We start from the raw sequence: 507,359 nt of genomic DNA on the forward strand, positions 1-507,359 counted from the left end.
GACCACTGGAAGGTGCTGATGCCATCACTGCACATCAAATTGGGCCTTATGAAACAATTTGTCAGAGCTCTAGATAAGGAGTCGGCAGCCTTCAAGTACCTTCAAGACTTCTTCCCTAAGCTGTCTGAGGCAAAGGTCAAAGCCGGTGTCTTCGTCGGACCACAGATAAAGAAGATCCTGGAGTGCAATGAATTCCCCAAGAAGCTCACTAGTAAGGAGAAAGCGGCTTGGAACAGCTTTGTCGCAGTGGTTCGGGGCTTCCTGGGCAATCACAAGGCCGAAAACTATGTGGAGCTGGTTGAGACTCTGGTGAAGAACTACGGCACAATGGGCTGTAGGATGTCCCTCAGAGTCCATATCCTTGATGCTCATCTTGATAAATTCAAGGAGAACATGGGAGCGTACTCGGAGGAGCAAGGCGAGCGCTTCCACCAGGATATACTGGACTTTGAACGCCGCTACCAAGGACAGTATAACGAGAATATGATGGGAGACTACATTTGGGGGCTGATTCGTGAAAGTGATTTACAGTATAATCGTAAATCTCAAAAAACTACTCACTTCTAAATCTTTTGTAGTCATTTTTTAATTACTTTAGTATAAATACATGTTAATTTGGATTTATATGTTGTTTTTTTCTGACTTTATGTGAACGAAAAGACACAAATTTGCCTGTTTTTTCATTGGAAATAGGTAAATTTCAAAATATCACTGTCTGGTCACAAAAGCAAAGTTTGTGGGGAATAATAGCCATTTTCTATACTTTTGAGGCATAAGCAATTAGGAAATAACACTTACTACCCAGGAACAAAAATTGTGTTACATAGTGTTATAAATTGAAATACTTCAAAGTTTAGGGCTCCCGAGTGGCGCATCCGGTAAAGGCGCTCCGCGTGGAGTGCAGGATGCACTCTATAGCCTGGACGTCGCCGGTTCGAGTCGGCCAGGGTGTCCTCGGCTCACCGTGCACCAGCGACCCCTGTAGTCTGTCCTGGTGCCTGCAGGCTTGCCTGTAAGCTACCCGAGAGCTGCGTTGTCCTCCGACGCTGTAGCTCTTGGGTAGCTGCATGGTGAGTCCGCAGTGTGAAAAAAAGCGGTCGGCTGATGGCACACGCTTCGGAGGACAGCGTGTGTTCGTCTTCGCCCTCCCGAGTCATGCCCAGGGGTGGTAGCGGTGAGCTGAGCTTCAAAATAATAAAAATAATTATCAACAACTACATTTATTAAAAAAAAAAAAAAAAAAAAAAAAAGAAAATACTGCAAAGTTTGGCACTGTTGGCTTTAAACAAAGCCCAATACTACAAGGGTAGAGGTTAATCATCTGCTTTCAAAGAACTGTTTAACTAAAAGAACATCCCCTGTGAATTCAGGCACTGTCCCCGAAAAATGCAATTAAAAAAAGTTTACAAATAAAAACTAAATTTGACTGTAAGACTGTATTAAAAAATAAAATCCTGCAACTCACACTGGGCAAAACCATTAACATAAGCCATAAATAGTGGAATAAACACACAGTGATTTGCTCAAGAGCAAGTCTAGTACACCTCACAGTTATTTAAGTTTGTAATTATGGGATGGCATTTAAAATAAATAAATAAGTAATATTTACATTACACCAGGTTGAGATGACAAGATTAGAAAAAAAAGTTTAAATTCATACTTATTGGAAAAAAACACATTTTTAAAACAACAGCAAAAGTACAAAAAACACAAAATCCTTGCTCAATATGAGCAAAGTATACACTGCTTCCATTAAAGTGGCTATAGCCAATGAAGGGATTCTATAGATCTTAACGGCCATGCACTTCCATTCTTTATGTAGGTGTCATGTGTGCACTTGTGGAAGCACTCCATACAGGTAGTCTTGCATTTAGGCATTTTCCCGCCCAGTCACCAACCAGTTTCTTCCTCTGATGACAAACAGGCTAAGAAGCCAGTGGCATACTTTTCCCTCAGACGTAACATACGAGCTGTAAGTTAGGGATGCAAACTGACCACTTAATCATAGAATGGTACCGGATACAAAAAAAAAATACCCCCCAAATAATTCAAACACGTGTGTCTTTAAAAAAAGGTACTGGACAACAAGTATCTTTTACATGATTTGTTTTCATTAGCTATAACCACTTTAACATTTACTATAAATAATTAAAAAAAATATTACAGTGACAGGCATTTTTGTCCCCAATACATTTTCTCAGTTTAAAACTTGCAATTAAAAATGCTGTACAACTATTTCTTGTTAGAAAAGAAAGCAGTGCTTTAAATAAATAAATAAATACAAAAAAAATAAAAAGGTCAGATGAGGTCCGATATTGGTTCCCTATCAAGTATGAAACGTAACCATTACCTCATGGGTATTTAGCCTTAAAGACCCTGTAACCTGAATAGATATAACAAAGACTGCTCGTCAGAGCCTGTGATGCAGTCTTGCTCGCCCGAGGGCATAAATAAACTACATGCATCCCTATAAATCGCTAACGTGGTAACTGTAGGTCCCATACCTGCTCCTGTTCCCGCCGGTACTCTGTACATCGAACGAGGTTACCATCCCGATTCACTAGCAGTTGTCTAGCTGTAGTGTTTAGTTGCCGCCCTGGTCTCTGCGCGCAGTGCAATTGCGAAGGCTGTCATGGCTTGGACAGCAGACTTTCCCGTCTTAGGACTGTGTCGGTTTGCCAGAAGCGCTATTGGTGGACACCCCTATAGTCTACTTAAATGTTAATTGTAAGTCCAGGCCTACCCCGTTCCTACCAGTACAAATTCTGTACAACGAACAAGGTGCCCTGGTCTTGAGGGTTCACCCTGTTGCATTACTTTACAGCGGCGTTGCTGCTTGAGCAGACACCCCTTTGAGGGCAGCAACAGTACTGTACACTACTGTACCAACCTGGTGCTACAGGCACCGAACCAGTACCAAACCAACCCGTACCATTCCGGTACAGTCCCGGTTCCAACTTGCTAGTGACCAGTGTTTTACAATCCCCAATCTGGTACCAAGCAGGGCTCGTTGACAGTCCAGTTGCTGTTTTTATCAAGCAGTCATCAACCCACAGGACACCACTGTGGTGTCTCAGGAGGTAGCAACTCTGCTGCAAAAATGGGCTATTCCAATTGGAGGACAGGTTCTACTCCATGCCTAAGCGGGATGGTGGCCTCAGACCAATCCTCGACCTCAGGCAGTCAACCTGTTCAGAGCTGAAGGAGATTGAAAATGTGACGATGTAACAGCTGTTGCAGTCATTCAGGCCAGGCAATTAGTTCACCAAGGTGGACCTCAAAGATGCCTATTTTCATATCCCCATAAAAACCGGCGCACATAAGTACCTGTGGTTCACCTTTCAGAGAACAGCGTATGAGTTCAGGGTCTTGCCGTTTGGCCTCTCTAGCTCCCCATGCCTTTTTGAAGTGCACAGAGGCTATTCTGCACCATTGAGGCATCAGAGTACTCAATCACCTGGACAACCACCGGAACTCGCCAGACCACCTTCATCGGTTGGGCTTGTTGGTGAATCGTGCAAAGAGCCAGCTTAACCCTTGGATCCTCCTATTTGGGAATGTGCCTGGACTCCAGGTCTCTGCTGTACACTGTCGGACGACAGGGTGCAGAGAATGGCTGCTTGTCTGCAGCTTTCCAGTGCCCTCTACAAGTCTGGCTCAACAGCAGCGTTTTGCCTGGTGACGGTGTCTCGTCACTGTCTAAAAGACGTTTTCTTGCTGGACACAACCTGCCCACTTGTGCTTAGGCGTAGCGCTGGGCAGTGTCACCAGAGGGAGGTCATCACCACGGATGAGTCCAGCCTTGGTTGTGGCGCTGTATGGAATGGCAGGGGAGCGCAAGGGCAGGGTCTCCATATCAATATTTTGGAGCTGCAGGCAGTGTTTCCAGTCTTGCAGAATTTGTACAGGCGGTTCAAGGGAGACACGTGCTTGTCTGGATGGACAACACTACCGTGGTGGCTTATATAAATCACCAAGGTGGCCTCAGGTCCCCCAGTCTCCATCGAGTAGCCCACAAGCTGTTGCTCTGGGTGCACGATCACCTCCTTGTCCTGCGAGCGTACACCTGCCCAGGGTGATAAGCTAGGCGACGGACCTCCTCTCAAGGGGAGTTCCCAGTGCCTCACAATGGAGACTTCACCTGGAGGTGGTAAGCCTCATTTGGCAATGGTTCAGGAGAGCAGAGATAGACCTCTTGCCTCCCAGGAATCAGCCCATTGTCCCCACTGGTTCTCCATAACAGGAGCCAAGGTCCCACTGGCGATAGATGCCTTGGCACACAGTGATCGAGGCAGCTGCTGTATGCTTTCCCACCACTCGCCATGCTCCTGCTGTGTCTGGAGAAAATCAGACAGGACCGGGCCATGGTGCTGTAATGAATGACCCCTACTGGCCGAATAGGCACATTGTATCTGTGCATAAAAGACATGACTACAAACACCGCTATGGGGGATTCCCCTTTAGCGAAACTGTAGCGTGTCTGCTTTCAGTGACAAGGGTCAGCGTTTCGAGACCGGACCATGGTGAATGTAGCAGCTCCTTACTGGCCCAGGAACATGGTTTCCAGTTCTAATGCAGCTCCTTGCTCTTATTGTATTACTTGTATTGTAACGCTTGAAATGTTTTTGCTTACGATTGTAAGTCGCCCTGGATAAGGGCGTCTGCTAAGAAATAAATAAATAATAATTCCCTGTATGGGTACAAGTGGGGCGTTTTCAGACATGGTGCTTGCCTAAGGGCTTTGACCCCATGACCTGTCACATGGCAGTTTTACTGCAATCTTTGCAGGACCTGTTGATAAGGGGACTCCCCCTCTACATTAAAGGTATATTTGGCAGCTTTTTCAGCTTGCCATATCAAAATTGATTCATTCTCCCCAGGAGCTCAGCTTTCTGGTGGGGCAATTTTTAAAAGGAGCTCGGCGGCTTCGGCCACCTATTAAGGACACTCGTTGGAGGCTGTGTGGTGCTTGAACACTTATAAAGCCTCCCTTCGAGCCCTTCCATTCAGATGAGCTGAAATATTTACCTTTGAAAGCAGCTTCCTTGCTTGCAATCACATCCACTAAGGGGGTGGATGAGGTGCAAGCATTGACTGCGAAAGCCTGCTTAATTTCTGCACAAGCCAGCGCAAAGGTAGCCTGCTTTTTTGCCGAAAACTATCTTGGCATTCCAAATTAACCAGACTGTGAAATTGTTGGCTTTTTATCAGCCTCCTTTCCAGTCTGACAAGGAGCGGCAGTTCCATACGCTTTGTCCGGTGCGGGCATTAGCGTATTATATGGACAGAACAGAGTTGGAGGCAGTCTAAACAATTTTTTGTCTGTTATGGGGCTGTCCCATGGTTTGCCCTATCTAAGCAGAGGCTATCCAAATGGATCAGAGACACAGTCAAGACATATGAGCGAGCCAACTTGCCCCCTCCAGAAAAGCTCACTGCCCATTCCACCAGGGGCATGGCAATTTCATGGGCTTTGTTCCAGGGTGCATCTGTCAAAGACATTTGCAATGCAGCAGTGTGGACCACTTTCCCATACCTTTATGCGGTTCTATCGGCCGAAAGTCATAGATCCACAAAACCCTGGCTTTGGAACAAGAGTGTTGAGGGCGGCTTCTGGGTCGACCCTTCAAACAAAAACATAGAGGTGAGTTCTCCCTCAATTTTTAGCCCTAGTTATTAGTACTGGGGTTCCTCATGGTAACGTGCAAGGTGACCTTGGCCGAGCTTGTGGCATTCCAGTTGTCTGCAATAATTGCCTGGAGACAGCTTCTGTATTTCTACCCATGAGGAAATGGTTACATTTCGTACTTGATAGGGAACGTTAGGTTATCATCATAACCCTGGTTCCCTGAAACAGAAATGTAACCATGAACCTTCAAGGCTGCTACATCCATGATTGCAGCAGTCTTGAAGGAAACATGATAATGAGATCTCTGCGTGCAGTCTATTTATGCCCTCGGGGGCGGGCATGACTGCGTCACAGGCTCTGACAAGCAGTCTTGGTTATATCTATTCAGGTAATGGTTAAATTTCTATTTCAGGGTATATGATAATAACCTAACATTGTTAGTTTACAAAATACAAATGTAAATTGAAAAAAGTGCAGGCCTCCTTCTATGGTTGACGAAACTGCTATATGAAATAACACTCTAGTTCTCTAGTTATATATACATACAGACATGCTCAAATTTGTTGGTACCCTTACAGCTCATTGAAATAATGCTTCATTCCTCCTGAAAAGTGATGAAATTAAAAGCTATTTTATCATGTATACTTGCATGCCTTTGGTATGTCATAGAATAAAGTAAAGAAGCTGTGAAAAGAGATGAATTATTGCTTATTCTACAAAGATATTCTAAAATGACCTGGACACATTTGTTGGTACCCCTTAGAAAAGATAATAAATAATTGGATTATAGTGATATTTCAAACTAATTAGTTTCTTTAATTAGTATCACACATGTCTCCAATCTTGTAATCAGTCATTCAGCCTATTTAAATGGAGAAAAGTAGTCACTGTGCTGTTTGGTATCATTGTGTGCACCACACTGAACATGGACCAGAGAAAGCAAAGGAGAGAGTTGTCTGAGGAGATCAGAAAGAAAATAATAGACAAGCATGGTAAAGGTAAAGGCTACAAGACCATCTCCAAGCAGCTTGATGTTCCTGTGACAACAGTTGCAAATATTATTAAGAAGTTTAAGGTCCATGGAACTGTAGCCAACCTCCCTGGGCGCAGCCGCAAGAGGAAAATCGACCCCAGAGTGAACAGAAGGATAGTGCGAATGGTAGAAAAAGAACCAAGGATAACTGCCAAAGAGATACAAGCTGAACTCCAAGGTGAAGGTACGTCAGTTTCTGATCGCACCATCCGTCGCTTTTTGAGCGAAAGTGGGCTCCATGGAAGAAGACCCAGGAGGACTCCACTTTTGAAAGAAAAACATAAAAAAGCCAGACTGGAATTTGCTAAAATGCATACTGACAAGCCACAATCCTTCTGGCAGAATGTCCTTTGGACAGATGAGTCAAAACTGGAGCTTTTTGGCAAGTCACATCAGCTCTATGTTCACAGACAAAAAAATGAAGCTTTCAAAGAAAAGAACACCATACCTACAGTGAAACATGGAGGAGGCTCGGTTATGTTTTGGGGCTGCTTTGCTGCGCCTGGCACAGGGTGCCTTGAATCTGTGCAGGGCACAATGAAATCTCAAGACTATCAAGGCATTCTGGAGCGAAACGTACTGCCCAGTGTCAGAAAGCTCTGTCTCAGTCGCAGGTCATGGGTCCTCCAACAGGATAATGACCCAAAACGCACAGCTAAAAGCACCCAAGAATGGATAAGAACAAAACATTGGACTATTCTGAAGTGGCCTTCTATGAGTCCTGATCTGAATCCTATCGAACATCTATGGAAAGAGCTGAAACTTGCAGTCTGGAGAAGGCACCCATCAAACCTGAGACAGCTGGAGCAGTTTGCTCAGGAAGAGTGGGCCAAACTACCTGTTAACAGGTGCAGAAGTCTCATTGAGAGCTACAGAAAACGTTTGATTGCAGGGATTGCCTCTAAAGGTTGTGCAACAAAATATTAGGTTAGCGGTTCCATCATTTTTGTCCATGCCATTTTCATTTGTTTTCTTATTTACAATATTATTTTGAATAAAAAATCAAAAGCAAAGTCTGATTTCTATTAAATATGGAATAAACAATGGTGGATGCCAATTACTTTTGTCAGTTTCAAGTTATTTCAGAGAAAATTGTGCATTATTCGTTTTTTGTGGAGGGGTACCAACAAATTTGAGCACGTCTTTACATACATAGTCACCTCCAAAATTATTGGCACCCTTGATAAAGATGAGCATAAAAGGCTGTATAAAATAAACAACACAGGTAATGAGCTATATTTTATGCTCAAATATATGGGAAAACAATATTCTTTTATTCTAATACCTCAGAGAAAAAGTTTTTTTTTTATTATTAACAAGTTATAACATTTTTTCTCAAAAAGATTTGTCAGAATTATTGGCACCCCTAAAGATTCTTATAAATAAAATCAAACAAAATTAAATCTGCATTAACATTCTACTTCTTTAAGTTCATCTCAGTCTTAAGGAACTGTATTGTGGCCTTCCTTGGCTTCCTGTTTCACTGGGGTATAAAAATGAGGTAACACGCATATGAAATCAATTTTCATCCATCACCATGGGGAAAGGCAAAGAACTCACAAATGAAGAGAGACAAATGGTTGTTGACCTTCATAAATCAGGCAATGGGTACAAAACAATAACTAAAAAACTAAATATACCACGTACCACTATTAGGACAATAATTAAGAAGTTCAAAACCACTGGAACATTGGTAAACTTGCCTGGTAGAGGACACAAGGGTATCTTGCCCCCACGCACAGTGAGGAAGATAGTTCAGGGGGCAAAGGGAAATCCAAGGGCCACAGTTGGAGAATTACAGAACTTGGTTGCATCACCAAGTCTCCAAATCTACAATTAGACGCCACCTCCATGTCAATAGGCTATTTGGAAGGGTTGCCAGAAAAAAGCCTTTATTGACAGCAACCAACAAACGTAAACACCTGGAGTTTGCTAAACGGCACTGGCACTTCGATTGGAACCGGGTGCTATGGTCATATGAGACGAATATAGAGCTCTTTGGCCACACACACCAGGATGCGTGTGCAGAAAAGAACCTCATACCTACTGTAAAATATGGTGGTGGATCTTTGATGTTATGGGGCTGTTTTGCTTCCACTGGTCCTGGGGCCCTTGTTAAAGTCAACAGCATCATGAACTCTACCCAGTACCAGGACATTTTACCAAAAACCTGTCTCCAGCAAGACAATGACCCCCAAGCACACATCAAAACCCACAAAGAAATGGTTAATTGACCACAAAATCAACATTTTGCAATGGCCATCTCAGTCTCCGGACTTGAACCCCATTGAAAACCTGTGGTTACAATTGGAGGGCAGTCCATAAGCGCAGACTGAAGGATAGCAAGGATCTGGAAATATTCTGTATGGAGGAATGGTCTAAGATCCCTCCCAATGTGTTCTCCAATCTCATTAAACATTATAGAAAAAGACTCAGCGCCGTTATCCTTGCAAGGGGAGGGTGCACAAAGTACTGAAAACAAGGGTGGCAATAATTGTGACACTTCATTTTTTTTGGAAATAAATTTATAATTTGAGAAATGTGTCATTTTGGTTGATTCCACTGACTCATTAATAAAATCAAATATATTCCACATGTTGGAAAAATTACAACATAGCTCAGTACTGGTATTATTTATTTTATACAGTCTTTTTTGCTCATCTTTATCAAGGGTGGCAATACTTTTGGAGGTGACTGTGTGTGTGTGTATATATATATATATATATATATATATATATATATATATATATATATATATATATATATATATATATATATAGATAGATAGATAGTTCTTAACTATACTGTGCAAGCACCTGTAAAGTCTTTATGGTTGTTTTTGTCTCTAGAGCAAGAGCTGCTTTCCCACTGTTGCTTGCTTATGTAACGTCACAGTACAATGCGATGTACACGCCAATGATTCAGCGTGAAGCAATTTAACCCTACACATTGAAGCTCAGAATTAAACAAATAGGAACAAAGAGAGTAACAAACATATTTGGCAGGAAAGTTTATCAAAGCTAAAAATTCCTTGTGGTAATCCTTTATTATGTAAATCTCACATATATCAACAGCATATATTTCAGACTACATTTCCTGTAGCCTTCACTCCAGCTTTGGAGTCAAACTATCTAAATATCAAGTAGACCATCAGTTTTCACAACTGGAAAATATATTCACAGAAAATTATGACATGTTAAAAAAACCTGCATTTGTGCATTGGATACCTGTGTAACATTTACATATCTGAAATATGTGCCAGACTTTGCCTTAAAAGAAATATTCCTGGTAAGCAATTTTTTTGTGACATGTATTTATCACAGAATATATTTTAGCATTTAAATATTAAAATATGTTACTGTGGAAGAATGGAGAACTGCATTAAAAATAAAGCATTTGGTCATAGTCTCAACAAGGGGAGGGTGACAGTGGGGTGTTGTACAGTATGTGAAAAGAACCGCTATTTCTTTGGCGGAAAAGTATTTCTCATTCATTACATTCACCTCCTAAATCCATATTATGAAATAGGTAGGATCAAAGATATTTCTTCAACCTCCAATATAATGTATGATCTCTGTATTTCAAGCTCTACATTTACTGTACACCCCCTTTAAATAAAGCTATGTATAATAAGAAAAATAAATTTAAAAAAGCAATATACCACAGAAGCACATATCACAAAAACACATATAACAAAACTAACCAAAAAGAAAACCATTCAGCGCCACATCAGAAGTGCTGTGGATTGTTTTCATTTCCATTTAGTAGAAGTATTGCAGAGCATGACTATTTAAAAGCTTTATTATTATTATTATTATTATTATTATTTTTAATTATTTATCATAAAGTAAAAAAAAATATATATATATATATTTTGGAACTAAATAATTTAAGCACCTTGGAGAAAATGAACAAAAACAAAAAAAACAACCATGAAGGCTAGATTTCAATTGACCACCATCAGTAATACCTACAATTATTAAATCGTGGAAATCGAAAAGTTGCTTTTTTGAGGACACTGGGGTGGTGGTAACGGAGAGACCATGTACATCCAGAATCCTTTCTGCAACTCCTTTCACAGCACCTCTACAATGGTTTCTATACTGTGGATGACAGTTTTCATGATCGCCTCATTGGCTGTAGTTCCTTGAGGCTGGTACATGGTGTTGAACTGAGCTTGGCTCTCCCGGATGAGCTTGCTGGCGATGGGGCTGTTCAATCCTCGGAGGCAGTGTGCTCGGACTATGCCCGACTGCCCACCTGACAGTAGCCAGCCATGAGCATCAAGATTGGGATTGAACCGGACCTAAAGATTGGCAGACAACAGTTTTAAAAGGCATGATATTTCATGTAATTCTATTACTTCGGTTCCATTGTGATAGAATGGAAGTAGTAAGTCTGGGGCGCTAGGCATGGATTGCACGCATACAAACTATTCACTTACAAATATTCACTTACAAATATTATTTAGCTTGTACCCGAGTTGTAATGACTCGAGTCACACTCAAGTTGCAATTTTCGGTGACTCGAGTCATTACAACTCAGGTACAAGATAAATAATATTTATTTGGCGAATTGTGCGCCACCCCTGGTGACTGTCATCCATGGTCGGCAGTGATCATAACTTGGATTTGAACCGGCGATCTTCAAACTATAGGGTGCATCCTACACTCCGGGCAGAGTGCCTTTACTGGATGCGCCACTTGGGAGCCCATGGTTTAATGTATACTGATCTAATGTTATACTATTTAAAAAATAAATAACATTTTTTAGAAAAAACTGGCAAAAAATACATATTTTGCTAAAATTGTTAGTTGAAACCCAAACTACCACTTGCGAATCCAAACTCATGTACAAGCTTTTAAACTTAAAATAAAATAAATAAAAATGTTTTGCTGTCAGGAAGTTTCACTGTTGGCTGCCATCAGTAAAATTGTAAATAAATGGTTAACTGCATTCTTCTGTTTTGTGGTATCCATTACTGTACATCCAACCCAATTGAGCATAGGTAAAAGGGCCCCGTTTGGTCAATAAAAAAAAAAATCTGCTTATAAATAGGCCAAGGAATCACAAATTCACTGAAATGGAGAGACAAAACACAAGACAGAAACCATGGACCTTTAAAAGGTGAACATCAGTGGGGCAAGTATGACCACATTATTGTGCATCTCAATTTTTAATTTTGTATTGAATTGTTTTTCTCTTTTTACTTGTAGAATGCCAATCTCCTGTAAAATGAATCTGATTAAATCAAACTGTCTCAAAATTGACTTGAGCCAGATAGGTGACTCGACTCAAGCAAACTCTGGGACTTGACTTTGGTATGTCAAACTCGACTCGAGTCCCAATTTTTGGGACTCGATTACAACACTGGCTTGTACCTAAAATTTTAACTACAAACATACATATTTAAACATCACAAATAAAATTGGACTTGTCCCAAATATATATTTTTTTGTTCAGTTACTCATTTACATATTGATTCACACTTACCCTCCCCACCATGACAAAATGAAATAAGCTATGGCTATCGAACTTTAACCCTACATTGTGATAACATTTTAAATAGTATGTAACTAAATAAGATTACAAGAAGAAACCAACTGTGGAGTAGAGTGAATGTTCATATGCAGTGCAATCCCAGGTTAAGAATTAACTGTCAGTGTCTAATTAACCTAAACAATTAGTCTACAATCAATGACTGACCAGCATGTGTCCGCTTCACTATCAAAGTCTAGCTTCCAATGAATGGTAGATGGCAAACAAACAATCACACACTTTTTTTTATTACACTCAGTTAATTAATTATGCTGATTTATTCTTTTGACTTTCGTGCTTTGTCATAAAACCTGTGGTGTGTATCATAAATTACCAGAGGCTTTAGACTGGTTTCTGTTGTAAATTAAAACAATACAATGGCTGACCAGAATCAAAACCAAAGGTTCTATCCTGATACAAAGAGACCATCTTATTGATCTGAGCCAGGCACAGAGATCAATATGTAAAAACAATTTGTTTTGGTTGGAGTGCTTCTGTAAGAGGCCCAGGTTTAAATACTGATTCTTTCTTATGTTACTGTTATAAGAACACCTACAATTAAATTTATAACTGCCTGTAATAAGCTCTTCAGCAGCTTTGAAAGTAACTGATCTGAGGATGGATGTAAATTGCATTTATGATGTTTATGGAATGGCTCGTGTTATGGACAGGTAAGTATGTGTCAATATGGGGCACCAGCTAGATTAAAAAAAAAAAAAAAAAAAGTCTTAAAAACAAAAAATTCTACTGTAGCATTCTATGAAGAGAACATATAGAAAGTCACTATTATTACAATACAATGTATTAAATAGTATGGGTACCGCCTGGTTAAAGAAAATACCCATCAAATAGTCAAAGCTGGTTTCTGTATTCATCCCTTGGGCCTCAGTGCAGTCCCCAGGGCATCATCTCTGTAAATTATCTCTTTCTTTATTTATTTCAAAGCTTTTCACCGTTGGAACCCACAGTGACATTTTCTTCATTTTACAGCCCATTAGTTTCTGTCTGTCCTTATCTCCTGTCACCAATAAGTCATAGCCTTTCCTCTATTACAGCTTGGGAAATGCAAACTGACGGGCAGGATTACAATGGAATATTCATTTTTTTTCTTTTCCTAGGAAATCAGAACTTGCTCTATGGATGAACACTAAACCTTCCTCACACTAAATTAAATGATTAGGTTGACATACAGTACTTTACCAACTTTGAAGAAGGGATTTGCATCACCCGAAGGGGATAGTAAAAGCTGAAAGTAGCATGACCTCACCTTGTGTATGGAGTCGAGAGGCATCCTATCAGGAGACAGTGAACCCTTTGATTCTGTGGCACACATTTGCTTCATTGGCTCTCGCATAGCAGCATTTTTAAATGACCTCTATAAATAAATATAAACAAATAAGTAATTCAATACACAATCTGTAACGATGAAATGATTGCTGATTATGATCTCAGGCAACATGTCAACATATACCTACGTATCAGTGGCATTAGGATGTTATTCAAGGTTGTTTTTCAACATTACTATTTAGCATTTAATTGTCAAAACTTGAAAGTACATGTAGCCAACACTCACCTGGGTGCATTTTGAAAGTGTGCAGTGAATAACTCATAATATAGAAAGTTAAAATAGGAGTAAAAATGAATTTCCCCTAGCTCATACACAGAATTAATTCCACAGGGTGATATTACTGAAAACAAAAGTCTGTATTTAAAGAACTGATGAATCAACATATTGCCTTCTTCCAGCCACAGCTACATCTGAGACACATACATGATGCTGCAGCCTGAGTTTTACTGGCAAAGGCTGGAGGGTGCTAAAGGTAATGGATGTGCTCTATGGGCCGTGACAGTGTGGAATAGGCAGGCTTGCTGCAGTCAATGGGAGAGTCGCTGGAGTGGAATACACGAGAACAGATGGCAGACGCAGGGCAGGAGAGATTCATTTTTAAATGAATGAAGGATAAGGCACTTAATCAACACATAAGCTTGAAGACTATTAGTCATTATCCACGGCTAACTCTGCGTATTCGCCTAATCTCGCACCAACAATTTTTTTTTCTATATTTAATACTCATCTTTCTTTAGAAACATCCCGGCTGTTCACTCAGGTGTGTCTTGGAGATAACTAACCTAATAAATTCAATGGTGTTCTCCTACTTCCTTGTTGCATGTGATGGCTTCTAATGATGCCAGGGAAAGCAGGCAGTGGGGTTTTCAAGGGTCAAAGGAGAGATGTATCTCTGATAGACAGCATCTCTGCAGAGAGCTTCAAATCCACAGACCGTGTAAAAACATAATAACTAAAACGAGATGATGTAGAGAGGCATAGCACCATGCACAGCCAGTCTGTGGTCATTTATAATAGGAAACAATAACAGCTATTTGTTATTTGCAAGAGAGGCACAAATTATAATTTGTTTTGTGTCTTAACTGCACTTGGATTTGATGAAAGATTTTAAATTTAGGTTACACCTGATAATACCCGTTTGATTTTGCTTATGATAGTTCATGCACATTTCTGGACACGATTCTGCCCCAGTTTACTTCAAGTACATCACTTCACATGTTGTACTTAAGACTACCATTTGTATTAAGCCAAGCAAAAAATTAAAACACATGATCATTCCTGCTATATGGTCTGAAAATCATTGATATTGCAGCAGAGATAATGTCCGCAATTTACATGCCATTAAAATTGTTTCAGTCAGAGTTACCATGTTGCATTTTCACTTGACTGCTCTTAAAAACAGTAATCTAGATTTCCTTTGTGTGCTGGGCTGTGTTGAAATGGGAGGCTGATTAGAAACGTGTGTAAAAGTGTAGGATGATTTAGCATGGCTATTCTTGTGTTAACAGTGGGCATGTTTGTTTTGTTTGGCTTAGCATAAAATGGTACCTAACTGCGTGTATACAGTTTGTGAAAGTAACTGCAGAGACGTGTGTGTTTCCAGCCGCTGGCGAAAAACAACATTGAAATAAGTGAATTACAGTTAATGTAATAGTTTAAATCATTGATTGCTAAGGTAAACCAGCCTGCTCTTAAAAATAGTAATTTAGATTTCCTTTGTGTGCTGGGCTGTGTTGAATTGGGAGGCTGATTAGAAACGTGTGTTAAAGTATACGACTCCAGGCCTACAGTATAGTATAAATTGGCAATCAATGTCTTAGAACGCCAGCCACTCTAAGCACCAGTCGTCTGAGGCCCACATGACCAAGGGCAGTCTGGTGAGGACAGATGGAGTGAGGAACTTTTTCAAATCCCTCCCAATGGCTACTAGAGGCCTCATTCCTACTATGACACCCAACGTCTGGATCCCCTGGACAAAGCAGGCTCACTCATTCTCCAATCCCAGAATGAACACTGGTAAGTACCTGCTGCACATACCCTTACTAACTCCTCCTTCCCCTACACTGCCTGCTACAAACCTGAAAATCTCCTTTTTCAATTGTCGCTCTCTGACTAACAAATCTCTGCTTCTCAGCGAACTTATAACCGATACCAATCTTGATCTTCTCTGTCTAGCTGAAACCTGGCACTCTGTGAACGACATGCACTCGCTGCATCTAGCCACCCCAAAGGGCTATTCCCTCTTTGACAAACCTCGCCTCACTGGCCGAGGTGGGGGCACTGCTGTTATTGCAAATTCTGTGCTTGCTTCCTTAGTTCTTTCTTTGCCAGCCTTTTCTTCATTTGAGCAACTCAGCTTAAGAATCTAAATATAGCTGCCCTGAACCTCAAACTGTCTGCTGCCGCCTTCTCCCACAGTATGAAGCCTTGGTGTACTTCTTGACAGCAACCTCTCCTTTGATGCCCACATCTCCTCCATAGTCAAATCTTCCTTCTACCATCTTCGAAACATCTCCAAAGTCCGTCCCTACCTTTCCCTCCCGGATGCGGAGATACTTTGTCATGCATTTGTCTCCTCTCAATTCAACTACTGCAACTCTCTATATGGTGGTCTCCCGGCACGCACCATAAACCAACTGCAGCTAGTTCAGAATGTTGCTGCCAGGATCCTTACCGGATGTAAAAAATGTGATCACATCACCCCCCATCTTGCCCAGCTGCCTTCATCACACAGGTCCCGAGTACCTCCTCAACCTGCTGACCGGCTATGTCCCTGTCCGCAAGCTGAGGTCCCCCGACTCTGGCCTGCTTGTTATCCCCAAGCAAAAGTGCACCACACTTGGAGAACACTCCTTTAGCTTCATGGCTCCAACTTTGTAACTCTCCCAGCTTTGGTGCGTGACGCTCCCACCGTCGCTCGCTTTAAATCAACCCTCAAGACCTACCTGTTCTCTCTTGCTTTCTGTGATCTTTAACCCTTTGCGGTCCTATATCGGATCTGGTCCGACATCGCAATTTTCCCTTTCCGGTCCAATGTCGGACCCTGTCCGACATCATTAAAAAAGACGCAAAACAGGTCTCTAGTCGTTTTTTCTCCGGGAAAAGCAGAGAAAATCATTCAATGGCCGAGTGAGACCGATAGGAGCCGAGAGAAGCCGAAAAAAAAGGGGCGTATCTCAGGAATACTGATAGACCCGACACCACATGGATAACACGGACATAAAGAAACAAGATAGCTGCTTCCGCATCCAGCTCTCAAAGAATATCAGAGACATTTGCAGAGCTTTTTTTAGATGTTATAGTAATAAACTTGGATCGCATTATTGAGGAGTTTGGTAATAAAACGAGCAAGAGATGATTTATCGGTATGTACTATTAAGAGACATTTGAAAAATATAGCGAACAAGGGGTGGGGCGGGGCTAGAGATGAAGTACTGAGTGTCCTGTTGATATGCAGTGCCTTTTAAACCTGTTTTACTGTGAAAAAAAAACACTTTTAAACAGCGCGTCTAAAATAAACTGCGCGTGTAAAAATAAATTGGACCTGACCTGCCTGACACGTGCTGAATAAATGGACCGCAAAGGGTTAAGCCTGATATCTGCTATTAGCTGCTGTGTTGCTGCTACTATTTCATGTATTATGCACTTTTCACTGTATTTAATGTACTATTTCATGAATTATGCTACTATCATGCACTTTCCACTGTATTTAATGCATTATGCATTTTTAATTTTTTTTTTTTTTTTTTTTACTGTATAGCATGTATTATGCATTTCTCTGTATTTAAAGTATTATGGGTTATCTATAAAGACTGATTCACATGCTCAAAGAATCTCAGTTTTTATTGCAAGCAGAATGTACACCTGTGTCTTTCTGAACCAGAAGAGCACTTCTTACACAACAACTACTATATTTTACACCTGGATTAGGTCCCATGATTGATAAGCAGCAGTATATATATATTTTTTTTTTATAAGAAACTAATTGGAATGTACTGTCATCTACCAAATACACAGCATTACTGCAGCAAGACATGGGTTTAAGTCACAGTAGTTATACATGGAAATGTGTTTTGTGTATAGAGTTTTATAAAAGCAGATTCTTATTTGTTGATTCCATATATGTATTGTTAAACTGTCAACTTATACTGTATATTATCTCTCTATATATTTATATTATATTTAATTAGGCAGCATTTATTCCAACCATGTTCACACTGCAATTATTTCCTTTAATAGTGCCATGTCAAAACTATTTACCCAAGTCATAATTCAATAATTTCCCCTCAACTCAGTTATAAAGTTGGAACACCATATGAGGCACAGTGGACTCATACTGGTTCCATAAACTAAGATACATGGAGTGTGCGTGCTTTCATATAGTTTGTGTTGCCAAGCTAAAATTAAACATTAAAAATCATTTTCCAACCACATAACATTAAATAATTGATATAATCTAAGACAAAAGCACGCTTGTGCTGCGAGAACAGTATATATTACAATTTTTCTCAACCTATATTTTTCAAAATCTTTACTTATTTATATTAGAAACATCTGATACCATTAATCATCATATCAGTATTCGCTTCCAGTCTATCTCACCTTAAATCTTTCCAGTTGATAAATGTCAAAAGATCAATTGAAGGGTTGTGTGAAAACACAAAGAAACTTCTCACGAAGAACATACAATCTCTCACTCACCATATCGGTATCTTCGAACAGAAGGTAGAATTTCTTAATTGCCTCGCTGTATGTCCGCGGTTCACAAACAGGGGTTCTGTCAGTTGTCTCAGTGCTTCCCTCTGCATCGGAAGGCCTACTGGCAGCAGCATCAAAATGAACAAGCTCGGTCCTGTAAACAGGCTGCCAGTGAAAGAAAGGCAATGTGGTATAACACTACGCAACAGTCATTAGGATTTCATAATTCCTTATGTTCAATATGGATATATATATTAAATTTTATTGTAAATAGTTTATTAGCAATTCCAAAGATGATAAAGTCCGACACATACTGTAAAAACCTTTGTACAAGTCTATTTTCTAGGTAATGTTAGGGGGTCCTAAAAAGGGGGGAGCGACTTATACACCAGTGTGACCTATAAGCTTTTTCCTGAAATTGTTGTCTCACAAAAGGTGGGGGGGGACGACTTATACACAGGTGCGATTTGTACACTGGTTTTTACGGTATGCATTAAGGACAATCTTGCCTTTTGTAAAAATATTGTCTGGTATTGCCCAGCTTACAAAATAAACCAACTAACTACTTATTTAAAAAGGTCAGAGGATTTGAGGTACACTGGATTCACAACTTCTCTGTGAACAGGTACAATGTAAATTAAATACTGTTGAGAATTTAAAGGGAAAGAGAAAACACATAGTAGGAAAGCAAATTTACAGGTTACAAATCTGCACCTACAAATCTGCGGTCACTTGATCGCTTGATGTTGTTCGGGTTGGCTGTCATGTCAGCAAGCAACATCATTATGACTTCCCCAGTGCTATCTCCTGTGGTACAGGTATTGAGCCAATCGGAGCCAGATATACTCTGAAAGAGAAAGACAGTCAAACCATTCAATGCATGCCTCGGATCTTTATCAGACTCTCTAAATAGAATTTAATCCAATGATTAATTGACTGTAATTAGTTTACAATAAAAAAAAAAACACACATACATAATTGCTAAAATTAGCAACATTTCACCAATTCTGTACAGTACAGTAACTGAGGCTCTTGACAGCTGACAACTTTAATTGTTAACAGATAGTCTTAGTATTTTTCAAGAATGACAGACTCACCCATACTGTTCCTCTCCGGGGGGCAACAAAATATGGTTTATAACCTATGTATCCAGCATCAATATAATGGATTCCATTGAGCCCAAACCTGTGAACAAGTATATACACAATTGACATTACGAACATACTGAGCTGTCTTCTTTTCTGTCACATGACATTTTCTTTAATTGGTATTTTAAATATAGGTAGGTTGTGCACCATTTCTAATTTTTTTTTTTTTTATTAACTAGAGATTACAGGTGGGCTAATTAGTTTACTGTGCCACTTACAGTATCACCTGTGCAATCTTCATATTTGCCAGGATGTACACTCAGTCTTGGATTTTCACTTGAAAGACTGATCTACTCTTCCACTCGCTCTGTACTGTAGTTATCCCTCATACCCCATGCCCTGACGGTACAGGTGGTTTTCTACTGGCTATTTGTCGAGCGAGAACCAAACCGTGAAATTATGGCCTCACAAGACATCTGAATCTGTCTCGGAGCCGAGCAGGGCCAGGGGCAGGGTTCATGATTTTTGTCAATACGTTGCATCAGTCAGTACTCTTGAGAAAGACAAAGAATGACATACAGCATCTAGGCCGAGTATCTTGCTGTCTGATACTAATTACTGCGCTCTTTATTTCTTATTTATTTCTTAGCAGAAACACACTTCCCCTTGTTGCATTTCAGCAGTATGTAAAGAACAAAAAAGAAGAAACACAACCATAACCTCTTGACCAGCCATTCTGAACTCAAATACAGTGCCTCTTAATGTCACATCATCTACATGCGACTCAAGTCGTCAATTGTGTGCGACGTCAGTTGTATGGCTTAGGCTCTGCAGTGGAAAAACAACCAGGCTCCTCATAAGGCTCATAAGGCGCACAAGGGACGCACGGAGCTAGCTCAGTGTACAGTGGAAAAGAGGTATCAGTTCCTACATGGATCTGTGAGAAACATCTGGTCACTAGTGAGGAAGGATAGATTATAATTGTTTTTAAAAAAGGTTTTGCAAACACAGAGCTACCACCAAAATGAAGTACAAAAGGGAGGTTGATGCGGTAGAACACCACAATTTTTAGGTGTAGTGACAAATTCTTCTGAAATGCTCAACATGTGAATAGTCTTCACTACCCCCTACTAAAAAATTAAAATAAAGCATATGAACATAAATTTGATCTTGTATTAACATCATGAAAATCAAAGAAACTACAAAATGATATTGCAAAAAGTCTACTGGAAGCCATAATAATACAGTATTTCATGTTAGATTTTGAAATTACACATTTTTCAATTATATGGAAAACTACAAAGTGGCAAGTAATTCAATATGTTAACATAACATTACTCAACAGGTTTTATGAATCAAAATTAATTCTATAGGGCGATACAAAACCTTTGGCCACAGCTGTACACAAATGATAAAATACAGTTGCGTGTAAAATTTAAAGTGACTATCATTAGTATTTGGTTTTCATTACCTGGAAACCAAAGCGTAAAATGTGCAGATAGTAAAGGGATTCCTATCCAATAAAGGTGCATGCATTACAGCAACACAATTATAATATTAATACTTAAATTAAGGAGACAGATTATTCCTTTTAATGATGTTTATTCAGCTGAAACACTGCTAGAGACAGGGGAGAAAAAAAGTGACTTACGTAACGTAGCAGTTTTCCTGTGCCACAGAGATTCCACACCAATGCAGCTGCCATGACACCTCTGTACTGAGGTAGCGTTTAATGACATTGACTGGCTCATAAGTCCTCCTGAGATCCCAGAACTTCAACTTCCTGTCCTCGCTGGCTGTGAGTATAAAATCACTGAAGCGTTGAAAATTAAGAGGCAAAGTTAATTGAGTGGCAATGAGGTCATTAAAATCAGTCAATCACTCAAGAACAAAAATTAATCTATTGTGGCAGTCACCCCAGAAACTTTGCGAAGACTATTAATGTCTCATATTTAAAATGTATTGAAATGAAAAGACTAATTCACACAGCCTAACTATATTACATTGATACAAGTTCTTTTCAATCAGTCTTACCAGCATTCGTATGAATGTCTATAGTATGTATAAGTTGGGGTATTGCACAGATAGAACATACAATGGAAAACAGTGGGATTTATGGAAAACATACTCCGATTTTAACTGAAGATTTAAAAAAAAAAACAGATATAATTATAAATATTTATTTAATGCGATATAACATTAAAATGTTTGAATGTTGTTTGATGCTGCCAGATTCCAAATAAAGTGGGGGCTTCTGAAATTCAATCAGATAAACTGCTTTTACATGGGGGACACAAGGAGAGCATTGGATTTTTCTGTTATAAGTAAACCTGTTTTTAGATTTATTGGCTCTTGGAAATCACCTTGTTTTTAAAAGGAGACATGAGGACCATTTTATTTTATTGTGTTGCATGTTTCCATGTGTTGCTACAACTGTTTACGTAAGGTGTATGTATTTATTTAATTTTTTTACATTTTGACCACTTTTTTAAACTTTTAAATTGCAAGATGGCTTCCCATGTACCCACATGGACCTCTCAGAACTACATTTCCCATCATCCTCCTGCTCACTGGTAAATCCATCTCAGTTACATACATAGCCTTTCTTAGCTGTTTACACATTTTACTGAAGAAAAAGATAATGACTTTGTACCAGCTGCAGGCGTAAAGCAAATGACCATTTCTTGCATGCTGTTTAGACTAAGTACCCTGTTAGTTCTAATTTGACCTTGGTGATGTGCTTTATTGGAAAGATGCCTATTTTCCAGATTGAGGGGTGGAGACACAGCTCAAGAAGTTCTAAATATCAATTTACCAATACTTTTGCTTCAGAAGTTTTTTTTTTGTGGAAATAAATGTGCTCACAGCGATATGTAATGGAAATCTATTAAATCTGTAGGTACATTTATTAACAGGACATTAACTGTCCTCTGCTTTGCTTATGGCTGCTACAAACCCCCTTTAAGATTATTATTTATTTATTTTTACTCTGTTTATGCACTATATGGTTTATTACAGGGCATAAAACACAAAAAAGCAACAGCTGAAGCCAATCGCAGCAGTTAAGAACAACCTTCAAACATATGACAATGTTTACTATAAATCATCACGCTCTTGCTGACTTATGAAGAAAGAAAAGTCTACTTTATTATTTACTTTTTCCGCTAGCTGAAGATCCATCTGCTTACTTGTTTTCGATTCACTGTTTTGATTATTTTTTTATAAAAGTCTCTGCAGCAAATCTGACAGAGTAGGCGAGAAACAATACATACTCTATAGCTTTCCATCCTACTGCTTGTGTCATTAGGTGTCATTTTCTAAATGATGCTTTCTAATGTTGCCAGCTGCAACTTAAGTGAGAAGGCATGCTGGTTTCTTGGGAAAGGTCAGCGGTTTTACAGTTAAGGGCTATGCAAATGATGTTTTCTGAAAGAACACAGCAAAATGGAAGTCTGCAACCTGGCAACCTGTTTTTTTATATGCAAAAAAAAACAAAAAACAATCTGATCTTTTGCAGTGATGAATTCCACGCAGAAGTTATCAGGTGTTATAGATGAAAATAAGTGGTGGCTAGAAAACACACAAACACACACCAAGGCGAAGCCTGAACTCCCATTACCTGCTGGCTTTGCACCAGGTGACAACACGAACGGCATGGTCATGGGCTATGAAGCTGTGGTAGGGGTACAGAGTAACAGATTCATTGGTTTGACGGACACGTTGCAGCAGCGATTTGGTAGTTAGGTTCCATAAGGCTACCGTACCTTATAATGAAGAAAAGAAAATGCTTTTAAAAACAAGATAACATAACAGAGGTTATATTATACCATTTTAACATAATTGTGCAGTGCATTCTTGTTTTTGTGAAACGTGATTTTCCTCGCTACAATAAACTAATTAAAAAAAAAAACACACACACCACACGTCACATGCCAAATGTAAGAGTTTTCTACATTTACCCTGGGAACAGTGTTTAAAATGTCAGGTAATTCTGATGTGCATAGATCAAAAGTGAAATCAATGGAGCAGTAATCCCTCATTTAACAGAATAGGTTTCCATTGATCAAATGAGCAAGAAAGTTTTCTAATATGTTCTGCACCCACATATACCTGGGGTCTACTACTTCAATCCTCATTGGCAGAGTGGTCTCATTTAATCTTTTTTTTCTTACTAATGATTTAATTGAGAATTTCATTATGGAAATAATGTATTAAAAATCAAGCCTTCAGGAGCTGAAACTATAAAAAATATCTGCAAGCATTGCATGTCTCTAGCACTTGGAGATCTCTGTGTGCATACCACCTACATTTAAATGTTCCTCATTTTATAATTTTTTCAGTTACCGGGGTAAGTTCTTACTGGGGCATGTTCATATAGTGCCAATATTAAAAAATAAATAAATAAAACATACGATGCTCTGCATACTGCCACATAATCAGACCTTTCCAGAGCAAGATCATGTGCTAATGTCATCTGTATTAAAAAATAAATAAATATATACATAAATTGGCACTATGAACATGCCCCTTGTAACAACTAGTCCCAGTCTCCACTGATAAAATGACTGAAAGATTAAAAAAATATATATATATAAAAATTAAAGATCGTTTACTCAGTCAACTAAATGTACAAAGACCAAAAGTTCCAGTTCTTGTTCTGTCCCTGTCCTGTAGGTTTAGTGATTTCACATCAAAGCCCACAAAAGGACAGTCGCGGTTATACTTATTTGTACTAACTTACTGTTAACTTATTGGAAAATAATGAAATGTTTACAACGTTGATTAGAAATTAGCCTACACAAATATAATTCCATTTGAGTGAATGAATATAAAATAGTATAAAAAAAATGTGTGCTTGAAACTATCTGTGGAATTATTTATTCGTTGTATTGTTTACTTCCTTCTGATCTCTCCTTGAACGCACCCACTGTGTTGTCTAGGGCAGTGGTGCACAAAGTGGGGGGTGAGAGTCAGTAAGGGGGGTGCGACTATGACTAAAGTGGCAGTTCTGTAAAAAAAGGATAGAACATTTAAAATAAATACACAAATGACAGCTAATTAGTCCAAGTTCTTTCATTTCACATGAGCCATTGACGATCGATCTAGGACTTGTAGAACCGGAGAAATGATGGCGAGTGTCAGTGAAACTGCAGCAAATAGAGCTGGAATGGTGACTTTCATTTATGGGATGCCAAGTGTAAAAATAAAGCACTAATGTTTTAACAGTGTTTTTTTCACGGATTTAATGTAAATTGCGTATTTGTTCCTAGGTTTAACCAAAAAAAGTCCAGATTTAGCTAAATGCATAAATGTTAACAAATACACTCTTAAAAGTCGGAGTGTAAGGCAGCTCTGCAATGCGTGGGCGTGCATGTTAGCTTCAGATATACCGATAGCTAGCAATATATATATATATTTTTGTGAAAAACCAGATTTTTTTTCAGATTTATTTTCTTAGATTTAATTGCTGAATGATAATGTTTTCAGATTTATCTGTTACGTAAATGTTGAATCGCCAAGTGTAAAAAAAAAAAAAAAAGCACCAATATTTTAACAGTGTTTTTCCCAGATTTAATATAAATCGTGTATTTTTTCCTAGATTTAACCAAAAAAAGTTCTGATTTAACTTAAATGTTCACAAACACATTCCTAAAAGTTTTCAAACGTGTACATTTTTTTGGCATTGTAATATCCAGAGGAGGCAGGGAAGTGCAGCACACAATGCCAAATCAAATGCTTCGATGGGCGGGGGCTCATTTAGCTTCAGATTTAGCCGGCTAATAAATAAAAACTTTTTGTGGTTAAATCTCGGAAACAAAACACATGTTAAAATATAAAGTTAAGTTCTAGCGTTTTAATATGTGTGTCAGCATGGGCACAACAAAACGTATGCTAAGTAAGGGGGTGGCATACAGTGCGCACCACTGCTCTAGGGGATTTCAGGGCAAATTAATTTCTGTTGCGCATTATTTCTCTTTTTGAATGTAGTAGCTGGAGATTCAAGTAAAGTGAAACTATGAAAATAGACTAACTCTCCAAAATTGGCTTATATAACAAAATCCAACATACTCATTTAAAACCAAACAAAAAAAGGATTTAGTTTGTCTGTAAAAATTACTGGAAGACAGAACCTCAACACTGGACTGCAGGTCTCCTGAATTAGTGTGTTCCCCTCCACCTCCCCCACAAACTTTAAACATCCAAACATTGGAGTATACAGTAAAAACTGCTCTAGATTACCTTCTATGGTTGGTTTGGGGAGTCTACCCTGCCTTTAGGTACAGCAACAACAAAGTAATTTGAAGATGATTTCTGGTGAATGTTAATTAATCTGTCCACAAAACTTGATAATTGCAAGTTAAAAGATAATTACAAGCAAACAAGGACACATTTGAAAACTGTTGAGATAAACAATACAATGCGGTTAGGATCCTTACAGCCCATAAGCATTACAGTAATGGATGGACAGATAAAGCCATAAACAAAAAAGATACCATCATAGAAGCCAGCCGCCAGGAACTTGTGGTCTTCCATCGGTATCCAGTCTAGACAGAAGCATTGTCCACACTGGGAGTTACTGCTGGCCTGTACTGATCCTACCTCCAGGACAACAGTGCATTGTACCTACAGATAGGAAGGGCAAAAATAATGACAAAGTGCTTCATGGTTTAAGTTCTAAAGTATAATGCCAACAGCAGCTTCAAATCGACTCCTTATTTAAATTTCTCAAATGTTCATCTAAGCAGATAAGTCTCTAAGTGGCAGCTGTTTCAGCAAATAAAAATCTCTCTCTCTCTCTCTCTCTCTCTCTCTCTATATATATATATATATATATATATATATATATATATATATATACACACACTGTATATCTATATATATAGAGAGAGAGAGATATTATATATATCCATATCCACACACACATTTTTTTGGGCAGTTAAACCCAGAAATAGTGATTTTTTTAAATTTCTAATTGTTCTATTATAGACAATGAGACGGAGATGTGATATATTTTATTGGACTAACTTAACAATAATTAATCACAAGCTTTCAAGACCTTAAAGGTATCTTCTTAAGGTGAAAGTAGTAAAGAGCATCTCTTTCCTACTTTCACCTGAAGAGACATTTGAGGTCTTGAAAGCTTGTGATTAATTATTGTTAAGTTAGTCCAATAAAAGATATCACATCTCCGTCTCTTTGTCTATCATCTCAGGACTAATAAGGCTACCATTTAATCTATCAACGACTAATTGTTCTATTGAAAGATCTAAATTAAAGTAGAGATTCAGCTTTATAATAAAACAACAAATTAATACAGAACATGCATAAAATGAAAAATAACATGTAAAACTTCATCAACATATTTCGTATGAAACCAATTTGTTGCTAATTATTGACAATTATCATGACTGAAAACCAACACCTGATGGTAATTATAGAATACATAATCAGTGCTGAAAAATGAATTGGAAATTTGGGATTAAAAAAAGCAACACAAATGAAACTAAAGAATACAGCAACAATCTCAAAATGGCAGTGATATAACTAAACAAAAAATTAGAAACTACCAGAAAAATAGCAGAAGGACTCAGTTTACCAAAAAGCACTGTGTGGGCTATTAATGACAAACACAGCAGAACAGGTACTACTGCAACTAGCTCCAGGTGTGGAAGACCAAGAAAGATTTCTGCAAAATCTGGAAGAATCATCATTCGAGCAGCCCAGATTACTGCAAAAGATTTGACACAAGAATTGAGAGAAGATGGTCAAGAAATTCACAAGCGAACAATTCAACGATACCTTGACAAGATGTATGTCCGTGGGTGAAAACCAAGACGCAAACCTTTGTTAAAAACAATAAACAAAAGAAAGCGACTGGCGGTTTCCATTGAATACTTGAAGTGTGATGATTTTTTCAACCAAATTTTATGGTCAGACGAGTCCAAAATATTACCTTTTTTCACCAAGAAAGCAACACTATGTTTGGAGGAAGAGAGAAGAAGAATTTAAAGTAAAGTTCATCCCCCGTGTTAAATATGGTGGAGGTTGTGTGATGGTATGGGCTTGTTTTTCTTCCTCAGGCACTAGTGACTTTTGTACTGTAGAAGGATCAATGAATGCTGCAAAATATTAAGAAATGTTGCACTCTCACACCTAGTGCTAGAAGGCTTATTGGATGGAAGTTTGAACTCCTAAGCATTCTACAAAGGAATTTCTGAAAAAAAGGAAGATTACAGTTATGGATTGGCCATCTCAGTCCCCAGAATTGAATACCATCGAGATGTGGATTGACTTGAAGGCTGCTGTTGCAAAAAGGAAACCAAAGTCGATTGCAAACTCAAAGCTGTACGTGTTGAAGAGCGGGCAAAATATCTCTGGAAAGATGCCAGGAACTGGTTTCAAATTAGAAAAAAAAGACTGCAAGCTGTAAAGAAAGCAAAGGGTGGGCACACAAAATACTTTCATCAAAGTATGAAATTAGTTTTTGCATGTCAATTTTCATTTTATGCATGTTATGTAATAATGTGTTTTATTATAAAGCTGAATCTCGACTTTAATTTATATCTTCCAATAGAACAATTAGAAATTATAGAAATCACTTTTTGTGGTTACTCATTTCTTTAAACTGCCCAAATACTTTTGTCTGCGGATGTAATATATATATATATATATATATATATATATATATATATATAGAGGTAATCTTGACCTACAGTATATTCAGATTCCCTGAAGGTGTTTAAGAAAAGTTCATACCAAGTTCCGTCTACTGGACTTAGTCAGGTGCCTCATTTGCTTTCACTGTAATTTGGACTGATTTTTATCAGTCAAGTGTTGCAATGATAAATTATTAGAATGCTGGTAATGCTAGCAACATTTTTGATAAAAAAGAAATGCATGTTACGTACTTTATTATTATTTATGGGGACCTCCTGGTTACAAGCCCTTTTCTTAAAACCCCACCTTCCACACAGCATATTTGCTATGCTAAATGTCTTTCATCAATTTCCTATTCAGGCTTAATGGTAAATCCCTTACAATATTTCCCCCAACAAAATGAACCAATCTAACCTTGTTTGGATGAGAAATAGTACTGAATGTCGGCTACACTTGTTAGTTTTTTTAAAAGTAACTATTGCATGTGTTGAAATTACAGCGCATACAATATATTGGCACTTTATCTAGAGCAAACTACATGGCTCAGGTTTTGGATGATGCAGAGCTGACGGTATTGTATAATGAAAATTCATGACTCTTCCTGCATTTTTTCTGTATAATATTAATTACCCACCTTGCATATCAGCGGTTGTTGACTTGCTGATCCTATACAAAAAAAAAATAAAAATAAATAAAGCTTGTTAGGGTTTTTCACTAAAAAAAAAAAAGCAGCGAGAAGAAAAGGGCCTTTAAATGAAATACTCCCAATAATAAGTACCCAATAACCATGTGTTAATGAGTCACTGGCTTGTAACCCTTTGATTTCCAGTACCAGTATGATCTTAGCAAATTACTGTAGGTGTTGGTTGATTAATTTGTATGAAGTTTAGTAAGATCCAACTGTCAATAACAATACATTATTCTGCAATATGCCAAAACATTAACAAATATATGTTTTTTTGTCTTACTCTTTAATAACCTCTTGATAAACCAAGTAGCCGATGGTACAAGATAGCACTGATGGTTTTGTTTAGTTGTATATAAACTACATCATTTCATAGACTCTTATCAATAGCTAATGAGTCGTTTCACCAGTCTATATAAAAGGCACACTGGCTTGCCTCAATGTAACATAGAAACTCAGCTTTTGACCTGGGATTTTGAACTCATGATCTCACACACTTCGAAGCTTCATCTATGCTTACTCAACATTGGACAACAAACGAACATTCCAATGCACTCCTTGCCACAAACAAAAATCAGTTTGGCTTTGTTATTTTATTTAACAGAGACATTTGCCTGTTACCAAAGCTACCTCTCCTTGGTAATGCTTGTTTTTATCGTTCTCTTTCTGACGTATGTATTCTGCAGTAATCCGGTCGATAGCAGTATTAAAACGCGTGACCACTTCCTCCAGCACATACAAGGCAACCTAAAATGTAAACTCATCAGATGGGCTGACTAAGCCCTTTCTGATTGACAGCCCCAGGGGAGCAGGGTGTTGGGTACTAGGCTGAAATTCATAGCTTTAGACACCGACAACTGCGTAGCGATACATCTATTTTGTCATTTCAATTATAGATCCTTGTCTGATGGAAATGAGCTAGTAAATTACCTCCATTGAGAAAGGAGAAGGCGGCTTTCTATACACACAAATAAGGGGATGTTTGTAATGATCTGACTGAGACAAACAAGGGATTGGGAATACAAAGGCTGGAAGAGCAACCCAGTATTCTGGTGCCGACTAGCATCCCGAAGGCCAACTCTTTAAAAGCATATGTTGGCCCAGGATAGAAGTACTACTCAGCAAGATGGTCTTGACAGAGAACTCTGTTCCCACAAGCACATGATGCAGGTCCAAATATCATGATTTCACTGCTGTAAAATATCAGATTTGAAAACTACGAAAGAGAATCCATTCTGTTAATTATGTATGTTAGAGATTATTTACTACTGCTATTTAGCCAATTACCAGTAATTAGGCAGGCATTCAAATAAGTGTTAGCCAATAAAAAGTCTGGAATAAACATGAACCTACTGTCGCCACTATATTATTTCTTTGGATTGAGCCTAGCCAACACCCAAAATACATTTACTTCATGTTTCTTTGGCAAAACAGGCTTACAAAATGCACACAGTTCATTACCACATTTCACTGAATACAAACATTTTGCAGTTAATAAACATATTTCTTTTTTTTTTTATTATCAGGGTTTACAGTTAGTTTTAAGGTATGTAGCACTTACAAGGTAGTAGGGGGCACGGATTTAATCGCTTGTAGTGCCGATGAGGGAGATTGTGGGAGGGGGGTGCCCCCCCACCCCCATTTTTGAAAAAAAATAGATAAAAGAGATGGCTAGAAAATGAACAACCCTGAAGTCTGTGCGCAGTGAAATTATAACTATCGGTACTGTAAAGTTTTGTAATATGGATTTACTGGTTGTAATTGTTTTGTTCTAGGGAGTGAACAGCACTGCTGGACACACGCTGCCACACTGCTGTTGATAGAACAGGTCTGGATTAACAAGGAGCAGTTCCACAAACCTGGCCAGAAGAAACGTGTCTGGGACAAAATTGCATTAAATATTCAGGCGTTTGGATACAGTTTTATAAATTCAGCAGTATGTGAGAAAAAATGGCAAAATTTAAAAATAACTTACAAAACTATTTCTGATAATAATAAAACTGGGAGAGGAAAAAGTGGGAATATTTTGATGTAATGAATGACATTCTTGGTAGGGATCCTGCAATAACACCAGCTGCTGTGTTTGAGACAATGCTGCAGCAAAAAAACACATCCATCAGTAGCAGTAGCATCATGGTTTAAGAAATACGCTAATGAAAGAAAAGAGGACAGTGACCAAAAATGTAATAAATTAATAGAAATAGGTAATAAACAATGGGATGTATTAAATGAAAGTTTACCCAAATGTTGAAGGATAACCTTAAGAAATAGAGGTGGGTTTTGTGGTTTTATTTTACAATAAATAATAATAATAATAATAAATAATAAATTATAGCGCTCCTCACACCGAGGCCTGTTCAATTATGTCCAAGAGTGACATTTTGGAACAAAGCATTTTAAAGTCATAATATATGTGTTGATAATAACCTGTAATTGTATATATGAAATAAACAGAATTTGTTAATACAATTAATGAAATTGATACATTTACCATTTGTGGTTTATTATTTTTTTTTATAAATCTTAAAAACAAAAAAAAAACTGCATTTCTGTCTTTGTTTACTTCTATTCTTAGACAATACATTTTAAATACAAGTAGCTTAGAAATAGGGCTGCAATGAAGGGTACATTTTGACCTTCGAAAGTTCGGAACACATTACCAAAGTCACCATAGCTACTTGTTTATTTGATTGAAAATCCTATTTCACAGGTAAGCCATATAAATAGTTTAAAAATACATTAAATAGAACAGTAATCATGTTTTTATAATTTAAATAAAAATAAAAATACATGTTTATTTATACAGAATTGAGCCTGCTTGCGATCTATACAGTAAGCTTGCATTGCACAACCACCAACTGCAGCAGACAAAGCTTTATTTAACAGTCACCGTTCCAAGCAGGTTATCAGTTACATTTTACTACTACTAATAATATTAATAATAACATGAACTTATGCTTGTCAAGTGACCCCAGAGATTGGTTATGCCTCCATGATAGGAGTTGCTTGCACAGTTGCATTCAATTTTTTTTTGGTCATCTGGGCATTGAACAAAAAGATCCCAAACAGCAGAGGGGTTTCGAGACATTTCTTTCAATACAGCTTACGTCCTACGCTACAAAGCTTTGCTGTCTAAACGGGGAATGAAGAAATTAAAGGTTTGCCTCTAACACGAGCTACAGCGGGTAGGGGCGGACGGTGCTCAGTTTTCGAAATTAAAATTATTAGTGTTAGCGTATATTTATGTTTCAAACATATTCCACAATAGCACGTCTCTTGCACTGTCTTTTACACTAGGTATTCAGTACATATTTTACTGAAGCAATACAGTCACTAGAGCTACGAGTCCACTGTGCCAATTGTACTGTTTCTAAATATACAAACATCGTGCACAGACCCTGGACAGCCTGCATTGGCATCAATGTCACCCTGTCACAAATTCCTTGGAGCAAAATAGAAGGAAACCCTTTTCTATTAAAATAGCTGTCCTTTTCATGTTCTGGTGCCTTAATGGCTATGTGGCAAGCATCAATGGCATAAACAACTCCAGGAAACCCCCACTTTTCTTCAAATGCTGCCATGTTTAACACAGCATTATCAATGCTAGGCCACTTAATACTTGAGGCGATAGAGCACAAGACATTGCAGATATCAAAAAAGGCATGAGCACTTCCGCGGTTCATGCCGAATCGGTCTCCTATCCCTTTGAAAGATTCCTGGTTTCCAAGTGTCCACAGTGTCAGTAGTAATTTTGTTTCTATGGGTACGGCTAAATGTTTTAGCTCACTTGCTCCTGTTATCAGCTGAACAATGTACTGTAAAAACAAATGGATATATATATATAAATAATTTAGTACTTTTTATGCATTCTTTGATATTGGATAATCACGTGTTGAATTTTAACATTAGAAATGGAGGTTTCAGCGAGTTGTGGGGAAAAAACCTGCTCCAATCGCTCATTTAAAAAAATTAATTGAAAAGTCGTATAATAATGTGACGGCGGGTCATGCGAGACTAAAAAGTGGGACCATGTGTGCATGATGCGGGACTTGGGCGGGGGGGGGGGGGGATTTATTTGTAAAATGTGTTTTACCGCGGTCTCTCTGTGTTGTTGTGTGTCTGACAGTGCTGTGTGAGAGTCCGTCTGGACTCAACCAGGTCCGCGTTGTGTGAAAGGGGCAGGTTATGGGCGGGGACAACTAAATAAAAAAAGGCAGCCTGTCTGCTTTTTCAGGGCGAGAGAGGGTGCATTCACGATGACCAATTTAGCCAATGATCTATATGAACGCACCCATTGGCTAACTTGGCCAGGTTCTGCACAGAATCTGCGCAGAATGATCTCTGTGAACGCACTTAGAGTTTAGGAGTATTGTGTGTGTACTGCTATCCATTTTTGCGATCTGCAATAAATAAACAGCACTGTTTAAGCCAAATAAAAATGCTAGTAGCGTCTTCATTAGCGCCACTGAAAACCCTACACGCTGCCGCTACAATAACAATTATTTTCCATTTGTAATCTATAAACAGCAACTGGTGGGTGTATGTTTATGACAATCCGATCGCTTTTAATGGCTGTGGGGAGGCAGTAATGTGGTGTAGGATTTGCGCAGCCAACAGAGCGCAGCACAGCTAGGGAGGGAGTTGTAAGTCTATGCCCGAGCACCCAAAGGTAAGGTCAGAGAAACGCCTCCCTGAATTCCACAAGCCAGGAAAAATACAGAGAAGCGTTCTGATGTTTTTTCTTTAGCCTACCTGAAATGTGTCCCTCTGCATACGGAAATTAGGTTTAAATTCAAATTCTGTGTAACAGGGCACAATCTCGTTGACAATTTTCTACAGCAGCACTGCTTGTTGCTGGTCTAACACACCCGGTAAGGGCTGCTGGTTAAATATTTTCTATATCATCGTCTATGGTTAACATTCCTGATTTTAGGAATTCAATACCAATGAGACCCTCATCTTGGGACATTTCATCAACCATAACATCACAAATACCAAAAAGCAAATAATTATTACTCTCCATTTTAAAAGTCATTCAGCGCTCTCGTGTAGTAGAGCGTTAAGTCATTTAAATTCAGCTCAGTGTGCTTTCTGAGCGTTCTCACTTGGAGCAGCTTAGTTACTTAACGCACCCATTATGTACTATATATCACCTTACAGTACGATAATACAACTTCTGTACTGAAGTAAATAAATAAAATCACTCAAAAACATATGCTTAAAATAAATAGCAGAGTCAAAATAGGAATAATAATTAGATAAAAAAATAAAAATAAATAAAAGGATAGCAAAATGGCAGTAATAAGAGATTTAAAAAGTCGGGTGTTTGTCATTCAAAATAAAAGCATTTACAGACATTTAATAAATTAGGGCGCAAATACAGCATTAGGCGGTGGATCGCACCAGTTGCCGGCTTATTTTAAAAACCCTGATTATTATATTTGTTTTATTTCATTCTCATCCTGACTTGATACAAATGTGATCACAGCACAAACATTCCTAGCAATGCAAGTATATATGGGCTAACCTGAGCTCTCTAATTACAGTAGTACTGCATTGCAAGTAAAACAGAAATCCCTGGGGAAAAAAAAACTGTTTGCCACATTGATAAATACAAATCTTTAATGTTAGTTAACTTCAAGTTCCTCTTGGCTCGCAAAGCACAACACATCCTTCCAATAACACTGCTGCAGCTCCAGAGTGTGAATTACAGGGTATTAAAACCCACACACTCACAGAATGTGGATAAAGCATTTGAAACCAATTTCAACGAAGGCAGTTTAATAGCTGTCTACACCCATAAAAAACAGACTTCTTTCTTTCCTGTCTAAATAGTAAGACAGGGGGAAAAATATTAATCATACTGTCCAACACAACAATAAATCATGGACCCCCCACCTCACCTTCATTTTTAACAGTTAATGTACCATTATATAACAATACAACACATCATTAAATATTGCATATGAACTGTCCTTATAGCTCCAGTACACTAGAATAGACCAGTGGTTAGTAAAAGTAAAGTAAAGCACATTTTATTGTGAGAAAACATAGTAAATGATTTATTCCATCAAATACACCCCCAGAAGTTTCTTAAACTCATAGCTTGAAACACATATATACATTCCAAGGTTTTTGTTGACCCACAACCACTATAATGTACATTTTGTCAAGCAAGTCAGCGTCAGGTCAACCACTAAAAATGGCTACACTTTACATGAAATGACCCAGATGCAAATAGGAAAAAAAAAATGACATTTTGAACCCGCTTACTTGTTAATCTTTTACCAAAAATTGCCTAAAAAACTTGTATGCTCTTGAAGTTGCAGTGATAACACGTCAACTGCCACAGCCCATACTTGCCAAACATTACTGTAAAGTACAGTAAGCTAAAGCAGAGGTGTAATGACTCGAAATCAAGTTGCAATTTTTTACTCGACTCACTGCCATCAAATGACTCGACTTGACTCAAGTCCGTGCAAGCAAAGACTCTACTCACGCAAAAAAGTCTTCATCTGACTTGAGTCATTGTCTTTATGATAAAATCAGTAACAAACTTGAATAGATATTCCAAAGCTGCACATATAGTGCCAGTGACTGTGCGCCGGGCTCGAGGCCTGGCGGAGGGGGAAGGCCTGGGATCCCCAGGCCGAAGGACGCTTCTCCCAGGCTAGCTACAGGGGTCTCGCCTGTGAACTGCGCCATTCTATTGCTCAAGGTTTTCTCCTTTGATCCGGCGCAGATAGAAAAGTATCCTTAGTCTGCCAAGGCAACAGAGGTGTGATCTATACCCATGCACTTTACGCACAGGGTGTGTTTGTCTTGCTGGGGCAGATTCCGCTTGCAGGACGTGCACAGGTGAAAATTTGACATTGGGTCCCCGCACGCCGAAGCGTCGAGGCTCTGGAGCGTTGACAGAGCCGAAGCACAGAGGCGTCGAGGCTATAAGCACCGAGTCATCGAAACCCTTGAGGGGATCGAGTGCACTGGTGCAATATGTGATTTTGGACCGAGGGCGTCGATGCATAGAGGCGTCGAGGCCCTGGGGCACAGAGGGTGTCGAAGCACCAAGGCTCTGGGGTACTGGGGTCAAGGGTGCTGAAAAGCACAGAGGACACCGCTGTAGGGAGCTGACAAGGCTTCAAAGACCTCAAAGCTCTGAGGCGTATAGTCCTCGAGGCACAGAGGGTGTCGAAGCACCGCGGTACCGAGGCTATGGGGCACCGAGGGTATCGAGAGCACCGATGCACAGAGCTTATAAGCCTCAAAGGCGTCGAAGCACCGAGTCGTTTAGACTTCAAGGCACCAAGGGTGTCGAAGCACAGAGGTACCAAGGTTATGGAGCGCAGTGGCACAGAGGCCACCGATGCGCAGGGCCGGTGCAGCACGTAGCTTGCAGAGGGGTGGCACAGCCTGGAGAAGGGAGAAAGAGACAGAAAAGATCTTTTTTTTTTTTTTAGTTACCTACCCACCGCTTTGTGCGAGCGGATCAATGTGCTAAACTACTCGACAATAGGGCCAAATAGGGCCTGATGGAGGATGCATGCAGTTGTTAGTTATTTATTTTGTAAACTGCAAAGCAGTAGAAGCACAGACACTCGACAGTAAAACCAGAGTGTCCTTTTTTTTCTTCTTTTTTTTTTTTTTACTGAAGCAGTAAAGAAGAAACAATAGTAATAACACAACCGATAGGGGCGCTAGGCCGCACACAGTGAGTGGGCGTGTTAAGGTCACCCAGAACCCTTGAGTCAACAGCGGCTGCAGAGCGAGGGTGGACTCGCTGGAGGGTCGTGTTCTCCCTTCTCTTTTTTTTTTTTTTACAGCTGCAAAAAGCAGAGGAAAATTATAGAAAGGCACATGCAGCAAGCTGACTGCAAGTTCCGGACTGCGGTGGGGGAGGGGGTCACTGGATTTATATCTCGCACAGGGTGCTATCAAGGATCGGTGCTGCTCCGACATTCAGTTCCCTTACAATTTTGTCATTCCAAATCCAATGCAAGGTTTACAGTGTGAAAATAAATCCCTGAAGTGAGGATAAATGGCACAATGTTGAAATGTTTCTTTCTTCCTCTACCAATAATGAATTTTAAATCTCTCCAGCACACGTCTTTGTTTGGATCAGTGGCTGCATTGAGAAGAGCACAGACTACATTAATCACTGTAACAATACTTGTAATGATAATACTACAGGCGGGGGAAACTGATGGGACAATTTACTGCTGGCTGTTAGCAGACATCATCCTGGGGAAAGTTTTGTAAATTTAAAAAAAAAATGTATGTCTCTTCAAGGCTTGGACCGTGGCACAGTTGGTCCCAACAAGCAATATTATAACTCATTATTCGGAATTTAAGGTGGCAATGTTTGGTAGTGTGAATGAAATGCCACGAGTCTTGTATCTTTCACCTTAGCTTTGTGAAACTAGAATAAAATCTAGATTGAGAAATTCTTCAGCTTTCTATTGCTGTATAATAGCAATACAATGTTGATACATTAATTCAGATCTTCAAAAACACTTAAGGACAGGATGCAGGGTAAAACTTCTAAAAACCTGATGTGAACTGGTCAATATACTAGCCAAAAAAGTTTGTCAACTTGACTTAGTTTCTTATATTCCAGAATGTTGGAATATAAAAAAAAGAAAAGATATTCCACAAATGTGCATTCAGTAATTTGTTATTTACACAAGTGACTGCTAAAATCAATACATTTTTATTTTTGTTTATTAAATAAACAAAACAGAAATCATGGAGGTTCAACAACTTTACTGATGACCGCCTTTCTACTTAACACATGTAAGCATTTGGTGCCCTCTAGTGGAATGGCTATAAAACTATGCAGGTGTTGTGCATATAAAAATAAACACCTGCTACTGTATTATAGCAATTAGGCAATAGGGACAACCATGGGCAAATCAGCATGTCACGGATTCATCCTGACAAGGCTTCAAAGAGTTTAAATTGTCCTAGGGAAAAAACAAACAAACAAACAAACAAAAAAAAACCACTAAATCTGCACTACAAATGGTGATCAAGTGGCAATTTATGTTTCACACTTCGTTGATAAAGTGGCACCATATCAGTAATGCAATTTGGAATATTACAGAAAGGTGCAGGTCCTTTAAGGTAAGCAATACATCCTCAGCATCAAACAGCAGTGCTGAAGCATGAGGATCAAAAAGATCTGGGAGAGATGCAAAGCAATCTTCATTGGAGGCAGAATTGGGATCAATTCCTCTCCACATCAGTTCATTTCCTTCTCCAGATAAATTCAGATTCAATTCCAATTCCATTTTTCCCCCCCCCAATCTAGTCAATTCCAATTCCACCCATGTATACATTCAGCAGGGCCGTACCAAGGGGGGTGCAAGCACTGCAGCCGCACAGGGTGCTAACCTGAGGGGGGCACTGATTGGCTGATGAATAATAAGTAAAAAAAAAACAAAACAAAAAATTCCAATAACAATTCAAAACAAAAACAACATGACGAAAGAAATGAAAGCTCTTTATTATTTGTCAGCCAATCGGCACCCCCTCAAGTCACTGGCTGACACGCCCCCATCCACTTGATCAATCAATCGCTTGGTCGCTCCATATAGGGGAAACAGTAAAAAAAAAAAAAAAAAAAAAAAGATAAAAGTTTGTGTGTGTATATATATAGATCTTACTTAAGCACAACCTTCCCCTGCCGCACTCAACATGGGATACAGTAAAAAAAAAAAGGATACTGTATGTATATATTTATTTTCAGCACCAGCACCCCCCCACTGCCAACCAAAAAAAAACTCCCGATTTTGTATTTTCAAGTTGGCAGGAATGCTAAACTGATGTGAAAAATAGAAATCATTTACGAACATCTATATTAACCATGCTTTAAATGAAACATATAAAATCAACAAATGAATAAATTATAAACACTACTTTACCATACATTGCAAAATAATCCAAATAAATAACACTAGTCTGCATGAGAAAACAGAATTTGCAACAGTTTTCTCCTGCTTTAAAGAAATAAGTTCCTTTGCTTGTATGCCATATAACAACAAGAACAACGAGTGGCATATGGCCACTAGATGCTGAAATAATCCTGCAGCATGAACCGCATTGAACATTAATAACTGTACTCATCATCTCGATGTTTCCAGTACTTCCAAGAATGCTGGTCCAATCTAGCCATTATATCCACTGAATTTACATTTGCCAACTCTCTGAACTATGACCATGTCAATGACTTTGCATCACTAAAGGCAAAAGTTCATTTGTATGCGCTAGATTTCGTTTCTATTGTGTGAATTACATACAGGTGTGTTGTCTATTGAGCCAGGCTACACTGGGAATACTAATCCTCAGGTCTTTTAAAGCAATTCAGTGCAATAATTTCGTGCAAAAATGGGTGTTGTTCAGTGGAATTGATAATTCCATTACTAAAAAATTGTAATTCAATTCCAATTCCAAAGCTTTGAGATTTTTCTCAATTCCAATTCATTACCAATTCCACACTTGATCACACTTGAATTGGAATTGACCTCTGAATTTCAATTCAATTAGGAATTGACCCCAACTCTGATTGGGGAGCAACAATAAGAACAGATATTTAGTTTCTTACCTTTACTCTGATATGTCTTGTATGCAGTCAATGATTCTGGATGCGGAAGACTGAACACAGCAATTTTTCCATTTGAAAAGGAAGCAGCCAAGAGTCCAAGCCTGGGCATCTGGGGAATCTGCCCGAAAATAAATACAGTAAAACCTGCTTAATGTCACTCCTGTTAATGTCTCTTTGCATATTATCACCACATTGAAATGTCCTGACCAGAATATAATGGGCTTGATTTACACCCACTTAATATAATTTCACACTGCTGGTACATTGACCCTTTTTGTAACGTATGCTACATGACCACATTTCTTGCCATGCAGCAATTGCTGGCTGTGCAGGGTCTGTTCTGACTCTGGTGTTTAGGTTTCAAATAAAAAATTGAAAAGTCTCAGAAACTAGAAGATTTAGACAGAAACACAAAGGCTGAAATAACAGCTCCATCAGATAAAGGATACATTTTGCTTGAATATATAATGGGCTAAATGTTTTGAGCTTCAGCTTGGTAATCTGAACATTCTGTTCTAGCAGCAGCCAAGTAAGAATGCCATCTGTTACAAAAAAAACACACACAAATTGAAGTGAATTGTCATCATATTACACACCTTTCTGTTGGATGAAGGCAGCTCCCATGTCCCACTAGGACACCACTTCATATTCCATATGCAGCCGTAATCCAAGGCAACCCCGTATGCAAAGGTGGCTTTGTTTGTTGGGCTTTAAAAATGAAAAAAATCTACATTTTGCCATATAATTTAGTCTGCTGTTGTATCAATCTTTACAATTACTAACAGCAAACACTTCTACAGTGCAATATATAAAGCCTATTAATATACAAAAATGTAAAGCGGCAAACACATTGCACACTCAGCACAAATCTGCACATGTTATAATACTCACCAACTGAAATGCTGCAGGTCACCTATGTTCCAGATCTGCAACAGTGCTGGCTCTATGTGCGTACCAGACATCTTGTGCCTGTCATCCATCCCCTTGTTAGAGTAAATGGCTGCGTACTGAGTGGATGTTGAACCTTCGGGGCAGGGGCACCACTCCATTGACCACACTGGACCACCGACAAAGAAAGCCAAGTCCCATCGTTCATAATGCGAGGAAAGGGACTGAAATCTGGGGGGTGATACAAATGAATCAAAGGGTTACATTTATATCTATCACAAAGTGTAGGAATTAAAGGGATACTGTATTTCATATATACGCTCTTAATATTTTATTTCTTACCTGTTTAATGTCCTATAGTGTGTGTTCTTTATAATTATCTTGTTGTTTCTGCTTAAATTGTTATTTGCCATTCTACAAACTACTCCTGCGAAAATGACTACACAAAAGACTCCCCAGACTGATTTGTGGGAATGTGGGGAAGCACATTAGTGTTGCATAGGCTTCAGTGTACAATTCTTTGTCTATTTGCCTCAGTGATAGGTAGGGCTGTGTGTGAAGGTTCGTTCGCTAGCCAGGAATTCGAAGGTAGTTTTAAACCTTCGAAGATTCGTCAGGTGGTATTCACGCACTGTATGTTTTTTTTTTCTCTGTTAACAGAAACCGTTTGTCAACGTGTGAATACTTTAACTCACACATTAAATGTCATTCAAATGCAAAATGTGACCTTTTGATTTGTATAATGCATATTACATAAACAAAAGTTGTTGTATTTAAATCCACTACCAAATTTGTTATACGTAGCAACTCTATATGGCGCCGCTGTCATGTATGGAGCAGGGTATAGTATGCCAAAGCACTGGGGCGGTACCTATAGCGGTTGTAGTGCTTCAGTAAAATATGTACTGAATACCTAGTGTACAAGACAGTGTAAGAGAAGTGCTATGGTAGAATATGTTTGAAACTTACAAAATATACACTAACACTATTAATTTTAATTTAAAAAACTGAACACCGTCCTCTCCTCCCCCCTCCAGCTCATGTTATCTAGAGGCAAACCTTTAATTTTTTCATTCTCCATCTCGACAGCAAAGCGTTGTATAGCATAAGCTGTATTGAAAGAAATGTCTTCAAACCCCTCTGCTGTTTGAAAAGAAAAGCTGAATGCAAACTGTGCTAGTGTTACTTGACAAGCATAAGTTCATATTATCAGTATTATTATTAATATTTTTAGTAGTAGTAAAATATGACTGTGACTGATAACCTGCTTGGAAGGGTGACTGTTAAATAAAGCTTTGTTTTGCCTCAGTCCGCTGCAGTTGGTGCTGCTGCAATGCAAGCTTACTGTATATATCACAAGCAGCATCAATTACGTGTAAATAAACAACACATATTTTATTTAAATTATAAATACATGATTACTGTTCTATAGAACATATGTTTTAAACTACATGTGAATGTTTTATTCAATTTATATGGGTTACCTGTAAAAGAATAGGATTTTCAATCAAATATAAACAAGTAGCTATGGTGAAGTCAACAGTAAATTATGCAAATTTCTACAGTAATGTGTTCTGAACCTTCGAAGGTCAAAATATACCCTTTGTTGCAGCCCTAGTGATTGGACACTACAACTTCAGTTCTTAAAACAAAGTTTGATCTGCATTGCCACCCAATGGCGAGCATGTGTTAATACATGTAATTGAGTAAAATACCAAATGTAATTATTTAATGTTACTATAAAATATGGGTCAATGTCTTGGTCACTGTAAATTGATTATTAAGACAACATTAGGGTCTATTTAACTGATAATTAATTTAAAATGTGTCTGATTTTTACCATGAAATACAATAAAAACTACATGTACTCACATTTATAGCCTTGATACAGAACATCCCCTTATTAATAATCTCATCTAAACATCAGTGTTTAAACTATAGTTCCTTACCTGCCAATTCGACGCAACGTGTTATCATCTCTAAGACCCTCTCTTCTTATCCTGAAGGGTGGCGATTTCTCTTCTTGGGGTAAATAATTGAGTGCTTCACTGCAAAAGAAAGTAGGTACTGTACTCTTAGACTTCAGCATTTATGATCTGCAAGTTTCAAAATTATATATATATATATATATATATATATATATATATATATATATATATATATATATATATATATATAATTTGTTAGTTTGTAGGTCTAATTGTGTAATACAAAGTTCCCAGTTAACGAAGAACTAACTTTAATTTGTACATATTTACAGCTCAGGATGTGTTTCAGGAAGGATGCATTGCGTTAGGTGAACCGATAGTCTCTACTGAATGGCCTGTCTAGATAGGAAATTCAATAATAACTTCCTTTAACTGCAAATACAGTATGAGGCCTACATCACAAATATAAGTGAATGTCAAATGTATGTGAAATTAATGCACATGCAATGCAGAGGGCTACAGCTTTGTAGCTATGGCTACTGAATAGGTTTTATCAATTAAAAATCATACCTCTCGGACAGAAACTTCCAGTCCTTCACAGAAGGTATCCATTCAGGAAACACCCAGGGGGAATAGTATTGCTCTCGACTGCAAACAAATAGATTTTTTCTTACATTTTTTTTAAATGAAAAAACAAAACAAAAATTAAAGTGTGTGTGTGGCAAATACATTTTACCAATGTTCATTATTCGGGTTGGGTGGATAGTGTTCATGCTGTGATAAGTGTGACACATTCAGATTAGATTTAGCAGGGGCCTGCTTACTCAAATCCCTGGTCATTTTAATATAGCTACATTAGTTCTGAAACTCAGGACTGAATGCAGGACTTGTGTGTGTTTCTAACTCTGCCAATATGTTACCACAGCCACTGCAGTGTACAGACTGATGATTTTGTGAAAGGTTACTTACTACTCCTTTGTCATGTGCATACAATTCCAAACAGGACCCATCACGTTATTCAGCAAGCCATTAGCAGCCATGCCCAAGAATTTTGGTTTAGTCTGTGTGAAAAGGAAAATAAATGAAATAATCTTACAGGTGAGTTAGTAGGTGGAAGGTTAGGTTACATGTTCCTGTGGATCATAAGTTATATTTAAAACATACAATTCATATTAAAATGGTCAGATATGGGAATATACTAGTGTGTGACAGAACTAACTGGGTACCAGTAACAATCAGGCATTATAGATGTGACAAGGACGATGATGGTGCATCATTCATGGGGTTTCCATGCAAGTTTTTTTTTTTTTTTAACTCGAGACATTTACACGAGAAAATGTCTCGTGTAAAATGCTTTTTTGGGTTTCCGTTCGCTCAGTTTATTTTCTTCGAGTAAACCGGGCTTTTCACCTGATGTCATGCAAATGAATGGGAAAGGTGGGGGTTGATATGTAAATTAGCTATGCGTAAAGTGCTGAAACTGACCAACAGGTATTGCAGATCACCATGGCTGAAAACCGGCAGATATCTATTATATATATATATTTACATATATATCCTTCAGGCAATACAGCATATAGGGGATCAGGTGATGCTGTGTATACTACCCTGATGCTGCATAAGCCTACTCGTCCCAACGGCTGACAGCTGCTGAGGAAGCATTCACCACGCTTGGGCAAATACAGTTAGCGGGCACTTGAAAGGGAGGTGGCAGACACTGATTAAAAGGACAGAAGTGCATTAGTTCGTTCCCAAAATTGCCACTGCCTTCTGTATCCTGCACAAACTCAACAACAAAATGAGGTGTTCAAGGAATCATGGCTGCCTGTGAGACAGACAGGGAAGGTTACCAAGTTTCACGAGAAAAAAAGCGGCACTGCCTTTCTAAACAAGCCCAACACAAGCGCAACCCATGTTAGAGTATGGGTGTTTATGCAAATTACAACCCGCAAATCTCAAAAAACAATCCCAATCCCACTTATTATAAGTGGACTTGGCAACTGCGAAGGTTACCTCAGCCACCGGTTTCAATTGGACAACAGCGATCTGAGGAGGCTCATGCTGTCAGAGATTCTGTCCTTTCTTTTAAGTTGTGTTGGATTTACTGTTGTGTTAATACTAATGATGCAAACAAATAAAACACAATCAATACGTTCATTTGCAATTGTATTTGGTCAGTTCTCAGAGGGCATCAACAATTTGTTGGATGTTGCTGCGCTGTTTTGTGAAATCAAGCTGGCTCATGACATCCAGTTCACCAACTATATTTATTAACGTGGAGGGCAGACAAGCATTGTCTTTGGACATAGCTGGGATCAAAAAAAGGCCGGGAATTAATTCAGTTAGACATTTAAGCAGCTCACTTGTTCTTCGTATTTAACTTTAGCATAGTTTTTACAGCAAGGATATTTTCAAACAGATGCTTTAATACTATAACAAGGGCATAACTCAGTTCATGGTAAGTGGTTTTATACAGAACTGTAAACCCACAAGAGATAAACATGGCAGTCCAGACACAGCAAAAAACAATAATAAAAAAAATCCTCCCACATTATCATTAAGGTGAAGTACACCACTGCTAACCATAAAATCGCCCATCAGCCACTACTTTCTGCCGTCTTGGAATCCACAGTAACAACTGACCTGCTCCCTTGGAATATTTATAGTTAAGGATCAAATAAACACACTCATTAACATTTACATGTGAAATGTGGGTTTCCATGCGAAACTGGGCGTGGATTTTCCTGTGTGTTTCGTCATTTACACGAGTAAATGAGATTTACCCTATCCCTCTCTTTGGCCGTTGTTTTCGGCCACAAACCTGATTTACCAGAGTAATTCTCCCAAACGTGCACGTGCATCACCATTTCACGTGTAAATTGGCCCGCATGAAAACCACATGATTGTTTGATGGGGTCTCCTCTGCAAAGTTATTTTCTCCACAGGTAATAGATTACTAGTGCCAGGGTCTCCAACCCTGGTCCTGGAGCTACTGGGTCTTCTGGTTTTCGTTTCAACCAAGCTCTCAGTTACTTAATTGCACCAATTACTGGCTTAATTAGTCACGATTAACATGTTCCAGATCATTAGCCATTGATGATGTAAAGACACCTAGAAAACAGGATTTGGGCTCTCCAGGACCAGGGTTGGAGATCCCTGTGCTAGTGAGTACAATATGTTCACAAAATGCTAGCTTTGAGAAGTATCAAACATATAACTTTGCAATAAACACACAAATACCCCAGTGATAAAGTTTAATTTGTGCATTTTAATTCTGGGCCTGCTCCCTACCAGTTATCTGTGTGCACTTATAAAAGCAACTGATTAAAGGCATCAGGCACAGGTTTGTTGATTAAAGGTTTTCAATTGAGAAGTAGCTTACCTGGTGAGCAAACAACTGTTTTTCTTGGTGACCCCACAAAGTAGCACCCTAGTGACACCACTGGCACTTGTCCTTTTTTCACTGTCATAATGTCTCATGAAAGCTCCAGATTCTAATACATTCTGAGAATGTCCTAATCAAGTTTTACCACAATTAGATAAAGATTCTCAACTGTGCAGTAGCTATATGCAAAACTTACAGGCACATCCAGAGTAAAGGTTACAAATTTACAAATGCTTCCTGTTTCAGATGGTTTTGATTTTTTATATGACACTGACACACAGTACATACAGTAAGAGCATAGTACACTTACAGCAGCAGATGCCACTCTTATTTTATTCCCCTTATCTTCCAGGTCAGATTCAGATTCAACATTTAAGGCATCCTCATCATCCTCGTCATCCTCATCGACCGTCACTCCATCAGGAAGGACAAAGTCTGCATCACTGGTCACATCATCAGAGTCCTCATCTGTGTTCCTCTTCTTCCTCCTCCCTCTCCCGCGTTTCACTGGCATACTGGATTCTGTGTCCTCGTGGGCAGTGGTGTTCTCTGGTGCCTGAGGAGTCTGGTCAGAGTATCCCATCTCTTCAGCAAAGGACTGGAGGTATTTCATAGCCCTAAAATGACAATTTAAAAAAAAAATTGCGAGGGAGCCAATACTCCCCCCTCTCCGCCTATTTGAAAAGCCCAAATAGTACTACAGGTTCAAAGGTAAATGAGCAGATCCTGGTTTAATTCCTTCACCTCTGGCCTTTTTCCGTGTCTCACTTTAAAAAAAAAAAAAAACACTAGTGCATACTGCCATTAATCTGGACAAAACAAGGTAATTAAATCAGCGGAAGGAAAATCTGGTCCTGGAGTCCCATTCCATTACAGGTTTAATATGCATAGGCACTCGGCCAATTGAGCGCCGCCCCCTGGAAGCTCCCGTCCTCAGTCGGCAAAGGAATAGCCTGGACTCGAACTCGCGACGTCCAGACTATAGAGTGCATCCTGCACTCCACGTGGAGCGCCTTTACTGGATGCGCCACTCGGGAGCCCCCATGAAAAGCTTTTTTTACATTGTTAATGTATAATTGTATTACTTTTCTTTAACAATATGAAATACTAAACTGAAATCACAAGCCCTTTTCTAAGTGTTACGTTTGAAATGTGTAATACTATAATTAACTCATTGTTGAAATGACTGTTGCATAATAAAATGGTATTCGCTTTGCTGTTGAATAGTTGACGAATCAACAGTTTTCTGTGGATTCGTAGCACAAACTGTGAATTAATCAACAGTATATCTGCCCAGCACTCCCCTTCTATTCTCTTCAAAGCCACACAGTCACTTTTAGTTAGAAGAGTCATACAATGAATCAATCAAAAGATCTAGGGTAACAAATCCCCGCCACAGCTGTAATTCAAAATCTGAGCTATCAGTATGATGAAAAGGTCGATGATCAAGACAAAGATCAACAGTATGTAGTGAATAGTATAGAATAAGAATTTATGAAATGTTTAATCATAATCTGATAACCAATTTTCCAGATATATGTAAAAATGTACGTGTGACATACAGATGGATGGGCAGGGGCGTAGTGCTATATTTAGAAGTGAGGGATCACTATTATCTACCCTCACCCCCCACCCTGCTGTCCCCGTTTCCCCATAGACTCAACAGAACCGCAGTTTATCACTCTACGGTAGTTACATAACTATAAATGGCGAATCACAATGGTGAATGTGTAGTGAGTTCCATCTCTAACTTTAGCTAAGAAATGCACAGTAATATCACTCTGTTTGAGTGGGGGACTACCATGCAAAATAACATCACTCCACATAAAATTATACACGACCTTCATAAAAGTTATTAACTTACATAAAAAATATGGATTAAATCGGATGGTTTGGTTGAATGAGATTGACGTTTTAAAACAGAAGTGCATCCGTTTGCAACTTACTCATTATTCTAGACAAGGCACGCTATATTCAAACTTTTTCATTATTTATCTCTCAAGGGTTTCTTACGGTTATTGTATTCTTTGCTTATTTGTATGGGTTATACATAGGGCTTCTGATTTTCGGTTTTAACCGATAAAACCCGATACAACACCCCCGATAGAAAATAAATGAAATTGGTGGCTAGCCAATAAACACCGGAAAAAACTGTGGAAATAGTTAATCAATTCACGTTGATTTTACCCTTTTTCTATTAAAAAATAAAACCTACAAAAATAATACATACATTTCCCAGTGCTGCTAAGCCATGTCCCGCCTTCCTGACTTGCATCTATCATTCATTCGTTCTCAATACTTTAAACCCGCCCCAACTACTGAGTGACAGCACATTCCTACATTTCTATTGGAGACTCCGCTTGAGAGATTTAAAACGAGATTACAATCAGGATAGAGGCTTGTTAACAGGATTTAAAGCTGTATTACAGTTAAAATACTGAGGATTTATAACAGAATTGTGTCAAAATGTACAAAAATACATACACACAAAAACCCCTGAAGAATGTGCCCGTGACGATAGGGATTTCGTTGTGGAAGACAGCAAAGGAAAGAAGGTACAATTTAAATGTGCAAGTACTGTCCAGTTACTACTATACATATTTTGACAGAAAAAAAAAAAAAAGCTCAAGCATTTTGGAAAGTAACCGAAAACACTAACTTCATACAGTATATCAAAAATGAATGCCCAGAAAAAAAAAAGATTTACATAAAACTCGAAAATAGCTCAAAATAAGCACCGAAAAATACAATTACTAAAACCAGAAAAACAGAAGCCCTAGTTACACATGTATATCCATCTCCATATATTAATAAGAGCAAAACAGTTAAATATTATACACTTTAAGTACGGAAGTGGTGCCCTCCCTGCCCAAGAAGTGAGGGGTCGGCGCGCCCTGCCAACCCCGCAGCACTTCACCCCTGTGGATGGGTGTACGGCCAGACAGACAGTGCCACTATCCCCTCACTCAGTAACGTTAAGACCAAGTTTCGTGACAACTGGATAAATGTTTTCCCATGACATCGCTGTTGACAGGGATTTGATCGCCTGCGGGGGTTAATAACGCTCCATCAACACATGTTAAAACCACGTGATTGCCATTCAATTAATTTACAATCACATATTAAAACCATGTGATTGCCATTCAATTCATTTACAATCACATTTTCAAAATAGGTGATTGCCATTCAATTAATTTACAATTACATATTAAAACCAGGTGATTGACATTCAATTCATCTACAAGCACGTTTTCAAAATATGATGGTCACGCATTATTATCCCGCACACATAGGGACGAAAGGGAAGGCTGAATCTTACGCTTTAGCAGCTCTTCTCTTCGGTCGTCCTCCCAGGGTCATCTCTTTTTCATCAATGACCTCCTCTTCAAGCTGCTTTGGGACTGGCTCTGGCGTTTCTGGCAGTCCCTGTTCAAGCCGCATCGCCAACAGCTCAGCTTTTGATTTCCTTCCTCTCTTCTTATAGACCTTTGGCGGCTGTGGAGTTTGGGCCTCGCCGTTCTCTGTCCCTTCTTCACTCAGTGTGGGCATCTTCTGTGGTACAGGGTTCTTTCTGGGTCTGCCTTTTTTCTTTGCAGTGGGGGTGACTGGTGCGACATTTTCATCAGTGCTTGATGCATCAGGGAACAAGGGGCTTTCTCCTGCATGAACTACAAATTAAACAGGAGTGAGACTTCCAGAACTACAGTACTGTGCAAAAGTTTTAGGCAGGTGTGAAAAATGCTGTAAAGTAAGAATGCTTTCAAAAATAGACATGTTAATAGTTTATATTTATCAATTAACAAAATGCAAAGTGAGTGAACAGAAGAACAATCCACATTAAATCAATATTTGGTGTGACCACCCTTTGCCTTCAAAACAGCATCAATTCTTCTAGGTACACTTGCACACAGTTTTTGAAGGAACTCGGCAGGTAGGTTGGTCCAAACATCTTGGAGAACTAACCACAGTTCTTCTGTGGATTTAGGCAGCCTCAGTTGCTTCTCTCTCTTCATGTAATCCCAGACAGACTCGATGATGTTGAGATCAGGGCTCTGTGGGGGCCATACCATCACTTCCAGGACTCCTTGTTCTTCTTTACGCTGAAGATAGTTCTTAATGACTTTCGCTGTATGTTTGGGGTCGTTGTCATGCTGCAGAATAAATTTGGGGCCAATCAGATGCCTCCCTGATGGTACTGCATGATGGATAAGTATCTGCCTGTACGTCTCAGCATTGAGGAGACCATTAATTCTGACCAAATCCCCAACTCCATTTGCAGAAATGCAGCCCCAAACTTGCAAGGAACCTCCACCATGCTTCACTGTTGCCTGCAGACACTCATTCGTCTACTGCTCTCCAGACCTTCGTCGAACAAACTGCCTTCTGCCACAGCCAAATATTTCAAATTTTGACTCATCAGTCCAGAGCACCTGCTGCCATTTTTCTGCACCCCAGTTCCTGTGTTTTCGTGCATAGTTGAGTCGCTTGGCCTTGTTTCCACATCGGAGGTATGGCTTTTTGGCCGCAAGTCTTCCATGAAGGCCACTTCTAACCAGACTTCTCCGGACAGTAGATGGGTGTACCAGGGTCCCACTGTTTTCTGCCAATTCTGAGCTGATGGCACTGCTGGACATCTTCCGATTGCGAAGGGAAGTAAGCATGATGTGTCTTTCATCTGCTGCAGTAAGTTTCCTTGGCCGACCACTGCGTCTACGGTCCTCAACGTTGCCCGTTTCTTTGTGCTTCTTCAAAAGAGCTTGGACAGCACATCTGGAAACCCCTGTCTGCCTTGAAATTTCTGCCTGGGAGAGACCTTGCTGATGCAGTATAACTACCTTGTGTCTTGTTGCTGTGCTCAGTCTTGCCATGGTGTATGACTTTTGACAGTAAACTGTCTTCAGCAACCTCACCTTGTTAGCTGAGTTTGGCTGTTCCTCACCCAGTTTTATTCCTCCTACACAGCTGTTTCTGTTTCAGTTAATGATTGTGTTTCAACCTACATATTGAATTGATGATCATTAGCACCTGTTTGGTATAATTGTTTAATCCTACACCTGACTATATGCCTACAAAATCCCTGACTTTGTGCAAGTGTACCTAGAAGAATTGATGCTGTTTTGAAGGCAAAGGGTGGTCACACCAAATATGGATTTGATTTAGATTTTTCTTCTGTTCACTCACTTTGCATTTAGTTAATTCATAAATATAATCTATTAACATGTCTATTTTTGAAAGCATTCTTACTTTACAGCATTTTTTCACACCTGCCTAAAACTTTTGCACAGTACTGTATGTTCCCCACATAAGTCAGCAATAAATCAGAAAACAATTTAACTATTAAAAGGCCAATAATTATAAAGGATTTTTTTTTTTGTAACATTTCTTAAATTCACACACTTAATTCCCAAGTTCCACCTGTTTTGTACTGGTTTTACATACATCTCTATTTTTAATAGTGAATTTAGAAAAAAAACATACTAAAACATTTCTGATAAAAGAGAATGTGAAAACACTTAATACTTACAAGCAGTATCCTCCTTTTTGTTTTGTTGATGTGTTGGGGTGCCAAAAGGAGAATCAGTGGATCTACTGGTCTCCCCATAACTTCCCGTGCCGTTCTCTGCTAGCTTCTCTATCAATGTATTATCCTCAGCCATCTTCTCATTCCTTTGGGTTTCTGACACCACTTCTTTAGATTCTGCTGAGGCTGAACCAGCCCCTCCTATTAGTGAAGAACTGTCACTCTGCTTTGGCCCCTCTATGGTGGTCTGCCCAGCATGCTGAGCTTCAGGCTGTCTCTGGGAATGTGGTTCTGAAGGCAAACCCATAGCGTCACTTTCCTGCTTGCAGTCCTTTTGGACCGTATTTGCCATCAATGTCCCTGGCCCCTTCCTTCACCAATTAGTGTTACTCCTCAAGGATAAATTGTCAACATTAGATCTGAAACAAATAAAGACATTTCAACCTCAGAAAACAGTCAACTGTAGCTCTTACTGTTGCTAAGCAGTAAGACACTGAATAAACTGCATCTGGTTAGCCTATTTAACCAACTATTTGTATAACCCATGCTAATTCCTGATGCAGAGGATCTTACTGCTGTTTTATGTCATATTATATATATATATTTATTTATTGTAACCTCGAGAAGTGGCGGGAATCTCGGAGGACCCCCATGATGGACAGGTGGCAAGGACGCTGATTGAGCGGAGGGGAAAGGCTGCCAAGAGGTCTCCTCCAACCGGGTCTGAGAAGCGAGAGGGGGCGGGCCTGGATATAAGAGCGGCGGGAATGACGCGAGGCAGGGGAGAGAGAGACGACAGCCGAATTGATAGGAGTGAGGAGATAGTAAGAGAGCAAGAGAACCACCCACTATTATTACCGTCAGCAGTGAGACGGGCCCCGACTGCAGCTGTGCCATTAACCCCCCCCCCCTCCCCCGGGAACCTTGCTGAAGGAAGTGAGAGGAAAAAATGGAGGGAACGGACAATCTGTCGGGACAAGGGAGCGACTGACAGAGGGAAGGAGCTGGACTGGAGTCTGAGTGACGAGCCAGAGGAGCTATAGCTGTGGGGCAGCATGTGTGTGTGTGTCTTGACCCCCCCCCCCCCCAATACTTCTGCCTACCCTGTGCTCTTTCACTCCTCTATTCTTTATTCTAAATAAATACGGGCTGACCTCACCCAATCACCACGATCACAGAGTAGTGGTTAGAGCTCTGGACTCCTGACCATAGGGTCGTGGGTTCAATCCCAGGTGGGGGAGACTGCTACTGTACCCTTGAGCAAGGTACTTTACCTAGATTGCTCCCGTAAAAAACCCAACTGTATAAATGGGTAATTGTTTGTAAAAACAATGTGGTATCTAGTAACAATTGTAAGTCGTCCTGGATAAGGGCATCTGCTAAGAAATAAATAATAATAATAATAATAATAAATGCAGGTACCCTGGCACGCACTTGTTGGACTGTAGCCTGGTGAGCAAGTCCTGTACAGACTTGAGGCTGGCAGGTGAGAGTGTAGCATGCACGGGGGGGGGGTGGCAGCAGCAGGGCTGGTAGGTGACATAATCACACACGAAGACATAAGCCTGATATATACGCTCCTTGTAAAGGAGCTGGCTCTTTTGTACAGCGGTATCAGCACTATGCTTTAGTGCGAGAGGTCCCGGGTTCGCGCCTGCCCTCCGCCTGTGTGTGGATTGCCTCGCCTGTGTGATGAGCCTGCCTGCGGGAACTGAGGTTCTCTACATCTGGTCAGGAGTCCAGAGCCCTAACCACTACTCCACACTGCCGCCCCCACTCTGACACCAGTGTAACATTTTCGAATTCTGGCCTTATGGACTCAGACGGAGGCAGTGATTGCAGTGAATGGGTGAGGTCAGCCCGTATTTATTTAGAATAAAGGATAGAGGGGTGAAAGAGCAGAGGGTAGGCAGAAGTATGGGGGGGGGGGGGGGGATCAAGACACGCACACACACACACTGCCCTGCAGCTGTAGCTCCTCTGGCTTGTCACTCGGACTCGTCCAACTCCTTCCCTCTGTCAGTTGCTCCCTTGTCCCGACAGGTTGTCCGTTCCCTCCCTCTTTTCCTCTTGCTTCCTTCCGCAAGGTTCCCGGGGGGTTAAAGGCACAGCTGCAGTCGGGGGCCGTCTCACGGCTGACTGTAATACACATACATATATGTATATATAGATAGATATATACACACACATTATATATATATATATATATATATATATATATATATATATATATACACACACACACACACACACACACACACACACACACACACACACACATATACACATTATATATATATATATACACACACACACACACACACACATATACACTATATATATATATATATATATATATATATATATATATATATATATATACACATACATATACACACACACACACACACACAATTGTTTTTGGGGAGATGAAAAGTTTCAAACCAAGTGTCAAATGTCAGAACTGAACAAACTGTCAAGAAAAAACAAAAAAAATATCTGTTGGTCATACCGAGGCAGTAAAAACAGCAGGTCAATAAACAATTTTGCAAAAACCATACTGGTATTTTTTTTTGCCTATAAAATGTTAAGTACTAAAAAACAAAAATAAATACAAATAAAAGTGTCCACAATAATCTGTATGCATACATCCTTTTGGATTAGAGGCAGTAATCATAAGGAATGATCACTCCCAATGTTAATTAAATTGGTTCTATCTTAACCCAAGTAGTTACATACCAGTTTCATAGCATTAAGTTGTTATCCTGAAAATTAACTACACATGATTTTAAAATAAAAGGATTGCAAAACGTTCCATGATATCACTAAGCAACTATACCAGATCCAGGCAAGTAGCCTGCAGTGTTAAGTTAAACTATCACAGTTGAATTCTGACAGCAAGACTAGGAAACGGCAAAGCTCGGGAAAAAAAGGTTTGGACATTTAATTATGTGCTCAAAATATGTATTACAAATTACAACACTTATACATATAGGGAAACGTTATTTAAGGTAAAAGTGTCGCCTTTCGTGCACACCACGTGAATAGCAAGTTACAAATGAACATAAATACCCTGTGAAAGCTACAAAATAACCCAATGGAAAACGACATTCGCTTTTTTTTTCAATTTACATATGTTCAGCGTGGTGTTTCACAAAACAATAAATGTAACATAAAATATTGTGGTAACTTATGGTTTCGGAACATGATTTTAAACTATTTTACGACCTGAATTGTATTAAGTTAAACTAGTGCCACAATTAAATACAAATAAAATAAAAACAGTAACAATTAGAGCGTGTGTATATTAACGTGGTAGAGTAATACCGTGTTAGATGTTGTACAGTTTCGCCACCACAAAAGACCTCCGTAAATAATGAGGCCTTTCCTTGCCGATGTACGATAGCTCAGTCTTATTCTACTGCTGTATGCTGAAAACTCTTTATGTAAAAACAGGGCAACACGTTTCGAAACCCGTCTCCATGTTAGGCATTTCATAGACCTCCGCGCCATTTCATTTGTTCCAATAAAATATATACCTGCATTTGTACCACAACCTTCAAGTTACTATTACATTACCAGCCTGATAAAACATACCTGCAACAACTGAGATATTCCAGTGATTAAAGGGAAATTGAAAACATTTTAATTGAATCTAACATGCTGCTTGTTATAGGCGAGTGTCCATATGTGTTTTGATTCCGGAGTCCTTGGTTGGTGGAGTTCACTCTACTCTCTGTTGCCCCCTGTGGGCGGAGGGAAGACAACTACGTAACAATCGTTTGTAATTCACTAACTTACCACAGGTAGGGTCTATTGAGAGAAAAATGACACCATTCGCCGGTTATAACAGCAGTTTTTTTAACCAGTTTACCGGTAGACCCATATAAAATATTTTAGGTCTCCTCCCATGTTCAAGTCTGTTTCCTGTCACAATACATTGTACAAGTCTGCAGGTATGGTTTGCTAAAGTTTACTTTTCAGTGGTATTTCTCTGCCAATGTTTCCATTCCATAAAAATCTGGGAGATTGTCTTCATGGGCATATTGGACGACAAGGTGGTTGCATAAGCACAAATTCCTTTTCCGATCATCTGTGCATAAGCACAAATTCCTTTTCCGATCATCTGTACATAAGCACAGATCCCTTTTCCGATCATCTGAGCATAAGCACAGATTCCTTTTCCGATCATCTGTACATAAGCACAGATCCCTTTTCCGATCATCTGTACATAAGCACAGATCCCTTTTCCGATCATCTGAGCATAAGCACAGATTCCTTTTCTGATCATCTGAGCATAAGCACAGATTCCTTTTCTGATCATCTGAGCATAAGCACAGATTCCTTTTCCGATCATCTGTGCATAAGAACAGATTCCTTTTCCGATCCTTCTGCTTTCACATGATTGTTGCTGAATAGTTGCACACAACTCTCACAAGTCTCAGATAGGTATATCACATGACCAGTCACATGACTTTGCATTCAGTCCAGACCAGTTTATCTATTTGGCCAGTAAGTATATTTATGACATAATGAAATGTGGTGGGTTTGTCCGTCAACATAAGTTTGTTTCAATATAAATTCTGTCAATTAAAAAGTGTTACTAAAAAATTAATTGTAGAACACAGCATAGTGTAACATTTTATTGTAAATCTGGAATTTTCAACAGCAGTACAGGAATATAATTTAAAAAATATGAAAACTTTACAAAAAACAATTTAAAATATTTTTCTGATTAACAGATTAATTAACAAGGTTATTATATAGTCACTGTTCTTAATCTGCAGTAAATATTCTCCTAAACAGGCAAGTCACTTTGTAATAATCATAACCATGTATTCAAATTCCAATACTGTCTTCAAGTCTCAAATCCTAAAACACACTGGGGTACTATGAATACAACATTTTTGACTGGAATTGTAAAGCGTTTCCAGTTTATAAACATTACACTTTTATAAATGTGTTTTATTGGACTACACATATTTGATGTTTTTTTTTTTTTTTTAATGTTTATCAAAATTACATAGACTGTGTGTTAACTGGTTGTAATTTTAAAATAAATATTAAAATAATAAAACTTTAACTGATTTTTTAGGTTTCTTGAATGATGCTTTCTCTGTATACTACCACATGAAACCTTTCTCTCCCATAAAAATCCTGCATTATACAAAAAATGTAACGTGCTGTATACAGGCATATTAGTTTAAATACGGATCCATAAATATAACAGCACAACACTTGCATACTGGAAGAGCTTCACTGTAAGAATTCACATCGTATGACTCTGCTTTTACTAGTCAATTACTGTACTTCTGTATTTCTTTGTACTTTATTTTATACATAACACCAATACATTTATTACAGGAAGCAAATTGCACAAAATGACATTCCTTTGGTCCTCTGTAATATTCTCAGGGCACACATACAGGCATAATGCAATTAGCGGTTACTGTTAAAACATAATAACATTCAGTACACCCTATTTGTAAAATATGGGATAATACTGCATGAACAACTTCTATGTGTAAAAGTTTAGGACCGGAATTAACCAGTTTAAGATTGGCACAAGAAGCTGACAAACAACATTTAGGATCAAAACCCGAGTCCAAACACAAGACAATTAGAGTAGACCTAAATAGACATTACTGGTACTGTGCTATCAGTACTACTGGAGTGGTGACACACCTGTGCATTGGAGCCAATAATCAGCATAGAAGAAAGCACATTAAGTACTGCAGTATTGCTGCTGTTTGTTTCAACCTTCAGTTCACATTCTATCACCCTGAGGTCTGACACATTTTAAATCACGTTTAATGGAAGGGAAACGAAGAACCACAGAGTATGTGTTCCAGACTACAGATATTAGTTTCCAATTCAAATTGCTTGCAAGTTTTATTTTACTAGTCAGACTCCCCATTAAGCTGTCTTAACTAAATATAGTTGGTTTGTATGCTTTTAAACAAAGTAGTACAGATGTGTTTAATTATAAGGATGTGTTTAATCTTCTTTGCCTTGTATATTTTATGTACAGTATGATGAAAGTGTCATCAGGCAAGATGCATCTTACAGACAAACAACATAGCTTAAGCATTCCTTTCGCACTGCAAGATACTGTATGCAGATACAATACATTTCTCACATTTTACATGGTGCAGTACCTGAAAAAAGATAAAGCATTCTAGATCTAGAAAAGGGGATTCAATTCCCCTTTTTTCTGGTCATCAGAAAATGTAATGGATTGGCATGAAGCATACATGATTTTGAAAAATGTAATTTCAAAGCAAGCAGAACAACCGATGACACTATCGCACTTCAAAGCATAGCAAGTCATATTCTATTGTGAACAATCGATGTTCGGCAGACGTGACCGCATGCAGTTTCACAAGTCTAATAAAAAACAGCTCAAAGTACTATTTCTTAATACTCAATGCATAACTTCAGTGAAAACCAAAAACAGAAACATTGCCCTTTTTACATTGTATACCTCCTTGGATCTTTTAAAAGCTGTAAAACCATGTGTTAGTTTCATGAAAAAGAAAAAACAGCCTTAAAATAATAATTGACAGGGCAACATATTAATATTGCTCTGTAGGTTCTTGTGTTAGACCTGACATAGTTTATATGACATGTTATTAAGTATATATTGTTTTGTTAAAAAAAAAAAATCAATTTTTTTCTTTTTATAGTTGCTTTAACCCAGTAAATCATTAAACTGGAACAGTGGCCTGATCTACAGATCAGAATTTCTTGGTTTAGTTTCACCATGGCCATGTGCGAAACCGTTGCTAAGGACAAAATACCTAAGAGTTTAGGTTTGGCTAGATTCAGACTTAAGGGTCCACTACGCCTGTCGTCTGTTCCTGGTCCTGATTTTCCTCTTCTTCAGCATTGCTGCCACAGCTGCTGTCACTGCTGCTCTGGCTGTCGCTGCCACTGAAATCATAGCAGTCCTTCTCCTTCTTTTTTTTCTCCGAGTTGCTATGGCGCTTCTTCAAGCTAGTAGAGGAGCTCATGACTGCCTTCTTTTCCAACTGCCTTTTGCGAATCCTGGTTGGCTTCAGCACCTGTTTTTTCTTCGACAAGCTCTTCCTGTGACCTTCCATCTGTTTGGTCTTTATCAGCTTTTCAAAATGTTTTGCTGTTTTAGCGCTCACAACAAACCAGTCCTAATGGAATAAATAAAAAAAAAAAAAAAATAAAGACAAACTACTTAACTACTTAAAAAACGCACCCAGTACCCAGTGAATAATTTGACACCACCCAACATTTGGGCCGACGGTTCAATCCAGAGAAGCTTGTATGGAAGCATCAGTAAGAAGCTGCTTCTGGGGCATTAATACGCATATTGTTTACTTGCATCTGTCACCCAGGTCAATCCTGCTTTATCAAAAGCAGTGTGAAATCACGTACCCGTAGATATCTGAACCAAGTTGGACAACCTTGTTCAGTGCGTTTTCTAACTGCTCAGATTATTCTGTCAGGTGTCTTTTTTATATCATGATAAGCTGAGCTATACTAAGAAGGCAGCCTTTATTTACATTTTAGCTTAATAAAAAAATGTCTTACTTGAGCATGAATAGAGTTGATATGGTACTTCACTCCACTCTCCGAGTTGAATTCTTTATCACATATCAGGCACTTGTATTTACCAGCTTCAAAATCACCCTAACAAAATAGAACAAGTGCTTATTTATGGGTTGTAATATAGACAAGGGGCTCTATGTACTAATATGTCTTACGTGTTCGTAAATACCGCATATTTGTAGACTCCTGCAGACTCCGGCCTTGATGCAACTATGGCACCGGCCAAAAAGAAAAGGAAAACAAACTTCCACAAAGACGAAATTGACCTGTTAGTGAGGTGGAAAAAAATCAGGAAATATTATTCAACACTTTCAAACATGGAAAGAAATAACTAACAAAATAAATTCACTGTGACCAATGCAAGTGTCCTAACCGGTACTGCCTCCCTGTACGATAGTGCCTCCTGGAGGCATTATACAATAGAATAAGCCAGTGTTTCTCAACCTTTTTCGTAAAAACGCCCCCTAAGAACACTTGAGCTTAGTCATTGCCCACTTGCCACAGAAAATAATAATAATAAAAAATAAGTACCAATTAACAATGCTGTTTAATTAACATCAATTAATTAATTACATTTAATTCCACTAGTTCCGACAATTACAGAGAGATAATTCATAAAACAAAAATAATTAAACCCTAGTCACTGGTATACTCAACATGTAGATACATACATAAAACGCTGACTTATGGAATATTGCCAACATATCTTCTTTGCTTGCGCCATGCTGTGGATAGCAATAGAGCTATGCGAACCGGTTCCTTTGAAAATCGGGTACCCGGTTCCTGCTTTGGAACCGAACCGGTTGCAGTGAGTACTATTATGTTTTTAGTGAAACTGATTATTAAAACATTAATTTCTATCAAAAATACATATGATACTATAATTGACACGTTCACACTTAGAAAAAAAAGGTCTGCAAAATATTTATTACAGCATTAGCGGGGGTTTTAATTTTTTAAATGTATTCCCCTGGAGAATAATTCAGTCTCATTTTTAAATGAAGTGATGAAAACGCTTTGGGTAAAGTGAATCTTCTGTACCTCGAGAGGACCATTCGCAAGACAACCCCAAGCCGAACACAACACGATTTCAGATATCTAAGAAAGTAATTTAACCCCAAGCTGATGGGGTCGTATTATACACTGACCTGTTTGCACATACCATGTGGTTAAAGATTTTTTAAATTGTAAGCTTTGTGAAACTGTTACTGTGCAAATTGGAGATTATTGATTATTTTGTTAACTTTAAATTATACAGGGCGATTTCATAGATTGCACAATATTTTTGGAACTTCTGCTCACACATTGACATACGGACATGTTTTTCTAAATAGTTGTGGAACCAGAATCGAAATACCTGGTTCAGAACCGATTCCAAAAATCTCCTCAAATGCACGTCACTAGATAACAATAAGAATAAACTGTAAAACTCAGATGTGTAACGTAACATGGCAACAGGCATAAATGGAACTCGAATGCTTCGTTCTGATTGGACCATATTACTTTTGCATGACAAACCGGATAGCACAAATGGCAGCGACAACAAACATTTCTGACTTGATGTGTACACAATCTTATAGTGCACAAGGCAGTGAGTACATCACTGGCACATTGTGGATCAGTATTATGTTTGCAATTTTCCAGTCTGTCGGTACAACCCCTGTGTCAAGAGACTGTTGCATGATCTTGGTTAGCGGTTTGTAAATAACTTCTTTCATTTCTTTGAGTACTATTGGGAGGCTCTCATCCGGCCCAGGGGATTTGTTTATTTTAAGAGCTCCTAGTCCCTTTAACACTTCTGCCTCTGTTATGCTAAAGTTATTTAAAACTGGATAGGAATAGGTCGACATGTGGGGCACGTTGTCCGTGCCCTGTGTAAAGGAAAAAAGTACAGTACATACAGTAGGCTACGCAAGTAAATACTCTGGAATATTTCAGTTGTCTATGCTCTACATAATTAATTACTGATAAGAAAAGATTTCAGTTTGTGTTTAAAGAACTCTGCAATGATTTGTTTCTGTGCTTCCCTGCATTAATAAAGCATCTTAACATATAAAAGAAACATACTGTAAATGTATTTATTGCCATATAGATTATTAATAAATATATACAGTACTGTGCAAAAGTTTTAGGCAGGTGTGAAAAAATGCTGTAAAGTAAGAATGCTTTCAAAAATAGACATGTTAATAGATTATATTTATCAATTAACCAAATGCAAAGTGAGTGAACAGAAGAAAAATCTAAATCAAATCCATATTTGGTGTGACCACCCTTTGCCTTCAAAACAGCATCAATTCTTCTAGGTACACTTGCACAAAGTCAGGGATTTTGTAGGCATATAGTCAGGTGTATGATTAAACAATTATACCAAACAGGTGCTAATGATCATCAATTCAATATGTAGGTTGAAACACAATCATTAACTGAAACAGAAACAGCTGTGTAGGAGGAATACAACTTGGTGAGGAACAGCCAAACTCAGCTAACAAGGTGAGGTTGCTGAAGACAGTTTACTGTCAAAAGTCATACACCATGGCAAGACTGAGCACAGCAACAAGACACAAGGTAGTTATACTGCATCAGCAAGGTCTCTCCCAGGGAGAAATTTCAAGGCAGACAGGGGTTTCCAGATGTGCTGTCCAAGCTCTTTTGAAGAAGCACAAAGAAACAAGCAACGCTGAGGACCGTAGACGCAGTGGTCGGCCAAGGAAACTTACTGCAGCAGATGAAAGACACATCATGCTAACTTCCCTTCGCAATCGGAAATGTCCAGCAGTGCCATCAGCTCAGAATTGGCAGAAAACAGTGGGACCCTGGTACACCCATCTACTGTCCGGAGAAGTCTGGTCAGAAGTGGCCTTCATGGAAGACTTGCGGCCAAAAAGCCATACCTCCGATGTGGAAACAAAGCCAAGCGACTCAACTATGCACGAAAACACAGGAACTGGGGTGCAGAAAAATGACAGCAGGTGCTCTGGAATTTTTGAAATATTTGGCTGTAGCAGAAGGCAGTTTGTTCGCCGAAGGTCTGGAGAGCGGTACACGAATGAGTGTCTGCAGGCAACAGTGAAGCATGGTGGAGGCTCCTTGCAAGTCTGGGGCTGCATTTCTGCAAATGGAGTTGGGGATTTGGTCAGAATTAATGGTCTCCTCAATGCTGAGAAGTACAGGCAGATACTTATCCATCATGCAATACCATCAGGGAGGCATCTGATTGGCCCCAAATTTATTCTGCAGCATGACAACGACCCCAAACATACAGCGAAAGTCATTAAGAACTATCTTCAGCGTAAAGAAGAACAAGGAGTCCTGGAAGTGATGGTATGGCCCCCACAGAGCCCTGATCTCAACATCATCGAGTCTGTCTGGGATTACATGAAGAGAGAGAAGCAACTGAGGCTGCCTAAATCCACAGAAGAACTGTGGTTAGTTCTCCAAGATGTTTGGGCCAACCTACCTGCCGAGTTCCTTCAAAAACTGTGTGTAAGTGTACCTAGAAGAATTGATGCTGTTTTGAAGGCAAAGGGTGGTCACACCAAATATTGATTTGATGTAGATTTTTCTTCTGTTCACTCACTTTGCATTTTGTTAATTGATGAATATAAACTATTAACATGTCTATTTTTGAAAGCATTCTTACTTTACAGCATTTTTTCACACCTGCCTAAAACTTTTGCACAGTACTGTATTTTTTGGGTTCTTTTATATTTTAAGGTGCTTTATTTTAAAGTAACTGAAATCCCAGAAATGTTTAAATAAGAAGTTTCACATATGAACAGCTAGCTGAATCTACGCAAGCGAGAGGCATGCATAAAATAACAGGTACAAATCAAAAATTATAATACATCAAAGGTAAGTGCAAAACTTTGTTATTATAATGAGATTCGTACATTCGCATACGAAAGTAGTTTGAAACGAACAGTCGTAGCTAAACTACCACAGCAGGGATGAAACTAAGTTACGGGAGTGAAAATGACTAATATATCGCAGGTAGGTCTACGAAGTCACAAAAACCTACGAAATGTCAAGATACGAACGAAAAATCAATGATACATAGAGCCCAAGATGTGTAAGAAACACTGATCAATTAAACATGCCATTTCCACTCTTTTGCACCTTTGTGAAACCTGGGCCCCAACGACTGATGGGTGTGTATACAGTGTTTTTTCTTTTATTATAAAAAAAAAATCAACCCTTACCCTGGAACAAAGGCAAAGGTGAGCCTTCAACCCAGATACGCTGGTGTAGACAGAGTCACAACCCTGAATGTACAACAGAAGGGAAGGGAAGTTACTGTTTAACCAAACAACTTGGTTATATACCCTTTGCAAAGCTAGGGTGAAGCTCTTGAATTGACATACAGTTTTATCCTTTACCTGATTTGGGCAATGCACTTTCCTGTGGATCTTGACTTCACTTTTCCATTTCCGCAGCACTTCTTGACTGAAAGCGGGTAACCCAGGTCTTGCATACTTTAGCTAAAAAAAAGGGTAAACAGGGCACTATTTTGGTTAAGAATTACAATTAGTTTACTTCTGTTAAACATTATTACAAATGAGAAGATACAGTAATATCAACTTTGGAATGTACTTGTTTGCTAGTACCGCCTCCGCTCCTTTTGAATAATCAAAACTACTGTTCTGCTGATAACAAGTCTACATAGAAATATATATGCAAGGCAAGTCATATTTTAATAGTGCTTATACAACACTTAATGCCAACATTTATAAGAAAAGAAAAGAAAAAAAAACCCAGACTAATAGGCTCTCCGCCACAATAACTTTTTTTCTGCAGCTAAAGCAAATTATTGGAAGACAAGCAGTAGTGTTTTTTTTTTTGTGAACCTGATGAATGAGCAGTCTTCTGAGAGCTGCACCCACCTTCCTCTCATCAGGCACCAGATCCTGCTGCACCCACCTTCCTCTCATCAGGCACTAGGTCCTGCTGCACCCACCTTCCTCTCATCAGGCAGCAGGTCCTGCTGCACCCACCTTCCTCTCATCAGGCACCAGATCCTGCTGCACCCACCTTCCTCTCATTAGGCACCAGGTCCTGCTGCACCCACCTTCCTCTCATCAGGCACCAGATCCTGCTGCACCCACCTTCCTCTCATCAGGCACCGGGTCCTGCTGCACCCACCTTCCTCTCATCAGGTATGAGGTCCTGCTGCACCCACCTTCCTCTCATCAGGCACCAGATCTTGCTGCACCCACCTTCCTCTCATCAGGCACCAGGTCCTGCTGCACCCACCTTCCTCTCATCAGGCACCAAGTCCTGCTGCACCCACCTTCCGCTCATCAGGCACCAGGTCCTGCTGCACCCACCTTCCTCTCATCAGGCACCAGATCCTGCTGCACCCATCTTCTTCTCATTAGGCACCTGGTCCTGCTGCACCCACCTTCCGCTCATCAGGCACCAGGTCCTGCTGCACCCACCTTCCTCTCATCAGGCACCAGGTCCTGCTGCACCCACCTTCCTCTCATCAGGCACCAGGTCCTGCTGCACCTTCCGCTTGGGCCACTCCTTGTACAGCTCCTCGGTGGCAATCTCCTGCAGGTGGTACACAGCCACCTGGGCCGACCGCCTCTTCAATCTGCCGCTGGCAGTTCTCTCCTGAGTCATCTCTCTTGGTTTCTTTAAACCATCCTCCTCGCTGCTCAGTGGCTCCTACATGGAAAATACACTTTATTTTATCCTTAGCGACTGGTGTATGCTGGTCGAGCCTCGCGGGTGGTTCAATTTGGAATCTCTGGTCTAACTGTGGTGGGTAAACCTTAAAACTTTTTACGGTCCTCTGAATGTGCATTCACTGGTTCCTGTTTATCATGAGAAAGAATTATTATTGGGGATTTATTAAACAGGGAATCTGGAAATTCGTTTTTATTCCCATGTAATAACAAAACTCATTGTTTCATTGAAGAGGGATTTGACTTACAGGGGCATGCTCTGATTTCAGATGGTAATCCAATCCTGCCTTAGACTTGTAGGTTTTTCCACAGTGCTGACAGTTCAGGATCAGTTTCTCCAGCTCTGATGCCTCTTTACCACATTTCTTCATGTGGTACAGGAAGCCCATGATACTGGTGAAGCTAGCTGTACAACTCTGTGATCAACAGCAAAGAAGACAAAAAAAAAGAAAATCTTTATGAAAAGATCAGTTCACTACACAATCTGTATGATCTATTCTTATGGTACACAGAATAAGACACCTTCACTTCAATATCAAAAGTTCTGTGGCTTTACAAAGCAAGTGAAAACCATGTCCATAACTTATAATGTGCTTTCACTATAACACAGCATACAGGGTAAACTTTAAGGTTTCAGCACTCAGAAAATTCCCCAAAAGAAACTCAAAATGAATACAAACAGCAAAGGAAATAGACCTGTACCTTGTTTGTACATTTTAATTTGCCCATTCTTTTTAGCACCTTTCTGAGTTTGTCTTTAATTGCTTGATTGTCCAACCCATTTGCATCTTCTAAAGTTGGCTGAAAAAATAAAAGGAGATTAGATATATTTTAAAGTGCAAATACTATCCTGGTACTTGTTGGGATATTAACCTGTGCAAGATGTGTACTGGCTTAAGTACCGGTTTGTCAAACTGAAAATAATATGAGCACTGCTTTACCAAGTCATTGTGATCTGCCATAATATGGTACTTCATTCCAGTCAAAGACTTCAGCTGTTTTCCACAATGCTGACATGTAAAAGGATCCTACATTTAAAAGAAAAAATGTTAAACTGTATTTCACAAATTGTAATATATATTCACAGTTCAGAAGTTCACTGAAAATAAGACATTCTTCAATCTTTTATTGCAAATGTGGTACCATTCAGTAGAGTGGAAATTGTAAAGGGGTATGTGGACAGGATGGCTTGGTGGCGATGTCAGACCAGGAAGGACACAGGCACAAGTACTGTGGGGGTGTCGTAACTGCGCTCATATTTATTAAATGACATACATTTTAAATAATAAACAAAAAGCTTGATGGCCAAACAAACAGTTTAAATAAAACAAACACTGAACAAAACAAAAGGCACATTGGCCAAAACAAATAATAAACATAGATAAACAAACAAGTATCGTGCTGGGTTTGACCCAGCACTCGTAGCAATTGTTTTTAAAGTTTTATCTTACTGTCACTTTCTCTACACTCTCATCAACCCAACAGGAGTGGCTGCTTCACTTTTAGACATGTGGCCATCTCCCAATTGGTAATTACTTGATTAATTGGGAGATGGCCACATTACGCACAAGTTTAAACTGGATTGGGGGATTTTAACCCCATCCATGCTGTAAAACAATAATAACAAAACCCTCTTTTAAACAAGCACAACACCATACATTTAAATAACAACAATACAAAATAATACAATAAACACAGGGGTGGGGTGTACCCCGTCACAGGGTACTGGAGATGAAACCTCCAGACAGAAAGGGTACAGTTTGAAAAAAGCACATATTTTAAAAAACAGTTAATGTTTTATGTGCCAATTTAATGTCAACAAAAACCATCTGCCATGTCAGATAAAACTTATGAGTCATCTGTGTTACACAAAAAATAAGTAATGTGCTATATGCTATCGTGTAATTAGTCAACAAGCTTCTCCTTCAAAACTGACATACAGTAACCAGCTTGTTTCACTTCAGCATCTTCGGACAAACACAGAGAGCTGCATCGGAGCACTCACAGCAGGAAGTCAGGTTTTAAGCTAATACACTGTGCCACGGCAAATAGTAGAAACTCCTCTGCTGCATCAAAACAGTTTGACCATAAAGACTTTCACTACATTAAGAATACACAGCATTTGCATTTAAGATACACATTAGAGGTATTACCATTTTGCACTTCGCCATGTGTTTTTTCAGTCCTTCCACTGTTTTCCTGACGACTGCTTTACATGTAGGGCAGGACACCCTTCCTTTATCGAGAATTTGCAGGTGCCATCTCTCCTCTTGACTTCCTACCAAACAGAATATTTACATGATGTACACTTTTTAAAATTACAACCTCACCCAAAATAGACAGTTAGGTCTAACTGGGTAAAAAAAACTGAATTAAAAGTACATTACTTAAATAAAAATAAATAAAAACACCTGGCCAATATCAAAATGTATCCAAAAAATAAGCAAAGATACAAGATAGCACATAAAACTAATTGAGAAAATCAGGTGGTTCATTCATGGGATTGTGAGATTCATCTACTTTCATAAAAACAGGCACTGAAAAAGCACTTCTGTTCTGGAAATATTTATCAGTAACTGAAGAAGAAACCAGTACTTCATTTCAGAGAGATATCATTTGTCTCCTACCTGTTTGATAAGGAGGAAGATCTTTCTTCACACACAGACCTTTAGATTTCAAGTCTTGCCGCTCAGCTGCGTTTAGATTCTTTCGCTTATTTCCTAATTCAAAATACAAAACACCTGAAACCCCATTCTTGAAAGGAGAAAAACACCTGGTAATTAAAACATTATATTGAATAACTTAGTAGTTTAGTACATGCCTTTTTAATCTTGCACACCATACATAATGATTAAATAAAATAGTTTGGTAACGCTAACAATTTTTTAGTCGTTTGGTTAAATACCTTGCTGACAGAATGTACATATACATTTCACACAGAATGTATTATCAACGAAACTGCAATGTCGGATTTTTAATACCTATATTGTATTATATCACGTGTATGGATGCTAAACCAGACAAACAAGAACAATTGTTATTCCAAAATAAACCACAAGGAATGCATGTCAGTTATACTGTAACCTAAATACCTTGTGGCTCTAGTTACTGAAATTGCTCATATGCTCTTGAACAATTCTTCTAAGCAGAACACCAATAGTTTTACTTTATTTTAGGTGCCATGTTACCTTATCTCTGCGGTTCCCAACCGGTGGGGTGTATCAAACTTTCTGGGGGGCACAGTGAGCGTTCTAATAACACAGTAATTATAGTAATAATAATAATAAAAGTCTAAATGTGAATTTTACAAATGTTTTATTGTTTTTTTATTTAAACTAAATAAATAAATAAATAAATAAATAAATAAGTAAAACACAGGTATTTATATAGCCTGGAAAATCCATGATAGGGTACTTATTTTGGCTGGAAAATCACGCTTAATCATCACGGCCAATCATGGCCAATTTTGTGTTTAAGAATCAGTCACAGTTCTGTTCCTGCCGCACTGCACCCTTGTTCAGTATATAAAATGGATTGGTTCAGGTACGTGAAAAAAGATTGTGATGTGATTGTGCATCATTGTCAAAAAAGTTTGGAAATATGAAGAAAGTTACTTGGAAATTTGATTTTCCTTTGTTGGAACTGCAGATGCACCTTATCCTCAGTGTGTCATCTGTGATGATGTACTGGCTAATGCAAGACTATTTCTGATATGTGATTTATAATATTCGCTATTGTGGCGAGGGGCTCCAAGTAAAAAAAAAAAAATGTTAAGGTGGGGTGTGATTCAAAAATGGTTCAGAACCCCTGCCTTATACTGTATGTGGGGTACATCTACCTATAGATTTGATTTGCTTTGTTGAGTTCTGGTCATGACCCTCATTTTCTTGTGCTTCAGTTTTTCTTCTTTTCCTTGTTGAAGTTCCTGTTGAAGTAAGAAAAGACAGTCGGTATTGAACAAATGACAACCTTTTCCCTCCAACGGGCACCCTTTTCACAGAATTTCAAAGGTGATTATCACCATGCATATTCAGATGAGACACAGGGTACTGTTTTAAAGTCACAGCTAACTAGGTATCTACTGACTCTTGTTGCCATTGTGAAGATGATGTGATCACAAAGTCCTATACAATTGCTCTCTTATTTCCATCTCTGCACTGTAAAATATCTATCCACTGCAACCTGCCTGTGGAGCTTAACTCGGCCTTCTCCTTGACTTCATCTGTGTTGTTTTTGCCCCCCCTCGTTTCTAGCCAGCAAACAGGTTTCCTGAAGGTTCCGGGATCGTCATCGGCACCACTGACCCTGTCTTCTGAAGAGGAACTGGAGCAGTCACTCCCTGAGTCAGCAGGGGCTTCCTCTGGAACAAAGTTACTCTGAAACTCCTGAGCCCTGAACCGCAACAAGCAAACACCACTGGCTTAGTTTGTTTGGTTTATATTTTTTTGGACCAATATATTCTTAAAAAAAGATCAAATTGTAATTATTAATTTTCTATTACATTATGGAATTAATTAACTACGTAACTTTTCAGGTACAAATATTAACATACAGTATACAGAAGTGTAGTGGGGCTAAGTAACTATCATAAAAATACAGGAATTTCACTTAAAAATCATCTTGCACTTACTTTTTTCCTCCTAGAGTTATCTTTATCTTCTGTACCTTCTGTGGTTCTGAATCCCCACTCTGAAACAGGTTATTTTGGTAATTAATAAATATCTGCATACATGCATAATACATTTCTGTGACATACAGTACTGCATTGTTTCCATACCTCAGTGCACTTGCATTTCTGACATGTGTTTATTTAAATGTGATTCAAGTCTTGATGGCCTTGATTTTTCTCTGTTGGGCTGATAAGTTTTTCAGAGTGTCATTTTGGAGGAACTTCTAGCCTGAGAAATGACCACTTATACCCACACTTTCATTTAGGGTGAAGTGTCTTAACCTCCGCAAACCTTTAGGCTGAAGTCAGAGATGAGTAGAGGGAAACTGTTACACTCTAAAACTTGAAACTGCACATTCTTGGCCAGGTAGAAAAGTCGGTGTGAACTGAACCACGAACATTAAATACTAGTGCTACATTTAGAAATACGAAAAGAAATACTAAATTAAGTTTCTTCTAGTATTGCTAAACAAGTTGGGTGAGTTGCTGAGAGGTCAGTGGTAAGCTAGATGGAATTGCATTATGCCTTGCAAATTAGCGATAGTGAACATCTTTTATAGTAAGCATAGCATGCTGACAGAGTTTCATAACAGCTTTAGCAGAGAACACTGACTGTGCTTCACTGAATGACAACTGAATACTGAACATGTATGTTATAACAGAGACTCAGAGTGTAATTGTTCTTAGTCAGCAGTTATAGCTTTGTAACGGTTTTCAATTATATCTTTACCTTGGACTGTTTCTCTTGGGCTGATTTACCTTCCTTTTCCTGATCCTTAGAGGTTACTAGAATTTAAACATAAACATGATTTAACCTTGTATTTATTTTTATATTTTTTCAAAAAGTTGCCTATATACAAACTATTCAAAGTTTACATTTTTAAAAATAAATTAACCTTTTTTTTACAGTAACATCAGGTGTGCAGTCAGGTTACAGTATGATTATGATATTACCTGCTGGCCTCAGTCAGCAGAACTGTTTCTTTTGGAAAAGCAAAAAGATTTTCATTTTGAGACACAATGTACCTGGCTCAATCTCTACTGTTGGTGCTCATCTTCATCCATAAATATAACTCAATATATGTAGTACCTTATACATTTCTATGACAAAGTCTTTCTCTGTAATCTCATTAAAAAGTTCTACTTTAAGCCCCACACCAGTTTTAATATACAGTATGTGGTATTGAAGTATATGTCTGCTTGGTGTGGAACAGCTGTGTGTGAGCTCTTGCTTGTAGTGTATTGATAGGAAATAAGTAGGGCTGCTCCGAGTCGGATCGATTAATCAACTAAAGAGTTGATTACAGATTAATTTTTTGTACAATTTAATTTTGCTGAATGTTATTTATTTATATTAAATAAAATCAACCAATAGAAGATCTGCATTTTCTCCACGACAGTCCAGTCATAAGTGAGCGGAGGCGGGACATAAACAGTTGATGGTCTTGAGTAAGTTTAACCAATGGGAGAGTCAAAGATCTGCCCCTTGTTATGCAGGTGTCCAATTATGAGTGAGCAGAGGCGGGACATACACCGTTGAAGGTACACTCCATTTCAGTTGAAGGTCTTGTGAGTTTAACCAGTGGGAAAGTCAAAGATCTGCCCGTTGTTTTGCAGCTGTCCAATCATTAGTGAGCAAAGGCAGGCCGTAAATATGCTAGGGTAAGCAGTGGGGTAATAGCTGAATTTCGTGTGATATTGATTGAATTGACAACAGAAATGGCAGAAGGCACAGGTGTCGTCGTCCATCCATTAACAGTCCAAAGCTCCTTTGACCACTGTTCCATAGTCCAATTTCTGTGTTCTTGTGCATATTTAGCCTTTTAGTCTTACTCCTTTCTTAGCAGAGGTATTCTTACTGCAACACATCCTTTAAGTCCTGATTTCAAGAGTGACCTTCGTACTGTTGAATTGATAGACAACGACACCTGTGCCTTCTGCCAGTTCTGTTGTCAATTCAATGCTTGTCTTCTTTCTATTCCTTAAGGATATTATCTTCAAGTATTGCTCATCCTTGTTAGACAGCTTTTTGTGTCTTCCAGTCCAGGGTTTGTAAATTACAGATGATATTTCTCTGTACTTGTTGATTATGCTTCGGATACCACACCTTGAAAATCGAGTTATGCGAGCTATTTCACTCAATGTTTTTCCTTCTTTATGCAAGCCGAGGTTGTTATAATAGTAGAAAACACTACTGGAGGCTTTGAATAAATTGGTGATGCTCATAATGCATCGAAGTAGAAAAATGCAACATGTCTAAGACACTTGCACAGCAGTGTGTGTGTATATATATATATATATATATATATATATATATATATATATATATATAGTGACAAGGTGGGGTAAGCTTTGTCACATTTGGGATCTTTCCACTTTCTTCTGGTGCAAATAAACACAGCTCATGATAGTAAATACATTTAATCGAGGCATATATTTGTTGTCACAGTGTCCTTTTTACAGGTGCGCGCCTAAGTAACACAAAAACAAAACAAAGGCACAAAGTCCTAACTCCATTTTGGAGAGCTAACTAAACTTTTGTTCTTTTTAACTAAATATCGGATGGCTAAGCCCTTTCCTGATACACAAAACAGTGTAACAAAACAAATCCAATAAAGTTTCACTTTTCTTGGGGTTTCCTCAGGTCTATACACAGGACATAGCCTTCCCATAGACAACCAGACTACTGCCACATTGCCCTATTTATATAAACCTGTGTCCTTAATTATTTACAGGTGCACCTCATTAAGAAACTCTGTGTTTCTTTATGGTTAGCCATGGTTACCAACCCCCGGGCATTGTGTAGTTCTACTACCTTATTTAAAACTCATAGGACTACATATTTTCCTTTTTACTTGTTACAGAGGGTGCAAGCTACACATCATTTGCAGTCCTATATATCTACCCTCTATAATCTTTCCCCAACGGGGCGAGTGACCTTGGGCAACAAACAAACAAATTAAACACCTGCAAGCTTAAAAACCATCAGGTTACTCTTGCATTTTTCTCTCTGTTTTGCTGCATCCATGTGAGGGGGGCATGATCAGTGATCAACTTAAAACATCTACCTAATAAATAATATTTAAGCGTTTCTAATGCCCATTTTATGTCCAGAAACACCTTTTCCACTATGGCATAATTTTTTTTCCTGCGGGTTGAGCTTTCTTTCTACTATTTTATTTCTATTATAAAATGGGGTGCTCTCGGTTTGTACGATAAATTATTTGGTAAAATCAGTTGTTAGTAAAATCAGTTTTTTACAGAGTGTGTCTTTCTGAGCTTGAAATGCCTCCTCTGCGACTGTGCTCCATCATACCATTACAGGACCTCTGGCTCGGGTTAAATCTGGAAGAGGGGCAGCAATTGAGGCGAACACAGGTAAAAGCCTCCCATAATAACCTGTTAACCTCAAAAAAGCTGTTAAGCCTGCAGCTCAGATGGAGTCCAATACTGCCTGCACCTTTGGAAGATGTGTGTCCCGGTTTGAGCTATGTATCACCACATCTTCCAGACAGGCTGCGGCATACTCTCTATGGAGATTTAATATCCTGTCCATCATTCTTTGAAATGTGGCAGGGGGTCCATGCGAGCCCTTAGCTCTATCAGTAAGGGGAGCTTGCCAATACCCTTTAGTCAGATCTAGTGTGGTCAGATAACAGGTTGAACCTAGGTTGTCTATTAATTCGTCAACCCTGGCCAAAGGGTAAGCATCAAACTCTGAGACACTGTTTAACTTCAGATAGTCGTTACAGAATCTCAGTGAACCATCTGGCTTTGGTACCAGTACAATTACCTCTAATTCGAGCATCTTTGTAACCTCTGCTTTAATAGCCTCTCTTCTGGCTTCGGGCAGCCGGTAGGGCAGTGGTACTCAACTCTGGCCCTCGAGAACAATTCCAGTCCTGGTCTTTATTCCAACCAGGTCCTAAATTAGTTAATTGCCTCTTAGCAGCTTCAATTAACTACATTAGAACCTACTTGGAGTAAAAACTTGGACTGCATTGGATCTCAAGGGCCAGAGTTGAGTACCACTGCGGTTGGGTTTCAAGGTTACTGTCTGTCCTGGCTTAGTCACAATATCATGCTTTATGATAGCTGTTTTTCCTAGTACAGTTGAAAACAAACTCCTATTTCTGTAAACAAACTCTCTAATTTCTTGTTTTTGTCAAGCTGCCAACGTTTCTACAATTTTAACATCAGGCTCACGTTTCTTACTGTCAGGAGAGGAAGACTTTTCTATAGCAGCTAATGCTTCCCTGTCTTTCCAAGGTTTAAGCTGGTTAACGTGGTACACTTGCTCTGGTTTCCTTCCACCTGGCTGCCGCACCTTGTAGTTCACCTCATTATCCCTTTCTATTGCTTCATAAGGTCCATGTCAAGTAGTTAGGAACTTACTTTCCACAGTGGGAATTAACACTAGAACTCTATCTCCGGGTTCAAAACTTCAGACTGTGGCCTTTTTATTGTAAGATCTCCTTTGAGCTTCCTGAGCTTGTTGCATGTGCTTGGGTACAATCGGCATGATGGAAGCAATGCGGTCCTGCATCTGTGATATGTGCTTTATAACACTGTGGAGTACAATTTTATTTTGCATGGATGTAAAATCCCTGTATCCCATGTTTCCTTAGCTATGTCTAATAAACCTTGAAGGTGCCTACCATACAAATGGAGATTAGATAAAGAGGCATTCAGAATAGAAAATAGGAGGCACTTTTTTACACAGAAAATTGTGAGGGTATGGAACCAACTCCCCAGTAATATTGTTGAAGCTGACACCCTGAGATCCTTCAAGAAGCTGCTTGATGAGATTCTGGGATCAGTAAGCTACTAACAACCAAACGAGCAAGATGGGCTGAATGGCCTATAACAATTTGAATGGTGAAAACCAAGTAGAGGCTTTGGGCATCTCTCTAATAGTAAACATTAAAAACGGTAACATAAAATCCCAATTTTTACCATCTTTGTCAATGACTTTTCGTAACATATCCTTTAGGGTTTTGTTAAACCTTTCGACCATGCCATCAGTCTGGGGGTGATAAACCGTGGTTCGTAAGTGTTTCACTTTTAGTAGTTTACACAACTCTTTTGTTACTTTTGACATGAATGGGGTACCCTGGCTTATGAGTATTTCCTCAGGGATCCCAACTCTGCTAAACATAATCATTAATTCTTTGGCTATTGTTTTTGGAGAAGTGTTGCGTAGAGCTATTGTCTTGTGATACCGAGTGGCATAATCCATTATCACTAAGATGTGTTGATGTCCTCTAGCGGACTTTACTACAGGACCCACCAAATCCATTGCAACCCACTCAAAAGGAATCTCAATGATTGGTAACAGCACTAGTGGACTACAGAATGCTTTAAACAGAGCGGTGTGTTGGCATGCCGAAAATGAGGTACAGGGATCTGCATATATCCCAGGCCAATAAAACCTTCTAAGAATTATTTCCTGTGTTTTTTAAATTAAAAGAAAGCACCATTGGACTCCTCCAGAGGGAAGAAACAAATGGTTAGACGTGTACATTGAAATAGTTAGAAATGAAATAGTGACAGGCCCAAGAAGTAAACGTAAACTAAATATAACTAAGAATGAAGTGCTAAAGGAATTAACAGAGGATGATAGTATCATTATAAGACCAATTATAACGGTTCATAATTAAATCTATAAAGGTCTTGGGGTGGTAGTAGTGAACAAAGATGAGTATATAAAAGCAGTAGAGACTGAATTGCAAAGTATAAATATATACGAAGACGTAAAAACTAATAACAATAACAGCATAATAAAAGAAGTGAGAAATTTGGCAGACAGATTATATGAAAATGGGTGTGTATTGAAAGAAAATAAACAATTACATGCCTCCACAAAATCCAAGAACAGGTTTGGTTAGAGGTAACCCAAAAATGCAAAAGAAAAGCACTCAATGCGAAGGATTGTTAGCACAATTAATAACTCAACATATGTTATTGAAGATACAACACATTTTCTGAAAAGGATTAATAATATAAAAGGTTAAACTTCCAGAGAATACAATTTTATTTTGCATGGGTGTATAATCCCTGTACCCCAGTGTTCTCAGGCATGAAACTTTAGAAGCATGTAAAGAGGCACTGGAAAATAAAGTAGATAAGAACATAATACCTACGGAAGAAATATTAAATATGATCAAGATAGTTTTAGAAAATAGTTATTTTACATTTAGAAATAAAAGTTACAAACAGAATGCTGGCACAGCAATAGACTCAGAATTAGGTATGCATTTTGCAAGCATGTATATTATTATTATTATTATTATTATCATTATTATTATTATTATTATTATTATTATTATTATAATTAATTTCTTAGCAGACACCCTTATCCAGGGCGACTTACAGTCGTAAACAAAAATACATTTCAATATATGGGCAAATGGGAGGAAATGTTATTGAGTAAACTAGACAAGAAACCGTGGGAATACATAAGATATGTGGATGACATATTTGGAATATGGACACATGGAGAACAATCTCTTGTACAGTTTCATAAATTAGCAAATTATATCCACCCTAACAATTTGGTGGATATAAGGTGGACAAAATCTGAAATTGAATTCTTAGACACCTTGGTTAAACTTGATCAAGGATCTATTAAAACAGATCTTTACTCGAAACCTACTGATATGTATCAGTACCTACATATGTCATCTGCACATCCTATCTATACTAAAAGAGCAATTCCTAAAAGGACTGGGTTAGAGGATAAAATAATCTGTTCTGATGAAAATGACTACAAAAAACAGAGTAAGGAATTACAAATACATCTTAAGAAAAGAGGATATAAAGAACAAATTATTGAGAAAGAATTGAGAAAAGTTGACTCCATAGGAATGAACAACTTGAATATAAGAAAAGGGAAGAGAGGGTTAAGAGAGTACCATTAATAATTACATATTCTAAATTATTACCCAACATTTAAAAAATTGTTTGGAAGCATTTCATATACTTCATAATATTTCCGAAAGTACCAATCGTAGCTTTTAGAAGGGATGCAAATTTGGCTGACATTTTAGTCCACAGTAAACATAAAGGGGTCATTGTAGTGTTGTGATCGTGCAAGCAAAGGCAAGAGTGGTGGCGGGTGTAAAGGGTGCAGAAAACAGCAGGCAAATCAGCAGCAGGAATTCCAAAAAAGTGCAATCTTTTATTTCTCCAATCACCAGGAACAGGGGAAGCCCACACTTAACACTTGTGAAACTATTTACCGAAGGAAAATTGCTGTTTGATATTCATCTATCAATTAAATGAAGAGACGAAATAAGTATTAACAAAGTGTTGCATTAAGATTTAAACTTGCCATTAATTTGTTAATTGATATTATGATTGAATATAATTAACAATGACCTGTATAAAGAGTTGCTGCTCATATTTGATCATTGTATTCACCACCTGACATTGGGGACGTGGACTTTTAAATCTCCTGTTTGTCTAAATAAAATGAAAATAATCTTTGAGTTAGTGTGTGGTCACACCAAATATGGATTTGATTTAGATTTTTCTTCTGTTCACTCACTTTGCATTTAGTTAATTGATAAATATAATCTATTAACATGTCTATTTTTGAAAGCATTCTTACTTTACAGCATTTTTTCACACCTGCCTAAAACTTTTGCACAGTACTATATACAGACGTGCTCAAATTTGTTGGTACCCCTCCATAAAAAATGAAGAATGCACAATTTTCTCTGAAATAACTTGAAAGTAATTGGCATCCACCATTGTTTATTCCATATTTAATAGAAATCAGACTTTGCTTTTGATTTTTTATTCAACATAATATTGTAAATAAGAAAACAAATGAAAATGGCATGGACAAAAATGATGGGAACGCTAACCTAATATTTTGTTGTACAACCTTTAGAGGCAATCACTGCAATCAAACGTTTTCTGTAGCTCTCAATGAGACTTCTGCACCTGTTAACAGGTAGTTTGGCCCACTCATCCTGAGCAAACTGCTCCAGCTGTCTCAGGTTTGATGGGTGCCTTCTCCAGACTGCAAGTTTCAGCTCTTTCCATAGATGTTCGATAGGATTCAGATCAGGACTCATCAGAATAGTCCAATGTTTTGTTCTTATCCATTCTTGGGTGCTTTTAGCTGTGTGTTTTGGGTCATTATCCTGTTGGAGGACCCATGACCTGCGACTGAGACAGAGCTTTCTGACACTGGGCAGTACGTTTCGCTCCAGAATGCCTTGATAGTCTTGAGATTTCATTGTGCCCTGCACAGATTCAAGGCACCCTGTGCCAGGCGCAGCAAAGCAGCCCCAAAACATAACCGAGCCTCCTCCATGTTTCACTGTAGGTATGGTGTTCTTTTCTTTGAAAGCTTCATTTTTTCGTCTGTGAACATAGAGCTGATGTGACTTGCCAAAAAGCTCCAGTTTTGACTCATCTGTCCAAAGGACATTCTCCCAGAAGGATTGTGGCTTGTCAATATGCATTTTAGCAAATTTCAGTCAGGCTTTTTTATGTTTTTCTTTCAAAAGTGGAGTCCTCCTGGGTCTTCTTCCATGGAGCCCACTTTCGCTCAAAAAACGATGGATGGTGCGATCAGAAACTGGTGTACCTTCACCTTGGAGTTCAGCTTGTATCTCTTTGGCAGTTATCCTTGGTTCTTTTTCTACCATTCGCACTATCCTTCTGTTCACTCTGGGGTCGATTTTCTTCTTGTGGCCGCGCCCAGGGAGGTTGGCTACAGTTCCATGGACCTTAAACTTCTTAATAATATTTGCAACTGTTGTCACAGGAACATCAAGCTGCTTGGAGATGGTCTTGTAGCCTTTACCTTTACCATGCTTGTCTATTATTTTCTTTCTGATCTCCTCAGACAACTCTCTCCTTTGCTTTCTCTGGTCCATGTTCAGTGTGGTGCACACAATGATACCAAACAGCACAGTGACTACTTTTCTCCATTTAAATAGGCTGAATGACTGATTACAAGATTGGAGATATGTGTGATACTAATTAAAGAAACTAATTAGTTTGAAATATCACTATAATCCAATTATTTATTATCTTTTCTAAGGGGTACCAACAAATGTGTCCAGGCCATTTTAGAATATCTTTGTAGAATAAGCAATAATTCATCTCTTTTCACAGCTTCTTTGCTTTATTCTATGACATACCAAAGGCATGCAAGTATACATGATAAAATAGCTTTTAATTTCATCACCTTTCAGGAGGAATGAAGCATTATTTCAATGAGCTGTAAGGGTACCAACAAATTTGAGCACGTCTGTATATATATATATATATATATATATATATATATATATATATATATATCAGTTAGATACCTTCCAGCAGCAAAACCAGATCCACAAGTGTATTAATTAAAACAAGGTTTATGTAAGAAATATTATTAGTAGTAGTAGTATTAATATTATTAGTAGTAGTAAAATGTAACTGATAGCCTGCTTGGAATGGTGACTGTTAAATAAAGCTTTGTTTTGCCTTAATCTACTGCAGTTGTGCAATGCAAGATTGTAAGGATTGCAAACTTCTTCAATTACGTGTAAATAAACAATGTGTATTTTTATTTAAATTATAAAAACATGATTAATGTTCTATATAACGTATTTTTAAACTACCTGTAAATGTTGTATTCAATTTATATGTATTACCTGTAAAATAATAGGATATTCAATCAGATATAAACAAGTAGCTATGGTGACGTAACCAGTAAATTATACAAATGAGTACCCAGAAGGTTCGAACCTTCCTTCGGTAATGTGTTCCGAACCTTCGAAGGTCAAAACGTACCCTTCGTTGCAGCCCAACTATAATATGTACAGTATATAAATTAATGACATGATTAATTAACTACAGCTTGACATCATGCAATGTTTTCTGTTTTGTTTGCTGTGCAGCTTGAATTTGAGTTCCAGTAAGTTCCAGTACCTTGTGCCTTGCCCTTTTGCTTTGGCTTTGAAGACTTTCTTTTACTGGCCACATTCAAAACAGAGCCACTCTTCTTTCTGTGTTCCATCGCTGGAAAGTAGAAAGTAAAAGTTTTAATTGACCAGTAATAAAACAGGTAATAATAATAATAATAATAATAATAATAATAATAATAATAATAATAATAATAATAATAATAATAATAAATAGTTATGAGATGAGGATGGTTAGGTAAGGGACTTGGCAAGACAGCCCGAAACAGAAACACTGATCAATGGCGCTTCGTGTCTACCTTGTGTGTGACTGTGGGCCACTCTGTGTGGACGTACTTGTTGAAATTCATTGCTACATACGAAGACTCACCTTTCCCGCATTTACTAAAATAAAATAAAAACTTAAACGTGTCTGCCTTGAAGGACATTCAACATTGCATTTTTGTTTTGTTTAGTTTAACACACTAATTAAGGTGTGATAAAAGCCTCAAATGATAACATTCTGCTAAAGCAACAGTATAACAACTTCAGTTCAACGTGCAGTTTTTTTGTTGTACACTATTCATATTATTTTTCAATTTTCTAAATATGTAACTCTCAAAACGTGTTTATTATTTAAAATGCATATAGTACAAGTATCTAGAAATAATATTTCGTAAAAATAAATGCAAAGATAACAGAATGAAATGCTTTATAAACTTTAATTCAAAAAAAGGAAAATGTGAGTGTTTAGCTTTCACGGGGTTCCCAGCGTCATCACTACAGTGAATCTGAATTTAGGAACCTTGCATTAATGTAATGTACTGTTTTTCAGTCGAGTAGTACCAGCGTCACCCCCACCATCATCATGACACCCCACCATCCACACACAGCACCGACAACACACTCAAGACAGAAATGACACATTCATTTCGCTTAACATTTTGAAAAACAAAATCGCTTTTAGTACTTTAAAAAAAAAATAACGTGTTTTTTTTATTAAAAAAAAAAACACACCAATAGTGTCTTGTTACATCTGTCCTGTATTACTGTACCTTACAGTAGTTATCGTTCTTTTCTCTATCTCTCGGATTGCCTCTGTTATTTCCCTTATTCCTGTAGTCCTTTTAATAAACAAGATACTGTTAATTTATTGAAACACTGTTTCATGCCGTCTTATATGGCACACCGCTAATAGACTACTAGATAACCGGGGGCTTCAGATTTGTATAGCCACCTACACTTGATTGAATCAGTTTAACTTGCTGGGGGTACGTTTCTTGAACCCGCCTTCTTTCACACAACAACAAATAAAAATCTCCCATTCGATGCTATGGAAGGAGGAGGTTCTGTAGTGCGCATTATGAGTTTGAAGGCCATTTGCAATAATGTAGATTAGTTAACTTGGCAAACACATTACGCCACGTTACAGCAATTCATGGTTATTGCAGGCAAACGCCACAATGTTGTAAAATCCAACAGTAATTTAATGTAATTTACTGTACCGCACAAGACAACATTGCAGGATATCATTCATAACGTCGGTGTCATTTCATTAGCAAAATACCAAATATTGATTTACAGCAATGCATTAACTATACGGAACATATCGTTTAGTAAGCTAAACAGATATATATATATATATAAAAAAAGTTGAACTTATGCGTTTGTATAGAGCTTGAGAGGGGGCATGAGAGAAACATTGTATATCTCGTGGCCACGAGATAATATCTCGTGTGCACGACTTACTATATCGGGCTCCATACTTTTCCATATTTGCTTATCTGTACCTTATTGTTGCGTGTCTACTGGGTTCCTTTTGCTTTCTTGCTTGGTAAAAAAAGGGTTTGTGCGCCACCTACTGGATCTTAGCATTAACTTTCCGATCAATTACAATAAAGTAGCATCCAAAATTAAATCTAAAATGTGTCTTTGTCTTGCTTGGTACACGTGCAAAAACTTAAATATGTCTCACTTTTTTGCCACGCTATTTTGGTAGTGCCTTTTATAGTTTTTGGGAGAGAAATTCATCCAAGTTCAAATGACCTATTTAATATGAAAATATGGGAGGGTATATGAATGTAAATGTTTCCGTCAGTGTTTCAAATTTGGCCTTGTGGGACAACTGACACAACAGAGCTGAGAGGAGGTCCTGTTTTTGTGGTGGACCTCGCAACTAGAAAACAAAAACAAAAACAAAAAACAGTTATTTAAACTTTTTATTTTTCAAAACTTTTTATTTTTTACAAAGTAGTCATGCACTTTTTTGTTAAACTTTTCTATTTAGTTGTTTTATTTGTCTTTTGTTTTTAGTTTTTGTTTCAAAAATGGAATTAGTTTTAAACCCCCATTTCTGCGGTGTGCAGAGAGTGTGTGTGTGTGTGTGTGTGTGTGTGTGTGTCTGGGGGGGGTGGGGGGGGAGAGAAATCAAAGCAGGCCGTGTCCTTTATTTTGGGGAGTTAGAGCACACAATTTATTTATTTGTTTGTTCTGTCCCTCTTTCATCCTTTTAGTTATTTGGATTTTATTTTGCTCTCTACCATTTGTCCTGCCGTTTGCTTTTAAAAAGGAGTTGCAATGTTGGTGGTTTTGTCTTGTGTGTGTGTGTACCTCTACTGGTGATTTTTGCAGTGCAGGGGTGTGTCTGTCTTTTGTTTATTTATTAATAATTAAAATAATAAATAAATAAATAAATACAAATAAATAATACAAACATAATGAGTGGACAAGCTCAACAGCCCACAAAGAGGTGGGCACAGGTGGCTGCAGAACATGCAGCCCCCTTTAAAAATATCATCAAGAGGCACGGGGTCATACCCTTTCAATCGAGGCCTTTGTCAAGGCCATGGCAAAGATGGATGGACCATCGGCCTTTGTGGCAGCTACCAAGATGTACGGGAAGGCAGTATTCTTCCTTAAATCAGAGGCCGCCGCAAACACCACGATTGAGAGGGGTCTCGCAATAGCAGGGATGTTCATCCCCGTTGAACCCTCTTGCGGAGCGGGGCAGCAGGGTCAACCTGTCAAATGTGTCACCTTTTCTACAGGATGCCCTGCTCAAGCCCCACTTGCATCCCACCCCCCTAGGGTGCAAGGACCAGCCCCTCCGACACATGCTGTCATTCCACTGCCAGGTCACCATTAGGGATGGCCGATTCTAAAAATTTGAGAGTCGATTCCACAATCGACTCCTGATCTAGGAATTGATGGAATCGACTGAGAGTCGATTCTTAATTATATAATTCAGATTCCGATTCTGAAACTTTAATAGCAACTTAATATATAAACTATATTTAGAATGCCTTTATTTAGTTGTTATCCAAGATACTGTACTACAGCAGTGGCTTAACATCATTGTACAATTCACAATTCATTAAAGTCAACTTTCATAAGAAATACAGTACAATTTCATTGTTTCTAACAAACAGCACCAGCTTGGACAGATTGGAAATGCTGTCCAGAACCCAGTATATTTCAACATTGCAAACAATACCACTGTTCACAAACTGGGAGAAAAACGACTAAAAATGAGAAGCAGCACATAACTGTAATGCTCTGTGTGAAAGCAGACAGCTGCAAACTGCCTCCATATATGTAATTGAAGTTGTATCTTTGTAAATGGTCTTATGGGAGACTGACACTACTTTCTCAATCATTATTTGTTTAAAGCATGGCCCGTCTCGACCCAGAATTACCGGATACGGTAACTTTTCTGCAACAGCCATGGTTACGTGGCCTGTCTGACTTGTCACAGTCAAATACATTTTTATGGTGGGCTATGTCTGGGTTTCCTCATGGATACAGGAGATAACCACAGTTCCCTGTAACTCCCAAGATACTCCCACCAAATTAAAGTTCTAATTAAAGTCTGCCCGCATTCTAAGTCCACTAATGCATAGGTACCCATGTCACCGACACTTACAGCAACAATACAAGGTCCCTCCCAACCATTACCCCGAGACTTACCTGCTTCCAGTGTCGGAAATCTGTGAGGACCCCTGTTCTGAACTGGCTGCATTTTTGTGGAGGGAGGTCGCCCATTTGGGGTTCGAGGGTGTGCAGATCTGGGGTGATGGGTGCCCTTCGGAGAGGGGTCTTCAGGACTGGAAGAGAGGGTATGAAGGAGGGAGAGGTGGACGGTGCCGAAGTCAGAGGGTCCTCAAAAGTCTCTGCCAGGAAGATGGCCTGTTACAGCGTGGTGGGGTTGTGGCGGCTGACCCAGGCCTGTTTCTGCTCCCACAACGTGATTGAATTGCTGGATGGCCAGCAGTTCAACCACCTCATTGACTGTTCGTTTGGTGGGGCAGAGCCAGCGGGTCAGCTGGTCTTTGAGATGTTGGTCCACCATGTGGGGCCTGACTCCAGAGGGGCATTGGTAGTTCCAGAACCAGTGGCGATATGTCTCTACGGTGACGTTGAGACATTGGACGATTGCCTGCTTGACCAGGTCGTAATCCAAGGCGGCCTCATCCGGCATGTCTTGGTAGGCCGCCTGTGCTTCCTTGATCAAGCAGGGGGCAAGTTGTGTGGCTCACTATTCCTGAGACCATCTTGGCACCATAGTCACACGCTCAAACGTGACGAGGTAGGCCTCGGGATCATCCTCCAATAGCATTGGTAGCTGTGTCACCTTTTTACTGCTAAACTCCTCCCTGTGATCGGTAAGGCGCCACACTCTATCCAATCATAGCACACAACACAGCTGATCACAATAGAGTCGTTAAGCAGTCTTACAGCTACGCCCTTTCCCCAAGATGGCCGACTTCCTGCACTTCAAATAGTGACTGGCATTTTACTTTATTGACTCCTTTTTGGATTTTAAAAACTTGTATTAAGTCTCTCCTAACCATATTTGTTTGAAACTAAGATGATATCCTGCTGTTTACACTTATTCCCAAATAGTGTACTTTCTCACATGTCATTTAATGTAAGCCATCAATTTAAAGCAAATCCCTATTCATTACAGTTATTTTGTTAAAGAAAGATTATTTGAGTTTCTTTGAGAACATTTTCCAGTTGCTTTTTGTTTTAAAGCTGCAGTGCCTCATTGCCATCAAAATGGCATTCTTCCTGACTGAGTGTGCATTCTGCCATATCTGTTTAGCACTCTGCTTCATCAGAAACCATTGTTATTGTTACGGTACAGTGTCAATAGGCACACATGTATCCAACCACAACAACCCTCATGGATGTTTGTATCAAGCAAAATATATTAATATGAGGTAGTATTATTAGAAAATTCTGCTTGTGTTTAGATTTCACTTTCCACAAATTTAATAATAATCAGTAGACCATTATTACCAAAAGGTTTTATTTTTCTGGGAAAACTGAAAAAGAAAATGTGTATTTATCTCCATGACGAGATCTGAGACATTTAGTTTGTGTTTTGAAGTACATTAGAGTTTTGTTGTCATTTGCTTTATACTGTACCACAGATAGCAGCTTAGATTTGTCCTCATTGTTTTGTATGGTTTGTTTGAACCTGAAGGACATGGAATGGGAATTTCATAAGGAACATTAGTTATGTTGCGTCTGTAAGCAAATTACGTTAAATAATTGCATTATATATTTATTTGATTCCTGGGGACAAAACAAATCTAACCAAAATATTTAGCAACACTTTGCCTTATTTGTAACTAAACAGCAGGCGTAAAGAGAATATTTAGCCCTCTGACAGCCATGAAAGAGCACACAGCTGTAACACCTTGTTGCTTATCAATTTATGATGCTGTAGATACAGGTATGATTGATGTGAAGAGCCAATCACTTTATCTTAAAAGCACCGTTAATGTGATGGGGTTCTGCTTTTAGCATATGGCTCACTAATTCTCTTATACTGTCATAAATAACAATCTTTTGAAGTTATGACAAGCACTTCAATTAATGTAAGGATTTGAATAGAGAGTACACTAGTCTCTTCAGTACTACATTTAAATCCCCTTAATAGAGACATTATTTTATGAGTGATTAGTCGTCTTACACATAGATCTCCTTTAAATATCTCATCGAAGGTAATGCTTTTTTAATGCCTTGGATGGAACCATAGCACTGTTACCAGAGTGTCTTGAGCAGTGATATCATTTATCATTTAAGTCAAAGACTTTTTATCCCCAGCTAGGACAGGCAAACGAATCTTGGGGAGGTGGGACTATGGAGGCTGTCTGTTTGTCTTTCTGTATGTGATACTTTTAAATATCCCCCACACCTCACCCTCTCTTAACTGGAGTCCCCCAAGGGTCAGTCTTGGGTCCTCTCCTGTTCTCTCTCTACACCCGCTCCCTGGGCCCCCTCATCGCATCCTATGGTTTCTCATACCATTTCTATGCTGATGATGCTCAGATTTTCCTCTCCTTCCCCACCTCTGACTCCACCATCTCCTCCCGTATCTCTACCTGTCTGTCTGCTATTTCCTCCTGGATGCACTCGCATCACCTCAAACTCAACCTCTCTAAATCTGACCTCCTTTTCTTTCCCTCCTCCTCCACCTCCTCTGATCTCTCTATCTCTGTTCCTCTGGAATCTACCACACTCTCTCCCTCTTCCTCAGCTAAGAACCTTGGAGTCACCCTGAACCCCTGCCTCTCTTATTCCCAGCACATCTCCACTCTGGCACGCACTTGCCGATTCTTCCTGAGCAACATCCGAAGAATCCCTTGCTCCGCAGTGGTGGAACGACCTTCCTACAGATGTCAGGACTGCCCAGTCCCTGACCACATTCCGGCGCCTCCTTAAGACTCACCTCTTCAAACAGCACCTGTAGAACTCCTCTGTTGTATCCTGGGACACTATCACCCTTCATTTAAATATGCTTTATTTTGCTCTTATCTGCCCCCTATTTTACTACATTTAATCCTGTACTTCAGAATATTGTAATCTGCCAAGTGTTTAACCTGTAGTATTTTGTACTTAATCATATCCTGATGTAACTATCACTATTTAATCATATCCTGATGTAACTTTCACTATTATCTGCTGTATTATTGAATTGTGGTTTGTCACACTTGAAAAAAAATTATTGTATTTCTTGCTCTTATTGTATGACTTGTATTGTAACACTTGAATGTATTTGTATTTGCTAAGTCGCCCTGGATAAGGACGTCTGCTAAGAAATAAATAATAATAATAAATAATAATAATAAAATATCTAGAGAACCACATGTCCATTTGTGATAAAACTTAAGATTATTTAGCACAAATCATTGAGAGTATTAGATGGGTTAGGTGTATTGAAGTGAGGTGTCAGTCTGTCTGTCCGGCTGTATGGTCTGGTGGTTAAAGAAAAGGACTTGTAACCAGGAAGTCCCTGGTTCAAATCCCAGCTCACTCACTGACTCACTGTGTGACCTTGAGCAAGTTACTTAACCTCCTTGTGCTCCGTCTTTCGGGTGAGACGTTGTTGTAAGTGACTCTGCAGCGGATGCATAGTTCACACACCCTAGTGTCTGTAAGTCGCCTTGGATAAAGGCGTCTGCTAAATAAACAAATAATAAAATATGCTACATTTAAATTTGTACTGCTTATCGTGAATCTGGGGGTATATGGATGCCTTTGTCTGTGTGTCAAACTGTTTAGACCTACATACAATGGATGTTGGCCACGGTAACATGTTACTTATAGCTTTAATTGTGTATTTACAGCCCTGGCAAATGTGACATATTTGTTGGAATAATAGTCATTTTTAATAAAAAGGGAGGGAGATGGATCACTTTTAATGTCTGAGATTTGTGAGCCACAATATGTAGGATCTCTTGAACTTTTGTGGGGCTTTAAATTAAAGAAACAATATATTCTTTGCACATTTTATAATAGAGAAAGAGTTCTGCTTGAATCTGTTTGATGTACTGTATATATACCTCCAGAAGAAATATATTGATTTAATTATTCAAATCTAAGAAATTGAAAATGCAGGTTATAGAACTAGCCCAGAGGAGGTTGCTAGTATTGTACATTTCAAAGCTGTTTGATTTAAAGAGTTATTAAACACCATGGCCATGTTTTAATGTTACAAAATGATTGTTATGAATATAACTTAAGAATATTAATATACTTTGTCTATATACATTTAATGGTATAAATCACATTTTGGAGAAAAAAATGTGATTCTTCTGAAAGAATTGGGCTCAGTATATTCTTGTCCAGGGTGTACAAATCCATTTCATCACTAGATGGAACCCTTGCTTTTCCTCAGACATTGCTTGGTGTTAATGTTTTTTTTTAAACTGCCAAGGCATCACATAACCAAAGGCTTCTTAACTGATGAAAAAAAAAGAAAGGTACCAGTAACAACAATAGATGGTATAAATTGTGGAATTAATCATTCTCTTGCAAGAACAGAAACAACTATGCAATGTTAGTGATTACTGAATAACTAATTAGCTAATAATCTAAAACCAGTGAAAACAACATTTATTTATACACAATATATGGTGTCTCTTGGTTTCTCAAGAAATAATTAATCAAGAACAAACCTTACCATTTATGATCCATTCCATTATTATTATTATTATTATTATTATTATTATTATTATTATTATTATTATTATTATTATTATTATTAAATAACACTTTTCTTTTACATTTGTTGTAGTGTCACTTTTATTGAGGTCAGTTACAAAAACCTTCTTCTGAATTATGATTGACGCAAATGCCTGAATACTCATTATAGATCAGTGTATAATGTGTTTTTGTAATTAAATTATGGTAAACTTAGATAAATGTGTATAAAGTTCATGAAGTAACAGCAGACCATGTAGAAGACGACCTTATAGTTAAGCATAGTCTAAAAAATATGTTTATGTTCACAAAGCAGACAGAACCTCAGTTTATGAAGAATAGAATATACCATTATAATATACCATTAGAGCCAGGGCCACGGACCCCTGGCTATCGCTAGATAATAAAGTGTGGAGATGAAATAGTGCTTGTAGTATACCTATTCACTCTATATAGCAATGTTCGCATGTAAATGCAAGCAATGTTAATATGTACAGTAAACCCTGGCTCTAATGGTATAAGAGTGTCATTTAATGCAACAAAGTGCCATTCGTTTTTCATCAGGGAAGTCTTGTGGGTATATTTCCTGACTCCCCTCACATGAGATTATGTCATAAACGTGACTGAGGTGAGTCATTGAAATTTGACACCAAATGAAATTGCCCTCCTTCTTGACCTTTTCAGGATCCTTCACTTTATGTAGCCAAATCAGCATGATGACCGCCCGTTGAACTTCACTGCAGTCCAAAATACCAAAACACCACGAAAAACACCTATAGAATATGTCCATTACACACATTCATATACACCATAAGGCCAAAGACAGCATCAGTTGTGAGAATTATTGTAATTGTTCAAGAGTATAGTGCTAATATTGATGCATGAAATGCGTAACAAAAAAAGAAAAAATATACTGAATATTAAAATGTTTGCACAACTACAGTATACTGTACTGCATCACTATGTGTGACAACATGTTTTGAGGTGTACAGGTGCAGGAGTGATGCGGTGCGTAATTAACAGACAGAGATTTGTAATCCAGTTGGAAAGTGGTTTCTTTTTATTTTATAATTCCAGGTCTGGTGACGAAATAAAGATCCCCAGCAATACACAACAATGTGTAATGCACAGCGTAAATAAACACGGGTATGCAGTCCCAAATAATAAACCTACTGCTGCTTTTGGCCACGCTACCTGTTACAGTTGCAACTGCAGAAAGATGTGTTTGTGTTAAAAAGCTCCACAGCGTACAGACTTTTATTGAAATGGCGAGTGAGTGTAATGCTATTTATTTATCAATACGAACACACACATATATATTGTTTAATGAGCCCCCCCCCCCCCCCCAATAACGGTCAAATTTTTATTCCTGTGCACGCCCCTGGATGTTATAAGAACCAAATTACACCACCAGCTACCATGTGTAATCAATCTCACCTGGACACGAGTTTATTTCACCTAGCCCATAAAAAGGGAGAACCCGGAACAGGAAAATAGATGCTTGGGAGGAAGAGTCCCGGAGGACAGCAGGAAGACAGAGCGTGGAGCAAGTGAAAGCTGATTCAATGGACTGGAATTACAAACAATGCATAAGAATCAGTTACTGAATACTCGACCATTCACAGATTTAATAAAGAACTAAGGGAAGTACTTTAAATCTATTTATTGCTTCAAGTTAATCAATATTTTTATAACTACATGACAGTGGGGTTCACGACTGGAACTATAGCAATGCATGAGAATCAGTAAATAAGTACTCAACAATTCATGAATAGGATAGAGAACTAAAGAAAGTACTTTGAACCTACTTATTGCTTCAAGCTAACAATCCTTGTTTATTAATTCATGTGACTGTGGGGCTCTATGATAAAGAGGGAAAGAATCGGTGCTGTAAATTTCCATCCCTGTCAGAAAGGGCACTGTGTAAGGTTGGTAGTACACTTCCCCATAGATGGGTTGACTCAAAGGGAAAGAGGACGAGTTGCCTGCCACCCCACCAGTCGCCAAACCCGCTCTCCTTCCAACCGACCCAGACCCATGGGGCCGAGGACGGGACCCCCACTGCACTTCACCCCCTCCCCCCACGGATCAACACCTCATCGGTACCCCATGGACAGCCTTCCTCCACAGAGCTAGGTCGACCCCCAGCAGGGCAAGAGCAGAGCACCCCTCCCCGTTGCCAAACCGTTAGCGGGACATGCAGGCTCTGTGGGTACCCTTTCACCACACTTGTTACCAGTGCCATGAGGTCGGCCACCTCGCCGGGAATTGTCCCGCGGTGTGGCACGGCCTCCCACTATGTATTATCAGGACCAGGTACGTCCCAGGGTAATGATTGGGAGGGGCCTTGCATTGCTGATGTACGGGTTGATGATGTGAACACCCACGCATTAGTGGAATCAGGATGTGGGCAGACTTTAATTGAAGAAGCTCTGTTGACGGGGGTAACTTGGTGGCCACGTGGGGTCATGGTCATTTCCTGTAATCATGGGGATAACAAGGATTACCCCCTCACTAAATTAGATTTGAATGTTGGATGTCATACCCACAGCGTAATCATGGCAGTGGCTGCAAAGTTTCCATATCCAGTGATTTTAGGTCGAGACTGGCCACATTTTGAAACAATGATTAATAAAATGGTAAAGAAAGTTTCCGGTAAGACCATGGGAGCAGCAGGGGAAGCTACTGGGAAAATGCTGATTTGTTCCATTCCCGATTTCACCCAAAAAAGACAAAAGAGAGTGAAGGGTTGAAAAATGGGAAGGAATGTCAATGAAACAAGGTTTGTTGGGTGAAACTTAAAAGTCTATCAAATGCAAGGGAAAGGGGATCGGGACCCAGTGTGACCTGTGGGGGCGGGTTACTGAGGCCCCCAGTGCTGAAGCTACTTTAGCTCCAATCGATATCCCAAAATTCTGGGACCAAGATGTGGACCTAACATTGGAACAAAAAAAAGATCCTTCGCTGGCTCCCATCTGGGGGCAGGTTCGGTCTATCGAGGGTAAGGATGTAGGGGATAACCGTCCGCTTACATACCCTCATCACATAATTGTTGGGCACTTTCTGTATAGAGTATCCCAAGCCATGAGCACAAGTCAGATTGTAACACAATTACTCATTCCCCAGTCTATTCAACGTGAGATTATGCGGTTGGCTCACGATGTCCCATGTTTGGGCCATAGGTAGCGACAAGACTCGAAAACAAATATTGGCTCGTTTTTATTGGATGGGAGTTTTTAGTGAGGTGGCGCGATATGTAGCGGAGTGTCCGGAATGCCAGCAAGTAGCGCTGGGGGCGGGTTTGCCCGGCCCCACTGCCCCTGATCTCAGTTCCCTTTGAACGCATTGCTATGGATATAGTGGGTCCATTGAGCCAGTCTGACTTGGATATATGTACATTTTGGTAGTGGTGGACTACGCGACCAGATTTCCAGAGGCAGTACCACTGAGATCCACTAGTGCTGCAGCAATTGCTCAGGAGTTAGTACAGATTAAAGTGAAGGGATCCCCAAGGAAATTCTAACTGATTACGGAACGAACTTTATGACACAATGTTTAAAAGAATTGTATAAATTATTGCAAATTCAATCCATTCAGATCTCCGTTTATCATCATGTTGATGGTTTGGTGGAATGCCTTTGAAACAGATTCTGAAGCGGTTTGTCAATCAAGAGCAGAAACATTGGGCATCACCAGGAGCAGCAGTACAACAAACAAGCATGGATTCAGACTTTTCGGCCAGAAGATAAGGTACTGTTGCTACTTCCTACTTTAGAATCTAAGTTGTATGCTAAGTGGCAGGGGCCATATGAGGTGATATTGGTAAATTGAATTATGAAATCAGGCAACCCGATCACCGAAATTTATCAAATTAACCTGCTAAAACCCTGGAATGAAAGGCAGGCCCTATTTATAGCTTGTGACAGTTTAGAAGAGGATTTTGGTCCAACTGTCAGTCCACCAGCTACAACTAAAATTCTGATGGGGGGGGGGGACAGTTACTTCCTCATCAGAAATGCAAGCTCTACCAGTTAGTGGAAAAGTTTAATTATGTTTTTTTTCTGACTTGCCCAGTAGAACTAATGTTACTCCAGCAGGTGTTAAGGTTCAGGAGAGACCATACCAGATCCCATAAAGCCGGAGGGGTCCCGTTTGCAAGGAGGTGGAGGATATGCTCGGGCTTGGAGTCATTGAACCTTCCCGGAGTGAGTGGTGCAGTCCTATCGTGATGGTGGCCAAGAAGGATGGCTCCACTTGGTTCTGTGTGAACTTTTTAAAGGTTAATGCTATCTCCAAGTTTGATGCATATCCAATACCCTGAGTGGATGAGCTCCTCGACCAACTGGGTAAGGCGCAGTTAATCTCAACCTTGGACCTGATGAAGGGATACTGGCAAATTCCACTCACTTAGAGCTCGAGAGAGAAAACTGCTTTCTATACCCCAGATGGCTTGTTCCATTTCAGGACCATGCCCTTCGGGTTGCATGGAGCTCCCACCACCTTTGAGAGACTGATGGACCAGGTCTTAGCTCCCCATCATCAGTATGCAGCCATGTACATTGATGATGTGGTGATTTTTAGCTCCACCTGGAAGGAGCATATTGTTAGACTTTCAGCCCTCCTACAGTCTCTAAGGGAGGCAGGGCTAACAGCCAAACTGGGTAAGTGTGCAGCTGGCTAGCAAGAAACCCAGTATCTTGGCTACATTATGGGTAATGGCTGGGTAAAGCCGATCACCTCCAAAGTCCAGGTGCTGGTGGAGACAGCGATCCCAGGTGAGATCACTACTGGGTTTAGCCAGCTACGTCAACACCCTGGTAGATCTCACCCGAAAGGCTGCTCCAAAAATAGTTATGTGGACAGTGCTGTGTCAGGAGGCATTTAATATGATTAAGAAGCGACTCTGTCAAGCTCCTGCTCTGATTTCACCAGATTTCAGCAAAGAGTTCATCCTTCAGACTGATGCCTCCCCGATTAGTCTGGGGGCAGTCCTGTCCCAACAAGTTGACGAGGTAGAACAACCTATCATTTATTTGAGCAAAAAAAATGGCTCCTAGGGAGATTAACTACTCAGTCAGTGAGAAGGAGTGTTTAGTCATCAAATGGTCTACTCACGCTCTTCACTACTACATATTGGGGTGTTCTTTCTCTCTTGTCATTGATCATGCTCCTTTAAGGTGGTTACACACGATGAAGGAAAACAACACCTGGATAACTCGGTGGTACCTGGCATTGCAACCCTTCCACTACACAGAGAAACATTGTGCGGGTAAGGAGCATCATTTTTTCAAGGGAGGGAGGACCATTGGGGAATATTGAGTCGGCATCACTCTGTGCGGTGAGATATGTGATAAAGAGAGAAATAATCTATGCTGTAAATCTCCCTGCTGACTGGAAAGGACGCTGTGTAAGATTGGTAGTGCACTTCCCCATAGATGGGTTGACTCGACGGTGGGCGGAAACAGGAAGTCGGCCATTTGGAGGAAGCACGTAGCTGTGTGTACTCTAAATGATTCCCATGCGATCAGCTGCGGGCCAGGCAGCGACTGGTTACACCAGGGCGCCAGGCTGATTGCAGGGAGGAGTTGGGCAGTACAAAGGGGACGTAGCTATGTGAATACGGCCCCTTGCGCTGAAACGTAACAGACGGCCGGAGCTTTTGCTTGTTTGTTTTGTTTTGTTACGTGTCTGTTTTGTGTATCGCAGACGAGGAGCACAGAGCCAGCTCAACCTACTGATCACTACTCTCACCTCACGACACGAGCACTCACCACCACCCTACTGATTGGGGAGCACACGTTCGTGCACAGAACTGTGGACTGGGGATTACCTGCTGTTGTTGTTGTTGTTTTTGTTTGTGGCCTGGAAGCCAGCTGTGTTCCCCCCGATACCATTGCTGGTAGAGGGATGGTCCTTTTCTGTTTCATTTAATAAAACACAGACGTTTTTGGGAGTACAATACTGTTTGGATATTCACTTTGTTTACCACACCACTCGCACTTGTCACAGGCTCATTGGGAAAGGGGATATCATTCTCACAGAGAGTAATGTGAACCTGGTTCAAGAGAAGGAGAAAGTTGAACCCAGTGAATGACAGTGGCTGAGGGAATTGTAAAGGAGTGAAATTGTAGTTTTTGCAAGATCAAAATTGGAACACAGCTCGACCTCTCCCGCACTACTGTCGTGACCCACAGAGATCCTTGGGAGACTATGGAGATGGCACCAGCAACCTGAGACCGAGGGCCTCCAATGTGGAGGTGATAAGAACATAAGAACATCAGAAAGTTTACAAACGAGAGGAGGCCATTCAGCCCATCTTGCTTGTTTCGTTGTTAGTAGCTTATTGATCCCAGAATCTCATCAAGCAGCTTCTTGAAGGATCCCAGGGTGTCAGCTTCAACAACATTACTGAGGAGTTGGTTCCAGACCCTCAAAATTCTCTGTGTAAAAAAGTGCCTCCTATTTTCTGTTCTGAATGCCCCTTTATCTAATCTCCATTTGTGACCCCTGGTCCTTGTTTCTTTTTTCAGGTCAAAAAAGTCCCCTGGGTCAACATTGTCTATACCTTTTAGGATTTTGAATGTTTGAATCAGATCACCGCGTAGTCTTCTTTGTTCAAGACTGAATAGATTCAATCCTTTTAGCCTGTCTGCATATGACATGCCTTTTAAACCCGGGATAATTCTGGTTGCTCTTCTTTGCACTCTTTCTAGAGCAGCAATATTAATTTTGTAATGAGGTAACCAGAAATTAACACAATATTCTAGGTGAGGGCTTACTAATGCATTGGAAAGTTTTAACATTACTTCCCTTGATTTAAATTCAACACTTCTCTCAATATATCCGAGCATCTTGTTGGCCTTTTTTATAGCTTCCTCACATTGTCTAGATCAGGGGTGTCAAACTCAATTTTACCATGGGCCACATCTCAATTTCATGTTTGCTTCCTGGGCCACAAAATATATGCATCATTTTTACATATAAACATGCATTTTAGTGGATACTATATATATATATATATATATATATATATATATATATATATATATATATATATATGAATTTATATACATTCGTTTTTGGTATAAATTATTAAGTTGAAACACATTTTATCTTACCTATTTGCTGTACTGAGAGTGCTCATTTGTTGAAGAAACCTGACACCGTTTTAGTGAGACCAGTTTATCGATGTCAGGAGTCATGTCTTGTGCTGAAGCTATCTTAAGGATGGAATGTAAATGTTCATCATTCACCCGGGATCTTTGAGGTGATTTATTGATCTTCATTAATGAAAACAGCCGCTCGCACAAGTATGTACTTCCAAACATTGACAGGACTTGTGCGGCCTGAAGGCGGAGCTGTGGGAATGTGACTGGAAGGAGACGGTAGAATTTCTCAACCCCGGCAGAATCAAACTTCGCTTTCAGTGTGCTACTGCACTGTAGTTCAATTTGTTCCATTTGCACGTGTTCTGGTGCAGCTTCCACATCCACGATAAATGGATTTGAGAAAAGCTGGAATTGGAATTGCTGCTTTCTAAAATCGGAAAAGCGGCGCTCAAATTCCACGTGCAGCAGGTTCAGTTTTGCAGCAACAGAAACAGCTTGGCATGTTGGGAAATGAGAAAGATTTCCTTCTTGCATCTGCTTTTCCCAAAGACGTAACTTTAGCTGAAAAGCTTTTACGCTGTCATACATTTCTGTGATGACTTGTTTACAGCCTTGCATTTTAACATTCAAAGTGTCGAGGTGTTCAGTTATATCGCAGAGAAATCCAAAATCACACAGCCATTATGTATCTGAAAGCTCTGGCATTTCTCTCCCTTTATTGTGCATGTACAGTTCTATTTCTTGACGTAGCTCGAAGAATCTTTTAAGTACTGCACCACGACTAAGCCAGCGAACCTCAGTGTGGTATGGCAAATCTCTGTGTTGTGTCTTAAGCTCCTCTAGCAACATCTGGAACTGCCTGTGATTCAAACCTCTTGATCTGATGAAATTGACAGTTTTCACAACTGTGGCCATGACGTTGTCCATTTTCAAAACCTTCCCGCATAAGGCTTCCTGGTGTAGAATACAGTGGTAAATTGTAAGTGTCCCCGGGCAATTCAACTCCTCTAGTTTTTTGCGCACTAAAGCAACAAGCCCATTTTTTTCACCACACATAGCAGGCGCTCCGTCTGTTGTCAAGCCAACTAATTTTTCCCAAGTTAATTTCATGCTGTTCATGCACTTCTCAAACTGTTGAAATATATCTTTTGCTGTAGTGGTGCCGTGCATAGCGGCAACTTTCAAAAGTTCTTCAGTAATGGTTAAGTCTGCAGTCACACCCCGGATGAAAATTGATAACTGTGCAGTATCGGTAATATCTGTGCTCTCGTCGACTGCAAGAGAAAAAGCTACGAAATTCCTTGCTTTTTCAACGAGCTGATCTTGAAGATTGGCAGCCAGGTCATTCACTCGTTCAGCTACTGTATTTCTAGAAAGGCTGATATTTGCAAACGCGCGTTTCTTCTCAGGGCATACGATTTCTGTAACTTTAAGCATACAATCTTTTACAAATGCTCCCTCAGAAAACGACTTTGATGACTTTGCAATTAATTCTGTCACAACGTAACTTGCCTTTACTGCCGCATCACTTTCACATTTTGCTCTTTTAAACATGTTTTGCTGAAAATCAAGGCTTCGTTGTAATTCGTCTACTTTTTCCTGCCTGTCAGTTCCTTCTAACTTGCCATACTTTTCTTTATGTTTAGTTTCATAGTGGCGCCTTATATTGAACTCCTTCATCACCGCTATACTTTCTTTACATACCAAGCAAATTGGTTTTTCTTTGTGCTCGACAAAAAAATATTCTGTCTCCCACCTTTCTTGAAACAGTCTGCCTTCCTTATCGATCTTTCTTTTTTTTGACATTTTGAGAGCTGGAGCTTCACACGTTTCTGAACCATGTATGACTGTTGCAGAAAACAGGATGTGACGAGCACAGTGCACGATCATATGCACATCCCATAATATACTGCCTTAGTGGATATCTATGATCATATGATCAACAGTCACGCTCGCACCGTTTTCTGTTTATTTCCCTGTAATTTTAAAAAGTCTGATGGGAATTGGCGTTCTTACAATCAGCTGACAGCGCAAACCGGGTCGGGTTATTTTACATTATAATGAGTAAACTTTGTGTGGGCCAGATAAAATACAAAGGCGGGCCTTATTTGGCCCGCGGGCCTTGTGTTTGACACCCCTGGTCTAGATGAAGACATTTCTGAGTAAACTCCTAGGTCTTTTTCATAGATTCCTTCTTCAATTTCAGTATCTCCCATATGATATTTATAACACATTTTTATTGCCTGCGTGCAATACTTTACACTTTTCTCTATTAAATGTCATTTGCCATGTGTCTGCCCAGTTCTGAATGCTGTCTAGATCATTTTGAATGACCTTTGCTGCTGCAACAGTGTTTGCCACTCCTCCTATTTTTGTGTCGTCTGCAAATTTAACAAGTTTGCTTACTATACCAGAATCTAAATCATTAATGTAGATTAGGAATAGCAGAGGACCTAATACTGATCCCTGTGGTACTCCACTGGTTACCTCGCTCCATTTTGAGGTTTCTCCTCTAATCAGTACTTTCTGTTTTCTACATGTTAACCACTCCCTAATTGATGTGCATGCATTGAATCCCTACTGTGTTCAGTTTGAGAATTAATCTTTTATGTGGGACTTTGTCAAAAGCTTTCTGGAAATCTAAATAAACCATGTCGTATGCTTTGCAATTATCCATTTTCAATGTTGCATTCTCAAAAAAATCAAGCAGGTTAGTTAGACATGATCTCCCTTTCCTAAAACCATGCTGACTGTCTCCCAGGATATTGTTGCCATATAGGTAATTTTCCATTTTGAATCTTATTATAGTTTCCATAAGTTTACATATAATAAGTCAGGCTTATTGGTCTGTAGTTACCTGGTTCAGTTTTGTCTCCCTTTTTGTGGATCAGTATTATGTTTGCAATTTTCCAGTCTGTCGGTACAACCCCTGTGTCAAGAGACTGTTGCATGATCTTGGTTAGCGGTTTGTAAATAACTTCTTTCATTTCTTTGAGTACTATTGGGAGGATCTCATCTGGTCCAGGCGATTTGTTTATTTTAAGAGCTCCTAGTCCCTTTAACACTTCTGCCTCTGTTATGCTAAACTAGATATGAACAGGTCGACATGTGGGGCATGTTGTCCGTGTCCTCCTTTGTAAAAACCTGTGAAAAGTAATCATTTAATATATTTGATTTTTTTTTCTTCGTCTATGATTTTGCCATTTGTGTCTCTTAGACATTTAACCTCCTCTTTGAATGTTCTCTTGCTGTTATAATATTGGAAAAAAAAATTTGGAATTGGTTTTAGCCCCCTTAGCAATATTGATTTCTATCTCTCTCTTTGCCTTTTAACTTCCTTTTTGACTTCTGTTTGCAGTTCCAAGTACTCTTTCTGTGTACTTTGTTTTTGGTCCCTTTTAAACGCTCTGTAAAGTGCCTTTTTTCGCTGACTATTTTTTTAAATTGATCTTTTAAACCATTTTGGCCATTTTGTTTTAGATTTAGATTTGTCTACTTTTGGGATGTAATTGTTTTGTGCCTCTAGTACTACATTTTTAAAAAACAGCCATCCTTTTTCAGTGGATGTTTTCTCTATTTTACTCCAATCTACTTCTGTTAGTCTCTGTTTCATACCTTCATAGTTTGCTTTCTAAAATTGTAAACCTTAGCTTTAGTCATTACTTTTGGGATTTTAAAAAACACTTCAAATGAGACCATGTTGTGGTCTGAGTTTGCCAATGGCTCTCTGACCTCTGTTTTAGTTATTCTGTCTTCGTTGTTTGAAAAGACTAAATCAAGGCATACCTCCCCTCTAGTCAGTGCCTTGACAAATTGCGTTAGGAAGCAGTCATTTGTCATTTCCACCATTTCAATTTCATCCATCGTGCTCCCAATCAGGTTTTCCCATTTTATATGGGGGAAGTTGAAATCCCCCATTAGTATGGCTTCTCCTTTTCTACACGCATTTCTAATGTCATTGTATAACAGATTATTTTGCTCAGCGTCTGAATTTGGCGGTCTATAGCATGCTCCTAGTATTATGCCCTTTGAATTTTTGTCCATTATTCTGACCCATATTGTTTTGGCGTTGTTTTCTTCGTCCAGATTTAACACCTGGGCTTCAAGACTATTTCTTATGTATAGTGCTACCCCTCCACCTTTTCTGTGCTGCCTGTCTTTCCTATGCAGTGTGTATCCACTAATATTATATTCATCTCCATCACTCTCAGACAACCAAGTTTCTGTAACACCTATCACATCGTAGTTACTTGTTAGTGCAGTAGCTTCAGGTTCTAACATTTTGTTTCTCAGACTTCCAGCATTTAGATAAATACATTTAATGGATGTCTTAACTGAGTTGTTGCCCTAGTTTTGATGTGGTGTCCCTTCTGTTCTTTTGTTCCCCCCCCCCCCCCCCCTTCCTTTCTAGTTTAAATGCTTCTGGACCTCCTCAAGGATCCTTTCTCTGAGTAGATTGGTTCCCTTTTTGTTTAAGTGCAGTCTGTCCTGCCTATATAGATAGCCCTTGTTGTGGAATGTGCTCCAATGTTCAAGAAAGATGAAGCCTTCCTGTGTGCAGACAGTCCCAAATTATAAACAATATCTGTCCCATAATAATACCTACACGGTCACCAGACCTGGGTGCATGCTGTAGTGCTTGTGGTGGGTGATACAGGTTTATATTTGTGACAAAGGTGCAGTGTTGTCCGGTTTCGTGCTGGCCCCTGGCGACAGTTCCGGAACTGTGTTAACTGTTTGGTAACGTACCAGACATTTACAAACAAACAAAAACACAACACTCACAATTTCAGTTTTAAATACACTGTGTACCGTCCTTCTGCCTCTTACTCACTACAAACCAATATGAAGGAACAGATTACGATTCTCCGTCCAACTTTTATGCCGTCACACACGACACCTTGGTAAACGAGTGCAGCTGCCTTTACAATCTGCGGCTGCTACATCATTTCCCTTCCAGGTCAATACATTCTTGCAACGGAGTCTCGCCTTCTTCCAGACTGACCGACTTCCCGACCTGGGGAAAGAACTGTCAGGCCAGCCCGTCCAAAGAACTCTGTCCTCGCTGCTTAGCGGCCTCACAGGTCAGGATGGAGATTTACAACCAAGATTCATTGTACAGTGCTGGATAAGGGATTATATGGAGAGGTTGAAATAGAATGCTGGAAGGACTAGAGAATCAGCATTTATCCCTTGTGCTTTCAAATAAGATGTAATGGAAATTTAAATTATGATGCAAATACCTGCTGGCTACCACTGATTTTAACCAAATCTACCAGGAGATTATCATCTCAGTTTATATCTCAACTCAATTCTAAAGAGCTTTAGGGAAATAAGAAATTGTACAACACAGCATAAACTCTAGTTAAGCTGATTATCTGATCTACCTAAATTGAGGTTAGTTAATAAATCCCCACTCACCTTCAGCTTGAAAGCACATTTAATCAGTAGTTGTTCATCACATACTACATTGTCCCCCCTACAGGGGTAAATAACTGCTGTTCTGCATTACAAAATATATATATATATATATATATATATATATATATATATATATATATATATATATATATATATATATTATGAAATTAAAAACACGAAGGTTGATCAGTGCATTATGAATTAGTGGGTACACAGCATTTACTGTACTGGCGCCAGCCCACTTCAATTAATATGAAGAAATTAGTTCCATCATGTTTTAACAAAGCTTTTCATTATGTGAATTATGGACCATATTTAATTAAAATGATCAAACAGGTAAAGTTGCTTTCTCATTTCCTATGTGTAATGCTGCTAAAATTGTTTGCATAATTACAATTCAAATCAAAATGTCACCTACTTATACTTGCTAAATCAGAGGTGAATGCCAGCAGTCAAAGCAGGTGGCCTAAGGACAAGACTAAACTGGACACACCAAAGTTAGAGAAATTGGACCTTTGTTGTATTGTACATTAATCTAATGACAAGTTTATGAAGGTGCAACGATATGTGATGCAAGATCAGGTGCAAAAGAAAAAGAAAGGAAAATATCACAGCACTCTTTACACGTGCTTGTGAAGTTACGTCTTAAATCCGGTCATTGGCATTGGCTCCAGTAATAATCTTAAATCCCAGAGGCACTGAAAATAAATTGCCATTGCTCTTGTTTGTAACAGGCAAAGAGAAGAAAAAACTATAAGAGAAAGTCAAGAGAACAGACAGCATCAGCATGACAAGCTATTGATCAAAGCTGTGTCACATTGGGGAGAGCTGATGAGTCTGCTGGAGGTTACATGTCACAGAGCTAGGCTTGTCCTCTTGGGACTCAAGAATAAACTGTCTATAGGCATTACAAAAAAATAAAAATAATAATATGCAGGGGGGAGATAATATTCCCTGACATATTTGAAACAATGTTATGGTATCACTTCAGAGGAGTAGATCAAATTTTCCCAAAGTGGGAGTCGCGACCCAAATATGAGTCGAGACAAGGTTTCTGATGGGTCGCCAAACAATCTAAAAAATATGACGTTCAGTGCACACTCTCAAGATTTTGTTTCACTATACAACTTCTTGTGCTTATATTCAAAATGAATAAAATTCACATACAAATCATAGCTGTAATTCTGTAAAAAATTTGTTTTTTTATCACCAGTCTTCGGCTTTAAATATGAACCGGAAAATAAAGCATAAGAGGACATTTTATGTGCGGTTACTTGTGATTTTGAAAACAGTCAGTTGTTAAAATGGATGCAAAACAAAAATGTAATCCTACTTGCAGCTCAATTACCTACCTTATATTAACTTCGTTTTTTCTTACATTGGAAATGAGGATAATCTGCCTACTCAAGTGTGTCATTTGCTGTGTAGTATTGGCTCACGAAAGCCTTAAGCCATCCAAATTGAAGTGGCTCTTGAGACACGGCATCCAGATTGCGTTGGGAAAGGACACACGTTTTTTTCAGTAGAAAGCTGATCAATTAGCTAAACAGCAAGACGTTCTTAGGTGCTTTAAATACATGTTACTTTTAGGTTTGTACTGTGAATTAATTAGGAGCCCATCGTGAACAGCTATTAATGCACGCTGAAATACATTGTCTTTCCCGTGGGAAGATGATGCAATGTCTATTTGAGCTTCAAGAAGAGGTGCGTTCCTTCCTCACTGAAAAAAGCACCCCCTTGCTGATTTTATTGATGATAATAATTGGCTTATTTAGCTGGAATACCTTGCAGATTTATTCACTTACCTAAATGAATTACATTTAGCAATGCAGGGAAAATGTGGTAATATTTTTGAGCTGTACTGCAAAATTGAGGCATTCAAAGTAAAGCTGCAACTGTGACAGAAACGAATGACGGAATGCTGTTATGAAATGTTCCCACTTCTGCCTGAATTTATTGAAAACAATGAGGCATTTGATGTCTCCATTAATTGACTAGCATTTAAAAGCCCTTTATGATAAGTTTCAGGACTGCTTTCCTAGAAGCCCACATGATGAGTACGGCTGGGTTGCTGATCCTTTTGCCGTGGACGTACTGGAGCACTGTATTCACAGCTCATCGATCTGTCATGTGACCTCTCAATAAAGGTACATTTAACAATTTACTTCTGAAGAAGTTGTGGCTCCATGCAGTAGGCAAATACCCAGAACTCTCTGGTAAGACAATTTCAATTTGATTTAATTCTATTAAAAACAAAATACAGTTTTAGTAGTAACTGACTGGTATAATCTTTGACAGGTTGTCATTATGTATGCAATGCTTGATGTTGAATTGAACATTAAAACTGGTATTCAGTGTGTTGCAACACATTTTTAAATTTATATGTTGTTTAATACCATTTTGTACTAATAATTAATTTGACAAAAGCAAACATTTTAGCAACCTGTAAAACTATCAAAACCTGAATGTTTATATAGTGTAGTAAAGTTACAAATAAATGAAACATTGCCTTTTGATTGGTTAAGTATTTAAGTTAAAATACCGTATAGTGAATAATTTGGGGTCGTTGGTTCATTATTCCTGTGTTCAGTTGGGTCTCCAATCAAAAAGGTTGGTAAATACTGGACTAGATGATATCATGTGTTTACTTCAAGTTTATGATAACATATAATTTCATTTGTTTGACTTACTTCCACCATATGTTACTAAGCAATGGTTGTGTAAAGTTTACCCTTTTTTAAAGACTATATACCCTAAACGTTTGTTTTCAGATTGTGGCAATGTGCCCCGCCCCTGTGTGCATGTGTGTGTTATATGTTGTATGTTGTGTGTGGTGTGTTAAATGTTGGTGTATTGTAGTTGGTACACGGGATATAAATGGGTGTGTGCAGCACGAGTATTTAAATTGTATAATTATATTTAGGCACAGGAATGCACTTCACGTGCATTTAAAGTATAGTATGTGAGCACAGGGTTGCACAGAATTAATTCACGTGCTGGGATTCAAGTGAATAATTAATTAGTAATTGAATCCCAGCACAACAGTATATATAGATGCACATTTCTTTCACTCAGGGTTGGGTGTTCGGTGAGTGGAGAACGGAGGAGAAGGAGAAGGAGAAGGAGAAGGAGAAGGAGAAGGAGAAGGAGAAGCAAAAGCAAAAGCAAAATAAAACGTAAAGTGTTTGTTCTCACCGTGTTTGTATGTCTCCGTGCACCGTTTGTTAAGTGTTAGTTCGTTTTGTTTGACTGTTTATTTTGGCCTCAAGCGCCGTGTCCTGTTTTGTGTTCTGTCTGTTTAAACCTTTACTTTGTTAATAAACGCTGAGTGCTACCATTTGCACTCAGCTTCTCATCACCACCGTCTGTCTGTGTATTCCTTTCTGGTCTGACGCCACCCACTCCAGCCGTCTTTGTGACAAGATGTACATTGTGGTATAAACAATACTACATTTCTTAGCTTGCATTCTGATAGTTCGCACACTATAGAAGACATCACAATTGAAAAAAAAAAGACTACTTGTTTGTTTTTTATCAACTTCTTAAAGCACTGTTTTTTTGTATTCAGCCGATGAAGGACTTGTAGCCCGAAATGTCCTGATAATTGATTTGTAATCAATTATTCTACCTTTTTAAGTACCTGAAATATCCTTTTCTTTTTTTTTTTTCTTATTGATCATTTTGGTACACAGCAATTTTCCTTTTTCTCAAACTTTATATATATATATGTGTGTATAATGTTCTAGAATTTAGTGGTGGGTGTTTTTAGCTTTATGCATGCATAACCTGAAGGCTAAATATATAATAACCATATTTGTATTACTGTATTGAAATATTAATGCTGTTAAACCTGTAAAGCGCTGGATCGACCAGACTGCTTTTTACTTGGGATTTACGGTGGTCTGCGCAACCAACCAATCCAATTTTTAAAGCATTTAATAAACCGAAAAGAGCACTACTACTGCTCTGATTCGTTATATCTTCAAATTAAACAAGTATGTGTGATTATGTGAATTATTAAAAAGTCATCTGGATACGTTGCAAGCACAGTGCATGAATGATCCACTTACGGGAGTCAGAAACATCTTTATGTCCTCCTGAATGTCTCACCCAGAGTTTAAGAGTGTGCTTAGAGTATATATAAATAAAAAGAGTATGTGCGAAAATCCTGACATGATACTATAGACATTCCCCCATCATTCAAACAGTTCCCTTTTACTCTTTAAGTAATAAAAAAAGAACATTATAATATGGTGGGCATTATAACAAGGCACAGTAAATATGTCTTGTTCAAATCAAGGGCGTATAGAACATTCCACTAATTGTTTGACCCCTTTACTAATAAGGCTGTCCTGTGAGTTTGATTCAAAAGTAACATAAAATAACACAGATCAAAAAGCAGAACTGAATCAACCCCCTAGTAGTGAGAATGTTATAAATCTTGTATTCTTATAGTGAAAAAAAGGGCTTGACAAGTGACATTTGTTGACTAGGACTATTTTCATCATGTTATTAAAAGACAGCTCTGACTTGATCTGGATTGTATGGCTGCATATACTTACCTAGCCGGTACTTTTTAATAAATCAATGCAGCAGCTCCCTGTCCCTTTATAATACAGTATTTGTACCTCATAAGATTGATGACCTGACTCGAAGCATGTAACATAATCAACTCTACTGCATGCTGATAAAAGGAACACATGTACATTTTACTTTGTAATAGAAAATGTCAATCTTGGGCTGCATGGCAAGGAAATTGTTTTTCATATTATCAGGAGAAAGATGTTTAAATACACACCCTTGGAAATGAAAGCTTTAAGGACATGTTTAATATTGGGAACATGTTATTTTTGTAACATAACATATATTTTATTAATGTATACCGAGTTGTCAGATGTATAACCTGAAACTTCATGATGAAAAAGCTAGGGTTTGAATTGTGTGAAGCTGGAACAAGCAGCACTTCTCAAAATATATCACATTAGATTAAATATGTTCACTATGTAAGGATTATAGTGTAAATACATTTTAGCTGCATTGCCCTGCATATACTGGTATAATACTGCATATCAATGCACCTGAATGGATTGCTTGTTTATGAATTACAAAGATAATTTATGTATGCAGTCAGAATTTCTCATGCAGTTATATCTACAATTACCCCTTATAAAAGTTTACCACAGTGAAAGCGTGCTAAAGCATATGTAAGCACGGAAGCAGAGAGAGATAGGATAAAGCTTATAAAAAAAAAAAAAAACATGGCAAACCACGGTAAATGCATAGCATGACCATGGGAAAAGCATGGGAAAACTGCAAAAATACTGTGCACATTTACTGTGGTAAACTTTTATGAGGGACCAACATGGTAGCATGATAAATGTGGTTTACAATAACTTTTAACAACGTCCACTTATAAATGGCAGGCGTATTCCGGACCAGTGTGGGGGTGTTGCTGGCGGCCGACCGAAGAGTAGCTCAGCTCCACCAACCCTTCGCTCTGTGGGTGTAGGGGGCTGGTACACATCTTCCTGATCCCTAACCGCTGGCAGACTTCAGCAAACACTCGGCTCTCGAAGTTTCGACTCTGATCCGAATGCAGTTCCTGGGGTAGTCTGAAGCACGTAAAGAAGCCCTCTATCAAAGCGTTAGTAACGATGGTGGCTTCTTGGTTAGGGAGTGCGTACACTTCGGGCCATTTGCTGAAGTAGTCCATCGCCACCAGCACGTACTTGTTTCCAGACTCAGTGAGGGGCAGGGGACCCAGCACATCAATGGTGACTCATTCGATGGGAGCTCCGGACTGGTGTTGTTGTAGGGGGGCATGGGACTGTCCCAGGGGGCCTTTCCTGGCGGCACACTGGTTGCAGCGACAGCAGTAGTCCTCCACATCGCAGTGTCTTGTGCACCCCAAAGTGTCCCATGCCAGAGGTGCCATGCACTGCAGACAAGACCTGGTTCTGGAGAGGGTGGTGAACCACCAGCTGCCACCGCTACTCTCGGGTGACGGGTTCTAGCCAGCGGCATTGCAAGACTCCCTCTCTGATGGTTAACCTGGGCCACTGGGCCACTGGGACCACAGCGCTTTGGTGGTTGGTGAGCAGCCGGAGATATCTTTCCAGCGGGGTCGGGTGCCCTGCGCAAGGCAGGGACACAAGGGTTGCAGATCTGGATTCCAATCCTGTTGTGCTCGCCAATTTGAGGTAGAGACTGTGGAGAGCTCTTTGCATGCCGGCAGGGGGGTGAGGCACTTGCCGCAGTTCTCCTCCTCGTGGTTCTGTTGCTGTCTGGTCAGGCAGTAGTGGCAACCTTCAGGTGCACAGGGACGGTGTGATAGGGCATCTGTATTGGCGTGCTGCGTACCCGCTCTGTGCAGGATGGTGTAGTTGAACTCCTGGAGCTGCTCCAGCCAGCGCATCAGCTGTCCTTCAGGCTCCTTGAAGGGACCCTGGTCGCTGGTGTCTGTGTCGAGGATGAAAGGGGCGTCCAAGGCAGGGGGAACTAGGACTGGAGAGCTAAAAAGGGCTTCCTTGAGCGTTGCAAAGGCGTTTCAAATTAAGGGCTCCATGTGAAAGCTTGGTGTTTGTGTAGCAACTTGTGGAGGGGAGCAGCGATGGTGGAACGAAGCAGTGGTAGTAGGAGACTAATCCCAGGAACCCCCATAGCAGATGTTTTCTGGGGCTGGGCAGCGCTGCACAGCCTCCACCACCTTAGGGTCTGTCTGAATCCCGTCCTTCCCCACAAGTGTCCCAGGAAAGCGACCTCGCGCTGCATCAGGAGGCACTTGCCTGGATGAAGCTTGAGAACTGTGTCTTGCAGGCGCTGTGCAGATTGGATAGTGCCTCTTCAAAAGTGGTGGCATGTACTAGCAGGTCATCCAGATACACTAAACATCACTGGGGGGGAATGCCGATCAATACCTGTTCCATCAAACGTTCAAAGGTTGCAGGGGCGTTGCAGAGGGCGAAGAGAAGCACTTTGAACTTCCAGAGCCCACGTCCGGTGGAGAATGCGGTCTTGGGGCGGGTGTCAGGGTCGAGTTCCACCTGCCAGTATCCGCTTCTCAGATCCAGGGAGGTGAACCAGATAGAGCCAGCCACCAGGTCTAGGGACTAATCGATACGGGGCAGTGGATAAGAGTCTTTTTTGGCAGTATCGATCAAGTGCTGCACAAGGTGAATGCGCCCTGTCTGTTCTGGCTGGGAGGCTAAGATGTCTGGAAACTCTGTTAATAGCTGCCACAGCTGGTCACATTGACTTCCGTCTGGCCCATCACAGCTCCGTTCCAGGACGTGCATAGGACAAGAGCTCTGCGTCAATCTGACCAGTTCTTCATCTGGCACAGCACACAGACCCAAGGACAGCCCCTCTCTAAGCAGCGTCTGTCACATTGGATTGTGGATACAGTCTCGACTGCGTATAATGGTACTGGCTTGCCCCCACCTGGTAAGGTAGCCTCACACTCCACTAGAGGCTTGGCTACATCTTGGGCCCTCTTCAGAGGTGCCTCGATGTCTGACATTTGTACTGCGCATATTTACTCCAGGGTCTACCGTCTTAATGTGGTAGACCCTGCCCTGCTTTCCTTAGGCATAAGGGTCATTGAGGGTGTACGTTCACACCACTAGCCTCTGGGTTAGACAGTGCTTGTGCGTCCCTCATATGCTGTCGTTCCTTCTCCCTCGCGACGGCTCTGGTATATCTTATCCCATACATAATGTTATTGGTGGTCATCTTTGAATTGAAAGGGAACGTTAGGTTACTTACCGTAACTCTGGTTCCCTGAAAGAGAAGACCACCACCAACCGCAAGGGCGCATCGGTCGGGTTCGATGGATAAAGAGAAATTGCTTCCTTTGGATGACAGTTTTATCCTCACAGTGTGTGGGACCGAGTGCATCATCCTAGGAAGGGGCCTATCAGCAGCTCTGGTAGAGAGAGCTCAGCAGTACCTACCCAATGGGCAGGCATACCCAAAAGGTAATGTAATTGGTGGTGGTCTTCTCTTTCAGGGAACCAGGGTTATGGTAAGTAACCTAACGTTTTGGTTTCGTGATAAAGAAAATGCGATATTGAAACTAGTGATATTATTGCATAAACACTCTTTCGCAAGAGCGATCAGGGTTTGATTTGGTCCGGCCCTAAGTATAAAAACTGCACAAACTAGAGTTGATTTCTAAATTATTATTTTTGGTAAGAAAAAAATGTGAGTGGTTTTACCGACGTTTATCCTATATAAATCTATTTCAGTGGAACTCATATTTTTGGGGAATTCGACATTTAATTTAACGATTAATATCGAAAAGTAGCAAGCCTACTTATATCCTGCCATAAATACAAAGGGCAAAAACTAGAAATAAATAAAAATATTCAAAGGATTAAAACAGTAATTGTATTAATTCATATGTGTACATGTTTTGATTGAAATATTTCAAAATAACATTTTCATTTTATTTTAGATGAGGGGTTAAATACAATATAACTGTGTGATAAGACTTGCAAATGCGTGAAGTGTTTTGATATTTTAGCTAAATGTTTTAATCATTGTTTTAGGAGTATCCAAATGTGTGCTTTAGCAACTGAGAAAAACTGTAAATGCAAAAACGGAGTGACATTGGCAAAAACAAACAAACAAACAAACAACAAAAAACAGGTTAACGGTATGCTGCTTGACAGAAACACTGGTGTTACGTGCTGTCTGGTTTTTGTGAACACCAAGTGCTTATTCAGGCAGTCTGGTGGGATATGGCTGAAATGCAAAGTACGATATAGGTACACATTTGGTACTATTGATTAGTTTTAAGATGCAGACCACATGTGTGGATTAAAGTAATTATAAAAGAGGGACAGAGTGATGAATCCCTGCTATTTATTCTTTGAGATCAGAGATGCCATAGGCACACAAACTGTAGATTATATTGAGATTATATTTCATATCTGTCTTTGTTTTTCAGCCAAACTACCAGATGGTTTGATATGGAAGTGTGCAACCCCATCTGGTACATTTGTTTGTTACCTTCAGTTTTTTTTATGTAGTGTATTTTGATAGCTAATTGCAAGCATTTGATCTTCCTCTTTAATTCCCTGTTAATCTAGGTACCAGGTTTAATAGTGCTGCACGGCTTCCGTAGAATCATTTTGTAGCCTGTGTTCTGAACAGCAGATTAATAAAGAGCTGTGTTGAGATGACATCATCTCGGCTAAAGGGAACACACCACAGTTTAAACGGAATTTGTGGCTCTATATAAAATGTGAACAAAATATCGACCTTGAAATAGCCTTGCTGAGTTAACCTATCAACGGCCACCGAAACTAGGTGGTTACCTACTCTTATCAATCAGTAATACACTGGATAGAGTTTATGCCAGTACAGAGTCTATAGATTTTGCAAAGGATTTTATTTACCATAAGTAGATATACAAATACCGATGCAACAGATGCTTTCACACAAAAGCATTTTTTCCCCTTTTTTCTCTTTCAGTCATTAGGAAAGGCTTCGGTGCAGTTACTGAAACTCAATCGAGTTGTGTATTTATTTCAAATTTCTGTTCAGTATTAATGACGATTAGTGTGTGCTTTTAACATATTTATCATGTTGTAAGGAATTTTGTGTAATCTGAGTTCTAATGAGACTTGACTGTACAATTAAACCTTATATGTGCTAAGTAGTGATTGATTAATATACAACAAACTACTAAAACATGCTAAAAACAACACCTATGTCTAGAGTTTATTCAAATGCTGGAGCATCTGGGAAGACTCTGCAGCCAGGGAATTTCTTTTTGGAATGATCCCAATGTACAATAAAATGCTTTTTTTTATTTACATGACTGGTGGTCTTCAGAGATGATAGGTTAGTGTTTTACCCACTACATCACCCGTCCTTGATAAGTGAGTTGTCAGCCAGCCCACCCCCATGTTTAGAGAGGTATCTGCCTTACTGACAAACACGTTTTTATGTAAACTTTCCCTTAAACTACAGGCCATTGTAATCTGAAACTTGGTTTTGTACTTCATGGCTTTCATACTGGCATTTCTATTCCACAATGGCCTCCCAACACACACACAGGCTTTTAATAGAATAGACAGAATAACATTTGTTTGGCATTGTGGAAATAGCTGCATTTATGATTTAAAAATAACTCTCTTTAGTAACCCCCCTGAGTCTCCGGCACCATCTCTGTTCTCCTGCGGCATTAGAACTGAGATTAGGTAGCTATATCCCATAGCCTTGTCATTTCTTATACCATCAGGAAAAAATAAAAAGGCGAAATTGAAGTGCTGGCAGAAAATGAGATTTAAAATGAGTTTCTGCAATGAAGCTTGCACACTTCTTATTTGTCCACCCTGTGACAGAATGCTGTGCAGCTATTATTACGACAATAGATTGTGGCTTTTTCTACAAACTATTGCTGAACTGCAGGAAATACAGAGTAGGCAGGAAAGGTAATGCTATCAAGGGTGGACAATGTTTACAACATTTTGTTAAAGAGAAGGTGACCAATGTGGCAGTTAAACATAGTATGAAAGGGCAACTGAAATTAAATCTTTTTTTTTTTTTATTGACCAATTATTATTTTATCCCCCCCCCCCCCCCCCCATTTGGAATGTCCAGTTATGTTTTTTCTCCTCACTACAGCGAGTCACTACACAGTACAGACGTTCGGAAGGTGTGCGAGCATCCTTCTATCTCACAAGCCCAAAGCCAGGATTGGCCTCTTTGCACAGCCCGAACATGATCTGGCACTGTGAAATGAATTATTTTTATTTAAAAAAAAAGTTAAATAACCTGATGCCAAGACACTTATCTGATCAGATCAGATAAGAACATAAGAAAGTTTACAAACGAGAGGAGGCCATTCGGCCCATCTTGCTCATTTGGTTGTTAGTATCTTATTAATCCCAGAATCTCATCAAGCAGCTTCTTGAAGGATCCCAGGGTGCAGCTTCAACAACATTACTGGGGAGTTGGTTCCAGACTCCCACAATTCTCTGTGTAAATAAGTGCCTCCTATTTTCTGTTCTGAATGCCCCTTTATCTAATCTCCATTTGTGACCCCTGGTCCTTGTTTGTTTTTTTAGGTCGAAAAAGTCCCTTGCGTCGGCATTGTCAATACCTGTTGTTGTTGTTGTTATTATTATTATTATTATTATTATTATTATTATTATTATTATTATTATTATTATTATTTATTTCTTAGCAGACGCCCTTATCCAGAGCGACTTACAATTGTTACAAGATATCACGTTATACACATTATACATTATTTCACATTATACAGATATCACATTATTTTTTACATACAATTATCCATTTATACAGTTGGGTTTTTACTGGAGCAATCTAGGTAACTTGTACCTTGCTCAAGGGCAGCAGTGTCGCCCACCTGGGATTGAACCCACGACCTTCCGGTCAAGAGACCAGAGCCCTAACCACTACTTTTAGAATTTTGAATGCTTGAATCAGATCACTGCATAGTCTCCTTTGTTCAAGACTGAACAGATTCAATTATTTTAGCCTGTCTGCATATGATATGCCTTTTAAACCTGGAATAATTCTGGTCGCTCTTCTTTGCAGTATTTCTAGAGCAGGAATATCCTTTTTCTAGCGAGGTGACCAGAACTGAACACAATATTCTAGATGAGGTCTTACTAATACTGTAACATTTAAAACTGTAAAGTTTTAACATTACTTCAACACTTATCATTATATATCCGAGCATTTTATTGGCCTTTTTTTTATATCTTCCACACATTATTATTATTATTATTTATTTCTTAGCAGACGCCCTTATCCAGGGCGACTTACAATTGTTACAAGAGATCACATTATTTTTACATACAATTACCCATTTATACAGTTGGGTTTTTACTGGAGCAATCTAGGTAAAGTACCTTGCTCAAGGGTACAGCAGCAGTGTCCCCACCGGGGATTGAACCCACGACCCTCTGGTCAAGAGTCCAGAGCCCTAACCACTACTCCACACTGCTGCATGAAGACATTTCTGAGTCAGCATAAACTCCTAGATCTTTTTCATAGATTCCTACTTCAATTTCAGTATCTCCCATATGGTATTTATAATGCACATTTGTATTGCCTGCGTGCAGTACCTTACATTTTTCTCTATTAATTGTCATTTGCCATGTGTCTTTCACAAAATCACACATTATTAGGACACCACAAAATCACACATTATTAGGACACCACCCCTATCTTCAACCAACTGCTGACATGGCCTTTGTCCCCTAGGAGAAAGCTATTGGCACCTGGGCTGCCTTCAGTTACCCAGTCAACTGGTGAGATAGGGTTAAGAGATTTCACAAAATTAAGAGACACAAGTAGGACTCTGACATCTGGTCTGCCTGCAATCAGTCTGATGGTTGATTGAGGCTGGGAGAGCAAGGTCTCGTCTCATGGTGATGCAACAGAGGAAAATTGTGATTCCTTCATCTGGCCCAATCCCTCACCAAAACGTTATCCCCATATGAGGCTGTCACAGCAAAACAAAACGGAGGTGGGGTGGGAGAAGAACATGCATGAGTGACAGCGAATGAGAGGTAAGCAGGTGGACATAATATATGTACTAATCCCATTTTGTGTGTAGCTGTACATTTCCTGCCTCCTAACAAACATTAATAATTGTTGTTATTGTGTCAGGAAAGAATAGTTCCGTTATATTTTCTTGTGTTTTCAGAGGCCCTGGTGCACTTTTTACATACTGCTAAATTCTAACAAATCTCTGTTCCCATCCTTTCACTCAAGACAATTTTAACAATTTTCTGCATCTGTAAATCTGACATGTTGCGTGGGTATTTTGTTTCTTTTCGGGATTAGTCTAGCTTTCTGTGCCTTTTGTTTTAAATGTTTTAAATGCCCTCTGATATTTTCTGCTCATTATAGCTTGCTGTCCTCTGAGTTTTAAAGTAATTAGCTCTCTTGTGTTTACTTGTGCTTTTGCTTGGTCTTAAAACCACGCCATGCAAAAGGTCACCAGAGGAATTCCTCGGACTTCAGAATTAGCAGACTAAGTCTGTGTGTTTACAGAAGACACGATTAAGAAAGGTCATCTTAAATTAGCAGCACACAATGACAGACAATATAGTTTGATGGAAATGTATGGGTCATTTGCATCTTCCCCATGCCTGACATGAAAAAAACAAAACAATTATTTGTTATGGTGTGCCAGCAGTTATAGAGCCAGCTCTCAACTCACACTTCCATTACAGACAAAAACTGGGCTATCCATATAAATGCAAGACACCACCATTGATGGCTTATAAATCTTGACATGATTTGAATTAAATAAATCTACTAAATTATTGTACTGAATTAACTGGATAATGTCATACGAATTCCTATTTTAAAGTATATTTAGTAAGGCTGAGTGCTAACAAGACCCTTTTACAGGATTACACCTTTTAACATGATAGCACAAGTACTCCAGTACGGAACCTAACCATCCCAGTTGATTACCTTATATTACCCCAGAAGAAATGTATTTTTTTCAAAGATTCATTTTAAAAACTGAAAATCTGCTAGGATGGACAAACAGAGGTTTGTTTCCCTTAGTCTTATTTTAAAACATGTTATCTGGTGCCACATCAGGTAAAATAATTCTGTTTGTAAGCCATGCTTATTGTTCCTTGGTCATTTCACCCGGAGGGTGAAATTGTCCTTTCATTAACCAACCAGCTGCTTTTATTCACTGACATGCTATTTCGCTGAGGTGAAATGGTCAAGGGAAATGTCCTAATGTAGCACCAGATAGCATGTTTTAAAATGAAAATACAGTAGCGAAAACACTACTTAAAGGTTTCATAAGGACCTTTTTATTTTATTGTGTTACATATCATTTTGACCACTTTTTTAAACTTTTAAATTGCATTCCCTGCCTCAAGATGGCTTCCCATGTACCCGCATGGACCTCTCAGAACTACATTTCCCATCATCCTCCTGCTCACATATGTAACTGAGATGGATTTACCAGTGATTTACCAGCTGTTATATTATTATTTGTTAATGGTCTTCCAAACAAAGCTCCACTGTGAATGATTTACAGTATCACAGTGGGAGGTCACTTATGTCATGTATAAAAGATACATACTGCTTGGTTTAGTTAGTACTGTAAGCTGATACACTCTCTGGGTAAACAAAAAAAGTATTGCTTTATGGTGCTTGGGGTTAAGACACATTTTATTGCCTGTTTTTACACTCTCAGACCACTTGATTATTAATTGGTGTCCCTGAATAGACAAATGTTTGCTCTTCAAATATATGCAAATTACTTTAAGGAGGAAGCCCCCTCACAGGAGCAGTGATACCCCGAAATGTCATTCATCCCTGAATATCCCTGCATAGAAATTCAAGACAAAGGTTTTGAAAAGCAAGACCACAAAAATGCAGTGGCACCCCACATATTTTCCATTTACTACCTAAATCAGAATGACTGGGTTGGATATTGAAGTTAAAGGCTGTGTGTTTGAGACCTCAGCTAATTCACCTTAAATTCACTGGAGAACCAATGGAAAGCCCGTAATATACTGTAGTGAAAGCCCTGCCGGTGCACAGGTGTGGGTGTGTGTGAGGAATATTGGGTTAGCAGGGAAGAGATTAAACTCCTCCCTGTCAAAACACGTGGGAATGTGGCTGGAGTCGTAAATTGAATAAATGATTGATGATTAATTAGGCTCCAGCCACAGGTGTATAAAAAGGGTGATCACAGGTGTTTTATTATTATTTGTTTATTTAGCAGACGCCTTTATTCAAGGCGACTTACAGAGACAAGGGTGTGTGTTAATGTTAGAGTTAATGTTGGTGAGTTAATGTTGGAGAAAGTGAGAAGAGAGTTAGTGATTATTGGTGTTTTATGGTAGTGGTGTTTAGCGGAGTACAGTGCTGTGTTTCATTGGAACTGGAGGCTCGGCTTGAAACCACAGGGTACAGTTCAAAGTGTTTGTCTTGTTTTGTTTAACTGTTTGTTTTGGCCACCGTGCCTCTGTTGTTTTGTTGCTTTTGTTTGTTTGTTTTTATTATTATTATTATTATTATTATTATTATTATTATTATTATTATTATTAGTCCTATTTAAGGCCCGGTGGGCAGACTACACCAACTGCCCAGTTAGCACCCCTAAACAAATAGGGGTGCCAACAAGGACTAGGCAGTAGTAGTCGTAGTAAACGTGCACAAAGGCGCTTTAATCTGCAGCTTCTGTCTCTGGGTTTCCTTGCGGCCAGTTCACATCCTGGGCCGTGACGCTATGCTGTCACATATACATACATACAAAAAAATCAACTGAGGTTGTTACACTGCAGGAAAAGATTTCAGGGGCAATCAAAGAATAACTAATCTTTCCAAGTACATCTTTTACCAAAAGAAAGTATAAAGTAATTAAACAAGTAGGAATCATATTGTATTTTATTTTATGACATAACATTATTTTGAAATTTCCTTACTAATCCCATAAATGGACACTATTCACGTTCAATAATGAGGATTTCCTTCTTATACAAGACTTGTAAATACAGAGAAATAATTATTTTTCAAATGATGCCCTGTACTGTACTATACACTCAAGGTCACAGTTTGCAGTACTATTTACAATTAACTGAGTAGACATTAAGGGCCCTATTCATATTTGCTGACTGCCGTAACAAAACTAACGAAAGTTGTCCATATTGCTATTCATAAAATTATCTGAGAATACGGGCGACTGTCGCAAAGCACTTTACGAATGGGCATACAGTTGTTTAAGAATGAAAATCCGCCTCTTTTTGATGACATCATCAGCATTATTAATGTTCCCTGGGTGGTGTCGTTAGCTGTTGCAAAAAGTAAAAAAAGGAATCCACCGACAGTATCCTACTACTGAAACCCGAGTCACGGGCAGTTTGCAAAATCTGATTCCGATGCCCCTATCACATCTGCCAAAAGGACATGTCATAATTTAGAAAAAAAAAGGATTTTTTAAATAAATACATTGTAGTTTCATTTTGTTTGGCAATGCTGGTAAACACATTCCCATACACACACACATACGATTTCCATAAACAAAAAGCACTGTAGGAGGACGTTTAAATAGTACTGTAATTCTAGTAATAATAATCATTTTTAAAACTTTAAATGTTAATCTTACACATTCTCAACTATTATAATAATAATAATAATAATAATAATAATAATAATAATAATAATAATATAACTGTCTATTCTCAGTCTCTCACTTGCTCTCTGCTTCACAGCGCTGTTTTAAAATGATTATGCCAGAGAATATGTTCTCTGAATATGAACATTTTCTTTCATATAAAAAAATAGTCTGCCAAGGCTGTCATTAGTTTAGACTTCACTGTAGAAAGCGTTCAATAACTCCTAGTTATCGGCAGCATTTTGCTGTTGTTCACTCTTATAAATAGCAGGTTGATGTTCACGACCGATGAAAACTTGCTAATGAGGTAATCGTTAACTTTTCAATTTGTTAAAAACATGCCTTCATAGACGAAAATCGTTGGGGCTTAACGACACATCAGCATTATCTCTTACGAATAGCAACTTCTGTTAAATAGGCGGCTATGGACGAAATCCGGTCATGTACTCCTGTTTTCTCCTTTCGACAGGCGTTAACCCTTTATGAATAGACCCCTAAGTTTCTATAGCTGCTATGCACATATATTTCATTGTAATGGCCTGGTTCAGATTATCAATCAAGTCAGACTTCTGGTGTTCAGATTCACCGCCTTTTGAAAAGTTGCGCTGTTAACAAACCAATATTGAGCCATACTATGGAGTTCTATTTGCACACACACACACACACACACACATATTATATATAGTGAGGAAAGGATAGCGTCGCCTTTAAGAAATGGCGGCGCTAAGGAAGAAACTACACAACCCAGAAATCCGAGTGCCAATTAATTGGGTGGGGTTTCTGGGTTTAAAAAGGAGCAGGGCAGAGCCATAGGGAGAGAAGTGTGGGGAACACGGCCCGGTTGTCCTGCGAGGAAATAGCGTGCAAACTCCAGTGTGTTGGAAAAACAACCAAAAAGAAAGAGATCGCAAGGTAAAGCTATCGTTTGTGTTAAAATATAGTCGGCGTTTAGTTTTTACAAAGTGCGATTTTTCCTCTTGTTGAGGTAGCCTTTTGTTTGTTAAAGTTTATTTTTATTTTCTGTTGTCGGGGTGCGACTTGAAGATATCGTACTCCTTAGCAATTTAAAAGAGACCCGCGGTATTCTGTGCTGTGCGGTTGTGCGCCGCCACAACCATAGTGTGTTGTACTATATGCTTTATAACCCGGAGAGGTATGGGTTATTTACGTGTTGCAGAGACAGTAAATAATAACCAGAAAGAACGGGCTTGTGAGACTGGAAGTGCAAGACGTTGTTTATTCATAACACAGACACAAGAGACTTTGCATATAATTAATACAGGGAAAATGGACACTGGCTTTTAGAAGAAATACAATTTGCTTTTGTGGACGACCGGGAGTTGGCTGCAGGAGTTCTTTCTCCACAGCCCAGATATAACTTGTTTTATCTTTGTTCACTTCTTTGGACATCTGGGGTTACCTCTATTGTGTTCCTGGAAGTCTTCTTTAAAAATGGATCCATTCTTATACTTACCTGTGTTCCAGGACTACTGCAGCAGAGGGCGCTTGTCTTGTACTTACCTGTGTTACAGGACTACTCCAGCAGAGGGAGCCTGTCTTGTAATTACCTGTGTTACAGGACAACTCCAGCAGAGGGAGCCGGTCTAATACTTACCTGTGACAGGACTACTCCAGCAGAGGGAGTCTGTTGGATAGTTACCTGTGTGGCGGATATACTCCAGCAGAGGGAGCTCAACCTACACTTACCGGTGACCCAGGACCGCTCTAGGGAGGAGAGCTGACCCTGGTCTTACCCGCGGACTGACTCACTTCAGTCGGAGGGTCCTTGGACTTCTTTGCTATCTCCATATCCTGATGTAGCTAGAGAGGGTTGAAGAAGTGAGTTAGTCAGTGGCCCGTACGGGTCGAGAACTGTGACAGAAACTGCTTATTTGATGTAAATATTGCAAATAAAAGTTACTTGCTTGCAAATATATTGAGTCTGTGCCAGTTGGTGGAACGGGAAAGCACTGGTTCAGCAGCACGTGTCTACTGGATCGTTTACAATATATATATATATACACACATACACACAAGTTGAAACTTGCCACCTTCGATACAGTAAGAAAACAAATAATACATTACTACGAGCTTGATAACCTTGCCATTTTAGATTTAAATCGACCACAAAGTTTATTTTTATTGCTACTGTAGAAGTGTGTTGGGTTAGAAAACAAAGACATGAAGCAATACAATTACCCAGGGTTAAAACTTAATATACAAATCCTTTTTTTTTTTTTATTCTGCACGCACACAGGTTATCTGAATATACATGAATTACTGGCATACAGATTTAAACATTTTAATCCTGCCACAGTGACACTGCTAATCACCAGACTGGCTTCATTGTACAGGTACATGTAAAGAAAACTAAGATACATTTTGTACAAGTCTAAACCTACTTGTTATAATGAAAGATGTGCTGCATTTTGGGGATTGTAAATATTGTATTGTTTGAAAAAAATAAAAATAATAATGCATTCTCAGGGTGATGCATAAAGCCTGCATCACTTAGGCTCTATTTAATCATGGAGCAATTGATCAGTTCATCTTTAGCTCTCACAGCATCAGAAATTGTAAAAGAATATTGTTGGGCATTTATTTCAATGTGTTTTCTCTTCAGTGACCCAGTTATGCATCTCTAAATTTAAAGTACAGCTGTTTGAATGGTGGAGGAAATGCAGGTGTATAGAAACCCTTACTGGTGAGACGTTCATATCAAAATCAATTAATGTGGCAGACGTAGCCTCCCCACACAGGTAGAGAGAGGTTTCACTTTGAGCATTGCAAAGAAGACCTGTTATAGTTGATTTGAGAGATGGGTTCTTATATCTCAAAACCAAATCAAGAAAACCAGCAGCTATAATCCTCTCCAATAGTTTCCAAATTATTTGATTTTGGTGATCAAAGAAAAAGGTATTTCTTTCAATCATGAATGGTATTTTAGGAAGAGAATTGTTGCTAACTCCAGTTCATTTTTTTTTTTTTTGATTCTTATTAATGTATACTTTTTACTTCAAAGTGACATTTGCACAATGTTTCTAAAAATAGAAAACACCCGCTGTTAGAAAACTAGAAATAAACAGCTAAAGAAAATCTCCAGCAACAGAATCTGTAATTAACAAACAGATATGGGAAATGTTTATTTTCAACAGCAAAAATTAAAAAATGTCAGCATTTGTTTTTGCACCCGAATGCATACACATGCGCTTGAATAGCTATACAAGTGAAACAGATGCCTTATTGAAGCACATCCTCTCAACTACATTATTATCTCAACATCATTTATAACAATCAACTACAGTACAGTATGATTAGGGCTCTTCGTTTTCATTTTTATTTTTGATTTGTTGAACCGACTCCGTACTCTTGGAAAAGAGTTGATTCTGAAACAAGTTCACTTTAGTGTTTTCTCCCATATCTTGATTGAGACTATGATTCTGTTTCATTGATAATGTAAAAAAAGGCAGCTCCTTATTTTTAATTCGAACCGAAACGCAAACAGCGAGTGAAGTTTTAATTAAATTGTAATTAAGAGGAAACTATTATTTGCAAAACAGGTTATAACATTTTTGCAACAAGTCATTAAGATTTTAAACCTGGGAAATACATTTTAACTCGCCTTTTGTGTTCGGTTTGAATTAAAAATAAGAAGCTGCCTTTTGTTAGTTTTTTACATTATCAATGGATCATAGTGCAGAATTTTCAAAAACCAATGTTATTTTTTCGAACTCGTGGTATAGTAACGAGAGCTTTAGTAGTGACTTTCAAACAAAATGTGTTAATTAAATCAATCCGTTCATGCTTTGAAATTGAGTCGATGAGGTCGTTAATGAATGTATTTCTCGTTAAAAAGTTTAATTGTCGCAGGTCACCTACATCACTTCCTGTCTCAATGACTATATAAGGGGAAGTCATTAATCAAAGTGCATGTTAAGAAGATCAAGAAAAATGAATGGTAGCAGAATTCGCTGTTATGGAAACTACTAGTGTACATTTCAAATTGTGCATTTTGTCATGCAGAATGTACATTTACATTTACACTTTACATATAAAATCCTGATTTACGATGATCTGGTGTGTGGGTAAAAAACGGACTGCACGGACTAAAAGAATAAATAAATTAAAATTAAAATTAAACCCCACTAGTCATTTACCCTCTTTCGGGGGGATATTTTGCCACAGCTTATTATATACAACTCTTTTTTTGGTTAAAAAGAAAATAAATACCGTAATCTATGTATATTAGTTGGAATTTATTTTCTTATGATGACATCTACTTTTGTCTGTATTTTAGTATGTACGATTGTAGGCTATAAATACATACGTTTCAAGTGCCATTGGTGTTTGTAGTTGTTAGTTATATTATACATGTATACCATGTATGTAACACTTCATTATATATTTATTAAGCTTTTAAAATTCCAATAGGACTCCCTACCTAATACACAATTTGTTTATAATTAATTGTTCGGTGAATCTTCTAAATCATACATTTTCTCTGTTACTCTTTGGTCGCCTCCGCGATAAATAAACTCAATATGATTAGAAGTAGCCACCGAACACTTACAGTATTATAAGAATATTTTATATGCATACAAACGTGTGAAGGTGAAAGTGTATGTTGTTCATGAAGTCAAATTCCATGTCAATGATCTTGATCACATTCCTAGTGGATCTGTGTGTCCTAGCTTGTACACCTGTTCTTCGTGTTAAAAGCCAAGGATGCATTGCAAATCTGCAATCACCTAAGGAAACTTTATTGTTATATCTAAAATGCCATTTTTTAGAACACGATTTCAGTTGTATAATTCAAATAGAATCTACAGTAGAGGTCAGCTGTCATATAATGTACGTATGCAGAATTCAAATTCAAAGGCTGGTCTGGCCTGGTTCTCCTCCTACCTCTCCAACCGCACTTACCAGGTAACCTGGCGTGGAGCAACCTCCACACCTCACCCTCTCTTAACTGGAGTCCCCCAAGGGTCAGTCTTGGGTCCTCTCCTATTCTCTCTCTACACCCGCTCCCGGGCCCCCTCATTGCATCCTATGGTTTCTCATACCATTTCTATGCTGATGATGCTCAGATTTTCCTCTCCTTCCCCACCTCTGACTCCACCATCTCCTCCCGTATCTCTACCTGTCTGTCTGCTATTTCCTCCTGGATGCACTCACATCACCTCAAACTCAACCTCTCTAAATCTGACCTTTTCTTTCCCTCCTCCTCCCCCTCCTCTGATCTCTCTATCTCTGTTCCTCTGGAATCTACCACACTCTCTCCCTCTTCCTCCGCTAAGAACCTCGGAGTCACCCTGGACCCCTGCCTCTCTTATTCCCAGCACATCTCCACTCTGGCACGCACTTGCCGATTCTTCCTGAGCAACATCCGAAGAATCCGACCCTTCCTCACCAACTATGCTACCCAGCTCCTGGTCCAGGCCCTGGTACTCTCCCGCCTAGACTATTGCAACTCCCTCCTGGCTGGCCTCCCTGCGTCCGCCACCCGTCCGCTCCAGCTCATCCAGAACTCTGCTACCTGCTTGGTGTTCTCGCTGTCTCGCTTCGCCCACGCTACTCCACTACTCCGCTCACTCCACTGGCTCCCGATCACCGCTCGCATCCAGTTCAAGACTCTTGTACTAGCCCACTGATGCCTTGACCAGACTGCACCCAGCTACCTCCAGACCGTCATCTCTCCCTACACCCCCACTCGACCTCTCCGCTCCGCCTGAACTAGAAGACTGGCTCTACCTCTGCTACGCTCCCCTGCCTCCAGAGCCCGCTCCTTCTCCACCCTTGCTCCGCAGTGGTGGAATGACCTTCCTACAGATGTCAGGACTGCCCAGTCCCTGACCACATTCCGGTGCCTCCTTAAGACTCACCTCTTCAAACAGCACCTGTAGAACTCCTCTGTTTGTATCCTGGGACACTATCACCCTTCATTTAAATGTGCTTTATTTTGCTCTTATCTGCCCCCTATTTTACTGCATTTAATCCTGTACTTCAGAATACTGTAATCTGCCAAGTGTTTAACCTGTAGTATTTTGTATTTAATCATATCCAGATGTAACTATCACTATTATCTGCTGTATTATTGAATTGTGGTTTGTCACACTTGTACTTTGCTTGAACAAAAGTTATTGTATTTCCTGCTCTTATTGTATTACTTGTATTGTAACACTTAATGTATTTGCATTGTAAGTCGCCCTGGATAAGGGTGTCTGCTAAGAAATAAATAATAATAATAATAATAATAATAATAATAATAATAAAGGCTACAGTTGCATTGATAATTTCTTGGTAGTAACATTACAGTTTGTGCACATAACGGTGTATCATTTTATCAATACAACAAATGTTCCATAAGGTTACAAATGGTTAAAACAAGTGAATAAATCTCCTTCATAACCATAAGTATAGAAAAGGCTGAAATATTTTCATAACTACAAATATAGAATTATCTAGGTTGTCTGTACACTCTCTCTGTATCGTCAGCCGTGGTCTGTTAAATTTCTGTTTCTGTTTTGTTAATTAAAACCCTCCTTTTCCAAGTGCAAATTAACTCCTGATAAATTATGACATTTTTTTTTTAAATTCCCATGGAAAAACAAAAGCAATAGTCGCAATTAGCACTGTTCATTAAGATATTAACGTTATTTTGTAAATCAACATTTTGAAAATGCTAAAATCAATGCTACATACCGATTTCTTGATTAGCACTGGAGTTATCATTTACAGCCTTTTGAAAATCCTGCCCATAGTCTCATTCAAGTTATGGGCGAAAAAACTAAAGTGAACTTGTTTCACAATATACACTTTTCCAAGAGTTTAATTGAATGGTTGGCTCAAAAAAAGGACACTGCGTGATCAAAAATAAAAATGTAAAACGAAGAGCCCTAAGTATGATTAACAGTAGTGTCGAGGGTGATGTCGTTTTTGTTTGTTGTTATTTGTAGCCGTGGCACTTGTTTACTATAGTCTGTATAAAAACACAGATGCCAACAATCCAACCAACAGAACAATCAGGATATCTATACCTGCAAGTTTCATTGACTCACTGAAATCTACTGCATATCTGTCAGTATTTCTTGGTTTGACTTTAGAATTGATCATTTGTACCGGTAACGGAAAAAATCTGTTTTCTGTTGTCAGTAAATACCTACCAAGCAATATCTTTGAACACCTCAAAAAATACGAAGAGATTAATGTGTGTTTATTTACAACATCTTGATCCCTGTTGATGCTTAAAAGATTCTGACACCTTGGTCCGTAACCTCCTCCAGTTTAGTCTATAAATTATTCTTTATAAGCTCTCCATCTAAAATAAAGGTTTCAACATGGATGTGTTTTTAAGGATAATATTCCAGTAATAAGAAGGTCAAGCTGGGTGATTATTATATCAGACTGATCTGTAATCATTAGTAATTTGTGTTATTTGTATTGTTTTTATTACTTTTGAGTTTTGCGTCCATTGATGTTATGACGTCTATTAATATTAACTGCATTAATTGTTGTTTTTACCATACATAAACATATGTATAAATGTTATGATATAGTGTTTATGAAACCTAATGAACTATATCAGTGGTGCACAACAACAGCCATTCTAGCCCTCACAATTACACCTACTTTTTTAATTGATAACCTTTAACAACATATGTGACATGCCCACATTAAAGAGGTATATATGTTAACAGTTTATATCCAAATCCTTAGTAACACATCTATCTTTAACAGCTGGATCACAGAACTCGATGAGGACGAATCATAAACTATCTTAAATAGGTGGTCAAAGATTAGGGCTAATCAGGTTCTGTGAAACCATGTGTTATACATTTACACTGTAACCTTAGTAAAATGGCTGTGCAATCAATGTAAATATCTCAGGAGTTAAGATTGAAAAATATAGAACACTGAATAAAGCAAAACATATAAACTGAGAAGCATTAACGTTGGCTCCATTAAGCTGAGAACTTTAGCTATCTGTACTTAGAAACATGTGCAGCCTTTTGTGCAGGCATGGTTGTTAACTGAAATGTATATGTGTGTGTGTGTGTGTATGTATATTTATATATGTAGATGTGTGTATAATATATATATATATATATATATATATATATATATATATATATATATATATATATATATATATATATATATATGAATGTACAGGGGTGTAGAGGGAAATCGGAAGCATTTTTGTTAGCACACCAACAAGTACTGTATAGTTGGTCTTAGATCTGTCTTTTTTTCACACACCAAATTTCGGACCACTGCAAAGCTGAATTCAGAATTTGCTAAAAGTGCTATCTCAAGAAAAGATCAACAGACACAACAGAACCTTAAAGTATGTAAGTATGTCTACATGTCAAAGGATGGCCCCTTTATGATTGTGATTGAGGTCTACTCTTTTCTCCTTGGTTTCACTAAAGACATCTTGATGGCATCTTGCCCTTGTACAATCTTTTTTTTAAAGAGGGCGGTCTACAGACATCAGACTGAAGCCCACTCTCATAATTAACATATTGCATATTGATGTATGATTTCCTTATCAGACACCACATATCCACGATATTCCTGGCTCTCTTTTAATCAAAAAATGGTTATTGGTATTGTTGTTTAATCAATAACAAAAAAGTTGTCAAAAGACACCAAAAATTGCAATTCTTACAGTCCCAGCAAGAATAGATCAAATAGCCTGGTGTTGCATAATAACCATGATTTATAAGTCAAGTCTGTCTGTACAATGTCAGACTTTCATAGGCTTGAAAAAGTCCTTTCATTGATTTATTGAATATTCAAACCAGAGTCCTCTTTATAGTCTCTCGATGTCCCTGTATTTCTTTCTCAGGATGGACACCTGGTCTTTGAAGAGGACTGGGTCCAGCCTCATCTGCGAATGGAGCAGAGGCATGAACCCGAACCAGCTGCTGAAGGAGTTCATGCAGGTCTGCCGCTGTGCAAAGTGGTCTGGGTCAGCCCAGCGTGAGGTCTTGGAGCCCTGTAGGTAAGCCAGAAGAAGCAAGTACAGATATCGGATTAGTGACATTCATATTATACTGCAAAAAAAACAAAAACAGTAAGATTAGATATTGACTGAAATTCACTAAGCATTAACTAACGCTTTATTGTGAAATGTGTATTGTCATTTGCATTTATTTTTCCTATGAACAAAAGTAGGACATCTCCTCTTTTTACCACATTATCAGAGTATTCACTAAAGCCAGGGTTAGACTCCTGCAGGAAACAGTGAGTGGACTCCTCTAGGTTTAACCAGTGTTGAGCAATGGTGCACATTTTCTTAACTGCAAGGGGTTTTGTGATCCCAGGCCCCCAGTGGGGTCCAGGGGCAAAGCCAGGGTCCATGACAAATCATACTGCTAGTTAGATGGGAAAACCTTTATTTGCATTTAAATAAATATATTATGTGGAGATTGGAACTAAGTTTCAGGCTACCAATAATCAGTATAATAATTTGAATTAATAGTAGAACATATGCTGTCACTGTCAAGTTTGTTTAAGCATTTAAAATAATAAAAAAATAAAAACAGTTATTTTGCATACATAGGAGGCTATGTGGTCCAGTGGTTAAAGAAAAGGGTTTGTAACCAGGAGGTCCCCGGTTCAAATCCCACCTCAGCCACTGACTCATTCAGTGACCCTGAGCAAGTCACTTAACCTCCTTGTGCTCCGTCTTTCGAGTGAGACGTAGTTGTAAGTGACTCTGCAGCTGATGCATAGTTCACACACCCTAGTCTCTGTAAGTCGCCTTGGATAAAGGCGTCAGCTAAATAAACAAATAATAATAATAATAACTAAATGTCTGGTATAATGTTTACATTTTTTCAGAATTAGACAATAATGATTTAAAACTGGAGAGCAAAGATATTTCATCCACAAAATAGAAAAGGTATGGCATCAACACATTGCAGAACATCTCTCAACATGGCACACAGTTATCCTTTGACAGCAATACAATAGCAAAGGAACTCAGTTCTTTATACTCCTCAAAATGACCAAAATATAGCCTACACACTAATAGCATACATCCAATCAAATAAATATTATTGCTGCATGCCAAGCCAGATAGAATATTCTCCAAAATCTTCAATATTCTAATATCTAATAACAAAATATTTAAAACACAAAATAAAACATGATTAACATGTTTAAAGAGGATCAGAGCAGGACGGCTGGAAGCATTTTAACACTATCAGAATGTCTTCATGTAAACTAATTGGTTTTTAACTGATTAAAAATCGAGGGGGTTTATGCCTTACAATTCGCTGTTTTAATCTTCATTTTAAATAACACTGGCTTAAAACGTAAAAGCAGCAAAACGTGTACACTGGTTAAAAGCAAACAAAAATCACTCGTCTCTAGCAGGACTCATTACAATACCTAATGCCTTTCTAAACATAATAAAATACCACATATTAAACAAATCCACATCACAAATGTTGGGGTGATGTGAAGGGCAGCCAGTTCCCTTTCAATTCGAAGACGACCAACAACATACTTATAGGATATGCCTGCCTATTGGTAGGTATTACTGAGCTCTTTATATTAGATCTGTCGATACTAGGCCCCTTCCTGGGGTGACATCCTCGGTCCCGCCTACCGAGGGATCAAAACAGTCAACCCACGGAAACCATTCCTCTTTTTGCCTCTCAAGATGGTAAGGTTAGACCTTCTGGGCTTGATTCTGATTAAACAAGTGCAATCGCAGCCGCAGTGGTTAAAGTCAAACGTGTCTGCCCCATAGGGCATGGCTTCTCCAAAAGTGCGATTCCGATCAAAATAAAAACCCACCGCAAGCGTATTTAGTGGCGCAGCCAATCAATGCTGAGTAGGTTGGGGAATTTGCTATCCAATCAGGGCCAGGCAACAATCCCTTCATGAGACAGAATGCGCTTGCATCACCGCAAGGCTCTGTTTTGAATGTAGAAGTGGCGATCATGTCGAGCGGCAGGAGTACACGGCAAGAAAAAACAGTGCAAGTCAGAACAGCAAGTAGTAGGTCACTCGCTGAGAGAATATGTAAACCACGCTTCACGACACAGGGGATTGCTATATTAATAGAAGAGGTAGAGGGCAATCATTTATTATTTATAATAATTATACAAGGTACATTATTTCATGGCATTGACATTACTACATGTAAAGTGTAAAGTACTTACTACCCTCCCTGATCTGTCTACCAGTAGCAGCAGCTGATTCATTTTCTAGCGAGACATGAAGTGCCGCATCACGTTCCCTCTGAGCTTGTAATGTACTAGTGTTTCAATATAACCAGGGCTTTAATTCTCATGGAATATTTCCCAGAGCCCAACCATCCCCGCGTTTGTGAAAAGATCATGTAAAGAATAAAACTACAGCTAACTTATTATTTTGAGTTTATATTCGTGCATTTGTGTATGTTTGAGTATTTAAGATACCGTTAGGTCCTAACATTTATTAGCAAAATAAATAAAATAAAAAGTTTTAATAATTAAAAATAATCTAGTTATCTGCAGTATGTATTAATCCTGATTGTGCTGTTTGTTCAGTTACTTGTTCACAGTGTGTGTTCATAAAGTCAAAGCCTCCGTGTCCTGGCTTTAGAAGAGATGCGTGTTGTTAATGTTGTGCAGTTTGTTTGGTTTCAACTCGTCATACAAAACAGAGCCTAGTTGCTATAGTATTGTGGTTACTGTATTGCAACTGACTAGCTCACACAGGGTAGCTCACACAGGGTAGCTCACACAGCATAGCTTCCACAGGGTAGCTCACACAGGGCAGCTCACACTGGGTAGCTCACACTGGGTAGCTCACACAGGGTAACTCACACAGGGTAGCTCACACAGGGTAGCTCACACTGGGTAGCTCACACTGGGTAGCTCACACTGGGTAGCTCACACAGGGTAACTCACACAGGGTAGCTCACACAGGGCAGTGCTGCGTGCGCAAATTGTAATTTACAACACATGACCCTAAAACCCCATGAACCTTAGGTTTAGGGTTAGAAGTTTTACGGTAACTGAAATTTGCTTTTTAGATTTTTTTACGATGTTCCCAATGCTGTATAATGCCAGACTACACTTTACAATGCTTTCATAAATAGGCAGTAAGGGCTGCTACAGGAATTATAAAACTAAAGCCTCAGCAATTAGGACATTAATCAACACTTAGATCTGCAGTCATCAGTCTACCCTGAGCCCAGTGATCGATCAGGTCCTGCACACATTCAAGAACAGGCCGGACAGCTTATAGGAAAACTGGAGGAAATTAATCGCTCCATCAGTAGTCCTTACAGCAGTCAGTTGGCCAATATGAATCAGGGGGATGCTTTACATTATGGACTGATTCACACCGAATGCTATGCAGGAAATACTCCTCTGTATATTTATATTTTAAAATAGGATGTGGAGCAGAATATATACTCTATAACATAATGGGCCTTTGAAAGGCTATAGAGACAAACTGAAGAAAAAACAATGACAAATGAGTAAAAGAAGTTACAAAAAAATGCAACTTTTATTATTTAATATAAATTATGCATGTATTTAATTTCACAGAATAAATGATATCAAATTAACAAATGAATGTGGCTCAACCAAGAGTCACTTAGTTGTTCATGCATGTTAGCTCCCTTTTGCCTGAAGCATGCCTACAGGATGCAGGATTACATTACATGTTTCTAGAGGGTGAGCAGTCATTTCCAATTCCTTCAAAGTTCCTTCAAAGCACTGTCATCAACATCTACAAGATTACCTGCTGCATCATCGTCTCCTTGTACTGCTTCTTCTGGGTCACTTTGATGGGAGGGAGTTTGGTGACTGCTGACACCAGGAAATTCATCAGGATGTCCTCACAGTTGGCCATATGGTCAACCATGTTGTGAAGGCTGGTTGGTAAATAATGAGTGTACAGGTAGTGGTAATACCTAGTGGGGACAGAAAAAAAGAGGTTGAACCCTTTAGGTAAATTACAACTTTGTGGAATAAATCAATTGGAACAGTACAAAACTAAGCAAGAAACAATGTGTCAGTTGCAGGACAGTGCAGCAGCATTTATACCTTGCTAGTTTAATATCATTTTATTTTTTTATGAAAATGTGCCTTTGCTTAAGGCATCATAGAGTGTCATACATCGAAGATTATGATGCCATGATCTAATTTTTTTTTTTTTTTTTTTTTTTACATACCCTAGAAGTAAGTTATGACCACATCTTCTCTCAACATGTATTTTGATGATATCTTTAACCACTGTCTTGTCTACAACTGAAAGCTTGTCAATTACTAAGGTACAATACCATTTTTTATTAAGGTATAGTAAGGGATAAATAGCTTTAGTGAATGTTTTTCAGCAATTACCATATTTTTAAGCATAAACATCTCAAATAAATGGTGGATTATTTTAATCATTGAACACATTTGACTGGTTTCACAGACCAAAACATTAGGTTATTGTCATAACCCTGGTTCCCTGAAATAGAAATGTAATAATCACTCTATGGGTATTTACCTCCTAAAGACCCGAGTCCTGAATATGGATATGCCAAAGCTGCTCTCTGAGCCAGTGACAGTCATGGCCTGCCGCAGAGGGCACAAAAGCACTTCGCTCACAGATTTGAGCGTCATTTTTCCTTCAAGCCTGCTACAATCATGGACGCAGTAATCTTGAAGGTTAATGGTTACATTTCTATTTCAGGGAACCAGGGTTATGATAATAACATAACATTCCTTTTTAAGTACGAAATGTAATCATTACCGTATTGGTGAGAGTACCAAAGCTGTTGCAAGGGCAAGATTGCAGAACGACTGGAATGCTACAAGGCTAAGCCAAGAGGCTGCCCTGTGCTTTACCATACGAAACCCCAGTAACAAGTAGCTAGGGTGAAAAAATTGAGGGATAAACTCACCTCTATGCCTGTGCTGTAAGGGTTGACTGGGAAGCCACCCTTAACACTCTAGTTCCAAAACCAGGTTTTTGAGGAGCCAAGACATTCAGCCTGTAGAACCTAGTGAAGGTATGGGGAGTAGCCCACACCACCATATTGCATATATCCTTGACATATGCACCCTGGAATAAAGCCCACAAAGTTCCCATGCCCCTAGTTGAATGGGCAGTGAGCTTTTCTGACCGTGTCTGCTATCCACTTGGACACCCGCTGCTTAGACAGGGCTTGACCATGGGACTTCAACCCATAGCAGACAAAAAATTGTTCAGACTGTCTATAACTTTTCGTCCTGTCAACGTAGTACGCCAGGGCCTGAACTGGGCATAGCGTATGGAGCTGTCACTCTCTGTCAGACTGGAAAGGAGGTGGATGGAAAGCCTCCAATTCCACAGACTGGTTGACATGGAATTTAAAAAGGTAGGATTGGTCCGGAGCCCTGGCCTACAGTAAGGGTAAATAGTAATGGTTACATTTCATACTTCAAAGGGAACTACCAATACTCCTGGACTACCTTATCAAAGGTAACACAAGGTAGTGCTAATTGGGGCCTGCAAGGTTTTTTTACCCTTTATGAAGAGGGTACTTTACTTAAAATCTATTGCAAAACTAGGGAGGAATCAAAAGGCAATGTCGTGGGAGAGACCCAGTTGATAAATAAAAGGGAGTGGTTGCCTGAATAAAAAAGCATGTATCTTTCTTGCAGAATGCAATAGGTGCTGCTAAAAAAAAAAGAACGTGTAATTTAATAAGGCGAACGGAACTGCAATGAGCCAATATAAACCCATGCTGTTAATGCATTTACTTTTAAAAAGGACTATGCAGCGATGGGTCGTTCTGTTTAGCTTGTAATACCACCTGAAGGATGCATAGGAGAGTCATGTGCATCACTAGTGACTGATCCAGAATCACACTTTTAAGAAACCTAAACATAGGGGGCTCAATTAAGCAGGGGCCCCTCCTTGATTACAAGCTGAAAAGCACCTGCAACCACAAAATAGAGCCTGGGTACAGTAGCTGTGGCAACCAAACCACCATGCTCAGTTAGCGGCTGACATTATAGGGGGTTTAACCTTTGAATCATCAATACAAACACCCACTGTTAATACAAGTCTGCTCCAGCCTACAGATATGCACCTGCTTTCAAAGTGAGAAAGAAGCACTGCTGGATTTAGCATGAAGGGATCAGTCAATGCTCAGTCAATAACAAAACAAGGTGCAAATAGAATGATATACTGTAGTAGCCTTGTGCATTTTGTGCAAGGCAAAATGTATGTAAATGCAGGTACAAGTGGTTTAGAAACCCTAAAAAAGTTTTTAGATACCCAGACCACTAGAGAGAGCATATACAGACGTGCTCAAATTTGTTGGTACCCCTCCACAAAAAACGAAGAATGCACAATTTTCTCTGAAATAACTTGAAACTGACAAAAGTAATTGGCATCCATCATTGTTTATTCCATATTTAATAGAAATCAGACTTCGCTTTTGATTTTTTATTCAACATAATATTGTAAATAATAAAACAAATGAAAATGGCATGGACAAAAATGATGGGACCGCTAACCTAATATTTTGTTGCACAACCTTTAGAGGCAATCACTGCAATCAAACGTTTTCTGTAGCTCTCAATGAGACTTCTGCACCTGTTAACAGGTAGTTTGGCCCACTCTTCCCGAGCAAACTGCTCCAGCTGTCTCAGGTTTGATGGGTGCCTTCTCCAGACTGCAAGTTTCAGCTCTTTCCATAGATGTTCGATAGGATTCAGATCAGGACTCATAGAAGGCCACTTCAGAATAGTCCAATGTTTTGTTCTTATCCATTCTTGGGTGCTTTTAGCTGTGTGTTTTGGGTCATTATCCTGTTGGAGGACCCATGACCTGCGACTGAGACAGAGCTTTCTGACACTGGGCAGTACGTTTCGCTCCAGAATACCTTGATAGTCTTGAGATTTCATTGTGCTCTGCACAGATTCAAGGCACCCTGTGCCAGGCGCAGCAAAGCAGCCCCAAAACATAACCGAGCCTCCTCCATGTTTCACTGTAGGTATGGTGTTCTTTTCTTTGAAAGCTTCATTTTTTTGTCTGTGAACATAGAGCTGATGTGACTTGCCAAAAAGCTCCAGTTTTGACTCATCTGTCCAAAGGACATTCTCCCAGAAGGATTGTGGCTTGTCAATATGCATTTTAGCAAATTCCAGTCTGGCTTTTTTATGTTTTTCTTTCAAAAGTGGAGTCCTCCTGGGTCTTCTTCCATGGAGCCCACTTTCGCTCAAAAAGCGACGGATGGTGCGATCAGAAACTGACGTACCTTCACCTTGGAGTTCAGCTTGTATCTCTTTGGCAGTTATCCTTGGTTCTTTTTCTACCATTCGCACTATCCTTCTGTTCAATCTGGGGTCGATTTTCCTCTTGCGGCCGCGCCCAGGGAGGTGGCTACAGTTCCATGGACCTTAAACTTCTTAATAATATTTGCAACTGTTGTCACAGGAACATCAAGCTGCTTGGAGATGGTCTTGTAGCCTTTACCTTTACCATGCTTGTCTATTATTTTCTTTCTGATCTCCTCAGACAACTCTCTCCTTTGCTTTCTCTGGTCCATGTTCAGTGTGGTGCACACAATGATACCAAACAGCACAGTGACTACTTTTCTCCATTTAAATAGGCTGAATGACTGATTACAAGATTGGAGACATGTGTGATACTAATTAAAGAAACTAATTAGTTTGAAATATCACTATAATCCAATTATTTATTATATTTTCTAAGGGGTACCAACAAATGTGTCCAGGCCATTTTAGAATATCTTTTGTAGAATAAGCAATAATTCATCTCTTTTCACAGCTTATTTGCTTTATTCTATGACATACCAAATGCATGCAAGTATACATGATAAAATAGCTTTTAATTTCATCACTTTTCAGGAGGAATGAAGCATTATTTCAATGAGCTGTAAGGGTACCAACAAATTTGAGCACGTCTGTATAAGACATGTCGAAAGCCAGCGCACAAAGGAATATTCTGGAACAAACCAGGGCCTCAGACATTTACACTTTGCCAAGGAAAACAAATGAAACCCATAACTTGAACTCTCAGTCACTAATAACACCTATACATCAGCAGCTATTTAGCTCTAACTGGTATTGACAAAGCCAAGTACATTTATTTTTCTTCTACATCTTTAACATCTGCAGAGTATGGGTGTGTTGACTGAAGCTAGTGTTTAGATTCAATTGTAAAAACATCAATGAAGTCAATAGTATTGTGTTGGCAGACAAAAACAGATTTCAAGGGCCACTTAGTCTTCTCTCCTTTAATAAAAAAAAACAACAAACAAAAAAACATTCATCTTCAATGAAAACTCAAAAGCCGATATGTCTGCTTCATTGATAATAAATGGCAGCTGCCCACATACGTATCTATTGCTTGGCTTGCTGATAAATCCCTCTATAGAAACTCTTTGACTCATACTCACACACACACACACACACACACACACACACATGTTGCATTTTTCTACTCTGATGCATTTTGAGCATCAACAATTTACTCAAAGCTATGGAACAATGGTCAAAGGTGCTTTGGACTGACAACGACACCTGTGCCTTCTGCCAGTTCTGTTGTCAATTCAATGCTTTTCTTCTTTCTATTCCTTAACGATATTATCTTCAAGTATTGCGATCACCAATGACATTACGTATGGGATATGACTGCCCATTGGGTAGATTAGATTGAGCATCAACAATTTACTCAAAGCTATGGAACAATGGTCAAAGGTGCTTTGCACTGTTGATGGACGACAACGACACCTGTGCCTTCTGCCAGTTCTGTTGTCAATTCAATGCTTTTCTTCTTTCTATTCCTTAACGATATTATCTTCAAGTATTGCGATCACCAATGACATTACGTATGGGATATGACTGCCCATTGGGTAGATTAGATTGAGCATCAACAATTTACTCAAAGCTATGGAACAATGGTCAAAGGTGCTTTGCACTGTTGATGGACGACAACGACACCTGTGCCTTCTGCCAGTTCTGTTGTCAATTCTATGCTTTTCTTCTTTCTACTGCTACAGTACTCACAACTGAGCAATCCCCTTAGCATGGGCTCACAAGTTTCTATACATTGACATGTAGCAGTCCATTCCTTTATATAGTATATGATAATGTGCATTAAGTTCATGCACACATAGCCCTAACTTTTCACTTCTTGAAAAACCTGCTTTGGACGTTTTGCTAAATACGCTTTGCAAAGTGTCTCCTGTCTACCACCATTTTTATTTTGGATAATTTTGGACTAATGTGGTGTATTGGTTGTACCAGTAAAAGTTTTCCTGTGGAAAAGTTGAGGACAGTTTACCAAGATAATAGGGCACTGCAAAAGATTTCCACTTGTTCTTTTTTTCTAATTACTGGTTCATTTTAATGATTAATGATTAAAACTGTGGGTTAGCACCCCTTTATAGAAATGTGATAAAACTCATCCAATAAATACAATTAAAAACCCTTTGCTGGCCTCCTACAAGAAATTAGATTTTAAAAAAAAAACATGTGCTGCTAGCTGTGTACAGCATTACAAAAGTCTCTATATTGTAACAGATAGATGTCATGGTGTTTTTGTATCTGTATTGGTTCAGTTAACCTACAGACCATTTTGTTCTCATAAGTATAAGCAGACATTTATTATCTAGCCTGAGGTGGAAAGCATCACTTTATTTTAATCTTTTAAATTTAGTGTGCCCAATTATTTTACCCCTGGTTAGTCTCCCCAATTTAAAATGTCCAATAATTTTTTCTCCTCACCCCAGCAATTGCACCACACAGCTCAGGAGATCCGTTCTGAGCTCAGTGGGCGCCTGACCAGCAGCAGGGTTTGCTGTAGAGAGATGAGGAGAAGCTGTCCCTGCCGTTTTGCCTCCCTAACACACGGGAGCGCCAGAGCCAACGCGACGCTCCCTTTGGAATCCCCAGCGAAGACCGGTGACACCGCACACCCATGACGTGAACCTGCGCTCCATGACAAGGCTATGCTTTTACCAGGTGAGCCACATGGGGACCCCGGAAAGCGTAATTTGAGAGTTTATACGGAAAAAATGGTAAAAACTTGGGGTTTTAAACTTGACATTTTCTATTGATTGAGTAATCATCTACGATTGATTCATCGATTAATCACACCAGTTTGCTAGTGATATGAAACTTTTAGTGATGTAATCTGACATTTTCATTTGAGTTGTACTGCCCGTTTATGTTTCCTTCAGCCAAATGCCATGTCTAAAAGAAAACGATGCGGTTCTTAAAGAATGGTTTGAAAGAAATGTTTGTTTAATAAAGAAAAATCACCTTACTAGCTACTAAGATGAATGATACGAATGAAAGGAAAGCACTGATGAGCAAATGTTGCAAGTTGCAGTCTTTTTTTTCATTCTGAGATATTGTGAATTTTGGGCATATCTTCCAGTTGCCCTTTTGCCAAGGTCTTTCAACATTTCTTTTTTTGCGCACCATTTCATTTTCATTTCAATCATTAATCAATTAAAACCCCTAATAAAAACACATACCACTTACAAATAATGTTCCTGGGGATGTAAAGGAGTACCTGCCTGTGATAGAATGATGCTCCTGTGAGAACCATGGAGTACTCATTTGTCCATTTGGAGGTGTATCCCCATCGCCCTTTACTGTTGTCCCAGTAATGACTACGAGCTGGATAGCCAACAATGCGGTCTGGGAAACTGTGCCAGACAATGAAGGAAAAGTCAACCTGAGGGTGAAATTAGAAAGTTTGATTTAAAAAAAAACAACTGTATATATTTATATTAAAAATGCACTCTGACTGACTAGGCCAGGGGTGTCCAATCCTGACCCTGGAGGGTTGGTGTCCCCCCTGGTTTTTGTTCCAACTGTACCCTACATTACTTAATTAGAACAATAATTGGTAATAATTGGTCCGATTAAGTAATTTAGGACACAGTTGGAACAAAAACCAGGAGTGACACCGGCCCTCCAGGACCCGGATTGGACACCCCTGGCCTAGACACTGTCAGTAATGGGTACTATAAAAGAATGCAATGAATTGTCTACATTGAAATTTATGTAATACTTACAGTTTTTATGAATTCAATTGTAATTTCTAAGTAGCATCTAAGTATATTTTCAGCTTGTGCAATTACAATACTAGACCAATACCAACTGTATTGCTAGGCATTATATATATATATATATATATATATATATATATATATATATATATATATTGTGATAAACCTCAGGGCATGGTCCTGAATGGGAGATATGTGAGGGCAGAGATTTTGTTAGGACTTTGTCCGTTCACAAAATGGAGGTCCCAATAGGACTACAGTTTCCAAAATGGTCGCCCACCACAAACTACACTACCCAGGATCCTTACCAGGTAATTAAGGTATGTCAGCACACCTGCAGGTGATCAAGGGTAATGACCAGCCCTATAAAAGGAGCAAACTGACAGCACCATAGTGAGAGGGGAGTAGAAGGAGTTTGGTGCTGTGTGTTGAGAAGATTTCTGTGTGTTCTATTGATTTCTGGATTGCAATATTGTGTATGACCCTGGACTGTTTGGATAACCCTGTTGGCTTTCTTGACCCTATTTTGGATGACTACCTGATTGTTGGCACACTCTGGATTAACATTACAACTCTGATTATTGGACTTCCCTTGAAAATAAACACGCAGGTAACATCCTGTTTAAAATAAACTTACACTTGTTGTGTCTATTGTGTTGTCCCCGCTCATACTTGTGAACAAAGTACGCAAAGAAGGACTAACTTTGTCACATTTGGTGGAGAATGCGGGCACTTCTACTACATTTGACAACACAAATACAAAATTGAAAAGAGCAACTGAGACTCTGTGAAAGCAAAATGGAGGCAGTTGTACAGGCACTGATGCAAGCTGTTACAGCCCAGCAGGAGGCAACCAGGGTCCAGCAGACGGCGCATCAAGATGCCATGCGGATGCATCAGGAGGCGCTACAGATCCAGCACACCACAAACCAGTTGCTGCGGGAGGAGCAAGAAAAAGTAGCTAAAGAGTTGAAAACAAGCATCCAGGAGCTCGCCTCCAGGATTGGACCAAAACCCCAGCCTGTAGCACAACAGATACGCACAAACCACTATCTGCAAAAGATGACTCCGCAGGATGACGTAGAGGCGTATCTCACCACGTTTGAGAGAACGGCTGAGAGAGAAGGGTGGCCAAAAGAACAATGGGCAGGGTTCATCGCACCTTATCTTGCCGGAGATGCCCAGAAAGCCTACTTCGATCTGGAGGTCGAAGACTCAAAAAATTATGACAAACTGAAAACAGAAATAATGTTGCGGCTTGGAGTGACCAATGCAGTGAGGGCTCACCGGTTCCATAAATGGTCCTATCAACCCGGACAACCCCCCAGAACCCAGATGTTTGACCTCATCCATTTGGCTCGAAAATGGCTACAGCCTGAGGCCCACTCATCAGCTGAGATCGTTGAGGCCGTCGTCCTAGACCACTACCAGCGATGTCTGCCCAGGGATGTTCGTCGCTGGGTCGGGCAGAATGAAGCTCTTTCTGCTGACAACCTGGTCGGTCTGGTTGAGCGATATTACACAGCAGAGTCCGGTGAGCAGTGGCAGGATGACAGACATACGTTCCCCAGGCCCTGGCGAACCAGCGGACAGGGTAAGTCTGTTCCTAGGAACTTGGGGGAAGATGAACAGCAGAGCGCTGTAAAGACAGTACGAGACTTGGGGGTAGAAACAAGGACACTGGCAAAAGTTGACAGTAAAGGGCCGGTGTATAGAGGGTCATGGCCCCGACCTACTATTTGTTATAATTGTAACAAAGTTGGACATATTGCTGCACACTGTCCTCTTAAAGAAGAGCCCATGCAATGCAATATGGGTAATGAGAATGAAGCAGACACTGTCTTGTATTCCTGTCCTGTTGTAACTGCTGTTTCTGAGAGAAAAAATCCCAATCATGAACATATGTGTACTGTGAAGGTTGATGGGAGAGAGGTGACAGCTTTGCTCGATTCCGGAAGCATGATTACACTGGTTGCCGAAAATGTGGTGCAGACCCAAAAATTGGATAAAGATCAGGGTGTCAGTATTACATGTATACATGGTGACACACGCCAATACCCCACCGCATTAGTACATATTCAGACAGATGCAGGGTCTCTTGATTATCAGGTTGGCGTTGTACCCTCCATGCCATATGATGTAATACTGGGGCGATATTTTCCTAATTTCACAAAATTGGGGCCAAACAAGGGCACATTGGAACCGCCCACCACAATTCTAGAGGGAGGTTTTAACCCTCAGAGCCAAAAGCAGGCAGCCTCAATCCCACAACCTAAGGGAAAAAATGGTGTGGACTTTGATGAGCCACGTGTAAAGGTTTTAGTAGGAGACAATAATGATAAGGAGGAGCTTAACGCCCCTGGGCCTAGTACCAGTAGTGACCCAGGTACGGGTGTCAATCAGGAAGAACCCAGTACCAGCACTAGTAGGGAAGGCATTAACCCCTTGTCAGTCCACCCAGTAGTTGAGGACATTGATTTTCCTGACTTGGAAGTATCGTCCATTAACTTTGGGACGGCGCAAGCACAGGATCTTAACCTATATCATGCAAAAGAAAATGTGAAGGTAATTAATGGGACCCCCATACATACAGAAAACATGCCTATCAGTTATCCCTACTTTATGATGAAGAATAATTTGTTGTATAGAGTGGATAAAATAGGATTAGAAATAATTGAACAATTGCTGGTACCTGCTGGTTTCAAAAAGACAGTACTTGATTTGGCCCATGGACATATATTAGGGGGTCACCTGGGGATGGAAAAAACTCGGGAGAGAGTATTAAGAAGGTTTTTTTGGCCAGGTGTTTATGGAGATGTGTCCCAGCATTGTAATTCATGCCCAGAATGCCAACAGACTGCCCCTAAACCGGCATTTCGTAGTCCCCTAGTTCCTCTTCCCATAATAGAAACACCATTTGACCGGATAGCAATGGATTTAGTGGGACCATTACCGAAATCCTCCAGAGGGCACCAGTACATTCTGGTTATTTTGGATTATGCCACTCGATACCCTGAAGCCATCCCGTTGCGTACCATGGCCTCTAAAGGCATAGCAAAGGAGCTTATGCTCATGTTTAGTCGGGTGGGCATCCCAAAAGAAATCCTTACAGACCAGGGCACCCCATTTATGTCACGGGTTATGGCGGACCTTTGTAAGCTCCTTAACATAAAACAGCTACGTACTTCAGTGCATCATCCACAGACAGATGGCCTAGATCGGGTGTTGGTTTTAGTCCCGACTGTTGAGTGTAAATTGCTAGCCACATGGAAGGGACCATATGAGGTGATAGAAAGGGTAGGGGAAGTGAACTATAAAGTCCGACAGCCAGGCCGAAGGCGGCTTGAACAGATATATCATGTCAACTTATTAAAAGCTTGGAGAGACAGAGATGTTTTGATGGCGATCGAAACGTATCCCATCCCACCGGTAGGAACACCTGAAATCAACATAGCACCTACACTTTCCCCAGAACAGGCACACGAGGTGAAAGGTTTTGTGGGAAAAAATAAGAGGGTGTTTTCAGGGATACCAGGTAGGACACAGGTGGTAGCGCATGACATTATCACGACACCAGGGAAGAAAGTGAATATGAGACCGTATCGGGTCCCCGAAGCTCGTAGGGAAGCCATAAGGGCAGAAGTAAAGAAAATGTTGGAATTAGGGGTTATTGAGGAGTCCACCAGTGAGTGGTCAAGCCCTATAGTTTTGGTTCCCAAACCGGATGGCTCGTGGCGGTTCTGTAACGATTTCAGGAAATTAAATGAGATCTCAAAGTTTGATGCTTACCCTATGCCAAGAGTAGATGAACTATTAGATCAGATAGGGAAAGCCCGTTACATCACCACCCTTGACCTTACAAAAGGATATTGGCAAGTCCCCCTAACTACTAGAGCTAAAGAAAGAACAGCTTTTGCGACCCCTGACGGGCTGTTCCAATATACTGTATTACCATTTGGCCTACATGGCGCCCCGGCCACCTTTCAACGACTTATGGACCGGATATTGCGGTCCCATCGGGCATATGCGGCAGCCTACCTGGACGACGTGGTGATTCACAGTCCGGACTGGGAGTCACACTTGCCTCGAGTCCAGGCCGTACTTGACGCCATTAAAAAGGCCGGGCTGACAGTTAACCCAACCAAAAGCAGTATAGGTCTAGAAGAGGCCAAATACCTGGGGTATAAGGTAGGGAGGGGAATAGTCAGACCCCTGATAACAAAGGTGGAAGCTATAAAGGGTTGGCCCAAACCTGTCAACAAGAAGCAGGTGAGGGCATTCCTGGGTATTACAGGGTATTACCGCAGGTTCATACCAAATTTTGCCACAATAGCAACTCCACTTACTGAAATGACTAGGGCCAAGGGACCCAATATGGTTAAGTGGGATGACAAGGCAGAACAGGCCTTCAGTAGCCTCAAGGAAGCCCTGTGTAGTGATCCAGTCTTGGTTGTCCCTGATTTTGGAAAAGAGTTTATATTACAGACAGACGCCTCTGAGGTGGGGCTAGGGGCCGTACTGTCTCAGGAGATAGAGGGGGTTGAACATCCCGTTCTCTTCTTAAGCCGGAAGCTGGAACCCCGCGAAAAGAACTACGCAATTGTTGAAAAGGAATGCCTAGCGGTCAAATGGGCTTTGGAGAGCTTACGGTATTACTTGCTAGGCCGTCAATTTACCCTAATCAGTGACCATGCCCCCCTTACCTGGATGCACAGGTCCAAGGACAAAAATGCCAGGGTGATGAGGTGGTTTTTGAGTTTGCAGCCTTACACTTTTACACTCAAACATAGGGCAGGGAAAGACATGGGAAATGCAGATGGATTATCCCGTGTCCATTCTTTTTTTGCTGCTATCGCTCGACCCGTGGGGTCGATGCTGGGGGGGAGGATATGTGATAAACCTCAGGGCATGGTCCTGAATGGGAGATATGTGAGGGCAGAGATTTTGTTAGGACTTTGTCCGTTCACAAAATGGAGGTCCCAATAGGACTACAGTTTCCAAAATGGTCGCCCACCACAAACTACACTACCCAGGATCCTTACCAGGTAATTAAGGTATGTCAGCACACCTGCAGGTGATCAAGGGTAATGACCAGCCCTATAAAAGGAGCAAACTGACAGCACCATAGTGAGAGGGGAGTAGAAGGAGTTTGGTGCTGTGTGTTGAGAAGATTTCTGTGTGTTCTATTGATTTCTGGATTGCAATATTGTGTATGACCCTGGACTGTTTGGATAACCCTGTTGGCTTTCTTGACCCTATTTTGGATGACTACCTGATTGTTGGCACACTCTGGATTAACATTACAACTCTGATTATTGGACTTCCCTTGAAAATAAACACGCAGGTAACATCCTGTTTAAAATAAACTTACACTTGTTGTGTCTATTGTGTTGTCCCCGCTCATACTTGTGAACAAAGTACGCAAAGAAGGACTAACTTTGTCACAATATATATATATATATATATATAGAGAGAGAGAGAGAGAGAGAGAGAGAGAGAGAGAGAGAGAGAGAGAGAGAGAGAGAGAGAGAGAGAGAGAGAGAGAGAGAGAGAGAGAGAGAGACACACACACACACACACACACACACATACACTGCTGTGCAAAAGTCTTAGACATGTTGCGTTTTTCTACTCTGATGCATTATGAGCATCAACAATTTACTCAAAGCTATGGAACAATGGTCAAAGGTGCTTTGGACTGACAACGACACCTGTGCCTTCTGCCAGTTCTGTTGTCAATTCAATGCTTTTCTTCTTTCTATTCCTTAACGATATTATCTTCAAGTATTGCGATCACCAATGACATTACGTATGGGATATGACTGCCCATTGGGTAGATTAGATTCCATTGGGATTATGACTCATAATGTGACCAAATCACTTCACCTCTTTTGTAAAATTGATTGAGCCCAACCACCCTTCCATTTCACTTGTCCAACCTTGGGTAAATAATAATAACATCAAGATTTTATCCTGTAGCAAGCATGTAGTAAATCTCCCCCAGGGCAGAATAAAACCTACCTCATTGGTCGACAAGACGGTGTCTTCATCCAAACTCAGGACTGCATCTGTCTGGATAATGTCATGGGGGAAAAAGCGACTGCTCATAGTCTGAAGAAAAAGAAACAAACAAGAAAGTGAATGTCAGACAATATGCCGGGAGAATAGAAACATCTTAATCATGTCCTATGTTCCAACAATCAAGGAGGCAGCTACATTTGACCCACACTCAGTTGTGACTTCAGTGTATTTGGAGATAGAAAAACTTACATGTATTTGCCAGGTTAATGTCCAACAAAAAAGGAAGGGAAATACAAGTGTAGTATTGTCCAAGAAATATGTAAAGGGTTAATATACTGTAAGGGGTTAATATACTATAAAATAGATAACCCAGATTTTATTAAATCATTCACAACTAGAAGATTATTCTGGCAGATATTATTGACAGCCACCCGTTGACAAGAAAATGAGTCTTTGCTTGTCTGCTCAAAGCAGGGGTTGAAATGAAAGGTAATAACAGTGGCAGCGGTACCGTGGGACTGCTGGAGGTGCGGTGGGGTGGGGTGGGAGTTGGAGGCAAAGTAAAGCTTCTTTAATAGTTCCCTGTCAATGAGACAGTTATTTCAAATGTAGGTAAGTATATATCCTTTATTGTTCTGCTGCATTATTTTGTACTGTGACTTTCTAAGTGGAACAAATAACCAAGAAAAATAATACTGGCCACTTAACACATCATGTAGGGCCTTTAAGAAAACAGCTTAGTCATGCCATGTCAAATTAACCCAAATCAAGAGGTCTCTCCACTTGACCACCTCAGATTTAAACAAAAATGTAACAAAATGTTCTGCATTCAATATAATACAGATTCAAAGATAGAAGTAAAAATGATGTCACAATATATAGAACACCATTACATCATGTAAGAATAAATCATATAATTTGAATGTAAACAATAACAAGTAGTTGTCATGCCGTCAAAAACCTAGAAATACCTCCAATGTTTTGATTCAAACACAGGCTCCCTTGAGAAAGATATGTACAACGTATCGAAACATTGAGCAGCTGGCTCTTTGAGCTAAAATATATATATATGCTGAGAAATAATAATAATAATAATAATAATAATAACTGGTCAGACTGGTTTAAGAGATATTTCTGGTGGTTCAAGAAAAAAAACAGTCAATTTAGTTTAATATAAAACAATTCCCTGATCACGTCATACAAAGCACAGCACATGTTTCTAATTTTCTTTGTGAACACAATTGAACTAAGCATGTTGTACTCAAATTATAATGGGACCCTGCACTATTGAAATACGTAAAATTGTTCATTGTACTATTCAAATGGCAGTGTTATCTATTCCAGCTACAGCCTATTTCAGGGGACTGTGCCCACCAGCTATGGAACATATTAAATTCAGATCAGTTTTCTGGACACAATATTTATAAACTGAAAGATTTGAAGAGATTTGATATCAAGAGCCAAAAAGCCATTGCTCACGATCGATAATGGGTTTGGGCATTGGTGATCAAAACCAATTTTTTTTTAATATCTGAAGTCTGTCTCAGTAATAACATTCTTAGTTCTCAGATCATGATTGATCATTTTTCTCTATTTGGCACTTCTATACTGCTGAGACGATTCCAGCTCCCCATTTTTTAACACATGCTACATATAGCTTACAGAATTCAGTTTTTATGAGTTAAAATGTTGAACTTCAATACCCGGCACTTCTAGTAACTGCTTGTTCAAAGATCGAAGCTCAGCATTGTAAGATGTAAAGTGTTGTGTGGGATGATTGACTGTTTGGCCCAGGATCTCGTCTTCTAGGCCGATAGGAGTCCCCCTCGTTTGAGGTGCGACCTCCGATGTTGGTCAGAGGTCACCAAGGCCGGGTGATGGAGGACCACCGACCCCCAGAAGGGAAATACAGTTGCAAAGGAGTCATGGGGAGGTGGAGGAGAAAGGCTTGCAGAACAAGTATTGGAAGGTGAGCCTGGACTATATAGGTTGAGGAGCCAAAGGGATTATCGTAGTGAGCTGAGCCTTGCTCCTAGAACTATGGCAAGCCTCTAAATACCAGAAAAACTAAATGCATACAAAAAGTAAGGTAACTCAGATTGAAAAACATCACTAACCACTTGGCTGTAGAGAATGTATTTGGGTGGTTAATTTATGCCTTCAGTAAAAGACAGAAACTTCAGGGGGGAGTGTAGCAAGTAAATAGCAAACATATTTTACTAATTTTATAATAGTTACAATTATTCTGAGTGGTTATTATTGCAATTACTCATTCCATATGTACTCTCCTGAATTCAGGTCAAGTTGCTTTCACCATAGGTATAGTTGGAAGAGCCAGCACCACCCACTCAACAGATACTGTATAGTGTATACAGATGCTGTGCTGACAGCATTGCCAAAGAAATGTGATTTACTAGATGACACAGATCGTTTCTGAGTTACTGTATATATGCTGTTGTGTTATATAGGTCTATGGTGAAAGAGAACTGAAGAGCCGATCAAAGCACATTAACACACAAAAAAAACTCAATATGTGGGTAATTGAAATAATGATAATAATAAAAAAAACTATGACAATGTAATATACGTAATCTCACACACATGCAGTACACACATACCAGTCTCTATCAAAGATTAAAAACTTTGATTAATTGTCTATTCAAGTCAATCCTCTCCAGCCTCTAATTCGTTCTTCGTGGTAGTTTGGCTGTTATGTCTTGTCCTCCCAGACAGTGGTTGGACCCACATGTAACCCACATACTCCAGAGTATATCAGCTTTCATATTTTCTGGACACAATATTTATAAACTGAAAGATTTGAAGAGATTTGATATCAAGTGTGGAGTAGTGGTGGAGGGTTGTGGGTTCAATCCCAGGTGGGGGACACTGCTGCTGTACCCTTGAGCAAGGTACTTTACCTAGATTGCTCCAGTAAAAACCCAACTGTATAAATGGGTAATTGTATGCAAAAAGAATGTGATATCTTGTAACAATTGTAAGTCGCCCTGGATAAGGGCGTCTGCTAATAAATAAATAATAATAAAAATAATAATAATATTTCCTCCACCTCAACTTGGCTGGCATATGGGCAGATTCCTCTGGGACACAATGATCAGAGCTCTTCTGGCCCACACAAATAATATATAACTGGATATACAATGAGGGTTATTGACAAAGTGATACCTGGGGACTTTCTGAAATCTGTCCCTTACTGGGAAGTACAGTACACCCTTGCTATAATGCCCTTCATTATAACGAACCTTTGGCTATAACGAACCTGGCCCCTGGAACCCAAATTAAAAAAAAAATAAGATAATATAAAACAACACTGTCAACATCCCGGTCTGTACGCATGGGAGACACCTCTTCAGTGAAGCTCTTTTGTCTTAATAAAAAGCATGCGCTGTGTAACTGCCTCCGAAACGAAAATCATTTTATGTTGCAACAAAGCTGGAAACTATATTGATCATTTGAAAAAAGGCGTAACACAGGCATGTCTCTGTCGTGAATATAGGTTGTCAAAAAACACTTTTTTGGCTTGTTCAGCAACCATGCAGCAAAGCAAAATTGATTAAAGAAAAAACAACAACAACAACAAAAACTTGAGCATCTGATTAACTTCATGTCAAACTTTTTATCTCGGGATTATTTGGAATAAAAGATGAGTTTGGGATTGGGATTTGTTGGATTAAGATTTGGTGCACTTTGAACAGTTTGTGTCAGATTGATTTTGAATAAATGTTCAGCTTTAATTCGGGATTTGTGCTTTCTGTACTGCGTTTACATTTTTTAACGAACAGGATAAAGCAAAGGCAGAATACTGCATATATGAAACGAACAGGTACATGCAATTCTACTTTTATTCACAATATCATCTTATTAACTTACTCCAACAGTTTATCATTCATTTTGATTTTCCTTTCGCTATAACGAACCCCTCGATATAACGTAGCGAGGGTGTACTGTATTACCTTGTTGTATTGTTTTAGAAGTGTTTATGTCCATTTTTATTTTAAGGTTAACAATATTTTTTTAATGAACTTATAAACTTGGCATCCTAGTCATATAAGTAGATGTAGTAAATAAAAGGGCATATTTTCTGAATTCCTAACTTTCATTTAAAGCCCTTCATGTGGGTTTATGAGGTCAATCTCCGGAACAGATATGGGGGTTGAAACAAGTATAGGCCTACATTTTTTTCAACAGCAAGCTTACAATTTCAATACATTGTATAACAATAACCAAACCTACTTATTATCTATTGCACATTTCACCTGAAGAACATCACTGTGCTCCGAAAAGCTGTTATAATGTAACTTAAAAGAGACATGATAAAAAAAAAAAACAACTCTGGATCAACCACATACTCCTGACTTTTTCACTACAAATCCCAGCTCAGAGCTCAATTTCTGAAGCTAGCTGTGGGCATATTCCTAGTTTAGCACAACAGAATTATTAAAAGGGAGTCAGATCAGCAGTTGAAATCAAATTTCTGAACACTCATTTCCATTCTGAAAATAAATAGGCAATGTTTGATGGCAGCTGCCAATGTGAATCAAGTTTGTATCTTCATTGCACAAATAGCCCTCCCTAACTGTCCGACACTAAATAACTTTAACATACTTGTTATTGTGCATTTAGGATTCCTTTGCAAGTGAAAGCACAAATGAGATGCCACATATAATTCCACATTTCATCTGTAACTAGGAGTTGAAAGCAATTTGATTGAGCAACCTTGTTTGAATTAGGACTCAGTCAGCCCGTTAGGATTGCATGTTGGCAGAACTCGATCTCTCTAACTTATGGAGGAAATTATTTAAGGAGCGCCCATTGTGAAGGATGAGAGAGCCGAGTGCCTACACTCAGACTGCGGCAAAAAGCATGTAATCATTAAACGTACTATCAGGAAAATAATGCTGGCAACAGACTGGATTTTTACAAGTTTACAAAAATGTGATACAATATTTTATTCTTTCTATATTATGATCTAATGAAACCAGAAGACATAGGTCCAGGAATTTGTGAAATTTGTGTGGATAAATGAGGTATCATTGCATGTGACTAGAATGCATGAATACTGTAAAACAAAGAAACTAGTAACGTAAACCCAATTAGCATTTACTGAAGATATATGAAAAACTGTATATTACAAAGACAGAAGAATGTTTTAAAATCGGTTTACCTTTACAGTGTTACGCCTAGCAAAATCTTATCAAAATGCGATACACCTCCAACACTGTTTCCCTAGCGTTTTCTGTTACCAAAAAATAATAATAATAATAATAATAATGATAATAATAATAATAATAATAATAATAATAATAATAATAATAATAAATAAATAAATAAATAAATAAATAAATAAAAATACTACAAAGCTACAAGATCATAACACATTTTATGACGGGAATAAGCTACCTCAGCCCATCAAAGCTCACAATTTTCCTATAAACTAAGTTGTGTGTCTAGCAGCTAGAAAAGGTATTATTAAGTTATTCCACGCATTACTATTAAATAATGGTATCTACGTGTTGTTAGTTTTCTTGGATTTCAAACAAAAATACAATTCTATTATTTATTTTTAAACTAAATAAACAAGCCTGCTGTGTAATTTGAACCTCTCTTACATTTCAACAATATGCATACCAACAGAACTTTGTAAATAATTCTATCATAGTATTTTGTTTCAGCGACGTAAAATATGTTTGCTGGGCTTCACTAAGTAACTGCCTCAGGAGAACACATTTTACAGAATCGGCATCCTTCTGCTGTTCATTTAGGCAATGTGTGGAAGTTATAAAAAAAGGCCAACAAAATGATTGGATATATAGTGAAAAGTGTTGAATTTAAATCAAGGGAAGTAATGTTAAAACTTTACAATGCATTAGTAAGACCTCTTCTAGAATATTGTGTTCAGTTCTGGTCACCTCGCTACAAAAAGGATATTGCTGCTCTAGAAAGAGTGCAAAGAAGAGAGACCAGAATTATTCCTGGTTTAAAAGCATGTCATGCAGGCAGGCTAAAAGAATTGAATCTATTCAGTCTTGAACAAAGAAGACTACGCGACGATCTGATTCAAGCATTCAAAATTCTAAAAGGTATTGACAATGTCGACCCAGGGGACTTTTTTCTACCTGAAAAAGGAAGCAAGGACCAGGGGTCACAAATGGAGACTAGATAAAGGGGCATTCAGAATAGAAAATAGGAGGCATTTTTTTACACAGAGAATTGTGGGAGTCTGGAACCAACTCCTTGTTGAAGCTGACACCCTGGGACACCCATTTAAAGCGCTGCCGCTGTGAGCGGAGGATGAGTCACACAGCTTGGACGACACCGGATCGGATCCAGGCTGTGCAAAGAGGCCGAACTTTGCTGGGGACTCCCAAAGGGGGCGTCACACTGGCTCTGATGCTCCCGGGGTGGGGGATGGGAAACCCGCAGGGACTCTTTCTCCTCATCGCGTTACAGCAAACCCTACTGACACTGAGCACATTCAGAGTAGATAAAAAGCAGGGCTGATCTCTGTTCTCCGAGATCGGTAGCCCGTCCACCTCTGAACACACCCTCAGAACGTATGTGCTGTGTTGGGACCCGCTGCGGTGAGGAGAAAAAACATAACTGGACATTCCAAATTGGGGGGAAAATAAAAAATAATAATTGGTCACTCTGAATTATTTTTTTTTTTTTGTACTGTATTTCAGAGATACAACTCATCAGGGAGCCGCGGATGAATGGTGTGCGGATAAATTAGGTTCTACTGTATTATTATTATTATTATTATTATTATTATTATTATTAATAAAGTTGGGAGAACACCATAAACAGAATGTGATACAAGTTACACTTGTGGGTTGACAGATCAGGTTTTAAAAGACTCTATTAAAGGTTGCTGCTGCCACCTCAAATTCATCCATGATGTGGGGGCAGGGAGAGTTAATAAGCCAACACTTGAAAATAAATTAAAGCAAAAGGATGATTTATTTTGTTTCCATTAGGTAACTGGCCAGGAGCAAAAAATAGAAAAAAAAACAATAAAATATTATCCTCAGAATTTTTGTAGAACTGTGCAAATGACCTCTGGCTAGCCTGGTTTGTATTTTCAGTGCATTCTTTTTTTTATAAAACGTTTATTATCATAACCCTGGTTCCCTGAAATAGAAATGTAACCATTACCTAGCACAGTCCTTTTGTGCCCTCAGGGATGGGGCCACGTGATATACACTTTTCAGGATTTGGGTCTTTAGGAGGTAAATACCCATTCGATAATGGTTAAATTTTGTACTTGAAAGGGAACAATTAATAATTTGTTATTGTCATTTGTTGACTTTTTTATTGAGTGTTCATTACAGTGGAACGTTGCATATCCGACCGTCACATAAGCGCCCTGATCAATTAATCGCCTCGCTAAATAAATAAATAATATTAAAATGAGGCTACGAGAGTAATAGCATTGGCAGCAAGTGCAGCGTCCGCGATGGAAACAGAAAGAAAGCGTTACAGCAATCAGCCTTTTGGTGCGTTGCCCTTTAAGAGAGACGGGCTGCGTGCGTGTGTCAGTCAGCTGTGTGTAGCAGTGACGTTTCAATACACCAGTTGAGAAAGCTTTGTGTTTTACTCTTTTTTTGTGCAATGTGTTTATATGATGGAGCACACGGTTGCAGATATTGGAAGCGTGTTGTTGTAGCTTTTAAATGCATTTGAATTAAACAAAGCAAGTTTCATAAACACAATGCTTACCGGCAGTTTGTTTAAAATAGCCGAAACAATATTTAAACCAAGCCATCAGCTGCAGGTTACTGTACATTTACCGTATGTTTTGTATTTTCTTTTAAAGCTTTGTGTGGAGATATCTTATTGTAAACCGCATAGCAACACTGTGTATTGTAGCCTAATTAATCTTGTTTACGTTTGCTTACTTTCAAAGCAAAGCATATCCCTGTGTTTAAAGCAGTTTGAGTGTTGTTTTTGTTCACTAACCTATTTATGCATGTGTAAATGTAATTTTCTACAGATGTTTGCAAATCTGACTTTTTCACATATCCGCCTATACCCCAGTCCACAGGGGGTCAGATATGCAACGTTGTACTGTATTTATTAATAAAGTTAGATTATATAATAAACAGAAACATGACATCGAACTTGAGACTGAAAATGTGCTCAGAACAGCTTCATATTATATTAAACTATGTAGTGCCATATTACTATAAAAGGAAGATATTCTTCAGAGATAGAGTTTGACATTAGCAACTGTCAATTAGTGGGAAGGATAACCACCATAAACCAGCACCTATGACAGTAGAACAGCAAAACTTTAGCAAGGAGTCTAAAAATCTGCAGCTACAGCAGCTGGCTCTAGTAGACTCAAATGACCAATTAATTGAAAGACCAGAATACAGTACGTTTGCTCTGGCAACAGACTGCAATTGTGATAACAGAAACGAATAATGCATGCAGACACACAAGGTGGACTAATTAGGACTGCACTTCCTGACATGGTTTTTGGGATAATGTTAATGTTACTGTGGTGATGGTGAAGACTCAAGGAATAAGGGTGAGGACATGTTATTAGATACAGAAAAAAACATGAAGCACAGAGTATTTGTGAGAAATGCAAAATCTGATTGGGGGGGACATGCCTCGTGGGTACCATAAGGGTCTGTACTTGAACCCTTACTGTTCCTCATTTATGATTTGGACCAAGATACACACTGCAAGGTTGTTAAATTTGTATAGGATACCAGACTTCGGGGAGTAGTGGAGTCACAAACCGCAGCCCAGTTAATTCAAAGGGATTTGGAACTTCTCTGTAACTGGGGTTAAAATGGACTCATCATTAAAAGGATCTCGCCAATGTGGTGAGGCAATTGAAAAGGCAAATAAAATGTTAGACTATATTGCGAAAAGTGTGGAATACAATTCTAGAGAGGTTATGCTAAGATTATACAAGGCCTTAATTAGACCCTACCTAGAATACTATGCAGTTTTGGTCACCTCACTATAAAAAATACACAAATGCACTCAAAAAGGTACACAGGTGGGCAACTAGGCTGATCCCAGGACTTAATGACATAAGCTATGAGGACAGGTTAAAATAATTTAATCTCTTCAGCCTAGAAAAAAGAAGGGAAAGAGGGGACTTGACTGAAGCCTATAAACTCATGAAAGCTATAGATAAAATCATAAATGACTAGATTCTGTCCTTTTAAATTAGATAGTAGGGGTGAATGGTGTGCTAACAAGGGACGAGTCTTGATAGGCCAAATGGCCTTTTTCTTGTTCCTAAACTTTTCTTCTGTTGTTATTAGAAGAAGTGCTGATAAGTCTGGTTAAACAGTCGTCACATCTGTAAATAAACCCAAAGAAAACCTACCACAAGGACATTTCTGCAAGGAATAAGGCAGATGAATGCCGTTCAACAGGAAACATCTTTGCTTTGAAGTCCACTGCACAATGCATTTGTCTATCCAAGCCAGAAACACTTTTAAATCTGAAGCCAGTTTTTTTTTCTTGAATAATGGTGGAAAATAAGGCTTAAAAAGGTTGCTATGGAAAATTAACTGAATCATGTAACCTTACTCTCTCAAATTTTCTCAAGGCTATAGTAACACTAAAGCAGATCTTGACACGGCTTTATTTTCTGTATGTGTCCCAACTAGGGTTGCCACCTGTACGGGTTTGACCCGGACAGTCCGAGAATTGGGTGTCCGGGTGGCAGGAATTAACAAACCGAAATGCCTTAATGTCCAGTTCTAAGTGAAATGCATAAGAAACACCAACCTTCATTTAATATTTTACAAAATTGTATATACTAGACTTGTTAGAAAGTCTGCAACAATGGTGCAAATTTGCTTTGGATTGTTATTGTCGATACGTGTAGATACTACTATTAAGACACCCACCGTGCAGTTATTGCAACGTCCCTAGACAATATAAATGATGTTATGTTAAAATAAATGATTTCTGCACCGTACAAAAAAAGCTGATTTTGCCAGTGCTTGCTAGTCTATTAACCAGCTTTAAATTTAAAGTGTTTCAGTTTCGGCTTTATTGTTAAAGTTTTCACACGTGGCAATACTGTCCTACAATTACTAAATGATATTGTGATCATTCCACTGTGTTATGTTAGTGACCCAGAGCTAAGTTTTAAAACTGAGAGTTAGCACATGCCTATCGTTAAAGGGTACTGCAGCTACTAATCCTTTCCAATTACTGGTGTCTTAAAATGTAAGGGCCATATAACAATGATACATATTGTAACTCATTTTTAGAAGGCCTGCTTTGTTGTTCTCTAAGTGGCTGCAGTGACAAAATTTGTAGATGCGTTAACTAGTTACTGTAAATTAGATATTGTTTTAGCACACTTTTCATTAAGTAAACATGTATTTTAATGAAATTAAAAGTAGAAATACAAAACGGTGTGGCATTTTTCTTTGTGAACATGAAGTGAAAAACGGCAATTCAAAAACTGTCAAAATCTACCAAGGTAGCAAATCCACGAATAATATCAGGCAAAATTTCCCGTTATACAGTACATTAGTTGCTTAAAGGATTTCCACTATCTTATTAGAAATGTACTGTTTAGTACTGATCTGTACATTCTACTGGGCCCCCAGCATTTTAATAATGTTTTACATTACATTGATCTGTGTGTGATTAAATACATAACCTCTACAGTAAAATATGGTTTACTTCCGATATATAACGGTAATTAAACCATATATATGCGTGCATGTATGTATAATATGCATTGCATATTTTGCGGTAGCCATTAGTAACATTGAAAAACCTGAAACAAATCTGAGTACATTTTGACTCATTTTTGTCTCTTTTTACCAACACACAATCGATAGTGCCGTAGTTTTTAATGTCTGTTAATAACGTTCATTAATATTTATTATGGGGGGGCACAATGGCTGTAAAATAATTCTGACTGTCACAAACGGGCTTAGGCTCAGAAATCCAGTGACTGTCTGGAAAAATTATTTGTAAAAATGTTTATAAAAAAAGCAGGTGGACAGGATCTTCACTTCAGAAATTGCATTGATTTGCCACAGCGTTACTCATCAGAACAGCTACTTGTCTTGGGTAAGATTAGCCTCTGACGTACCATAGCTACTATTTTTTTGGCTTGCAAGTTTGATTGCTAGAAATATCAAGAGCAAGATACTGTGTATACTGGATGATTATTGATTGTACCGAGATCTGGTGGTATTGTGCTAAACTGTATTACAGTATACTGCAGTTTTGATAGACCTAGGCTGACTGAGAAATATGTCTGGGTTTGGTCTGTGAAAAAGGTGGCAACCCTAGTCCCACCGCTGTTACCATAAATGATTTGAAGCTATGATGAAGCTTAGTGTTGAAATGTTTGGAAATACATTTGCAGAGGACAACATTCCTGTTCTCTCAGACATTTTGATGGAGACTATGATTTATTTATGGGCAGTGTCTAGCTTTTTGCGTTACTTCAAGCTCTGTTTCAAAACTAACCTTGCAGATAGCACAGGGTTTGATAAACGTATAAATCATACATGCAATAGATTTCACATGCAGACAACAACAAACTTCTAAGAACAGTTACAATATTGACAATACTCCATAGAGGTTATATATACAGTATATATATATTTGCTAAACTGAAGAATCAGTTTGAAGTTTTAAAGTGTGAGTGTAAAGCTGGAGAAGTCTATTCTACAGATAACTTATTCTGTTCTATGTAAAAAGAGAATAAATAGACACAAGCAGGAAAATACATACTTTGAATATTTCTTACATTATTCATTATATTAAAGAAATCTGCAGGAAATAAAATCCCCCCCAAACTCAGTTATTAGCAGCCTTAAACAAACACCATATAAGTTTCCTGTGATTTTAAGGGTTACAGAAAACCCTGCAGTGTTTACAAGAAATGTCTAATTTACTTTTGCTGTGTGCCAAGTTGTCTGTACGACAGCGATATGTTTTTAAACATAATCATGATTGACTCTCTTCTAAGCACGTATTGCATCCAGATCATGTTCTCTCCTGCAACAATGCTAGTACACTCATTGAAATGAATGGTGTATCGTGGTAACAGAAAACAAGCAATTGTTCAATGTTGTAAGAGGGAGCGTGATCTGAATAAACTGAATAGTAGAACGGTACTCTCCAGGTGGTTTAAGACTTATGATGAGTGAATAAAAATATCAAAACAATTAGGATTATATATATATATATATATATATATATATATATATATATATATATATATATATATATATATATATATATATATATACATATATTGTAAGATAGCAGGTTGTGAGAGACAGCAGGGAGGGGGTTAAAACCTCCCTGCAAAAGAAACATGTGAGAATGCACTTTTTGGTTTATTGTTTAAATTTAATTGTTTAATTGTTTTATTAATGATTATCCGCACCTGGGCGTTATTGGTGAATTAGACCCAGGTGTGGGGTTTAAAAGGAGAGCAGGCAGTCTGCTCGAGGCTGCTGAGGAGAAGGAGGCAGAAAGGGGTGCTCTGCTTCCTGGCAGTCGTGAGGTAAAGTGCTGTTTCAAACCAGTGTGTTTTGTGAGGACGGGGAAACAGCGTAGCTGTCCCGTGTTAGTCAGGGAGTTCCTGGGTGTTAGTTAGTGCTCGTACAGAGCTAGGTGTTTGTTTTGTATTTTGTTTATTTTTTTGTTTATTAAACATAGCGCACCAGCGCTTAAAAATCCATTTCTGTCGTGTTGGGTCTATTTTTAAAGGGGCAATGAACCCGAGAGTGGTGCAATCCTTTACATTTGGTGGCAGCGTGTGTGGGCGCCCCTACGACCCAAAAAAATAATAATAATGGATTTAAAGGAGTTGATTGAAATGGTCAATAGGAACACCGCTGCTCAGAAAGAGCAGATAAAGAAGTGGAGACAGGACTGGGGGCTACCTGATCCGGAGCCCACAGAGCTAGACCTGCTGCTCCAGAAGTGGGAGCAGGTATGGGTAACTCCGCAATCTCCCAAGCCCAGAGGGGAAGAGCCGCTGCTGCCGGAGCCCAGAGGGGAAGAGCTGCCGCTGCCAGAGCCCAGAGGGGAGGAGCTGCCGCTGCCAGAGCCTAGAGGGGAGGAGCTGCCGCTGCCAGAGCCCAGAGGGGAGGAGCCGCTGCTTCCGGAGCCCAGGGAGGAGGTGAAAAGCATACCTCCACCACAGCCCCGACCACCACCCCTACGGTCCAGTCCGGCGTCGCTGCGTCCGGTCCCTCACCCCTTGCTCCTGGACACCCTGTCGGTTAGCCTGGACCTCCCGTCACTAGACCTGGAGCCCAGGAGTCGGCAGAATCGGGCACAGTTCTGCACCTGGTCCCCTGCTCCGCTCCTCCCGGACACTAAGACGTCGCTGCGCTGCTCCCAGACGTCGCTTACGCTCCCCCTGGTCACTGCTTCGCTCCCCCTTGCTGACCGGACGTCGCTGCACTGGGTCCCAGCTGCAGGCCTCTGCCCGCTGCTGCAGCCTCCAGTGCCCCGGTTGTCGTTCTGGTCGCCCCTGTCAAACCGTTGGGGTCCCTCGTCGCCGGTGCGCGGTCCCTACTTGGCTGAGCTGGGACGTGGACCGATCCACCCTCGAGTTTGCCCGTGGAAGAGGGCGAAAATGGACATTTGTGGACTCGAGGGTGGGTGGTTGTGTTTTAGGGGAGGAGGTGGCCGTTTCGTGGCCTGTGTCTTGTAAAGACAAGGGGGGGGATGTGTAAGATAGCGGGTTGTGAGAGACAGCAGGGAGGGGGTTAAAACCTCCCTGCAAAAGAAACATGTGAGAATGCACTTTTTGGTTTATTGTTTAAATTTAATTGTTTAATTGTTTTATTAATGATCATCCGCACCTGGGCGTTATTGGGGAATTAGACCCAGGTGTGGGGTTTAAAAGGAGAACAGGCAGTCTGCTTGAAGCTGCTGAGGAGAAGGAGGCAGAAAGGGGTGCTCTGCTTCCTGGCAGTCGTGAGGTAAAGTGCTGTTTGAAAACCAGTGTGTTTTGTGAGGACGGGGAAACAGCCTAGCTGTCCCGTGTTAGTTAGGGAGTTCCTGGGTGTTAGTTAGTGCTCGTACAGAGCTAGGTGTTTGTTTTGTATTTTGTTTATTTTTTTGTTTATTAAACATAGCGCACCAGCGCTTAAAAATCAATTTCTGTCGTGTTGGGTCTATTTTTAAAGGGGCAACGAACCCGAGAGTGGTGCAATCCTTTACATTATATATATATATATATATATATATATATATATATATATATATATATATATATATATATATAGTCAAAGATTGCACCACTCTCGGGTTCGTTGTTCGTGAATTTCCTCCCAAGCTTCAGTTTTTTAGCGGACTGAAGCAGGTTCTCTTGCAGTATTTCCCTGCATTTTGCTCCATCCATTCTTCCTTCAATTTTAACAAGATGCCCAGTCCCTGCTGATGAGAAGCATCCCCACAGCATGATGCTGCCACCACCATACTTCACTGTAGGGATGGTGTGTCTTGAGGCATGGGCAGTGTTAGGTTTGCGCCACACATAGCGCTTTGAGTTTTGGCCAAAAAGCTCTATCTTGGTCTCATCTGACCACAAAACCTTTTCCCACATCGCAGCTGGGTCACTCTCATGCTTTCTGGCAAACTCCAGACATGCTTTCAGATGGTACTTTTTGAGTAACGGCTTCTTTATTGCCACCCTCCCATACAGGCCAGTATTATGCAGAGCTCTTGATATGGTTGACTGGTGCACCATTACTCCACTCCCAGCCACTGAACTCTGTAGATCCTTCAAAGTGATTGTTGGCCTCTCTGTGGCTTCTCTCACAAGTCTCCTTCTTGTTTGAGCGCTGAGTTTTGAGGGACGGCCTTTTCCTGGCAGTGCCTGGCTGGTGTGATGCAGCTTCCACCTCCTCATTATTGATCCAACTGTGCTCACTGTGATATCCAAACACTTGGATATTATTTTGTACCCTTTCCCTAATCTATGCATTTGTATTACTTTATCTCTACCTTCTGTAGAATGCTCTTTGGTCTTCATTTTCCTTCAGATTCACAGCCTGACCAATGATCCTTCAACAGTGGGGTTTTTATCCAGAAAATGTGACAGCAACTTTAATGGTTCACAGGTGGAGGCCAATGGTAAGGTAATTGTGTCCTCGTTAGGGCAATTTCTTTCATCGGTGTAAATTGGGAGCTTCCACAGCACAGGGGTTGAATACTTATGCAAGCAAGATATTTCAGTTTTTTATTTTTCTTAAAAACATTTCCCAACATAAAACCAATGTCACCTTACAATAATTGATTTTGAGTTTCAGTGTTTCAAAATAAAATATCAAACAGAACGAAATTTCAATGTACCATTTGTAATTCAGTAATATGAGAGAATTGGCACTGTATATATATATATATATATATATATATATATATATATATATATATTGCTACAATTTACAATTGGGACAACGCAGGATTCAGCAAAGCTATAGTGCGTTTCTTGTAAATACTGCTGAAATCAAGGACTGTTAGACCCCACGGTAATGGTGTCACCTACCTTACTCTCTCCCTCGATGACTGTTATAGGCACTAAGGTGGAGGGCCACTTGTTTTTCAGAGGTAAAGGTTTGTCACAGTTCCATAGCACAATTATCTGGGATACAGGGGGAAAAGTCTTGATCAAAGTGGGCAACCACAAAAACAGTTAATTTTGTATTCCCTAGCAGAAAAAAAAACCCATTGAACTCCAATGGTTTAAAAGAAAACCAGACACTACCTTTCCCGAGAAAATCTCTGACTATAATTCAGCATTTAAAAGTCTGATTTTCTAACAGTTTACCCATATAGGGCCTGGTATCAAGGTGTGTCATAAACCTTTTGAGCACTAAAAAATAAAGAAAAAATGATGCAAATTGCATTTTCCCATGAAAACCTTCATAAATATGGTTCACGGTGGTAAACTCTGTAACTGATTCTCATTGAAACATTTGTCATCGATTGTTTTTTTTTTCTTTTGGTATTACTGCATAGACTCTCATTGTGTTTTTATGGTTGTGGATACAACTCTGTAATGTACTCAAGTTTAAATAAAGTACAGATACAACATGAACATGTAATCCTGACAACATCTTCATTGATAACCAGAATAAATTTGAAGTGTTGTTACAACAAATACAAGTTTTTTTGTCTTATGTTTTATTTGCAGCCTACATCTGCACAATGTTTACTCCATTTACACCAATTACCTGTTGAATCTTGTTAAATTAAGCAACAAGTATTTCCATTTTTTTAATCGTCCTGTAATTCTTGAATTATTGCATTATTTGTGAGATGACAAGTAGAGTTATAACAGTTATAGACTTATTTAGACCATATTTTGAATTTGGAGTAACTTTGATATATAAATAGACAACACAATCATATTATCCACCTCTGTGTTAATTAGATCTGGTCATTGAAATGTCTCACCCTTTGAAGAGCTGAATGTATCAACATCATGGATATTTATTGACCTAGTTAATACAAGCGAGGCATTGGAGGATCTAATTTTCAAACACTAGCAGCAGGAGGGGACACTTAAACAGTGGCAACATTGAAGTGGGAATAATAGACAGAGCAGAAACAAAAACGTGGATATTTCTCCATTCGCCAATGATGCAAAAACTCAAAATAAAAAAGGACATTTGCAGAAGTCAGGGATTTAGGCCAAATTAAATCAATAGAGTGGGCTGCAATTATAAAATCTAAAATAGAGTTCCCATATATAATAATAAACTACATCGTTATACTGCACAACAGACTTGCAATTGTACTACCGTTTATGATATTTTATTAAACTATTCCTTTCGTGAAGTTAAAATGAGGCTGTAATATGAAACTAGTTACATTTTCCAAACAAGGTTCAGTATCCCTAATCATTAAGTAAGTCATGCTCTTACCTGCGCGCAGTATTTGGATTTGGCAACAGCGAGTAGTAGTTTGACAATAGGCTGGGACTGTGACATCAGAGGGGTGATGGCCTGGATGACAGCTGTGAACTCCTGGGATGGGCTTTTACCTACAACAACGTTGAATAAAAAAACAACATTATTGTATTACTTGTATTGTAACACTTGAAATGTATTTGCTTACGATTGTAAGTCGCCCTGGATAAGGGCGTCTGCTAAGAAATAAATAATAATAATAATAATAATTGAGACAAATCAAGGCTTAAACAAGGAATGCTTCCTTAATTTAAATTCAGCTCAAAGCTTCTTAAGGTGTAAGGACTCTACCTGGTTTGTTTACTTAGCAGACGCCTTTATCCAAGGCGACTTACAGAGACTAGGGTGTGTGAACTATGCATCAGCTGCAGAGTCACTTACAACAACGTCTCACCCGAAAGACGGAGCACAAGGAGGTGAAGTGACTTGCTCAGGGTCACACAATGAGTCAGTGGCTGAGGTGGGATTTGAACCGGGGACCTCCTGGTTACAAGCCCTTTTCTTTAACCACTGGACCACACAGCCTCCTAAAACAGTGACACAGGGTTGCATGTCTAAGGTACTGTTGTTTGTGGTAGTGGAGGAAAACTAGAATTTGTCCAAACTAGTAGCACTTTGCCATGACGACTGCATGCTTCACAGTGTTCTTTTTTAGTTTGGTCTAGGGTGGCAGTCTAGAGGGCAGCCTTCAGCAATGCTCATTGGTATCAATAGGAATCCTTTACAGAGTAATGATAAAATGGACCTGGGGGAGTAGGGCAAGTTGCACCAGGAGCCACTTGCGTCCCATGCTCTTTATCACCATAATGAAGGACACAGCCAGGAGCTATCCATATAAGCATGTGGATACTTTTCATCATCAATAAACACAACATAATATAATCATATACTTAATATACTGTATTGTAGCCAGTTAAACATAGGTTGTACAGTACACCATTGCCTATTACTGTAAATCTATGCCCCTTGATAAATGGATGAGATGAAATTGTAAGGCATTTTACTCTTCATTTACAATGACAGCAACATATTGTAGTAGCAACCTTGGAAAATCCTATAAGGTAATCAGAGATAAGGTCTACTGACAGCAGGCAAAGCCATTACAGCCTTTGAATAGGGAGCGTCTGTTCACAGGTGCTCTAGAGAATAAACAGGTTGATTTAATTCAGAACTAGTGATAATTTCAATTAAGTATGTGTACCAGGCTGAAAAAAAGAACACCGAAGTAAAAATATTTCACGTTTAGCATTAAAATCTGTGCATTTCCACATATTTTTTTTGAACTCATGGAACAGATCAAATGGTGCAATGGATTTTTAAGTTTCCAAATATTTCCCTTTGAAGATTGTGTGTCAGACTAAAGGCTTGATGGTCCAGTGGTTAAAAAAAGGGCTTGTACCAGGAGGTTCCTGGTTCAAATCGCAGCTCAGCCACTAACTCACTGTATATGAACCCGATCAAGTCAATAAACCTCCTTGTGCTCCATCCTTCAAATGAGATGTAAAACCAAGGTCCTTTTGTAAGAGACTCTGCAGCCACAATTGTTGATGCAGAGTTCCCCCTCAGGTCTCTAAGTCGCTTTGTATAGACTATAACATTACAGTAGTCATTGTTTGTGTGCAAGTATGGTGATACGAGGAGCTCTGAAGGTGCTAACAGAAAAACGCAGTTCAATACATCAATGACAATTTCTGACAGGGAGGACAAGGTGAGATTGCATTTGCACTCAATAGTGCAATAGACAATAGACAATAGACAATAGACAATCACAATTTTCAACCAAGGCCACTTGGAAATGCAATCATTGTGCTGTACTGTTAGGCATTACAAACTCTAAGATTATTATTTTATTATTATTTGTTTATTTAGCAGACGCCTTTATACAAGGCGACTTACAGAGACTAGGGTGTGTGAACGATGCATCAGCTGTAGAGTCACTTATAACGTCTCACCCGATAGACAGAGCACAAGGAGGTTAAGTCACTTGCTCAAGGTCACACAGTGAGTCAATGAGTGAGCTGGGATTTGAACTGGGGATCTCCTAGTTAACAAGCCCTTTTCTTTAATCACCAGACCAAACGGCCTCCTCATGTACAGTTCAATTGTTTCATATGTGTTTTAAAAATACAATAGGCAATTAGGGCTTAAAAGGATGTGATGTACAGAACATTCTCATCTTTGGACTCTAGGATTGATTGTGAAATAATTTGATTGCTGTTCCATTCATACTATTCAACAATTAGATTATGCCTAATATACCGACAGTACACTTTGTATTAATACAATAATAATAATAATAATAATAATAATAATAATACATACATACATACATACATACATACATAGCAGACAAAAATACTATAAATAGCAGACATTACTCACCCAGCACTGAATAATAAAATGGAAACTCTGCTGAATTTGTAGAAAACTGTGGTAATATGTACAGACCTCCTGGTAAGGAATTCCACATTAATTTATTTCTTGATATGTGTGAATAAATTCGATCTTGGATTATCTGAACAAAAAAAAAAAAGAAAAGATATTGTGTCTATTCTTGTAATGAGAAACGTTATCAATATAAATAGTCATTGTTAAGTTACATATTTAACAGTTCAGTAATACTAGGCAAGTTCATAAAGATAAATAATAAAACATAATAAAAGGAGTGTGACTATAAAAGGTGTCTGAAATATTTACATCCACATAGTAACATAGTGCCACCATTTAACTTTATAGAACTCCCTCAGGTATGCGTTTTCATTTATTATCACTTAACACATAAAAAACACAGTGGAAAGAGGTCTCAGATCATTTTTTAGCAGTAATGCATGATGAGTCTGTATAAACAACAAGTTCATACCAGTTACAGCATTGTTTCCTGAAAAAAGGCACACTAGGGCTGCTCTTGTATATTGGTCGGTGCTAAGTAAAGGGAACAGAGTACCCTGGACTAGATGGCAGTCGGTCATCTAGAAAGGGGGCGGAGCTTCGGTGCACTAACTCATCGACCCGGAAGGGAAACGATGCGGCAGCCTCAGATTGGAGGAGCGGCTGCAATTGTTTACCAAGGGGTCATGAGTGACGGTACAAATAGGGGACGGAGCGACGTGATCTGTTCCTTCGTTTATGGTTAAGGAATGACCCGGAAGGACCAGTGTTTATATATATCATACCGTGAGTGTTTTGTTTGTTTGTCTCTAATTTGTTCCTTGTTATTTATTAGTAGACGGCTAACATGTTCCGGTGCTGTCGCCTGAGCCCAGCACTAACCCAGACATCACTGCACCTGGGTCAGGATATAAATTGTATTAGCACCACGAGCACTACAGCACGCACCCAGGACTAGTGACTGTGTTTGTATATTGTGTGTGTAATTGACAGTCTTTATTATCTGGGACTGCAAACCCTTTATTTAGAACAGTGCAGTACACATTGCTGTGTATTGCCTGGGATTATTATTTATGGTCACCAGACCAGGATTATAAATAATCCTCCTTGCACTTTGGATTCTTGTTGTGTGCCTTTCATTGATCACCGCATCACTTCTGCACCTGCACACTGTTAACCACTTTGCCACAGACCTGCATTGGGAGTTCTGCTTTTCTCCAATCTACTGTCCGATTTTCTGGTTTCATTTATTTATTTATTTTGTCATCATTTTCATAAGAAACTCAAGAAACACCTTCTAAGCTCTGTCCCCCTCATCACTACCCCTCCATACTAACATGTTCATGGCAGCAGTGTGGAGTAGTGGTTAGGGCTCTGGACTCCTGACCAGAGGGTTGTGGGTTCAATCCCAGGTGGGGGACACTGCTGCTGTACCCTTGAGCAAGGTAATTTTCCTAGATTGCTCCAGTAAAAATCCAACTGTATAAATGGGTAATTGTATGTAAAAATAATGTGATATCTTGTAACAATTGTAAGTCACCCTGGATAAGGGTGTCTGCTAAGAAATAAATAATAATAATAATGTCAACTTTACATGTGTTTATAGAAAATCTATTTTTATTTTTTTATCTATTTCTTTCTACACATTGAATCTGCAGGTTCTAATTAAGATTAATGCAATGACTTAATTACAGCATCTTTCATGGCTCACAATTAACTTTTCAAATGATAACAGGAGTCGGTGAAATGCAGATTGACTCATCAAATGTGGTCCTTACTACCTGATATACTTGTATCATTCCTTTTTTTAGATATTCAAGGTATTATGTTTCATTCAGTGCCAAGGGGGTGCAATAAAGGCCCTCCATTTTGCTTAGCCTTTTCATATTTTAAAACTACACTTTAAAAAATGTCTCAGGATTATGTTGATAAACCCTAGAGAATAGGCATAATTTATACATACCTTCCCACTGAGTTTCCTGCTTTAATGTTCCCACAAACCCGGTGAGCCTCCCAAACTCAGTTTATCATGCACTACTATAATGTTTGCCTATTTCTATTTGTTTCTTGACTGGGGTATCATTCAAGTTGACTGAACCTGGGTAAAAAGGCAATGAATGGCACCTGGGCAATATTGGTCCTTTTTGTGCCTGTATAAAAACATTAATCCAATGACACAAAAAGGATATAATAAAACAAAGTAGAATGTGTGATGTAGTGCTGTAGTAACCGTTCACCTTGACAACACTATTTTGACAGCAATGTGAAATTAGATCTGGTGGTCTTGGATTGACCTGTTCTCCAGTGGTTGCTCAATGATTCAGAGATCATGTGTGGATATATAAAGAGAGCTATATAAATGCAGGTTTTCATCTAGCTCCAGTTTCCCTACATCTGATTAATGAATGTATTTATTTATTTTATGCATGCAGGCAATAACAGCAGGTGAGCCATAAGTAGAAACTGTGAAAGATACCCCAGCCTTCTTGTGGAAAACCACCTGATCTTTTGTGAGGTCTTATCCCTAGAGTAGATTAATGTGCTGACAAAGTCTAACAGACTACTGTGGCACAAACAGTGTTGTGCTCATATATATCTACTTAAAAATGACTATCTAGGTCAAGTCGAGAACAGAATCCCTCTCTGTGTCTGAGACCCTTTTACTGCCTGCTCCAGGAGGACGAAGATGATCTCCGGGCGGAGGAGCAGAGTAGTATTTTGTATTTCACTTGCACTCGTATCTAACCCTGATGTAACTATCAACACTGTTATCTGCTCCTGAACTGCCCCGATATCAAATCGTACTGTGTTTTGTATTTGCTCTTATTAGGACTGAAGTCATTGTATTTTGTATTTTGCTCTTAATTGTACTGTAATTATTGATATGTATTTTTTTGTATACAACGGTAAGTCGCCCTGGGTAAGGGTGTCTGTTAAATAAATAATAATAATAATAATAATAATAATAATAATAATAATAATAATAATAATAATAATACCACCTGATCACCTTAGACACCTGGCTATCCTGTCACATATAGTAATACCTATTTTAATTAAGATATTTCAGTCTTCGTACAGTATGTCTAATAAATGGATATGGTGGTTTGGACTGGAAAAAACACACACACGTTTTTTTCTACCAGCAAAATAGTCAAAAATAATGGAAAAAACTACGTGAGGCTATCCACAGAAATAAATTCATTGTCATGCCGCCAATGGCCCTGCCACCTCTTCAACTGCAAATATCACATGAACCCAGTGAGATGCTCACTTCTTATTGTCATGTAACCACTGTTGTTAAGTGCAAAACATTTATAATGTGCATATACAGTTTTCTTATACCGCATAAAATGCATAAATAATGCATACGCAGCAATAAGCTAATACAGGGACATACAGTATATACTGGCACATTCCACATAATACCAATTGTTGAGCTAAATGCTGGTAACTAACCTTAGCTTATGGGACGGTTTAAACCATTTTTAAAAATGTTTTATTGCCTTACTGTAGAAATACAGCAGCTTGAAGAATTACAAGTAATTACTGAGACCTATTCCAAACAACCTACAGGGGAAAAGCACAGTACAGGCTGATACTGCGCAGACACTTGTATTACTTTCTCATATGCTGTAATGGCCTAAAATAGTTTAGCCTGGAGTAAACTGGATACATAATCAATTACTCCCAAACCTTACCAAGCAGATTTTTTCTCCCAAAGAAAATAGACACAATTGTTACAGTATATGAATCCTCTGACAAATAACCCAATGGACCTTTACCACTAGACAGGGTGAAGAAAATTGTTAAAAACTGTCAGGTAGTTGCCTTCCTCTGTGCAGGAGTTAATGGACTATACACTGGCATAACTAGTATTTGTTGGCCTCAAGGCAATACATAACTGATTCAGGCCAATTTTCTAAATGCAATCTTATGATTCATCTGCTAAAAATTGAAACCTGATAGGGAGAAAATGCTATGAAGGAAATGAAACCTCATAAGAGGTCAATTTACTTATAGCTTCCTTTAACCTAGTATCAGCCAAAAACAGAAAATGAGACAAACCATCCAGGGGCATAAACAGAATTGTACAGTATATAACAAGGCATACATTAAACTACACTACTTCCTTGAAGGATACACAAAACAAGCAGCCTTCAGTTTGGGTACCAATTAGAAGGAAGCAGAAGGAACAAGAAAACTGCCACATTCTTCATCATTATGGGAGCATTATGGGATTTGATCCCTTTAGAATCACAATGACTTAATGCACAATCTTATTTAACATCACATCCAAATAGCATTAGTCAAGTTGGCTTCAAGGTCAAAAGATCTTTCAAAGATGCCAGAACAGAAACAATAAAGTTGTACTATATTGCAATTGCTTTGCATGTTTAAAAAGTGTTGTTACAGTTTAAGGTTTGCAGTTTTTTTTAAGGGTCACAGCTTTTGGGACTTTCACCTGCTGAAGGGATGTAACTTGTCCTGGTTGATTGCACAGGTTTTGTTGGTACAATAAAATAAAAAGCTATAAAAAATACACCTGGTATATTTACTGAAAAGTGATTAACACAATAACAAATGTTATTCTTTTTTGGAATATGAATGTTCTTTTTTTAAACATTTATTAAAAAAAAAAAAAAGATACTTCTTGGTTTTAATGTTTCATTTGATGAAGAGCTACCATCTGGTAAGAAACCTTGACATTCATTATAGCCCTCAAATTACAAAACAATAACGAATTGCAGAAATATGCTGGCCCATGAAACTTGGCACTGTAATAGCATTATTTAGCTTACATTATTGGTAATATTACATTCTGGGGATATAGGCAGTATAGTTCTGTCCTTATATCCGTCTATCTGTATGTCACACTTACATTTCTGCAAAAATCTGCTTATCCAATTGTTATGAAACATTCTGTACATACTGTTGATATATGTTACAGTCATCACGGTCATTAATAATACTGTATAGCTATAATTTAGAAGTTACAGCGATAGAGGGGGATATATGCTACTGGCATACTTGTTGATAGGGTACATTTATTTATTTTCATCATTGGAGATTTTCAACATCTGCTATTCCTTCCATTAATAGGGTAGAAATACTGTAGCATTGGGTGGAAAATGAAGCAGGCTCACACAGGTTATCAGGTTCTCAACTTTAGCAGTCTATTAAGCCAGGACTCTACTCTAAGCCAGTGGTACAACTACAGCTGAGCAGTTTAGTGCTACTCAGACTGTGACAAAATAATAAAATAAAAACCTGAAATAATGTCCAAAGCACACTGTTTAGCCGTGTGCCACAGCCAACTAAGTGCAGTCTCTGGTCCTTTTTAGTCCCACTTCTCTTTGATCTCCTTTTTATCTCACTCCAGCAGCAGCTTGTTCCTCTCAGCAGTAGCCTCAACAACAGCAGCCTGCTACTTATCTCCGCATCCAGGCCGTGCTCCCCGGTGCACCAGCCACCAATCCCAAGCATGCACAGTTTCCTGCTCTCGATTCCTTGACGGTTGCAACATCTTGTCTCGTGATCTGTGACAACAATGTTGCAACCAGGTACCACTTGCGCGTCAAGCTGAGCCCCTGATTGGTGGTGATTCTGATGTCTCTGAACACCTGCTGCCAATGAACTTTTGAATCTGGGTCACAGACCTTTCTCGAACGTGGTTACAGCAAACCCAGGGTCGTTACACAGCTCCCCCCTTTAAAGTCCCTCGTCCCCTAGGGAACCAACAAAGTTCCGAAAACAACATAGGGGTCCTAGCCAGTGGCTGTCCAGCTTGGGGGCAGTGGCCCCGCTTCCGTTGGGGGCTGTACACCCAGACCAGCTCCCCCACTGTGAAGTGCCTCCCTCGTGCCCTGGTGTCATAGCTTCTCTTCTGCTGTCAGCCCACACTCTACAACTGGTTCCTGGCAAAGCCATGGGCCAACTCCAGGTGGTGCTACAGCAGTCTGGCATACTCCGGTCTGGGTGGTTTAGCGGAGGGGTCCAGCGGCTGGCTGAACACCATCTCAGCAGGGGTGCAAAGTTCCCGGCCCAACATCAAGAGTGAGGGGATGCAGGAAGTGAAGTCCTGCACTGTTGGGTGGCAGGCCAGGAGGACAAGGCGCTGTTGGTTGTCCCAGTCGTGTTGGTGAGTGGCGGTGGTGATGGCAATCTGGATTGCGAGCGTGTAGTTAAACCTCTCGACTAAGCCCTCGCTCTGCGGATGAAGGGGGGTTGTCCGTGTCTTGCAGATGAGACTGTGACAAAATAATAAGCCGAGTCCCCGATTGGTGGCTATTCTCCCATCTCCGACGTCCCTGAACACCTGCTGCCAATTAATTTCTTGACTCTGGATCACAGAACATTCCTGAACACGGTTATAGCAGACCCAGAGTCGTTACAATATATTAATAAAGCACTTTAAGTAGAACAAGTAACAAACTGTAGTAACAGCATTTTTAAAGGTTTTATAAAAACCTTATTTTTTGTGGGGTCAGATTTGACCAAATTTACTGTGGGGCTAAAAATTTGACAGTGTATTTTTTTTTTTTTATAACCCCATGCTAATTATGCCCATGGTACATTTTTTTCAACCAGTTACAAATCAGAATGCCCACAAAATGTTCTATTAGGAAGAAATGATTGCTTCCAAAGTTAATATACAGCCTATTTAATTACTTTGATTGATCTTGTTTCTTTGAGTTAATCAGATATATACTTTTCCATTTTCAATCCACCCATTTGATCCAGGATGAGCAGGTGTTCTGTGTACTGTCGATTTGAGACCAGCAGAACGTATTTCCAAATAGGTTCCCAACAGACACCAGACTGCAAAGGCTTCCTACTAATATCCATTTTCAAGAAGCACTCAGACTCCTTTCAAGCCAAGCGAAACATAAAAATGTTACACAGAAACGAGTTGAAGTCGCCACTGCGACTGTACAGCATAAAAAGAAAATTGGTGTAATAAAAATAGCAGTGCCTCCTCTGCTGTTCCACTACAACCATCAATTCCTCCCGATCTCTACTCTTGCACATTATAAAAAGGCAATCCATTATCCTTGCTGTCTCTTATCTGGCAAGTGAGTACAAAGCCTTCCCCACACTCCCACCCACCTCGGTTTAAATTAATGATTCCATAAATGGGAGCACTTACCTCTAATGTAGTTAATACTATTTTTTCTACAGATGAAAAATAGGCATCCCAGAGGAATTGGGTCTGCTGCCTGAGTGCCAATATTTTGTCATGGTCTACAGATCTAGTTATTGAAGGAATCTGAAAAAAAAACACACACACACACACACAAGAAGAATAAGAGCAATTATATGTAAGAACATAAGAATAAGAACAGAGGGTTCTCTAGCTGATAAAAATAAAATACATCAACATTCCTGTAAGCAGCTAATGGGTATATGCCTCGCCACAGGGACTTAATGACACCTGTCCCACTGAATGTTCCAGCATCCATTTAATAGACGCTATTGTGAATAAATGCCAGTGATACAGTTGCTTCTCAAAGTGTGGCATCATTATCAGAGCTGGAAAGAAAGGGTCAGATTTCATTTTGGCAAATCATTTTTTCTTTCATTTTTTAAAACTCCAAGTCAATATTCCCTGGTTTTATATCCTATCATTGTTTCTATAGCACCGTGACGAACTGGAACAGATAACAACAGCTTGGAGCTCAGTGGTTGACACAGGAGCCGCTTAGCTTGGGCAGTAGTATGCACTATCTTAACTGTTTCAGAATTTCTCCAGTTAGAGAGGATGAGGAGACCCCAGCTGAGTATGTGGCCAAATAAATAGTGGACTGAGTGTGTACAGCATATATTGGAGAGTAATAGTATCAAACGTATTTCTGTCCTCTCTCTCTGTCAAGTTTGAATCAAAATCCAATTCATTCCCAGGAGGTGAGAGCCGATAATTAACTGGTGACTGGACTCAAACCACAGACCAAAGTTACACTTTAACTATAGACTACTAGAGACCTTGTTTCTTAATGTACTGGACTTTAAACAAACAGTAACATGGGCTACATTGGGGTATACAATACAGCTAAACAAAGAATTAAAGCCCCTTTTCTCCAACACGTTCTGTCAGTTTGCCCCACTAACTGCCCATAAAAGGGTAGTGTAAATATATTATTTTAACTTATTTTTGGGCACACCATCCATGTAGCCGTTACTGCATTCACACTGGATCCATTTCCAAATGGACTCAGTCTAGGTTTGTTTCATTTAAAACAAATGTATCAATGTGCTTGCTGTTCACACTTATCTGCGAGCAAAGGGACAGAGATCATTTGGATGCAAGCTAAAGTTCTTTTTTTTTTGGTCCTTGTGGCGGGTTTATGTTGTGGTGTGTTTATGTTGTGTGTATGTATTGGTGCACGGAGTGTGGGTTATGTAGCATAGGTGATTTAAAATGTATATTTGTATTTAGGCACAAGGATTGCACAATAACTTTATATGCAGATTAAAGTGGGTATTTGTATGGGGGCATGGTGTTTATACACACTGTACATTAGTATTATGTAGAAATGTTGGTGTACAGTATGTGGAATGCACCAATCATGAAGCCGATATTTGTTTGACGCTGTTGCCGTAGTAACCAAATGCATGGTATTGAGCCGGACCATGTACAGCTACTGTAGCGCTGCTTCTACTTGATAAAAGAATGAAATCAACAGGGGAGGTGAAGAGTACTCTAATGTAAAATACTGTCATGGTAGGCAGACAAATACACGATTTGGTTCATAATATAAAGTCAAGACACTTAGTCAACATGGGTAACTTCTGCCTCTCCAGATGAGCTACCCAGACTTTAGTGGGTTAAAACCTGTACATTTTATTTAAAACGCAGGTTAGCCCATTTTGAAATGTCATTGCTGCTCTCCAAATGAGTGTTGTTTCTAAATATGACCATAATTCTATATCAGATATATGTGAAAATAAATTAGCAAAGTATCCTATGCTTTTTTCTACTGTTATTCAGCTGTAAAAGCAATACTTCTGTTTATTGCTGCAATTTCTAAAGAGGAAATATTTAACCCTCTAATCAACTTCTTGGCATTACTGTCTATTCTTGTTCTCTCTGTTTGCTGCATTTCATTTTCTCATTTACTTTCATCTTTTTTAATTTAAAACTGCCTTTTCTGAATTAATTACTCTTTACCTTGAAGCAAAAAAAAAATAATTAAAAAATTGGCAGGTAGCAGCTGTTAATACATTCAGTAATTAAAGTATATACTTATCATACATCTTTCAGTACATAATTAATGGGATAATTTATTAATGTAGCACATGGCTCAAAGAAATGTATCTATCTTGGAAGTTGTTGTCTGGATTAAAATGTCCAGATACTGTAGCTTTCCTAAATGGTTCATTTAAAAATATTTCAACATTTTTAAAGAAGTATACAACATGGGAGTACAGCTGTTACAAGAAGCATTTCTTGTTTTTAAGCTGTGTAGCAGGATGAAGGTGAGGAGGTGGGGTAAACCCTGACTTCCCGACAGGTGATGGCGCTAAACAATCGACCCTCAGGTCCGCACCAAGAAGTGACATACCTTAAGTATAGGGTCAGCTTGCGACGGCCATCTTGGGAAGGACAATCACACAGGTGTTTCGAGTTTTCGTCAAAGCCAATGTTTTTCCATGGACACAATCAGCTAGCGATTGGTCATGGAGGATTGATGGGGTGTGGCTTGGAGCATAAAATGGAATTGTGTTGATCCGCGGGGGAGTTGTGCTTGGGGAGACAGACTGGGAAGAGTGCTGCCTGGAAGGACTTGCTGTGTTTGTTTTGTTTACACCAGACTTGTGCTTTAACCCAGGGTTCCAGGGAGTAGGTGAGCGTGGACGCTGGGAGTGGATTTCGAGCAACTATCAGAGAACAGTTCCACTATGAGCCTGCCGGGGGTACTGGTCACAAGCACCTGGCCGAGACAGCAGCAGGAGGCGGATGCTTCCTTCCCGCAAGGAGTGAACATTGTTGTGTGCAGTGGTGAATGGGACTGTGGGGGTTATTGTGTTGTAATGTCACATATATTTAATAAAGCTCTGTTGCATCGAAACCACTGACTTTGTGTATTTATATACGCATTACACTCCACCCAGGGACAAGCTGCAAGCACAACAGTCAGCAAACGCTATTTGCTTAGGCCCAGTTTACCTAACTGTGACAGTGGGCAAAGGTTTTCAAAGTAATAACTTAAATGAGTATATATATATATATATATATATATATATATATATATATATATATATATATATATATATATATATATATATATATATTACACATGCAGCCACACCACACAAGGTACCTATGCCCTCCAGGTACAATTGTGTGAAACACATGGCCAACATTATGATGCATTATATCTACATTATGATCAATGAAATCTAAGTAAGTCATCATGACAGCCTTTGTTTTAGATTTTTTCATAGAAATAGAGCTGATGATCCAGTTTGGGTATTTGGGTACAATATTGTAAAAATAAACAGATAAAGACTTTAATTTTCAAAGACATCCATCAAACAGAAGTGGTCATGGCCACCATTTTTCACAAGGCATAGTACAGATGCTATCAAGGTGATGCATGCAGAAGGTAATGGCTGAAGATACCAGAATACATTGTTCTGTTTTAAAGCCTGGATTAAATACAGTTTGATATTCATGAAACTGCTCTAGAATGTTGTTGTTGCCACTACAGTATAGGTGGGACTCTGCTCTACCACAGATAGAGACAGACCAAGGTAATGTGTATGTTTCTATTCACTCGACAGAATCGGTTAACATGTGTTTCATGCACATACACTTAGTCAAACAATGTAAAATAGCTAAAAGTAAAAGAAAGAGATTGTAATTTGTTTCCTTGACAGGCCCTTAAAACTATACACAAAGGATTTTAAAAGATCAATTCACCACTAGTGCCACAACAAGCGTGGTCCATCTCTTAATCAGTGCTGTGACAAGCTCGATCCAGCTTGGGTCCATCTCTACTGGACATTGAAGGAACTTTCAACAGGAGGGATGATCCTTCAAGGTTTTTGTCTTCTCCATGTTAAAAAGCTCAAACATGAAATGGACCATGGTCAAATACCCCAAGAGATGTTATGGTTCCATTTTCATTTAAAGTTACTGTATTGGAAACATTTCCAAAAAAACTGTACAGTAGTATTACACCATGATTGATGTAAGGTAATGCAATATATTCATATTGACAGACAATGTTTAAGCACCATCAAACAAAATCAGACTTTCTCTACCTGCAATAAAAGTCTCTCATCTCCAATGACAGCTGCTTTACTCCAGTCGATGATCTCAGAGAAAGGCAGTTCCCAGCCATTACTTAATAACACAGGGATACAGGCAGCCTGAAAATAGAATTTAATATTTTAATAAACAGAGAAAGAGAGAGAGGCGGAAATGCCAAATTCATTTTGACTGCTGTGAGGTTAAATTTATCAACGTAGAACCATACATCAATGGAAATTAATTCTGTCTCAGTCTATTCTAATTCTGTTTTGTTGAAAGTGCTCAGACTTCTAAGTATGTACAAAAAAAAATTCTTACCAAGTTTGACATTGGCGTTGGGCTGTTATCCTTGAACTTTGTTGTATACACTATACATTGTAAGATTTCAGATTTGCCCCCTCAGAGAACACTGACATTCATAACCTATACACTCCATCTATATGTTGTCTAAAAGCATTCTTTTATTGTCTAGTGTTGTCCCTGGGCAATGCATTAATGCCATAAGCCTGTAGACTCTGCACCACAACTGCACAAACAATGGCACGAGTGCCAAAATAAATTTTTTTACATAAAACAATGCAATATAGCTTGGGCCTTTGCCGTCACTATATTACAACATCATCTAAGTACCCACGTAACTCACCCAAACTCTCTCTCTTCGACAGAGTATTTCTGGCTCCTTATATACAGCTGTGGCTGGAGCCTAATTCATCATCAATTATTCCATTATTCACTTCCAGCCACATTCTCACGGTGAGTTGGCAGAGAGAGATTAACTCCTTTTCTGCCAACTCAACACAAGCCATGTGTAGGGCCTCTGCCCTGTCACAGCAACCAAGCAGGAAACTTGGTGTCTCGTCATTGTAATGCTTAACTATATATTTATTTTTCAATCCTTAGTGAAATGCATTATTATTCAGAATTCAAGCACACTTATTATATTATAATTCTACAATACAGATATTGTTTGATATTATTCTATTTCATAAATCTCAGCATAGTAAAAGTGTCAACGAATTCACAGCAAAGCACTTGAAAAGTTATCGTACTTTTGCAATTGCAAACACGGTGAAGGGTTCATACAGATTAGAACCATAACCCTACCAAGGAACTCTCATGGCACAGTCGTACATGACTGTTTTTGAAACTGTACAGCAGGGCTGGGCAAACAATATCCAAAATTGACACTTCCTGTTCTGCTCTTTGATCTAACCAGTTTCTAAATTGTTTAATTGCCTTTCAAGCTTGAGATGTGCCTTCAGATTTCTAATACTTGTATATGTGGTAATGAATTTCTTGTTAAGTTGTTTAGGAAGGGGGGGGGGGAAAATCTATATCTACAGTATTTTGTGCCACTGTGTTTGAAATTAAGACAGGTTGTCAATACCAGTAACCCACACATCAGGGCTGCTGCCTGGAGTTGACTGAAGAGTGAGAAATGTGAACTGAAGATGTGTAATTCTGCAAGCCGGGGACTCTGTGTCCTTTTACACGTTTGGTTTCCAAGGGAACAGCTAAGTAATAAATGGAACAATGAACGGCAGGATGTTGTTGGCATAACATTAACCTACGCACCTGAAGGGCTTCCAAAAAGCGAAAGGAACCCAGCCTCCGACCCCGGGGAACTAGGCAGAAACTGGAGTTGTGCAGCAGCTCTTGATAATCGAACCTGAAACAAGACAGAACAAAGCATATTAAGCATGCGATCAAACAGAAGATTATGCAGTTGCGGGTCTTTAAATCATTTTCAGGTTCCTTGTGCATTTAACTAATAACAATAAAATCTCAGACAAAAGTTTATTCTTTGTGCTAGATCAGGGTCATTGTAAATAGATGTAGATTCTATGCAATGGTTTTCCAAATGCGTATGCATATGTAAAACCTTGTAGAACATTTAAAACACACACATTAAAACATTTCTAGACAGTTATTAAATAAGCCAACAGCAACTTTAGTATTTATATATTTATTAAATTCATTTAATAATATAAAGCAGGCTCTTTAGCTTCGTAGGGTCAAAAGATATAACACATTTTAATAATCTGTTTGTAACAGGGCGAGGAGCCCTGTACGTTGATTTTTAGAACAGGGTCCCCCTCCGCCCTGTTCAGTTTATTATTTTGTATTTGTTTTGTTGTATTTGTGGTTTATTATTATTATTTATTGTATTATTGTTATGGTGTATGATTGATGTATACATGTCGGCGAAGCGCCACGGGTTGTGTTATTGTTTTGTTTATAAATGTGACGGCGTAGCTGTGTGTTTTTATTATTTTGTTTAGTAGCGTGGATGGGAAGCCCCATCTACAGTAATTTAAAAAACTCGTGCAGATTGTGGCCGAGGGGTAATAGAATAATTGCCAGCTAGTTAAACCCCTCGGCCATGGTATAAAAGCCTGCAGCATTTTGCACTCAGTGTGGGTATTAGGAGCGAGAGCCTGTGTCCTGACGTCACCGCACGTCCACCCTGTCACACTGTTATTGTAGCTCTTCCATAATAGTTTTGAACACAATCTTCATGGAAAATATTTGTGGTTATTACACCTTTAAATTATTATCGATTCTATTTATTTATATAGACCACTCATTGCTGTGCAGTCTATGTGCTTAATTTAAAGCTGCAACTATGAGGTGCTGATCAATATCAAAAACGTGTCCATTACACCTCAATAGATACTTGAGTGTATGACCCCCTGATCGGTAGGCATATACAGTAGCATATAAACCCTTAATGGACCCTTATTATTATGCTGACTAAATGATATTTTAATGTCTTGCAAATTTCCCTAGTTCCAGCATTATGCATTAAGCCATTCAAAATCATTTATTTTTCTTTTATTTCCTTTTATTTTTCTTTTATTTATTTCTTAGCTGACACCCTTACAGGGCGACTTACAATTGTTACAAGATATCACATTATTTTTACATACAATTACCCATTTATACAGTTGGGTTTTTACTGGAGCAATCTAGGTAAAGTACCTTGCTCAAGGGTACAGCAGCAGTGTCCCCACCGGGATTTGAACCCACGACCCTCCGGTCAAGAGTCCAGAGCCCTAACCACTACTCCACACTGCTGTTTCTACACTCATGATAGCCCTAGATCTTGGAAAATCCCTGAAAAGGGTGTGCTTTTTTTTTTTTTTTTTTAAGTAATTCTGACTACTGGGGTCCATGTATCTGAAGATCTAGCTTTCATTCCCTAAACTCATATGAGAAAGATAATGATAATGTTTTGCTTAGTGTTTTGCCTAGAACAGCCTGTGAGATTCAGTAAGGCCCAGCTTCAAACCTATCTAGGTCTGGCTGTTCCCTAGATTTAATAACAGAAACAGGTACAGTCGCTAGTATTTAAAAGTTTGTATATGAATGTATTTGCCAAATGTCAAATAGCCATGGCCAGACCAGTTCATCAACTCTCAACACCTGACCCAGGAGAGTTGATGTACTTTGGTTCTCTGTAGCTGATTCATTAATGTTTTGTTAGGTGAACAATTCATGTTATGTTCGATGAATTACACACATACTGTGATAACCCACTCTATCGGTAATGTCTTCTCTTAAATTCCTGTTCTTGCATGTTTCACTGCACATCTTCCAGTGCAACTCTCCTCTACACATTCTTATTTACATAATAATAGATTGCAGACACCTGTAATTGCATGGCATTAGTCATCCCATGTAGCTCTGAATAGCTATAGGTGGAATTGTGACCTCTCAGAACTACATTTCCCATCATCCTCCTGCTCACATGTAACTGAGATGGATTAACCAGTGAGCAGGAGGATGATGGGAAATGTAGTTCCGAGAGGTCCATGCAGTTACATGGGAAGCCATATTGAGGGAGGGAATGCAATTTAAAGAAGTGGTAAAAATGTAAAGAAAAATAATAAAATAATACACACACCTTACGTAAACAGTTGTAGCAACACATGGGAACATGTAACACAATAAAAAGGTCCTTATGTACCCTTTAAATACAGTGTTTCTTTTAGAGTTTATACAAGCCCTGAATTACATTATGAGAGGTGAAAGTAATAACAATGTGATTGTGAAAGCCACTGCATCAGATATCAATGACAAAGCTCAATACTTGAATTGAAATAACTACTGTCAAATTAAAAATGCTCAACACACTCATTTAATATGTCAAATTTACAAAGCTCAAATAGTTAAAATGGAAACTGAAAATCTTTGTTTGCTAAATTGTTTGCTATTCAAATTACCAACTCATCATTTTTCCTATTTCTGTTAAGACTATTTTAAATCAATACTGAGCATTCTATTCAAGTGAAGTACAGTAATCCGTCGCATATCCGTCTGCGGTGGGACCAGAGTAAGGGCGGATATGTAAAAAGGCGGATAAATGAATCCTGTTTTAAATACCATTATACACAATAATTACTATATTCACACAATTATTGTTTTGAGATTCAACTTTTATTAGGGAGCTCCCTTAAATCCCTTGTTTAGAAAGATACAGAGTATTAATGCTTGTGACAGAGTAGCTGTCTGTCGTGTGGACGCGTGCATTCGCTGCTGAGTGACAGGCAGGAGATCAAGATGCAGGTTGAAGTTGATACGCCCCGCAGGCGAACAGGATTTATTTACATATCAACACACTGAACAGCTCACGTGACACTACCAGCAATGGTTACGCACGGAGCACATACAACACTGCGTACGAAAACTTTGGTAGGATCTACAATAACTGAACTAATATTATCTGTTCAATAATAAACTAACATTGCTGAAGAGATTGATCATGGCGGATGAACAGTTAGGGCGGATATGTGACGGATTACTGTACTTTCAATTCGCTACTTGGTCATTCTGCTCCAGTGCTGTGCTTTTGCAAACTGTCAATCACAGGGCATACCCCCGCCCACAATAATCATGGAACTCAGGGCTCAACTGTGCAGTCTGCCAACCCCTGCAACCAATGAGAGGCCTGATTGGATTGCATGTCATGTCCCATGTTACACAGGCTCGGTGTGTGAATATATAAACTGCGATCACTCTCTATTAGGCTGTGCACGTAATTGCCACTGGAGGGCCTACTTAGGTCTTCTGATTTTCAGTGTTTCACCCACACTTTGCAACTCTCCTTTAAGAATTCAATTGACTGGTAAGTCTTTTGTGTATCTTAATCACAGCTGAGAAAAGCATATATTAACACATTTCTCATTTGTGATTGAGATACACGAATGGCTTAACAGGTATCAACTGAATTCTTAAAAGAGAGTATAAAAGTCAGGGTAAAACAGTGAAAAAGTAAGTAAATCAGAAGCCCTAGGTATATTGCAAGTGCACGTCCAGGGATAGCAGTGTTTAGAATACACTATTTTTACTCCTATTTATTTAAATAAGAAAAATTCCATGTTTGTTATTATTATTACTTAGCAGATACCCTTATCCAGGGCAACTTACAATTGTTACAAGATATCACATTATTTTTACATACAATTACCCATTTATGCAGTTGGGTTTTTTACTGGAGCAATCTAGGTAAAGTACCTTGCTCAAGGGTACAGCAGTAGTGTCCCCCCACCTGGGATTGAACCCACAACCTTCCGGTCAAGAGTCCAGAGCCCTAACCACTACTCCACACTGCTGCCCTCCACAAGTGTTAATTCCACAAGTGTTGAAGAGACATTGGATTGTAATACTTTGTAAGGTTCTAGTTTTATAAAATAAACAGCTTTGTTTTAAAAAATAATAATAATATAAAGATGTGCTCCAATGCAATCACATTGATTGACTACCTGCATGCTTAAAGTACCCTCTGCACTTGTTGTTCAAAAGTAACCCTACTGATCATTATTACACTACTCCAGTAGCACAGCTAATGTTCATTGATTGATTCAGTATACTGCATGTCTATCTGTAATTATGCTCTCTATTCTCTCTGGAAATTAGCTATCAAGCTCATAATAAATATATTAAAAGAACTGAACGGGATGCCAGAAATGTCAGTAATATAACGTGTCCCCTGCCCCCAGGTGCTGTTGTTATTCTGTATATTGGTGTCTTCCACTTCATTCCATTTCACTCTTCTAACCATCTATCTAGCTGCTTGAGATTGTGGTTATGTTTCCAGGGAGACTGCAATCAAACTGACATGTTCATTAAGTCTAGTAGGGGCTACAGAAGGCTACAGAAGTGGTGTTTTTAAATGTGCTGTTTTGTTTATGCTGCTTTGCTTCTGATCACATGTCCTCATAATAAACAACTCTCTGATTTCTGTGGGGATGGGTGGGTATCCTGTGTCCAGGTACGCAGCCTGTGGGGATGGGTGGGTATCCTGTGTCCAGGTACGCAGCCTGTGGGGTTGGGTGGGTATCCTGTGTCCAGGTACGCAGCCTGTGGGGTTGGGTGGGTATCCTGTGTCCAGGTACGCAGCCTGTGGGGTTGGGTGGGTACCCTGTGTCCAGGTACGCAGCCTGTAGGGATGGGTGGGTATCCTGTGTCCAGGTATGCAGCCTGTGGGGTTGGGTGGGTATCCTGTGTCCAGGTACGCAGCCTGTGGGGTTGGGTGGGTATCCTGTGTCCAGGTACACAGCCTGTAGGGATGGGTGGGTATCCTGTGGCCAAGTACTCAACAGCATTTGTTTAAAAAAAGGACACAACTTAGATGTGGTAAATTATTTGTGAAGTTGGCCCTTGCAAAAACATGCAAAAAGTTATACTGATGTAAAATTACAATACTAGGCAGGTATACCACCCTTAAGAAACTAAAGCAGAAATGTTTGCTGATCACATTATTACCAGGAATGGCAACACAGTGGTAGTGATGCGCAAGCACAGGTGCTGATTATATGAGTGGAATGGATTGCCTGTGTGTGCTACCTGGTTCATTACATAAATCAATCAACCAACCAATCAACCAACCAACCAACCAACCTTTATTTAATATAGCGCCTTTCACAAAAGCAATGCCTCAAAGTGCTTTACATGGCTAAACCAGAAAATACAAGCAGGAAATACAATAATCACAGTAAATGAAAATACATGAGCAGGAGAGTAAATGCATAAATAAGAAGATAAAACATATAAATAAAAACAAGATCAGCGAAACAATAAAACCATCGAAGATAAAAGAAATCAATCATTTTAAGTTAAAAAAAGATAAAAAATAGTACATCAAAATGTATAAAAGTGTTACCAGTGCCACTGTGGTATCGGTTTCAGTGGAGCTGCTTGTGTAAATTAATGCCTGTTGATGAAACCCTTGTGAGCCTTTTACTTGCCATATTATTAACTGAAAAACAACCTTTGAACTTGACTCAGCTAGTGCTAAAAAGGGCAAGGTGTGTAAACTCTAAGGATTTTATAATGCTTTTTTTATGGGTTCAAGAAGGTAATGTTGGTCTGCTTGTGATACGAGTATCCAGTAATGATGGAACTTCATAAGCTGATATAAAATGCCTTTTTTGTACACAAAATAATTAAAATATGCAAATTAGGGATACATTAACATATTAAATTAACAGTCAACTAACTGGCATAGTAAAAGGCCTTAAAACACGGAACCCTTGCCCAAAAATAATAATAATAATAATAATAATAATAATAATAATAAAATATCCTTTCCTATACATACTCTATTAGATGGCAAATTTGATCACGTTGCTGTGATTTGCTGCTAAGAGTCTTGCGTGAACTGCAAACGCACCAGAAATCCGGACTGTCTGGCTGATAAACTCTTTCTATCGTGATGCTGTCACAGATAATCTGTGCTGTGTGTTATTAACTTGATGTGTCTGGTTTTCTTGTTTTGTAAAGCTAGACTGTAACAGACCTCAGATCCCAACCCCAGTCTTATAATGTGCAAGTAGGCTAATAGCAAACATTTTCAAAATGCAAGCCCCGTACACATCTAGGTCATCGGCACAGTAAAAGATACACTGTGCTTTAGTCTGTCTATCATGATTTAGGACTAGTGAAATGAATAGAACAATTTTGGTAGCTGCATATCAACAGCTCTTATATTCCACAAGGTTTGCCTTCACCGCAATAGCGTTCCTTAACCTGAATCTGCAGCTACAGGGGAACCTAAAGTGACCTTCCTTGAATAACTGCAGCTATGAAGTAATCAAAATGCCTGGTGTTCGCAGAATGTTTTCTAACTTATCCCTGTGATCAGATGTTTAGTTCACATTCATTGTTTGTTATTTTGGTGGTGCTGTATTTATGCAAGGTTCTGATGCCGTTTTGGAGAGAGATGCTCACAAAAAACAAAACATTGCTGGAGAAGTGGACAAGATTCTCTTCAAGCTGCATTGCTCCAGACAGATTTCGGGTCAGATGCTGAGAGTGAAATTAATGTGGAAATCTTTAAGTAAATGCAATTCGTGGTTGTATGCTCTTGGTTGTTCAAAAAATTGTTTTAAATCGAACAATGATGCAAGTTAACCCTTTGTCAGTGTGGCAATAACTTTGCTCCTATGGAAGGGCATGCAAATGCACCACACATTCACAGCATTCCCTGTAAGGCTAAAATGTGCGCATTCTTTGCAATAACTGGCAACAACCTTTGCACTCATTATGAGTCAATACCATTAAAAGATCATATTGCCAGTCGTGAACATGTAGAGCACAAGAAAGCAGATAAGACGGCAGCAATGCCAAAGCACTGCATTCTTCTGTGCTGAAAAATAAGGTACTGCTCTGCGCTCAGACGGGGCTTTCCCGAAGTAAGAAAGTAAGCCAAATTAATTGCGTGTTTAATTATTGTTTAGTTTATTTCTTTCCACGCTACCTGCCTTTGATAAAGCTATAATTAGCAATATTAAACAATGGCCTTTTCTTAATTACATTATGTTATCTGATGATTTTTTTATTATTATTGTAATGCCAGCAATAGGATAAACAGGTATTTTCCCCATCATTTGTAGACTGAACTACAGTGTCAGTGGAAGACTGTAAGTATGATTCTCACAGCAGTGCTGACATTTATTTTCTGAACTGTTGTAACAGAATTCTTAGTTTTCCTGGTTATTTTAATACCAGCAATGAGCCAAGTGATCTCGATAAACATGATGACAGGTTTGAAGTGTCTTCAGGTGCTTTACTTACTATTACAGCAACAAGAGTCTCATTAAACAAAACTCTTGGATTTAATAAAAAATAGAAAAAAAACATAATTGTGGTAATATTTATAAATTTACTTATTTTAACTATCAAGATTATATTTATATTCAAATGCCATGTTTAATTCTTAATATGTTGATAAAAGGTGGGGAGAAAAAACGGAATTGTCCATTTTTGAAAAACAGAATTTGCTATTCCCAAAAATGGAATATCAGTAGGCTCATTACAATTGACGGCAGTACAGACGCTTCCAGGCTGGGCGTTGCCTTCACTGGTTTGCAAAAAAACTAACAACACAGCACACACAAAAACACTCTACTCCTTCTAGAACTCTCTACTCCTTCTAGAACTCTCTCTCCCCAACTGGGAGGCTGAGGCCTCTTTTTATGCCAGGTGGCTGAGTAATAATTGAATAATTAATTGGTGGATTGCTCCCACCTGAAGCAATAAACCTGGGCAGGGAGGAGAATTTAACTCCTTCCCTGCCAGTATTTCTAAGGGCAGAGCCCTGCTCTGCCACAGTGTGCCTGTTGTGTATCCAGTAAAACACCCTGTTCCTCCTGTGCAACGGTACTTTATTGCAACAACAGTTAATGCTGACTTAGCATGTCCATTCACAAAAGTTGTCTCTACTTTGTAAACAGCTTTTTTCAGCTACTCAACTCACCTTGTGTGCTCACAACAAGAATGCATATAACCTTGGTTTAAGTACATGTGTAGCGCACGTGCACACCAGTCACTCAATAACTAACATAACAAGTAATTAGTTGAATGTGCTAATCACACACTGTACAGGCAAAGGGGATGAATTGAGAATCAATGGGCAGCAACACAAAATCATGCTGCCTAAATGAGAAAAAACAGGAGTCTGTAGAGCAGCGAAAGGAATCGATACTGTCAATAGTGTCCCTTCTGTTAAAACCCCTTGTAGAAGAGAGGTTTAGAATATATATGTATATAGTGCAGCCTTTTGAGCACACAAGCACTCTCTTAAAAGGCAAAAAAAAAGGAAGTTTAGATAAAATACATGTGTTCTTTATTCAATACGCTTGGTGGTGACATTCAGAAGAGTTATTTTCAGCAATTCAATTACTGAAGCTACTATTGAGAAGTATGCTATAAAGTAAATTCTTAAAGGGTAAGTAGCGGGGTTCCGAAAAATATAGAGTTACACGTCCCCACATGTTGCTACAACTGTTTAAATAATGTACCTGTCATTTTTCTTTTCATTGTTAACATCCTGACAACTTTTTACACTTATAACTTTAAAGTCTGTTTCAAAGCTCTTTCAAAATGGCCACTGTAGTGCACTGATAGTGTAAGGATTATTGCCCACATTGTCAAACAGGTAACACAGCAATAACAATCCATGATGTGGTATGGAACAGAAAAGCCAAAGCACTTGTTATGTTTTTTTTGTTTTTTTTTAAATCTTTTCCTGCAGTGATTTAGAGGACAGATCTCGAACCCCCATGCACTAGAGCGGACATTTTGAAAAGAGCTTTGAAACAGACTTTAAAGTTATAAGTCTAAAAAACTGTCAGGATTTTAACAACGAAAAGAAAAATGACAGGTACATTATTTAAACAGTTGTAACAAACCATGGGGATGTACAATGCTATATTTTTCAGAACCCTGCTACTGCAGTAGTGTGGAGTAGTGGTTAGGGCTCTGGACTCTTGACCGGAGGGTTGTGGGTTCAATCCCCAGTGGGGGACACTGCTGTTATACCCTTGAGCAAGGTACTTTACCTAGATTGCTCCAGTAAAAACCCAACTGTATAAATGGGTAATTGTATGTAAAAATAATGTGATATCTGTATAATGTGAAATAATGTATAATGTGATATGTTGTAACAATTGTAAGTCGCCCTGGATAAGGGCGTCTGCTAAGAAATAAATAATAATAATAATAATACTTACTCTTTAAAAATAACTTGCTAAACTGTTTATTGTAACCGTATATATATATATATATATATATATATATATATATATAAATTGTATTGTTTTATTTTTAGTGGATTTTTTTTTTTTTTTCGCCTAAATAATAGCAACTCATTACAACTCACTTACACATTTACTGATTACTAGGGGAATAAGCAATATGGCAACGAGAGCTTAGTGGGGATAGAGAAAAAAAATGGCACTAAAAACTAACCCCAGATTTGATACCGTTCAGTTTTTTTCAGTGTAGACATACTTAAGTTACTTGAGAAGTGAGGGTCAATTGCAGCGAACTAAATTTGAGAGTACTAACTGGTGATGACCCTGTGGTTAGTGCAGAGGACGGTACTAAACTAGTATGCAAGTTAATACCAATTGCAACAAACTAAGCAGCTCAAGATAGTCCCCAGCTGCGTACTAAAATGTTCTCAATTGCAATGAACCCAAAATTATTACAGCTGCCCCCTAGAGCAGGGGTTTTCAACCAGGGGTACTTATAAGGGTCATAGGGGGTACGCAGGATGACTCAGAAATGCAGAAATACAAATCAAAGTAAAAAATAATTACCTTGAATTTTTTTTTTTTTTAATGGTATTATATATTCTTTAAAACACTGTGTAAAATTATTATCTTTGTTTAGCAGCTCAAAGTGAACCGCTGATGAAAAAACACACACAGAATCTATCACGTCCTCATTTTCCACCTGTATGCATGTGCGATTTCAATTGAGTGGATTTCCATTCTGATATATAGGTAACATTATTATGCTGGTTTTATTAATAATAATAATAATAATAATAATAATAATAATAATAATAATAATAATAATAATAATAATAATAATAAAAAGATTATCATTGTTAGTTATTATAGTTTTATCTTGAGGTTAATGTTTTAGATGTTGTAAACATTTTAAAACGCACACATAATTATGCTGAGGTGGGAAGTAAATGGTAACATGATAAACATTCACAGTGCAGATAATTTTGTATTATTTATAATGACTTTGCTGAATAGAAATCGAATATGACTGTTTCCAAAGACATTCCTAAATACTGTCTTTTAATTCTGTGCATCCAGACATGTAATTAAATGCTGTTTGATATTTGATTAGATATAAAATAAACGGTGGGGGGGGGGGGGGGGGACAGATTATTCTGCCTTTTATTGTAACTGTGATATCATTCAGTGAGCGAAAATTGTAAAGGGTACTTTAGCTGAAACCTATCGGCAGAAGGGGTACAGTTTCAAAAAAAGGTTGAAAATCCCTGCCCCAGGGGATAGTGTAGCGACCTGAGGGACTGTAGAGGGTGCTGCACCCTGAAAGGACTCTTCTATGTTGTTAGAAAACGGGGAGAGAGGGAGTAGCTAGGTGAGGGTTAGTGAAGGAGGAAGGGAGTGTGTGTGTCTGTGTGTGTGTGTCTGTGGGGAAGGTTCATGAGTTTATAGCAGTCCAGTCGGATCACCCCCAGGTGAGGAATGGTGCAGTTCCCGCAGTTGCCAGGCAGCCGGGTCGGCTGAGTGGGTCAGGGGGTGGGTTTAGGCTGGGTGGGTATAAGGCAGGGGAAATACGTCAGAGCAGGAGTGATGAATGAGAACGATTGAGAGCAGACAGAAAAGTACAATTGCAGTAAATAAGCCTATGAGGGTTAGCGAGAACGAGAGCTGTGTAGTGGCTGTGAGAACGACTGGAGTAGCAACAAGAATAGAGGACAGTCTATAGAGATCAATTATATAAGCAAGGGGGTTTATTGTTTTGGTGTGGTCTCAGCCCATAGGGACCGAGTGTTAAAGAGAATAAAAAGCAGATATTCCGTTTGCACCTGCAATTTCTGTTTAAAGAAAATAAGAGACCCTGTGTCGCCACAATACTAAAACACTGTACTAACTTAGTCCAGCATTGACTTTAGACTAAAGTTGTGGTATTGTACAGCTAAACAAATGTGAAGAATCTCAAAATGTATTGCCAACATTTATGGAACTGAACTATTCCAAACATTAAATACAATAATTTGAAGTCAAAATGTTTGCCAAAGTAGTTTCATTCTTATTCAAATTATAGCCTTGGCCTATATTATTATTCTTAATTATAAGTACCTTATACCCCTATTTGTAATGGCAACGAACAGTAGTTAAATACTATATTGTGCATGGATATTAAATGAGTGTAAAACTAAATAGGGTGTCGTTCATTGATTGTATGACGGCCAATGCATCTTGTGATTGTTGTTTATTGTGTCCTATTAGAAATTAAATCATAGGAATATTATTGTGCAGAAGCTCATTATTATTTCTTTATTTAGCAGACGCCTTTATCCAAGGCGACTTACAGAGACTAGGGTGTGTGAACTACGCATCAGCTGCAGAGTCCCTTACAATTACATCTCACCTGAAAGACGGAGCACAAGGAGGTTAAGTGACTTGCTCAGGGTCACACAATGAGTCAGTGGCTGAGGTGGGATTTGAACCGGGGACCTTCTGGTTACAAGCCCTTTTCTTTAACAACTGGACCACACAGTCTCAGAATTAAAGAAAATGTTCTTCTTTAACAGTCTAGAAATGTTCTCTAAAAGAATGATAAGGGGAACAGACTTTAAATTACTTGTGTGTTTTGTAAATAGGGCCTTTATTGTTATTATTTATTAATAATAAAATAAACATAAATAATAATAAACATAAACAAATACTAATTGGAATTTAACCTTGAAGCATAGTACTATGGTACAAGGGCTTTTGTTTTCTGAAAATGGCAATGTACTGGAACCTAAGATGTTATCACATAGTGGCATTGTGGTCAAATAAATACAGAAAAGGACAAAGGGAGATCATCAGTATAGAGGGCTTGCTGGGTCAAAAGATCCTTCAGCGATTCTTGAAGATCCAGGACTAAAAATGAATGTTTGCATAACTTCCTGAAGTAAAAGTAAATGTATGCATATCACTTGACCCAGTACTGCCTTACCTTTACGTAAAATGCATACAAACCAGAACTATCTTTCCTGGGTAAATCATTTCTAGATTAATAATCAACAATCAATTGCTTGTTATATATACTATGACTACTACAACTACTACTAATAATAATAATAACAATAAAACGATGCATAGACTAGATACATTACTAATCACTTAATGCCTAATTATTGGAATTGGACTATTAATCCAAACACATGTAAGTGTAAAGTTCACCTCTCTGAGGTCGGTTCATTTATTTTCACAGCTCTGGCATGTCAGGCACAAATAGTGCAGTGCACTGTAGTTTGCCCATGTTTTTGGAGTTGAGGATACATATAAGGAAATATTGCATTATTCGGTAATCAGTTTTAGGGAAGTTCACTTGATTGGCTTGTGTGAAACCCTGAAAGAGCACCCTGAAAACAAGATGTTGATTGTATACACTATACACAACTACTCCAACAAGTGTCCCGGACAGTAAACTGTACATTAAATATTGGGGACAGTGCTCCTTTTAATATTGAACTTGCTCTATGATGATATTAGAAGTGTGTATTTGTGTACAGCATGGCACATAAAGGTATTGCAGTACCCAAGCTAATAATAACCTTGACTGTTCAAGCTGCATAGATCAACATGCATGTCTGGCTTCACAAACAACGTATCAGTTCTTCACAAAAAACAATAACAAACACAATGAATTGCTGTTTTAATGTAGAACCCACACAAATTACCTGACAAAGCATTACAAATGTTTTTTTCTCAGCTAATCGGCAAGGTGCCAATTAGTTATTTCAGTGCAGGTTTTACTTGCATTTAATCTAATCTCTCTTTTCATTTTATCTGCATCTTTACTGTTTCAAGAACAGTAAAGCAACATATCTGCCACTTTGAGATATCAAGGCCATACATTTTCTCTGCCACTGTAAACAGATAAAGCAAGATAACGCTATAAAACAAGTGGGGGAAATGCTGCATCTGCAAAGGGAACGTAATGCATTTTTTATAAGAAGTTAATCCGTTTCTTGTATAACTCAATCTAAATCAAATTACCAGGTTACAATGCTGTCAGTTACTGTAGTAATTAGATAGAGCTTCTCTTCCCTGGAGCTAAAGAGACTTAAAGGAAAGAAAAGGGAACAGTCAGATTATATTTACGCTTACATTTTCCTCAGTCCAGTGAAAGATGAATCTACAGGACTGGCAGTTGTTTCATTGGAAAGGGGGGTTTGATGAATTAGGTTTTAAATGAAAAGCACAAGAAAAAGGCATTTTGGAGGCAATACTCAGACATCTGTAAACTGTTAAATCAGCTTGTTTTATGCCTGGGATATTATTTAGCAGGTTTTCTTAAGCAATTGTACAGAGCCCGGGAGGGGAATTGAGAGAAAAAATAAATCTCTCGTGTGCACGTCTTACTATCTCGTGCACACGATATAATCTCTCGTGTGCACGTCTTACTATCTCGTGCACACGATATAATCTCTCGTGTGCACGTCTTACTATCTCGTGCACACGATATAATCTCTCGTGTGCACGTTTTACTATCTCGTGCACACGATATAATCTCTCGTGTGCACGTCTTACTATCTCGTGCACACGATATAATCTCTCGTGTGCACGTCTTACTATCTCGTGCACACGATATAATCTCTCGTGTGCACGTTTTACTATCTTGTGCACACGATATTATCTCTTGTGTGCACGTCTTACTATCTCGTGCACACGATATAATCTCTCGTGTGCACGTCTTACTATCTCGTGCACACGATATAATCTCTCGTGTGCACGTCTTACTATCTCGTGGCCACGATATAATCTCTCGTGTGCACGTCTTACTATCTCGTGGCCACGATATAATCTCTCGTGTGCACGTCTTACTATCTCGTGGCCACGATATAATCTCTCGTGTGCACGTCTTACTATCTCGTGGCCACGATATAATCTCTTGTGTGCACGTCTTACTATCTCGTGCACACGATATAATCTCTCGTGTGCACGTCTTACTATCTTGTGCACACGATATTATCTCTCGTGTGCACATCTTACTATCTCGTGGCCACGATATAATCTCTCGTGTGCACGTCTTGCTATCTCGTGGCCACGATATAATCTCTCGTGTGCACGTCTTACTATCTCATGCACACGATATAATCTCTCGTGTGCACATTTTACTATCTCATGCACACGATATAATCTCTCGTGTGCACGTCTTGCTATCTCGTGCACACGATATAATCTCTCGTGTGCACGTCTTACTATCTCATGCACACGATATAATCTCTCGTGTGCACGTCTTGCTATCTCGTGCACACGATATAATCTCTCGTGTGCACGTCTTGCTATCTCGTGGCCACGATATAATCTCTCGTGTGCACGTCTTACCGAGATACCTATGTCATGCGCACTAGATATTATCTCGTGGCCACGAGATAGTAAGACATGAGTACAAGATATACAGTATATTTTTTTTCTCTCATGTCCCCTCCTGGGATCCGTACAATTGCTAAACCAGCTTAGATATTACAAACCATGGTGCCAGTACCTTAAGGTTGGAAAGCCGACTGATTTCAGATGCTTTCCTGTCAGTTCTGCAGTTTAGTTATCAGGTATTTGTGGATTGATTCTCAATTGGAATACTACCCTTTAAGCCGACAAATGAGGGGATCTTACATTTAAATGCAGCAAGATCAGAATTCAGGGAAGCCAAAGAGCCACCCCATTTCTGTTTTAATTACCATGTGTAATCAACTGGCATCTCAGCACAATGAAATGAATGGAAAATCAAGGGCTGGATGTGAATCGGTAACCTAATGGTTAAAAGACGAACAGCTTACATTTCAACTAAGGACCAAGCTGTGTATTTGAGAGGATAGTGCGTGTCTTATGCAGATGTCAGCTACTAGGATGTGATACATTACCCATGGATTTACATGATCTGAACTTTATACACACACACTCAGTTATGAACAACTTTAAACAGTTACATTGTGTAGCCGTGGCTCTCAGTTATTATTATTTATTATTTATTTCTTAGCAGATGCCCTACCTACACCATACAGTATTTAATCTTTGCTTTTTACGTTTCCTTTCCAACACAAACACAAGCAGAGCATTGTTTGCACACTGATCTACAAGTCAATAGAGTGAAGACAGAGAGTATTGATGAGGAGCTGTTTTGGTTTGCAGTTTATTACAAGAACACAAGGGGACAGCCTTGACACCAGAACGTCACAGAGGTTCTCTGGAGTTGTCTACACCTCTGTAACTGCTAGCTAAAGACTTCAGGTCCCTTAAACAAAAAAGCACAAAATAAAGCATACATTTAAACAAGCTTCTATGGATTCTTTTCTTCACTGAAAGAATGTAATTGTTGTTATATTACCGTCAATCGGGTATTCGATTCTACACTTTCTATTGTCGTCTTCTGCACAATGAAAATGCTTTCATACTTGGCTACTGTATTTTTCACAGCACAACTGCAGATCTATTACTACTTGTGTCCAACAGTATTCACTCCAGCCTGAATGAATCAAGTCTCAACGTAGTAACCTGCATCTCTACTTTCATGAACAATTCAGAAAACAACATACAATTTAAATTCATTTAGCTTTTCAAATACGTTTCCTTAAAACCTGGATGGACCCGCTGTCTACTGTGTCCTGGCGAGCAATTGAAAAAGCTTTAGTATCCCGTACTAGATTACAAGAAGCTTTATTCACAGGGTTTACTTCATGGCCCTATTGTAGCTTACTCGATTGCATGCTGGAAAGCGGCTGGAAAAGCATATGGGAATCAAAATTAAATGGCATCTACTATTCTCCTATTTGGCATAATAAAGATCTTTTGTCTGGTAGACAGCCTTTCTTCTCAATGTCACGGTCTAAAAAAGATATCAATACCTTAAATGATATATTTAATAGGGATGATCTTCTCAGTTTCCAGGATTTATGTTCAATTTTTGATTTTCCTGGTTCATCTTTTCTTTTCTATCTAAGACTTCGATCTGCCCTGCGAGGTTATATGGTTCCCTGGGGGTCTGAACTACAACTACATCCTATTAGAAAATGGATTTCCACAGGGGGCTCCTCTAGGGGGTGGTCTCTGAGATTTATTTGCATTTACTGAAAGCCTCTTACAAGTCTTTGTCCTTAACTGCTTTATGGGAAAGAGATTTGGCTATAGTTGATAGACCAACTGAATGGGAAGCAGTTTGGGACAACATATTTGGAGCTTCAAAAAACTCTAATCATCAGTTAATTCATTTCAAGATTTCCCATAGATCTTATTTAACCCCCTGTAGAAGCTTCCTTATGGGTATTACTTGAATCCACACTGTGGGCTTTGCTCTCTTGGTGTTCCTGGTACCTTATCACATGTTTTATGGGAATGTCCTGATGTTTTTGTATTCTGGGGTCGGGTAGGCTTCGACTTTATCTAATCTGATCAGCAAGGATTTACCTTTAGAACCAATACATCTGCTACTTAATGAGGACTCTGATCTTCATTTATCTGAACGTCAACGTAAAAATTGGCTGGCTGGTCTAATGGCAGCAAAAAAAACAAACGCTGACTCCCCCCTCACCTGTTACCTTTGCGACAATGGCTGTTTAATTGTAAAGAGATTATTCTGTTGGAACTTTCTACAGCCCAAATAAATAAAGCCAAATCATCCACGCTGGTAACATGGGGGGAAGCAGCAGCTAAAGTATCCTTGCTGTTGGACTCTGCAACAGTTTGAATGAGCTCTATGTGCTTTGGTTGTACACTGTATTTTTTCACTTTTTTGTTTTTTTTGCTTTATCTATGGGTCCAGGGAAGTTTACAGGTTGCCGGGGGAGGGAGGAGGTGGGATATATTATACTGTATGTTATTCAGTTCTGTATGTTAATTCTGAAGAACAAATACAAATTTGATGTTAAAAAAAGAAAACAATGTACAATTAGTATAGTTTTTTAAACTGCACATCAAGCAAGATACACACCACGCATCTGAAATGTTCATGTCCAGTAATGTCCTCCCTCTTTTTATATGGGCACTTCAATATTTGAGATTAATGTACACATTAAAATAGATAGAACCCTGGTTCAACATCTCATTCTTCAAAAGGATTGTTCCCTTCCAACTAAATGACCGCAGTAGTAACAGCATGTTCCAGAGGGCAAGTTGAAATGATCAGTATGGTTGTTACATTTGCAAGAAATCCCATTGGAAACAGTACAGTTCTTTGCTGTAGACTTTACTTTGGAAACAGTACAGTAAAAACATGTCTTCAATTGAAAACTATGCAAGAGGAAACCTCACTGCCTAAATTGCAATTTCCTGTGTCATCAAAAAAAGTGTGGCCAGAAGGAGAAAAGACGCACTTTGCAGTAAGAGCACTGGCCCATTAAGAAACTGTGACTGGCGCGTGTGCGTGCAGAACAGAACTGTAGTTGAGTTCCAGTGAGTATGTTTTCTGTAGGGGCAGTGCAGCTGGGACTGCAGAGAACCCACACTCCCTGGGACCGGACGTGCTTCGCAGAAACTCAGTTTATATCCTTTTTTTTTTTTTTTTTTTTTTTTAAATGTAGTCGTCCAATGGTTTTTTACCCCGCCTTTCTCCCCAATTTGGAATGCCCAATTGCTATTTATATCCCGGTTCACTGCTGCAACCCCCAGACGACTCCGGAAACGGAGGCTGGAACACGTGTCCTCCGAAAGGTGTTCCTACCAATCTGTCATTTTTCACACTGTGGATCCACAGCGAGGCCACCAGACCTATAGTGCCGGAAGAAAACACAGATCTGAATGGCTCCACTGAAGAACCGCAGGCGCCCTATCGGCCACAGGGGTTGCTGGTGCGTGGTGAATCGTGGATTCCCCTGCCGACCTAAGCCTTCCCTACCTGGGCAGCGCTTGGCCAATTGTGCACCGCCCCGTAGGAACCCCCGGTCACGATCGGCAGTAACATAGCCTGGATTCGAACCTGCGATCTCCAGACTATAGGGCGCATCCTGCACTCCACGCGGAGCGCCTTTACTAGATGTGCCACTCTGGAGCCCCAGTTTATATCCTTTTATTACTCTGGAGCCCCAGTTTATATCCTTTTATTACTCTGGAGCCCCAGTTTATATCCTTTTATTATTATTATTATTATTATTATTATTATTATTATTATTATTATTATGATTTAGCAGATGCTTTTATCCAAGGCGACTTACAGAGACTAGGGTGTGTGAACTATGCAACAGCTGCAGAGTCACTTACAACATCTTTAGGAGGTAAAGTGACTGCTGTTGCACACCATCCATAATTGAGGCTATATAACTCAAAATCGAAATTTCCTATATCTATGGCTAGACACAAAACAAAGCAAAGAGGTCCCCGGTTCAAATCCCCACTCAGCCACTGACTCACTGTGTGACCCTAAGCAAGATACAGGAGCTTACCGATAAGCATGACAGGGGGCTTTAGGCCAGGGGGCAACAACAGGGTTTTCCCGCCCCTACTTATACGTTCCCCGGGAGCGTAAAATACTGCCTTTTAGTGGTGATGTTAGTGGGGATGGATCCTCAGTTGAGGCTTTTATAGAAGAAGTAGAGCGTTTAGTGCGTGCTTGAGCTATGCCTACCAATGAACAGACTGACCTGATTATGCCACTCCTAGTGTGGCCCGCTTTGGAGGAAGTGTGCATGCACACAGGCGCTGAGCATGACAGCCCTGGTAATTTGTTAAATATTTAGAATGAAGCCTTCGGGGAAAAGTGTTCTGTTCCCCATTGACTTTGTGCATTGTATGGTCGTAATCAAAAAGAGGCAGAGAGTCTATTTCAATATTCACATGCGTTGTCACAGCTCTTAGCGTCCATTAGTAGTCGGTCAGAGGATGTAGTCCCAAATGGGCAGCAGACCCTTAGAGACCAGTTTGCAGAGGGAGATGTTTCACTAAGGAGAGAACTTGGGAGATTAACCAAGCATGTCCTTCTTTCATGCAATGAACCTATTATTTAGTCAGAGGAGGAAGAAAAATGACCAGTTGCCAGTAAAGCCACCAAGAGTAGGACTATAGAAGCCTCCACTGACTCAAGTACGCCTTGCACTATAGTGAGTGCAGGTCAGCAGAAAGTTGTTACACTTGATGATGTGCTAAAAGTAATAGCAGACCAGGGTCGGGCTATAGGTGAGCTTACTAATGCAGTCAGAAACTTTAGTGTACAGGGTAAGAAAAAAAACAAGTGAGAGGTATTGGGGCCCCAGGGCACAGCCTCAGTTCACTGAGGATGGAAAACCCATATGTCTTCGTTGTAATGGAATCGGGCACATAGCTAGAAATTGCCCACAGAAGCCCACAGAACCAAAAATAGTTGCACAAGACAACCCTAAGCTAGCTCCCTGCATTGCTGTGAGCCATGCAATGAGAGGGGAGAGGACAGACTCCACTTGTACTTGACACCCCCCGAGACCAGATGTTTGAGAGGACAGTTGGAAAATGCCCTGTGGTAGATTTTAGAATAGGAGATGTTACAGTTTCTTGTTTGTTGGACACATGTAGCCAGGTCAGCACTATAACTGAGAGTTTATTTAGAGAACACTTACTAGGTGGTAATAAAGACTTGCTTTCCACCTCAGGATTACTGCAGCTAATGGCTTAGATATATCCTACCTTGGTTATTTAGAGCTAGATGTAGAAACTATGGGAAAGGTTCTGCTTAAGAGTGGGTTCTTAGTTGTAAAGTAATCCGAAGGAACCTCCTTAGCTTTGAAGACAAATGTGCCAGGTCTTCTAGGTATGAACATTGTTAGTAAATGTCACCAGCTGATCTAAACCGTGTTTGCTTCCCCTTCCACTACAGGGTTAAGTACTGGCTGTAGAGAGGTTTTTCAGCAAGCTCAACAGTGTGGAAGCAGATATTTACCAGTTACCACTGAATTAAATCGTTTCTAAGGCTCTGAAACCGTCGGTTGATGCTCGTCTTGGAGGTTCCGGGTTGTACATTTTAACTCTAATTGTTGCTTAGCAGACTTTTATTTCCTTTCTTTTAAAAATTCCTCCTCCTGTTTTTCATCAGACGCCTCTCACCAGCCCTAGTTTATTCTTAATAATAATAATATATTTATTTTGTATAGTGCCTTTCATTAAAAGAAATCCTGAAGCGCTTTACATTTAAAAAAAAAAATACATAAAATAATATAATAAAAACTAAACAGTGCAGTAAGCCAGTGTATAAAAATGGGTCTTGAGGTGCAATTTAAACACAGACACAGACTGATAGACCTTGGAAGGGAGTGTCAGAGACGAGGGGCCACAGAGCAAAAGGCACGATCTCCCATAGTTTGTAATTTTGTTCTTGGCACGGAAAGGAGATCATTTTTAATAAAGCAGATCCTTAATGTAAGATGGACCCAGGCTATTCAAGGCCTTGAAGGTCAGCAGCAAGATCTTAAAGTAGGGTTGCCAACTCTTTTGGACCGGCCATCTGGTTTTAAGGGAATTTGTACCATGTACGGTCAGAACCACTGACCGGACAGCAAAAGCTCTACCTCTTGTTCTGTGCTCCTTTCCAGTGTGTTGCTTCCCCAATATTAAAAGAACCATTCAGTTTTGCAGTAGTTGACAGCTACCAGGTGACATAAAGGTAACATATATAACAAAAATAACAAAGGGCCTAAAATACAGCCATGTGGAACACCACAGACAACTTCAAACAATGCTGATTTCACCTCCCCAACAGAGATGAACTGGAACCTATTGGAAAGATAAGACCTGAACCAAGCTAGGACACATCCTGACAATCCCACTGAGCTTTCAAGAAATAAAATGGAGTGGTCCACAGCATCAAAAGCAGAACTTAGATCTAGGAGAATTAAAATCGAGGGAGTCAGAGCTTATCAACAGATCATTCACTACTCTAACAAGGGCTGATTTTAATTTTTCATATACACTATTAACAACAACAACAACAACAACAACAACAACAACAACACCATTTCATTTATATAGCGCCCTTCATAACAAGTATCCCAGGGCACTTCACAGAGGGGAAAAAAAAAATATATGAAGAGTTCAAAATTTGTGTAATTAATTCACAACAACTCTCTCTAGAACCTTAGCTAACATTGCAGATTGGAGATTGGTCTATAATTATTAAGGACTTAATAATTATAGGGTACAAGTTAGTTTTCTTGAGCAATGGCTTTACTAGGGAAGTATACTGGAGGAAAGTGATCCATTTATATATATTTATATTATATTATATATTTAGGCGACGCATGAGTGTTGGAAGTGGGGGGGGGGGGGGTTTGGAGAGGGGGGGAGGCCGTGTGACCCAAGAGCCCAAGTGTTTCTGAGTGCTAAAGCTTATTTTGATGTCATTCTACAGTATGTTGTAGCAGCAGATGGGGATTGTTTTAAAAGAGAACTATACATGTGTAGAAGAGGTTCATATGATTTATGTGCTGAAAATTGGTGGATGCAAAGTCATTGCATCGCATTTCCTTTCTTTTAGCACAGACACCACCATTGCTGTATGATATGTACATTGTTTTAGAGGAACAGGTAATTTGTTTGCAGTAGCACTCTCTGCATGAAAAACATGCAGGGCCTAAGTTAAAGTCTTTCACATTTCTGAGTAGTGCATAAGCTTCACTTCCAGCTTTCGAATCCCCATTTGTAATTTCGTTCAGAGCTTTAACCATTTCATCAAAATTTTCCAAAACAGCTCTGATAGACTCCACTCGACAATTCCGAGTATCGAACGTTTGCGGAGTCTGGAGAATTCCAAAAACATTTCGGACAACTGGAATGCTAGAAACCATATCCATTACGCACAGATTTAATATATCAGTGCACAAAGTGAGCGAGAGGATTTTCAGGACGTATCAGCGTGGCCACGCCTTTATAAGGTCCTCTCATGCTGGCAGCTCCATCATAGCACTGACCTCTCAGAGCTGAAATATCAAGTCCTAAGGCTGATAACGTACTCTCGATCAGTGTGGCAATCAAATCACCATCAATTTTCAGCGTCCTGTAGAAGCCAGCAAACTGTTCTAGTATTTCAAATGACTGGCTTACAAAGGGTACTATAAGAGCAATTTGTTTGCGTCTTGACAGATCCATAGTTTCTTCTGTGATGATTGAAAACATTCCAGTCTCTTTGACTCTACTCACAATTGAATCTAACGCTTGTGAAGCCATAATATTGATTATTTCATTTTGGCACGAGCTGTGTAGATAGGTGAAGTATTTTTCCCAGTTAATCATAAAATCGACAAATGAGTTAATTGTCATTACTACGCAGTATCATTAACTCCCTCAAGTTGCCTTGGTTTGTAGAATCTATTCTCTCGTCGTGTCTCCGCAAAGGTACACCCTGGCAAGCACAAAATAAAACGCTCTCAATCACAGTTTTTAAATATGCCTGGTTGTCCTCGACTGCTCTTTGAAGTTGGGATGCAACACTTCCTGCTTTACATGACTGTAGCCACCCCTTCCATTTAGTGATAGCTTCTAGATGGGATTCACACTTTGAATGTTCACTACATTTTTAAGTTGCCTTCTTCCATGTTCTAAAACCAGCTATATTTTTGTTTCCATAAACACTGGCTAGAAAATCAATCACTGGCTGGTATGGTCTTCTTCAATGTGTTCTAAAGTTGCATCTGGGCCAAAGCAAGGGTCTCTTTTATTGAAAGTTGAAGAACAAATGTTTATATAATTTGAATTGAATTCGGAGTATCACTGTCACATTCATTGCTGTTGTTTAAATCACTCTGAAATGTGGAAGAGTCCATTTCTGTTCCTGATGTAGGTGGCACTTCGGATTTTTTGTGTAAAAAAAGTCCAAATTTAGTCTTTTAGTCATTGTGTAAACTTTTAACACATAAATTACATCCTTGATAAAATACGTCAAAAACAAGACCTTCTTTCCAGAAGTATCAAATTACTGCTGCAATTAAACGTCAAGGCCTTAATTAACAGGGTCAATGTTGTGTTCAAAATGGAGAAAACTGTGAAAGTCTTGCAATAACAGTGCCAGATTCATCACAAGGAAATTAACTTTGTGAGGTGAAGGGTCAAAGGCACCCCTACGTTACATCATGGATGTTTGGGGCTTTTAAAGGGAACTACGATGTTGTGCACCCACCTATTTTGAACCCTTGTTGGAATAAGTTGAATTTTCTATATTTTAATAATACCATTACTTGTATTATGTGTGTGTGTGTGTGTATGTGTGTGCCCCTGATGTGAGTATTAATAACATAAAAAACATCTTTTAATAGTTTTGTAGGAATAGGAACAAGAGTACATGTAGTGGGTCTCATAGGCAGGACTTGTAAGGTAATCAACGAAAAGGCCTCCATAGTAACCTTAACAGATCTAATGGGTACAATTATGGAGGTATCCTCCATGATAGAAGGATTCTGTAAAATCTGATTTCATATCCTTATTCTGATTTCATTGCAGCTATAAGAGGGGACAATGTTAGGGTGGGAGTATTAGGGGGAGGATATACTAATTTATGTGCTGAAGCAAAAATAAATCTAGAATTGTTTTTACTGGGATAAATTAGATTAGAATAATATGAAGATCTAGCCAACTCCAGAGCCTTCCTATATTTTACCTGGTGTATTTTCCATGCAAAATAAGAAGCATGCAGTTTAGATTTCTTCCATCTACAATTCATTTTACGACCCTCACATTTCCATTTATGAGTCGGATCATTAAACCTTGGCGAGCTTCTTTTAAAAGACTCTCTGAGTTTGAACTGCGCTACAGTATCTACGATACTAGCAAGGTGGTGTTGTGGGTGTTAACCAGCTCATGTAATGATAAAGACTGAGTAAGTGGTGATGAACTCAATGCCTCCGAAAACTTTACAGCAGCTCCAGTAGCCTCAAAATTATCGAAGAGTTAGAATCAGATTCAATGTCAACATGAATGCTAATCACCCAATAAAAGAATCCTATCATAATTGACAGACAATATAGATAAGAGATCACCAAATGTGGTCAAAAGTAGCGCGTTTGACTTAGGTGGATGATAAATAATTACAATATGAACTGCTTATTTAAAGTTTAATTTAACAATTCAAAAGATGAATAACCTTCAACAATGTCTTGTTTGATTCTATGTTCAGTGTGGAAGATAGTGGCAAGTCCACCTCCCCACCCAGTAGAGCGTACTTTCCGGAAAAGAAAACTATAATTTGTAGGAGAAGCCTTTCTGTTGCTGTCTTGGTATCCAAACTCCCACATTATAATAATGCATTCAATATATATTCAGATTTATTCAGCATGGTGTGTCTATTTGCCCAGACAAGAACTATGGTAATTACCTGTATAACATTGTTACACTGAGTGTGAGTGTGACAAGGAGAGAATGAGTCAGAGCTGTAAATCTCCCTCCCGACCTGTGAGGGCGCTGCGCTCAAAGATAGGGGCGCTCCTGACCGGAAGTGCTGACATCTGGGCACAGCAGGGACTGGAAGTCGGCCATCTTAGTAGGCCCCGAAGCTGCTGTACTGCTGGGCGTGTTCCTCGTGGTCAGCACTGCAGTGTGCTCCGATTGGGCTGATTGTAGGGAAGGGCCTGGCAGTATTTAGGAAAGGAGTTTTGGGAAGTTCGCTCTCAGGTTTTTGGAACCGCATCGTTTTGCCTTTGTTGTTTTGCTACCTGTTTTGTGTCTTACCATTTTGCAGACTGCGAGGATTGAAAGGCACAACCAGTGCAGAGCTACACTCTATGCATTAAAAACTGATTGGCCACAGACCCCTGTGCCGTTCTGCATAACCCTGGCACCAGTTGCACTGAAGGAATACTGTGCAAATTGAAAGTGTACTGGACTTGTTTATTTGATTTATTTATTTTTTTCCCTGAACTTAACCATTGCTGGTTTTGTTCAGGAGTTTTCTTTGTTTTTTTATTGCAAAGTATTTTAGCATGGATCTAACCATTGCTGGCTAGTCCATGGTTTGTTTTTGTTGTGTGCAATAAAAGCACCCTTGAGGGTTTTTTTTTCTTATTGGAAAGCGGCTGTTGTGACGTCATTTCTGTTGTACCACCCACTACATCCTGACAGTGAGTTAGGAAAAAAGGAACATCATTTTTACTACCATTTAACAGCTCAGCCAAGCTGCACAGCAAGCATGAAAGATGTGTTAGTTTACACAACATTTTTCCAGGCATAGCAGCCAATGAACAGAAACACTTTTAACTGGAAAAAAGTGTATTGAAGCAAATTACAGTCAACTGCCATTGGACCATACGTTTCTTTTATCCTTGCAATATACAGTAGAAGGTACCTGGGACATGATGTAATGATGCCTGTTTTACTTCTGTTGTGCTACAGTGTGACAGAAGTAATTACAGTTACTGTGGGCAACATTGCCTTTATATACAGCTACAAAACATCCAGGATTCCAATCTCATTGCTATATACTCATTTAATCAGTCACTGGTGAAGCTGTTTCTCTTTATCCTAACTTGAGAGCTTACACTTTATTTCCTGTGCTGTCGGGTGGTTAAAAGCTATAATATCCACAAATAACATAAGTATAACTGAATCCTTTATTTTACCTTTGTGACTACTGTATTTCTTTCTCCCAGTGGCAAAAAAAGACACATGGCAAATGACACTTAATACAGAAAAGTGTAAAGTATCGCACGCAGGCAATAAAAATGTGCATTATAAATATCATATGGGAGATAGTGAAATTGAAGAAGGGATCTATGAAAAAGACCTAGGAGTTTATGTTGACTCAGAAATGTCTTCATCTAGACAATGTGGGGAAGCTATAAAAAGGCCAACAAGATGCTCGGATATATTGTGAGAAGTGTTGAATTAAAATCAAGGGAAGTAATGTTAAAACTTTACAATGCATCAGTAAGACCTCACCTAGAATATTGTGTTCAGTTCTGGTCACCTCGTTACAAAAAGGATATTGCTGCTCTAGCAAGAGTGCAAAGAAGAGCAACCAGAATTATCCCGGATTTAAAAGGCATGTCGTGTGCAGACAGGCTAAAAGAATTGAATCTGTTCAGTCTTGAACAAAGAAAACTACGCGGCGATCTAATTCAAGCATTCAAAATCCTAAAAGGTATAGACAATGTCGACCCAGGGGACTTTTTTGACCTGAAAAAAGAAACAAAGACCAGGGGTCACAAATGGATATTAGATAAAGGGGCATTCAGAACAGAAAATAGGAGGCACTTTTTTACACAGAGAATTGTGAGGGTCTGGAACCAACTCCCCAGTAATGTTGTTGAAGCTGACACCCTGGGATCCTTCAAGAAGCTGCTTGATGAGATTCTGGGATCAATAAGCTACTAACAACCAAAAGATCAAGATGGGCCGAATGGCCTCCTCTCGTTTGTAAACTTTCTTATGTTCTTATGTAAACCAGACCAAGGCTTTTGCTCTAATCACAACTTCTGAAAGTTACACAAATTGGATAGGTTGCAAATAAGGTTTTGGTAAGGCAGCATTTTATTAAGCTGTTGAAATGGACAGTAGAATGCAATAATATTCACTGGATGACTTGTGTTGATTATTGAGAGTGTAGTGTTTCATGGAATGCAGAATTCAAAGACTTTGAGAAACATTGTTAAAACTCAATACTGGAGTGTGACAGAAAAAAAATGAATCTTGGTTATAATTCTCCCTCCCGACCTGTGAGGGCGCAGTGTAAAGGGAACAGAGAGCCCTGGACTGGATGGCCTGATAATTCATTGCCAGGGTTAGGCGGAAGTCGGCCATCTAGAAAGGGGCCGGAGCTACGGTACACCAAGTCATCGACCTGGAAGCGAAGCGACGTGGCAACCTCGGATTGGAGGAGTGGTTGCAATAGTTTACCAAGGGGGCGTGATTGACGGTACATAAACGGACGAAGCGAGATCTGTTCCTTTGTTATGGTTAACACGGACACTGGAAAGGTGTACCATGAACGTATCAGTAGTGTTTGTTTGTTTTGTCAAGTCTAAATTCTACTTGATTGCAACCTGTGTATTATTATTTCAGGACTGCTACCTGTTGTTTTGCCAGCGCAATCCACATAGGTGTGTATTGCCTGGGTTATTCTTTCTGGTCACCAGACCAGGATTATAAAGGGAAATAAAACCTGTTTGGATTGTGAACTTTGTTGTTTGTCTTCTGTTCTACAATCACATCACAACTACACCTGCGCACTGCAAACCACTTTGCCACATGGAGCAACACATTTCAATCAGAATGACTGAACAATATGTGATGCAACAAATCACAATCTTAATTCTATCAGTGCTGTGCCTCAGTCTTTGAATCTCTGTAGCTAGGGGTGGATTCATTCATTTAAAAAATATATACATAGATGTGTTATTTTCCTGTTCTACTGCCCAAGATGGAAATGCCATAAGTTATAATTTGGTCATTATACAGCTTAGATATTACAATGTACTTCCATCCTAAAAAATGATACACTGCAGCTCATTTATCTAAATAATATATAACACAGTACACAAATGAATAAGAGAGGCTCACCCATAGGCTTTAAACAGCATACCGTATTAAGCCACAACATGCACGGTGGGGAATGTAAGCACATTCAAATGATTTATGTAATGGCTATGATTACACAGCGTCTGAAAACAACAGCCAAACTTGCATTTAAAGTGGGAATCATAAAAATAACAATTGTTTTATAATGCATTTGCTAAAATATAAAGCTGTAAACTATATGTTATGCGTGTGCTTGCTGTTAAACCTAATGATGATAAAAACACTTGTCTGTTGGCTACATTTAAACACAAAACTGTAGGAATGTGGTTTTAAAGCTTCCTGAACTGCTGTGAGATTATCTTAAGTGTCATTTCACTATGTGCAAATAAAATGTGCACTTCATGTGTAATGTAAGTATTTGTTTTATGTGCTATTCTGTACACAAACCATTTTAATACACATACATACAGTATTCTACACTATCAGATCTAACTATATGCCATGAGTATTTAAACTGAAACCTAGATAATAGTAGATAGTAGATAAATCATCACATTAGTACTCTGATGAAGGCATTAGCCACATTTGTCTACATGACTTGACATGCCAAAGTATAACTGAGTGTCTTGTATGTGATAAAGTTATGGATGAATTGCCTACCCTCTCTATACTCTATATTTACAGAATAATAACTTAATGTACCAGCATGCTACATTATAAAAAACTGTGGAAATGGTTAATCAATTCCCGTTGACTTTACCCTTTTCCCATTAAAAAATAAAACCTACTACAAAAATAATAATAAATGTCCTGGGCAATGTCCCGCCTTCCTAAAGGGGCGTTCACACCGGACGCAGCGCGCATGCCGCCTGCTTGCGCGCCGCGCTGCAGTACTGTTCACACCAAACGCGGCAGGGTAAAGTCAGTGGGCGGTCCGTTGTTACGTCACGGCTGCAGGTACAGTGGCTTTTGGTTACCGAGCAACAAACAGTAAATGCCAGCGGAAAAATAAAGCTCTTTTGACAGAACTGAAGACACTGACAGAAGAAAAAACTGAGGAGCGAAACATTATAAATATTTTTTATAAAACCTAATTGTAACCCCCACACCATCACAATCCCCCCCTCCTTTGTATTAATTTTGTTAAAAACTGTTAAAATGTAATATATGTACACCAAATAAAATGTTTTGCTTTATCTTTTAAAAGTCTGTCTGCAGTTAATTTATCAAAAAAAAAAAAAAAAAAAAAATGCTTAGGTTATGTAGCACCACAATCACCCTGAAAGACCCGACCCCCACCCCCCGTTGCTTTTAATATATATATATATATATATATATATATATATATATATATATATATATATATATATATATATACAGTGCCTTGCATAAGTATTCACCCCCCTTGGACTTTTCCACATTTTGTAGTGTTACAACCTGGAATTAAAATGGATTTAATTAGGATTTTTTGTCACTGATCTACACAAAATAGTCCCATAATGTCGAAGTGTGGAAAAAAATCTACATATTTTTCAAAATTATTTACAAATAAAAAACTGAAAAGTCTTGATTGCATAAGTATTCACCCCCTTTGCTGTGACACCCCTAAATAAGCTCTGGTGCAACCAATTGCCTTCAGAAGTCACATAATTAGTTCAATGGAGTCCACCTGTGTGCAATTAATGTGTCACATGATCTCAGATTAAATACACCTGTTTCTGGAAGGCCCCAGAGTTTGTTAGAGAGCATATCTAAACAAACAGCTTCATGAAGACCAAGGAGCTATCAAAACAAGTCCAGGATAAAGTTCTGGAGAAGCACCAATCAGGGTTGGGTTATAAAAAAATATCCCAAACTTTGAACATACCCCGGAGCACCGTTAAATCCATTATTAAAAAATGGAAAGAATATGGTACAACCGCGACTCTGCCTAGAGAAGGCCATCCACCAAAACTCAGTGACCAGGTAAGGAGGTCATTAGTCAGAGAAGCAACCAAGAGGCCAAAGGTAACTGAAGGAGCTGGAGAGATCCACAGCTGAGATGGGAGAAACAGTCCATGGGACAACTATAACCTGGACGCTCCACAAAGCGGGGCTTTATGGAAGAGTGGCGAGAAGAAAGCCATTGCTGAAAAAAACCCTTATCAAATCCTGTTTGGATTTTGCCAAAAGGCATGTGGGAGACACAGCAAACATGTGGAAAAAGGTTCTCTGGTCTGATGAGACCAAAATTGAACTTTTTGGCCTTAGCGTAAAACGCTATGTGTGGCGCAAAGCCAACACTGCTCATCACCCTGAAAACACCATCCCCACGGTGAAGCATGGTGGTGGCAGCATCATGTTATGGGGATGTTTTTCATTGGCAGGGACTCGGAAACTGGTCAGGACAGAGGGCAAGATGGATGGAGCCAAATACAGGGAAATTCTAGAGGAAAACCTGTTTCAGTTTGCAAGAGACCTGGGACTGGGGCGGAGGTTCACCTTCCAGCAGGACAATGACCCTAAACACACAGCCAAAGCTACACTGGAGTGGTTTAAAAACAAGAATCTGAATGTCTTAGAATGGCCCAGTCAAAGCCCAGACCTCAATCCGATTGAGAATCTGTGGCAAGACTTGAAAATTGCTGTTCACCAACGGTCCCCATCCAACTTGACAGAGCTTGAGCAATTTTGCCAAGAAGAATGGGCAAAAATTGCAGGATCCAGATATCCAAAGCTGGTAGCGACTTACCCAAAAAGACTCACAGCTGTAATTGCTGCCAAAGGTGCTTCTACCAAGTATTGACTCAGGGGGGTGAATACTTATGCAACCAACAAATGTCTTTTTTTGTTTAATTAACTTTTGTGTCACAATAAAAAAATATTTTGCACCTTCAAAGTGTTAAGTATGTTGTGTAAATCAAATGGTAAAAATCCCAATTAAATCCATTTTAATTCCAGGTTGTAAAACTACAAAATGTGGAAAAGTCCAAGAGGGGTGAATACTTATGCAAGGCACTGTATATATATATATATATATATATATATATATATATATATATACACACACACACAATAGTTCGAAGAATGCACAGCAAACAAAAAAAAAATGCGATTGCTCTGCTCTACCGGAGAAAGAAAGAAACTGTATATTCGTCATGGGTACATGACATCCTGAAGAAAAGAAAACAGTACGGCGAATACATCATTGTCAACCATAGGCTTTATCTTTTAAAAGTTTGTCTGCAGTTAATTTATCCAAAAAAAATGCTTACGTTATAGTAGCAGGTGCATAATTATTTTCAATGTGGAGTTTAGCACAAAAAATATATATATATTACCCCATTTTACGTAATTATGTATATTTAATATTCACTCGGTAATCCCATTTGTACACCCACAGACCACCATTCTACATCTTTTTTATTAATATCACGGTAACTATTAATTGTTGTATTATACAACGCCGGGAAATCTGAAATTAAAGCGAACAGCTTTTCCTCCATTTTATTTTTTTATTTCTTCCTCGCAAAGGAACCTCCTACTCTTCCCTGATTGGCTGTTGGTAGGTTACATCACGACGCGGCACGGCAAAAGTTGAAAATAATTTATCTCTTGCGCGCCGCTCCGCGGTGCCGCGTCCCTCTGCCGCTGCACGTAACCGCCTTCATTGAAAACCATTGCTAGTGCCGTTGGTGTGAACGCCCCTTGACTTGTATCTATCATTGATTCATTCTGAATACTTTAAACCCGCCCCAACTACTGAGTGACAGCACATTTCTACATTTCTATTGGAGACTCCGCTTACGAGATTTAAAACGAGATTACAATCAGGAATAGAGGGTTGTTAGTGGGATTTCAAGCTGTATTACAGTTAAGATACAGAGGATTTAAAACAGAATTGTGGCGAATTGTACAAAAATGCCTACACACAAAAACCCCAGAAGAATGTGCCTGTGACCATAGGAATTTCGTTGTGGAAGACAGCAAAGGAAAGAAGGTACAACTTAAGTATGCAAGTACTATGGAGTTACTACTATACATATTTTGACAAAAAAAACACTCAAGCATTTTGGAAAGTAACCAAAAACACTAATTTCATACAGTATATCAAAAACGAAAGCCCCCCCCCCCCCAAAAAAAAAAGATTTACATAAAACTTGAAAACAGCTAAAAATAACCACTGAAAAAAATGTGTGTTTTAAAGTATACATTTAAGTATTAGACAATTCAGGTGATTTGCTGTATTGGAAGATTCCATTTCCAATCCGCATTCTGACAAAATTGTGTATCGTAAGCCTACATTTCTTTTTTTTTATTATAAATTTAATCATTGCCAATTAGTTTTTATTATTTTCTCCCCAATTTGAAATGCCCAATTATTTTTAGGCTCAGCTCACCGCTACCACCCCTGCGCTAACTCGGGAGGGGCAAAGATGAACACCCGCTGTCCTCTGAAGCGTGTGCCGTCAGCTGCCCGCTTCTTTACACTCTGCAGACTCACCGTGCAGCCGCCTCAGAGCTACAGCATCGGAGGACAACGCAGCTCTGGGCAGTTTACAGGCAAGCCCGCAGGCGCCCGGCCAGACTACAGGGGTCGCTGGTGCGCGGTGAGCCGAGGACACCCTGGCCGACCTAGCCCTCCCTCCCCCCCATGCGGCGCTCGGCCAATTGAGCGCCGCCCCCTGGGAGCTCCCGTCCACGGTCGGCTGTGGAATAGCCTGGATTCGAACTCGCGACATCCAGGCTATAGAGCGCATCCTGCATTCTAGCGAGTGCTTTTACTGGATGCGCCACTCCGGAGCCCCCGTAACCCTACTTCTTTAATGCGAGAAAAAGGTGAATAAATCATTCCATGCAGAAGAGTGCCCATATAAAGACCCCGGCTTCATGAAGCCGTATGGAAGTTGAGAGGTTAGGGATGCAGCCGATTGGCTTTCCTTGGTTGCCCAACAAGAAGAAGCAGCGGCCATTCCCAGAGGCGAGCCGGAAGCAGTCTCCGGTTATATGCCAGGATGACAACTGGGATGGCCCAATCCAAGCTCTCTGGGCCTCAAGTTGTGGCCTTGCCTGCGAGGAAGCGGAGGAGGAGCCAGAGTGTCTAACATCTAAGAGGGGGGAGCCCGAGCATCCATCGCCCACGAGGGGGGAGCCCGAGCATCCAGCGCCACTGGGAGAAGCCCTGCTGTCTCCAGTGCCACCATTGACACGGCCTGAAGACCCCGCACCCCTGCCAACTACACGGAAAGAGAGCTGCTGGGACGCCTATCCTCCACCTTCTCGAGGTCTCAAGTGTGTGCACTTCCCCGTCAACGGTGGCTAGAGTACCCTGCACTGAGGTCAGTATTGCCACAGCTTCCGCCTCCACCACCTCCCGAGGGTCAACTCCAGCCTCCACCGCATCCTGAGGGTTAGCTTTTGCCGTCTCCTCCAGAGGGACTGCTAATGCCCTGTCCTGCACCGCCTGGGGACACCAAAACTGCACTGCCCGGGAATGCCTGTTGTCACTGCTGTCACCCTTTCTGGGGGAAGGTGGCCTCTAAGGCCATATGTGCTATGTAAAAGGGGGGGGGGGGTTATGTGATGGGGTACACCCCGCCCCTGTGTTTATTTGTATTTTGTCGTATTATGAGTTAAATGTATTTTATTTGCACTGCTGTTTTAGGTCAGCAGGGAAAGGTTAATTGCCAAATCAATTCACGTGTAGAATGTGCCTGAGCATGACTGAATGATTTACAAGCAATCAATGGTATGGAAAATAGTTGTTTTATTTATAATCCAGGTCTGGTGACCAAATAATAAGCTCCGGTAATACACAACAATATGTAAAACCCGGAGTACAGAAAACAGGGATTGCAGCCCTAAATAATAAAGACACATTATCTGCCCCACAATAATACTTGTCACGATCACCCGTCCCGGTGCGTGCAGTAGTGTTCGTGGTGGGTGTTAACACTTTATTATCGTTCGTGACAGTTTTAGTGCAATGGTGATCCGGTTTGGTGCTGGCCCAAGGCGACAGCTCCGGATTCATGTTAGCCGTCTGGTGGTTCAAAAACACATACAGTTACTAACAAATTACAAACAAAACACTCCAAAATATTTATTTTAACACTAGTCTCAGTGTCTCTCACGGTCCTTCCAGTCTCTCAATAAAAACCAAGCAAAGGAAAAGATTTACAATTCTCCGGCCCCTTTTATACGATTATGCATGACCCCTTGGTAAACGATTGCAGCTGACTATTGCCTGCAGCTGCTACCTCGTTTACCTTCCGGGTCAATACGTTCCTGCAACAGAGTCTCGCCTTTTTCCAGGCTGACTGACCTCCCGACCCAGGGAATGAACTGTCAGACCAACGTCCAAAGCCTTTCCCTTTCGCTACTTAGTGCCCTCACAGGTAGAGAGGGAGATTTACAACCAGAACTCATTATATTTCCGTCACAATAACATTTTTCTTTTCATTAATTTTTGACAGTTGCTAAAGGAACCATCAATAGTCTAATGTCCATTATCTCATCCTGCACTTCAAAAGTTAAAGCATTTTGAGTTCAAGGTTTGTGAATATAGCCCAGCAATCTCTTTTGAGAATAGCATTCTACATACTGTTTTCCAATAGCTTTTTATGAAAGATGCAATATATCACTGTACAATAGCAAAGTCCATAGGTATACACTGTGCATTAAGTCATAAACAAGACTCCTCTGATAGTTGTGGAAGTGACAGGAGCGGGTATTACTGACCCCCTTTTCCAGGAGTTGCACAAGATGCTACTTTATTAACTATATCTCTGGATTTCAGCTTCTCATTGTCACAGTTGCCCTTGACTTTGTAACTTATAAAATGATCACATGATCAAGTTGAGCGCTATTGTAACCTGTGTGGTGAAGGGACAGAATTATTGTTTCTTCTCTTAACATTATTTTCTAAAAGTGATCTATACAGGTTTTTAAGAAAATGGGTGGAAACTTAGTACAGAGATAAATGCTTTGTGAATAAGGCTCACAATATTTTCCTTGTGCCCACATTATCTTCAGATTGTAAAACAACAAAAAACATAGATAATGTGAATACAAAAAATATATGACAAATAGAAATAGAAAAAGTAATGTTGTTAAAGAAGCAACCAGCAATTTTTAACAGTTTCTTAAATGTCAACTTTTTTGTTGCTGTTGCAGAACTGAACTCTAAGGTACCCTGTAAAGTTAATTTAAGTACTAAGTGTGATATATCATAAATGAGGATTACAGAAACTCCCTGAAACAAATTACATAACTTTACCTTTGCACTAATCTGTTTTGTCCATATCGCATCCCTTTTGTAAAAACTAGGTAATTCATTTCCCAGAAGTCTGACTGAAATGAGTAGTGTATTGTGGGAACTGAAAACCAGCATTGGAGCACCCTCCCGAATCACTGTTGAGAAATGTATTGCTCAGTTCATTTAAGACCCATGATGTGCGATTAAAAAACACAAAAAATAGGTGGCAATGTGTTTAAAATATAGCAATGAGATATGGACAACACTGAGCACAGCACAGCTAACAGAATCTGTTTCTTGTAATCTATGTTTAAAAATATAGCAATGAGATATGGACAACACTGGGCACAGCATAGGTAACGGAATGTGTTTCTTGTAAATGTTCCAGGGTGTTCTGTAACACTTTAACATTCACATCTGCCAGTGTTTAGCATGATCATTCAACAAGCAAGAGTGTGAGAATATTTATTCAAGGGACTGACAGGATAGGTGTGGCCCAGGATCTCGCTATTCAGCCTGAAAGGAGCTGCCCTGTTATTAGGTGAGACCTTTGACAGCTGTCACAGGTCAACCAAATCCAGGTGATGACACCCATCAACCCCCGAAACAGAGATGTAAGTGCAAAGGGTTAGGGTTAGGGTTAAATGTAACTGTAAAGGAGGTGTAGGGGGGAGGAAGAGGAAAGAAACTTCACAACAGAATAATGGAGGCAAGTCCAGGCTTTAAAACTATTGGAGTAAACCAATGAGGGAAGAAGAATGACTGGCATTTCGCCTCTAGGAGACTTACAGAGACTAGGGTGTGCACTATGCATGAGCTGCAGAGTCACTTACAACAATGCCTCACCCAAAAGACAGAGCACAATGAGGTTAAGAGACTTGCTCAAGGTCATACAGTGTAAGTGAGTGAGCCAGGATTTGAACAGGGGACCTCCTGGTTACAAGCCCTTTTCTTTAACCACCAGACCACACGGTCTCCAGAGTAGCGCCAAGCCTACAATTCCTAAATTATTGCAATATCTAGGCCTATATCTAATATCATACATTTGCACTAACTGTATATTGCGAACATTTCAGCTTTGCATGATTCAAGCATTCAAAATCCTAAAAGGTATAGGCAATGTTGACCCAGGGGACTTTTTTGACCTGAAAAAAGAAACAAGGACCAGGGGTCACAAATGGAGATTAGATAAATGGAGGCTGTGTGGTCCAGTGGTTAAAGAAAAGGGCTTGTAACCAGGAGGTCCCCAGTTCAAATCCCACCTCAACCACTGACTCATTGTGTGACCCTGAGCAAGTCACTTAACCTCCTTGTGCTCCGTCTTTCGGGTGAGACGTAGTTGTAAGTGACTCTGCAGCTGATGCATAGTTCACACACCCTAGTCTCTGTAAGTCGCCTTGGATAAAGGCGTCTGCTAAATAAACAAATAATAATAATAATAATAATAATAAAGGGGCATTCAGAAAGAAAATCGGAGGCACTTTTTTTATACAGAGAATTGTGAGGGTCTGGAACCAACTCCCCAGTAATGTTGTTGAAGATGACACCCTGGGATCCTTCAAGAAGCTGCTTGATGAGATTCTGGGATCAATAAGCTACTAACAACCAAACAAGCAAGATGGGCTGAATGGCCTCCTCTCGTTTATAAACTTTCTTATGTTCTTATGTTCTTAACTATAATATATCCAGTATATAACATGTTTTGCATTTCTTTATGGCAAATTGCCAAATTAAACATTTGGTTTGCACAGGATATGAATAATTTACAAAGCAATATGCCTGTAGATTAATTACAGGACCCAGTGTGGAAGGGCAGAGGCCCTGCACAAGTACAAACATGGGATTTTGTGGTTCATCTTGGCTCAACACTGGGTGAACAGCCTACAACCAAGATGGCCACCGTTTCCACAGCCACATAATTTGAATTGGGTTAATTAGAAAAGTGTGGAATGTGGCAATTGATGTATTGATTATGAATTGAACATTGGCCACATACTATAAAAATAAATGGTTGTTTGTGGGGCAGTATCAGGGATATAGTTCAGTGAAAGCATTGCCAAAGTAAACAGTGCAGCAGTGTGGAGTAGTGGTTAGGGCTCTGGACCCTTGACTGGAGGGGTGTGGGTTCAATCCCAGATAGGGGACACTGCTGCTGTACCCTTGAGCAAGGTACTTTACCTAGATTGCTCCAGTAAAAACCCAACTGTATAAATGGGTAATTGTATGTAAAAAATAATGTGATATCTTGTAACAATTGTAAGTCGCCCTGGATAATGGCGTCTGCTAAGAAATAAATAATAATAAAATAATAATAATAACAGTGTGGACAGAGAAGACTGGGAGCAGCAACAGGCTGTCCTTGGGTGTTGTTTGTAGTGTTTTGTTTGGATTTTGTGTAAACCGTTTGTTTTGAGAATAAGTAAAAGTGTGCTAAAGCACTGAATTGCAGTTTTCCGCCTGGGTTGCTATTCTTGTCACTGACCAGCCTTGACCTTGGGGCCGCTACGCCACACCAGCAACAACTGAGGTGCATTTTAGATAGTTACTGAGGTTTACTTTCATCTCAATAAAACACAGGGTTTCTGGACTAGAGATTGACAATTTACACACCTTGGTCCATATTTATGGTAAAATTGTTATTTGAATCCCTTAACAAATGTAGTATACTGTAGATTGATATTTGGGCTGTTTCAGAGGTTACTGCATTACCCATAACTGAAAATATAATAAGACGCTTAACTCAAGCAACTCTGTACAGTATAGTAATTGAAATGCCTGCCTCATTTTATGGATCATTTCCATCTAAAGTGATTTTTAATCCACACAGGTTCTGCTGTATGATTAAAGAAATGAATAATGAAGTGTGAAGCTCCTTAGAGAGGATTCTGTCTGAGAACTCATTTTATGCTCTTTTTCTTTCTCTTTTTTTATGCTCATCATACCCTCTGTGATCTGCAAACTAAACTTGAAGATATGCAATAAATACAATATACAACCAAAATGCTTATCAGAACCATTTAGTCACTATATTGTATCAAACAAAAACACATTGGAAATGTGAAAAAAATGCCAAGTAATCAAAAGTGCCCAGCCATTTAAAGTAGAGATATCAAAAACACAAGCCAAGTTTCAAGAAACCATTGGGGCAACCTTGCCCAGCAAAAAGCAAATAGGCACAATTGTCAAAGCAGTGGGGGCCATGGTTGCCCCAGTTATTTCTACTAATTTGGCTTGTGTTTTTCAGGCACAATAAACGTGGATCAAACGCATGAAAAACACAAGCCAAGTTAGTAGAAATAACTGGGGCAACCATGGCCCCCACTGCTTTGACAATTGTGCCTATTTGCTTTTTGCTGGGCAAGGTTGCCCCAATTGTTTCTTCTAACAGACCAAACCCAGACATATTTCTCAGTCAGCCTTGGTCTATCAAAACTGCAGTATACTGTAATACAGTTTAACACAAGTAAGCAGGTTGGTGATTCCCAGTCCTTACATAAAATCTGCCTTTACCATTAAAAGAATGCATTATGCTACATTTATAATTGTACTGAACTACTATGAAATCACGGAAACATCATCATTTATAACTTATTTAAAAGTACAATAACTGCAAACTGCATCCATCTACCTGTAATTTTAGGCAACTTGAAAACTGAACAGAAGTCTCCTTGGCTTATCTTAACCGTTTAGCCGTCACTCGCTGAAGTTGATTTTACAGGAAATATACAGATTCCAGTTACTGATGCTTCGTAGAACAAAAGTTTCTTTTTTTTTTTATCCCCATACAAAGTTATGATACTCTTATACCAAATATGTCAAACATTGAGTGTATTTAACGAAAGATGTTACACGTTTATATACAAACATCGAAATACTGTATATAATTCATATTAGTACTCTATTTTGTAACAAACTATTGAAAATGTATTTTTTCTTAATAACATGTACTGATAAGTACGTTTTCTTAAAAGAAAAAAGAAACTTGGTCAAATCACATCAAGTATGCTCGCTCACAGGGGTGCTCAGTAGGGGTCACAAATTCCAAGTATCTGGCACATCATAAATTATATCTTTCTAATTCCTGTGACTGAAGGTATAAGAAGAAGACTCTGTGGTGGCAAAATACCGACAGTATGTAGCCTGCTGGGGTAACGTGACATCAACCTCTCACTTGGATTGTTTACATCATGTGGTTATGTTCGTTGTCTTCAGCATTATTCGAAATATCAAATATTAGTTTTATCTGTTTTAAAAAAAGACATCCATTTACATTAGTAATAAATGCTCAACATACTGCATTACTTTATTAAGATTTAATATTTTAACATTGTCAAACCCCTTGCACAGATCTACAGCACAACAACAGATTTAGCCATACAGCTCCGAGATCTTCCACACGGTGCTGAATAATTCTCATTCTCAAAACATATTCCCATGAGACGATTCTAGGCTGTGTCTATAGTAACAATAGAGCCTGACTTAAACTATAAACTTAAATTTAAACTATTCATTATAATAATATATACCCGTGTGCATTTGTGTGTTATATGTAGTATGTTGCGTGTGTTAATGTTGGTGTATTGTAGTTGGTACACGGGATATAATGTGGGTAATGAGCATGAGTGTTTAAAATGTATAATTGTATTTAGGCACAGGGATTGCACTTCACTTCACGTGCATTTAAAGTATTTAATATGTGAGCACGGGGTTGCACAGAATTAATTCACATGCTGGGATTCAAGTGAATAATTAATCAGTAATTGAATCCCGGCACAACAGTATATATAGATGCACAAAGCACTCACTCGAGGTTGTGTGTTCGGTGAGTGGAGAACGGGTGTGGAGAAGGAGGAAAAATAAAATATGCTAAAAGAATAATTGTTATTTATTTATTCTTACTCACCGTGTTTGTTTGTCTGGTAGTCCACTGTTTGTTTAAGTGTTAGTCTGTTTTGTTTGTCTATTTTATTTTGTTGTACAGTGCCGTGTCCTGTTTTCTGTTTTGTTCAAACCTTTTTATTTATAGTAAACCGGCACAAGCAAGCGCCTTCATCATTTCATTTCACCGTCCTGTGTTTCCTTTCCTGGTTCTGACATCACCACACAGCCAACCTGTTCACACACATATATATATATATATATATATATATATATATATATATATATATATATATAGATAGATAGATAGATAGATAGATAGATAGATAGATAGATAGATATTTTTATATATTTTGTTACACGGTTACTTGTTCTATTTTGTGGTACCAGTATTTCATATTTATTGAAAAAAACACAGCTTTATTCATTACAACTGGATGTCAAGTTCTCAAGATATGCACTTATATATACATATAGACATACTATCAATCACTTGTGCTAATGTTTAGTCATAATTGGTAACTGGTTCCCCACAGGTTTACTGTATACCCCCAGATTATGATAGTCTCAATAATGTGCCTGTACCTAGTTTCAGCACAACTGGGTAAGCTGTTGTCTAGATATGACTTATTGTATGTATTGTGGCAGAGTAGGGTGAGGAGAGAGGAACAATGTAGTCATAGGGTGTGATACAGGACTACATCACCCAGAATGCCTGGCTCTAATGGAATGAGGAACACCTGCATGTAATTAAGCAGGCAGATATAAAACCAGGTCAAAATGTCTGTGTGGGGCTGCCTGTGTGAAGGCCTGTGGAGGACCTGAGAGAGACCTGTGTGGTTCTCATGATTAATTAAAAAGTTCGGTGTGTAAACAAGTGTTTTGTTGAACTGGTAAACAGCTTAGCCGTCTGGCTTATACTTTAGCGATTTGGAAAAGTTTAGTTACTATTCCAATGGGAGTTAGGTTTTTGTTTGTTTATTTGTTTTGTTCCAGTGTTTTGTTTATTTGTATCTGTTAATAAACATGAGCAAACGAGCTCAAACTACAGTAGTGTCTCTGGGTGAGTGCTATTTCTGTCACTGGCCAGCCTTGAATGCCTGTCACGTTACCACAGTATGTATGGACAGATGTATAGACGCCTCCACTACAGTAAATCACTGTAACCAGGGATATGCATCCCACGCAGGGGATAATTATACCAGGCTTGTGGGTAGTCTCTGGAATATTTGTATTACTCCCTCCCACTCCCTCTTCCTCATCAGCTGGTCAGTGCAGCACTTTCCACTGTGAAACCTTGTAGCTGGAGTTTGCAGTAGGGAACCAATCTTTTGTGCCATGGCAGTAAAAGCTAATGCTCCAAAACAATTTACTGCCTTTGGAATGAATGGAAAAATATTCCTTAAGATCCCAATCACTCCCATTTTTGTCAATGCTACAGTATCAATAGCAAACTGAAGCTCTGTGATGAGACTGCTCTGAGCTACCGAATCAGCAGAGTAGGTCATGAGCGGACTGACAGCAGCCCTCATTCTAACTTCTCAGACAGTGTCATTCTTACCTACAGACAGATGTTAAAACTTCAATATCTAGAAACTTGTTCAGGGCCCTAAGAAGTTAATACCATGCAAGCTGATTCTTTTCCAGAAGTTCAAAATTCAGGAAAAAAAAAATCTAAATTCTGGACAGAGCTCTTCTTTTCTCAGCAGCATCTCTAATGTATGTTCACAAAGTCCCCCACTAGCTTCCCTTTAGCAGGACAGCTGCTGATGGGAAAGGAACAATTCCCAAAGGCCTTGTTTGCTGTTCGCATTAATTTGCTCTCATTTATCCTGTGCTAGACATCCTCTCAAACTTAACACACTTCGCTTCCTTTCGCCTAGAATTCCAGCTGGGGCCTGCAGGCAGCGAACTATCAGGAATCTGTAAGCAACTTCTTAAAAAGCTGTTTTTAATACACAGCTTTCCTTGAGGACAAAGGGAGGGGAGGGGGCTTGTTGAACCTGAATGTGGGAATGAGGAGCTATCGCCACCTTCCTCTCCAGACAGCTGAATCTCCAGTGTTCACTGAACCATTATACCATTGCCCCTGTCTTTCTTTGATACATATTCATCCAGTACAATGTAACCAGTGTGGCTGTCAGCCCTGTCTTATCAACAAACTTTAAAAGACAGTTTCAGTGTGTTGCTGGCAGACGAAACAATGGACATGCAGAAATGTGTCAGTACAGATACTAGCTCATCCCCATATTCCAGTTCTAATCATATTTCTACAGAACTAGATCAGTTCAAGATCTTGCCTGTGGTTTACAAGATCATCCAGGAGACACGCATAGCAAGATTCTCAATTCCAGAATGGTCCAGTATTTAAAAATGCAAATGCAGGTGCACTCCACTTATAAAGGATCCTGCTAGAACAGAGTTCCATTTACAACGTACTGAGGAGGCATGTCCCTGCCAAACAACATGGGTTTTAATGGGGAATTATTCTGGTTAAAACAGACTCGCTTATAACATATATACTGTTTAATACGTACAGTTTTCCTGTTCCACAGGCAGATGTTTTGCACTTAATACTCACTGTTTTTCTGTTCCACATGCAGGTCTTTTGTGTTTAATACGTACAGTTTAATACATACAGTACTGTTTAATAGGGACAGTTTTCCTGTTCCACAGGTAGAGATTTTGCTCAAATAAGGTAGGCCTATATCTGGGACAGAAAATAACAGTCACGGTGGCATTTGTGACGTCAGGCAGGAAAGCTGTTTACTTTTATTCTATGTTTTTGTTGGCATAGTCATTGTACATATAACGTATACAATTTTAATTACATTTAGAGAAAATAAAAATTAATTAGATGCGCCCTATAGCCTGGAGATTGCAAGTTCGAATCCAGGCTAGTCACTGCCGACCATGACCGGGGGTTCCTAGGGGGCGGCGCTTAGGTCGGCAGAGGAATCCACGGTTCACCGTGCACCAGCGACCCCTGTGGCCAATAGGGCGCCTGCAGTTCTGCAGTGGAGCCATCAGATCTGTGTTGTCCTCCGACACTATAGGTCTGGTGGCCTCGCTGTGTTTATAAAGTTGAGTGCACCTGTAATGCCTTCAGTATTTTACCACTGTAAAATGTACACTAATATCACAATCTTGGATTTGCCTGTACCTTTTAACTTCTGATAATAGTATAATATTGGTTGCTGGTATGCTCTGGTAAAGGATGGAAATGTTGCTATGTGATTGGTTGAAACGCTGGTATAGTTTATGGTACTGTATCATCGTATACTGTGTTATCAACAATAGCAGCAAGATTACACTAAAACATAGACATGACAATCAGAATGTGACATTAATGTATTCCATGGATACATGTATATTATGTGACATGATCCCAAGTGTGCATCAGTGCTTGTTTTTAATTACAAATCCATATTTTCATCACAGCATGCAATAATCCAGGCAACTCATGAATTGTTACGAGCCACTCTCACGCAAGCAAATATACTTTAGAGAATTAGTTGAGTTTATATGTAATTTCAGTTTGAAATTGGAAGTAGTTTAACAATGTAACAACACATTGCTTTTACTAGGAAGCAGGGTGCTCCTTGAAACACACAGCTTGCTCTGACATATCCAGTTACTGGAGATATCCTGTAGTAACAAAGAAATACAGTTTGTGACTAAAGAGCCTAGCCAGCACTGAAGGTTAAAAAAATGCTTCCCAATAACACAGTTATGAAGCATACATTGTGTTTTTTCACATTGCCATTTAAAGATAACACCATAGGCCATCTTCTAACATGCTCCCATCACAGGATTGAGTAAAGTGGTTTGATTTTATCTGACAATACAGGCAACACAAATAGACACATGAAGGCACTGAAACAGGTACATTATGCAGTGAAACTGTCTATACAAAGGTGTAGGAAGGTAATCAATATCCAGTGAGTGCCATTCAGAGAAAGACAATTTTACAATAGAGAAAAACATGCCTTCAGGAGACAGGTTAGTCTTTTTTTATTTTGTATTCTTTTTATAGGATTACATACAACAACATGCAAGATAGGGATGCAGATACCAGAGTCTGAAGTGTGTACTGTTTAGCATCAATAAACTTCCAAGTACAATACAAGAAAGAGTGCATGTAAGAAATGGCATCCTCGAGTACGAGCAATGGTTCCTCTGCACACCCAGTTTCAACGAGAGGTCTTTATCACCTGTTTTTCAATTCCAACTTCTTGCTCTATTACTACTCTTGCTTCTCTACTCTATTGCTTCTTGCCTGTCAGCAATTGCTTTACCATATCTTTGAGGACTTTGACACCTAAGCAGACCAATCTGTCTGGCAGACTACGGATATTCCTACAAGCCACTAGCACTTTGCTACTGAATCGTCATGTTTTCAAAAAAAACTCCAAACATATTAACCTAAACAAAGGATAACGCTGCTGGAATGAAATACCACAGCTTCGAACCTCACCTTGTGAAATGCATATCATTAAAATCAATCCACGTATAAACTGAGCCTGGTGGTCTGAAGTTTTCAATAATGAGCTTTGAGATCATATTTATATATTTAGCACTCCCTCGCTATAAGGCTCTCGGTAATAACGCGCCTCGGATATAATGCTCCTACAGCATGTCCCCCAATTCCTTATAGTGACTCATGCAATATTTCTACAGTAAATACAGTACCGATGTTCAAACCATAAACAAATTCTCAGTCTAACTTCCGTTTCTGTCTCTCCCTTTTGATACAGTATCTGAACTGAAGAAAAGGTGCGCTGGCACTTTATAACACAGACATCTTATTCAGAATTCATTTTATAACTAAATAAACCCACCCTCCCCCGTTTATAACACTCTTCGGTTATAACGCTCATATTGTGTGTGTTTGATTTACGGCTAAATGCTGCCCTGTAGTGTTCATGAATGTTATATTGTTCTCTTTATACACGTCATCTTAGTGAGACAGTTTCCTTATGAGTCAGCTTAGATAGTCGTTTTTTCTGTATTGTCATGAACGGCTGAGAGTAAGCAAGCCCTTTCTTACACGAATAATCCATCTATCTGTGCGTCAGTGCCAAAATGTAAGTAATAATCTTAATTATAAGTATTTCACCATCATTTCTGTTTAAGTTGATATCAGTACTTATACGTAAGATTTAAGTTTAATGATTGTAAATATAGCATAGTAAGCTCATGCATATTCACTCTGCCAATCGCAATGTTTCCTTAGTTTACTTAATCTCTTGTTTATTGGAACAAGCAGGGTTTATAGAAATCATTGTTTCTTGTTTATTACAGACCACTGATACTAGCATTACCCAGATACTAGTATAACACAGATACTAGTATAACACGGATAATATCATCTCCTCATTGGTGATTATAAACATGGATTGTTTGCTTGATGCACATTCTGAATAAACCCACACGTTCTGGAATTACCTGTCTCCCCGTGTCTACTCATCTGACCGTGAGCCTATCCTTAGGCATCTGTTCAACTTCAACAAAAGAAATAGTCTAGCCTGGAGAGGTCCTTGTCCTCTGTTACAGTGTGTGTCCTGAGATCCACGTTATAGTGACGGAGCACTGTGTGTGTGTGTGTGTGTGTGTGTGTGTGTCTATATATATATATATATATATATATATATATATATATATATATATATATATATATATATACATATATATATTACTGTATGTAATCATTATTTCCAAGGCATCAAGCACTAGTGAGGGAAATAAAGGCATATATTTTAGTGATACAGCAAATTCATGTCCACCCACACATTGGTCCTGGTACCATTGCTTGTCATATCACATGTTGCTATGCTTTCCATTTATAAATCACATCCTGATTGTGCAGTCTATGCATCAGCTCCCTGTGGTCTATGGAGGAAGCCTCTCCACAGGGAGGGACTGTTTTAGCCACCACCAACTCCAGACATTTTCCTACCAGAACAGAGGAACAATCAGCAAGTGCTGTGAACTGTGAAGGAAGCCAGGGGAGGCTTTCAATGTAACACCTACATATCATCCCCACTCTGTTGGTTCAATTTGTTTTGAGACAGTAATTGCACAGCTCTACCCAGCAGTCTGGAGAGGGCAAATAATGTATATGAAGACCGGGGCCAAATATATGGATTAAGAGGAGCTGTTTTCTTCTAAGTTGAATAACGCTCTTTTTAATTGCATGTTTACCTATACCACAATCAGTGTTGTTTTCCTATAAGAACTCAAAACTCAACAGCAGAACTATATTTCATTCATTTGCCATTCTGTATAAGCTGCAAGCGATGTATGGCGTGACCCAGAAGCCCAGCGAATAGAGCATTGCAGTAGTCAAGTCGGGAAGACACAAAAGCATGAATTAGTTTCTTAGCATCAGACAAAGAGAGAAATTACCCAGTTTTAGCAATGTTTTGCAAATGGTAAAAGGACACTTTGGTGACTGTGAATGAGAGTCAAAACATAAATCAGAGTCAATTAAGACCTCTAGATTTTTCACTTTTGTTTTAATGTTTGAGGTCAAATTGCCCAGACCTATTTTTAGAGATTTTGTTGCTTCTAGTTTCTGCTGAGAACCTAATAACAGAACCTCTGTCTTATCAGAGTGTAACTGTAAAACATTTTGGAACATCCACCTCTTCACATCAATAAAGCATTCTGCTAAGGCTGATACAGCCAGGTTATCATCAGGTTTTGCAGAGATGTACAGCAGTGTGTCATCGGCATACTAAAGTTAACACCATGTTTATGAATTCTCTCACCCAGCAGTTACATGTACAAAGAGAAAAGAATGGGTCCCAGTATACAGCCTTGGGGAATGCCAGAGGGGGGCCCCACACACATACAGAAATAAAATTGCAAACATGAGTAAATGTACTATTTCTGTGCAAGCTATCCTACTCAAGCAGCCTTTAGGGCTAGAAACGTTTAGTTTTCACTAAACTATGTGTGCAGTGTAGTGAAACTTCAGATCTCCCCTTTTTTCTTTTCTCTTTTCCTGCTTGTGTCCTGTTCCCTTAGTCCCTCCTCTTCTCACTCCCTGTTGGCTTCCATCCTTCCCAAGCTATTGGCTGATCTCGACATAGTTATACAAATGTGCCAATTAAAAACATTATATAATTGGCACATTTCTGTCATACTTTCCAACAATCAAGACTTTCATTTGACAAGCGTTTTGTCGCGTTCATTATAGTAATATCTATATTAGCATATGCCTAAACGCCTATTATAATTATACGACTTTAAACCATAAAAAATTAAACCTTAAAGCTGGATGTTACAAATGGAAGGAAAAGACTACAAAAAATGAAAATCTAAAAAAAACTACATCAAGCATATAAGAGTCCTCTCCGGTCGCAGATGACACAAACACGATTCAATGCCTTCGCTCTCCCCAATCGAGTGAAAGAAGCAGAATCAGTTAATGTTGATACCATACTTCACAAATTTGCCTCTGGAAAGTCTTGTTAATTTCTATTTAAATTAAAATATATTACTTCTGTAATAATGTGTGTGTTCTGGCTGCTGTTAATTGTGTACTAAGTAGGCTACAGTAAAAAACAAAATGCACTTAAATAATTTAGTTTTGGTTCAAAATAATATTTGAGTATTTTCACACTGTAAAGTAATGTGTAAAATGTAGCAGTATGATTTATTTTGTGTTACTGGTAGGCTACAGTAAAAAAAAAAAAAGTGCTCCAGGTATTCATTAGATTTATTTTTATTTTTTTTTAAATTGGAGAACTGATGTCTCCAGACATGTCCGGTTTAGCGAGGGACTAAAATCAAAATTATGAAAACCTTTTTGATATAACTTTTTTTTTGGGGGTGGGGTATGAAGGTGTGTGTGTGTGGGGGGGGGGTATTACGGCAATATTTTCAAAAGGTCATAAATGATAAATCCAGTGTTAATCAACAAATTGGTATGTGCCAGAATCAAGCAGTATTTCCAAGCGGTCGTTATGCCTGTTTCGTTATTATATAATCGTGATAATGTGGTTTACGAAATTGTTGATTTACAAAATAATGTTAATATCTTAACGAGCAGGGCTTCTTGTGACTATTTCTTTTGTTTGCGTGGGAATTTAAAAGGAAATCCGTGTTAATTGTCATAATTGATCAAGAGTTAATTTGCACTTGGAAAAGGAGGGTTTAAATTAACGAAAGAGTCTACAACTCTGTGACACCGATGATAGAGAGAGAGTGTACAGGACCAGAGTTAATTTTTACAGACTACCTCGAAAATTCAATATTTGTAGTTATGAAAATATTATGACTTTTCCATACTTGTGGTTATGAATGACATTTATTCACTTGTTGTAATTATTTGTAACTTTACAGAACGTTTGTTGTATTGCTAAAATTATACACCGTTATTTGCACCCAGTGCAATGTTATAGAAATTATCATTATTATTTGAACTCTGGATACGTACATTATGACAACTGACCTATACTGTAGATTTTATTTTAATTATACGAATAAAAAAATAAGAGTCAATAATGAAATCTTGGTATAGAAAACGGCATATTAGATATTGAAATTGTTTCCTTACAGGCAACAGATCATTGACATGGATTTTGCCTAAATGTATTTGTAATGTTGTCAGACCCCCCCCCCCCCCCCTCACACTTTATGTACAGCATACACTTTCACCGTCACACGTCTGTATGCATATAACATGTTCTTATAAAATACTGGAAGTGTTCGGTGGTTTATTTACCACAGAGGCGAGCAAAGAGTAGCCTACCAGAGAACATGAGGAATTCACAGAGCAATTATAAACCAATTGTGTATTAGGTTAGGGAGTTCTATCGTAATTTGATAAGCTTAATAAATATATAATGAAGTGTTACATATAATGAGGTGTATAATACCTAACAAATTGTGTTTATTGCCTACAATCGTACATACTAAAATACATACCCTGGATAAGGGCGTCTGCTAAGAAATAAATAATAATAATACAAAAGCAGATATAAGAAAACATAAGAAAATTCTAACCAAGCCTACATAGATGGCTATCCCCTGCCCCAGCCACAAAAAAGTATTTTTTTTCATTAAAAGAGTTGTATATAGTAAGCTGTGTCAAAATCTGCAAATATACATATGCTACATAATTTACAGCATGTGTGGATACACCCCAAGCAAAGCACCTGTATAATGCATTTTGCATTTGCCTTGTGCAAGCACTGCACAATCAATCTCCAGTTGACTCTACTAGATGTGGTATTTTGGATGTACATGCTGAGAGTATAAATAAATAAGTAGTTCTGGAGAGGACCTGGAACTTTGTGTAACAGGCAGTGTTGTGTGATACACTGCTGTTACGGATTCTTTCCAGTCTCATCGGTGAGCTGAGGTTGAAAGCTCTAAAACTACTGATGCAAATGAGCATCTCTTGCATTGTGATTTAGACACTCACTTGTGTGCAGGGTCGCCGGTTCACGTCCAGTCTAAGCCATGTTACATTTGCCAGTTGTTGTTCCATAAATAAGTATATACCAGTGTTTAAGACATATCGTACACAAAGAAGGCCAATTCAACAGTCGGTACAAATCACTATGATGAGTTTTATAAGGTGCTGCAGTAGCAAATCTAATTGCAGAATGATATACAGTAATTACTCAAGAATTTATTGATGAAATAACTGTCAGATTTCTACTCTCCACAAAAACCATTCAGGACTAAACACAACTATACGTGGTGCCCTATAAGCTGTGCCACAGAAAGGTGTACTGCCAGCATGCGCAGTAAATATTAATTACCATTACGACCACCTTCATAATTCTGTGGACACCTTAGGGGGAAAAAGTCCAACTCTTTAATAACGCCATTTACTGCAAGGGATCCATGTTCCAATTAGAACTTGGATGGATTTCAGGTTTTTATCAAGAACTTTTACAGAGATGATTAAATTAATCATTTCAATAAATCAGATTGAGCTGTCGCCGCAGTATGTGGCACAGCTGAATTGTTGGCAATATCTCATGAGTAGCTTTCAATTTATGCAAATGTCAGATGGAGAAATCTGCCAAGTCTTGCTGCTGCAGTATCAGATAGGCATTGATGTTTAGCGGCCCTTTTAGTGTAATAACATAAAACACTGCTTATTCAGTTACTGGTCTTAAGGATATGAAATACCAAAACATTATAATATACTCCCATAGCAGGAGCTCAAATTAAGTGGCAAACAAGAACAAAAATGCGTTTCCATGCGTTTTTTTTTTTTTTTAGCTCGAGACCTTTGCTCGAGAAAAATGTCTCATGTAAAATGCTTTTTTGGGTTTACATTCGCTCAGTTTATTTTACTCAAGCAAACCGGGCTTTTCACCCTACGTCATGCAAATAAATGAACGGGAAAGGTAGGGCTTACATCCTCTACCAGCAAATCCTTATGCCTTGTTATCTAATGCCAATGGCTAGCGAAAGGACGGTTTGGACACATACTCGTCCATCTTGCTGGTGGGAAGAGGTTATGCTGCATCACTCTTTCAGATCTGCAGTGAATAGAGTCATTTCGCGTCACCAGGGCAACATTCAGCATTACAGTGGAACTGGTAAAGTAAGATATGCAGACAAAAAGGAATTACGTACTGCCTCCTGTGCCAATGGAAAAAAAGGGTGGCGATTGCTCTGTATAGGCTGGCATCCTCAGCTGAGTGCAGGGTAGTTGCCAAAGTGTTTGGAGTGCATAAAACCACAGTTCATCGCTGTATTTACAGGTTTGTTAACTCCCTTGTTCAGAGGCACTGTAACATGTGCATAGCTATGCCAGATGTAACAGAAGCAAAAATGTACCCTATTCCTCTCTTTGGCTGTTTTTTTCGGCCACAAACCTGATTTACCTGAGTAATTCTCCCGTGTAAATTTCACGTGTAAATTGCCCCACATGGAAACCCCATGAATGACAAATATAATAAGCCTAAGAGTCATGTGTGCCTGAGGTAATTTACTTTTATGTAAGTGTAAAAATGGGCAAAAAATCTACTTTTTGGAGAAAAAACAAAAAACTAAACATTTATATGGTTTATTTAACCCTACAGTTATACTGCTTTTGCTATTTAATAATAGTTCACAGAACTATTTCAGTGAAAGCTTATTCAGTTAACCGGGTGTCTTTGATACATTCAGTTCAAGTTAAACATTCTGGCTTGTCTAATTTACAGTAATTAAATTCTTCAGCTCCAAAAATCTAATAAAGCATTATATTATAGGGATAGAATTGTGCATTAAAGTTTTATCAAGCAGCCACATTCGCATTTCATGCACCTTAACTATTTTATGAAGTGTAAAAATTGGTGGAATAAAAGTTCAGCTAACTTCCACAGACACCCTCTCCTGCCCTTTTTTACAAGCATTGTAATGATGTATATAATGAGCTGAGTTATGCTCCACTGCAGCAAAACAGAAAGGAATAACCTATTACTTGAAATCAGCCTTTACTCAAGGCTTCTGATTTGAGCTTTACCACACCAACATCACTGCAATGGTAAAATGATCTTTGAAGGAACAGCGAAGGCTACTTACAAGGTGTACAATATTAGTCCTTAGATATGTCAAGGCTTCTGCTAATTACTACTTGTACAGTTAATATTATGCAGTAGTAGGCTATTTGGAAATGAGAATGGAAGATTAAACTGTCTTGAAATGTTTTATATATCATGCAGCTTTAGGCAGAGAACAGTACCAAATTAAATCACAAAAACAATGTGTGTTTTGTATTTACCACAATTTGTAACTTTCAAGTAAAAAACAGGCCTCTGTTAACATATACAGTATGATAACTTCCCTGCACAATCACATTGTTTGTCAGAGTAGTTTAACTATCATATGCTGGTGCAGAACCTATTGATGAGTCCTGATAATAAGCTACCCCAACGACAACACACTGACAGGACATTTTGTTGCTTCAGTTTGTTTGATCACTGTAGATCAGATTAAACCAAGATTGCCATGCTTTGTGAAAGTTGTTAGTGGATTCTCTTAATGCCATCTTTAGTCATCCAGTTTTATGTAAATGCATCCAACCCCTGATTTAGTCAACAAATCTGACCAAATACTTGGCAATGACAAGTGTCTAACTGCAACTTTGACAACCAAGATTAATATTGTATCACTGTGTACTACAAAGAAAGACAAATGTGTGAGGTGGGATCTTATAAAATAAAAATTCAAGGCAGACTGATGTGAACAATGCATTAAGAAACACCAAAAATGCAGGGGCTCCCGAGTGGCGCATCCAGTAAAGGCACTCCACGTGGAGTGCAGGATGCGCTCTATAGTCTGGATGTCGCGAGTTCAAGTCCAGGCTATTCCTTTGCCGACCGAGGACGGGAGCTTCCAGGGGGCGGCACTCAATTGGCCGAGTGCCACGCGGGGGGAGGGAGGGCTAGGTCGGCCAGGGTGTCCTCGGCTCACCACGCACCAGTGGCTGCATGGTGAGTCCGCAGTGTGAAAAAAAAGCGGTCGGCTGACGGCACACGCTTCGGAGGACAGCGCGTGTTTGTCTTCGCCATCCCGAGTCAGCGCAGGGGTTGTAGCGATGTGCTGAGCCTAAAAATAATTGGCCATTTCCAAATTGGGGAGAAAATAATAAAAAAATTAATCGGCAATGACTAAATTAAAAAAAAAAAAAAAAAACACCAAAAATGCCATCATTATCACATTAACTTTCTTTGTTAATGAAGTTCATGTTTGCAGCGTTACTTAAAGAACCTAGTCATGTGAACTCATCCTTCCATGTGGGGCTGTACTTCACACTCAAGGCTCTTACACTTCTACCAAACAAAAAAGATCCTGATCCAGTTCTCAGAATTGCACTCCTCTTTCTGTATGGCTGTTTATATGCATTTTAACTTAGTGTACTGATTATTCACATAACAAACAAGATCCCTTAACACTTTGAAAAGCTGTCAGACAGGTCCTTTAAAACACCCAAACAGACAATATTAAATGATCTGTCAATGATTATGACTAGATTGAATGTATAGTTCAGAAAACACTTATGTAAGCAATTCATTATTTTAATGAATAGCCTAGATTACTGTGAGGGGGTACCTCCCGCCCCTGTGTAAAACACAATGTTTTGTTATTGTTGTTTTTTTCAGCATGGATGGGGTTAAACTTCCCCATCCATGCTAAACCTGTTCAGAATGTTACCATCTCCAGAATGATTGATTCATTTATTACTAATTTGGAGACGGTCACACGTATATGAACCCGCAGCTGTGGCTGATCAGGGAGGGTGTTCAGAGGTGGAACGAGAGAGCGAGACAGTAAGAACTGAAACTAAAAGAACATAACAGTTGCTAGGCGTGCTGGATTTACACCAGCGCGATTCTTGTTTTATTCAGTGCTTGGTTGTTTTTGTGTTTTGTCTGTTTGTTTTGGCCAACAAGCCATTTTGTTTTGTATAAGTGTTTTATGTTTGTTTAAACCTTTTATTTATTAAATAAAACACGCAAGCGGCACTTACATACCCCCCCCCCCCCCCCAAAAAAAAAAAAAAAAATTAAAAAATACATAATACACACAGGGGCGGGGAGTACCCAGTCACAATTATATATGGAATAACCTGACGAGTTTCGCCATCTTAGGGATTTATTTCAGAAGCAGCAGTAAGAAGCATTTTTAACTTTCTTCTGAGGGCAGTTACCAATTACACATTCATTTAAAAATAGTACCACGACACTTGTAGAGAAAATTCAGAGGTTCAGAGAATATTGTACTTCCATTTCAGACTGCCAATGTCATCAGCACCTCCAAGGCAGAAACTGAAGTAACTGATTACCTAGTTATGATCATCACTGGAGTTTGAAGACTGCTGCAGCAAAAACATAAGCACAAACTGACATTCAGACCTGGGCAGTTTTTATAAGCTAACTACACCATATCGAAAACAAATCCACCAGTGAAGCTTTGTACAAATGTATACTAGTTTCTCAGCCACTGAAAAGGGATCTATGGAAATCAGTATTTGTAATGTGTGTGTGTATTTTTCTGCACAATGCAATGCTCATATATGCTCAAAGCAAAACATAAAACTAATTATAGTCTCTTTCTGTTGCTGTAGCCCAATGGATAGAATAGTGAGATACTAGGATTGAATGCCCTACTCATACAGTATAGTAGTGATATGATTTCTTTATAAATTGCATGGGAGCAGAGTTGATAACTGTAAATGCTTTAAGACAAGTCACTACTGCAGTGCACTTGTATCATGCAATTGAATACTTCCATCACTGGTTTGGCTTTATTAGTTCAAGGGGTAATCAACAAAGAGCTATGAGAGCAAGGAAGATGAGTTACTGTGGCAGTTAAATTATTGTGTCAATAAGTATAAGCCACTTACATCACTTTAAGTGAAAACCTGGCAGGACCACAAAACAACAACAGAAAAACCTCATCCTTTTTACTGCAATTCTACTGCGTCTTTTCTGAACAGAATTACAGTATATCTGTAGTCAGTCAGTCACCTGAACCGACAAAAAGTATTCTCAAAATTCAGATATTGTACACGAGCCATGACTCAACATATCTTTAGAAAATCAATCAGCTGCCCTTGTGTACCAAAGGATTGAATAGAATAACCCATGGAACATAAGGCTTTCAAGCACGGATTAAGCATAGAGCCTGCTTTAATGATTCATTATTTGACAAGCCTGGTAAACTCTGGAAAACACGCTTGAAGTCACTGCACTGGCAAGGTGACACTAGTAAGCTGCAAACTTCAGATTTTGTATTTGTTGTTGGTAATTAAAGTTCTTAATTAGACGACACAAGATGGTTGGGGGCCAAAATTGACTACTACTTTTTGTGACATTTCATCACTTGAAGGATGAAGAAGTCTTCACCAGTAGCATGGAAGGAATGCAGAACCTCTTAATATTTCATAGTAAACAATGGGCATGGTTTTTGTTCTATCTGCACCAGTGAAAAGTGTGTCTATTTTTCAACAGGTATGACAATCTTACTATGTTATACTAGTAGTAGCAAGGATGATACATTATCCTAAACTATTGCACAGTTATATCCTATTGAATTTGAATTTGAAATAGGTCATGGTAACCATCAAAAAAGGCCCATCCTCTGTTTTTGTCTTGCTCAAAGTAGAACCGATAAACCGATTTGTATAAAGTGTTCTACAGATACCAAATTAGGTTTAACTTTGAATTCTAGAGCTATTGAATGGAAGCAGCTCATGCCTGCCATGTTTCACAAGCTGCACTGCAGGTGCTATGATGAAGTCCTCTGTGTGAAAAGAAATGGCTATAGATATCAGATTACTGTTTATTCACATTTTATGACTTAGTCTGACCAAACCCAGTTATAACCAAAAGTCATAAAGACTGCAGGGAGCCAACTCTGCCATGTCTTTGTAAGTTGTATGAATTATTTCTTCAGTCTGGTTCACCAAATTTCTTGATGATTGTCTTAATTATAGTGTTTTTTTTTGTCTGAATGGTTTATGAAGCTGTAGGACCATCGGTATGTTAAAACGTGTACACCTACATGTCAGTCTTGGGCACTTCTCTTTGGCATAATGTTTAGCCACGGTTGTGATGAGTTTACTAAATGCCACTGCACTGGAACTGCCCAAGTGCTGGGCGTGGCTGCTGCAGAGGGATTAATTAAACAAGCTTTATTCTTCAGTGCATGTAAAAATGTACTTTATTCTCAGAGTTACACTCGGTTGGCAACCTGCACAGCAACAACCCTTTCCTGCCTAATTTTATTCTTTATAAATATTCATGTGACTCTAACAATCAACAGAGATGTACGTGCTGGCAATGCACACCATCAGGAAACTCGATTACCTCCATGAAATTAACTAACAGCCATCAATCTATTGTTCAAAGATACAGTTTACTGTTTAAAGTTTTTGTTGACGCTTTCTTTGATTTTAGGCCCCCCACAACACTATATTTAGTCTTCCTTCAGCATTATGTAGTTTAAAATTCATTTATACAGCTCTCACCTTCTGTAGATATTTCTGCAAACAGGAAAAGAGTAACTCACCCTAATAAGTAACTGCTGTTTACCCCAGCGGCTGTCACATGTTTCTTTTCAGTGGCATCCCTGACAGTCAAATGATTTATTTGCCGATATTGGTGCTGTTATTGTGCCAGTGATGACACTAAATAATATTATAAATGATTTTATTGAAAACTAGAGTTACAAGTCAAGATAAATACCCACAAGAAGAAGCTGTAACATACATGTGGTTATTATAAAATCAGTTGGGCCCTTTGTAATACCACTGTGGAAAATGAAACACTGCGATTCAAAGGATGCAATTTGTTAAGAGGTGTTCAAGGGTACCTGTGCACTTACTTTGTAGTTAATGCAATAACACTTACAATTGTCAGTTACATGGCTTTGTAATTAGAATATTATTGCTCGGAATTTGCTGCTTTAGTCAGCAAACCTCCATTGCTCTTCTGTAAGGTTTTCTTCAACAAAAGCATTGCAAAGTGCTCAAGTGACTTTATAATCAATCTGTGTGTGTATGTGTGTAATATATATATATATATATATATATATATATATATATATATATGTATGTATGTATGTATGTATGTATGTATGTATGTATGTATGTCACGGGCAAAGCCCGAAATGTGGGCAGTTCGCGCATTGCCCGCTGAAATAAAATAAAATAAAAATTAAAATAACTTTTCGGTCTGCCCACTGCTTCTCGGGCCGAATCACTCCCTCTGTTTTTTCATTCCTGTTCTGATTGACAGGCAGACCTTCGGAACAAGGAACATCGGTACAAAAATTTACATGAGAAACCCCATTGACACTTGCATATAAAAAGGACAGTATTATTAATAACGTAATAACATATAAGAAGGAGTTGTATTGAACTGTCCAACCAGAGAGATGGATGCAGTTACTGGGTAGAACATGAATGATTAGCTGATTCACTTCTGACAGTGTTTATGACAAGCGATCTAAGAGCTGGAGAGCGTACTCAGCGGAGTGACTGAGAGTGTAAGTTAAGTATGTAATAAATATCTAGATTTTAATAATTTGTTTACAATAAATTAGTCTTATATATCTCATTAAATATTTGTATATACTCACATCATCAATAAAATATGTACATTTTTTAATCGTAGCTCTGTCTCTGTCCCCTGAAAACATAAAATGAAAGATCTTTGAGATTAATTTGCCTGGGCAATCCGCAGTTTAATCATTTTGATACACTGTATGAAATTAGTGTTTTCGATTACTTTCCAAAATACTACTGTCAAAATATGTATAGTAGTAACTCGACAGTACTTGCACACTTAAGCTGTATCTTCCTTTGCTGTCTTCCACAACGATATCCCTATGGCACATTCTTCTGGGGTTTTTGTGTGTAGGCATTTTTGTACATTTCGCCACAATTCTGTTTTAAATCCTCCGTATCTTAACTGTAATACAGCTTTAAATCCTGCTACCATGCCCCCAACCTGATTTTAATCTCATTTTAAATCTCGCAAGCGGAGTCTCCAATAGAAATGTAGGAATGTGCTGTCACTCAGTAGTTGGGGCGGGTTTAAAGTATTCAGAACAAATTAGTGATAGATGCAAGTCAGGAAGGCGGGACATTGCCCAGCAGCACAGGTAAATGTATTTATTATTATTTTTGTAGTAGGTTTTATTTTTTAATGGGAAAAGGGTAAAGTCAGCGTTAATTGATTAACCATTTCCACAGATTTTCCGGTGTTTATTGGCTATCCACCGATTTCATTTTTTTTGTATCCCCTGACAGAAATTCATTTGCTCTAGTCACTACCATAACATTTTTCAATACAGAATACTAAATTCATAAAAATGCGTGCGAGTGTGGATGAAATTAGGGTATGCTTGGTTGTTATAAAGTTCAGTACAAGATTTCACATCATTTTGCTTTGTTTTGTTTAAAGAACAGGACAACAATATATACAGTAATCTAAAACAACAGCTGGAAACTCAAAGTGGCATATTTTGATTAAAAATTATTACACAAAAATAAACAGCCATGATGTCGACCTTGCAGAGCTGTAGGGATTCTCTGGTGGGAAGTTCTGAGAAGTGACGTGAAAGGAGCTCATCCTCACATTATCTTGACTCCTCCCTCACTCTGCACTGTGACCTAGCAGACATGACGCCAATGAGATTCTGAAGGGCAGTGCATTGGGGATGAGCAGAAAGAAGTGTGCTGAATAATGCAATACTCCTGTTAAACTGCACAGGTAGTCACGCCACACCCATGATTCAAACATACTCACTGGCTACTCTTGAATCTGAAAATGTTCATTGCTGGAAATGCTTATTTTGATTTATTGTCACAATTTATGCTTAGACCCTTATTATTGATATTGAAAGGTTTTGTCTGAATTGCATTTATTTTATGTATATATATATATTTTTATTGTCTGGTGTTTATTTTGTACTACAAGCAAACAATATAGCAATGACACTGTTTTCAATGCAATCCCTTCATCAACCACGACTCCAGTTTTAGTTTTTTTGTTTATTTATGTATTTATCAATTTAGTGCATAATATTTAAGTCATACACCAATGCTGAATATGGCGCCAGGCATTCTAACATGAACATAGCTTGTGTATACACCAAAGCTTTTTACCTATCAAAGGCACACACATTAATGAAGAGAGCTCTGATAATAAATCATTGATCTATTCATTTGAAGCCCATCTGGTCAGCCTGTGAGTCACAGCCACTTTAATCATAAATAGTTTGATTTGCCATTAAGTTTGACCTCAGCCAATATATTAGGACAAAACATAATTAATATTATTCCTCAACATTTCTTTTTTAAATGCCTCATACTGTGACTCGTGTTTTAACAGTTCTACTGTACCTGGTAAGCTGCTGTAACCCTTTGGTAAATTTAGAGCTACCGTATAAATTAGAGATCTATTTTTTTCTTGAAGATTTTGAACCGTGAAAAAAAACAAAAAACAAAAAAAACACTTGATACAGGTGATGAAAAAGGATATGTAACATTTAATTTGGCAGGGCAAAAAACATTAGAAAGAATAAAAAAAAAAAAAAATTAGAAAGAAACACCTGCCAAGCTTAATATAAAGTACTAGGCTTGTAAACTACATTATAATATAAGTCCAGATCAGGGTTAACACTTTATCTATGACACTAAACGCTACCTCATCCATGAGAACTGCACACTATTTATAATATTGTTGTTGTTTTTTTGTTCAAGAAAGTAAAGTGAGGAGGGCAAATCTGTTTAACTGAGGGCTGTCAGAATGAAACGTATACCAGTGTGGTTATCTCAATAGGCAGACCAGGTGTTCAAAATCCAAAAACCCTTATTTGTCTATACTATTTAAAGCTACTTATAAACCCTGACTTGCATCAATGTGTGGCAGGGGTGAGATGCAGATGATACCCAAGATATGTGCCATGTCCCTATTATATTACCTTCAAATCATTATTTCAGTATAGGGCATTTCATAAAACACCACAGGCCTGCTTCCATGTTGCTTTTTAATTTGCAAAATGATTTCTCTATATTCTATTATGTTGATTTACAAAATCATGTTAATAGCTTAACGAGCAGTGCTTCTTGCAACTGTATTTTGTCTGCATGGGAATTTAAAAGAAAATCTATGTTAATTGTCATAATTTATCAGGAGTTCATTTGCATTTGGAAAAGGAGGGTTTTAATTAACAGAAAGGTATACAACTCACCTTGAAACAGTATTTAAGTTCTTTAGGGGCTAAAAAAATAGAATAAAAAAAACTACAGCAACAGTAGCAGCAAATTTAATTTTAGAGCTTGAGTGCAAGCCTGAGATTGACAGACCTCGGCTGAGACGCCAACGATACAAAGAGAGGGTTTACAGAACCAGAAACTTGATTGTCTGTATAGGGCATTTTGTCGACCTCTGTCAGACTCTGCGGGAAGACCTTGAATTACTTAAGAAAGGGGGCCGTGCCGTACTCCCGCATATGAAGGTATTGGCAGCATTGCCCTTCGGTGTCCCTGGGTCTTTTCAAAGGGTTATGGGTGACTTGATAAAGAGGGTTAATTATAATTATATCAGTGTCGCTCTTAATCAGGAGCAGCTACATATACATATGTGAATAGGAAAGGGTTCCATTCACTAAGCGTGCAGGTGATTTGTGATGCATCCTATAACATCTGGAACGTATGTGCAAATTTCCCTGGCTCCTGTCATGACTTACATTTTGACACAATCCGCTGTGTTTAATCATTTCAGATACCCAGTACACCAGATGGCATATTAGTAGGTTAGTATTTTCTATAATTGTGCTTATGAATGAGATTTATTCACTTGTTTTAACCATTTGTAACCTTATGGAATGTTTGTTGTATTGCTAAAATGATATACCATTATTTGCATCTAGTGTAATGTTACTACTAAGAAATTAACAATGCAACTGTAGCCTACCTGAACTCTGGATATGTGCATATGACAGCTGACCTCTACTGTAGATTTTATTTGAATTATGCAAATAAAAATCTAAGGGTAAATAATGAAATCATGGTATAGAAAACGGCATATTAGATATTACAATAAGGTTTCCTTAGGGGATTATGAATTTGCAATGGGTCATTGGCTTTTAACACCTGTGTCTAATCCACACAAGAGTGAAGAGGCATACAAGGATACACAGATGTACTAGGAATGTGAACCAGCAGACCTTTGGTTTACTAAAAATGAGGTTTCAGTGCCTCAACAAATCAGTGCGACCCCCAAAACATGGACCTTCATAGCGGGTTGTAACCAGGAGGAAGAAATGCCTCCTCTGGAACTATAGGAGCCTCCTCAGGATATTCCTCCCGGAGAAGGTGTCAGGGCCAGGGCTGTCAGGCAACAGATAATTGACATGGATTTTGCCTAAACGTATTTGTAATGTTGTCAGACTTCCCCAACACTATGTGCAATGAACACTTTCACCTTCACACGTTTGTATGCATATAAAATATTCTTATAATACTGTAAGTGTTCGGTGGCTACTTCTAATCATATTGAGTTTATTTGTCGCGAGCAGAGTACCAGAAAAAATGCATGATTATAGGAATTCACCGAATGATTAATTATAAACCAATTGTGTATTAGGTTAGGGAGTTCTATCGTAATTTTAAAAGCTTAATAAATATATAATGAAGTGTTACATACATGGTATACATGTATAATAACTAACTACAAACACAAATGGCACTTCAAATCTATTTATTTATAGCCTAGTACATACTAAAATACATACAAAAGCAAATGTCAACATAAGAAAATAAATTCCAACCATGGCTTACTGCAAGTTCGATACAATACCACTGGCTTTTGAAAATTCCCCCCTACATGTCTTACTTCCCTATACTGTACAGGCAGGATTTTCAAAAAACAGTGTTATTGTATCAAACTCGCGGTATAGTAACAACAGCTTCAGTAGCAAGTGATTTTCAAATGGAATTTGCAATAACATGAATCAGTTAATCCTTTGAAATTGAGTCGATGAGGTTGTTAATTTACACATTTCTTGTAAAAAGCTTAATAGTTGCAGTTCATGTACATCACTTCCTGTCTCAATGACTAGATAAAGGGAACTGTGGCAGTGTGCCCCATCCCATCTGTATTTTTGTGTTTTATGTTGTATGTTGCGTGTATTAATGTTGGTGTATTGTAGTTGGTACCACAGATATAATATGGGTAATGAGCACGAGTGTTTAAAATGTATAATTGTATTTAGGCACGGGGATTGCACTTCACTTCACGTGCATTTAAAGTATTTAATATGTGAGCACGAGGTTGCACATAATTAATTCACGTGCTGGGATTCAAGTGAATAATTAATTAGTAATTGAATCCCGGCACAACAGTATATATAGATGCACAAAGCACTCATTCGGGGTTGTGTGTTCGGTGAGTGGAGAACGGGTGTGGAGAAGGAGAGAAAGAAAAGAAAAGAAAAGTTTCTTTGACTCACCGTGTTTGTTTGTCTGTTCGTCTACCGTTTGTTTAAGTGTTAATCCGTTTTGTTTGTCTATTTATTTTGGCCTCAAGTGCCGTGTCCTGTGTTTCGTTCAACCTTTTATTTTTGTTTGTTTATTAAACGCACTGAGCGCAGCCATTGCGTCTCAGTTTCAACCCCAGTACTGTCTGTGTGTGTGATTCTTTCTGGCCTGACGTCATCCCTGCAGCTAGCCTGTCACAGGAACTCAATCAAAATGCATGTTAACGAGATCAAGAAAAATGAATGTAAGCATAAGTCGGTGTTATGGAAACTACTAGCGTACCTGAAGATCCGCTCTCCCACCTGTGAGCAGCAGTCTAATGGAAATAAAAAATAATGTTTTGTGTATAATTTATAAACTTCACTTAAAATTGTGCATTTTGTCATCCAGAACGTACATTTATTTAGAACTGTCACAGACGGTTCTGGCACATCCCTTTTGTGTCCTTCTTTGATGGACCCAGATTCAGTTAAAATGGGTTTACCCACCGACGATGGAATGAGAATGTAGAGATGGGAGCCCAGCCAACAAGACTGAAGTTTTTGCAGATATTAAAGACCATCACTGCTACTGGAAAAAGGATGATCTTTGGGATACAAATTTAACATTTGTGAAACTGCAACAAATATTGTAATGACTGCACTGTGTTTTAAAGAATATAAAACATAGAAAATATTATTAGCAGATCTGTGTAAGGCCTGTTGTGGTGTTCGCAGAGCCACTTCGAGCTGAGCCAGGAGGAGAATTTGAATCTTGCTGGGAACAAGCTGACTTATTAGATATGGATTGGATGCTATAGAATGAAATACATTGCTAATAGTAAATATTGTGGGATTCTGTATTTTGTATCCTTTTGAATAAGTCTGTGTAAGGTCTGAAAGAGAGAGCTCCTAGTATCAAAAGGTCAGGCTGTCCTGCTGAAAGTTCCAAGCCTCCCTTATCAGGCAAAAGCATCTTTTTTTAATTAGACTCAAAGCCTCAAAACATTCTGATCCAGCGAGAGCAGAATGGCAAACTCTATGGAACAGAGTTAATATGCCAGAAGCAATCAAACTAGGTTCGATTATAGTAAGAAAAAAACAAATGTATAGTTTAAATGGATTATCAGTCAAGTATCTTATTTGGAATATGTATTAAGACTTGATCTAAAATGCGCCCTTGAGTAACAAGCAAATATTCTAGAAAGACTGAAATAATACAGCTATTAGACATGTTATATTTGAAAAAGCAAGACAATAAACAAAATATTATACTTTAAATATACAGTGAACCGATTTAAGGAAAATAACTACGTTTGTAACCTTGTTCTTATCTGCCTGTAGTAAAAGCAGTGTTGGAGATGACTCATTGGTTTTGGCCGATGAAGCTGGGATTCTTTGTTGGTCAGCAATTTAAAAGCCAAGATCCACTCTATAATGAGCAATCTCATTAATATTAACAAATGAAATACCTTTTGGATAATAGAAGGTAGGAGTTTATATTAAAATAAACATTTTTCTGTATTATCACAGAACTAATTAGAACCTGGCAAGAAGAGATGGGGGCACATAGCGTAGAATAGTTAACTGAATTAAGCTAAAGATTGGTTTAAAAAATATTAGAAAATGCTTACAGTAGTGTCTCATATTAATCAACACTAAAATTGGCAAAAGGAGAGATCAGACTTGGTTCAGTCACTGTAAAACTTTCACATTCTAATATGTTAACAGTGGCTTGAATTTAGATGAAAACAACCGGACCTTCCATTGAAAGTTTAAATGACTTCATAACAGATCAAGGGAGTAAAATAAAAATATTGAAGTATCTGAATTGGAAATATATGTTAGTCATTTAAAGTTAAACTGTTGAAAGAACATATTAAAAGTTTATTATAACAGATGCCTGACATTGACAATGTTGTAGACAAATTGTTAAGACATATTTGAGATAATGTTCATTTATTGTAATCAATTTAAGAATTACAAGGGCTTATGATAAACCTGTACAGTCTTTGTTCAATAAATTGTTAACACACACACACACACACCTGTATATGAAAGTAAACTAATCTGAAAAGGTGAAATGGTATATTGCTCAGAGGAAATATATTGTAGACCCAGGTTAATACACACAAAAAATTGATGTTATATATAAAACAGCATCTCTTTTAATACACATATAAACTTGTATTGTATTGTATTGTAGCAAGGATCCTGTGAACTTTGGTTCACCTGACTTTTTAGAGAAATAAGGGGTTTGGAAAGAACTTACAGTGCCGTGAAAAAGTATTTGCCCCCTGTCTGATTTTCTGCATTTGTGCATATTTTTCACATTGTATTTGGTCAGATTTTTTTGTGGGTTGTAGTAGTATATAGAGGGAGTCTGAGGGAAAAAATGACACCAAAGTTTGGTGCTTCTTTCATTTGTTTGGTGTGCAAGGTAATCAAACATAATAATTAGGGTCAGCTGTTTGAGTACTTTGGTTAACAACCAGGCCTGATTTGGGCCAGCCCTGCCCAATATAAATCTGACTAACTTTGGCCCTTACCATCAGAGTGAAGTTGTCAGCACACAGGTTCTAGAGGCACATCATGCCACGAACAAAAGACATTCCTGAAGACCTCCGGAAAAAGTTGTTGATGCCTATCAGTCTGGAAAGGGTTACAAAGTCATTTCTAAGGCTCTGGGGCTCCACCGAACCACAGTCAGAGCCATATTGTCCAAATGGAGAAAGTTTGGGACAGTAGTGAATCTTCCCAGGAGTGTCCGTCCTGCCAAAATCTCTCCAAGAGCAAGGTGTAACATCGCCCAGGAAGTCACAAAGACTCCACCATCAGAAAGACACTGGGCAAAAATGGGATTCATGGCAGAGTAGCAAGGCGGAAACCATTGATGCTCGTCTCAAGTTTGCCAAAAAGCACCTGGATGATCCTCAAGAGTTTTGGAACAATCTTCTATGGACAGATGAGTCAAAAGTGGAACTTTTTGGCCGACATGGGCCCTGTTATGTCTGACAAAAACCAAACGCTGCATTCCACAGTAAGAACCTCATACCAGCGGTCAAGCATGGTGGTGGTAAGCTTTGCTGCACCAGGACCTGGACGCCTTGCCATCATTGAAAGAACCATGAATTCTGCTCTGTATCAGAGAATTCTACAGGAGAAATGTCAGGCCATCCGTCCATGAGCTGAAGTTGAAGCGCAGCTGGGTCATGCAGCAAGACAATGATCCGAAACACACAAGGAAGTCTACATCAGAATGGTTGAAGAACAAGAAATTTAAAGTTTTGGAATGGCCTAGTCAAAGTTCAGACCTAAACCCCATTGAGATGTTGTGGCAGGACCTGAAACGAGCAGTTCATGCTCGAAAACCCACAAATGTCACTGAGTTGAAGCAGTTCTACATGGAGGAGTGGGCCAAAATTCCTCCACGGCACTGTGAGAGACTAATCAATAACTACAGGAAGGGTATGGTTGCAGTTATGGCTGCTAAATGTGGAGTAACCAATTACTGAGTCTAAGGGGGCGATTACTTTTTCACATGGGGGCATTGGGTGTTGCATAACTTTTTTTAATAAATAAATGAAATATGTATCAAATTGTTGTGTTATTTGTTCACTCAGGGTCCCTTTTATCAAATATTAGGCTTTGATCTGATAACATTCAGTGTCAAAAATATGCAAAAATGCAGAAAATTAGACAGGGGGCAAATACTTTTTCACGGCACTGTATATCCAATTAATTTTGAATGTTGTTATATAACTCCAAAAAAAGATTGACAGGTTCCTTCTAGAATACATAATTAACTAAAATATAAGAACTGTCAAGGCAGACTGATGACACCGTGTAACAATTTTTTATTTTTTTTTGGTTCCTGGGTAGTAAGTGTTATTTCATAATTGCTTATGCCTCAAAAGTATAGAAAATGGCTATTATTCCCCACAAACTTTGCTTTTGTGACCAGGACAGTGATATTTTGAAATTTACCTATTTTATTATTATTATTATTATTTATTTCTTAGCAGACACCCTTATCCAAGGCGACTTACAATTGTTACAAGATATCACATTATTTTTACATACAATTACATTATTTTTATATACAATTGCCCATTTATACAGTTGGGTTTTTACTGGAGCAATCTAGGTAAAGTACCTTGCTCAAGGGTACAGCAGCAGTGTCCCCAACCAGGGATTGAACCCACAACCCTACGGTCAAGAGTCTAGAGCCCTAACCACTACTCCACACTGCTGCCCATATTTTCCAGAACATTTCAGATAGATTCAGTGCTGAGTAAACTTGGAGTAACTTCTAGAACAGTAATATAAATAGTAGTATAAATACAGGGACCTTAAGCCCACCAGTTCAGTTTAGTTCCAGCTGCCTAAGTGGATACATATCTGCATTTTTCTGAGATGGCATCAAGGTCATAGGAGACTTCAAAATGGTGGCATTCCTGATGGGTCTCCAAGGCAGTTTTACCAAGTTTCCCTGCTATCTTTGCCTTTGGGACAGCAGGGACACCAAGGCGCACTACCACAGGCGGGACTGGCCACAGCGGACCGAGTTCTCTGTGGGGAGGAACAATGTCAAGTGGGAGCCACTGGTGGACCCCCGGAAGGTGCTGATGCCACCACTGCACATCAAATTGGGCCTTATGAAACAATTGGTCAGAGCTCTAGATAAGGAGTCGGCAGCCTTCAAGTACCTTCAAGACTTCTTCCCTAAGCTGTCTGAGGCAAAGGTCAAAGCCGGTGTCTTCGTCGGACCACAGATAAAGAAGATCCTGGAGTGCAATGAATTCCCCAAGAAGCTCACTAGTAAGGAGAAAGCGGCTTGGAACAGCTTTGTCGCAGTGGTTCGGGGCTTCCTGGGCAATCACAAGGCCGAAAACTATGTGGAGCTGGTTGAGACTCTGGAGAAGAACTACGGCACAATGGGCTGTAGGATGTCCCTCAAAGTCCATATCCTTGATGCTCATCTTGATAAATTCAAGGAGAACATGGGAGCGTACTCGGAGGAGCAAGGCGAGCACTTCCACCAGGATATACTGGACTTTGAACGCCGCTACCAAGGACAGTATAACGAGAACATGATGGGAGACTACATTTGGGGGATGATTCGTGAAAGTGATTTACAGTATAATCGTAAATCTCGAAAAACTACTCACTTCTAAATCTTTTGTAGTCATTTTTGTATTACTTTAGTATAAATACATGTTAATTTGGATTCATATGTTGTTTTTTTCTGACTTTATGTGAACGAAAAGACACAAATTCGCCCGTTTTCTCATTGGAAATAGGTAAATTTCAAAATATCACTGTCCTGGTCACAAAATCAAAGTTTGTGGGGAATAATAGCCATTTTCTATACTTTTGAGGCATAAGCAATTAAGAAATAACACTTACTACCCAGGAACAAAAATTGTGTTACATAGTGTGATCAGATTTAATTAGGACCCCTGAATTCAATGGAGGGAAAATCCTATATAAGCCCAGAGCAAGACCCCATTCACCACCATTGAACTTGATCTTACAAACTGATATGGCCCATCCTCTGAGGGTCTCTGAAAAACTGATTGCTGTTTGGTCGTATTTAGAAGTCTCTGCTTTTGAAGACTGTTCTTATTTTTCATATATCCTACACTACACTTTCACATACTGGAAGGTAAGCATATATTTGAATTGATATCTCTTTTATATTATGTTTATGTTTTAGTCTTAAAAGAGTGATATTTGTATTACTGTATTGACGTACTAATGCTGTTAAACCTGTAAAAGCACTGGATCGCCCAGACTGCTTTTTACTGGGGATTTACGGTGGTCTGCGCAACCAACCAATCCAATTTTTAAACCATTTAATAAACCGAAAGGGCACTACTACTGCTCTGATTCGTTAAAACTTCAAATTAAATGAGTCTGTGTGATTTTCTTGATTATTAAAAAAGTTGTCTTGAAATATAGCATGTCCGGTGCACGAACAAAACCACTTACAGGAGTTTAAAACATCTCTGTCCTCCTTGAACATCTCCCCTGAGTTTAAAAGTGTGCTCAGAGCATATATAAATAAAAAGATTACGTGCAATTCTGACAGAACACTTCACATGGAGGCTGTGTGGTCCAGTATGGAGGCTGTGTGGTCCAGTGGTTAAAGAAAAGGAACTGTAACCGGGAGGTCCCCGGTTCAAATCCCACCTCAGCCACTGACTCATTGTGTGACCCTGAGCAAGTCACTTAACCTCCTTGTGCTCCTTGTCTTTCGGGTGAGACGTAGTTGTAAGTGACTCTGCAGCTGATGCATAGTTCACACACTCTAGTCTCTGTAAGTGACCTTGGATAAAGGCGTCTGCTAAATAATAAATAACATATAAAATGCTGACTTACAATTATCTGGCGTGGGGGTATAAATTGAACGGCATGGATTTAAAAACAAGAAATAAATAAATAATTAAATTCCACTAGTCATTTACCCTCATTCAGGGGGATATTTGCCACAGTTTATTATATACTACTGTTTTAATGTGTATTTTGCACTCTTTTTGGTTAAATACCTTTTTTCCTTTTTTTTTTGGATGGGACGGTAGGCTATGTAGGCTTGGTTGTAATTTACTTTTGTATGCATTTTAGTACGTACGATTGTAGGCTATAAAAAATAAATGTTTGAAGTGGCATTTGTGTTTGTAGTTGTTAGTTATTATACATGTATACCATGTATGTAACAATTCAGTATATATTATTTTAAAATTACGATAGAACTCCCCAACAAGGATGCACTGAAAATCCGCATTCACCTGTAAGAATTTCATTGTAATAGTATGCCACTTTCTATACCAAGATTACATTATTTACTCTTAGGTTTTTATTTGTATTATTCAAATAAAATCTACAGTAGAGGTCAGTTGTCATGCAATGTACGTATCCAGAGTTCAGCTAGGCTACAGTTGCATTGAGAATTTCTCGGTAGTAACATTACACTGGGTGCAAATAACCGTGTATCATTTTAGCAATACAACAAACATTCCATAAGGTTACAAATGGTTAAAACAAGTGAATAAACCACAAATATTTAATTATCTAGGTAGTCTTACAATTTTACAATGATTAGAGACAGCGGATTGTGTCAGAATGTAAAAGTCACGACAGGAGCCAGGGAAATGTGCACATAAGTACCTAATGTTCACAAATCACCTGCACGCTTAGTGAATGTAACTCCTTCCTGTTCACATATGTATATGCATGGTGCTGCTGGGATTTGAGCGCAATGTGTGTGCCACTGATTCTTCCCATTACTCTGGGAAATCCAGCAATGTCATAAAATATTTTGCATCTGCTCCCGATTAAGTGGTATACTAATATAATCGTTAACCCTCTTTATTAAGTCACCCATAACCCTTTGAAATAAGCCAGAGACACAGAAGGACAATGCTGCCAAGCCAACACCTTCATACACATTACGCACAGCCCTTTTTTGTAGGCAATTCAAGGTCCTCCCGCAGAGTCTGACAGAGGTAGACTAAATGCCCTATACAGACACAATCGAGTTTTTTAGATCGTCATCTGGTAAATCTAGGAAATTAACCCCCGTCCTGTACACCCTCTCTCTGTATTGTTGGCTTTGCAGCCGGGGTCTGTCAATCTCAGGCTCGCACTCAAGCTCTAAAACTAAATTTGCTGCAACTGCTGCCGCTCCCAGCAAATCCATACTGTAGGTTTTTTTTATTATTATTATAACACCAAATAAGGAGGCTGTGTGGTCCAGTGGTTAAAGAAACAGGCTTGTAACCAGGAGGTCCCCAATTCAAATCCCACCTCAGCCACTGACTCATTGTGTGACCCTGAGCAAGTCCCTGTGGCGGAGTGTCCCGCCCCTATTTATTATTATTTGTATTTTTATTTGCGGCGCGGGTAAAAGCGCCGCGTCTTTTATTATTATATTTAAAAACCCCGTGAGGATGCATGGCTGATCAGCTACTGATTATTTAACTAGCTGACAGTCATGCATCCTTACCAAACGCGTGCAGACTCTGGCCGAGGGATAATAAGATAATTACCAACTAGTTAATCCCTCGGCCAGAGTATATAAACCTGCAGCTCTCTGCACTCAGGGTGGTTGGGTGTACAGAGGAGAGTACGGGGAGCGGAGAGAGCGAGTCACATTTGGAAAAAACAATTGCTAAAACGTGCTGGATTGTCCAGCACGACACTTACTTGTTTGTTTGTTGATTCGTTTGGCCCTCGTGCCCTTTTGTTTTGTGTTTTGTTTAAATATTTTGTTTGTTAATAAATACGCTGAGTGCTACTGCACTCAGCTTCACCCGCCCATCCACTGTTTTGGTGTCAGTTACTTCCTGGTTTGTGACGTCATCCACCTCACCACTGCGAGCCAGTCTGCCACAGTCCCTTACCCTCCTTGTGCTTTCGGGTCTTTCGGGTGAGACGTAATTGTAAGTGACTCTGCAGCTGATGCATAGTTCACACACCCTAGTCTCTGTAAGTCGCCTTGGATAAAGGCGTCTGCCAAATAAACAAATAATAATAATAATAATAATAATAATAATAATAATAATAATAATTATAATAATAATAATAATAATAATAATAACTTAAATACTGTTTCAAGGTGAGTTGTATATGCTTTCCGTTAATTAACCCGGATTTGCTTTTAAATTCCCACGCAAACAAAATAAATAGTAGCAAGAAGCACTGCTCATTAAGATATTAACATTATTTTGTAAATCAACAGAATTTCAGAAACCACATTAGCATGATTATTTAATAATGAAACAGGCATAACGACCACTTGAAATGCCACAGTCAATGCTACATACCGATTTGTTGAGTAACACTAGATTTATCATTTATGACCTTTTATAAATCCTGCCCTACGTGTCTTACTTCCAGGAAGTCTGTTACACTTGCACTTCCTACAGCATTTCACCTTAGTGTCTTTTGGGTGAAAGCATGTCACTGGCTGCAAAATGTGTAACTCACTAGATTAATCGGCTGCTTGGTAATGATAGGAAAGAAGGCACTGTATGTGGTGGAGATAACTCTCCAGGTAAAATCACCTAGGAAGTACAAGTACGACACCTGCAAGTAAGAAGTGCAAACTAACAGATTTTTTTTAATGAAAACACGTTTTCTAAAACATGTGCTTCTTTCAAAGCTTATACAGCAAATGGATCTGCACAACAGATACGCTTTATTGAATGTTTTAATTAAAAACCCCTTTAACATAAAACAAATAAAAAAAAACATTATGGGGTAGATGTACTAAGATGGGCCAGTCGCAGCGCAAACATATCGCAATTTGCATTTTCGTTATGACAATTCGCAAAAGTGCACATTTTGTTGTATGTACTAAGAAAAACATACTGTATGTTAAGAGAACCACAATATGTTAATTTAAATATCATTTGCGTCATCTTAGCGAGAGGTGTGCGACATTTTTTCAAATAAAATAGCGGCAGTTGAGTTGTGGTTTGATGCAGCAGAGGGTGCCTGAAGGATAACGTCTATACATGCATTGTTTTTGTTAAATATAAACATCATATGTACAATGTATTCTGTTCCATATCCATTTTACCTATTTTAATATATAATTACCTATAATGAAAGGCAGTTTAATCCCATCGATTCTACAGTGGGGCCCCAACCTTTACCCCCAAAAAGCTTTTCATAATCATACAGTGGCCCCTCGCTAAACCGGACATGTTTGTCCGACATAAGGAGGTGTTGGGTTTAAAAATAATACAATAAAATCATACACACATACATTTACAGTTCTCAACGTATTTTAAATATAAATCACTGCGCTCAAGTAACACTAATGTGTTTTGGGTACGCTACACACTACATTATGTAAAAATATAAATCTGTACAGTAGGCCTATACAGTAGTAAAATCAAATGAATACCTAGCACACTTTTTTTGTACTAGCCTACTGGTAACACAAAATAAATCATGCAGCTGCATTGTACACATTGGTGTACAATGCGAACAAAAGATTATTTTAAATTGAAACTAAATGATTTTCTTTTTTTTATTTTATTATTTTAACACACAATAGATCATGGTCCTATACAGATGCTCAGAATGAGCTGGAGGGGTTAGCGCACATGTGTGCAGTCTATTGCTCCCAACAAGCTGGGAAACCCAGAAATGTCATAGAAATTTGTTTTCAAGGCTTGTAAGTACACTCTGACTTTAGTGAAAATTAGGTACTTGGGTGTTCATCTCAAAAATACATTGAGCACAACTGGTAACGCACAAGAAAAAGCGGATTGGGAAATGCAAGCAACAACTGCGACTGTTTAAAACATGCTTTCAAAAGTTCTTAACAAACTGATACAATTGTGTCGCAATTTCCCGCAGCTTTAGTACATCTCATTATAATATTTTTGATCCCTCATTTGCATTATCTTCACCCTGTTTTTGCGAATTTCTGCAGGAACGCCCAGAATTACATATTCATTTAAGGCTAAAGTGCAAATATGAACTGCGGCAGCAAAGCATTTGTTAAAATGATGCTAACAGCGTTGCGTTTGTTAAGTACATTTCATGCTACACTTCAGACTGGTTTGCTTGTGGTTTGCAACAATTGCGACAGACGCAACACTTTAGTACATCTACCCCTATATGTCTTGATACCCATTCAGTAATTATTATTTCTTTTCATAACTGGAGCAAACATGGATCCAATAAACACCAAATCAAAATATACATGCCAAAACCTTTCCCCCAGTTTAAAAGTTAATTGAATTGGGCTCTGTGACAGAGAGCAAATGAATCTTAGTCAACAATTTCCCTCCCGACCTGTGAGGGCACTGTATAACAGGAACAGTGAGCCCCGGATTGGATGGTTTGGCAGTTCATTCCAGGGTCAGTCGGGAGTCGGCCATCCAGAAAGGGGACAGAGTCACAATACCAGAAGTCATCGCCTTAATGTGGTAGGCAATGTGTCAGTCATGGATTGAAGGATACGTGATTGCACTTGCTACCGAAGGGGGCGGGACTGAAGGTATATCAGGGGATGTGGCCAAGCAATCTGTTCCTTTGTTATGGTTACGGAAAGACTTGTAAAGGACGTACGAACAAAAAAGAAACCATTTTGTGTGTTGCTTATTTTAAAATTGTAGGTTTGGAATTTTTGCAGACAGTGGTGAAGTCAAAGTTCACTGATGTAAGGAGAATCGGTTTCAGGGGTTGACTACATTTCCTCCAAAAAAGGTGGGATTCCTAGATAAATGTAATCAAGGCGGCAGATGCACTGGCATATTGCATGTTTGTGGAAGGTGCATTGAATGTAATTAATTGGTTTCTCTTTGTAGAAATATTTAATAAGAAAAGCTGATTTTTTCCTACAGGCATTAATTCAGACACTGCTCATCTACTCTGCTGCTTGAGAAGCAAGCTCTAACTGCAGCTGGGAGCCTATAGATGTGCTGCTATGTTTAAGTATGGTGACTTCACCAATATTCTTTCTATTTTTGTTTTGTCGTGGGAATACAGAACACTCTGTGGTGTTTACATATCCTGTGCTGTACTATTGGCAGCAATATATTCTACACTCTGCATTTAAGAGGATGCACTTGACGTCGACATATTCAAAATAAATGAAGTTTAAAGTACAATAACTGATTTATTATCAAAGTTCAGGTTGTTTCCGACAGTGTTATTTTTTAAACAGCCTGCGGTCCAGTAGGTGTTGATTTTACAGCTATCTGTATATTATTAGTAGGTATAGAACTATCAAATTAAATCCCAAATGCACATTGAATAATTCAGTATATTTTCTTTTATTAATGTTTAGATATATTTCGATAGCTATTTCTCCAACCCTGCAAACAGTAAGGATAAAGTTCTCGCAATTACTGTGAAGGAGAAATGTAATTTTGATGAATACTTTTAGAGTTAGAGCAATATGATGAAACAGCAATTGACATATGTATCACTTAGCTACATCTTACGTTTCTACAAGTTTTTTTTTTTTCCTGGTTAGATCATTTTCTGTTTTCAGATTGATTGTGTCCGCACTGGCATGTCATTTCCACAGCATTATTAAAGTGCATTTTCTTGGTGGGATCTCCTGTTTCCCTGCACGGCGAGGTGCCTAAGGAATAAGCAAATAGAAAGCTTCCAGGCTGGATCTTGGAAATATGCCTGAGCTGCTTTTTAATAGGGAGAAAATTGGCATGTAATAACATTTACAAATCCTTACAATGGTATCACAATTCTTATATGTGCTGGAAGGAAATTACAGTGCAAGGGAATACCAACTAATTTATAGACTCTTTCCACTGGTTTACATTACCAAGCTATGGGCCATATCATAGATCATTCAAAGAGTCACGCCACCCGTTTTAGAAGCTTTCATTAACTGTTAAATAAGATTTGCATGAGCTGGTAAGTCTACTGCTTTTTGTTGCACTGTGAGCAATAAAACATTGATGCCCGACAACACTGATTGACGGTAGTGTTGTACAAACAAGAGTTGCTAGGTAACGTAACTTGCCTGAGAATCACAGAATACAGCTGTGTACCACATCAAATATTACTGCCTATTGACAAGTGGTGGATTGACAAGTACATAGTATCGCCTTTTACAGCACTGCTTATTTCCATCTGCTGATTAACTGATGATTTTTAAGATAGTTTTGAATTCACCTGTTGGTATCTATAAGTACCACAAAAGAATCAATAAATATGTTTTATTTATAGATAGAGGATTACCTAAATCATTTACTGTGCACACTGACCGACATAAGACCACCGCACTGGAAATGCCATAGACCCAGCTGAAAAACCCCCTAGGGTCGTAGATGGGGTCATAATGCCTTGGTCTATGACCTAACACTACACTAACTAAAGCCTATACATTCATTAGTCATAACAACCCAGTAAGATCTATCTTTATTATACACAATTCAGAATCATTTACATGTGCCTTCTCAACCTGACAAGCATGGTAAAGCACAGGTAATTATGATAGCGCATTGATACCCAGGATTATAACAGGTACATTAAGCACTGAAAGCACACCCTTTTGACTGCAAATTATATTATTCACAGAGCTAAAATTATTTTTCACACCAGTTCCCTGTTCTGTTTGGTTGCAACTTGCAGACTAATTTAATAATGGTGCTACTGAGTCAGGTAAACATTGTTAAGTTGAGCTCACAGTTCATGAAGCCCAGCCTCCCTGTAGCCTGGGATCTCTGTATTCCATGGTCTGCATGATTCAATTATATCAGGAAAGGGGTTTATCCTCAGACCTGATCATTATCGGGCAGCAGTGTGGAGTAGTGGTTAGGGCTCTGGACTCCTGACCGGAGGGTTGTGGGTTCAATCCCGGAGGGGGACACTGCTGCTGTACCCTTGACCAAGGTACTTTACCTAGATTGCTCCAGTAAAAACCCAGTTGTATAAATGGGTAATTGTATGTAAAAATAATGTGATATCTTTTAATAATTGTAAGTCGCCCTGGATAAGGGTGTCTGCTAAGAAATGTAATAATAATAATTATCCTATTACCTGCAGTAACTGAATAACTGGCATTTCAGTGTGAGGGTGAGGATGGGAGGGATGCAAGCACCTCTATATCAAGAATTCTATCACATATTTTAGGACATCAATGACTCTCTATTGACTGTGATATCTATACAAGTCTACCTTGTTAGAAAGCAGAAGTGATTATAGGGTCTCACTTGCATTGTTGCTGTAAGGCTGAACACAAATATACATGTTAGGGTATGGTATGTATTGCCATAGCTTGGTAATCCACCCAACCACATAACTACTTGCTAAGTACACAGTAGTACATTTTAGTAAACAGTAATTACTGTGTAACCCTATATCACAAAACTTGGTGCCAAAAATGCAGGTTGGTTTGCACATAATATATATTGTTTATGTCTGTTTCATGTTACATTGAATTAAGTGTGTTAATGGTCACTAAACAGTACCAGTGCTTTAAGTTTCAGTTAGATCCAGTTGTCCTCAAAGTTAGAAAATGAGGAAAAATATATTCTACAGGCCTTTTTTTTTCCTACTCAATTACAGTTTCAAATTGCTCGAGCAGATGGCATCTACGTAACAGATGTGCTGACACATCTTTGTTTTTTAAGGCTAATTAAAATATAGTTCAGTGGGGTCGCAGCACTCAGGAGGGCTACTGTACATGGCTATTGTGGATATCAGGCATTCTGCACAGTACACTCTGATAAGGGAATGCGGGGGGTGGTAGAATTGAGATTAACCTTTATGTTAATACTATACGACTACATAGACGCAACCCATTGTACAGGTTATACATCTCTTATAACTGCTCTTATCTGTAATGTGATATTCTGTAATGTGATATTCTCTAATTTAATATTTTGTAATGTGATATTTTGTAACAATTGTAAGTCGCCCTGGATAAGGGCATCTGCCAAGAAATAAATAAATAAATAAAATTAATAATAACAATAATAATAATAATAATAATAATAATAATAATAATCTTACATTCAGAAAAAGGAAGCTGACATTTCTACAGTGGCCTGGTGTGTGTGTGTGTCTGTGTGTGTGTGTGCGTGTGTGTGTGTGTGGGGAGGGGGGGGGGGGGGTGGGGAGGGGGGGGGGGGGGGGGGTGTAGTTGGGTAGGTCAGTTCGGGCTCAGAACTGGTGAAAATGTGCAAGACAAGTAGTTATAGCTATATTATTACCCAAATGGCTGGCTCAAAGTGGGTTTACATTTTTTGTTCAAGTTAATATGTTTTGGAATACTAACCAATTACCATATAAAACCTAGTTTGCAAATACCATAGTGGATTATACAGCCTTGGTGTCTGCAACTGATCATCATTCCAGGTGGTACCTGAAACAGGAAAAACTTCAGACTGTCTTTCGTCTTGTATGCTAAATCTTTAATTAGACCTTTTTGTATGCAGCCTCCCTGATGGTCCTAGAATATTTGATGCCTCCACTTGCCAAGTACAGTACATGGCAGTGAATGGTTTTCCACGTTTGCAAAGTGGCATACAGTACTGACACACAGTTTATACAAAGGCAATGAACACACATTTGCCAGCTGTGAAAGAGTTTGGCATTTTTTTTTTTTTTCACATTCATTCAGAAATAATGGTATCCAGATATCCATACCAATAATTATTCATTATCCACTGAGTTTTGAATTTCAGACCTTTTGAAACTAAACATGCACACTCAAAGACTATTAGTTACAGAATGCTAAATATTCAACTAACCATTACCTTACTCCATAGAAGAGCGGACATCTCAGTTACTCAAATGAAATACATGCAAAACGAATTTGAATTTGATGATGTCTCAAAAGGAAAAGAAAACCAGTTGGGGAGGGACAACAGGAGATTTTGGTTGAGTAGACAGGATTGTAATGTAGTATAGATTTGCCTCTTTCCCTTTTCACAAAAAAAAAATGTGTCTACTACAGACAGACTTCTCTGAAGAATCAGCTGTTGAATAATACAACAGGTATTCCACTCCACTTCAGACACTTTCCTCAGATGGGTCCAATATCTGGTAAACAAAATGCCAATGCAGTATCAAAACTGTGCCAGGTCAAAGGTGTCTTGCTTTGAAGTTATGAGCTTTCAAGATTTAATTTGTTCTCTTCATTTCTTTTGATGTAGGTATTTTTTTGCTTCTTTAAATGGAAGGTTAACATTGTAATTTGAACACTGACAGATGAATAGTCCCATTTTACAATGCTCCATTATTTTATAGCCTTGTGTTACAGTAAATCAGGTTACTTTAGCTTCTTTAGTCCTTCCTAATTGTTGACTCCGCTATACCACTCTTACAGTATACGAGCGAGCCCTTTTGTTGTTAAAATCATGTGTTCAAAATACCATAATTTATAAAAACACCACAATTCATAATTAGGGTGTCTGATTTTTGGGTTTTACCCGATTTAATCCGATCTCCACCCTCCCCCCCGAATGTTTTTTTTAAAAACTCCCTGTCACAAAGACAGCCGGAGTGGGTGGCGTCAGACCAGAAGCAGGAAATAAACAGACAGAGACTTGTGGTTTGGTGGAGCTGAGCGAATGCTTTCGCTCAGCATTTAATAAACAGCACAGAAAATAAAAGGTTTTAACACAAAACACGGGACACGGCACTTTACGCCAAAATAAAACAGACAAACAAAACGCACTAACCCTTAACACCTTAACAAACGGTGCCCGGACAGACAAACACACACGGTGAGTTTAAACACTTATTTACGTTACTTTCTTTCTCCTCCTCTCTCCCGTTCTCCACTCACCGAACACACAACCCCGAGTGAAAGAAATGTTCATCTATATATACTGTTGTGCTGGGATTCAATTACTAATTAATTATTCACTTGAATCCCAGCACGTGAATTAATTCTGTGCAACCCCGTGCTCACATACTATACTTTAAATGCACGTGAAGTGATTTGTGCCCTCCTCGTGCCTAAATACAAATCTACATTTTTAAATACACGTGAAACACAGACCCGTTTATATCCCGTGTACCAATCTCTATACACCAACATTAACACACGCACCATACAACACATAACACACAAATGCACACAGGGGCGGGGCACATTGCCACATATACCCCCCCTTGTGCGCAGCACACATGGCCTCAACGGCCACCTCCCCCCTTAAAAACCCAGCAGTCCAGGACAAAGTCTCGGGCTGGGAAGGGAGGCTTCAATGGGCCCATGGCTGGCCATGCTGTCACACCCCTGCCGGTAGTGGCACGGCTGACAGCATGCTGGTCCACTCCTGCAGCGAAATTGCTGCGGGGGATGCTGGTCTCCTTACCTCTCCCCCTTTCTTCGTAGCCGGTAGCTCCCCTTTCTGGGGCTCCGGCCACCGTACTCCCTGTGGTGGAGGTACGGGAAGCAGAGACAGCTCCTGCTGTTCTGCTTCTGGCAGTGGCGGAGGAGAGGCAGCTCCTGCTCCTCTGCTCCAGGCGGTGGCGGAGGCAGAGGCAGCTCCTGCTGCTCTGCTCCTGGTGGTGTCTGAACCAGCAGGTATTCACCCTCTGCTGGTGGAGGTGGGAGGGGCAAGCAGTCCTCCCACAACAATGAAGGTGGAACCAGCAGGGATTCACCCTCTGCTGGTGGGGGAAGTGATACCAGCAGGTATTCATCCTCTGCTGGTGGAAAGGGACCCAGCAGGTATTCACCCTCTGCTGGTGGACGGGAACCCAGCAGGCATTCACCCTCTACTGGTGGACAGGGACCCAGCAGGCATTCACCCTCTTCTGGTGGACATGGCGGAGGCAGAGGCAGCTCCTGCTGCTCTGCCCCTGCCGGGGAAGGTGGCAGAAGCAGAGGCAGCTCCTGCTCCTCTGCTCCTGGTGGTGGTGGAGGCAGAGGCAGCTCCTGCTGCTCTACTCCTAGTGGAGGAAGTGGTGGAGGTGGCGGAGGCAGAGGCAGCTCCTGCTGCTCTGCTCCTAGTGGTGGAAGCGGTGGAGGTGGCAGAGGTAGAGGCGATGGGGCGGATGCTGGCCACTCAGAGGGAGGCTGTGGCGGTGCTGGCTCCCTCTGCTGTGGCGGCTGGGCTGGTGTGTGCCGTGCTCCCTTCAGCAGCATAAATAGAGGCTGCTGGGGGACACCAGCATCCTGCCCTTCTCCCCCCCCAGAAAAATTCAGGGGGTTGAGCCTGTAACTCCTCCCCTTCTGGCTCTTGGGATGGCAGCAGCAGGTGAACCAACAGGCATGCTTCCTCTGCTGGTAGCTTGGGTCCTAGGGCTGTGGAAGCCCCGACTTCCCTCTCTTCGGGCTGTGGACGCACCGACTCCTCCCTTTTGGGCTGTGGACGCACCGACTCCTCCCTTTTGGGCTGTGGATGCACCGACTCCTCCCTTTTGGGCTGTGGACGCACCGACTCCCCCCTCTTGGGCTGTGGACGTTCGGGCTCCCCCCACTCAGGCGTAGGACGTTCGGGCTCCTCCCACTCAGGCGTAGGACGTTCGGGCTCCTCCCACTCAGGCGTAGGACGTTCTGGCTCCTCCCACTCAGGCGTAGGACGTTCGGGCTCCTCCCGCTTGGGCTGTGGACGCTCAGGCTCCTCCCGCTTGGGCTGTGGACGCTCTGGCTCCTCCCGCTTGGGCTGTGGACGCTCTGGCTCCTCCCGCTTGGGCTGTGGACGCTCTGGCTCCTCCCGCTTGTGCTGTGGACACTCAGGCTCCTCCCGCTTGGGCTGTGGAGGCAAAACCAGCAGGCCTTCTTCCTCTGCTGGTGGAGACGGGGACAGCAGGTACTCCACTGCTGGTGGAACTGCTACCTGGGCTGTTGTGGTTATGACCGCCTCCAGGTAGCTGAGGACCAACTCCACACCTTCCTCCCAGGTGCTTAGGGTCTGTTCCCTCTCGTAAGCCTCCCATCGCTCCGTGTCCATCGACCGCAGGAACCGGATGGCTACTGGCATAGACTGGGCCTCCAGCCCAGCATTTTCCAGGATCCAGTCCCGCAGTTTGATGGCGTCTTCTGCCATTTTTTTTTTTTTTAAATCCAAAAATGCGGTTCCTGCTCTGGCCTGAGTCCTGGAGGCGCTGTAGATCCCACGCAGGACACCACGTGTCACAAAGACGGCCGGAGTGGGTGGCGTCAGACCAGAAGCAGGAAATAAACCGACAGAGACTTGTGGTTTGGTGGAGCTGAGCGAATGCTTTCGCTCAGCATTTAATAAACAGCACAGAAAATAAAAGGTTTTAACACAAAACACGGGACACGGCACTTTACGCCAAAATAAAACAGACAAACAAAACGCACTAACCCTTAACAAACGGTGCCCGGACAGACAAACACACACGGTGAGTTTAAACACTTATTTACGTTACTTTCTTTCTCCTCCTCTCTCCCGTTCTCCACTCACCGAACACACAAACCCGGGTGAAAGAAATGTGCATCTATATATACTGTTGTGCTGGGATTCAATTACTAATTAATTATTCACTTGAATCCCAGCACGTGAATTAATTCTGTGCAACCCCGTGCTCACATACTATACTTTAAATGCACGTGAAGTGATTTGTGCCCTCCTCGTGCCTAAATACAAATCTACATTTTTAAATACACGTGAAACACAGACCCGTTTATATCCCGTGTACCAATCTCTATACACCAACATTAACACACGCACCATACAACACATAACACACAAATGCACACAGGGGCGGGGCACATTGCCACACTCCCCAAATAGGCACGTACTGTAGATGAACAAATGCATGCGCAGTTGTCTGTGATTCAAATGTAACAGAGCAGAACTGGCGCCGATGACGGTAAGCTGATTTACCTATTAGAAAAATGTGGCTTCTTAGTGTATATATATATATATATATATATATATATATATATATATATATATATATATATGCAGACGTGCTCAAATTTGTTGGTACCCCTCCACAAAAAACGAAGAATGCACAATTTTCTCTGAAATAACTTGAAACTGACAAAAGTAATTGGCATCCACCATCGTTTATTCCATATTTAATAGAAATCAGACTTTGCTTTTGATTTTTTATTCAACATAATATTGTAAATAAGAAAACAAATGAAACTGGAATGGACAAAAATGATGGGACCGCTAACCTAATATTTTGTTGCACAACCTTTAGAGGCAATCACTGCAATCAAACGTTTTCTGTAGCTCTCAATGAGACTTCTGCACCTGTTAACAGGTAGTTTGGCCCACTCTTCCTGAGCAAACTGCTCCAGCTGTCTCAGGTTTGATGGGTGCCTTCTCCAGACTGCAAGTTTCAGCTCTTTCCATAGATGTTCGATAGAATTCAGATCAGGACTCATAGAAGGCCACTTCAGAATAGTCCAATGTTTTGTTCTTATCCATTCTTGAGTGCTTTTAGCTGTGTGTTTTGGGTCATTATCCTGTTGGAGGACCCATGACCTGCGACTGAGACAGAGCTTTCTGACACTGGGCAGTACGTTTCGCTCCAGAATGCTTTGATAGTCTTGAGATTTCATTGTGCCCTGCACAGATTCAAGACACCCTGTGCCAGGCGCAGCAAAGCAGCCCCAAAACATAACCGAGCCTTCTCCATGTTTCACTGTAGGTATGGTGTTCTTTTCTTTGAAAGCTTCATTTTTTCGTCTGTGAACATAGAGCTGATGTGACTTGCCAAAAAGCTCCAGTTTTGACTCATCTGTCCAAAGGACATTCTCCCAGAAGGATTGTGGCTTGTCAATATGCATTTTAGCAAATTCCAGTCTGGCTTTTTTTATGTTTTTCTTTCAAAAGTGGAGTCCTCCTGGGTCTTCTTCCATGGAGCCCACTTTCGCTCCAAAAGCGACGGATGGTGCGATCAGAAACTGACGTACCTTCACTTTGGAATTCAGCTTGTATCTCTTTGGCAGTTATCCTTGGTTCTTTTTCTACCATTCGCACTATCCTTCTGTTCAATCTGGGGTCGATTTTCCTCTTGCGGCCGCGCCCAGGGAGGTGGGCTACAGTTCCATGGACCTTAAACTTCTTAATAATATTTGCAACTGTTGTCACAGGAACGTCAAGCTGCTTGGAGATGGTCTTGTAGTCTTTACCTTTACCATGCTTGTCTATTATTTTCTTTCTGATCTCCTCAGACAACTCTCTCCTTTGCTTTCTCTGGTCCATGTTCAGTGTGGTGCACACAATGATACCAAACAGCACAGTGACTACTTTTCTCCATTTAAAAAGGCTGAATGACTGATTACAAGATTGGAGACATGTGTGATACTAATTAAAGAAACTAATTAGTTTGAAATACCACTATAATCCAATTATTTATTATCTTTTCTAAGGGGTACCAACAAATGTGTCCAGGCCATTTTAGAATATCTTTGTAGAATAAGCAATAATTCATCACTTTTCACAGCTTCTTTGCTTTATTCTATGACATACCAAAGGCATGCAAGTATACATGATAAAATAGCTTTTAATTTCATCACTTTTCAGGAGGAATGAAGCATTATTTCAATGAGCTGTAAGGGTACCAACAAATTTGAGCACGTCTGTATATATATATACACACACACACTGTCTATACCTGTCAGTTTGGTATGGCAAAGTCATCAAGGAACCTTAGCCTATCCAGGTAGCACCACTGTGGTTTGTTGTCTGCACCACTGCTTTTTTTTTTCATATTGTGTTCTCAAATTCTTCAACGTTTTGAAAACTAAATATTATAATCCTAGAATGTAGTATAAACTTTATGTCCATCACAAACTTTTCAATGTTTGCTTTGAATATATGATCCCTTAACATACATACATGCATCATGACCTGTTTGGTCTATAGTAATTGTTTTAGTCTAGAAAGACGCAGTAATATGCCTACCGCTAAATGCCATTTCAAAATGTAATTTCTAATATAAGATGGACCTGTTGAAACAGTCTGTCTGGACTGAGCTTTTTACATCTAAGTAGCAAAAACTCATCTTAATCGCAACAGCAATTTGCTCTATTGCCTTGCTGCTTACGTTTCTATCATAGTAATCTTTGTCTTTGTATTATGTAGGTATGGATACTTCTCATAGAGGTCAATCAGTTTCTCATCTGACTCCTGCTGCCGTGTAACTACGGACGCTTTTGCTCGCAGTCGTTATAACTTACTTTTACCATGTGATATCGGCAGCTGCGCTTATTGGTTGATTACTAGCACTTGTCACCAAAAATAGAGAAGTGCTCTATTCGCTGACAACCTGTCATTCCTCACAGACCATTTTCCATCATATCGCCGATGACAAAGTCACCCTGTGTATAGGGACCTTATAACTGTGAAGAACCTCTGCCAGCTGCTCTATAGAACTGTAGTAGACCTTGAAAGATGACTTAATTTATCTATCCACAACTGTATGTTCTTTAAAGTCTGTCTCTCAAAAGCATCATCAAAGGACAAATCACAAAAGGCAGTAACAGGCTAATCCTGTATATGCAGCCTGCTTCTGCTGTTGCAAGAGCAAAAATACCTTTATTCCTTGCACTACTGTAGTTAATGGATTCCTCAGAATACTTCAAAAGAAGTAGATGAAGATGGTAAGGGTTAATTCTCTTTCTGGTGTGCTGTCACATTCCCTAGTGAGCATTCAGAGCTGGAAGGTTCACAAACAGTAGGAATGGGAGGAAAGAACACTTAATGCCATGGACTAAGTTTGGGGATTTCTCTTCGCCTTGGATTGAGATCATCTTCATGGGCAGCAGTGTGGAGTAGTAGTTAGGGTTCTGGACTCTTGACCGGAGGGTCGTGGGTTCAATCCCAGGTGGGGGACACTGCTGCTGTACCCTTGAGCAAGGTACTTTACCTAGATTGCTCCAGTAAAAACCCAACTGTATAAATGGGTAATTGTATGTAAAAATAATGTGATATCTTGTAACAATTGTAGGTCACCCTGGATAAGGGTGTCTGCTAAGAAATAAATAATAATAATGTGGTTGGTGCCCTGTAATGGGAATCCTAGACAATATTGGCCATAAGAAAGCCTTTGTTATTATAATTAATAAATACATTTAAACATTCAACCTGTTGTATGAACAAAACTATTCATGTTACACCAAACAGCACTGTAAAGAGGTGAATACTGTAGCAACATGGCTCTAGAGCCAGCATGTGCCACAGTACTCTTTTCTAATGCACCAAACTACAAAGAAATAACTACAATGCAAGAAGGCTTTAATTTAAAATCTGAGTTTTTATCTGAGTGGCTTGCCTTCTTTAGAAGGGCTCAGGAATACAGCATATTGGGCTTACAGTATCTCAACTCTGTTCAGTTTACATTGCTGTTACTCCTATCTCTCTTCCAGCAGGAGCACCGAACACCATCATCTTGTCATCATAGTGATTTCCTGTTCTTTCTGTTATACAAGGCTAGTTTTCCATCCTCTCAGACAGGTGGCCTGCCTATGAGCTAATCAGCCCCAGAGAGTTCATTCAAAATTCAGACAGGGATCAAACCAAAGCAAATGAAAAGTGCCTGTCTTAGCCAGGTAGAAATGAGTCTGCAGTTCTCATAAATCTATTTATACATTACCTGTACAGTATTGGTATTGTTAGCAATATTACAGTTACAGTATGTCAAATGAACATGTAAACTCTCAAAAAGGCAACATTTTCTATTAATGAAGGAGAGAGACCCTTTCGCTCACAGTGGGGATGAGGAGTGATTTTTGTGTGTTATTGTGACAGGATAGTGGTGAGACAGTGACTCAGAATCCAGGAAACTGCAGTACAAAGTGCAAAAGTGGACTTTAATAAACAAAAACTTTAAACAAAATGCAGGAACAAAGTAACAAGTAAACAGGCACACAGTCCAAAATAAAGGTTTAAACAAACACAAAAGCATATGCTCGACATTACTTACAAAATACAAAAAACTGTTCAGGCTGGGCAGAGCCTTCACTGAACTTTACAAAAACTAGCTGTGCATAACCACAGCAACAAAACAACATGTACACTCACCAAACTCCTCTCCCCAAATGAAGCCCTTGGCTCTTCTTTTATGTGATGTGGCTGCTCCCAATTAGCACTTAATCATTCAATTAAGGAGCAGCCACATTCACACGTTTTTGGCAGGGACGGGAATTAACCCCATCCCTGCCAACCACCACCAAAACACACACAAAACACCAACACTATTTATAGGCAGAGCTCTTGCTCTGCCACAGTTATATTTACAGTATACAGTACAGCACACCCTTGCTATAATGCCCTTCATTATAACGAACATTCGGCTATAACAAACCTGGCCCCTGGACCCCCCCCCCCAAAAAAATGTTTTAATATAAACACGCACTGTCAACATCCCGGTCTGTACGCACATGATGCCACCACTGCAGTGAAGTCTACTCTTTTGTCTTAATAAAAAGCACTCGCTGTGTTACTATGCCTCCAATCATTTTATGTTGCAACAAAGCTGGAAACTATATTGATCGTTTGAAAGGAGCAGTAACACAGGCATTTCTCTGTCGTGAATATAGGTTGTCAAAAAGGACTCTGATTGTTGGCTTGTTCAGCAACCATGCCGCAAAGCAAAATTGAATAAAAAAATTAAAAATAAAATAACGAGGATCTGATGAACTTTTGATGTCGGGTTGATTTTGAATAAAAGCTCAGCTGGTGATTCTTGCATGTTGGATTAATATTTGGTGCACTTTGAAACAATTCATGTCACATTGATTTTGAATAGAAGTTGCACTGCAATTCGGGATTTGTACTTTTTTTGTACTGCATTTCAATTCTTCAACAAATAGGATAAAGCAAAGGCAGAATACTGCATACATGAGAAGAACAGGTACATGTAATTCTACTTTTATTCTCAATCTCATCTCATTAACTTACTCCAACAGTGTATCATTCATTTTGATTGTCCTTTGATTGAACCCCCGATATAACGAACAAAAGGCTTGGACCACAACAGGTTCGTTATAGTGAGGGTGTATGGCAAGCCAAATTATCATTTAGATATCTCAAATTTGTTTATAGATATCTCTAAATATTTGAAGATATATCTAAATATTTGAAGATATCTTCAAATATTTAAAGATATCTCTAAATCATTTTAAGATATCAAATACATTTGAGATATCTCAAAATGATTTACAGATATCTTTAAATTGAGCTTTAAATGAGGTATCTAAAATGCATTTTTAGATATCTTTAAATCATTAAGACATCTCTAAATGTTTTTGAGATATCTTGAAACACTTTTCAGATATCTCTAAATCATTTAGAGATATCTCTAAATAACATCCTGTTCATTTAAAGATATCTCTAAATCATTTTAAGATATCTTCAAATAACTTCCTCTTCATTTAGAGATATATCTAAATCATTGAGAGATATCTCAAAATAACTTCCTGTTCATTTAGAGATATCTCTAAAACATTTTAAGATATTTTCAAATGAACAGGAAGCTATTTCGAGATATCTGAAAATGACTTCCTGTGAAAATGCTCAATGTTTTCAATGGACTTCCTGTCTATTTAGAGATATCTCTAAATGAACAGGAAGTTATTTGAAGATATCTTAAAATGTTTTAGAGATATCTCTAAATGGACAGGAAGTTATTTCGAGATATCTCTAAATGATTTACAGATATCTTTAAATGAACAGGAAGTTATTTGAAGATATCTTCAAATGATTTACAGATATCTTTAAATAATATGTGGATTTGGCTAGCATGGTGCGCCAAAAAAGGTGTAATTATTAGTTAAGTTAAGGGTTTGATAATTGAGAACTCAGTTGGAATGAAAACCAGCAGACACAGGGGTCTCCCAGGACCAGGATTGGGAAACCCTGACTTAGAATGATGTCAACCACAATTTTTTACATCATCCAATACAATTACTATCATTTATCAGCTCATAATGCACTCTTAGTCATCTATTATCCTCTAAATTACTTTTTATGAATCACAATTTATATGTGGATTTTAAAGGAACAACGTGTTACTTTTAATCTGTGTGTGATTTGTGTCACTGTGCGTATTTGTGTAACAGTGACTCACAGAGTCTATTCCTGGGTTACATTTCAATATATTATTCCTGTAGTCGAAAAATGATATCTGTAAAAAAAAAAAAAAAAAGCCATTAAATTGGACCAAGTAAAATAAGTGTGTGGTTTGCTTAGGCAGAAGGGATTGTTTCAAAGTAGTACTGTAGCTGAAACCAATTAAATCATTACAGCCAATTTAATTTTAATTTCATTTACATATTTAACTGTCTTTAGGAAGAAACCAATGAATGTTCTTGGATGGAATAATTAGATTGTAAATATTAGTCAATGCCAAGGTTATCCTGACCAAACTAAAGTATGCTGCAGTCATTCTGACACTGAAGGGCAGAATGACCATTAACGATATACTTTCAATAGTCATGTCCCAAACAGCATTGATACCCATTTCATTTCAGCATATTACACTCTTTTCTTCTACCGTTAAGTCAAACACAGATAATTACATTCCTAATTTATCTTCAGGGCAACAAACAAATAGTTTACGAAAGGCATGTGAAATTTTACTAACCCAACTAAGGTTCTGAAGGAATACTGTCTCACATTTCAACTTGCCACGAACATACTTTTTCCTATCCTGTTTTTTTACATGCAGTGCGGAACTCAGTAGCACAAACAGATCTAATAATAATAATAATAATAATAATAATAATTAATAAAAAATAAAAATAAATAAATAAAAAAAACAACAACACATTAAATGCCAATTTTCATACATGATGTGATGGTAATAGCTAAGATTTACTGGGCTTATGACAATCATACATATAACAGTGCATTTAAGTCTATTTAGTGCATTTTTAAAAGTATGCAAAACATGAGGGTTCTATTTTATATCAATTGAACTAACCCCCATATCTCAGTGTGAGAGTCCCGTGTCTTGTCTATTCACACATGGTGGCTCTGCTAACATGTGAGAGTGTGAACCTGTGCTTCTGAATATGTTTTGACAGTTTACCAAATGTCTCAAGGGCTGTCCTGTGTAACATTTCCAAATATTACCTGCTCGAAGTGTAAGTCTGAATTGTTTCACTTGAGAATAGTGTTGATGGGAAGTATTTCAGGGTTAGAACTCTGCAGACTGCATCACATCAAACAAACAGAGTGAGGCTGTAAAAGCTTGCCTGATCAATCTAAACAACAGTCTCCATTGAAAATGAAAAACAGAACAAAACACTTCAAGATCATTTCCCTCCTGATCTCTCCTAGACCGGTAGTCTCCCTAGGCTATAAAGTAAACTAAAATACTTATTCTTTCTTTTTCCAATGCCCACCATACCAGCTAAATTGTGCTAAAACAAAACCATTTTTTTCATGCTATTTAGTTTGAATTCAATATGAAAAAGTTAGATCCCAAAACAGCTACAATAATATTCAGAGTATTACACACACAATCAGAGCACAAGATTTGCCTTTTGTATTCATGACATCAACTTTACATTTGTAATCTACTCTATTCTCCTTAACAGCATGGTTGACTTCATCTGCTTCAAAAAATCATAATTGAGGCTCCTCTCGGAATTCCATTGAACTACAAGTCCACTCAAAACAGTGACATGTACACGTACCTCAGCCACTTAAACTCTCATAGCTCTTTCAGCCTCTGTCCGTTCACTTTTCTGCCATACAAAGACGTGCGCCATACTGTAACTCAGTATTATATAGCAAGTGAAATCTCTCTGCCATTCACTTTTATTGGGATTCCAAATCTTGTTATCCTTGGATAAACAATACAGCATAAAGATTCCATTGACAACATTGACTAATTCGGGCGAAGTCAAACTTTGAGCGCAGCTGATTTTTTTTGTTAACATTTGGGACCTTAAACAAGGATTACATTATTCTGTTAAAACATTTTACAAACACATAACCTCAAATTATGATATAAATCGAATAGAAAATGTTCCTTAGCAACTGGGTAGAAATTTTTAGCTACTAGGGAGTTTGCGACTGTGATTGTTGTCTGTTTCAGAAACAGCACTGTCAAACCCTGATCATGTACACATATGAATAGCAAATGATAAGGGTTATACTTAGTACTGTAGGTATATTTATTATGTAGATCGCTGGAAAATAATCAATAGTTGAGTCATTGCAGTTACCTTGTGCGCCTTTACTTTAAACTCCCAACAAGATCATAACAGGAACCTACATGACCAGATAGTGACACTCTGTGAATTAAACTCTTGTAATAGCTTTCTCCTTTCTGTTTTTTACAAAATGGTGTTAACATACATTGAAAAAAACGTTTGCTGTGAATACTACCCAGGCCATGTGGTGGTATGATTTTAAATCTTTGTCTTTGTGTGCTGAATAATAGATGAAAGGATCAAATCATAATCCCCTATACATTCGTGCCAAGACTCACATATAAACTGAAGAGAAAGAGCTGAATCATTTAATTTAAAAATCTGATAACAACCTTCTAAACACAGACTGTCACAACCCCGCTCTTTACACTGTCAATATTGTCCAACAATTCTGCAAATTGCTAAAATGGAAGCCAGTGGCCAAGAGCGTTCTAAAAACAGGCCCGGTGTCAGAGGCACAAGCCTGTTGAATTTTTAATGTACTCAAATACAGCTCTCATCTTTTGGAAGGCTTCAACTTTACAGAGGCATTACCTAAATGAAGAAAAAAGCAGATTCCTGAGATATTTCAAACTGTATTATCATTTATTTACAGTATTTTATATTAAATATGATTTATATAGGTTAAGACCATATGAAATACCGTTTTAGTTTTTAAATGCAGCACAAACATTAAAATGAGGATTGCAGTTCTATAAATAAAAGCACACATTAAGAATGTGTGACTTGAAACTACTTACTCTCCTTTCCCAGTATAACCTTTAACGTGAATTTTGCCAGAAATTTGACGCTGCAAATGTAACGGGCAGTGTTGTCTGCCTTTACAGACTCTGTCCTGTCCCCTATCTGTGAGATGAAATGAGGTTAAGAGCTCTAAAAAACAACAAATGCAGACGAGCCCATCTCTTTTGCATTGTGCTTAAGAAGCTTGCTTGCGGTGTTGTTGGTTCGCACCCAGCCTCTCTCCTGTTACACTGGTGCCGTGACCTGGATCTCACAGATTGGCTGCAGCTGATCTTTGAGGTAAAAGGGAGGAAGAGTGTAACAGGCAGTGTTATGTGATACACTGCCGTTACAGTCTGAATGCAGACAAGCCTGGCTCTCTTGCATTGCAGTTTAGACGTTCTCTGGCGGTGCCCAGTCTCCGCCATGTTACACAAGCTGTCCTGCTTTGCCCTAATTGTTTGACCATCAACACCACTATATTGATCAGACAATTTAACACGAAAAGTGGTGTGATCTCCTTCTAGTTCTAGAATCACATTTTATTTTCATATTGCCTCTGATTAAGGATTGCTACAGATTCCTCTTCCCTGCCGGTGTGAGCGGCAGCGTGTGCGGCAATCGCGTGAGGACATCGGGAAAGGACACTGGCTGTTTTGGGACTGTAGTGAAGTGTTTCTGTGTTATGTTATGTTATTTTATTAGTTAGTTAGCTGTGTAGTTTAAATATTTATAATTCTTAATTTGTTTTTATATGTCTGCTATGTCTTTCCATCTGCCATTTCTCTCTGTATTTATTTATTTTTCAATTTAAGACTTATTTATATATTGTATATTTTGTTTAATTTCTTTCTGTAAGTAGCTTTATTTATTTATGTATTGCATTTTAGAGCACTTTTTATACAGAAGTATCACAAAGCACTGTACAGTACATAGCAGAAAAAAAGATCAAATCACAACTCCTATAATCCAACCATTTAAGTAACATATTTAATTTACAGTATACACAATACAAAAACAGCAATTTTAAAGTTACATTAAAACCCACTAAGATAAGAAAGCCATTTTATAAAAGTGCATTTTTAGTCTTGACTCAAACGGTAACAGTCCCAGCTTCCCTGACAAAGGCAGAGCATTCCATAATTTAGGAGCTCTACAAGAAAAAGCCCTACCTCCTGTGTTGCTTTTGTTGACCCTACGAATAACCAACAGTCTTGCATCCTGTGATCTCATAGTGTGGTTTGGAAGATACGGGGTCATAACTCCTGCAAATAACTAGGTGCTAATCCATTCAGGGCCTTGTAAGTTAAAAGCATAATCTTAAAATCAAATCTATACTGCACAGGAAGCAGCTGTAAAGAGACCAAAACAGGACAAAAAAATATGTTCACTTTTCCTAGTTTTAGTCAGAATTCTAGCAGCGGTATTCTGAACAAGCTGCAAGTGGGATACCACACGTTTTGAGACACCAGAAAAAAGTGCATTACAATAAATTCTAGATGAAACAAAGGCATGCATTAGTCTCTCTTCATCAGATACAGAAATAATCGGTCTAAGTTCGGCTATATTTCTCAAATGGTAAAAAGATGCCCCTCAAACTCTTAATTTCTAGTTTAAGTTTTAATAAGAGACTGCAAGGGTCAAGCTCATGTAATCCCACATTTCCTTTTAGTTGGTTCTGTAAGCCCACTAGCGTAACCTCTGTTTTATCTGAATTCAACATTAGAAAATTCTGTGCCATCCAATGCTTGATGTCTGTAAGGCAGCAGTGTGGAGTAGTGGTTAGGGCACTAGACTCTTGACCGGAGAATTGTGGGTTCAATCCCCAGTGGGGGACACTGCTGTTGTACCCTTGAGCAAGGTACTTTACCTAGATTGCTCCAGTAAAAACCCAACTGTATAAATGGACAATTGTATGTAAAAATAATGTGATAACTGTATAATGTGAAATAATGTATAATGTGATATCTTGTAACCATTGTAAGTCGCCCTGGATAAGGGCGTCTGCTAAGAAATGAATAATAATAATAATAATAATAATAATAATAATAATAAGTAGCTAATAACACCCAGACAGAAGAAATTCCTGGCTTTAGGGACAAATATAGCTGGGTATCATCACATAGCAATGGAAGTTCACTCCATGTCTGCGGATAATGTCACCTAACGGTAGCATATATAATGAAAACAACAAGGGACCTAGAATGGAGCCCTGTGGAACACCACAGACAACTTCCAATAATGCAGATTTTATCTCCGCAGTAGAGACAAACTGAAACCTATCAGAAAGATAAGATTTGAACCAGGGTAGGACAAGGCCACACATTCCTACTGTGCTTTCAAGATGATTCAGCAGGACTCTATGGTCTACAGCAGGGGTGCACAATTCTGGTCCTGGAGGGCCGGTGTCCCTCCTGGCTTTTGTTCCAACCTTGCCCTAAATTACTTAATTGGACCAATTATTAGTCTAATTAAGTCATTTAGAACACAGTTGGAACAAAAGCCAGGAGGGATCCGGCCCTCCAGGACCGGAATTGTGCACCCCTGGTCTACAGTATCAAAGGCAGCACTTAGATCTAGAAGAATTAAAATGGATGGAAAGCTGGAGTCAGAGCAGATCATTCACAACTCTGACAAGGGCCGTCTTGGTGCTGTGTGTAAGTAGTATTATCTAAGGTTATGAGGTTTTTAACAGCTTTAGATTAAAGAGTCTGCTAAAAAACGAAATAATATTGCTTGGTTACTGAAGAGTAAGAAGCGTGATAACCCTTTTACACCTGGGCGTTTAGAGAGAGGAGTAACGAGGTAAGTAATATGGTGCATACTTATCAGTAGTATGTAGGGAAACTACAGTACAGTAGAGACAGAGACTCAGAAGCCAGGAAACTGCAGTACAAAAACACAAATGCACACTTTTAATAAACCAAATAACACTAAAGTAGAAACAAAAAAGGCACACGGGCCAAAATAAAGGTTTAAACAAGAAAAAACGTAGGCCGGGCATTCGCCTTCCCTACTTAAAAACAAAAAAACCAAAAAACCAAACAACACTGTTCAGGCTGGGCAGCAGAAACACAGAAACAATCACCAAACTCCTTCTCTCCAAATGGAGCCCTGTGCTCTCCTTTTATGTGATGTGGCTGCTCCTACTTATCACTTAATCATTCAATTACGGAGCAGCCACATTCTCACATGTTTTTGGCAGGGATAGGCATTAACCCCATCCCTGCCAATTACCAAAACACTACACTATTTATAGGCAGAGCTCTTGCTCTGCCACAGGCTTAGAGAAGGCTTGCAGCCAGAATAGCTTGCCCGCCTTGTTCCTTTATTGATTCCAAAATAATTAACTAGGAGAGGTTGTTAATAATCCCACCTATGTTTCAAGGACATCCTGGAAATCTACAACATTATCTCTATTGGAGGGATTGTTCATGTACACAATCACTAGGGGTGCGTGATAATACCGGTATATTGCGATATTCATCAGGCAATACAATAATCGGTATTTGATCAACAATACCAGTATTTTTGGTTTAACTTATTCAGGGAAACATCGGTTATTATCTTGTAAGATAGTCACTTCCTGCGAGAACTCGTAATGCGAGCAGTGCTAACACAAAAGAAAATATGGCAGAAACACACAGAGAATTTGAGCTGGTTAAATTCTGCAAAGCAAAGTTACATGTCTGGAATCATTTCCTAATAAAAAAAATCTAAAAAGGTTGGCTGTATCAAATCAAACATTGCAGTATGTTGTTTATGCAAGGCTGAAGTAAAACATGAGGGGGGTACCACCAACCTTACATATAACAATCAGTGGCATCACCCAGGGGTCTTACTTGCAGAAGGAACTTCGAGTCGCATTGACCAAGTAAAGGCTAGTACATCGATTTCAGGTTGGCAAACAATCACATCTATGCGCAGGGCGAAATACCCAGCTAATTCAGCAAGGGTGAAACTGAAGAACTTTGTTATCCAAACTTGAATACTACCAGACATGTAGGTATGTATCCCCCTAATACTAGTACATTTATTAAAATGGAAGATCAAAATTACCATAAATAAAAAAGAGAGTTTAGGTTGTACACAGGAAGTTTTGACAAAAGTTATAGAGTTAAATATATAACAACACAGACTCTAAAATGACTGATTAATTTTGTGATGTTTATATCACATATTTTCATTCGCTATCACAGATAAATTATCGGTGTAAATGTATTTTAAAAATCATTTTCTGTGATATTGGACCAGTATTATACATTTTTACAATTGTTATTGACAAGAATTCTTCACTTTGAAAGATCAATTATCAAAATTATACATTTATTTTCTCTGACATTTGAAAAAGTAGTGCTGAATTTTAGATTCTTAGTTTCTGTTTGTTGGGTTTATACAATACTTAATATGCGTCTTGCATATTTTTCCATACCGCAGAGAGAACATTGCAAGTGTCATTCAAGATGCCATTAAAGAGTGGGGTATTCCTACATCTATAGTTCCACCTATTGTATCAGACAATGCAAGCAATATGGACAGGACTGGAGTTCTTCTGGGATGCAACATGCACTTTAAATTCTATGTACACACAATAAATCTTGCAGCACAAAAGAGTCTCAAATTTAAAGATGTGTCAATTCTTGCCCGCATTTTTTCACAGAAGCACCACTGCAACTGCTATGCTGAAGACAGGCAGAGAGGTTGGCACTTCCTAAACACAAGCTGATCACTGATGTTTGCACCTGTTGGAGCTTTTTGGGAGATGCAGTGTGCAGTGATAGCAGCACTCAGATCCAAGACGCTCGTTCATGTAAACCAGAAAGATTTAAACACATTGTCAGATGCAGACATAAGTCTAGCTGAAGAGGTAATGGTCTGTCTGAAACCTCTGAAAGAAATCATAACAATCCTATGTTCTGAGACAGTTCCAACACTGTCAATTGTGCTGCCACTACACCTCAAGTGACTAGATAGTGACATGAAGCCCAACAAAGGAGAGTCAAAGGCAGTGTTACAGATGAAGAAAATCATTACTACAGATTTATAGGAAACACACACCAAAAAAAAAAAACATTCTGACCATGATCACTGTTCTTGATCCAAGGTTTAAAGTGTTAACATTCTTGAATGTCAATCAGAAACATGAAACATACAGACACTTGGTTGACAGAGTACCAGAAATTGCAAAACTTGGAAGTATTAAAGTTCCAGAGCAAGCAGGTGTTTTCACAAAATCTGTCCCCAGTGAAGGTTGCCCACCTCATGCTAAACTTTCAAAAACAGAAACTCATGAAAATTCAAAATTTTCCTTGCAAGACTCATTGGGTGATGTATATACTCCAAAGCAGGAGCCACCCGTCAAAGATTGACCTTGTAGAAGAAGAAGTGAGACTCTACAAGAGTCTGCCAGCAGTTCTTTTGAATGAGAATCCTCTGACATGGTGGAGGGTGAATGAACCTAGACTTCCACTTCTTTCTTGTGCTGTAATGCAAAGTGCCTCTTGGTGCATTCCAGCCACAAGTGTACCAACAGAAAGGGTCTTCTCTACAGCAGGAGATGTTGTCACTGCTGAGGGCTTCTCTGAAATCTAAACATGCTAATACACTCATCTTCTTGAAAAAGAACAGGTGTAGGCCTAAAAGGAATGGCAGGTTTAATGTACTTTATTGCAGGTGCAAAGTGTAATCATTTTTGTATGTTGGAAAGTTATGTTTTTATGGCAGTATAGGTCCCCCTAGTAGGTGACGTACTGACATAAACATAATACACATACTTAACATCTTGGCTGGAATACCCATTCATTACACCAACCAAAATATGTGCAATACAAACAAAACTATTTATCACAATATGCGAAAATGCTGAATTTAAACAAAATGTCATGGCCAAATTTGGTTATTCATGGCTAGTCCATAAGTCTGCACTTATTTGCACTTTGCACTTTCAACTGCACTTGCACCATGTCCTGAACATTCAATGTTAAAATAAAAATAACTTTTATGTTTTTACATTAATGGCTTTTTGAGGGTGTTTTTTTTGCCTCCAGCATTACAGAGAGCGAGTCTACTTCTATCTGTAGATAGCACAAGGATCTTCTGCATGTTCACATTCCATTGTACCAATGTCAACACACATTTCTTTCAATTGTTAGAGACATCTGCTGAGATGATCAAACACTGTGATAATTAAATTGAATGATTAGTCTTAAAGACTACAGGAAGGTTTATTTGTTTTTGTGAATGTGCATTAACATTGCTTTAAATAGAACATTGTCCAGCTCTGCATATTTGAAAACTAAAATCCTCAGAAGTATAGAGCAACTGTGAAATCCTGTTTAGAGGTGATTTTAACCTCAGCAGTGCCTTCAGTTAAGTCTTGCCTGTGCATTGTGTAATTTACCTTAGAACAGAAGGAAGATACACATTCCAATTCAAATTCCAAAGGAAGTACTTGGAATTAGAATTGATCAAAAGGAAATTGGGAATTGATTTTAAAATGGTATTGGAAATGGATTTGGAATTTAAAAAGGGAATTGACTCCAACCCTGCTTTTGCAGCTGTTGATTATTATTTCCATTATGTTTATTTTTATGATTTTTATGATAAACATGAAACATGACAGAAATATACTGTAAACACACAAAAAGACAGCTACGTGTATACTGTAGCAGTAGGAAACACAGTCAGACAATGATAGACAAGCACACAGATAATGTAGAGCGTAACTGTAACTCTAAGTTCCCCTTTCAAGACCAAAAAGATATTATTACAAGGCATTCAATATGTGTCTGTTTGAAGCATTCATCTTCAATTAAACTCTTAAATCAGTGAAATGACTAACACCCTGAGCCATTTTAATCTAAAACCTTCTAATAAATCGCAGATATACCACATCAATTTAAAAAAAAAAAAAAGGACGCATTAATACCTAGGCCAAGTTCTTGGTGCAGCGGAGAAGATCGATTAAAAAGGAGCTGCCTGAACTGTAGCCAAGTGATTGTTGCATACAGACAGTGTGTAGAGTTGTGTATTACAGATCTGTCAGAGGTGACAGCCCAGCACTCAAGTTATCAAAGATAATATGTCTCAATCTTTAGGATTTATCAGCCATGAAAACAGAAAAAGTGCAGGAGCATATAGAGATATACAACAGTGCTACATGTACTATTTTGAGATGATCATCAATTGCAATGACAGCCACTTACTGTAATCCCAAACGTGACCAGTTTGTTATTGATTTTTAATTTTTTGTATTATTTAACCTTCATTTAACTAGGAAGGACACCTTGAAATTTTCACAACAAAATTACAACAAAGTTACCAAATGTAATAGAATTTAGAATTTGTAATTTGCGTTGTTAATGTTTGAGTGTTTTTATGAAGTCTGAAAGTCTGTCTCATCTTCCATTTTTCTCCCATATAATGTCATTGTTATTTACCCTCTTTCCCAAAAGAGTCTGTTCCTCTTAATACTGTGTGGTCCAGTGGTTAAAGAAAAGGGCTTGTAACCAGGAGGTCCCCGGTTCAAATCCCACCTCAGCCACTGACTCATTGTGTGACCCTGAGCAAGTCACTTAATCTCCTTGTGCTCCGTCTTTCGGGTGAGACGTAGTTGTAATTGACTCTGCAGCTGATGCATAGTTCACACACCCTAGTCTCTGTCTGTCTTCAGGGAACCAGGGAGAGAGGCAGATAGATAAGTTCCTGCTTTTTGTAATTGTAACTACTACATTTGGTGACATTGTAAGGTGGTGTTTGAATTGGCTGAGTTTGTGTGTGATTAGTACCAGGTGAGTGGCTAAATTGATTAGCAGTTGATTTTGCTATTTGATTGGTTTCCACACAGTTGAGTTGGTTCTTTTGCCAAGCAGGGGTAACAACATTTATTCAAGCAGCTTATTTTAGCGCCAGCACGAAGCGCCAGCCAACAGAAGAGCCTCAACAAAAGAGCCGGGAGTCTAGCTGTGGGAGTCCAGCGAGGGGAGGCCTGCGCTGAGACGCTGTTCGACTAGATCCGAACCTCCCAGCGCTCTGGAAGAAGCCATCTACTAGTCAGGTCTGTATCCTCCACCCCACTGCTCCTACTGTGCCTTTTGTCTTGCTTGTCCTGCTATGACTGTCTCTCACATCCCTGTTCTGTCCTCCCGTCCTCGTCCTCTGCCCTCCCTCCGCTGTTGCTCCTCCAACCCCTCTAACCTCATTTCTCTGCCTCTCCCCCCCTCCCGCACACTCTCTGGTGCACTCTGGAACTGTCACTCTTCTGCTAACAAAGCTGATTTCATCTCTGCCTTTGCCTCCCACCTCTCGCTCGATTTCCTTGCTCTCACTGAAACCTGGCTGTCCCCTGATAACACTGTTACTCCTGCTGCCCTGTCCTCTCTCTACGTCCTGTCCCATACCCCGCGTCTCACCGGACGGGGAGGTGGGACGGGTCTTCTCCTCTCTCCCTCCTTACTCTTTTCTGTCCCCTCTGATCTCACCTCCCTCTCTGTCACTACCTTTGAATTTCATGCAGTCCAACTAACCTCTCCCTGTCAACTCCTGCTCATTGTTTTGTACCGCCCCCCTGGGCCTCTCACTCACTTTCTGGATGAACTCGACTATCTACTCTCCTCCCTCCCCTCTCTGTCTACCCCGACTGTCCTGTTGGGTGACTTCAACATCCATCTCTCCAACCCCAGCCACTCTGCTGGATTCCTCCCTCTCCTTCACTCCTTCGACTTCTGTCTCTCTCCGTCCCCTCCTACCCACAAAGCTGGCCGTCAACTGGACCTCACCTTCTCCAGGGCCTGCTGCCCCTCCAACCTCTCTGTCACCCCCCTGGACCTCTCTGATCACTATTTCATCTCTTTTTCTCTGTCTCTCCCCCCTCTCCCTGCTCCTCCTACCCCCACTGTCACCTCTCGCCGTAACCTCCGCTCTCTCTCCCCCTCTGTCCTTGCCTCCACTGCTCTCTCTCACCTCCCTCCTATCGACTCCTTTTCACAACTCTCCGTAGACTCTGCTACCTCCACCCTCTTCTCCTCACTCACCTCCTCCCTCGACTCCCTCTGTCCCCTCACCTCCCGACCCGCTCGCCCCTCCCCTCCCCATCCCTGGCTCTCCTCTGTGCTCCGCTCGGCAAGAATCACACTGCGATCTGCTGAAAAGAAATGGAAGAGAACCAAACTCCCTGCTGCCCTAGACCTTTACCGCACTCTTCTCTCCTCCTTCTCCTCTACTCTCTCCTCTGCTAAATGTGCTTATTTCCAATCTGTAATCCAAGCCTCCACTAACAACCCACGTAAACTATTCTCTACCTTCTCCTCCCTCCTAAACCCTCCCCCCCCTCCTCTATCTCCCCTGACGACTTTGCCTCCTTCTTCTCTTCTAAAATCTCAGATATCCGCAAACTCTTTAACACCTCTCCCTCCCCCGCACCCCCTCCTGCTCCAACCCCTACACCCACTACATCCCCTACTAACTCGCCCTCCCTCTCCACCTTCTTGCCCCTCTCAGACTCTGACCTCTCCTCCCTGCTCCAGGGTCACAAACCCACCACGTGTGCCTTGGACCCCCTCCCCACTCACCTCTTTCAAGCTGCTGCTCCTGCTCTACTCCCCTTCATCTCCTCCCTCCTCAACACCTCTCTACTTTCTGGCATCTTCCCCTCTGCCTTCAAAAAAGCCTCTATCACTCACCTCCTCAAAAAACGTACCCTCGACCCCACCTCCCTCCAGAGCTACCGTCCTGTCTCCCTCCTACCCTTCCTCTCCAAAACCCTCGAGCGGACTGTACACCGCCAGCTCTCTGCTTTCCTGTCCAACCACTCTCTGCTTGACCCTCTCCAATCTGGCTTCCGCTCTGCTCACTCCACTGAAACCGCCCTTCTCTCTGTCACCAACTCACTTAAGTGTGCCCGAGCTGCCTCTCTCTCCTCTGTCCTAATTCTCCTCGACCTCTCTGCTGCCTTTGACACTGTTGATCACTCTATTCTACTATCATCTCTTGCTGACCTGGGGATCTCTGGCACTGCTCTGGCCTGGTTCTCCTCCTACCTCTCCAACCGCACTTACCAGGTAACCTGGCGTGGAGCAACCTCCACACCTCACCCTCTCTTGACTGGAGTCCCCCAAGGGTCAGTCTTGGGTCCTCTCCTGTTCTCTCTCTACACCCGCTCCCTGGGCCCCCTCATCGCATCCTATGGTTTCTCATACCATTTCTATGCTGATGATGCTCAGATTTTCCTCTCCTTCCCCACCTCTGACTCCACCATCTCCTCCCGTATCTCTACCTGTCTGTCTGCTATTTCCTCCTGGATGCACTCGCATCACCTCAAACTCAACCTCTCTAAATCTGACCTCCTTTTCTTTCCCTCCTCCTCCCCCTCCTCTGATCTCTCTATCTCTGTTCCTCTGGAATCTACCACACTCTCTCCCTCTTCCTCAGCTAAAAACCTTGGAGTCACCCTGGACCCCTGCCTCTCTTATTCCCAGCACATCTCCACTCTGGCACGCACTTGCAGATTCTTCCTGAGCAACATCCGAAGAATCCGACCCTTCCTCACCAACTATGCTACCCAGCTCCTGGTCCAGGCCCTGGTACTCTCCCGCCTAGACTACTGCAACTCCCTCCTGGCTGGCCTCCCTGCGTCTGCCACCCGTCCGCTCCAGCTCATCCAGAACTCTGCTGCTCGCCTGGTGTTCTCTCTACCTCGCTTCGCCCACGCTACTCCACTACTCCGCTCGCTCCACTGGCTCCCGATCACCGCTCGCATCCAGTTCAAGACTCTTGTACTAGCCTACAGATGCCTTGATCAGACTGCACCCAGCTACCTCCAGACCCTCATCTCTCCCTACACCCCCACTCGACCTCTCCGCTCCGCCTGCACTAGAAGACTGGCTCTACCTCCGCTACGCTCCCCTGCCTCCCGAGCCCGCTCCTTCTCCACCCTTGCTCCGCAGTGGTGGAACGACCTTCCTACAGATGTCAGGACTGCCCAGTCCCTGACCACATTCCGGCGCCTCCTTAAGACTCACCTCTTCAAACAGCACCTGTAGAACTCCTCTGTTGTATCCTGGGACACTATCACCCTTCATTTAAATATGCTTTATTTTGCTCTTATCTGCCCCCTATTTTACTGCATTTAATCCTGTACCTCAGAATATTGTAATCTCCCAAGTGTTTAATCTGTAGTATTTTGTACTTAATCATATCCTGATGTAACTATCACTACTTAATCATATCCTGATGTAACTTTCACTATTATCTGCTGTATTATTGAATTGTGGTTTGTCACACTTGAGAATTATTGTATTTCTTGTTCTTATTGTATGACTTATATTGTAACACTTGAATGTATTTGTATTTGCTTGCGATTGTAAATCGCCCTGGATAAGGGCGTCTGCTAAGAAATAAATAATAATAATAATAATAAAGTCGCCTTGGATAAAGGCCTCTGCTAAATAAACAAATAATAATACTGAAACTCTGTATTTATCAAATACAAAAACATCTGAAACAATTAAAAAAATAAATATGTTTAATATATTTAAAAATTGGCTAATTCTGTGTTTCCATCTTCCATTGGGACTAAGTTGAAAAGTTCAAAGCAATTTGAAAGTAGTCCTGTTCGTTTCCATCGGCAACAGAAGATCAAAACAGTTTGAAATGTGACTCTGTCAGCACCAGGTATTGGTCTCTCCTACTCGATATGATGGACAAAGCATTTTACCTTTGGGTAGACAGGCTGCACACTGCGGCAGCCTAAATGGAACCAGATGAGACTAACTTTCAGAGTCTTGTTTAATTTGTTAAATGGAAACATATAAGTCTAATGATTCATCTGCCCAATGAGACTCTAGGATTAGTGCTGTTCTAGTATATCTTATTATGACCAGGTCTGACCATGTGACAATCTCTTTGCCCTTTTTGGTTAACCTTGATGATCTACCATCCATCGATTTGCTGACCTTGTGTGCTGCATATGATCCTATGACCGCACACACAAATATCCAATGCAATTCAGATTTCATATACAGTATGCTTTCTGCAGTGACGCAATAAGCAGGTAAACAACAAGACCAAGATTTGCATTTGCACAATAAAATCACATACCAATATTGATACTACTGATACTGACATCTCACAATAATCAGAAAATGAACAATATAATAAAAAGTCAACATCGATCAACATGTAGTGAAGATAACAGTCAGTGGCAGTGGTTTCACAGACCCCAATAGGCACTAATCTTGAACTACCTTACCTAAGCTAACTACTTTGAAACAAGTGGCAAGGCAAAGCACAATCACTGTAAGAGTATATAAAGCTGATAGGGCTACAGCAAGGGTACATTATGAACACATTACCGAAGGTATTTTCAGACCTTCAGTGTTACTAATTTGCATACTTTACTGGTGACGTCACCATAGCTACTTGTTTATATTTGATTGAAAATCCTGTTCTTACAGTTAATCCATATAAATGGAATCACATGTAGTTTAAAAACACAATATATGATGTTTTTATAATTTAAATAAAAATACAAGCTTGTATTTCTATTTTTTTGGGGGGTCGTCTGGGCATTTAACAAAATCCCAAACAGCAGAGGGGTCTCGAGACATTACAGCTTACGCTATACAACGCTTTGCTGTGGAGACGGCGAATTAAGAAATTAAAGGTTTGCCTCTGGATAAAACGAGCTGGAGGGGGGAGGAGCAGACGGTGCTTAGTTTTCGAAGTTAAAATTATTAGTGTTAGCATATGTTTTGTATGTTTCAAACATATTCTACCATAGCATTTCTCTTACACTGTCTTGTAAACTAGGTATTCAGTACATATTTTACTGAAGCACTACAACCGCTGTAGGTTCCGCCCCAGTGCTTTGGATACTGTACCCTGCTCCATACGCGGCAGCGGCGCCGTACAGAGTCGCTACGTATAACGGTTTTGTAGTGGATTTTAATAACAACTTTTGTTTACGTAATAAGCATTATACAAATGGAAATATTGAATTTTGCATGTGAGTGACATGTAATGGGTGATTTATAGTATTCATGTATTGTCAAACGTTTTTTTGTTGTTTGTTTTTTAAGATAAATAAATAAATACAGTGCGTGAATGTTACCTGACGAACCTTCGAAGGTTTAAAAGTACCTTCGAATTCCTGGCTAGCGAACAAACCTTCAAACACAGCCCTAAAAGCTGACAAGTTACATACAATAGTGACAGTAAATATCAGTTGTTTTTTTGTTAAAATGGTTTCATTTAGCAAGTTACAAAAAACATGATATAATCATACTTTCGGAAATAACACCTATTTCAATTTTCCTTTTTTTTTTTTATTAAACCGGGATATTCAGTCAATTAATGAGCCTTTTCAACACAACTTTAGGGCAACGTTTAAAATTCAGGCCACAGTTGCCAGAAGCAGAGCTCAATTATGTACTGTATGAGGATAAGGAAAGATCTTCTTTTTTTAACATCTCTTCAACTTGATATAAGTATGGTTGGAGCAAAAACTAAGCATCATCCCTGACACAGGGATACAGTACCTCATACAGTGGCAGCAACATTACATTCTGGCGCCAGTAGACATGTTTATTTTTTTAATGGTTTATTTTATATTCCTTAGCAACCATAGATGATCACAGTTTCTAAATGTGTCTGGACTACTCACATGACCCACCCACACTCCTTCACATACACAGGACAGTAGGTATGTGTGGGAAGTTGTGAGGGGAGGGCTTGATTTGGGTGGGGTTTGATAATTTAGCACCAGTAGGCTCTCTGGTGCTACACTTTCAAAACAGTTTAGCACCCATTTTCTAAACGATTTGCACCCCTGGCAATGTTTCATGATCTCATTATGACCTCAATATTAAATACAACATCATTATACACTTCACCTTTTGCACAAAATTTCTTGAACCTTTACTTTAACTCAGCTCCATGTAAACCAAATCAGAGCGCAGTCGCTTCAATCCATACTGGAGGCCTGTTTGCAATCGGACGCTGTAATCGCAGGGTAATTCATAGGTTGTCGAAATGTCATAATATGTGGCAATCCAGCAAGTGCAACAAAAGGCATTCACATTGTAGAAAGGGGGAGGGAGGAGGGGTGGGAGATAAGGTCACCCCTAATATATGTACGACGACAGTAGCCTTCTTTAGTTATTTTGCCCTAGGAATCCCTCCAGTCAATGATAAGCAGACCCGAGGCCTCTCCAGAGAGAAACTGACATTTTCAATTATTCACAATTATTCTTTTAAAAAATGGAAGGCACCTTTCGCATAGTCCAAAGGTCTCATGAGAGAAGAAAAAGGAATATGCATTTCAATTTTATGTATTTTATGAGAGGAATAACTGTGCAGTTGGTACTTCAAAAATATCTTGAAAACTCCATTGTGAAAAATCTGATGAATTGTACACATACAGAACCTATTGTATTATATTTGTAAATGTACTTTTCCATATCCATTGCTATCTAAAAATAAAAGCAGAACTAGTAATACTGTGAATATGCAGCACAAAACGGACAGCGTGTTTTCGATGACCAAAAAAAAAAAAAAAAGACTTTTAAAATGATGTTAAACATACTGTAGCCTGGTCTTGTGTGCAGCTACCGACTAACATAACTCCTGTACATGTATATCCCTTCATTACAATATTTCAGTCAGAAGCAAAATCTTCTTATTTGCTTACGGTAATTTAAACCAAATGTATTTTTTTATGAGTAATACACTTCTCCAGCTGTGTCTGTTTTACTTCCTAATGGTATTCAGTACATTAGATATAGATATACAGTTATTCAATCCATGTAACCAATCAGTTTCTGTAATACCAGTACAAATGCAGTTCTGGTAAGGTCTTTGGGCGTTCTTCTGTATTATCTTAAGCAGTGAAGTCAGTCTGTAGAAACAGAACACAATCCCACTCTTCCAGTTTTCTCAAGGAAAAAAGCATGATTTCTGATACAGCAAATTACCCAGCTCAGCACATCCCTCATTAAGTTGAAAGGAGCCCACCCCTGAATAAACACATTTTCTTTATTAAACTAAATGTAATCTCTTTATTAAAGAAAATTACCTGGACAAAAGGGTGCTCTTTCAATTGCTGACTTATTTATTTTATTATTTTTATATATAACCTCCCTAATAATTGACCAGAGGGTTGTGGGTTCAATCCCCAGTGGGGGGACACTGCTGTTGTACCCTTGAGCAAGGTACTTTACCTACATTGCTCCAGTAAAAAAAAAAAACTGTATAAATGGGTAATTGTATGTAAAAATAATTAAATAATGTGATATCTGTATAATGTGAAATAATGTATAATGTGATATCTTGTAACAATTGTAAGTCGCCCTGGATAAGGGCGTCTGCTAAGAAATAATAATAATTATTATTATTATTATTATTATTACAAATTTTGACTGTTGGTTGCTTTCTTAATTATTTCTTAATAATTGTTCTCAACTACAAAAGCCCTAAAATACAACCTTTTAAAATTTAAATTAAATACAAATATTAAATATAGCCTTTTTACTAACCTTGTTTCAGTTTGCAGAAGACTGGGACATACCAATCCTTCCCCGAGGCCCATGACAGCTCTCGGCGGCCCTACATAGTTCTAATTGTAGTACAGAAGGCTGATCACTGACAACGGCTGAAAGTGGATCATTAACAAGTATCACGTGAGGCTGTAAACTTTCAAAATCCTGAAACCTTTTTTGTTAAAATTAAGCTGCAGCATTTCAATGTCAGAAGCGTACCGTCTGAACTCTGACTCGCAAGCTTGCAGTTCTGATGCGAGTTCAGCACATGTTGTAAAGTGGGTGAAATCCAAATGCAACAGCTGAGTCATAAAAAATGTGAGCTTGCTTTGGAAACCATCCAGGTGAGCAACGAGGTCTGACACAGTTTGTGTTCTTACCTTTGTATACCGGTAAGTTAGCGTGTGGTTTTCACTAACTCGACTGTGCAGAAAAACTCTTTTTTGTGTGTAAATATCGCTCCTACTGTGCATTAAAAGCCTACCTTCCTTTTACTCATGATGAAGCTAAGTTTAAAGGTCGAAGAATCAGCCACAAGTTTTTCAATGCACCGCTTCCCGCCACACGCGCAACGCGGACACAGATCTAACGTTCAGGGTATTGAATTTCCTTGTTGTATTCCGCATACACACAACCCAAAGAAGCGCGCAACACCGCCCTCTAGCGATTGGTCTTCCACATTGAAACAAGCACTTTATACGCACAGTAATGTACATTTATCACAGCAGAATAAATAATATCTTAACTGTTGGCGGGCTACATACAGCAAATACATTGGCGGGACAGATATTTTGTAACAATTGTAAGTCGCCCTGGATAAGGGCGTCTGCTAAGAAATAAATAAATAAATAAATAAATAAATAAATAAATAAATAAAAATAATAATAATAATATACATACAATAGTTCTGCATCCCCTAGAATTTTAGGGTTGAGACATCATTTTAACAAAAAAAACTATATGACCATAATTCTTTATATTTTATTTTACATCATAAGTAACCAAAGAAACTAAAAAAAGATTTCTCAAATGTCTTTTTTCATTAAGTAGATGGAAAACTACAAAGCGGTCTGTTCAATATATTAATGTAACATTATTCAGCAGGTTTCATTCAACTTTAGGAAGCTAAATTAATTAATTCTATAGGATGATGCAAAACGTTTGGCCATAGCAATATGTATCTGTTTTACACCAAGTGACTGATATGTATATTGTCCCCTTTTTTTTCCAAAATTGAACTTTATTCAGATTTGTTTAAAATGATTTTTGGGAACCAGTGTCCCACCTTATAAAGTAGGCTACCATCATTTGTCATTCCATATCAAAATATCCCCCCATCTCATCTCAACCTTAATCCCCTCAAGACATTGAATCTTGAGTCAATGCACAATTATGCAGTGTGGGAATTCAGTTTGCTAAAAGCATCTCTTTACTGTAAACTACTGTAAACGGGCAGCAGTGTGGAGTAGTGGTTAGGGCTTTGGACTCCTGACCGGAGGGTCGTGGGTTCAATCCCTGGTAGGGGACTCTGCTGCTGTATCCTTGAGCAAGGTACTTTACCTAGATTGCTCCAGTAAAAACCCAACTGTATAAATGGGTAATTGTATATAAACAATAATGTGATATCTTGTAACAATTGTAAGTCGCCCTGGATAAGAGCGTCTGCTCAGAAATAAATAAATAAACTGACCCACTTGCCTATGCGAGAAATAATCTCTCATAGAATATTTGGCAAGTCCCTGTTGCTCAAAAGGTACTGTATTTGCATAGATTAATTATAGTATTATTAATTTGACATGAAAGCCGAAAAGACAGCTAAGACTTGACCTGAGTGTATGACATGACACAAGCCACTGCACTCATTAGGAACTTACAATGCAAAGGATGTACAATATTTATGAAGGCATGGAGCTGTACTTCTGATGCAGCTTCATTATTCAGGCTGCATGTACTTTAGAAAAAGAAAGACAGACAGAGAAGAAGCATAGCACATGGTCTCCTGGATTTACATACATTTAATTAGCGAGAGAGAGAGAGAGAGAGAGAGAGAGAGAGAGAGAGAGAATATACCATTAGGCACAACTGCTTTAATCAATGTGATTCTCGTAAGTGCAAGATAGAATATGCGTCAGGAAGATTGGATTTCAATTTGATAACTGTTTAGTACTCTGGTGTGAGATTTCAATTTCTTTTTTAAAGCTTTTTAGTGCATGAATTAGAAGAATAAATAAACCGTAGCAGAGGTAGCACCCAATGGTCAACTAGTCGAATAGTAAAGTGACAGTTGACCTCAGAAAATGGAAGGCGACTATTTACACATAATGTGATTGTGATGTAATATTGAAGTTTGTGGTTTCAATTGCAGTTTGTGACAGGGGAAGACCTGCCGCTGGCTTCTCAGAGCGTGCGTGCCAATGCAGGATATGCTCAGTCGTTTCACAGAAGACGCGTTGCCAGGCAACCGGTTGTTAGGGAGGCGTAGTCATGGCCGAAATGACTGAGCCTCCCTGATTAGCTTGGGGGGGGGGGGGGAGCATCTCCTGAGGAGCATCTGACCATAAAAGGATGCTACAAACCAAGCACACCCTCTTCCGCATTCTGCTGGCTGGATGTAAACAACTCAAGAATGGAGCGTGATTTCTTCTTGTCTGTGAAGAGCCAGCCAACAAAATAAAGTAGGCCTATTTCACCGTGATAGTTCAGGGTTGGTTAACTGGTGCAGAGCTAGAGTTAGTTTAGGGGATCGCAGAACAATCCCAAGTCAGTTTATAGACGGTGCCCTAGTGTAGCGTTCCTGGTGCAGGACCCTCCTGTATAGTGGAGGTAGCACACGACCAGTACACAGTCAACTTTTATTTTCTTAGCTGTATTTTGTACAGTATTTTGTTTGGTACCTTTTGTTTGGCACAGTACTGTTTTTATATTGATCCCACACTGTGTATATTGCCTGCTCGCTTGGCTACCCCTAGTGGTACTACCCGGGTATTACACCTGCTGTTGAAAATACAAATAAAACTGTGCGCCTCCACTGCATTTCAAAGAAACCCATCTGTGTCCTGTGTGGTCCATGAACCACCCACACGTTCCCTGTTACACAGTTGCAATCCACATATAAATTACATTTTAGAACTTTAATAAAAAAAAATCCAAGCAGTTTTAAAATATAGTGCACAAACAGCAAATTGTTACGTAACGGTACATTCACAAATAGCACCAGAGTTGGGCACGTTTACTTCTGTGTGGTCCAGTGGTTAAAGAAAAGGGCTTGTAACCAGGAGGTCCCCGGTTCAAATCCCTCCTCAGCCACTGACTCATTGTGTGACTCTGAGCAAGTCACTTAACCTCCTTGTGCTCCGTCTTTCAGGTGAGACGTAATTGTAAGTGACTCTGCAGCTGATGCATAGTTCACACACCCTAGTCTCTGTAAGTCGGCTTGGATAAAGGCATCTGCTAAATAAACAAATAATAATAATAACTACATTTCATTTTTGGCATATAAACATAAAGATATATAAAGGTATATTTCTTGACTCAATAATTTAGCGTTATGAAGAGAAAATCATACAAATGTTAGAATTCAATAAAAGCACGAATAGCAAATAAACAATAACAGAACAAAAACAAAAAAAAGGTCAATAGAAAACTCTGAATAGCGCTTCAAACATTATAAAATACATGTTTTTATAAATATTTATTTTAAAGTGGCGACTACAGTAGTCAACCTATTTGCCAATTTTAACTTTACTATCTTAAATTAGTAGCATTCCACCCCTATACAATGTAATTAGAAATCAATTACTTTAACGAAAAGTACAAATTGTTGGGTGTGGCCTCTGTGGTCCTAATTTAAGATTCAAGCAGTGACATGTTTAGATCTACTGTTTAAACCCCAGTGAGTGTATTGTGGACATGTGCATTACATGGCATATTGTGCCTAAAACCATATCATCCTTAATTTCAAAAACTAAATGACACTTCAAATGCCTCCTCTTTAAGACGAGCACCATATCATGTAATTTCAATGTTTGCACACCCAAATGTAAACCCTACCTCTGTGGCTTAATTGTGTCAGTAATGATGAAAGATGTATGGCATAGGCACATTTCACTAGTAACTGGGCTGAGATAACAAGATCTAATTTCATATGACCCTGAGAAAAGCCAAATTGCTTTCGATCACTGAGCTGAACAGACATCAAACTATTGACCCTGTGGTGAAACATTCCATCTCCCTGAAGAATAATGTACCCTCGGTAGAATCGGTTAAAGGAAACTGTGTACAGTGCCAATGGTCTTAATCTAACACGTACTGACACATCTAGCTCAGTTTGTGTATTCAGTATAGAAAACCATGCTGTCTGCATTAAAATTGTTTATAAAAAAAAACAAAAAACAGTGAGAGATGTTATATTCAAACCCAGAACTATGGTTTTACAAAGCAATAGTTACAGCAGTACCAAAGCTGCTGTCTTTTGCTGTTTCTCTAATGATCTGCCTCGAAGGAAGATAAGTTTTTATAACAAGTGTCGCCCCTATGTCATATTATCAGTCTGTATGCATTTTTATCAAAGCTGTCTCAGAGGCAACACTTTTCTTCAATATGTTATAAACACTGTACAGTAATGTTCATGTTAATACTGGAATGAAATTGCAATAACTGAAAAGTGTGACAAGCCTGCAAGCCACACCTGCCCTCTTTCTCCTGCCAGGGAAGTGGACAGTGTGCCGGATACTGCATATAAGCAGTTCAAGAAAGTACCTATGAACTATACACTGTGACAAATACACCAGATCCAAATAATAATAATTATGATTGCATCTGGAATCTGTTAGTGGTTATGAGAATGCTGATGCACTAATCACACAGGGGGATCAAAAATAAAGAAAACAAGATTTGGTTTAACTTCACATGTAAAAAATGTGACAGACAGAAGGACAGCTAGATGGACAGACTGACAGACAGACAGACACGAACATTGTATAAGTGTTCCCATTTGTTTAATAAAGACCCTACAAACTTAAATACATCTTTGATTCATATTCAGTACTGTATTCTGATTTCTAAACGATATGTGCCAAGGACTGAAAGGTTTAAACACATTGGATTCATTAAAGTTTGCGCTGTAGTTGTAATTAACTTTGCATTACTAATCTGTTAGTGACAGAACACATTTGTCTGCAAATGTAGCTGATTATTTTATTTTTTTCTAAATCGAAGTTCCAGATTTAATACAGATAGTTCCCTTTCAATTTGAAGACGACCACCAAAACATTACGTATGGGATATGCCTGCCTATTGGTAGGTATTTTCTAAGCTCTCTGTACCACAGCTGCTGATAGGCCCCTTCCTGGGGTGATGCCTACAGATGCCTCTCAAGATGGTAAGATAAGACCCTCTGTGTTGGTTTCTGAGAGTGTTGTGAAAAAGAGCTTCTGAGTCAATTGCAGTTCCCTTGCCTTTCAGGCTGAAAGCTTGCTTGCCGCTTTCACAAAATCAGTGACTCCTGATTCAGCCTTTTTCCTTCTATCTTACTTCAGCAACCTCTGCTCGCTCTCGTTGCAGGCTGCTGCTTTCCTGTCTGTGGTACGTGAGTCGACTGCCTGTGCAGTATTGATTTAAAGGAGAGAGTGTTGTTGTTTTCACTTGTGTGGGAATACGTCCTCCACCGGGGCTAGGCTTCCTTGCATACCTCTGCTGTTGAGCAACTATGCTAGCTGCCGCGTGACAGTTTGAATATATATATATATAAATATATATATTTGTTACTGTTGTTGTCTAAATACCTTTGCTGGCACAACTGCAGTGCACACGTGGTACACCCGCTTGCCTGTGTTGTGCAGCAGCTAGGTAAAAATAAATAAATAAATAAATAAAAACAACAACAGCAGGCCTTGTCCTCCATGGGGCTGTATTTTTACCAGACCCACTGAAGAGTAGACCTCACCGGGTGCCTCTGTCCACCCACCTCGGTGCGTTGAGCTTTCGAAAAATCAAACAACAACAACAAGAGCAGCGTGTTCCCCAGTCAAATTGTTTTTATTGTGTTGTACTCCGTCCACAGATTCACCCGCCGCGGCTTCAGCCTGTGTGTCTCTGGTATAGGTTATGCAGTAAACAGGTGTGTGACTACACGTGGTTAGGGTAGGCACCGCTGGTGCATGCTCAGCCCGTGGTAATTTGGTACCTCGGTGCACGCTGTGCTCGGTGCACTCGGTGCATGTGGTGCTCGGTGCATGCGATGCTCAGTGCACGCGGTGTGCATAGCGCCTTGGTGCGCACATTGCCAGGTGCACTAGGTTGTGCATAGCGCCTCGGTGCACATAGAATTCGACACTCGGTATTGGGTGCACGCGGGTCACTCGATACTCGGTGCACGCGGTGCTTGAGATAGGTGGGGCGCACGGTATTTGGTGCAACCAATACTCAGTGCACACAGTACCCCATACACACGGTGCGCATGGTGCTTACGACCAAGTGCGCACGGTACTACGGTACTCAGTGCACTAGGTGCTCACGGTACCCGGTGCGTCTTGTAACACGCATGCAACATCGCATGCTCCGCCCCAACCTCAGCAGCGCCAGCAGGGGCCCTGTAGGCTTGCGGCCTCAGATACAACAGTTCTCCACACACCAGCTGCAATACTGGTGTGCTTGCACCTCGGACACAACGGTTACGCGCTGCACTTCCGTTTGGGACCTCCGTTTGGGACCTCCCTCCTTCTGAGGAGTCACGCACACATCCATGATGGACCCTCTGCGGAGAGGGGTTCTATTCGAGATATTTTCTGGTACCCAAGAAGGATGGCGGCTTTCGCCCCATCCTAGACATAAGATTCCTCAACAAGTTCTTGAAGGAGAGGAGGTTCCAAGTGTTGACTCTGGTATACATTTCCCATGGCGGCTCTGGTATACATTTCCCATACGTAATGTTTTGGTGGTCGTCTTCGAATTGAAAGGGAACATTAGGTTACTTACTGTAACCCTGGTTCCCTGAAAGAGAAGACGACCACCAACCAGCAAAAAGTGAACATGGCTTCCGTGATTTGACTATTTAATCCCTCTGTAGGCGGGACAGAGGGCATCACCCCAGGAAGGGGCCTATCGGCAGCTCTGGTATAGAGCTCAGAAAATACCTACCAATAGGCAGGCATATCCCATACGTAATGTTTTGGTTGTCATCTTCTCTTTCAGGGAACCAAGGTTACAGTAAGTAACCTAACGTTATTCATATGGCTTGCTAACAACACAAGTCAAATAAGTATTGTATTTGTATAATCCACTGTCTTTATGTTTGCATTGAGTCAAATGTGGCCTTCACATGAAATAGACTTGAATTATTGTCATGGATGGTGAAAAGTTTATTATCCATAAAAATTCATTACAGAATCTTTACATAACTGAGGCAGACGTGACCAACGGCAACCTTGTCAGCATTAACTTATAAAATCTGTTCTGTCCTTAATGTAAGATATACATTCTGAAACACACACACACGTACACTCCCATACTTTGGTTGGGTTTCCAAATTGCAGGTTTATTAAACCATGAAATCCATGGAAACATACCAACAGATACAATAAGGGAAATGATAAATGTAGTTTCTCACACTTTACACTGTAGATATAGTAGTTGTAGTCTTTTAGAATGACTAGCCCTTGCAATGGATTTTATACAGGGCTGTTTGACACCTTGTGATAAGGGGTCATATGGATAGGGGACTATTTGTTGCACCCATAAAAAGGTGTGTATTTAAGAAATATATTGAAGCGATCTGTGTGTGCCCCTTTAAAATTCAGCGGTAGTAATACAGACTTTGTATATAACCAGCAAAGAGTTGCAACAGACATGAAGTGCTACCCAGTAACAACTGTTATTAGCACTTGATTTATTACACTGAATATAACTATTGTAATAAAACAAAAAACCAGAAAGACAACAGCAACAGCGTTCAAATCAACCCGACAGCTAGTCGTTAACAAAGTGCTCCCAGGATTCCATGCTATGTACGCAGCATCCAATAAATAGTTTCTCCCTTTTGAAAAATATATATATTCTGCACTACTGCTCTTTAATACACTCCACATCACTTCAGTGTCAGCGTCAGAGGAACAATTAACTGCATGGATGAAGATTACTAATCAGTTACCTCACAAGTAACATGTACCAGAGCTCATATACCTCCCCACAAGTTCATAAGAACATAAGAAAGTTTACAAACGAGAGGAGGCCATTCGACCCATCTTGCTCTTTTGGTTGTTAGTAGCTAAGGATCCCAGGGTGTCAGCTTCAACAACATTACAGGGGAGATGGTTCCAGACCCTCACAATTCTCTGTGTAAAAACGTGCCTCCTATTTTCTGTTCTGAATGCCCCTTTAACTAATCTCTATTTGTGACCCCTGGTCCTTGTTTCTTTTATCAGGTCGAAAAAGTCCCCTGGGTCGACATTGTCAATACCTTTTAGAATTTTGAATGCTTGAATCAGATCGCCGCATAGTCTTTTTTATTATTATTATTTTATTTCTTAGCAGATGCCCTTATCCAGGGCGACTTACAATTGTTACAAGATATCACATTATTTTTACATACAATTACCCATTTATACAGTTGGGTTTTTACTGGAGCAATCTAGGTAAAGTACCTTGCTCAAGGGTACAGCAGCAGTGTCCCCACCAGGGATTGAACCCACGACCCTCCAGTCAAGAGTCCAGAGCCCTAACCACTACTCCACACTACTCCAGTCTTCTTTGTTCAAGACTGAATAGATTCAATTCTTTAAGCCTGTCTGCATATGACATGCCTTTTAAACCCAGAATAATTCTGGTCGCTCTTCTTTGCACTCTTTCTATAGCAGCAATATCCTTTTTTGTAGCGAGGTGACCAGAACTGAACACAATATTCTAGATGAGGTCTTACTAATGCATTGTAAAGTTTTAACATTGCTTTCCTTGATTTAAAATCAAGCAGGTTAGTTATACACGATCTCCCGATACTGTTACCATATAGGTAATTTTCCATTTTGGATCTTATTATAGTTTCCATAAGTTTACATATAATAGAAGTCAGGCTTATTGGTCTGTAGTTACATGGTTCAGTTTTGTCTCCCTTTTTGTGGATCGGTATTACGTTCTCCAGTCTGTCGGTACAACCCGTGTCAAGAGACTGTTGCATGATCTTGGTTAGCGGTTTGTAAATAACTTCTTTCATTTCTTTGAGTACTATTGGGAGGATCTCATCCGGCCCAGGGGATTTGTTTATTTCAAGAGCTCCTATTCCCTTTAACACTTCTGCCTCTGTTATGCTAAAGTTATTTAAAACTGGATAGGAACAGGTCAACATGTGGGGCATGTTGTCTGTATTCTCCTTTGTAAAAACTTGTTAAATGTAATAATTTAATATATTTGCTATTTTTTCTCTTCTTCTATGATTTTGCCATTTGTATCTCTTGCTGTTATAATATTCAAATAAAACTTTTTGGAATTGGTTTTAGCCCCCTTAGCAATGATCATTTCTATCTCTTTCTTGGCCTATCTAACTTCCTTTTTGACTTGTGTTTGCAGTTCCAAGTACTGTTTCTGTGTACTTTGTTTTTGGTCCCTTTTAAACGCTCTGCAAAGTGCCTTTTTTCTCTGAATATTTTTTTTTTATTTAATCTATTAAACCATTTCGGCCATTTTGTTTTAGATTTAGATTTGTCTACGTTTGGGATGTAATTGTTTTGCGCCTCTAGTACTACATTAAAAAAAAAAAACGGCCATCCTTTTTCAGTGGATGTTCTCTATTTTACTCCAATCTACTTCTGTTAGTCTCCGTTTCATTCCTTCATAGTTTACCTCCCTAAAATTGTAAACCTTAGCTTTAGTCATTACTTTTGGGGTTTTAAAAAGCACTTCAAATGAGACCATGTTGTGGTCTGAGTTTGCCAATGGTTCTCTGACCTCTGTTTTAGTTATTCTGTCTTCGTTATTTGAAAAGACTAAATCAAGGCATGTCTCCCCTCTAGTCGGTGCCTTGACAAACTGCATTAGGAAGCAGTCATTTGTCATTTACACTATTTCAATTTTGTCTGTTGTGCTCCCCGCCGGGTTTTCCCATTTTATATGGGGGAAGTTGAAATCCCCCATTAATATGGCTTCTCCTTTGCTGCACACACATACACACTCACAGATAAACTCAGAGGAATTCCAGCAGTGTCTCTCATGGCTATTAAAATTACAGTGTGCTCCAGCTCTGTGCTGATTAGGCCTGTTATATACAGTAGGATACACTTTTGCTTCTTAGATGGTGATAGAAACCTTTCTTCCCCTTCAGAAAATTAATTTGCTCCCTACTCGGAGGCTTAGTGTCAGCCTATTCTGCTCCATTTCCACTGCCCGTTATCAACAGTGAGGCAAATCTCCCTGCTCTCTTACCCTGAAATACAACCTCTTGTAGTGGGGCTGTGTTCTAGTGCCTGAGCCATGCCTTTCAACTTGCATCTTTAAAAACGAAACACAGAAGTAAAAGCTAGAGCTATCCTTCCCCATGATGAGAAGTGGCGGAAATAATCTCAACAGGAGAGATGAAGCAGAAAAAGAGATGGAAGGACATGCCTGGAAGCAGAAGCACCCTGTCACTGAAGAAGAAGGGCCTCATGGCCTCATCACCTTCACCATGACTGAATAGAAATCAACTACCCAGTAATGTTGTCAACTCCCCAGTAATGTTGTTGAAGCTGACACCCTGGGATCCTTCAAGAAGCTGCTTGATGAGATTCTGGGATCAATAAGCTACTAACAACCAAACGAGCAAGATGGGCTGAATGGCCTCCTGTCGTTTGTCAACTTTCTTATGTTCTTATGTTCTTATGTTCTTAAGGGTAAATCAGCCGAATGGCTCACTGGTTCCAATCCTGGTAATGCAGAGTTGCTAATCTTGGCTAAGGGTCCTCATAGAGTCACACTGACCTTTGTGCTCCTGCAGGCCAGGGATGGAAATGCATGTGGGATTGGTTTATGTAACAGTGAGCCCTACTGGTGGTCAAAGCCAGACTGAGGCCTCCAGCAGGAAACTTGTCCTCCAAGGTTCAGTAGCTTGACAACATATTCTGCTGATCTTCAGTCCTCCTGGGCTCTATGTGGGTTAGAGCAGTGAGGTGACATTCAAATTGTCCACCTTTGAGTTCACTGGACGCTTGGCCAGCAGGGTTTGCTGTGGTGTAATGAGGAGAAACAGTCCCTGCCTGTTTTGCCTCCCTAACCCACTGCAGTGTCAGACCCAATGTGACGCTCCCTTCAGTTCCTTGAGAAGTCTGTAAACTCTGCACAGCCAGGATGCAAACCTGAGCTGCATGACTCGCCCATGACTCACACAGCTGCGCTTCTACCAAGTGAGTCACCTTTTGCCTTCAATTGTGCCTGGGACGACCAATAGTTCCTGTTGTTAGGCTGAACTCTTTATGCAGTGAAAATGGTCATACTTTTGTTTGTGGTACAAAATGATTGTGCTTTACAAATCCAGAAATTAACAAACAAATGGAAACATAGCATGAATGTATTGACCTTTCATGTTTATGGGCCCAGATAATTAAGCTCCATACAAAAGAAAAGTTTTGAATGCTTGTCTGACTCATTTTACTTAACTGCTTTAAGAAATCATTAGCACTTGCAGAGGTGGCTAATGTATGGAGAACAGAATAATGTTGCTGATATCACTACTGCTCAGTCCCCAACGGGGTCAATTACAATTTTAAAAATGAATTAGCAATATTGGAATCAGAAGCAATTTTATGAAGCCTGAAACATAAATGTGGTCTTAAAGCTCCTATTTCCCAAGCTTGTGGTTGAATTGCAATAAAAGTAGGAGAAAAAGACCTGGCTCAGTCCCAAAAGCTTATATTTAATACAGTACTTTTTATATGCAAAATATTGCTAGTTTGTAAAACCAATACAATTCTAAAATGAACCATATAATGGTTCATGGGTCCCTGATATTATGCTATAATAGGATACACTGTACTGAAGTCAAAAGAGTATTAATCTGGTTTTTGAAACAGCATGCATGTTTCAATCATTTCAGCTTCAAAGATCTTACTATTTTCATGAATACCATCATTCACCAATTCAATGAAGGAAAATAGATAAGCAGTTAAGAGATATGCAATATTTCCTTCTGTTTTGTATGACTGTAATGTAATGCTTTACTTACAGTGGCCTTTTAGTGTATCAGAATATTATACCCAGGATCCAGGAAATGTTCACTTTACTGATTAATATATTTTTTGAAATACATGTTAAAGGCCTTTCTGTAAATATAGAATAGAGAGAACCACACACAAAATGTAATAAAGCACAGTGACAGCTTGGTAAACCATAGGTAAGCATTGTAAAGAATAGCAAGGTATGGTAAAGCTTATTAATAAGCATGGCAAATCAGGGTAAATGCACAGTTTAACCATGAGAAAAGCCTGGTAAAACTGCACACATACCATTTAAAATACTGTGGTAAACTTTTATAAGGGATATCACTACATAATTGCTATAACATGCTTTGCCAAATAAATAGGTAATGATCATTCACAGACCTTACAAGCAGAAATAACTCCTTGTCGCCTTCACCATGACTGAATAGAAAACAACATGTTAAACATAGATCAGACCTCCATGGTATTTCAGCACCAATGCAGCACATGATATACATTGTCAGTATGAAAACATCCGTAGGGTCCACTGATGCAGCTTACTACCTGACTGTGTATTGACATTCTAAATATCAGGGCTCTTTTTAATCATTATCTACTGTAGTCTGATTAAATGGTTTCGGCCTTGCGAGGGAAATTTGAGATCTATTAGCTTGAAGGCTTAGAATTAAGGCCAGAATTGTTGCATCTAAATTTAATTAACACTGATCCTGAATTTCATAAACATCATTTCTGTCACACACCATACCAGCACATTAAATATGAGAGTAGGATTTACTGGTATGTAATAAAGTCTGAAATGTAGTTCTTTGCTTTTGAAATTCCCAATTTGTTAAGTATGTTTAGGCCCCTAATATATATGTACAAACCACCATATTGTGGCAGGGCAGATCCCTGACTGTAAATAAAGTGTTGGGTAATGTATTGGTGGTGGTTGACAGGGATGGGGTTCATTTCTGTCCCTGCCAAATAAATGTGAATGTGGGTTTTGTGGCAGCCACAGGTGTAATTAATTACTTGTTTAATTGTTTTATTAATTTAATTAGTGTCACCTGCCTGTAATTACCTGCAGGTATTTAACCCTTTGCGGTCCATTTATTCAGCACGTCTCAGGCGCGTCAGGTCCAATTTATTTTCACACGCGCAGTTAAGTATTTTTTTCACAGTAAAACAGGTTTAAAAGGCACTGCATATCAACAGGACACTCAGTACTGCATCTCCAGCCCCGCCCCACCCCTCGTTCTCTGTTTTTTTACATACCTCGTAATAGTAGTACATACCGATAAATCATCTCCTGATCACTCGTTTTATCACCAAACTCCTCAATAATGCGATCCAAGTCATTATTTTATTACTATACCATCTAAAAAAGCTCTGCAAATGTCTGTGATATTTTTTGAGCGCTGGATGCAGAAGCAGCTATCTTGTTTGCTTATATCCGTGTTATCTATGTGGTGTCGGGACTATGTGTATTCATGAGATACGCCCCTTTTTTTTTGGCTTCTCTCGGCTCCTATCGGTCTCACCCGGCCATTGAATGGTTTTCTCGGCTTTTTCCTGAGAAAAAACGACTAGAGACCTGCTTTTTACGTCTTTTTGATGATGTCGGACAGGGTCTGACATTGGACCGAAATGGGAAAATTGCAATGTTGGACCAGGTCCGACATAGGACCGCAAAGGGTTAAACAGGTTAAATGTTTGGTCTAGGCAGTCTGTGTCAAGCCCAGAGGCTGTCTGGGTGTGTGACGCCCAAAGTCCTGTGTGAAAAAAAATTAAAGAAAAGGTACTGTGTGAACCTCAGTGTTTGGTTAAACTTGTGTGTGAGACAAGTGGTGTTGAATGGCAAACGCCTTAGCCATTCAGTGTGCTTGTTAGGACAAAAAGATAAAGTATAGTTTAGCACTCTACGTGAGATTTAGGTTTTTCTTTTATTTTTCTTTTATTTCTGTAAATAATTTTTTAATACTTAAAAAGTACTGTTCTGGGTCTGCTAATTTAAAGGGCGCAAACAAGCCTTAGCCGAATGCTATTTTACAATATATATATATATATATATATATATATATATATATTGTGACAAAGTAACAAAGTATTGATCTGTAAAGTCTAACTTAAGCACACTTCGGTCAGAGAACAGAAGCAACACACAATGGTATCCCAGTTAATCAGGACAGTGCCTGTTGGTTTACTGTCTCCCTGGTCTCAGGCAGATGGGTTGTTGAGTTGGGTTGCAAAGTTCAGTACACAAAGCAGGTTATCAAACAAACAGGGTCTCACCGCCGGCAGAGTAGTCCAAACAGTCCAAATCATGCACAGGTATTCAATAGTTTCTTTGTTCAATATTCTCTCCTTCTCTTAAACCGATCCAGCAAAAGCTGTCTCACCTCCAAACACACACACCCTTAATGAGGTTTTAGCTGTCCTTTAAATACAGGTGGCTGGGGGTTGATTGCCCTATCAATGACCCGTTAACAATCCATTAGCACCTCATCACATTCCTCCCAAGACACCTGTCTCCGGGTAGTTTTCCCCGTCAGCCATTTTGTGACTGTCGGCCATTTTGTGTTCAGTGTTCGGCCATTTTGTGTGAGGACTCAACCCCAACAAAATGTCTGCTCGCACATACCTCCCATTGATTACCTCACCCCTGGGATTGCCACAATATATACAGTGGCTCTCAAATGTATTCACCCCCCTTGGACTTTTCCGCATTTTATTGTGTTACAACATGGAATCAGAATGGATTTAATTAGGAGTTTTTGCCACTGATCAACACAAAAAAAGTCCATAATGTCAAAGTGAAAAATAAAATCTACAAATTGTTCTAAATTAATTACAAATATAAAACAGAAAATAATTGATTGCATAAGTATACACCCCCTTTGCTATGACACACCTAAATAAGCTCTGGTGCAACCAATTGTCTTTAGAAGTCGCATAATTAGTTGAATGGAGTCCACCTGTGTGCAATTAAGGTGTTTCACATGATTTCAGGTTAAATACACCTGTCTCTGGGAGGTTCCACAGTTGGTTAGTACATTTCCTAACAAAAACTACATCATGAAGACGAAGGAACATTCAAAGCAAATCTGGAATAAGATTCTTCAAAAGCACCAATCAGGGGTAGGATATAAGAACATTTCCAAGGCATTGAATATCCCCCGGAGCACAGTAAAATCCATTATTAAGAAATGGACAGAATATGGCACAACTGTGAATCTGTCTAGAACAGGCCGTCCTCAAAAACTGAGTATCCAGGCGAGAAGGGCACTAGTCAGGGAGGCCACCAAGAGGCCTATGGCAACTCTAAAGGAGTTACAGTCTTCCACGGCTGAGCTGGGAGACACTGTGCATACGGCAACAATAGCCCGGGTGCTTCACAAAACTGGTCTTTATGGGAGAGTGGCAAAAAGAAGGCATGTGGTAGACTCTGAGACCAAGTGGAAGAAGATTCTATGGTCTAATGAGACCAAAATAGAGCTTTTTGGCTTCAACGCTAAGCGCTATGTTTGGCGCAAGCCTAACACCGCACATCATCCTGAGAACACCATCCCTACCGTGAAGCATGGTGGTGGCAGCATCATGCTATGGGGATGCTTCTCTGCGTCAGGGCCTGGAAAGCTCGTGAAGATAAAGGGCAAAATGGATGCAGCAAAGTACAGAGAAATCCTGGAGGAAAACCTGCTGAAGTCTGCAAGAGACCTGGGACTTGGGAGAAGATTACTCTACCAGCAGGACAATGACCGCAAACATACAGCCAAAGCCACACTGGAGTTGCTTAAAAACAAAAAGGTCAATGTCCTGGAGTGGCCCAGTCAAAGCATGGACCTCAATCCAATTGAGAATATGTGGAAAGAGTTGAAAATTGCTGTTCACCAAAGGTCCCCATCCAACTTGACGGAGCTTGAGCAATTTTGCAAAGAAGAATGGGCAAAAATTGCAGTGTCCAGATGTGCAAAGCTGGTAGAGACTTATCCAAATAGACTCATAGCTGTAATTGCTGCCAAAGGTGCCTCTACCAAATATTGACTCAAGGGTGTGAATACTTATGCAATCAATTATTTTCTGTTTTGTATTTGTAATTAATTTAGAACAATTTGTAGATTTTATTTTTCACTTTGACATTATGGACTTTTTTTGTGTTGATCAGTGGCAAAAACTCCTAATTAAATCCATTTTGATTCTGTGTTGTAACACAATATATATATATACTTTTTTTGTTACTCAAAAACTTCACAATCTGCATTAGTGTCAACTTTACAATTGGAAGCTAGAAAAGTTTGAATTCACCCACATTTAGAAAAATTGAACAGTTGAAATATTCTAGCTTTTCAAATTAAATGTATGTCTCAAAGGACGAGAATCTATTTAAAAAGCACCCCAAGGATCCTGGTAAAATATGATGGCCTCCACTGTGCTGCAGAACATTGTAATTTAAAAATCTGACAATCCAATAATCGACACGTTGACCCACTCAACAGCACCTCTGTTTTGATTTTCTTCTTTTGCTGGAGCCAAGCTGTGGGGTATTACCAGTCATGGAATCGCTCGCTGTAGGAAAAAGCGCATTTGTTGACCATCATCAAGAAGACTATAGATAAGTCCTGGTACTCAAGTTGTGCACTCTGGAGCAATCTTATATTAGCAAATGGAAAATGTTGGTCCTAACTTAAAAGCCTACTTTAATATCAAGATTAGACATCTGATTCTGTGCCATGTTCATAATGGCCCTTCCCTTAAGAGTTGTTTATAAAAGGTGGGGTTTATAAAAGTGGGATAATGAACTCCAAGGCCTATCAGCAAGGGGTAATGGTCACCAAAATAGCATGTAAATGAAAAAAAAAAGATGAAACAAAAACAATATGCATAGACCTATTACTGTGGTGACATATAAAACGACTTGTAGTGCTGTAGGTAGCTTGGTCTACTGGTCAATAACTGGGCAGTATAGCCATGGCCACCTGCTTCATCATCTCAAAATGACATGTTAACAACAATGAAAATGATTCCATTATTTCAGTCAGGGAACTCATGCGATAGATACAATATCTATTACTGATAAGACACTATAAGACTATTATGCATGTTATACGTTCTAGGAGAACAGATTTAACATATAATACATCATTGGCCTCACCTCAGGGAACCCCTGGCCATACATTTTTTCTGCTGATAAGTGGAGATGCTGACTGTAGCAAAGCCATGGAAAGGGGGCAGATAGCTGCCCTCCCCCTTAGAGAAAGCCAAAAAACAGGTGGAGGCTGGGGAGGAGGATTTGAATCCTTTCCCTGATGATCACTAGACAAGTAATTATTTTGTTAGCTATAAGGTACTGCTATTTCGATTGACAATTGAGTGGTTATTTATTACTATTATTTATTTCTTAGCAGATGCCCTTACCCAGGGCGACTTACAACTGTTACAAGATATCACATTAATTTTACATAGAATTACCCATTTATACAATTGGGTTTTTACTGGAGCAATCTAGGTAAAGTACCTTGCTCAAGGGTACAGCAGCAGTGTCCCCCACCTGGGATTGAACCAACGACCCTCTGGTCAAGAGTTCAGAGCCCTAACCACTACTCCACACTGCTGCCCTTTCAACGCTTAATAAGTTTCATTTGATTGACAGATTAAAAGTGAGTTCCCTGCCTGAACCACCATTTTGCTTCATTCCTTCACATTTTGTCTCTCTGAATATACTGTCAAAAAAAAAGGTTGGGAGTATCTCAATGCATAGTCATGCAGAGCTTCTGGAAACCTTTTGTCACTAAGCGACATGGAGAGGGAGAGATTTCAGAATTGTGGATTATCTCCAGAAATCATATGCTGACTCAGTGGTGCAGATGCTGTGAGGATGAAGACAGAGCTCTCCTCTGGTGAAACAGCCCATGCTTCAGAAGTGTAGTGGCAGAAGGTGAGTGGGATGAAGAGCTGTCTCCAGCAAGGATTTCTGCCTGGCCCCCAATGCTGAGCCGAGATTGTTTTTATGCAGCCTAGATAATAGCCAGAGGATCAGGTCATGCAAGCTCTTGCCCTTTGAAAGTATTAAATGATTAACTAATATAAATACAATATATAACAACTTACACACTAGCTTAGTTATTTTTGTGAATTAAAAGAAAAATTGTTCTCAAATATGATAACAGAGATAACACTAAGTACAACCTTATGCAATCCAAGAATACCATAAAATTAGATGGCATAACCTATATAATATAACAATGCTGTACTATCTGTAGAGACAGAATAAAATGCTTACTGACAGGAGGAGAGACATGTAAAAATCTATCTTGGAGCAATGTGACCTTCAAAGATTTAGTTATTTCCATTATACATCTACATTTCCATGTGGTGAATCTGCTATCAATCTAACTCCAGTGTTGCAGTTGCCTTTAACTCCTTGGAGCTTTTTGATGATAAAGTTCAACTGTTTTTGCGCTACTGTTTTTATCTTACTACTAAAGTGCGCTCACCCTTGAATTCTGTGTTACCAAAAAACTTTTAATGAAATACTCAACTAAGCTGGAATACACCTCTGAGAATAAGAATGTTTCTCACAGGGCTGTAAAATCTGTATCATAAAGGACTCAAATAAGCAAGATGAGTTTAAACGACACTGCTGCACAATGATGCCAGCTGCTGAGAGTTTGTTTGTTCTTCTTGTAGCTTTATCACCAAAAGTAACCAAACTAATTGTGCTGTTATGGTTTCTGCTTCCTAGGTCAAATATTATTTTCTCCAACATAGCTTCTATTGAATGAGCCAAGGCTGAAGCTTTCCCATGAGTTGAGCCATCCGACATCCATCCCAATCAATGGGCAGCATCCACTGATACCCAAACACGGATTCTATATAAAGTATAAAACCGACGTCAAGCCCTACTGCAGCATGGTTAAAGCATGGTAAAGCACAGACAAGATTAATATATCACAAATAGGTGTAGTAAAATGTTATCTGAAGTGCATATTTCAAAATCAAATGACATCCTAAAACAAACAGGCAATGTTACTTATTTTTAATCAGTAAAACGTGTAACTTAAAATGTGTTTCATAAGAACATAAGAAAGTTTACAAACGAGAAGAGGCCATTCGGCCCATCTTGCTCTTTTGGTTGTTAGTAGCTTATTGATCCCAGAATCTCATCAAGCAGCTTCTTGAAGGATCCCAGGGTGTCAGCTTCAACAACATTACTGGGGAGTTGGTTCCAGACCCTCACAATTCTCTGTGTAAAAAAGTGCCTCCTATTTTCTGTTCTGAATGCCCCTTTAACTAATCTCCATTTGTGACCCCTGGTACTTGTTTGTTTTTTCAGGTCGAAAAAGTCCCCTGGGTCGACATTGTCAATATCTTTTAGAATTTTGAATGCTTGAATCAAATCACTGCGTAGTCTTCTTTGTTTAAGACTGAACAGATTCAATTATTTAAGCCTGTCTGCATATGACATGCCTTTTAAACCCGGGATAATTCTGGTCGCTCTTCTTTGCATAGATCTAGGTCTTTTTCATAGATTCTTTCTTCAATTTCAGCATCTATTTATAATGCACATTTTTATTGCCTGCGTGCAGTACCTTACACTTTTCTCTATTAAATGTAATTTGCCATGTGTCTGCCCAGTTCTGAATGCTGTCTAGATCATTTTGAATGACCTTTGCTGCTGCAACAGTGTTTGCCACTCCTCCTATTTTTGTGTCGTCTGCAAATTTAACAAGTTTCTTAAAACAAGGCACGATAAAAAAGTACTGTGTTAAACCTGTTTTACTGTGCAAAAGGCAACAAAAGGTTTCCAAAAAAATGCAGTCTTTGTAAAAATAAAGCATTTATTTTTAATATTGTAACCTTTCGGTGTGGTTACTGTTGTAACCTTTAACTAGGGTGCCTCCTGTTCTGTCCTGGCAAAATATCAGTCAATCTTCCTATCTTCTTTCCTCCATCCTCCCTTCCTCCTCCACTATACTGCGCCATCTCTGCAACAGTCTCCCTCTGGGGGCAAGTGAAGCTCACTTCCAAACCTTAGAGGCCTGGCCACACCAGCCTCGTCCTCCACGAGGAAGGTTCTACCGCGAGCCAGAGGGCACCCCAGCCAAATCTATCCAAACTCTCTTTCCTTTTGTCATTTCCTCCACTCACTCTATCCTTTTTCACTAATGTTCCCAGCCTAAGACCCCCATTGCATGTTTATTTCTTTTTTCTTTTTTAGTGTTCCAGTCTCCCCGTGAGGGAAGTGAAGCTCACTACTCAGCATTGGAAATCCGGCCACATCGACCTCTGCACTTCTCTTCATCCTTTCGATTCATCCACTACCCTATCTAGTTTTCCCTTGGTGGAAATAATGTTTGCTTCTCGGCCTTGGAGGCCGATCGGTTCGTACTTCAATCTCCCCTCCATGAAGGTGGCTCTCCATCAGCCAAATGTCCCGTGAACTATTATATATTACAGATTTATTGCCAGTCCCATCAGTATAGTACACAGTAGTTGCGGCACACAACTATTTTGTGAATAACCAAATACAATAATGAAAGGAATACTATCTCTCCCTTAAATCATATTTGACTGTTACTTGAAATGTGTACAGATAGACAGATTAACTGTAGATCAACATTTTTACAACTCACTTATTAAAAATAAATTGAAGTTATTTTTTTTCTGATTACAGCTTGCTGAGCAAAGCACCAAATGAGCCATATGTATGAAACACTCAAGCTGCTCCAAAGCTATTTTAGACCATCAAAGTGTGCTTAAATGAAGTGAAAACGTTCTTAATGGGATCAACTGAAAATGTTTTCCATAAAATGGTACCAGCTGTAAATTATTAGAAAAGCAGCTGAACCCGTTTCTCCTTTTGGGAATGGTACCATGCTGATTGCTCAGAAATTTTTACAAAGATGTAAAAATGAGGTTGTGTCTTAGATACTGCAAGGAGGCTGTTAAAAATGTTAATAGAATTATATAAAGGGGGAAACAATCAGATAAATAGAAAACCACAAACCATACTGAAATATTTACTAGCCAAATTGAAGTTGGAATCCAGGAGACATTAGGACAGAATAAATAAATAGAGCTTCTTAAGCTGAATAGTGCAAATGTTTGGCTAAGAAAATAGATTGGAGGGAAATAGTTTAGCCTTTTGCTTCGGGTACCTTGGAGGAAATTAGAATAACCACACCTAATAAAACATTTTTAAAAAACTATATGAAGGTGGTGGGAGGTTGTGATTGCTTGAAAACAATGACAGTGTGCAGGTAAGTACAGTATATTTATACTAGATACAGTATACGTTTGAGAAGGTTTTCTATTGGTGTCTTTGAAAACAGTTGCACACCTTGAATTCAGTTTCTTTACTCATATTTAACCTGAATATAATGGAAAGTAGAAAAACATACCATCATTATTTATGCTGATGGCACTGCACAAATGCACATTTAACACAACAAAATCCCAGATGGTTGCAGAAAGGAAGCTCAGAACAAGGAGGACAGTACCAATCAATTTGAAAAACGATAGAAGTCTGTTAAGCTTGGAGTTATTATTAGTTATTACACTGGCAAGTTTCTAACTGGGCACTGGGAAACATGGCAGTCCTGTGTAAATATCTCTTCGGCTCAATTGAAATACTGTACATTTCATTTAGAAGATGAATAATTGTACTGTTTAATCGTTTTCCCAATCTAACTTATTAAAAGGGATTTATAGTGACATGGGTTAAAGCCAAGCACTGTATCTGTGTCCAAAATTATGTTGATAGTTTTCTGGTCTCAACAAGAGACCAGAAGAGACTTAACTCTAAGAAACTCCACAGTAAAGTAAAGCTCTGCTGAGAAGAATGATTCATCACAACCTGGCTCTTTATAACTACAGCGTAAATGTCTTGACAAAGTACTGCAAGAGGCAGAAGGGGAGTCACTGTTGCAAACAAAATTAATTCTATATGTCTCGCCTCATTCCAGATTAGTACAAAGGGCTAACTTCTAGCTGTCCCTTAATCAACATGGGTTTATTACTGTATGGATTCAAATGGAATGTCTTTATGATTAATTATTTTTCTAATATTGAGTTGATTTTTAGTATATTTTCAGTTTGGTAACAATAATAATGTATTTCTTTTTCCTTTTACAAAAACATTTTGTACTGAATTTGTAAAACTCAAGATTAACCCCAATTATATTGTACTGCATCCTAAATCAAGTCATTTTCAATCGGTGAAAAAGCTGAATTTCTGAAGTGGTTTGAAAAAATATCACAATGGGTGTGAAACTGGTGTTTTAAATAAAGATTCTCCAACTACTAACTACCACAGTTGCCACAGCTGTATAGCGGACAGAAAATACAGTTGCACACCCCTGGTAGTCATTTCTATATGATTGAAAAAAAGGGATTAAAAAAGGACATTAGTTCATAAGGCTGGTAAATAATGATCACAGCAGAAACAGCACTAGAGAATGATAGGAAACACACATGATGTATTAGGACATTAAATAGGTAAGACATTAAATATGAATAAAATATAGATGATATAATGTTACCCTTTAACATTAACAAGTACCCTTGCAGACTCTTGGAATGGAAAAGAATATGAACTACAGCTATGGACAAAAGTTTTGCATCACCCTATAGAATTAACTGATTTTGCTTCATAAAGTCCAAGAAACCTGCTGAATAATGTTACGTTAACATATTTTACATTAATCATGAGTGGAGTTGATAAAAAACATCAAAGTTTATTAAAGTCAATTTAAAAGTCCATAACATTTAAAGGACAGTTACCCCGACGCGTTACGGCACAGCGGTATCCGCCTTCATCAGTGGGAAGAATAAACAGAGTGAGCAAATCTACACATCAGGTGTTTCTAAAGAGAGCTACAAATCACCCTTAATAGACTACAAACATTCCATCAGGTTCACCTGGATCATTGACAATCTCAGTAGGGCTCAAAATAACAAGTCAGACAAATATTATCCAATTAGTATATTTACAAAGAGTTATGTCAAACTATTTTAAACTAAGTTTAAATCAACAATAAAGTGAGACAAGTACTTAAATATAAACAGTTGGGTAGAAACAACAGCTGCAAAAGTAGTAACAAAGCATATATATAAAAATACAGACAGATCAAAGTCCATATTCAATCCATTGGGGCTTACTGATCCCAATTCAAGAATCCATTTAATTTATTTTCCTAATTAAATTGACATCCCCTCTCTTTTGGATTCTATTCCAAAAAATAGGAAATCATTAAGGTGATGTCCTACCTGGTTAAAGTGTAGCCTACTGCCACTGGGTATCTAGCGTAATTTCTATTAATTGCCACAATATGTTCAGAAATCCTAACTTTTAGGGCTCGAGACATTTCCCCGATGTACATTAAGCCACAAGGGCAGATTATACAGTGCACCACATTTTTGCTTGCACAGGTGATACGTCCTTTGATTCATATGAGTGGATTTTCACACGCATGTGGAAATTCTCTAATGTTGTAGGTGTATTTGCATTTGGAATAATTCAGACATTTGAAATTACCGCCTGATCGAATAAGTGTTTAATATCTAGTAATGTCTGAATGAAGAATGAACCAAAAAGCTTTTAACGTTTTTTTTTCTCTTTTGGATAGAAACAAAGGCTTGTTTTTAAAAATGTTTGGTAGTGTGGAATCACTTTCAATAAGATGCCAATGATTGTTAATAATTCTTTGTAGTTTGTTCATTTCTGGCATATATTTAACACAAAAAGTTATTCTTTCCGGTACTTTTCTCTTTTGTTTAGGGCACATAAGATCTCCCCTTTGCAACGACCGCAAATGTCGACTTAGTAGAGCAGATTCTTTTTGCCCAATGTATTTCTATCAGAAGCTTTTCTGAATAGTGATGTGTTTAAAATTCCCTTATCTTTATAAACTGAAACATCCAAAAAGTAAATTTTTTCAAAACTATAATTAGAGGTCAATTTAAGATTAACATTGCAAGTGTTCAAATAATTAATGAAATTATTTATTGAGCTTCATTACCATTCCAAATCAAAAAGATATCATCTATATATCGTTTTCATATCAGTATATTATCATGGAAGGGACTAATCTGTTGATCCAAAATAAAATTTTCGAAATCCCCGACATACACGTTCGCAAAATTAGGCGCCATTTTTATGTTCCCATTGTTGTACCTTTAACCTGTAAGTAAAACTGGTCATCAAAGGAAAAGTAGTTGTGTGTTAAGATTAAATTCATTAGATTAATTATGGGGAATGACTGTATATAAAGACTCAATATCCAAAGTTACCAAAAAAGAGTCTTTTACAATTAGTCTTAAAAAATCAACAGTATCTTTTAGGAACAAAGGGATGGATTCCACTAAAGGTCGAATACGAAAATCAATAAATTCAGATAATTTTTCCATTGGCCGACCTGGCAGTTGTTCCAAATTTTTATGAATTTTGGGTAAGGAGTAGAACAGCGGTCTAATGATGTTTCTTACATATAAAATTGTCTCTGACATTCTCCTTTGTATTGCTCTATAGATTGCATTGCAATTGCACGTCCTTTGTCAGCTGATTTAATTATCAAAGACGCATCATTCTATAAATCTTTCAATGCTAACCACTCATCCTTAGACAAGTTAAACGGGATGTGGAAAACACAGAAGGCAACAGCAGTGACAGCAGCAGCAACCTCCCCAGTGTCCAGCAGCCAGACGGGAGCAGCATGAGTGTCCAGCGCCCAGGAGGGGCCACTGGCACGAATACTTCCGCCTGGTGGAGGCATCAAGTTGGTGCCCGCTCTGCAAGGAGAGGGTCCATTCCATCCTCAACTGCCCCTGGCCTGGAAAGGAGGAGGCACGACCGGAGGACAGCTCAGAGGCTTGCCTCAGCATTTCTCGGGGCCGAGAACCTGTGCCCTGCCTGCGGGAAACAGGGCCACTCCGGTCTACACCACCATCGACGGGCTGCCTGTTGTTCCCATCTCCACCGTCCGAGGGAGACTATCTGCCACTCCCACCTCCACCTCCAGAGGCGATGGAGATACCTCCACCACCAGAGGATGAAAGATAGCATCCAGCGCCCAGAAGGGGGGAGCCCAAGTGTCCAGAGCCCAGACGAGGGGAGCCCAAGCCTCCAGCGCCCAGACGGGGGGAGCCCAAGCGTCCAGCGCCCAGACAGTGGGAGCTCGAGCGTCCAGCGCCCAGACGGTGGGAGCCCGAGCATCCAGCGCCCAGACAGGGGGAGCCCGAGCATCCAGCGCCCAGAAGGGGGAAGCCAGTGACCGCCTCCTTAGTTAATTCATTGATTAATTGTTGCTAATCGGGAGATGGACACCTGTATAAAAAGCCTGCAGTTTTCTGCTCTCTGGGTGGAGAGTAGTGGAGAGAATGAGAGCGAGAGAAGGCGTCTGAAAACGAAAGAAACTAAGAAATCAAGGATCAGTGAAGGCTACTGCCCAGCCTGACTTATATTTGCTTAGTGTTCGTGATTTTGTTTTGTTTGACTATTTATTTTTACTCTGCGTGTTTATTTTTATTCAAACCTTATTTTATTGTTTTGAAAATAAACAGCGCCGCAGCGCCTTTTGCCCTGCAGCACTTGCTTCTGTGTTTGTTCCTGCATCTGGCCTGACGTCACCACTCAGCCATTCCTGTGACAGGGATTCTGTTTCTTTGTGAAACTGTAGCATGTACACAACCTTAAAGAAATACAATGAAACACATTCATTAAGTGAGTTTAACCCTCATTTACTGTAAACGAAGGTTCCTCAGACAGTCACCAAATCAATTGCTTGCAATCGTATCTTACACTTGACACAGCTTTTTAGCTGTTTAACCTTGCATTTCCAAACATGTTATTATCCAATTTCGACACGGCACTCAGGTGGCTACAATCATACCCTTCAAAGTGGTTTCAAAACCCATCAGGATTGAACACCTTTAAATCCATTTCGTTTAACTGGCCTCTCTGAACAGAAGCCAGTCAATTGTGAAAGTACTTGTATTGATGATTTGAGATTTACCCAGGTGAAGTAGTTCATTCATAATTGTAAACCCTCAAATAATACATATTTATTAGATCCTGTACCTAATATTGGTTTGGGTCTTGACACAATGTGACACAGACTCCACTAGTTGCTGGAAGTTCAAGCTAAGTAGACAAACTCCCTATAAAAGTTTCCCCAATTAAATGCCTAGCAAAGTGAAATAAAACACAGTGAACGCATGGTAAACCACAGGTAAGCATTGTAAAGCATATTCAAAATCATGACAAACCTGGGTAAACTATGGTGAATGCATAATATAATCATGGAAAAAGCATGAAAAAAGTGCAAAAGTGGTGTGCAAAAATATTATAGTTAGTTTTTATAAGGTAGTGTTTTTCACTAATCCCTTGATCAGTGTATGACACCTACAAAGGCAAAAGCCGTGACTTTTCTCTGTTTAGTTTCATATAGTGTTACCTGAGAGATTACTGTATGCAGGACTTACATGTAAAAACAATCAGAAAGCGTTATTTATTTATGTATGTATTTATTTATTTAAAAGTCAATGTCAATGCACTGAACATGCACTATAGAATCTTAGCAATGCAATGCATTACCCAGCCATCAAAAATAAATTAATAATTTAAAATGACTGCAAATACAGTGCTCATTCCAATCAGCAAGCCCCTTTTAAATTTCACAGGCAAACCATCTAATGAACTTTAAATGTCAGATGCAAACTAACAGTTTAATGGTATTCCAAACTTTATTGAATTGCTACAATGAAACATGCTTTATATATTGAAAACGGTTGATTTCTTTATGTGGTTTATGCTATACTGTAGTGTAAGGTTATAATATGTGAATGTCTGAAGACAGATACCACTATAGCACAATTGTGTTTATATATGGTATGGTTATATGTATGTACTATTATCCTATTTAGTTACAGTTTAAGGTACTGTTAAGCAACAGGTGCAAAGGAAAATGCTAATTTTATGAACAGAATCAAATCATCTTAACAGCATAAAACAAGCAAAGACTTTCTTAGGACAATAATTTACTTGTTCCTTGCTGCAACAAAAGTTGCTTCTTGCTTGTTCAGAAACTTTGCCTTTGCCCTCTGTACTCGTTGCTAAATAATAAAAAAATGCACTTGTGGTGGTTATCAGTAATTACTCAAAGCAATCATACACATATAATCCCAAAAATAAACACACAAATAAACCTATACAGTATTTACCCCATAAGAACCATAAGATTTTTGACAGTACCTATTATCCTGTACACGCATTATGCATGGGATGCATAAGCTTGCTTGTTTGGAGATTTCAGAATAACCAATACAAGCTGGCTTGACATCTCTTATAAGGGTGTTCCATTGAGTACCTACAGTACTGTACACCCAATGCATTGGAAGATCACAACACTTTCATAGATCTCTCTCTCTCTCCCTCCCTCTCTCTCTCTCTCTCTCCATCTGTTCCCTCCAGGTTACCTCCTGCAGACGTGACCTTGCAGCCCTTGTTAGCACTAGCCTCCCGCAGAGGAAAAGATGCCTTTAGTAGGTATTATCAGATGCTCCATGCTCACAAGGAGCTCCAACTGGCTTTCATGTGGTCATCAGCCCTAGTGTAAACGGAGTGACTTACTGCTAGTGAGTGAGGCCAGCTGGCACAAGGACAGTGAAAAGTATTTAATCACAGCCTAGCAGTTGGGTAGCATCTTGATATTTTATTACAGACCGTAGTATTTTTTTGTATCCTCTTACTGCATATAAAACTACCTTAAAGACACTTAAAAGGTGTTCTCAATTAGTGTTAATCAAGGGTTTCATATGAGTAAGTGTGGATTAATGTGTCATGAAGAGTTCTTTAATTCATATGAAATAATGTGTCATAGTGTCATAATGTAATTACAAATTAATCAACTGCACTATTATGGGCAGAAATGTTTAGCAATCTGATCTCGGCTTTGAAGAAATGTATTGACCAAATGGTTAAATCAAATTGACCAAGTCAGCTTTTTTTAAAAACCCTGAGTGAGTGTTCTTGCAGAAAGAATGCATATTTATTAAACCCATGTAAGAATGTATGTCACCAATCTGTACGAAACTTGGTTTGGTACAGTAGATGCAGATGGCTTTACAGAATTTTTTTTCTTGGAAATGAACAGTCAATCATGTTAAAAAAAGGGGTGATTAAAAATAGTGTTTACAGTATATAGGAAATAGTTAAACAAAGTACAGCTTTCCAAATTGTTGAATAAATAGGAAGGATTTTGTTTCTTCAATTTGGAATCAACTGAGCATCAGACACAACATTTGGAGGGTTGAGTAAGTGTAGCTAAACTACTTGCTTATCTACAAGGCCACATGTGTTTTTATTTTCCTCCACAGTTCCTATCTGCACTAGCTATATGTTCAGCTTGTGGTGAAGTAATTTGGCCCAATAGCCAGGAGCCAACATCAGTGCTTCCTGTGTCTGGTTTGAGGGAGTTCACAGTTCAAGATCAGGCTGAGATATCTGTCCCTTTAAATATTACACAGGCGATACCTACTTCCCTTCAAACTATTTTAAAAAGTATTATCTGCCCTTCTTTGTGGAGATTGCTTAGACCAAGATGACATTTAATTATGTTAGTAATATTTAGCTCGCAGGAAACGTGGTTGAAGAAATCAGAGATCATTTATCTTACTTTCCCAGGTGTGTCATTAAATTGCTGAGAGAGAATCACAATATTTTGCTAATAATTATGGAATACAATGTGCATGCACTGCATCAGCACTACACACCTGAATAAGCATCAGTTTTATCACAGGAGACATACTCGTCTGGTGCTTTCAGACAGCTTGTTAAAGACCCTCAATTGGACATGTTCTCTTACTTATTTATAGAATGTATCTTTCTCCCACTTATAAGTTGTTGAGATGGCGGATTTGCAAACAGCATTTTTTTTTCAACACAGTTTAAACTACAATAAGTATATCGGATGATGTTTTTGAGATCTGTTTGGAAAACAGTACAGACACTAGTACTGTAGGAGTTGACAATCCTGTCCTTAAGTTCTTTGAGTACATTATTTATATTAAATACCGTAGTTTAGGGATCCATTGAAAAAACATCTAACATATTAAGAAGTGTTAAAGTGAAAGTACTGCTGAAAGGCATGAAGCATTATTTATTTATTTTTTTATAATAATAGTTGGTCACTTTTATGTGATACAACCATCTGGAATGTCTATGTATTACATGGCTTATTTTGTATGTGCCAATGACACCACAATACTGATTCAGATGGTAGTTTTGGACCCAGGCAGCTCACTGGATATAAAGCCAGCTGTTACAGAACTGCAGCTGCCCAGATGGACGCAGTTTCTTGGTTAGGGATCTATACTCGAAATGTCCTACACTCACACACACACCTACAGTGAAAAATTCTTCTTTTAACCCAAATAAAACGAACCCCACACAAAATACAACTTAAGACAACACACACTTACTATAAATGAAAAAAGAAACACAGACACATTGCTTCCCAAGTATACTGTAAGTGCTAGTTTTTTTTATAAAAGAACATTACAGTACCTACAGCTTTTATAGAGCTTCCTGTTTCACGGCAAGTATAGCACAAACAAATACACTCTCGACTGTTAAAATAAGCAGACCAAGAGACACCATTAATTATGACTACATGCCTCACACTGCACAGTATGTTCCAGAATATTAGTCATCAAGTTTTTAATAAGTGCAGTTAGAAGAGTGCTGAGTTTCTACGGGGACTGGGGGAGAGATACGTGCTGGAGATGTCTGCAATATTAAGATGTCCCACCTTGAATGCTGTAATCCTAGCTAAGACTCAAGAGATCCATGTTTAACAATTTTAACAACTTTATTAACAAAATATAATTTTTGGAAATGGAATGTCCAACCAGTTTCTAACCATCAATACATTTTTATATTAGCATGATCACTTTTTAACCAACACAATGTAAAATAGAATGGAACGAAAACACATTCTAGCTTTCAAGAAAGAGACGATGAATACCCACTGTGTGGAAATTAGTACTAAAATAGAGAGTTACAGTAGGAGAGGTCTAATTAAAAAAATATATATATATATATATATATATATATATATATATATATATATATATATATATATATATATATATATATAATTTCCAAGGTTACATGAGCTGTGGCCAAAATGTTTCAGAACTTATGCCAGCTTCTTTGTTAATTTTTGTGAAGTAGTTCTTAAATTTGGGGGCCACACAACAGCTCAAAAAGCATGTCCTGCCACATATGTTATTTTTCTTTTTTTTTCTCTTATATATCCATACATCAGAATCTCCAAGAGGGCCCTTTAAAAGACCAATCAAAGGCTAAAATTTAATAAAACTGAAATCAGACACTTGACATCCAGATGGCTGAAAGGCACAGCGACAGCGCTTTGAAAGACAGGGGAAAGTGACAGCTCAGCAAGTTGCCAATGTCTTGTAGCGCCCCAGGGGCTAACAAATAGAATCTGGTACACTTGTGTTACTTATTAACAGCATTTGCATGAAACCCTGCAACCTCACCTTCAGCAGGCTACTGTCAGCATTTCTATGGAAAAAGAATGGCCTCCAGCTCCAGGTGGTTTGCTTCGAGTGGCCTGAGGTACAAAAAAATAAAGCTTCTCTACAAATCCAGCTGCTTTTTTGTTTAGGGCTTTCTGTGGCAAAGTGGTTTGTAATGCGTAGGTGTAGTGATGTGATTATGAAACAGAAGACATACAACAAAGTTCACAATCCAAACAGGTTTTATTTTATAATCCTGGTCTGGTGACCACAAAGAATAATCCCAAGCAATACACAGCAATGTGTATTGCATTGTCTAAACAACGGGTCCCGAAATAATACACAGTTCGAAAGAATAAACACAGTAGAACACTGTGGCAATGTGCCCCGCCCCTGTGTGCATTTGTGTGTTATGTGTTATATGTTGCATGTGTTAATGTTGGTGTATAGAGATTGGTACATGGCATATAAATGGGTCTGTGTTTCATGTGTGATTTAAATTGTATATTTGTATTTAGGCACGGGATTGCACATCACTGCCGTGCATTTAAAGTATAGTATGTGAGCACGGGGTTGCACAGAATTAATTCACGTGCTGGGATTCAAGTGAATAATTAATTAGTAATTGAATCCCAGCACAACAGTATATATAGATGCACGTTTGACTCACTGGGGGTTGGGTGTTCGGTGAGTGGAGAAGGAGGTAAAAAGTATAAGAATAATAAGAATAAGAAAAGAAGCGTCTCACTCACCGTGTTTCGTTTGTCTGTTTACTGTTTAGTACGTTTTGTTTGTCTCTATTTTGGCGTGAAGTGCCGTGTCCTGTTTTGTGTTACAACCTTTTTATTTTCTGTTCTGTCTGTTTAATTATTAAATGCTGAGCGCGATCACGCTGTCCCCCCATGTTTTAGGTGCAACCAACAGGGACATCTGGCCAGGTCATGCCCCACTGCCATGGAGTGTGATGAGGGCGCGTGTAATTGGGCACCTGAGATAGGTAAGTGCGGGGAAAATGGTCGGGAGGGGCCTTGTATGATTGAGGAGGGGCCTTGTATGATTGATGTGGTTTTAGGCAATGTGAAAACCCACGCATTAGTGGACACAGGATGTGAGCAAACCTTAATTAGAACAGCTCTCTTGGGCGGTGTGTCGTGGCGGTCACGAGGTCAGGTGGCTGGGGTCTGGTGGGAGAGTGCTTGAATGGTAACAAACGCCAGTCAAAAGGAGTCGGAACGCAGTGTGACCGAGAGGGCGAGGTTACTGGGCCATCCAGGGCAGATGCTACTTCGGCCCCTCTCAATATACCGGACATGTGGTACTCAAGCGCGGACATAGTGTGGGGCCAACATAATGACTCGTCACTAGTGCACGTTTGGGGGCAGGTCTGGTCTATTGAAGGTAAGGATGTTGATGGCGCTGGGGTGCTAGTATATCCACACTTCAGTATCAAGGGGCAATTACTATATAGGGTAAATCTAGCTGCGGGCACAGGACAGCCTGTAACACAATTATTGGTTCCCCCGTCTTGTGGACCGAGGTCATGAGGCTGGCGCATGATATCCCTTTTGCGGGGCACCTCGGAGCTGACAAGACAAGGGAGCGGATATTGGCTCGATTCTATTGGGTAGGTCTTCATACTGATGTGTCGAAATCTGTAGCCACATGCCCAGACTGCCAGCGAGTAGCGCGGGGTCGAGTGCGCCCTGCCCCTTTGGTTCCACTGCTGATTATTTCCACTCCTTTTGAACGCATTGCAATGGACATAGTGGGCCCTTTGCTACCTTCTGACTCTGGGTATACGCATATATTAGTAGTGGTAGATTATGCAATGCGATATCCAGAGGCAGTTCCACTGAGGTCCACTAGTGCCGCTGCAATAGCCACCGAGTTAGTACAGATTATGGCTACAGTAGGGATCCCCAATAAGATCTTGACTGATCATGGAACCAACTTTCTGTCTAAAACGTTACAGCAGGTATATAAAATATTAAAAATACATCCCATCAGGACGTCTGTTTATCATCCACAGACGGACGGTTTGGTGGAACGTTTTAATCAGACCTTGAAGTCGATGCTGAGATGGTTTGTAACGCAAGAGCATAAACATTGGGCATCGCTGCTTCCCTTCCTCCTTTTTGCATTGAGAGAGGTGCCGCAGAGTTCGACAGAGTTCTCCCCCTTCGAGCTCTTGTAGGACCGACAGCCTGTTGAGAGAGGGGTGGGAAGAGCACAAAGGCTCGTCCAAAAATGTAGTGAAGCATGTGCTCCTACTAAGAGATTGCCTAGATTTGGTTGGTCGTTTGGCCCAGGACAACCTCAGATTGGCTCAGCACCGACAACAGCAGCATTACAACAAAAATGCACTAATTAGAACCTTTCGACCAGGAGACAAGGTAATGCTGCTACTTCCCTCATCAGAATCCAAGTTATGTGGTAAATGGCAGGGGCCATATGAAGTGATTCGGGCTATAGGAAAGGTGAATTATGAAATTAGACAGCCCGATTGCCGTAATGAATGTGAAATTTATCATGTCAATTTATTAAAGCCTTATCAGGCAAGGGAGGTCTTGTTTTTAACCCCAGGCAACATAGAGGATGATTTAGGCCTCTGTCCAGAGACTCCTAGCACTAAAATCATTCAGATGGGGGAACAATTGGTTCCAGACCAGCAACGGGAGCTGCGTAAGCTTATTGAGGAATTCAGCTATGTTTTTTCTGACTTGCCCGGCAGAACTAATTTGGTCTCTACAGCAGGTGTCATTGTGCGGGAGAGACCTATGCCTCGGGTCGACAAACTTTTAGACAGAGGTAAGGCGAGGTTTGTCTCCACTTTGAACCTGACGAAGGGATACTGGCAGATCCCTTTAACCCGCAGTTCTAGAGAGAAAACCGCATTTTCAACACCAGAGGGGCTTTCACTTTAAAACCATGTCGTTTGGGTTACATGGTGCTCCCGCTGCCTTTCAGAGACTGATGGACCCGGTTTGACATCATGAATATGCAGCAGCATATATTGATGTCATTTATTGCTCCACCTGGCGAGAGCATTTGGCTAGGATTGCAGCCGTCCTTCAGTCTCTAAGGGTAGCCCCGCTGACAGCTAACTTGAGAAAATGTGCATTTGCCAAGACAGAGACTCAATATTTGGGATTTTTAATGGGGAATGGAAGGGTGAGACCTGTAGTCACTAAAATCCAGGCTTTGGTTGATGCAGCGATTCCCAAAACCAAGACTCAGGTGAGGTCACTACTGGGATTATCCGGTTATTACCGCTGCTTTATCCCCGAGTATGCCACAGTGGTTAACCCTTTAGTTGACCTCACCTAAAACAGTGCTCCAAATTTAATTAAGTGGTCAGCTGAGTGTCAGGGGGCGTTTGATACTATTAAGCGTATACTTTGCCAGGCCCCCACTCTTATCACACCAGATTTCACCAAAATATTCATCCTCCACACCGACGCCTCAGATGTGGGTTTGGGTGCTGTCTTGTCTCAAAAGGTAGATGGAGTAGAACACCCAATACTGTACATTAGTAAAAAAAATGCTACCTCGGGAACGCAACTACTCTGTAGTCGAAAAGTAGTGTTTGGCCATTAAATGGGCTACTCACTCTTTACGATACTACCTGCTGGGACACTCATTTGATCTTGTCACAGACCACGCCCCACTCAAGTGGTTAAGCACAATGAAGGACAGCAATGCCCGGATAACTCGGTGGTATATGGCGCTGCAGCCCTTCATGTACCATATGGTACACCGTGCAGGGAAAGACCATCAAAATGCAGATTATTTTTCCCGGGAGGGGGGGGTAATGGGAAAGATAGATTCAGCCAAGTGTTCCTTCGGCTCCACTCTGAGCGGTGGGATATGTGACAGGAATATAATGAGTTATATTCTTTCCCTTTCTCTACCTGTGAGGGCACTAAGTAGCGAAAGGGAAAGGCTTTGGACAGGTTGTCCTGACAGTTCATTCCCTGGGTCGGGAAGTCAGTCAGCCTGGAAAAAGACGAGACTCCAGTGCGGGAATGTATTGACCTGGAAGGTAAACGAGGTAGCAGCTGCAGGCAATAGAGTCAGCTGCAATCGTTCCAAGGGGTCATGCATATAATCGCATAAAAGGGGCCGGAGAATTGTAAATCTTTTCCTTCGTTTTTGGTTTTGAATTAGACCTGGAAGGACCCGTGCACTGTGTATTAAAAGTATTGTGAGTGTTTGTTTTGTTTGTCTTGTCTATAATTGTTACTTGTGTGTTTATAGACGGCTAACATGTTCCGGAGCTGTCGCTAAGAGCCAGCACTGAACCCGGAACAGCACTGCACTATTTGTCACTCTTTAAACTGTATCACCCACCACAAGTACTACAGCACGCACCCAGGACTGGTAACCGTGGTTGTATATTGTGGGAGAGATACTGTGTTTATTGTTTAGGGCTGCAATCCCTGTTACTGTTCTCTGTGTTTTACACATCGCTGTGTATAACCAGAGTTTATTATTTGGTCACCAGACCTGGATTATAAAGACGATAAAACGTATATTTTTCCATACCGGATTACAAATCTCTGTCTGTTTATTCCTGCACTGCATCACCTCTGCACCTGTACCTAATCAGCAACAACTTTGCCACAGTATTTTACATACTTTCAGCATGCTCAAAAAAGCTTCACAACTGGTTTTAAAATTAATAATATCATTAAAAAAGTGTATGCATTACGTGTACCTTAAAGTAAGTTAAATTCAGTTTTCTTATCATTCATCCTGAGCCTCAGGGTCTCTTCATGACTGTTGAAAAACAAATTGGCATGCTCGTTGTACAGCCATGTGTGTGTACTGACTGGAACATTCAGTATGGCGCGCATTATATATTACTATTCATAACCCGGCATTTAAAATAGACCCAGTGTCTACTTACCATATTTCCCAGCAGCCCCAGTGCCTATTAGAGACCGGCAAGTATTAGAGGCCGGTGAGTATCAGAGACCGGCGAGTATTGGAGACCGGCGGGTATTGGAGACTGGCGATTATTTGAAGTTTTACGGTATTAACATGTTGCGATCTCGTATGTACGTGAAAAATGAAAGCTTGGCCTATTAAAAAGCCCATTAAGTTGTTTGAAAGAAAAAAATAACTAAATTAAATCACATAAATTACTAAATTATGCCCTATATAGAAATAAATGTATAAAAACAGTGCAGCAATATGAAACCATGATAGCATCGGCAATACGATAATGGTCTGTTTTAGAGGGCGAGCATTAATTGCATTATTACAGAAATGTTATGCAGTCTAATTATTCAAACAGTGCTAAAATCCAAATCGCTAATTTATCCTACTCACTGTATATAAAAGAGACAAGAACTAGTTATGTTCAAACTGACTTTATTCCAAGTACAGTATCATGTTAATTCAAAGAATCAATATTCTGTTTAAAAAAAAAAAAAAAAATGACTAATTGCAATAGTTTGTACTTATGACAGTAAAAAAAATAAACAAAATGGAAGCAATCTTCTGTTTCAAAAAAAGAAGAAAAATACGTATTAACATCACTCGAGTCTCAGAATAGCAAAAAAAAAAAGATCAACACAATTGCACGTTCCATCCATTTATCGAGCGAGTTTATAAGTTACTCTGTAAAAATGCTACAAAAATAGTAGCGACATAATGGTTTTCCATCCACTGCAAATTCTAACAAGCCATAAGTGTTGCATGCGTAAAAGGTACTTACAAAGGTAAAGGTATAAAATCTGAAGCATTGTTTTCACATATTTTCCCACTAGTTTAAAGGTTATATATAAAATGAACGCTCGTAAGAAAAATAAATAAACATTCTGTTTGTTTAACTTCATTTTAAAGCTGAGGGAACACAGATCCACTTTGTGGCTTGGAACTTGGTTTCAGGAGACTAGGTTTCAGGCCACTGCATGGCACACAAGAGGAGACTTGAGGAGACTAGTGGCGCCAAATCAGCCAATCAAAAGCCCACTTTTAAAATGGGAGAAAATAATTACTGAATAAAGAATAAAAAGATTAACAAATTCCCACATTATTTCTCAGTGTGTGTTATTATTGCGTACATCTAAAATGATACAAAATAACAAAACAGTGCTGAGAGTTCTCTCATTTACAAATTGCAGTCGGGGGGGGGGGGGTTACTGAGTAATTTATTTTAAATTAATATATTTAGCAAAAGGTGACACATTGAATAAGATTTGCTCGTGCAATTGTCAGCGCATTTTTGGCAGTGACTCAATAAAATAAATATACTAATACTTCTAATTGGTTTATATTTGGGGAAACCCCCAATACAGTCCATATATGGATAGTATTCATCACATGATTTGAATTAACATATAATATGATTCAGAAGGATTCCCTAAAATAGTCAGGGAGTCTACTTGTTCGTAGAAAACAAATTCATGATTTCAAAAGTTCAGTTTAATAACATAATACACATTCAGACAACTCACACACTAGGTAATTAAGTTTCTACCACTTTATTTATCAGTAGTCCTTTACTAATATATATATATATATATATATATATATATATATATATATATATATATTCTTGCTCTTACGTTCTTAGCTTGTTTTTTTGTCAGGATTTTATTAAACAAAGTAGCATTTTTTTAATAGACTTTTTTTGTTTTATTTTAATTGAAATGAATGGGTAGAAACTTTGAACTTAAAACATAAACAAATCAAGTGCAGAGACATCATCATATTCGTTCAGTAATTGTAAAAATAATTGTGTTTCTTATTTGCTCCACGTCTGCCAGCTTGTTTTTATCTGCTAAGAAATAAATCATCAGAGCATGCGCATTAAAAAACTTGACGTCACTGGAATGGCGAGGAAGGCGCTAGGACCAGAAATACACTCGTTACGGTTTCCATGAAAGTGTCGAATAAATTGTCGCTGCGAGTAAAAAATAAAACAACCTCTAGCGAGCGAGCTTGTCATGTAATCTGGCTCAACAAAATACATTAAAGTTGAATCCGGTATCCTCCACAATTGAAATTGGTTGCATGTCATTTGCGATTGTCTCAATAATCAACCGTGTTATGTTTTCAGCCCGAATTTTATCACATTTCGCTTGCATGTTTGGGTCCCACCTCCTCCATGCTAGATCCAGCTAGTAGAAGCAGACTAGTCACGTGACCAAAAGCATGCTGGACATTAGGAGAATATCCAATGACAATGATGCCACGTGACACAGGTAGGAAGTAATACAAAAAACAAAACTGAGTAGCTGTTATTTGCAGACACCCGCTTCTTAATATTTCACCTGCACATTTTTGACAAAGTTTACACGATTAAACAAAATTAAAAAAGTTTGACACTTTCCTAATGTTTAAACATTTAAACTCTAAATGATTTACACCCTTACTATGAAGCTATAACTATGACACTGGATCTTTAAGTTAAGGTGGATTTTGAGTGTGCATGGGGTCTTTCTGAATCTGAACCATGCATACTTAAGGGCTGTTTCTGAATACCAGTGGAAGTAGCAGAGACCAGGGGCAGAAGACACAGTTGGAAAATAAGACAGGAGCACTTTTTTTACACAGGTTACTGTATGTGGAACAGGTTACCAAGTCATGTTTTTGCCACTTTATGATAATTGGAATTGTTCAGGACCAGACTACTCAATCAGCTACTAAGAACCGGACAAGAATTGAATTCAACCAATTTGTTTAATCAGCAAAATACAGCAGATATCATATTGAAGGAGGACCTGGATGGCACAGAATATTCAATAAGCGTTTAGTTTGAAGAACACAGCAGGTGCTTCACACACCTCACTTTGTACATAGTCATGAATGGTTCTACTTTATGTTCAAGTTTCTCCAATACCTATTGAAAAGCTAGTGTATTACTCAAACGCGTACATTTTATGCATTGGACCTCATTATCTTTAAATGACTCAGATTGCTCCTAGTGTGGGTTATGTTATCCGCAATGGACCTCCAGGGTATGTTTTTCATTGTGATGACAAATGAGCCACAGCAAGGTGAGGTACTGAATTGTCATTCGATTTCATTTTTCACAATACCTCCCAGGATTAGTCTGATTCACAAATTATTGACATATCTTAGTTGGGATCGTTAACAAGTGATATTGTCCTTTTAGAAAATCATGTTTCACCTGGTTTGCTATGAATAGCAACACTTTAAGTTCTCAAGAGATAAGGCACAAAAAGAAAAAAACATTATGTACTGTACTGTGCAGCCTGCTATTCTGGGAAATTAACAGCACACATTGAGCACTAATTGACGAATGTAACTGCACTCTAAAATCCAGATTTCATAGTGAAAAAAATGCAATCTTTTTCTCACTCATTTATTTGTTTTCTAATTTATTATGTATGGACCCATTTATCATGGTTTTCCCTTCATACAGGACTCTTTGGATGTCCTATTCCTATGGGATTGTTTGGGTAGGAATCTTAAAGTTTTTTTTTTTTTTGTAATAGAAAGAAAGTAATACTTATTATTATTATTTTTTTTTTTTTATATTCAGGTTGAATAACTAATAAGGCTGTATCAATGTACACTATGCAGTTTATTCTCATCCCTTTTCATGTAATATTGGTACTCAACTAAGTTACTGGTCCTTAGAAGAGCTACAGCAGATATAAATCACATTCTTGTTGTTACACTGCAACAAAACCTCAGAGCCAGAAGGAAATAGAACGAATGAATGAATGATCATCAGAGATCAGGTTCACTGTGTAAAATTACTATGACAACGTATTATACAGGAGCTTCAGTGAAAAGGTTAAACTGAATCGTTTCATTTGTGGTTAGGCTATGTTGACGGTAAACATTACCTCACCCTCATGGTTTGCAAGATATAAGAATGGTAAGAGGCACAAAATATTGTATAAAACAAAAAAAAAATTAAAAAAGAAAATTAAAAAGCAGTTTCACATCCCACATCCAGTCATAATCAACAAGCTTTTATTTTATGTACAGTATTGGAAGAGGTCAAAATGATGATTCCTAGGATATGTTTTGAGGTAACTGCATTTTAAATAAATAAATGCGTAATAATAATAATAATAATAATAATAATAATAATAATAATAATAATAATACCATACTTATTCATAGTATCATACTGTATATACTGTATACAGATCATAATGTTAATATTGTTTTGTTTTTAATATTTATACAGGTATGTTATAACGAAAAGTAAACCCATTTTCTGTGAGGTGCAATACTAACATACTGAACTACTATATTAATGGTCTAATCAAAAATAATAATCGTCATCATCATCATCATCATCATAATACTCCTCATAATCCTTATCTTTCACACTAATGCAGTGCTGACAGCAGCTATTCACTCAAACAGCATCCGTGGTAATTAGTGGTAAGTCTCTGCACTTGAATAAGATGATATTAAGACAGAGGCATGTGGGTAAACTTTGAGTGTTGAACTCTGTTTGTAATTGTTACTGTGTTACAAGATTGCATCTAGATATTTTACCTTTGAAAAAAAACTTAGAGCCCTGCACTGAAGGATGCATAATTTGACCCTGTCAGCTGTACAATCAAAATGTTTTAGGCAACTCTACTACAAAGAATGGCCAAAAGAAATAGTTTCTGATGATGATTAAAAGAAAATAAATTAAATGATTGTATGTTGTGGTAAACAGCAGCTGAAAAGAAAGAACATTTGGTCTTATATTTATTTTGTTGATGAGAAAGATGTTCAACATACATGTTGGTACTATAATACTTGTTGTAAAATTGTGTTTGTGTCTTTTTTGTCTTAGAAATTGGACAATATTATACACAAAAGCTGAACTGGGACTAATAACTTGCCTGTATCCACTAAATAACCTGTAATATGTAATAGCAAATAATAATGTAACTTACCTGTTTTGTTTCCAATATCCAAGGTCATCAGAGTTCATAGAAGGGGGGAAAGACAAATGAAGAATAATTAGCTTAAATAGCAAACCAAAAAAAAGGGGGTTATTTGCCTGCCTGTTGATTATATTATATGCATTTGGTATAGCAAATTATATATTCAACTTAACGTAGGCCTATGTTATAAATAATAATAAATAAATAAATAAATAAAATAATTCCAGTACAATGTTCCAGTGTCTCTACTTTCAGCCTCTTCCACAGATTTGGTTTTTAAATTTGCTGCTGTACCTGGCTAGCCTCTCAGAGAATCAGCTTACAAGTGTATTCCATGCAGTCGTGCTCTGCAGAATTACTGTGCGCAGAAGAATCCTTTCAGCAATCTTCCACAGTTCCAATAAATTATTTTATACACTCTTATGAAATAAAGTTTTTGCTTCATTATATAATTTTGCACACTACTGGCCATGATTGCCTTTGTATGGATGTACATAGAAATTAAACTTTTAAGGCTAAATTTGAAATATGTGATTAGCATTTTTGATTCGATGTACACCTTTTTTTTTTTTTACAGTTTGGTCTTATAAACAAATGCATTTGTTTTGTGTGTGAATTAAATAATGAGTACTAACAAAAGTTTTGTTTATCCTCTAACGCAGCTTCATTAGTTTTGTTGGTGTTTTAGGAAAATTTGATTATACACGTGAATTTGGTTTAAGAAAATGGGGAAATATTCTTATGCAATTCAGCCTTAGTATTTCCTTTTGTGCGCAAATACATTCCCATGCATAATTTTCTTGTTAAAAAAAATAAAACTAAAAAACAATAATAATTAAGATGTTAGGTTTCTTATAAAAAATGTAAAAAAAAAAAAAATTGATCTTGTAATGAAAAATAACTCTTAAAATATAATTAGCTGGAACCAATCACTCAGAATTTGGATTATCTGGGGTGTCAGATGTCAATACATTTTATACTCAGTAGCTCATAGCCTTCTGGATCAAGGAGAAGACTTATGCTGGAGCTGTGGGTCCCAGCACAGCTGTGCTGTCGGGTGATTTTGTTTGTTTTCTAAACCGAGAGAGACTCTATCATCTGGATACTGCAAACAAAAAATGACAGGCAAGGTATCTTTACTAAAATGACAGTCTGGCCTGAGTTTATCTTTTTTTATTTTTGGCTGTTATATAAAATCTTACATCAGCATGAATCTGTAGTTGCCAGCAATGATAATGATGCCTGCACTTCCTAACTGGGTCGCCAAGCATAGTCTTGTTTATCAGGAAAACAATTACTGTCTGTATTGTGAAAGCAATTACTAATAATGTAAGCAGACCGTATACATAGCAAGTGAGATTATTGGAAAAGTATGAACTTATCTACTTATCAATGGCACGATAAATTACTGTAGCTGGTGTCAAACACATTATTAAGAACTTGGATATACAGGAGATTTCAGCCATATTAAAAGTTCAATTTCTATTTTCGCCATTTAGGAGAGTCTGGCCTTTTTACTTTTCTTATTATACTATAGTTTATTGTAAATTACATATAAAAGGTATTGTTGACCCCTTTCTCCCATTCTATTGTTACTTCAAACCTCAAAAAGTATGCAAAATATGTTCATAATTGTTATATCGTGCAAAACCGTTAATATCAGTATCTGTTAAGAAACATACTAGTAAGTAAGCAGCTTCTACATGTGTATTAACATGAATATAATGTAAGGACCAACACTGTACACACCTGGTGCCACCAACATAGAAAACACTGGTGTCACCAAATGGAAAGTTGATAAATCAAATAAATAAAACCCAAATACAGTGCTACCCTGCTATACCGCGACCCGTTATAGTGCGGAATCGGTTATAACACGGTAAGGTCGTGGCTCTCATTTCCCCCATAATGCAATTTGACTTGCAAAAGTTGGGTGAACGTTCCAGATATACAGTACAAAGCATGGCAGACAGCAAAAAACTAAGATCTTTTTCTGTTAAAATTAAACTCGATGCAGTGGACAGAGTAAGAAAACTTGAAACTCAAGCAGCAGTTTCTATTATACTGTATGTATTGTAACGACCCAGGATTTATACTGTTGCAGGACTGGTCTACGGAGCCTGTTGTTTGTTTGTGTGTGTTTGTTGGTAAGGAAGTGGCCTCAGCCAGAATTGGTGGGTGAAGTCTGGGAAGGCAGGGACATGAAAGAATATAGGGGGGTGCCCACATTAGCGTGAGGCAGGCAGAGCCAAGTGAGACAAGCTGTTGTGATCATGCAAGAATGTTTGTTGTTTTTGGTGTGGCCCAGGCTCACAGTGGCCGGGAATAATCGTCCCAGTAAACTGTGTATTCGAGTACTGGCAAATTGTGTGTGTCTCCTTCCTTCATTTTCCACCATACGCTACAATATTATTTTGGCTTGTGGGCATTGTAAATCATTTTGTGAACAAAAATGCTAATATTTGTTATAAGGCGAAACACAGCTAATGCAGTTTCCTAATTATGGACCCTGACAACTGCATTATAACAGGATAGCACTGTACAAAGGCATTTACTGCAGTTCTTTCTCTCCGGATACAAGGGGAAAAATACAAGGGGATTGCTAGGGGACAGTTTGTTAATGGGGTATGGCAACTGGCAGAATGTGAATCGGTTAAGCTTCTCTTCCCCATTCATAGATTTAATTCTTATGGGATAAAGGTTTCAGTGCCCAGTTAAAACGGTATAATTAAACATTTGAAATCTGCCAAAATCCCCAACTTATTGACATGGAAATTAATAATTTTGACAGCTCTGTGCTGTATGTATTTGAATAGGTAACATTACATCCCAAAGAGAAGTTGCAATTAGATTTGCACACACCGTAGTATGAGTAATCCTTCAACTTGGCATGCTTTCACATTATGGCAGCCCTAATTGGAAATACAGTACAAATAGCAGTGCTACTATACTAACTTGCACTAGAACTCATGGAAGCTCCCAGAATTAATAAGAGGAGCACCCTGATAGGACTTCGATCATTTTTATACAGGCTGTCTTGTAACTATGACAATACTCAAGGCCCAGTTGTAACATGCCCATTTTTCTTCCAGTATTGCCCCCCTCCCTTGGCACCACAGCAAAACCGTTTGCTTAGTCAAGCTAATCTGATGTAATGCACAAAACAATCCAATCAAAGGGGCCCCATTTCAGAACCCAGACTAAATTACAAACAATTTGAGATCATACCACTGTTTCTGCTTTAAATTCCTTATTTGTAGCTAAAGTTACACTGCAGTATGTATTAATTAAGCCATAATACCAATTATTATTATTATTATTATTATTATTATTATTATTATTATTATTATTATTATTATTATTATCATCGTTAGGAACACTGAAAACAACAACATTTACAAATTATATATATTTGCATCAAATTTCACACTATTATACACTATAAAATGGAATCAAATCACTCCATTCTGAAACCCCCTTAGCTCTTCTCTGATTCATGCCATAGGAAGGCACTGCCTTCATTCCAACTGTTTCTGCCAATCCTATTATGAGGTCTCGGCAGTAATAATCTCTTTCATCTCAGTGTGTTCACCAGCACTCATTTATCAGCAGCCCCATAAAGCAGATTGAGTGAAGTTATTAACCAACTGTCGGACAGACGTTTGCCATTCATTACTGAATAGTTTCCAAACAATTATGACCCTGTTGTGATGTGTGTGTGTGTTAGTGGTTTGAGGATTTCAAGGACATTACCGTTATTACACAACAAATTATGTTTTCCTCTTCTGTGGGACGAAATGAGACAGCACGGGTTATGTCCTATAAACCCCAAAGACAGCAGTGTCTGTCACAATCAAATTATGTTCACAGGCTAAAGGATTTGGACAAGCTGTCTACAAACACAACAGGGAAAATTTTAAACCACGTCATTCAGGCTGGATGTAGGATTTTTAACAGTCCATTAATTCTGAATGACGATCTACTCAGTGGAGTTAACTTTTCCCTGCTTGCGTGTCGTTTATTTTTCTTTCACATGCTTTTTTTTCAGTCCGTTCATGACTGTGAGGCTTTAATAAGCAACAGTGGCACTGACCTAGAAACGTTCTGGAGCTTTTTCACCTGGAAAGAAAACCGCCACCATCGCCAAGTACAGCAGAACTGCAGACAACGCAGAAATGACTTCACCACAGTCATTTTTCAAAGCTCTTTCAGATATCCCACTTCAAATAAAAGATGCTCCAGTTAGGGTTGCTTCACCGTAACTTGCTGTAAAGATATGTGCAAATGGAATGTTAACTTGCAGTACCGGTATCTAACAGATACATATTTTTTTTTTTGCCTTTACACAATCCAACACATTGGTGTTAAAGAAAATGTGTGACAGAAGCGGCTTCACAAGGTGGACTTTCAGCTGTGATATCCCAGCTGAACTCTCCCAGCAGGAGTTAGGCAGCAGTGTCAGAGGAGTCTATCAGCAGGGGGCAATACATGAAAAGAAAAGGCTCATAACCTAACCTTTCACTGGGGAGTTCCAGAAGCAGAGGAGTACAGGGGCCACAGCACATTGCAAATAGCTTCCCCTGAGCCCACAACTTAGCACCTGAGAAATGGAGCAGGAAAGCCTCTGTAGATCCCAAGGATCTTTCCGCAGAGTTTCTTCCAGTAGAGGAGATCTAAAACTCCAAGGAATTACAGGCTATTAAAAGCCCATCTGAGTGAAATGAAATAGAACAAAATAAGCAGAATTCAGAGCTGGAATTTTCAAGTTGAAGCTGCAGACACTAAGAATATTTTACATTTGAAATAAAATGAAATGATCTTACTTTCTTTTTACTTTATTTATCTATACAAATGTATTTTATTTGGACTTTATTTTGTTTTGTCTTGTGCAGTGCTTTTGTAAAAAAGTTACTATGTAAGTACAACCTTCATTTGATTTGATTTAAAAATGAGCATTACCCATGTATTATTCATGTTTATTTACCCATGTGTCATTCATGCTTTGTTATTTTCTCACTTCCATAAAACTTTTTTTTTTAATGTTTAAGCATTCCTAGAAACTTGCCTCACTTGAAGACCACAATGACATATCAATAGGTACACTTTTACCCTGTTTACACTTGCTATTAGTTTGAGCTATCCTAAATATACCCTCTTGAGAGTAGGCTCTGAGCCACTTTAGCTGTCTTCCTTGCTCTACTCTACTCACACAAAGGCACATTGTGAGCAATGCCCTGAGTGTCAGTGTCACTCAGCCGTCTCCTTGGGAACAGGATGCATAAACACACTCAGCTGAAGCCATGGTTAAGTAGAGCTGGTATTACTCTAGACATGTGACATGAGAGATTAGAGTCTGTCTTTAATAATCATCATCATCATCATCATCATCATCATCATCATCATTATTATTATTAGCAGTAGTCGTAGTAGTAGTAGTAATAGTAATCATCTTTTCTGGGTAGTTTCACTAATGTACAGGATCCTGAACAATTATCTTGGGAACAGCTAAGAACTATGTCAGTGACAAACTACAATTTAGAGCTATCAATACGATGATAAAGTTGAAGTCATTCATCAACAGTATGTACGGAACAATATTGAATAAGAATTGGCAATGATATGTTTAATCACGTGTGACATGCATACAGATAGACCGGCCTTTAATTCCAGAATCCGCTAAATTGCTACAGTAAATACTAAATACTGTTAATACCATATATCATGACAATTGGATAAGCAGTTATCAAGATATATGTGACATACAGACAGACTAATGTACAGACAAAGACACCCCCAATATCCCCAAAATCTGATATTCTCAATAACTTAAGGTAAATAATGTTCATAGCAAAATGTATGACAATTGGACAAGGGGTTCTCCAGATATATGCAGAAAAGACAATTGTAACATACAGATGGGTGGATAGACAGACAGACAGGCACCCCTGTATTGCTAGAATCTGGTTCTCAATAACTATTAAATACAATTTAAAATTCAATTAAAATTAAATGCAGTAATGTTTATACCAAGTTTCATGACAATTGGATAAGCTGATACTGTATATGAAAAAGTGGAATACAAACATACAAGGCTGAGGCGATGCATTGATCTATCATATCGTTTGAACACTATCGGTAGTCAAGCCTGTGCATCGTTTCTGTGTAAAGGTTTTAAGGGAATTTTTGTTTTTTTGGGGATAGGCAATTGTAGGTGAAATTGGGATGTATATATTTAAGCTTTCACTCACAGTTGAAATTAGTGCATACAAATCTGAGGGCAGGAAGTGTGTGTGCATGTGTGCATGCGTGCAAGCGTGCGTGCATGTGTTTTGTGTGTGTGTGCGTGCGTGCGTGCGTGTGCGTGTGTGTGTGTGACACCATAAAGATAACAAAGCTATGTTCAAAATTGGAATCAGTTAGAACTGGTTTATAAAGATATTATCTATGTTTTAAGCTGCTCAAAACGTTACCGTTACTTACCGTAACCCTGGTTCCCTGAAAGAGAAGACGACCACCAACGACATTATGTATGGGATATGTCTGCCCATTGGGTAGGTATCACTGAGCTCTCTCTACCAGAGCTGCCGATAGGCCCCTTCCTGGTATGACGCACTCGGTCCCGCCCACTGAGGGATTAAAACCGTCATCCTGAGGAAGCCATTTCTCTTTTTCCATCGAACCCGTGAGGGCGACCGATGCGACCTCGCTGTTGGTGGTTGTCTTCTCTTTCAGGGAACCAGGGTTACAGTAAGTAACCTAACGTTCCCTTTCAATTTGAAGACGACCACCAACGACATTATGTATGGGATAATGTATACCAGAGCCGTCGAGAGGGAGAAGGAATGGCAGCATATGAGAGACGCATCAGAACCTCATAACCCCAGGGTTAGCGGTGTGAGCTTACACCCTCAAGGACCCTCATGCCTAATGAAGGCAGGGCAGGATCTACCACATTAAGGCGGTAGAACCTGGAGAAAGTATGCGGCGTAGCCCAGCTAGGCGCAGTACAAATATCAGACAGCGAGGGCCCAAGATGTAGCCAACCCTCTAGTGGAGTGTGCGGCTACCCTCCCAGGGGACAAGCCAGCACTATCATATGTAGTCAAGACTGTATCCACAATCCAATGTGACAGATCCAAAAACATAATTGGACATTTCAAATTGGAGAAAAATAAATAAAAACTTATAATTGGTAACTCTAAATTAAAATAAATAAATAAATAAAAGATTACTTTGCCCTGCAAAAAAATAGCAGTGTTCTGGAATCAAAAATAAACTGTTAAAAAAACTGCCTTTTAAAATTGAGACTTGGCTAACACAGGGTTATGTGATTCTTGATAGTTGTAATGAAATAAGATTCCCTCTACAGCAATTAAAACCTTTCCCTTTCTACTAATGTTGGTTAAGAAGGACAGTGCTAATGTACTGAAAGATTCACACACACGCTACCTTTCCATTAATTACCAGTGAAATTCTGTTGAGGCATTTTTGACATTAGGGAAACTGGCAGTTGCACTGTATATATTTTTTAAAATTTATGTCAACATGTCTGGTTGGCTTTCTGAGTGAAGAGAAAAAAAAAGTCTGGACATGCAAAGTCATTAATGCGTACACACTGTTATCCAACCATCAGTTATAAATCCATTGTATTTTAAAGGTAGGTGATAAGATTATGCAGTACGGTACATTGTAGAGAACAGTTACTCTGCTTTTTTATCAACATTTTATCATTATCTGGATAAAAACTAGGGCTATTTTAAGTTGCTGTTTTTTTGGCGGCATGTCAACATTACATACTTTACAGAGGATCAAAAAGGGCTGAATGATTTAATGGCTTTGTTTTTTAACAATAAAATCCCATACTGAAATATTCAATTAAGAGCTGTCTAGTCTCATGTCATGTCTCGGCTGCTTCCCTTGCTGATAAAGGAGTCACGTCAGGCCATTCTACTGAAAAGCCCACGCCTATCCATTTTAATCCTATTCCATTATTAATCCAACCCATATTTTTGTGATAAGAATTCAAATAAAGTTTGTTATATTCCTGTGATTCATGATATTTTTGGCAATGAATAGTGAGTTCATAAGTGCACATGGAATGCAGAGATACATTTTTGTCCTGACTTTCTTACAGTAAATCTGCATCAGGCACTTCTTGTTTTTTGTTGTCTTATCAGAGCTCTTTAGGAACAAAGGAATCCTACCACTTCTCTTTGGTGTGATAATGGATTTGCATTGATGCTTTTCTGATTCATGGCCTTACCATTTCCTCATTTGAACTAACTTTTGTAATAGCATAAGTCTTCAAAACCTATTTTTGTGGGTTTCTATGTACATCATTAAGGGTTTTCCCCAATAAAATAACGGTTGCAAATTCATACATATAAATTACGTTAAGGCATTAGGGTTAAGTTAACCAAATCTTAAGAAATGACATTGTGTTCACAGAACCTCTGCTTCTCCACACAGGATATTGAATGCAAGACAGGCCTATATTACTAGGACCCTCTTCAAATTAACACAGGGCAATCACTTACTAAGATGTCAAAGACATCCATTCAGCCGTTACATAGCAATTGTGTTTAAAGGAAAACAACCATAATGGAGACGCCAACTTATTAGTTTTTTCTTCACAATTGCTTGAGACGCACTCAACGGATAAACCTTTACAGGTGTGCTCACTGGAGATTAAAAAGGATACAATCAAAACAGTGACCAGAGACTACAATAGAGTGCTGACCAGCGTGTGTTTCTTAAAATAAACTGGCAATACAATAGAGAACTAAATGACATTAAAATTGCTTTAAAGCATTAGTTTCATAACATTTTTAATAACGAAAGTCAATAGATGAGGGGGGGGAGGCAGACAGCACATTTTCTGTGGTTTATATTTAATTTAATGACTGCACCGGCAGTTGTCACAGGGCTAGCAGGCTCCTACCGATAAAGGATAATGAGGGAGGACCAGCTTCGTCTTGAACACTGTAAGACTAACTCACTTGGATGTGCTTTTCTTTAAATTTAATGACAAGCAACAGAAGCCAATGGACTCAGACTCTGGACAAAAGCATCAACTATGCAATGAATGTATGTGTGAGTGAGGGGTGAGAGGAATGCCAGAGTGTCAGAGCGGGCACTAGAAAGGAGAGACATTTTTCAATAATTCTTACTTTCATTTTGAGGAACTGTGCCAATATTGACATTTTTATGAAAAGAGTATTTAGAGGAAAATGTATTTGTACCTAAATATATCTGATATTATATCATAGTTAATATAGTAAACAGTATCAGCTATTCAAATATATTATTAATTAAATATAAAAAGACAATTTTAACAGTTATAATATAAACATATGATATTATAGCAAGTCCTTGCACCAGGGTTGGCTGACTGAAATCACTTGATTAAAAATAATAAATAAATAAATAAATAAATAAATAAATAAATAAATAAATAAATAATTGATTTAAATCATGTTTTCATTTGCTACCTATTTTATATAGTTTCTCAAGGAAAAGACATGAAAAGTATGGTTTTAAAAACCTATTATTAACACAAACATCTTAAACTCTTACTGTCTATAAACTAAAACTTTTAGGGCTGTATTCATAGTGCAGATGCGAGTGCTTGCCCCCAATTCTGTGGCATATAAATGGAGTGAAGACATAAAAAAATACTGCACTGAAATGGTACTCTGAAGACATGTCTTGCCCCGTTATAGAGTGCCTGCCCCATCATTAACATATTCACAGAAGTGATTCTGATGATAATGGGGTCCCAAATAGACAACTGAGCACTGTGTTAAGACCCGCTGAAACCAGGTTTATTTAGTGGTGCAATCAGGATCTTTAACAATTGAACACACTATAAAAATCAAAGTAGTCCTAAGTAACAACAGCATGTGTTTGGACTGACACAGAAAGAGGAAATCAAAGAAAGAAAAGTAAAAGAAAAGAATGACTGGGATGAGTGAGGGGGATTTTTCTCTGGCGTACTCCATCGCTAAATTATTGTAGTTCATATATTGTAGTTCACATTTATTTATTTGGGACCCCATTATCATCAGAATCGCTTCTGTGAATATGTTAATGATGGGGCAGGCGCTCTATAACAGGGCAAGACATGTCTTCAGAATACCATTTCAGTGCAGTATTTTCTTTTGTCTTCGCTCCATTTATGCGCCACAGAATGGGGGGCAAGTGTCGTTCACGCTTGCACTCGCATTTGCGCTGTGATCTGAAGACATGTCTTGCCCCGTTATAGAGTGCCTGCCCCATCATTAACATATTCACAGAAGTGATTCTGATGATAATGGGGTCCCAAATAGACAACTGAGCACTGTGTTAAGACCCGCTGAAACCAGGTTTATTTAGTGGTGCAATCAGGATCTTTAACAATTGAACACACTATAAAAATCAAAGTAGTCCTAAGTAACAACAGCATGTGTTTGGACTGACACAGAAAGAGGAAATCAAAGAAAGAAAAGTAAAAGAAAAGAATGACTGGGATGAGTGAGGGGGATTTTTCTCTGGCGTACTCCATCGCTAAATTATTGTAGTTCATATATTGTAGTTCACATTTATTTATTTGGGACCCCATTATCATCAGAATCGCTTCTGTGAATATGTTAATGATGGGGCAGGCGCTCCTGTCTTCAGAATACCATTTCAGTGCAGTATTTTCTTTTGTCTTCGCTCCATTTATGCGCCACAGAATGGGGGGCAAGTGTCGTTCACGCTTGCACTCGCATTTGCGCTGTGATCAGAATACAGCCCTAAGAGTTTTGGTTTATAGACAGTAAGATTAAGAGGATTGTGTTAATAAAAAGGTTTTTACAACATACTTGTTTTTCCTTAAGAAACTATATAAAATAGGTAGTAAATGAAAAAATGATTTAAATCAATGATTTTTTCATTAATCAAGTGTTTTAAATCGACTTGATTTAAATCAGCCAACCCTGTGTTTTTCTACTCTCTATATTTTAACTCATACAATACAGCCTAGTACTGACAGCCTTTGTTTGCATTTGTGTTGAAAATCGTAAATCTTGTAATACAGGAATTATGCTCCAAGACATCTATGTCTGTATTATGTATATAACACACCTGAAACTCCACATATTGGCTGATGTCAAAGTATTCATAACAAAATGCTGGAACTGAGCACAGTGCCAATCCTGGGGTGTGTGCCCATGACAACAGATACAGTGGGGTTTTATTTATGTACCAGTATTCGGTTTGTACGAGGTTATAGTCTTCAGAAAATGCCAGTAATGGGTAGGACACTTAGGTTATGCATACAGTAACTAACCTGAGTATATTGTTCAGATTAAACTATCAAATATCAAGTAAATTAATACATTAAGAGAAGTTGGGACAAGCAATGCACTGAGTGTGGATAGCCAATGGGCACCTGAACGTACTATCAATGCCAAGATTAAGTTTAGTTGTAGCTGACAGAATACGTGTCAAAAGGGAACAGTAGTGCCACTTGTGAAATTAAAATGTAGCCATGCCAATTTAATAAAGTCAAATCTTGAAGTTTTCTCATTTCCTTAACACGTGGTGCTGGCCAAAACAAACAGAAAATATTTGACAGGGTACTTTTCTGTTCACATGCATAAAATATCTCCAGTGTAAGTTTGTGTAAGAGCACTGTAGATTACTAAACATCCTTGCCCACACAGGCACTAATTCCTCTTGATTACTGTTGTTACACTGAAGCAAAATAGCTGTGCAACATGCAAGTCAGCTTTACCCTAATGAAAAGATTGTACAGAGAAGAAATGCACAACTTCATTTCTTTGTTTATCCAGTAAAAGGCATTTGTATTACTGTAGCAAAAGAACATTCAAGGAGGAAGTCAAATGTCTAAGAGATATACGAATGGCAACATCATCCAAAGGAGGATACGGACAACATGCCCCACATGTCGACCTGTTCCTATCCAGTTTTAAATAACTTTAGCATAACAGAGGCAAAAGTGTTAAAGAGACTAGGAGCTCTTAAAATAAACAAATCCCCTGGGCCGGATGAGATCCTCCCAATAGTACTCAAACAAATTAAAGAAGTTATTTACAAACTGCTAATTAAGATCATGCAACAGTCACTTGAGACAGGGGTTGTACCGACAGACTGGAGAATGACAAACATAGTACCGATCCACAAAAACTGAGGCAAAACCGAACCAGGTTACTACAGACCAATAAGCCTGACTTCTATTATATGTAAACTATATTAAGATCCAAAATGGAAAACTACCTATATGGTAACAGCATCCTGGGAGACAGTCAGCATGGTTTTAGGAAAGGGAGATCATGTCTAACTAATCTGCTTGATTTTTCTGAGGATGCAACATCGACAATGGATAATTGCAAAGCATACGACATGGTTTATTTAGATTTCCAGAAAGCTTTTGACAAAGTCCCACATAAAAGATTAATCCTCAAACTGAACGCAGTAGGGATTCAAGGAAATGCATGCACATGGATTAGGGAGTGGTTAATATGTAGAAAACAGAAAGTACTGATTAGAGGAGAAACCTCAAAATGGAGCAAAGTAACCAGTGGTGTACCACAGGGATCAGTATTAGGTCCTCAGCTCTTCCTAATCTACATTAATGATTTAGATTCTGGTATAGTAAGCAAACTTGTTAAATTTGCAGAAAATAGGAGGAGTGGCAAACACTGCTGCAGCAGCAAAGGTCATTCAAAATGATCTAGACAGCATTCAGAACTGGGCAGACACATGGCAAATGACATTTAATAGAGAAAAGTGTAAAGTACTGCAGGCAGGCAATAAAAATGTGCATTATAAATATCATATGGGAGATACTGAAATTGAAGGAGGGAACTATGAAAAAGACCTAGTTTATGTTGACTCAGAAATGTCTTCATCGAGACGATGTGGGGAAGCTATAAAAAAGGCCAAGTAAATGCTCGGACAACAGTGAAAAGTGTTCAATTTAAATCAAGGGAAGTAATGTTAAAACTGTACAATGCATCAGTAAGACTTCATTTAGAATACTGTGTTCAGTTCTGGTCACCTCACTACAAAAAGGATATTGCTGCTCTAGAAAGAGTGCAAAGAAGAGCAACCAGAATTATCCCGGATTTAAAAGGCATGTCGTGTGCAGACAGGCTAAAAGAATTGAATCTGTTCAGTCTTGAACAAAGAAAACTACGCGGCGATCTGATTCAAGCATTCAAAATCCTAAAAGGTATAGACAATGTCGACCCAGGGGACTTTTTTGACCTGAAAAAAGAAACAAGGACCAGGGGTCACAAATGGATATTAGATAAAGGGGCATTCAGAACAGAAAATCGGAGGCACTTTTTTACACAGAGAATTGTGAGGGTCTGGAACCAACTCCCTAGTAATGTTGTTGAAGTTGACACCCTGGGATCCTTCAAAAAGCTGCTTGATGAGATTCTGGGATCAATAAGCTACTAACAACCAAAAGAGCAAGATGGGCCGAATGGCCTCCTCTCGTTTGTAAACTTTCTTATGTTCTTGTGTTCTTAACCCACTAAAGACCAAGGGCCAAATATTCAAAACGCCTTGTGTGTGTCGCAAGGGGAGTTGTACAGATTTTTTTCTGTCCTTTTTGCGAAAAAAGTCGCGCTTTTGAATGAGATTCAAAATAGATGCTGCGTTGGAAAAAATGGGTTTGTGAGTTGTTCTCTCGCAAGTGCTTTTCCCTCAAATTTGGGGGAGGTGTCATGAATAATCCCGTAAGCTCACCACCACGAGCTAAATTCAAAAGTTAATTTGCTCGCAAATCACTATGTTGCATGGAAATCTCCTCTTAATTATTTAGCAGGATGTATTTTAGGACAATTTCTGTTTCTAGTTAAAGAGTGAACATGGCTTTCAGACAGCTATATTTGCAAATGCTAGCAGAGCAAGAGAAAGGAGGAAATATCATTCAGGCAGAATACACAGACAACGTATAACATTACTTGACTTGTCTACTGAAGAAGTCCTTAGTCGATTTAACATAATAACATTTTGGTTTACTTCCAACTCAAACATTTAATTTATTTGTGGTTTGTTTTAAACAACACTAATTACCAGTGCTGAATTTGTAAAGAAAGAGGTGCCGGGGCGCAAGCAATGACAATATTACCTTCCTTAAGAACCGCACATTCAAAATCATAACACGTTTATTTGAAAGAGTAGTGTATGTACTAGTGATTTTATTATCACGTATTCTACGTCATATATGCAAAGTAGTAGTATGTGCAGAAAAATAAATTAAAGGCAATTGCAAGACAAATAAATATATCTATATGCCTGTATACATAGGCACGTAACCCGTAGGGCAGAGGGGGCAGTGGTGGTGGTGGGGGGGGGGGGCAAATATGTATTTTGCCCATCCACTTTTTTTGCTCTGTGTATATGCACTGTTATTCTATGTTTTGTTATGGTTTTGGCATTTAAACGGTTTAAAATGAAATAAAAAGTGGAAAGGCATTCAGATGACTCCAGAAGGCCGACACTGATAAAAAAAAAAGGAAAAAAAAACTTTACACGCACCCTACACAAAAATTGGTTTGACCCATGGTCACCGCTGTAGTAATATCTAGCTATATCTAACATTATCAGCGCTGTGAATGCAACAGAACCCGCAGTTTGTGGAGATTGCAAAAAATAAATAAATAAATAAATTGGGACTTGTGACTTGCTTGCGACTTGAGCTTTATGACTTGATGACAATGCTATGCATCATGCATGTACTACATACGTAAATCATCATCGTGCTGCGAGACTTGAATCGTTGCCGAAACATCTGCCCTCCTGTTAGAAATACAACTCCCACAATGCATTTAGTAACCTCTCCTTACCCATTTTTCCGTACACGCCTGCGCGGCTGCTACTGCTCTGCTATCATCACACCAAAAGTCCGTGCGTGTAATGTTTCAAATATCCTTTCACAATGGCAAACAACGTTCCCGAAGTTGTGTCCTTCGGAAACAAACATTTTGAGAATTCGGCCACAAAGAGGAGCGCCGTGTGCCTCAGATGTGACATGAAAATATCTGATGGAGTAGGGATGACATCAAACTTCATTCGCCACCTGAAAACTCACCCGGAGAAGTAAGTTTTTTGTGTTTGATAGATTTTTCATATTTTATATTTGAATTTCGGTTTATGGTGATTAACTGAACCCAAATTTTAATGTTAAAAATGTTAAAAATTATGCTGTAATGCCATTGTCTTTTACGTTGGGCTGCATTCCAACCATGAGCCTCTACAATACGCGGAATAATATACTAGGCGGGGTTAGTTGATCGTCCGTTAAGACCCCCAAGCAGGCCGCTTATTTATGTGTAAAAAAGAACATGACATTCACGGCACAAACTTTAGATCTATACAACTCTTTCTAGAAGTAGTCTACGCCTGTCCTGGCATTACAAAAAATTGAGACAATTACTAAATTCAATTAAAATAATAAAATTGACCATAATGAAGACAATATTTTGGGGTTATACAATAGTTATACATAAAAAATAAAATCACTTTAAAAAATAGGCAAACATATTTTATTTTTTATTTTATTTATTTATTTTTTGTTAATAAGTGTCAGTAAAACCCCCTGTATCTGATCCAATCCGTTTCCTGGGAAAAGCGTTTTTTTTTTGTTTAATCTGTACCACGCATAGTATATGTCTGATGCTAGTTATTCTTATAGCATTTTAAAGGTCATGTGGCATTTTATATGAGATTTTACACTAGACAAGAATACTGCGCTGACTTGAGACTTACTTGAGACTTGCGCACACTGACTTGAGACTTACTTGAGACTTGCCCTCACTGACTTGAGACTTACTTGAGACTTAGGTGAAGTGACTTGTTGACAACTCTGAATGTTCCTGCATGGGGTAGGGGTAAACATTAATTCAGCATTAACCCTAAATAAATGGTGTTGCTGTTATTAAGCAGTAGTATAATCGTAAGCAGTGGTATTTAAAAATAACAGAAGACAGTTTTTACTTTAGCAAAGTAGGCTACAATATTTGTTTTCATTAAAAACTTGTTGTTTATTGAAATTAATGTTCAGCTTTCATATTGAAGCGTGTTGTGTACTACTCATTCAATCAAACCAAGTAGTGTAGGAATTTGCTTGTATCGTTCAAGATGTTTTTCAAATCAAGTAAGCTTATTTAATTTATGTATAAAAAAAGACAACAGAGTCGCAGTCCTTCTTTCGCAGCCAGTGTCATCTTTATGGCACGTAAATGGTAAAGTAATTATATACCTCGAGAGAGAGTTGTGGTTGATTTCTAGTGTTAATTTATGCTAATTTATTAATTTCCGCAGCGCTGCGATAATTGCAGTTTCTCTGCAACTCTTAGATTTCACTCACTTGCGATTTTACGCAAAACATTCACAACGCAAGAAGAGTTGCGAGAAAGAAGAGAAAATTCGCTGTATCTAGTAGAGGCATTTTAATTTAGTGGCTTGAGATGAGACAAATTCTCAAGCATAAGGATGCAGGTAGAAATCAATGTTTTTCTTCACCTGGCAATGTTAGAGAGCCTATTGGATGACAACAATAGTTTTGTCTTTTTGCATGGGTTTATTTGGAGTTTCCTAAAATCATGAAGTTTGATTAAATAGAGCCATTGATCAGGTTCTTCTCAATTAGGCTATTTTGGGTTGTGAACAGGATGGCTTGGTGGTGACGTCACAGACCAGGGAATACAGGCAAACACAAGGGTGAGTCGCAAATGCGCTTGTTTTTATTATAAATAAAAGGTTTAAACAAAACAAAAAACTTTTACACATTACAAACGGCATGATGGCCAAAACAAACAAACAGATACAAAAACAAGTACCGATTGTGCTGGTTCAACTCCAACACGCGTAGCATTTGTTATTATTTAGTTTCAGTTTAACTCCTCCTCTGAACAACACCCAACCCTGAGTGAGCGATCCTTGCCTCTTTTATGCAGCTGTGCCTGGGCTCAATTGCTTGTTAAATAATTCAATCAGCCCAGGCACAGTCTGCATGTGAAGTGATTTGGTAGGGAAGGTAATTACTCCTTCCCTGCCAACTTAAAACACCCGTGCACACCAAACATTCATTTTAAATAACAACACAACACAAAATATACAAAATGCGCATAGGGGTGGGGTGTACCCTGCCACATGGGTACATGAAGATTATCAATTACATAAACTTTATTATTAATGACTAAAACTTTATCTCAATCCACAGGATACCTCATCAGCATGTGTGAAATCTATATCCCTATAGAACACTGTAAGAAATATTTCATTTTCTTTGAATAATAATACAAAAAACATGCAATGCTACAGTAAAATTACCTAAATAAATTCAACAACCATCCGAATAAAGGTAGGTTACCAACTAAATCGGTCTGTAATTACAGTTAATTCCTCCTGTCTGCCTCAGGTCTTATAGCTTAAATAATGCATAACATATTCAGCAACAAAATAAATGTCTCATTGCAACAAAATGTTATAAACATAATGAAAAGCCTTTTGCATGCCTTCTGGGTCTGCACAAACATAAATCACACTTGGCATCAAGCTGTCAATTGTATTATAACATCTGCCTAGATGATTCCAGGGGTTCAGCACCAATGAAACAGATTTCAATATTATTAACAATGTAATATGGTCCCCCTGCTGTTTGTGCAATGGAACCTTGACAAACTGTAAGAGGCATTCAGTACCAGAGGGTAACGTCATTCTAAACATTTATTCTACTGTATATTTCCAAGAATTAGTTATTTCCAATTCAAAAGGCTTTATATTTACTACTGCATGTATGGTGGCCATGAACTGCAAAACACAAATACAAATCAAAAAACGCAAATACAAATAAAAAAAACAAAATAAAAATGATATTTATAGTACACTTGTTATTTAAAGTTTGCAACAACAATAACACTACTATGACTATAACTACAACTAATGATAATGAGCTTGTTAGTAAATGTTAGGTAGTGAGTCGTTTAAAAATGTTTGTTTTGTAAAACAAAAAAAAAGAAAATGACCATATATAGCATTTATATTGATACAGAATTTATTGATAGACAATATTAAACAGCAATATTTCAAGCATTCACGGTGTTAGTTCTGTCTTTGTGTATGCTTATCAAAGTGCGTTTGAAGCTTTTAGTGTTTTTGCTTTGCTGTGCAGAGTGACTCCTGCAGGAATAATTTAATGTGTTACCTTGTTTTATTATCCAAGTTCTCTGTGTATTTCCTGCCTTAAAAGTAATCTATTTCTCACGCTGAAAAAAACCTCTTCACAGCAAAAGTAAAGTCTGAAAACTGAAAGGCTGTCTGTCTAAGTATCTGCCACTGAAATGGGTGACGTATCATCCCTCTCTTGCAGCCTTGCTAACCGATCCGAGCCCGACGGGACCCGACAATAAGGCTCAGAATATCAAAAATATCTCCCGCCTCTTTTAACCCGACACTTAACCCGACAGTTTTTTTCACCAGAAAATCACCAGGTTTTCCGACAGGATGGCTGAAATTACCATAAATGTGGCGGAAACACGGTCCTGTATTTAAATGAGAAACCTCTACGTAAATGGCATAAATGTCAGTTTTTAAATCATCAATGGACATATAATAAAGGCGGGGAAAATCAAAGTAGATGGGTTTCAGGATATAATGGAGAAAGACGAGTGTATAGATTAAAAGAACATACCAATAAAGAAAGTAATGAGAGAGAGGGAAAAAAAAAAAAACCATAGAGAGCGTAAAAACTCTCAGATTTATTGACGATGAGCTGGAACTTCTAGCTGAAGAAGTTTTAAAACACGAAACATCCCTTTTCACTTGGTCAGGGACCGACATGGCACTCAAAGATCAGCGCAAAAAAATATGAGAAATAACTAAAAAAAATGATTCACTGGGCTTCGCTAGGCGAAGTTGGCAACAAATAAAAAAAAAAGGTGGCATGACTTTCAAAGGCAACAAAAACTGGAGGAGGTCCAGCCAAAGAAATACAGCTGACCCCTGCAGGAAAGAGTCTCCCAGCTGTTCCCAGCAAGATGTGGAGGGAGCCCCGGACACCCTACAGATGGGTAAGTAAACAGGTGATTTTAAAAACAAATACAGGCTAACTTCACTATAACAAACCCAAAATAGTACTTTTATGAAGATTCCTTCGCATTGATCAACATTTAAACAGTATTGTGACAAACGGTACTCGTGTCACATGTGTTGATAAACGCATTGCAAGACAGAGAGACATGGGAGTTGGAGTTGAAACGCCGGCACAGGCGCGCAGGATTTATTAACCACAAAACAGAAAGTAAACAAACGTGTCATGTGACGCTACCAACGATGGTAACGCACAGAGGACACATACAGAAGACAGGCAGGCAGCAAGTCTCAATCGAGCGCCTGTCTGTAAACAATCATTTACATTTACAACATAACAACTCCAAAAAGCACACAAAACAAACCCGTTTCCACATACAAATTACACCAACACTAATTTCCCCATGTTTAAAAGAAAACAGTAAAGAAATACAAAAAGGAAAGAATGTACACTTACATGCTGAATACAGTAATTACATGTCCTTTCTGGTTGTAGTTTGTGTGAAGATGATGGACAGGCAATGATTGCATTCATCATGCATGATTCGTACTACAATAGGTCACCCCCTGACCAATCAAGGCATCTAAAACTTGTTTCTAAGATGCCAAAAGTGCGTTCTATGCAGGCCCGAGAAGATGTATGTGCATCGTTATATTTATGTTCAGCTTCTGACAGTGGATTTCAAATGGGCGTCATTAGACAGGGCTTTAAATTATAGGCACTATCACCTTTAAGCCAACCATTGACATTCGCGAGTGTCTCAAACCATGTACTCAGTAAGCATTTAGTCATAACTCGATCCAGGGAATTTGGCACACACATGCATAATGTGACAGGTGGTATTGCACAAGACCTGCATGTTCATTGAATGGAATCTTTTTTCTATTGTAAAAATCTAATGTATTCACAACAGGAGCACGCAGGGCCACATGTGTACAATCAACTGTTCCCAGGATCCAAGGAAAACCAGTAATGTCAAAAAATAATTATTTTAGCTCAGTCTGCTGCTGTAGTGTATGTGGAAAACAGATATATTTGTGTGATCTCTTTACTAAAGCAGCTGTAATCTGAGACACACAATTAGACACTGACATCTTACTGATTCCAGATGCATCACCTGCTGCAGTCTGAAAGGAACCGGTGGCAAAGAATGACAAGGTTGCAGTTACCTTGAGTGGTACTGGCAATGCATGACCTCTCAGGGTGCTTGACTCAAAATCTTCTTTCAGTTCATCACACAATATAGTTGGTTTATCCAGTCGATATCTTCGTAGCACTTGGTGTTCCAAAAAGGTGACGCTTACACTCGTGGGGTATACCTGCGGTGTCGTCTTGGGTTCCGTAGTGGGGGGGGGGGTAGCTATGTTATCCCTTTCATCCTGTAAAATTGCAGCAATCCCGAGCAGCACATTCGGCTCCATCACCATCAAGGAGTCACTCCTCCCACATCAGATCCTTTTTTTGTAGAATGGGCCTGTTTTAATTAGTTCATTTCCATTAGCACACTTTGAAACAGGCGGAACTATTTTAGACGGAAAAGACTCATCAACACCTCTGATTTTTGCACAGGCGGTATGCTAATTAGGTACCCGCTTCATTTGTATAACATTTCCCCAACAGTTGGCAGTGGGGTTTTCCGACTGTTCTGAATGCTTTCTGGACATTTTGTATTTTGGCTTGGAGCACTAAAAACCGTCATAAAGCTAAAACTCCACCCCAAAAGCCCTTTCCGATTGTTGGAAAGGCTTTGATATTCAGGGACCAAGTGTAGGGGTCGGGTGTAGTTTGTATATTATGGTTTGGGCTTGGGTCGGGTCTGGTTAGTGTTATCAGAGAGTGGATTATGGCGTTTTCAATTTTAAGCGAGTATTTTTTCTTCCTCTGTGTGCAAATGCTTCCTAAAACTCACTTCCTGCTTCACGATTTTTGAAAAACCACTTACCATGCACCATAGGTTCTTTGAGAAATTACCTCTTAATATCGTCTCACAAACCCGCTTATTCGTTTTGTGCAGCCTGTCAAATGCTGTGTCGCCGGGCTTTACTAAGTAACCACAGGATATAATTAATTTCCAACGCAACTAACAACCAATAATCATCTTGGCTGATAAACTGACATTTTGTGCAGCCTGTCAACAAATGCTGCATGGGCAGTCTTAACAGGACAGTTCAGTTGCAAAACACCAACGTCACCAAATTTTAACAGTCATCTTTCTATCAGAGCTTCAGTTTCTCGCACTGTCCATGTAGTTTAGGATTACCAGATTTCCACAGTGAAAAATTGGGAGTTTTTTTTTCTTTATTTACTGAAGCCGTAGCAACTCTGAAGCCATAAATAACAGTATATAAAATAACAAAATAACAGTTTAAAAGTTAAACATCGGGTTAATTTATTGCAGATAATAGCAACTCGTTATTTTCTTTATAGTGTCATCTAGTCAAAGCATGTTAAATGTACAAAAAGCCACATTTAAAAAATAGATCAGCTATTACCATTTAAACATATGGTATACACATAATACGATTTTTGTTTTATTTTATTTTTGAATGGTGCAAACACACAACCTAATACATTACTCTGCTATTAACTAGTTTTGTAAAAGGAAGAAAAAATTACAATAGCAAAACCGGGACGATTAACAATGTTACAGTTTCCGACCGGGACAAAAAAATGAAGGCTAAAAACTGTGACGGTCTCAATTTCCCCAGGATGTCTGGTAACCCTAATGCAGTTCCCTGAGACGTTGTTTGTTTTCTTCAGAATCAGGTTGCCTTGTATAGTTTGTTTCCCATGTACAGAAGGACAGAGTCCAGGCTGTTGTTCATATTGAGGTTTAGCAAGCGAACCAGACTCTGTATGTTTGCCAAATGGACTGAGACCACCTCTTTAATTTTCAAATGTCCAATAGGAGACTTATCAATACATCTGAGAAAAGGTGAAACATACACAAAACAAAGATAAGCAAAACTTTCATACCTGTCAAAATTTACTTTAAGTATAAAAAACAAAATATCTTTGTATGAATTTGTGACAGGATGGACCGAGGTTTGAGACTCAGAGACAGTTAAAAGTTCAAAAATAAAGTTTTTAATAAACAAAAATACAAAATAAATAGGCACAAGGGCCAAACAAAAAGGTTTCAAACACAAAATACAACCACAAAACAAAAACTTACAAAATAAAGCTTCCAGGCTGGGCGTTGCCTTCACTGGAACAGAAAAACACAGCACAAACAAAACACTCTTCTTCTCCTTCCAGAACTCTCCTTCAACTCTCTCTCCTAGCCAGGGCCTCTCCCCTGGCTTTTATTCCCTGTGGCTGGAGCCCAATTATTCAATAATTACTGATTAGTCAATTAGGGCTCCAGCCACATTCTCACATGTTTTTCTGGCAGGGAGGAATTTTAACCCCCTCCCTGCCAGTCCCAACATTGATCATAAAGACGGGGCAGTACCCCGTCACATATCCCCCCCCTTGTGCCAAGCACAACATGGCCTAAATGGCCACCTCCCCCCTCAGTCTCAGTCCCAGAAGAGGGGGAAGCACAGTGTCCATGGGGGTGGCCATGGTGGGACGTCCGGCACCACCCAATTCTTCGTGGCCAGCAGCTCCCTCTTCCGGGGCTCCGGCCACACACCATCTTGCCGCGAAAGTGCAGCTGGGGGAGCTGGTCTCCTGACCTCCCTCCCCCTCTTCATGGTCAGCAACTCCCCTCCGTGGGGCTCCGGCCACAGTGTAGCGACCCCAGGCGAAGCAGGATCCCCGAAGACCCCAAGCGACGGCAGCAGCAGCGGACCCTCGGGAGGCGACGGCAGCAGCAGCGGACCCTCGGGAGGCGACGGCAGCAGCAGCGGACCCTCGGGAGGCGACGGCAGCAGCAGCGGACCCTCGGGAGGCGACGGCAGCAGCAGCGGACCCTCGGGAGGCGGAGACGGGAACGGCGGCCCGGCTCCCTCTGCTGGCGGAGACGGGAACGGCGGCCCGGCTCCCTCTGCTGGCGGAGACGGGAACGGCGGCCCGGCTCCCTCTGCTGGCGGAGACGGGAACGGCGGCCCGGCTCCCTCTGCTGGCGGAGACGGGAACGGCGGCCCGGCTCCCTCTGCTGGCGGAGACGGGAACGGCGGCCCGGCTCCCTCTGCTGGCGGAGACGGGAACGGCGGCCCGGCTCCCTCTGCTGGCGGAGACGGGAACGGCGGCCCGGCTCCCTCTGGTGGCGGAGGCGGGAACGGCGGCCCGGCTCCCTCTGCTGGCGGAGGCGGGAACGGCGGCCCGGCTCCCTCTGCTGGCGGAGGCGGGAACGGCGGCCCGGCTCCCTCTGCTGGCGGAGGCGGGAACGGCGGCCCGGCTCCCTCTGCTGGCGGAGGCGGGAACGGCGGCTCGTCTCCCTCTGCTGGCGGAGGCGGGAACGGCGGCTCGTCTCCCTCTGCTGGCGGAGGCGGGAACGGCGGCCCGTCTCCCTCTGCTGGCGGAGGCGGGAACGGCGGCCCCTCTCCCTCTAGTGGCGGAGGCGGGAACGGCAGCTCGTCTCCCTCTGCTGGCGGAGGCGGGAACGGCAGCTCGTCTCCCTCTGCTGGCGGAGGCGGGAACGGCAGCTCGTCTCCCTCTGCTGGCGGAGGCGGGAACGGCAGCTCGTCTCCCTCTGCTGGCGGAGGCGGGAACGGCAGCTCGTCTCCCTCTGCTGGCGGAGGCGGGAACGGCAGCTCGTCTCCCTCTGCTGGCGGAGGCGGGAACAGCAGCTCGTCTCCCTCTACAGGTCCCTTCAGCCCTAGGCCTGTGGGCTTCCCCTTCTCGGGCCGTGGACGCACCGACTCCTCCCGCTCGGGCCGTGGACGCACCGACTCCTCCCTCTCGGGCCGTGGACGCACCGACTCCTCCCTCTCGGGCCGTGGACGCACCGACTCCTCCCTCTCGGGCTCCTCCCCCTCGGGCTGTGGACGTTCGGGCTCCTCCCCCTCGGGCTGTGGACGTTCGGGCTCCTCCCTCTCGGGCTGTGGACGTTCGGGCTCCTCCCTCTCGGGCTGTGGACGTTCGGGCTCCTCCCTCTCGGGCTGTGGACGTTCGGGCTCCTCCCTCTCGGGCTGTGGACGTTCGGGCTCCCCCTCTCTGGGCGAAGGCAGCGGCTCCCCCTCTCTGGGCGACGGCGGCTCACCCCTCTCTGGCTCTCGGGACGGCAGCTCCTCCCCTTCTGGCTCTCGGGACGGCAGCTCCTCCCCTTCTGGCTCTCGGGACGGCAGCTCCTCCCCTTCTGGCTCTCGGGACGGCGGCTCACCCCTCTCTGGCTCTCGGGACGGCAGCTCCATCCCTTCTGGCTCTCGGGACAGCGGCTCCATCCCTTCTGGCTCTCGGGACAGCGGCTCCATCCCTTCTGGCTCTCGGGACAGCGGCTCCTCCCCTTCTGGCTCTCGGGACAGCGGCTCCTCCCCTTCTGGCTCTCGGGACGGCGGCTCCTCCCCTTCTGGCTCTCGGGACGGCGGCTCCTCCCCTTCTGGCTCTCGGGACGGCAGCTCCTCCCCTTCTGGCTCTCGGGACGGCGGCTCCTCCCCTTCTGGCTCTCGGGACAGCGGCTCCTCCCCTTCTGGCTCTCGGGACAGCGGCTCCTCCCCTTCTGGCTCTCGGGACAGCGGCTCACCCCTCTCTGGCTCTCGGGACAAAGGCTCACCCCTCTCTGGCTCTCGGGACGACAGCTCCACCTTCTTTATTGGCATGATTGGGGCGTCTCCCATATCTACCGCCAGGTAATTAATGACCATCAGGGCCAGCTCTGCGAAGGACGCCGGGTGATGCTGTTCCTCCCACTTTTCCCACCTCCCCCCATCTCGACGCCACAGTGTGTTGACAACTATGGGGAGGTCGTGGGAGAGGTCTGCCTCAGGGTGCATCAACCAGTCCCATATTTCCTGGGATGGTGGTGAAGGCGGTGATGTAGGAAGTGGTGGGATGGCTGCCGAGGACGGGGTTTGCAGCTGCTCCTGGTCCCGATTGTGGGGGCATCCTGCCCAGTTGTGGCCATCCACCTCACAGTACCCACACCAGTCAGCTGGTAGCCCATCTGGACAGGACCTCCATTGATGATCCTCCTTCCCGCACCAGGAGCACCAGGGGAAAAGACTGGCTGGGTCCTCCAGCTGGGGTGGCTGTTGTTGCAGCAGCCTACATTTCTTCGGCTGCTGCTTCTCCTGCCTTTGCCGCTGTCTGCTCTTCTTCCCCATTTATCAAAAAAAATAAAATAAATAACTCCCAAAATTCAAGAAAGAAAAAAAAATTACTGCTCTGAGCCTCCAGGTGGCGCTATCCCGTTTCTGACACCAAATGTGACAGGATGGACCGAGGTTTGAGACTCAGAGACAGTTAAAAGTTCAAAAATAAAGTTTTTAATAAACAAAAATACAAAATAAATAGGCACAAGGGCCAAACAAAAAGGTTTCAAACACAAAATACAACCACAAAACAAAAACTTACAAAATAAAGCTTCCAGGCTGGGCGTTGCCTTCACTGGAACAGAAAAACACAGCACAAACAAAACACTCTTCTTCTCCTTCCAGAACTCTCCTTCAACTCTCTCTCCTAGCCAGGGCCTCTCCCCTGGCTTTTATTCCCTGTGGCTGGAGCCCAATTATTCAATAATTACTGATTAGTCAATTAGGGCTCCAGCCACATTCTCACATGTTTTTCTGGCAGGGAGGAATTTTAACCCCCTCCCTGCCAGTCCCAACATTGATCATAAAGACGGGGCAGTACCCCGTCACAGAATTACTTCAATTTACAACGTAATGGTCCTTCAAAATGACAACGTGTAAAATGTGTTACTTGGAATATTAATATTCATGATTCTCTATCAATTTCTTATGACAAACACTTATTTAGGGAATACAAAATAAATACATTCAAATAATGTAGCTAAACATAGCTAAACAGTGCCTATCTCACATTTAGATGTGCTTGGCTAAAAGGGTGTTCAATACGGTTTATGAATACTGGTTTAAATTTTACTGAAACTCCAATTTGCACATGTGTAAGTCTTAGCCACGTCTAAAGTTAAACGCCTAGTAAGCACCCTATATAAATACGGTCCATCATGTTTAAAACCTGTCCATACACACAGAGTAGTAAGTGTGACTTTCTGGCACTTAAGCTTTCCACAAGAACAAGCATCTGAATGTTTGCAAGCACTTCAAAGTCAACGTTCTCCTCTGTCAACAGCTTTGAAAATCAGATGTTTTTCATCTAGTCTTAAAACTAAGATACAACAGTTGCATGAAGGAACACACAATGTTATAATTAGTTACTTGACACTAGTTTAATAGACTTTCCATTAGTTTATAAAATAAACAAAAAAAGATGCAAACACAGAAATATTTCACAATTCATTATGTAAGATCCTTCAAAATTACACAGAGAAAGCATCCCAACAACAAGATTTTAACCAAACCTTAGCGGTGTAAAGATTGTGTATTATAGACGTTGGGTGACACATCGTACGGGGTTCTTGGTACCAATACAGCCACTGTCACAGTTCTTTGCTACAGTACACCATCTGACTACTTTTTGCTTTTTTGTCCTGAATTAATATTTTGGTGGTTTATCTTGAAAGTGGGTGGGGCCTACCCCTGATTTAAGTAAAAGTATTTACAGAGCAAGAACAACATGCATTCATCTCATTTTAGTATATGTTCAAGTGTACTGTACCCAAATCCTGCACATTTCTTGGTTTAGTTTGAATGAGCTATAACACACAACCACAGTATACTACGCTCCATCGGCCCTAAATGCCATTTTTTGTGAGCATCTCAGCTGATGGAATTTCATTGCTCTAAAAAGAAACTCATGGTTGGCTGCTGTGTTTTATAAGGCTGTAAAAATGATAAACCTTTGGATAGAACCTCATCTGAGCAAAACGCCATACATTCAGTACATGAGAGGCTCCAGGGCACTGAGGGATGCTTAGATGACTATGGTGTGAAACATCAAACCCTTTAGCACGAGGGTGTCTTAATGAGAACAATATCATCCCCTAGGTTATGCAGACATTTTACACAGCTGTATGAGTTTGGATCCTCAAGATGAAAAATCGAACAATTCCTCTGTATAAACTCGCTATATAAAATGTGATTTGGGATTTATTTTATTCCTGCAGTGTAGTACATTACAGTGATATGTAAAACCCTCTGTTTGAAAACATGGAAAGATGAATTAATTCAATATAAGATGCAAAGTATTTACAGTTTTGTACACCCTGTTAGTTTTGCAGAAAAAGTGGCAGAGAAGGTATGAGAAACTGATAAGTGAAATAGTACTGATGGCAGAAATCGGCCGAACCTACAAGTCTGTGCATAGAGCCAAAAACCTAACTCCCATGTGGAGTGCTAAACTACACTTTATCTTTTTGTTCTAACAAGCACACTGGATGGCTAAGCCGTTTACCAGTCAAAACCACTAAATTATGTTCCAAATGAGTCCAGTTTAAACCAATGGAATATTGATCATAAAAAAATACTTCTGACTTCTGATAATGGGAGCAACATGATCAAGGCTGTTAAATGTATGACATACAGGGGTGACGATTCTTCATCTGACTCAGAATCAGAAGACAACAATGAAGATGCATCGGATACCATTTCTGAAGTGCCAGGAGATTCACAGATGGCCCTGCCTTGCACACACTGCAGCTTGTCCTCAAAGAACTTCAGAAGCATTCAAGTTACACACATCTGTTGGGCAAGGCAAAGCAGCTTGAGAAAAATGTTAGAATGTCATCAATTGCTACACAGAAGCGTATTGAAGCATCTGACAAAACCTTGGGTGCTGATTGTCCAACAAGATGGAACAGTTTATTGTTCCTGATTCAGCGTTTGCTAGACGTAAAGACTGCATTGAATGAAACTCTAAAATCAACTGGGCTGGGATTCTTTGTTGACTAGTGAGTGGTCCAGACTTGAAGATATAAGTCACCTGCTACAGCCTTTTGCAGAGCATACTAACCACCTACAAAAGGGTAGTTTGGCTCTTTTCTAATGTACTGCCAGCAATACTGGCCACAATGAGCCATCTTCATCAGCTGCTTCAACTCCACCACAGCCAAAAAGATTAACATGTTTAGCCAATAGACTCACATGTAGCAGTGGTGGACCAACCAGTACAAAGCCAACGACAGGGAGTTGTGAAAGTGAATCAGAAGTATATTCTTGAGTGCAAGGAAGGAAACTACTTTGACATCAATGCTGTCACATTTTGGCTGGATCAAGAAACTTTTTAGCCAAGAATGTCCACATTAGGCCAAGATTTGTCTTTAGCACCTGCCTCTCAGGCATACGTGGAGCATATATTTTTTTTGTTTGTAGGAATTTGACTGCAAGAAAAAGTAACAGAGCAAGATCTACCCTTGAAACAAGGGTATTTTTTAAACTGAACCACAGTCTTTTGAAGTCTCTGTAGACAGTTCACTTACAATAATGTTGACATTGTTGCCCAAGGCACACAGATGAATGTTTTTGCACTGTCAAAAAAAAGAACTGGAGTTTTAAGTGATTAATACGTTGTTGTTGTTTTTTTTATTTGTATGCAGCAACTCAGTGTGAACCTAAAAAAGTCTCTAAAGTGAAAAGATAATGAAACTGAAAAGTATGTTGTAAAACTGAAATATATCTAAAATTTAGTTAACTGAAACTAAAACTAAATAATAATTTTAAACAAAAACTAAATAGAAACAAAATAATAATCTTAACAACTAAATAAATACTTAAACTGAATTGAAATGCTGAAACAGAGAAACCACTGCTGTACAGTCCTTAAAGAACAACCACACAAAGCCTAGGAAGTTGGTGGGTCTAAAACTGCTGTAAAAATACATTTCTGGCATTCAGAAACCGACAGCTTTGAAGTAATTTGACACTCATTTTGAATGTTTGAAGTTCTAGTGTGTATTTTTTACTACCGAAAGAGTATTGCTCATACTTGGGGTGAAGTCATTATACTTGTTACAGACACTCATTTATACACGTTACTTGGCTTATCTATAGTCTTGTGTGCTGTGAAGGTCTCCAAGGCTGGATGGTGGAGCACTGATTCCATGAAAAACAAAATCACTTCAAAAGAAGGAGGAGGGGAAGTAAAATAACTATATATTAGAAAAAACCTACTGTACTTGGTAAATCAAATGTAACACATGGACAAATAAAGTAATGAGAGCTGTAGCCTTCACCATATAATCTTGGCAAACCCCTGATAAGGAAGACAAAAGAAACAAACACAATATAAATACATATTGTTTGGGTTTTCTAATGAAAACAGGCAAGAAAGCACAGCCAAGAACATATATTCCAATCCCAGACTTACAGTACAAAATGGTACATGCCCTACTGGGACTCATAATTACAGCATGAAAATGCACTAGGACAAATCACCTGTTTCTCATATGGCTCCAAGCTGACTTCAATAATCCAATTCAGTACAATTACAGTGTTTTATTACAGTGTAATAAAACGCTTAGAAATATATAGTTTCTTCCATAAATAAGTATCCCATGGCACTGAACGATGCATGAGTGACAGCTACTGCTTAAAACTCAAATACATGAGTACTAACTGCCTTAAATGTTTAAACTAAAAGAGCAAACCAAATCATTAAAAAACATGTTTTTTTTCCCCAGATACTGAGAATGTCCCAAATGAAAGCCCCACCATAAAACATTTTCATCTGGCACCTCGGTACAGCATGCAGAGCCTCGTCTGTTCTGTAACGTTCCTGAACTGTCAAAGTGTGATGGAGAAGAAGACAGTTACCTGTGTTGACTGAGCTGCGGAAAACAATCTTGCACATTTCTTTGTTCTTATTTACACACAGTACAGTATATAAATAGCACTGTGATAATGATTTGCTTTTCGAAAGTGTGATGATATATTGAAATGAAATCTTCGTGTTCTGTGAATTCAGTGTCGTCATTCTTCATTTGTAGGGAATGCTGTCAGCAGCAGCACCAGCATATGTTAAAGAGACAGATACATTGGCTTGACCAGGCCTGCTTCTTCATACTTAACTCTTGAAGCACTATCCTTTGGACTTTATTTTTGCCACTACCCTTATGGCGACTTTTAAATAACAAAACAAACAACAAAAGTGATAAAGATAATGTACGGTTATTTTATGTAGGATTAGCATTAAACAATTGCACACAGTTATCATAGTTTTTATAATTTGTTTAGTTTTTTTTTTTTTAAAGACATAAGTATATGTTTACTCCTAAGAATATTTGCAGAAAGACTATCCTTCAATAACACTAAATAAATGGTTGTAGATTTTTACATACTGAAAAAAAAAAAAAAAAATGGGCATATTATATATATATATATATATATATATATATATATATATATATGTGTATATATATATATATATATATATATATATATATATATATTAGATTAATTTACTGGTCTGCTGGTCGGTTGAGAGTTGTCTTTCCCACTGTATACAACTAAATTAACCCACAAAGTCTGAAAGCAGCACAACTGACTTGTAAAACATCACACTTCCTCACTGGACTGTTAATATCAATATTAATATACATTAAAATATGTATTTAAGTTGTACTTATTGTTAAAGAAAATCTCTTAATGATAGTGTCACGGGGTATTCCCTGCCCCTGTGCATAATATGTATTCTTCTTCTTATTTATATATTTAAAATATGATGGCAAAAGTATGCGGGAGGATGAAAGCTGTCTGCTATTTAATATTGTGTTGATTCAGCAGGTGTGGAATGCAGGTGGTCAGGAGATAAATGATCGCCAATTGTCTCATTAGCTCCTGACCACCTGCTATATAAGGATTCGGAGAGAGACATGTGGCATGTAAACTGTAAAGGAATAAAACAAATGCTACTTACTTTGAACCATCCTGAAGGTACTTGTTTCCTTTGTATGTTTATTTTGGCCATCGAGCCGTTTTCTTTTGTATATTTGTATGTGATAAATAAATAGTTCTGGCCCGCAGACATGAGGGCGTTATCAAGCACTATATTCTGCAATTTTCAATACTGACTTTGGATACTGTTTTAATTCTGGAAACGTTTTTTTTTTTTTTTTTTTTTTAATCTTTTGGTTTTACTAAATGCATTGCCTTTTACTTTTTTACGCAGTTCTGTGCATGGATTTAGATTTCATTTTGCTGTTAGGTCATTAATGGTAAATTTTACACACCGGTACAATACGTACCGGATTTAGAAGTATGTTGTGTATTACAGTTAACGTGTCGTCTCTTTAGTTTTGGCAAGTGATATTTTCAGAATTATATCATTCTGATTTAAAATACTACTTCTATTAAAAATACAGTTCTGTTTGTAATCCAGGAGATATTCTTATACTTCTGGAATTCATTCCATCAACAGCTATTAAAAATCATTATATTTGTTTTGGATCAGTAAGCATTCTGGGTTTTGCAAAATGATTTAGAAAGCTCAATACTCGGTAGAGTATTGAGCTTTGATGCCATGGTCTACGGTGATCTTGAGTAAACACTGCAACCATAGATACTGAAATGCTGCACCGTGTCCAAAAACTTAACTCTATTGGTTAGGGGCTTTAGTGAAATACATTTTGATTGGTTTATCATGCCTGAAGTTTGTCACACAGATATTTCACTACAGTGAATGTTTTGGGCGATTTAGTATGCTGGTAATTCTTTATAATTGTTGAACGCATTGTGGTTGCCGAATCGCATGGCTGAAAAAAAAATAACACACTTGTCACCGCGTAATAACACACTTGTCACCGCGTAATAACACACTTGTCACCGCGTAATAACACACTTGTCACTGCGTAATAAGCAATTACGTCATCGATCGTATCGAAATTATAATGGGTTAATACTTATATGAAGTTATAATATATTTTATTCTCTAACCACAATGTTTATTGCACAATCTTGACTGCCAGGCCAGAAACAAATTGTTTGCAGACTCTTGGTGTGGGGGAGCACAGATTCTACTTCAAAGCTTCAAACAAAGCCAGACGTCACACATTTCTAACAAAGACTCTGATTGTTATCAGAACAGATGGTCATTCCAGACTTGTAGGCTCTGCAAAGATAAGTATTGGACCATCAATAGTCGACTGATGACATTTAAACTGGAAATCTTCGCCGGACATCAAAAGAGAATCTATAGTCTATTAAAATACTTCCAAACAAAGAAAGACAACGAAATCTGGTGGAAAATGAAAGTGGTAAACTAAAACTTATAATGGGAAATTTTATCGGAATATACAAACAGGAAAATGAACAATGTTAAGGATATTGTTATAGCATCTGGATATAACATCTTCATGAACTTAAAGCATGAAAAGTTGACTTGCATATTCACTGACAATTAAAGGAACTTACCTTCAATAAAACTGCTAAGTCTCAAAGACAGTTGTTTAAACTTCAAAACTAGAACACACTGTCACATATTTAGTATGTAAAGATAGGACATTTCTTCAGGAAAACTTAACTAACATTCACAATAAATAAACTATTTGGCAATAGTTAGGTTACTTTGAAAGTTTATTTTAAATTTGAATGGTGATTCTGTCTTTTAGAGACTTGGTGTGCCATAAGAACAATTGATTTGCAAAGCCCACCTTTAAATTTAAGGACTAATTAATAATTTGAGAATAGGCAATAAGCAAGTCATGAGAATTTAAGAAAACATGACCTGTAATAAAGTTGACTTATTAAAGTGCAATTTAAACAAATCTGTGGTTGTTCATTGGATGTTAATTGTTACTTATGTGATTGGCTATAAATGACTTACGTCCTATTTTTATTCTAGAATATAACCTATTGTTTTGACAAGAAAAGTATTCTGTGGTGTATTCTCTCTCAAAAGAAATCTATAGAAACTGGAATCGACACTCCTAAGAATCACTACGTTGTATCCTGTGAAGATCGCTGAAGATTACTAAAACGCTGTATTTGAAAAACTCTGAATCTCAGATTTTAAGCAACTTCAGTCGGAACTTTCCAAGGAAAAATAACTCTTGTACAAACAAACAAACGATTTGGTTTATTGAAACCTGTGGTAACATCAGCTGTGTTTAATAGCAAGTCTGAGGCAAACGTTTTGGCAATTGTAAGACCTTGCTATAAATATTAATAAAAAATGCAACTTAAACACTAACTAAACAATTAATTGCTGGAAAAAGAAGCCTGTATTTGCTTGAAGACAATGTACTTCGGACAACTTTCTTCGGAACATCTACCTCAGAGCCAAACCCGAATATTTCGGGCCCTGCTGTTGCACTGCACTGTCTGTTTTGTTTATCATTTAAAACGCAGCTGAAATTTGATCTGTGTGTACTAATAGGCTTAAAACAGTCATGTGGACTGAAGGGAAGGCTCGATGAATTTTGAACCTGGGTGAGATTGTAGTTTGGATTGAAAACAGAGAGCGCGAATTTTGAAAAATTGAATTTGGCAAGCAGTCTCACAAGGAGTTCCGCAGGCTGCAATGCAGTTCGTTTTGGAGAATGGGAGTGATTGTGATTGCTCCAGTGGAGTTGATGATCCTGATTTAGAGGACGAAGAGATTTTGTGGTGCGTTTACACTGGCCATTTTTAGGATGGTTTTGGGCCGTCTCAGGTAATTTTTCTGCAGTGTAAACGCACACGGTCGACTCTCAGCTGTCCTAAAAACAGCCAACTAAAGACGTGGCTCAGCACCAGTTTAGGTCCGTCCGAAAGGCAGTGTAAACTCACCCGACTTTAGGATGGCTCACGCATGACGTGAGTGCCGCTCGGCTCCTCCCCCATGGAATCTAAACAGGAAGAAGCTGCAGTGCCGTTGCAGCGTCACAAAAAGGGAAGAACGACTTGAGACACAAGCGTCCTGAATATTTGAATTGATTAACTGTTTATATTGGGGAGTATTTGTAAATATCTATGTTTTATTATCATTAAGTTGTTGTCAAAAGTGTGCATACATTTGGCGAAACTCAAATCCAGAGTGCACTCTATGCGGAAACACAAAATAAATACATATACGGAGAAATAGCAAGTCTGGCGAAAGATCTGTGCAACCCCCTCTCTGCACTTTTTGATTATAGTTATTTATTATTTATTTATTAATTTGCGGTAGTCGTATTTGTAACAAGACTAATTAGAAAAAATAAAATTTGTTAACTGCAATTGTATACAGTAAATTATTTCTCTCCGGTATTCCTGTGGCTGCTTAGCCTATTCTAACTCAAAATAAAGGACTTATGCATCATATAATTATGTATATGTACAAGGTGAGATAATATTGGTGAAGAAACAGAATAAAATTATTTTGAAAACAAAAGGGTCTTTACTATTACAGTAATAAACAGCAAATTTACTTATCTTACTCAAGGTGAAATCCTTCACATAACATAAGAACATAAGAAAGTTTACAAACGAGAGGATGCCATTCAGCCCATTTTGCTCGATTGGTTGTTAGTAGCTTATTGATCCCAGAATCCCATCAAGCAGCTTCTTGAAGGATCCCAGGGTGTCAGCTTCAACAACATTACTGGGGATTTGGTTCCAGACTCCCACAATTCTCTGTGTAAAAAAGTGCCTCCTACTTTCTGTTCTGAATGCCCCTTTATCTAATCTCCATTTGTGACCCCTGGTCCTTGTTTCTTTTTTCAGGTCAAAGAAGTCCCCTGGGTCGACATTGTCTATACCTTTTAGGATTTTGAATGTTTGAATCAGATCGCTGCATAGTCTTCTTTGTTCAAGACTGAATAGATTCAATTCTTTTAGCCTGTCTGCATACGACATGCCTTTTACCCGGGAAAATTCTGGTTGTTCTTCTTTGCACTCCTTCTAGAGCAGCAATATCCTTTTTGTAACGAGGTGACCAGAACTGAACACAATATTCTAGGTGAGGTTTTACTAATTCATTGTAAAGTTTTAACATTACTTCCCTTGATTTAAATTCAACACTTCTCACAATATATCCAAGCATCTTGTTGGCCTTTTTTATAGCTTCCCCACATTGTCTAGATGAAGACATTTCTGAATTACCAGAATCTAAATCATCAATGTAGATCAGGAATAGCAGAGGACCTAATACTGATCCCTCTGGTACACAACTGGTTACTTCGCTCCATTTTGAGGTTTCTCCTCTAATCAGTACTTTCTGTTTTCTACATATTAACCACTCCCTAATCCATGTGCATGCATTTCCTTGAATCCCTACTGCATTCAGTTTGAGAATTAATCTTTTATGCGGGACTTTGTCAAAAGCCCTCTGGAAATCTAAATAAACCATGTTGTATGCTTTGGAATTATCCATTTTCAATGTTGCATCCTCAAAAAAGTCAAGTAGGTTAGTGAGACATGATCTCCCTTTTCTAAAAACATGCTGACTGTCTCCCAGGATATTGTTACCATATAGGTAATTTTCCATTTTGGATCTTATTATAGTTTCCATAAGTTTACATAAAATAGAAGTCAGGCTTATTGGTCTGTAGTTACCCGGTTCGGTTTTGTCTCCCTTTTTGTGGATCGGTATTACGTTTGCTATTTTCCAGTCTGTCGGTACAACCCCTGTGTCAAGAGACTGTTGCATGATCTTGGTTAGCGGTTTGTAAATGACTTCTTTCATTTCTTTGAGTACTATTGGGAGGATCTCATCCGGCCCAGGGGATTTGTTTATTTTAAGAGCTCCTAGTCCCTTTAACACTTCTGCCTCTGTTATGCTAAAGTTATTTAAAATTGGATAGGAACAGGTCGACATGTGGAGCATGTTGTCCGTGTCCTCCTTTGTAAAAACCTGTGAAAAGTAATCATTTAATATATTTGCTATTTTTGTTTTCTTCGTCTATGATTTTGCCATTTGTGTCTCTTAGACATTTAACCTCCTCTTTGAATGTTCTCTTGCTGTTATAATATTGGAAAAACATTTTGGAATTGGTTTTTAGCCCCCTTACCAATATTGATTTCTATCTCTTTCTTGGCCTTTCTAACTTCCTTTTTGACTTGTGTTTGCAGTTCTAAGTACTCTTTCGGTGTACTTTGTTTTTGGTCCCTTTTAAATGCTCTGTAAAGTGGGTCAGGAACCGCTATGTTGTATCAAACACTCTCTATACGAATAGCCATTTTTTTCGTAGACTGCAAGGGAAGTACTGTATATATTTTTAAAGATGAGTCCCCGGAATATGAACACGACACTGTATTGTTTGTACGTATTGTAATTTAGATGGTATGCGCGCGCATTCGGACCTAAGCCGGCTCAGGGCACAACCGCAGTGTAAACGCTACGTGAAAAATGATAAGAATCTCCGCGATCAGTTGGATCTTAGTCGGCTTCGGTCCGAGGTGGCAGTGTAAACGCACCATTGGATCTTATATTCGCTGTAGACACAGAAGGTAAGATGATTCATTATTTGATGTTGCATCTGTTCTTTTATTTATGTTCTTGTTCACATATTCCTTACAAATATGTCATGACATATTACATTAGTAATATGTTGAGAACGCACTAACATGTTTGCCAGTTACCTTGCAAGTTGGTTTACTTACTGTCTTATATATATAATATAGATATATATATATATATATATATATATATATATATATATATATATATATATATATATATATATATATACACACAGTACTGTGCAAAAGTTTTAGGCAGGTGTGAAAAAATGCTATAAAGTAAGAATGCTTTCAAAAATAGACATGTTAATAGATTATATTTATCAATTAACTAAATGCAAAGTGAGTGAACAGAAGAAAAATCTAAATCAAATCCATATTTGGTGTGACCACCCTTTGCCTTCAAAACAGCATCAATTCTTCTAGGTACACTTGCACAAAGTCAGGGATTTTGTAGGCATATAGTCAGGTGTATGATTAAACAATTATACCAAACAGGTGCTAATGATCATCAATTCAATATGTAGGTTGAAACACAATCATTAACTGAAACAGAAACAGCTGTGTAGGAGGAATAAAACTGGGTGAGGAACAGCCAAACTCAGCTAACAAGGTGAGGTTGCTGAAGACAGTTTACTGTCAAAAGTCATACACCATGGCAAGACCGAGCACAGCAACAAGACACAAGGTAGTTGTACTGCATCAGCAAGGTCTCTCCCAGGCAGAAATTTCAAGGCAGACAGGGCTTTCCAGATGTGCTGTCCAAGCTCTTTTGAAGAAGCACAAAGAAACGGGCAACGTTGAGGACCGTAGACGCAGCGGTCGGTCAAGGAAACTTACTGCAGCAGATGAAAGACACATCATGCTTACTTCCCTTCGCAATCGGAAGATGTCCAGCAGTGCCATCAGCTCAGAATTGGCAGAAAACAGTGGGACCCTGGTACACCCATCTACTGTCCGGAGAAGTCTGGTCAGAAGTGGCCTTCATGGAAGACTTGCGGCCAAAAAGCCACACCTCCGACGTGGAAAAAAGGTCAAGCGACTCAACTATGCACGAAAACACAAGAACTGGGGTGCAGAAAAATGGCAGCAGGTGCTCTGGACTGATGAGTCAAAATTTGAAATATTTGGCTGTAGCAGAAGGCAGTTTGTTCGCCGAAGGGCTGGAGAGCGGTACACGAATGAGTGTCTGCAGGCAACAGTGAAGCATGGTGGAGGTTCCTTGCAAGTTTGGGGCTGCATTTCTGCAAATGGAGTTGGGGATTTGGTCAGAATTAATGGTCTCCTCAATGCTGAGAAGTACAGGCAGATACTTATCCATCATGCAATACCATCAGGGAGGCATCTGATTGGCCCCAAATTTATTCTGCAGCATGACAACGACCCCAAACATACAGCGAAAGTCATTAAGAACTATCTTCAGCGTAAAGAAGAACAAGGAGTCCTGGAAGTGATGGTATGGCCCCCACAGAGCCCTGATCTCAACATCATCGAGTCTGTCTGGGATTACATGAAGAGAGAGAAGCAACTGAGGCTGCCTAAATTCACAGAAGAACTGTGGTTAGTTCTCCAAGATGTTTGGGCCAACCTACCTGCCGAGTTCCTTCAAAAACTGTGTGCAAGTGTACCTAGAAGAATTGATTCTGTTTTGAAGGCAAAGGCTGGTCACACCAAATATTGATTTGATGTAGATTTTTCTTCTGTTCACTCACTTTGCATTTTGTTAATTGATAAATATAAACTATTAACATGTCTATTTTTGAAAGCATTCTTACTTTACAGCATTTTTTCACACCTGACTAAAACTTTTGCACAGTACTGTGTATATATATATATATATATATATATATATATATATATATATATATATAAATTACCTGTCAGATTGATCTCTTATCGATAGTTATTTAGGTAGATGATTTACTTTACAAAGTGACATTCAAAGTAAAGTCAAACTTTTATTTGTAATTAACCATCTGAAGGGTACATTTTTTAACCTGATTTTTAGTAGTAATGCTTGTACAACAGACATCTTAGCTACAAGGTTGCTATTAATCAAGTTATAATGCTTGAGCAATAGACATTATTTGGAAGCTCAAAGGAGGCTGTGTGGTCCAGTTGTTAAAGAAAAGGGCTTGTAACCAGGAGGTCCCCGGTTCAAATCCCACCTCTGCCACTGACTCATTGTGTGACCCTGAGCAAGTCACTTAACCTCCTTGTGCTCCGTCTTTCAGGTGAGACGTAGTTGTAAGTGACTCAGCTTTTGATGCATAGTTCACACACCCTAGTCTCTGTAAGTCACCTTGGATAAAGGTGTCTGCTAAATAAACAAATAATGAATATTTGCAGCTTATTTGTAGTACGTTTTGTGACTCTTGGTCTCCCAGTTCGTGGCCTGTCATTGACAGAGTGCGTCTGGTTATACCGTCTCACCAGGTTTGATATTACTGGCTGTGAGCGCCCAAGACAGCGAGCCATAGTACGCTGCCCTAGTCCAGCCTCCAACATGCCGATTGCACGAAGGCGCTGCTCTCGTGACAGATGTGGCATATTGTTTTTTTCTGCGATTTTCTTTGCTTTTATTCAAGCTTGCAATTCAACAGCTGAAATCACTCCACATCCAGTGTCCAATCAACTGTCTCACTAATTAGGTGATTAAGTGCATATACTTCAGTCATAGTCACTCAGGCGTTAGACTCAATAACTGGTTACGCCACCTTTAGCAGCAATAACTGCAACCAAACCCTTCCTGTAGTTATTGATTAGTCTCTCACAGCGTCGTGGAGGAATTTTGGCCCACTCCTCCATGCAGAACTGCTTCAACTCAGTGACATTTGTGGGTTTTCGAGCATGAACTGCTCGTTTCAGGTCCTGCCACAACATCTCAATGGGGTTTAGGTCTGGACTTTGACTAGGCCATTTCGAAACTTTAAATGTCTTGTTCTTCAACCATTCTGATGTAAACTTGTGTGTTTCGGATCATTGTCTTGCTGCATGACCCAGCTGCGCTTCAGCTCACGGACGGTTGACCTGACATTCTCCTGTAGAATTCTCTGATACAGAGCATTAGTCATGGTTCCTTCAATGATGGCAAGGCGTCCAGGTCCTGATGCAGCAAAGCATCCCCAAACCATGACACTACCACCACCATGCTTGACCGTTGGTATGAGGTTCTTACTATGGAATGCAGTGTTTGATTTTTGCCAGAAATAACAGGGCCCATGTCAGCCAAAAAGTTTCACTTTTGATTCATCTGTCCATAGAACATTGTTCCAGAACTCTTGAGGATCATCCATGTGCTTTTTGGCAAACTTGAGATGAGCATTCATGTTCTTCTTAGTGAGCGATGGTTTCCGCCTCTGCCATGAATCCCATTTTTGCCCAGTGTCTTTCTGATGGTGGAGTCCTGAACACTGACCTTAGCCGAGGTGAGAGAGGCCTGCAGATCCCTGGATGTTGTTCTACGGTTCTTTGTGTCTTCCTGGACGATTTTACGCCTTGCTCTTGGAGAGATTTTGGCAGGACGGCCACTCCTGGGAAGATTCACTACTGCTCCAAACTTTCTCCATTTGGACAATATGGCTCTGACTGTGGTTCGGTGGAGCCCCAGAGCCTTAGAAATGGCTTTGTAACCCTTTCCAGACTGATAGGCATCAACAACTTTTTTCCGGAGGTCTTCAGGAATTTCTTTTGTTTGTGGCATGATGTGCCTCTAGAAGCTGTGTGCTGACAACTTCACTCTGATGGTAAGAACCAAAGTTAGTCAGATTTATATTGGGCAGGGCTGGCCCAAATCAGGCCTGGTTGTTAACCAAAGTACTCAAACAGCTGACCCTAATTATCCCTTTTATTGGGTTGAGTTAACTAGGGGGGGGGGGGGGCAATAACTTTTTCACACCTGAAGATTGCATGTTTCATTACCTTGCATACCAAACAAATTAAAGAAGCACCAAACTTTGGTGTCATTTTTTCTCTCAGACTCCCTCTATATACTACTACAACCCACAAAAAAAATCTGACCAAATACAATGTGAACAATGTGCAAAAATGCAGAAAATCAGACAGGGGGCAAATACTTTTTCACGGCACTGTATATATATATATATATATATATATATATATATATATATATATATATATATAAAGACAAAATATGTTTGGATCTTCAAATCCATGGTCTCCGACCCCTTATATTGACATTAAAACCACAATATTGACTCAAAGGTTTATTATTGATGCTACATTTATATGAGATTTTAGTGATTCCAATTGATACTGAGACTGTGACACAAATGGAAATCGTCCCCTATAAAAGTGGAAAAACATATCGGACAGAGAACTGACACATGGTATAATAAATAAGATAATATGATAGAATGCAATAGAATATAACATACTATATACTGTTTATACAATTACTTATTACATGATTTGTCACATCTGCATAAAATATTTTACACATTTTCTTTTTAAAGTCAACAATATACTGAGGACAAGCAGACAAGTCAAAGCAATAAAATCAGTATGAAAAATTACAAAACTGGCTTTCAAACTCTTAATGAGACTGTTCTTGATTTTTTTTTTATTAAAACCCCCCCCCCAAAAATCTGACTCATATCCTGCATCACAGAAACACATTAAACTAATATACAGGGCTCCAAATAAAAAAAACACTAAACAGACTGGACTTAATAACACTCAGCAGACAATGTAGAATAGATATTCTACAGTATATAATAAAGCCATATATATATATATATATATATAGATATATATATATACACACACACACATTATATATATACACACACACACATATATATATATACATACACACACACACACACACACACACACACACTATATATATATATATATATATTATACACACAGTGCCTTGCAAAAGTATTCAGACCCCTGACCAATTCTCTCATATTACTGAATTACAAATGGTACATTGAAATTTCGTTCTGTTTGATATTTTATTTTAAAACACTGAAACTCAAAATCTATTTTTGTAAGGTGACATTGGTTTTATGTTGGGAAATATTTTTAAGAAAAATAAAAAACTGAAATATCTTGCTTGCATAAATATTCAACCCCCACACATTAATATTTGGTAGAGCCACCTTTCGCTGCAATAACAGCTTTTAAGTCTTTTGGGGTAAGTATGTACCAGCTTTGCACACAGTGTCGGAGTGATTTTGGCCTATTCTTCTTGGCAGATTTGCTCCAGGTTGTTCAGGTTGGTTGGACGACGCTTGTGGACCGCAATTTTCAAATAGTGCCACAGATTCTCAATGGGATTGAGATCAGGACTTTGACTGGGCCACTGCAGGACATTCACCTTTTTGTTCTCGAGCCACTCCAATGTTGCTTTGGCCTTGTGCTTGGGATCATTGTCCTGCTGAAAGGTGAATTTCCTCTCAAGCTTCAGTTTTTTAGCGGACTGAAGCAGGTTCTCTTGCAGTATTTCCCTGTATTTTGCTCCATCCATTCTTCCTTCAATTTTAACAAGATGCCCAGTCCCTGCTGATGAGAAGCATCCCCACAGCATGATGCTGTAACCACCATACTTCACTGTAGGGATGGTGTGTCTTGAGGCATGGGCAGTGTTAGGTTTGCGCCACACATAGCGCTTTGAGTTTTGGCCAAAAAGCTCTATCTTGGTCTCATCTGACCACAAAACCTTTTCCCACATCGCAGCTGGGTCACTCTCATGCTTTCTGGCAAACTCCAGACATGCTTTCAGATGGTACTTTTTGAGTAACGGCTTCTTTCTTGCCACCCTCCCATACAGGCCAGTATTATGCAGAGCTCTTGATATGGTTGACTGGTGCACCATTACTCCACTCCCAGCCACTGAACTCTGTAGCTCCTTCAAAGTGATTGTTGGCCTCTCTGTGGCTTCTCTCACAAGTCTCCTTCTTGTTTGAGAGCTGAGTTTTGAGGGACGGCCTTTTCTTGGCAGTGCCTGGGTGGTGTGATGCAGCTTCTACTTCCTGATTATTGATCCAACTGTGCTCACTGGGATATCCATACACTTGAATATTATTTTGTACCCTTTCCCTAATCTATGCATTTGTATTACTTTATCTCTAACTTCTGTAGAATGCTCTTTGGTCTTCATTTTCCTTCAGATTCACAGCCTGACCAATGATCCTTCAACAGTGGGGTTTTTATCCAGAAAATGTGACAGCAACTTTAATGGTTCACAGGTGGAGGCCAATGGTAATGTAATTGTGTCCTCGTTAGGGCAATTTCTTTCATCGGTGTAAACTGGGAGCTTCCACAGCACAGGGGTTGAATACTTATGCAAGCAAGTTATTTCAGTTTTTTATTTTTCTTAAAAATATTTCCCAACATAAAACCAATGTCACCTTACAATAACTGATTTTGAGTTTCAGTGTTTTAAAATAAAATATCAAACAGAACGAAATTTCAGTGTACCATTTGTAATTCAGTAATATGAGAGAATTGGTCAGGGGTCTGAATACTTTTGCAAGGCACTATATATATATATATATATATATACAGTAGATAGATAGATAGTAACATGGCCACACTGATGGTCGTTAGTTTGCCCCTATAAAATTAACCCAGGACACAGAAACTGGATGTTTAGCGCTTATACGCACTTTTAATGAAAAATAACAAAAACAGAACAAACACCTAGCTCCTTCGGAGCACTGACTACACACTTGTCAGGAACCTATTCTAATAGAGCCGGACAGCTAAACTGTTTACTGGCTAACAAAAACACACAGGTTTTTTTTTTTTTTTACAAATAACAAAAAGGCTTCACACAGTACCTTTTAGTTCGATTGAACACACCATCAATCAGGCTCTCCACACAGCAGCAGCCCTGAGCAGACTGACTGCTTTTCTTAAATATCCTGCAGCTGGCTCTAATTTACAATACTTAGGCAGGTGCAGGTGATAATTAACAATGAAATACATTCTCAAAACAATTAACACATGTTTTTTTGATGCAGGGAGGATATTAACCTCCTCCCTGCTGTGCTACAATAAGGCATCTGGCTCTTTGAGCTATATATATATATATATATATATATATATATATATATATATATATATACACACACACACACTGCTGTGCAAAAATCTTAGACATGTTGCATTGTTCTACTCTAATGCATTATGAGCCTCCAGTAGTGTTTTCTACTATTATAACAACCTTGACTTGCATAAAGAAGGAAAAACATTGAGTGAAATAGCTCGCATCACTTGATTTTCAAGGTGTGGTATCTAAAGCATAATCAACAAGTACAGAGAAACATCATCTGTAATTGACAAACCCAGGACTGGAAGACCCCAAAAGCTGTCTAACAAGGATGAGCAATACTTGAAGATAATATCCTTAAGGAATAGAAAAAAGACAAGCGTTGAATTGACAACAGAACTGTCAGAAGGCACAGGTGTCCTTGTCCATCAAATCGACAGTACAAAGGTCACTCTTGAAATCAGGACTCAAAGGATGTGTTGTGGTAAGAATAGCTTTGTTAAGAAAGGGGAACGAGACTAAAAGGCTGAAATATGCACAAGAACAGAGAAATTGGACTATGGAACAATGGTCAAAGGTGCTTTCTTAAATACCATCTACATTTTCACAATCTAAGCAGAAACAACGAGAACACATACAATATGAAATTAAATATTTAAAGTTTAGATAATATCTCCTCTTATATTTCCTTCATTGTGCTACACCGTTAAAAACAGACATGATAAATGCTTTTCATGCTGTACTGTAACTGCTAAGAATTCCAGAGAAACTATAAAAGGGTAGGGTGGGGCAAAAAGCCAAGCCTGGGTAGCATAATATCTGCTATGAAGCATGTTTCATTAGGAGAAAATGAGTTAAATCAGGAATTTGCTTCTTGCCTTCTAATGGACAGTAATGATTGTAATAAGTACCAGCTTGCAGGCCCTCACTAAATATAAGCTCCCCCAACAGGAGGCTGAGAGAGTGCTCGTTAATGAACACAAGAAATGAAACACAGTGACAACGGCCATGATTCTCTATCGACTGGGGATATTCTGTCTCTGCTTGCCTGGGCCCATCCCTCACACTGTCTGATGCGTTGTCCCATAAAAACGGTCTGTCGGTCACTAATGCAAGGGCATGAATGATGCCCACCGCCAACTGATATAAAAGCCACTAAATTGAAGTTTTCAGAAGCAAAGGTTGAAAAACAACTAGCAAACACTTGTTTAACTCCAGTAGCCTAGCCTCCAGCACCAGGCATTGCAAATAATCTGCAAAGCCAGCCACTATAAAAGATACTGATGACAAGCTCATTGGCTAGGCTCGCCTATATTATTTAAATTAATTTGACTTGTAATCTCTCTAAAGAAAAAGCAGCATTTTTATCGAGGCTGAAAATGCCAAGTTCATAAGTGTTAAGAAAAAAAGTGGTGAATTCCGAGTGGAATGGAACCTTAACCTTTATATAAAAAAGATAGCCTTCAATCAAAAAGAGGTACAGATGCTAAAGCAGTACTAATATCTAACTATGTGTAGTGACTTACTTCTGTTACATATTGTAAACTGTTTCACACATAAGAACCTTTCCTGTAATACTGTTAACCTTGCTCATCATTGAACTGAGCGGTGTCACGTTTGTGCTTCATAAGGGTAAACAACGAAGACTGAGAACGATTTATAAGGGTGCTCGAAAGAAAAAGTAGGTACGGTTCTGAGTTTGTCACAGTGACAGCGACCAAGGAGGACAGAGTGAGGAATCTAAAGTTTACAGACCAGTGGAGTGGTAATGCTTCCTATTATGAATGATATGTTGTATATCCTGGGGTGGTAAAGGTGCTACATGGGTGCAATCCATAGCCCCCAATACATTTGGAAAGCCAGACACTTTGTGTATTCTACTGATGTAAATTGCCTATGTGTTATTGTTGATAGTTCATCAAGAATATCACCCAAAAACCAAGGCTGAAACATTTTAACATGTAGCCTAGCTTTTGCGTCAACTCTTTAAGTTTAAACATTGGAACTCGGATCGCTATTGAAACAATCTTTAAAAATGTAACAAACTTTCGCTGGAAACAAGAGTTGTTTAAAGTGCTCTGTGTTAGCTGAAAAAAAGAAACCAGCAGACAAAATACATGTTTTACAAACAACCTTGAATGAAATATTCAGCAACATTTTCGAGTTTTGTAAACTTTAAAATGTATGTTGACACATTAATTAAAATGACAGTGTAATTCCCATAGCCTATTTTGCTGCTTTTAATCCCAAAATATTAAACACAGGAGAAACGTTAACTTTAAACCTGAAATGACAAAACCAAACCCTTTGTGTTTTTCTTTATACACACTGTACATTTCTAGTAGTATTTAGAAAATATTTTTTATGAAGTTTTAAGACCACAGATACCGTCAAATTATTAGTAAATGATATAACATCATTTATGCCACTGGAGCCTATCAACCTAAAAAAATAATATTAATAAAAAAACAAACATCTTATACGACTAAGCATAGACGTAAACAGCTTGTGTTTTTCCCTGCGTTGCACTGTCTATTACAAAGGCACAGTTGAAATCACAGCCATTCTTCACAAGCGTCTTAATGGCAGCCTGATGTACTACTGCTGTGTGGTTAACAGAGTCAAGATGCAGTGTATCTACTAAGCAAGCAGTAGGTTCAATATAACACGTTGAGCAAAACAGATGTGAAATACTCTCTTCCTGACTTGGTATAATATTGCCTTCTCTTTGTGCAACAAGCCGTGAATGCCAGACTGAAACTGTGCCTTTCCATCAAACATAGAGGAAGTGTGTTGTTGTTGGGCCAGCAGTAAGCCATGTTCTTATTTATTTGTTCTTTTGTTTGAAGATATGTCTAGCCCCTTTAGCATAAATGTTCATCTCCATGGAAACCCTGTCACCATGCTGGGGACTGTCTTGCAGGAGTCTTGTGGGAATTTTGCCAAAATGTATTGAAAAAAAGCAACTGTGTTGTTTTTTAGAATAGATAAATATTACTGAAAGTGATCCTATATTGTACATAAGCTTCTATTGGCCTCTTAGGTGTTCCACTTGACTGAAAAACTTTTATTTGAAAAACATATCTCTTCAGTGGTATTATTTAAAGAACATTACCGGAGTGTGTCGTTTTCTGCCCCCTAGGGATGCTGAGATTCTCGTTCCTGCATACGTCTCGTTTGGATTATTGTAATGCTCTTTATGTTAATCTTCCTGCTCGTTCTTTGCATCGATTGCAGATGGTGCAAAATGCAAAAGGGTTTTTAACGGTACCAAAAGGATAGAACACATTACTCCGGTCCTTAAGCTTTTGCATTGGCTTCCTATCCAGTCCCATGTTTCCTTTAAAATATTACTGTTGACCTACAAGGCTTTGTATGGTCAGGGTCCTAGTTATTAATGGTTCTTCTTAGCCCTTACATCCCTGGGAGGCAGATTAGATCCTCTAACTCTGGATTGTTAAAATGCTTGGTTATGCTAGGAGGCATCATTTTAGCTGTGCTGCTCCTTTTCTTTGGAACTCACTACCAACTTTCATTACAGAATCCACAACAGTAGCAAAATTAAGAAATACCCTTAAGATGCACTTATTCTCTGCTGTATTGCTTCAACTCTTTAACTCTACTGCAGTCTACACTGTAATATACTGCACTTTTATGATGATCAATTTTATCTCTATATTTACTTATTTTATTGTATTTTATTTGTTTATGTATCTATAGGATTTTTCAGCTGATTAATTGTTATTCATTGTGTTTTGTAATGTTGACTTGTGTTTGATTGTTTTGTTTTGTACAGCGCCTTGAGACACCTAGGTGTGAAAGGCGCTATAATAAATTATTATTATTATTATTATTATTATTATTATTATTATTATTATTATTATTATTATTTTGTAATGCAAAAACATCTCTCTCTCTCTCTCTCTCTCTCTCTCTCTCTCTCTCTCTATCTCTCTCTCACTGTCTTTCTACTGTCTGTTAGGGCTGCAGTATAAGAATTCAGCGTGCACGAGGTCTGTCAACTAACCTGAAATACATGCCTTCTTAACAATGCCCTGGTCCCTTGCCATTGATAATTGTGAGACTTACAAATTCACATCATTAAGTGTGATGTCTCCTTTATCAATTACAATGATGGTCCTTCAATGATTCATTCAATTTGTGGTAGTATGGCTATAGCTACACAGCAAAAATGTTATTTTGCTGGCAGGACTACAATCACTGATTATGCATAAATGTCACCTCTTCTATACATACTTACAGGTACACCAAACTTCATTCCTGATTTTACTTTTCTTTATCTCTATCGTTCATTTTACACCATGAGAATATTCCTCATGGCTTCCTCATAGCTGGTAAAAACAAAATTAGCTTTGTACGCAGGTTGATTCTCACAGCTAAAACATACAAATTATACAATTCCCCAGTCACATCAAGATAAAATAGCACTGCAAAGAGCAGAAGAAAAGTCATTGTATTTTAATTTAGTGTTAACTGTATTTTGATTAGTAAAACAGAATACAAGTTTCAATGCCTCAGCGTCAAGCGACTGTAGCGGGATAGCCTGTTTATTCTCAAAGTTGTTTTGCTCCAAAAAGTTACTTACAGTTTTTAAAACGTTCTAGCTAAGTGAAGGAATAGATGTGTAATAATCATTTGTAACAACATTGGAAGCTTGCTTGTGCAATGTCCTGTAAACTGCAGACATCAATCCAGTAACACAGGTCTTAGTGTTAAAATATATTTTCTAACGATTTTGCTATAGGTTCTTGCACCCATGACAAAAATAAGCAATTTGATAAAGATGGTGAATTTGCACGGGGATCTCCAGGGTACCACATTCAGTCTCATTTATTTATTTGTGGTTTAAACAGTATCAGAAGGTCCAGGGTGTTATATGAAATAAAGCTATCTAAACACAATTAACAATTAATTAAAAAAAATAAAACCTCTGCACTGTGGCTAGGAAAATAACCTTTGTAAGAGACACACTATGTACTTGTGCAAGTAGTCCAATATGCCATTGAACTCACAAAAAAAAAAAAAAACCAAAACAAAATAACATTTAACCATATTTTACAACGAAAATGCATGGACAGCTGTAAAAATTACCCACTTGAAGCAGCTATATAACAAAAAAATGCTGCTCTTTTAAAGAAATATTTTAAATCTAAAATACACTCAGCAAGCTATTACAATATCTCTCATTTTTATTACAGGCATTTTATTTTAAAGGTATACTGCTAACATATGTCATCTACTGAAGCAGAGATTGATGCCCTCTCATGTAATTCAGGTTTCTGGAGAAAAAAAGAGGTTCTTTTTTGGTTTCTAGGAACATACGAAAATCAGTTTACAGAATTCAATACAAATTCCTACACAGAACACACCTCACTGGTACAAAACCTGAGGGTTCAGGCTACAATCCTCCCTTCAGACAAAAGAAAAAATGAAAATTACAAAACCAGAAGGATAGGGCAAACTTGTAATTCTTGCATAAATTAATTTAACATGTTCTGTGTTAGGAATTTTTTAATAAGGATATATCTATCATTATTAAAATTGCGTTAAACATTTTAGGTTCTGCTTTGTTCAGATATAGAACCTCAGCGAATTCAATGATAAATTCAATTTTCTTCCAGATAGACTGATGCTGTCCTTTAAGTTATTTAAGCTACTGTAGGTAGACTGATGTAATATCTTATAAAAGTAGACTGTTAGCTCTAAGGTTTAATTTACATTTAGTTAAGAAAACAGCAATTTGGTGAGCACTAAAATTGCTTTTCCCCCATGCTCTCCAAATATAATTATTTGAGCTATTGATCCAATCATTACCTTTAGCCAGGTGGTGTTATTCAGATGTCCTACATTGTAGACAACCAATTAGTAGACTTGTTTTTCTGAAACTCCCAGAGTGCACTGTTACATTAGCGCTATCTAGAAATCACATTTTAAGTTTCAATACACTGTCTGTTTCAGTACAGTTTTGGGGGAGAAACTGCTGAAAATGTTTGCTTGTGTGCTTTAAGGCATTGCTTGAACGTGCCTTACCCCATGCCAATCTATTGAAGCAAACTGGGGTTCAGCTAGTCAGGTGCCATAACATGAAGATGAAGAATAGGAAACACAAACTCATTTTTGCTCTCAGTTCCCTGGGTACCATAGGGTTAAACAGAAGCTTTATTATTCCTTAACAGCGGTTTTGCAACACCAGCCAAGTCTGACAAACTCATCCCCGCTGAGAACTAGCTACAGCTGTCTTGCCCATAACCTCTGACCCGTAGAAGCAGGTAATATATTGTAGCGTATATAAAATAAAATACATATATACTTTAAACAAATGCATGGTCTGTTGATATAAAAAAGGGTTTTCATCACAGCATCTTTTATGAAGCAAAACAAATGCTTGATATTTTTTATAAAATACATAACATTAAACCTCGATTAATTTAAAACAGATTCCCAGTTTCTTATGGGATTCAACTGTTCTAGTATGTGTGAGCCAGACGGCCTAGAAACCAGGTGAACATATCAGGAAAGGAAACCAGATCTCCTGCGATGAAGATATCTAAAACAGAATTAATTTCAACTGTAAATACATTTGCAGCCTGCCATGGAAGCTGGTACCATTGTGAGATCACGCACATGTGTCACTGTTATAGTCTTCCTTTCATTTCCAGTTTCTCACAGAATATTTCCTAATGAGACCATTCCCTTTTTCAATAAGGGCCTGTGTCACAAGGCAGCCAGTTATACAGTATATAACCCTGAAAAAGCCTGTGAAATCAATATCATTAGGTTTTGTAGGTTGGTAAAAGTTGTAATTCTGATTTGCTATTTACCAGTTTTGAGAAATAAATAGAAAGAGGTTGTAACTGCCTTTGAGTTACTGTTTATTTCCACTACACCTTTAAGAAGAGTCAGGCTTGTTATGTGCATTTTGAAGTTTTTGGAAAATCGAATTCTCAAGGCAGCTCTGCATGTCAGTGTCCAGTATTGATCTCAGACAAGATCAATAACAAGCACTGTGACAACGATGATTTCCGTGAGAATAAAAGAAAAGAATCTGAACCAGCTTCAAATAAAATCATGCAGCATTTACAAAAACGGTTACAGTATTTTAGAAAATGTGGGTGTTCTTAAAATCGCATTACAAAAGGGAGAAAAATGTGAGTGAACATAAAAATTGATCTGCAGTATTGTATTAAACTGAATCCTTCTGCCCGTGTTTTTATTTTTAACTTTTTATACATTGACTTGTGAGCATAGTCCCACTGATGTGGCATGTGAAGTAAGGTAAATGCAAAGGCAGAAGTAAACTTAACGGGGTTCCCTTTCAATTCGAAGATAACCACCAAAACATACTTATGGGATATGCCTGCCTTAGGTAGGTATTCACTGAGCTCTTTATCTCAGAGCTGCCAATAGGCCCCTCTGTGGGTCCCGTGGGATTAAACAGTCAGCCCACGGAAGCCATGTTCTCTTTTGCCACTCACCTACTGTAAGGTAAGACTTCTGTGTTACTAACTGAGCGTGTTTTGAAAAAGCTATTCCAAGTCGACTGCAGTTCCCCTGCATTCGTGCTGAAAACTGGCTTGCCGCTTTTGTGGAATTAGCGTCTCTAAACTTGAGCTTCTTTCTGCTCCTTTCCTCACAGCCTGCCTCGGTTGCGTTGCAGGCTGTCTGTGTTTACTGTCTGTCGTATGTGTGTGACTGCCTGTGCAGTATTGATTTAAAGGAGTGCGTGTGTGTGTCTTTTCAAGCCTACACTCTTGGGGAGAACGCATATCCTCCGCCGGGGCCAGGCTTTGCTGTATCCCCACCGTTGAGTGATTCCACCGACTGCTGTGTACGCAGTTGGGCGAAATATAAATAAATAAATATTATTGTGTACTGTTGTTGTTGCGTGTCCACCTGTGTGTTTGACCCTGTCGTACAACCCTGCTTTGTCTGGTTTATTTATAATGTTACAGGTTTAAACATGTAAAATGTAACTACTCCGTAATCGAAAAGAAGTGTTTGGCCATTAACCCTTTGCGGGACCAGGTCCGACATCACCATTTTTCCTCTCCGGTCCAAAAGATGTCAAGCACAGGTCCCTAGTCGTTTTTTCTCTGGAAAAAGCCAAGAAAAGCTTTCAATGGCCAAATGAGGCCGATAGAAGCCGAGAGAAGCCGAAAAAAAAAACGGAGGCGGATCTGAGCAATACGCATAGTCCCTTCACCACAGACATAACACAGACATAAACAAACAAGATAGCTGCTTCCACAAAGAATATCGTGAACATTTGCCAAGCTTTTTGAGATGTTATAGTAATAAAATAATGACTTGGATTGCATTATTGATGAGTTTGGTGATGAAACGAGTGATCAGATGATTTATTAAGTATGCACTACTATGAAGAGATATGTGATAAATACAGTGAACAAGGAGTGGGGCAGGGCTGGAGATGCAGTACTGAGTGTCCTGTTGATATGCAGTGCCTTTTAAACCTGTTTTACTGTGAATAAAATTACTTTTAAACCTTGCATGTAAAATAAACAGCTCATGTGAAAATAAATTGGGCCTGACGCGCCTGAAGGGTTAAATGGGCTACTCACTCTTTACGATATTATCTGCTGGGACATTCATTTGATCTCATCACAGACCACGTCCCACTCAAGTGGTTGAGCACAATGAAGGACAGCAATGCCCGGACAACTCGGTGCTATCTGGCATTGCAGCCCTTCAGGTATCATATGATTCAACATGCAGGGAAAGACCACCAAAATGCACCAAAATTTTTCCCGGGAAGGGGGGAGTAATGGGAAAAGTAAATTCAGCCGAGTGTTCCTTTGGCTCCACTCTGAGCGGTGGGATATGTGACAGAGATCCCTGGTGATAAATCTCTCTCCCGACCTGTGAGGGCGCTGTGTAAATGGAACAGAGTGCCCTGGACTGGATGGCCAGACAATTAATTCCCAGGGTTAGATGGAAGTCGGCCATCTAGAAAGGGGACACAGCTGCGGTACATCAAGTCATCGCCCCAGAGAGAAAGCGATGTGGCAAGAGCGGATAGGAGGAGAAACGGTTGCACTCGCTAACCAAGGGGGCGTGACTGAAGGTACAAATAGGGGACATGGCTAGGTGATCTGTTCCTTTGTTTATGGTTAAGAGAACCGCTGAAGGACGAGTATAAAATAACCGTGTGTGTTTTGTTTGTTTGTATCGTCTAATTGTACAGCTTGTTATTTATTAGACAGCTAACATGATCCAGAGCTGTTGCTTAAGGCTAGCACAAACCCGGACAACACTGCACCATTGTTCATGGATTAAAATTGTATTTCCCCACGAGCACTACAGCACTCACTTTGGACTTGTGACCGTGTCTGTGTTTTGTGTGTATATTTAACTGTGTCTATTATTTCAGGACTGCAACCCATTGTTTATTGAACTGTGCAATACACATTGCCAGCCAGTGTATTACCAGCCCTCCATTTTTTTTACTGTTGTCATCAGACTTTGGATTATAAATAAATCACCATTTCACCAGTACTTTGTTGTTTGTCCTTGCCTTAAGCACTAGAAGAAGAAGAAGAATTTATTTCTTAGCAGACGCCCTTATCCAGGGCGACTTACAAGATATCACATTATTTTTACGTACAATTACCCATTTATATAGTTGGGTTTTTACTGGAGCAATCTAGGTAAAGTACCTTGCTCAAGGGTACAGCAGCAGTGTCCCCACCGGGAATTGAACCCATGACCCTGCGGTCAAGAGTCCAGAGCCCTAACCACTACTCCACACTGCTGCCCTAGCACTGCATCACCTCTACACCTGCACACTGCAAACCACTTTGCCACACCCACGTTGCCATGGTGACTGTTATTGTACCCTCACAGCTTGCTGTTGTGTGTGTGTATGTATTTTTTCTTTTACTGCCTTGCAGTTTAAAAAAAATTAAAAATAGAAGCGTGATTTCTCAGGGACACAGCTCTGCCTATAAGTGGAAGTATTTTCAAAATTGGTGCATGACCAGAGGTCATGACCCCAATTATTGCCCTATAGCAACTATTTTGCAGTCTCTGCAGATCTGTTAGAGGTGAGTCGATCCCCCTCTACGTTGAAAGTGTACCTAGTAGCCATATCTGCATGCCATGTCTCCATTGACTCAGTGTCCCGGGTGCTCATATACTAGCGACCTGTTTTCTGAAGGGTGCTTGGCGGTTACGTCCTCCTAGGAAGGATGTTCCCCCCTAGCCTAGATTTTGTACTGGAGGCTCTCACTAAGGCCCTGTTTGTGTCCATACACTCCACAGAGTTAAAGTATCTGTCTATGAAGACAGCCTTCCTCTTGGCTATGTATTTGGGAGGATGGCAGCAGGGTGTCACTACGTACAAATCCTGCTTTTCCTCCCTAAGGTGATCACATCCTTCCACATGAATCAGTCTGTGGAAATGGAGTCTTTCCATCCACCTCGAGGAGGATAGGAGATTGAACTTCCTCTGCCCGGTGTGGGCATTGAGGTGTTACGTGGATAGGACAAGAGCTCTACTTGTAACCAGGGTTACAAGTAACCTAACATTATAGTTAATGAAAGAAAATCCATACATTTTATCTGTTGTGCACTTCCTTCTGCTATGTGGAATGATGTCATTGGCCGCAGCTGGTTGATTTATAACAGGGTGATTTTGACAGGGTGGGGAAATGAGCTAGAAAGTGCTGGGCTACCGAAAAGTAAAAGCTTTCTTAAAGTGAGTATGGCACCAGATATATCATTTTAAAGTGACAATAGGATGACCTCTTTGCTAAACCTGGTTGATGCAACCCAGGGAAATCCCCCAGTGCTGTAAAATGTTCTGTGGTATATTCGGGGAGGGTATGGATTGATTAAATCAACCACTGTCTAGTTCTACGATGAGGGATTTAAATATGGAAAGGAAGTGATCAGGGGGATTCTATAGAGAAAGCTCAAATACATCATTTTTCTAGTTTTAGAATGCTGTACCTAACACAGACAAGTCTTGCCTACTGCAACCCAGAACCAGATGTCACATCATAGCTTCAGAGCTCCTCCAGAGTACAGGTAGCTTTATATATATATATATATATATATATATATATATATATATATATATATATATATATATATATATACAGACGTGCTCAAATTTGTTGGTACCCTTACAGCTCATTGAAGTAATGCTTCATTCCTCCTGAAAAGTGATGAAATTAAAAGCTATTTTATCATGTATACTTGCATGCCTTTGGTATGTCATAGAATAAAGCAAAGAAGCTGTGAAAAGAGATGAATTATTGCTTATTCTACAAATATATTCTAAAATGGCCTGGACACATTTGTTGGTACCCCTTAGAAAAGATAATAAATAATTGGATTATAGAGATATTTCAAACGAATTTGTTTCTTTAATTAGTATCACACATGTCGCCAATCTTGTAATCAGTCATTCAGCCTATTTAAATGGAGAAAAGTAGTCACTGTGCTGTTTGGTATCATTGTGGGCACCACACTGAACATGGACCAGAGAAAGCAAAGGAGAGAGTTGTCTGAGGAGATCAGAAAGAAAATAATAGACAAGCATGGTAAAGGTAAAGGCTACAAGACCATCTCCAAGCAGCTTGATGTTCCTGTGACAACAGTTGCAAATATTATTAAGAAGTTTAAGGTCCATGGAACTGTAGCCAACCTCCCTGGGCGCGGCCGCAAGAGGAAAATCGACCCCAGATTGAACAGAAGGATAGTGCGAATGGTAGAAAAAGAACCAAGGATAACTGCCAAAGAGATACAAGCTGAACTCCAAGGTGAAGGTACGTCAGTTTCTGATCGCACCATCCGTCGCTTTTTTAGCGAAAGTGGGCTCCATGGAAGAAGACCCAGGAGGACACTTTTGAAAGAAAAACATAAAAAAGCCAGACTGGAATTTGCTAAAATGCATATTGACAAGCCACAATCCTTCTGGGAGAATGTCCTTTGGACAGATGAGTCAAAACTGGAGCTTTTTGGCACGTCACATCAGCTCTATGTTCATGCTCTATGAAATGAAGCTTTCAAAGAAAAGAACACCATACCTACAGTGAAACATGGAGGAGGCTCGGTTATGTTTTGGGGCTGCTTTGCTGCGCCTGGCACAGGGTGCCTTGAATCTGTGCAGGGCACAATGAAATCTCAAGACTATCAAGGCATTCTGGAGTGAAACGTACTGCCCAGTGTCAGAAAGCTCTGTCTCAGTCGCAGGTCATGGGTCCTCCAACAGGATAATGACCCAAAACACACAGCTAAAAGCACCCAAGAATGGATAAGAACAAAACATTGAACTATTCTGAAGCCTTCTATGAGTCCTGATCTGAATCCTATCGAACATCTATGGAAAGAGCTGAAACTTGCAGTCTGGAGAAGGCACCCATCAAACCTGAGACAGCTGGAGCAGTTTGCTCAGGAAGAGTGGGCCAAACTACCTGTAAACTATCTGCACCTGAGAAGTCTCATTGAGAGCTACAGAAAACGTTTGATTGCAGTGATTATTATTATTATTATTTTTATTTCTTGGCAGACGCCCTTATCCAGGGCGACTTACAATTGTTACAAGATATCACATTATTTTTACATACAATTACCCATTTATACAGTTGGGTTTTTACTGGAGCAATCTAGGTAAAGTACCTTGCTCAAGGGTACAGCAGCAGTGTCCCCCACCGGGGATTGAACCCACAACCCTCCGGTCAAGAGTCCAGAACCCTAACCACTACTCCACACTGCTGCTCCTGATTGCCTCTAAAGGTTGTGCAACAAAATATTAGGTTAGCGGTCCCATCATTTTTGTACATACCATTTTCATTTGTTTTCTTATTTACAATATTATGTTGAATAAAAAATCAAAAGCAAAGTCTGATTTCTATTAAATATGGAATAAACGATGGTGGATGCCAATTACTTTTGTCAGTTTCAAGTTATTTCAGAGAAAATTGTGTATTCTTCGTTTTTTGTGGAGGGGTACCAACAAATTTGAGCATGTCTGTATATATATATATATATATATATATATATATATATATATATATATATATATATATTGTTTTTTTAAAATTCCAGTTTTATATCAATCTTTTCAAGATGCTCCCAGTTGTATGTGACAGAGGTGTCATGTTAAGATAGCTCTACATCCGAAACCTGAGAACAGTCACTTGAGAAGGGATGTGCAAAACAGTGGTTTAAAAACATACTATGTGTGTGACCCAAGGCAACTGAATTTATACTGGAAATACATTTCCAAAAAACTAGCTGGGCTGTATGTTTGTTAATTTATTTTTATATCAAATACATCAAAATATATATATATATATATATATATATATATATATATATATATATATATATATATATATATATATTCTGCAAGGCATTCTTACAGACACATACCAGACAGGTGATGGCACTGTCAGCAGAAAACAGCAGCAACTTACTAGTAATTGTAGGAACAACTTCTAATTGGCAGCCTATTGCTAATTTGTAATGGAACAGGGGATACTGTTAGCAACAAAAAAAAAAAAAAACCCAGAAAGGAGCTCCCTGGAAATAAAGCACCCTTGACAATTCTAATCACATTCACTGTAATTCCAGTGTTCTATTTTTTTTATATAAAGTTCCGGCTTGTTATCTTTAATAGCATCACCAGCTTCCCTTGACTCACTGAATTTGACCTTTAGATCTAGTTAACCCAAGATGCACTTACCACTATGTAAGACACCAATAGTGCCCAACATGTTCACGGTATCTTCTGAAATCTCGTTAAAGGATGCTAAAATCATACTGTCCAATTTAAAGCTATAGTCGTGCAATTAAAGAAGTACATCCTTATGGAGGTCTGGTTGACGCAAGGGCTGTGGCTTACTGCTATTTATTGATGACCAGTATGTAGTAGCTCTTTGATAATAAACTAATAAAACCTGCTGCCAAAATCTGTTAAAGCCTCCAGAGAAGTGTTAAGTTGCAGTGCTACTAGAAATAGGGAAAATGTTCCCTAAGGGAAATAACTCTTGCTAAAAACATATTTAAAGTGAACTATAATGATTTAATGAATCTTTAAAAGAAATGCCAGCTATCGATCTGCCTGTGTCGCTCATCCAGACAGCCTGCAGCCCCTTCATTAACAACACTAATGGTAGGAAACAACAGAGAGGCTGCAAATTGACAGACTGTTCTCTAGGTTCTATGTAAAAAGACCATTGCGAAGAGGCATAAACAGCATATTATATCTGTTGACAATATCTGCCAGGTAAAATAATCCCTGAATGAATTGATTTAATAAACAAAGTTAGAGATTTTATTACCATTTATAAAAAATATATATTCTTGTATTCTTCATATAGAAAAACACATTTGTTTATAATTGTCGTTATCTTTAGTAAGTACCCTGACCCAGTGGCGGTGTCATGGCAAATTTCACCCCCTGCCAATTCTTGGCGCAAACTAGCCTTGACCGAAGGCCTTTGTTACAGCGTCAGATAGATAGATAGTAATTCAATCCTATTCTATGGTTGTTTTTTTGGTTTGTTGTAAGGTTATGTGTTTACTCACACGCAGATCAATGTAATGTAAAGCGTCCAGAGACAATGAAGAACAAAAGCAAGAAAAATATCAACATTAAATACCAATAAAAAAACTCACAAATATATTGTTGGTTTACTCTGTCCACCCTGAATTGCGAAACGAAATCACCACGTGATTCATTTAGGACTACAAGGAGGGTGACACAAATATATTGTTGTTTTTACGCTGTAGTCCTAAACGGGTCACGTCGTGATTTAGTTTCGCGATTCAGAGTAAAAACCACAGTATCTATTTGTACCGTTTTTATAGTTATTTAATCATAATGTTGATACTTTTCTTGCTTTTGTTGTTTATCATCTCTGGATTCTTTACATTACATTGATCTGTGTGTGATTAAATGCATAACCTTTGGAGCACATAACCACTGCTGCCTCCAGAGTGCCCTGCACTGCTGCTAGGGTGGCCACAGGTGATGTCGGTGTTGCCACTGAAGGAGTGGCCTTTGACGCTGCCCGCGTTGCTGGGGGTGACCAGACATCCCGGTTTTCCATCAAAGGTCCTGGTATCCCGACACTTTGCTCAAAATCTTTAAACACTCTAAATACCTTATGTCAAAATAATGTAATCAACCCTTTTTAGTTTATGGCAGCTGCAGTGAAAACAAAATAAAAAAACCAAGGTACTAGTGTAATCAAGAACATCATTTTTTATAAAGTGATTAACACAGGCATACGTGCTTATTCTTTAGGGCTCCATGGGTTTTTATTTAGTTTATATTCAATATTAATCTACAATTGTGTGTAATAGGGTAATTTTGTAACTGTTCAGTTCTGGCGGGATTTAGCCTAGACAGGGCAGCGAGAGGTTACAAGCATCCGAATCCACCAGGTTAAACATTCTCTTGGCAATGTCACCAACATTTGTTCAAATGCTTTAACAACCCTTATAAAAAGTTTCCTATCATAGTGAGTAAAGAACCAGCAGACCTTACACAACAGAGGTGTATTACTGTACATCCACCTATGCGCCTTTTATAGTAATAGCTTACCTAGCATTGCCCATGTAATATGTCTGGCTTGTTCCTAGCTTTGTCACTAGGCAGACTGAGGCACCAAAGGGTAAATAAAGTAAATTGCCCTCTGTCACACAGCTAGTCTATTGGAGGGCAGGGATTTAAACCGGGAGGCTTCCGCTCAAAAATAACTTTATAAAAATAACACTGGAAATGTACAATACAATTGTGCTTCCCTCTAATTCTCTCAGTCTCTCATTCACTGTGATGTACAGTATGTGCAGTGAAATGTACTGTGCCAAATGAAGCATATAATATATTTACAAATTGTGAATAATATATTTTAAATGGGCTATGCAATATAATACTTTAAATGAACTGGATATGTTTCTATTATATAATTTGGCCCGCAATAATGCACTTAATAATGCATGTTACACTCTTTCATGGATGTCTAAAAAAAATAAAAAATAATAATAATCTTACTTTGACAGGACTGCTTTATTAAAATCTCTACCCCGGGGAAAAAGTAGAGAAACGTTTAGAAACGAGACATGAAAGCACTGATTTAAAACCAGCCTTATCTTGTACTCTCTTCTACAGACCATCTTCTTTTTAAGGAGAGTATCTTTTTGCTATTAGCTTCTCTTCAGGGGCTTCTTAAAATCCACCGCTGCCCTCAGTATTCTTACCTACAGTATTGCAATTATTATTTTTTTTTTTTTTTGCAGGAGCCGCATAGCCTGCCCAGAATAGCTCAAGTAAAAGTAAAGCATTTTTACCTTCTACTTTTGTGATTTTTCATTGCAGGTTGTCAGCTTGTCCTGTTAAAAATGCTCAGAGAACCTCTGTGGGATGTCAGGAAGAGCGTGCAATTAGAGGTACACAAATAAGAATATACAGCACATTAAACATACCCCTAACATTTATAATTCAACCAGTCTTCAACACAAAACCTGGATAATTGTAATAATAATAAAATAAAATGTTTTAAAAATAATTAATTAGCACCAGGTTCAATGAAACCACCCTATACTGCATCTCTATCTTTCTGAGAGATCAACAGTCAAAATGTGATTGCAGTCTCAGTAGCAGTGTCTCGCACGGCTTGGGCAAGCAGAACTGGCAAACAAGATTCAACATTGGGATTAACCGGAAATACAATTTAATTGGAATAGACTATCATGGAAAACAAACAGGTATCTTCTGAGTATATAACTAACCAATAGAAACACAACGTGTGAAAATGCTCTGCACCCTTACCATACAACAGTACATTCTTCATGGGAGAAAAGTACATTTTTCATGTAGAAAAGCAAGATACACTTACACTGCAATGTAAAACTAAATGTTTTCCTTTCATTTCTGCAATAACTGCATTTGGTTCTGCAGCCACAAAACTACACTCTGGCACTCTTTGCAACCCTCCATTGACTGAAATATGAGGTTTCTGTATGAAAAGCATCACAAATTGAGAGCCGTGTGGAATGATCGACATGCTATTAAATTGTGTCTGACCAAGCGGCTCCAGTAAGTGAGTGACGCAGGACAACCCAGTCACTCACTGGCCAAGCAGGTGGAAGAAAAACAAGGAGCCGCCCTGTCAAGAGCCAAGAACAGAAAAAGATAGGGGTCTACACTAAAACATACAAGACTCTATTAGACCAGTGGATACAACAAAATTGCACTGTCAGGCAAATGACACCTTTGGTAGGCAACGACCCGTACAGACATTTATCATCTTTATTTTCAAATGTCACCCCACTCCCCTTCACTTTTCAGATTTATTATTCCTGAAGGCTTTGTTTCCAAGATATAAAACAATCACTGAGGCAGATCGCAATATGCCCCCATGCTCACCCCAAGCACAATTGTGCTCTATAGTCTGGATGAATGTATTCTGAAGCAGAATTTTGCTGTGTGAGCGAGGTTCTGTAGACTCCCTGAATATTAATGTTTAAAAAGCAGATGGGCAATGGCCCTTTGGCCCCCTGTCTCCAGTGCCAATGGGATTGACTTTCATCATTCCCCTTGATTTTGTGGGATGCCTAAAAACAAATAACCAATATATATATATATATATATATATATATATATATATATATATATATATATATATATATACAGTATTGTGCAAAAGTTTTAGGCAGGTGTGAAAAAATACTGTAAAGTAAGAATGCTTTCAAAAATAGACATGATAATAGTTTATATTTATCAATTAACAAAATGCAAAGTGAGTGAACAGAAGAAAAATCTACATCAAATCAATATTTGGTGTGACCACCCTTTGCCTTCAAAACAACATCAATTCTTCTAGGTACACTTACACACAGTTTTTGAAGGAACCTCGGCAGGTAGGTTGGCCCAAACATCTTGGAGAACTAACCACAGTTCTTCTGTGGATTTAGGCAGCCTCAGTTGCTTCTCTCTCTTCATGTAATCCCAGACAGACTCGATGATGTTGAGATCAGGGCTCTGTGGGGGCCATACCATCACTTCCAGGACTCCTTGTTCTTCTTTACGCTGAAGATAGTTCTTAATGACTTTCGCTGTATGTTTGGGGTCGTTGTCATGCTGCAGAATAAATTTGGGGCCAATCAGATGCCTCCCTGATGGTATTGCATGATGGATAAGTATCTGCCTGTACTTCTCAGCATTGAGGAGACCATTAATTCTGACCAAATCCCCAACTCCATTTGCAGAAATGCAGCCCCAAACTTGCAAGGAACCTCCACCATGCTTCACTGTTGCCTGCAGACACTCATTCGTGTACCGCTCTCCAGCCCTTCAGCGAACAAACTGCCTTCTGCTACAGCCAAATATTTCAAATTTTTACTCATCAGTCCAGAGCCATTTCTCTGCACCCCAGTTCCTGTGTTTTCGTGCATAGTTGAGTCGCTTGGCCTTGTTTCCACGTCGGAGGTATGGCTTTTTGGCCACAAGTCTTCCATGAAGGCCAGACTTCTCCGGACAGTAGATGGGTGTACCAGGGTCCCACTGTTTTCTGCCAATTCTGAGCTGATGGCACTGCTGGACATCTTCCGATTGCGAAGGGAAGTAAGCATGATGTGTAAGCATTCATCTGCTGCAGTAAGTTTCCTTGGCCGACCACTGCGTCTACGGTCCTCAACGTTGCCTGTTTCTTTGTGCTTCTTCAAAAGAGCTTGGACAGCACATCTGGAAACCCCTGTCTGCCTTGAAATTTCTGCCTGGGAGAGACCTTGCTGATGCAGTATAACTACCTTGTGTCTTGTTGCTGTGCTCGGTCTTGCCATGGTGTATGACTTTTGACAGTAAACTGTCTTCAGCAACCTCACCTTGTTAGCTGAGTTTGGCTGTTCCTCACCCAGTTTTATTCCTCCTACACAGCTGTTTCTGTTTCAGTTAATGATTGTGTTTCAACCTACATATTGAATTGATGATCATTAGCACCTGTTTGGTATAATTGTTTAATCATACACCTGACTATATGCCTACAAAATCCCTGACTTTGTGCAAGTGTACCTAGAAGAATTGATGCTGTTTTGAAGGCAAAGGGTGGTCACACCAAATATGGATTTGATTTAGATTTTTCTTCTGTTCACTCACTTTGCATTTAGTTAATTGATAAATATAATCTATTAACATGTCTATTTTTGAAAGCATTCTTACTTTACAGCATTTTTTCACACCTGCCTAAAACTTTTGCACAGTACTGTGTATATATATATATATATATATATTGTAACAGACCGTCAGTGTTGAGCACACGAGGAAGGTATCAGGAACGTGGGGATGCTGATATCTTCCCCCAAAGCTCAAAACTAGAAAGACGGGCGTTACGTTGGCAGAACGGAATAATAAATAAAGAAACTTCAACTCCCATGATTCGGAAGGTCAGTAGTCAGGTGACATGTCCGCGGGAATCCAGGGGGTTTAAAAGGCAGGTCAGCAATTAGAAAGGGGGAAGGTAATTGTGAAAGGTACTTTTTGTATAGCAGCAACTTTGAAAGACCGAGTGGTGTTGTCGGTCCGTTTCATTAGCTGGGTACAGATTGTACAGCAACTGTTTAAGTGGTGTGGAACAGAGACAAGAGCAGCGTGCTTCGTTGTGCAGAAGTACGGGAACAGAGATTAAAAAGGGCGACAGTGTTGGTGACCAGAAAGGATTACTTTATTCCAGAACCGAAGGTACCTGTGTGGAGTGACTGCAAAATAAAAAGCGAGTAGGGCTTATATTTTGGTCTGGCCGGAGGAAGCTGCAACGCGTCTGCAGCCTGGAATGAAGTGAAGCTGGTGCACTCGCCAAACAGATCTCTCCAGTGAGTAACCGAGACCGCAGACTTGCGGGATCCATTTGTGCTTGGTTTCTTTGAAAAGAAAGACAGCGTTCTGTGTGTACCTGTTTTAAAAGAAAGTCACCGTATGAAATGGACTGTTACTCACCTGCTTACTTGCCTGCTGTATGCAGCGTTCAACCCGTTTTCTACAGCTGTATTAATTGTTGCCAAACTGAATACGTTTAAACAGGCAAAGTTTTATACCAGCGCGTATAGGGTGCACGCGCTGAATTAATAAAAGCCTGTGCTTTGTGGACTGTTAGTTTACGTGTTCTTTTAAGCAACTACATTCTTTTCATGGACTGTGTTTTATTTAAGTGAGGCTGGTTGCTTAATTTCAGGTATAGAAACGCCATTTAATTCTAAAAGCAGTGTGACCCTGAAATCGCTGTAATTGTCTGGGATTCAAAGTGAAGACCCAGACTGGTGTTTTGTTTTGTCTATTGAACCGGGACTGTTTGGTTTAATGAACTGTGCTTAATAATATACCCAGGAAGGAAACAAACCACACGGACGGTGGTAGTTGTGTTTTATTTGTTTGTTTTAGTTCGTCAGGATCCAGCCAAGCAGCAGACTGTCAATGTCAGTGTTCACCAGCAGAGGGCGACCAAGGGTCTGATTACTTGGAAGACTTACCTGTTCCCCTGGAAAAGGATTACAAACTACCTTTCCCAACAGCCCTTGTGGATTATAAAGAAAATGAACCATTGACACTTGCCTGGCAAGACTTTTGTTCCGAGACCAGGTTTACTGTTACCAGCAGCGTCGGGATGGAACTTGGACTGGTCTCTATGCTAAAGCAACATGTTTTTCCTTGCAACGAGGACAGCTCGTGCAAGCAGTAGAGAGGGTTGAAGAAGTGAGATCAGTGGGCAGGGTTTCTTTTGTTTTGTTTATTTTCATAAATGTTCTGTTGAGACTTTGAACTTGTGTAAGAAAATAATAAAACTGCCTATTCTTCAACCTTACCAAGTGCCTCGGTGTCACCTCTCATGCTGCCAGTTGGCTACCACACTAAAATACAGAACAGATTGTTCACAATATATATATATATTTCATTCACAAAATGTGTACAAATAAATAAATAAATCAAATAAGGGCATTCCAGAAATGCTGCTTAACTTCTTAATTAGGCCAAATTCTTCCGTTCAAAACTGCCACAGTATAACATCATTTTACAGCTGCAGAACAGCACAGGGCTGTCATCTGAACATGCAGTTCAGGCAGTTCTGTGAAACCCTAGGGAGTCAAATAGTGAGCAGAGCCGCTGTTTGTCAAAAGTTCTCATTACAGGTTCAGGACGGTACCTCACCAATTCAAAACCTGGTGATGGCAGAAAAAATCTAAAAACATAGAATTTCCAAGTTTGAAAAGGGTTTTTTTGTTAGTCCACTTTTCAGTATTGAATTCCAGTTTTCACAAATAATCAATTTCACCCTATGATATACAGCATGTAGCCCCAAAAGCAGGGGAACACTTAAATATGGCACCATGATCATAAATTGGCACCATGAGCAGCTATTAAAAATGGAATCCAATCCAAACTAGTTTTAAAAAATATCAAACTACTGGGGCTCACCTGGTAAAGCGCAACCGCGTGGTGAGCAGGGTGAGTCATACAATGTAGGTTTGCACCCTGGCTGTGCAAAGTAGACTTCGCTGGGGATTCCGAAGGGAGCATCACATTGGCTCTGGCACTCCCGTGGGTTAGGGAGGCAAACCCAGGAGGAACTGTCCTCATCGCGCTACAGCGAACCCTGTTGGCTAGGCGCCCAGTGAGCTCAAAGGCAGACACCTTCAGCTACCCTGAGCCATATGGGGAATTGTTGTGGTGAGGGGAAAAGTGACAGGGCATTCCAAACTGGGAGAACATTGAGGGGGAAGTAATAATTGGACATATATATATATATATATATATATATATATATATATAGATAGATAGATAGATAGATAGATAGATAGATAGATAGATAGATAGATAGATAGACTATGAACATAAAGGCATTTGCAAGGCTCACATTCAAAAGATATTAAGTAGATGAAGTCCATGACTAATATGGTAAGTAACCATGTTAGTATCTTCATTAAATTATTTAAAATTAAAGTTACTTAAGGTTTAAATTAGGGCTGGCAAACCCACGAATCAAGCTAAGTACACTAATATAACCAGTGCTGTTGGATAGCTTCCGACTGCAGACCCTTTAACTTTGTAGCTTTGTTTTATTTCAATAACCACATTTATTTTTAAACAATATTATTTACAGATATGGAGGATATAACCGTTACTTGGTGAATGTTTTGTTTTATTTAGGCAATTTCTTTAAATGGTAGTGAAACTGATAATTGTAAATGCAGTAAGGAGAGTAATAAACTGACTCTATTGTGATTTAGCAGTTGCTTCAAACAATTTAACAACAAAGGCTGGATTATAAATATATATAAAACTATAAAGATAATCCAGAAATAGGAAAACATGGTTTTTATGCTGGGTTGTTTTTGGATGATGGTAATAATGATGATGATGATTTTTATTTTTTTATTTCTTAGCAGACGCCCTTATCCAGGGCAACTTACAATTCTTACAAGATATCACATTATTTGTACATACAATTACATTATTTTTTATACATTATTTTTACGTACAATTACCCATTCATACAGTTGGGTTTTTACTGGAGCAATCGAGGTAAAGTACCTTGCTCAAGGGTACAGCAGCAGTGTCCCCCACCAGGGATTGAACCCACGACCCTCCGGTCAAGAGTCCAGAGCCCTAACCACTACGCCACACTGCTGATAATAATAGTGTAAAGTTATGTGTTAAAGTTTATGTGTTCTCTTCAGAGGAGCCGTCCGGGTTCATGAAGTGTATAAACAATGTCCAAAAGAGATTTCTCGGTTCAATATTTTTTATATCTTTCTGTAGCAGGGCGATTGCCCTGCGCATGTAAATTAGTGTTGGTGTAATTTTCTATGGGGAAATGGGTTATTGTGTGTCTTTTTGGAGTTGATTTGTGTGATTAAATTATTGTTTACAGACGGGCGCTCGATTGAGACTTGCTGCAAGTGATTGGCTGTGCTGGTCCTCAATCAGTAGGTGGGCGGGTCTTGACCGAGTGCCCGTCAGTTTAAAAACATCCGGTGGAGATTGCTCGGGGCGACTGCAACGCCATGCTCCAGAGGGGAGCTGCGTATATTCGGGAGGAGAGGGTTCGCTCTGCAGGAACGACAACTACGCAACGCTGAAACTGCAAGCAGTGCTTGTGAAGGCAATGCCCAGCCAAGGCCGTATGAAGCAGCACGAGTTGTCGTATGAATACCAGCTCATAAGTAGGTTAGTTTAGGGGATAGTGATCCCAGGAAGTAATGTACAGTGAGGGTTACGTAGTGTAGCCAGTTCCTGGAGCTGGACGCCTCATTTATAAGGCTAGCACTCGCCCTCTGTGGCACCTTTTATTTGTAGTTTTTGTACTGTGTTTTATTTTGCCTTTTGTACAGCTTGCTGTATGTGTCCTCTGTACTTTCTTTTTGTGTTAACAAATCCTGCGCGCCGTGTCAACTCCACCTCCCATGTCTCTCTGTATTGCCTAATCAGTGGTTACCCACACACCTGACACGAGCACCCTGTCACACCTTGGTACAGGTTTGTTGCTTTTAGTTACAGCATTAGAATACAGAGCTCAATGAAATTTGCTCAAAGTACCCAGTGGTAACGATCTCTCCCCCTCGTCCCAAAACACCAAACTCCACGCAGATCATCAGCTATGTCACAATGCGTAAGGTCTTCCAGTTAAAGTTACAGTAGCATTAGCTGTGCAGTACCAACTAATCATTTTTGCTGTATTAATTCTACACTAATAACATTAATAAAATAATCTGAACAGTGCAAATACTGTAACCTGGCCAAAACAATAGAAAATACATTCCAACATTACAATAGCATCAGTAATAAAACAAACTTAAAAGAGATGGATGCAGTAATTGTATCAATTAAATATGCGATTAAAACCAAGATTAACTGAGATTCATTTTTTTTTAATTGCTTGACAGCCCTAGTTTAAATACATTGGATTGAAACTATTTACATATATTGCATCAGCTTCAAACTGTAACCACATTTAATGTGTGTTTAAGGAGAGCTTATAGATATGCTGTAATTAAGGCCAGCTGACATAGTATGAATGTTTTACTGCAACTGTGTCCCTCAAGTATTGAGTAGAAATGATATGTAGCATCTCATGAACATATCCTAGAGCAAAATGTTTAAATAAATAAGCTACCTTAGGGACAATGATGTGGTTCATGACTCTACACTAAGACCCATATTCCTAATCAAGCTGTTTACAATGTGATTAATCCAGTTTTGAGAAGCAATTTGCCTGCCTGAGCATCATGTCAGATGTACATCTGGTTATGGTCTGCTGCTGTGATACTCACCTCTTTATCCCAGCTGTAATTACGGCTGCACACACTGACCTTCACATTCTAAATTATTTAATCAGAGAAACCAAAACTGATTGATGTTTCTTATTACAAGACTATAGGGCTTAGACATTCGTTGCATGTTCCTACACAGGTGCCAGCCTGGCCACAAGAATACATTAATAACTAAATTATAACGAGGAAAAGCAAAACCTTAACTAATGTATTTTTCATTTTAGGATCTCAGTAAAGCTTTCAGAATCATTTCTAACCTCCAAGTACATCTGGTAGTAACCATTACCCTGTGTAACAGCTGGGCACAAAATGGTGACCTTGCACACCACAAGGAAACATCTTAACCATAATGCAAAAGAGCCGGTCTCTTCTGCATTTGTGGTTGTAGACCTTTTAACCTCATCTCATCTCACCTTCAGAGGAATAATCCACAATGGCAGTGTATCACACAACACTGCCCGTTACAGCTGTCAGATTTGAACACTCTGCCTCTAATGACTATAAGAAATACACAATTAAGAGATTTAGAAATGTTGTGTTTCTTGCATCCACTGGGAGCAGAGTGTTGTGATGACAGCCTAAGGATTACACTCTGATGTGCAATCATTGAGATGTGAGATATGAAACTAAAACCACAGGGGTTCTTTAAACTGAAACTGTTGTTATTTCACAATGGCCATAGAAAACTCCCTCTTGCTCCTCATTTGTGGAATAATTACAGTGCGCCATGAATGCTCATGGGATATCATCTATGTATCCCTGAGGTGAGTTGGTCCTGATAATAAAATTGTTGCACAATGGATTATCATCAACACAAGTAAACTGATTCAGGAGTAGGCACAACTAGAATGTGACAAACTACAAGTGATTTGGATTAAGTATTTATTTAAGCATTTAACGTGTTTAATGTCCGGTTGGTGCCTTTAATGCAAGGCACACAATATAGTTATCTTTATTACTTTTAAGCATATAGCAAATGCCTGTAAGAATAAAAGAAAGAAAGAATGAAAGAAAGAAAATCCATCCTTCTGGCCCTCCCACGTTTCGTCCTTGACAGCGCCTATAATGTAGATGGATCTGCACACCCAGACACTCTCATTATTGTTTGCAGACATGGTTATTGCTTTGCTATTTAAGATATCCATGAAAAAAAAAGCTCACTGTGATAGCATCCCGGTACAGCACTGTCCTCTTAAATATCAGACACATACCCACTTTTGATAAAATGTTTGAAGAACTGACTCATGTGGCTGTCTGATATGTGTCAGCTTTTTCTTTTAACATTGCTTCAATACAGTACACTAAGGGGCTCATTCACTAACCGCTGTATTTTTCCATTTTTACTGTGTGTTAACTGTGTACCGTACCACATAGTACATTTCCAGCTTAACGGCATAAAGTTTTTGCTGGAAAAAATACCACACGATAAAAGACCTCATTAGCATATACCGCCACAAGTTAATACACAGTATTTTACTATGCATAGTTTTATCACATGGTAAACTGCAGCTTGCTTTCTGGCTGGGACAGTATAAAAAGGGTACTGTGTTGTTTGCCTTGGCCCACCAGGGTACTGCAACCCTGCAATCAGGGGTATGGTGGCAAAAAAAAAAAAGAATGAAGAATTTCTAAACATTTCAGCTTTCAATTGCTTATTAAAAGCGACCCATAATTCATTGCTTACATACAGCAAACTGTTTATTTTTAAAAAACAACAATTGATTTAATATCACTGTGTAACAAATTTTTAATTTTTTTTGGTTCCTGGGTAGTAAGTGTTATTTCCTAATTGCTTATGCCTCAAAAGTATAGAAAATGGCTATTATTCCCCACAAACTTTGCTTTTGTGACCAGGAGTGATATTTTGGAATTTACCTATTTCCAATGAGAAAACGGGCAAATCTGTGTCTTTTCGTTCACATAAAGTCAGAAAAACAACATATGAATCCAAATTAACATGTGTTTATACTAAAGTAATACAAAAATGACTACAAAAGATTTAGAAGTGAGTAGTTTTTCGAGATTTACAATTATACTGTAAATCACTTTCACGAATCAGCCCCCAAATGTAGTCTCCCATCATGTTCTCGTTATACTGTCCTTGGTAGCGGCGTTCAAAGTCCAGTATATCCTGGTGGAAGTGCTCGCCTTGCTCCTCCGAGTACGCTCCCATGTTCTTCTTGAATTTATCAAGATGAGCATCAAGGATATGGACTTTGAGGGACATCCTACATCCCATTGTGCCGTAGTTCTTCACCAGAGTCTCAACCAGCTCCACATAGTTTTCGGCCTTGTGATTGCCCAGGAAGCCCCGAACCACTGCGACAAAGCTGTTCCAAGCCGCTTTCTCCTTACTAGTGAGCTTCTTGGGGAATTCATTGCACTCCAGGATCTTCTTTATCTGTGGTCCGACGAAGACACCGGCTTTGACCTTTGCCTCAGATAGCTTAGGGAAGAAGTCTTGAAGGTACTTGAAGGCTGCCGACTCCTTATCTAGAGCTCTGACAAATTGTTTCATAAGGCCCAATTTGATGTGCAGTGGTGGCATCAGCACCTTCCGGGGGTCCCAGCCGTACTCATCATACTTCAAGGCGTCCAGCAAGGTCTTGATGCTGTTGTAATCCTTTGAGGTGCACCGAGTGAGCCAGGGGAAGAGACGGGTACTTGTTACCATTATGGAGCAGCACGGCTTTGAGGCTCCTGGATGAGCTGTCAATGAAGGACAGTATAATGAGAACATGATGGGAGACTACATTTGGGGGCTGATTCGTGAAAGTGATTTACAGTATAATCGTAAATCTCGAAAAACTACTCACTTCTAAATCTTTTGTAGTCATTTTTCTATTACTTTAGTATAAACACATGTTAATTTGGATTCATATGTTGTTTTTCTGACTTTATGTGAACGAAAAGACACAGATTTGCCCGTTTTCTCATTGGAAATAGGTAAATTCCAAAATATCACTCCTGGTCACAAAAGCAAAGTTTGTGGGGAATAATAGCCATTTTCTATACATTTGAGGCATAAGCAATTAGGAAATAACACTTACTACCCAGGAACAAAAATTGTGTTACATAGTGTATTCAATGAAAAATAACACTGAATTTTATTTCCACTCTAATCTAAACATTTTGTTTACCAGACAGAGGGACTACTTAATTTGGATATAACAACAGCTTACAGCGCCCTCATAATGTTAATACTAACCAGTTTGAACCTTTCTTTTATATGTCTGTGCTTTTTATTAAACTATTTACATGTTTTCACTACACTGGCATTACCGCCCGGTATACAATGGCTATTTGTCTCAGACTGTATTGCTTATTACTCAGTGTTAAATGAAGCCACACTCCTAAGTACAAAGTCTTAACAGTTTTGCCACAGAGGATCAGGAATATTGCAATGTTTTACGCACACATTGTAATTGTCATTATAGCCAACTTGAAAATCCATTCTGATGTCGGCAAAAGTCCCTGACTTTTGAAAGACTGAAGGTCAGCTAAACCCTGACAAACAGTGCAGCCCAGATTACTACTGAGGCAATCGAGAAGCGTTTATTTTTTTTCATCCCAATTTTCAGCTCCCCAAATATCAGGCCAAACAGTTTCAGGTGCTGTCATATTGCATTCGCTGGCTCCAGTAATCGACTCACCCAGTGCATCGCCAAGTTGGTTGCTGCAATCTACACTTACTTTCTGACAGTGGCTTCACAGCTGTGTCATTGTTAATGTTATCCAGTGTAGTAAGTATTCACTGTCAAAGTTGTAGGAGATAAAATGTCATTGTTGCTTTACAGTTGGATTGGTTGGATTGTCTGTCATTTAAAACAACCCTACCAGACGCTTTAAATGACAGACAATTAAACCAATCCAAACCGTACAGTACCTTGCCTGTGCTAGCCTGTCCTGTGTGACTGAGATGTATCCAGTGGGAGCTGTCATAGAGTGACAGTGAGTGACAGCGGAACAGGTTGGTATACAGGTAGTGCCTAATACTAGGCTATACTATGATGTAAATAAAAAATATCAAAAGAAATTGTTGACTTTAGTTGTTTCTCCAGCCCAATCTGGGCACACTACTCCGCATGTTTCCATTCATGATCATTTTAGCACATATTTCCCAGGCTGTTTTACATAATTCAGTCTCAATAATTCAATGCAAACGCATGAGAAGCGGTAAAAATTCTAAGTGTTATTTAACGCAAGTAAATCCTATGTTTCTTTTTGTTGTTTAAAGCTATAACTTCATACCCTATTAAAATGTCATTTTCACCTGTACCATGTTTCATACAATCATTGAGACAGTATCCTTTCAGCACTCAAAAATAGACAACACATACTTTACCCTAAATAAAAAGAGAAGGCTTGTTAGCAATGGCATGTAGTGACTGTGTCTTGAATAACAAAGACCAAATAGTATTGCATGACTTCATATGGTTTTGACATGATCTGAATTAGTAGTTTGCATGGACTCTCAACCAGATTGACAAAAACTGCTCTGTATTATAATCTCCATTTTTTTAAAGGAGAAAAACACTCCATTTACAAAGTTACATAATTCAAAGATCTCTTAAACACTCATTTTGTAACATAGACTGCTTACAGACTGATGTATGCTTTGAAAATATGGACTATACAATATGTCAAAGAAAATAGTACACAATATTATGCTCTTTCATTAACATGCAACTCTTACAACAGGCATTACAAAAGATTACATAAGTGTTTGGTATAGGTTACTAGACAGGGATTTAAGTAATGTGCTAAGTAATTCCTAGTGTAGGAGGAAGTCACACTTACTGCTGTTGATCATGATAAAAGCAAATGTAGCAAACTGTAGAAAAGCATTTCTACTCACTTTCACAACCACAGGTTTTGAAAAGCAGTGCTTTGTGTTATAGAATTTCTAACACCCATTAACTGCTCTCACTGGAGTACAACGTAGTTTTTTTTTCCTTTTGTTTTAGTTGACACTAACAACAATCCAAAAGGTTCTGTACATCATTTTAAATTCATTTTTGATTGTTGTGAAGTAACATTTCCTCAAGGGGCATTTAACAAAATGACAAAATACTTATCTGTCTATTGTAATGAACACCTTGCACTGAAATGTGTTTCTATATGCTTAGCCACTCCCCTAGGGAGTTCAGCCCCTCGTAGCTAGTCTCAGTGTTGCCAATTTAGTGAATTTGTTGCTAAATCTAGTGACTTTAAGGGCTGATTTGTCAAAAGCAACTAGCTACAAATTTAGCGATTTTCAGGACAGTCATCGGAGAATCACAGAGATATAAAAATTGTCAAAACGTTAAGATTATCCTGTTTTAGCAACGTCCTGTTAGAATCATTGTCAGTCCGTTCAGAATCATTGTCAGTCCGTTCAGAATCATTGTCAGTCCATTCAGAATCATTGTCAGGGTAAGTCAAATAAAATCCAATAATGCCCTGCCCCATTTGAATACGCAAGGAAGGTCAATGCATCATTTACTTAGCAACGGGCTTAACATCCACGAACCTGGTTCTAAACAAACCAGCAACGTGGCGTTGTCAGTGGTAAAGTTGGTTTGAAGTTCGATATTCATTTGATATTTGCAACCATATCACCTAGACCAGTGGTGCACAACTCGATCCTGGAGGGCCGGTGTCCCTGCAGGTTTTTATTACAACTGCACCCTAAAGTACTTTATTGGACCTTATTAGAAGCTTAATTGGTCCAATTAACTAATTTAATGTATGGTTAGAACAAAAACCAGGATGAACACCGGCCCTCCATGACCTGAGTTGTGCACCACTGACCTAGATGTTTCAAACCAACTTTAAATGTGAAACTGAGCGGTTAACCTTTCCTTTAACTGTAAATCCTATAAATAATTAGTGAAAATCTAGCAATGTAATATTTTAAAGATGGTGCTTCATTATTGTTTTATTTTCTGTAAATATCAGGCTATCGTTTTTATTTTTGTTAGCTTTTTTGTTCACATGAGAGACATGGAGTGACACTTTAAGAAGGCTAAAAATGTTGTTTGTTGTTGTTATCGTTCATTTTAAGACTATAAATGTATGCTTCGATATTGGACGTAGTTGTGATATTGCATTAATTTAAGTTTCTGCTGTCAGGATTTTTATTGTGACTCCTCAATAAAGACATTTTTAGCTGGAAATATTGAGTGTGCGGTTGTTGTTTTTTTTTGTTTGTTTGTTTTTTACAATAGGCATGCTTAAAATGTAGTTCGTCCTGCAAAGCTAAATATTTATTTTCAAGTATTAAATTTAGTCCGGGCAGGGGGTCATTTTTCATAGGCTGATCTCAAAAATTTAGTCCGATGGGTAATTTTACAGGGGGGACCAACTTTTGCGTGACACCGGCACGCTCCCTCTCTATAACCACCCCTAGCGTTGGTACATCTAGATTTAGGACTACACCACTGCATACTATGTGTAGTTCTTGGTGTGTCTATGTACTTTGGTTGTTTGGTGACCTTTGCTTTAAAATAGCCATTTTCTGAGGTTGATATGGCGACTTTCAGATCTGAAAAGTTGGCAACAGTGGTCTCAGCAGTCAAAATATTGCAAAGGAAGAAGGGAATATGGCAAAAAAAACTACTAATAATGGAGTACGTGCGATCTTGTTATTTTAATTTACTACAGATTACTAAGTCTGTTTGAAACCTTCAGCTATGTTGCTAGGTATACTTTACTTATACCTGTATGTATACTCGCTATGATGAGTATTCAGAAGACAGCAACTAGAAAAGAGCTATGTATAGCCTTCATTCCGGTGAATAAACTCTGAAACTGTGTCACGTTATTTCACCGACTCAACAATCCTGAAGCCCAACACGACGTACTACAGTGAAAATTCTTCTGAAGTGTCCAGAACTATCAATAAACTGTACTTTTTGGTACCATGAAGTTGCAGCACAGTGAAACCCTGTTTCATGTATATTGCATGTTATCAAATTATAGACAAATGCAATCTGAAACTTCTATACTGTAAGAGTTTAGAAGTGCAGGATAAAAGTAAAGATTGTTTCAAACTCAAGGCAGTTATCCTGTTAACCATTATTATTATTATTATTATTTAATTCTTAGCAGATGCCCTTACCCAGGGTGACTTACAGTTGTATACAAAAAATGCATATCAAGAATTACAGTACAATTAAGAACAAGATACAAAATACAATGACTTAAGTCCTAATAAAAGCAAATACAAAACACAGTACAATTTGATATCGGGGCAGTTTGAGAGCAGATAACAGTGTTGATAGTTACATCAGGGTTAGATATGAGTGCAGGTGAAATACAAAATACTACAGATTGGGTTAAGTGCAGGATTAAATACAGTAAAATAGGGAGCAGATAAATGCAAGCTAACGTGCATTAAAGGCAGAGTGCTATATTGTCCACAAGAGAAGAGTTGAGTTTTACAGGTGTTCTTAAGAGGTGTGTCTTGAGGAGGCGCCGGAAGGTGGTCAGGGACTGGGCAGTCCTGACATCCGTAGGTAGGTCGTTCCACCACTGTGGGGCGAGGGTGGGGAAGCAGCAGGCTCTGGAGGCACGCGAGCATAGAGAAGGTAAAGCCAGTCTTCTCGTGCAGGCGAAGCAGAGAGGTCAGATGGGGGTGTAGGGAGAGATGAGGGTCTGGAGGTAGCTGGGTGCAGTCTGGTCAAGGCATCGGTAGGCGAGTACAAGAGTCTTGAACTGGATGCGAGCGTTGATCGGGAGCCAGTGGAGTGAGCAGAGCAGTGGAGTAGCGTGGGAGAAGCGAGGTAGAGAGAACATCAGAAAGGAGTTCTGGATGAGCTGGAGCAGACGGGTGGCAGACGCAGGGAGGCCGGCCAGGAGGGAGTTGCAGTAGTCTAGGGCGGAGAGTACCAGGGCCTGGGTGAGGAGTTGCGTGGAGTAGTTGGTGAGAAAGGGTCGGATTCTTCGAATGTTGCTCAAGAAGAATCGGCAGGTGCGTGCTAGAGTGGAAATGTGCTGGGAGTAGGAGAGGCATGGGTCTAGGGTTACTCCGAGGTTCTTGGCTGAGGAGGAGGGAGAGAGCATGGTAGATTCCACAGGAATGGAGATAGAGAGATCAGAGGAGGGGTAAGATGAGGAGGGGAAGAAAAGGAGGTCAGATTTAGAGAGGTTAAGTCTGAGGTGATGCAAGTACATCCAGGAGGAGATAGCAGACAGACAGGTAGAGATACGGGAGGGGATGGTGGAGTCAGAGGTGGGGAAGGAGAGGAAGATCTGAGCATCATCAGCGTAGAAATGGTATGAGAAACCATAGGATGCGATGAGGGGGCCCAGGGAGCGGGTAGAGAGAGAACAGGAGAGGACCCGACTGATCCTTGGAGGACTCCTGTTGAGAGAGGGTGAGGTGTGGAGGTTGCGCCTCGCCAGGTTACCTGGTAGGTGTGGTCAGAGAGGTAGGAGGAGAACCAGGCCAAAGCAGTGCCAGAGATTCCCGGGTCAGCGAGAGAGGATAGGAGAACAGAGTGATCAACAGTGTCAAAGGCAGCAGAGAGATCAAGGAGAATTAGGACAGAGAGGCAGCATGGGCAGAGTTTAGTGAGTTAGTGACAGACAGGAGAGCAATTTCAGTGGAGTGAGCAGAGCAGAAACCAGATTGGAGAGGGTCGAGGAGAGAGTGGTTAGACAGGAAAGCAGAGAACTGGCGGTGTACTGCCGGCTCGAGGGTTTTAGAGAGGAAGGGTAAGAGGGAGACAGGACGGTAGTTTGGGAGGGAGGTGGGGTCGAGGGTAGGATTTTTGAGGATGGGGGTGATAGAGGCTTGTTTGAAGGTAGAGGGAAAGATGCCAGAGAGGAGAGAGGTGTTGAGAAGGGAGGAGATGAAGGGGAGTACAGCAGGAGCAGCAGCTTTAAAGAGGTGAGTGGGGAGGGGGTCAAGGGTGCAAGTGGTGGGTTTGTGGCCCTGGAGGAGGGAGGAGAGGTTAGAGTCTGAGAGGGAAGAGAAGGAGAAGGAGGGTGAGTTAGTAGGGGAGTGTGGCAATGTGCCCCACCCCTGTGTGCATGTGTGTGTTATGTGTTGTATGTTGTGTGTGTTAATGTTGGTGTATAGAGATTGGTACACGGGATATAAACAGGTCTGTGTTTCACGTGTGATTTAAATTGTATATTTGTATTTAGGCACGGGACTGCACATCACTGCACGTGCATTTAAAGTATAGTATGTGAGCACAGGGTTGCACAGAATTAATTCACGTGCTGGGATTCAAGTGAATAATTAATTAGTAATTGAATCCCAGCACAACAGTATATATAGTTGCACATTTCTTTCACTCGGGTTTGGGTGTTCGAGAGTGGAGAACGGGTGAGGAGAAGGAGGAAAGTAGTAAAGGAAAGTAAATTAAACTAAAATAACCATTTATTTTACTCACCGTGTTTGTTTGTCTCCGTGCACCGTTTGTCTGTGTAGTCCGTTTTGTTTGTCTATTTATTTTGGCGTAAAGTGCCGTGTCCTGTTTTGTGTTCTGTTTAAACCTTTTATTTTGTTAATAAACGCTGAGTGCTACCATTTGCACTCAGCCTCTCATCACCACCGTCTGTCTGTGTGTTTCTCTCTCTCTGGTCTGAGTTCCTCCCTGCAGCCAGCCTGTCACAGGGAGACAGAGGGTGTTGGGGTTGGAGCAGGAGAGGGTGGGGAGAGGGAGTGGTGTTAAAGAGTTTGTGGATATCAGAGATTTTAGAGGAGAAGAAGAGGCAAAGTCATCAGAGGAGATAGAGGAGGGAGGAGGAGGGGTGAGAAGGTAGAGAATAGTTTCCTGGGGTTGTTAGTGGAGGATTGGATAAAAGATTGGAAATAGGAGCGCTTAGCAGAGGAGAACAGGAGAAGGAGGAGAGGAGGGAGAGGTAGAGGTCTAGGGCAGCAGAGAATTTGGTTCTCGTCCATTTCTTTTCAGCAGAGCGCAATTTGGTTCTTTCTGAGCAGAGCACAGCGGAGAGCCAGGTTTGGGGAGGGGAAGGGCGCACAGGTTGGGAGGTGAGGGGACAGAGGGAGTCGAGGGAGGCGGTGAGGGAGGAGAAGAGGGTGGAGGTAGCAGAGTCTACAAAAAGTTGGGAGGAGTCGTCGATAGGAGGGAGGTGAGAGAGAGCGGTGGAGGCAAGGACAGAGGGGGGAGAGAGAGCGAAGGTTATGGCAGGAGGTGACAGTGCAGGTAGGTGGAGTAGGGAGAGAGGGGAGAGACAGAGAAAAAAGAGATGAAATAGTGACCAGAGAGGTCCAGAGGGGTGACAGAGAGACGGAGAAGGTGAGATCCATGTAAAGTGAGACAGAGTATGACAGACAGACAGACAGACACAGACAGGCCACGTAAGGGTCCCCATTTTTTGAATATTGAAGAGTGTTCAAATATTACATGTTTTTTAGGCTCATTCTAAGAAATTCCAGCAAAGTTCCATCACTAATCTTTGCAAGACGACTTTACATAACTGCTGGTTTGGTTCTTATGCTAGCAAAGTTTGAAATGATTGAATACATTTGGCTTGATTATAGTCTGGTCCTTGTTGAACACACTGCATAACTTGTTGGAATTCACAGACTGTATCTACTTGTCAATTCAGTGGGAAATGCAAACTGGCGCTGTCTTCTTGGATTAACATTAAACACCAGCGCCATAAATCTTTTTTTTATGTGATGTGTTTTCAAAATATGGACAACTTATATCGTTTTCCTAGTCAAGGCCAAAACAAATATTATCTCAGGATGAAAATGGACAAAGTGCACTACCAAGACCCCTCTTGCATTTTTCAGACACCTGAAAGGTACATCAGTATAATATTAGGCCCATATGTTTACTGCGAGAAACAATACAAGCTTAATACGTATACAGTAGATGTTGTTCAAGTCGACAGAGATAGAATTAGAAACAAGTACAAAGTGTCTCATTCAAAAATTAAAGAGAAGTCCTGTTTGGACCTATTTTGAAAAAGTTGAGGACAATACTGTAAAATGCACAGTTTGTTTAATCTTGCTAAGTTATCGCGGCAGTTCCATGGGTGTAATGCTCATTCATCTCCAGTTGAAACATCCTCATTACCAGCTAGATGAACACTGAGCCCAAGCACATCAGCCCAGGATATCACAATTTGCATGCCATCGCTTTTGTGATCCGGTAAGGGCAGATAAAATATCTCCTCTAGCAGCAGAGATGATTGCGATAGACTGTTTACCGGTTTGCCGGTTTGAGTTGTGGAAGGACAAAATTTAGTCATCTTCAGTCTTTTACTGAGCTTGACTACAAATTGCCTTCCCACCCCTCTGTGATGTGTAGAATACATCGTCTTTACAATACTGTGAAGGCTAACCTGCAAGATGCACTGAATGATGCTCTGCATGTAAGCTTAGCAACAGACTGCTGGAGTATACATTGTGCACATCAGTACCGACCATATATATGTCAATATTAAACTTAAAAGTACAAATATGAGTTAAATAAAGTTTGTAACATTTGAATAATGATGTTATGCATTGTTTACCCGGTAAATGGATATTTAAACACTTTTAATTTAAACGTAGATTTACAGCCTTAGTGCAAATATATTACATTTTTAATACAAAAAAACCTGTTTTTTTTAAATAATATACAGTGCTACAGTACATGTCCTACCTTAATTTAAGTGTTATGGTACTATTTATTCCAGTTCCAAATTTTAAGATCAGGTGAAAGAAATGCAGCCCTAGTCTTATAATTTGTTAATTCCTCCCTGTCCTATGCTTTTTTCTAAAATCATTAACAGTAACCACTGTATACAATGAGACTAGTGAATCTCTGTTCCCTCAAGGCCAAAGCATTGTATACTAATTTAAGCAGCATATGGTATGATTAACACAATTAAACTATGACCAATTAAGCATAAATGCAGGAAAACATCTTATTCTCAGTATAATAAATACAAACATTGTTAAAAACACTTTAAAAAATAAATAAATAAATAATGACTACTGTTTCAGAATGCATGTTGTATCTCCTGTCCTATTGATTCATGCACCTCAAAACAAGTGCTGCTGTTTAGGGTTAAACAAGCGGGGCTGACCAAAAACATGCATTCCGGTCAGATCCTTCTTACCTACAAATGGGAGGTTATTTTATATTATTCTTTACATGAAGTTAATCAGGTGAAATGGGATGGTCTGTCTGAAGGGGACTTGATACCAGAACTATCTACCTGCAACAGGGTCCTTCCATAAATGCAAATTTACCGTAAAAGCCAGGTCAGTTCTAAAATCAAGATATGAACATTGCGCAAAGTAGACTGCATATGTATCAACCATCTTGCAAACATCCTACTAAGTAAGTGAACTTGTGCTTTCAGTTCTGGATGAGACAGTATGGTGTGTGGGACGCTGTGACAGTGATGGCTGCAGGGGTGACCAGGGAAATGAAACAATAACACATTTACTACGAGGCGAAACTGCCGCAGCAGAATATTTATTAAATTAGAAAATGACAAAACACAAAATACCGACACCAAAAATAAAGGGCACATTGGCCAAAGCAAAATACTAACAAATCTTTTATATATAAACAGAGACTAACGGAAGTAGATTGGAGTAAAATAGAGAAAACATCCACAGAAAAAGGATGGCTGTTTTTTTAAAAATGTAGTACTAGAGGCGCAAAACAATTACATCCCAAAAGTACACAAATCTAAATCTAAAACAAAATGGCCGAAATGGTTTAATAGATCAATTAAAAATATTCAGTGAAAAAAGGCACTTTACAGAGCGTTTAAAAGGGACCAAAAACAAAGTACACAGAAAGAGTACTTGGAACTGCAAACACAAGTCAAAAAGGAAGTTAGGAAGGCCAAGACAGAGATAGAAATGAACATTGCTAAGGGGGCTAAAACCAATTCCAAAATGTTTTTCCAATATTATAACAGCAAGAGAACATTCAAACAGGTTAAATGTCTAAGAGATACAAATGGCAAAATCATAGACAAAGAAAAAAATAGCAAATATATTAAATGATTATTTTTCACAAGTTTTTACAAATGAGGATACGGACAACATGCCCCACATGTCGACCTGTTCCTATCCAGTTTAAAATATCTTTAGCATAACAGAGGCAGAAGTGTTAAAGGGACTAGGAGCTCTTAAAATAAACAAATCCCCTGAGCCGTATGAGATTCTCCCAATAGTACTCAAAGAAATGAAAGAAGTTATTTACAAACCGCTAACCAAGATCATGCAACAGTCTCTTGACACAGGGGTTGTACCGACAGACTGGCGAATTGCAAACGTAATACCGATCCACAAAAACCGACAAAACCGAACCGTGTAACTACAGACCAATAAGTCTGACTTCTATTATATATAAACTTATGGAAACTAAAATAAGATCCAAAATGGAAAATTACCTATATGGTAACAGTATCCTGGGAGACAGTCAGCATGGTTTTAGGAAAGGGAGATCGTGTCTAATTAACCTGCTTGATTTTTTTGAAGCTGTAACATCGACAATGGATAATTGCAAAGCATACAACATGGTTTATTTAGATTTCCAGAAAGCTTTTGACCAAAGTCCCACATAAAAGATTAATTCTCAAACTGAACGCAGTAGGGATTCAAGGAAATGCATGCACATGGATTAGAGAGTGGTTAACATGTAGAAAACAAAAAGGACTGATTACAGGAGAAACCTCAAAATGGAGCGAGGTAACCAGTGGTGTACCACAGGGATCAGTATTAGGTCCTCTGCTATTCCTAATCTACATTAATGATTTAGATTCTGGTATAGTAAGCAAACTCGTTAAATTTGCAGACGACACAAAAATAGGAGGAGTGGCAAACACTGTTGCAGCAGCAAAGGTCATTCAAAATGATCTAGACAGCATTCAGAACTGGGCAGACACTTGGCAAGTGACATTTAATAGAGAAAAGTGTAAGGTCCTGCATGCAGGCAATACAAATGTGCATTATAAATACCATATGGGAAATACTGAAATTGAAGAAGGCATCTATGAAAAAGACCTAGGTATTTATGTTGACTCAGAAATGTCTTCATCTAGACAATGTGGGGAAGCTATTAAAAAGGCCAACAAGATGCTCGGATATATAGTCAAAAGTGTTGAATTTAAATCAAGGGAAGTAATGTCAAAACTTTACAATGCATTAGTAAGACCTCAGCTAGAATATTGTGTTCAGTTCTGATCATCTCGCTACAAAAAGGATATTGCTGCTCTAGAAAGAGTGCAAAGAAGAGCGACCAGAATTATCCTGGGTTTAAAAGGCATGTCGTATGCAGACAGGCTAAAATAAATGAATCTATTCAGTCTTGAACAAAGAAGACTACACAGCGATCTGATTCAAGCATTCAAAATCCTAGAAAGTATAGACAATGTCGACCCAGAGGACTTTTTTTGACCTGAAAAAAGAAACAAGGACCAGGGGTCACAAATGGATATTAGATAAAGGGGCATTCAGAACTGAAAATCGGAGGCACTTTTTTACATAGAGAATTGTGAGGGTCTGGAACCAACTCTCCAGTAATGTTGTTGAAGATGATGCCCTGGGACCCTTCAAGAAGCTGCCTGATGAGATTCTGGGATCAATAAGCTACTAACAACCAAACGAGCAAGATGGGCTGAATGGCCTCCTCTCGTTTGTAAACTTTCTTATGTTCTTAAAATAATAATAACAACAACAATAATACAAATAAACACATACATAAATAAATATCCACAAGGGGAGGGCACCCTGTCACAGACCCTCACAAGGCTGATGATTAACATACATTGTTATTTTATTATTTGATTTTATTATATTACTGAAAATAATATTTTAGTAAAGCAGAAGGGCCTGTGGGTGTTTTCTAAATAACACATTTTTTACACTCTGTGGCTTCATGATGAATGCTTACTGTGAATATATTAATGCCCATATTTGGTTTACTATACTTCTATCTTGGTAACAGAATCACCATGTATTGCTTAGAAGATACATTAAAACAGATTAGAAATTGCAATCACAACACTGGAAACACCAAGGTGTGAAACAAATAAATAGGGGGGATACATCCATTTACATTGCACATGTCAACACATTCCTAGAATCTGGTTATTTCCCAGGACTGGATAAATACCCCTAACACTGTGGAACTTCATCATTTATAATAGAGCATTTAACAGTGCAGCCTTTTTATATTAACTACACAAAACAGCAGCAGTAAAAAGGTGTTAATGATTAAGCACTGTCTACAGACTTGCATTAGAACATGCTTTAAGACCACCACACACCAGATGTGATGCGATTTGTCATTGGGTGACCAGATACTTTTGTAGCAACATACACACCAGAAGCGATGCGACAGATTTGAAAACTGCCAGATCTAAAACTATTAAAAATTACTATTGACAAAACTATGAGCAAGACTGGTACATTCTGACTGTCTTCTCTGACGGTATTTCAATAATAATATGCTATAATAATAATAATAATAATAATAATAATAATAATAATAATATTTTTTTTTATATAGTGCCTTTCATAGTGGACTACCATCACAAAGCGCTCTGAAGAAGTAGGCTGTGAACTGTGCATTATATGCAGAGTCACTTACAATATGACACTGATTTAACATCTCATCCGCAGGATGGAGCACAAGGAGGTTAAGTGACTTGCTCAGGGTCACACAGTGAGTCAGTCAGTGGCAGAGGTGATGATCTTTGTCATAAAACTGGGTATTTTTCCACAGCAAGTATTATTTTTTCCCCCTTCATTTTGGATGATGCTTCACCCTGCTGTACCACATGCATTTCTGTGATTGGTCAATTCCTAATTGTCACATAAAAAATCTAAAAAAATAGTATTCAATACTAATTATTTCACGTCGCTCCAGTTTCGCCCAGGTGTCGCCTGTGGTGTGAAAGATACTTATCAAAAGTATAGGTTCTATTAATTTTGTTGCATCACTGCACAATTGTGTGTGTCGCATCGCGTCTGGTGTGTAGCAGCCTTTAGTCCCAATTAGAGAATATGATTAAACAAGCATATTCCAAAAAAAGTGTGATAATACTTAATAGGCTTGATAAAAGTCTAAAATTAGTTCACCTTAATGAATTAATTATACATCTGTGTTTATGTGTTATACAACAGCAAAGCAGAGTAGGGGAGAAAAGTGTGCTAACAAGGGCCATGATGGACCGAATGGCCTTTTCTCATTCCTAAACTTTTCTAATGTCTTATGTCTATTGATATTAGTATCATTAGGGCATCTGGTAAACATCTCACACATTGTATTATAAACCTTTACTGTATGTAACTGTATGAAGTACAACTATACAGGGTGACGGAAACCCCAACAAACAAATGATTGCAAATAATATGTCCTATTTGTCCTGTGGCTTACATACACACAGTATAATAATGCACATTCATAAGGCGAAAGGGGAGCAGGAGTCCACTGCAATCTGATTGTATTCTGCAAAAGAGAATGAAACCCCTGACGTTCCTGGTGTTACTTGCTGCCTTAACCCTCATCACAGAGGTAGGCTGTGCAGCAAGATGAACTACTTATGTGGTCTTGTGCTAGCCAATACATTAGGTAGCTTCTCTGTGTAATAGATAAGTTCAAGTGCAAGTACTAAGCACCACTTCCCTCCTATCAACAGCAAATTAACAGGGCATTAAGCCTCCGGTAAATAAATGACCCGAGCAGCTGTAGACGCTTTGTTGATGCTGTTCAATTACAGCAGAATCAATGGTCTTGCCACGGCGCTCTGACAGGCCAGCAGATTTTCAATTGGGGAGCGGAAAGATACGAGGTCAGGCCTATTCATCATGCCCGTGTCTCAGCTCTAACAGGGCTTGTGAGGCTTTTTGAGACATTTGAGACGATCCCAACAGCATGCAAGATTACCTTACCTACTTGTAGCATACTGTATGAAGCACAGGGAATAAATCAGTTCAAGGTTACAGGCTCTTCTCACCAACACAAGCTGTGTGTGAAACAATGTAGCAGCTTGTCAAATGTCAGCAAGGTTTTATTTTGCTTGCTGCAGTCAGTGTACTACTATCAAAAGTTTATAAGCAACTAAGACAGACCTACTGTATAGCACACGTTATTGGAGCATCTTAACTCTTTTGAGCAAGTTCAAATAGAAATCTAATGTTTGGAACATTCAGAGACAAACATGAACATACCCTTATAAAAGTGTACCATAGTAAAAGCATAGCAGAGCGTAATAAAGCATAGTGAAAGCAATAGAAAGAACAGTGAGGTATGGTAAAGCATATTCATTAATATGGTAAACCAGGGTAAGTTATAGTTAATGCATGGTATTACCATGGAAAAATACCATGGTAAACTTGCATAAGGGTATTTTCATTTGGTTCCCGCAATCACTGTGGTAAACTTGTTCTTACTACCAAGGAAGGAACGAATAGGTCATTCTGTAATTCTGTGGAGCAACAGGTACTGTAAGGGGAACAGGTCACCATGCCAACACCATGTCCTAAGTGCTAATCAAATTCCATGATATAGAGGTATTGTACCTAGCAAAAAAAAATAAAAAAAATAGAAACTGTTTTAAATATCTGGAGCCACCTACTATCTGCCATTAATTCAGATTGGATGTTTGTTTTTTTGTTTTTTTTTTATAACCAAGCTGTTAAAGTAGTATAAATACATGTGTTAGAGTCCAGTTAGTGAGTGTAGCATCTACATCCCTGAAGTATCATAAAAGCATTGAAGCAGACGTGAGCATGAGACAATACAAAGGATAACAGATCTTCCTTACAGAGTTTAGTTACTCCACTCCCTTATAAAAGTTTGCCATACAGTAGTAAAAACATATCAAAGTGTAATAAAGTATAGTGAAAGCATGGTAAGCAAACACAAAGAAAAAACATTGTAAATCATAGTAAATCATGCTAAACGCACAGCACAACATTTTGAAAAGTATGTGAAAACTGCAAAATTACCATGAGCATTGCAAATACAAAAGAATGTGCTCTTACAGTATGCACACAAGCACATCTACATATAATCCATCATTTCTACATCTTTATAAATACATATCAGTCTTACGTTGAAAATAACAGCTCCTGCTGGAGAGGAGATGGTTTCCACCAAGGGTGCAGCATGTTACTGAAGCTATATGGTAACAGAATAGAAAGACAGACTCTATGGGCACTATCCTGGTTTATTAAAGTGAACAAGATTAAAATTTCACACTGCTAACCTCTTTTTGTGTATCACCATGACAACCAGGAAGGCCATTGCTATCAATAAATGGGATTTTTATTTGACTTTTTTTGTTGTTTTGGTGTCTTTTGGTGGTGGTTTCTGGGGACAAAGGGAGGTGGATCTGCTGGAAGATAAAATAGAAGTGCTATTAATTGAATTTGTTTTTTTCCATTTGGACAGTCATCGAAATATAGGGTAAAATACTCTACATAAACATAATACGATACCCATCTCCACCAAGACTAAATCAGACCAAGGAAACCAACAGTGCCAGTACTTTCTATTGGTGTGAACTGACTGGATTTTGAGGGAACATCCTACATTTAAAATGTCATAAGTTCCCTCTAACGTCCTAGTGGTTCCCTCAAATGTACTGCAACTTGTGGTATTTTTGTATGACTACAACTTTACAATGAAACTGAAATGTGCGTCCAGCATTTTTGTCTTCAGTGCAATGATGATATTAGTAAAAAACAAATCTGTCTACTTGACTTTAGTTTCCTATTGCATTGCATGTCTTCTATTGTGGCCCATAAAATTCACACTATCTATTGAAATGCATTCTACTTGTCGTTGGAACCCCAGTCCCACAACATATTAAAGGAACATTCGCTGATACACGTGTCTACATGATAAAAGCTCTGCAGAAACCCCAAGTCTACTCTTAAAAATATTATTGTTAAGAAAAAAAAAAAATGCAATCAATGATCGGCAGGGCCATTAAATTCTAGGCCATGAAAATGGTTTCTATGTCATCAGTATTTTATGCAGCAGAACTCCATTAACTCCAGCTTGTTTCTGTTTTACAAGCCTCAGCACTTACGATATGTAAAACACTTGTAAACTGTACGTCTTTATCAAGCCGGGATGCTTACGTTTCATTCTTGTTTATCTTTTTGATTTTTTTTCTTCCACCAGTTTTACACGAGCACAAAAAAGCAATCCTCTCCTGTGTATCTTCTGTGGTACACGTTGTCCATCTTGGTTCACAAGCAGGTAAAAGAGGAAGGGACCTCTCAGGTGTGAAATAATGCAGCTGAGTCACTTGTAACACGAGTCTGAGCCTTGACTCTCCACGGTGAGCTAAAGTGGCAATTTCAGCCAGCTGTATTTGGTGTTGTTTTTATTGCAGCATTTCTATAAATAATGCAGACCCCCACCAGAGCCCATGCTCAAGTTATTAATATTGTATTTGGGCGATCACATTTCTACCTGGTAAGAAAATAAATGGCTTAGCAATGACAATCTATAAATCAATCAATGGTTTTATAAAGGATTGTTATTATTTAAGGCTAAATTATAAGTGAATATTTCTAGATTTTTGGGGGGACAATGTGATGTTTATAATGAGGTCTTAGGATTGTTTAGCACAAGGTACAGCTGCTGAATTGTGTGAGCTGTGCCCAAGGCGGCTCTACATTACCTTTATAATACACTACAGATGGTAGCGCAGGCCATCAATGGGATATACATGTATTCATATTTTGAGATTTGTTTTCAGTTTTATAATGAATTACATTATTAAATGTGTCAATATTGTTCTTAATAAAATGTTTATATAAAAATAGAACCTGAAGAGTGGCAGAGAGCGCAGTTAGAAATTGAAAAAAATGTGGGAGATTCACACTGGTTTTCCCTACAGGATCATCCCGCTTCCCCTTGTTCAAGGGGAAGTTGCAGTTATGCCTCGCAGAGATCCCGCCCTACAAAAACTACTATTTCAGCAGATGAAGTTGTTGATGTTCTTGCTGCAATCATAAAGCTTTTCTTTTTTGTTACATTTGATGATCTACTGTTGCTGCGAACAACACCATGCCGACCTGACATCTCCCAAGTTAAAACAGTAACAACCAGTCTGCAAGGCAGGCATTATTCCAACCAGAAGGAGATGTGTCCCAAATGGTCTGCTTGTGCCCTTGTTTCCTAACAGCCATATGATACTGTCTTGAAGGAATAACGGCTGATGAAAAGTCTCAGGTGTGATGGAGAGAATGAGATCATAAAAAGGTATAACTCTTCCTTCCTCCCCTCTGAAGAGATGTGCTGTTCAGCTGTTGACACAACCCAGGGCTAACACACTGTCTTTAACAGAAATCAAATTAGCATGTGATAGTTTGAACAAATCCAGAAAGAGACAAAGGTGAAGTATTTATAACACACACACACAAAAAAACCTAAACCTAACTGTAATAATATACAGTACCACTGTGTATTTGAGCAACAATGTGGCTGGTTAAATGTACCAGAAAATTTAAGTACTGTATACTGTAATTTATTATTGCAGTATATAAATATGATTCTGACAGGCTAATCAAGGTACAGGGTTGATGTCGGTTTCATTCAATATGGATTGGAGTGTGAAGTTCATACTTAAGGTTTAGAAAGCGTAAGCTTTGATGACATACAGTATTAAATGGTCATATTGTAGGATACACCTACTTGGAATTCATGTAGAAGTGAGTGGGCCGGCCATTTCCACTTTAATCTAATAATGTACTAATTGTCTGGAAAATACAACTGAATTTTAACCACATGATAACTTTTTGGTCAGACTCACTCATCCCCTGGGCAACCTGAGTAGGCCACTTTTCCAAGTTAATTGTGCCTTTGTCTTTCTAAACTGGAAGCTAGAAGCCGCAGTTGACACAATGTTGTGTCTCTTGTGAAACAGAGAAAATAATTCCAAAACAAGAATTAATATCAGCAAAAGTGAACTGGTTGTCAAGTAAATCAGGCAGAAAGGTTCTATGTTTCAAAGCTTTGCTTTCTTGCCATTTTCTAATATTTAACGATACAGGCTGCATGCAGGTTACAGGTAGTTTGTATTGAAAATGTAGATGTTAAATATGGAAAACATCTCAATCCTACTTCCAGCAGTTTAAAGTGAAGTTTTGAAGAAGTAGTGGCAGTACAAGTAAAAAAGCTCTTCATCAATGTCAGAAGTGTTGGTTGGCGTTTCTGAGGGATAGGAGATAACAGCTGTGTACATTAAACACAAGAAAAAAAGCAACCCCATGACAAGATTCAATTACTGCATTTAATACTGCATCACATAGAGGAATATATACGGTTTCCAGCAACCTTGTGATTGATGAGAACTGTAATAACCTCTTCTGCAGTACTTACAGGGTGTGTAATTACAATAGTAAAATGTTTAGCTCCTTTCTTTCTGGAATGCATGTACAGTATTTGTAACAGTAGCAGAACCTGGTTAGTATTTAATAGTTGCATGAATTACTTTAGTCTTCTTCTTGTTATAGATGATGCATTTCTTACCATTCTTTAGGTTATTATGACTAATTCAGCATTCATGTCATTACTTAAGCGATAGTGGCCATCGATGAAGGCTCTACCGTGTGGTAGTAGGTACTATCACTATTAGAAAATTATGTTTTATATATTTTTTTGTTTTTGTTTTTGTTTTTAATAATTAGTTTTTTTTTGTTTTTTTTAAATTATTTTCTCCCCAATTTGGAAATGGCCAATTATTTTTAGGCTCAGCTCACTGCTACCACCCCTGCGCTCACTTGGGAGGGCGAAGACGAACACACGCTGTCCTCCGAAGCGTGTGCCGTCAGCCGACCGCTTTTTTTCACACTGCGGACTCACCATGCAGCCACCCAAGAGCTACAGAGTCGGAGGACAACGTAGCTCTCGGGCAGCTTACAGGCAAGCCCGCAGGCGCCCGGCCAGACTACAGGGGTCTCTGGTGCGCAGTGAGCCGAGGACACCCTGGCCGACCTAACCCTCCCTCCCCCGGGGCGGCGCTCGGCCAATTGAGCGCCGCCCCCTGGAAGCTCCCGTCCTCGGTCGGCAAAGGAAATAGGGCGCATCCTGCACTCCATGTGGAGCCTTTACTGGATGCACCACTCGGGAGCCCACTATTTTTTTTATTTATTTTTTAAAAATATTTAAAACCTACATTTACCTTGAACTTGTAATAATACAGCAGATACCCTTCAGCTGAGAAATGTTTTAGGAAAATAGTCCCAAAAATTTTCATGAAGGATCAAACACATAATTAGAAACAAAACAAACTTTATTAACCCTTTGCGGTCCTATGTTGGACTATGTCCGACATCATCAAAAAGACGTAAAGCACAGGTCTCTAGTCGTTTTTTCTCCCGAAAAAGCCAAGAAAACCATTCAATGGCCGAGTGAGACTGAGCAAAGCCGAAAAAAAAGGGGCGGATCTGACCAATACACATAGCCCCAGCACCACAGAAATAACACGACCATAAACAAACAAGATTGCTGCTTCCGCATCCAGCGCTCAAAGAATATCATGGACATTTGCAGAGCTTTTTGAGATGTTATAGTAATAAAATAATGACTTGGATAGCATTATTGAGGAGTTTGGTGATAGAACGAGTGATCAGGAGATGATTTATCAGTATGCACAACTATGAGGTATGTGAAAAAGACAGTGAACAAGGAGTGGGGTGGGGCTGTAGATGCAGTACTGAGTGTCCTGTTGATATGCAGTGCCTTTTAAACCTGTTTTACTGTGAAAAAAACACTTTTAAACGGCGCATGTAAAATAAACTGTGCGTGAGAAAATAAATTGGACCCGACACGCCTGAGACGCGCTGAATAAATGGAACGCAAAGGGTTAAACAAATAACTTTTTTACTTGTCAGAGCTGCTTATAGTTGATCTGCACAGTGCCAGATATCTGAATATGGAGCAATATTATGGAACTGTCCATGTCTCAGTTTGTTGTTGTTGAAAGATGCTGCTTCTGACTCCAGTTGAGCTGACAGGTTGTGATTGGCGAACAGCTAGTTGAATCTACGCCAATGAGAGGCATGCCTAAAATAACAGGCACAAACCAAAGCCGTGAATCAGGAAAAAATGATACTACATCAAGGTTAAGTGCTAAACTTCATTATTATAATGAGATTTGTACATTTGTATACAAAAGTAGTTTGAAACAAACAGTAGTAACTAAACTACCGCAGTAGTGATGAAACTAAGTTACAGGAGTGAAAATTACTTTAATACATCGCGGGTAGGTCTACGAAGTCACAAAAACCTATGAAAAGTCAAGATACGAAGAAAAATCAATGATATATAGAGCCCATGATATTTAATATTGATCTAAAGGTAATGAATGCTGTGGAGGATATTAATACAACAGAATTGTTTTTGTAAATTAGGGCATTTTTAAAACTTGTTTTAAGTTTGTATTAGGCTGCTTGATATCTCAATTTCATGAGGTTTCCATTTCATGTGACTTTCAGATTTTTAAGTCAGGTTCGCTTCGAAGGGCATCTACCATAGGATAATGACCACTCTACACAGAACCTGATATGCTGAGATGATGTATGAGGTATATAAAACAAATTATTGATGAGGATTCCCACTGTCATATCTAGGCTTAGAGCCGAGCTGATGTATAGTGTGTAAACTCAGACTCAGTAGCCCTTTACATCTGAAGCATTTTATTGCAAGATAAAAACATTATATTATGTCACCTTCAATTGGAATCTCTTAGGTATGTACAGTCGCAGACAAAGGTATTGCCATCTTATGATAATTGTACCATAATTCAAGGTAACAGATTAAGGACAAGCATATTGTAAACTTTAACCACTTTTTAATAAAATAAAAAGCAAAATACACAATTTCTAGTAAGTTAACAAATAATCTTTATCAAAAAACAAACAAACTTATTTCATTTAAAGCATTCATTCATGATAAAAGTCTTGGCACCCTGCTTTAGTATTTAGTGTGTCATCCTTTTGCTTTTATTATGGCTCTCAGACTTTTATGATAATTCTTAACCAGTATATTACTTCTTGTTGGTGAAATCTGAGCCCATTCTGTCTTGCATGTTTCCTTCAGCTCAGACAGATTGGATACACAATGCTTGGCCAAAGCATTTGTATTAGATTGAGATCTAGTGATTGTGAAAGACATTCCAGAACTTGTATCTTCGTTGTCTTCAAGAATTCCATGGCTACATTCATTCGATCTTCCATCACATGGATGTCTCCAGTCCCTGAACCGTTAAAACACCCCCATCTCATGATCAAACCACCTCCATGTTTAACTGTAGCTACAAGGTTTCCTTCATTGAAGGCTTTTCCTTTTTTCTCCAAACATACTGTGGTCCATTTTTTGAAGAATGCTTCAGATTCCTGGTCATATTTAGACAATTTATTTTATGAATTTTATGAGTGGTTTGCAGCAAGGTCTATGTGCATACAACTCTTCTGTGTTCAGGTGCCTTTGTACAGTTATGTTGTGCACTAGTATACCTGATGCTTCTAAATCTTTCTTCAAGTCCTTGGCTGTTAATCTTCAAGCTGCTCTGGCATTTCTCTTACTTGCTGTACCTGTAATTTTCTTTGGATGTCCACTTCTTTCAAGGGTTTCAGTTTAATTTATTCTGTGATACTTCTTGATTATTGCTCTGATTGTGGCTTTTGGTATTCCACATTTCTTTGATGCTGTTCTGTAGCAGTAGTTTGTAGCAGTTCCTTTGTTGTAGTTTGCCACGAGTGCTTTTCTCAAACATGAATGTTGCCAAAACGTTTTTCTTCAACAGATGTTGGAAATAGTTACCTCTTTTTCTGGCTATTGACTTTATAATGCAGCTTAGTTACTTTGTAATGGTTTTCAATCAATTAATATATATATTTTAATTAGTTCTATTAATTTTTTACAGACTTTAAATGGAAAGGTGCCAATACTTTTGTCATGAACAAATACTTGAAATTGCATTTTTTTTTTTATAAAGACTGCTTGTTAAACTGCCAGACATTGTGTATTTTGGTCTTTGTCATATTAATTAGTGGCTAATGTTCAGTAAATGCTTTCTTGAATTTTATATTACTGTAGGGTGCCAATACTTTTGTCTGAGACTATAAAGCACATGTTTTAAAATGCATCCATGTGGCTCTTGAGAAGATGATCAACATGACAGATGTGCTGAACAAGTAACCTGCAGGGGAAATATCACCTTTCAACCAACGTGCCAACTGGCAATGAACCACCAAACTCAAGTTCAAATTCAAGATTTAACCCAGAAAACTAAAATAGCTGATCTGTCTCAGAGTAATCCGAATCACATATACAAGAACAAAAATGACCATTGTGTGTCTTGGGGAAAAGGAAAGAAGGATCAAGTGTCAAGTCTGAATAGTGTTCAGGAGCCTCAGCCAGTCAGTTACTGTCTGCAATCCTTGTTCAGAGATGGAGAAAGCAAAATAACACCCCCCAGCTATTACTACGTTTACAGAAACATTCCAGCAACTCACCTTTCATGGGACTTCCTTTTTTTTACTGTGCTGCTATCAACCACACTTTCTGGGCATTGGATAAAACAAGTGACTAAGCAGAGAAAGTTATCTCAGTTGTAAAGGTGTTCTCAGAACAGAGATCCATTGTGTGCTACAGTTTACCACACCCGTTGGTTGTTAAAATAAGGAAGAAGCTTTAGAATTACCAGACAGGATGGCAGCTGTTAAACACAGCGGTTTATACTTGTCTTGGCAGCTGTGAAACCGCTTCTGTATTATAAAGTACATGTCATTTTCTATTTACTTCAGGAGGCGTTTGCTGTTTTACTGTATTAAATGGTACCACTGCAATCAAGTCAAGTTTTTCAAAGATTTGAACACACAGCAAACATCAATACATGTTTTATATATATATATATATATATATATATATATATATATATATATATATATATATATATATATATATATATGCTAACATCTCAACTTTGTAGGCTGGTTAAAAATGCTTTTATTAAAAATGAAAAACAATGGAAATTGCATCTACTGTAGACAAATATAAATATCACATCACACCAGCTGAAGAGCATTCTCAATATGTACTGGAATGCTATATTACAGGTTCCTCCAGATTGAAATGATCGCTAAAAACCTTCAAGAATAAAAATGATATAATGAGCAGCTGACTGAATTATGTAGTTAGCAATAACATAGAAAACCTATTTTATGTGAAGGAATCTTTTTACTTCTTTATCAAAGTTGTTTCATTGTGTTTTAAGATAGAACATGTCCTGTCTTATCTACAAACAGCAGCTTTGTTGATACAACTGAGTTTCAAGTATATCTTAAGACCTTAAGAATGAGAAAGGAAACACCAATGCTTATTATTTTTAATTTCACATAAAAAAGATAGCATTTACACAGTGGTACTCAACCAATCAGTGGTATACTACCACCAGCAAATGATGATCACCAGCAATGTTCCTCTCTAAATAAAAGTGCATTCTTATCCAGCCATCTATAGTCAGGTTCAAGATCAATTAGTCAGAAATGTTAAAGATATATGATTGGCCTAATGAAGCCTCAAGACATCATGTCTGCACATTTTTTAAATCCCAGTGGTTTAATTTGTGATGGCAGGAATCCAGGAAAAGACACAGCATATCTGAAGTACTCTGGCTGACAATGGCTGAGGCAGAAACAACTGCATGAAAACCTAAGCCAAGTATTTTCAAAGACTTAACGGCCAACCTCCCTTCACCATCAAAAGCAAGAAACGCAACAGTGGGGCTCATATTCCAGGAGCTCAGCCGTTTCTGCAGTAAACGATGATCTTACCTACTGAGAGCTAGAAAAAAGCATTATTAGAAAACAGAAATCAATCCCTTTTGTATTATTGTTTATTAGAGCAGGGAACTGAAGTGCGGTTCCTGCCAGAGGCTACATATGACTGCTACAGATGCTGCACAGATGACTGTTTCAAATGTCTGGTTTCTCAGAATAACTTGCAGGATCAGATTGCACACTAAAGTATTGCACAGTGCATGGGTCACAGATATTATTTCACAATGTACTCTATATATAGTTAAATTATGAGGAAGAGTTAATAGGCACCGTGATAAAAGAAATAGCTGATATGTATTATAGTTAATCTACAGAGGTACAGTAAAGAAGAAATTATGGCAGATCTCTTGTTGCCAACCACTATAATGGCAGCTGATCAAGAGCAGGTATAGTAAACTCCCATTAATTCATGTTTCAATAATCAGTGCAGTTTAATACAGTATATTATCAAAATGTATTAGTACAGAAATCATCTGATCTATGCAGAAGCAGGTATTTGCGTGCTTAATTACTGCGGAAATCAGCATATCTGTGCGGAAGCGGACGGTCATCATTTAATTTAATTTAATTTAATTTAATTTAATTTAATTTAATTTAATTTAATTGAGTACAGTCTAGTGCAAGCCAACGGACAGTACTGTATTGTTAGTTACTGAAACCAGTGACAAGCGATCAGAAATCAAACTTAAGACTCTCTTAGCCTGGCAGTCTGAATATGAAGAGCAGTTACGACAATTAAAGACTCAAGAGCAAGATCAGTGACTTTTTTAAACCAGCTCTCTCTGCCTCTAACAATGCTGATTAAGTACAGTATATATAAACACAGTCAGTGGTCACTTTCTGAGTGAAAATCCATCCAATAATTTTTTTTTTATTGCACTTCTGTTTTTGTCTTCTGGTGATGTAATCTGAATATGAGTAAAGGGTCCACTACACACCCCTAATGTACTGTATATACCACTTCATTCCATTATGTTATAATTACCAGTCATGGTTCCATCGCAGGCAATTGATGGAAGCATGCTCTAATAAACCTGACCCAAGCATCAAATTACAGTAGCAGAACGCTTTCAATGGCTCCTTGATAAAATGTTAGCTGTCCCATAACCTGAATCTTCTTGTTTTTAGATGTTTCTTCATTCCTTGCTACATTATAATTGCATTTCACTGTGCTCTTCAATAGATGATTAAAAATGATGCTCAATGTCTGATGATGTCTAAACATTTTCTCACCACCCACTGATATAACAACTAGAAACTGATGCAACAACCATAATACTGCAGATTAAGATGTGTTACCAGGATATGGTCATATATCCTGGAGAAGGGCTTGTAACCAGGAGGTCCCCGGTTCAAATCCCACCTCAGCCACTGACTCATTGTGTGACCCTGAGCAAGTCACTTAACCTCCTTGTGCTCCGTCTTTCGGGTGAGACGTAATTGTAAGTGACTCTGCAGCTGATGCATAGTTCACACACTCTAGTCTCTGTAAGTCACCTTGGATAAAGGCATCTGCTAAATAAACAAATAATGGTCATGTGTATGTGGGGGATAAGTAAGTGGAAATATATTGTATGGTTGACCTTTCATGCCTAGCTTTCAGAAACAGAACAAGATGGCACTTGCTGTACACTTCTAATCATAAAACAACTATCATTATTATTTATTTATTTATTTATTTCTTAGCAGACGCCCTTATCCAGGGCGACTTACAATCGTAAGCAAATACATTAAGTGTTACATTACTATCAGCCTTTCTGTGCCACGTGCCACGTGCCCCCAAACACTTACTTCCTCAAAGCTTTGCTTTCATTTTCTGTATACTGTACAGGAAAAAAAAACAAAAAACACAGGATTTGGGGTAGTAGGCCTACAGTATGCATACCACAGTTTAATACATATGGGAAAAAGGGATTATCCGACTGAAAATCCGCTAAACGATGTTCTGTGTTTTGCTCTTTTCCTCTGGGTAACAGCTGCACAAATTTAAATTCTTCACTCAGACGAGTGGCTTGTCAACTTGATGAAGTCATTTTTATGCAGTATTTTAAAAATAGATTTTTATTAGTTTTCTAAGAACAAACGTGGTGCTACATACTGTACTCAGAGCAATACAAGTATTTATCTAACCATATTTGCAGATATATAACAAGTATACATACATAAGTATACATACTAATCTTGAGAGCCAACATTAGGAAAAAACAGCTGAAGAGAAAGAATGAAACAGCATTCCCCCGTGTGTGGGAATAAAAGCATTATAGCAGCCACAGTGCTTCAGCAAATTCAAGCCTGCAGAGAACATTTTTAAAGTGCCCACAGTTCAAAGGACATAAAAGAATGTGGCCTTCAACTGGAATTTCAAGATGACATTCAAAACAGGTATATAAGGTTTCCACTGCCAAATCTTCTATTTCTTTTAGGGCTGGGATCAAAACTCCTTATTTTAAAAATATAACTTTGTTTTTTAAACTTCAAGGTATACCAACTGCGTGCTGTTAAACTATGGAGGTGCCTCAAGGACATTTGTTTGACTTTCTACTTCCAATTTTGTTAAATGACTTCCATAGTGATTCAAAATCAAAGCACATACACTAAAACCAAAAACAACCTTTGTGATAAAATACTGTGCTTGCTATGGAGATGGGGTAAGTATGGGGTTACTTGGTTGAGCACTGCTGGTTTGAATTATCATTAAAAAAAAAATATATATATATATTATTGATGCACAAAAGAAACACAACACTCAGGTCTAATGGATTTAATGAAATATTTTAAACATAGATATCAAACAAAATCACAAAAATACAGATAAAAGAATCGTGATAAGTTTTCTGTATGAAACATGACACACTGTCAAAATGAAAACATTACAAAGTTAGTATGGGGTATGACCTCCCTGAGCATTAACACAATCCTGGCATCGTTGACGCATTGTCCTGATCACCCTCTGGATAGACTGCTCTGAGATGTTCCGCCACTCTTCCTGTGCAGTTGCAGCCAGCTGGTGAAGGTTGGCTGGTCGTGGTTGTCTCCTGTGTATGGCACTGGCGATTTGATCCCACAGATGTTCTACTGGACTCAGGTCAGGAGAAAAAGCTGGCCACGGCAAGACCTTGACATTGTTTTCTTCAAGTTGTGCAATTGTAATCCTAGCACTGTGTGGTCTTGCATTGTCCTGCTGGAAAATCGACACTTCCGGATTGGCTTGCAGGAACGGAAAAGCTGTTGCTTCAAGGACTTCGTCAATGTATCGCTGAGCAGTAAGGTTGCCCTTAATCTGCACCAAAGGAGTTCTTGTGTTAAGGAGATTCCTCCCCACATCATCACACTTCCACCGCGTCACCGGTTGGCTTGAACAACGTAACAGTCAGCATAACGCTCACCACGACGTCTCCTTCCGTCAGGTCTGTCAAGGGCAAAACGGCATTCATCAACACTCCACCACTCTCTGCCGCCACCTCAGATGTTTCTAGACCACAGAAGATGGTGTTTTCATGTCTCAGCTGTCAACTTGTTACCTCTGAACGGCCTCCGAGCCGAATTTCTCGTGCTGAAGCCACTGCAGTCTGAAAACGATGGATCAGATGGATCAGTAAGATGTGACGGTCCTGGGCCAGTGGAGACCCTCTGCCTTCTAGCACGTGGCCTGTCCCTCACAGAGCTGGTTTCCTGGTTTCTCTGGACTAGTCTGCTGATTGTTGAAGCAGAACATCTCATTCTCCGGGCAACTTCTATCATGCCAATATCAACCAGGCGATTTTCATTACTCAAGCGGGGCATGGTCGTATCTTTTGCTGTTCTTGCAGTAATTAAAATCATGTATTTTCGAATGGCTATTTATACAGATTCTTAATCAACTCATTTTGGCAATTTTAACTCAACTCAAATACCAAAGACTGAGCACCTGCCGTTTTTATGAAATCACATGACTTGAGCTCAGTATTTTGTTATCCCAAGGAACAATACTACCGGTACTCAAACAATCAACAAACCTGCTCACTATTTAAAATGTAAATAACATTATGTATATGTATGTGCCCAATGAGCTGTTGATATAAAACTTAGACTGTTGTGTTTTTATTGTGCATCAGTGTGTGTGTGTGTGTATATATACATATATATATATATATATATATATGTTACACTCAAGCAGCGATTTTTGACATTGACCAAAAAATAACCATTTCACGATTTAAACATGACCAAATTTGGAAAGACTGAAATGAAATGTTTTTTCGGTGTCTGAGTTAATTATTTTGCTCAAATTGCAAAATGTAAAATACAGACTAAGAAAAGATCATCTGCATCGGTCTTTGTATGAAGCGATTTAAACTGCAAAATGACAGACCAACCAAGAGAGAATTGGGGAAAAAATATAAAGCAGCATCGTTCTTTGTGTAAATCGATTTAAACAAATTGCGAATTGGAAAATGACACACCAACAAAGAGAGAATCGGGGGAAAAATAGAAATCGGTCTTTGTGCAAAGCTATTTACACATTGCAAAATTAACAGGAAAATAACAAAACATAAAAGCAAAGACAGTTTTGTCAGTCTTTGTGTAGTATTGTTATTATTCATTTATTAGGAGATGCCTTACCTTTGTTAATGCATTGACAGTTCCAGTGGACATTTTGAAAATGCTGCTTTATCGATCCCCAGGGTCCTAGTGTACCACCAGAAACTTATATAGAACTCCTCTGTATCCTGGGACACTATCACCCTTCATTTAAATGTGCTTTATTTTGCTCTTATCTGCCCCCTATTTTACTGCATTTTGAGTGTAAAATGTTTACATACCCCAATGGAAATTTATAATTTCTAGAAGTTTCTTGAAAACAAATAATTATAGGGAAAATCTTTTGTAGCAAAAGTTTTGCTTTTGTGGATGAGGAAAAAAGTTACAAGAAATACATGTCTACAATTATTTATTTCAGCAATTTTTTTTGCAAAACTCCAGAAATGCTAGTTCAAAAGTATTCATACCCTGACAAGGAAAATTAAATTATAGCTAGGGTTTCTGATTTTCGGTTTTAACCGATAAAACCCGATAAAACACCCCGATACAAAAAAATTAAATCGGTGGATAGCCAATAAACACCAGAAAACACCGGAAAACACCGGAAAACACCGGAAAAACTGTGGAAATGGTTAATCAATTAACGCTGACTTTACCCTTTTCACATTTAAAAAAATAAAACCTACTACAAAAATAATAATAAATACATTTACCTGTGCTGCTGGGCAATGTCTTGCCGCCTTGACTTGTATATTTCATTGATTAGTTCTGACTACTTTAAACCCGCCCCAACTACTGAGTGACAGCACATTCATACATTTCTACTGGAGACTCCGCTTGCAAGATTTAAAACGAGATTACAATCAGGATGGAGGCTTGTTAGCAGGATTTAAAGCTGTATTACAGTTAAGACACAGAGGATTTAAAACAGAATTGTGGCAAAATGTACAAATATGCTTAAACACAAAAACCCCAGAAGAATGTGCCCATGACCATATGGATTTCATTGTGGAAGACAGCAAAGGAAAGAAGGTACAATTTAAGTGTGCAAGTACTGTCAAGTTATTATACATATTTTGACACACACACAAAAAAAACGCTCAAGTATTTTGGAAAGTAACCGAAAACACTAATTTCATACAGTATATAAAAAACGAAAGCCCCGAAAAAAAAATTATATTTACATAACACTCGAAAATAGCTAAAAATAGCTAAAAATAAGCACCGAAAAATACAATTAATAAAACCCGAAAAACAGAAACCCTAATTATAGCTAGTCGAGGCACCTTTAGCAATAATAACCTCTTTTAAACGATTAGGATATTTGTCAATGAGCTTTTGGCATGATTCTTTAGTGATTTTTGATATTTCTTCAATGCAAAATTGTTCCAGTTCATTCAAATTCCAAGGACTTCTCTTCTTCAACTCATAACAAATCATCGGATTTAGATCGGGTCTTTGACTAGGCCATTCCAGAACCTTGACTTTATTCTTCTTTAACCATTCTGAAGTACATTTTGAGGTGTGCTTTGGATCGTTGTTGTGTTGGAACGTCTAGTTGTGCTTTAAACCAAGTTTTGTAGCGGTGGGTTTCAGATGATTGGTCAGTATCTTTTGGTATGCTATGGCATCCATTTTGTCCATGTATTGGCACTTCATTTTCTGTGCCATTAGAGGAAAAATGGCCCCATAGAAGGATATTACCACCTCCCCTATTAACCTTCCCCATAAATCTTCTACTTGGTGAAAGAACCTTCTTTCTTCCAGCGTTGGGACAGTACCATGAGTCTTGTACTTCTTGATAATAGAAACAATAGTTGAAATTGGGATACTCAAATGCTTGTAATTCTTCTTGTATCCTTCTCCAGCTTCATGACAATAAATCATTTTCTGCCTAAAGTCTTCAGATAGCTCTTTACTTTTTCCCATATTGACTTATTGATAATGACAGCAATCATCCTATGCTTAACCCTTTTACACTCTCTAAGAATGTTCACCTACAATCCAGCATTGTCTAGACTTTTCTAGAATTAGGTTCTGCATTATCATATTGAAATTTCTAACACCTTGTAGACAAGCTATCATAGCATCAAAGGGTGTGAATACTTTTGAATTGGCATTTTTGGAGTTTTGCAAAAAAATAGCTGAAATAAATAATTGTAGACATCTACTTCTTGCAACTTTTTTTCCTCATCCACAAAAGCAAAACTTCTGCTACAAAAGCTTTTTTCTAAAATTCTTTGATTTCAAGAAATCAAAACTTATACATTTCCATTGGGGTATGTAAATTTTTGACTACAACTATATATATATATATACACACACACACACACACCACCCACTCGATATATAATGGGTGTCAGGGTCCAATACAAAGCCGCTATATATCGAGGGCCACGATATAGCGAGAGACCCACAGAAAAACAAATAGGCTAATAACAAATATTGTACAACCACGCCCTCGTTTTATCGGGGGAGCGAGGGTCCAATATAAATCTTCTACGCAACACGCTTTTTCTCATTTTTTGTATAAAAAGCAGCACACCATTTTAATTTGTACTGTGGAGGGTAATTGCTTCTCATCAACTTAAGTCTCCAATTAATTTCATGAATCTTCCTCTCCTTTCTCAAATGCCCAAACCGCTGCACTGAAAGAATCCATTCCCAACATAGGAGGCTTGCTGTGAATAGTAATTCTAAGTGAAATTGTCTATGTATAGTGCAGCTAAGGCATGCATAGTTAGACGGGTAAAAATGGGGAGCCAACTCCAGGACCGCAATATTATTATTATTATTTATTTCTTAGCAGACGCCCTTATCCAGGGCGACTTACAATCGCAAGCAAATACATTTCAAGTGTTACAATACAAGTACTACAATAAGAGCAAGAAATACAATAATTTTTGTTCAAGTGTGACAAACCACAATTCAATAATACAGCAGATAGTTACATCAGGATATGATTAAATAGTGATAGTTACATCAGGATATGATTAAGTACAAAATACTACAGGTTAAACACTTGGCAGATTACAATATTCTGAAGTACAGGATTAAATGCAGTAAAATAGGGGGCAGATAAGAGCAAAATAAAGCACATTTAAATGAAGGGTGATAGTGTCCCAGGATACAAAAGAGGAGTTCTACAGGTGCTGTTTGAAGAGGTGAGTCTTAAGGAGGCGCCGGAATGTGGTCAGGGACTGGGCAGTCCTGACATCTGTAGGAAGGTCGTTCCACCACTTCGGAGCAAGGGTGGAGAAGGAGCGGGCTCTGGAGGCAGGGGAGCGTAGCCGAGGTAGAGCCAGTCTTCTAGTGCAGGCGGAGCGGAGATGTCTAGTGGGGGTGTAGGGAGAGATGAGGGTCTGGAGGTAGCTGGGTGCAGTCTGGTCAAGGCATCTGTAGGCTAGTACAAGAGTCTTGAACTAGATGCGAGCGGTGATCGGGAGCCAGTGGAGCGAGCGGAGTAGTGGAGTAGTGTGGGCGAAGCGAGGTAGAGAGAACACCAGGCGGGCAGCAGAGTTCTGGATGAGCTGGAGCGGACGGGTGGCGGACGCAGGGAGGCCAGCCAGGAGGGAGTTGCAGTAGTCTAGGTGGGAGAGTACCAGGGCCTGGACCAGGAGCTGGGTAGCATAGTTGGTGAGGAAGGGTCGGATTCTTCGTATGTTGCTCAGGAAGAATCGGCAAGTGCGTGCCAGAGTGGAGATGTGCTGGGAATAAGAGAGGCAGGGGTCCAGGGTGACTCCAAGGTTCTTAGCGGAGGAAGAGGGAGAGAGTGTGGTAGATTCCAGAGGAACAGAGATAGAGAGATCAGAGGAGGGGGAGGAGGAGGGAAAGAAAAGGAGGTCAGATTTAGAGAGGTTGAGTTTGAGGTGATGCGAGTGCATCCAGGAGGAAATAGCAGACAGACAGGTAGAGATACGGGAGGAGATGGTGGAGTCAGAGGTGGGGAAGGAGAGGAAAATCTGAGCATCATCAGCATAGAAATGGTATGAGAAACCATAGGATGCGATGAGGGGGCCCAGGGAGCGGGTGTAGAGAGAGAACAGGAGAGGACCCAAGACTGACCCTTGGGGGACTCCAGTTAAGAGTGGGTGAGGTGTGGAGGTTGCTCCACGCCAGGTTACCTGGTAAGTGCGGTTGGAGAGGTAGGAGGAGAACCAGGCCAGAGCAGTGCCAGAGATCCCCAGGTCAGCAAGAGATGATAGTAGAATAGAGTGATCAACAGTGTCAAAGGCAGCAGAGAGGTCGAGGAGAATTAGGACAGAGGAGAGAGAGGCAGCTCGGGCACACTTAAGTGAGTTGGTGACAGACAGGAGGGCGGTTTCAGTGGAGTGAGCAGCGCGGAAGCCAGATTGGAGAGGGTCAAGCAGAGAGTGGTTGGACAGGAAAACAGAGAGCTGGCGGTGTACAGTCCACTCGAGGGTTTTGGAGAGGAAGGGTAGGAGGGAGACAGGACGGTAGCTCCAGAGGGAGGTGGGGTCGAGGATAGGTTTTTTGAGGAGGGGAGTGATAGAGGCTTTTTTGAAGGCAGAGGGAAAGATACCAGAAAGTAGAGAGGTGTTGAGGAGTAAGGAGATGAAGGGGAGTAGAGCAGGAGCAGCAGCTTGAAAGAGGTGCGTGGGGAGGGGGTCCAAGGCACACATGGTGGGTGTGTGACCCTGGAGCAGTGAGGAGAGGTCAGAGTCTGAGAGGGGCAAGAAGGTGGAGAAGGAGGGCGAGTTAGTAGGGGATGTAGTGGGTGTAGGGGTTGGAGCAGGAGGGGGTGCGGGGGAGGGAGAGGTGTTAAAGAGTTTGCGGATATCTGAGATTTTAGAAGAGAAGGAGGCAAAGTCGTCAGGGGAGATATATCCGAATCCGCAGTATAACGAGGGGTGGGTGTATATATATATATATATATATTGGAATTATTGTTGTTGTTTTTTCTTCAAAAACCTGTTGTTCTCAGTACTTAAAAGGGTAATATAACACTTACCATATAACAATTCTCACTGGCGAATCCCAAATAAGGTATAATCCACAGTTGTAATTTCTCATTCAGAAGAGCCTAACATTACAGCTTTCAAACATGTGGGCTGGTCTCTCTTCCTAGCACCCTTCAATGAAGAGGACTTTAAGTTCTACTCACAACTCAGACTGACATAAACCAGCAGGTCAGTCATGAAAGACTAAAATACCGTCGTATAGTATATTCATTTTAATGCCATCCTGATGCAGTAAGTATAAAAAACAGGAAAAAAAAGCCAAAACATGAATGTATTTTTAATTAATTAAAAATACTTCAGTAAAGTAAAAACATTAGAAAGATAACCACGTAATAGGCCTAATATATATTTAGTTATAAAATGAATGCTGAATAAGATGTCTGTGTTATAAACTGCCAGCACAGCTTTTCTTCAGTTCAGATACTGTATCAAAAGGGAGAGACAGAAACGGAAGTTAGACTGAGAAGTTGTTTACAGTTTGAACAACACCGGTACTGTATTTACTGTAGAAATACTACATGAATTACTAGTATAGGGAATTGGGGGACATGCTGTAGGAGCGTTATATCCGAGGCACGTTATAACCGAGAGCCTTATAGCGAGGGAGCACTGTATTATTATTTTTAGTCGTAGTAAAATGTGACTGTGACTGATAACCTGCTTGGAAGGGTGACTGTTAAATAAAGCTTTGTTTTGCCTCAGTCTGCTGCGGTTGGTGCTGCTGCAATGCAGTCTTACTGTATATATCGCAAGCAGCATCAATTACGTGTAAATAAAGAATGTGTATTTTTATTTAAATTATAAAAACATGACTACTGTTCTATATAACGTATTTTTAAACTACATGTGAATGTTTTATTCCATTTGTATGGCTTACCTGTAAAATAATAGGATTTTCAATCAAATATAAACTAGTAGCTATGGTGATGTCATCAGTAAATTATGCAAATGTAATGTATTATTATTATTATTATTATTATTATTATTATTATTATTATTATTAATAATAATAATAATAATAATAATAATAATAATAATAATAATAATAATAATAATAATAACAATAATAACATTAATACAGTAGCAATACATATATAACACAATACAGCAAGCTAAATTAATTAGCCACAAATTATACACCCAGGAGTGTACTGAAATTAGATAGCTGCTTAAAAAAAAAAAAAAAGATAATACTAAAAGAGAGGATTGCTGTTTAAATAACCATTAAATAGCCTATATGTAAACGTTTTAATTAGTCTTATCGATTATTTACATGGTTTAATTAGTCTTATACATTATTTAACAATAACTCTTGGTTTTGAGCTTTGAAAAGCTGGTCACCCTAGCCTCTGCTGTGTTTTTGATGAATAAAATGTTGCTCTTGATTGCCATAAACCATTTGTTAATGCAGTGTTGAGAAATATTATTGCAGTGTGTCATTAGATTCATACACATTTTTTTTTTTAATACATACTTCCAGTCTTTTGCAATATAAAGATTATTTATGATTTATATGAGAACTGTGATTTGGAGCGTGGCTTCATTAAATTTAGTGCTGCTGTGAAAAAAAAAAAAAAAATTGTATGAAACATTTTTTTTAAATACATAGGCATACATCTTGTTCTTCATAATTTCTGGAAGTAATTTAGCCCAAAGGGTTTTACATTTGAATGTGCATTTAAAAAAAAAAAAAAACAGAAATGATCTAGAACACATTATTTCATAGAGGTATGAAATATGAGCTTTATAGTATTTTATTTTTTGTTTGTTAGAAACCTTTACTTATTTTACATCAGCACTAAAGATTATAAAGCAGGTGGTCTATCATACTGCACAGCCATGTCTATATTAGCCTATACAGAATGAGCCCCATTAGTTATTTACATTCATTTACAGGAATACTTATAACTTATAATAATTAAATAGGGCTATACATAGGTGTATTTCTCTTTCAATTCAGATTTCAACCTTGAAACACAACTGATAATCACGGAGTATCACTTAATGGTATTGACAATGATACCACAAGCTTTGCTTACTTCCAAATAAAAAGAAATGGTTGAATGTTATTTTGTCCTGTTACAGCCTAAAATAACAGGCTCTTCATCCAATCCAATATGATAAGTTACATTTTGTTATAAAATAAAATAGAAATGTTATTAAAATCTTTCTGAAGTCACAGCTGAATACTTATTTGTAGATTTGCTTTCAGGGAATGCCATAAGAATGGTTTGTTCTTTATTTGGTCCGGTATTGTAAAGGGTATTCAGTTCCTCAAGCCAACCAATAAGCAAAAGGCCCTTACTGCTGATAGGGCATGATAATACCAAGAGCCTGACGATTCCAATTTCTTTCCTGATGAAATGTTAGAATGCATTGAGAAATTATAATTGGCAGGCCAAATATTGTCAGGCTTTAACTCAGTGAATGTCACTCTTCATAAGCATTGCTGTGTCAATGATTTACCTGCCAGAGGATGTCATGTTTGTTTGAGCTGAGAGTGTTTATTCACTATCTTACTTGCCTAGTTGTAGTGGGAGGTCCAACAGTTACAGCAAATGACAGAGCCAAGAGAACCTGGCATCAAGTCACTTGACCTCCCCTGTGTCTCTGTCCCCCAGTATTAAACTGCAAGACTCTTTTTAATGTTACTGTACAGAAAAGCTGTATATGTATGTATGTATTGTATTTATGTATGTATTTATATGCATGTAGATACAAAATGTATTGAGAGCTCTAGCATTTTTTGTATCACATGCTATAATTTTGTTTATTTATTAACCAGTTGCAAATAAGCCCAAAGGCAATGTTGGGTTTAAAATTAAAATGTAATTCCCTATTTTAAATGATATCCAAAACAATGCATTTCAATACATTACTCAAAACCTGGTGGTAACAACAACTAACAATGCTACAGTATTTTATGCATTTGTCCCTGTGACAGAAATATAATGAGTTTTGGTTGTAAATCTCCCTCCCAACCTGTGAGGGCACTAAGCAGCGAAAGGGAAAGGCTTTGGACGGGCTGGCCTGACAGTTCTTTCCCTGGGCCAGGAAGTCGGTCAGTCTAGAAGAAGGCGAGACTCTGTTGCAGGAACGTATTAACCCCGAAGGGAAACGATGTAGCAGCTGCAGACAGTAGAGGCAGCTGCAATCGTTTACCAAGGGGTTATGCGTGATAGCATAAAGGGGATGGAGGATCATAAATCTTTTCCTTCGCTTGGTTCAGAGAAGCACGGAACTGGAAGGACTGGGAGAGTTCCCAAACACAATTGTTAAAAACAAAGAGATTGTGAGTATTTTGTTTGTTTATAGCACTGTTAGTAATTGTCTTTTGTCTTTGTAAATTCACTAGAAGGCTAACACGTCTCCGGAGCTGTCGCCTTGGGACAGCACTACCTGGAACAACAACACCACAGTCATTGTTATTGTTATCACCCACCCCAAGCACTACTGCACGCACCCGAACTGGTGACCGTGTTTAGTATTATTGTGGGGCGGATAAGGTGTTATTATTATTTGGTTCTGCAAACCATTATTATCGTTTCCTTCCGTGCTTTACACATTGGTGTGTATTGCCGGAGGATTATTGTTTGGTTGCCAGACCGGAGTTTTACAAAATAAAGTCCCCTTTTCCAAACCGGATTACAGTTTCCTTTTGTGCAATTATTCCTGCACTGCATCACCTCTGCACCTGTTTCTACTCAGCAGCCACTTTGCCACAGTCCCCTAACAAACTTAATACAAAATGTATATATCTCTGCAGGTTTTGTTTTAATAATCAATTGACCTTGTTATAATCTAAACTGACATCAAATTATAGGCTTTGGCACGTGAGTTAGCTATATTTAAAAAACAAAAAGCAATTATTTATTTAAATGTAATTAATTTTAAATGCACAATAACTTATATTCCTCAACACATGGCACAAGAAGGACATCAAGCAGTTGCAGATGCCTTTCCTTGAAAGATGTTTATTTCATATGGCCCATTATTTCATCAAGGAACTGTTCTGCTTTGTAAATCAGTAATATATCAAACTTACTGTACCAAACACACCAAATACCACCAACCTTTAGCTTTGTATTACTCCTGCTGGTTTTCCTACAAGGATAATTTTTTTTTGATACACAATCAAAATACAGTGAAATGAGGTCTACAAAAAATCAAATTTAGAAATGTGACGGTGGCAACATTAGGATCCCCCACTGTGTAGAATCTTAGATCAATCAAATTGACCCCAATACAAGATCTAAATACTGGCACAAAGCTCATAAACTTGTAATACATCAAATATCTTTCCAATGTATATTTATTGTTGTGACAGGGACAGCCCTTTCGGTGGTTCTGGAGTGCATGTGTGCCTTTAGGGAAACAGCTGGGACACACAACAGGAGACGCGTTGCTAAGCAACTGATTGAGCAGGTGGGCTGCCCAGCACTGAGCTGATCGGGAGCTTCGGACTGGCTTGGGGGTGTGCCCTGGAAAGCAGAGCAGAGCTTAAAAAAGCATCTGCGCTACACCTCAGGGCTACTGAACAGCCATTGCCATACAGACGGGCACTGAGAGAAGATTGCTGTGTTTACATCAAGGAGAAGAGTGTCCACTCTGCAGGAAAACTACTATGGAACCCTTCAACTGCAAGACGGTACCTGTGAAGGCACGGCCCAGCCAGGACCGTCAGGAAGACCCAGAGTCACCGTGAGGCCGGGACTTCGGGAGCAACAGCAATAGGTTAGTTTAAGGGATGTTGATCTCAAACAAGTATAGAGAGGGTTTCGTAGTGTAGTAGGTTCCTGGAGCGGGTCGTCTCGTTTAGTGAGACTAGCACTCGCCTTGTGTGGCAAACTTTTATTTTTAGCTTTGTTTTCTTTTGTTTTCTTTATTAACCATTGCTGGTACCCTAGTGGCAGCACCTGTGTTATTAAATCTGCAGGCCTGTGCGGCGTGTCAACACCCAATGCTCTGTGTCTGACTCATTATTATCCAGTGATGACCCACACACGTAACAAATCCCCCTGTTACAATTGTATTTAATCAATAAGAATGAATAAGAAGTACAATAGTTTAATTCAAGTAAATCTTAGCATCACTTTGTACAGTAGATCTTAGATTTTCCTATACGAACGAGGCACATACTCTCTTCAACGTGTATTTATAATCAATAAAATTGGTGAACATATCTTGCACACTTTTCCATGCTGTACTTCCTATTCGAAGGAATGCATCTGGCACATGTGACTTGCTTCTGGGAGTTTAAGTAATGATTCTTCCTGAGCCATTTTTTTTTTACATGTATATTTCTAAAAAACAAACAAACAAAAAAAAACATTCTAAATGTTTGCCATTTAATTTCTTTAAAAGAACACATTTGTGTACCAATCACTGCTTTTCCTCTGACTGGTGTGTTTTCAATGGTGACTTAATTCTTTCTTGCAACTTTAGGAAGTTGACTTGAAGTACAGCACTGAAGTAACTGCAATGAGAGTTAAATAAATATTCTTCTCCAACAGCTTCAAATAAATCCCCATTAAGAAATCTAAATCCCATTTACCATAATGTGTGCATTTTTCACATAGCAAAATGTGATATTAATGAATATACAGTGGTTTGCAGAAGTATTCACCCCCGAAGCAAAGCTCAAATATATATATATATATATATATATATATATATATATATATATATATATATATATATATTATTATTATTATTATATATATATATTATATATATTTCAAATCTTAAACTATGAGACTTAAAATGACTCCATCCCCCCTTAACATTTTCTAGATCTACTTCAAAGAATTAGATATTGGTAACAGAGGGTCGTAAATATTTAAATTGGGGAATAGTTGAGATTACCTGGGGTGCATTCAATAGGCAGAGCACTAGGGAGCGTTACGTGGCACTTACTATTGAACAACAGGCACGCCGAGAGCGCTTTAACATTCTGAGGAGCTGACTCGGTGGCCGTTTCAAAATGGCGGAGTGTGGCCGAGCTGTCGTTGAGTGGCGTGTGGGTGGTGACGGCATGGACCAGGAAGTAAACAAAGGCAAGGAATGGCGGTGAAACTGAACGCAACGGCAGTCAGTGTTTTATTAAATAATAAAACAAACAAAAGATTTAAACAAAACAAAACACTACAAACAAAAGGGCACGTTGGCCAGACAAATAAACAAATACGTGCTGGTGAAACCCAGCACGCTTAGCAGTTGTTTCTATCTCTCTCTCCACAAAACCTGTCTCACCTCTGACACTCTCCGCCTTGAGTTGAGAGAGTGGGTCTTTTATATTCTGGCCAAGGGGTTAACTAGCTGTTAATTAATTATTACCCCTCGGCCACAGTCTGCACGAGTTTAGTAAGGATGCGTGACTGTCAGCTAGTTAAATAACACTGTGTAACAATTTTTTTATTTTTTTTTGGTTCCTGGGTAGTAAGTGTTATTTCCTAATTGCTTATGGCTCAAAAGTATAGAAAATGGATATTATTCCCCACAAACTTTGCTTTTGTGACCAGGACAGTGATATTTTGAAATTTACCTATTTCCAATGAGAAAACGGGCGAATTTGTGTCTTTTCGTTCACATAAAGTCAGAAAAAAACAACATATAAATCCAAATTAACATGTATTTATACTAAAGTAATACAAAAATGACTACAAAAGATTTAGAAGTGAGTAGTTTTTCGAGATTTACGATTATACTGTAAATCACTTTCACGAATCAGCCCCCAAATGTAGTCTCCCATCATGTTCTCGTTATACTGTCCTTGGTAGCGGCGTTCAAAGTCCAGTATATCCTGGTGGAAGCGCTCGCCTTGCTCCTCCGAGTACGCTCCCATGTTCTCCTTGAATTTATCAAGATGAGCATCAAGGATATGGACTTTGAGGGACATCCTACAGCCCATTGTGCCGTAGTTCTTCACCAGAGTCTCAACCAGCTCCACATAGTTTTCGGCCTTGTGATTGCCCAGGAAGCCCCGAAACCACTGCGACAAAGCTGTTCCAAGCCGCTTTCTCCTTACTAGTGAGCTTCTTGGGGAATTCATTGCACTCCAGGATCTTCTTTATCTGTGGTCCGACGAAGACACCGGCTTTGACCTTTGCCTCAGACAGCTTAGGGAAGAAGTCTTGAAGGTACTTGAAGGCTGCCGACTCCTTATCTAGAGCTCTGACAAATTGTTTCATAAGGCCCAATTTGATGTTCAGTGGTGGCATCAGTACCTTCCGGGGGTCCCAGCCGTACTCATCATACTTCAAGGCATCCAGCAAGGTCTTGATGCTGTTGTAATCCTCTTTGAGGTACACTGAGTGAGCCAGGGGAAGAGACGGGTACTTGTTACCATTATGGAGCAGCACGGCTTTGAGGCTCCTCGATGAGCTGTCAATGAAGGACAGTATAACTAGAACATGATGGGAGACTACATTTGGGGGCTGATTCGTGAAAGTGATTTACAGTATAATCGTAAATCTCAAAAAACTACTCACTTCTAAATCTTTTGTAGTCATTTTTGTATTACTTTGGTATAAATACATGTTAATTTGGATTCATATGTTGTTTTTTTCTGACTTTATCTGAACAAAAAGACACAAATTCGCCCGTTTTCTCATTGGAAATAGATCAATTTCAAAATATCACTGTCCTGGTCACAAAAGCAAAGTTTGTGGGGAATAAGAGCCATTTTCTATACTTTTGAGGCATAAGCAATTAGGAAATAACACTTACTACCCAGGAACAAAAATTGTGCTACATAGTGTAATCAGTAGCTGATCAGTCAGGCATCCTCACAAGGTTTTTAAAATACAAAAACAGTAACAGACAATGCCGGCGGCTTTCATCCGTGCCGCAAACAACAATACAAATAACAACAACACAGTGCACATATATATATAGGGACGGGACACTCCGCCACACGGAGGTACAATACCAGTGTGGCGGCTGTGGTGTAATTTCCCCACATTTTGGACTTTTTGACCAACATATCTGTGTGCATTCTTTTTCGTAAAAACAAATGACAGTTTATTTAAATTAACAGCGTAATTATCTGACTATTTTTCCTTTTAAACGAAGTGAATCTGCAGCATCTCATACAACATTTGAAACGCTCAGCTTGTTATTGTTTGTTTGGTTGGCCTTACATTAAAGGAATATTTTCTTAACTGCTTTTAAAAAGAAAAACAATGGCTGAATAGCGCTGTGTTAACAGTGAACTATATGTAATGCCGGGTTTTTTTTATTTTTATTTTTTTAGTTTTGCTATTTCTGCGAGATTAGGCTTCAAAGTGTATCTCGGCTGAAAAAGCACAGCAGTAGGCTACACCAAAAACTTTAAATCCTTTTTTTCTGTGGCAGAATAAGAGAACTTTACTAAAATTAGGTACTTTTGCAGTGTTACATTACTATCGAACCAAGAGCACATGAAAAACAAAATGATATATATACTATAAGACTTAAATCATATTGGAGAGAAAAAACTAACAAAAAAACAGTAGTACTTAAATGGTAAGACTTTGCAGAGGAACAGAAAAGGCAGATGCAGGATCTCATGTAAATGCAGAAGGTTGCAAAGCAAAGAAACTAACTGCTAAAGTCATTCACAGATGTATTTAAAGAAATCATTTCTTTGGAAAGTTTTTAGTTATTTGATTTGCTGTATAAAAATGTTACTGGGTTGAACAATTTTTGGAAAGTTTTTTTCATTTTGCTGTATAACAACACTTACATACAGGTAGTGGACAAAAAAATGGAAACACCAATGTAAAGTCACTTAATAGGGCATTGGGCCACTATGGTATCCCGCTCTGTGGAGTTCTCGGCAGACCGTTTTTGATGAAACTGGCTGCTTGCGCCCCAGGTTGAAATCTGCAGTCAATTGATCTGCAGTTTTTTGCCTGTTTTGCCTTGCACTTCGAATTAATGCACGGATATCACGAACCTGGAGTATGTGCTTCCGCCCACTATTGCCCTCAAAGTCACTGAGGTCTCCTCCTGCAGCCATGCTAGCCATAATTATAGGCAACCAGGCCTGTCCAGCATTTTTATACATGACCCTAAGCATGCTGGTATGTTATTTGCTTAATTAACTCATGAGCCACACCTGTGTGGAAGCCCTTGCTTTCAATATACTTGGTGTCCCTCATTTACCCAGGTGTTTCCATTTTTTTGTCCACTACCTGTACAATAGTAACATCTTAATTGCAAGCGTAAACTGAACAGTAGCCACCTGTAAATAAAACATGTTATATGCAACAATCACAGTACTGGGGAACAATGCTCTCAACTTAGTTTTATATCCGTACAGGACTGAATTCACTGCCGCTAAAGCCATGGTGGTGGCTCTCGATGCGTGCAATAGAGGCATTAAACAGCAGCTTTTCTGCACAATCTATCATAAAATCATCCAAAAACAACGCTAGTGCTGTGTTTTCCGCCATCTTGAAAGTTCTCTCTTTGTAACACACTGTTCAATAAGAGCTAACTATGTTAGGTAGCGCCACGCCAGAGCACTTTGCCTATTGAACGCAGCCCTGCTGTGCTGATCTTTACAGTCTGGTCTAAACAAAGAAAGCTGATTCTTATCTGTTAATTAAGAATGTCTGTCTGAAAGCCAATGTACCATTTTCTTCTTATAAAGGGTTAAGAAGTGCGACCCTTGGTGGATATGAGGTGCCATGACCCACCCCCACCCCCACCCCCAAATAATATCTTTATTTTCATTTTATATTAAAAATGTTTTTTCAGAAGTGCATCATATGACATAAATATGGGCTTAAAGCTGCTTTATATTTCGCTCAGTGCAGAGACCCAGGGTTTGGAATAAATGACTGACCTTGCTTTTAAGATTTAATATATATTACAAAAGCATAAATAAGTGCTACACATCATAGACTAGTGTGCTCTGAGACATTAAACTCATTGATTGTTTGATTCAACCCTTTGATTATGTTTTCTGATTGATGCCATTCTCTAACTTTGTGAACTGCAGAACTGAGTCACTTATTTATTCATCAGGCTATTCTGTAATCAATACACTGCTTTACTTCACCAGAGTTGTTATATATTATTATTGATTCAATAATTACATCTCACGCATTTTCACCATATTGTCACATTAAAATATTACAACCACAGTATTTTCAAGCAATACAATTTTACTGCCTGGGAGCTTTACTGTATCTAACATGGGTTTGTACTGTATATTTAATCATTAATTTATTGTAAGGCAAGAGGTAAGTGAATCTATAAATGTAATGTCGCCTCATCACTACAGCCTAGGACGACTGAACGAGCAACCTCTGCATTCTGCATTCAAGCCAGTCTTTTCACCTGCAAAATCTAAGCAACAAATGTTACTAAGAAAGGCTGGGATTTATAAACAACTGGGATTGCTTTTGGAAAAGAAAAAGATATTAAAGGAAAGATGGACTGCACCTAAATAGGTCAGGAGCAAGCAGGCTAGCTGATAACATCGAACATCACCTAGCAAGGTATTTAAACCAGGAACTGGGGAGGGGAGGGAATCTAAAGAGCATGTAAAAGTCAGGTTATAGTATCCTGCCATTCCCGCTACCCGCTGAGTAAACACAGAGGTGTGTGCTACAGTAACCGTCGTCAAATTCCTATTACCCCTGTTCAATCACATGCTCTTGATTGGACCAATTTATGCCTAGGTTTATTTAATGGTCAGGTCTCTGTCTAATAAGGCTCTGTTAATTAGTGATTTTATTCAGGATTACAACATTGATAGTCTCTCTTTAACTGAAACTTGGCTTGGACCGATTGATTGAGGCTTCTCCACCTAACTATTCTTTTTTCCAAAAAGCTCACTCTACTGGGCAGGGAGGTGGACTTGCTACTGTCTTCTGTAGTGAACTTAGAATCAAACAGGAAATAGTTGAAGGTTATTCATCTTTTGAAGTTTTAACCTTGACATTAAACAGTCCATTACCTGATCATATTGTAATTATTTATCGACGAGTTAAGTCAAACCCACTATTTCTGACTGAATTTGGGGATCTGCTATCTATATTGACAGTCAAATATGATAGGATTCTTTTATTGGGTGATTTTAACCTTCATGTTGACATTGATTCTGATTCTAACTCCTTGGAATTTTTGATGCTACTGGATTCCTTAGATTATATCCTGCATGTCAAAGGTCCTACCATAATCGTGGCCATACTTCAGATCTGTAATTTCTCATGGTTTAGCTGTTAAGAACTTCATAACCCTAGATCTTACTATTTCTGATCATTTTGCCATTGAGCTCATTACCACTCTCTGTCCTCATCAGTTGATGAGCTGTTTAATACCTACAACACCACCTTGACAGGTATCTTAGATACTATAGGGCCAATCAAAACTTGGAGAGTGTCTTTTAAAAAAAGCTCACCATGGTTTAATGATACAACTCGTAAGATGAGATATGAGGGTCGTAAACTAGAACGGAGATGGCGGGAATCTAACCTGCACGTTCATTACATCGCAAGGAAGGGCCACCTGGTTAAATATAGGAAGGCTCTGGAGTTGGCTAGATCATTATATTATTCTAATTTAATTGAAACTAATAAAAATAATCCTAGATTTATTTTTGCTACCCTAGATACATTAATGAATCCTTCTCCTAATAGTCCTACCCTTGATGTTGGCTCCTCTCACAGCTGCAATGACTTCTTACATTTCTTTAAAAATAAAATACTAGACATCAGAAATGAGATTCCATAGACACCTTTTATTAAGGCGGACCCAAGCACAATTTTATCAACTAACCTATTAAGGCTACTATGGAGACGTTTTGTTTGATTACCTTGCAGGAACTAAATAGTTCAACATATGAGAGCTACTACATGCACTCTTGATCCTATTCCTTCAAAACTATTTAAATATGTTCTTGGTGTTACTAATACCCACATTAAAAAAAAAAAATATATATATATATATATATATATATATATATATATATATATATATATATATATATAAATGGTTCACTTTCATCCAGTATAGTTAAAGAAACACAATTTGGACTGTAACAGGGGAGATCTGTGCTGACTGTCTGGCGCATGCATGGTTCTGTAGGAAGAGGGCAGCAGCCTCGTAAGATCCGCCTGTCAATCATGGCAATGACACAGAGAGGTTGGATGAGGGTGTGTTGTCTGTCCCTCACTCTGAGTGGTTGAGAGGCAGGCCTTGACTCGCTCGACCTATAAGAACTACGCTCTGGTATGCATTCAGGTGGCCATTACAGGGGAAACCCAGCGACACTAGCTGAGGACGCCAGTGTAAACAACACCAGACAAGCACGGCTGAGGAAGACAGTCAGCCTTAAATAAAGAAAACAATAAATAAAATTAATTGTTACGTACCCGAGAGAACGTGTGTGGTTAGAAGGGGAACCTTGGCCACCCCAGTGTATAGTGCATAGCAGAGAGTAGGTTGGAGACCCGATCTGACCAGTTTAGCGGCAGTGGGGAAACGCGACACAAGCAACATCTTTTGTTTGTAGTTTTATTATTGTGTTTTATTTTCCCTTTTTGCTTTCGCCTTTTGTTATTCATTATTATTTCAGAGCACCTGCATGTGCTGCCGGATACAAGAGCAACACCTTTACCATCGGTGGTATTGGGGATAGCAGCAACTCTGTCAGAGTTGTGAATGACCTGCTGATAAGCTCTGACTCAGGCTTTCCATAATTCTTCTTGATCCAAGTGCTGCCTTTGATACTGTAGACCATAACATCCTACTGAATTATCTTGAAAGCAAAAAATCTTATCTTTCTGATGGTTTTCAGTTTGTCTAAAATGTAAAATGTAAAATCAGAAGTTGTCTGTAGTGTTCCACAGGGCGCCATTTTAGGTCCCTTGTTGTTTTCGGTATGCTACCGTTAGGTGTAGGGCCCTATGAAATCCGTGTTGTGGAGCACACGGATGGAATCGTGGAATTCAGAGAAAAAAAATTGAATTAGGCACCTGAGAACATTACCACAAATCAGTTTAAACAAACAAACAATATATGTGTGTGTATATATATAGAAATACACATCATGGGAATGCATGAAAAAATTATTTTTGTAAAAAAGTACTGCCTCTTGTGCCACTTCACTTACTAGCTACCGTTATCGCCTGGGGGGGAAAACGACTACCTATAAGTTATTCTGAGCAGATTGTACTGTAATGACTACTGCAGAATGTAGGGTCTAGTTGCTGCATTTTTCTCAGGGAGATATTACTAAGCGCCTTTTTATTAAATTAGAATAAATCAAAATATTTAGGCTTTTATTTACATTGTCATGAAAACATTAAATCTATTTTGAAATGTTAAATTTGTGTTGAAAAGAAAAACTACTAAAAAAGCCTACATTTTGATTTTATTTTTTAAATTTGCAATGCTCCTAGTTTGTTTCTATTACATTGTGCCAATTTGTACCCTTTTCTAGAAAGGTTTTTTTTTGGTCATATTTTTTCATGCATTTCTAGCTTCATCATTGCTGTCAATGTATAAAACACTTGTAGTTATAAAAACAAACTAACTAACAAATTACAGATTTTCAAAACCAAAAAATCCGAAATCAGGAAAAAATAAATCTGAAAATTCAAAATAATAAAACAGATTTCATAGGGCCCTATAGGTGACATTATCCGCAGACACGGAGTGAACTTCCATTGCTATGCTGATGATACCCAGCTATATTTCTCCCTAAAGCCAGGAATTTCTTCTGCCTGTGTGTTATTAGCTACTTGCCTTACAGACATCAAGCATTGGATGTCACAGAATGTTCTAATGTTGAATTCAGATAAAACAGAGGTTATGCTAGTGGGCTCACAGAACCAACTAAAAGGAAACGTGAGATAACATGTGCTTGAGACTCATATTAGGGAAGTTACTAAAGTATATTTTTAAAAGCATTGATTAAGGTACACTCCAGTCCTGTAGGTGGCAGTAATAAGCCTCATATTTGGCTTTGCCAGCAATATTAACCTCTTCAACTCCATGACGTACGCATATAAGTCAAATGAAAACCCACTTACAGTACCATGCTGTACCTTCGTACGTCAAGTTTCCCATTCTATTCTATGATCGGTTTCTCAGTCTAGCGTATCAGATTTCATTCTCTAAGGCAGTGCTAGTACTGTGGAATGTGCAATCCAATTGTATCCAAATGCGTGTCATGTAGCGATTCCAATCTAGCTGTGGGCGTTTAGAAGACTGAGATATATTGCGGGATGCCATTCAACTTTTACAAGTATATATATATATATATATATATATATATATATATATATATATATATATATATATATTACAAGTATACAGATGACTATATGAAATCTGTAGAATGTGAATTAAATAATACAGATACATATGAAGAAGTTAAAAGCAATAAGATCAATAAATCGGTAAAAGAGGTTAAGGAAATTGCGGAGAGACTATACAATAAAGGAATTATATCAAAAAAAATTTAAAAATTCATGCAACCACATAATGCAAGAACAGGCCTAGCAATAGGAAATCCTAAAATGCACAAAGAAAATCACCCTATGCGAATGATACAGTACAATTGATAATCCAACACACATAATAGCTGAAATAGCAGAAAAACAATTTAGGTCGCACGTTGAGAAATTACCAAGCTATGTTAAGGATACAACACCATTTTTAAAAAGACTTGAATCAATAAAACACAACCTCCCAGAGAATACAATTTTATTTTGCATGGATGTAAAATCCTTGTACCCAAGTGTCCCTCGTAAAGAAACTTTAGAAGCTTGTCAAAAAGCACTAGCTCAAAATCAATACCAACAGCAGAGGTACTGAACATGATCAACGTAGTTTTACAAAACAGTTATTTTACATTTGTTGATAAGAATTACAAACAAAACGATGGTACAGCAATAGGATCTAAATTAGGAATGCATTTTGCCAGTACATACATGGGGAAATGGGAAGAACAATTACTTAGAAAATCGGAAAGAGAACCTTTAGGATACATTTGGTTTGTAGATTATATTTTTGGGGTTTGGACACATGGAGAAGAGTCTCTTTTCCAGTTTCATAAAATGGCGGTTAAAACGAGGTGTCCCGATCCAGGAACCGGCTACACTACGTAACCCTCGCTATACATCACATGGGATCACAATCCCCTAACTAACCTACTCATGAGCCGGTATTCATACAACGACTCGTGCTGCTTCATACGGCCTTGGCTGGGCATTGCCTTCACAAGCACCGCTTGCAGTCTCAGGGTTGTGTAGCTGTTGTTCCTGCAGAACGGACCCTCTCCTCCCGAGTATATGCCACTCCCCTCTGGCATGGCGTTACATTCGCCCCGAACCATCTCCCGCGGATGCTTTTGAACTGACGGACACTCGGTCAAGACCCGCCCACCTGCTGATTGAGGTCCAGCACAGCCAATCACTTGCTGCCCTTCCCCTCAACCAAACCTAGCAGGCAGCAAGTCTCAATCGAGTGCACGTCTGTAAACAATAAATGTAATTATTATTATTATTATTATTAATATTATTATTGTTATTATTTATTTCTTAGCAGACGCCCTTATCCAGGGCGACTTACAATTGTTAAAAGATATGACATTATTTTTACATACAATTACCCATTTATACAGTTGGGTTTTTACTGGAGCAATCTAGGTAAAGTACCTTGCTCAAGGGTACAACAGCAGTGTCCCCCACTGGGGATTGAACCCACAACCCTCCGGTCAAGAGTCCAGAGCCCTAACCACTACTCCACACTGCTGCCGCAGTGGAAAATGTAAAGTATTATGCATAATAAAGTATTAAACAAATCAACTCCAAAACGACATACAATAAACCCATTTCCCCATACAACTTATATCCACACTAAATACACACGTGCAGGGCAATCACGATGCTACAAGTACATATGGTTTTGTTTTTTGTTTTTTTTCCTGCTGCATTTATTAATCCTGGAGGCATAACTGAACAGTAACACACTAGTTGTTGCAACTTTTAAATCAAGATCCAGTTGTCAGTCTGAGTATGATCATGAGGGGATATTTCACCAGGTCTTTAATTTACAACTCTACCTGTTACACTATATTTTCTTAAGTAGGCTCATTTATCACCACCTTATGATAAATGCATATTGGTCAGCGAGAATATTAAGAATGCATTGCACATTCCACCTCGCTAACCTCTAGATCTCTTACAGTCGTTCAGAACCTGAACTGATTGAAAATTTGCCTGTGTAGCTTCTTTACAATAACTGCCACCCCATATAATGAAAAATACCAAATCATGCTAACAATAGATTTCACCCACACCCTCCAACATTTGACAGATGAAAACAGGTACACTTGTTTTGCGTTAAGCGAGCAAGTGGCTCATGCATTTGCGAATTACTACAGTAACGCATACATCTACTGGAGAGAACAAATTACGGAGGTCACAAAAATACCCATTTTGAATCTCTTTTTTTTCAATGTGGGAGATGACCTACAAAAAAAATAATAATTAACCACGTCAACCCGTTCCCAAAGTGAATTACAGTAAGAGGCAACTATAGTGCAGCAGACCGACTACAGTGCATGTTGCAATCCTGCCTGCCTGCACGCTGAGGCATTACACTGGAAGTTTTATATCGAATCCTACGATTGTATAATAATTGTCATAAAACATAACTGCACAGTATCTATACATTGCAAAAAGATGAGTGCATTGGAATAATAAAAAGAACAAGCCCCTTTGGAGACAACATACCTACTATCGTTAACCTTTGTAGGACCAACTCCTCCATGGGAAAGTCAAATTAAACCTACTCAAAGACAATAGGACAGTGAAGCTAACAACTGCAAGTGAAGAACGGAACCATGGAATACATCATTAAACACTATTTCATTTAAGAGTTGACTCAGTCATTTAAGAAAAACATGCTACCAAGATGGGTGGATGACCAACCCAGCTGCCCTAAATAAAATGTAAATCACCAAACAAAAATAAATAGTTGACCATGTATATTTACAGAATGTGGATGGATGCTGGTAACAGTACACAGCTTCATACATATACTATTTACTTAAAAGACAAAATGAGCTGGAACTGGGTAAACAATTAAATGAACCTTAACATACTTCACAAGTTTGAACACCTGGTTACTAAGCATTGTGAAGTAAAAAGGTTTATATGCACTCAATGAAATATAACTTCCAAGACTGGAAGTTCCCCAAAGCACCTGACTAAAATAAAACAATCCACAAGATTACTTTTAAAGATAAATCTAATAATAGGAGACCACTTACTTTGCATATTCATCATTATCTTTGTCACACCTTGTATCCTTGTGCTTCTCCCAGTCCTTCCCATGCTTGCAAGTAGTTAATAAAATAATATCCTCCCCATTGTGAACGTGATACAAAGAATTCCTGGTTTCTGACCCAATACCAGTCAGGTACCTTTTCCCTTTAAAAACTAATAAATATTTCCTTGATGGAGGAACATTATTGAACGTCAAATAACCCTTTTCACCTCCTTTCTGTGGGTGGTCCTTTGAAAACAAAGGGATCGAAATGTCAAATTTTGGCCTAAAATTATCCATGCCAATGCTAGCCTTGGCCAAAATTGCCTGCCCAATATCGAAACCCAAATCCTCTGTGTAATCAGGCCAGGTCCCTGAATACAGATTAAATATGAGATGGTTCCTCCCATTGTTCCACTGAGGAAGGCTTTGAATTTTCACTTTCACGCTGTGAACATACTGAACAGAAAGCTGGTCCCTGTCCAATGTATCAATGCTGAGGACAAACATGCAAGCCTGGCTTGGGTCCGAGGTATACAATCTGGACTCCTCTATGGTGGTGAGAATCTTTTGATAGCTCTCCGAAATCTTCTCCCCCTTCTGTAAAGGGTAGATGTAGACCTTGAAGCCGCTCCTCTGGCAGAGGCTGAAGTCAAAGCAGGTGTCCATCCTGCACTTCCTATTTTTGTATATGTTGGCCCTGATCTCCCTTCTCTCTCTAGGAGAGGCATGCCGCAGCTGTAGTTGAGAGCCATCCTCATCTTTCTCCTCGCTATCCAGGTAGGTGCTTAGAGGGTTAATCCACTGTGGCCAATGCTGCCTCTGAGGATCTTGACCACTTGGATTCTTAAGGAGGTGGCGCGGGTGGTGGCGGTGTTGATGGAACTCTCCAATCTGCAATCCCCCCAGATAGACAAGCAGGAGAAGACAGGCTCCTAGAGACACTAGAAGGTACCTCTTTTTGGCCTGCATGTGGGCAGCGGGGCTGATGGAGATGAGAAAAGAGGCTGAAGGAGGAAGAGGAGGAGACGGGTCCAGTTTCAACACATGGAGCAGACTCTCATCCCAAAATGAGCATGTTGGTGGCTTTAGGTAGCTGTGTGCACAAAACACAGTAGCCATTCACTTCATTTATTTTATAAAGTACTACTCACTTTAAGCATGTTAAATTTGTAATAATCCAGAATTGCCTTATTATAAAGCGCTGGTCCCCTGTTAACTTTACTTAATGTGGTCTGTATTCTTCTTAGAAAGGCCAATGAAAGTGTGTTTTGTACTAGTACACCACTGGATGTATAAGCAGCTCAGCTCCTTTAGTGACAGATGTAGACTAATCAAATGATGAATTACTTAGCAGGAAATACATAACTTTGTGTGCTTTAAATGTATTATTTTTATATGAGTTTGTTGATTTAATAATGTAATCCCATTTATACCAAATTTAACAACATGTTGGCAATTTAGTTTTAATTGTACATTATGTGTGGTGTTTCCCTGCCCAATAATTAATAGTCCTAATGCTTGGCACAAATTCAGTCTTACTTTTGTCCCTTCCACTTGCAACTGACAGTTAACACACAATACAGAATTAGAATGAATATTTACGCATATCACAGGTTTTATTTATGAACAGTTACTACTTCCGATTCTGATGGTACTGTATACACATGTGTATTAACATTTGTAGTATTAGCAGTATTCTACTCTTGAAGTCTTACACCTTAGCAAGACAATCGATTGAGACACACCAAATCATAGCCATTGACTTAGCGGACTGTGACAGAAATACAGTTAAAGTCGTACCTGCTTTAACAGGTGACACCTGTTGTTATTATTTCCCTTAAGGGAGATGAAGAATGATGATGTCTCTTCCTTCTACTGAACTGTTGTCCTAAAAGCATACGTCAAGACCTCATTTTAAGACACATATTTTTGCATCTCACTGTTGAAAATTCTCTTTTGTTTTAAATATTTAAATGTCCTTTTGAACGTCATCTTCACAGAATAACGATTTAAAACAGCTCCAGGTAGGAATCCCCTTCATTAAAAAAAAATATTCTAAAAACTAACACTAACGAGAAGTTCAGATATTCCTGTGGGAGGGAGTATTAACAGCGACAATAAACTGTTAGAGGGAGCGCTGCATCAGTTTGTTACGTAGATTCTGAATGACCAACTGTTTTAAATCCAGTAGTTATGATTTTTTTTATATATATTGATTCCATTACCATCAGTTGCAGGAAGTAGTTTCTTCTGTATTTAGTATCACTCAGAGTCCAAGCTATCGATACTTAAAAAGTCAAGGGAAAAATGTTCCATTCATATTTCCGAAGTGCTGCACAAATACTGATCCAAAGTCTTCACGTCCGTTCAGCCAACTTCCATATAAAGTTGTTTTGTGTACCTCTTTCACTTGAAAGTATTTTCTTTTAAACAGAGCTGCAAAGTGTTTCCATATGAGGTCATTAGACTTTTTTTTTTTTTTCCCAAACTACATTCTGCAAAGTGAATCACTTGCTTGAATTTAAAACTCACGTGGGACAGCCTGTTTCACAGAGCTTCTTACTTTGTAAATGTGATGTCTTTTCATTTTTTTCCGCCAGTTTCAAAACTAATTTTAAGATTTTGCCATGACATTAACTTTTTCTACGAGTCCCAGGCACAACCCATATGAAGCCAGCACTAACCCTAGACGTCCTTTACGTCTATTCAGTAAGTTAAATTCGGTGTTCATACACTGTGAAATGTTGCTACCCTAGGGATGCGTTGAATTATCAAAAGTATTCAATCAATAAGCAAATATTTAAAATTTCGCATTTGATTTACCAGTCAAAAACATCTTCGCCAATGTAAAGCCCAGCTGTTTTGCTCATAAGTTCTGGTGGTATTGTGCAAGTCCTGTGTCTTCAACACTTAACATTTCATAAAGATGACGCTGCAACTGCCAAGTTTTCCAAACCTGTGACGATGCATTTACCATACCAATAAGTATGTTTTGTTCCTGCACAGTCCAGCACAGCCAAATCAATGTACTGTTCCAGTTCAATCAATCAGTAATTTTCCCAATTAGGCTACCCACGAATTCCACAAATGACAGCTTTAAAAATCCGTTTCAGTTAGTGCATATTCATTTTAAAACCAATACCTTTGGAATTACATGTGGATGCTACACACAGCCCGTCCAATGTTCATTTCTCAGTTGTCAGTTGTTGTACAGTGATTACTAGGCTATACTAAAGTTAACTGTGTGTTATTTTTTCAAAACGACTAGTCTTCACCATTAGCCTTTTCTGAACACACATTTGAAATATCCTTAATAGGGTTTGGACTTTTTTTCCTTATCTCCACTCTCCAGCCAGATTCTGTCAGCGTTCTCTCTACCGTGTGTGTGTGTGTGTTACTAACTGGAGAGTTTATGAGACTCCTTCCAGCATACCCTATCTCTCTCCGCTCCCCCCCCCCCCCCCCCCTCCACTGCTACAAAAAAAAACCTTAACCAAACCCCCACCAAACATATTCCTAACGCCCACATGGTTATTGGTTGAACAAAAACATGCTCTTATCTAAATGGGCAATGTTGACGTCAATCACCGTAGGAGGCGTGAACAAAACATGTCACTACAACAACGGGTTGCAACGAGCAAGCATGTTGCTGAGGTATACAGCATGGCATGACCCACATTGACATGCAAAGAACCTCCCTTACAACAGGTAACAATTTGGAGCCGTCATATTTCTTCGGCGGGGTTCTCCTTTTTGATATACAACAGAGATACAGTCCTAGGAGACATCCTTGGGTGTGATAAATCCAGTTAAAAAACAGGTCAGTGTTTTACATACCTCCTTTTGGAAACAGGCAAGACAGCGCGAGCTTGTTGATATATACCGGCTGCACGGGGAGGTTCTGTTCATTAGCATTAGATCGAACAGTGAGTGATTATACCAAAACAAAAGGCAAACTTCTCACCTTGGAAATTAATGTGGTTTTCATTGAAATTATGTAGTAAGGTCATGCCTAGAAATAATGAGTGCATTTCTAGGGTGGCAAAAATGGTATATACATATATACACACACACACAGACACACACACACACACACACACACACACACACACACACACACACACACACACACACACATATATATATATATATATATATGAAAACGTTATCTTGGAGAAGCAGCTAGGTTTCAGAAAGTATAATAAAATCATTTTAAATTACCAAATGACCTAAAGCCAAATGCTGCCTATATTAGGACTAACCCGTTCATATCATCAATTAACTGCTTGCCCTTTAACCACTGTATATTTGAATATTCTGTTTGTTAATTACTGAGGTGTTTTCTGTATCTAACAAATTGTTTAACAATAAAACAAGACACAAATAAAGTTTGCATTTATTTAGCAGCCTAGTTTCAATTTACAGATTGAATAATGTTTCAAAACGCAACTAATGGAAAGGAAATAGAAATCATTGGAGATTTGTGGGTCTTGAGGGTGTATCTTCTAAAGGAAATGTCTACCTGCTGAAACCTAACACCTCAGAAATGTTTTTGTACTTTTGTCTAACTAGTGCCATCTAGTGTTCGAGAAATAAGGGGGTTTTGTAAGTAAAAAAGTTGGCAGACTAATTTGCGTAAAAGCTTGCAGTCAAGAAGCCATTTATATCCAATAAAAAAGCATTGGTTGCATAGAGAAATCTTAACCATTCGATTGAAGATCAGCTCATTTTATGGTTATGGGTGTATTCAATTGCTTTTCAACAATAAACCCACATTAAATATGCTCTTTAAATACCAGAAAGATACATTTACTGATCGGACTTTGATAATATGATATTTGTAACCCCTTTCATTCAGACTTGCAACACATTTGTGATAAATTCCTACATGATATTAATCACAGCCACGCTTTCACGTCTTTAAAAGGATTGCTTTTGATGAGGTTGTTTTTGCTGTTTTGGAACTCTTAACAGCTGTCATTTCTAAAGTGGGAAATGGCTGAAAACATGTTTCCAGTGTGTCTCTGAGAGAAGTATGTAAGTACAATCAATTATATCATCATCATAGCCATCTGGATGAAAAACAAACTAGAGGTTCTCATGCTTCTAGGTTCACATTGTGTTTCTTTCGTTAACCACTTCAACTCCAGATGTAAAAATGAAACCCCTTCCCAGGTATCAGATTTTGAAAATAGTAATAATAATGTTTTCAAACCTGTAGTTGCTATAAAATGTTAACATATGATGAATAAAACACAAATAAATGACCTAAACTGTGTTTTTCATTAACCCTTTATGCTCCTGTGTACTACATGCCCATGTTCAATATAGAGTTAAAAACAAGAAAGTCTTCTAAACGCCCACAAGTAGATTGGAATCACTACGTGACACGCAATTGGATACAAATGTCACCTGACCCTCCCCCTGACTTTCATTGCACATTCCACAGTACTAGCACTGCCTAGAATGAAACCTGAAACGCTAGACTGAGAAACCGATCATAGAATAGAATGGGAAACATGACATATGCACGTACGGCATGGTACTGTACGTGGGTTTTCATTTGACATAAGTGTGTAAGTCATGGTGTTGAAGTGGTTAAGGGAGACTGGTTTGTTGTGTCTTTTGCGGTTGCTAACAGTCCAGAATTTTAAGAAACTTTGTTAATTTGAATATTAGCAGTTCATTAAAAAAAAAAAAACGGAACTGAACTGTGCACAACTACATGATTTGGAATTACAAGTAGCTGCTGATAGTAGCAACCTATTTACTTATTTATTTATTCATTAATTTAGAGTGGCCAGTTATTTTACCCCTATTTTCCTCCCCAATTTTAGAATGGCCAATTAAGTTCTCTTGTTGCAGTAGAATTGAGAACTGGAGGTCAGTAGGTGTCCTCCAATCCCAAGGCCAAGACAGGCTCCTGGAGGACAAAGGCCAATCCTGCAGATGTCCTCTTGCGTTTACTGAGCGGCTGGCCAGTAGGGACCGCAGTAGCGGGCTGAGGAGAAACACTCCTTGCCAATTTTGCCTCTCAAACCCGCTGTAGTGCTAGAGCAAATGCAACGCTCCCTGTGGAATCCCCAGCAAAGACCCGCAACTTGGCACAGCCAGGATGTGAACCTGACTGTATGACTCACCCTGCCACCACTCAGCCAAGCCACACAGGGACAGTTACAAAGAAAGCAATCAGCTTAAACAAACACCCATTGTGCTGATGCTTTCAACATGAGCTTATGAGGTAACAGACATCCTTATGAAATATTTAAATAAATAACTTACTAAATAAAACCATATAGGGTACTATACCTTTAATATGTCATTGTAATTTTCACAATCAATCCAGTGAGTCATAGGCAAAAATAGAATTCCTTATTTAGGAACATATAACGTTATGATCAGAGACTGGCATTGGCTAACACCCACGTTTGCAAAAGCTTTTTTTATTGTAGATGGCTTTAACTGACAGTTTTGCTTAAGAACAAAAATAAAAAATGAACAAAATGATCTGCCTAATTCAGATTTGTTTTATTTGCCTGTTGTGTTTATTCCATGTTGTTTCTATAGATACTTGAACACCTTATTGTATTCACTATGGTTATAGGCCGAATTGCCTGGAATTAAAACATTCAGAGTGATACCATTGTTGAAATTGCTGGACTGAGGATGAGAAGCCTCTTGCCCAAATACTGTAGTGTTTTTCAACAAGTGCAGTGACAAAGTCACTGTATACCATTAAGTATACACATGTATACCATTAAAGTGTATTATTAGCTACATTTCACTTTTATGCTTGTTAGAAAATGGCCCTACCAATATAAATGATGATAAATAACCATTGCCATATATTTGCAAGATTTATTAATCAAAATTTCAACTTGTGAATTTTGGATTTAGCATCTAGTGTGTATCCAACCTCATTCGCAACTTCCCCCCCCCAAAAAAGAAATAAAAGGGTCATGAATCAAGATACCGTCTTGAAGTGGTGCCAGAGTGTGTCATCACATAGGCTTGCAGTTTGTTTAGGATGTAAGCCGAAATGTGACTTATAACCTTGCAGGTTACAGGTCGGCTTTGTTGTCTGGATATTGATCACTACAGTATACAAAATGACAAGAAAACAAAACAATTTGGTTTCAAAGGTTTTGGCTAAGAGGTCATTAAAATAACATTATTATTATTATAGAACAACATTCTCCAGTTTGTGTACAACCCAAAGGCATTTTGATATTATCTAGAATGTTTGGTCTCAACAATGTTAATCAAAAAGAACTTTATTTAAACAACAAACTTTTTGCAGATAAACATGTTTTAAGATAAGATGGATGAAGTAAATGCTCTGAGGTCAGTCTTGAGTTCAGGAAAAATATTTCAGTTCTTGGGCAGTTCTAGGCATGCCATTGCAGTCAATCCCATGGAGTCAGTGTGTACTGCGTTAAAGCTTGCTTGACCACCATACATGGCTATTCCATGACATGGACAAGAAAACTGATTTTTTTGGTTGGATTCAATTGAATTGTACAATTGCAGAATTAGATTTCATCTGGCATGCCCTGAAACCAGCTTGGCTTTTCCATACTTTATATAAATTAAGTAGACTGCTTTCCATGTCTTCAACAGTATGAAGTAAAACAAATACAGAAGATAAAAACATGCCTGTGCATCTAGATAAAACATTTTCACATCTGAAAATATATCATTTAAAAAGCATATTGAATTCTAAGCCTCTGATAAAATGTAGTGTACCTCACCCAGTGATTTTACCTGCATTTAATAGCTAAGACACAGATAGGTAAAGGAATCTACTGCATATACTGTCGTAAGTTTGTGCTTGAGCTGAGATTTTAACCAAGTCATTATTAACCACCTGGCTATATGAAAAGGGTGGGGTGGTTTGGAAATTAGCATGCATGATGGACAAGTACATAATCTTCAGTTATGTTTGCTTGCTGAGTTTTAAAGAAAACACTTGTGTAGAATAGATAATGATTGTTGGTGCTTGGCCAGCAGAGGATGCATTTAAGTACAAGGTGTTTAAGATTCCTGCTGAGAACACATCTAGTGATTAGGACTGCACTGTAGTTCTAAAGGTGCTGTGAGCCTACACACCATTGATATTGTTTGTGCCAGTACACTACGCCTAAGTGATTATAAATGACAACCACTGTGCAAATTCATTGCTCTAAGAGTAGAACTATGTGGTAGTTTCCTACGATCGCACCAGTTTTTAAATAATTGTTGTTTATTTATATTTGGGGCACATATTCCCAAATGTTAACCAATTCCGAACAATAAAAAAATATATATATATATTAAAAAATAATCTTTATTTTCTTTCTCAGACTGGGAATCTTTTTTCAATTATCTCTGTCTCCTTGTCTTTTTTTGCCTCAACATATATCTACATTGATAGTGTACAAAATGTAATAAACCATGACTGCTTGTAAAAAGGTTACAGTCCGATGCTTATTCCAGAGACTTAGAACATTATGGGTGTCCCACAGGCTGAACAGATACCGTAATTATCATAAAATATATACAACAAAAAAAAAGAAATAACAAGCAGGCAGTCTGACAGGTGCAGTTGAACCCCAAAATTATATAAATTTTCTACTAATTGTGGGTAAGCTGTCCCATTTAAACATGTACATTTCTGTATTCAATGTAGTGCCTTTACCAGGTGAGACCCTTGAACTGTAATAAGATATATTATACAACAACCGCTCTCCCATTGTTTTCTGTGGAGGTCAGTCATTCAGTCATTACTCAAACGGGATGACAAATAAAGCAAGGCTAGAGGTGACACAAATAACACACCTTATTCAGCCCTGCTCTCAAAATTGTAACTCTCTCAGTGAACAAACAAAGATAAAAAATAAATAACTTTATAATGTTGTAGCATAATAGTGTGGCATGTTTCTCTGTAATAATCAAATTCCTGCATTCAAAATAATTGACTCAGGTATAACGTTAATATATATGCTGGAACACATTATACTGGATTTGAGACATGGAAAACTATTCTACCACAGATATACACAGTCAATGTCCGATGGGGTATATTGCACAAAGCCAAAGGATAGGTTATTGAAAATATCCAGTCCATATACAGAATGTTTTATTAAAACTTAAAAAACAGCTTTATCTCTATTCAGTTTCCTGCACTAAAGCATATATATATATATATATATATATATATATATATATATATATATATATATATATATATATATATATATATATGCCCTCTTTCAGGATAATGACCTTGTTGTGTGTGATATGTAACAATAATTCCACGGAAACTGTATTTGGAAGGAAAACACGTGGCGTGGCATTATTTGAAACCAAAACAAACGCATGTTTGTGCGAACAAAAACAAAAAAAAAACGAACCCTTTCTTGTGTCTAACTAAACTGGTATAGTGTCCTTGTCTAAACGGGGACAGGCTACTCCTGTTTACCCCGAGTTCCACACACACATAGTTTATTTAGTTCACTTTCAGTTCGAAGGTGACCGCCAATGATACTTTTGGGATATGCCTGCTTGTCAAGTATTTTATATCAAAGCTGCCGATAGGCCCCTCCGTGGAGTGACGTCCTCTGTCCCGCCTCACTGACATAATAAATAGTCAGTACGCAGAGACGTCAGTCTCTTTTGCCTTTCACAGACAGGTAGGTAAGGTGAGTATAACTCTAACCTTTTTCCAGTTGTGATAGACTCTTCCAGAGCTCCTTCTACAAGTTTTTCTGGAGGTCCCTTGCAATTAATTGATGGAAGTCAGCTCACCACTTCCCCTGAATCGAATCGGAAACACAACGCAACTGTGTTTCGTTTAAAATTATATATATATATATATACACAGTACTGTGCAAAAGTTTTAGGCAGGTGTGAAAAAATGCTGTAAAGTAAGAATGCTTTCAAAAATAGACATGTTAATAGTTTATATTTATCAATTAACAAAATGCAAATAGAGTGAACAGAAGAAAAATCTACATCAAATCAATATTTGGTGTGACCACCCTTTACCTTCAAAACAGCATCAATTCTTCTAGGTACACTTGCACACAGTTTTTGAAGGAACTCGGCAGGTTGGTTGGCCCGAACATCTTGGAGAACTAACCACAGTTCTTCTGTGGATTTAGGCAGCCTCAGTTGCTTCTCTCTCTTCATGTAATCCCAGACAGACTCGATGATGTTGAGATCAGGGCTCTGTGGGGGCCATACCATCACTTCCAGGACTCCTTGTTCTTCTTTACGCTGAAGATAGTTCTTAATGACTTTCGCTGTATGTTTGGGGTCGTTGTCATGCTGCAGAATAAATTTGGGGCCAATCAGATGCCTCCCTGATGGTATTGCATGATGGATAAGTATCTGGCTGTACTTCTCAGCATTGAGGAGACCATTAATTCTGACCAAATCCCCAACTCCATTTGCAGAAATGCAGCCCCAAACTTGCAAGGAACCTCCACCATGCTTCACTGTTGCCTGCAGACACTCTTTCGTGTACCGCTCTCCAGCCCTTCGGCGAACAAACTGCCTTCTGCTACAGCCAAATATTTCAAATTTTGACTCATCAGTCCAGAGCACCTGCTGCCATTTTTCTGCACCCCAGTTCCTGTGTTTTCGTGCATAGTTGAGTCGCTTGGCCTTGTTTCCAAGTCGGAGGTATGGCTTTTTGGCCGCAAGTCTTCCATGAAGGCCACTTCTGACCAGACTTCTCCGGACAGTAGATGGGTGTACCAGGGTCCCACTGTTTTCTGCCAATTCTGAGCTGATGGCACTGCTGGACATCTTCCGATTGCGAAGGGAAGTAAGCATGATGTGTCTTTCATCTGCTGCAGTAAGTTTCCTTGGCCGACTACTGCGTCTACGGTCCTCAACGTTGCCCGTTTCTTTGTGCTTCTTCAAAAGAGCTTGGACAGCACATCTGGAAACCCCTGTCTGCCTTGAAATTTCTGCCTGGGAGAGACCTTGCTGATGCAGTATAACTACCTTGTGTCTTGTTGCTGTGCTCAGTCTTGCCATGGTGTATGACTTTTGACAGTAAACTGTCTTCAGCAACCTCACCTTGTTAGCTGAGTTTGGCTGTTCCTCACCCAGTTTTATTCCTCCTACACAGCTGTTTCTGTTTCAGTTAATGATTGTGTTTCAACCTACATATTGAATTGATGATCATTAGCACCTGTTTGGTATAATTGTTTAATCATACACCTGACTATATGCCTACAAAATCCCTGACTTTGTGCAAGTGTACCTAGAAGAATTGATGCTGTTTTGAAGGCAAAGGGTGGTCACACCAAATATGGATTTGATTTAGATTTTTCTTCTGTTCACTCACTTTGCATTTAGTTCATTGATAAATATAATCTATTAACATGTCTATTTTTGAAAGCATTCTTACTTTACAGCATTTTTTCACACCTGCCTAAAACTTTTGCACAGTACTGTATATATATATATATATATATATATATATATATATATATATATATATATATATATATATATTCTCCAACAGCCTACATCGCTCGACGATTGTAGTCTGTTTCTAACCCTGCAGCTTGCTGTTTTCTTCTGTTTCCTCTGTTTTCAGCTGTGTAAACAATATTAGAAAGGAGACCGTGATTCCAGCGAGGCACAGCTGTACTGTGATCCGCTGTCGACTCGAAGCCTAGTGCCCCTACAGTTTGTCGATTACTATTGTTTCTTACTGTTTACAGTAAATAAAAAAAACAGCTTGCTGTCGAGTGTCTCTTTACTTCTGACTTGCAGTTTAAAAATAAAATAAAAACGACAACCGTGCGCTTCCTCATTAAGCCCTTGGCATTATTGTTGTGCAGACCGCGCGCATTACCACTAAAGCGGTGTGTTTGTATAAAGAAAAAAATAAGTGTGTGTTTTTCTTTTTTCTGTCTGTTCTTCTCCCTTCTCTAGGTCCATGACTGTACTACCCCGCTGCAAGCTACACGCTGCACGGGGTCCGGACGCCATCATGGGTGCTCCACTCCACTGCAAGCTTTGCACTGCACTGGTCGTGTGACTGCACGGCAACTGTATGAGACACTCAGCCCAGTGCCTTGGTGCTTTGCCCTCGATACTCGCTTCACGACATCGGTGGATTCGTGCCTCAAGAGCTACATGCCTGGGCGCTTTGACGCCTCGAGGCTTTTTGAGCCTGTGCAGCAACGCCTCTGGTGCCTGCAGCGCTTCACCGAGCACACTCGATCTGTGCCTCGTTGATATACAGGCTTGTACCTCCCCTCCTCACCCTCTGAGCCCTACGCAAAGTATTTCTTGTGCGCAGGCTCCACAGCGCCCCCGCAATCACTCTAGATCTCCCTCGAGAGGCAGAAAGAGAGCGAGAAATGCAGACCAGGTGAGCGATATTGCCGAGTTAAAGGGCCAAATGGCTTTGTGCTTTCACACGATTTGATTGGCTCTTGTAATGCTGAAATTTGCATATTTCCAGATTAGCATTACAAAAGCCAATCAAATCTCGTGAAAGCACAAAGCGGGCAGAGCTTATTTGCATACAAAATCCAGATTTAGCGGGCCAGTTAAATATTGAGCTAAATGTTAAATCTTGTTAAGAGATTTAATATTTAGTTAAATATTTAGCTAAATGTTAATTCTTGTAACTAGATTTATAAATTATATCTGAATGTACACATTTAAAAAAAAAAATATTTTCACATCATTTATAAATCTGGGGAAAAAGTACAAGATTTAAGTTAAATCTGGAAAAATACTTTTAATATATATATATATATATATAAAACCATGTATAATTGATCCTCAACTATCAAACTATCAAAATATATTTTGAGTAGGCAAACACCAATAAGAACAGAATTTAACCAGACTAATTCCTTAGAAATACAATTAATGCCTTCTTGAATCTTCATTTTAATTTCCGATGGTCTCACATTTAATTTTATTTCATCTTTGTTTCAATGTCCCCTCTAGCACACTTTAGACTAGTTTCCCTTCATTTTAGCCTAATCTCCCCAGACCATAGGCTGATGATAAGATATTACTTCAATTATATTTCTCCTGTCACACATTCTGTAGTTTGCCTCGTTTGGCTTCCGCAGTTATCCTGGATTATGTGGGTTTTATTGTATGGGGTCCTATTCTTTTTATGAGTACAGCTGGGTTGCGCAAAACAGTACACTGTGGGTCAAGTGATCCAAATTAAACAGTGAGCTAATTAGCACTGGGATTATAGCCTAGCTAGGATATCATGGTTATTTGTCCTTGCCCATTGCATTCTTGATTAGAAAAATCTCTTTATTTACTCAGATGTATTTAGCTTAATTAGTCACTGCAGTGAACACCTCTTGCATTCCTAAGCAATAAATATACATATTTACCCTCATTAAACCTGGAACAAACATGGTCCCCGATTCATATTCCTCAACCGAATACAATTTTTTCACTCTGTCTCACACAGAAATAAAAATACCTTCCTAATTATGCACCTCTAGTGGTAGACTTCCAAAACATATTAGAGTACAAGAAGTGTTTATTTGGCCCTGATCTCTCACACTTTAAACTTAAAAAAGTTCTACAGTCTGTCTCATGGGTTAGACTGAACATCTCCATATGGGTCATTGAACTTTCACTGGACCGAAGTTATTTAGGAATCGCAGGCTGGAATCGCATCAGCGAATCTACATTTAAACAATAAACTTGTCCATTTCAAGTGGCAGGTGGTCTGTTTTGTATTATCGGTAAGCCTACATGCACACAAGGTTTGCAAAAATATATACATTTTCCTTTTCCCACATTTGCTTCGGTAACCCGCTGTAGGTGACAGTAAATTGATGTACTGCATGAGTTTTGCATTATATCAGAAAAGTAAATTAATTAAGTGAACGTAACGGGAATATTTAGGAGGCTTGGTTGCCAGGGGTTAAAGAAGGGGGCTTGTTACCAGGAGGTCCCCAGTTCAATCCCAGCTCAGCCACTGACTCACTGTGGGACCCTGAGCAAGTCACTTCACCTCCTTGTGCTCCGTCCTTCGGATGAGACGTAGAACCGAGGTCCTATTGTAAGTGACCCTGCAACTGCAACTGCTGATGCACAGTTCACCCCCTAGTCTCTAAGTCGCTTTAGATACATGTGTCTGCTAAATGACTAGTTAATAATAATAATATTTGTTACCTACGTGAAGCACCATAAAGCCCTCAGGAACTTCCATGGTACTTTTATAATCTTTTCTGCTTTTGTTTCATAATAAAGTGGGTCCAAAAAAAGTACTGATTTTTAAAGGAACATTGTACTGGGAATGTGCTCTCCTGAATTTCCCCATATTATGTTGCAAGACTTGCAATGTGCTTTCTTGACAGCCTTGAGAAAATCACACAGCAGGCTTTTGTTTAAGCCTTTCCGCTTTGTAAACCACAAAAAAGAAAAGGAAAATCCATATACAGTTAGATGTATTGCATATCTTACTGGATCATTCAGACTGGATGGAGCCTTCGGTAAGAAAATTGATTTCTATGTTATCAACAGGTTACTTGTGATTTTTAAATAGGCTTTATTACTTAACAGTGGTTTTCAAACTGGGGTACGTGAGAAAAAACCTGTACTGGTGGACAACGCATTATTATTATTATTTTTTGTAGTACTTTGTGACTTAGAAATCAAATCAACAATGTTGAATCTACTTTAAAATAAAACCACAGCTGTACTGATGTACGTTTCCTTTCTGTTGGATGAGGTTAACTCTGTGAACACCCAGCCAGCGGCTGACAGTAAGTGAGTGTTGAGCACACACATGGCTAATGTACATATGTAAATAGCAGGGTGGTGGTGACTACAGTCAGGGATAAAAAAAAAAAAATGTCATTGCATGATGCTGCTTCTTTTAAAAATGTGTAGTATTTACTAAGTACGTTTACTTTCTGGAGTTTCAATGTTCAGTGTTAGTAGTTTTATCTACGTTTACGTTTTTAAATAACAGTATTATTGAGTTGAGCAGGCAGCTGGGCTGCCCAACACAGTGAAATCACTCACTTGTTTTGCACTGGAGCGACACGACTGTTCTCTTTACTTGCAGTGCTTGTATGTGTTTTTTCATTATTAATTAATTCGTTGAAGAACTCCTTTGTCGTGTGAGTGCATTACCCTGCGCCTCCACGCCGGTAATTGTTAATAAAAGCAAAAGCACAATATTATTATTATTATTACAAAAATTGAATCTTGGGATTTAAAAAAATAAAAATAAAAAATCAATCCCTAAATCCTGGGATTGGGAAAAGTGTCCGGAATTGGATTCCCCAATCCAGACCTATTGAGTGTGTTCATATCATACAGCAAGTGCCCATCAACAAGCTTTAATTGTCTTACAGCTGATTAACATGAACAGACTACTGCACTAAACACTTTAACATGTAAGCATTTTGCTAAAAGTCATTTTTGACTACATGATATAAATATCCCCTTTCTACTTTCAACAAATTAGATTTTGGAAATATTCACTTCAAAACAATGTGCTTATTCTGGCTAGATTCGATACCACACAAGACACACACAGCATTTTACATTGTCCCTGCTCAAGTGTTCAACGATAACATGTTAGTTCAATTAAAAAAAAAAAGTTTTGTCTCTACACGTCTGCATTTGTTGGAAGAAATGCATGACTTGTTGAGAATTGCTTTTTGATTTTGTTTTAAATTGGAACCTTAGACTTGTTTTTCAGAAGCATAACCTGTTTTTGGACTCATTTCGGCATACTTATTGGAGACTTATTAGAATAACTTTTCATGGCATTTTTAGTTGGTGCATTTGCACCGTCTTTAGAAAATACCATATTTTTTCCTGCTTTCATGGGTATATTATAAGAACATAAGAACATAAGAAAGTTTACAAACGAGAGGAGGCCATTCAGCCCATCTTGCTCGTTTGGTTGTTAGTAGCTTATTGATCCCAGAATCTCATCAAGCAGCTTCTTGAAGGATCCCAGGGTGTCAGCTTCAACAACATTACTGGGGAGTTGGTTCCAGACACACAATTCATTGTGTAAAAAAGTGTCTCCTATTTTCTGTTCTGAATGCCCCTTTATCTAAACTCCATTTCTGACCCCTGGTCCTTGTTTCTTTTTTCAGGTCGAAAAAGTCTCCTGGGTCGACATTGTCAATACCCATTTGATATCTGTACAAGAAGGGCTGTAGTGTCAATGTGTCAATTGTATTTTCACATTGATTTATTATTAAGTCTCTGGGTTCAACATCATTACAGCTCTGTGTCACATGAATATATCATGCAATATTGATCAAACTGCCATGTTCAATCCCTGCCAGGGTTCAAAAAATAAAAATATAGCAATGTGATGTTATTGAATGGTCAAATAATTCCTGAGCAATGAAGTAATTTCTCCTAGCAGACAAGGCTTTGATAAGTCTATATTCCAACATTCCACTTTTGAACAGTGCTTTGACTCATAATCAATAACCTTGCTAACCCACAGGGCTACATTTTCTTACCAATTAACATGTATTGTAGGCTCTCAAAAAAAAACAACTAGTTGAGATATTAGTTTCTGTGGTCCTAAAATAATAAAGAAATGATTTAAAATGTATTTCCATCTCATTTTATTGTTATTTATTCTTTGTTGTACTGAAATGCAAATATGGAGACTTTTGCACTAGATATCTGCTGTATGTGGGCTTTAGCAGTAGCCAGATGGAAGATTTCACTTGCTTGGCATCCTCTGAATACATTATAACAGCAGTAAATAGCATGTATAAACATGGAATTTAATCAGTACAGAGATGAAGGCACTAGCTGAAACGTTTGTCCACTTGACTTCGTTTCTTGCTATGTTTTCCACATATTTCAATTGACTGTTTTGAAGTTATGGATGGATACATTCAATGATATTAACAGCAATAGTTACAATAACTTTTGAGCTAAATCATTTCGATTTTCTCACATAGGGTCAAAGTTACAAAGTAGTTTCATCTACACCTTTAGTTTTACAAAGCTAGAAACAAATAAGCAACGTAATTCTACCTGTCTATTATCACCCGAGTAATGTGTAGCACATTTTCTCACAAATAAATATGTGATTTTGCATCTCAACACACTTCAGGATATGACAGGTTCACACCTAGAATAATGATTGTTATTATTCACATCTTCTTTTATTAGTGCTATTGTAGTGGAAAAATAAGCTGATACGTGGTTTTTGATTCAAAAACACTTAAAAGAAAAGTATACCTCCAATACAATCATATAAGCTCAGTGCATTCGTTTGTATCGGAATACACAGATATCGGAGTCAGTTCAAAAGAGATGAAAAGACTAACACACTTTTACAATATATGATATTTATACTTTTGTAAGCAACTGGTGATTCCACTCCCATTTGTCTTACTTCTGTCCAATGATTGGGGTTTCCACTCTATCATTGCACACTCCCTCTGCGGGGGAAAGGGGTGGGGGGTGTGCTCTGTCCATGACGCATTGCATACCACATTGTACATAGCAGGGTGCATCCATCTTGTCTTTCAGTTTCCCTCCCCATCACATTATCTCCTGCCTTTTGGCATTTAGCTCAGACACCCACCTGTGACTTTGAGTCATGTTAGGCTATGCAAAACTGCACATAACTGGTTTTGCCGATGGAAAATGAAAGAAATTGAAACTTAAGTAAAACTGTATAGAAACTTAATATAAAAGCATATTAAAGCAACTGAATTAGTAAACACATTAAAACAACTTAACTATAAAAGCACATTGAAACACAATGAAAAACTTATTAATCAATAATCTATTACATGATTAATACCTTATGCAGAAAGCTATTATTACACTATAGGATTGTTACAAGTACTGCTTGTACAGATTTACTAAAACCATTTACTAAATAAAAGGTACTCCAACTCCAAACCATTTTCTGACGTATGAACTGATTAAAGCTTCCAGCTTCTCTACTGTTGTCAAGGAAACCTCATAGACAGTCAGTGGCCACAGCAGCCTTGGCAGTAGACCAAACTGAAAGCACCAGAGTTTCAGTTTGCCCGGTAAAGTGTTGCTGTCTATGCTCTTCAACCCTTCCACTACTTGTTGTCTAACTTCTCCCACACAAACTGTGTCCTTTAGATCCCCGTCGTACCATCACCCAAGATGTTTCACTGGCTTCTCAGACACTGTTGGTATTGCCTCACCATTAATGTAGAACCTTTTATTTTCTACTTTACCTTTAATTATAGGGATGATCCTTGATTTAGTGGGCTTGAATTGCATTCATGCCCATTCAATGTTATTGGTTAATTTGCCCAATAACCGATTAGTGTAGGCTACTGTTGTAGTCATAGTTGTCATGCCATCCGTGTATGCTCGAATTGGTGGTAGTCGCATTCCAGAAGCCAAGCGCTCCACTCCCACTAGCCATTTTGATGCCCTAATAATTACTTCCATTGCCACCGTAAAAGCCAAAGGAGAAATTGTGCATCCTGCCATTATTCCAACTTCTAGGCATTGCCATGTAGTGCTGAATTCGAAGTTGAAAAACTAAATTGCAAATCTCCAAAGTAGGTTTTCACTAAATTTGTTATTGTCATCGGTACACTGAAAAAATCAAATGCTGCCCAAAGAACTTCACGTGGCACTGAATCATATGCATTAGCCAAATCCAGGAATGTCACATGGAGCTCATTCCTCTCCTTTTTAGCTGATTGAAATTGTTGACAGATCACGCTGATGTGTTCTAGGCATCCTGGGAAACCTGGAATGCCCGCTTTTTGAACTGAAGTGTCAATGAAGCAGTTCTTTAATAGGTAAGTTGACTTTAATAGGTAAATCTCTGAGCAATAATGCTGAAGAAAATCTTGCCTTCTATGTTTAATAGGGAAATAGGATGAAACTGACGATGCTTGTATAATATTTTTCTTTTGGTATAAAGACTCTACTGCTTGGCGCCATGCTCTTGGTATAACCAGTTTTTCCCATGCCACTTTCATCAATTTCCACAGGAGTCGTAGAACTCCAGAAGCACTGGAGATGATGACACCCTTGCTTTTTTCACAGCTTGCTCAACTTCTTTCCACTTAGGTGCACAGTCCCCCATTTGGTATTCTGGTGGATTGATAGGTGGGATGCCTGAAGGAATTGAAATAGGCTCCTGCCTTTTTGAATCTGTATGTGTTTCCTCCAAATATCTCTCCAGCTCAAACTTAGATGATTTTAGTGTGCCATTATTCTCACTGGCAAATAACTTCTTTACAAATTTGAATGGATCTTTATAAAAGTTAGAACTCGCACGCTCCTTCTTTTTGTAGCGTTTCCATAGGCGCTCAGCTCTGCGCAATGTTGCAAGCTTATCTTTTATGACCCTTTGTAACAGATTGAGCCCCTCCTTCTGACTTTGTTCTGCTCTTCTCCATTGCTTCCTCAGCTGCCTCCTTTCTCTAAGTGTTCAATCTCCTGCTGCCGTCTAGACTTTCCAGGAATAGTTTGTACTTTTTCCTTCCTTTTTTCAACTCCAAATGTCTCGCTTCCATATGCATAGATGATGTCCCCAAATTTATCCAGCTTCTTTTCAACTGTTCCACTTAACCTTTCCAACGCAAAACAGAGATCTGTGTTTACTGTGTCCCATGCAGTTTTCCCAGAAGCTCTTGGCCATTTAACTCCAGGCTTGTGATAAACAACTCACACATTTAATTTAGGTCTATAAGTAGGTTTTAGAATTGTAACAGATGTTGTTTCCCCCTTTCAGTTAGCTTTAAAGTATCTAGTCCAAAGTGTTTTGTCTGCATTTGGCATAATTTTGATAAACAGTCCATGTAAGGTTCCTGTAATAAAAAAAATTGTTATTCCTTCTGTTGTAATTGATAATACAAAATTATTATTATTATTATTTAAATGTGTGAAAAAGAACATGAAAAAGCTCTAGACCCAATTGGTTTCATACTTCTTATTTTTGACCATGTGCAGTATATTAGTTTATATATATATATATATATATATATATATATATATATATATATAGAGAGAGAGAGAGAGAGAGAGAGAGAGAGAGATAGATAGATAGATAGATAGATTTATATATATAGATTATATAAAGCAGTATATTAGTTTATATATATATAGATTTATATATATGTATATGTATATATATATATAGAGAGAGAGAGAGAGAGAGAGAGAGAGAGAGAGAGAGAGAGAGAGAGATGTAACTTTTGCTCAGGATTATTATTATTATTATTATTATTTGTTTATTTAGCAGACGCCTTTAACCAAGGCGACTTACAGAGACTAGGGTGTGTGAACTATGCATCAGCTGCAGAGTCACTTACAACTACGACTCACCCGAAAGACGGAGCACAAGGAGGTGACTTGCTCAGGGTCACACAATGAGTCAGTGGCTGAGGTGGGATTTGAACCAGGGACCTCCTGGTTCCAACCCTTTTCTTTAACCACTGGATGCTAAACTATTTTACAAAGCTTTCAAATTATTATTATTTATTTATTAGCAGATGCCCTTATCCAGGGCGACTTACAATTGTTACAAGATATCACATTATTTTTTACATACAATTACATTTTTTATTTTTTTTTACATACAATTACCCATTTATACAGTTAGGTTTTTACTGGAGCAATCTAGGTAAAGTACCTTGCTCAAGGGTACAGCAGCAGTGTCCCCCATTTGGGATTGAACCCATGACCCCCTGGTCACCCTCCGGTCAAGAGTCCAGAGCCCTAACTGCTACTCCACACTGCTGCCCCAGGACGATACTTACAGGAAAACAAGCTTTTGTCTTGCTTGCTAGCAATTGAAACCATCTTCCTTATTTCATGCAAGTGGTTTAAATGATAGCATAAAGTATTATATCAGTTAGTCGCACCAATGTTTGACAAAACAAAACAAAACACAAACACCATGTTTTCATCAAAATTGACTCGGGGATTGATCGTTTGCCAGGTTCAGCTTTCGACTTGGAAAGATGCCAGGTTGCATTTGGAGGCCAGTGTTTTTGACAAGGAATCAGAACTTTCCTTGTATTACTGTCTGCTGTTTCAGATAGGGTCTTGGTTATCCTTCCTAACACAGTGCCACTGGTGCCTCTATTGAGCACCCAATACCTCTCCCTGTGCTACATGGTTTTCTTTGAAGGTCTCCTCTCCATGTATTGTCCTGATCTAAGTTTCTTAGATTCTGAGATCTGAGGAGGTGTGATAACCCAAAGTACTAGTGCACATTGTATCTTAGTTTTATTCGCATCCAAAGGACAATTCTTGCAGTTCATCCTTGGGGTTTTTAAAACACTAGAGTTTAGTGTTTCCTCCATTGTGGTTCTGTGCCTGGAAAATAGCATCCTGTTTTTCACAGCCAGGCCAACACTGAAAGGCTGCTAGCTACAGATTTTTATGCCATATGCACATATTATTGACTGTCTTCTGCTAGCAGTCAGATAGATGTTTTATGAAGGCTGGGTTTTATTTGATCAACAATCTAATTTATTTTCCAATGTGATATTATTGATACTGTGGTTAAATTGATCCTAAATTCTTTCCTTGGTGCCACAGTAATCAGGTAGTATGGAACATTTCTGAATTTCTCATATTGTTGAATAGCCTTTGTTGTATGAAGGCAATATATCAGTTATACTGTGTTATTATTTAAAATAACATTTTAAATATGAAATTGGTCCATTTCAATATGTCATTATTTTTCCCTCCAATGCCGTTTATATTTTTTTGCAATACTCTTATTGGTCAACTGTGACCTACATATAACATTCTGCTTTTAGAAAGAAGATGTCTATGGTTTGGGTTAAGATTACAGTTGTTTATAAAAAAAAATGGTCTTGTCTCTTGACCAATGGTTCCATTGTAACTTGGTTGAAGAAATGACCAGTTTCTCATGTTGAAATGACCAGTTACTCGTGTAGGGAATGTAGAAATTAAAAAGGAAATAGGCTGTTCTTTTGCATAATTTCAAGTGTAATGTAGCCTGTTAAATAAATGGAAAAGGTTACCAAGGAACAACAGTGTTCAAAAAGACATTTATTGAACAAGATGTGTTACTAGCGAATTAAGGTAAAATTGTATTAATAGAAAACAGGAATACGAGAAGTAGACTTGTTTAGGCTAATTGGCTTTTCTCCTGAAATGTATGATAACGGCTTATAGATAGTGTTTGCAATTCAAATGTTATTAGTAGGGGTCTACCTAAATCGTGATTTTGCGGAAATCGTGACATTGAGGGGTCACCGCGAAATTCACCTCTTTTAGGGGCCAATGCATACCGAACAAGTACGGAGAGGAAAAAAAAGAAACCTTGTTCAAATGATCTACTGCACAATGCAAGCAACGCAAACTACGTATATTCCTTTGCTGTCCTGTGTGCATTGCACGTGGGCAAAAAACAAACAAACAAAAAACGTCCACAAATAACATTTACCAAAAAAAATTCTCCAAAGCGGTTAACGTTCTTGTTTACTATTCAAATGACAACAAAGTTTTAATCAGCCTATCAGTGCGTCTGTACTGCTTTTCTGTGACCTGTACTGTGTAGTAGGGGGTGGGACAAAGTCAGTGCTGCATTGTTTCGATTTAGGTTGCTAAAATCTACTTTTCTGCATTGGAGGTAAAATAGTAGAAATGGATGACAAAGCAAAGTATATTTCGGTGATTGATCGTGTCAAGATATTTCCCAAAGAAACTGTACATGCAGATGGAGGTAATTGTTTTGCATATCTTAATGTGTCTTTGGAGAAAATACGATCGACCGCTTTTTAGCTTCAGAATCACACATTAAACAAAAGGCTACTACAGAGGCTGCTGAACAGATCGTAAAATAAACAGCTTTCAGAAACCAAACTTGAAAGTCAGCCCAGACAAAAAGTATTCCTGTCGGCAAGTTAAGTCAGTACTACACCACCTCGCTTCAACCTGCTGCTTTTTCAGTTGGAATTTTAGACCCGAATAGCCACGTTCTCTATGTTTTGACTAATAAAATAAATTATTGGATGGGACAAATAACATGACAACGAATGTACTGCATATATTGCCTTTATTAAAGTATGCCAGATGCCCTTGGGTAAACAAGTTTTTGGGCTGTTTCTAATCGATTTCCACATCTGTATAACTTCGCAAAGCTTTGCCTTAACTTCCAACCAGTTCAGTGGATGCAGAATGTGCAGTCTCAATGTATGGGCAACTGCAGGGGTATGCTGCATACTTGCCTTTAACAAATGACAGCACTGTTTTAGTAAGGAAGCAAGTAGCACTATTTTTATGCTTTATAGTGTTCTGAAATACTGTCTACTTAGGTTTATTTAGTTATTAAACAGGTCTGGGAAATGTCCACGAAATCCTAATTTTATTCATGTGAATTAGAAATAGATCTTATAATGCCATTTAAAGTTAAACTGTTAAAAGAACATATTGTGAGTTCATAACAGGCGCTTGACATTGACAAGGTTATGAACAAACGAATAATGTTAATGTTAATTTAATTTAATCAATTTAAGAATTAGTTCAGTCTCTGTCTCTAACTAAACAAAAATATTTTAGACATTACAATATCCATTAAATTAAAGAATATAAATGTTTAGTTTATATAAAGGTTTTACTGCAATAAAAGACAGGAACTGTTAGGTTGGAATATTAGACAATAAAATGTAAACTGTATAACTTTAGTACACAATAAAACAATATAGCCTTGCCCTTATGCTTGCAAGCAGAGGTGTGCTAGATATGGAAGGTTCTTTTTGGCAGTTAAAGCGAGATTTACTTGTCGTCCACAGTTTTTAATCCAAGGCCTTTCTATAATAAGAAAACTTGGCAGTCAAAGCAAGCATTTCATAAAATAGAAAAGTTGTCTCCAATATCAGTTCTTATCAAATAAGTAATGATTTTAATTGGGATGATGTTTGTGAGCCAAAAAAGACTTCATGCTGTGAATTTGGAAAAGTGCTTACAGTGGAGTTTCATATTTATCAAAACAATAGTCTTGGCAAGAAAACAGGGTGTCTTAAACTTGTTTGTGCAGGCAACTTTTAGAAATAGAGGTCAGGCTCAGTCTGAGAATGGCACAGTTAATTAAAGCTATTATACTTAACATGTTCATTATAGCTTAACTTTAAATGAAAATAACTGAACTGACCAATGTATGCTTATTCAAAGGCTTGTGATAAACCCCTACAGTCTTTGTCCCATACTTTGTTAACATATCTGTATATGAAAGTGAACTAATCTGAAAAGTTGACAAGATATGCTGCTCAGAAGGAATATATTGTAGACCCAGGTTAATACAATCACACAGAAAGATTATGTTATATGTAAAACAACATCTCTTTTACTACACATATAAACTTGTATTGTATTATAGAAAGGAGCCTGTGAACTTTGATTCACCTGACTTTTTAGAAAAAGGAGGAGTTGGAAAAAGAGAGCTATGAAATCATGTTCCAATATTTTTTGGCAAGAAGTTATATCCAATCAGTTTTGAAAAAAAAGGAGTTGACCGGATCCTTCTAGAATATATAATTAACTCAAAGATAAGAACTGTCAAGGCCAAGTTTCATCGTGACTCCTGATGTATTCAAGGTGGCAAAGTCTTATATAAGCCCAGAGCAAGACCCCATTCGATACCATTTACCTTGATCTTGCAAGCTTACATGGTCCATGCTCTCAGGGTCTCTGAAAAAACTGATTTGCTGTTCAGAAGTCTCTGCCTTTTGAAGACAGTTTTTATTTTTCATATATCCTACACTACACTTCCATATACTGGAAGGTAAGCATATATTTGAATTTATATCTCTTTTATATTGGATGCATTGCTATAAGGTATAGAAATTATTTATTTGTTTTAAGAGTGCTATTAGCTTTTTGCATTTTATAGCCCAGAGCTAAAAACATGTTATAACAATAAATGTATTGAAGTATTAATGCTATTATACCTGTTAAAGCACTGGACCTCCCAGATTGCCTGTTAGCTGGGATTCGACTTAGTCTGTAACTACTCAATCTATTTTTAAGCATTTAATAAACCGAAGGAGTACTGATACTAGTTGATTCGTTAAAACTTCAAATTAAATGAGTCTGTGTGAATTTCTTGATTGTTTAAAAGTCATCTGGATACGTTGCAAGCCCAGTACATAAATGATCCACTTACAGGAGTCCAAAACATCTTTATGTCCTACGAAACGTCTCCCATGAGTTTCAGAGTGTGCTTAGAGTATATATATATATATATATATATATATATATATATATATATATATATATATATATACAGTACTGTACAAAAGTTTTAGGCAGGTGTGAAAAAATGCTGTAAAGTAAGAATGCTTTCAAAAATAGACATGTTAATAGATTATATTTATCAATTAACTAAATGCAAAGTGAGTGAACAGAAGAAAAATCTAAATCAAATCCATATTTGGTGTGACCACCCTTTGCCTTCAAAACAGCATCAATTCTTCTAGGTACACTTGCACAAAGTCAGGGATTTTGTAGGCATATAGTCAGGTGTATGATTAAACAATTATACCAAACAGGTGCTAATGATCATCAATTCAATATGTAGGTTGAAACACAATCATTAACTGAAACAGAAACAGCTGTGTAGGAGGAATAAAACTGGGTGAGGAACAGCCAAACTCAGCTAACAAGGTGAGGTTGCTGAAGACAGTTTACTGTCAAAAGTCATACACCATGGCAAGACTGAGCACAGCAACAAGACACAAGGTATTTATACTGCATCAGCAAGGTCTCTCCCAGGCAGGAATTTCAAGGCAGACAGGGGTTTCCAGATGTGCTGTCCAAGCTCTTTTGAAGAAGCATAAAGAAACGGGCAACGTTGAGGACCGTAGACGCAGTGGTCGGCCAAGGAAACTTACTGCAGCAGATGAAAGACACATCATGCTTACTTCCCTTCGCAATCGGAAGATGTCCAGCAGTGCCATCAGCTCAGAATTGGCAGAAAACAGTGGGACCCTGGTACACCCATCTACTGTCCGGAGAAGTCTGGTCAGAAGTGGCCTTCATGGAAGACTTGCGGCCAAAAAGCCATACCTCCGACGTGGAAACAAGGCCAAGCGACTCAACTATGCACGAAAACACAGGAACTGGGGTGCAGAAAAATGGCAGCAGGTGCTCTGGACTGATGAGTCAAAATTTGAAATATTTGGCTGTAGCAGAAGGCAGTTTGTTCGCCGAAGGGCTGGAGAGCGGTACACGAATGAGTGTCTGCAGGCAACAGTGAAGCATGGTGGAGGTTCCTTGCAAGTTTGGGGCTGCATTTCTGCAAATGGAGTTGGGGATTTGGTCAGAATTAATGGTCTCCTCAATGCTGAGAAGTACAGCCAGATACTTATCCATCATGCAATACCATCAGGGAGGCATCTGATTGGCCCCAAATTTATTCTGCAGCATGACAACGACCCCAAACATACAGCGAAAGTCATTAAGAACTATCTTCAGCGTAAAGAAGAACAAGGAGTCCTGGAAGTGATGGTATGGCCCCCACAGAGCCCTGATCTCAACATCATCGAGTCTGTCTGGGATTACATGAAGAGAGAGAAGCAACTGAGGCTGCCTAAATCCACAGAAGAACTGTGGTTAGTTCTCCAAGATGTTTGGGCCAACCAACCTGCCGAGTTCCTTCAAAAACTGTGTGCAAGTGTACCTAGAAGAATTGATGCTGTTTTGAAGGCAAAGGGTGGTCACACCAAATATTGATTTGATGTAGATTTTTCTTCTGTTCACTCACTTTGCATTTTGTTAATTGATAAATATAAACTATTAACATGTCTATTTTTGAAAGCATTCTTACTTTACAGCATTTTTTCACACCTGCCTAAAACTTTTGCACACTACTGTATATATAAAGAGTATGTGCAAATCTGACAAGTTGTAGCAACACGGGGACGTGTCACGCTATATTTTTACTCTTTTAAGCAAGGAATGACTTGACGAAGCAAATAGATGTGATAAGGAGGACCAGATATATAGTGGATATTGGCGGCACAGCCAGAGGCACACTCTAGGGCAGCAAACTGGTTTCTGGAATCACCCTTTGCCAATAATAAATTGGCACAGGAGAATCAATAGTACCAAGGCAAGAGGGTAGGTGTTGAGAAGATAAATAAGAAACTAATAACCAGACATTATGAAAAGGTTTCTTACAACCAAGTGTTAGGGTAAGTTCTATTTTTTATGTTTCCATGCCATTCGTTGTTTGCTTTCGGTCACACACTTCCCTGAGAAACAATTTGTTAAGTGGTTGGTCATAGTAGAAATAATTACTACTATTTTTGTATAGTGTAATCTAACACATATTTGTATGTACAGTACAACCTTTGCATTATAACGGTTCCCTATTGCTGATGGGGTTATGCCCCCTGCTGGGGTCAGTTGGTCATGCCAGTTCTAAAGTATCTGTTTTCTTGGCAGCTCATGTACACTGTCCCCTGATTGAATATGATGCCTGGTTAGGGAGATGATGGACCTATATATTTAGCTAGAGGCATACGATACTGTCTGACTCATTACATTTGCAATGTCAATTTTTATGACATTCCTTTTTTTATGTTTCTAACCAGACACACTGTACTGTTGTGTGTGCAGCAGAGCAATCACATGACCTTAACACTGACCTATTGCCTTGCACCCCCCCCCCACCACCACCCCGGCACCGGTGTTCCGTCATGCTTAGCTTCTCATCAGTTTTTTCTTATTTTTGCCAAATTCCTAACTATGCATGCTCACTATTGTTTTACTTCTCTTTTTCCGATTACTGAGTCAGAAAAAGCTCTCTGTTTAAATCATTTTAATTTACTGGTATTCAGTAAGTAGAAATGGATACAATTGTTACTGTTGACTATGCTACCTTCCTAAGGTTATTTAACTTAAATGAAAATATGTAGTGTGAAAGTTGTTTGAGAAATAGTAAACAAACACGGTTAATTCATCTTGCCTGTTTCTAAAACATGGGCAATGTGTATCCTAATCAAAAAGTAATGTGTTGATGGCATTTCTTCTGCTTTTACATATTTGTAAAATAATCATTTAAAAGACTAACAACCGATACTGTATTCTGTGTGTCATTGTTTTTTGTTTTGTTTTTAAAATGGAAGATTGCAGCACTTTATAATTACCTGCCAAAAAAGTAATATCCCAAAAGTTATTTGACATATCAGAGGCAGAATCTGAGACGGTAGCAGTTTCTAACACCACAATACAACCCATCAAAATTTATGACCATCTTTTCCCCAGTGTATGACGATGGTTAGCCGTTTCTGACACCACAATACGACCCATCAGAATTCATTACCATCTTTTTCCCCCCATAGTAAAAAAAACGGGCAGCAATTTTTGATGGGGAGGCAAATTGTGACTTCTATAGCTGTAAAATTTTGCTGCTGGTCATTTAAAAACTTGCTCCACTTGTGACCGAGAGACCGGGAGAGAGGCTGAGACAGACCCAGGTAGGAGCAGGAGTGGCAGCAGTGCATACGACTGTTCATTGACAAGCAAGTAAGTGGAGCAGCAACGCTGTGCCACTGTACAACGGGAGGCCAAGGCTGAGTTGGCTGCTGACCAGAATGCATTTGAGCTTCATGTGGAGTACGTGTGTTTGTAGCATTTTTAATATTATCAATAAAGGCTTTGAATAACTGGAACTTGTCTGTGGTGACTTTCTTTTCCTCCCTCACTGGTTTGATGGCAGCTCGAGCGTGCTACCCAAACCCAAAACATAGCAACCTCGGTTTGTGAGGTTGATGACACCTATTTCCTTTTTCAACTTTTCAGTATCAGAAAACAAACTGGTTCCTATCTCCTTTTTCAGCTTTTGGACAAAGACAAACTGGTCAGTTTTTCCCTTTTTGAACTTTGGAATAGGCTAATGGTGTAGCTGGTTCATTTTCCTTATTTATTAAAAAAAGGAACAACGAACCTGGACCATTTTAGACCATAGTTTATGTTTAGAATATATTTAGCATACACAGTATTGCAGATTTATTTTAGAAATGTAATTTGTTTTTATATGGAAAAATTGAGTCACTTAAGAATCTTTTTGTTATCTCACACAAAAGAAACACTGATCTGATACAACCAGGAGAAAGAAAGTTTAGATTGGATGAACTCCAATATTGCAATATCTCCAAACACACATAGTTTGTCATCAAGATTAAAAAGAAGAGAAAGAGCCAAACAATTTGGGGAATTTTAATAACAAGCATTTCAACAGATCCACATCCAAGTTATCAGGACAAAAAATGTTACAATGTACAAACAAAACATTTCCATTGTTTCATATACCCAAAACAAGGGCCTTATAAATACCATTGCATTGCATCGTTCTATAGTTTCCTGCTATTCAGCAGATCAAAGTAAACCACAATCTAAATCTTAGCATGTTAATTACAGTTAATTGGTCAAATGCAGCTGATTACCTTTAAATGGCGAGGAAGAACAGTGGATGGGGATAAGTAAAGGAGATGTGGAATGGAACAAAACAGAGGGCCAAACATTCTAAACCTTGTTTACTAAGGTATGCCTGTCTGAGAGGAGTGGCCCTTACCCATGGTGCTTTAGAATCTTGAAATGATCACTGTGATAGAGGCTTAGCAAGACAAAAACTTCAACTTAGAAATATATATATATATATATATATTATTTGTGTCAAGGCAACAGCTTTTTGGGGAAAAAATAACTCATTAACTTAATTACTGAAACTATCAATACAACTTTCGTGGGATGTTAACAGAAGTAATCATCATTTTCAATGTAGTAAGTGCCTTGCCACTCATTAGAGGTGACACTGTATTGCTGACTTTATGCAGTGAGCTCCAGCATTACTCCTCTTACTGCCTCACCTCCTCTCACTCGTTAAACCTGCACTGAGTGCAGAAAAAAAGAAAACGGGAACACATAATTTTATGAAAACCACAGTAACTGACACTTTGAGAAACATAACTGTTCATGGTTGTTACATTCCATGACAGGTCTTCCTTTTTCTTTATAAAATGTGTCTGCCTTGTCTTGTGAAGATTGTAGGCTGATAACACATGGTGCACTTTTAATTAAAATATGAATGATAGCATTTCATTTCTACTGTTATTTCCAGGGCTGGGGTACCAGAAAACCAGAATCACACTTATTTATGGATTTAGCATTTAAAGAATGAAACAATAGATGACAAGACACTGATGCACAGAAAGAATCCAGGCAAGCAACATACCTCCAGTTCATAGAATAGGTACTTTGCTACAGTGTGTAATATGTACACTGTCAACTCTAAATCTACAGAGACACACTTTATTCTGAATTAAGGATGGTCCTCAGATTTTCTTATATCCCAGGAAGGCATGACCATGTAAAAAGAGAAACAGGTACATGTGGCAGGGTGAAAGTAAAAAGGTGAGGTAAAATCTGGCCTCCTGACAGGTGTTGACGCTAGAGCTATCATCCCACAGGCCTGCACCAAGATGGAGCAGACCTTAAGTATAGAGTCGGCTTGTGGCTGCCATCTTGGGAAGGGCAATCACAAGGGTGTTTTGAGTTGCGCCTCCGTCAAAGCCAGTGTTTTTCCATACAGATGACATAGTATTGACAGGGGGAGGAGGAACTGCGTTGATCAGTTGGTAAATACTGTTTGGGGAGATGGGAAGGACAGCGAGCTGGAGATCTGCAGTATTGTTTTCGGTTTTGGTTTCTAACCCAACGTGTCTTTGCCTGAAGCAGTGGAACAAGTAGAGGAATGATGACGGTGGCTGTGAACCAGGTCAGTGGACTGAGGAACATCGTCAGTACTTGAAGCTGTCAGCTAAACACATTGAAACTGCAGCAGGAGGCTTCCCGCAAGGATATACAGACGTGCTCAAATTTGTTGGTACCCTTACAGCTCATTGAAATAATGCTTCATTCCTCCTGAAAAGTGATGAAATTAAAAGCTATTTTATTATGTATACTTGCATGCCTTTGGTATGTCATAGAATAAAGCAAAGAAGCTGTGAAAAGAAATTAATTATTGCTTATTCTACAAAGATATTCTAAAATGGCCTGGACACATTTGTTGGTACCCCTTAGAAAAGATAATAAATAATTGGATTATAGTGGTATTTCAAACTATTTAGTTTCTTTAATTAGTATCACACATGTCTCCAATCTTGTAATCAGTCATTCAGCCTATTTAAATGGAGAAAAGTAGTCACTGTGCTGTTTGGTATCATTGTGTGCACCACACTGAACATGGGCCAGAGAAAGCAAAGGAGAGAGTTGTCTGAGGAGATCAGAAAGAAAATAATAGACAAGCATGGTAAAGGTAAAGGCTACAAGACCATCTCCAAGCAGCTTGATGTTCCTGTGACAACAGTTGCAAATATTATTAAGAAGTTTAAGGTCCATGGAACTGTAGCCAACCTCCCTGGGCGCGGCCGCAAGAGGAAAATCGACCCCAGAGTTAACAGAAGGATAGTGCGAATGGTAGAAAAAGAACCAAGGATAACTGCCAAAGAGATACAAGCTGAACTCCAAGGTGAAGGTACGTCAGTTTCTGATCGCACCATCCGTCGCTTTTTGAGCAAAAGTGGGCTCCATGGAAGAAGACCCAGGAGGACTCCAGTTTTGAAAGAAAAACATAAAAAAGCCAGACTGGAATTTGCTAAAATGCATATTGACAAGCCACAATCCTTCTGGGAGAATGTCCTTTGGACAGATGAGTCAAAACTGGAGCTTTTTGGCAAGTCACATCAGCTCTATGTTCACAGACGAAAAATAGAAGCTTTCAAAGAAAAGAACACCATACCTACAGTGAAAGATGGAGGAGGCTCGGTTAGGTTTTGGGGCTGCTTTGCTGCGCCTGGCACAGGGTGCCTTGAATCTGTGCAGGGCACAATGAAATCTCATAACTATCAAGGCATTCTGGAGCGAAACGTACTGCCCAGTGTCAGAAAGCTCTGTCTCAGTCGCAGGTCATGGGTCCTCCAACAGGATAATGACCCAAAACACACAGCCAAAAGCACCCAAGAATGGATAAGAACAAAACATTGGACTATTCTGAAGTGGCCTTCTATGAGTCCTGATCTGAATCCTATCGAACATCTATGGAAAGAGCTGAAACTTGCAGTCTGGAGAAGGCACCCATCAAACCTGAGACAGCTGGAGCAGTTTGCTCAGGAAGAGTGGGCCAAACTACCGTTAACAGGTACAGAAGTCTCATTGAGAGCTACAGAAAACGTTTGATTGCAGTGATTGCCTTTAAAGGTTGTGCAACAAAATATTAGGTTAGCGGTCCCATCATTTTTGTCCATGCCATTTTCATTTGTTTTCTTATTTACAATATTATGTTGAATAAAAAATCAAAAGCAAAGTCTGATTTCTATTAAATATGGAATAAACAATGGTGGATGCCAATTACTTTTGTCAGTTTCAAGTTATTTCAGAGAAAATTGTGCATTCTTCGTTTTTTGTGGAGGGGTACCAACAAATTTGAGCACGTCTGTATATGCATATCTTGTAAATAGTGGTGATGGACTGTGTGGAACTGTGACTTTGTGGGACTGTGTTTTGTGTTGTACTTTGTTGTGCACCTGAAGACAGTGACTTTGTGTATTTGTACACACACACACACACCACCCAGGGACAGTACACTTCACCCCAACCTGTTCAACTAGCCCTCTCTCTCTCCCACCCCACATCATTAAAATGTTTTGCAGTAGAAAGAGTGCAGAGTGGAAGCTACTGCAGAGCACTGGCTGTGTGGCCCTGGCTTCTGTTAAGTCTGTCACTGCTTGGAAGAGTAATGAATAGCTGTCACAACTGCTGTTGAACCTGTCAAAGGCTGTGTGTTTGACTCAGTAAGGAGCAACAGAAGAAGCAAAAATAAACACAGCAAATTCCATTTACAAAAGTTTTTTAACAGAAAACTCCCTTGTTTATTAATATCAGACTTCATGGACTCCTGGTATGTCGGTGAGGCCTGGTTAAAAGCAATAGCATGATGGAGTATAAAGTATAGTATTTATGGTGAAGCACTGCTTGATTTTGTCAATGTCACTAAAGCCACTAAGTAATTGGCCTCTATGCTGAAAATTTCTGCTTGAATGCAGCAGTCACAATTCTGATTGAAGTGTGACATGCCATTATATTTTATTTTTTTCCAATCAGAAAACTTATTTAAGATGGCATCAACAAATGTTATAAAAATTGTATGAGTGGCAACCTTAGTTTTTTTTCATGCGCCAGAGTACTGAACTTGATTTCATATTTTTTCATTTATCAGTTACTTTGTATTATGATATTGGGTGAATTTTAATAAATGATACAATATGTGTAAGTGAAAAATTCTTATAGTTAAGGGTCAATTTCTAAATAATTAATTTAAGTTTTAAGTAAACTATTATAGGTGATAAATGAATACTGAAATAAGACATTATTTATAAGATAAAGCATTTTTTTATATAGATTTATAGGGCAGGATTTTTAAAAGGTCGTAAATGCTAACTGTTACTCAACAAATCGGTATGTAGCATTGACTGTGGCATTTCAAGTGGTCGTTGCGCCTGTTTCAATATTAAATAAATGTGCTAATGTGGTTTCCAAAATTATGTTGATTTACAAAATAATGTTAATATCTTAACGAGCAGTGCTTCTTGCTACTATTTCTTTTGTTTGTGTGGGAATTTAACAGGAAATCCGTGTTAACTGTCATAATTTATCAGGAATTTGCACTTGGAAAAGGGGGGTTTAAATTAATGAAAGAGTCTATAACTCGCCTTTAAACAGAGTTACATGGTATACATGAAGAATAACTAAGAACTACAAACACAAATGACACTTCAAAGTATTTATTTATGGACTACAATCATACATACTACTAAAATACATAAATACGATCTCGTTAAAATGCATTTTGATTAACGAGTTCCCCTTATCTAGTCGTTGAGACAGGAAGTGATGTACGTGGCCTGCGTTAATGACCTCATCCACTCAATTTCAAAGCACCAACGGATTGATTTAACTAACACATTTCATTTAAAATTCAGTTGCTACTAAAGCTCTCATTACTATACCGCGAGTTCGATGCAATAACACTGTTTTTTTTTTAAAATTATTATTATTATTATTATTTATTTATTAGCAGACGCCCTTATCCAGGGCGACTTACAATTGTTACAAGATATCACATTATACATTATTTCACACAGATAATGCCCTTACATTCTTATTTACAGTCCATTTTGCATAGGGATATGTCCTGAAGACATTTCCTTTTCAATGGTGTTCCACTGACATCCCAGTTATTATACGGAAGCACAATAAAGAATAGGTTAACTTCTTGAATATGTATTTTGTCAGAATTAAACCAGAAAAGTTAATACAAATTTGTAGTTACATTTTAACTTATAAAACAAAATGTTATTATTCCTGTGGAATTGGAATTAAACACCTGTAACTAACACGCAGAGGTTCCGCTACCTGTATTGTTGTCTATTTTTAGTTATAAGTGATTGTCACAAAGACGGCCGGAGTGGGTGGCGTCAGACCAGAGCCAGGAAGTAACACACACAGACTTGGGGTTTTGGTGAAGCTAAGCGCGTGATCGCGCTCACCATTTAATAATTAACCGACAGAACAGAAAATAAAAAGGTTGTAACACACAAACACAAAACACAACACGGCACTTACGCCAAAATAAATAGACAAACAAAACAAACTAACACTTAACAAACAAACACGGTGAGTACTAAAACAAACCTCTCTCTCTCTCTCTCTCTCTCTCTCTCTCGTTCTCCACTCACGAACACCCAACCCCGAGTGAATGCTACGTGTCTCTATATATACTGTTGTGCTGGGATTCAATTACTAATTAATTTTTCACTTGAATCCCAGCACGTTAATTCATTACGTGCAACCCCGTGCTCACATATTATTACATACTTTAAATGAACGTGCAGTGATGTGCAATCCCGTGCCTAAATACAAATCTACAATTTAAATCACACGTAAAACACACACCCGTTTATATCCCGTGTACCAATCTCTATACACCAACATTAACACACGCACGCAACAAAAGTGAAATGCCCCAATTTAGAGTAATTACATTATAAAGGGTCGTTTTCTCTGTCTGAGAGACACCATATCAAGTTGTTTCATAATGATGTTTTTTTCTGTTATGATGACTACACATGTTCTTATGAGATGATCCATTTTGTGCTGAGTCCCAACTGATATCACGTCTCATTGTCCAATTTTCTCAAAAACACAGTCCCCAATTCAGTTACGGCTAGACACATGTGTGGCGCTACTAACTACAGTACGGTGAGCATATCCCATTAAGGCCCTGGGTCCACAAATGCGGCCATCCACTCATCAGAACTGAAAGAGATAGAAACTCTAGTACTGTACCCTGAAGACCCACAGGAATGACAAGGCAAAACTACAGTTACAATAAACATTCAGATCTATATACAAAATGAGTACTGTATAGTTTTAGGAAATAGAGCACCCTTTTTTTATAGAGGATCTTCTTTTTTGATTTTTGTAGCAAAAAGGCTTTGTTCTCCTATAAACATTAAATATCATGATCATTCATGTTAAATACTTTGCTGCATGCTTCATTTGCATGGCTGAGATAATATTACCGATGCATTGTAAATTGATTTATCAATGTAGCTGCCTTTGTCAGTGGTGCGGAAGAGCACTACTTTAAGAGACAGCTCACTCGTAACATATTGGGGTCAATCAATACAAAGCCAGAAACCAGCTAGGGGTTTCTTCCCTGGACGCTGAGGGTTTTTTTTTTTCATTTTGATAGAAAATGTCCCAAAATGGCTTAGTCTTTTGAGCATTGCATTCTGTATGCCAACCCAGCGCTCCGTTTCAATAAATACTAGAAATACTTGAAATACTTCATGCTAGCCTGTGTGATTATTGTAAAGTGTGACATGGATGTTCTGATAAGAGAAATAAGATACATTATATTTATATATGCAACAATAGGCTATACAAACTTGCAGGGATTACAGAATGTCCAAAAGGAGACTTTAATAAGAAACTACTGTATACTGGAGCAAACTACCAGCCTACAGTGCATATGGATTTATTTTATGTGAGAACCACGTCTCCCCATTATTGGGAATAGACTTCTTGTTTAAGCCTATTTCTTTCATTTTCTTTTTTTTGTGTTTGTTTTGTTTTATCGCTGTATGGAGACTCAGCCCGAGTAACAGAATGAAATAAGTCTGGCAGGTTCTCACTGCTGTCATCCACAGCAGCAGTGCAGGCACAACCAACAGGCTTGACCCAGCAGCAGTAATGTAGGTGATCAGACAGCCAGTTAAAAGGCAGGCAGGAAGATCGACCCCTGAGCAGGGAGATAGGGTGGGCTTTCAGCAAGACAAAGATGGTAGATTTAAAAAAATAAATAAATCCAACATGCATCCAAGTGAATATCTAATTCTACCCTTTCTTAGATCCTTCTGAGTTTATCTACACTTGCAATTACTTTACCAAGGGAAAACTGCATCCTAAATTAGTTCACATTGGTAACAGTCACTCCAAAACCACTTGCAAACTGCTATATGCCAACAACCCGCTCTGCAAACTGAAAAGAAGAAAGTGACCCTGTCTTGCACAATTTGGAAATGTGCAGGAGAACACAGAATCAAATGCCAACACTTATTCGTCAGGTCATTCTTTGATTTTTTGTTTTTTTTGGCATTTGCTATCTTTTCTGTTACTAAAATGTCACTCTGCCCCAGCTGTTCAAGCAACTTTGGTTCCAAAGTCAACCACTTACTTTTGTTCTGTCATTAAATCACCATCTATCACGGTCCAATTCAGCAAGGAGCTTGAGTGTTCTGCAGAGCTCTTTAGAAAGGTTTAGCTGATTGATTGTTACTGTACTCAAAGCTCTGCCCTGTGGGCAAACAGTTATATTTAACTTGAATAACCAACACAGTCTCAGATATATAGTGTATGTCTTTTTCAACTTGCACACCAGTTGGTTACTGATAACGTGTATAATCCCACAAAAACACACGTGCACTGAAGACATCAAAAGTTGTCAACATACAGCATACTGGCTCTGGTGTATGATCTGGTCTAATTCATTTATTTAATGTACGTTTCAACTGCTTCTGTGTTAGAAAGTTATCCTTAAGAAATATATTGACAAAATCAAATTTCCTAGTGATAACAACTAGAACTATACCCAACAAATATCCATATTTGGGAACTGTGGCACATTCAGTCATTGCTGTTTCTTCCTGCAGTGATTTACAGGAATGATCTCAAACTAAAGAACACTTACTCTTTAAAGCTTGCTAAGAAAATAAACAATAAGGATAGTGGATGCACATTTTTCGACGTATGTATATGCTGCAGTCAGAAATGCCATAGAGGTTTACACTGTTTAAGCTTCACCACAGCTCAGACTCCAGCATCCACTGAATGGACCCAACGCCAACCTGTACTTTCAAAGAGCCTGCCTATCATTAAGGGGGTGGGGGGGGGGGGGGGGGGAGCCTTCAGTTATATTATTCAGTTTTGATTCTAGTTGTATGCATTTTCTCCTTTAAAAAATAGGAGATAAGTAATCATAAACAGGAATAACTTTTAATAAGGAAGTATACAAAAATACACGATTCATGAATTATGTATTTACTGTACTGCATTTCATTATGACATGGTACAAAAATACATCCTTAAAAAAACTTCATCAGCATAGTACCACAGGGGGTGTTCCATGAATCATCATGGCCGAAGTTACTGTTCAGCACCTCATTCATTAGCTAGTATCAATTAGTTATAAGAATACCTGTAAGATGTATTGGATGTTGCTGTGCTGTTTCCTATCTTACTGGATCACTTAAAATAACTTTCAGTGCTGATTTATTAACTGCTTTGGGCAACTTGGTGGCATCGTTTACTTCTTTGGCCGCAGTCCGGAAATGAATGTCTTCATTGTTTCCAGTCAGGTAGCAGCACAGTGTATCACGATAAAAGTTAGTGGATGCATCTTTTTATTATTCTCACATTCGAGAGTTCCCTCAAGCTAACTTTTACAGACAGTAGCTGCTCAGGTTGCTAGGTTACAGTCTGCCTGGTTTCACCTGCAGCAGTGTAATTTGGAATGAATGAACTCAATGGTCTGTTTGCACCCCTCTTCCCCATCCCAGATATTATATAGTTCTACAAAGCATGGAATGAAGTGTGTGTTCATTTTTTTGGATGAGAATAACATTACAGCTATGTAACATTACAGCAAAAGTTTTGCATCACCCTATAGAATTAAGAAATGTTGCTTCATAGTCGAATGAAACCTGCTGAACAGTGATACGTTAACATACTGACTTACATACCGCTTTTCAGTTGTCCATATACTTAATGAACTGACAAAAATGAAAAACATGACATTTCAAAATCTATCATGAATACTGTACTACTATTATGGCTTCCGGTAGAATTGTTGGATATTTTGTTCCTTTGATAACATGATGTTAAATAAAAGATATACATTATGGTCCAATAGATTAAATTAAATATCTAAATCCTAAAATTCTAGGTGATGTAAAACTTTAGCTGTATGTTGTTGACTATGAACACATTACTGAAACTGCTATTGAAAGAGGCATCTCAGCTTTAATATTCAAATAAATATTTCTTAACTGCAGAGCCAGCAGAGAGCTCCTTTGAAGGGCAGAGGGGGGAGTAATTTAGACTAATTTTACAGGCTCCTGTCTTGTGTGGGGTGACATGCTGTCTGGATTGTGACAACAACATTTCAGCTCAGTTCTGGCTTGACAATGGAATAGCCTGTGTTTTCTTCAGGGGAGGGGGTTCATTGGACAAAGATCCAGTCCAATGTTTGCAGGATGATACGGTATATAATACATTTAATCAATCAAACGGTTTTGTTTGCCATGGTTTCTCAAAACTCCAGATCATGTATAGTTATAGTTCATATAGTAACAGGCCAGTAGTGAAGGAAGCTCAGTGCAGGCTGTGGGAGGTGCGTGGTTTAATCATGCTCTAGGCATTACCCTATTTAGGGAGAATCTTTAAAAAAAAAAAAAACACCAGTCAACAGCCTCTTCATAAGTCCATGCACCTGCTTGCTATACTGTGTGATTTCAGTGAGATTTTCAATATCTCCAAAGCGAAGAAGAGAAAGATTGTGATCTAGAAAGATTGCCCTGTGTATTCTTGAAGAAGCATGGGAGGTGTCATGAGGTAGCAGAGATGGGCAAGCCCGTGGACATGGCCTTCTCTACTACATGAAGAGCAAAAGTGACTGCCAGTGCCAGTGGGCTCTCTCAAGCACACAGACTTCTTTCCCGTCACTTTCAGCGGTGAAGGTGATGTGTAATCATTTAAATATAAGCCTGTGGGCATAGTCCTGCCGCAACACGGTACTGTAGCAGCCAAAGAGAAGATGAAGAAGCAATAAGCCCTACATTGAGAGAAGTAAGTGTACAGTCTGGGGGTGCAAGACTTACAGGCAGAGATGGACAGGAAGCAGACTGAGGCAATGACAGGCTGGATAATGAACATGCTGGAGGTCTGCATAAGAGAGCAGAGGCGTAACCCATAAGGGGTATCAGTCACCTTTGCTAATACAAGTATATTGAGTTAAAACAAACAAACGTTGAACCCATTTGTTCTGCCTTGTTCGTGGGGTACCACTTCAACTATGAGACAGATGATACCAAAATATTTAGAATAAAATAAATACAGTAAGATTGGGAATTGACAATGACAGTTATAAACAAACGATCCAATAATAGTGCCTGCTTTCAGCAAAAGTCAATCAGTTCAATAAGGCATAAAGTTATCCTCAACACAAATGCTATATGGTGTCAAGATTATTCACTATAGCACAGTGTTCCGATTTGGTGCAGGAATGAATGGGTTTACATGCATGTACAGTAAGAGTTCTATCAAAAATGGTAGCGTGTATGCTTAGTGTTTGCCCTAAAAGTACCCTAGGGAAAATCTGTATATTTAAAACATGTTGAAAAATCTGCACATACCCACCACTAACAGATTTGTGGAATGGTCAATTAGAGTAGCCTGGATTAAATTCCTGTTATTCCAGGCAATTACCATGATATGTTGATGTCTGTCTGCTTAGATGTATTGCTGAAATTCTGCATTCGCATAATTGAAATCTCTTAACACTCTTTTCCCATTTTCTCTACAGTATTTTGTATTTTCAACACATTGCCTAGCTCTGCACTGCAGCAGCATGGCTTTTGTCTTCATCTGGAGTGTAATCAATCTCCTTGAGGATGACACTAGGGTTTAGTGTGCTATCAAAATGGCTCTAACTACTCCATGCAAGTTATTAGTCACTGACAAAAATAAAAAGCCAAAATAGTCTAAATGTATTCCCAGAGCAGTGGGCATTCTCAACTGCAGGGAATCACAGTATGAGTACTTTAAAGCAGGTCGTATCTCATAGTATCTAAAAAAAAAAAACAACAAATGAACAAACAGAGAAGGAGAATGTCCCCCTCTGCCCTGACAGAAGCACCCTTGAGGAGGTGAGGCCCAGTGCACACTGGGTATAATAAATAGGGGGCTCAAGGTAGGGCCCTCGCCCTGCCTTCTGAACCACGCAAAGGCTAAAATAAAAAAAGGGTTTTGAAATAAAGCACAACAAGGTTACTTCCCATTTTTCTCCTTGTGTTTCTCAGTCTAATAATATTAGTATTTGTTTTTTTTTATCTTTGTATCCAACTACTTAATTAAACATGTATATTACATTTAAATATTCCTTAGATGTGTGTTTAACCATTTAATTAAAAAATAGCACTAACTCTAGTTATATCTGTAATATAAAATGATAACGTTTTATAAATATACTTTGCTTCTGTAAATCATCTGCTCAATGAGTCAATGTGCTGAAGTTCTCACTCATGAAAGAGGAAGACGTGGCAGAATCACCATAAGTGCTGTTTAAGGGAACATTTAAAAATGCGTGTATAAATAGAACAGATTTTCTTTAATGAGTAAAGCAACAGTAACTGAGGAAATCAATAGCAAATGTATGGAGAAGGGGGAGAGCTCTCAGTCTCAGTCAGAGGTAGTTATTTTGATTTAAAGGAGAGTAAAACCTTTGCAAGCTTGTCATGCAGACCTATACAAGCTGTGTGACAGTTATAAAGCATCAACCATGGGGAAGCAGTGAGTTCATGAGGGGCGTGCCTGTTGAACCGACTTATCCCTTAACACAGGGGCAGTGTTAAAACCGGTCAAAAACCCAAATGAAATACTGAACACACTTCAGCACAGCATCACTGCAGATATGGTCGGGGTAAACAAAACATTTAATGAGAATATCCATAGATAACACATTTTGTTTGGAAAATAATGAATAGAAACACTATGCACAGCTTTATTTCAGCTTTGAGACAGATTCCAGTGGTATACCCCACCCAAATCCTACCACAGGCTTCACTTTCAATACATGATTAACTCCTAACATCACTCAATTAACACTTTAAGAAATCATCATGAAAAAACGGAGGTGCAATGCTGCAGATTTCACTCTGGGCTCCTCGTGTGTATTTCATTTCTAGAATTACTTCCAATGGCAATTGACTTACCACTTATGAATGTAAACTCCACGACAGCCAATTTTAAAGAACAGCTGGTGCTGGAGAGAGAAGGATAACTTTCGACAACTCATAAATGTTATTATTGATTTGCTGTGTACTCACCCTTTTATAATTTAAGACATAACAAATATAACAAAATATGACCAAATTAATTTACATTATTTATCATAAATGTATGTCTGACAGACTAGTGGTTATGGTAACTTTTGAATCTTCTCCATTCTATTTTTTTATGTTGAATTATTGATGATTGTGAAAGAGGATTGATATGGCTTGGAAACTAAAGTCCAAAGAGCAGGTATAGCATAGGATAGCTGTGAACATGCCTCAAGCCTGCTCTGGAAGGACTTCAGTCATCCTTGGCATCTGTGACAGGTGGTGGTGTGATGCACTGCAGTTACAGATTCTGCCCCCTGGTGGTATGATGAGATGAGGTTGTGGGCTCAACCACTAATGCAGAAGAGCCCAGTGGTTAAGATCCTGGCTTGCAGTGTTTGCATTGTTGCCGGTCTGTGTCCAGTCTCTGTCCTGTTACACATCTTCTTGAACCTGCCTACCAGTTGTGTGGTACAGTACTTTTGTGCCTTATAGTTTCGTCTGCTGAGGTTTGCTGAAACCACTAAGCCAGATTCATAGCCATGGCACAGAGGGTGAAAGGTTAGTATATTAACCCAGGTCTCAAAATTTCTATTTACATATTTCATTTATTTGGCCCATTATCATGTCTTGCTACCTTTACAAACATCAGCCCAGATTAGGTAAACCAATGCTTATGTAAATATGTGAACGTAATATACATTTTTTCACTTGGCAGCAATGAGCTTCCTTAGCCAATTTCAATATCTATCTTTAAACAGTTTTCAACAGGTCAGCTGAAGTTCACTGGTAATAGCTGTCTTTTTAACAGGTGCAATCTTTACAAATGTGACAAAAGCATTCAGTCATAGACTGTTACTTTGCAAATGATCTACCCCCTGGATAATCATAAGTGTGACTGTTATTTCTTTCTGATTTCTACAGTCTGTCACAAGCTATAATCAAATGCACTTTGTTGGACAGAGGAGACCAAAATGTGGGCTCCATTTTGATTTTTTATTATTAAAATGAAATGTGCCTTACTTCTCATTCATCAATGTACCACGTGTTGATGATTAACTTCCACCATAGCAGTTGCCTGATAGTGCAGTACAATTACATTTCAGTAATAATATCAGCTAATAAACATTCTCAGTGTAGGGAGCCAACACAACCAGTCCTTATAAGTAACCCAAGGGTACAGAGGATAACAGAGGAAAGACTTACAGTCTTTTTTTCATTAGATTACAAAACTGGGTTACTCAGTGGTTTTCTTAATGTTAACCAGCCTTATTTTAAGAGCAAGCAAAAAAGCTGATATGTTATGCCAAATCCCATCAAGCTCAGGACATTTTTCCTGATTTACTGACCACCACAATATGTTAAATCTTAAAACATTGCAGCCTAATATATAACTTATCTTTTTACCTTGTACTGCATTTGTAACTTAATATATCTTTAGCCCATAATGTAACATAACCTCAGGCTTCCATTGCATGGAAATTACAGCATTAAAGGTTCTCATGGGGGCTCTTCCTCAGTAATTACCTTCTGTTATACAGCTATATGTAATGACTAGAAATGACCATTTTCTCCATCTAACCAAAGCCATTAGGGTTTAAATTGCATTGCTTATGCATTGTTTGGTTTCTAGTTTAGACTGGGAGCTAATGACATCCACTAGTGGCGTTGAAGCATGCCCATTTGAAATTAAACCAAAACATGTAGCTCCAGGAGAGACGAGGAGTGCATTTGGCATGTTGTAAACATACAAAACTACAAAAAATAAACTTGTTTTTGACAAACATGTTGCTAAGAAGTTATAATCAATATCTTCATGTAATAAAGACACTGAGAATATATATTTATTTTTAGTATTTCATTATAACTTATGTTATAGAATTTTTTTTTTTTTTTTTTTTTTAGTAAATTTGAGTTTGTGAGGCGTATTGTTATATTGTGTTCAATCATATTTGGTTGTATTCAGTGGTGGCTCAGCAGAGTAGACACTGCCTACTCATAAATTTTGAAATAAATAAGCTTTTTTTATTTATTTATTTATTTATTTATTTAATTATTTATTTATATCTAAGATGTAATATAACAATAAATATATAGCTTTAACATAGAGGCAGCCATCCAACCCAAATTTTCCACTCGGGCACCGCTGTCCATTCAGAGGAGGCAACCTTTTGCAAACTAAAACAGAACAGAATCCCCTGACAGAGAGAGCTTTTTGTTGATTATTATTTGCAACCTTTTAAAAAGTATACAAAGATGGCCTGGAGCCCCTTAAGCAGTCACTTACAAAGTAAAATAATTGGGAGTCCTTTGATTTAATATCAACTAACAGTGGTTTGTCGTAGACATTTCTGCTGAGTGTGCTGCTGTGCTGCATTTTCTTATTAATGCAGACTTCTCAGCCACTCTATTATATGACATTTGGAAAAATAACTGATTACACACCAGCATTTTGGCAAAGAGGTCTGTTCTTTACTACAACCACCTTTAACTCCTGATTGAAGGTTTTCATTATCATTGTAGCAAGGTGGATATTTTGAGCAATCATTTTTGATACCTAACTGATGCAACACCATAGTGGATTTCAGTGGGTCCTGCTTCTACAGCCTATATGATTAATCTTGTGAATACATCCAAAAGATCTCTTTTCATTTCTGTGTCTGGACGTCTGTTGTAAACATCTTCAAGAAGAGACCATAGTCTGGACATTTCGTATATACTTCACACTTTTGCTAACTGCAATTTCTTTATAACCTACAAAAATGCTAAAGTAATTTCTACCAAGACAAGTCAACATAGCTTATTGTATATTCCAAAATCCATCCATCTGACTAATACTGTAGTTCTAACTGGTGAATCTATGCATTTAAGCCTGAGATATACAATTGTAACACAGTAAAACATATTCAGTATCACCATGAGGAAACTGCATTCAAAATATGGAAGGAAGGCAGTCATAAATCATGACCATGGTAGACGGTTCATCCAGAGCCACCCTGACAATATTTTGATGGCCGCCTAACTGCAAAATAATGTAATATCGGTGGACTTAGAGGCATTGGCACACCAATTACAGGCAACATTTACCAACTTGTCTCAATTATATTTTTTTGGTATGCAAGCTTCAAGGACATATGATGGGACAATAGTGAGGAACACATGTTACAATGTAAGCAATATTTCCTGGGTGTCCCCCAATTTATACAACACCCAGTGAGTACAGCTCACATTTTTTTTTTTCTAGGGACAATAATAAAAAACACCTGAACAAGCACTATATTAGAGTAACATACAACTCATTAGAATTATTGCTCAGAGTGCAACAAATAATACCAATTCTAAAAGAGATTTTTAATCATCGAGATACCATGCACCAAGAATATTGCTTACCTGGTCTAAGCACAGCTGCGTCTTCTGCATGGTGAGTCATACAGTCAGAGGAGTGCAGGTTTGTGTCCTGGTTGTGTCAAGTTGTCGATCTTGGCTGGTGATTTAACGAAGGGTCCTGACACTCCCACGGTCACTGGCCGAGCGTCTGGTGAGGGAACACATGCAGGGCTGGCCTTTGTCCTCTAGAGGCCTGTAACTTGACATTCTAAACTGGGGAGAAATACAGTGGTAAAATAATTGGACGCTGTCAATGAATAAATTAAAAAGTAAACTAATAAAATCACTAAACGCTATATTCAAGGTCATTTATTTAACTTTTTTTTTAATACAATTTTTCACACTAAATTTGGCCCTTCCAACATGCAAAAATGCTTTTCTATACCAATAAATCCATGATTTTGCATTTACTAGATATAATTATGTAAATAATTACTTTGCTGTGTGTTTAATATTGTAGTACAGATACAGTCCTTAAAATGTTATTTAATAAAATAAAGGGCCCTGACAATATTTTACAAACTGACTGGATGACGAGTGAAATATTTCATATTTTGCATACCAGTACTTCAGTGAAATCTTCTCATGAAGACCCATGTCTTTATATGAGTGCTACAAAATCAACCAATAGTTGTTGCTTGATCTTAAAAGCAGGCCATTTTACAGCATGATTTAGTGGCATACATGTTTAATAAGATGTTGTTTTAGCAGTCCCTGTGGGACGTGGATATAGATCCCACCTGAAGTAATAGCTGTGAAAAGGCTGAGATGCCCTCAGGTTACTACAGTATTGATCACTTTGCTAAACTGTCCCTCGTTGGGCAGAATTCTGATAAAAAGAAAAGAAAATTCCTGTGCTGAAGAGCTTCTGTGAGGTGTTAAGGTTTTATATTTCTCAGATTGCAGGTGGTTGGGGCAGCCCATAAACTGAAGTTACTATAATATTCAAGTGAGCAAAGTATAGCCAAACAGTGTCATTGAATAGTACAAATACTTCACCCAAGAATGTTGGTTATGTAAAGTAGGCATTAATAGGCTCTGAAAGGGTCAATAGAGAAAGCAGATTCATGTTATTGTGAACTGGGGTTATTGTGAACTGAGGTTACTATAACTTTTGCTGCATTGTCATACGAATTGCAACTGATGCATGGATTCTTTGGACAACTCCAATTATTTTTTTTATATTGCGCCTTTCATGGCAACGCCATCCCAAAGCGCATCCCAAAACTCAATGAATAAGACGCAAGGAAACTACTATTGTTCCAATTTTTGCCAGAAAGTTATATATTTCTCGCCAGTCTCAACAGCAATAATGTAATAGGATCATATTCCATTCTCACAAACCACAGGACACAGTCCCCAGCCCTGCTGACAGAGAGCCTGGTGTGGGTTATCCAGCCTGAGTGTGGCCATCAGACCTAATCGTGCTGATAGAGAGTAGACTGAAGTTAAAGTCAGCAGTTTGTGATAATTAGAAAGACGTTGGAAGAAGGAAACAGTTTACTCACAATATAACAAAGTGACAACTTAGTTAACCAATATTCATTACACATATCAACAAATCACTGATAGAAAGGAGTACGTAAAACACATTTCTCCAGCTGTCTAAAAATGTCGTTTTTCTTTATAGTAATGGAAAAAATAATAATTATCTCAAATGGCTGCTACATTCTAGTAAGCCCAACCCCCCCACCCCATTTTCATTGATCTAGTACTGCCAGAAAACCAACATTTCTTTGCTTGGACGGGGTGGGTAATAATTCTACACACACCCTACATACAGTACTTTTATTGTTCATGGAACACTTAGTGTTAGTATCTTAGGGTCAAAATAAGTTAGCACTACCCCATTAGAAGAATCCCTTCTCTGTGCCAATTTAAAATCAAGCTTTTGAACAGTATAGGAGATTGTACTGTCTTAAAAGCAGGTTGTCAATTAGTCTGGTGAGAAATGTCCTGGGAACATCCAATGCTCCAAGACCATCTATAACACTTCTAAAGTCAAACTTCCATGGGAAAAAGGTGTGTGTGTTTTTTGATTTTGTGTAGCTGAGGTTCAAATGAGGACTGCGAAAATAACTGAAGGACTGGACCCGTGCTCTCGTCCCACAATTATTTTCTTTATTCCTTAAAAATATTAGAAAAGGGTATATTGGCATTTTAGCATTTGCAAAACCACAGCCACATGGGCCTACTGGTTTGAATTAAAACAATTACTCCTTTAATCCTTTTATCAAATGTTGAGAGTTTACTGCAGAAAAATGTTGGATTAAGTAAACACTAACAAATACCAGTGGAATATAAACAATGCTGATATACAGCCATTGCAGATTCTGACCCCTGCTGGTGAGAACTCTGTGCCACCAGAATAAAAATGGCACCGCTGCAGATTAATAATTTTAAGAAATACTGAATAATGGAGAGACAGTATACCTTTAAGTAAAGGTTTCCCTGCAGTAAAATGCTAAGGAACATTGTCAAAAGAGCATTTACTGTTTTATTTCATAAATGTGGGTTCTTACCCTTGTTGTGTGAATTTGGAGTTGTGGACTGTGTAATGCATTGGCATCTCAAGCCATTGAATTCAATAGTTCAATGAATGAAAAAATAACATGTTCATATTTTTATAACGGTGGGGGAGGGGGGTCAAAAAAGTAAGGGGAGTAAGCACAGTGACAGCAACGGCAACTGCGCTCAGGCCAAACCACCACCGCTACGCCGTGCAGTAATCCGACTACGCCACACCTATAAAACAGCAATTCAAATGTAATGTTTCCAATGTTGCCCTAGTTTACCAGCACAGGTTCTTTTATTGGGAAAGAGCAATGCAAGAACCACAAGAAAAGCATAGAACAAGCACAAATGGAGTTCAATGCTTTTATTTATAAAATAAAATATGTTTTTGCATTTACAACCAGATATTATACCAAATGTATCATTTTCCAGGGTTTCATAAAAACAGAGGCATATTTGTTAACACCAGCTACCCAAATCACAGACAGCGTCGTTCACAAGTCAGCATCACGGGTTGCAAGTCACAGAAGGGCACCCAAGCAGAATAAAACAATCCAGATTTAGTTACATTGGCGAATGTGTCTGAGGACTCCGTCAATGAAAAATATTAAAATTAAAGTAAAATCCGAGCTCCAACTAAACAGGGAACAAAACCTTGTGAGTCCTCAATCTCTCCCTGATGAAAAACGAATGGCACTTTGTCGCACTAAATGACACTCTTATACCATTACAGCCAGGATCAACTATACATATTAGCATTACTTGCATTTACATGCTAACATTGCTATATTGAGTGAATAGGTATACTACAAACACTATTTTATCTCCAGACTTTATTATCTAGCTATAGCCAACATGACATATCCAATGTATACAGTACACGGTGTACCACTTTCATGCCCTATACCCAGGGATGCTGGAACTAGGGGTGGGGCTGTGGCAGCACCTCCTGGATTGAAGTGCTGTGCACCTGCTTTCCGTCATATACAGGGGTTACAGTTTTGTTCTATGGCTTTCAGCACCCCCACTATAAAAATTGTTCCAGCGCCACTGCCTACACCGGAAGCAAAATATGACACATCAAATATTGCTACCTTGTCAAAATCTGCTACCTGTACCAAAATTTCATCTGTAGCTATAAAGGTTTTTTTTTTTAATCAAGTTAAAACAATCCAACAATTCATCTTGGTGGTTATATAGAGAGTAGTTTGAAAAGATTATAAAAAATATATAGCAGAAGTAAAATAATGTAATATAACATTACTTATTTTTAAACTAATATCAACAACATGATCGGAATTCACACCAGGAAATAGGTCTAATAATATAATATTAATACTACCTTTGCAAAACAATTTTACAAAAGGTGTACTTAAGGGTTGATAATTATAATTAGTATCAAGAAAACACTGCGCCTTTTTATCTTTTGCTTTTTTATATAAAAAAATGACCTAATAGTTTAATACCAAATAATAGTTTCTTCCTCCCTGTTTTTCCCGTTCCCCATATGTTTGTATTTCCCTACCTTTGAGTGATTTTTATAATAAAATCTTCCCTTTCCACTGTTTTCCCATTGTTCTTGCCATACATCCATTATCTTTTCTTTAGCCACAGCATTCACCTCTGCAGGACTCAAAGGTATTATTATGTCAATGTGTTCATTTAGAGTTGCTTTTTTTGCTTCATAATCCACAATTTAATTTCCTAAAATACACGAGTGACTTGGAATAAAGGCTATCATAACCTGTTTACCATTTTTATAGCTAGTATGTAACTTCTTAATAATTTCATATATAATATCTATATAATATATATCCTTAGAGAATCTGTAAAAATCACACTATTCATTTATTTATATTCCTCTGTTTTATCTGTGGCCATAAGTATTGCAATCAACTCTGCAGTAAATACTGATAAATGATTTGATAATCGTCCCCTTTTAAATATTTCAAATTTGTATATACAGACGTGCTCAAATTTGTTGGTACCCTTACAGCTCATTGAAATAATGCTTCATTCCTCCTGAAAAGTGATGAAATTAAGAGCTATTTTATCATGTATACTTGCATGCCTTTGGTATGTCATAGAATAAATCAAAGAAGCTGTGAAAAGAGATGAATTATTGCTTATTCTACAAAGATATTCTAAAATGGCCTGGACACATTTGTTGGTACCCCTTAGAAAAGATAATAAATAATTGGATTATAGTGATATTTCAAACTAATCAGTTTCTTTAATTAGTATCACACATGTCTCCAGTCTTGTAATCAGTCATTCAGCCTATTTAAATGGAGAAAAGTAGTCACTGTACTGTTTGGTATCATTGTGTGCACCACACTGAACATGGACCAGAGAAAGCAAAGGAGAGAGTTGTCTGAGGAGATCAGAAAGAAAATAATAGACAAGCATGGTAAAGGTAAAGGCTACAAGACCATCTCCAAGCAGCTTGATGTTCCTGTGACAACAGTTGCAAATATTATTAAGAAGTTTAAGGTCCATGGAACTGTAGCCAGCCTCCCTGGGCGCGGCCGCAAGTGGAAAATCGACCCCAGATTGAACAGAAGGATAGTGCGAATGGTAGTAAAAGAACCAAGGATAACTGCCAAAGAGAAACAAGCTGAACTCCAAGGTGAAGGTACGTCAGTTTCTGATCGCACCATCCGTCGCTTTTTGAGCGAAAGTGGGCTCCATGGAAGAAGACCCAGGAGGACTCCACTTTTGAAAGAAAAACATAAAAAAGCCAGACTGGAATTTGCTAAAATGCATATTGACAAGCCACAATCCTTCTGGGAGAATGTCCTTTGGACAGATGAGTCAAAACTGGAGCTTTTTGGCAAGTCACATCAGCTCTGTGTTCACAGACAAAAAAATGAAGCTTTCAAAGAAAAGAACACCATACCAACAGTGAAACATGGAGGAGGCTCGGTTATGTTTTGGGGCTGCTTTGCTGTGCCTGGCACAGGGTGCCTTGAATCTGTGCAGCGCACAATGAAATCTCAAGACTATCAAGGCATTCTGGAGTGAAACGTACTGCCCAGTGTCAGAAAGCTCTGTCTCAGTCGCAGGTCATGGGTCCTCCAACAGGATAATGACCCAAAACACACAGCTAAAAGCACCCAAGAATGGAAAAGAACAAAACATTGGACTATTCTGAAATGGCCTTCTATGAGTCCTGATCTGAATCCTATCGAACATCTATGGAAAGAGCTGAAACTTGCAGTCTGGAGAAGGCACCCATCAAACCTGAGACAGCTGGAGCAGTTTGCTCAGGAAGAGTGGGCTAAACTACCTGTTAACAGGTGCAGAAGTCTCATTGAGAGCTACAGAAAACGTTTGATTGCAGTGATTGCCTCTAAAGGTTGTGCATCAAAATATTAGGTTAGCGGTCCCATCATTTTTGTCCATGCCATTTTCATTTGTTTTATTATTTATAATATTATGTTGAATAAAAAATCAAAAGTAAAGTCTGATTTCTATTAAATATGGAATAAACAATGGTGGATGCCAATTACTTTTGTCAGTTTCAAGTTATTTCAGAGAAAATTGTGCATTCTTCGTTTTTTGTGGAGGGGTACCAACAAATTTGAGCACGTCTGTATAGTAGGTTTTCCCAGATTTAGGGTCTTTTGATCCATCTGTGTATATCTGCAACATCTCTTCCTTATTTTTTAACATATTCCTTTCCTTTTGTCTTAGTTTCCATTTTATTTCCATTCTTGCTAATTATTGTGGTTAACAGTTTACATATTTTTGGTTTATTAAAGATCAATTTTGGCATCAGTGTTTAATCTATTTTCCATTCTTTTTATTTCCTCAATCTTAATCTCTTTTGCCCAATTTGTCATATGGAATGTGAATGTTTCACCATCTTTTTCCCATTTTCCCTTTTTATATTCATGATAACTATTTGGCCCAATACTCCCCCTCACTGGATGTTCCTCACAAAAAAATGTAATTTTGTTCCAATACCTTATATTAAGTAATTTGCTCCTTAATCTTAGTGGCATCTCTCCTGTCACTTCTTGCAAAGTCTCAATTGGTGATGATCTCATTGTTCCTGTACACATTCTTAATGCCGGTGCCTGAATTGCTTCTAAACTCTGTAATTGACTCTTACTCGCTGCCTCTAGAACTTGGCTTCCATAATCTTTTACACTTCTTGTTGTACTTTTATATATCATTAAGACTCTTTTGATCTGCTCCCCATTTGGTACCCGCTATTGCTCTCAAAAGATGTAACCTTCCTTTACACTTATCTGTTATAATTTTGATATGTTTATGCCACATCATTTCTTTTTATCTAAATAAACCCCCAAATATCTGGCCTCATCTACTTCTTTAATTATATGTTGTCCATATTTTATGTTTAATTTCTTTACTTTGATTTGTTTAGAAAAAAGCATGATTTCAGTTTTCTCTAATGAAATTTTCACCCATAACGAATGTATCCACAGTCTCCTATAGTTTATCTTTTACCACATCCATTTTTTTTACTTCTCACCCATATTACCCCATCATCAGCAAAAAGACACATTTATCATTACATTAAATACAATTGGGCTTATTACACAACCTTGTTGCATTCCATTGTGCATCTGAAATGTTCTAGAAGTTGCATTTTGTATTTTAACCTTAAAAGTTCTGTCTTTTAGAAAATCTCTTATCCATCAAAACATGTTCCCTTTCAATCCCATTTTATATAATTTACACAACAACCCATTTTTCCATGCCATCGCATAAGCTTCCTCAATGACTATAATTATTGCCCCTACAATTTCTCTGTTGCTTAATGCTTCCTCTGCATCTGTAGCAATTATTTTTACGTGATCTATTGTGGTCCTATTTCTTCTAAATCCATCTCCCCCTCGTTCTTCTTAATCAAGCTTTATAAAGTGTCTTGCTATACACAGTTGGACTAATTGATTAATTACAATGTGATTTCCTTACACAAACTCACACGTGCTTTCTAAACATACCAATATAAAATAAAGTGCAATAAGAAAACAACACATCTTAAAATCATTATAAATACAAAGTAAAGTGCAAAGAAAGCTTAACCCTGTTACATTTATACTTTTACACTATACTATGAACAATATAAAAAAGTAGCTTTTAATTATCTCAAATGGCTGCTACATTTGATTAGACTTCAGAACTTCAGCAAGGTCCCCCAGAACAGGGGGACTTAGAACTTACTAGAAGTACAGAAAGTTGTGTTTTTTATTAAATAGTCATTATAAAGTGAAAAGGCTTAATACAATCACTGGTTAAATAAAACAACCTCAAATTGTAATCATGATTGCATTCCATTTGCATTCATCCATTACAAAATCTGCTTTATTGAATCAACAGCTTAATGTGATAAAATGAAGGTATCTAAACATGATTACATTAATAATTAGCTTGCAATTGGCCCTGCAACATACACTGTGCCTGCAAACACACCTAAGCAGCACTGCATCCTTTTCTAAATCCAAACACAACATACACTCAGGAACTAGCAAATACAAAGCTTGTTAAAAACAAACAGGAAAACAAGAAATAATTATTTTTCACTTGCAAAACAGGGCATAAATTATACAAACCAAATGAACCACGGCAAGGCTACATTTAAACTGTTTCTCCCAGAACCCTTTGAACCAATCTGCAGATGTTTCTGTGCAATCCGTTCTTCTACAGCAAAGATAAATCAACTGCCAAAAGTTCATTGATGTCAGTAAAATAAATTGCCTGTGCCGTCTTTTTTGGAGAAAACTAATTTTCTTCACCCTGGTAATAAACTACATGGTACTTTGGCCTCACTGGCAGCTTGCCCATCAGAGCCAGACCTATGTATCTCATTTGTCTTGACAAATGAGCTTGTTCACTAACACAGGCATGCTCTTTAACCTGGAGATATTGCACAGACCAGGCCTTGGCTCTCTCTATGCTAATAAAAGTGGTAACATCTTGTTGATTGCTTCCTTCCATCATTAATCCTTTTTTTTCTTACCTGAAGTGAAAGTTCAACTACATGCATGGATGACTTGCCACTTAGACCACATTAATCACAATGGGTTGATGCACTAGATGTACCGAGAAATACTGAAGCTTGCTTGCCCTGTTCATTTGACCACTAAGCAGGGTTTCTGCAGAGAGTTTTCTGTGAGGGGATTGTTAGTTAGCAGGAAGCTGAACAACTCCACTTAAATTTCATTTTTCTCACCAATTTAAAATCACTTTCAATCTCACTGCAGACCTCCAGAGCACTGCAACAGCCCTGGTTAAAGTATTTAATGACATCCTTTACCCAGAGACCCTCAAAGTGGGGATCAGTGAAACGGCCACATAACAACCAGACCTTATTATGGCTGTAGTGCATTGCAGATGGAGGGCTTTTATAGAAAGTGCATGTTGCAGTTTGAGATTAAGTGGAGATAGACTTAAGACAGCACCAGAGAGTGGTGAGTGCATGGAATTAGTTACCTAGCCATGCTGTTGATACTAAATCACTGGGATTCTATAGGACCCAACTTGAAAAGGTTTTGAGATCAATCAGCTACTAGGAAGCGGACGAGCATCGATGTTTCTTTCTTATGTTTCTTATATTTCTATAATTTATTTGAAATAGCTTTTTTTTAATAGAGGATAAACAAAAGTAACTTCTTGTGACTCTGGATCACCTACAAAAAAGTTTCTAATTGACATTACTACTGCTTGTGAAACCATTCACCATAAAACTTAATTGACACATTTGGAGTCAAAGGTTCTCTTTAATTTTTAGTTGATTTTTAGTTATATGGATTGTAGCAGCATATCAGAAAAGCCTGCTGCCCAAGTCAACTAAAGGGTGTCATGTCCTGTCATCTCTCACTTTCTCTCACACCCAGTCAGTGAAGAGGATTGGTGGCAAGGTCTGCCTGCTTACCTATAAAGCTCAACATGGCCAGGCGTTAGACTATTTAGAAGACCCAGACAAACCCTATACTCCTAACTGCCATCTGAACTTATATGATGATGATAAACTGCAACATGCACCCATTTAGCATATGTCTACATCCAGCAAACATTTCAAGACAGAAATGCATAATAAAAAAAATATAAGCGCAGACATTCATCATAGGGAAAACTTAACAGAAGAAATAATATATTTTAAAACATTTACTTACACTGATAAATTACTTGATAACCAAATCACAATGTTTATCTTCATATGAGGGGGTTGTAATTTTGAAAGATTATTTTCTTTTGAAGAATAACGTGTTTGCCATAACTGAGAAAGACGTGGCAGAGTACACTGTGTCAGATTTCAGTGGTGATTAGTTTCAACTCTTGACTCTTAGACCCCAGAAGAAAAGATTTGCCTTGCGTTGAAAGGTAAACATCATTGCAAGGCATAATATTTTCTTCACAAGGGGAACAGCTAGAAAAGGTGCTGTCGTTTTTACTACAAACACACTGACATTTTTAACCTAGTGGGTACCAGCACATTTCATTCCACTGTATTTTTTCATGCCAAAGTGATGGATCTCCAGCCTCCATAGTTACTCATTTCTTTGTCAGTGTATTGATCCTCCCTCACAGTTTGCTGCTTTGAATAAATTACAAGACTGTAGCCAACAGAGTGAAGCTGCTGATGACTTTGCATTTGGCAGGGAGGGAAAGAAGTGAACTAAATTTTTAATGCAAGCCATTCCACAGCTTGATGAAAGCCATCTGGCCCAAACGTTCTTTTAAAATAAAAATAATAAGATTTCTGATTATGGTGTTGCAATTCATCAATTGTAACTCCTCACTCTCCACCACCACCACCTAAATACAAATATCAGGGCTTGGTGAATATTTTGATGATCTAGGGGTGTGCCAACAGGTGACAGCTCCCACAGTAACTCTCCAATTACAGGCAATGCACCATGATTCTGGTAAATTAGCTACAAATGGCAAAGCATATAAAATAACTCTGGGCGACTGGGGCATCTTCAGGTGAATGTGTTTTGGAACACTGTTACATGTAATGCATCCTCTGTGCTAAATTTCTGCTGGCCAGTAAACCTGGCCACTGTCTGGAGTATGTTTCCTATCCTGCCTACAATCTTTTATATAAATTATTGCAAAACTAGAAAAAAAAACATATTTTGGACACAGAGCTCTACTTGGCCTCTTGTTTACATCTGTTTGGGTTCCAAATCGTTGGGAATGCTTTAAGGTAAAGGAACTGAAGACTTATGTTATTTCGGTCCAAATTCATCCCTGTAATCGCTGTAATGCCATGGTGTATACTGGGGACATGGAATGGAAAGTTAAACATGTCTCTTGCAATTATATTTTATTCAGCAGTTAATATTTCTTACCAGAGAAGAAATTACTCCCCACCCCCTTCTGGCAATGCTACTACATTGATTAATGAAAGCTCATGTTTCATAGTCAACAATTTTATTGTAATTTATTTACTTAAGTGCAACATACCAGAAATAAAAGAGAATAATTGAGATGAATTATCAACCAGCAGCACTTTAAATAATGATAATGCATTCAAACTGTCTAAATCCCTTTTAAACTCCTGGTCTAAACCATCATTCTTGTGGTCCCATCATTCCCCCTGAAAATTTCACCTTGTGTGATAGCTGAGGCTGAGGTTTGATTAGTTTGTATAGAATTCAGGTTTATATACAAAACAAAAATAAATGAATACCATTTTGCTCTGGGGAGCAAGAGACAGCCTGGACTACAATATGTGTTTTAACTTTTCTAAAATATCTTTATATATATATATAATACAGGTTCAGCACATTTGTTAATTTTGTAATATCTTGTCAACAAATCCCATATGTAGTTAAATATTGTAAAAAGAGCCAAGTGCCTCTACTGTCACAGTGCAGAGGCCCTTAAATTATAACATCAGAAGCAGCCAGTATTTATTTTCAACACATTTATTAATGGTTACTTTGGTAAGTCTTACCAAAAGTGTGTTTCTTGTTTAACAGAAACACAGTGAAAAAAAGCTTTGGAAATGATTTTCTAACCACCAATCCAATTGTAGAAATGTATATGGCAGTGGTATACAGTCTACTGTGAAACACTTTCTCTCATTTGTCTTACCAACAGCTTCTAATTCATATCCACCGTAATACTGAAGTCTCTTATTTTCACAAAAAAATAACATCATTATAATAACAGTGTATTCGCATGTATGAAAAGCTGCTGCTCTCATGTGGTGTCAGGGCTCTGTGATTGGTTATTTTACCAGTGTATATTGGTTCATGCTATTGTAGTAGCCATTATCCTTTAATGTAGAACCATTACAATAACCATTACAAGTATTTGGTCACAACTGTCGCTGCACACAATTAGTCACAAAAACATCAGGATATACCGGTATATATATTTTTTTCTATCATATCAGAATTCAAAAACAAACATGCTGAAAAGCATAGATGCAGGCTCAGGGATCCGAATCTGTTGCCTTCTTGTTTTCTTGCTTGATTGCTTGCTTGCAGATGGGAAGAATCCTCAGTGATTATCAATACATTAATATAATAAAGAGGCCCTGCCTCGGCTGCTCATTTGCATTGTTCTCCTGCTGGAGATGGTGAGATGGAAACTGTCTGTGTTTACAGTACATGTGTACAGACAGTATGGCATGTTTGCATTGATTTGATTAAAGTATACAAAGTCTTAATAATGTATTGCCCTTTATAGCTTGGTCCAACTGTGAACTATGCTCCTTTTTTCACCTTGTTGCCTCCATCTGCTCTATAGTTTAGCAAAATGTTTTTTTTGTTAAGTCTAGTTAGACTTTGTACTGATATTATAGGCTTGCCAATTACTACTTGTTTCAATGTTCTGTAGCCTGTGCACTGTTTGGTTCTAGTGTATATTATGATGTTACTGAAGCAGTAGGGGCATTTGTACAGTAAACACAAACTCAGCAGATTAGTCTTTACAACATGGCTACCAGAATGCACTGTGTATGTGTACATGCTATATATTTAAAAATAGCAAAGGGTAGAATCTTAATTTCATATTTGAACTATTTTGTGTCATTTAAATAAAGCTACTGATGCCAATAGAATCTTAGTTCTAACAGTACATTATCAATAGTGTCCAAACCAAAGATAGCACCTCCTGAGGTGACTGGTAAATGTTTTCTGAACATTCTTTTTATTTTTAATTTTAATTTGTTATTTCAGTTTGTAACTTCAATCTGCAATCATAAAGCTGTGTAATAAAAATGCAGTATGTGGGACACACTTTTCGTTTGTATTTACAGCCATACAGGGTCTAAAATCCAATGCAGTAATTGCTTGTATTATTACACTCAACCACTCACATCTAGTTATCTGATTTGCCTTTTCATATGACCTAAAGTAATTAACACCATGAGAGAGTAACATTGATGGTCACTCAAGTCATTTTGGTTGCCACTATTTTTTCCCTGTTAAAATGGAGTGGGCCATCTATTACAAATTTTGCAGAGAAATTTAATTGGTAATATTAAATCAATTCACATACAAAAAAAAGCAATTACACTGTGTTTTAGTTCAATTTTAATAATTCATATTTCTAGTTAATTGCTAACCTGGTGTTGAGTGTGTTTCATGTTTCAGCTGCTGAAACTTGAAAGCCTCTTTCAGAGCCAGAAGCTTTCAAATTGCAGTTGGTGCCTTTTGTTTTGTTTACCACTGTTCAGGGTGATGCTGGAGCAATTCTAACAATATTCAGTTTCACCCAGTGTTGCCAGATACCCCCCCCCCACCCCCCCCAAAGAAATTCCTAATTCTTCTAGGAAAAATGTGGTGAACGAAGTGAGAAGACATTTTTGTTTTAGTAAGAGGGCACGAGTTTTTGTTTTTCTAATTGTAAACACACACAATTAGGCTCTTGAAACATTCAATATCTACTGAATTATTAACCCTTTAGGTATAAGGGACATGTGTGCCTGTGGCAATGTGCCCCGCCCCTGTGTGCATATTATGTGTTGTATGTTGCGTGCGTGTGTTAATGTTGGTGTATAGATTGGTACATGGGATATAAACGGGTCTGTGTTTCACGTGTGATTTAAAAAGTGTAGATTTGTATTTAGGCACGAGGAGGGCACAAATCACTTCACGTGCTGGTTCAATGTAATATGTGAGCACGGGGTTGCACAGAATTAATTCACGTGCTGGGATTCAAGTGAATAATTAATTAGTAATTGAATCCCAGCACAACAGTATATATAGAGACACGTAGCATTCACTCGAGGTTGGGTGTTCGGTGAGTGGAGAACGGGATTGGAGATGGAGGTAATTGTGAATTGTAAAAGTGAAAGTATCTGCTCACCGTGTTTGTCTGTCTAGTCCGTTTTGTTCGTCTATTTATTTTGGCCTCAAGTGCCGTGTCCTGTGTTTTTGTTGTTTCAAACCTTTTATTTTCTGTTCTGTTTATTAAATGCACACCTCTCTGTCTGTTTATTTCCTGCTTCTGGTCTGACGCCACCCACTCCGGCCGTCTTTGTGACACGTGGTGTCCTGCGTGGGATCTATAGCGCCTCCAGAACTCAGGCCAGAGCAGGAACCGCATTTTTTGGATTAAAAAAAAAAAAAAAAAAGAGGAAAAAAAAAAAAAAAATGGCAGAAGACGCCATCAAAGTGCGGGACTGGATCCTGGAAAATGCTGGGCTGGAGGCCCAGTCTATACCAGTAGCCGTCCGGTTCCTGCGGTTGATGGACAGAGAGCAATGGGAGACGTATGCAAGGGAACACACCCTAAGCACCTGGGAGGAAGGTGTGGAGTTGGTCCTCAGCTACCTGGAGGCAGTTATAAGTGGAACAGCTGCCCAGGTAGCAGGTCCACCAGCAGAGGAAGAATGCCTGCTGTCCCCGTCTCCACCAGCAGAGGAAGAATGCCTGCTGGTTTTGCCTCCACGTCCTACGCCTGAGTGGGAGGAGCCCGAACGTCCTACGCCTGAGTGGGGGGAGCCCGAACGTCCACAGCCCAAGAGGGGGGAGTCGGTGCGTCCACAGCCCAAAAGGGAGGAGTCGGTGTGTCCACAGCCCAAAAGGGAGGAGTCGGTGCGTCCACAGCCCAAAAGGGAGGAGTCGGTGCGTCCACAGCCCGAAGAGAGGGAAGTCGGGGCTTCCACAGCCCTAGGACCCAAGCTGCCAGCAGAGGGAGAATACCTGCTAGTTCCACCTCCACCAGCAGAAGAACAATGCCTACTGTCCCCATCTACACCAGCAGAGGAAGCATGCCTGTTGGTTCACCTGCTGCTGCCATCCCGAGAGCTAAAGGGGGAGGAGCCATCGCTGCCGTCCCAAGAGCCAGAAGGGGAGGAATTACAGGCTCAACCCCCTGAATTTTTCTGGGGGGGAGAAGGGCAGGATGCTGGTGTCCCCCAGCAGCCTCTATTTATGCTGCTGAAGGGAGCACGGTGCACACCAGCCCAGCCGCCACAGCAGAGGGAGCCAGCACTGCCACAGCCTCTCTCTGAGTGGCCACCATCAGCCCCATGGCCTCTGCCTCCACCACAAGGAGCAGAGCAGCAGGAGCTGCCTCTGCCTCCACCACCGCCAGGAGCAGAGGAGCAGGAGCTGCCTCTGTCTCCGCCACCTCCACCGCTTCCTCCACTAGGAGCAGAGGAGCAGGAGCTGCCTCCGCCACCTCCACCGCTTCCTCCACTAGGAGCAGAGGAGCAGGAGCTGCCTCTGCCTCCGTCACCACCACCGCCAGGAGCAGAGGAGCAGGAGCTGCCTCTGCCACTTCCAGGAGCAGAGGAGCAGGAGCTGCCTCTGCCTCCGCCACTGCCAGAAGCAGAACAGCAGGAGCTGTCTCTGCTTCCCGTACCTCCACCACAGGGAGTACAGTGGCCCGAGCCCCAGAAAGGGGAGCTGTCGGCCACGAAGAAGGGGGAGGAGGTCTGGAGACCACCAACCCCAGCAGCAGTTTCGCTGCCGGAGATCGTGGGGGAGGTCAGGAGACCTGCTCCCACTGCAGCAGTTTCGCTGCCGGGAGTACTGTGGCCAGAGCCCTGGAAGAGGGAGCTGCCAGCTACGAAGAAGAGGGGAGGTCAGGAGACCATTCCCCAAGCAGCCTTTCCGCTGCCAGGACTGCCCCGGCTGAAGGAGTCAGTCTGGGAGCTGTCAGCACGTCTGCTGACAGCAGGGCCAGTCATGGGCCCACTGAAGCCTCCCTTCCCAGCCCGAGACTTTGTCCTGGACTGCTGGATTTTTAAGGGGGGAGGTGGCCGTTGAGGCCATGTGTGCTTTGCACAGGGGGGGGTATATGTGGCAATGTGCCCCACAAATAAAATGATGGTAACATTCTTATTTTTGCAATGAGATTTAGAAAATCCTCTAAAATTAAAAATGTACATTTAAAAAAAACCCTCAGTTTCCTAACTCCAGATTGCCCTGCGCAGAAACATAAAAAATGGACTGAAAGCCTCTGATATGGCAGCACGGGTTTCACTTGTAGACTCCGCTTTGGAGCCTCATCTCACCCAGCAAGGTTGGGCCAGGTCATTACTTGGTATCCTCCAAAGAAATCAGTTCTCACGTTCTCTAAACTGCATATGGGTGATAATAGCTTTGGTTAATCTGGACTCTTCGTTATATATATATATTTTTTTATTGTATTTAATTATGTTAACAGGGGGGTCATTAAATCACCCCAAAGAAAAACACTAGCAGGATCAATAAATAATCATTTGCTGTGTTTATATTCGTCACTGCTTTTAGACCTGAAGTCTCACCATAGGAATGGCTGTTTTGCAACTCTTGAACCAGAGCCACAATTAAATCCATAATAACACAAAGAGCTCTAACATGTGGGAATGGAGGAATAGACAAATATAAACAATGAAATCTTCAGTCATTTTATGAGAAAACGGTGACCTCGAAAGCAAGTTCAAAACAATACAATTTCAGTGACGCAATTTTTACACGCAAAGGGTGACAGATTTGTTTAGCAATGGTAATATAAATTGTAAACCTAAATGAAGGGATGTTTACACATTTGCTAGTCAACATGATCTTAACATATTTATTTTTTTCCTGGTAAATTTCCAGATTTTATTCTTGCCGGAGGCTGTAGCTACAGTTGTCAAAAACAGGAAGACTTATAACTATAACAATCATTCCTGGTAAAAGGTTTTTTAAACAAAGTCGGCAGCGAGTTGCAGGGATTTTGAAGTTACTTACGAGGCTTGAAAACCGGAATCAGAAGACATTGCGTGAACGACATTTCTTTTCAAAACACCAATCACATACTTCCAGACATCCATTACCATTGTAGATACATGTGCATCTGGCTTTTAGGATTTGGGCAGGTGAGGACAACTTAAGTGGTGGTTTACATCTGTTCTTACCACTGTAATTGCAACTGGATAATTTACAGCACATGGCAAGGTACTGTAATTATGTTAAGAAGATCAGAATCTCAAATCGTTTCACACCTCTGTAGGATAACCCCAATGACATGTAGACCAAAGGGAGCTCTCTCATGGACCCATATTCATGGTTAAATACAATCTCTGATAAAATAGCAAATATATAGTATTTCTTCTCAACATCACCGCTTCTGTGAGTAGTGAAACACGTCTTTGGGGACAGATTGAATTTAACCCACTTCTCTGTCATTGGATGATGCTCTAAAGCTAATGTTACTATTATGACTAGTGGTCCCATATACTACATTTCTTAACCAGTTAAAAAGGTATTTTATTCTAATGTGTCCTGGGAGACTTGAAATTGTTACCTAAGCTACAAACAAATGTTATACACAACACAGTATGTAAAATGGAAATGTAATGAAAGTGTATTTCTTATATATATATATATATATATATATATATATATATATATATATATATATATATATAAAGCTGTGGTTTTTAACAGCTGATGTCTATACAAGACTACATTAACCTCAATTGCAATGTAAAAGCCATCAACTTAATGTTGAATATGTTCACAATATAGGATGTAGAACATTTTCTACACAGATTTCTTTTTTCTTTTTAAAGCTGAATAAAAATTAAGCCATTAATTACATTTTGCATATAAGCAGTTCAACAAACATTCTTTATTATTAGCTCTAATTAAAATAATAAGTATAGAAACTCAATTCCCCTGCTCATTAACGCATGTATGCCACAAGAATGTGCTGAATTAAATTATAATGTTTAAAAGGTCAAATTGCTAGTTAAAAATGTGATTTAGTATGGCAGTTTACAAATGTAAACTGCAATGGCATCTACTTCTACTGTTTTTTTTTATTTTTATTGCTTTTGGGTTTATGCAATATTTATCAAAAGGGTTCAGATAACTGTGTTATAAGAAATGTGTTAAATCATTTCCTTTTATCTTTCAGAACTGTATTTATGTTTGTTAGGTTTAATTATCTTGGGGGGGGGGGGGGTACTTGCATTCTACAGCAAGCTCGACTGGTTTCTGGTCCTATTTTATTGCTTTTTAGCTACTGTGATTTATAATCCAATACAACCCTCTTGTTCAAGTACAAAATCCACAGTAAGGATCAACAAGGTGACTGGGCAAGCTAATCCTGAGAATCCCTTTGAATTGAGCTATTTTGTACTATATATAAAGACCATTAGCTAGCCGTTTGGAGGAAGGGTGGTCTGTCTAGCCACAGATTCCCAGAAATTTAATTTCCGCTACTAACCTGGTTTTCCTCTACTGTGCTAACGGATCACGCTGGCACCAAAGTGAGCGAGCATAGGTGGGCCGAATGGCCTTTCCTCGTTCTTGAATTTCTTATGTTAATTTATTTATTTTAGTTTGTTGTATTCATACTCACCTGGAAAATGGACAATTGCAAATCTTGTTTCCATTAAAATAGACTGCAGGTAGCAGCTGTTTATGACAAGGGTTGATATAGTTTTGTTTTGTTGCCCTCTGGAATACTGCAGGTATATCTAATTAGGAGGTTGTCTGTTTGGTGCTGCAAAAAAAAAAAAAAAAAAATGGATACACTTCATACAAAGCCATGCCAGACTTGTACCAGCAGTGATTTCTGTCCCTGTCTTGATTTTTAATGTACACGCAGGTTTTACCTGGCAGCCCAAATGATCATCATTGAGAATGCATGGGGGCCCACTGCCTTTGTCTCCAGTTTAAAATGATAGCTTACTTCTTCCTGGAGTTTATTAGCATTTATTTTTATTTATTCAAAAATGTGTTCAAGGGAACGTGTTTCCAGAAGTGGTATACCACTGTGTTGTCATTGCAGATATATAGTGAACCATAGCTTTAGCGTACAAAAACGGAATATATGCTGTCCAACAATACATAGAATTTCAATGCCTCCCCATTTGCAAATACAAAATTAGAGCCCTGTGCATCACAAAGCACCGAGGTGTGCAGATATCTTACAACCACACACATCCTTTCATGCCATATTGCTTAAGTACCCTATTTATAAAACTGTATCAGATCCCTGCTCACCTCCAAGTCAATCCCATCATAGAAATGGGGATAACATTCTTTAAAGGCACTTTTTAAGTGCAAATGAAACCAGGCTTTATATTGTTATAGTTTTTTTCTTTTGTTTATACATGTGCAACTATATACTATACTATTAACATAAAATTAGCAACATTTGTAAACTTGTTAGTTTTTTTTTTTTGTTAACTAAAAAATTCAACTACACGTGTGACATAGACAGATGCCCTCATATATCCCAAAATTATATTCAACTCAACACCTTGCTAAAGAACACCCTTAGTAAGTTGCATCACGGTGTTTTGGGTGCTTCTATAGATAAATGTTAAACTCTAAATTGGACATACATGTAACTGTTGGAGTCCTAGGGATTAATAAGAAACATTTTTACAGGCAAGCAGTAGTAATGTCATGTCTGTTTGCTGCTTGTTGTCTTTCGGTAAAACAGTTACAACTGGCAACTACTTAGCTGCTGAAGCTTCATCATAGCATACTTTACCAGCTCAAATGGGGAGTTTCTTGTGTATGTCTAAAACCTGCATATTTCTGATCTTGCAGTTTCAGATCACTTAGCTATTATTTTTTAACTATTAATACCAAATCCAATAATACTTCTGCCACAACTTATAAAAACTCGATCTCTGAATTCCAACACCACTTACATTTTATGGGTTTACAGATATGGAATTCGCATCCAAATCACATTAAGAATTTGGACAGTATTAATGTTTTTAAGAAGGCTGTAAAGATTTTTTTAGCTAATAGGAAACTTCAGATTGAGTAACATTGTCTTTCTGAATGCCTATGATGATCTCTTTTTACAATGGTACATTTTTTGTTATATGTTGCAATAGTACTAATCATAATACTATGCTGTCTCTTTTCATTCTTGACAGGACCCCAATGGAAATAAGTCCATATGGTTGTCTTTTTGGGTTATCGTGGGTATTGGGTCAACATACTATTCATTTATTTTATGTATGAACTGATTTTTGTCTGTAGGATTAATCAGTGTTTATTTATTTATTTTTAATGATATTTTATGTGGACTTATACCAAATAAATTCAATTCAATTCAACTGCTAAATTCTAGAAGTATTGTCAAGCTCAGACTTTATTCATTCAGCATCTGTGGACGTGCTGGTTGATACTGATAACTATACCATCATTCTAACTAATATCTTGGATACCGTTGCACCTATTAAAAGACTCTCACCATGGTTCAATGATACAACAAGTATATTTAAGCAAGCATGTTGTAAATTTGAATGAAAATGGGAAAGCCCCAAA

At 38.9% G+C, this 507,359-nt stretch overlaps 3 protein-coding genes across 10 annotated transcripts; all 3 read right to left on the reverse strand.

The window, feature by feature from the left end:
* Positions 1-9,458: 9,458 nt before the first annotated feature.
* Positions 9,459-54,745, reverse strand: LOC117402342 (general transcription factor 3C polypeptide 2-like). Of its 3 annotated transcripts, none has more exons than XM_059023672.1 (19): positions 54,330-54,542; positions 51,006-51,421; positions 48,801-49,149; positions 45,792-46,098; positions 43,066-43,157; positions 42,667-42,744; positions 42,118-42,216; positions 40,172-40,399; positions 39,877-39,988; positions 39,281-39,398; positions 28,627-28,658; positions 25,829-25,958; positions 22,954-23,098; positions 20,986-21,147; positions 19,344-19,431; positions 18,965-19,093; positions 18,250-18,411; positions 13,468-13,575; positions 9,459-10,968 (listed from the first exon to the last, which is right to left on the reverse strand). In XM_059023672.1, the coding sequence occupies exons 2-19, from the start codon at positions 51,352-51,354 to the stop codon at positions 10,738-10,740; spliced, it is 2,919 nt and encodes a 972-aa protein (XP_058879655.1). In that variant the 5' UTR covers positions 51,355-51,421; positions 54,330-54,542; the 3' UTR covers positions 9,459-10,737. The 3 variants fall into 3 exon arrangements, with proteins under 3 accessions (XP_058879655.1, XP_033859285.3, XP_033859284.3); XM_034003394.3 differs by lacking the exon at positions 54,330-54,542 and adding an exon at positions 51,621-51,894; XM_034003393.3 differs by lacking the exon at positions 54,330-54,542 and adding an exon at positions 54,600-54,745 and having other exon boundaries at positions 9,460-10,968.
* An 887-nt stretch (positions 54,746-55,632) lies between these two features.
* Positions 55,633-80,096, reverse strand: LOC117402455 (zinc finger protein 512-like). Of its 6 annotated transcripts, XR_009328659.1 has the most exons (17): positions 79,906-80,096; positions 78,879-78,968; positions 69,673-69,728; positions 68,904-68,962; positions 68,468-68,665; positions 68,112-68,206; positions 66,901-66,993; positions 66,427-66,551; positions 65,215-65,301; positions 64,976-65,074; positions 64,522-64,689; positions 64,059-64,253; positions 62,963-63,064; positions 62,786-62,848; positions 58,756-58,852; positions 58,569-58,667; positions 58,148-58,168 (listed from the first exon to the last, which is right to left on the reverse strand). XR_009328659.1 is itself a non-coding variant. In XM_059023675.1 (16 exons), the coding sequence occupies exons 2-16, from the start codon at positions 78,964-78,966 to the stop codon at positions 57,833-57,835; spliced, it is 1,863 nt and encodes a 620-aa protein (XP_058879658.1). In that variant the 5' UTR covers positions 78,967-78,968; positions 79,911-80,096; the 3' UTR covers positions 55,633-57,832. The 6 variants fall into 6 exon arrangements, 4 of the variants coding, with proteins under 4 accessions (XP_058879658.1, XP_058879657.1, XP_058879660.1 ...); XM_059023675.1 differs by lacking the exon at positions 58,756-58,852 and having other exon boundaries at positions 55,633-58,168; positions 79,911-80,096; XM_059023674.1 differs by lacking the exon at positions 58,756-58,852 and having other exon boundaries at positions 55,633-58,168.
* A 44,095-nt stretch (positions 80,097-124,191) lies between these two features.
* On the reverse strand, positions 124,192-445,424 carry LOC117402503 (exostosin-1-like). Its single transcript, XM_034003718.3, has 11 exons — positions 442,053-445,424; positions 174,258-174,351; positions 172,694-172,801; positions 168,576-168,695; positions 161,420-161,552; positions 158,993-159,111; positions 157,612-157,707; positions 142,074-142,163; positions 135,555-135,715; positions 128,768-128,939; positions 124,192-125,015 (listed from the first exon to the last, which is right to left on the reverse strand). The coding sequence occupies exons 1-11, from the start codon at positions 443,168-443,170 to the stop codon at positions 124,830-124,832; spliced, it is 2,397 nt and encodes a 798-aa protein (XP_033859609.1). The 5' UTR covers positions 443,171-445,424; the 3' UTR covers positions 124,192-124,829.
* Between the last annotated feature and the right edge of the window lie 61,935 nt (positions 445,425-507,359).

The sequence above is a fragment of the Acipenser ruthenus genome, chromosome 5, assembly GCF_902713425.1.
Source record: "Acipenser ruthenus chromosome 5, fAciRut3.2 maternal haplotype, whole genome shotgun sequence".
NCBI classification, from domain to species: Eukaryota; Metazoa; Chordata; class Actinopteri; order Acipenseriformes; family Acipenseridae; genus Acipenser; species Acipenser ruthenus.

Bases quoted from the DNA above. Each gene is read 5' to 3' on its own strand.
- LOC117402455 (XM_059023675.1), bottom strand. From the start codon at position 78,966: ATGGAACACAGAAAGAAGAGTGGCTCTGTTTTGAATGTGGCCAGTAAA. The intron at 58,668-62,785 runs GTAAGGGTTGAT...CTATTTTGTTAG, and splicing joins ACCTTTGCCTTTGTTCCAGG to GGTGATTTTGAAGCTGGTAA. The intron at 58,169-58,568 runs GTAAGACATTTT...TTATTCCATTAG, and splicing joins TCAACTCTATTCATGCTCAA to GACTGGTTTGTTGTGAGCGC.
- LOC117402503 (XM_034003718.3), bottom strand. From the start codon at position 443,170: ATGGCTACTGTGTTTTGTGCACACAGCTACCTAAAGCCACCAACATGC. The intron at 172,802-174,257 runs GTGCGTAGGTTA...TTCTATTTTCAG, and splicing joins GCTTTTTGGAAGCCCTTCAG to GCTGCCTGTATCCCTGTGTT. The intron at 157,708-158,992 runs GTAAGAGCATGA...CCTGTATCCCAG, and splicing joins AATCCAAATACTGCGCGCAG to ATAATTGTGCTATGGAACTG.
- LOC117402342 (XM_059023672.1), bottom strand. From the start codon at position 51,354: ATGGCAAATACGGTCCAAAAGGACTGCAAGCAGGAAAGTGACGCTATG. The intron at 19,094-19,343 runs GTGAGTCTGTCA...TTTCTCTTTCAG, and splicing joins CCCGGAGAGGAACAGTATGG to AGTATATCTGGCTCCGATTG. The intron at 13,576-18,249 runs GTGAGTGAGAGA...ATTTATTTATAG, and splicing joins TGTTCGAAGATACCGATATG to AGGTCATTTAAAAATGCTGC.